We start from the raw sequence: 576716 nt of genomic DNA on the forward strand, positions 1-576716 counted from the left end.
CTGGTCCTAAGCCAATTACATTGCTTACATATCTCATAGTAACTGACTCAGTTGCACTTCTAGTTAGCAGTTATTCTTATTATGGCAGTAAATATTCCATAATAGAGCCTTAAAAAATTCTCTTTAAAAAAGTTGATAATAATTGAAACTATAATCACTGTGTTACAAATATTAGTCTATTTGTGCAACAAAATCAACTTGAATTCAGGAGGGTCTTTAGAAATATTGAAACAGTTGGTGTAACATTCATGTATGCAACCATACTATCAACAATTCTCAAAAGGATAATCATTAAAAGTAGAAGCTAAACACTTTTTAAAATATGTATCTTTTATTGTGATTATACTGTAATTGCAAACATGTACACAGTTTACAGGATCATAAAGAAAACGTATTAATTTAAATGCCTTATTTAAATTTGATGGACATTATACATCGGTCCTATTTCTGAATGAAAACTCTCACCAAAAAGAGCTCAGAACTTAACAGTCAACCAACAGATACAATACTATATTGTCCAGACCCATGCAAAAAGAAACTACTTTAATCTCACCACAAAATGAAATATTGCACAGATACGAATAACGTTACTGGGCTGTGTGGTTCTCAGAGAAACCCAGCAGCCCAACAACATCCTCCTCCACATCTAAATACCACTTGTTCTGTTACATACAGGCTAACGGTATACCAGGCCACTACTAAATATCTCCTGCGGAGCAGGGTACCACATGTAGGAAGTCGTGTTTTTTCATTGATTCCTGCATGTTTTCCAATTTAAAATGCCCACTTTCATCTAAACATTTACCTGCTTTTAGCAAGTGAAATTTGATGAGAAATCAAACTGGATTCGTGTTTTCTCATCAAATTTTGCAATTCCTGATTCAGCAGGAAACAACACGTCGCCAGACTAATCTAAAAGTGTAGGCCTTTTGTAATCGGACCCTAAGTCATACATTGGCTCATACTTGTTTATACAGTTGATACTATATGAATGAACGTTTCTCGCATGAATATAATCACAAATTGAGAGTGGAAAGGGGATTTTTGGAAAATGACATGAGCCCATGACTGCACTTTCCTTGGAGGGTAAGAATTCATTAGGTAAACTGTTCAACAAGAAAGTCAGACAATCATGTAAAAGTCATACTTTCACAAGTATGTGCATCTGACATATGCCACGTCCATTGTTCCAATAGGTTAGGAACACATAATGTGAAGAACTTCAGCAGACATTTCCCCAGAGTGCAACCATAACAATCCTAGTTCTGGGGATTTGGAGGATCCATGAGTAAATGTGACCCTGCTCCAAAGCTGTGAAGGTATCACTATTCAACTCCATCATATCAGTGTGCCAGTACCCAAAGAAATGTGGCTGCCATAACAGATAATAAGACACTAGGTCATAAACACATAGATGACTTCATAGAAACACATGTTCACTAGCATTGAAAGAGACTGACTAGCTTAATAAGAAAAAAACATAACCTACTGAATATAATTGTGAGAGCTGTCATTTGTGCTGTCATTTATTTCAAAATTTGCAGTTACTATAAGGTATATCAGAATTTGCATTTGCTTCATGTTAAGAGAACATACATAAGACTTTTCCAAGATATCAGAAAACACCCCATCCCAAAAAAAAGTATGGATTAATACTGTTCAAACATGTGAGGCTTGGTGATTTTAGAGAATTGAACCTATAACAGCTTCAAAAAAGAGATGTAACATTTAATTAGTAAGGAAAGCATGTTTACACTCATATAAATCATCATTGTTTATTTTATCACAATCTTTATTTTACTTGTTACGGAATTCACTAGTTGTAGAACTACATTGGTCATTTATTTTTTTTTTCATCATCAGACTCTCCTAAACCATTTTGACTAACAACTTTTTTGTATTCCAATGCTGATTTGTATGGAGTTCGTGGCAATTCTGGACTTTCAAAATCCACGTGGTAAAGACCAAATCGTTGACTGTATCCGTAAATCCACTCAAAGTTGTCAAGAAGAGACCAAACAAAATATCCTTTTACATTTACTTCATCAACATGGATACCTGTGAAGATAAGTTAAATCCATTTTAGTTCATGTTAAACTCATGCTAAGTAAGACTATTTTATTATTCTTTTTTAATCGATTTCTGTTTTTCTAAATATTTTATCTTTTAGATAATATGTCTAGTAATAAAAGTGTGGAAGCAAAATGCAATTCATGCAGATTGGCATTCTCAACGGTACACCGAAATGCGAAAAGGATGATAATTCTAGTCAATTGCAGTGTGACGGTTCTATTTTAGTTACTTTTGAGGAAAAAGGGAACACATTCTTTATCTGTGTTTGATCACATGACCTTCATAGCATTTTTTTGGCAGCAACAGCAAATATCCACTCACTACGCATGTCCTTGATCTCTCATCACCATACTAATAAATCAAAACACCTCAGGTTTGGGGACTTGATAACATCCTACACTTAGTCCTTTTTTTCGATCCGTAAATCTTCAGGATAAAGTACATTGTGCTGCACACAATCATGTTTTTGCGGCATATATGCCCAGCTGTATTTTAATAACATTTATTTGGTTTGCATTCTTCCCAGCTGAAAAAGGTGGAGGATGCCCCATGGGACTACTGTACATTTAAACAAGCATAAGTAAAGTAAGTTGGAACAATTTAGCTATGTACCCTCTAATTATAGGTTCATCTGTAGCTACTTTGATTTGGCTAGCAAGATTTGGCACCAAGGAACCCACGTGCTGAGAAGTGGGTATTGAAGTTCCCAGAAATGACTGCATAACCAAAAACTCAAACACCCTCTGAGGCAGGGTGTCATCTGCAGCCCCCTATCTTCCAATGCTATCCACCAGTTCTTCCATCACTCACTTTAAGATGGACAAAGGAGAGCCCAGGATGTATCTTCCTCTGGAAAGTAACAGAAAGGAAGTCAGGAGCATTATATGATCATACACAGATCATTGGATGATGGTCAGGCCTGCCTCCTAGACTTCTCGGCTGCCTTTGGCACGTTAAACCACAGCATCCTGCTAAACACTCTCACAACAGACAGGCATCAACAGCTCTGTCCTTCAGTTGTTCTCCTCCTTTCTAAGCCAAAATTCGCAGCTAATCAAGCTCAAGAATTCAACCTCAAAAACACCACCAGTCTCCCAAAGAGTCCCTCCAGGGTCACTCCTGTCTCCCACACTATTCAACCTCTATATGGAACCCCTTACAATGATCCTGAGGCAAGCTAGAATAGACTACCATCTATATGCAGATGATATCCAACTCTACATGAAACTGTCATCAGTCCAAGACATCCAACACCTAAATAACAATCTCCTCGCAGTCCAAGCCGGGTTGACCAGGAACCACCTCAAACTCAATCCCAGCAAAACTGAACTCCTTCTCATCCATCCAAAAGAAAAATCCTTTCACGTAGAATGCTGGCTTGACAACCTCATGGCTTTGAACTGCAAACTGTTCATCTCCAACTCTGTTAAATCCCTAGGGATTACACTTGACTCACACCAAAGCATGAAAGACCATTTCAATGCTGAAAAATATCAAAAAAAGTAAAACCTTTAATTTCCCAACCTAAAGACAGTGGTACAATCCTTAGTTTTACCCAAGCTAGACTATGGTAACACAATGGTTACGAGCACCCCAAAATCTTACCTAGCCTCACTGAAAGCCACTCTCCATGCTGCGGCTAGACTTGTATCGGGGTAAAGGTTCTTTAATCACATAACTCCTGCCCTCAAACAGCTCAACTGGCTACCAATCGAGGCAAATGCCATACTAAAAACTGTCTGCATAACCCACAAAGCACTCTACAGCAAAAAGTCAATCTACCTCATGAATCAAAAGCTGGCCAAAAGAAACTACTACTAAGCTCAAACAGACTAATCTTGGTACCTCCAGAATTTAAGAGAGAGAAATCATGCACCAGCTCCTTCTCTGGCAATGCTCCAAAAATCTGGAACTTCCTGCCCCAGGGCCTGCGGGAAAATTAACCCTTCCCTCACTTCATGAAGAAACTAAAGCTTTTCCTCCTCAACAACAAATACCTAAAACTACCTTAAAGCTCATGTCTAGCCTGAGGGCTCCCTCTGCGCTCCCTCGAAATAGATCTGTGCACCACTACCCTGGGAAATCTGTGCCTCTTGTTCTCCCATCCACAAGAGGCCTTATTCCCAGCTACCTCAGACCTACAACACCAGCAATGCTCCAAAAATCTGGAACTTCCTGCCCCAGGGCCTGCGGGAAAATTAACCCTTCCCTCACTTCATGAAGAAACTAAAGCTTTTCCTCCTCAACAACAAATACCTAAAACTACCTTAAAGCTCATGTCTAGCCTGAGGGCTCCCTCTGCGCTCCCTCGAAATAGATCTGTGCACCACTACCCTGGGAAATCTGTGCCTCTTGTTCTCCCATCCACAAGAGGCCTTATTCCCAGCTACCTCAGACCTACAACACCTGTCTTTACTTAAGATCAGCCTGTTTTGTTGTATTTATTGATGCCATGTGTTTTGCTAAAATTATTTTACTTCACTGGTAATGTTGTACATTTGCAGCCATGCTCTGCAAAGCAATATGTATTGAGTATACTGTATCGATCTCAAAATTGTATCAGCAAACTCCCCACAATGTCCTTGGACACCTGTCACATAATTTCACCACATATATATTTGTCCCCCAAATGTACCTTACATATTTCGGCTTATGCATTTTCATACCTTGTTTATCTCATCACTTTCTATCACTATGTATCTGCTTGTACTCCAAAGGTACCTCAAGTATATGCCGCTAACTTTATGAAGCGCTCTGACACGGTCGGGTCAAATTTGTGTAATTTAAAACTCAGTAAATAAATAAATAAATACAATTTAAAAAGAATAAAATAAAGAAGTGATGAAAGGCCTGAAGCAGACTTTGAATGTAAAAGAATTTGGGAAAAACTCTCCATACACGTTGTGTACGCGCAGCCACTCACACCAACTGACATAGAACACTCATCACAACAAGAACATTTTTTCCTTATTCTGACTTTGTCCTTTGACTGAGGAAGACCTGTTTGGAAATCTATCAGAAATATTTTGTACTTTAAAATGGCTACAGTAGCAGCAGCAGCTGGAACATCTGCACCACCACCACCACCGCCACCACCAAGAGGACCACCACAACATTACATCGGTGGTCAAGAAGAGGAGGAGGAGGAGGAGGAGGAGGAGGAGGAGGAGGGGAAAAGGTGGCTGCCAGAAGACAATACCCCATACAAGCCAAACCAGCACATTGTATGGGAGTTTTTTTCTATCCCAGAGGGCAAGAAGAAAGTCAATGCGCCCAAGGTGACTTGCCTAATCTGTGGCATGGAACTTTCAAGGGGGAACCCTAACAAAAATATTCTTTTGGTAATAATACCATGATTAGACACATGCAGCGCAAGCATCCGAACAACTATGCTGCCGCAGAGGTGAGAGAACTGGCCAGTAACTCTCACCAATCTTCAACCACCACCTCCAAAAGAAAGCAACCCACTCCATCGGGACCAGAGACAAAGGAGACGATCCCTTGCATACAACCACGGTTTGGGGAATTCAGAATAACATGTATTTTTTGTGGTAAGACCATCTCCTATGGTGAACAGAGCATAAAGCTCATCCTCCTTGCTGATGACAACCACAATTGCCCCAAAAAACCCTAATTTTTTCCTGATTTTTTTTGCTCCAGTTGAGCCATTTTCAATTCCATGTTCTTTGTTTCTCCCCATAAAATTAACAAAAAATATAAAAGAGTTCATAAAAGCCAAAAAAAGAACAACATGTTCAAAAAACATTAAAAAAATATAAAACAACAAAAAGAAGAAAAAAAACAGTTCTTTTTAGAACTACCTCCAATTTTTAAAAAAAGGCTACATTTTTTAAAAACTCTATCATTCGTTTTTCCCATGCAACGCTTCCCGGTACGCTCCGCGGTGCGCTTACCAGGCGCTCCCCCCGCGCAAATAAAAAAAAATATATTTTTTTTTGCCCCGCGGGGACCTTTTATAGACCCCTTATCAAACCTAGGGGGTCAGGGGGGGTCTACTCTGCCCCCTTATGGTCATTCCCCCCTTTGTTTTTGCCACCTTTTGTGTCTCGATCCTACCAAGACACTAGATGGCGGCCGCTCCGGACTGTTTGGAATGTTGACAGACACCCGAGAGCCAATCAGCTTTCCGCGCGCGAACTCGCGTAGCGTGCTGGTTAGCGCCCCGGTGCGCGTACCGGGGAGCGCTTATAGATATATATATTTTTTTGAACCTAAATTACTCAAAATTCACTGGAGCACATATCTTGAGACATAGCAAAGGCACATCGGGCTACCAGTCCCTACAATTTTGCCACGTTTGGTGGAAATCCATTCAGCCGTTCAGGCTAAAAGTGAGGTCGACCGCCCTATGGAAATTAACACGGGGAAACCACGTTTTGGGACCCCCCTTTTATCTCGGCCCCCGCTTGACAAATCCCCCCCAAACTTTCAGGGAAGGACCGGGGCGCTGCGAGGCAAATTTGAGGACATTTTCAGGCAGATTCCTCAACCGGCGCCAAAGTTATTCACAACAGAATGTTGAGATTTTGTATTGAAAATAATCCTAACTATAACTACCTACTGGCGACCGCCAGTAGGTAATATATATATATATCCCCTAAGCCCTACCCTAGGTGCCCTCAAGGTAGGGCACCATGTAAAAATAAGCAGGGACATTTTAAAAGATGTTTTATATGCCCTGGTGGGGGAAAAACTACCAATATTGTTTTTCCCCCATTGTAGCCTCTTGGCTCCATAGGCTAACATGGGAATCAATAAATAAACTATTGATAGGAGTGAGATAAAATAATATTTCATTCACGTAAAAGATTGTTAATGATAAATCCAACAACTTGCCACCGTTCAATCTCTCATAACTAGTACAGAGAAGGAGTTATGAAACTTTCTTTCCTGTGAATCAAATCCCAGCCTTCTAGCAGCCTCTCATGATTGGCAAGTCTTGCCAGGCTGAGCCAAACTGATTTTATGAGGTGATAAGCAGCCTGCATGGAGACAGAGGTAATCTGCAGAAATCAGGAAGGAGGTAGGGTAATCAAAGTGATACCCTTTCTTCTTAGGACAAATGAATTTAACCCAAATTTATTCAGAATTCATTGTTTTTTTGCGTAGCACTTTTCATCCTAAGTGGGATGGGTATGCTCAGATGTGGTTTCCTTGATCCCTGTGCCACTGGATTCAAGCTAGCCTGGCTGATGAGGGTTAATACTGCGAAACCAGTCTAGGATGCTTGTTTCCAGGGCAAGGAAGGACCTGGCTTGGCAGTTCAGATTGGACTGTTCCCATGAGGAAGAAGGGTCAAGACTTATTTGCATATGTCTGGGTCTAAACTGGTATGGAGTGGTGCTCAAAAGAACAATGGATTTACCCCGATCTGTGACTGGGGTAGAATGTATGATTTATTTAACATTCTGTCAATCATTTGTTTGCGTAGCACTTTTAGAACGTTGCAATTTTCCAGTCCCAACTATTTGGTGCCTGCAGCCAGTTGACTGGGTCATATGGTGTAGTTTCAGTTGGTTCTTTGTATATTGCTCCCCGAGAGTAAGACAAAGGAGCATAGGTGTAGGCAGGATAATTTACTATTACCAACTCCACCTGCTGCAAACTTGAGGAAGGTGCTAGACACTGGTAGGGGGAAGATTTACTATTCCCAACCCAACTCCACCCTGTGCCAACTCAAGGAAGTTGGTGAACACTAAGATAGGGGCAGATTTACTATTCCTAACTTCTCCCTGTGCCAACTCGAGGAAGGTGCTAGGCACTGGAAAGAGGATAGATTTACTATTCCCATTTCTATACTGTGTGAACTTTGGGGATGTACTGAAAACTGTAAAACATAAACATATTAAACATGTCAATAAAAAGGATAACGTTTTTTTTAAAAAAATACTAGGTTCTAACAATCCAGACACAAACACTGAGAAAGCCAACATTGAAATTAAATTAACTTTCACATCAAATTGCAAATCACTAAATCATCAGGTAAACTATTTCTCAAACAGTTCCAATATTCACTTTCTACGAGCAGAATAAAAACACAAACATAAAATATTTATTAATGCACACTGTGGTTCAAAATTATAACATAATATTTAATTTCAACTGTTTAACTAGCATAACTAGCATAAAAGAAACTTATTGAAAGCTTTTCAACTTTAAATTATTTATCAACAGCAACCTCTTAAAACCTGAAGAAAATCAACCACCAACTTTCTAAGAAGAATGCTGAAGAAGATTCTAATCTAACAGCAAAACTCAATTCTAAAAGGTAAACATCTCCACATTTCAATCAAGAGAACAAAATGATTACTTTTTTCAAAAAAAAAAAGGCAGCCTTTAAAGTTTTTCCTCCTACAGAATTCAAGCAACTAACAATTTTAATTCCACAAGGACAGTTTGAAAAAACTAACTTGTTTCCCTTTCCAGGGGATAACGCAAAACATATTAAAGACTTCCATAACATATTACTAACATATTGATTTTCTGTATCTGAGAACAAAAACATGGAAAATGCAAGACAGTTACATACATTTTACCTAAAACAGGCATTAAACTTCTTAAATATGTTGGGTACCTTTATTGTAAGAAGAAACATACTAAGCCCAAGGTTCATTGGAGGTATGTGGACTATTTGTTAACCTGTTGTAAAGGCAGAGCTGTTACAGTTGGTGGTATAATTAAAAAAACTACAGAGCGAGCAACTCCACCTTTACAATGGAGGTAGAAGTGAGAGAAAATATATAGCACACTAAAGTACTTAGTGCAATCTCCAATGTACCCTGTGGCTCAATATGGAGGGAGGTAGCCCAGAACATCCAAATGCTTGTTGCTAGCCATATGGCCACAGGAATGAAATGTTTTTGATTTTATATATTTAAAGTGTTATATTTTTTCCTGCCTGTGTTTCATGTTAACACTAATACTTTGTATAAGGATCTTGAAAATATTTAATGACTTTTTATTCATGTAAATATGTGTGTGCTTTTATGGTGTTTTTTAATCACCGAATAAAGATTCTTTGAATTGAATTGAATTGAACTGAGGACCTAATTTACCTATTGGCAGATCTGGTCCTGCTGTCTTTTTTCCGTCAGTTAATCCATCCTCCTACTAGGAGGTCTGCCAGCTCGAATTAGATGCTGTTGGGTCTATGGAGGATAGTCCATCCGTGTGCCACTGTCTCTGCCAGATATATCCTCTCGCATCGAATACATAATAGGCAAAAATATCTGTCAGAGAGAGTTTAGCCAATATTTTGACCTGGACAATTCCAAAGTGACATAAATGTGGAGGGTAAGCCTCCACACCTGAGTTGGTGGTTTTGAAGGGATATAAGGTAGAAACTTACCTTTTTTTCTTTTTTCCATTTCTGTTTACGTCATGAACCTGGTCGTCCAAGTGCACCCTTTGCTGCTGCTACTTGACCACAAAGCAAATGAACCTTGTTGTCACCAGAATTGAAGGTAAGATTTTTCATATGTTTTATCTTGAATTGTCTGTTTACATTTGCTCTAGACTTGTGCATTTTTAAATTTCTCTTACAAGCAATTTTTTTCTAACATGTAATGCATATGTGTGTAAAGTTGTCATTTGAGAAATTTAAAGAAACACATTATTTTTTACTTATTTTTTTCAAATTTGGTACAAGCGTACATCATGATAATGGCCACCTACACAGAATTTGACGTAGATCAAAATACATAATATGTTCATACATGTGTGCTTAATTATTTTTCATAAGCTATCAAATTATAAACATTAACATGTGTACAACACATTATTTTATTAACCCGTTCATTGTGTGCGTCGGCCAACAGCCGTCATGAGGACTACCTCCGTAGTGCTGGGCACGCCCGTTGGCTGACGCGTCGCCGCCCGCGGAAATGTCCACACCACGGCGGATTCTACGCCGGGCTAAAGGGGTTAAATTAAAGTTAATATAATCCACTAATTGCACTAAACAAGTTAAAACCTTCTAATACATGTAAAATCTATGTTAGTTCAAAACTTTAATCATATTTTTATTTTTTTATGTAACATTTCCACTTGTATAGTGCATTTTCTGTATTTTATTACATTTCATTTCCATATCTTTTAAGGTGTAATACATATGTGTTTACCTGTATTAACACTAAAAGTAAAAATGTCAATTTGGGGGGGAGAGGGGGGGTTTAAGTGTCCATTATCAGGATGAATGTTTGCACCAAAATTTGAATGCCTGTTACTTTAGTTTTTTTCCCAATGTTTGAACTTAACAAATTTGTTATTTGAAAAATCTTTTATATTTTCTGTAATAAATGTAAGTAAGAATATGTATTTCGCATTTTTAATAATCAATTGTAAATGAATAACAACGTTAGGACAAATTTTGTAAAATTACATTTTTTATTTATAATTGAGATAATCCTCTCATGCACTTAAAAAAAAATGTTAAAGTTTTTTTTACCAACAACACCTTGTGGCTTTGTTGCCAATAACTTGCCTCTTAAACATAGTCCAAAGGGCAAATTGATCAGGAAGGGACATCAATGGGGCACAGAGCAGTCATCTCAAGGTTTTTTCTATGGAGGGGTGGGTTAGGTTTGATAGGGGTCAAGGACAGATAAGAGAAGAAATCGGAAGGAGGAGTAAGGGCAGGAGGGGTGGTAGAGGTTTAGCTTTTGTGCCTGGATACCCTATCAGATGATTAGCCACACTTTAAAAATCCTAATTGATTAATTGGTTTTGGAGGTAGAGGGAGCTGGAGTGGGTGATGTGTTTGCGTCGGTTTGCTTGACAGTTGCATTTGGCTCTGGTGTTTGTTGTGTATGTTTGGATGTGTGTTTTTTGGCTGGTATTTGATATTCTTCTGAGTGCGTGCATGTGTTTTTGGCTGGTGTTGCTTTGTGTGTAGGTGTGCGTTTGTGTGTTTATTTTGATAAGTGTGTTGTGGTGGTTGGTATGATTTTGGTGATGGTAGATGTGGTGGTGGTTGTGCGTGTGGTGGTCGTGGTGGTGCTTGTGGATGTTGGGTGTGGTGGTATTTGTGGGTGTGGTGGTGGTTGTGGATGTAGTGGTGCTTGGGGTGAGGTGGTGCATGTGGTGGATATGGGTGTGACAGTGGTGGTGGTGCTTGTGTATGTGGTTGTGGTTCTGGTGCTTGAGTGTGTGATTGTAGGTGTAGTGGTAGTTGTGGATGTGCTGGTGGTTGTGAGTGTAGTTTCAACAGTGCATGTTTGTTGTTTGTGTGTTTCTGTTTATGTGTGTATGAGTGTGATTGTGCTGCTTGTGTCTGTTGCAGTGGGTGCCTGCAAAGAAGTGAGTGTGCTTGGGTTTGAGATGGGAGTTTGGATTTGGGTTGAAGAAGGGACCGGAGTTGGGGCAGAAGGTAGAGTTGGTTGGGAGGCTGGGGTGAGTGAGGAGACTGCTGTTTTGGCAAGCAATCTCTGCCTGCAAGATATTGAACTGTGAATGGCATCCAAAAATGCAACAATTTGTTGCATTTGGCAGGTTAGTTGTTGGATGCCATTCACTATTGCAGTCTGGCCTACAGAAATGCAGCATAACAGGTCAATAGCATCCTCATTCAGTGCCGCCAGGGTGACATGTACAGTGGGTGAGGACTCCTGTCCTTTTAGGGATTAGGGTTCGGCCAAATTGGGGGGTGGGGCAAGAGGAAGGGTGGAGATGTGTCTCTGGTTAGTGGCCAAAGATGAGGTTTTACCAGTTCTAGTAGGGTCGACCACATCTAGGGACTGGTCACTTGTGGAGGCCTCTGATGAAAATGACAAAGCAGTGGCCTCCGTTCCAGTCCCCTCAAGCTCCATGTGACTGTGTCCATTGGTGTCTGATGGTTCACCACCGAAACATGGAGGCTATCTGCTTCCCTGCCTTTTCTGCCAACATCTCCTTCACCTGCTTTTGAAGATGGTGTAAATACATACAATAGTTTTATTGTATGTCTAAATACAACTGATCATGAAGCTTTTTCCCAAAACATTTTCTAAATTTTCATCTTTCAATTGCTGCTTTGACGCTTTAAAGCTTAGGTGTATGTTTATCTGTATTTTATGCATGTAGGGAGCATCTTCATAAACAACATGATCTCAGTTCTGTTAATTCACTATTACTGCTCCTAATTTATTCTTGATTATTTTTCGTGACTATTTTGAATTTTCTTTGATACTATTTTACGCTTCTGAATTTTTCTGATTTGTTGTTTTGCCTAGTTAACCTATGTAACAAATATTTTATTTTATAACAGCCCACGGTACATTGTGTGTATAAGGCAAAATAAGCTAATTTGCTTTTTATTTTTAAAAATAAACATATGAATCATGTGTGTTAATATGTACTATAATGTAGTACCAATATGTGTTTAAACCGAAAAGTCTGTTTTCTTTTTTTGGGCATTTCACAATTGTAAAAGTTACCTTAATTAACTGACGTATTTCTTAAATGTTATTTTTTTTACAATTTTATTCAATACTTGTGTATTATTATACCACCCCTATATATTTATTTATGCTGTAGAAGAAATCCCATTTATTTTATTACTTCTACAGCATAAGTTAATACATAGTGCTTCTTACATTTTTAATCCACTTTAGTACAGATAGGATTTGTTTTAATTTTTTGCTTAAATAGCTTATTTTATTTTTCGATAATGCACATTTGTGAATGAGTAAGACATCTAGCAAAAATAGCAATTTTTAACATAAATTAAAATGTTTTTTATTTAAAACAATTTTAATATGTTTCAATCAAACTTTTATTAATTTAATCTTCTATTTTAGGCCTTTTGGCTCACTTTTTTTATTATTGGTTGTTTATAAGACTGACTCATAAAGGTGAAGTTTGGACCATTCACTGTATCATAAGTGCATTTTATAATAGGTGGAACGTAAAATCCTTCACAACTGTGATGGAGTATCTCACCTGACACAAAAAACCTTAGGTCTGTTTGGTAAAAATGTCCCTAATTAAATATAACAAAATCATGTACACAATTTTTAGACAGGCAAGTGTCTGCTCAGAACAGTCCTTTGTAAGTGATCAAAAGTAAAATGGTATCATTTTTAACAAATCATTGCAACAAAAAAAGTAATGATACTCCTTGTGCAAAACGTACATCTTCAAGAACTTTTCTTGCGCATTGGTAATGTGTCACTTTTATCTTGATGCCAAATTTTGTTGTAACAAACATTTGTTATTTAAAATGGGGAAAAAACATTTTTATGCTGCTGTCCTTACAACTGCCCATCTAGCTGGGGATAGGCCAACGCGAAAATGTGGGCCATTAAGGGGGTCAAGGAGCAGCACATATGCGTGGAATGTTGGCAGGACTGGCCAAGCTGGACTTCCGCTGACTTCTTGGTCCAGCATCATAGGTTCTCCCTCTCTCTGTTTTGTGTTGCCACCACAGCAATATGAGTGCCAGCAATTGTTCCAACCACATGTGACAGGCGACCCAAATCACCCTACACATAGGCAGAATCTTTGGTTTGTGATAACTGTATAAAGCTGTTGATGTGTTTTATTATTGAAGAAAGAACTTCTTGGGGCACACCACTAAATGTTGGTTGTGACATTCAACCAGATACTGAAACATTGTATTGGAATCATCCTGTGGCCACAAAAGGGAGTACTGCCATTATTTTCACTATTGGAGTCATTGATGCGGGATTCATATTGTGAGGCAGAAGATATGCCTCCAGCTGATGACATAAATCAAACATAGCTTGCCTATTTAATCTGACATTTTTTATTATAGCCCTCTTCTTCCATGGTGGCAAGGTATGGAACTGTAAATGAAAATATAGAGTGAAATTTTGATTATGCATTGGTTCTAATGTATATCAAAAATATGAATATCATTTTTCTCAATTAAAGGAAATAATACATTTTGATTTGTAATTTTTGTTATATTTAATTTAAATTTAAAGAATGTGAAAAGCATTCCATAAATGTAATATATCTTTTTTACTTTTTAAACTATATGATGAAAAAAAAAATTAAACTAATGAAAAAATACATTCAACCCAAGTCTTTGAACTTGTAATTTTTTATTTAATTCAACAGAACAAATTTTTAAAAACAAAGATGAAATAAAAATATCAAATAACAAATGAATGAAACTATTATTTAAGAGTGTAAATACTTTGAAAATACAACTGGCATCAAAAAGGTAAATGTGTCCAGAAAATAGTTCAGAGTGAATGCTAGTCATACACTGGAGGAAACTAGGTTCTGTGTCTCTTGCTGGTGGTCTTGTCATCCTCTCCTGCTGGTCCGGATAAACGTCAACTCCTGAGGGGGCTGGTGTATCCACAGTTGCAAGGACAGAGGTGGGTGCAGGTGTTTTCTCTTATGGCATGGTCTCCGTTTCTGTGGCCGAGGCAGCTGTAGTAGGCCCAGATGTTGGAGGACCACAGAAAGGGGAAGATGTTTATGGAAAAGCCCTGCACATATGGGCCAAACAATCATGCAGCACCCCAGCTAAAGAGCCCAAATTTAAGTTGAGATTTTCCATTTGAACATTGTGCTTGCTTTGCAACTGCTTCATCTTCTGGAGCTCTGTAAGCATCAGGCCCACCATCTAATCTTGAGACTAATTGAATGATCACACGCCTTGGTTGATGGTGAACTGGATGACAAGCCAGTGGCATTACTTTGCTGGCCTACATATTCCCTCCCACAAACCCTACCCCAACCACCCTGTGCCTTTGACCAAGTGTGCCCCTTACCACTAGGTACTGGCTGAAATGGAGGTGATGGTGTTAGATTAACAGTGGCCAGGACTGGGGGGGGCACAAGATTGGCATGATATTACTTTGGACAGAGGGTATGGAGGTATCCAGAGGCTGAGGTGTGGTTTAAGGTGGGGTATAGCTGTGGGCAGACTGAGACTCACTTGAGCTGTTTGCCCAGGGAGACCAAATTGACCAGCCTGTTCCTCATCATCTAGACTTGCAGGAATTGATTCCTCACTGAAGGCTTGGTCCTTGTCTAGAGTGGAGGTATCATCAGTAACAGTTCGAGATGGCTGTCCAGGTACTTTGGATGTTGGACCTATAATACATTTTCTTTTTTTATTACAATTCTGGATTAGACATGAAATGAGTTTGAAACAACAAAACAAGCAAACTAAAAGGAAAAGAAAATTAATATATGTTTTTACCTTTCAGTGGTTTAAAGAATTACAAAAGCAGTTTAAATTGCACACAAAACTACTCAAAAAAGGTACAAGGATGTCCGGAAGTGAAAAACTATTCTGTAAATTAAACAACTTAGAATGATATATAGTATTAGTATTCATAGAAGCATTGCTAAGTGTTAACAAAAATTTTTAGTCAACAAAATGTGTTTTTTGAAACAAACAACATCAGTTCAATGAAATAAGAAAATTACAACATACAAAAAAAATCAAAACAGGTAAAATAGAGATTGATAAATACATAACACTTTAACATATGTGAAAATATAAAAGATAAGAGAAAATTACCAAAATAGCATTGCAGTATTAGGATTTTTTGAAAGAAAGTCATTGTGGTAGTTGTGGACATTTCAACTAAACATTAACAAAACTTGCAAGTTAAACATGCCTAGTACAAATATGCAGTAACAATAAACAGATATTTATAATGTAAAACACATATATGAAATATGTTAATAGGTGAAAAAACACTAACAAGCACCATACCATCAAGTGAAATTTAATTGGGATTGAAACCTGGAATCTTAAATACATTACAACAAACAAGAGAAAAATTCAAAATAAAGAAAAACACATATATTGACAACACATTAACAATTTGTAAAGCTAGAGAAACAACAATATTGCTAGAAATGTGAAAAACAAAATACAAAAAATAAATTATAGATAGGTTTATCTGTTTATAAAAGGTGCAAAACATGTTAGCAACAGATAAATTGAATGCAAATATGACACGTTCGTTTAATGACACATTCAAAAGTATAACTTACTAGTTTCCACTCAACCAAGTATTTCTCTCAAGCCTTCAGGATGTTGATCTGCAAGACCTTCTCTTTCCAAGGAAATAGTTGTAAGAGGGGCTGGGAGAATCACCTCCAGTCCTCTGGGCCTCCAGTTGATGCTTGGAGCACAGGGAACTCACTGTTCCCCACAGGGCGTTCCACCTCTTCCTAATCTTTTTCTTTTGGGGCTTTGCAGGGGTTTCTAAAAGTACTTTGTGAAAACAACTCATGTAAAATTACAGATGGGTGAGCCAACAGATTACCAGGGAGAGCAGAGCCAGCACCTTCCCAAGAGTCTGGCTATGATTTTAGAACATGGGCACGAGCCAGGCCCTGTAAATGATTGCTATATAAATCTTACAACAAACAACATGTAAAATATAATAAAGCCTCATAAACATTCAAAAACGTGTACTTCTTTAACACGTGGAACCTTTGACATAATAGTCAAATTTTGGCACTGCTCTGAGAAGTACATATTGAAAGTGATAGCTTTAAAACAAGAGCAATTAGTGAACAAAGAGGCAAGAAGTTGTCTTGTAACCCTAGTAAGTGGATAAGATTGTTATAGAGAAACATAGTCTATTAAACCAAACAGAGTAGATTTCTTTACAACTGGCAGTCTGAACTCACATATTTGAAAGTGTTTGCATATGCAGTAATGAAGAAAAAAGGTTTGGGCAAAATAAAATATTTGCCTAAGATCACACAATTTAGGAGGAGAAACAACAATTTATCCACGTTTTCTTGTTCACTTTGTAAAAACCAGCCAATAAACGGGTATCTATGTGTCTTTTCTTATGTTAAGGCTTTGTATTTACCTCTTTGTGCAGTTTTCTGCAGTTCTTATACAGAGTGAACTCAACCTAAATGTATGGAAGCGCTTTATATGAGGACCAGTTATCATTCGTTGTTTATAAGCACTAGGAAATTAAGTGACGTACCCAGAATCAAAGGATGTTGGGCCAGCACCGAGACTCGAACCTGGTTTCCCAGTTCCAAAGTCAGCAGCTCTGGCCATAATGGCATATATTGAATAGAGGGAAAGAGGGATGTGTAGAGGGGGACAGGGAGGTCTGCAGAAGCCACATGAAGGCTTGGCTGATTATAGGTTTGAGGTTGCAATAAGAACTTCAGCTAGGTCAAGCCTCAGACTTGAGCCTAGCTTGAGCTCACAGTGGCTCGCCCACCTCTACATAAAACAATTACTCGAAAGACAGTTATCAAGACCAAGATTGCTGAATAAGAGCAGAAGTCAATCAAAGTAGTAGTTAAAAATAAGGCGCCTACGGAAAATAAATAAAGTGAGAAGAGTAGTGTACCATTGATAGGGAAACAAGCTTCTGTAATATAGCGCCAACAAACCCTTGGATAAACTCTGGTGCACATTTTCTCTTGTGAGTGGCTGAAAACAGTGGCATACTTGGCTGAAGTGCTTTGAATTTGTGTTCTGCGTATTCCTTCTTCCTATTAGTCTCTCTGTTTCCCCAGCTTCATAGAGGATACTATGCTTGCTGCAGACATCACAGTGTTATATTTTAAGGTGCCTGGGTTGCAGAGTGATGTTGGTCTAGGAATGGGTTCTGCCACAGTACTAGAGTGACAGTGTTGAGGAGTGGTGGCCCCCCATTGCACAAGTCATGATGCAAGGTAGGAAGGATTCCAAGTGTACTAGAACCCTGAGAATAGGAAGAACTAGCGTCAGCTTGGTGAAGACAGGCACCTGATCCACAACTCCGCACTGCATATTTACTTAGTGTTGTGTGGTGCACTGCAAATAAGTTCTAGTGAAGTGGGTATTCCTAAATTGCTGGGTTAGGAAGACACATTTTTCTTTAGCTCAGCATTCTATCCCAATAAATGTTGTCTCAGTCCCATCCTTTTCTGTCTACTGCTGTCTTTCCTGGTCAACACCTCGGAACAGTATTTTCTTCTATGTGCAGCTGTGTTTCATAGTTACAGTTGTCTCAGCTCTCATTCCCTCTCTGTCACTGCTACTTCCCAGGCAAGGTTTCTTTCCTTGCGGTCTCATTATCTTTGTGCAACAACCTCTCACAATTAAAGCTCTCCTATCTTGAGTTCCCTCATCACTACAAACTACAGTGACCATTATACACTTAAGAAAGTCTCTTGATTCTCCGCCTGGCTCTCAGACCCAATGCCCTCGGTCACCTGTGTCCCACCTGGCAGACTCCCTCCTAGCACAGTCTCTTCTTGTTGTAATGTTACTTTGCCAACATTTGGAAGGCTTGCTTCAAACTACCTGCTTGCCTCACATACACTGTCCTTCCTTACTGCCTGTAATATCAAAGCTGCCGTATATTTAAATTTCTTCATTATCTGTCTTAGCACCATTGCTGCTGATGGTATCCTCCTCCTGTGCTGGGCCCTAATGTAAATGGGTGTGGTCATGACGAGCTCAGCTCATCATGAGCACAAGAGAACTGTGCCTCATGACGAGCTGAGCTTGTCATGAGCATCGAAGGGGTTAATTCCGTTTTTTCTCATGCATCCACTGAAGCCTAAGAAGGATGGGGAAAGGGGTGAGAATGCATTCTCCTTGGCAGCACTCCTACTCCTACAGGTTGGGCTTTACAGGTCCTATTCTGTGTCTAGTTCTCCCCAAAGACTCTGCCTGAGGGTAAGGTGAGGTATGTGCCTCTGAAAAAGGCGGGGGGGTGTATATTTATGTTAGTGTAGGGTGAGAGCTGTTTCTGTGTGAGTGCACATAAGCAGTGTGCATGTTTAAGGGCAGGGTGAGCAGTGTACCTGAGTATAGGGTGAGGGATGCATTTTTGAGTGGAGGGTGAGGTGTGTCCCGTTGTGCATTTACAGTGAGTGCTGGGTTAGTGGTGTGAATAGTGAATGCCAGAGGATGTGAGTCAGTACAACTGCATAATGAAGAGATTTTCGACATGGGTGTCATTTGGGTATAGTCAGTGGTCACAAAGGAAGTGCCAGGAATAGCAGGGAGCAAGCTAGTAGTCACAGCTCGGACCCCTGACTACTCCAAATGACGTCTATGATTTTCGATTGTATGTATACTTGCAAGGTAAGCAGTCTGCCTATGTGAGAATAAGAAGTGTTCAGTCTGTAAGCAAAGTGTATTTTGAGTGCAGGTTGAATGGCGTGTATTGTGGGGTTTAGGTCTACTTTTGTGAGTATAAAATTAACAGTCCGCTTGAATGAGTGCAGTGAGAGCAATGCGAGTCCAGGGTGAATTTTGTACATTGGGAGTTCAGGGTGAGGAATTGCTTGCGGGGTATCACATAAGTGGTGTGCATGTTTGAGTGGGGTGACTCTGATCTGTGTGAGAGTAGAATCAATGGTGTGTGTGTGTGAGTACAGTGAATAATGTGCCTGAATGCAGAGTTTTGGTGTGTTTATGAGTGCATCTATGCGGGGTAAGCACAGTGTTTGAATGTGGGGTAAGCAATGTGTCTGTGTGAATGTAGGGTAGGTGGTGTATCTTTGTAAGTGTAAGGTGAGTGGTGTGCTTTGCGATTGCACTGTGAGTAATGTGCCTCAGTGCAATTCCTCAGTGTGTATTGAGAGTGCAGGATGAGTGGTGTGCCTGCTTAACTACAGGGTGCAGTACATTAAACCCAGACCTATTGGGATTACCAATACTTGTTAAACAATTTAGCAGGGAAATCAATCAATCAATCACGGCATTTGTAAAGCGCGCTACTCACCTGGGAGGGTCTCAAGGCGCTGGGGGAGAGGGGTATGTTACTGCTCGAACAGCCAGGTCTTGAGCTGCTTCCTGAAGGAGAGATGGTCTTGGGTTCGCCGAAGTTGGGTGGGGAGGGAGTTCCAAGTCTTGGCTGCCAGGTAGGAGAAGGATCTTCCTCCGGCGGTGGCTCTGCGGATGCGTGATACGGTGGCGAGGACGTGGCTGGTCGATTGTAGCTGGCGGGTGGGCGTGTAGAAGGTCATGCGGTCGTTCGTTGAGGTACTTGGGGCCCAGGTCGTGGAGAGCCTTGTGTGCGTGGGTGAGGAGTCTGACGTGATTCTCTTGCAGACGGGGAGCCAGTGCAGGCCTCTCAGGTGTACGGTGATGTGGCTGTGTTAGGGGGATGTCCAGGATGAGTCGTGCGGAGGCGTTCTGGATGCGTTGGAGTCTTTTTTGAAGTTTGGCTGTGGTTCCGGCGTAGAGGGTGTTCCCGTAGTCCAGTCGGCTGGTGACAAGTGCCAGGGTGACGGTCTTCCTGGTTTCAGTAGCGCTCCATCTGAAGGTTTTGGGGACGCATGTGCAGGGTGTTGAAGCACGAAGATGAGACGGCGTTGACTTGTCTGGTCATTGACAGGGAGGAGTCCAGGATGAAGCCCAGGTTGCGTGCGTGGTCCGTTGGTTTGGGAGTGGTGCCCAGGGCCGGGGGCCACCAGGAGTCGTCCCACGCGGAGGGTGATGATCCCAGGATGAGGACTTCCGTCTTGTCTGAGTTCAGTTTAAGGCGGCTGTTCCTCATCCAGTCGGCGACGTCTTTCATCCCTTTGTGTAGGTTGGCTCTGGCAGTGGTGGGGTCGTTGGTGAGGAAAAGGATCAGCTGGGTGTCATCGGCATAGGAGATGATGTTGAGGTTGTGTTGGCATGCGATGGCTGCGAGGGGGCTCATGTAGACGTTGAAGAGGGTTGGACTGAGTGAAGATCCTTGTGGTACGCCGCAGATGACTTCGGTGGCCTCGGATCTGAACGGAGGGAGGCGGACTCTCTGGGTTTTTCTGGCGAGGAACGAGATGATCCACTCCAGTGCTTTCTCACGGATTCCGATGTTGCTGAGGCGCTTCACTAGGATGCGGTGGCAGACAGTGTTGAACGCCGCAGAGAGGTCCAGGAGGATGAGGGCGCTGTTTCCCTCTTGTCGATCACGGTTCTGATGTCATCAGTGGCTGCGATTAGGGCGGTCTTGGTGCTGTGGTTGGCCCGAAACCCGGACTGCGAGGGGTCGAGGGATCCGTTCGTCTCGAGGAAGGCGGCAAGCTGTCTGTTGACGGTCTTCTCGATGACTTTGGCCAGAAAAGGAAGGAGCGAGATGGGACGGTATTTCTTGAGGTCGGTGGCGTCCGCCGTTTTGTTTCTTCAGGAGGGCGGTCAGCTCGGCGTGCTTCCAGCTCTCCGGGAAGATGGCGGTGTGGAAGGAGGAGTTGATGATGTCTCGGAGACGGGGTGCGATGATGGCGTCGGCTTTGTTGAAGACGTGGTGTGGGCAGGGGTCGGTTGGTGATCCGGAGTGGATGGAGTTCATCGTGCGGGTGGTGTCTTCGGGGCTGATCGGGGTCCAGTTGCAGAGGGTGGTGGTGGCGGGCGTTGGTTCGGTGGTAGGGTGCGTGGTCTGTGTGTCGAAGCTGTTTTGTATGTTGGCAATCTTGCAGTGGAAGAACAAGGCGAGTGAGTTGCAGAGGTCTTGCGAGGGAGTGATGTCGTTGTTTCCGGCGCTGGGGTTGGAGAACTCTTTGACGATGCTGAAGAGTTCCTTGCTGTCGTGGGCGTTGTTGTCCAGTCGTTCTTTGAGTGCCGTCTTCTTGGTGGCGCGGATCAGCTGATGGTTTTTGCGGGTGGCATGCTTGAGGGCGGTCCTGTTGTCTGTGGTCTGGTCAAGCCGCCACAGACAACTGGACCTGGCTTTTTAATCAATAAACTCTAGCTCCCCTTGTTGGTTAAACACTGCAGAGACTCTCAGTGCCGAGATGCCCGAGGGCCTTCGTTCGCGCTTTATAAATGTTTTAATAAATACATAAATAAATAAATAAATGAGTCCAGTACGCCCCCTACAGCAAGTTTTTTAAACTACTTGCGATGTAATGGCTCACGTTGTAACAACCTGGTTGTTGTAACGACCGCATTGTAAAAGCAAGCGATGTAAAGCATGCAAAGTAGCAGTATATATTCAAAAAGACACCTATCCAAATATTAAAAAATTAAAGAGTGAATTGAAAGCACAGAAACACCACCTGCTGGACAACCTCGCCAACCTCGGACTCAAGCAACTGGTGAACACCCCCACCCACTACGCCGGCCACACGCTTGACCCCGTCTTCTCATCCAGCAAGCACATCTCCTTCAGCCACACCACCGGACTCCACGGGACCGACCACAGCTGCGTCCACTTCAGCTTCAGAAGAACTACTACCTACCACCACCCGCAACAGGTTCCCCGCCGAAGCTGGAGCAAGATCACCGCCGAGCAGCTCACCGCCTCCCTCAGCCAGAACACTCCCACCAGCACAACGGACCCCAACGAAGCAGCCAGCAACCTCACCAAGTGGCTGAGCGCCTGCGCCGATAACCTCGCACCACTAAAGAACCCTCCCGGCAGACCCTGCAGCAAGAAAACCCCCTGGTTCACCGACGAACTCAAGGAATCCAAGAAGAACTGCCGCACCCTCGAGAAAGCCGCCACTCAAGGGTGCGGCAGTTCTTCTTGGATTCCTTGAGTTCGTCGGTGAACCAGGGGGTTTTCTTGCTGCAGGGTCTGCCGGGAGGGTTCTTTAGTGGTGCGAGGTTATCGGCGCAGGCGCTCAGCCACTTGGTGAGGTTGCTGCCTCCTTCGTTGGGGTCCGTTGTGCTGGTGGGAGTGTTCTGGCTGAGGGAGGCGGTGAGCTGCTCGGCGGTGATCTTGCTCCAGCTTCGGCGGGGAACCTGTTGCGGGTGGTGGTAGGTAATAGTTCTTCTGAAGCTGAAGTGGACGCAGCTGTGGTCGGTCCAGTGGAGTCCGGTGGCGTGGCTGAAGGAGATGTGCTTGCTGGATGAGAAGACGGGGTCAAGCGTGTGGCCGGCGTAGTGGGTGGGGGTGTTCACCAGTTGCTTGAGTCCGAGGTTGGCGAGGTTGTCCAGCAGGTGGTGTTTCTGTGCTTTCAATTCACTCTTTAATTTTTTAATATTTGGATAGGTGTCTTTTTGAATATATACTGTTACTTTGCATGCTTTACATCGCTTGCTTTTACAATGCGGTCGTTACAACAACCAGGTTGTTACAACGTGAGCCATTACATCGCAAGTAGTTTAAAAAACTTGCTGTAGGGGGCGCACTGGACTTATTTATTTATTTATTTATTTATTTATTTATTTATTTATTTATTTATGTATTTATTAAAACATTTATAAAGCGCGAACGAAGGCCCTTGGGCATCTCGGCACTGAGAGTCTCTGCAGTGTTTAACCAACAAGGGGAGCTAGAGTTTATTGATTAAAAAGCCAGGTCTTGAGTTGCTTGCGAAAAGACCAGAGGGAGGTACTCGTTTTGATCGAGTATGGCAAGGTGTTCCAGAGTTTAGGTGCGGCTACAAGGAATAGTTTCATTTATTATTCCTACTCCAGTTTGCACAACAGCAGGGAAGGTGTTGGATTGTACATCCAACACCAGTGCGCCCCCTACAGCAAGTCGTTGAAACGACCAGCGACGTAATGGCTCACGTTGTTGTAATGACCATGTTGTTAAAGCATGGGATTTAAAAGCATGCAATGTTATGGCTGTTTCCCGTCCTTTCTAGTCTCAATAGAAAGTAGTATAATTTTTGCTAGTATTACTCAGTTGTGCCCACAAACAAGAACTATGTGCACACAAACAAGTCACTGCTGCACAAATATACAAATAATTAGAGGGAACACTGCCTGGAGTCCAAACAATTGTGGCTCTACTTAAATAATTTCATGCTCCAAGAATGACAATTCTCCCTCAGTAAAACCGGTATTTCTCCTCAGTACCATTATCAATTAATAAACTTAAATAAATTTGATAACCCAAAAGAAAATACATTGAAAAATAAAAAAGTTAAATCTGACTTCACTGAAAGATTTCTCATGAACAATGTTCTGCTGCTGTGCAATGGCAAAGGATCATGGTCTGAAATGGAGTTTGTTATAAAGTGCAGTATTCAGGTAAAAACAACTAGCTAAAACACATCAGGTGGGTGAAGCTAGCATCCATCCAAAAGCCACAGGAATAGAATGATGTTGAGCGTGTACTGTGATGCAATCCTGCCATCAGGAATTGGCCGCTAGGACAACACCAAGACAGCTGAGAAATTAATCAATCAGGATTTATAAAGTATAGCTAATTACCCGATAGGGTATCCAAGAGCTTGCATGCCCCGGAGGCGTATTCAACAGCCATGTCTTGAGAGCCATTCTGAATTCTGGAAATGAGGTGATGGTCCAGTAGTGTGTGAGGAGGCTGCTTTAGGTCTTTGCTGCAATGTTGGAGAAGGAGCATCCTCACTTCTGCTTTGTTAGTGTGGGGAGTATGGGCATGTGAAAGGGAGGTGGTGCCTAGCCTTTCCAATCGTTTTTGGAATGTTAGGCGGGGGTTTATGTAGGCGGGTTCTTGGTTGTGTAGAGCCCTGTGTGGTTGGGTCAGCAGCTTGACTTTGTATCTCTTCTGTATGGGGAACCAGTGAAGTTGTCTGAAGTGGGATTTGATAAGGGTTCATCGGAGAAGGCCAAGGATGAGCTAGGCTGCGGTGTTCTGTACGGTCTGAAGTCTCTGTATAAGGTGTGCAGTGATCCCTACGTAGAGGGCATTGCGTTAGAATAGTCATCTGGTGATGGTGGCTTGTATCACAGTGCACCTTGTATATAGGGGTAGCCACTTGAAGATCTTACGTAGTGTCTACTACATGCAAGCACGACGGCAAGGTATATGATGCTGCACCGACTACCAGTGTTTGTTATAAACAATAAAAAAAAATACTCCATATAATTGCTAACGATCAATGCCCACCTCCCGAAACCTGCCACCGACTAAGGTTTCAAATACAACAGAAAAACAAAAAAGATGAGAGAGGCATTGTTACAAAGGCAAAAAATGTATCGGGTTTAAAACCCAAAAATTATGAAGGATGGTGATAACAGAAATGGTCAATCTTTCAACTAGATGGTTTTGTGGATTATTTTATTCACGATTTGATGCACAACAGCCAACACATTTCACCCTGGCTGGCTTCTTCAGGGTGAGTAAATAGTTCACAATGTCGAAAAAGGTGTCCAATTCGGTCGACACTTTCTTAAGTGTTTAACTTCAATTGCAGAATCTGAAAATGTGTTTTCAATGTGCACTGATCTGTAGTAACTTATCCCATTCAGGGACTAAGGTGTATTGCGCTCTCAATCGCCTGCCTATTCACGCGGCCATCTGAGAAATCGCTGCGTGAATATGCTGGCGAGCGTCTGGCATTTGCTCAGCTCCACACGGCTGATGTCCAGCAGCGATAGTGATGGACTGTGTGATTGTGGACTAGTACACATTTACAAGTAAAGGGGGTTGCAGGTATGCCCATGATGGGCAACTACCTGGTATAAAAAACAGATAAAAATTGGTGCAGTGTGGTGAAAACTGACCCTCTTTGGCAATGAAACATGTTGGCCCTCGATAACTAAGTAGATAGTAGGCAACAGTGTGTCCTGGTTTTAAAGTGAGCAGACCCACAGCACGTAATAAAATAATATAGCCTGTGGTTGTCTAGCTCGTTTTTAGATTAGGAATAGCGGTACTTAAGTCCAGATCCCGCTACTCCTCACAGGGTTGGTACCCCCGAATGCCCAGATAAGCTATCCGTGAACTGGCAACACACAATACCACACTGAGAACTTTGTTTCTTTTTCTTATTTCTTCACAATTTTTTGTTGGTTGGCAGTCGCTGATGATGAGAACCTGAGGATGCAGGCGAGTACCAGTCTGCAAACTCTCATGGTGTTACTCCTGTGAGGCACTGCCAACCTTTTTCTCCACTTTTTCTTCTCCATCAACATTTGATCATTCACACTAGAGGGTGGTACAGACCATGGGAGACAGAGCCCATAGACACATCTTTTTTTAAAGAATAGCAAGTGACCTAGGACTCCCTAGAACAGACTGCATAAGTATAGCCACTGTTCAGTCACACAAAGTTGGGTGACCTTAGACTTATGGAGAGATCTCCGAACATTTCATTCACCTATAGAACAGGTCTATTTTTGGTTATAATTCTGTGAGTGGGGGCGACCTGTTCTTTACCCCCTTCAGCTCCTTTGTGTATATAACTACATGACCATGCATGCCATAAATACAGCAGCTGAAAAGGAGGTATCGTTACCACGTTGTTACCAGGAGTTCGTGGAAGTATTTAGTGAAAGTAAGGCCGAGATATTACCACCGCATCGGGAAGACGACTGCCGAATAGATTTGGTACCCGGATCAGTGATTCCATGCGGTAGGATATACGCACTCTCGCAACCGGAAACAAAGCATCTCAGGGAATATCTGGATAAACTCCTACAGCTAGGATTCATTCGACCTTCTAGGTCCCCAGCGGCCTCTCCGCTTTTTTTTATACCGAAAGCGAATGAAGAGTTGCATTGTTGCATCAACTTCAGAGCGTTAAATGCCATCACAATCAGGAATCAATACCCATTGCCATTAATTCCAGTCCTGTTGGAGCAAGTACGATCTGCCAAGATCTATACCAAATTGGATTTAAGAGGAGCATACCATTTAGTCCGGATGAGAAAAGGCGTTCGAATGGTGTCAGAACTTTCCATGTGCGGGCCATACTGGAGGAATAAAAACTTTGGAAAAGATGCTGAGAAGATTCTGATGGCCTACCATTCGTCCTGACGTGTTTGCATGGGTACAAAAATGTACCATTTGTTCTCAAGCCAAGAGTGATCATCGTCCTACACAGGGGCTTCTGCAAGTTATGCCTACTCCAGCGATTCCTTGGGAAAGGGTCTCTGTAGACTTTGTGGTGGGGTTGCCTAAAGATCAGGGTATGACAGCCATTATCGTGGTGGTGGATTATTTAACGAAGTTGGGTCATTTCATTGCATGTAAACAAGTTCCAACAGCTAGTCAGTTAGCTCAGCTTTTGCTCATACATGTAGTCAGGTTGCATGGGCTTCCGCGTTCCATATTGTCTGATAGGTGGGCTCAGTTTACTGCAAGGTTTTGGAAGGCTTGGTGTGAGAAACTTTGTATTTCTTCCTCCCTCTCCACAAGCTTTCATCCCCAAACAGACGGTCAGACCGAACGTTTGAACCAAACACTTAAGCAATATCTGAGATGTTTCGTAGACACCACCACTGACGCATGGGTCGAATGGCTGTGGGCTGCCGAGGTGGCGTACAATGATGCAATACATTCTTCCACTCAGTATACTCCATTTTATTGTACCTACGGTTTTCACCCCAGATTTGCCCCTTTGAGTTTGCCTTCTATTAAGGTTAAGATCCCAACGTTGCAATCCCGATTGGTTACTCTACGAAGCACGGTGATACAAGCACGGAATAACCTGGAAAAAGCTAAAAGGAGGTATAAGACTCAGGCAGATAAACATCGCAGGTCATGTCCTGAGTACAACAAGGGGGATTGGGTGTGGCTATCCAATCGGAACATTCGATTTCAGTGTTTTCAACCCTCGGTTTATCGGTCCTTATAAGGTGCTCAAGCATATACACCCTGTGGCTGTGAAATTGCATCTTCCACCTCATTTCCGGATACATCCGGATTTTCACGTGTCTCTTCTGAAACCTGCAAAAAGTCTGGGCAACAAGCCCCAGGTGCCTGTGAGAGTGCATCAGGACGTTGAATATGAAGTGAGACGTATTTTGAATGCTAGGAGAGTGCGAGGCAAACTACAGTATTTGATATCCTGGAAGGGGTATGGGCCTGAGGAGGGAGCCTGCTGCGGCTGTACATGCTCCTCGACTTGTGCAAATGTTTCACCGCCTGCATCCTGGCAAACCTGGTGGCAGTCAGTGAGTGTCGAAGGGGGGGTGTTCTGTCAGGATTCCCGGCCGCTGGTAGATCACTGCCTGCGCTTGGAAAGTATCACGGGACAAGAAAAACTACGAATCCCATGATCCTTTGGGGCGGCGCGCTGTAATGACGTTATGCGCCAGGAAATGCATATAGCGTGACTTCCCTGAAGACGCGCTGCCGATTATTGTGGTTGCAGGAGTAACGTTTGTCTTGAGGGTCTGGGATCTCTGGTGGAGTGTTCAGCTAATCTCGTCTTGATCGTGGATTAATTGCGGAGGCTTCGGAAGCGCCTACATGGTTTGATTCTAGGAATCTACCCCGGGTGTGTTTACCCCGTCCCTTGGATTACTGGCTGAGGCTTAAGAAGCGCCTACCTCTTCAGGCTCGGGGGGCCTGCTCCGGGGGTTCGGGTGATTGGAGTGCTGAGAATTAATAGCTGGGGCTTCGGAAGCGCCCACATCGTGAAGATACTATTTACAGGTTTTCTTTTTCTTGTCTGAGTTCGTGTTTGCTCTAGAGGCTGGTAAACTCGGAGAAGTTTACTCTTTACAAACATTTGAAACGCATAGTTACTTCTCTGGTCCTTGGGGTTATTGAACGCTACATTCAGTGTCTAACTCGAAGATCATATTCAAGATTATTGGAGCGTTTGGATTTAGCAAACGTATTTGGTTTCTTCATTTGTTTGCTGAGCTGCTGTTATTCTTTTGATTCATTTGGAACAATACTATAACATTTCTTTGTGGAGGGAACTGGGAGTTATAAGAGACTAAGGTGACAGAGTTTATGTACACCTAATATAACATTATTGATGCATGAGTCAATGTATTCAAGAACACTATCAAAAGACAAAAGGAGACAAGAGGTAGAGAAATAGGTGGTCCCAAGATACTGGAGGGCCGTCGGGTATTTCTTAGCAATAAAGGGGTAGGTGTATCTTCCTTCTTATTCAAATTAGCAAGGTGGTTAATTCCCGTGAAGTCTATTAATAGAGAGATTGTCATTCTTCCCTTACAGTAGAACCTGGGGATGAGAAGTTGCCCATTTCTTTACCTGATATACCAGCATTCCTGATTCTGTCTTACAGGTGAGGAACGAGTCACATTGTTAGATATTGTTCAGTATAGCAAGCACAGCGCCACTTATTCCGTGCTTTGTATATTACAGGTCTCCGGTTCCAGCAGCCCAGCAGTTCCCCTCCCGACTTTCTTTTTTCCCCCGCTTGATCTCCTTAACAGTCTGCGAACTATCAGTGTCAGACTTGGGATGATCTAGAGGAGGGCCCCTTTATAGCATCAATACAATCCTGGGGATACATCATGGAGAAGTCTGACATTCCGCACTTGGAACACGTCTTGCCTCGCGCAGGGCAGCTGTCTGGATTGTGTTCCTCCTTCCCACAATACCCACACGGGGTACGTCGCGTCGCTTTGCTGGGCCACAGTCCTCGTCTGCTACGAGTTGGAGTGCGAATGGCATCTATTCGCTCTGTCTTCACGTGGGTGTTCACATCTGTCTGCTGATTGAGCGCGGCTTCCATTGCCGTTGCGCGAATATCAGATAATTCATGCGACCGTGCAAGGAGCAGGATCTCATCTAGGGTGATGTGCGGTTGCCTGAGTAGGAGTGTCCTCAATGTCTTATTGTGGCAGCCTTGGATCAGTTGTGCCGTGAATTCCTTGGTCGGGTCATCTTCAGTGCACGTGCTCACTAGTTCCCTGAGCCGGGCGTGGAATGTGTCCATCGACTCCCCTTCTCTTTGCCTGGACTACCTAAACTTGAAGCGTTCGTAGTGAGGGTTGAGTTGCGGGTCAAAGTGAGCATTTAGGGCTCTGACCGCTGCGTCATAGTTATTTGGTGCACCGGTATTCGGGAGGTGTGTGAATAGCTTATAAATTTTGTGTCCTCCAAAGTGTAGAAGTAGCGACCTCTTCACAGCGTTGTCTGTTTCTCTGGTGGCAATGAAGTAGTTGTTAAGGCGCCCAATCCAGACTGCCCACCTCGGGCTGCGGTCGACGGGTCAATTCGTTCACTGAAGGGTGGCAGTGCATGAATCTGCGAGTGCGCTGGTGGAGGCGGCGGATGAGCAGGTGCTGCATCTTGCTGCTGCGCGGCATTTGGGGCTGGCTGGTTTGACATGGCGTGACCTTCTGTCGCTAGCACTTCCCTGTGCGGTCAGCCGTCTTGTTCTGTTCCAATACTTGTTGTTGATGCCCCCCTTTTGTGAGAATGACTGCTTTGCCTTTGCCACTGCTTGTTGTATCTGTGTTGCTGGTCGCTTTGGCGAACGACTGCTTGCCTTTGCTACTTCTTGTTATGTTTGTGTTGTTGGTCGCTTTGCCTTTACCACTGCTTATTGGGTTCTAGCATTGCTCACTGTTTTGTTCTTTTTCATTAGCCCGTGCTTGTTGGGTGCTGGCCTTATGCTTTATCTGAGTCCGTCTGCCGGCAGGTGACAGTTCAGCCTGTCCGGTGCCTGGGGAAGCCGCTCTCCCGTCCCAGACTGCTTCGGTTGCACGTGGTGGTGGGCGGCTTGAATGCCCGGCCTTTTGCGCTCTCTCCGCGCTTCCCCTAGATAGCTGGTGTCAGCTCCTCACTGTGCATGCGCGCACTCTTCGGTTGGGCCGCAGAGCGTCTCGGCCTATTTACGGGCTCTTCCGCGCAGTGCACGCGCTCTTCATCCGCTGCCCCAGGTGAGCATCTACAGTCTGTTGTTTCACGCACAGCTTACCGGTCTCGCTACTGCTGATTTGGGGCTTCGGTTCTCACCCCTTGCGGGCGCCAGTCTTGTTGGGCGTGTCCTGCTTTCCGCGGCGCTATCACACGGTCTTCTGTGTTAGCGGGGCAGTTGCGGGTGACACAGCTTGCCGCATCCCACCCTCGTCGCCAGTGTGGGGACTGAGATATACTCCGACACTTCGAGGGTACACACACTTGGAACACCAAAGGGGTCAAGGATCGATTGGGCTACACACGCAAGTAGCAAATAGAGGGACAACCACAAAGTAACTTGGTAGTGTGGACCGGAAGTCTCGAGCGAGCCCGGCCCGTTTATTTAAGCTCTCTGGTCACGCCTGGCCAGAGAGTGATACACTGTTGGGGTTTGCGTCCTGTTCTCTGCCCGAGGGCAGAAACACTAGAGCGCTAAAACTAACACCACACACAACACCAGGGAGCTTCCTAACACAATAAAAATGGCTCTTGAAATTGCTCCTTAACCCGCTACACATACAAGTTTGTTGTCATTGCGCCACATACATTACAAAAGTGACTCAACTCGTGTTGCTAGGTACTCATTAATTCATGTGGCCTTGGTCTATGCCTTGGGGCTGCTGCTTGAGCCAATACAAGCGGCTCCACAAGCATTGCTAGGCGGCAGGCTCAGTAGTTTACAAGGCCTTGATCTATGCTCCGTAGCTGCTGATTGTGCCAACACATAGAAGCAGATGATTTGCAGGTCACGTGCATGAACAGCAGCCCGCTTGTTCTCAAATGTTTTAAGTCAATTAAGGAAAGGGACTACTAATTAAGGTAAAAAGCTTTACCTTTTCTTGTGCCGCTTCAGGCTAGAACACTGACCATTTTCCAATTAAAAAAACAGTATTTTCTCCTGCGTCTGCCCTTATCTTGTTACTCCTCCATGGGTAACTTGATGGGGTTGATCCTTTCTGTACTCTAATTAAGAGAATCCCATCCTCGTTGGCAGTTAGTTTTAAGACTACACAGAGATGTGGTTGAAGTGATTTATTTAAAAGATAAGCTCACACAACCAACCCTAGGTAGGCCGGACTCCAAATGACCTGCCCTGGAAACTACTGTCTCCAAGGAGACACAAAGAACTATTACACAGAAACAGAATGGAACAACAGTGTCCCCCTTTGGTTGATGGTTCGACTGCTGATAACAATTCATTATGGTCCTGCTTGGCTTTGGTGGCCAACTGCCAAGTTTCTTGTAGACAGATTATATACTTTTTCCGATTTTCTTCCATCACGCCAATGTTGCTCAAGAGGATGTTTAAGCCATGGATGTTCCAGGAACAGATTTGCAAGTCACAATTGTGTATTTGAGAATTTGTGGTACTATAATTAATGTTCCTTTCTATCGCTCTATGGTTTGTCGAATTTCAGTTGGAGCTACTGGATAACCAGCACACCCTTTTGTTGGTGACATGTTCCTTTGTGATTGTGATTCGTTCTACTATATGTCGTGAATTTTGGGGGCCAGTGGAGCAGCAGAGAACATAGTTTGGCTGGCAATGCTAATGGGTGTTTTTTGCCAGGAACCAAGGATACTTTGGTTTTGACACTTTGCTTATGCTTCCCCATTCATGGAGTGTCTCTCCACCCACCTGACTAACCCCACATTTCCGAACCGTACTTTCGTGGCCTCCTTGGGACTGTCTTTTTTACCAGAGATGAATACAATGTAGACCAGGTCTTTAGATTCCAAGAGCCCAAACCGCGGAGAGCCGAGAGGGTTTTGAGTATATTACACCTATTCAGGATGTCTTCCTGGCCATGGGAGATGTATTAAGGGCGGGATATCAGAATCTCCTTGCCGGTTCTCTATTTTATGTGTTAGATTCCGCTTCTGTGGCAAGGGCACTTGGTCCCACTGCGGGACCCTCGGTCTGGGCCCCAGTAGTCACTGTTCCCTTTAAGACACTTGGCAGATGGCGGATTACAGCAATGCCCCTTTTAGTGTTTTCTATTGTTCTCAGTGGTCCAATACTTGGGGGAGTTTGAGTTACTTTGCGAAAAAGTTGTAAGTCCCTTGGCAAGACGCTGTCCTGATCCAGGTTACCTTCAGTGGACTAGCGGTCCTTTCCTTGTGCCCTTGCGAGGTGTTTCCGAACATGGGAAAGAGTTTGGATTTTGGATGATATTTTAGTCTTTTGTTTAGCATTTTCTGTTCTTCTTCAAAGCTTAATTGAGGGTGGATTACTACTTGCAAAATTGGATGATTCAATGCTTGAAGGGTCTAATACGCTCTCTTTCAATGGAAGAATTGAAGCATTTTGGTCAGAGGTCAAGTCCGGGGTGAAAATATGGAATGGGGAGGGCAATGCCCTGTTGTTAGTGGCCAGGTTTTCTGATAAGGATCTTGACCTACAATTGTTGTTGCTCGCTTTGTACTCTGTCAATAAATCTGACATGACTCAAGGCTAAGGCAAGATTTTTTCTAGGAGTAGTAAGCAATAACAAGGGTTGGTGGACTTGTTCACCGACTGCTGTGCTTTCATTATTGGAGATGAGTAGGAGAGCTAGTGTCTTGATGCCTTCTTATGGCCAAATCCCTGTGTGGCTTCCTGTGGAAACCAACTTGATTTGATTGCTGCAGTGAAAGTCGAAAGGGTCAGTTGCCTTGAGAAGCTCTGCATCCTTTATACAGAGCTCCTCCAACTTCATGCACTCTGATTGTATTGTGACAAGGGCTTGCATGTTTCTGATATTCTAGCCATAGCTTAGTCCCCATTAGGCGTACTGGTTTCACTAGTATAGGTGCCCCAAAAGGCCTTGTCATGATCACAGTTGGTACTGCAGGTTGTCTTTGGGTCAGTAAAATCCTGAATGAATTCGCCTCTTGCTGGATCCATCCTCTCTGGAGGTCAGCATGTAAGCGTTGGCATTATTATGACCTCTGCTGCCCAATTTGTAGCTTGGTGGGTGAGCGTGTGACCTGTACTGGAGAGACTGCAGTTTGGGGCTTCACCTCCTGGCGTCACCATGTCGTGTTCTATCTAGGACCCCGATCAATATTGTGACTTTATGCCCCTATACGGCTATAATCAATCCATACCCCTATAATGGCATAAACGATCAGAGCCATATTTCAGAAACTCGTCTCTGCAGCTCATTACAGTATATGACACAGCAGAAGCCTCTATCTTAGATTCCTAGATTACACACCGAGTTCTTTCAACAGATAAAACCCCGAGCAACCTGGGAAAGCCCTGCTTGCTATGTTTTGATTAGTAATAGAACTCTAATGAGCACTGTAAGAACGACCGGTTCTTAGTGACCTCTTTATTGACGTCTTATGTCCAAAAACTTACGTCAAACAAGGCACCTTCCAGGTATAAATATTACCAACATTGCCTTAAGCAAACACAGCGGTGGTGGTTGTGAATACAGGAGCAGAACAGCTGTCCCTTGCAGAGCCCAGCAGATGCGAGAAGCCTCCTGCCGAGAAATTCCAGCTCCGGCGTTTCCAGCCTACCCTTGCGGGTAACTGGGATATCGAGTCCTGAGGGGAGATACCAGACCTCCAACAGTCTATTCCAAAGGTACAGTGTTGACTAAACCCTTAGAGAGAATTCTTGAAGCAAACCCTTGGCAAAACCAACTTAACTTAAATTGCTACTTACTTACTCCCTCCCAAGTATTAGGCTTAGGTCAGGTACACTGGGGTAGGCGTAGTTAGAAGCACCAGTTGAGGACGTTAGCTAAATGTATATATGAATGTATATATTTTACTCATTTTAACCATTGTATGGCTAAGAAACCATATCAATGCTTTTACAGTATTATTTCGCAATCCTCCTTTTACTGTACGCACTTTTTATAATAACAAGTCTTGCCATTGTAGCAATTCATTTCTCTTGCATGAGAAGAAAGACTGTTAAATAAATAATACCTTTTATTGAAAATGCCCGTCTCTCTATTCTCTGCATACTGGTGAAAGTAATTCTTGCACAACTGACTGAGTGAAATAGCTGTCTATTGTTTCACACGACGCACAAGTTACTACTTGTGTAACGATATATCTGTAAGAGACATTAGTTAGTGATAGATTCCTTACCTTAGAATATCCCCAGGCGTCAGACTGGATCCGGAAACTTTTGCGTAGCAATACCCCTGCGCGCTGGTAGGCGTCGTCTGCGGCTCCGCGTCCGTCGTCGGCGTCGTGAGCGCCGGGATGACGTCATCGGAGTACTTAGACGGCGCCCATGCGCGCTGACGTCAGTTCTGATAACACAGCTTTTCCGCGCCAGATACGCAGAGCCATGATAGAACTAACACTGGTGCCATGAAACTAGGGCCCTGAAAGGGGATGACCTTAACCCTAGACATCGGTTCGCAGAACGGGGAGGATGGGTGGGCGGTAAGGAATCTATCACTAACTAATGTCTCTTACAGATATATCGTTACACAAGTAGTAACTTGTGCATCTGAAAGAGACACGTTAGTGATAGATTCCTTACCTTAGAATAGATACCCCAGCAATACCAACCCCGGTGGTGGGTCTGCGAACCAATATCACACCAGAAAGTCCTGGAGGACGGAACGGCCAAAGAAGCCATCCCTCCGGACTTTACTGTCCAGGCAGTAGTGTCTTGCGAACGTGTGCAGCGAGGCCCACGTGGCTGCCTGACAGATGTCCTGCAGGGGGACACCGCGGCCCAGGGCAGTTGTCATTGCCGTGGCCCGAGTGGAGTGAGCCCGCAATCCAGCCGGGGGCTCCTTCCTCGCCATGGAGTAGCATGCTTGAATGCACAAGATGATCCATCTTGAGATGGTCCTCTTGTGCACAGCCTTTCCCTTCTTCGCGCCCACGTAACCAACGAAGAGTTGGTCATCCACCCGGAATTGGCGTGTGCGATCTAGGTAGTAGGAGAGCGCACGTTTTGGATCCAGACGGTGGAGCCTCTCCTCCTCTTTCGAGGGATGCGGAGGCGGAAAGAAGGTGGGCAAAGTGATGGACTGCCCGATGTGGAAGGCCGTGACAACCTTGGGCAGAAAGGAAGGCCGTGTACGTAACACCACCTTATCAGGATGAACAGACAGGAAAGGTGGAGAAGAAGAAAGAGCCTGGAGCTCACTCACCCTCCTGGCAGAGGTGATGGCAACCAGGAATGCCGTCTTTAGAGTAAGGAGACGAAGGGGGCAGTTATGAAGTGGCTCAAAGGGAGCACACATCAGATAGGTGAGAACCAGATTCAAGTCCCACTGGGGCATCACGAAGGGAACAGGAGGGAACATGTGCCTGATGCCCTTCAGAAATCTACTTACAATAGGGGACTTGAATAAAGAAGGCTGATCTGGTAGCCTTAAGAAGGCTGATAGAGCAGAAAGGTACCCTTTAAGAGTGCCCAGAGCAGAGCCCTGCTGGGCAAGGGAAAGAAGAAAGAGCAGCACTTCCGAAAGGGGTGCAGAGAGAGGATCCACAGCCTTTGCTATGCACCATGCCACAAATCTGTTCCACCGGCAGGCGTATACCGACTTTGTGGAGGGACGCCTGGCTGCCAGAATGATATCGCAGACTTCGGGAGGCAAGTCAAATGGCCTCAACTGCCGCCGCTCAATCTCCAAGCTTGTAGGTGGAGACTGGACAGGTTCGGGTGCAGGACCGTCCCCTGCTGCTGCGACAGAAGGTCCTCCCGAAGAGGCAGACGAATCGGGGGATCGACTGACATGCTGAGTATCTCGGGATACCAGTATCTTCGTGCCCAGTCCGGAGCCACAAGGACGACCTGGGCCCGGTCGCGCCTGATCTTCTTCAGCACTCTGGGCAGAAGTGGTATAGGCGGAAAGGCGTACAACAGACCGCAGCTCCACTTGCGACGAAAAGCGTCTCCGAGCGAGTGCCGCCTTGGAAACTCCAACGCGCAGAACTGCTGACATTGCGCGTTCTCTTCTGTGGCGAATAGATCTAACCAAGGCTCTCCCCACTGTCGAAAGAGACCTTGCGCCACGTCCGAGTTCAGACGCCATTCGTGATCCATGATGCACCGGCGGCTGAGTTCGTCCGCCCTGGCATTCAGAGAGCCTGCCAGGTGTTGAACCACCAGGGTCACGCCCTGATGTTCCAGCCACTGCCAGAGGCGCAGAGCCTCCTGGCATAGGGTCCACTACCCCACACCGCCCTGTTTGTTGCAGTACCACATGGCGGTGGTGTTGTCGGTGAACACTTGCACTACGCTCCCCCTGACAGAGGGGAGGAATGCCTTCAGTGCAAGACGAATCGCCCGCAGCTCCAGAAGGTTGATGTGGAGCCGGGACTCCGCCGGAGACCAGAGGCCTCTGATCTCCGCCTCTCCCATGTGGCCACCCCAGCCCTGGAGGGACGCGTCCGTCACAACTACGTGCTCCGGCTGGGGTAGGAAGAGGGGTCTGCCACTGACCCAGTCGCGGTCCGTGAGCCACCACTGCAGTTGCTTCGCAGTGCCCTCCGAGATCAGGACATGATCGGACAGGTTGCCCTGATGCTGGGCCCACTGAAACTTCAGGTCCCACTGCAGAGCCCGCATCCGCCACCTGGCGTGACGCACCAGAAGGATGCAGGAGGCCATCAGCCCCAGAAGCCGCAGCGTCAACCTGACCGAGACCCGGGATAACGTCCTGAATACCGGAATCAGAGCCTGAATATCCCGAACCCGCTGTTCGGGTGGGTAAACCCGAAACTGCGCCGAGTCGAGAACCGCTCCGATGAAGAGGAGCTTTTGAGAGGGACACAGGTGTGACTTCGGCACATTGATGGAGAACCCCAGCAAGTGCAGGAGGTCGGCCGTAGTCTGGAGGTGGCTGACGACTGACTGGGGCGAGCCCGCCTTCAACAACCAGTCGTCGAGGTAGGGGAAGACTGATATCCCCAGCCTGCGCAGATGGGCTGCGACCACCGCCATCACCTTTGTGAACACCCGTGGGGCGCTGGCAAGGCCGAAGGGGAGCACGGTAAACTGAAAGTGCTCTTGGCCCACCATGAACCGCAGGTAACGCCGGTGGGCCGGCAGGACGGGGATGTGAAAATAGGCGTCCTGCAAGTCCAACGCTACCATCCAGTCTCCCGGGTCCAGGGCAGCCAGGACCTGAGCCAAAGTGAGCATCTTGAACTTCTCCGTCCGGAGGAAGCCGTTGACGTTCCGCAGATCCAAGATAGGGCGTAGGCCCCCTTTGCCCTTCTTGGGTACCAGAAAGTAGTGGGAGTAACAACCACGTCCTACTTCTGGCCCAGGAACGCGCTCGATGGCCCTCTTGGCCAAGAGGGCCAAAACCTCCTCTTGCAGAAGTTGCAAGTGATCCCCCGACACACAGTGGTATTGAGGTGGCATGGATGGAGGGGAAGACTCGAAGGGGAGGGAGAAACCCCTTCGGACAATTTGCAGCACCCACCTGTCCGAAGTGACTGTATGCCAGTGGGAGAGGTGATGGCGAACCCTGCCTCCCACAGGCGTCACATGGGCCTGAAAACTCGGACTAGGAAGGTTTTGAGGCGGGGGCTGCTGAGGGAGGTGTGGACTGGCCTCGCCGTTGGCCCCGACCACCGCCACGGCGGTTCCCACGTCCGCCACCGCGTTGCTGAACATTCTGCGGCGCGTGGCTGACGGTCCGTGGTGGGGCGCCCCTTCCGTGGCCACGAAAGGAGCGAAAGGCACCCGATTGCTGGCGTGGGGCCGTAAGGCCCAAGGACTTGGCCGTGGCCCTGGAGTCCTTGAAACGTTCCAGCGCATGGTCTGCCTTGTCGCCGAAGAGGCGACGGCCATCAAACGGCATGTCCAGGAGGGTGGCCTGGACATCGGCCGAGAAGTTGGCGGACCTCAACCAGGCGTGGCGTCGAACCGCCACCGTCGTTGCCATCGCCCTGCCCAGTGAGTCCGTGGTATCCAGCCCACACCGGATAGAAAAACGTGCCGCATCTCGGCCGTCCGCAAGGGTTTGGCTGAGTTTAGCCCTGACCTCCTCAGGGCATTGTGGCAGCACCTCCGCAACCGTGTCCCACAGGGTGTGGGTGTAGCGGCCCAAGAGACAGTTGGTGTTCACAGACCGTAGCCCCAGGCTCACAGACGAGAAGACCTTCTTCCCGAACTGCTCATATCTCTTGGATTCCCTGTCGGGCGGGGCCGACGGGAATGCGGATTGGGAGTTAGAGGCCTGGATGACCAGGCTCTCGGGAGTGGGATGGGTGGACAAAAAGCATGGGTCGCCCGGTGCCGGGCGGTAGCGTCTGGCCACGTTCCTGTCCACATGGGGGCCTGTGGCGGGCTTGGACCAAGTGCCCAGCAGAACGTCACACAAGGCCTCATTGAACGGCAGAAGGGGCTCCGTGGAGCCGGACTGCTGTTTGAGGACCTCAGTGAGGAGATTAGTCCTCACGGCCGCGACGGGGAGCTGAAGGTTTAAGGCCTTAGCTGCCTTCGTCAACACTACGCTGTAAGCAGAACCCGCCTCCGAAGCCACAGTCGGGGGCGACGTAAATCCAGTGTCTGGCGAGGTGTCAATACCACTGGCCTCCCCAAGCTCATATGTCCAGTCCTGATGCGACTGGCAATCACGTGCCAGAGGGTCCTCGGACCCCTCCCATTGCTCCTCGTCACCTGGCTCCTGGAGACCAGGATTAACAGCCAGGGCCTCCTCGTGGAGATAGAAGTCTCCAAAGGCCGACGGAATCGGCGCCCAGCGGCGCCCCTCCGACACCTGAGTAGGACCGTAGGGAACATTGGGGTCGGCAACCACATCGGCTGCCGGGGACGACACCTGAAGGGACGGCGCCGGCGAGGTCGTAAGGTCGACCGGCGAGGTCCCGGATCCGAAGCCGGATCCAGCGAGGTCGCGCGGCGCCGGGACCGAAGTCGCCAGCGGCGCCGGGCCCGAAGTACCCGACGTTGTCGGGGCCGAAGCGCCCGACCCGGAAGGACCTCCAGACGGAGCCGATCGGCCCGAAGGCGCCACGGGAACCGACTGAGGAGGGAGGGCCCTCATGGCCATGAGGTACCTCTCGACCTCCTCCTGCGACGCGCCGTGCCCAGGGACCCGAAGGTGTGGGGCAGGCGGCGACGCTTGCGACTCCCGCGGAGCCGCGTGGGCGGTGTCGCCCGAGTCCCCGGCCGCATCGAGCGAGCGTCGGGGCGGGTCGGAGGACCGATGGTGTCGCTCCGACCTCTCATGCCTCTTACCTGAGGACTTGGAACCAGACGATCGGTGTCCACTCCCGGAACGTCGATGACTCCGACCTCGCGACCTGTCCCTCGACCTCCCGTGGGACCGGGACCGGGACCTGGAGCGGCGCGGGGCCGAGTGCCTCAGCTCGAGACGCTTGCGGGACCGCTCCCGCCTAGCCTTCGACGTCAGAGCCCGGCAGTCGACGCAAGTTCGATCGTCGTGGTCGAGGCCTAAGCACTTCAGGCACCGGCGATGGGGGTCCGTGACCGACATGAGTCGGCCGCACTTCGAGCAAGGCTTGAACCCGGGCATCCCTGGCACCGATAGTCGAGACAGTCGACTAAGAGAAGATCAAAAAGGATCAAAAACTAGTCAGTCAAAAAGTGACTGGGGGTAGAGCTTCTTCCGGATCTGCGCTAGCTGGCGCGGAAAAAAGAAGAACTGACGTCAGCGCACATGGGCGCCGTCTAAGTACTCCGATGACGTCATCCCGGCGCTCACGACGCCGACGACGGATGCGGAGCCGCAGACGACGCCTACCAGCGCGCAGGGGTATTGCTACGCAAAAGTTTCCGGATCCAGTCTGACGCCTGGGGATATTCTAAGGTAAGGAATCTATCACTAACGTGTCTCTTTCAGATTCTAGAGATTGACTCTTATTCTAAGGAGCAAAGTTGTCAGCCAGGGAAGCTGATCACTTCCTATTCAGTCAAGAAAGTTTCCAGTGACCTCTGAGCTAGTTGGTACAAACCCAATTAAGTCTAACATAGTCAGTAGAGACCTGGAAGACCGCACTTCTACGTCTACACTGCTGTTTATGTTATTCCAATGCGCAGGGTCTATAGGGAAAATAGGAACTACACTACAACCACTGGTGGCTGCCTCCTTGTAGGTGCATTGAGCCCCTTCCTGGGATGTGAGTAAGCGGCGCACTTCCTCCTTTGATTGAGGTCTTAAGTTCCCACCAACCACTTGGCGGGCATAATCCGCTTGAATGAAGAGTCCATCAATAGCTTTAAGGTTTTGTATGGCAGGTGATAAGTGCAAGTTGGGATCTGTGTCAGGAGATCCTGTGAAGTCTTTCTTGCTTAATAATATTTTATTTTCCCACCCGGGGTATTAACCGGGATCTCCACTATTTTGCTTTTTTTAAAAGGTTGTCTCGGTGCCCTGATTCACTTCAAAGAGGCCTCTCCAGTCACAAGCAGATGTCATATGACACCTGGACCATAATACACCTCAACTAATTAACCACTTTCTCACACCTCTGTTAACAAGAACGCTCAAATATTTCAGGAGAGATTTCAGACATTTAAAAAGTGTGGCATGTAGTGAGGCCCTAGTGGTACATTTAATCTTTGAGAATCCTTGGTATTTTATATTATTACATCCCAAAAATATGGAGAAGGCAGAGATTTAAAAAATAAGACATGTAACAGAAATGTCAGATATTGTTAATGCAACTAATACGCCATCAGCATACAACATCATCCACTCTTGCCCACTGGGGTTTGAACCCCATGTATTTCTTTATTCCGACCAATCACTGCTGGCCATTTGACTTTCAACAGGACAAGAAACAATGATATTCAATTCTGCCATGTTCATAACTGTGGTAATTGATATACATTATTCCCTGGGTCTTTTGATGTAAATTACTATCTGGGTCAATGATGTTCTCATTGATATACGTACTACCTGGATCCACTGACGGGGTTGGATTGGGCCTACCTGTTCCTGCATGGAGGTAAAAATGTGCTGTGTGGTCTTTCTCCTTGCAGAGCATGTAACAAAGGAAAAATAAGAAACACATATTTTGGCTCATGGCCATAGATCTCTTCTAGCTTCCACAACGCTTCTCCCCCCACTAAACCTTCCACTGAATCTTTAACCATGTGTTATCCTGTGGTTCTGATTAAGATAATAGTCCCTGTTTTCATAATTAGCTCATTGCCTACTTCATAAGTACTTTCAACCCACTCGGAAGTAAAACATCTTCCAATCTGAAGTTTCACTCAGGCATCAGTAGAGCAACAGTAACCCACTTGTTGAGCGAGCAATGTACGTCTTCCCATACTCACCCACTCTTTATTGTTTCCCACCACCTACTTGCTTGTGCTGTTCGACTCTTCATTTTTCCCCCACCACTAACACATGTATGCTAACAATGACTGCAAAATTGTAATGTATTAATTACTATGCAGCACATCTGGCCAATATGATAAAATAAATTAATAAAAGCACATGTTTAGGACACCTCATGCGGGTTGATTTTGTTTGTATAAAGACGGTCTTTTATAGCATAAGATGTTACAAGCCTTAAATGCACTGCAACCCAAATATAAACATGGGTCAAAAAAACGTATGACGTATGAAATTCTTCAAAGCAAGTGAGGACAGAGAAAGAGTGCGAGATAATCCAGGCTGCACAATTACATTTTCTAAGAAAGCCAGTATTCTCCCAACTCCCAAAAATCTGAATTACAAATCCTAAAATTTGACCTTTATTTTGTAGGCAATTCAATGACGATTTTAAATTATATTAGTTTGCTAACATGTACCACATGTATGTATTATCATTTTATTTTGAATACAAATTATATGAGTTTCCTAACAAAATGTTTTATCATTTTCTCCACTGCCAGTCCTACATATTTACAGAACAGCATTACAAACACACCCACAATAACAGGTTTAGGTATGGATGTGTCAAATGCATTAATTCAGCAATTAGGTAAAATATGCAATGTCACAAATGAGCTAACATTACAGTACCAAATTGTTTCTCTTGAACTATAGAAAATGACACTTTGCATGCATCCATATATTACCTTTCAAAACACACATACCTAAACGAATACATTTAAATGGTACCTTTTAAAACTTCCAACAACGTCTGCCTGAAGTACTCCCAGCGCTGAGAATCATCAAGTTGGGCTGGATCACTTTGAGCAAACCCATTCTCAGTAATATATATTTCAGGGTCATTGAAGGTGTCCTGCAAAGAAACAACAGAGCTTTTGATCATCCTTTACTGTTTTTGTTTAAGAACAGATTAGGAAAGACGCAGAAGTCGAAGAAAGTTATGGACATTTGTTGCCAAGTATATTCAGGAAAGTGCACTATTACACAGTTAAGCCTTCGCTGGTATTTATTCCATTAACAATGCATTTGGTTGCCTCATTCTGGAATCTACATCCCTAACATTTACACACCAACCTTTTTCTTCCCAATATTTCTGTCACAATCAGAAGATTCTCTAGCGAGGTTTGCTAAATTCGTGTTTTTATGTTTTGTAAAGTCTCCTGAAGTTTTAGATCATTTGGGGATGTCCTAAAAGTGTTGAGCTAATCCCAACAGAGATTTGTCTATGTGCAAAATGCCTGCTTGATTAGGTCTTGCCTATAGACAGCTTTATCTGCCTGGTGAGAGTTATTGTCAACACACAATAAACAACACAAAAGAAAACACACAATCTGCACATATATCTAGAGGAGGGGTTTTAGACGGCCCCTGTCAGCCATTGGCTACTATGTTTTAGTTGTTTTTAGGCACTGGCTCAAAGGACTGTCCATGAGTACTGGTATAAGACCACGGCAGTAGGCAGGTGTGAACATCCAAGAAATTGTGCCTCTTGTCATTGTTATACACAAAGACAGGGTACCTGGCCAAGAGCCCTTCAACGCCCCATATCTGTTCCTCTCTTCATTGTTGCACTGCTAGGCCACTCCTCCTCAGGAGCCGCAGTGGATCCCTTCAAGCAGTTTCCACGGGCTCTCCTTCCACCCACTCTCTTTGCTCCTGCTGGACTGTTTCTCTCCAAGCACGTCTGATGGTTCTTTTAATCACCTTTTTTTTTTTAAAGATTTCTATATAGCACAAACTAGACCCGAGACACCGGGTTTAAGAGCGCTTTACATGAGCACCAGTTTTGTTACAGATGGACACATTCATTATTGTTAGGCATGGGGAGATTAAGTGATTTACCCAAAATCACAGGATGTTGAGCTTCGTTGCGGACTCGAGGCTCGAACCCGGTTTCCCATCTCCGAAGTCGACTGCTCTAGCTGTAAGGCTACATCCTCTGCCTTCCGCGGGTCTCCTTCCAACTATCAAGCAACTCCTTTCATGAGAACCTAGAGGGGACCTTTAAAGAACCTTCTGCTCTCCTCCCTTCCTCCGGATTGCTCTTTTTATGCACGCTTGGAGTGTACCTTTGCTCTCCTTCCTCTCACTAGACCACTCCATTGATGTACACCTAAATCCCACCATACAATATCAAAACATACATCTATGATCACAAGTATTGTTCTAGAATTCTCCTATAAATCACTGATAACTCCAGCCAATTGTCCATGTGATCCAATCGCTGGCAACAAGGAGTCTCGCTGCAACACCTAAACATTTTGGATGCCCAGAAAGGAACACTTTAAAACAAGGAACTTATACTCCATGAAATCAATATGACCACCACCCTTGTAAGACTTGTGAGTCCTGTGTAGTCTGTCTAGGCTCCACTTATATGTTTCCCATACTTTAACCCTTGCAAACATGAAGCCTCACACCAAGCCATCGCCCACACTTTGCACATCTTGCTAACTTCTGCAGCAACTAAAAGCTCAAACAACTAAGAAGTTAGGACGAGCGCATCTCCCTGTCTCCTCAGTGGACACAGGTGAATACGGGCCACACATCATGACACACCGCCTATTACATAGTTTGTCAGTATTAAGAGAAGTAAATCAGTCAAGTGTGATTTTAGACAAAAAATCCTCAACAACAAGATTACTAATCAGTCTATATTACTATACAATGGTTATTTTTTTAATTGGTAAGTATACAGTCCACAATATGCCATTAGTTTATAAAACAAGTGGCAATGCCATTAAAAGGTGCTAAATATTTCCTCGAGTAAATGTAATTACTATTTCATTAATAATGCTTTATTTGCTTTGGTTTCATATGACTGAAATATTGTTTTCCGAATATATGTTGTTGGAAATGGCACTTTTTGACTTCCTCCTCCTACTTTTTGCTAAATTCGTTTTTGTGGGCTTAAGGACTTGGAGCAGTTTGCCACTGCTAACCAATGCTAAGGTCCATTTGCTCTCTCCTCTAAACATGGTAATATTGGCTCATCCCCAATGGGCATATTTGATTTACTTACAAGTCCCTAGTAAAGTAGTTCTGTGAGTGCACCAGGACTGTAAACTAAATGCTATAATGAGCCTGCAGCACTAATTTTGCCACCCACTTAAGTAGCAAGCCCAAATCTTCATTTTTAATACATATAACTTACCCCTATGGGAGGCCCTTGACAGCCCAGAGGGCAAGGTGCATTGTTTGGTGAAAAAAAAGAAGGATATATATTTTTCAGTTTTACATATCCTGGTAGTGAAAAACACTTAAATTAGATTTTCAATACTGCAAGGCCTAAAACGCCCATAGGGTAACATTGGGATTACTTCATTACATTTTATAAGTGTAATTTCCAAATGGGAAGATATACTTGGTACAAGTTTGGTGTCACTGGAATCTTAATTTAAGATCCTATCGTATTGTCTAATCTGATCTTAAATTACAATTCTGAAAATTGCACTTTAGAAAGTTGGCATTTTCTTACCTTAGCCATTTGGTGCCCCCAACGTGTACCTGGTCACGTGACTGGGTGCAGTTGGGCTTTGTGTATTCCTCCTAGACAGCACACACTAAGGGAGCTTAGGTGTGACTTAGTAGGCCTTCATTGGCAGGATAGGAGAGGGGAGCTGGGCCCTGCCTCACTTATACCTGAATAGGCTGTGTATTGTCCTCACACAAAGGGATGCATAATTCAAGTAGTTAGTCTGGAGCCGAGGCAGGGAAGGTAAGGCATCTGTGCTATTCAAAAGCAATCTTCTAGAAGCATGCCCCAACTTCAATTGCACAACTGTTTATGAAAGAAAGGACCTCAGACACCATCACTTTAGTACACTTCTATATCTGTGAATACTCTGCCAGAAAGAAGGAATGCTGTGCTACTGAAGGACTCTGGTACACTTTGCACTACTGGACTGCTACTTTGCTGTGCTAACCTGCTGCCCTCTTGCCTGGGTGAGAAGGACTGGACCTGCATCTCTTGACCCCAAAGTGACTCCAAGGGATAGCTGGTTGGCCTCATGATCTGAAGCCTCAGGGACATAACAGTTGTTCAACAACCTTGCACCTGCACCTGGACTCTGCCATCTGTGAGTCTACCCTGCCAACTGGAGCGACCCCAGTTCTTCACCCTTGGAAGTGGGCCTAAAGTGCTTTGCCAGTGAAACCGAGGCATCTTCACTGCTGAGTGACGTATCCCATAGCAGATATGATGTATCTCCTTGGCTGAGCGACGCATCCCCGAGCAGATCCACCGTATTGCGCCTGCTGCATGAATGGACCCATCGCAAAGACCCGCATTGCCCACACAGTCCTAAGAACCAATACATTGCCTGATAGCGTCCCACATCAGAACGAGTACATTTGTGAAGCCATGGGTGGCGTGATTTTGAATTAATCTAGCCCCTTTGTCTCAATCCAATCCCATTTAGGAGACAAAACACCATCCCGCGGCCTTGAGTATCCACCCCTTGAAGACGCATCAACTTGCGATACAAGGTGGGTTCCGTGCAAATACTATAGGGTAATGAATACAAATGGCAAATAGTGCTGTAAGAAGATGTCCAATATATGTTAATCTCTTTTAGACAATTCTGAGAAAAGAGAGTAACGTTTTTAAGAAGCTGGCACCGTACACGATTGGAAAGCCAAAGATACCAACATTTCGAAAAAAGCAGTATTTTAAACAGGTAATCCAAAAAGAACAGACAAACGAAACTGTTACATGTATATAAGACGTCAGTGAGGTAGTGGAAGAAATAGAACGGAATAATAAAGGATAAATACAGAAATATTACTCCCCATATAGATTTTGATCCTGCATGACCGCGCAAGACCCTTTAAGAGTGGTAGGAGAGGAAGCAATATAAAAGAAGATACCAGACACTCAGGTAAAAATAGGGTTCTGAATAGTTAAAATATATTCATATAAAGAGAGTAAAATTCTTTGTTATTAGGAATCTCCTTTTTTTGTGGTATAAATTCTAAGAAAAACAACAAATTATCTTTCAGATCAGCCAAAAATGTTATGATGTGGAGGTTGAACAGTCAGAAATAACTTCGCAAATAACATGAGATAAAGGTAATAATCAAGATAGAGTAAAATAATGAATCTCTAAGGTCATGAAGTGGGTGAGGTCAGACGAAATATACTGCATAAAAATAAAATTGTCCTATCTCCCATGGGCTCTTTATGTAGAGGGGTTCCTTCATTGGCGGATTTTAAAAGCACACATGGTAATGCTGGACATGTGGACTTCCGAAAGTAGTGATGCCAACAATGTGCTAAGAAATTCTACATGCTATTTAAGTTAAGAGATAATTGAGCTTGACTCTAATTCCTGACCCAAGAAATGTTTAAAAAAATAATCAATAGAATGGATGTCTTTTCAAGTATCAAGGACTGTATATTTGATGTGATATGCAATGTGAGTTTAAATGATATCTCAGGCCAAGCATTGTAATTCTGTAAATTTAGCGGTATACATTACTCAATAGAGTTGATGCTTGAGATAGAACTATGCACGGTGCACCTAATGTGATAAGCAATGAGAGCTTAATAAATGTTTAAATTAAGCAATGTAAATTCACGAATGCAGCAAAAGATACTGATTGCAGTATGTTTACCCACAGGATTTTTTAAACCACAAGGCAACCACCCAGTGCCGTTGACCAAGAGAGACCAAAAAAACAGTCTTGAAAAAGATGGCACAAAATTGAAATAAAAGCCTTTCCTGTATACTGCAAGAATTAAATGTGTCCAGGATTGGTGGTTTGAACATTTGAATACTCGATGTGCTAAGTCTTAATGACAAATTATACTGTCTTTTGTTTGTCTCTCCCCCTCATTGTGTTTTGTTAATTGATGAACTACATTGTATTTTCTGTTTGATTTTAAGATTGGTATCTTATGTTTATAATCCTTGTGTGACTTAGAACTGTGTCAATTTTAGTTAGCACATACTTATAGAATGTGAAATGGGTTTTACTATGCATTTTTTCATGTTTTTAACAATAATAAATTTGGTATCATTTTTATACATATATGTTTTGTCATACTTGTCCAACGTGAATGTCCAATATTAACATTTGGGCCTGATTAGCTAGTAATCTTGCCGAAGGGTCACTCTTTTACTTTACTGTTGATAAGTACCCTATTCCCCTGGCCCAGGGGGTCTCTCTCTATTAAATTCAACAGCGTCCCACATCAACCTTCCAGTTCCTCACATCTCTTGCCAACAGCAGACTCGATGACTATGCCAGACTCCGCATCGCAGCTCCTCAGAACCGACGCGTCGCCAACTGCATGCCACTGGGCTGACACCGGACTTCCCATAGCTAACCCGTCGACAGGATCTTCGACGATGACGTAACAGGACCTCACACAGCAGCCTCACTGCATCTTGGAACCGATGCACTGCTCCGGCTGAGCAGCACATCTTCAACACAGTTCTGTGCAACGCTCTGCATCCAGTACTTAGTCAGCTGGCCCAACTGGGTCCCTGTAACTAGCCCACGCTCCATGGTGGTCAGACTGAACTTGTGACTTTGTCCCAGGCCAACGCACCCAGATATCCACAGTTGGCACTTTGTGGATCTATTTTGACCTAAAACTTTCAAATTGTACATCTCTTGGATTTATATTGCTTTGGTCTTGTTTTATTAATTACATTAAGCTTTGTTTTCCTAACCTGGTGTGGGATTTTTTTGTGGGACCCCTTTCACTGTTGAACTGTTTGAAGTACCTAGTAGCATGATTCACCAGAACCAGGAAAAACCTATTGTATGATGCAGTCTCGGGATTCATTAGACCTACAATGTCGATGCCCACCCTCTCAAAGGGGGTGCTAATGACAGGCACAGGGCCAAAACTGATTTGCATATGGCTGGGTTTAAACTGGAATGGTATGGTGAGCAAGAAAACAATGGATTTAGGCCCAGGTCTCTGTACTGGGGTGAATGTATGACATTGTTCTGCCTTCTGTCCATCAATTGTTCTTTTTTGCATTTGTCACCCCTAGTGGGACGGGTATGCCTAGACTTGGGTCCTGTGCTCTCCATGCCACTAGAGTCAAGCTATCCTGGCTGATGAGGGTGGAACCCCAAAACCGGTCCTAGGATGCTTGTTTCCAGTCCAGGGAGGACCTGGCCTGGCAGTTATGGCTAGACTGTCCCCAAGAGGCACAGGGTTAAGACTGATTTGCATTTGGCTGGGTTCAAACTGGAATGGCATGGTGAACAAACAACGAGGGATTTAGGCCCTGATCTCTGCACTGGGGTGAATGTATGACATTGTTCTTCATTCTGTCCATCAAGTGTTCATTTTGCAAGGGATTAAGGAGGCCTTTGAGCCTCTGCGATGCCTTCCTGATAGCCTGGTAGGTCACACAAGTCCTGCAGAATGCATCTGAGGAATGCTTGATCCTACGCCATAGAATTGGGGGACAAGCCTTGCAAAGGACTTGCCTTGGCCTTGGTGTCATGCCAAGGGAATCTCGTGAGCTAGATCCAGTATGAAGGCCCTATGTCATTGGGGGACCACTGGGGCCTTGTTGTCCCATGCCCATTAGTCTTAGGCTCACTGTACAGGAGTTTGTCCGCCCTGTAAATGTGGTGATTGCCAGCAGCATCACCTGCTGCAAGGGCTTCAGCCAGTTGTGTCATTCCGTCAAGGGTTGGGCACTCCCTTTGTGCCCTACAGAACTCCTCTTTGTGGGTCCTCCTCCCACATGCCATCCAGTAAGCTCAGGAGCATCAGTAAGGGAAGCAATTTCCTCTTCAGTGGACTCTGGGAAGGCCACAGCAAATGCAGCATCCCTCTCACTGGAGGTTCATTCAGACCCTCCACTCAAATGGAACAAGGGCCACAGGAAAGTGACCCTCTCTGTTGTGGGATGCATTAGTAATTACCTGCTCTGGTAATATCAGCTGGCTCCTTACCATAGTCATACTGTTTCCAGTATCCATCAGAGCCTCCACACCATGCCCAGTGCTGGTGACCCATTGTCTATACTTAGTAGTATTTGATGGCACGTGGATCTTAAGAACCATCTCACTGTCACCCAGGGACACTAGGCCAACCCTTGTAAACCTCCCTCCTACATTACCTGGGAAAAACTCCTCCCCCAGCACCACGCTAGCTACCCCTGGAATCTTTCGTCCAGTGAGAGGTGCTGCTTTTTTTGGACACTCTGAATGCCTTTGTAGTGTCCATACTCCTAGCACTTGATGGGCTTGGGCTGCTGTCAGTTTTCTTCTGGTGGGAAGATTGGAAATGGGAACCAGTCCCTTTTCCCTCTGAGCCCTTTTTATCTCCCGCCTCCTTCTTCTGGTTAGGACCCTACCTACCCTTTTGGGAGTCCCCCCCCAGATACCTTTTTGGACACTCTGCTGTTGGCCAAGAGGTCCGCCTCCTCAGCAAGCTTCCTGGCATCAATAAGCTTGCTATCAACCAGGTGCTGGTGCAGCTCTATAAAACAAGTATCATGAATGTGCTCCTTCAATACAACGCTTCATAGCCCTTCATAATCATTATTATGGGCCCCTCACCCAGCCCTTCAGTGACTTAAGAGCATAGTCTAAGAAATCCAACCATGTTTGAATAGGGAGTTTGTGACTAGGCCTGAACTGTTGCTTGTACTTCTCAGGTGTCAAGCCAAACTTCTGATTAAATTGGTCTTCATGGCAGTGTAGTTTGTCTGGTCCCCCACCTCTAGTGTAAGAAGTGTGTCCCTCCCCACTGTGGGCATGTACCACCAAAGACTAACCCCTCCCTCAGAACTCTTCTGGGACCGCATACACTTACAAATCCACTTTACAGTGACAAACATTTATCTATGTCATCCCCCACATTGTAACTGGGCACCATATCTTCTGGTATATGGCATTTGGACTCAAGTGCAGACATTGCAGATATGCTGCCACCCTTATTTTTGTTGCTGGCCCCCAATTGGAGGGCTCTGAATAGTCCTGTGTGGTGAACTTTGCAGCAGGGTTTTTCACCGCCCGCAATAGTAAATGGGAAGTTCCTGATCGCTAATGGTAAGTTTGCGAGCACGAACTGCTGGTCGGGTAGAATTTCTAACCGAGCTGCAGGAATACCAGTACAAATTGCAGTTCGCCCTGCAATCTGCCACTCGCGGAACTTCATAAAGTTTTTTGTAACTTTGCAGAGTTCTGCATAGCAAAACTCAGCGAACTACGCCCAGGCCTAGCTCTGATATGCAGTTCTCTGAGGCTTAACTCATGGGCCATATTCCGTTCTTCCATGGCTAGCCTCCTCTTCTCTAGTGCTTGTTCCTTCTCAAGCTTAGCAAGGGCTTGCTCCCTGTTAATCTTATCAAGCTCTAGTTTGAGTTTCCTCTCTCCCTCCTCTCCGCCAGCTCCTCTGGAGACAAGCTCTTTAAGGACAGACTGCTGCCCGCTCTAGAGTGGACTACCAGTTCTAGGACGAAATAGCTCCCCCCTCTGTAGGCTGTATTTCAAGACGCTCTGTAAGGTGCCTCTCTGATCCTTTGTCAGAAACAGATCCCTTCTCATCCACTTCTCCTGGGTGTGAAGGACTGGGTTCTGCTAAGACCCAGCGGTGCCAGGGATAACACCTAAAACCTTCGTGGGTAACCTGTTCCGGCGTACAAATGACAGAGACACGGGACACTTCCTTCGGCGTCAAAGATTCGAGGTTTATTACTGCAGGGAACACAGAAGTCACAAGAAGTACAACATGTGTAGGTTCGAGGAGTCTGATTCGAATTGTATCTGTGGATCGCTCTTCTTATACAGTTTTCCAGCATAGGATAACATGGTGCACAAAGGTTTACAACTTGGTTCCCATCGTAAAAGGCAAAAGGGGTCGCTTTCATGTATTCAGGGCCCGGAACATAATCACAGTAACATTCGGCAGTTCCCAACTGTAAAAGCACATCTTCCCACCATAAGTACATTCCAATCAGTAGTAAACAAATCGAGGAAGAGACAGAAACAGGTGCAGGGGAAGATGAGAACAGTGAGCAGATCGAAAAGGGTGTAAAAGGGGTGGTATCGGGAAACACGAGTTGCAGGCATCAAAGGGAACGTGCTTAATGAATGCACAGCTAAGACAATAGAGCGGCACGGCAAGATGAGCCTCGAGCGGGGCCATCTGCCTTACAGTGCCATCCCCCTCATCATAAAGACACCTCCAAAGGAAACGTGTCTTCCGCAGGAGCTTGGGAATCCCAGGGTCGCGAAGCGGACAGCGTCCGTTCGCTGGCTACTTGAGGGCAAGAAACAAAATGGATGCCGTATCTAAGATGGAACCCGTGGGTTTAGAGGAAGAAACCCACGAAACAAACGAACGGTTCAGGTTAGCACAGCGTAAACGCGTACACCCACTAAACTCGTCATTTGTGGTTCATAGATACCAGACTCGACCATATTCGTGCGAGTCAAAAACACCACTTACAATTGTCACGGAACCTCAGACGCTCCTTTTGCCCTCATGTAGGCAAGCACTAGTCGGAATCATAATCGATCTCGATATTCATCAGACCATCCAGATGCTGTTGTAACATAATTCTATCCATCAATGCTTCCTTGGTAACAGGCGGCTGCCTTATACACGTCGTAGCACAGAGGCCACATAAAGCAGGACCACACTGCACACAAAGACAGCATGTGAACAGGAATGCTACAACAACCCCGATGATCATCAGAATCTTCCAACCCCAAGTCGACATCAGGCCCCAAAACCACCCGAGTAACGTCCAATCCCCTACGTCCACGTGTATGGACTCGGAGATCTTATGCAACTTCGAGATGGCTTGATAGACAGTCGGAGCGTTGTCTGGAATGAATACACAACAACTCGAATGGATCACTCTACATACTCCACCTCGATCTGCTAAGACAACGTCTAAAACCATACGATTTTGTAACGTCATCAACCGTTCCGCCTGAAGCTCTGCTGTAATGTTGCCAAGGGCACTGGCAGTGATATTAGCTGTCGATTCCACCACTCGAGTCAATTGTCTCAGGTTCCTACTATTGATCATAGGACCCCAAAACGGAAAGAGACCCTTGAAAAAGTCTCCTGCCTCTTGACCGGCAGTGTCCTCTTCGCTAATCACGCCCCTCACAATTCTGGTCTTGTGATAATCAGCGGTGACTGTAAAAGTCGGTGGCAACAAGTTTGCGATATAACAGGTGCCCGCAAAGTCAAGGGGCAACCATGTATATGCACGGTCATAACAGACAAAATATGTACCCTTGGCAGACAGGAGAACGGGGGAAGAGAGCATTGGTAAGACATACGTCTCAGAGCAAACACTCTCTCCAAGGTGAGCCCTCTGATTTCGGCCACGGCCTTTTAAACAGAAATTACCAAGGTGGGGTACGACCCATATTGGAGACGAGCTCCTAAGCTGTCTCTCGCCCACGAGCGCACTATACTCAGCCTCACTAAGATCCCTATAGGCTCGCACCTCTTCCTCTGGGATAAGCGACGGCTCATAGATATCCCTATCTAAATCTTCAATCGCTATTGCCAAAGACTTATGGTACGGACCAGGACCAAAGTGTGGAGGACGTGGCTCTCGATTGGGGTAAGAATCTAGTGCACTTCGAAACATTGTTTGCAATGCTCGAGCTGAACCCTGGGAACTATAAGGGAGGACCAAGTATGGAATTCCCTTATCGGTGGTATGTGGCATTAACCCGCACACCCAACAATTGGTAGTGTTCACCACTAACTGATGCTGATGAAGGAGCTGAATGAAGGAATTATTCATGAATTCCGCACGTCTAACCTGCTCGTGTTGGGGTAAGATGTGGAAGGAATGAGGGGAAACAGTTGTAGTAATTTTAGGTTCAGGAGGAGGGGTAGGTGAGGCAGAAGGCAACAATGACTGTATCATGTAATACACCCCACCCACCAATAACAGTTAAGAATAAAAGGAACACCTGAAACATGAAGCATTTTGTGTGTGCAATTCTACGCAACTCGAATCTTCTAGCCTGAGCCTTTTCCATGTCCATCAGCTTCGAAAAAGTCATCCTCTAAAACCGTCCGCTACGTTTTTGACGCACTTCGTTCTGTGTAGCAATAGTCAATCCCCAGGAGTTTCCAGGAATCGACGGTCTCTGACCTAGTGTCAAGACCTACTAACCAGAAGGAAGTACCCGCGCGGCCTTACGATTCACCCGGATGTAAGGTATGTTTAATCAACAATATGTACAAAGACTGCTAGCTGTGGAAGCAAAACATATGTGGAAAAGACTCAAATTTACGAAACTCACAAATATATATAGGCGTGTTCAACTGGTCAGTGATAATGGGGTAACGTGGATGTCCAGGGGAGAGAGCAAATATTCAATCTTTATTAGTCTTTTTAGGGTTGGAGCGGAGAAAATATCGGCTTCTCCCAGGACGTGTCTGCTCATCAAACAATTGGTTCGATGATGAGACAGAGTTCTGTTGATCAGTCAATTGTTCAGATCTTGAGTTTTGTGATGACAAATGTTCAATAGTATCGTTCTGCTGCACTGAGGTGTCTCCGACAGGCTGAGCGTCGCTAAAAGGGACGAAGGTCGGCAACGTTTCTGTTTCAGACGAGGCAATGCCCTTCCTCACCCACGAGTCTGCTGATAAAGGTATAGGTACCTTTTTAGTATGGGTGGCATGCACCCAGTTTTTGCGTCCTTCCAAACGAACAGCAGTCCTCGTGGCAAGGAGCACTTGGTAGGGTCCAGTGAAGCGAGGTTCAAGATTGCGCTTCCGTCCAAAGTTGCGTGTTACCACCCAGTCTCCAACGATACAGAAAAGGGGGTGGTGATGAACAGAGTGTCTGAATTAAGCAGACCACTCTTACCCAGTCCAAAGATCAGGGCTTGATCCATCACCATTATTTATCTCACTGCACCATCCCAGCTCAGAACCTGGCTATTTGCAAATCAGTCTGTCCCTGGCCCAGTGCATCATGGGAACAGGGCAGACTAAACTACCAAGCCAATTCTTCACCAGAAAGGAGACAAGCTACCGGGGACCAGTTTCTGGCATTTCAGCCGTCTTCGGCCCGGCTTGCTTGAATCCTGATGGTGCAGTGAGAAAGGGACTCATGTCTGAGTATACCCTGCCACACCTATAGTGGCCAAAAATGATACAGAAAAGGGGGTGGTGTTGAACAGAGTGTCTGAATTAAGCAGACCACTCTTACCCAGTCCAAAGATCAGGGCTTGATCCATCACCATTATTTATCTCACTGCACCATCCCAGCTCAGAACCTGGCTATTTGCAAATCAGTCTGTCCCTGGCCCAGTGCATCATGGGAACAGGGCAGACTAAACTAAAAAGCCAATTCTTCACCAGAAAGGAGACAAGCTACCGGGGACTGGTTTCTGGCATTTCAGCCGTCTTCGGCCCGGCTTGCTTGAATCCTGATGGTGCAGTGAGAAAGGGACTCATGTCTGAGTATATCCTGCCACACCTATAGTGGCCAAAAACGATACAGAAAAGGGGGTGGTGATGAACAGAGTGTCTGAATTAAGCAGACCACTCTTACCCAGTCCAAAGATCAGGGCTGGATCCATCACCATTATTTATCTCACTGCACCATCCCAGCTCAGAACCTGGCTATTTGCAAATCAGTCTGTCCCTGGCCCAGTGCATCATGGGAACAGGGCAGACTAAACTACCAAGCCAATTCTTCACCAGAAAGGAGACAAGCTACCGGGGACCGGTTTCTGGCATTTCAGCCGTCTTCGGCCCGGCTTGCTTGAATCCTGATGGTGCAGTGAGAAAGGGACTCATGTCTGAGTATACCCTGCCACACCTATAGTGGCCAAAAACGATACAGAAAAGGGGGTGGTGATGAACAGAGTGTCTGAATTAAGCAGACCACTCTTACCCAGTCCAAAGATCAGGGCTTGATCCATCACCATTATTTATCTCACTGCACCATCCCAGCTCAGAACCTGGCTATTTGCAAATCAGTCTGTCCCTGGCCCAGTGCATCATGGGAACAGGGCAGACTAAACTACCATGCCAATTCTTCACCAGAAAAGAGACAAGCTACCGGGGACCGGTTTCTGGCATTTCAGCCGTCTTCGGCCCGGCTTGCTTGAATCCTGATGGTGCAGTGAGAAAGGGACTCATGTCTGAGTGTACCCTGCCACACCTATAGTGGCCAAAAACGATACAGAAAAGGGGGTGGTGATGAACAGAGTGTCTGAATTAAGCAGACCACTCTTACCCAGTCCAAAGATCAGGGCTTGATCCATCACCATTATTTATCTCACTGCACCATCCCAGCTCAGAACCTGGCTATTTGCAAATCAGTCTGTCCCTGGCCCAGTGCATCATGGTAACAGGGCAGACTAAACTACCAAGCCAATTCTTCACCAGAAAGGAGACAAGCTACCGGGGACCGGTTTCTGGCATTTCAGCCGTCTTCGGCCCGGCTTGCTTAAATCCTGATGGTGCAGTGAGAAAGGGACTCATGTCTGAGTATACCCTGCCACACCTGTAGTGGCCAAAAACGATACAGAAAAGGGGGTGGTGATGAACAGAGTGTCTGAATTAAGCAGACCACTCTTACCCAGTCCAAAGATCAGGGCTTGATCCATCACCATTATTTATCTCACTGCACCATCCCAGCTCAGAACCTGGCTATTTGCAAATCAGTCTGTCCCTGGCCCAGTGCATCATGGGAACAGGGCAGACTAAACTACCAAGCCAATTCTTCACCAGAAAAGAGACAAGCTACCGGGGACCGGTTTCTGGCATTTCAGCCGTCTTCGGCCCGGCTTGCTTGAATCCTGATGGTGCAGTGAGAAAGGGACTCATGTCTGAGTATACCCTGCCACACCTATAGTGGCCAAAAACGATACAGAAAAGGGGGTGGTGATGAACAGAGTGTCTGAATTAAGCAGACCACTCTTACCCAGTCCAAAGATCAGGGCTTGATCCATCACCATTATTTATCTCACTGCACCATCCCAGCTCAAAACCTGGCTATTTGCAAATCAGTCTGTCCCTGGCCCAGTGCATCATGGGAACAGGGCAGACTAAACTACCAAGCCAATTCTTCACCAGAAAGGAGACAAGCTACCGGGCACCGGTTTCTGGCATTTCAGCCGTCTTCGGCCCGGCTTGCTTGAATCCTGATGGTGCAGTGAGAAAGGGACTCATGTCTGAGTATACCCTGCCACACCTATAGTGGCCAAAAACGATACAGAAAAGGGGGTGGTGATGAACAGAGTGTCTGAATTAAGCAGACCACTCTTACCCAGTCCAAAGATCAGGGCTTGATCCATCACCATTATTTATCTCACTGCACCATCCCAGCTCAGAACCTGGCTATTTGCAAATCAGTCTGTCCCTGGCCCAGTGCATCGTGGGAACAGGGCAGAGTAAACTACCAAGCCAATTCTTCACCAGAAAGGAGACAAGCTACCGGGGACCGGTTTCTGGCATTTCAGCCGTCTTCGGCCCGGCTTGCTTGAATCCTGATGGTGCAGTGAGAAAGGGACTCATGTCTGAGTATACCCTGCCACACCTATAGTGGCCAAAAACGATACAGAAAAGGGGGTGGTGATGAACAGAGTGTCTGAATTAAGCAGACCACTCTTACCCAGTCCAAAGATCAGGGCTTGATCCATCACCATTATTTATCTCACTGCACCATCCCAGCTCAGAACCTGGCTATTTGCAAATCAGTCTGTCCCTGGCCCAGTGCATCATGGGAACAGGGCAGACTAAACTACCAAGCCAATTCTTCACCAGAAAGGAGACAAGCTACCGGGGACCGGTTTCTGGCATTTCAGCCGTCTTCGGCCCGGCTTGCTTGAATCCTGATGGTGCAGTGAGAAAGGGACTCATGTCTGAGTATACCCTGCCACACCTATAGTGGCCAAAAACGATACAGAAAAGGGGGTGGTGATGAACAGAGGGTCTGAATTAAGCAGACCACTCTTACCCAGTCCAAAGATCAGGGCTTGATTCATCACCATTATTTATCTCACTGCACCATCCCAGCTCAGAACCTGGCTATTTGCAAATCAGTCTGTCCCTGGCCCAGTGCATCTTGGGAACAGGGCAGACTAAACTACCAAGCCAATTCTTCACCAGAAAGGAGACAAGCTACCGGGGACCGGTTTCTGGCATTTCAGCCATCTTCGGCCCGGCTTGCTTGAATCCTGATGGTGCAGTGAGAAAGGGACTCATGTCTGAGTATACCCTGCCACACCTATAGTGGCCAAAAACGATACAGAAAAGGGGGTGGTGATGAACAGAGTGTCTGAATTAAGCAGACCCTTCTTACCCAGTCCAAAGATCAGGGCTTGATCCATCACCATTATTTATCTCACTGCACCATCCCAGCTCAGAACCTGGCTATTTGCAAATCAGTCTGTCCCTGGCCCAGTGCATCATGGGAACAGGGCAGACTAAACTACCAAGCCTATTCTTCACCAGAAAGGAGACAAGCTACCGGGGACCGGTTTCTGGCATTTCAGCCGTCTTCGGTAGTTTGGTTTGCCCTGTTCCCATCCTGCACTGGGACAGAAACAGACTAATTTGCATACAGCCAGGTTCTGAGCTGGGATGGTGCAGTGAGCTAAAAAACGGTGTTGGATCTAGCCCTGATCTCTTGACTGGGTGAGAGTATTCTGCTTAATTCAGAAACTCTGTCCATCACCACCCCTTGTTGTTAAATATTTTGTCCACCCTAAGCGTGGAAGGGTATACTCAGATGTGAGTCCCTTGCTCATTGCACCATCAGGATTCAAGCAAGCCGGGCCGAAGACGGCTGAAATGCCAGAAACCGGTCCTCGGTAGCTTGTTTCCTTCCTAGTGTAAGAATTGGCTTGGTAGTTTGGTTTGCCCTGTTCCCATCATGCACTGGGACAGAAACAGACTAATTTGCATACAGCCAGGTTCTGAGCTGGGATGGTGCAGTGAGCTAAAAAACGGTGTTGGATCTAGCCCTGATCTCTTGACTGGGTGAGAGTATTCTGCTTAATTCAGAAACTCTGTCCATCACCACCCCTTGTTGTTAAATATTTTGTCCACCCTAAGCGTGGAAGGGTATACTCAGATGTGAGTCCCTTGCTCATTGCACCATCAGGATTCAAGCAAGCCGGCCCGAAGACGGCTGAAATGCCAGAAACCGGTCCTCGGTAGCTTGTTTCCTTCCCAGTGTAAGAATTGGCTTGGTAGTTTGGTTTGCCCTGTTCCCATCATGCACTGGGACAGAAACAGACTAATTTGCATACAGCCAGGTTCTGAGCTGGGATGGTGCAGTGAGCTAAAAAACGGTGTTGGATCTAGCCCTGATCTCTTGACTGGGTGAGAGTATTCTGCTTAATTCAGAAACTCTGTCCATCACCACCCCTTGTTGTTAAATATTTTGTCCACCCTAAGCGTGGAAGGGTATACTCAGATGTGAGTCCCTTGCTCATTGCACCATCAGGATTCAAGCAAGCCGGGCCGAAGACGGCTGAAATGCCAGAAACCGGTCCTCGGTAGCTTGTTTCCTTCCCAGTGTAAGAATTGGCTTGGTAGTTTGGTTGGCCCTTTTCCCATCATGCACTGGGACAGAAACAGACTAATTTGCATACAGCCAGGTTCTGAGCTGGGATGGTGCAGTGAGCTAAAAAACGGTGTTGGATCTAGCCCTGATCTCTTGACTGGGTGAGAGTATTCTGCTTAATTCAGAAACTCTGTCCATCACCACCCCTTGTTGTTAAATATTTTGTCCACCCTAAGCGTGGAAGGGTATACTCAGATGTGAGTCCCTTGCTCATTGCACCATCAGGATTCAAGCAAGCCGGGCCGAAGACGGCTGAAATGCCAGAAACCGGTCCTCGGTAGCTTGTTTCCTTCCCAGTGTAAGAATTGGCTTGGTAGTTTGGTTTGCCCTGTTCCCATCATGCACTGGGACAGAAACAGACTAATTTGCATACAGCCAGGTTCTGAGCTGGGATGGTGCAGTGAGCTAAAAAACGGTGTTGGATCTAGCCCTGATCTCTTGACTGGGTGAGAGTATTCTGCTTAATTCAGAAACTCTGTCCATCACCACCCCTTGTTGTTAAATATTTTGTCCACCCTAAGAGTGGAAGGGTATACTCAGATGTGAGTCCCTTGCTCATTGCACCATCAGGATTCAAGCAAGCCGGGCCGAAGACGGCTGAAATGCCAGAAACCGGTCCTCGGTAGCTTGTTTCCTTCCCAGTGTAAGAATTGGCTTGGTAGTTTGGTTTGCCCTGTTCCCATCATGCACTGGGACAGAAACAGACTAATTTGCATACAGCCAGGTTCTGAGCTGGGATGGTGCAGTGAGCTAATAAACGGTGTTGGATCTAGCCCTGATCTCTTAACTGGGTGGGAGTATTCTGCTTAATTCAGAAACTCTGTCCATCACCACCCCTTGTTGTTAAATATTTTGTCCACCCTAAGCGTGGAAGGGTATACTCAGATGTGAGTCCCTTGCTCATTGCACCTTCAGGATTCAAGCAAGCCGGGCCGAAGACGGCTGAAATGCCAGAAACCGGTCCTCGGTAGCTTGTTTCCTTCCCAGTGTAAGAATTGGCTTGGTAGTTTGGTTTGCCCTGTTCCCATCATGCACTGGGACAGAAACAGACTAATTTGCATACAGCCAGGTTCTGAGCTGGGATGGTGCAGTGAGCTAAAAAACGGTGTTGGATCTAGCCCTGATCTCTTGACTGGGTGAGAGTATTCTGCTTAATTCAGAAACTCTGTCCATCACCACCCCTTGTTGTTAAATATTTTGTCCACCTTAAGCGTGGAAGGGTATACTCAGATGTGAGTCCCTTGCTCATTGCACCATCAGGATTCAAGCAAGCTGGGCCGAAGACGGCTGAAATGCCAGAAACCGGTCCTCGGTAGCTTGTTTCCTTCCCAGTGTAAGAATTGGCTTGGTAGTTTGGTTTGCCCTGTTCCCATCATGCACTGGGACAGAAACAGACTAATTTGCATACAGCCAGGTTCTGAGCTGGGATGGTGCAGTGAGCTAAAAAACGGTGTTGGATCTAGCCCTGATCTCTTGACTGGGTGAGAGTATTCTGCTTAATTCAGAAACTCTGTCCATCACCACCCCTTGTTGTTAAATATACCACCCAGTCTCCAGGCTGGAGCTGGTGGCCTGGACCCTCCGTCTGCGTCGGCAGTGCTTCAAAGACCTGTTGGTGAATTAACCTCAGTTTAGCAGTCAGATCATGAAGATAATCAATCAACATTGGATACTCAAGATCAGAAAACACACTCGGTCTAGGGACCCCCCAAACATTAGCAGGACGGCCGAACACTATTTCGTAGGGACTGAGCCCTACTCGGGAGTGTACAGTCGCCCTAGTTGACAGAAGAGCTAGAGGCAAAGCATCAGGCCACGAAAGACCAGTCGTAGCCTGAATCTTCGCTAACTTCAATTTGAGGGTGCCATTGTACCCTTCAACCAAACCCGCTGACTGAGGATGATTGGCGCTATGGAATTTTTGAGTAATTCCAAGGCCCTTACACACACTCTTCATCACACTCCCCACAAACTCACTTCCGTTATCAGACCATACAATCCGTGGCATTCCATACCGAGGAAAGTATTCCTTCAGTAGGATTTTCGCAGTGGACAGAGCAGTGTTATCTTTGAGAGGGTAGGCTTCAATCCATCGGGAGAATGCGCAAACCACAACTAAAACGTACTTCAGGTTGTTGCATCGCTCCATATGAATGAAGTCTAGCTGAATCACCTCAAAGGGACATGAAGGGGGAGCAAAATGGCCAGGGGGTGTAGGAGTTCCCTTACCAGGATTGTACAGCATACATATCATACAATTCTTAACCAATCTCTCAGCACACTTAGTAATACCATCATTCTTCCATACAGGGGATAACAACTTGCAGATACCTTTCGCACTAATATGTGCTAAACCGTGTGCCATCGTCACGACAGCTAACACATGCGCATCCGGCAACATCCATCTCTTATGCTCCGACAGATCAATCCAGCAGCCATTCGCATCCAACTTTCCCGTACTCTCTTTCCACTTCGCCTTTTCAGTCTCGGTGGCCTCACTCTGAATCGCTTTCACACTCTCGATAGTGTCCTCACACATACCAGTCTCTGTAGGCCACCTAACAGAACTCGTCACATACATTCTAGTACTAAGGTTCTGGGCAGTCTCCTTAGCAGTCTCGTCCGCAAACGCATTGCCACGACCAACATCATCTGTCACCTTACGGTGCGCACTACATTTAACAATCGCCACCTGTTCAGGCAATGTAAGTGCATCCAAAAGATCATTCACAAGCTGTCCATGCTGAATCTTAGTGCCATGCGACGTCATAAAACCTCTCTCTCGCCACAATCGTCCAAAACTATGTGCGACGCCAAAAGCATATTGGCTGTCGGTAAACACATTCACCCGTTTCCCTTTCGACAACACACACGCTCTAGTCAAGGCAATCAGCTCTGCCGCTTGTGCAGAATTCTGATTCAATCTCGCAGTTTCCACAACAGTACTCAATGTCACCACAGCATACGCAGTCGTTACGTCACCATTCGGCAACTTAAAACACGACCCATCCACATACAGAGTCCCATCGGGATCTTCCAAAGGAGTATTTTTCAGGTCCACACGACCTTTTGTTTCTTCCTCCGTTCGTAAGTAGCAGTCATGAGGTGCTACTTCGTCTGATTGTAATTGTAATTGTAATTGTAAAAATTTTTTATTAAGCGCGATTGCTGCCCGTAGGCGTCCAAGCGCTGAGTTGAACCAGAGAGGTGACAGACGGGGAAGCTAAGGTACACAGGATTTGGCAAACAACAGTGTCTTCAGGTTTTTACGAAATGAGAGAAGGTCAGAGTTGGACCGAAGTGCGAGGGGAAGGTCATTCCAGAGCCTGGCGGTGTTCAGAGAGAACAGCCTACCTCCGGTCCTGGCTCGCTTGACTCTGGGAACGACGGCGAGGAGGGCCTCTGTCGATCGCAGGTTCCTATTAGGATGGTAGGGGGTGATAAGGTCAATGTTAATAGCTGGTCCTGTTTTCCAAAAGGTGCGGTGCGCCAAGCACAGTGCCTTGAAGGCCACTCTCTGCCTAACTGGCAGCCAATGTAGGCTTTTTAGGGCAGGTCTGGCAGATTGGGTGCGCGGGATTTTCAGCAGGGAGCGTGCTGCACAGTTTTGGACAACCTGAAGTTTTCGGAGGGTGAGCTCGGGTGCTCCCACGTATAGGGCATTGTTCGAGTCCAGGCGGGACTGGATGAGACCCTGAACTGCCACCTTTTTGGCCTCTAGAGGAAGTAGCGGAAGAACCTTCCTCAAGATTCTAAGTAGGCCAAAGCATGTAGCGGACAGTTTTGTGGCCTGGGTGGAAAAAGAGAGTTTGTTGTCCAGCCACACTCCCAGGCTCTTTACGCTTTCCTTGGGAGTGGGTGGGGGGCCCAGTGCATTGGGCCACAAGGAGATGAAAGGTACCGGGGAGGTTGGACCTAGGAGCATGAGCTCCGTCTTTTCTCTGTTTAATTTCAGGGAGGAGTTGGTCATCCATCCCTTGACGTCCTCTAAGCACTTTAACAAATCGCCTGGGGAGTGCCTACTGTTCTTCGTAGCCAGCGAGACCACAAGCTGGGTGTCGTCGGCGTATGACACGATTTTAATGCCATACGGTTCGACAACACCCGCCAGTGGCCTCATGTATACGTTGAACAGTACAGGGCTCAGGGAGGAGCCCTGTGGTACTCCGCAGCTTAGAGTTTTACTGGAGGACACTGTATCACCGTCGAAGATCTGAAACGACCTCCCAGACAGAAAGGAGTCAAACCACCTTAGAGCGTCACCTGCAACTCCGATGTTATGGAGACTGTCCAGCAAGGTGGAATAGCTGACCGTATCGAAGGCGGCACTTAGATCAAGGAGGATCACTGCCACTGATCCTCCCTGGTCCAGTATCCTTCTGGTTTCTTCGGTGACTGCTAATAAGGCGGTTTCTGTACCGTGCTTCGGTCTGAAGCCTGTCTGGGATGTGTGAAGCAGAGAGTGGTCCTCCAGGAACTGAACCAGCTGCGCGTTTATGTGCTTCTCTAACACCTTGCTCACCCAAGGGAGAAGTGAGATGGGGCGATAGCTGAAATGGTCATCTGGATCTAGGCTGGGCTTCTTCAACAGCGCCCGTACCATGGCCTGCTTCCAGGCTGTGGGGACAGAGCAGGCAGATATGGACGTGTTTAGGAGATCCAGGATTACAGGCAGGTTGGTTTTACTTGCCTGCATCAGGATTTCTGGAGGAGCGGGATCACAGGGGGAGCCCGACTTGACTGAACGAGCCACTTTACTTAGAGTGTCAAGGTCAAGAGGAAGGAAATGTTCGAGGGAAGGCTGGTCAGGGTGAAGGGGTGGTCTGGGGGGGAGTGGATTGATCGTATCCGGGGTTATGGCTGCAGTTGGGAAGGTGGAGTAGATTTTTAGAACTTTGTTGTAAAAGAAATCTGCAAGCTCGTTACATTGGTCCTGGGTTTTATTAGGAGGGGGCGCTGTATTGGCACTGGAGCATTGCTTTATAATTTGAAAGATTTCTTTGGGCTTTGATTTCGCTCCTAATATTTTCTCCGAGTTATGTGTTGCCTGGGCCGTTCTGATCCCTTCTTTATAGGCTTTGACCGCCTCTTTGTAGGAAGCCTTTTTGTCCGGAAGGAAATCTAAGCGCCAGGCTCTCTCTCGTTGTCTGCACGTACGTTTTAGCTGTCTTAGAGAGTCAGAGAACCATGGGGCTGATTTCTGTAGTCTCTTCGAGGAGGATTTGCGGAGCGGGAGGGTCGAATCTAGCGAGTGGGTGATCCAGCTTCCGTAGTTGGCATTTGCCACATTGGGGTCTGGACAGGGTAAAGGGCGAGTGGCGTCCAGTTTATGCAGCCAGGACTCCAAAGGGAGTTTTGACCAATTTCTCCTGTTGGTGACTTGGGGAGGTATTTGGGGGGACTTATGTGTGACCCAGGTGAAAGGAACCAGCAATTGGTCTGACCATGGAAGGGGGATCGGTTGATCGACAGTTAGATCCAGGCAGTTGCTAAATATAGGGTCAAGTAGGTTGCCTTTTTCATGGGTCGGAGCTGCGACCAGTTGGAGCAGTTGCAGGGCTTCCAGATCCTCTAGCAATTCCTGAGCAATGTGGTCTGAAGGGGAATTGAAATGGAGATTCAGGTCCCCTAGGATCGTGTGGTTGGGGGACGACAGAATTCTTTCCGCTATAATTTCTGGAAGGGACCTGTGGAACACTTTTGCAGGCTCAGGGGGGCGATAGATCAGGGTACCTGAGAAGGAGCTATTTGCGTTAAACTCTATGCGGAATGCTACACTCTCGCACTCAGGGATAGTGTCTGCTGTCGTACGACATTGGTACTGGTTCTTCAATATAATCGCCAGCCCTCCGCCTCTCCCTACCGGTCTGTCCACTCTAAGGATGTGGTAGCCTACGGGTAGTGCTTGGACCACGTCTGGCTCAGAGTGAGCAGTGAGCCAGGTTTCTGTCAGGAAGACCGCGTCTGGTTTTTGCTCCTCGAGCAGTAGGGCAATCTGTGTGCTGTGTTATGGTAGGGAGCGGCAATTTAGTGCGTACATGCGGTATGCTTGTGTCGCGGCCGACGGGGATTTGCGGAAGGCGTGTTTACACCCCGGACATCGGGCTGGTAGTTCTGTGGGAGAGTATATATGGGAGCACTTGGGAGTGGCATTCCTACCTAAGCTGTGCAAAGCCGCCGAACTGTAGGTCCTGCTCTGGGTCAAAGGGGAACCAGGGTTTATGGCCCCTGGTCCCGGTTGGTCGCGGACGGGCGCAGACGGGCTTGCCTTAGGCGCGCCTTCGGCGCGCAAACGGCGCTCCCGCTGCGCTCGTCCGCTGCGCTTCCTGTAAATGCACATATTTAACCAGAGGGGGTGTGTGGCCTAAGTGGGCGTGGTCAGCGTGCACGCCTCGTCTGATGGCGGCCGCTGGGGCTGGTGAGGAGCGTCGCAGCGCTTTGATCGGCTGTGCGCTAAAGTGAGGGCAGATCCTGGTTTAAGAACAACAAAGTAAGTGACACCACGCAAATTTTAAAATTAGTCTTTGTTAAAAAGGGTTTTCCTCAGTGATTGCCAAACAATAGTACCTCCAGCTCCCGGCTTTCCGCCTCAGGAACTGGGTCAAAGTGTGTACAGCAGCGCTAGTGATCAGCGCTTTTGTAGAGCGATCGGGGGGCGTGGCCTAAGTGGGCGTGGTCAGCGTGCACGCCTCGTCTGATGGCGGCCGCTGGGGCTGGTGAGGAGCGTCGCAGCGCTTTGATCGGCTGTGCGCTAAAGTGAGGGCAGATCCTGGTTTAAGAACTACAAAGTAAGTGACACCACGAAAATTTTAAAATTAGTCTTTGTTAAAAGGGGTTTTCCTCAGTGATTGCCAAACAATAGTACCTCCAGCTCCCGGCTTTCCGCCTCAGGAACTGATTCCATACTAATTGGCAGCAACGTTGCCGGGTTCAGGACATTACAGCGCTTTATCTGAACGTGGCTTGCCAAAAGCGTCAACTCGTACCCAGACAATCTTGCACTCGTCAGGTGTTGAGTTTTCGTACGATTCAAAAGAGTGTCAACTGCGTGCGGAACCATCACCGTAAGCATATTATCCATGACCAATCCTGCAGATTGTCGGATGGACACCGCAGCTGCCGCTGTTGCTCTCAAACAACTCGGCAATGCTCTAGCTACCGTGTCCAAGGTCGAGGAAAAATATGCACATGGACGTTGCTTACCACCGAATTGTTGCGTCAAAAAACTCAACGCACAACCTTCCCTCTCGTGAACGTATAGTGTAAACGGCTTACTGTAGTCAGGGGTACCTAACACAGGAGCCGAACACAACGCGTCACGCAGTTCAGAAAAACTTTTCTGACATTCTTCCGTCCATGGTAAAGGAGTTGGAACATCCTTGCACGTAAGAGCTACCAATGGTTTCACTAGCAATGAAAAATGTGGAATCCATTGCCTGCAGTATGACGTGATACCTAAAAAGGCACGCACATCTCTCTGAGTTGTTGGCACAGTCATTCGGGCAATTGCTGCAATTCTCTCTGGGGTCAACCTTCTTCCCTCCTTTGACAATAAGTGACCTAGATAGGTTACTTCTTGGCAACAATATTGCAGTTTAGAAGGTGACACCTTGTGATGTAAGTCACAGAGATGTTGCAACAACGACACCGTAGAATACATATAGAACACTGTCCTGAGGAAGGAAGCCTTTATCATTTTAAGCTTCCGAAACGCGTCGACGCCAATTGCCAAATCATATTCGGCGTTGTCAACAATCAATTTGGTTCAAAGGAATATTATTCACTCCATTGTTGACAAACGAGGGCCCGAAATGATATAAAAAAGACAGATACTAGTGTCTTACTTGATTAAATTCTCCACACCCACATTAGGTGGTTTTATTTGTGCATTTTACCTGTGTATTTCATGTTTTTAATTGATGATTCATTGATGTCTTTGTATTATTATTTACAATAAATCGCATATATATTTTTTAAATTAGACTGGGTGTGTCCTTTCTGGTAAGTGTTTTCCCGCTCCACTAAATGAATGGTGTGATTGGTGTTTGTCAGTTTGAGTCCTGATTTAGGAGCAGGAAATAATATCTCCCATAGGGAAAACTCTTTGTTTTACTTTTCAGGACTCTCACAGTAGCCCTGAGGAGCACGTTTGAACCTAAAGCTGCGACCACCAAGAGATAAACCGAAAAGGTCTCTACTCTCCTCAGCAATCGGAATGCTGAAGAACGCATTCTTCAGATCGATCACTGAGAACCAAGATGCAGAAGCTGGAATCAGAGTCAGTAGAGCCGTAATGTCAGGCACCACAGGGAACTGAGGAACCACAATTTTATTCACCTCCCGTAAATCAATAACAAAACGATAAACAGGAGGCTTAGATGGATCAGTGCGCTTCAGAATTGGTAGCACAGGACTATTGGACACGTTTCCCCGAGTCTCCTCAATAACGCCTTTCTCGATCAAATCATAGATGATTGCTAACAGTGCCTGTTCACCATCAAGGGAGATACGATACTGGGGAATACGTGGCAAACGCACCTTAGATTTCAAGTGAACAACATAAGGGGAGATATCAAGTAGGCCCACGTCATTGGGACCTGTCGCCCACAAAGATGCAAGAAGGGAACTCAATTCCGGTGGAAGCTTGTCGAGGGATAAGTACATAGGAGAAATAACTTTCTCACCCAATGTAAGCTTTACCCCCGCAGGAGAGCAATACAAAGTCGCATACAGACGTTTCAGCAAATCCAGGCCTAAAAGATTCTCACCACAACCAGTAGTCAAAATCAAGGGAGCTTTCAGCTCACGAGGCCCAATTGTAAGGGGCAAAGGGCACGAAACCGGATTGCTAACAGGGGCGCCAGAGAATCCAACGGAAACCAGACAAAGGTGCGCCAGGGAGTTTCGAATGCATGATGGAACTTTTCGCTGCACCAGTGTCCAACAGAAAAGGCTCGATGACGCCTGAGGTGGCAACTGCGACGTAAGGCCCTCTCTGATCGACCGGAACTGATACTACTCCCTCTCTTTGTCTATGGCTGTCCTAGTAATTACCGTCGTCAATGTTGTGATCGACGTAATAATCGTCTACATTGTACTGAGCAGATCTGCTTTGTGACGATCCACGCTGATCAAAACAATTGTTAGAATCGGAAGAATTATTGGAACGATCAGTTTGAACACCACGACCCCTACCACATGATGCTTGTTGGGGGCCGCTACAATCTCCTCTAGATGAATTACCACTGTTTCGATCACGCAAGACTGGACAATCGAATTTCAGATGACCCTCGTTCCTACAATAGGCACACTGATTGTACCCCAATGAAGATCTCTCAGAAGAGGAGTCATTTCGGGATTGTGACCTATTCGACTGAGACTGCGATCGATTCCGCTGTTGCGAATCGTTCTGATTCGAACGTGGAGGATACGCTTGCTGCAACAGCACTTTCGTTTTGAGCTCTTTCGTTTTCTTATCAGCACGATCATTTTCCTCTTTCTCTCTATTCTCATAATATTGGGCCGTAGCCAATATTTGAGCAGAAGTGGAAACAGCCCACGCACTCTCAGAGTTTCTTAATTTGTTGCTTAAGTCCGGTAACAAATTAGACACAAATTTGTCCACGAACAACCTCTGACCTCCCTCAGTGCCCATATCCTGACCACTATGATCGATGAATGCCTCCTCAAATCTCGTAAAGAAATCAGAGACACTCTCGTCCTTCTTTTGTTTGCAAGCGGACAACTTGTCCCAATTCACCTTCATAGCTGGCATAAGCGTCTTCATAAGAGTGATTATTCTCTGAGGGAGATCGGTAATGAGCTGTTCAGGCTTAGCCCCACCAATTTGACGGGTGTCTGCTGCCACAAGAGCAGGCCAGTCACCACCTAGCTCATTTGCATGATTTTCCTGACGAATCTTCGCCCATACCGGTTGCGGTACGACATTACCAAACAACATATCGATGTCGGCAAGATTCATTATCGTAGCATCCACTAACTGAGACAATTCTTTATAGTACCCCGCAGGATTTTTGCGAGGGTCAGGCAAAGATTGCTTTACCTGCAAAACTTCCGATCGTTTCCACGGAAGATGTATCCACACTCTCTGAAAATGTGGCAAGACCGGCGGAGCTCGAGTAGCATCACCCGGCATCCACACTGGTGGAACTTCTCGCATAGGATACTGACCAGGCGCTGTCATATGGTTACTACGTTTCTATATATTGTGTTAAGTTAGCATGTGCTTATTAAATGTTTAAACACCATATTTTCTTTCTGCTTCGGTTTGCACACGACACCTAATTGTTATTGTAGCTTTCAACCTAGACGAAAGATGTGATTTATTTGAGAATAATATGTTATTGCCCTGGTATCAGTCGTGCTTGGTACACTTGGTACAACTGTCTGCACACTGAGAACTGCACACTCTCAGAATACCCTAACACAAGGTTGCTGAAGGCCTGATCCTCGCACCACGTTAGTCATAACACAAATAATGTTTCTGCCAACATTTGGCTCTACGTGGGTTGAAGATACAGTTACAGGGAATGAATCAACACACTTGATGCTGAGCATGCAGAGAGCTGGTAGCGGTTGATGTGATCTCCTCCTACTGAGAATTAGAGGTATGGGTCCGCCCTGCTAAGAACCCAGATGAGACCTTCTTAGATATAATATAATATGCTAATTAGGGTGCGCGAAATATAGGTGATACAGAATTCTATAGATTTTTGCATCATAAAATGCTATCACCTTTTGCTTACTATGGATTAGTGACTATGCTGCTGACTCTGATTTTTATAATATGTATATTGATATTATACAAGATACTGCGTTTGAGAATGCTGCATTGAAAAATAAACATTTCAAACTTGCACGTGTATTCTTTGCCTCCCAGTTTCGGTTTGGAATGATAATATAACGAAAGAGTGTTCATGTGTTCCACGATACCTGAGGTACTCTAAGTTCATGTTCTGGATTGTCTAAGTCATTGGTAAGTTATTACTACTGATGAGACACTGTAGCTAGCTTGGTAAGGGAATTTCTGAAACAAAGGTGAGTTGTGGGTCACCCTAACTCACCCAGGTTCTAGATCTCTGTGCACAGTTCTGTGGGAGAACGGAAACCCTGCTACATGGCGCCCATACGTTGATTGGCCTTATATCATGACACTCGAGTAATATATCATTCAAACCTTAACGCCTACATTCCCGTTTCCGGAAAACGGCAGTGTCGGAAAAACCTACCTATTTTGAAATAGGTCTTTTTCAAGCTTGAATCTATCTAAAACGGTTTCTTTGAATTACTACCCAGTTGTGCTACAAAGTATTCTTTGTGTTTTCACTTTCCTGTGCTGACATGGCTCAAGCCGTGGACATCCCGCAGCATAGTCGCATTGCGGTGCGTGACCATTTGCGGATGTATGATGTTCCTCTGGAAGGCTTGGCTGTGGTTCTGGTGGTGAGTGCGGAACATGCTTACCCGTACGAACTGTTTTATTCGTGGGTGACATTTCCGGCAGTGGACGCAAATTCTGGTGTGTTCCACTCATACACTGCTTCGGATGTACCGGTTGCGTACGCTCCGTACAGGGCACTGGAAGTTCCTATTGACGCTTGGCAGCATGGAGTTTGGTTTGGTGGCGCCCTACCGCACGCTTTGACCGCTCCGAGGTTAGGTCCTTTGTCCATTCCGGGCACTCCTTGGCCCGCTTTGGCTGGATTTACTCCTGACCCTCGACATGCCACTTGTAACGTGGCTGATCTGCGGCGGCTTCATGAAGTCGCGGTGGAAGTGATTAGAGCGCTTGTTCATTACACTAGCCGTAATGTTCAGGACGCGGCCCCTAGGGGCGCACAGCTTCGTGCAGAACATGCTGGTCTGAAAATCAATCCGGTCATGGTTAATTCCGTGATGGGTAAAAAGGCCCAGGACAAGGATGATTTTCCGTTCTGGCTTGCTGAGAAATTCGGCCAGCTGGAAGCTGTGTTTCCCAACACGAGTCTGGGTGATAAACACCGGATTCTTACACTAAGTTTGCCCAAAGATTTGGCTCCTGAACTTGTTGACTGTGAGACCTGGGGCAAGACTTTTGCAGCGGTCTATTCGAGGTGCTATGGCTCCCCGTCTGTGACCAATCTAGGTGGGGTCCTTAAACGTGTTCAAGACGAACACGGACCGGAGTCGGCTGTTGAATTGGGTATGCGCCTGTGTGGCTCCTTTGATGTGGTTTGCGATCTGATCCTTGCGAATGTCAAGGGGGATGCAGTGAACTTTCAAGTTGCTAACGCATTAGCGTTGGTTCCCGAGGCCGAACGACCCCGACGGTTAGCAAGCATAATTGTAGCTGCTTACAAAATCGTTGGCCGCAATGCAATGGAGGTTAAAGCTTTTCCTGATAAGGAGAAGAAGCAGCCCCAGGGTCAGACATCGGAAACTAGTGGTCAACAAAAGTCCAAGAAACAAAATTGGCCTAAAAAGCAGAATCAGGGTAAGTAACAACAACAACAAACACAGGTTTCTGCTCCTGCGTCTCCGTTGCCTGCGCAGTCGGATCGTGTTTATGAATTGCGCGACCGCGCGATGATTAAATCGCCTGAGAGGTTTCAGGCTTCTGACCAACGCTCTCCTCGTTCCTTTCAGGACTCATCAGCTCCGTCAACCGGTGGTGGAGGGGGCGGCAGGGGCCGGGGTGGCCAGCAAGGACGTGGTCAGCCCCACCCACGTGCCGGTGGAGATCAGCAGGAAGGCTCTACGCCCAAGAGACCACAGTTTGCCACGAAGAAAGTCGCTGCCCTGACCGCGCATCGTTATGCCCCAGATAGTGAGAACGCGGCTTCGGAATCTGACGTGGGCTCTGACCTTGCTGGACAGTGCAGCAGAGATTACCATAGTGAGAGAGGCCCTCCGTCCACTGTTGAAGGTGACAGCGACTGATTCTTATGTTGTAATTGAAACTGCTGATACGCATGTTGCTCCCCCTGAACGTCTTTTTGAAATTGTCCTGCTAATTGAAGGTGACATGCAGCGAACTGTAAAAGGGGTATTTTGGGAAAATCTCTTGTCTACGTATGACATTTTGCTTTCGGAGGCTGACTGGCCCCCACCTTTTGTTCTCGCAGCTCCGCGAGGGGAGGAGGTAATCCTACCCAGCTTCGCGCACACTGTGCCGAGAGTGGAGGCGCTGCATTTTGCAGAAGAGTGGGCTCTGGCGCTTGCGCCGGCTGTGTACCGCAATCAGTGTGGCTGGGATAAATTGTCACCAAGCCACGAGATTCCTTTACGGTCTCAGCCACAGCCTCAACCTCAATATCCCATACGGCATGAAGCCAAAGCTTCAGTCGCGGCTATCCTTGAACAGTTGGAATATCAAGGTGTAATTGAAACGTGTGTGTCACCGATGAATAACCCCCTTTTTACTGTGAACAATCCGGACGGCTCATATCGTTTGGTTTTGGATTATAGGCATTTGAACTCACATTGCCGTAATTGCGCAGTACAGAATACTCATGGCTCTGCGTTACTGAATAGTCTTGAGCGTAAACGGTTCAAAACCACGCTTGACATTTCCAATGGTTTTTATGCCCATAGATTAGATGGCCTAAGTTCCCAATGGACCAGTTTTACATGCGGCGGTGTGCAAAAAATGTTTAGGCGACTCCCAATGGGCTACAAGAACAGTCCTGGAGTATTTTCCGCACGCATTGTCTCTCTTCTGGAGAGCTTCAACCCAGTTGCTTGTTCGTATGTGGATGACATTTATCTCACAGGCGACGATCTTTGGGAGCATCTGTGTCGGGTAAATAGCATAATTTGTAACTTTGGTGACATAGGTTACAAGTTTAACTTTGCAAAATCGCACATTGCAGAGTACACAGTGTTGTTTCTTGGTTACGAGCTTAACAACGAAGGGAAGGGTTTAGCACCCCACTTCCTGGAGAAATGCACACAGTTGCGCTCTCCGACAACACTGAAAAAATTACATTCTCTACTGGGCTTTCTGAATTTCGGGAGGACATACATTCCGTAATATGCCCAGCGTATCAAGCCTTTGTATGCTTTGATACAACCATCTTTTTCCAAATCATGCTGGCTGCCTGAGCATTCGGCCATTCTGCAGTCTTTGCAGGCTGATTTGCTCGCTTCTGAATACTTACAGACTCGTGATAACCAGACCAACCTGGTGATAAGAATTATCCCTGGGGCGGTGGGTTTCACGTACCTGACTTTTAATGAAGGAGACACAGTACCTATTGCTTACAAGTCACACTTGTACACTTCGGCTGAATTGCGGTTTTCCACTGTGGAGAAAGTTTTAACGGCTGTGCAGATGGCAATTCTTAAGGAACGTGCCCTGTCACAAGGAAAGCGCATGTTGGTTGTTACCCCGTGTCCTGCCTTAGAGGCGGTTACGAAAGCCAGTGTACCTAATTCCAAAGCTTTGCACCCTCGGTGGATTCAATGGGCTGCATCCTTGACGTCCCAGGATGTCACGTTTATTTTTGACGCCACTTTACGGTCGCAGGAGTATTTACAGTATGAATTTGTTCATCCTGCTCCATTAGCAATGCGGCCGTTGGAGGATTTCCATTGCATCATTTACACTGATGGTTCGGCGCAGGTTGCGCATGGCTCTAAACATGCCTACGTTTCCGCTTGCGCCATTGTGGTCGGGGCCATGGTGAACGATGAGTTCAAGTCCAGCGTCGTGCATACGCAGACGCTTGGGGACTGCACCGCACAATTAGCAGAGCTTCGTGCACTGATGCTTGCATTGGAGTACGCTGATCCTAGTGTGACGACTTTGATCGTAAGTGATTCTTACTACTGTGTCCAGTCTTACAATGAGAACTTGTTCTTTTGGATTCAAAATGAATTTCGCGATTCCAAAGGTAGCACAATAAAACTAACCCTGGGCGGAGTTCGCGGAGTGGGGCTTCGCGGAGCTACGCGAAGTGGGCGAGAAACTACGCCCACCTCCGCACTCCGCGTAGCCCCACTCCGCAAAACCACTGGCCGGCAGCCCCGCAACCCGCCTCCCTCCCGCCCTCCCTAAATACTTTAAAATAAAAGAACGCAATAATTTTAAAAGCACTTACCTTGCCGCCGCTGGCCGCCGCGTTCCCCGGGGCTCGTTCTCTTCCGTCTTCCGTATTTTGCAGTAATGCGCATGCGCGGGCGGCCGCGCATGCGCATTACTGCAAAATACGGAAGACGGAAGAGAACGAGCCCCGGGGAACGCGGTGGCCAGCGGCGGCAAGGTAAGTGCTTTTAAAATTATTGCGTTCTTTTATTTTAAAGTATTTAGGGAGGGCGGGAGGGAGGCGGGTGGCGGCCAGCTACGCTCCGTCTGCGGAGCGTGCGTAGTGCCGCCTGGCTCCGCCAGCTCCGCAAAATGCGTAGTAGGCGGAACTACGCACACTCCGCAGACGGAGCGTAGCTGGCCGCCCACGGTTAAATAAAACATAAAATGATCTGGGTCCGAGTGGCGGAAATGAAAGAGAAGCTGCCACTCGTGTTTGTGATTCATACTCTCGGTCATCAGCGCGTGGGGGTCCACGCTGTTGGCAACTCGCTTGCTGATGAAGCAGCGAAGTCAGCGGTATCAAAATACTTAGTTGCAGCGGTCACGAGGTCCAAAAGCAAAATAGATGATGACATCTTGGCAGCAGTTGCTGCAACGGAGTAGGGAAGTAAATATCCTGCGGGGTTCCCTTCTAAATACACATACCACTTAAGTCCCGATAAGGTTCCTTATGTGAAAATCCCTGAAGTTGGCGAACGTCTAGTTCCCAACTCGGATCGCAGAGCTGCTTTGATTACAGCGGCGCATGAAGGTGTGGCGTCTGCGCATGCGGGCGTCTCAGCCACTGTAACTCAGCTACAACAGTGGGTCTGGTGGCGGGGACTGTATAAACAGACGCGCGATTATGTCCTTCAATGTGACATTTGCCAGCAGATTAAGCCTTCAACTGCTGCGCGTCCGCCTCAGACACAGTTGTACATCTCGAATAAACCACTTGGATGCGTTTATTTGGATCACTGCGGTCCATTTTCTTCTGATACTGCGTATAAGTACATCTTAGTAGCAGTTGATTCATGCACACGCTTTGTGTGGGTATGGCCAAATCAGAGCGCTGATTCACGTACTGTCATTAAGGATTTGCGAGTTTTTGTGGGAATTTTTGCCTGTGGTACCTTCCATTCGGATCAGGGTCCGGCTTTTGCCTCTAAGGCGTATAAGGATGCTATGGTTTCGATGGGGGTCCAAGTCAAATTTTCGAGTCCCTACAGACCTGAGGGTAATAGTGTAGTTGAACGAATGAACCGCGACTTAAAGCAATCTTTGACAGCTCGAGTTATAGGCACTGGCAGAAACTGGTTAGCCCACCTCATAGGCGTGCAGCGTGCGCTTAATAATCTCCCTAGAAGGTCTCTGGGTGGGCGGACCCCATACGAAATGCTCTTTGGTATCAAGATGTATGTACCTGACCTCGATGGGCTAGACAGCAAGGCCCAGGCCACGGCCTTTGACGTAGATGAACATTGCAATGTTTTACAGAATCTACAAAAGACCAGAGACAGTCTTGCAAAGGAACATTTGCCCTCCACATCGGAAGATGCGCTGCAGATCCCGGTAATTGGCTGACTACCCCAAGTTGGAGAACTGGTTCGAGAGAAGATCGATGACAAGAAAGAGTTTGGTCCCTCATATCGTGCACCGGTTCGAGTTCTTGGAGTGAAGGGCACAAGAACAGTCATTTTACCACCACTTCCAGGTCGTAAGGAAAACAGATTTATTTCTATTGACAATGTCAAGACACACAGGGTGGCCGATTCTTCATAGCATGACACCGGCTGTATCCTGTCCTTCCATGGTGAGGCACTCTGTGCTGGCTATTACATCTGGTGCAGAACAGGAGGTGTCCCTCGAGATGCCTGCCATATCCAGTCCTTTATTAAATACTATTCCTGATACTAAGATTGATGAGCTAAACTACACTTATCCTGCTGATTTATCGATGCCTGATTTACAGACCCGTTTGGCAGGCCAGTCCAGATTCTCTTTTGACTCTGTTTCGGAACCTTCAAAGAAACCCACAAACATTGCAAGATATGCCACGTTGTTTAAAAAACATTTTTTAATTCCGCCTTGGACATACATTTGGTTGATCCTATTTTCATTCTATCTTTTAATGTCAATTGGTTTTGTGTTTTATTTTTGCCGCCTGATTGATGGTCACTACGTTAAAGAAAGAACAGGAATTCGGTACCTTAATGGAACATTGGCCCCTCTTTCCTCTTCACATTCTGCGCACAGACTGAAACGAAACTTAAATACAGTTAACATTACTGCTTGGCCTGTCCTTGATGGGATTGTGTGGGATGCGGTTAGGTTTCAGATACATGGGCCCACTGAAGTGATTAATGTTCCAAATGTGCTTAGAGTAAACATGGGAGATGTAATTAAACAGAATATACGTTCTGATGATTGGGATATTCAGGCCGTAGAAGCATTATTCTCTGATTTAAAGTATTATGCTGCCTTCGATGCTGAGGATCTGTACACAGATTCTATTAATTATGGTGATTTGTTTTGTTTTCAACACTATGGTAATCATTTTTTACATAAGACAAATTCCAGGAGGGTTACTGTAAATTATACACAATGGGAACATTGCCCTACTCCATTTGGTGGCAGTTCCAATACGTTTCTGAAAAAATACACCTATTTTACAGACTTTAATCAATCTAATCCCGAGTCACTTTATTTTAAAATGACACAAAAGTCCATGTCCAAAGTTAGACTTACCGATACAAAATTGCTGTATTCGAAGTCTTTTCTAGACAGGTTGGCTGTAGATGGCTACGAGTTTTGGAAAGGAACAATTGACCTTAAATCGGTTTGGGGTACCAAAGATTGGCAGGTACAAGGCACTGAGGCTTTGCACCGTTCATGTCTCATCCCGAATCACATGTTGTTTTTAAATTCATCCATTTTCCAAACAACATGCTTTGGATTGGCTACTTCTAAAAAATTAAATACACCGACCATCCCAGATTTAGAGGAATATACAGGTTGGGGTAATTTTACTGATTTGTCCATTCAGGAGTTGCAAACTCTTTTACAAAATTCGTCCTTTAACGTTTCCAGTTTGGATTCCAAGGGTTGGCTGGTGTGGCATAGGAGTGCTGATTCTTGCCAACGCCGTTTTCTGGGTTTGGCTAAGGGGTTCACAAAAGTCAGACTCGATCCCCGTTTTGAAGAAGACTATACTGTCACGACTTATTCTGTGGGGAAGCTGTGTCAGAATTGGTTACAACATTCCACATTAGCTGCAGTTAAACTACATCTGTCTCTATTAAATGATAATGTGGATTTGAACGATTTTATAAAAGGCCCAGCTAAAGGTAGATCTAAACGATGGCTATATGCGATTTACAATGAAATTTGGAAAGTTACCCAGGTTGAGGCTGCTAAACGCCTGAGAGCTATTGATCAAGCAAATTTAGAGAAGGTGCTTGCAGTTGTTGATAACAGCATTAACACGCTTTCTTCCCGAATTTACACGTTAAACAATATTGTGTCTTCTGTTGTTGACATTGTACATGATGAAGTGTCCGTGTTATATCATGGTCAAAATCAATTGCGTTCTGTGATGCCGTTTGCTTGGACACTACAGACTCTTAAGTCTGGTCGAGTGCCATGGAATTTTATGAACATCTCGTCACTATTTGCCCCATTTAATCTAACTGAAAAACAGCGCATGCTATCAATGAGAGATGCAACATTTTCTATGTTACATATTGAAAAATTAGAATCCCTGCCATTTTCTGTGGCTGAGGTGACTGCTGCTACATGGCTTATCCATGGTGTTATAACCTTACCTTTTGCTTTGTATAAATTTACAAATTGTATGAAATATATAGCCATTGGGCGATATGAACCATTAGGCAGCGCTTTCCTCCATGAGACATGGTCTTTACCATACACTTACAGATGCCTAAAGGAGGGAAATGAAGTGAATCTGAATGGTGAAGAATGTACACAGTCGCCTGACCGCTCACTAATATGCAGACACATCCAGTTGCATGGTTCTTGTAATCAGGACAAACCTAATTTGGCCTGTGTTTTGAAAGGGACACCAGTTCCGGCAATAGTTCCCACGTTCACTTTGTTGTCCAACGGAAGTTATTTACTTTTAAATAACGAGTTTTGTTGTGGGTTAGAGGCTGGTATCGCTTATGTGGTTACCGTGTCAGAAAGGGTGGTTTGCTGCAGGAATGTGTTGTATCCACCCACGCATGGGAATTCAGAAGTTTTAATTTGGCCAAGAATACCAACCTTGAGAGCTGAGTTCAATGGTTTAGGCCGTATAAGAGCCCTATTGTCTCAAAAGCAGGTGGCCCTGAGCTCTGCCCGCGAAACTTATGTCCTTCACATAGCAAACACACGCACAGAAGTACAAGCACTTTTAAGTACTGATTTGCCGTTTCATTTCTGCGAGCTGGTTCATCAAATCTTCAATGCCTCCTCCACAACGAGCCTGGCTAATTTTTTTAAAATGGTTAGCAGTGGTCTCGTGACTACATTTGAAAAAGTATTTGGTATTATCCCTGCGTTCTTTCATTCTATATTCGCTAGCCTGTTTGGCGGATTTCCTGTTTTGCTGGCTTTGGCTGCAGGCGTTCTGGTGATATTTTATTTTATAAAAAACATGGATGCCCCTCCTGCGCAAGGAAACGCTCAGCCCCTACTGATGCAGTTTCGCAACCGGATGCTTGATTATTATGGCTCCTTGCCGCTTGCGACCTTAAGCACGGTTTTTGGATTATCCTTCAGATTTTCCTATTTCACATGTGTCCAGCCTGTGTTTCATTGCCTGAGCTTTGATTTCGACTGGGCCATTGATTTGTGTCTCTGTTTACCGACTTCTCCTGACGTCAACTTTGATCAGCTGATGAACCCCGTAGTGGCTCACGAGTTGGTCTGTTCTGGCGAAAGGGTTATGGCTGTGGCAGCGATGCATGGACTAATGGGTCAGTGGGACATATTCGCAGCGGCGCATGACTTTCTGGCACAGAGCGTTCTCGAGAACCCACTGAGTTGTCCTCTGATGTTGCTAGAGGAATCGGTGTTGGAGGAGCACGTATGTTCTTTCCCATTGCTTAATTGGATGGCTGAACTGTTTTCGGATGATGGCAGTGATTTCATGTTGGAAGCTGTAGCTACCTATTTTGCATATTCATTCAACGATGAGTGACTCTGAAGACTTCCATCATTATGGCACGTGACTTTTTAGTAATTCTGAATGGTGCCTTTTTCAATACGAACATTCGATTTTTTCATATGTTCTAGGCCTATTAACTGAAAGTAGGCCTCAAGTTCGACTTTTTATATTTTGTGTGGCCACTATAGGCATTCATACATACATTTTTGTGTTTTTAATTTTACATACATTTACATACATTTAGCGTGGCTCAATATCATTGAACTCTGCTTTCATGTCTTGCCTCTCATAGAGTATTGGCTTATATTTTTCTCTTTTAACCGTCCTCGGATCATTGGGGGGGTGTCATATGGTTACTACGTTTCTATTTATTGTGTTAAGTTAGCATGTGCTTATTAAATGTTTAAACTCCATATTTTCTTTCTGCTTCGGTTGCACACGACACCTAATTGTTATTGTAGCTTTCAACCTAGACAAAAGATGTGATTTATTTGAGAATAATATGTTATTGCCCTGGTATCAGTCGTGCTTGGTACACTTGGTACAACTGTCTGCACACTGAGAACTAAACACAAGGTTGCTGAAGGCCTGATCCTCGCACCACGTTAGTCATAACACAAATAATGTTTCTGCCAACATTTGGCTCTACGTGGGTTTAAGATACAGTTACAGGGAATGAATCAACACACTTGATGCTGAGCATGCAGAGAGCTGGTAGCGGTTGATGTGATCTCCTCCTACTGAGAATTAGAGGTATGGGTCCGCCCTGCTAAGAACCCAGATGAGACCTTCTTAGATATAATATAATATGCTAATTAGGGTGCACGAAATATAGGTGATACAGAATTCTATAGATTTTTGCATCATAAAATGCTATCACCTTTTGCTTACTATGGATTAGTGACTATGCTGCTGACTCTGATTTTTATAATATGTATATTGATATTATACAAGATACTGCGTTTGAGAATGCTGCATTGAAAAATAAACAATTCAAACTTGCACGTGTATTCTTTGCCTCCCAGTTTCGGTTTGGAATGATAATATAACGAAAGAGTGTTCATGTGTTCCACGATACCTGAGGTACTCTAAGTTCATGTTCTGGATTGTCTAAGTCATTGGTAAGTTATTACTACAGATGAGACACTGAAGCTAGCTTGGTAAGGGGATTTCTGAAACAAAGGTGAGTTGTGGGTCACCCTAACTCACCCAGGTTCTAGATCTCTGTGCACAGTTCTGTGGGAGAACGGAAACCCTGCTACAGCGCTTCTAGCGGTCCCTCAATGTCTTCTACAAACAATGCTCGAGGCATTATAGAGGGACGAAAAGACAGCAACTGCTCGACAGCACGTCGAACTTTGCTACCCACTATCATTCCGCTCGCAAACTGAAGCTGAAGATTAGTTAGAGCAGCCATTGTATCATCAGACGCATCAACCGATATTTGGTCACGCAAAACCTTGCACATTTCCTCAAACTCGAACCTCTGTGTCGGTATATTGAACTGAGAGAACGTGTCAATCACCACACGTGGAGGATTCCTAAGGGGATATTTCATCCAAGCCATCGCCATGTTATATAGACAGTCACGTTCCCTACTACCGGGGAGCTGACTTCGCCTTTGGGGACCATCGGAACCAGCGGACTCGAGAATCGGTACAAGAGAATTAAAGAAGTTAGCAGCAACAGAAGGGACACGACGTCCAGTAGACGGGGTAGTAGGGTAACACAACGGGGTAACAAGAGAAGTATCAGAAACAGAGGGAACGGCAGGAGAAACCAGAACAGTAGATGCAGCGGGAGCAGGAGTATGAGGAAGTACAAGCGGAGGAGCAGCAGGGACAGAAGCAGGCAGAGGAGCAGGAACAGTTGGAAGTACAGGAACAGGAGCAGGTTGGGGAATAGGGACAGGGGGAACCACAGGAGCTGCGGTACCCTGTACATACGGAGGTGGTGACTTCATGAGATAGGACATTAAGGGGTCCTCTGTAACTTCCTCCTTCTTATCCGTATCTGTCGGTAAAGCGGGATAGCACTTATCTATAGACATGCGCTGCAATCTATCGAAAACTTCTTTTTCCTTTTCCTCCTTATCTCGCTGGAACTGCTCTGCGTTTCTTACCGTAGTAACAATACCTTCTCTCTTATTACGTTTGATCTGTTTGATTTCTCTCTGCTTGGCTTCTTTACGCCACAACCGAAAGGAATCAAACATGGCCGGCCTTGCTTTTCTTTGAAACAATTTAGCTTCAAGGTTATCTAAAATCGGAGTATCGAAACTACCATGAGGTGGCCAACTAAGGACACCGTCTTTCTTAGTGTATCGAACCCAACACTCGTTGAATGTAATGGGACCTAATCCATGCTTACTGTACAGCTCATAAGTTGGAGTTCCAATCGGAGGTATCGGACACGAGTCCTCCAATCGGGAATCCGCTCTACAACTTCTAAAGCAACTAAACAAAGTACTACGGCTAGGCATCGTGCACACTAACCGAGTTTCACAAACGTCAAGGGTTATAGGATCACAATATCCCTACAAAGAGCAAAAACCCTCGGTTTTTGGCGACTGCAGACGTCAAATAGCACAACAAAGAACAAAGTACCAAGAACCACAAATGCAATGGAAATATGCAACAACTAAGCACCCACAACAAAGGACTCTGGGAGCGACCCACAAATACTTAACTCAAAGGTCAATGGCGTCACCAGGAAGGCCCGTCTATCGTCTCGCTGTACCAAGGTCTACGCCAGGCGCCAAAACAGGTCTAGAGTCAGAGCAGCAGTCCGTCGCAACCGTCAAGAGGCGGGGATCTTCGCGGGAAAAGTCGTCGGGCCACTTATTTCGACAACAGGATCGATGAAGCGGGGTGCACCTTCCCTCGGAGATTTCACACGAAGTTCCTCACGATCGTCGGGCTTTGGACAGGTACCACTGATGCAGCTCCACGTTGGGCGCCAACTGAAGGACTGGGTTCTGCTAAGACCCAGCGGTGCCAGGGATAACACCTAAAACCTTCGTGGGTAACCTGTTCCGGCGTACAAATGACAGAGACACGGGACACTTCCTTCGGCGTCAAAGATTCGAGGTTTATTACTGCAGGGAACACAGAAGTCACAAGAAGTACAACATGTGTAGGTTCGAGGAGTCTGATTCGAATTGTATCTGTGGATCGCTCTTCTTATACAGTTTTCCAGCATAGGATAACATAGTGCACAAAGGTTTACAACTTGGTTCCCATCGTAAAAGGCAAAAGGGGTCGCTTTCATGTATTCAGGGCCCAGAACATAATCACAGTAACATTCGGCAGTTCCCAACTGTAAAAGCATATCTTCCCACAATAAGTACATTCCAATCAGTAGTAAACAAATCGAGGAAGAGACAGAAACAGGTGCAGGGGAAGATGAGAACAGTGAGCAGATCGAAAAGGGTGTAAAAGGGGTGGTATCGGGAAACACGAGTTGCAGGCATCAAAGGGAACGTGCTTAATGAATGCACAGCTAAGACAATAGAGCGGCACGGCAAGATGAGCCTCGAGCAGGGCCATCTGCCTTACAGTGCCATCCCCCTCATCATAAAGACACCTCCAAAGGAAACGTGTCTTCCGCAGGAGCTTGGGAATCCCAGGGTCGCGAAGCAGACAGCGTCCGTTCGCTGGCTACTTGAGGGCAAGAAACAAAATGGATGCCATATCTAAGATGGAACCCGTGGGTTCAGAGGAAGAAACCCACAAAACAAACGAACGGTTCAGGTTAGCACAGCGTAAACGCGTACACCCACTAAACTCGTCATTTGCGGTTCATAGATACCAGACTCGACCATATTCGTGCGAGTCAAAAACACCACTTACAATTGTCACAGAACCTCAGGTGGGCCTCTGCCATGCTCTCAAGGCTTTCTAAAGCTCTGCCTCCCTAGCACTTCCCTTGTGTAACACTCATTTTTCCTGGCAGAACCCCTTAAGTTGAACCACTGTGTATGCTTTTAGGTTGGCAAGTCTGAATTCCATCTTGCCAGGTGGAACCACAGATGTTGCAGAGAAAAATGGGACATGGGCATCAGGACTTTGAGAAAATCAAAAGATATCAGAATAGGGAGAATTGAAAAAAGCTCGAATTGGTCTAAGCATAGAGTTGTAGTGAACAATGAGTTACTATTTGGGTTTGCACAAACCCAAGTCCAATCCTCACCACTGATCACCAATGCTAGAAATGGGATACCCAGTGGGATGAGGTATGCACCCAGACCAGGCAGGAACCATCACTCTGGTTGCAGTAAGCTGGACAAACACTAAAAGATAATGTGTGCTCACCCTCTGGTAGCTTGGCACAGAGCAGTCAGGCGTATCTAAAGAGACAATGTGAAAAGTATTTGTGCCACACACACACATAACACAATGTAAACACCACAAAAAACTCCACACAGGTTTAGATAAAAAGAGTATAGTCATCTGAGCAAAATTACACCAAAACGGCATAAATATAATCCATAGAAGTACAGATATGAATCTGTAAGGATTAAAGCAAAAATAGTGCTTAGAAGTCACTTGCGGTGAAAAGGTTATTTGAGGTCGCGAGGGACCGGTGCAAATCAAAGGTTTAGGCTGACCGCAATCGACAGCAGGCTGGCTACAAGACCTCGACAGGTCCAGCTGAAAAAAATACCTTAGCCGGAGCAAGTGTTGATGTTGTGAGCCTACTGAGCCATCATTGAGCCACGCAAAGAAGTCCTAAATTGTCGTTGAGCTCTGTTGAAGTGAATGCAATGTGTCATCGTTGAGCCATGCAGACTGTCGATACATTGTCATTGGGAAGCCTCTAATTCAGTATCAAAGAGAGATGCAGCGGTTTTCTCATAAGGACAATGCAATTCGATTTTTTTAGCAGAAATCAGTTGCAGAACCCACTTCTAAGGCCCAGAACTTGGGGGCACCTCAGGCAAGGGTATGTCTCACAGACAGCCGAGTCTAGCAGAACCAGAAAAATTGCAGGAAGTCTTTGGTGTCCCTGAGATGTCAGAAAAATTGAATCAAGCCTGCATGCCCTTTGAGAGCTCTTAGAGGTAAGGTAGAGTCCTTCTAGTAGAGTCAGGGAGTGGCAGGCAGCAAACAGCAGGGCAAAAAGCAGAAAAGCAGTCCTTCCCGAAAAGCAGTCCAGTTAAGCACTTTAAGCAGCTTAGCAGTCCTTCTGACAGAGGTTCAGTTGAAGATCCAGAAGTGCCCGATTCTAGGGGGTCAGAGACCCAATACTTATACCTAAAAGTACATTTGATGTAGGGGCTGCCCATTTCTTTTCCCCCCATTGTAGGTACTTCAAGGACTTAAAAGATTGGCATTGATGAATGCAACAACTTGCCTCTGTTGAATTTGTCATAACCAGTACAGAAAAATTGTATAAGACTCTCTTTTATGTGATCCGACATACAGCCTCTTAGCAGTCTCCCATGATTGATCAGCTCTAGCAGGCTTAGTCAAGCTATTTTGATTAGATGATAAGTGCCTTGGCCGTAACAGAGATTATCTGATGGTGGGAGTTCTGCAGCTGCAAATACCAGTCCAGGCAGCAGGATGGGTAATGAAACCTGGGCTTCAAAGAGAGGACAGTTAAGGAATGCCAGGCCTACCTACCCCCTCATCCTGTACCCCTAGCAAGATAGCAGGCCTGGGACAGGGATTTGCAGAGGTCAAGAGGAGAAGAGCTGATGGAAATGAGCCACACTGTGGGTTGGTTTAGCTCTTACTCCTCTGGAGAGAATTTACCCTGCATCTGACTATTCCCAATATTTTACTGTGAGCGCAGTACATATTTTTTATATTTTATTACGATTGAGTGAGCACCTTTAATCTTTTACTTTGTCTCTTACCTCATTTCTCTCTGGACACTTTGGTCCGCCGCAGGAAAACCGTTTGTGTGGAGAGAGTTCCTTTACTTTTTAACTCTTACCTAGAGCTAGCCACCAACTTGGAAAAAGGCAGTGCAACCCGGTTTGCACTTCCGGCTTCGGGGGGGCATTAAAAGAACATTCATTCCCAAACGCGCAGAGGACACATGGAGCAGTAAGACGTACCCTGCATGGGACTATTCCTCATATTTTACTGTGAGCGTATCACATATTTTTTATATTTTATTACGATCAAGTGAACATTTTAATCTTTCACTTTGTCTCTTAACTCATTTGTCTCTGGACTCTTAAGTCCACTGCTGGGCAACCCATTTGTGTTGAGAGAGTACCTTTACTTTTTTAACTCTTACAGCGAGCTGGCCGGCATCTTGAAAGTTGGCAGTCCAGGACGTTTTGCACTTTCTGCTCTAGGGGGGGGGGGGGGTATTATAAGAGAATGCATTCCCAAGCGCTCAGGGATTGTGCTGCGCCCGTTCGCACCTGGATGGTGCCAGGAGCCAGGCATGCTGCCTATTTTCTCTCAGGATACAAAAATATCCTGGAAAGAACCTACTATAGGACACAAGTGCTTGAGCTGCGCCCTACACTTCAGCATGGGGGTTGCACAGATAGGGTCAACCTCAACACAGGGGAGGCAGAGCATCATCGGCGCTGTAACTTTGAAAAATGCTCACTCAATGCCCAAACACAAAAATGAAATTGCCCTTACCATCCAAACACTCAACTTGGACTGTATTTTTATCACTGGGACATGGGCCAAGGGCAACTCAGGCCCTGACTTGGCAGACGCTGTCCCCCCAGGCTACATTATGCCTAGATGCGATCACCCTGACAGAAGAGGAGGTGGCCTAGCCCTGGTGGCCAGGGACTCCATTAGATGTACCCTTAGCAATGTGGAAGGCTCTCTACTGGAAGCAGCCACGTTCGGAATTAAGCTATCCAAGAACTGTAACCTTTTAGGCCTTCTTATATATCGTCCTCCAAAACCCTAGAACAAACAGGCCAATGGTTCTACTCACTTTTTAGATCTTATGACATCTATGGGGTTTGAGCAACTAGTCATTCTACCACCCATAGTGCTGGCCACACCTGGAATGGCATTTTTGCTAACCATAACAATTTAGCATTTGAGGCTGTTCAGCCTCTTAGCTGGGTTGACCACTGGCTGGTTGATTTCAAAATCATTTTACCTCATCTCACTAAAGTGAATAAGGATTCCCCCCTAAAACATACATTGCAAGGGACTGAACAAGATCACAGCCACCAACTGGGAGGCTGCCTTGGCAACAGTTTCTGATTGGAGTAACATCGCTCACCCTCCCAAGGCATTAAAAGAACATGCATTCTCAAGCACGCAGCGGGCGCGCTGTGTCCGTCCACACCTAGAAGGTGCCAGGGGTTGGCATGCTGCCTATTTTCTCTCAGGGGACAAAAGTATCCTGGAAATAACCTATTCAATTACACAAATGCTTGAGCTGAGCCCTAAACTTCAGCATGGGGGTTGCACAGATAGGGTCAACCTCAATGCAGGGACTGCAGAGCATTGTCAGCACTGTAACTTTTGTCCTATTAATGATTTGGCCTCCATCCCGGGCTCCCTGGGATGGCCCCAGAAGCCGGGAGAAGAAAAGGCGAACAAGTCCAAAAGCAAGGTTGGGCTTGGATCCAGCTCAATCAGGGGGGCACTCAATGCCCAAACGCAAAAATGAAATTTCCCTTACCATCCAAACACTCAACTTGGACTGTCTTTTAATCACTGAGACATGGGCCATGGACAACTCAAGCCCTGGCTACATTATTCTTAGATGGGAACGCCTTGACAGAAGAGGAGGTGGCCTAGCACTGGTGGCCTAATGTACTTGTAACTAAAATTTGGGACAATGAATTGAAAATATGAGGGATACATTCCTCAACTGTTTCATGTTAAGACTAAATTCTGTCCACAACTGTTCTCGTTAGGAATTATAAATAACATTTCAACTGTAGAAATTGCATTGTTATGGCCTTGATGTCACAGCAGAATACTGTTTACAATGGTGATCCATCTTGATGAGTGAACCAGAACACCGTGTACATGCCCATGTAATTGGAACAGTGACATCCTGGGATAGCCCAACAGTAATGCACAAATGTAACTAACATGTTGAAATGACCATGGATCCCGTCCATATCCTCGTGTTGTCAATAAGTAGAACTGAGAATTTATAAAACTGTTCAGCTAGAGAGATTTATTATGTGCACAGTAATAATACTTACTTCACATTGTTATAGAAACACGAAGTTCCAAAGTATCAGCTGAATACAGTACTAGACTCAAAAGAGTTAAACGTGACATGGCCCGTCAGTCACGTTTCACACGCGCACATAGAGAAACGGGCGCAGGTCAAATAGCATGACCGGAGAATCTCTTGTTGGCACTCATGGCGAAGAATCTGAAGGAGACGCTCTTTTCTCACGCTCGAGTAAGTTGGAATTCCTCGTTAATTGTAGATGCTTAGGGGCCTCACATTTACGGTTTTTAACTCTAAATGGGGATCGGCATTACACTCGGTGCACGCTACTCGTTTAGTTGTTATGAAGAGTCTTCTTCCTCTTCTAAAACACACTCGGTCCTCTTGTTTTTTTAAACAACCACACTGCTTAAACACACTGCTTCTCTCGTTTTTTTAAAACAACCACGCCGCCAGTGGATAGGTATTTGGCACTTTAAGGAACTCGGCCCGGTCATTTCTGTGTAAATTTACTCAGTAATCCTACAATCGGTACATCCTCATCGAGCTCATCATGATTGCAATTACCGGAGTAGGAGCTGGCACTATCACAAGTATAGATACACTCTCTGTCCTTTGAATCGCATTGAACGTTACAAGTAGTTTAATCGCGACCTCTTTTTTACAGTAGGGGACGGTATAGTCACGATGTGTTGACACACACAAGGGACTTTTTAAACCTGGTTAATCCTCATAAATGTTTTCAGTAAAAAGGATTGCCTCATGTTAAATTTCGCACGGGTGAATAACAGCGCCTCTTCACATCACACACACTCCAGTTATGATCCTAAAAAATGTCGAGCCTGAGACCTAGCTTATCATTTTAGGCAGCAGCCGAGGTGTCCATTGACCAGTAAATTTCCCCACCGGTTGCCTTTGAAGAAACTCTCAAGGTGTGTGGGTAATGTAAACAATGATAGCACTACCACAGTACCACCTACGAGACAGATACTAAGGTCCACCGTATATCAATTCTTAGGAGAAGCAACACTACCGCATCCAGCATGCCTAGGTGGCTGACAGACACCTGAAGAAACTCAAAGGTGAAATATTAACAAGGTGAGCACATTATAGGGTGCCCCATACAGTAACCAGATTCCTCACTGAACCTTGGAAAGCCCTGACACCCTGTTAATCTTATCCATAGGCTGTCCATCTGTTGTAAATAAAGCAGCGATAATGATAAGCATTCACTGAAGACATGCTACCCTGTCTTCATTCTAGTTTTCCCGCTCATACTTGAAATACGGCCAGACTCCATCTTGTTTTCTGGCGTACATCTTGTATGCTACACTTCGCCATGTGCTCACCACGAGGCAAGTCCTACCTCACTGATTGTCACCCCTGAAGTTTGCCCAGCAACAGGCTATAAATAGTTCCAGCTTGTCTGACGCATGCCCAGTACGTGTAACATCTGTTTCTTGGGGATTGGAATGTGCATTCGGTGGGCTTCATGAACCGTTAACTCCACCCATGTATCGATCATGTTCAAGAAATGTCCATATATGGCTGTAAATCATGTTTTTGAGCTGTAACCGCCCACTTATGAACCCCTTCTGTATGTATAAAAGGGGACCGCATGTCTGAGTTCTTTGTCCTACCTTGTATAATACTGTAGAGTGTTGTGTAAGCTGTAGTACCACCTTTAAAGGTTTATTAAACTTTGTTTTTCCAGTTTCCGTGCCAATTTCGTACGTAGTCTGAGGACTTTGTGTACAGAAGGGCAAACCCTTTCGCACTCGCAGGCCTTGCTGAGGCCTGTATTCATCAATTGGTGCCCCATGTGGGGCTCATCGACGACTCGGATGCTCGAAGGACTGGTCGTGACGAAGGATTGGAACCGTGCCGGGGACGTGATCACTGCCAGCGGCACCTTTAGTCCTGGCATCCCGAGGTATTCTTCCTTCCCTTCTGATCTGACCATCTGGGTGGCGCCGGTCATCGACTGAGACCTCTTCTGTCGGTTTGCCACATAGTGGCCGTTTGGGCGAATTCGGAACTTGGCAGTTGGAATCTGGACGCTCTGGATTGGTAAGGATCGTTGTGCGATACTTGCTCGAGCCTTTGAAAGTCTTGCTTGGCAAGGCAGTTTTATACGCTTGCCCCGACTGAATTGTTTGTTTGTTTGGAGTGACTAGTCATATTATTCGTTTGATAACTGTATATATGAGTTGCAACCCATATAGGCAGGCAATGTGGGGATATTTCTCCTGCTTTGTGGATTTGAGCGGCACAACGTTTTAAGTGCCATTTATTTATAATATTGCATATTCTGCATTATTTTTAGACATGCCTGTTTTTAGCGCACTCCGTAAGTGGTGCTGCTGTTTTGGAAATGACCGGTTGGTACTTGAAGAATCACAGCCGGCTCCCCCAGAAGGGATGCCGAATAGGGATTTGTATGTTAAATTTGGTCTTTCCCCCATAATGTACAGCACGTTGTGGCGGAAATACACCAAAAAGGATCCTGAGTTACGATGGCCTATGTATGGATCATTTGAATTGAAGAAAATTGAGTATGTGGAGCAGTGTGTGTGTAAACGGCGAGTGAGACAAGATATGTTTGAGTGTATACGAATGTGGGTGAAAGAGGTGCGAGAGCGTGAGAAGCGTGAGCAAGCACTGATTGAGAAAGAACAGCGAAAGAGTGAGCGTGAGAAAGCGTATGAGGTGAAAAAACGTGAAGCAAAGGAATTAGAAGAGAAGCAGGAGAAAGAAGGTCGGTTGCAAATATCTGGCCAGTACCCTGTTCGACAGCCTCTTTATCCTGTCCTTAATAAATCGGATGATGATTTTTCGTTATTAGATTGCTCACCGCCCCCGTACGTTGGTCCGTCTGCCCCGAGAGGAGGAGATCGGGATTATAGACCGCCGGGACAGAAGGTGGATACGCGGTCTAAGTTATTGACTGAGCGTATGGCTGATCTCCGTAAGATTGCTTATCGGGTCACCAAAGATACTATTCCCCTTGCCGATCTATTGAAAGAGCTTGAGGCATGGGAAGATAGGGAGAAACTATATTTCGCTGATTTTCTTTTTAATGAAATAGTGTCAGCCTTTCGGAAATATTCCGATGTTCTTGAACCAGCTGATGTGATAGCTGATGCAAAGGAACTGCGTAAAGGTCTTTTTCTTTCTTCCCAGGTACCTGATGCGATCCGATGGCTATTTACGTTGCGGGATGAGACGTTTCGGCTACGGGACGAAACACGGAAACGGAAAAATGGCAAGGAGCAATTGAATCCGACTGGCGACGGGAAACAGTCATCCATCTTTTATTCAGATAAGATTGATGCCGTGCATGTTAAACCAATGCGGGAGGCGGCGCCTTTGTATGTTCCTCCTAAAGGAGCGGGTACTAGTTCGGATAGAGGGTCTCCTGATGCTCAAGGGTATTTTATTTATAATTGGGTTTTACTCCTTGGAATAGAGCCGACGTTATGGCATTAGAGGGAGCATTACCTGATCCACAAAAGAATCCCGCAGCCTTTTATGAGGAAGTTGAGGGGGCTTTGAATTCCTGTACTATGACTCTGGCCGATATTGATTTATTTTTTGGGCTTATATTACCCCCAGATATGTGGAGATTAATATGAAAGATTGATGACCTTCAGGCATTTAAAATTCGATGGACGGATCTTGAGGATGAGGACAGAGAGAGGAAACCAGCACAGAAGCCGCCCCAGTCGATTTTAGTCCTTCCTGCTGCTATTTTAGCCAAATTAAAAACGCTTATCCCCCCTAAAAAGATTGATCGGACTATGCTAGCGTCATGTAAACAGAAAGTAGATGAATCGGTTTCAGACTTCTTTACACGATTTGAGGAAACTGTTCATGATTTTAGCGGTCAGTCGCTCACGGACGACACAGGCCGGCACCTTTTTGTTGATAAATATGTTTCGAATTTATTACCAAGTATAGCAGCTCGATTAAAAGCGAGCGAAAGTTCTTGGGCGACTTCGACGCCAGCATCCCTCCTGACGATGGCTCAATATTACGAGCGTCAGGAGCTAGAAGCGAAGGGTAGTGAGGAAAAGAAATCTAAAGATTTGAAAACGAAGGTTATGTTACCGCAAGTATATGGACCGCCTCGTAGAGGTAATGTGCGGGACGGCAGGAATTTTTCTAGCTCTCCTTCAGGTCATACTGATTTGGCCCAAGATCAATGTGCATATTGTAGACAGAAAGGCCATTGGGCAAATGAGTGTCCGTTATTGCGTGCACAGGGGCAGGAGAGCGGGCAGGGATCCATGAGGGGTAGAGGAGGTTTTTCACGCCCTGGGGGCAACACGAATGATCGAGCTAGGTTCGAGTCTAATATGCGACCCCGAGATGGATCCAATGTTTTTGATCGATGAAATCAGTACCAAATGTCTGATTGCGCACCTCCCGAGCAGCATGATTCCTAGTATGCATGGGATTGCGTAGGATGGGGTAAGGAACCAGTTGAAGTGCCGGTAGATCAGAGGGGTCCTTATGTTACAGCACATGTTTTGGGCTCTACTGATCGGTTCCTGGTTGATACAGGAGCTACTCGTAGCGCTTTGTCCAGAAAATTGGTTCCGAGGCCCCCCTGTCTGGCTCAACAATTACGTCAATAGGGTTCGGCGGCACCCCTTCTATTAGCCCACTATCACAACCTCTTGCACTTTATGTAGATCAGTTTAATAGCTGACATGCTAACATTAGACGGAAATGCAGGGGCATCATCATGACAGGCATGGAAGAGAATTACACGATAACATGGACATACATGGAGCATGGGTACGTGGATAGGGTGCGAGTAGGGGACACATTGACCACACAAAATTTTCTATTTCCTCAAGACCCAGAAAAGCTCGAACTTCTTTCTGCGTGGAGGGTGCTGGTGTGTCTAAAATGGCTTGAATGCGATCTGGTGTGAGTGCACGCCCCTCCTTAGACAAAAGGTGACCTAAGTAGGTTACCTTTGGTCTACAATATTGCAGTTTCTTTTTCGATACTTTATGGTTGTGAGATACCAAAAAGGTAAGTAAAGACAGTGTGCACTCCTCACATTGTGCAGGGGTGTTGGCGGCCAACAAGATGTCATCGGCATATTGTATAAGCGCCACACCGTCGGGTAAAACAAAGGAATCCAATTGTCGTTTCAAAGCCTGACTGTAAATGCTGGGGCTCTCAGTGTAGCCTTGAGGAACTCTACAAAATCTGTACGATCTATTATTCAACGTAAAACCGAAAAGATATCTGCTGTCAAGATGAATGGGGATCGAAAAGAAAGCGTTTTTCAAGTCTATAACCGAGAAGGTTGTCGCAGTTGGCGGGACCAAAGTAAGGAGTGTCGTAATATCAGAAACCACTGGGTATTGAGGTATGACTATCTTGTTGACCTCCCTCAAATCGATAATAAATCGATAAATCCTGGTGTCAGTGTCTTTCTTCAGAATCGGTAGTATAGGGCTGTTGCACACATTGTATGGGACTTCCTCAACCACCCCTACTTTAATCAAGTCCTGCACTATCTGTATGAGCGCCTGCACCATGTCCATTTTTACTCTCTCCAAATACGCCTGATAATATCGTGGGCCTAGATATGCTCAAATATTTTCGGGCCACGATACGATGCTCCCCTGAGGGAGTACGTGTTATTCTGAATGATAATTATCCAACAATGGAGAGGGTGTACATGATTACTGTAGAGGCTGCACTGGCCTCGTTGCCTAAATCTTTGTGGGCCACGTCCGACACTGACGTAGGACAGATGATCATCCCTCCGGTACACATCAGTGTAAAGGAGGGAGCTGTGCTGCCGCGCCTGCCTCAGTACCGTATATCACAGGAGTGGGAGGTGGCGCTCATACAGATAGTGCAGGACTTGATTAAAGTAGGGGTGGTTGAGGAAGTCCCATACAATGTGTGCAACAGCCCTATACTACCGATTCTGAAGAAAGACACTGACACCAGGATTTATCGATTTATTATCGATTTGAGGGAGGTCAACAAGATAGTCATACCTCAATACCCAGTGGTTTCTGATATTACGACACTCCTTACTTTGGTCCCGCCAACTGCGACAACGTTCTCGGTTATAGACTTGAAAAACGCTTTCTTTTCGATCCCCATTCATCTTGACAGCAGATATCTTTTCGGTTTTACGTTGAATAATAGATCGTACAGATTTTGTAGAGTTCCTCAAGGCTACACTGAGAGCCCCAGCATTTACAGTCAGGCTTTGAAACGACAATTGGATTCCTTTGTTTTACCCGACGGTGTGGCGCTTATACAATATGCCGATGACATCTTGTTGGCCGCCAACACCCCTGCACAATGTGAGGAGTGCACACTGTCTTTACTTACCTTTTTGGCATCTCACAACCATAAAGTATCGAAAAAGAAACTGCAATATTGTAGACCAAAGGTAACCTACTTAGGTCACCTTTTGTCTAAGGAGGGGTGTGCACTCACACCAGATCGCATTCAAGCCATTTTAGACACACCAGCACCCTCCACGCAGAAAGAAGTTCGAGCTTTTCTGGGTCTTGAGGAAATAGAAAATTTTGTGTGGTCAATGTGTCCCCTACTCGCACCCTATCCACGTACCCATGCTCCATGTATGTCCATGTTATCGTGTAATTCTCTTCCATGCCTGTCATGATGATGCCCCTGCATTTCCGTCTAATGTTAGCATGTCAGCTATTAGGCCTTCCATGAATGAAACGTTAATTCTGCACTAAGGCCTGCATTGCTAATGCATTTACATGGTACACGTTTAAATAACGCGAAGCACACGTTCCTGTGGCCCAGCCTAGCCAGGCCCTGAATTCAGGCACCGAGCCTCTTCTGTCTCCGAGAGCTGCAGTTTTGCATCCCTGACCTCTCCCTTACTCCCTGCCCAGCCGAGAGGTGCCCGGCCTGGCCGGCCTGCCAAAGACGGTATTTTACCTACAGTTATCTGCTCAGCCTCCGCAAAAACACATTCCAGTCTAGTGAAATAGGTAAACACTTTCCGCCTGCAGAGCATAGGGCCTAGCCTTTCTGTCTCCATGCAAGTGATTTACTGAACCCGTTGCCATAGTAGGCCCATGCCCCCACGTAATGCACGAAGAAATATATGCACACACTAGCATTAGTGATGAACGGCCTCTGCTCGAGAGACCTTTACTTCAGACAATACATCCTCCAAACACAAGATATCAGATATGCCAAAGGTGCAGGTCGTTCTGACATCCCAGACTCCAGACTCCAGACTCCTCTTCTAGTGCTAAATGCAACCCCCCAGCTCTCCCCAGTTACACGTCAATTTCACGTCATGACCAGTTGCGCGCACATGTAGGTTAAAGGTTTCTGCTGATCCTGCAGTCCTCCTCTATGTATCCACCCCCCTATGACACTCCTAGGACTCGTCGAGTGAACACCCACGTGTACGCCTTTTTACACGCCTTCTTTTACGCCCATATGATCTTATCTCTCTCTTTTCACTTGCTCCGCCTGGAGTGTTACGCCTACTGTATTCATTGCAATTATGTGATTTTACTATATATAATGTGTGATGTTAATAAAGCGTTCGATATCCCTTCCTGAACCTTAGTGGTGATGGAACCCAATTCTCCCCTGGCTCGAGCCATTGAAATAAAGCCCTTTTGACTCAGATACCACGGACTCTGCCTCTCATTATATGAGCTATTCCTATCGATATTAATGTATAGAAAAATGTCCAGGTAATTTTCTTTACCACAATCTGGCGCCCGAACAGGGACTAGTCCCCTTCCCCACGCGCCGGTGATGTAAGCGCAGCCCCCTGACCTCTTCTATAGCCGTGACGGACCCATTCTGTGCACATCCGCGGGTTTTCCTGCTAACTCCCTCAGGCCCACGGAGGAGACGGAGACTGCGACCAGGCATCCACACGAGGCGGTGAGGATTGCGGACTGTCCCGACCAGAGCCCAAGTCGAGAGAGCAAGGTCCGAGGTATCCAGAGGCCCACCTGTTCCGAAGCGCATGCGCAGCGAGAAGCCGTAGCAGTCCAGTCCAGTATGGGGTTTCCGAGGCCTTCAGTTTTGCTTCCCGGTGAGTATCGTTGTTGGGAACGCATATAGACGGGTTCATTAATTGAGCCCGGTCAAGACGGGTCTGGGTACACAGATCCGGTATAGACATGTCCATTTAGGTGGATGCGGTATGACGTGTCTCTTTATGGGACCGGTATGACTGTACTGTTCTAGCAGTGCATCCAGTATAGTATTGTGTTTTAGGATTGTTAAAATTGTGTTATTCTATGTACTAGTTAGTATCTGTTTCAAATGTTTTAATGTCGTGGTACGAATGATTGTTTGCAGTCTATTCTTGTGCCTATTGTGTTTTTGTTCAAACTAGTTTAAACATGCCACTGTTTTCGAAATTACGTCAGATAGGAACCAGGAAAGGGATACTCGAAGAGGCAGTTCCCGTCCCGCCTAGGGACACTCCCGGACATTTTATGTACCACAAACATGGCCTAGATGCCATACTGTACTTAGATTTATGGGTGGATTACACTAAAGATCTGGAAGAGAAATATAGATGGCCTGTCTCAGGGACATGGGATGCTGATTGCATCATGAGAGTAGAGGAAGCACTGTGGAAAAAGAAAGCCAGACAATCCCAGAAAGATGCCATAGAGTTATGGCGTAAAGAAGCGCATAGAAGAACAGAGAAAGAAATTAAGAAAGCAGAGAGAAGTAGAGAAGCATCAGAAAAAGCCAAAGAAAAAGAACTACTAGAAGAAGGTGAACGGGTTAAAGCAGAACAATTAGACAGACAAAGAAATGCCCTTATTAAAGGCATGTATCCCCTCCTCGCCGAGGGCCTACCTAAAGTGACCCCGGAAGTACCCAGTAACTTGCCGCCACCACTGATCCCGACTAAACTCCGTAGTCATAAACAGACCGCAGCGGACATTTTCCTTTCCTCCTATTTAGATGACGCTGTCCCAGAGTACGTAAATGTAAATGCACCTCCTACTAATGCACCTCCTACTAATCCTCCTCCTAATCCTCCTGTCACTGACTCCACCAATACTTTTCACACAGCACCCGTAGTACAAGATCAACCCGCATTACCAGCGACAACGCTGACAGCGACAGCGCTGCCAGTAAAAGCCGATATAAGCCCAGGTGACTCAAGTCTAGGAGCAGCGGGAGGGGGCCCCTCCACCCCACCACCATTAAAACGAACATCACTACGAGATTTAGCACTACAACATACGCCAAAAACAGCGACATACGCAACCCTTAGACAGTCCCTTACAGATTGTATATATGATCCAGTACCAGGTGAGGGTTCAATGATAATATACTCAATACGTTTAAGACGTGTTGCAGACTATTTGATCATTTTACCAGGCATGAGGGAGCATCTAGACAGAATATACCACTTCATTAGAACGGGGGAGGGACCAGACAGTATACATGAAGCCATGGCACATAGAAAGGTGGAGACTCAACGCATGATTTTACAGTTTCTGGTTAATTGTTTGATCAGGGAACAAGACCAGCCAAATAGAGAAGTAACTAAAGGTATGATAGCTTGGAGTGACAACATAGCGGTCGGTAAACATGATAAACAGAGTTGTGTAGAGGCAATGTACAGGAAAATTCGTAAAGAAATTCTTGAAATACGTAAGAGAGAACAGGCCGACAAGGAAGCCGCCGAGAAAGAGGACAACGAAGTCTTAGAGGACGATGATGTTGTAGAACCAGAGGACACAAGTAGAATACATTACGTAGGTAGGGCAAGACCGTTTGATAGACCCATACGCCTAGAATACAAAAAACGTTCTCTCTCTCTCCCATACCAGAACAATATTCCCTTGAACACATATTCCAAGCCACTGACCAAGCACTGAGAAAACGAGTAGGGAGTAGCGAACTTAGTACTTTGCATGAACAGGAACTAGCCCGGTCAGCAGTTCAATGGGCTAGCAATTCTAACATATATAAAGATGACATAGTAGCGAAGACATTTTTGAGTCTTCCCCCAGAAGAACAGCGTCTAGCTGGTATTTACATGATTCAACACCTCATCACACTATACGAGAGTCAGCATTCTGATCCAGGTCCCTTGTATAACTTATTGGACGATTTACTCCTGGCGAGATGGAGAGGCCTAGGCACCGAATTAATTAATAAAATTCTAGAACAACGACATAAATACATGACTTTCCTAACTCCACACTTTGTTCCTGTCCCTCACCGAGAAAGAAAGACTTTTTACATAGACAGACAGAGGGCCCGATTCACAGAATGAACTTAAGACTCAATCCTAAACTTACTACTATTTTGGTATTCACAGAATGCACTTACTACTTTTGGCATTCACAGAATGCACTTACTACTTTTGGCATTCACAGAATGAACTTACTACTTTTGGTATTCACAGAAGTTAGGATTTTGTCTTAAGTTTGTCTTAAGACAATCTTAAGACAGACTTAAGACAGACTTAAGACAAACTTAAGACAGACTTAAGACAGACTTAAGACAAAATCCTAACTTCTGTGAATGCCAAAAGTAGTAAGTTCATTCTGTGAATATCAAAAGTAGTAAGTGCATTCTGTGAATGCCAAAAGTAGTAAGTGCATTCTGTGAATACCAAAATAGTAGTAAGTTTAGGATTGAGTCTTAAGTTCATTCTGTGAATCGGGCTCAGAATCCCTTACGAGAGGTTCATCCCGTTCGGACTACAGGGGGTGAGCTTGAACAAGTATACGTTTACACACCCTTAACGAAAATGGAATTATTGGAAATGAAAAAATTACTGCCCTGTCATGATAAAGACCCAGGGGGGTTCCACCGTGAATTAAAAGACATGCTCCGCATGGGGGAGTATACATACGCCGATATCATTAAAATGTTGAAAGTACTGTTGCCAGCAGGTATTTACGAAAAACTTAAAGAAAAAGAGTGGGAGGTTGGAGAGAAAAAGATTAATTGGGCAGAATTAGAAGACGAGGATAAAGGACGAACCCCTGGTACTGGTCTCGGGGATAAAGCTAAAGAATTATCCGAGCTATTGATACAGGTTTTGCCGAGATTATTGACTACCAAAAAGGAAGACTGGGATGCTATCTCAGCCTGCAAACAAAAACATGATGAAGACACTAGTGATTTTTACTCTAGATTCGAGAAATGTTTTCTTATTAATAGTGGCCTGAAGACAAGTAGTGAATCATACCCACATCTTTTTGTGACCAAATTAGTAGAGAATTCCTTACCCCAGATTAAAAATAGAGTACTGAAGGTTGAGAGTACCTGGCAAGCAAATAGCCCTTCCCAAATGCTACAAATGTTACAGTACCATCAGAACCAAATTAGAGAAGAACACGAACACGAACAGAGACGTATGAAAGACACGAAAATGAAAGTGCTAGTGGCTCAATCAGTTCCAGCCGATGGTCAGAAAAGGGGTACAGCACCTCCCGGTCATTCAGCAGCTCCTGTTAAAGGGAACTGCAACTATTGCAAACAGCCAGGTCACTATATAAACGAATGTGCTGTCCTGAAATACAATATAGCTACAGGCAAGACGAAAGAAAGACCGCGTCCTCCTAGACAAGAACACATTCCTCAAAATATCCCGCAGAACACGCAACCTCCACAGAATGCACAACAGACAGTAGCTGTACCCCAACCCCAACCCATTGCTGCCACACAACATGTTACGCAACAAATGTACCAGTATGCACAGTCAGACTACCCAGATTATCAACAGTACTCATGAAACAGCCTAGAGAGGGAGGTTGGCTTGCCCCTTATTGAGGTTCCTGTAGATCAAGAGGGTCCCTATGTACATAGTCGTGTATTGGGAAAGGACAGAAAATTTTTGATTGACACAGGGGCGAGCAGAACTACCATCAGTCATGACGAGGTTCCAGGGGCACCCCTCTCAGGCTCACAGAATATTTCCCTGGGATTTTCAGGAAAGCCTATTGTTAACGAAGTGTAAAGCCAGTTCCCCTAGGAGTTGGTCCATTGTCCCGCACTACAGACTTGTTGCTTACGAAATCATGTCCAGAAAACTTGCTTGGTATAAAAACGTTGAAAGAACTAGGAGCAGTGATTTGTTGTTCTCCGGAAGGAGTGAGATTGTTTTTACGTGATTTTAAAGGACATTATGTATTAAGAGATTTTGATCCCAGACTTCAGAATGTACCACAGCATTTATGGGCACAAGGTCCGACTGATGTAGGTTACATGCACATTACACCATACCGTGTCACACTCAAGCAAGGAGTTGTACTGCCACGAATCAGACAATACAAATTACCAACTGATGCTGTAGTAGCCTTGCTGAAAATTGTTGACGAGCTCATTGCACAAGGAGTGGTTGTAGAAACTGACTCCAATGTATGTAATTCTCCTATCATTCCGATTCTTAAGCGAACTGACCCGAGTGCACCACCGGTCTACAGACTAGTGATTGACCTCCGAGAATTGAACAAATGCATATTACCCCAGTACCCAGTGGTCCCAGACATTTCTTCACTATTGACTGCTATTGATTCCGAAGCAGCGTTCTTTACTGTAATTGATCTCGAGAACGCCTTCTTTAGTGTCCCAATCCATCCGGAAAGCCAGTACCTTTTCGGATTCTGTTTAAATGGCCGAAGCTTCAAATTTGCGAGAGCTCCTCAAGGATTCACGGAAAGCCCTAGTATTTACAGTCAAGCATTGAAAAGACAACTAGACAGTATTCACATGCCTACTGACACTGCACTGCTCCAATACGTTGATGATCTATTGATCACAGCACGAACAGAACGAGACTGCGAACGTGCATCACTGACAGTCTTTTACTTCCTGGCGGAAAAGGGGCACAAAGTGTCCCCTTCAAAGCTGCAATTCTGTGCCCAGCAAGTGGTATACCTTGGACACTTGCTGTCCAAGAGGGGTAGACAGTTGCCACCTGACCGCATTCAGTTAATTGCACATCTTCCACAGCCCAAGACACAAAAGGAAGTACGGGCCTTCATTGGCCTCACTTCTTACTGCAGACAACGGATTCCTCAGTACGCATATCTAGCCAAACCACTCATACAGTTGACAACACAGGAGGCAGCGACTTCGACTGTCCTCCCTTGGACTCAGGAACATACACTTGCTTTTGATGAACTGAAGAAAGCTCTATGTCAAGCACCTGTTCTGGCGACACCATGTTACAACAAACCTTTTACGCTTTTTGTCACTGAACGCGATGGCACAGCACTATCCGTCCTCACACAAGATCAGGCAGGAAAACACAAGCCTTGTACTTACTTCTCCAGTACACTGGATCCGGTGGCCCAGGCTCTGCCTGCGTGCCTGAAATCAGTTGCGGCAACAGCTCTAGCAATCAGACAAAGCGATTCCATAGTGTTAGGACATCCCCTGACAGTACAAGTTCCACACTCAGTGGAAGTTCTCCTGAACCGGACACAGACACAGCACTTGACCATAGCAAGATTGACAGGATATGAATTGACACTGCTCCAGCCACACATAGAGATCAGGCGTTGCAATACACTAAACCCTGCTACACTTTTACCTTCGAGCACAACAGACCCTGCACCACATGACTGCGTGGAAGTAATGAACACTGTAACGAAACCAAGACAAGACTTGACAGAGATTGCATTGTCCGACCCAGACCTGACACTTTATGTGGATGGTTCATGCATGAGAACAAGCACAGGAGAATTAGTGGCCGCATATGCCGTGACCACCGATACCGAAGTTATAGACACACATCGAATTGACACCCTGTCTGCCCAAGCAGCAGAGCTCATTGCTCTGACCCAAGCCTGTATACGAGCCAAGAACCTGAAAGTAAACATATACACAGATTCACAGTACGCATTCAGAGTCGTTCACGACTTCGGTGTCCTCTGGCAAGAGAGAGGTTTTTTGACCTCCCATGGAGCCAAGATACAGCATGGTCCCCTCATTCAAGCACTGTTAGATGCAATACACTTGCCTACAGCAATAGCAATCATGAAGTGCAAAGCACATACGAAAGTCACTGACACTATTTCCCAGGGTAACGACCTGGCAGATCGAACAGCTAAACTTACAGCTCAGACTCAAACAGACACTCCGACCGACACGACAAAGACTGATGTACCATCATTGACAAATTGCATGACAGTCAGGGATCCCTCACAAGATGTACTCGACATACAGACACATGCCACTCCAGACGAAATAAAGAAATGGACTGAACAAGGAGGGGTCCAGACAGATCAGGGATGGATGACGAAAGGCAAAACCACATGGTTTCTCCCCGACTCCATGGTTCAAGTTATCATAAATACAGCACATAGTCCAGCACACTTAGGAGAAAAAGCCATGTTAGACAGTATACAGAACATCTGGTTCAACAAGCATTTACGTGCAGCAGCGAAACAGAAAGTGCGTACCTGCATGATCTGTTGTCAGTTCAATCCAGGCAAAGGCATTCCCGTGGAACAAGGTGGATTTCATCCTCCTGACCACCCTTTCGAAGTCCTCCAGATGGATTATATTCAGATGGACAGATGTCGAGGATTCAAGTATGTCCTCGTAGTTGTATGTGCCCTTTCTAGATGGACAGAAGCATACCCAGTCCCAGATTACACTGCTGTGACCACTGCCAAGCAGTTGGTTCGTGAATTTTTCCCACGATACGGCTTGCCCCGTGTCGTGTACTCAGATAATGGACAGCCGTTCTCTTCTGAACTTATGAAACAAGTATCACTCCTGTTAGGGTACCAGCGGAAATTCCATTGCGTACGACATCCAGAGGCAGCGGGTCTCGTAGAGAGACACAATCAGACTCTAAAAACACAACTAGCGAAGGTCTGTGCAGAAAAAGGCGTAGATTGGCGTAGATTGGATGGTAGCCTTACCGGTTGCCCTCTTTTACATGCGTATGGTAGCTCATACCAGAACCGGACTATCCCCGTACGAAGTGGTCTTTGGCAGACCACCGAATATGTGGGGTACGCCTATGCCGCGCAAAATAACTGATGTTGACAGTAATATGCTGACAGATTACCTGGCTTCCTTGATGTCTGCACTACTTTCTTGTCGTTCACAGGTCGCAGCTGCCTTCCCGGACAACACCCAGGTGAAACCGCACGAAATTGTTCCGGGTGATCTAGTCTGCGTTCGCAATTTTGACCGTTCAAGCCCTCTGGAGCCCAGGTGGCGTGAGCCGAAGTTGGTATTACTGACCACGAGGACCGCCGTCAAAATCGAGGGCCGGAAGGGCTGGCTACACTCCAGCCACGTGAAAAGATTCCATGGACTTGGCCTGGTGAAGATTTCTGAGAACTGTTCCGACACTGACACTAAACTCCCTTTGCTAGAAAAGACTCCGCAACAGGAGTACAGGTCTAAATTACGGTCTAGTAAGTCAGACAGCGTTTAATTGTTTAAGTCCCCCTTGGGTGAAGCGGTTAGACAGGTTCCTGACATGTATAAGACTCTAGACCCAAATAGTGAGAGAGATAGACAGAAAGAAATGAAAGACAAATACTGCAAAAACTTACGCAGTCAATGCATTATAACCCTGATCATTATGTTTTTTCTAAGTATATCGATTATATGTATAAGCTTGACACTACATGTTTTCTTTCCTCCTCTTGGTTCACATGTACATTCTTCTTTCAATGACACTGTAGAGCACACATTCAGTGACCTGCCACCTCACAAACTATCCTATCGACTAGCACTTCTCACCAGACCAGCAATGTCACGAATTGCTGGGTATGTGGCCGACTCCCACCCTACCAGAAATTGAAGGGAGCTCTGCCCCTCTTTCCCTGTCCGTTTACGCACAATGGTTCGTGCGGAGCATGGTTTGCTTTAATGTCATCACTAGACAGTAAATCCTCAGTTTCCCAGGGCGATTGGATATGGGGAGACCTGAATACTGTTATGAATAAAGCATGTTTCCCAGACGAAGACGGTTTTCCCCAAAGGAAAGGGACCGATCTAGAAAATGAAGTGTACGAATTAGGCAATTTTTCCCTCAACCTCATGATTCTGAACGTCCAGTCCGAGACCAATATAGGTTCACCGTTTATTACAGTCTTACCAGTGAAAGGTGAATTATGCGTCAGGAAAAATGGTTCAGTGCACCTAGGACACAGTGATTGTAATACTGTGGTCGAATTCAGTGATAAAGGAAAGTCTACTTTCAAAGCTTCCCGCCATTCCTATTTTATTTGTGGTCAGACAGCTTATGTACGTCTGCCCTTAGACTGGGATGGAACATGTTATATCGCGTTTCTATTGCCACCTGTTTTTCTAGCCCCATCCAATTATCATCGAGATTCCCGACTTGTACATGTAAGACACAAGAGAGACCTTCCTCCAGTTATCGATTACTCTGAGTCAGCGTGGGACCAGTACAAGGATTACATTAAAGGATACTTCTGGTTCATAGGTCCCGTCCAAAATAGTAAAATAATACGCAGGTTAACAAGAACTCTTGAAGCAGTAGTGAACAAGACTACTTTTGCCTTAGGAAACTTGACCGAAGAGCAGTCTGCTATGAGACTTGTTGTTCTTCAGAACCGCCTTGTTCTTGACGTCATCCTGGCCGATAGGGGTGGAGCTTGTAGAGTGATCGGCTCCAGTTGTTGTGTGTTTATTCCAAATAACGCACCATTAGTGTATGCAGCAGTAACAAGACTCCATAAGATAGCCCGTGAATTGCATCAGGACCCGTGTTCTTGGTCCGGCTGGCTCAGGAGTGTAATAGCAGGAGGGGGCTGGACCGTACTGTCATTTTTAGGGATAGTACTGCTCATAGTATTCAGTTGCTGTCTCTGTCTGCAATGTGGCCCAGCGATTTGCGGCTTGTGTGCCAACGCTTGCATTCCCCGTCCACGTTCACCTTCCCGTGCTCGAATGAAAAAAGACGAGCAAATGATGTTATATGAACAAATAGATGGTCTCATGAAAATAGATATATCCTAAAGGGCGCAGTAGGGGCCAAGGAGGGAATGAGGAAATAGAAAATGTTGTGTGGTCAATGTGTCCCCCACTCGCACCCTATCCACGTACCCATGCTCCATGTATGTCCATGTTATCGTTTAATTCTCTTCCATGCCTGTCATGATGATGCCCCTGCATTTCCGCCTAATGTTAGCATGTCAGTTATTAGGCCTTCCATGAATGAAACGTTAATTCTGCACTAAGGCCTGCATTGCCAATGCATTTACATGGTACACGTTTAAATAACGCGAAGCACACGTTCCTGTGGCCCAGCCGAGCCAAGCCCTGAATTCAGGCTCCGAGCCTCTTCTGTCTCCGAAAGCTGCAGTTTTGCATCCCTGACCTCTCCCTTACTCCCTGCCCAGCCGAGAGGTGCCCGGCCTGGCCTGCCTGCCAAGACGGTATTTTGCCTACAGTTATCTGCTCAGCCTCCGCAAAAACACATTCCAGTCTAGTGAAATAGGTAAACACTTTCCGCCTGCAGAGCATAGGGCCTAGCCTTCCTGTCTCCATGCAAGTGATTTACTGAACCCGTTGCCATAGTAGGCCCATGCCCCCACGTAATGCACGAAGAAATATATGCACACACTAGCATTAGTGATGAACGGCCTCTGCTCGAGAGACCTTTACTTCAGACACACATCCTCCAAACACAAGATATCAGATATGCCAAAGGTGCAGGTCGTTCTGACATCCCAGACTCCAGACTCCTCTTCTAGTGCTAAAGGCAACCCCCAAGCTCTCCCCAGTTACACGTCAATTTCACGTCATGACCAGTTGCGCGCACATGTAGGTTAAAGGTTTCTGCTGATCCTGCAGTCCTCCTCTATGCATCCACCCCCCTATGACACTCCTAGGACTCGTCGAGTGAACACCCACGTGTACGCCTTTTTACACGCCTTCTTTTACGCCCATATGTTCTTATCTCTCTCTTTTCACTTGCTCCGCCTGGAGTGTTACGCCTACTGTATTCATTGCAATTATGTGATTTTACTATATATAATGTGTGATGTTAATAAAGCGTTAGATATCCCTTAATGAACCTTAGTGGTGATGGAACCCGATTCTCCCCTGGCTCGAGCCCTTTTGACTCAGATACCACGGACTCTGCCTCTCATTATATGAGCTATTCCTATTCATATTAATGTATAGAAAAATGTCCAGGTAATTTTCTTTACCACAGTCTCACCTCCTTTTTTAGACAGTGGATATTAGGGTTTTCACATATAGTTAAACCACTGTTAGGCCTGTTGATAAAGGATACTCCGCTTCCCCTTCCATGGACAGATGAATGTGAGAATGCTTTTCACCAATTACGCCAGGCCCTTTGTTCAGCACCAGTGTTAGGCACCCCTGACTACACAAAGCCCTTTACATTGTATGTGCATGAGAGAGACGCGTTATCAGTGTTAGTGCAGATGCATGGCGATAAGCAACGCCCTTGTACATACTTTTCGGCAGTACTTGATCCTGTTGCTCGAGCGTTGCCTGGGTGTTTTCGCTCTGTTGCAGCGACAGCTGTGTCAATACGCCAGAGTGAAGGGATAGTTTTATCTCATAAACTGTTGGTGTTGGTCCCCCATGCTGTTGATCCTTTTTGAACCAGACAAAGACGCAGCATTTAACTAGTGCTCGTCTGACAGGATACGAGCTGACATTGTTGGCTCCTCATATTACTTTGAAGAGATGTGCAACACTGAATCCAGCCACGTTGTTGCCCTTCCCAGTGACTCAGCCTGAGGCGCAAGAAACACATGACTGTGTCTTTGTGACTGAGGAACAGACAAAGGGTCGTATTGACTTGCAAGATACGCCCTTTACAGATGTGGATGGAGAGCTGTGGGTGGATGGGTCTTGTTTAAAGTTACCAGATGGGACCACCTCCGCAGCATATGCAATTACTACGCTACACACAATAGTGGAGACAGCATGCATACTACAGAAATCAGCTCAGGCAGCAGAACTGATAGCGTTGACACAAGCATGTGAGCTTAGTTCAGGATTATGTGTGAATTTCTACACAGACAGCCGCTATGCTTTCGGAGTAGGAAGTAGTGCCCTGGAAGGAAAGGGGCTTTTTGACATCACACGGAACCCAGATAATGTATGGAGAATTAGTACAGAATCTCTTGACTGCACTGACCTATCCTAAAAGGATAGCTACAGTGAAATGTAGCACACACAAGAAAGTGACAGACAAAGTGGGACAAGGAAACCTTTTTGTAGATCGAGTCGCACGTGAAACTGCGATGCAGCCTGGCTCCACTTCAATGTACCTCGTGAAGTCACAAGCTGAGCGGTGGCATGATGCTAGGGAAAAGGTGTTAGAGATGCAAAAGACTGCTACCGAGAAAGAACGAGACCAATGGTCCAAAGATGGAGAATTGGACGATGGAGGCTGCTGGAGGAATAAGCAGATGGATAGGTGGAAGTTACCTACAGCCTTCGTACAACCTATGGTTCAGATGGCACATGAACCATAGGTTTCAAGTTGAACGAGGAATGTCATCAAGATAAAGACGGTTATCCACAAGCCAATGGAACTATATGGGAGTGGGAAGAATATCGACCGGACAATGAATCGACACCTTATGTCTTCACGAACACTAGAGACACTGTTGGGCAAGAGAAGTTTGTGATTTCAGTGGCCAAAGCACAAGCTGATGTATGTGTACAGAGTGTAGGCCACATTCCTGTAGGTGTTAGTGACTGTATTGTTGTATTAAATATCGATGGCCTGAATAACAGTACTTTCCTTGCTTCACATAATACTTATTTTGTATGTGGGAATAAGGGCTATTATCGATTACCAGCCGGATGGTCTGGAGTATGTTATGTATCGTTTTTATTGCCACCTGCATTCTTGGCACCTGCATCATATCATAATTGTGAAATTGCTTACGCAAGTTTGGGAGCATCCAGAAATTGCTAGCACGGCTAAGAGAGTAGTACAGACCTGCATGATTTCGCTCAAATATAATCCAGAAAAAGGGACACAAACTCCAGCAGGAGGATTTGCAACACCCACTGCACCTTTTGAAGTATTGCAAATGGATTATATTCAGCTGGAACGTTACAATGATCTGAAGTATGTCCTGGTTGTGGTTTGTGCATTTAGCAAATGGATTAAAGCATACCCTACAAAGGATAATACTGCAATGACTACTCCTAAGGTGCTGTTGAAGGAATTCTTTCCTCGTTTTGGTGTTTGCAGATTATTGTGGAGTGACAACGGACCCCATTTTGTGGCGGACGTTGTTAAGTATGTCCTGAACGGATTAGGCATTGTGCAAAAGTTCCATGCCGTGTTCCACCCGCAATCAGCAGGGTTGGTGGAAAAGTGCAATGGCACGCTTAAGTTAAAAATAGCGAAAATACAGGCTTCTACCTCTCTGACTTGGCCAGATGCTTTGCCTTTGGCATTATTGTCTATCAGATCAGTACCGCATTCTCGGACGGGCCTAACGCCCTATGAGATTGTATTCGGGCGCCCCATGAACATATGGGGGGTGCCCAAACCAAGTTCAGTGTATGATGTACCTTGTGTTTTAATGAATGACTATTTGGCACAATTAACTGATAGCTTGGTTTCCATTCGTCAACAGGTTCGAGAAGCACTCCCTGACTGGTCCACAGTAGAAGGCCATAATCTCCGGCCTGGTGACTTCGTTCTCGTGAAGTCCTTCGAGAGGTCGAGTAGTCTGGAGCCGAGATGGTGCGGTCCTGAACAGGTCCTCCTCGCAACGAGAATGGCAGTTCGGGTGACCAATCGAAGAAATTGGATCCATTCCATCCATTGTGGGAAAGTGCAACCTGACCTGGTGGAGCCTGCTGTATTGACCAACCATCGAGATATCCTGACTACGGAAAGAGACCGTGCTGTGGTACCAAGCGAATCTGAGGAGTTCTTCCCGGACCAGACAATCCCTGGATCAAGAAGATATAATCTACGACCAAGAAAAGAATCTGCAATTGTGTGAGAAGTTGTCAGAGCGGTCCCTAGGTTAGTGAAACGGAGAGCCAATGAGGCAAAGGGGGGTGGATCAGCCATGCATTAGAGTAGTGACACCCGTCTTGTCCCAATGGTGAAGAAAACAACGGCTACCATTTGTTCGAATGGATAAGAAGAAGATTTTTGGTTCTGTAGGGTTTATTATCATCATAGCAGTTATTGCTATAGTCACGTGGTTTGTGGAGGATAAAGCTCTTGCCCGTGAGCTATATGCTGTTTCCACTCCAGTCCCTGATGAGCACTTTTTCTACACACTCCCATATCAAGAGTTGAAACATCGACAGTCATATCTGAATAACACCTTCATCCTGCGCATCAAAAGGAAGGGGGAACACCGTTCATACCTCTTCCTTTCTCGCATAATGGCTCTTGTAGAGCATGGTACACTTTGCTTTTTGCTACAAGAAAACCTAAAGTAGGACGGCTGATTTTCAAGTTGAACGAGGAATGTCATCAAGATAAAGACGGTTATCCACAAGCCAATGGAACTATATGGGAGTGGGAAGAATATCGACCGGACAATGAATCGACACCTTATGTCTTCACGAACACTAGAGACACTGTTGGGCAAGAGAAGTTTGTGATTTCAGTGGCCAAAGCACCAGCTGATGTATGTGTACAGAGTGTAGGCCACATTCCTGTAGGTGTTAGTGACTGTATTGTTGTATTAAATATCGATGGCCTGAATAACAGTACTTTCCTTGCTTCACATAATACTTATTTTGTATGTGGGAATAAGGGCTATTATCGATTACCAGCCGTATGGTCTGGAGTATGTTATGTATCGTTTTTATTGCCACCTGCATTCTTGGCACCTGCATCATATCATAAAGACTTAAAGTTGTTGAATAATGTAACTGTGAACAGATTTAAACAGACTTTATCCATAGACGATGTTGATCAGACGGATACCAGTCTGCAACAATATATAGATTTCAACTTAGGATTAGTTTTCTTTGTGGGAGCTGCTCTGAATAGTAGAAAGATATGACGATTAACGATAGTCGTGGAAGCTGTTACCAATCAAACTGCTGCGGCTCTTGGGAACCTTACTGAAGAGCTACAAATTACTAGGATTGTTGCGTTACAGAACCGGATGGTTCTTGACGTCATGCTAGCAGACAGAGGCGGAGCATGTAGAATTATCAGAAGTAGCTGTTTATCCCCGACCATACTCCTTCTGTGTATAAAGCCATTAACAAATTACACAAGATTGCAGCTGATATACATCAAGAAAATGGATCTTGGACTTTCTCTGGGTGGTTCTGGACCTTAATTTCTACATGGGGTTGGAAGGTCCTTACTGGAATATGTATAATTATTGCCATATTATTCACCTGTTGTGTATGTATTCAATGTAGCCCTATGATATGCTCGATGTGCGTTTCACTTTGTATGCCTAATAAACAAGCTGTTGCTGATGCTGCCCATAAGAAAACTATAACTAGAGAGATAGTGGATAAGATGAGCATCGATATAAACGATGAGTATCTAGATTTCCAAGAAAACCGAATGTCTTCAGCAAATGCTTAAAGAGTCGTCTGTTGTAAATAAAGCAGCGATAATGTTAAGCATTCACTGAAGACATGCTATCCTGTCTTCATTCTAGTTTTCCCGCTCATACTTGAAATACGGCCAGACTCCATCTTGTTTTCTGGTGTCCATCTTGTATGCTACACTTCGCCATGTGCTCACCACGAGGCAAGTCCTACCTCACTGATTGTCACCCCTGAAGTTTGCCCAGCAACAGGCTATAAATAGTTCCAGCTTGTCTGACGCATGCCCAGTACGTGTAACATCTATTTCTGCTTAGAGGGGATTGGAATGTGCATTCGGTGGGCTTCATGAACCGTTAACTCCACCCATGTATCGATCATGTTCAAGAAATGTCCATATATGGCTGTAAATCATGTTTTTGAGCTGTAACCGCCCACTTATGAACCCCTTCTTTATGTATAAAAGGGGACCGCATGTCTGAGTTCTTTGTGCTACCTTTGTACAATACTTTAGAGTGTTGTGTAAGCTGTAGTACCACCTTTAAAGGTTTATTAAACTATGTTTTTGTATTTCCAGTTTCCATGCCAATTCCTTACGTAGTCTGAGGACTTTGTGTACAGAGGGGCGAACATTTTCGCACTCGCAGGCCTTGCTGAGGCCTGTATTCATCACAACCCTTGTCTCAGTCCTTATGAAGACCCGCTCCTGAAGCACATAGTCAGTGCATCACCACTAGGGTTGAAACGTCGACGCACCATGTTATAGATCTAACTGTACAAAGTCGGATAGGAACAAAAGAAATCATTTTGCCTAATGACTATTGTATTTACAGTTGATAACCTTGAATAATTGCAACCTTCATGTACTTATGTTTATGTTTTGTAACCCATATTAGTCCTTCACAAATCACGTTGTATTGCACTGTATATGTCTACTTATATTTTGGACAGCACAACTAATGCTTGAAATAAGTCAAAAATATTGAGAAAGCTGAATACTAAAGATTTACTTTTTCAGCCATTTGGGTCAGTGTTGATTGATTGATTTGTGCTACTACGTCTGTACCCCACCAGGGACACACTATTGAGATTACAGGTTGAAATGCCATGGTGAATGGTATTTCCTCCCGACAGAACCATTATTGTTTGTTCAAGTACCCCCCAGGTTCTGAGGGTTACAGGGTCACCCCATTATACTTAATTGTGATGGGGGGGGGGTGTAACATCTGGGCAGCACACATGTGACGGATCTTGAGAGGCGTGGATCCTATCAAACAGCATGGACGAAATCCTGGGTGTAAACACCCTGGGTGAAGACTAGAAGGGCGGCCAAACATTTCCCAAAGTTGGATGGGAATTGGGCAAGCATGTGTGACAAGCCATGAGTGTCTAGCCTCTATAGGAAACAAGTCCTGTCAATTACTTTGTGTTAATGACTGGATGCAGAAAATGCCTGTTGATTTCTCTTATTGATTGCCCTTAGGAAAAAGCATCTTCCAGTAGCCACAGTGCCAGCCTGCACAAAACAGAATAATGAAAAGGTGTTTAGTGTCTCCTTAAGATGGGGCACTGGTTTGGCCTGACACAAACAAAACCACCTAGTTTAAGAGTTCCACTGGCAAGGGACATCTCAGGGCCAGAAATATCCTGAATGCTAGTGACCCGATGGTCCTGACCTTATGGGGAGGTTCTGGAGGCACAGAGGACTGGATTGAATCGAGCATCAAGGGATTTGTGTGTGCTCCAGAGACACTGTGCCTCAGTGATTAGCAGCTGGGCTCTGCTGTGCCTGGAATCAGGACAACATGTAGGACTTCCTCCAATTGCAGTGTCGGGGTAGTTGTGACCCTCTTCCGCCTCAGAGACGCTTGCTTGGCCCTTCCCACAAAGCTCAGAGAGAGACCACAAACTGCCATGGTTTGCCAGGGAGGTGACTGGGACTTGCTGGGCCATGAGTCTTGATGGTGTGGCTGGCCAACTCAGGTCACAAACCAAAACAAGTGTCAGTACTGACCACTATTTGCAACTCACTTTAACACTGGTCCCAATGCAAATCCATCACTGGTTCCATGAAAACTCAATTTCAGAAAAACTTTTACTTTTTATTTAAGTCTTTTACCTTATTTTTCAATAAATACATACAAATACAAATACATATTCAATGACAAAAACAAAGGATACAGAAAACCACACCTTCCCAATTGCACAACTTAACAAGAGACACCACAAACACTCAATCCTCTCCTTCATCCATTCATTCATTCCTGACACATTACCAACTCCACATACTTACAAGATCACCTAAGGGTTAAGCCAAATTACTCACAATTTTTTGAAAGGCAAAACCCAAAAGGGAACACTGCGCAAACAGCCAAACAACATCAACCTTTACCACCAATTAAAGTGAAGCAATGCACCATTAAATCAGCAAAATCATGAGAAAATCATGTTAAAGTACATTACAGACAAAAACTTAATTTTAAGTATGTTTGTTTGACTAGAAAATGTGCAAGGTCAATGCGTTTCAAACCCTTTGACTAGAAGGGTTCTCCTCAGGACCATCTCAATCTTATTTATAAGTGAGAAACTGCTCTAGTTCCATCAATCAGTGTGTATTGTGGCGTTTATCCATAGTCCTTGAACATTCAACCAAAATCCTTGAGGTATTTAATGTATCACATGATTTCCGTTGATCCGTTTAGATGAAAGTCCAAGGGATCTCCAATGCGTGGCAGCCGATTATTGTATACGCCCCTCAACACTTCCCGCATCAATCTTATTGAAAAGGGGAGTCCACTTCACGATCCTCCGTTCGGCATGTAGACCCACACGCCGACAACATTGCGGCACCAGGTTCCGCAAAGGATTATGGGTGGGACAACTCAGGTCATGGCACAGTGTCCTGCCTGAGGTGAGTGCCATGTGTGGTGGAGCTTAAAAGTGCCTCCCCCAACTTCTGAGATTATTATTTTATTGGACACCCCTGTCTGAGGTAAGTGCCATGTGTGGTGGAGATTAAAAGGGTCTTCCCACCTTCTGAGATGATTATTTTATTGGACACCCCTGATGCAGGTGTTATTGCCCCCCACCCCCCCCACCCCCCACAACCTGTTAGGCCTTTAAAAACAAGTCACCGTCCGCTGAGGCAGAGGAGGCAACAGCCAGCGGGCGATTGCGTGGAGTGGAGAGGATGACAAATCTAGAGGCGGGGATCGTGGCTTCAGCGGTCAGCCTGTATATCCTCTATGAGCTGCCATTTGAGCTGAGGTGGTGAGATGAGGCTCAGCCCTGGTGAATGCTCGGGGAAGAGGCAAGCTGCGATGTTGTTGGGGGAGACCATGACGAGTCCGCCTAGAACATATACTGACACACCTAAGCCCCGACTCTCCTCCAATCCAGAAAGCCAGTGGCTGCTCCTGCCCCCTGTGCACTCCTGGGATGAGACAGGCCTCTGTTCTGAAGGAAAGGTGCTTCTTCTTCTTCTTCAAGGGGGAACCCTGGCTGAGAGGGTGCAGAAAGTGATCATTCAGGACAACGCACATCCAGTATTTGCTGCACTACCCATGTAACAAAATCAGGAGGATGACGGGCACCAAACAGCCTAAACTCTCCTTCGCTGCCACGCGGATGGCTGGGGACATAGATATGATGACATTGTGAGTGCCAGAGGCACAGGAGGAGAATCCCTCAGCAAAGGTTGACAATGATATGAAGGTTCTCCTTAGCAATATACAGCTTCGCCTCACATCTATCAACCGAAAGATCGAATCGCTAACCATCCATATGGACAAGATAATGTAAAAAATGCAGAACACTATGGTTGCCTCTCGGACGCAGAGCAACAGATCTCCTATGTAGAGGATAACCCACACTCGCATAACAAAAACTGCTGCAAATGGATTAAGTCCCATCATTAATTAAAACCAAGATTTAGGACTTGGAAGTGAGCTCCAGAAGAACAAACTACATATAATGGGGGTGTTGGAGTCGATCTCAAGTGAGAAAATGGTAAACTTTGTAGTGGCCTAATTCCTATTTGGTGGCAAGAGCTTTTCTAGACTGCCAATAGTGGAGTGGGCCAATAGTGCATGGACACAGTGTCCGCCTCCAGTGGAGCCCACCATGCCCATCATTGCCAGACTGCAGAATTTTAAGGACCAAGATAAGGCCCTACAGCTGGTGAGAGACAAGAAAGACCTGAAATATAAATGCTGCATTGTCTTATTCTATCCTGACTTCACACGGCGAGTGAGAAGCCAGGCAAAGATTTCTGTCGAAAAGCTCCAGACTCTAAACATGCAGTACGGAATGCTGTACCTAGCCCCTTGAAAGAAATCAGGGCACACATACAATTCTGCATACTCCATAACAGGCAAATAACCTCCTGAGGGCCTTGAAGTCCTATAGAGCTAGCCCTCCTTGATAGGACACCGACCACTGAGACACTGACACTGATGAGGATTAACTGCGAGGCTGAGGTCACATTTGGGACTTGAGCGCTTCTTGCACTTAAAAGAACGTGTCTGTGTCAGGCTGTCTGGCATACCGGACACTACAAACCAGTAGCTGCAAAACCATAGTTTCATTAGACACTTCGAAACATTGATGGCCGCGCTAGCAGAGAACAAAAGTTGCACTGTAAATATATATGTTCCATGCACAGCTAGAAATACAACCATCATGGTCTGTTGCACACCTCTCTGTATGGTAAACCCCAGGGTTCCTACTTTTGAATTTGTTGCTGCCTGACTGAGAATCAAGATTTTTGTTGTTAAATGACTTATGGTTTGGTAAGAGTGGGGGATGTTAACTGTCTAGTTGGGGTGTCTGGTGTGTGAGGGGTAGAAGGAACATACAGTGCATCAATGATAGCACCTGCACTGACAAACCATGTGGGGCAGGACAAGATTCCTATCTGTTCCCGGTAGGATCGTTATATATGGAAACAATCATAAAGTCCATCTCAGCAACACTTTAACGATGGCCACTTATGGCAGAACCTATAAGAAGGTGAAGCAACAGGCTTCTGGCAAGTTTCAGACAGTTAAAATCACTTTATACAATTTTAAAAATGCGAGTCTCCCGGCGTCTGCCAGCGGAGCTCTGACACATCTGGCGGCGTCTTCTCAATGCGCGCGCTCTTATGAGTGATCACGAAAGTGGGCGTGGCCTCGAAAGTGGGCGTGGCCTGTGCGTCGCCGGGGAGGCGATCTGGGGGTCGTTGCAGTCGTCACAAGGACGCTGTTTGGTTTACAGAATGAGGGAAGGTGAAGCAACAGGCTTCTGGCAAGTTTCAGACAGTTAAAATCACTTTATACAATTTTAAAAATGCGAGTCTCCCGGCGTCTGCCAGCGGAGCTCTGACACATCTGGCGGCGTCTTCTCAATGCGCGCGCTCTTATGAGTGATCACGAAAGTGGGCATGGCCTCTGCCTATAACTCCTGTATGGTTAGATAGCAAAGTGTTCAAAGGTAGATGGTTAGATAGCAAAGTGTTCAAAGGTAGAGAAAATATATCATAAAGAATTTTTTTTACGGATAATAATAAATTGGTAGGTACTCTCTCTAACTATCCATAAGGAAGTGATCGGATCTATCAGACCGTTGATCAAAAAGCAAAAATTAAAAAATGTTTTTATAAGGGCTGCAACAGCCTGATACGGCAAAGATACACATATGGCAATTTATTTAGAAAAGAAGCATATGTCCTCCCCACCCATCCACAAGTGAGTGGTAGGATCTACTGGGTCACAAATCGAGAGACAGAATGCTTGTTTTAGAGTTTAAAAAAACGTATAACGGTATAGATACCCATAATAATGTTAGTGTCCCTCATAGGTCAGCACAACTGAAATTGACTAAAAGCGCTGCAGGGAAGCATCTTACCTCTATGGTCTTGACTGCTGTGTCCGTGAAGGCCCGGCAGGGTAGAGACATTGGAAGTCGCTCCACTGTAAGTGTAGTTCGGCGGAAGTGACCTACGTCTCCCATTCTAAACCCAGAATGTCACAGGGATTATGGGAGCTGTAATACTGACACTATGGAGATGATCTTAATCTTAATCATAAAACAACTTCAATGGAAACCATTGATCATGGAAAAAATATTATTGAAACTATTTTGAGACTGAAAGGAGTAAAAATGTATATTATTTACTTAAATGATTACTTAATTGGCAGTTTTTAACTAAAAAGGGGATCCTTGTGATTATAAACTGTAGATAGCTTATATGTGTAGCATGTAACAGAAGTGCATCTATAATTTCTAATAATAGGGACCTAGTATGACGGACACGTGTCCTTCATGTGACCTCTATACTTCATAATATGATTGTGTGAAGTGTCTCTGCAAAAAGGACTTAATGCATTATTTAAGAGGCTCATGTTATAAGATGGACGAAAATAAGATAATTGTTTCTTAGACAATCCCACAGACAAAAAGATACAAGTCATCCAGGTCTAGAAAAGTTAAGTTTTGCATGTGTCATATGGTTGTATATCCCATAAAGGTATTATCATATGGGCACCAGGCAGTTCAGTGTACAACGTTGGTATAGAGAAGGAAATATCTCAGAAGTTGTGAACTTGAAGAAACAGACATCATATAGGGGCTTTATTTGATAATAATCTCACTCACAAAGAACACCAAAGAATATCATAGTTAAATCCCCTCTTTTAACTACCTACTCTGAATACCCAACGTTGCTACCTCCGGAAGGGAATCTTATCTAGAGGGCCCATTTGTGTATCATAGTTGGGTTTGTCCAAGTTAGATCATCCTCAGTGTGCCCTAACTCAAGGAAGTGTCATGTCAGTTTGGTGTTAGATTTCTTATACCTAATCGAACTGCGATGTTCAACAATCCTGTTCCTCACTTTGCGAGTGGTCATGCCCGCATACATGAGGGCACTGGGGCACTAAATCAGGTAGATGATACCCCATGAGTTACAATTGGTATGCTCCGTTAAGATCCATGGTGTATTAAGCCCCAGATCTATCTGCTTACTTTAGAGTTCTTCAATTTGTGGGGAGCGCCGACACCATCTAAGAGGGGGCGTGCACTCCACACTAAGATTTTACCTTTGTTGGTCCTTAACTGTCCTAAGGCGTAGCAAGCCTTCACTCATTTCAAATGGGAATTTTTTATTGGCGAGCTACGGTAACAGAGGGTTGGAGGGGAGAGGGAGGAGAAATAGATAAGGCACGGCTTGCACTTTTGTCCTGTAAAGAGCTAACAGTTAACCTTCCCAGGAGGGGGTTAATTAGTAGAGCTGAAATGCTTCAGCTGCAGTGGATGGCAGGGTCTCCTCTGCTAAAAACTAAAGCAAAGCAGGAGACAGTCCTATTCCTTCACGTTTGATTTCAAAACAGAGGAGACTCCTTGCCTCCTACTGCAGCTGAAATGACTGTCTGTTCCTTTCTTTCAGTTTTAGCAAAGGAGATATACTGCCTCCCACTGCAGCTGAAGCATTTCAGCTATATGAGTTTAACCCCGTCCTGGGAGGGTTAGCTCTTAGCAGAAAGGAGACAAAGTTTCATTTAAATTTACACAGGCAGGCGCCGCTGCAACACCCACAGGGCTTCAAGTTACTAACAGAAAAATGCCAGCCAGCCAAGTGTTTTTTAAAAAGCCTGCAAATTGCTTATCTTGACACTAAATATGCTTATAAATAAATAAGTATATATACATTTGAAATGTGACTTTTCTGTCTTTGTTCCATTTTAGTATCAGTCATGGGCCATTCAGGCAGCCCTAGAACACAATTAAAAGTGTTACTATTTAGCGACCCTTGACCCCACCAGGAAGGTCGCTCCCCCTCCACACAGCACCGCCTGTGTCTGCCTGCCCCAGCTGCTACTGCTGAGGAAGTTCGAGGCCATCCACCACCCGCAGGCTACCACCTGTGCCTCATCCCTGGTGGCCAGTGGTAGCCCTTAGGTAGGTTTGTTCATCCTCCGCTTTATTACTTTTATTGTACTGCCTATATTTCATTGTTGTGCTGTGACTGCTGTTGTCTGTCTTCCCCCACTGCCTGTACGTGGTCCGTGCCCTTTTTTCTTCCCTCTGTTCCCCTCGCTGCCCCAGTGTCTCTGCCTGTTTTTTCCTCCTGTACTACTCGCTGCCCCATGTCTCTGCCCGGTTTTCCCTTCCGTTCCCCTCGCTGCTCCTGTGTCTCTCTCCGGCTTTCCCTTCGGTTTCCCTCGCTGTCCTCGTGCCTCTCTGCCCATTCTGCCTTCTGTTCTTAGCTGCCCCTGTATTTCTGTGTTCTGTATTTTGCCTCTGTGCTACTCGTTTTTCCGGTATTTCTGTGCCCTTCTGCCTTCTGTGCCTCTCGTTTTTCCCTCGTTTTTGTGCCCCCTTTGCCCTCTGTTCCACTCGTTTTGTGTGCCTGTCTGCCTTCTGTGCCACTCTTTTTTTCCTTTGTTTTTGTGCCCCTTTTGCCTTTGGTTCCACTCATTTTTTGTGCCCATCTGCCCTCTGTTCCACTGGTTTTTCCCTCGTTTTGTGCTGTTGGGGAACATTTTAGGACCCTATTGTATTTTTCCCGATTCATGCCCATATATAGGTATAATTCACTGTATCCTTATATAGGCATACGAATCATAACCATATTTAGACATAGCTCATGCTGTCCAAATACGGCAGTGCAACTTCCACTAGTTCCAAGAATCTACAACGATTTCTTGGAAAACTCAGCTTCAGCAGCTAGGGATCTCCCCTTGCTCGAATACGGACTTGTCCAAGAACTCTTGGAGTTTTCAAAGAACTGACAGTCTTTAATGACATTATTATGTCCACCTTTACGTCAGACTCTGCAACTTCAAGGTATAAATATGCCCACACTAGCCTTAGCAAACCCACGGTGGTTTGGAGCAGTTTGACTATCTACTTGCCCGACGCGCCCTGCTACTGCAAGAGCCGAAGGAAGCCGCCCCTCCAGCAGACACACTAAGAGAGACGCTGTCTTTTCTCCTGCCGAGAATTCCAGCTCCAGTGTTTCCAAGCTACCCTTGTGGGTTGTTGGGAAATCGAGTCCTGAGCCTGACCTTCTTCATTCCAAATTAAGGTACGGAGCTGATTAGACCCTAAGAGAAATCTTGGAAAGATTATTGGCAAAAGAATAATATATTTATTCTACACCTCACTTACTTCTTCCCTCGTACTAAGCTTAGGTTAGGTACATCGGGGTAGGCGTATTTTAGAAGCACCAGTTGAGTATTTTTAGCCTCTGTTATTTATGTATGTATTTTGTTATGGTTTAGGAACCATACAATGCTCTTACAGTATTATTTTATTCTACTCTTTCTACTGTATGCATTATATTTTGCAACCAGTTTTACGATTGTAGCAGTTCACTTCTTATGCTTGAGAAAGAAGACTGTTCAATAAATCCTTTTTATTGAAAACGCCCGTCTATCTATTTTCTCGGCACCTCTGTTGAAACGAAGCATGCAAGATTGACTGAGTGAAATATCTATCTATTGTTTCCACGACTCTGATGATCAGTTTCATCTTGGGGAAACAAAGTTGTCATGTTTATGCGGTTGTCAGAAACGAATCCCTTCTTGTGAACTCGAGAAAGGTTCTAGTGACTAGCTGGCACTCACAATTAAGTCTAATATATTCGATAGAGAACTAGTAGACATAAGTCCTACGTCACATCTATAGGATATATTATTCTGTTCCACTCGTTTTTGTGCCCTTCTGCCCCCCTCTGTGCCACTCGTTTTTCCCTCGTTTTCCCTCGTTTTTGTGCCCCTTTTGCCTTCTTTTGCCTTCTGTCCCACTCATTTTTTGTGCCCTTCTGCCTTCTGTGTCACTCGTTTTTCCCTTGTTTTTGTGCCCCTTTTGCCTTCTGTTCCACTCGATTTTTGTGCCCTTCTGCCCTCTGTTCCACTCGTTTTTTGTGCCCTTCTGGCATCTGTGCTGCTTGTTTTTCCCTTGTTTTTGTGCCCCTTTTGCCTTCTGTTCCACTCGTTTTTTGTGCCCATCTGCCCTGTGTTCCACTCATTTTTTGTGCCCTTTGCCCTCTGTGCCACTTGTTTTTCCCTCGTTTCTGTGCCCCTTTTGCCTTCTGTTCCACTCGTTTTTTGTGCCCTTTTGCCTTCTGTGGCACTCATTTTTTCCTCGATTTTGTGCCCCTTTTTCTTTCTGTTACCTTCGTTGTCTCTCACCGCCCTCCCCGCTGCGTCCCCTGCAGCCCCGCGCCCCTGATGGCCCTCTGCCCTTTTGTTGCCCCCTCCTCCCACCTCCCAGCTGCTCCTCCCTCTCACCTCCCCATATGTACCGGCCGCTGTGTGGCCGCGCCGCTGGCACACCAAAAGCTTCCCAAAGGGAAACCCGCCTGCGCCTGGACTGCGCCCAGCGCCAGAACCACTGGCCCCCGCACCTGCCACGACGACCGCCACCATTACGACGCCAGCACTCTGCATGCTCTCAACTCCGTACGGAGCTACACCTGCTTCAAGGCCGCCCGAAACGCACACACGGCCCATTCACTGCTGGAACTGCAGCTACACCAGCCTCAGAGCCGACTAACCACCTGCCAAGAAAGACGCCGTCGAGCTCTGGGACATGCTCGACACAACATCCCAGGACGTCGCCTTCCTGACAGAGACCTGGTTTAATGACTCCTCCGCACCCGACATCGCCATAGCCATCCCAGATGGCTACAAGATCACCCTTAGAGACAGCACCAACTGAGTCGGAGGAGGAATCGCCATCGTCCACAAGAACAGCATCAGGGTCTCGACTAGCACCGACGATGCGCTAAGCACCGCCGAACACATGGATTTCCAGATCCACACAGACCTTAACTCCACCCTCAGAGGCATCCTCGTCTACTGACCCCCAGGACCCCGCACCCAGTTCAGTGACTCCGTCGCCGACTTGATCAGCCCGCACGCCCTGACCTCCACCGACTACATCCTCCTCGGAGACCTGAACTTTCGCCTTGAGAACAACAACAACAACGACAACGACACAACCCTGATCAATAACCTCACCAACCTCGGACTGAAGCAACTCATCTCATCGCCCACCCACTCCGCTGGCCACAGACTCGACCGCGTCTTCTTCTCCAGCCTGCACGTCTCCGTCAGCCACACCACCAAACTCCTATGGACCGACCACCACTGAATCCACTTCGCTTTCCAGAAGCCCACCACACACCACCGCACCCAACAGATCCACCACTGCTGCTGGAGCAAAATCACTGAAGACCAACTACATACAAACCTCGCTCTCAGCCCACCAACTGAACCCTCCAACACCGACGACGCTGCCCACAGCCTCAGACGCTGGATCGAGGACTGCGCCAACACCCTCACCCCGATGAAGAAACCCCCCACAGAGACACCAGCAAGAGGCCCAGCTGGTTCACCCCAGAACTCGTAGCCTCCAACAAGCAAGCCTGCGGGAAACTAGAGAAGAAATGGCACAGTGAACAAACTCCGGACAGCCACGCAGCCACCACAACCTCGTCAGGGCAGCCAAGAGGACCTCCTTCAAAGACCGTCTCAACAACAATGCACACAATAGCAAGGAGCTCTTCAACATCGTGAAGGAACTCTCCAACACCAACGACATCCCGCCATCGAAAGCCCTGTGCGACTCCCTCGCCACCTTCTTCCACCGCAATATAGCAGACATCCACGACAGTTTCAACACCCAGACATCCCCAACAGACAGAAGCACAACAGACCCTCTGCACACCATCAACCACGACCCCCTGCTAGTCTGGGCCAGCGTGAGCATCGATAACACCATCAAGACCATGCGCACAATCCACTCCGGCTCTCCGTCAGACCCATTCCCGCACCACATCTTCAACAGAGCAAGCTGATCCATTGCACCCCACTTGCACAACATCATCAATCTCTCCCTCGAGACCGCGACCTTCCCAGAGATCTGGAAACACGCCGAGATCAACGCACTACTCAAAAAACCTACGGCAGACCCAAGAGACCTCAAGAACTTCCAGCCCATCTCTCTGCTCCCCTTCCCGGTAAAGGTCATCGAGAAAGTCGTCAACAGACAGCTAACCCGATACCTCGAAAAAAACAGAATCCTGGACCCTTCCCAATCAGAGTTCCGGAGCAACCACAGCACCGAGACTGCCCTCAACGCTACCACTGATTACATCAGGACCCTGCTAGACAACGGCAAGACCACAGCACTCATCCTCCTAGATCTCTCTGCCGCCTTCGACACCGTCTACGACCGTACACTATGCGCACACCTCCACGCCGCAGGGATCCGAGACAAGGCTCTGAATTGGACCACCTCCTTCCTCTCCGGCAGAACCCAGAGCGTCCGCCTCCCCCATTCCATTCCAAAGACTGCGAGATCATCTGCGGCGTCCCCCAGGGATCCTCCCTCAGCCCGACGCTGTTCAACATTTACATGGCCCCGCTCACACACATACGACAGCACGACCTCAACATATTCTCCTGCGCCGACGACACTTAGTTGATCCTCTCCCTCACCAAGGACCCCATCACCGCCAAAGCCAACTTTCACGAAGGAATGAAGGCTGTCGCCAACTGGATGAAGACCAGCCGTCTGAAGCTGCACTCGGAAAAGATGGAAGTCCTCCTCCTTGGCTCCAACCCTTCAGCCTGGGACGACTCCTGGTGGCCGACGGCACTGGGAGCAGCCCCGACACCCATGACCACGCACTCAACCTGGGAATCATCCTCGACTCAACGCTCTCAATGACCAACCAAGTCAACGCCGTCTCCTCCTCCTGCTTTAACACCCTCCTCATGCTCCTCAAGATCTAAAGATGGATCCCGACAGATACAAGAAAGACAAAGCTGAATACAACTACAACGCATCCAAAACGCCTTGGCACGACTGATCCTCTACGTACCATGCCACGGCCTCATCTCCCCCACCTGAGAAACCTGCACTGGCTCCCCGTCAACAAGAGGATATCCTTCAATCTCTTCACCCATGCACACAAGGCACTCCACAAGACCGGCCCAGCCTACCTCAACAGACGGCTCTCCTTCTATATCCCCAACCACCAGCTACGCTCCGTCGACCTCACACTCGCCACTGTCCCGCGCATCCGAGAACAACCACCGGTGGGAGATCCTTCTCCCACCTCGCTGCCAAGACATAGACCACCCTCCCACTGAGCCTAAGACAGACCCAAGACCTGCTGACCTTAAGGAGGATACTTAAGACCTGGCTGTTCGATCAGTAGTGCCCCCCCCCCAGCGCCTTGAGACCCTCGCGGGTATGTAGTGCGCTTTACAAATGATTGATTGATTGATATTTGCTGTTCAAAGTATACACAGACAAGTGCTGACAATACATCTTTAGGGGACTGTTTATTTTTGTACTGCATGGGACATCAAAATAATGAGCTGGCAACCCTAATCATAAGACGAAGTTTGTTGCAAGATCTGCACATTTATTTCCTCCACCCTGATCCCTGGTTAATGCCATAATAGCAATAGTTTAACGTATCTGAAACACTACGTCACCGTCAATAACCTACTGAGGTACTTCAAGTGTCTTGAAATGCACCATGCATTCAGACAACTCGCTCCTCATTCTCACCCTTCACTTTCATGCTCACCCTGCACTCAAAGCGTTCGCAATGCACTCACACTGATCACCATGCACTCACACTGATCGCCTTCTCACCCTGAACTCAGTAATCAATCTGCACTCACAAAGCACTTGTGCTGTCCACCCTGTACCTCACCCTGCAGTCACACGAGCACACTACTCGGCCTACACTCATGCAAACCTTCACTCACATGTCCCCCTTACTGCTCAATATGCAAACTCAATTAAATAAGCCCATCACTAATCATACATTCATGTGTCCCACTCTGCACTTACATCTGCACAACATTCATATGGTCACCTCACTCACCCTGCAGTCACTCTTCTTTCCTGACTCTCACACTGTTGCATGGCTCATCTTGCACTCACATGGGTACTTCTGCCTACCACACAGCACAGAGGTTTAATGTGCGTGCTACAAAGAATGTGTACCATCCAGATCAAAGAACTGAGTGTGGGTAAACTATGAGAAACGCTATAAAAAAATGAAATGCTATAGCGAGATGGGGTGCATTGTTGGTGAGTGGTAGTGAGGAAATTCATGGAGAAGGAGGAAATGAGGGAGAGGGTGCCAAAACAGACTGTTGCACTGTGTGCGACCAGTGCTAGGGCCAGCCCTGGATGGGAGTGTTAGCCCCCTCTGAAGTTCGGGTCTAGTTGCGTCCCTGTACACAAGTATAGGCATGTCATGCCCCATCAAGGTTTTCGTCCTAACAAACAAAAAGAAATATTTTCATGCACTGGAATCCAGCCTTTCAGGGGGCTCCTTGATAGAGGCACCTCTGTTTTTGCCCTGACGGCCGGAATAATTCATAAACATATTCTTGTAAATACTGTTTTGTTTAAATCACAATCTCTAGTTGTGATGTGTATAATGGAAACTTGTAAACAAAAGGCAGATTGCACGAAACACTCCGTGTCAAATGTCCTATAGACCTATGTAGTGGAACTGATAGACAGATATAATACTGTTACCCCGGCGAGCGAAATTTAGCCAGTTTAGTAATTCCTACTAAGTAAGGGCAAATTTTGCAGATTTGCGGTCCGCGAAATGGCACAAAAATCCACGAGTTTGCAGGAAAATCAACGAACTCGCGGATTTGCACAAATATATGTGACCACGTGTGTCTGTAACTTTGCCACCGCGCTGAAAGGCACTGAGGTCCCTCGAGTGAGCTGTCCATCATAGTGAGGAAAGGGCGCAAAGACGTTGCATACCCTAGTGTGTGTGGGCCAAACGGGCGGGGCTTCCATGCGAGTTCACATGCCTCTTGTTTATAACGGGTCAGAGACCGATCAGAGCAGCAGATGAGAAGAAAGCAGCCTCCTGGTCACTGCAAGTACATGAGGATTGCGCTCGAGAAACTTGTGGATGCAAAGACCTCCATCTAGGATTACATCTAATTGTAGGCAGTAGATATGGGGATGAAGCACACCTGCCTAGTCTCGACCATGGTCACTAGTTGTTTGGGCTGATTATAAGGCGTTACTGAATTTGAGCTTCAACTCGGGCACCTGCTTTATTTATATTTGTAAGTGCTTCCTGTTGAGGTTTAATTTGTGTGACAGGAGCAATGAATCCTGCCTGCATATTTATCCACGAAGATGCCACCGTGTTGTGCCATACCTCTACTCAACTGGAGTACTTTCTACTGGCTAATCAGTAAGTGCTACCTCATTGGGTAAATGTATAGTGCTTTTGCTGCACTACAGCTGCGTAAAGGGCCAGAGGAGTTGTCTCCAGTGACCACGTTTGTCTGTAATTTTGCCACTGCGCAGAGAGGCGCTGAGGTCCCTCGAGTGAGCTGTCCATCATAGTGACGAAAGGGAGAGAAGACGTTGCATACCCTAGTGTGTGGGGGGCGGGGCCAAACGGGTGGAGCTTCCACGCGAGCTCATGTGCCTCTTGTTTATAAAGGGTCATATACCGATCAGAGCAGCAGATGAGAAGGAAGCAGCCTCCTGGTCACAGGAAGTACACGGGGATTGCGCTCCAGAAACTCGTGGATGCAAAGACCTCCATCAAGGATTACATCTAATTGTAGGTAGTAGATATAGGGAGGAAGCACACCTGCCTAGCCTCGACCGTGCTCACAATTTTTTTGGCCTAAACATTACTGAATTTGAGCTTCAATTCGGGCATGTGCAAAAAAATAATAATAATAATCTGCCCGCGAGCGGATTTGCGGATTTTTCAGAAATTTCGCGAGAGTCGCAGATCGCGAAATTGCCGAAAATCCACAAATACCGTGAGCGGAACGGATTTTGCGCACATACTTAATTCCTACCGAGTCTGTGTTTAGCAGGACGGAATGAGGCATAATATAAAGTTTCGGTATTGTGTGCATGTTACTGAATGTTTTATATATTTTACAAATACTTTCACCAAGTTTTTCGGAAAAAATGTGTCAGAGGAAAATTGTAGGTGTTGGGTAATTTCCTCATGCAATATTTCCCCTTGCAATATTTAGCAACCAACTAAAAACTGTGATTTGTGCACAAACTTCTGTTTGCACATAAATCGGAATATGGACCATAGTGTTAATTAACCAACTGGGTGTGAGAAACCGAGTGAACGGTTGTGAATATCCACACAGTTATATGGGGGACGGGGTTATCACTGCTGTAAGCACAAACGCTGAGAATACGTGTCAGCAGATCACAAATCACTAAATGTGGGCTTTACATCTCTAACGCAGAACTCATTTGACTCTGCAATAAATGTTCGAAACCTGAACCTACTTTTTTGTCTTTTCCTTATTATTTAGCTTGAATCAGACAGTACTTGGCCTACTTATGGAAATTTAACAACAGGTTCTCTAAAAACAACTTGTCAGGCTTTCAGAATTTCTAGAAATGTTTTTCACCAAAACATATCCGTTTTAGGCAATTTTAGCAGTATTCCACAGTGATGGAGTGGTAATGAGAACCCACCCCAGTTTTGTCTCCCAAGGTGGGTTCAGACTTATATTTTAAACAAAGATCCTTGCCTACGTTTTTTGCCAAACCTGTCAACTCCAGCTGAGAGATCTTTACATTCACTAGATGTAAAGTGAGTTTTACATTTTTAACAGGGCAAAATAAAAAGAATAAGCAATCATAATCGTTTCATAAATTACAGTCCAGTAAGAACTGGTTTACATTCTACAAAACAGTCCATTTCTAGATGACTAGTTTCTTTTTTTATTTATTAAATTGTTATTGAGCAAAGTATTAGGTTCATAAAAATGCATGATGTACTTCAAAACATTTTCACGAATTACCCTTAAAACCAGTTACAAAGAATTAGATTGACAGCCAGATAAAATTATGAAACAAACAAGTGGGCTAAAACTAAAGCCGCTAATTATGTTTTCTACCAAAAAGACAAATGCAACTTTGTCCTGAGACGCACTAGCAAAAAGAGCATTCCCAACTATTCTCCAAAAGGTACAAATAAAGTGCTAGTGCCATCTTATCGCCTGAACCCCACATTGATATAATATGTTTCTATTTTGTGGTAGTAACAATATCTTTCACCCTTGATCAAAGTGCAGGGTGCATTCTATAAAGTGCAAGAAGAAGTGTTAGTGTTGCTAGAGTGCAATAAATATTAAGTGCTAGTGCAATTTACCAAAAGGCTGCTACATAGATTAGCCTTCCCTCGTACTATGATCTCCCTTTAAACTCCTCCAATACATTAAAAAACGTCCAATTCTGCTCGAATTTCTTAATGGCCCCAACCCTCCTAGCGTAAGGTTCTTCACATTTTTGGGTTCTTTTCATTTTATTGAACCACTTCAGATGAGAAGGTATTTCCCTGGATTTCCAGTTCTGTAAAATCAGGGAGCGAGCGGCCATACATGAAATAAATAGGAAGGGCTTTTCCGGCCCGGATAGTATCTTTTCGAACAGTACAGCTTCGGCCTCGAGCGGGATGCTCTTGACGAATGTTTGCCCGATATCCGAAAAAACCTCTTCCCAGAACGACCTAATTTCTGAACATGCAAAAAAAATATGGTGCCACCCGCCTTCCTCCTCTAATTGGCAGCGAAAGCACCTATTTTCTACGCCTGGAAATCTTTTGTTTAGAGCGGCCGGAGTTAGATAAGATAGCCACCGCAACAGGAAGGCCATCCTTTTAAAATTTGCGGCACGCAAGGATTTACTTCCTAAAAGGCATATATATTCCCACTTCTTCATATTCAGCCTACACCCGGTCTCCCAAGTTATTTTGTCTAAATGAGTCTCTATCACAGAAGTCTGTCCCTCCTTATGTAACAACTTATACCAGTTCCCCACCCCTTTAATATTGGCCCCATAAAGAGCTATCATGAGATGACTAGGGGTGTCCAGAATACCACTGGTATTTGTTATCCAATGGACAACACGTAGATATTCGAGAAAAGTAGGCTTTTGATGGCCTTTCGCCCTTTCTGTTATTTCTTGCCAAGAAATTGGCCTATTTTGGATTATAAAATGCCTCAACTCGAAAAATCCACAGCCTTCCCAAATGCTTTATATGCCCAGATTGTAACTGGAGGCCGAGACTCATACACTCTCTTAATTTTAAATACTGGAGACCAGATGAGCCCATCTTCTTCAAAAAGGATTGGAGTCTAAGGGCCAGATGTAGGTGGCCATTTACCGGCCGGTAACGGCCGATTTCGGCCGTTACCGACCGGTAAATGGGTGTTTGGGATGTAGGGGCCAATTTTAGCGAATCGGAAAATTTACCGAATCGGTAAAATACCAAATCAGTATTTTTACTGATTCGGTAACTTCTAGATGTAGGTGGGACTCTTCTGAGTCCCAAAGGCCTTTCAGATTCGGTATTTTACCACCCAATTCAATTGGGTGGTAAAATACAGAATCCAGGTGTGCATGCACATGTGTGCATGCACACCTATGCCATGTGACAGACAGACATGCCCTTAGGGCATGTCTGTGTGCCACATGGCACACATGCCTGTATTTGGGGTGCTAGAGGGCGTCAAAGTGACACCCACTGCACCCTTGCTGGAATCGGTATTTACCGATTTTGTAAATACCGATCCGGTAATGCCCATTGATTCCTATGGGCTTCAATGCCCATAGGAATCAATGGGCATTACCGAATCGGTATTTACAGAATCGGTAAATACCGAATCTTAACGATTCGGTATTTACCGATTCTGTAATACCTACATTCCCCCCCCCCCTCTATTTTACCAATTCATAAATACCGAATCTGTAAAATTCGGTATTTAAGAAGTGGTAAAATAAAATTACCTACATCTAGGCCCTAAAGTGTAATCTTTTAAAGTCTTATAACGTGTCTTTTTAGGGAGTTTAGAAGTTTCTAAAAACACTCGGGTTAGAGATCCAATTTCATGTGTCATTTTGTCTATAAAAAAACTATTCTTAATACAATTAAATCCTATCAAGCCAGATACTAAATCCAATAAGGCAGCCTCATAGTATGTCCTATATTGAGGTAGCGCTAAGCCCCCTTGACCTACAGATAATTGAACCACATTTAATTTTACCCTTTGAGCTTTCCTACCCCAAATGAATTCCCTGAATATAGTATCCATTTTATTAAAATATGACTGATTTATTTTTATTGGAATATTAGAAAATAGAAAAATAAGCAGAGGTAGTACAGACATTTTAAGCATTGAGACTATACCCACAATCGAGAGAGGGAGTAATGTTCATTGTTCTAACAGTTTCATGATTTTGCTCTTAATTTTTAAATAATTCAGCTCAAATAACTGATGATACTGATTAGATACATAAATCCCGAGATATCTTATAGGGTCCGTTTTTGTTGCTTGTGTCCTTAGACAAGATGGAAAGGAATTCAGATTGGCATCGAGGGTCAAAACCTCGGTTTTCCTAGCGTTTATTTTATATCCACCTATTTGTTCAAACTCCGAAAATTCTGTCAGCGCTGTTTCGAGATTTTTTCTGTCGGGAATCAGGTATAAAATGATGTCATCAGCAAAAAGTTTTACTTTCGCCATACCGGGAATCGGGAGTTGGATAGCAGCATTATTTTGAATCTTTAAAACCAGAGGTTCTATAAAAAAAGTAAAAAGTAAAGGCGAAAGGCGAAAGCGGGAAACCCTACCTGGTTCCACGATTTATGTTTATGGCTCCTGCACGGTTTGAGTTAATTATAACCTGGGCGGTAGCCACCTGGTATATATTACGTAGCATATTAACTACCTGTGCGGGAAACCCAAGCCGGCCAAGGGTAAAAAACAAAGTTTCCCAGTTCACAAGGTCGCAGGCTTTCTCCGCATCGACCATTGCAATGCTAGCCGGGATTGAGTTTGTGTTGAAATAACCCAATACATGAATTAAGAACTGGGTATTAGTTGTCCTTGACCTCCCAGCTATAAAGCCGGTTTGATCCCTATGTATTATTTCTTGGGCGGCCAATAAAAAACGTTTTGCCCATACCTTCATCAAGATTTCATAAACAGAATTCAGCAGACTAATAGGCCTGTATGAATTCACTTCTTCTACATTTTTATCCTTTTTTACAAAAGAAACAATTATTGCCTCTTTAAAAACCTCTGGGACTTCACCGCCTTTTTTAATAAAGTTAAATACATTTTTAATGGGGTAGCGAGTTCTTTTAAAAACACTTTATATAACTCGATAGGGAAGCCATCCTGCCCACAAGCTTTTGCCCCAGTTGTTGATTTAATGGATGCTAAAATCTCAATCGCTTCTACTTCCCTTCCTAATTCACCAATCCGATTATCTGATAATTGGGGGATATTCATATTAATAAAATATTGCTGAATTTGCTCCTCATCCAATAAGTACTCAGTAGAGTATAGTTGGCAGAAATGTTCCCAAAAAATCTGTGAAATATTATCGCTATCAGCTATTTTTTGCCCAGTTAGCGGATCAGTTTTTGAGTTATTATAGATGATTCTTGTTTTTTCCTAGTGGAATTTGCCAATTAACTGGCTTTCTTTATAGACCAGCTGTTGAAAAATGCGCGAATTCCAAACCTTTTCCAAAATAAAAAAGTCCCTCAATGCTACTCTTGCCTGTTCATATCGATTAGGAAGAAGCTGAAGTTGAAGAGCATACTCTCGAACCAATTCGATTTACAGCTGAGCTATCTTAGTCCGTCGGGTACTAGACTGGGCAGCCATATAGGCTATTATCTATCCACTGGCGGCTGCCTTAAACCCCCATCCCCCCACACACAGAGAAAGAAAATCCGTACTCTCATTGATCAAAAAATATTCAAAAATCCACTTTCTAAATCCCCGAACCCAATCTTCATTTTGCAATAGGAGACGATCCAGCTGCCACCTAGAACGTTCCCTATCTCTTCCCCCAAGAACCAAATCTATCCCGATGTTGGCATGGTTTGAGAACGGGTTGCAACCTATACATGCATCTTGAGTCCGTAGGGATCTGGAAGTAAGAAAGTAATCTATTCGAGATGCTGTCCGAAAGCGTTGTGAGTAGCAGGTATAGAATTCTTTATCTAGATTAACTTTCCGCCATGGGTCCACCAATTGATATTCTTGTATAATGGTTTCCATTATTTTTTTTGTATTTGGTTTTAGTTGTTTTTTATTTTTCTTCAAAGTGTCTTTCCTAATATTCTGGATATAGTTAAAGTCTCCACCAAATACCACCTGCCCATGTTGTAAATCAACAGCGATTGGGTTAAGCATTAGCAGAAGACATGCTATGTTTGACCATTATCGTAGCAAACGTACCAACTCCATTTTGTATTTGTAGTGGCCATTTTGTATGCCATACATCGCCATGTGCTCATCATGTGCTTTGTCCTACCTCCTTGTTAACTGCGCCTGAAGTCTGCCCGGCAACAGGCTATATTTAGCATCCCCCGCTTCCAGCATGTCCAGACATGCTCAGTAGGGTCTACGGCCGTTACTAATTAGTTCCAGATAGGAATGTGTTTACTAGTTTCCGAAGACTGTTAACTCCGCCCACTTATCGATTGTGCCTTCCAATATGTCCTTGTATGGTCATGAAACTGCTCTTGTGTTATGTACCGCCTTCTTTTGAGGCCCCCATTGTGTATAAAAGGTGCTTTAGTTTGGTGTGCTACTCTATACAATGCTGAAGGGTGTTGTGTGGACTGTAGTACCATCTTTAAAGGTTTAATAAACTTTGCTTTTGTATTTTCCAGTTTCATTGCCAACTTCTTCCTATGGTCTGAGGACTCCGTGCAGAGAAGGGCGAACCCCTTGCACTAAGTACAACACAAAGTCCTGCGCACTCAACACAAATATAAACAACAATGTGTAAGGTTAGCGAAAAGGCAAAGAAAAAAGTCCCACGTCGGTTCTTGGAGTTAGTGTTCTCCCTTTAATAGGTCATCAATTTCGCAATAAATTACACAGCTAGCCGACACGTGTTTCGTTGTAGACAAAACAATTTCTACAACTCTTCAGGGCTCAATGGCTGAATCCACAGTCTGAAAGGCCCAATTCCGGTGATAATTCCAACCCGGAAGAGTAACCCAGTAATTCCAAAAGCGATACAAGAATGTAGCGCAGGATCACAAATTCAACCAATATTAGGTCTAGTTATAATCAAAACGGAACGCCAGCTAATATGGACCTTCAGAAAGCCAAAATTAACCTTAAGTATGCTATCAAGGAGTCAACAGAATAACATTAGTATGGTGTCCGGAGTCAACACGGGTACGTGTAATATTAATTAATTGGCAGAATCGTACTAGCTTCCTTGGCGTCCTCGAACCGGAACAACCCTTGCACTAAGTAGGCCTAGCTGAGGTTTGCTTACAACAAATTGGCGCCCGACACGTGGGGCTCATCGGCGACTCGGATGCCCGAAGGAGTGGTCGTGACGAAGGATTGGAATCTCGCCGCGGACGAGATCACTGCCAGAAGAGACCCGAGTCTTGGCATCCAAGGCGTTGTTCCTTTCTTTCCAATCTGACCATCCAGGTGGTGCCGGTCCTCAACTGAGATCTCTTCTGTTGGCTTTCCGTGCAGAGGCCGTTTGGTCGAATTTAGAACTTGGCAGTTGGAATCTGGATGCCCTGTGATTGGTAAGAACCGTTGTACGGTACTTGCTGTGGGTTTTGGAAGCCTGGGATTGGCAAGGCAGTTTTAGGATATGCTTGCTGTGGCAATTTTGGTTTGGTAAGACTAGTCAATAATGTGGATGTGTAAGTGTAATATATGCGTTGCAACACATATAGGCAGGTAATGAGGAGATTTTTCTCTACAATGCGATTTTGATTTGAACGGCACAACGTATTACAGATACCTTAAGTGCTACTTTAATTATAATACTGCATATTTTGCACTATTTTTGGCATGCCTGCTCTTAGCGCACTTCCTAGGATGTGCTGCTTTTGTGGAAATAACCGGTTTAGTCTTGAGGAATCGCAGCCGGCTCCCCCAGAGGGGACGCCTCATAAAGATATGTACCTAAAATACGGTCTTTCTACTATAATGTACGGCACATTGTGGAGGAAATACACGCGAAAGGATCCGGATTTGCGTTGCTCCATGATGTCGGCCGATCGTTCAGCCGAACTTAGAAAGATCGCCCGACAGGCACTTCAGGATACTGTTACTGTTTCTAGTATTTTAGAAACTTTCAAAGGATGGCAAGAGAGAGAGCAATTATATTTTACTGAGCATTTTGCAGAAGAAGTTGTTGAAATGATCTGAAAAGTTTCTGAGGTTCTCAAACATGATGATGTGGCAACCGATTGTAAGCAACTGCGTAAAGGTCTTTTTACTCTTCCCCAGGTGACTGATTTGATCAGGCGGCTTTTTAAACTTCGAACTGAGGAGCTTCGCCTACGGGAGGAGAAACGGAAAGCTAAAGCAGATGGACGGACAGGATTGGTCGACGGGAAACATTCATCTATTTTTGAAACAGATAAGACCGCGATAGTGCATGCAAAGCTAATGCGAGAGGCCGCGCCTTTATATGTTCCTCCTAAAGGAACGGGTACAAGTGACGATACATTTTCTGTAAATGCTAAAGGTTATTTTATTTAGAATTGGGTATATACTCCCTGGAATAGAGCAGATGTTATGGCACAAAAAGCTGCATTGCCTGATCCACGTAAAAATCCAGCCACTTTCTATGAGGAAGTTGAGGGAGCCATAAATTCTTGTACCATGAGATTAGCTGATATTGATTTATTTTTCGGGCTAATATTGCCGCCTTATATGTGGAGATCTGTGCGCAAAGTTGATGATCGCGCAGCGTATGGGGCATTATGGAAGGAGATAGAGGGGGTAGATGAGGATAGGGAACCAGCGAAAAAGCCATGTCAGTTGATTTTAGATCTTCCCGGTGCAATATTAACTAAGTTGAAAACGATTATTCCCCCTAAAAAGATTGATTGGACTATTTTAGAATCTTGCAAGCAAAAGGCAGATGAATCAGTTTCAGGCTTCTTTACGCATTTCGAGGAAGCTTTTCATGATTTTAGTGGCCAGTCGTTAACAGACGATACGGGCCAACACTTTTTCGTAGATAAGTATGTTACGAATCTATTACCAGGAGTGTCTAGCCGCTTGAAAGCTAGTGAAAGCTCTTGGACTACCTCTTCTACGGCATCCGTTCTGACGATGGCGCAATATTACGAGCGTCAGGAATCAGAAGCGAAAGGTAGTGAGGATAAAAAGTCTAAAGAATAAAAACAAAGGTTATGTTATCTCAAGTTTATGGTCCACCTCCTAGAGGTAACAATAGAGGCGGACGAGGATTTTATAGTTCCTCTTACACTCGTTCAAATTTGGCCGTTGATCAATGCGCGTATTGTAGGAAATTTGGCCATTGGGCAGATGAGTGTCCGTTGTTGCGCTCGCAGCGCTATGTCCGTGGCCGAGGATCAATGAGAAATCGTGCAGGAAATTTAGGACCCAGAGGCACTATGAATGAATGTCCTAGGTTTGATTCTAATGTGCGGGTACAAAATGGGTTCAACACTTTTGATAGGCGCCACCAATACCAGATGTCTGATTATGTGCAGCCTGATTTACATGATTCTGCTTATGCATAGGATTGCGTAGGATGGGGTAAGGAATCAGTTGAAGTTCCAGTAGATCAGAGGGGTCCTTATGTTACAGCACATGTTTTGGGTTCTATTGATCAGTTTCTGGTTGATGCACGAGCTACTCGTAGCGCTTTGTCTAAACAATTGGTTCCGAGGGCTCCCCTGTATGGTTTAACAATTACATCGATAGGGTTCAATGGAACACCTTCCCTTAGCCCATTGTCACAACCACTTGCATTCCATGTTGATAAGTTTGTTGCTCCATGTCCGCTTTTGCTTTCCTCAAATACACCAGACAATATTGTGGGTCTTGATATGCTTAAGTATTTCAAAGCCACAATAAGATGTTCCCCTGAAGGAGTGCGTGTGATTTTGAATGACAATTATCCAGTAACAGACAGAGTTTGCATTGTTCAAGAGGATACTGCATTAGCCTCCTCCCTACCTAAAACTGTGTGGGCTACTTCAGATACTGATGTGGGACAGATGGTTATTCCACCGGTGCATATTAGTGTAAAGGAGGGAGCTGTGTTGCCAGGTTTGCCTCAATATCGAATTTCACAGGAGAGTGAGGAAGCACTTACACGAATTGTACAAGATCTTATTGAATTTGGGGTTGTTGAAGAAGTTCCATTTAACATTTGTAACAGCCCGATCCTCTCAATTTTGAAGAAAGATACTGACACTAGGATTTATCGTTTTATAATTGACCTACGGGAAGTGAACAAGATAGAAGTGCCACAATATCCAGTGGTTTCTGATATCACAACACTTCTTACTTTAGTTCCACCTACTGCAACTACGTTCTCTGTTATAGACTTGAAGAATGCCTTCTTTTCGATCCCTATTCATTCTGATAGCCAATATCTGTTCGGTTTCACTTTGAATATCGATCGTATGGATTTTGTAGAGTTCCTCAAGGCTATACTGAGAGTCCTAGTATTTACAGCCAAGCATTGAAAAGACAGCTTGATTCTTTTGTTCTACCTGAGGGTGTGGCGCTCGTACAATATGTTGATGATATTCTGTTGGCAGCCGATACCCCTGAACAATGTGAAAAGTGTACTCTGTCTCTGCTTTCTTTTCTTGCTTCAAACATCACAAAGTATCGAAAAAGAAATTGCAGTATTTTAGAGCAAAGGTAACCTACTTAGGTCACCTTTTGTCTAAGGAGGGGAGTGCACTCACATCAGATCGCATTCAGGCAATTTTAGATACACCAGTACCTTCCACACAGAAAGAGGTTCGAGCATTTTTGGGTCTTACTTCTTTTTGTAGGCAATGGATATTGGGATTTTCATACATTGCTAAACCTTTGTTAGCGCTTTTGACAAAAGATACTCCAATACCCCTCCCTTGGACAGATGAATGTAAGAACGCTTTTCGACAGTTACGACAAGCCCTTTGTTCTGCACCAGTGTTAGGTACTCCAGATTACACGAAGCTCTTTACATTGTACGTACACGAGAGAGATGGATGTGCATTGTCGGTTTTAGTACAGACACATGGTGATAAGCAACGCCCTTGTGCATATTTTTCAGCAGTACTCGATCCTGTTGCTCGAGCATTGTCTGGATGTTTTCACTCGGTTGCAGCAACAGCTGTGTCAATACGCCAGAGTGAAGGGATAGTCTTATCGCATAAGCTGTTGGTGCTGGTACCCCATGCTCTTGATGCCCTTTTGAATCAAACAAAGACGCAGCCCTTAACTAGCGCTCGTCTGACAGGATATGAGTTGACGCTGTTAGCTCCTCATATTACACTGAAGAGATGTGCAACACTAAACCCAGGCACGTTGTTGCCATTTCGGGCGACTCAGCCTGAGGCGCAGGAACCACATGATTGTATTTTCTTGACTGAGGAACAGACAAAGGGTTGTATTGATTTGCAAGATACGCCCCTTCCAGATGTGGATGGAGAATTGTGGGTTGATGGGTCTTGTCTGAAGTTACCGGATGGTACAACTTCAGCCGCATAAGCAATTACAGCTCTTCACACGGTAGTAGAGACAGCTCGCATATCACAGAAGTCTGCTCAAGCAGCGGAACTAATAGCTTTGACACGAGCGTGTGAGCTTAGTACAGGATTGTGTGTGAATATTTATACAGATTGCCGCTATGCTTTTGGAGTGGCACATGATTTTGGCATTTTCTGGATGGAAAGAGGCTTTCTGACATCACACAGGATGCAGATAATGCACGGAGAGATAGTGCATAGTCTTCTGACTGTATTAACATATCCAAAGAAAATAGCTATAGTGAAATGTAGTGCGCATAAGAAAGTGACTGACAAGGAAATGCTTTTGTAGACCGAGTGGCACGTGAGACTGCGATGCAGCCTGACACTATTTCCATGTATGTAGTGAAGTCACAAGCTGAGCGGTGGCACGATGCTAGGAAGGAAGTATTAGAGATACAGAGGACCACTTCTGACAAAGAACGGGAGCAATGGTCCAAGGATGGAGAGTTGGATGATGAAGGATGTTGGCGAAACAAACAGATGGATAGATGGAAATTGCCTATAGCTTTTGTACAACCTATGGTTCAGATGGCACATGGGCTAGCACATGTTGGAGCTTCAGCAATAGTGAAATTGCTTACACAAGTTTGGGAGCATCCATAAATTGCTAGCACAGCTAAAAGAATAGTACAGTCCTGTATGATCTGTCTACAATTTAATCCTGGAAAAGGGACTCGAACTCCAGCAAGAAGATTTGCTACACCGACTGCACCTTTTCAAGTTTTGCAGATGGATTATATTCAGCTTGAACGCTGTAATAATCTGAAGTATGTCTTGGTGGTGGCATGTGCCTTCAGTAAATGGATTGAGGCGTACCCCACAAAGGACAACACTGCAATTACTACGGGAAAGGTGCTTTTGAAGGAATTTTTCCCTTGCTATGGTGTTTGTAGATTTTTGTGGAATGATAACGGACCTCATTTTATAGGGGACGCTATCAAGTATGTACTGAAAGGATTTGGGATCAAACAAAAGTTTCATGCAGTGTTCCACCCACAACAGCAGGATTGGTGGAAAGATACAATGATACTCTGAAGCTGAAATTAGCTAAGATACAGGCTTCTACTTCTCAGACTTGGCCAGATGCGTTGCCACTGGCATTGTTGTCTATTAGATCAGCGCCTCATTCTCGAACAGGTCTCACACCTTATGAGATCCTGTTTGGTAGGCCCATGAATATCTGGGGAATTCCTAAACCGAGTTATGTGTATGATGTACCTTGTGTCTTAATGAATGACTATTTGGCACAGTTAACTGATAACTTGGTTTCTATTCATCAACAGGTTCGAGAAGCACTTCCTGATAGATCCACAGGTGAAGGTCACAGTCTCCGACCTGGTGACTTGGTTCTCCTGAAGTCCTTTGAGAGATGGAGCAGTTTGGAGCCAAGGTGGCGTGGGCCAGAGCAAGTTCTACTTGCCACAAGGACAGCAGTTCGAGTCACGAACCGGAAAAATTGGATACACTGCACCCATTGTCGGCGAGTACTTCCTACCTTGGTGGAGCCTGCTGTGTTGACCGACCATCGAGAGGTTCTGACTGCGGAGAAAGGCCGTGCTGTGACACCTGATGGATCTGAGGAGTTCTTCCCGGACCAGACAGTCCCTGGAGCAATGAGATATAATTTGAGACCGTGAGAAAAATCTGCGGCGCTTGTGAAAGTTGTCTGAGCATTCCCTGGGTCAGTGAAACGGAGAGCCGATGTGGCAAGGGGGGGGGAATCAGCCCTGCGTTATAGTAGTGACACCTCTCTTGGCCCGTGGTGAAGAAATCATCGGCTACCCAGGGGTAAGAGCTCTGACAACTACTTTAGTTTCAGGAAGAAATGTTTTGTGCTTTGAATAAAATGGAAAAGAAGAAGATTTTTTGCGCTGTAGGGTTTGTTGTTGTCTTGGGGATTGCGGCAACAATAACATGGCCTGTTGAGGAGACAACTCCTGCTCGTGAGTTGTTTGTTGTTACTACACCGACACCAGAGGAGCATTATTTCTTTACGCTCCCATATCAAGAATTAAAGCATCGACAATCTTACCTCAATAACACTTTTATTCAGATGTTACATCATACCCACATTGCTACGAATGCCACAAGCTGTTGGATTTGTGGGATGATGCTTGCACATCAAAAGAAAGGAGGTACACAGTTCATACCTCCCCCTTTTTTGCATAATGGCTCCTGTCGAGCCTGGTATACTTTGCTTTTTGCGACTAGGAAGCCTACAGTGGGCAGACTGCTTTTCCGGTTGAATAGAGAGTGCCATGGGTATCCCCAAGTGAATGGAACTAAATGGGAGTGGGAGGAAAATCGAACGGACAATATTTAAACATCATATATCTTCACCAACACAAGAGCTACCATTAATGCTGAACATTTTGTTATTTCTGTTACTCCAACACAAGCAGAACTATGTGTACAGAGCATTGGACATATCCCTGTTGGGATCAGCGACTGTATTACTGTGTTGAATATAGATGGTTTGAACAACAGTACATTCTTAGCTTCGCATAACACCTATTTTGTATGTGGAAATCGTAGATATTATCAATTGCCAGCTGGTTGGACAGGAATTTGCTACGTATCATTTTTGTTGCCCCCTGTGTTTCTGGCACCTCCATTGTATCATCGAAATCTTAAATTGTTCAACAATATTACTGTAAATCGATATAAGAGAACCTTGAATACTGATAACGTAGACCAAATTGACACTAGTCTACAACAATATATAGATTTTAATTTAGGATTGTTCTTTTTTGTGGGTGCTGCAATAAATAGCAGAAAAGTGCGACGATTAACTAGAGTTGTTACAGCTGCAGCTCTAGGAAACCTCAATGAAGAATTGCAAATTGCTAGAATCGTGGCTTTACAGAACCGAATGGTTCTGGACGTCATGCTAGCAGATAGAGGTGGTGCATGTCGCGTTATAGGTAGTAGTTGTTGCATGTTTATTCCAGATCACACACGATCAGTGTATAAAGCGATTAATAAACTTCATAAAATCGCTGCAGACCTCCATACAGAAAATGGTACATGGACTTTTAAAGAGTGGCTTTGGACTCTAATTTCTGCCTGGGGCTGGAAAGTACTGACTGCTCTATGTGTAATAATTGCAATAGTCTTCACTTGTTGCATATGTATCCAGTGTAGTCCTATGATATGTTCTATGTGTATTACTGTTTCCATGCTGAACAAAAGAAATGCTGCAGAAGTCAAAATGAAGAATAATTTGAATAAAGAGATAGCTGACATGATGGTCATTGATATAAGGGATGAGTATCTAGCTTATCCCTGGAAGTCGAATGTCTTCAGCTAATGCTGAAAGGGTCGTCTGTTGTAAATCAACAGCGATTGGGTTAAGCATTAGCAGAAGACATGCTGTGTTTGACCATTATTGTAGCAAACGTACCGACTCCATTTTGTATTTGCAGCGGCCATTTTGTATGCCATACATCGCCATGTGCTCATCATGTGCTTTGTCCTACCTCCTTGTTAACTGCGCCTGAAGTCTGCCCGGCAACAGGCTATATTTAGCATCCCCCGCTTCCAGCATGTCCAGACATGCTCAGTAGGGTCTACGGCCGTTACTAATTAGTTCCAGATAGGAATGTGTTTACTAGTTTCCGAAGACTGTTAACTCCGCCCACTTATTGATTGTGCCTTCCAATATGTCCTTGTATGGTCATGAAACTGCTCTTGTGTTCTGTACCGCCTTCTTTTGAGCCCCCTCATTGTGTATAAAAGGGGCCATGTGCTTTAGTTCGGTGTGCTACTCTATACAATGCTGAAGGGTGTTGTGTGGACTGTAGTACCACCTTTAAAGGTTTAATAAACTTTGCTGTTGTATTTTCCATTTTCATTGCCAACTTCTTCCTATGGTCTGAGGACTCCGTGCAGAGAAGGGCAAACCCCTTGCACTAAGTAGGCCTAGCTGAGGTTTTGCTTACAACACCCATGAGATCCTATCAATAAGTCATTAATCTGAATCAGGGGTGCAATATCATCTGATACAAGACCATAATCTATACTAATATAATAAAGAGAGAGCCCAAACCTTTGAGGCGGGTAATTCCAGGAACCACAGAACCAATCACAATACCCAATACAGCATTGGAAAGGACAGTTGCAGCAGATGGACATAGGCTATACAGCTGCCCACCATATACATTAGAAACATAAAAGAACCTTACCGGCAAAGTAGTCCCTTGTGGGCGTGGGTGGGGCGCGGCATGACGACAAATAAAAAGCGTTCCTTGCACATGTGCGTTGTGCTGGGGGCGTGTGCTGGGGCGTGAACAAGGCCAATGGGCACAGCAGTTGCGCGGCACCAAGGGGTGCGACCAAGGGGCACGGCAACAATCGCGTGGCACATCCCCAAAAAAATAAACGTGCCTTGAGGGCGCTTGGAAAAGAAACGTTTGTGTTGGGCCGAGGGCATGGCCAAGGTCAATGGGTGCCGCAATTGCGCGGGAGCAAGGGGCATGGCCAATGGGCGCGGCAATTGCCGGGGCTTAGGCGGGGGCAGACGCGACTGATCGTGCCTGCGGGGACAATAACTGCACAGTATCCTGCACGCTATCAGCCAGTGAACTTTCTGCATAAAGGAACGTGCCTGCGGGGACAATAACTGCAGCGTTTCCTGCGCGCTGTCACACACTCAACTCGAATTAACACCAGGCGCACAACATCAACCAGGGCTGGAGCCGGGCTCAGGCGGCGGATGACGCAAGTAAGTGAGCCTGCTCGGACACTAACCTTTGAACTGAGTGCACTTTCCCACACACGCAGCGTCTCCAGCGCTCGTTGTTACCCACTCAACTCTTGCATCAACGACTTTACACCACAAGTACAACATCAAACAAAAGTGGATCCGGGCCTCAAGAAGGGGATGACGTGATTCAGCGTGACCTTCGGGGACACGAAATTTACAACTGAATGCCCTTTCACACAAGCTTACCTACGGAAGTGGAGTACATACACACTGGAGACATCTGCTAATACTTCTTACTCTGAGGTACACACAGTATCTGTACACACATGCCTAACTATTGTGACACTTCATTCTAAAATGTTGGCAACTGCAAGATTTTAAAATAAATTTCCCTTACCTATTACACACATTGCACACATTCTATTTCATACCCGGACAACGTCGGGATGGGCTGCTAGTAATTTAAAAATTTTACGTTTCCCCCCTGTAACTTAGCTGCTACCCATATCCACCTCCCAAGTATATCCCTATGTATTTGTATAAATTCCCAAGGGAGTTTACTAGAAAAGTAGATGGCTACTCCTCTAACCTCAGAACCAGAAGATGCAAAAAAAGCTTTAGAAAAAATCTTAGGTATGAACAGGTTGGGGGAATTAGATTTCAAGTGCATCTCCTGTAAAAACAAGACTTGGGGATTAAATGAAGATAACCATCTGATGAGAGCGCCATATTTCCTTTTGTTTAATAATCCATTAGTATTGACTGGCAGGATCTTGCATTTACTGGTCTCCATAGTTAACCTTAGCTTGTGAATTTCCTATACTTTCCAAACGTTTTGCTCGTTCTCTTTTTCCTGCTGTGCCCTGCTTCCCACACCAAAAAAGAGATACCCACCCCTTGGAATGCGGGAATCCCCCCCCCACGCTACCCACATTTCACCCCTCTCCAAAAATTTCCTGGGTGTCATAGAATTAAACCCTCAGTTACCATACAAACCTCGTACCCCCCAAAACACTTCGAAAAAAATGAGAGGAAAGATGTATTTTCCTCTTTTTTTTAAAGTGTGTACCAACATCAATATGAAAGACATGAGGGGACCCCTTTATGATTTTACCAAAAGGCTACTCTAAATACAAGCCGATAGAATCAGTATTCTTAACTACAGTCGACAGTTGCCCGCCCGTCAAGGCATTGCCTTACCAGCCCAACTTGTATCTTGGGAAGGGCACCCTTAATTGCCATTGCTACAAAAAATGCCTCAATATATATCAATATTGACATATTAGACCCTTTTGAAATCTCTTTTCGTACACACCTGGGTCTATATACCATGTACAGAGAAATCCCTCTATGATTTACAGGAAAAAAAGGACACCCTGAATCATATCATTATTACTGGAGATTTTCTCCCATTTAATTGCTGGGGGATTGATGCCTGCGCACCTGGAGCTTTAAACAAATGCAGCATTTTTACAAATTCTTTTCTCCTGCGTGCTGCCACAGCGGTCATATCAGAGAATATACAGCACTTGGTAGTCTCGTTCACTAAAAACGGTCTCTGCTGGATAGCTTTTGACAAGATCCTGTCCTTTATTCGGAAATCCGCAAAATTCAGCAAAATAGTTCTTGGTATTGTGGAATTTGGAAAAGGTTGCGCTGGGACTCGATGAGCTCTTGTAATGGTAAGGTCGCCCTCAAACTTGGGAAGGACATGCTGTTTGATGAATGAATTAACCCATGGGAGGGGTTGGGAGCTTTCTATCCCCTCTGGAACTCCAACGATCCGGAGGTTGGACCTCTGCGAATGATTTTCAAGTTCTTCCAGTTTGTTCTTGAGGTAGTACTTCCTTTTGGCCACCACTTTACCTCTCCCATGGCCATGTTCATTTGATCCCCCAATACCGATATTCTGGCTTCTGCTTCCTGTAGCCTTACGGGGGAATTCCAGCATCACTTCTCCGATTTTCCCCAACCTCAGAAGCAGAGCAGCGATTTCCATTTGTAGCGTTTTTTTCATTTTGCGAACCTCTTCCAAGATTATATTTAGCATCTCCCTGATATCTAGCTGAAAGACGCCCACCAGTCCCCAAATTCGAATAAGGATTGTTCAAGTGGCCATCATCTACAAAGGTCTTGTAATCAGCCCTTAAATCCAAAAGGGCTGAACCAGATTCTGAGGGGGATTGTACCTGTAGTTGAGGTTGCGATTGAGGTAGGAGTTGAACCTGGGTGGGACTTAGCCTTGGTGTATATTCGAAGTGCTTGGGGGTATTGGGGGTACTGCTGATACTTGTGCTGGGATTGAGTTTTGCTGTGGATGCGGATTTCCCACGGTATCTAATTCCGGATTTTTTTGAGTTGTCATTACATCCTGGCTCTTAGGAGTCAGTTCTTCTTGCAATCACGTTGGAGCCAATTCTGGCCCCGGCGGAAGAGTATTAGATGATTTGGAGACTGAAGTTGTGGTTAATGGAGGGGATTGTGAGATCTGTAGGATGGATTTCTTTATAAACAGCAGATATTCCTTCACTCCTTTGTAGTTTTCCTGGGTCATCCTGCATCGGGTTGTCTTGGAAAGACGTTGAGACAATAGCCTCAGTCAGCTCCGGTGTAGTGCAAACCTGTTCAGGCATTGATTCAGGTAGCCCTTCACGTTGGGGGGAAACAATAATGGAGGGGGACTCATCTTCGGAATTCTCGGAGGTGCTCTTGAGATCGGCGAGCTATAATTATTTTCCTTATCTTTTTCTTTATTGACCCGAAGCGTGGCTTTTTTTTCGCCCGTGCCTGGGGAGTTTTACCTTTAAGGAGGGCCGCAGCTGCAACATCAGTTTTACTAGGCATACTAGCCATAACTGCATCTTCACTTGCTGCTTCCTCAAAGTGGCTTTTTGCTTCTTCTCTTTCTCCCTTAGCCACTGTTGTTTGAAGTCCTTTTGTTTCCCCTTTTTTCCCTCCCCCCCCAAAGAATGACTCCTTAGCACTGTATAATCAGGCTCCGCCCACGTTGGAGCTGTCCTCGCTGCTGCTGGGAAGCATGCACCCCCTCCACACCTCACCTCACCTCCAGAGCCTCCTGAGCGCTGTCCTCAGCGTCGCTCCTCTTTTGGTCGTTGAAAGACACTCCACTTCCACCTAACGCCAGCACAATCGTCCGGTGAACTTCCAACCGCGGACCTGCCGAAGGCGAGGTTCCAGTCGAGTCATGATCCCAGGGAGAAAAGAAACAGCAGAAATCCTCAGGCTCCCGGGTTTACACAGTCGCTATGCCGTGCGCCGGCTGGCGGTTTCGCAGTACACACCGATCGGCATGTTTGCGGAGGACGGGGCAGTGGTCACTCATGGCTATCCGGAGGTGTGGTCCTCCATAGCCGTCCCAATCCAGATGATGGCTAGTTTCTTGTATATTACTTTCAGACCAGTTAGAAAAACAAGCCCCTACCTGGTAGACCTAAAGCTCATTTCAAATGAGGTAAATCTGCTTTGACAGCCATTCTGAGAAATGTTCCTATTTTAAACATTCCTAAGGCTGCCACCTGGAGGTCAGTTTCACTAGACATTACAGTCTGGATTCAGATGTCCACTGATGTCACTGAGCATGTCATGAGTGATTTAATATGTGATGTTACCCGCAGTGCATTGCGGGGGCACGAGTTATAGTTGGGTCTACTAACTATAACGGCCGAATTTCTATGGTTTTGTACGAGTAAAATCTCCAACTAACTATAACGTCCCTGAAACCTATGGTTTTTTTCTGAATATACATATATATATATATATATATATATATATATATATATATATATATATATATATATATATATATTCACTGAAAAAACCATAGGTTATAGACCATATATAGTTAGGGATTAGCATTTAAAAAACCTTATTTTATTTGCACAAAACCATTGAAATTCCATATATAGTTAGTAGCACTAACTATATATCGCGGACCCGCAATCCACTGCTAATGATGTCACATATTACATCATTCATGACATGGTCAGTGACATCACTGATGACATCACTGATGACATCTCAAATGACATCACTGATGACATCACTGATTACAACACCCAGTGACTGTATGTTTCTGTAAAGTTAAAATATGTCTTACATATTGAAGAATGAGTGGATGTATAAGTGTCTGGATGAAGGATTCAGTAGGTGCATGACTGACTGTATGAGAGAATGATTAAATGTGTCTCACTGTGTGCATGGGTTAGTGATTAAAGTGTCTTAATTTGGCAATCATTATTTATGTTCTTCTGTAAACTGCTGCATGTTTAAATCAGTAGCTATATCAGTAACTATATGGGTTATTAAATGGTTGCCCAAGTATTTGTATGGGAGACTGAGTATGTGTGGGTGGCTGGAAGGTGTATAACTCTGTGCATAAGATGTGTGAGCAGTTGATTCCCTAGGTGTATGGGTTCAAAAGTGCATGTAGAAACTGGTGTATGGACAGTTGACTGTGTGCATGAGTATATTGGTGAGTGAATGGATATCTCAGTTCTACATGTCAAAGTAAGTACATATGTAAAACACACTCCATGTGAGAGTTGACATATATAAATAACTGAACATAAGAGCCAGTGAATGTGAGAGTGGCTGTATGAATCATTGTGAACTTGTATCAAGGATTGTATAAGAGAGTAAATATGTGTTAGTATATGTTTGAATAAGTAAGGTGTGTATAACTGTATAGTTGAGGAAATGGAGGTGTGATTGATTCTTTGCATGACTGACTAGGTGTGTGGGTAACTCCATGGATGTGTGACAGTCTGTGAGTGCCTGTTTACACTGAGTGTATCTAAGGTTATATTAGAGTCTGAAGATGTATTATCACATAAATGATATCATCAGTGATGTAATCAGTAATGTCAAATGAGATGTCAGTGATGTCATTTGAGATGTCATCAGTGATGTCATCAGTGATGTCATTTGAGATGTCATCAGTGATGTCATCAGTGATGTCACTGACCATGTCATGAATGATGTAATATGTGACATCATTAGCAGTGGATTGCGGGTCCGCGATATATAGTTAGTGCTACTAACTATATATGGAATTTCAATGGTTTTGTGCAAATAAAATAAGGTTTTTTAAATGCTACTCCCTAACTATATATGGTCTATAACCTATGGTTTTTTCAGTGAATTTTCAAGGTTTTGTAAATGCAAATTCCTAACTATATATGGTCTATAACCTATGGTTTTTTCTGTGAATTTCATTGGTTTTTTAAAAGCTGATATCTATAGCTGTAAAATATATTCTTTATTAAGTGACGTATCACGTAGCCCGTGAGACGCCTCATGATGCATCGCATAACCGTGACATATCGTCTCTGCAGCGCAAACCAAACCCAAAACGTAAGCGCGCCAAAACACGCTTAAAGATATATATATATTTTTTTAACCTTAATTAGACAAAATCCACACGTGCACATATCACAAACGTTCAAAAAACACAATATGTCGGACTCCCGTTACGCTGCCGGTTAGCTGCCCGGTTAACGTACCAGGAGGCACCTTTACCGCGAAAAATCGCATTTTTTTTTCACCCCCCAGGGAACTTTAATAGCCCCCTCATCAATCCTAGGGGTTCAGGAGGGGTCTGCCTTACCCCTTTCATTCATTTACACCTTTTTTCCACCTCTTGTCTCTCGATCCCACAGAGACAAGATGGCGGCCGCTCCAGACTGTTTACAATGATAACAGCCAATCAGCTTCTCCTCAGACTCCCGTTACACTGCCGGTTAGCTGCCCGGTTCGCGTACCAAGACGCGTCTCTACGGCGAAAAAATCGGAATTTTTTTTTTGGGGCCCAGCGTGGCTCTATAATATCCCCTCATCAATCCTAGGGGGTCAGAAGGGGTCTACCTTGCCCCTTTCCTTCATTTCCCCCTTTGTTTTGGCCTCCTCTTGTCTCTCGATCCTACGGAGAGACAAGATGGCGGCCGCTCCGAACTGTTTACAATGTTGACAGCCACTCGTCAGACTCCCGTTACACTGCCGGTTAGCTTCCCGGTTAGCTGCCCGGTTCGCGTACCAAGACGCGTCTCTACGGCAAAAAAAAATGGATTTTTTTTTTTTTTTTGGGCCCAGTGTGGCTCTATAATATCCCCTCATCAATCCTAGGGGGTCAGAAGGGGTCTACCTTGCCCCCTTTCCTTCATTTCCTCCTTTGTTTTGGCCTCCTCTTGTCTCTCGATCCTACCGAGAGACAAGATGGCGGCTGCACCGGACTGTTTAGAATGTTGACAGACACCGGAGAGCCAATCAGCTTCGCTTCGCAAAGTTCCGATAAGCGAAAAGTACGCGAACCGGATCGCTGCCCGGAGCGCTGTTACAGATATATATCTTGATTTAAACGTTAATTTCTCAAAATCCACTGAAGCACATATATTGAGACCTAGCAAAGGCACATCGGGCTAACAGTCCCTACAATTTTGCCAAGTTTCGTGCAAATCCATTCAGCCGTTCGAGCTAAAAGTGAGTCCAACCGCCCTATGGAAAACTCAATGTTAAAAACGCGTTTTGGGACCCCCCTTTTTTCTCAGCCCCCCCTTGACGAAACCCCCCCCAAATTTCCAGGAGCTGCTCAGAAACAAAATGTGCCATTTTCCTGAAAATTTCAGCCGATTCCGTCCACAAACGCCAAAGTTATTAGACATAGAATTTTCAGAAATCCCATAGGGAAAAAATCCTAACTATATATACCTACTGGCGACCGCCAGTAGGTAATATATATATATATATATATATTCACTGAAAAAAACATAGGTTATAGACCATATATAGTTAGGAATTAGCATTTACAAAACCTTAAAAATTCACTGAAAAAACCATTGGTTATAGACCATATATAGTTAGGAATTAGCATTTACAAAACCTTAATTTACTCGCACAAAACCATAGAAATTCGCATATATAGTTAGTTGCAATAACTATATATCGCGCACCCGCAATCCACTGCTGATGATGTCACATATTACATCATTCATGACATGGTCAGTGACATCACTGATGACATCACTGACATCTCAAATGTCATCAGTGATATCTCAAATGACATCACAGACAACATCACTGATGACATCAATCATGTGATAATACGATTAACCTCTTCAGACTCTAATATAACCTTAGATACACTCATAGTAAACAGACATTCACAGATTGTCACTCATCCATGGAGTTACTCATACACCTAGTCAGTCATGCAAAGAATCAATCACACCTCCATTTCATCAACTATACAGTTATACACACCTTACTTATTCAAACATATTCTAACACATATTTACTCTCTTATACAATCACTGATACAAGTTTTCAATGATCCATGCAGCCACTGACACATTCACTAGCTATTATAGTTATTTATATATGTCAACTCTCACATGTACTGTGTTTTACATATGTACTTACTTTGACATGTAGCACTGAGATATCCATTCACTCACCAATACACTCATGCACACAGTCAACCACCCAGACAGCTGTTTCCACATGCAGTTTTGAACCCATACATCTAGTGAATCAACCGCTCACACATCTATGCACAGTCACACACCTCCCAGACACCTACACACACACACTCGTTCTCCCATACAAATACTTGGGCAACCAATCAATAACCCATATAGTTACTCATATCGGTACTGATTAACACATGCAGCATCTTACACAACAACAGACATACTGATGCACACATTCAGACAGTTTAGTCACTAACCAATGCACTCAGTGAGACACATTTAATCACTCTCTCATACAGTCAGTCATGCACCTACTAAATCCTTCATCCAGACACTTATACATCCACTCATTCTTCAATATGTAAGACATATTTTAACTTTACAGAAACATACAGTCACTGGATGATGTCATCAGTGATGTCATCAGTGATGTCACTGACCATGTCATGAATGATGTAATATGTGACATCATCAGCAGTGGATTGCGGGTGCGCGATATATAGTTATTGCAACTAACTATATATGCGAATTTCTATGGTTTTGTGCGAGTAAATTAAGGTTTTGTAAATGCTAATTCCTAACTATATATGGTCTATAACCAATGGTTTTTTCAGTGAATTTTCAAGGTTTTGTAAATGCTAATTCCTAACTATATATGGTCTATAACCTATGGTTTGTTCAGTGAATTTCAATGGTTTTTTAATAGCAAATATCAAAAGCTGTCAAATGTCAAGTACGTGATAGGTAAAAACATTTTCGTGTTTATGCACGCTGATGTGCTTTGAACGCTGCCCCCCCCCCTCTTTTCTCTTAGGAGTACTCTCTCTTTGCAGATAGTGAAGGGTAGTTAACGCAGGCCTTTGCCCCCGTTGTAATCCGTCGTGCCTGCTTCTCTCTCTATTTGATTGATTGTTATCCAAGCATTTACTGTTTTAGAATTGGTTCTCTTTGGTTCATTCTCTATTTACAAACAAGCACAGAGTCGCAATACTCTGTTTAGTCTTTGCAAATAGTGAAAAATCATTTAAAAAAACAAAAGGAATCGAGCAAAATCAGTAGGCCACTAATGAGATCTCTTTTTGACCTCGCTAAAATAGAAACATTAAGAACAACCCCTCATGAGAAATACGAAACTAGTGAGATGAACTGAGCTCCACACCATGATGGCCGCAAGACAGCTCGGCTCCGCCACCTACCCCACCCAAAATAACGACAAACCCTATGCAAATATTATAAATATATACAACACACCAGCAAAGTAACAGGGTAAAACATTTTATTAAATAACTATTTACATAACTATTTTATACTTTTTGTTGCCCGATCCGGCTAGCTCAATCGATCGAGCATGAGACTCATGCACTCTGATCTCCTTGGCCTCAGTCAAGCATTAATAGTAAAATTTTCATACATGAGTGTACTTTTTGCCTTTTGGTGACTCTTCCATTCCGAACATTTTTCCACAATCCGTTTGACCTGAAACGATTACACAAATAAAACATTTGTGAGTTTCAAATTTCCGGAGAAGTATAATTCACCAATAGCTTTCTCTGTAGATCTTTTTCCATTAACAATCCCAGTTCCATCACCCGCCCAGGATATCACTACTGTTAGTTGTCATTGTTGCTTCTGTTTTATTAAAAAATGTTTTAAGGTGTTTACTGTTTTTGTTGCGATGTATATATTTATAAGTTATTAAAGTGTTATAATCCTACTAATTTTTTATCGATTATTGCTCTTTGAGATATTCCCTGTCTACAAACAGAGAAGAATAGGAATATTCTGTCTCCCTTTGCAGATAGTGAAGGATAGGTAATGCGGACTTTTGTCCCCCGTTGTAATCCGTCATGCCTGTTTTTCTCCCCACTGATTGATTGATTGGCTGAACATTTATTGTTCAAGGAATAGTTCTTTCGAGGTATTCTCTGTTTGCAAATAACGTGGAATAGAAATATTCTGTCTAGTCTTTGCAAGTAGTGAAGGGTGGGTAATGCGGACCTTTGTCCCCCGTTGTAATCTGTCATGCCCATCTACTCCCCACTGATTGAGAAACTAGTTCCACCCGGACCATTTATTAGATGTACATCATCTAGCTCAACCGGAGAGTACCCCTAATAAAGAAGACATATGTAAAATACGAAGTAAACACTGTATCCTGTTAAACAGAAACTTTAGCATGAAACACACGTGAAAAGGAAGGGAAAGAAATCGAACAAAATCAGTAGGCCACTGATGAGTTTTTGACTTCGCTAGAAATAAGAAACATGGAAGTGATGAAAGAAGCCAAGCTTGACGTTACGGCAGCCACGAGGTAGCTAGGCTCCGCCACCCCCCCACTGCTCCAAGCATGTCTGTCCCACCGCCCGCCACGCCCATTAACGGTAACATGAAATAGATACAAATCAGCAGATACCCACCCCCATTCCGGAAACTCCCGAAATGCAACAGGGCCACGGTTACGCCCATCCGGAAGATGAGGCCTCGACACGTGCAGGGCGGGGCCCGGCTAACCGCCATCAGCCGTGGGGTGGATGGCCCGAAATGTACTGGTCTTCCGTTTCCCTTCTTCTGCCGCCTTGCAGGCCACGGGGGGGGATGTCTTGCCTCTGCCGCCGACCCCCCCCCCTTATCGCCTGGTCCGGACATCACGGATATCAACGCCAGGTGTCGGCGTGGGGTGCGCTGGGAGGGAGAGGCGGCGCGAACGAGCCTCTCCCACCCCCATAGGTGGGGACCCATCAGCTGCACCCCCAACGCTCCACTCACCCAACAAAAGGGTCGTCGCGTAAGGTGCACCAGGAGAGGAGCCGAGGCCGACGGGATCTTCTTCTATGGCTGCGACAACACTGGAGGGGGATGTCTTGCACATGCCACCGACCCCCCCCCCCCCCTGGGCCTGGAGAGGAGCCGAGGCCGACGGGATCCCTCTTCTTTCTTCAATAATGTCTGCGACAACGGGGGGGGATGTCTTGCACATGCCACCGACCCCCCCCCCTTGGGCCAGGAGAGGAACCGAGGCCGACGGGATCCCTCTTCTATGGCTGCGACAACACTGGAGGGGGATGTCTTGCACCTGCCACCGACACCCCCCCCACCTGGGCCAGGAGAGGAACCGAGGTCTCATCCACTATTGCGAGGCAATGATGCTCCGCTCACCCAGCGGGGGTCTCGTCCACTGTTGCGGTGCAACGGCGCTTCTGAGTTCAGCCTGAAAATGAGTCCTGCGTCCAAAAACGTTCTCCTCGACTTTGAAGATTCTATAAGAGCCACGGGGGCCCCCGACCCCCGCAGACACCCCCGATGGGGAATGACGGCCATGTTCACCCACGGAACGACCACGACGTAGCCGCGGGACGTCGGCGCGCTCATGCCGGCGCCGGCCTCAGTCTTGAAATGACCAAAATCCTGCAAGACTACCAACTTGATCAGTTCCGGTGGGACACCAGTATGACCCGGTAGGAGAGATTGTTGCCTCCCACCCCACTTTCACTGATGGTTCATGTCGCCAGTCCCCTCTGCTACCCTTCAACGAAAACTTTTGGACTGCCGAAAGAGGTCCCGGTCCAACCACGAGTTGGTGGAGACATTTTGACTATACTTGGACCTTCCTGACCTCACCCAAAATGGCGCCGGTACAAATGAAACTGTCAACTCCTTGTTGTGCCCCGATTGCTCAGCCTTGATATCATAAGATATGTATGCAGTTTTTAGCACATGAATTGATATTAAGTTCTAATGCATCATTGATTACTGTATTTATTATTGAAGGTTCGAATTGTCGACACTTTTTGTACTTGCTCACAATGAATTATCAATATGATTTTGTTGCACTTGTCGCACTTTTCACTATGAAATCAACGACCACTGACTCTGTTATGTTTTCCACAAATAAATACCCCCCCCCCCCCCATTTACAGTACCAGCCTGCTCCGCGGCCAGCCCACGGGGTTGTAGGCCCGTATTTGGGCACCAACATTTTTATTAAAGGTTTTTGAAAAAGCAAACGTAGTTGTAACGCGTAGATTGGTAAGTTTCGAATAAATGGCCACTGTTTCCGATTTTTTTTTTTTTTTTAAAAAGCAGGTGCAATGAAGCAGCTCAATTATTTAAGGGTTAAAAAGTATAGTACGCAGAAACATTGAAAATATGAATGGTCCAGGTTTGTTGTATGTGTTTTTCATTTTTGTACAGCATAAATCAATCAATAAAGATCCTGGTATTTAGCCTCTACTTTATATGCTACCTGTATCAGGGAAGTTGTTTTAAATGCCCCTAAGCCACCCCGAAGGAATGTCACCTGGCCCCCCTAGTACGAACGAAAACGACCCCGTACCACTGTAGGTTATCTCTCTTCCTCAAAAATGACAAAAATTACTTTCTAGGACGTTTTGGACATTGATGATTTTCATATGATCTATTTATTAAAGTAATACTCATCTCTCCGCATGAAATTAATTTTCCACATGCTACACAAGTCAATCTCATCTTCCTAAAGTTCTTTTGCAGATTTGGGACTGTTTCCCTTGCCTCTGACTCACTTATTGCTAAGTCATTGGTGGATGTTTTTGCCGGTCGGTGGTTATCGACCAAATCTCGAAGTTGTGCTTTAGAATAATTAAGAGGGTGCCACCTCTCCATGTGCCGATGCATGGTATGATTACCATAGCTATATTTTTTTTCGGTCCCTCTCGAGACTTTTTTTTATCGCAGATGAGGCAGGTAACGAACATGGCATTAACTTTCATTTCATGAGAAGGAAAAGAAAAAAATTGCCAGATAAAATTCACTTTCACATGGGACGTTCTTGGCATTTCTTTCAGAAACTTTTACATCACTGTGTCATTTCTTTGTCTATCCTGGTTAAAGCAATGTCATGTTTAATATAAGCACTTCCACATAGGATTGGGTGCATTGTTATAAGGCATGCTTTAAAAGTGATTTAATGAAATGAGCAACATTTCACTGAGTGAGTTCAGCAACACTGATATATGAAAACATTGGTGGTAAATGATATTAAATGTTACATGGTGTTCTTTGCAGGAGTTTAAGTCCTTTGTTGCAGTGGCAATTCTGCCTCAGGATTAGGGGGCCGGGGGGCTGAGTGGTACTTGTATGATATGTAGAGTGAAATGACAAGCTCTCCTCATGAGAAATAAAACTCTGTTCTTGTGTTCCTGCTTCCAGCGCCCGTCTCTTTATTTGGTAACCGTTCAAGATGGGAACTAAGTGGCGTCTTGTGCCAGCAGCCTGGGCATCGGTTGTAATCTGGGCTGAATTTTACTCAGCACGGGGTGTGATTCTCAGGGAAGAGCAGCGCATATGGGAGGAGGTTTATGACCCATACATGAGAGAGAGAGCGTGGGTGACCATTGCATGGGGGAGATGCTTGCGAGGGTGGGGAGCCATGCTGAGGATCGGCGGCGTGCAGAGAGTGGGTCTGGTCAAGGCATCTAAAATGGCTGCCGTGCACGACAAAAGTGTGGCATTGGAAAAAAAGCAAGATGGCGCAGACAATGTTTATCAATACGGATTAATTTATAACAATTATTTTTAACAATATATTTACTCGCAGTGTCAAAATGGCGGTCAACACTTCCTGATTTCCTTCGAATCGAACGTCAACAGACGTCACGCAGCAAAAAAAAAAAAAAAACGCTCATGCGCAGCCGGTGGAAGACAAGTATCAACATATATGAACCTCCTCAACCACCCTCAGAAAACATAGGGGGTCAGGATACTTCTCCCGTACCCCCTTATACCCATTTCTCACATTGTTTTTCCTCCATCTTGTAATTTAATTAAATCTAAACACAAAATGTCGAATTCCCGTTTTGCTACCAGTTTGCGACCCGGTTCGCGAACCGGGAAGCGCTTCTACCGCGAAAAATTAATTTTTTTTTATTTGCCCCACGGGACCCTTTAATAACCCCAACATCATTCCTAGGGGGTCAAGAGGGGTCTACCTTGCCCCCTTTCATTAAATTCCCCCTTCGTTTTTCTCCTCTTCTTGTCTCTCGATCCTACCGAGAGACAAGATGGCGGCCGCACCGGACTGTTTAGAATGTTGACAGACACCGGAGAGCCAATCAGCTTCGCTTCGCAAAGCTCCGTTACGTGAAAAGTACGCGATCTGGAGCGCTATCCAGGACGCTGTCACAGATATATCTGTTTTTTAAAACGTTAATTTCTCAAAATCCACTGGAGCACATATATTGAGACCCAGCAAAGGCACATCGGGCTAACAGTCCCTACAATTTTGCCAAGTTTCGTGTAAATCCATTCAGCCGTTCGAGCTAAAAGTGAGGCCAAACGCCCTATGGAAAATTGAATGGGAAAAACGCGTTTTGGGACCCCCCTTTTTTCTCGGCCCCCTCCTTGACGAATTTTCAGGGGCTGCCCAGAAACAAAATGTGCCATTTTCCTGAAAATTTCAGCCGATTCCGTCCACAAACGCCAAAGTTATTAGACATAGAATTTTCAAAAGTTCCATAGAGAAAAAATCCTAACTATATATACCTACTGGCGACCGCCAGTAGGTAATATATATATATATATATATATATATATATATATATATATATATATATACACACACACACACACACACACACACACACACACACAGATGTATGTAAATTTTTTAAGTGCTCCAGGATATCCATGTATAGGAGTGACTATTCAGTGCTTATGGGTGGCTTATTGGTGAGGATTCCCTGGAAGAGGACTAACTTCAGAAATAAGACAGAAAGCACATCTTGTTGTTGTAAATACATAACGCTGGTTGTTACTACATGCAAGTACATGGTATTAACAGAGAATGCTAAGAGGATTACAGAACATAAAAAAATGCATTTAGAGCTATGATAATAACTATTCTCATAACATTAGAAGTCAACTGACTTGCAGAAGTGAATATATACATTTATCTTGAAACTACACCCTCTCTGTGATCACACAAGCACAGTCATTTTTTCTATTGTCACAAAAGAAATTGGAGCGCATCTGCTCTGTTCATAATGCTCTGGTATCCTCATACTGAATGGGCATTGTTGAACACCGGTGTGACCTGAGGCAAATGAATAATGTACTGCAATTATGTAAAGGTGGTGCCCACGGGGGAAGTGCAACCCTTGACTTCCACAGGAAAAGAGTCAGAACAGAGTTAGAAAATACCTCTCACATGAGAGTTCTACAATTATGCATTTAGTGCAGTGTTGAAAGAAGGAGCTTATTTTCTGAAGGTTTAGGCATCCAGCACTGCAACAGTTTTTTTTACAGTCTTTGTGAGTTTTATTTGGTAATTCCTTAAAATCAGCACTTCATTTGGTTAATGACACAGCATGTTGGCCTTGTCTAAACTCTAGTCTAGGGTGCTTGATATATTTGATGTTTTGCAGCAAAATAACGGATGAACCATTTGTTGCATGTTTTCGCTCCCTAAAGGTATCTTGCACTAACCTGTGTTGTTACAACATTGGCCCTGTTACAATATGGGGTTCTAATGCTATGGGTGCTCTGCTACAATATGAGGGTTATAACCCTATTCAAAAAGTGATTGTACAAGTGACACTTGACCTGGTAGAAATTGTGTGATTTCGCCGTTATCGCTGGGTGTGCAATAAAGTGTAACTACACATGTCATTTAAACCCAAAATAGGTCATTCCTACTTTTTCATTACAGTTTGATTAATACCCATCTGGAAGTTATTTTACCTACCTGAAATTGGATTTCCACTTGTTAGTGCTATCTCTTGCCATAATTGTTGGTTTGGTATGTAACATAACCAATCAAATCTATTTGATCTGATTACAAAATGCATTGAAATGGACACAATTATTGGTGTTATAACCAAAGGCGACACCTAGGGGGTAGGGCAGGTGACCTTCTTGATGACCCCAAGATCCTCTAGCGCCTGTAATTCTCATTTGACCTGAGGCCTCAGATGGAAGAGGAACATTCTAAGTCTCAGGGCTGTGGGCTTGAAGGAGGTGTCAATGTGGAGTTTTAACTGTTTGTGCTTTAAATTGTGTAGCTCTTTGAACAGTTGCAGAAACTCTGCTAGGATGGAGTCATCATGGGATTCATGAATTAGGTTCACAAATAACACCAACTCAAGTCTTCAGAGGTGTCGCAGCTTAACAGCGTGCCTTTCTTTCCCTCAGTGACATGGAACTTCTCTCAGGTTGTCTGTCTGTCACTGGTCACATCCACTTCGATTACTCCTTGCAGTGGCAGGGGTTCTGTCCCCCGTGTGTATAGATCTTTGCTTTGATATGAGTGAGGAGCTCATACTGCTCAGAGTCAATCACCTTCACTGACACCCCTGTGTCTCTGAGGGCTCTCACAGTCATGTTCACAACCTTGACAGTATACATAGAGGTGGCCGCAGCCTGCGATCCGTGCAGCCAGCAAACAATACTACAAATACATCTTCCTCTTCATCGTCCACGTTGACCCCGGATGCATCCATCGTTAGGTGCTTGAGGGATGCCGATGCCTTACGTGGGTTGCCAAATGAAACCTTCAGCTGCTGCATACCATGGCAAAATGGGTTGGCTTCCCACATTTAGAGCACATCTTGCCCTTCTCAAAGCACACACCTGGCATGAAATGTTCTAGCCTACAGTTGCCGCAGGGCCCACCGGAGGGCTGTCACTGTGGCGGGTGTGTTTGGCATGTATGGACATGGCATGGATGGGTGTTTGTTGGGAGCTGCTTCCATTTCTTCATCTCTCGAGTTTGACAATTCGTGTGACCGAGCTAGTATGACAATCTCATACAGGGATATTCCTAGTTTTCTTAAAATTAGCCCGCGAACATTGCAGACCAACACGCTTGGATGAGCTGCACTCGTATCTCTTCCCGTTGATCATGGAAGGTCCACATGCTTGCCAACTTCACAAGCCATGCATAGAACATGTCCAGTGACTCTGTGTAAGACTGCGTGGCTTGGCGCAGCTTGAAGTGTCGCAGTCCGGGTTGAGGGCTCTTTCCGATGTGTCGAAGTAGTCATCGCCCATATCAGGCATCATTTTGAAAAGTTCATATAGTTCAGTGCCCCAACAATGCTTGAGAAGGGAGCTCTTGAGGGCGCCATCCGTCTCTCTTGTGCCTCAGAAATAGTGATTGAGGTATCCTGTCCTTGACCACCACAGGAGGGCAGCAGTTACAGGGTCCACTAGCTCACTGAATGCAGGGAGTGGCATTACTGCTGCAGGGTTATGGTGCCGGGAGACCTTGGGGGGGGGGTGTCTCTCGGAGAAACAACTGCTCATGCCTGCTGCTGAACACGCGTGATCAACTTGGCTAGTGACTGGGTGCACTGTACTTATGGTGTCTTATGTTGTCCTTATCCCTGTATGTTGACTCACTGTGCCTTTGTTATATGTATTATAGTGTCATTATTTTCTGCCTATTTTTTCCAGAATAGTCCTCTTCTTGTGTTTGTGGGTGCACAGCTGTGCTCTACCGAGGAGCATCTGTTGTTGGCTAATCAATGCAGGGCCTGGAGCACTCACATGGTTGAGCCTTGCAATGGGGAGTGCCTTTCGGTGCTCAACTCACCTCTGTAGGCAGATGGAGGAAGACTTGTGTGCCGGGCCCCACTCAGACTATTGCTCGGCCGTGCAGTAGTCCATGATGTCAAGACTGCACGCAGCTGATGGGTGGTGTGCCCGGGAAGGCAGTGCAATGGTGAGCTGGAGCGCAGACTGGCACCTACCGCTGCTACTGATGGCTGTGAAGCTGCCGGACTGGGTGCATGGTGCCTCAGGATGCCAGGTAAGCCTGCTGGTTGTGTTGATTGGGCTGGATTGCCCCAAATTGGGCATGTGAGGCGAAGGCTGCAGTCGCAGGCGAGCCATGCTCTGAGACCATCGCGGAGGCAGCATGGGACATGACCGGCCTCGTTGCCAATGTGGCTCGGGAGGTGTTGCTCTGCCCTTGCTAAGGCCTTACCAGCCTAGGAGCTGAAAAAACATACACACACACTGTAATTCACAGATGGCAAAGACCCTGTGCAGTCTTATGCCCGTTTACTTATCTCTTGGGCCACAACTAGCCCAGGGAGTGATACAGGTGGCAACATATTATTACTCAATGTTATTATCATTTAATTTTGAGGGCGGGGTATTGCAGAGCTGCTCTCATGACAGAAGAGCAGGGGGAGGAGTGTTGTGCACTCTGAAAGCGCTCATGAATTTTCCTACCACACAGTGTTCCTCTAGGTCTCTTGATAAAAAGGGTACCTCACTTGTGCAGATGGGCCAAGTACGCGTGCCAGGTAAGGACCCAAAATGTATTGTGAAGACATCAAAATTTTCTATCACAAAATGACCTGCATCTGCAATGCAAGGGAGTCACCTGCAATTTTGGTGCCGGGTTCCGCTGCCATCTGAGCAAACCTACCAAACCCAGACATTTCTGAAAAGTAGACAACGGGGGAAGTCCAGAGATGTATAGCTTAAATAGCTTCCTCCCAGTATCCCCTTGTTAAGTTGTGGGATCATGGTGCCGACACAAATTTACTACCACCCAGCATTCCCCCAGGACTCCCACTAAGAAGCATTGGAATAGCCAATAGGTCTCGCCTTTGGGACCTTTTAGTTGTTTAGCTAGAGCTATTGGCTATGCCAATGTGTTATTGTTTGTTCATTTAAGTTATGTAATTTGTTGTGAGAGAGCATATATTTTTTTAATGGACTGTGTTGGTAAATAGTTTAACTTTTATTCACTTGCGCTTGCATTTTCATGTTTAAATAATGCATTGTGTATTTATTTATATTTTTTAATCTTGATCAGTGGCACAGACAGACCATCAATGCAGACAGATCGACTTTCAGAGAGGTAGAGAGGTCACCACATGGCTACGAGGCCATAAACTGGAATTTTATGGACAAGTAATGGGAAAGGAGGCAGGGAGCAGAATGTGGTAGGTCACAAAGGGGGGGTGTAAAAGCACTAGTTTGTTAAATAAAACAACAGCGGGAGGGGGTGGGGGGTAAGTGAAGACAGCTGCAGATGCACTGTTATCGAATGGTTGCTACGTGTCCCTGTATTGCAAGTAGTGCTCATGAAAAGGGCTTCAGTCCCTTTGTGTCAAGTGTGTGCTACATGAATGTGCGATAAACAGAAATAAATAAAGGGCAGCCCAGTGCTGGATCCCTGTGTAATGTAAGTGGTGCTCATGCAAAGCACTTCATTCCCTTCCTGGTGAGTTGGCGCTATAAGAATGCGCGATAAATTGAAATAAATAAAGGGCAGTGCGGCGCTGGATCCCTGTGTAATGATAAATAGCAATCTAAGCCACCATACATGAGAAATAATCACATCACCTATACAAGATTATTAACCTAGATGCAGACTTGCCAAATAAATAAGTGTGGACGCTAAAGTGAAAGCAGACCGCACTGTAAATTATATAAATACATTACTAACAGTAGCAGTCGGTGGTGGGAGAGCTGCTGGGCGGTGACGTGGGGTGGGGGAGGGGGACCCTGCCCCGCCACCACCCCACGTCACCACCCGGCAGCACTCCTACCACCAACCGTTGCTGATTACTAATAACAATATAAAAGCAGGCAGTGTACTGCGATGTGCGTGGAAGAGGGGAAGATCATCAAGTAAAAGGTCCAGTCCTAATTAGAGGTTACAATTGCAGACAAGGTGGTGCCAAGGAGGGACTACTAAGCCTATTCAGGAATGAATAACAATGATTTTGAAAGTACAGTAACAGGAGCCAATTTAAAGATGGGTGGGGCTGCTATTTCATACCTCAATATCGCATGCCTCACAGAGCAGCGCATGCGGTGCCCTGGCTCCACCTAAAAATGCCATCTCACTTGTGTGGGTGGGCCAAGTACCCGCAGCAGGGAAGGGCCCAAATCTTAATGTGAAGACATCAAAATTATCTATCACCAAACAGGAAGTCTAGGGAGGTATGGCTTGTGTGGACCTGCCAAAGTTTTCCTACCCAGAATTCCCTGCAAACCTTATATTTAGTTAAAAAAATATATATTCCTCACCTTTCTATCTGGGATCTCTGCGCTAGCACAAATGTTCTACTACTCAGCGTTCCCCTCATTCTTTAGAGTCTAATTATACCTCACTAGGGTGGGTGGGCCAAGGGCCTGCAACAGGAAGGAAGGCGACGGTCAGGGGATGAACCAAGGCCGATCTCCTCAATAGCTGAACAGAGCAGCTCCACTGGTTAGGAAGATGGGAGAATCCTGAAGGAGAAAACGCCCGGCCTTTTTTTACACTATTTAATCCATGCCAGGGCATCGTTATCCTATTTACGGCAGGGGCCTGGATGGGGTAGGTGCACCAGTACCGGTACTCAATGTATACTCCCGATTAGGTATGGGCGTCCATTGTCTCCAGTCAGTGGAGTTTTTTCCCCGAAAGTGATGGGTTTTCTCAGGAGTGGCCTCTACCATATCAGTGTTAAATGGCCAGATTCTCCTTCGAACCTGCTTGGCAGATCTAAAACAGTGAAGGTCTCTCCTGTTAATTGTGTGCATTGCTGGTAGGATGTGCATTGTTGGGCTGTGCGAGTCCTTGATGCCAGGACCTTGCCTTCCAAGAGTCCTAACTAAACTCTTCCTTACATAATCCTACCAGGACTGTGTCTGACCTCAAAATGGCGTCTGGAATTCATTCGGACCATGGTTTCTCCCCCCACCCAAATCTGACAATCTCTGAGTACTCCTGATCTCCACACTGACAGCGGAGTTCGAGCACTATGTCCGACGCCCGGTGCAGCTGCTCTGTTCAGCTATTGAGAATATCGGCCTTGGTTCATCCCCTGACCGTCACCTACCCAGCCGGACTTTGGGCACAGTTTTTCTTCCCGTCTCCCTGTCTCGCCCTCCCCCCCCATCATATTTCTGTAACTATTCCTTTTCCTTGTCTCCTATCTATATATCTGTTCCCATTTAGCACACTTTCTCTCATTGTCTACTTCCTTTGCTCCTATCCCCTCTCACCTGAATCTTTCCCTTTGCCCGCTACACCACCTAGCCCCCCTGTCCTTTTGTACCCTTTAACTAAGCACTCCTTCTCCCCTTGTTGGGGAAAGATCCAATATTTATACTCTGGAGTCTCAGCAAACCCACTGAAAGAGTCCACTGCGCCAAGGGAGCCACTCGCAGCTGAGGTATGGTATGGCACCCCTGGCCAAAGCACTCCCTCTCCCCTTTTTGGGGAAGGATCCAGTATGTAAGCATTGGAGTCTAAGAGACCCCTCTGAGAGAGTCCACTGCATTTAGGGAGCCTCTTGCAACAGAGATGGGGAAATTATACCATTTCCCCTGGGATCACAGTTTACCGGACTTTGGACGCAGCTCTGACTCGTCTACCGGTTTGTGTCCCCGTCACCCTCCCCACCCCTCTTTCCATGCTGTGTTTTATCACCCTCCCATCCTCTTCCCCTTCTCCATTCTCTCTACTTCCCCTGCTCTTACCCCCTTCTCTCCTGAATATCTCCCCTTGCCTGCTTTTTTCCCTTACATATATATCCATTTGTTTGTCTCAACCTTACTTGTCACTATGTTGCCAGGCTCTAATAACTGTGTAAACTTTTGTAACGATGTAACTTGCAATTTATGGTCTGATACTCATGTAAAGCGCTCTGATATCTCCGGGTCTTGCCAGCGCTATATAAAACTTTAAAAATAAATAAATAAATAAATAAATAAAAATAAAGGGATCGAGGTATAGCACAGCGAACTCTAATGCTATATTTTTTATACATTTTTAGCCGATTCTGCATTGGACACCCACACAAGTAAGGAATAATTTTTATCAGAAGACCAAGGAAAACACTGGGTGGTAGGACGTTTATGCCGACGCCATGATCCCCCGCAGAACCCTAAAGAAAATGTGATTTGTTTAGCTAAATTTGAGGTTTGCAGGAGATTCTGGATAGGAAAACGTTGGGAGATCCAATCCATGTAAGTCACACTTCCCTGGACTCCCCCAGGTGTCTCGTTGTCAGAAATGTGTGGATTTGGTTGGTTTCCCTAGATAGCCGATGAGCCCGGGCCCAAAAACGCAGGTGGCCACCTTGCAAAAGCAGGTCATTTTGTGATAGATAATTTTGATGTTCCCACAATAAACTTTGGGCCCTTGCCTGCCGGGGGTACTTGGCCCACCCACACAAGTGAGGTGAAGTGAAGTGAAGTGAAGTGAAGGGGTTTTGTAGAGCGCGACTGCTGCCCGCAGGCGTCCAAGTGCTATAATGGAAAGAAGACGGTTCTGAGGATGGGGGGGAGCAGGGGGGATTAGTTTCTAAATAAGAGTGTTTTGAGTTCTTTGCGGAAGTGTAGAAGGGTGGGGTTGGCTCTGAGTGGAAAGGGGAGCGAGTTCCAGAGTTTGGCAGCGTTCAGAGAAAAGGACCTGCCTCCTGCTCTAGCTCTTTTGATTCTGGGGACTACGGCGAGAAGTGCATTCGTGGAGCGCAGGATTTTTCCAGGGCAGTAGGGGGAAAGAAGTGAATGATTGATTTTCGGACTTGCTCTATGAAATGCTTGATGCGAAATACAGAGCGCCTTGAATTTTATTCTCTCTCTGACTGGGAGCCAGTGAAGAGCTCTGATCCCTGCCTTGACTGACTCTCTGCGAGGAATCTGTAAGAGAGTGCGGGCGGCACAATTCTGTGTTCTTTGCAGTTTTTCCAGCACATACTCTGGGGCTCCTAGGTATAGAGCATTATTGAAGTCCAGCCTAGATTGTACAAGGCCCTGAATGACCACTTGCCTGGCTTCGAAAGGTAGTAGTGGAAGAATTTTTTTCAACATTCGGATAATTCCGAAGCAGGTTGCAGCTGTTTTGGTTGCTTGGGTGTTTAAAGTGAGTTTGTTATCTAGCCAAACTCCTAGGCTTTTTATATTTTCCTTAGGAGTTGGCATAGGTCCCATGCTTGGGGGCCACAGCTGGTGATAGGTTGTGGGGGGGGGGAAGGACCGAGGATCATAATCTCGGTCTTATCACTGTTAAGTTTTAAGGATGACATTGTCATCCATCTTTTGACTTCCTCCATACATGCTGCCAGATTGGGTTGGGGGGACACGCTGCCTTTCTGTGCCAGGGAAACCACCAGCTGGGTGTCGTCCGCATACGATATGATTTTGATACCGTATTTTTGGACGACACCCGCCAGTGGCCTCATGTACACGTTAAACAGCGTGGGGCTCAGTGAGGAACCCTGAGGCACACCGCAGTCCAAAGGTTGTTTATTGGAGTAGGAGTCGCCATCAAAGACCTGGAAGGTTCTGTTGCTGAGAAACAAACTCAGCCAGTTTAGGGCGATTCCTGAAATGCCGAGATCAGAGAGTCGAGCTAATAGAGTTTTGTGGCATACCGTGTCGAAAGCTGCGCTTAGATCGAGGAGGACCACTGCCACTGTCCCTCCTCGATCCAAGATCTTCCTAGCTTCTTCTGTGACGGCTAACAGCGCCGTCTCAGTGCCATGTCTGGGGCGGAACCCTGTTTGGGAGGCGTCCAGTAGGAGGTTCTCCTCGAGGTAGTTAGTGAGATGGCGGTTGACATGTTTCTCCAGGATTTTGCTTGCCCATGGTAACAGAGAGATTGGGCGGTAGTTATTAGGATCTACTGGGTTGAGATTAGGCTTTTTTAATAGTGCTTTCACCATTGCTTGTTTCCAGGTGTGGGGAACCACCCCTGAAGAAATTGAGCTGTTGAGTAGATCCAGGAGAGCAGGAAGAATGAGTGGGTTGACCATATTCATCATCTTAGGGGGTGCGGGGTTGAGGGGGGAGCCAGATTTTACCTGAAGTGCCAGTGATTTGAGTGATTCCAGATCTAATAATGGGAAGTCATTCAAGAGGGTTTGCGCAAGATGTTCAGTCGCGCATATGGATTGTGAAGAAACAGTTTCTGGGTTGGGGGTTTGTGAATGAGGAGTAAATTTTATTTATTTTTTGGAAAAATAATTCAGCTAATTCGTTGCAGCGAGAGATGGGATCAAGGATTGTGATTGTAGGAGGGGGAATTTTGGAAAGGGTTTTAACTACCTGATAAATTTCTTTGGGTTTTGACCTGGCTGCCATGATTTTCTCATTGTAGTAGATAGATTGAGAGGCGTTTATTTCCATTTTGTAGAGTCTGATATTTTCTCTACACCTGTCATTGTCAGGTAGGGCGTATCCCAAACGCCACTTCCTCTCCATTTTTCTGCACTGTCGTTTTAGCTCCCTAAGTTTGTCCGTGTACCAAGGGGCGGTTTCTCGGGTTCTTTTTAGTTTGTTTTTTCTTGCGGGGAGAATGATATCGATGGAGTCCTCTAGCCATTTATTAAAAGTTATGCTATTTTGTTCCGGGTTATTGGAGAGGGTAGGTTTAGATTTAGCGAGAAGGCCAGACCAGGCTTCTAGCGGAAGTTTCGACCACTTTCTCATCTTCCGAGTTATGGGAGGGGGGGTGGGGTGGCGTTTTCTATAGACCAGTTTAGGTGGATTAGATGGTGATCCGTCCAGGGTAGGGGGGTAATGGAGCCGACCGATAGTGTGGGGCAGTTGGTAAAGACAGGGTCGAGTAGGTGACCTTTGTCATGGGTGGGCGCTTTTACCAATTGTAGTAGCTAAACTGGAGGTGAGCTCGCTGGCGGTGTTATCGGTGCTGACATCAAAATGAATATTGAGGTCGCCCAGCAGCGTGTAGTTTGAAGAGGACATGGCGGTTTCTGCAGCGAGCGAAGGTAAGGAGGAGGGAAAGTTGTGCAACAAGCCTGGGGGGCGGTAGATTAGCGCCCCTGTAAGGGAATCGTTAGGAGTGAGCTTGAGGCAGAAGGATAGGCTTTCACAGTCCGGGATAGGGTCGCTAGTGCAATAGCAGTGATAAATGGACTTATAAATAATGGCGAGGCCTCCTCCTTTCCCGTCTGGGCGGTCCCAGCGTTCGATGTGATATTCCGATGGCAAGGTTTGAATTATATCTGGGTCACAGTCTGGGGTTAACCATGTTTCGGTTAGAAAGAGGACATCAGGGGATAGTTCGTCTAAAAGAAGAGAGATTTCTGTTTTGTGTTTCGGCATAGACCTGCAGTTTAAAAGCAGCAGGGTGAAGTTTTTCTGTGACTGCTTGGGATGAGACGTTTTTAGGTCCGCGTTGCCAAGTTGACAGAAGGTTGGAAGGTTAATGGGGTGATGTTGGTGGAGGCAGTTATCCTTCAGGGGTGGTCTCAGTGAGAGAAGGGTGGCAGAGTTATATTGCGTCCTGTGGGGAGGATCAGGGGAGGTGGCCCCTGTCCCCGGCCGGACGCGGACGGGCGCAGACGGGCTTGCCGTAGGCGCGCCTTCGGCGCGCAAACGGCGCTCCCGCTGCGCTCGTCCGCTGCGCTTCCGGTAAATGCACATTTTATTGCTAAAGGGGAGGGGCGTGGCCTCGAGGGGGCATGACCAGGGTGCACGCCTGCGATGGCGGCAGCTCGGGTTTGTTTTCCTATAATTTGCTACAGCGTTAATATCGGCTGTGCGGGTAAGTGAAGTTCGGGCTTCTGCCCCACAAATGCTTTAAGTGATGAGAGTTGTTTTTAAAAACATATAAACAAGTGACAATTCAATTTTTACAAAAAGCGCGAGGTTTCCTGCTCCCGGCTTCCGCCTCAGGAGTGAGTCTATTCCGCTTAGGTGCTCGTAATCAGCAGCCTTTTAACTGGGCGGGAGGGGGCGTGGCCTCGAGGGGGCGTGGCCAGGGTGCACGCCTGCGATGGCGGTAGCTCGGGTTTGTTTTCCTATAATTCGCTACAGCGTTAATATCGGCTGTGCGGGTAAGTGAAGTTCGGGCTTCTGCCCCACAAATGCTTTAAGTGATGAGAGTTGTTTTTAAAAACATATAAACAAGTGACAATTCAATTTTTACAAAAAGCGCGAGGTTTCCTGCTCCCGGCTTCCGCCTCAGGAGTGAGTCTATTCCGCTTAGGTGCTCGTAATCAGCAGCCTTTTAACTGGGCGGGAGGGGGCGTGGCCTCGAGGGGGCGTGGCCAGGGTGCACACCTGCGATGGCGGCAGCTCGGGTTTGTTTTCCTATAATTCGCTACAGCGTTAATATCGGCTGTGCGGGTAAGTGAAGTTCGGGCTTCTGCCCCACAAATGCTTTAAGTGATGAGAGTTGTTTTTAAAAACATATAAACAAGTGACAATTCAATTTTTACAAAAAGCGCGAGGTTTCCTGCTCCCGGCTTCCACCTCAGGAGTGAGTTTATTCCGCTTAGGTGCTCGTAATCAGCAGCCTTTTAACTGGGCGGGAGGGGGCGTGGCCAGGGTGCACGCCTGCGATGGCGGCAGCTCGGGTTTGTTTTCCTATAATTCGCTACAGCGTTAATATCGGCTGTGCGGGTAAGTGAAGTTCGGGCTTCTGCCCCACAAATGCTTTAAGTGAGGAGAGTTGCTTTTAAAAACATATAAACAAGTGACAATTACATTTTTACAAAAAGCACGAGGTTTCCTGCTCCCGGCTTCCGCCTCAGGAGTGAGTCTATTCCGCTTAGGTGCTCGTAATCAGCAGCCTTTTAACTGGGCGGGAGGGGGCGTGGCCTCGAGGGGGCGTGGCCAGGGTGCACGCCTGCGATGGCGGCAGCTCGGGTTTGTTTTCCTATAATTCGCTACAGCGTTAATATCGGCTGTGCGGGTAAGTGAAGTTCGGGCTTCTGCCCCACATATGCTTTAAGTGATGAGAGTTGTTTTTAAAAACAAGGTACCATTTTTATTGGTAGACCTAGGCTAATGCTGTATGGTAGGAAACATGTTCCAGCCCGGTGATCCTACAATTTTCCCAAGCAGAAATGTGCCATTTGTTTTATTTTATTTCAACTAAATTTGAGGGGATTCTGAGTAGGAAAACTTTGGGGGATCCATGCAAGTCCACCTCCCTGGAGTCCTCCGGGTGTCTAGTTTTCAGAAATGTCTGGGATTGGCAGGTTTCCATAGATAGCCGCCGAGCCTGGGATGAAAAACGCAGTTGGCTCCCTCGCAAAAAAAGGTATTTTTGTAATTGATAATTGTGAAGTCTTCACAATATGTTTTGAGCTGTTTCACATCACAGGCACTGGGCCTAACCACACAATTGAGGTATCATTATTATCTGGAGAATTGCGGTAATGCTGGGTTGGTGGAAGTTTGTGGCTCCCATTAGATTCCAGAACTTTCCATCACAGAAATGGGTGGAAAACGTAAGTTTTTTTAATGAAGTTTGAGGTTTGCTAGAGATTCTGGGTAACAGAACCTGGTAAGAGGCACACAAGTCACCCCATCCTGGATTCCCCTGGGTGTCTAGTTTTACAAAATGTACATGGTTGCTAGGTTTCCCTAGGTGCCAGCTGAGCTAGTGCCTAAAATCCACAGATAGGCACATTGCCAAAAAAGGGTCAGTTTTCAAGTGGAAATGTGTCCCTGTCGCATTTTGGGCCATTACCTGTCATGTGTTCTAGGCCTACCCACACAAGTGAGGCACTATTTTTATTGGTTGACTTGGGGGAATGCTGGGTGTGTGGAAGTTAGTAGCTCCATGCAGATTCCAGAACTTTCTATCACAGAAATGTGAGGAAAATGTGTTTTTGTGGACAAAGTTTGAGGTTTGCAAGGGATTCTGGGTAACAGAACCTGTTGAGAGTCCCATCAGTCACCCCATCCTGGAATCCTCCGGGTGTTTAGTTTTTAAAAATGCACAGGTTTGATAGGTTTCCCTAGATGCCGGCTGAGCTAGGGTACCAAATCCAAAGCTAGGCACATTGCAAAAAAGGGCTGTTTCCTGTCACGGGCACGAGACCTACCCACACACGTTAGGTACTATTTTTATGCTGGGTGGGCGGAAGTCTGTGCCTCCCTCTAGATTCCAGAACATTCCATCACAGAAATTTGAGGAAAATACTTATATATATTTATTTATTTTCCCAAACTTTGGGATTTGCAAGGGATTCTGGGTAACAGAACCTGGTAAGAGCCACACAAGTCACCACATTCTGGCTTCCCCTAGAGATCTAGTTTTCATAAATGGATAGTTTGGCTAGGTTTTCCTAGGCACCGGCAGAGCTAGCATCCCAAATTCAGAGCTCAGCACATTGCGAAAAAAGTGTAGTTTTTCACTGGAAAAATGTGATGTGTCCATGATGCGTTTTGGTCTGTTTCCTGTCGCGGGTACTAGGCCTACCCGCACAAGTGAGGTACCATTTTTTGGGGGGGACTTGGAGGAATGCTGGGTGGGTGGAAGTTTGAGGGTCCATGCAGATTCCAGAACTTTGTATAACAGAAATGTGAGGAAAGTGTGTTTTTGTGGACAAAGTTTGAGGTTTGCAAGGGATTCTGGGTAACAGAACCTGCTGAGAGGCACTCAAGTCTCCCCATCCTAGATTCCCTTGGGTGTCTGTTTTTTTAAAAGTGTACAGGTTTCGAGGTTTCCCTAGGTGCAAGCTGAGCTAGTGTCCCAAATCCACAGCTAGGCACTTTGCAGAAAAAGGGTCAGTTTTCTGTGGAAAATTTTGATGTGTCCACATTGCGTTTTGGGACATTTCCTGTCACAGGCACTAATAAGTGAGTTACCATTTTTACCGCAAGACTTAATGGAATTCTGGGTGAGTGAAAGTTTGAGGCTGCCTCCAGATTCCAGAACTTTCCATCACAGAAATATGAGAAAAATATTTTTTTTTTTACAAAGTTTGAAATTTGCAAGGGATTCTGGGTAACATAACCTAGTGAGAGCCACACAAAACGCCCCATCCTGTATTTCCCTTAATGTCTAGTTTTCAAAAATGAGTAGGTTTGCTAGGTTTCCTTAGGTGCCAGCTGAGCTAGGGTCCAAAATCCACAGCTAGACACATTGCAATAAAAGTGTCAGTTTTCAGTGAACAATTGTGATTTGGGCCGTTAACTTGTCACAGACACTGGGCCTACCCACACAAGTGAGGTACCATCTTTATCAGGAGACTTAGGGCAACACTGAACAGTAGAAGAAGTGTTATAGCCAATTGGCTTTCTTTGCATTTCTGCCTTCCAAATGTAGGACAGTGTGTAAAAAATAAGTAATTGTGAAAAATGTCCTCCAATTCACATGCTTGTATAGGTACCTACAATTTCAGAGCTGTGCAAATAACCACTGTTTCTAACCTCTATATTTAGTTTCCACTTTGGAAATATAAAGGTTTCCTTTATACCTATTTCCACTCCTCAAATGTTACCAAATGAATTGCTACATACCCGGTACACAATGAGAAACCATTGCAAGATGCAGTTCAGTTATTGGCTCCGGGTTCCTCGGGTTCTTGGTGAACCTACAAGTCCTGTATAACCCAACAATCAGAAGGTCCAGCAGATGGTAAATTGCTTTAAAAAATGTGTGATACTCAGCAGAAGTTACAGGTTAAAATGTGGGCAAAAATTACTGTTTTTATTTCAACGCAATTTCAATATTTTTTATTTTCAACGTTGAGTTTCTATTAAAAAACCTTGAAGGGTCTACACAAATGAATTATTGCTGAATTTATAATGTTGTCTACGTTTTGGAAATAGAACGTTTTCTGAGATCCATTATTGCTTAAACACCCATTTCTAAGACTAACTGGAAGAAGGTTGAAAGCACAAAAAAATGGAAAAATGGGTTATGTCCCTGTAAAAAGCCAAAACTGTGAAGAAAATGTTGGTGTTCTGACAAATGTCTACCTGTTCCTCAAAGCTGGGAAGATGGTGATTTGAGCACCACAAACCCTTTGTTGATACCTTTTGCAGGTAAAAAAACCCAGATGTTTTCTTCTGCAGCACTTTTTTTTGCAATGTTTCTGAAAAAATCTCAAATTAGCTGTATTTTGGCCAATTTCATAGTCCCCTCAAGGGGAATCTACAAACCTGGGAAACTGTAGAACCCATAAGATGTTGGAAGAAAAGGACATAAATTTGGTGCGAATACCTTATGGGGACAAAATGAGTTACAGGGGATTAAGTGCGAACAACCCCAAATAGCCATAAAAAGGCTCAGCACCGGGGTGGGGTGATCTAACAGCAAATGTGTTAATGTTATGCATTCAATATTTTTGTACTTACCATTATAAGTATAAAGAAACGCTATTTTTGTAATTGATATTTTTTGTACCGCTATTTCTTTATCACAACATTGTTGTGGTCAATATTATGTCTGTGATCTGTATATACCTCTTATACTGCTCAACAAGGTTAATTATTCAGACTGGCTAGACCAGCAGTGCTACCTTCTCACTCAATGATGGGCTTTCTTCACTTCAGCTCTAGTTTCATTCACTAAGTTTTATGGACCTCATCGACAAAAAGAATATTTTATATTGTAACTAAATTCCTACATTGTGTTAGGGGGTATACCTTCATCGACCCACCCTGATAACTCTTTTTCATTTCATATTGTATTAACTATTTATTTAGTGAAACTTCCGGTAATCAACTTGAATATATTTGTGTTGAGCCTGTTGTAGTTAGAATATCTTTGTAAATGTATTTATTTATTTAAACTTATATTGCGCACAGCTACCCTCAATGGGTTTCCCGGCGCCAGGGATAGATAAAAGAAAGCAAAACAAGCAAAAGGCCCAAAACAGAACAGACAGTGGAGAGGGATTAATTGAACAGAAGGGTCTTCAATTGTTTACGAAAAGAGAGGAGGAGATCAGTCTCAGCTTTCAAGGCCGGCGGAAGAGCATTCCACATTCTGGGAACAGAAAAATCGCCACTAGTGGAAGATCTTAAAGTGCGACCAGGCTTATAGACTTGAACCAGGTTCTGTAGGTATTTAGGGCCAGCATCCTGCCTGATTTTAAAGAGAAGGCATAAGGTTTTTAATTTTACACGGTTCGGGACCTTAAGCCAATGAAGGTCACGCAGAGCCTGAGCTGCGGAAGATCTCCGGGGTACATTACATAATAAACGAGCTGACGAGTTTTGCACCACCTGAAGCTTATTTATAGTGGCCTTATCGGCCCCAAGATAAAGCACATTCCCATAGTCGATGCGGGAGATCACAAGAGCCTGGACGACAGTTCTCTGAGTAGAGCGAGGCAGCATCCATAGGATCTTCTGCAACCATCTTAAGGTGGAAAAACAGATTGCAGCGACCCTTGTTACCTGCTGTCTCATAGAGAGCCTGTCGTCAATGAGGAAGCCGAGGTTGCGGGCTACGGGGACTGGATTCGGCAAAGGACCCATATCATAGGGCCAATGCCGAGGGCCCCACAGATCTTTATTCTTGCCCAAAATAACAACCTCGGTCTTGTCACCGTTGAGCTTGAGCAGATGGCCATGCATCCAGGCAGCAACGCGTGACAGGCCAGATTTCAAGGCAGAGACCTCATGGCCCTCACTGCTGGAGAGAGAGAACACAATCTGCGTGTCGTCGGCATACGAATAGATTGTCAAACCGGCGTCCTCCACGATGGTAGCAAGGGGTCTGACATAGATGTTAAACAGCAGAGGGCTGAGAATCGACCCCTGGGGGACGCCATATGCCGAGGAATAGACAGCAGATTCAGCTTCTGTCGAAAACACCTGAAAGGTGCGCTCACTTAGAAAGGAGGCAATCCAGGCCAGCGCAGATCCAGCAACACCAAGGGAGCGGAGAGAGTCAAGAAGAATGGAATGAGACACGGTATCGAACGCTGCACTCAAATCCAAAAGGATGAGTGCATAGGTCTCCCCGCGATCGATACCGTGCCGAAGCCTCTCCGTCACCCCGAGGAGTGCGGATTCAGTGGAGTAATGTGTGCGAAACCCAGATTGGGACGGATGTAGATATCCCACGTTCTCGACAAACTAATTAAGCTGAGTGTTCACATGTCGTTCCAAGATTTTAGAACATGCAGGCAGCAGGGATATGGGCCTGAAATTGGCTAAGTTAGTGATGTCTGCGCCAGTCTTCTTCAGCAAGGGAACGACCATGGCATGCTTTCACTCTTGTGCCACCATAGACTCTGTAAGAGATGTATTCAGAAGTCTCATTAGGACTCTCCATGGTTCGAGGTCCAACAGTTTTTGGATTTTCATAGGAACAGGGTCCCGAGGGGAGCCTGACCTAATACTGTTCAAGCACGATGAGAAAGTGATGTCATCAAACAATAGCCAGTCGTAGATGTGCATTGAGGGAGAAGGAAGAGGAGTGCTAAAAGTATCCACTGGTAGAGAAACAGCAGATGGCAGAGGAGTAATCAAGGATTCATGAATATGCTCCACCTTAGAGATGAAAAAATCTGCGATGGCATCACACTGTGATTTATCTAAAGCCGGAGGAGAAGGTACTGTGTCTGCTCCCGTTAGCTTCTTCACCACTGCAAAAAGAGTCCGCGGACAGTTGTATGCTTGAGTAATCGTGGATGCCGTAAGGGTGGCCTTGGCCAATTTACAGTTAGCATGATAGCTCTTTAATAAACGATATGACAATCATGGTCTCTGAATTTTATTAATGGACCACTTTAAATTATACTTGTGCTAATGATATATTATTTTAATTTGAAAATAAATATTTGGCAGTGCCCATAATATTTCAGCCAACTTCTGTATTGTTATTATTGGTCTACAGACCTCACACAGGCCAGCAAAGGTTGTGGGCGTCTGTCTGTGAGGCACCCAAGTGCATTCTAGAGGAGAAAGGAGCACAGTGTGGAATGTGTATTTTATTTGAAATACATCTATCTCTTCAAGAGTAGTGACTGGTTGGCTGGTTTGTTTTCGATTTAGAGGAGCTGGAGGAGAGACCTTGGATTGTTTTCTGAAAGTGAGTAGACCTTGAGTAGCTGTCTCGAGGGTATAGAGACAAAATATCGACTCCAAAATATCGACTGGACATAATATCGAGTTTTTAATATAGACTGGACAAAATATCGACTGGACATAATATCGACTACAAAAATATCGTTTTTCAGGTAAGTGAAGTAATATCGACTGTATAAAATATAGATAGCAAAAATATCGATTTTTTAATAATATATAATATTTTATAGTGTATTTTTATGTAATAATATGTGTGAATAGTGTGTATTAATGTTATAAAATATTTTATTACATGAATTTTGTTTTTATAATAATTGCGTAATGTAATTCTGTAGCGGGTTGTGGGTTTATAGGGGAATAGGGTGGGAAGTAATTTAATAATAATTAATTAATTAATATATGTTTGTTAATATTTTTAATTAATAATTAATTGATAATTAATTAATATCAATTAGTTAATTAATTAATATAATTTTGAACATATTTTGTATTAGTAAATAATTGTTAATTAATTAATTGTAATTAGTTAATTACATTAATTAGAGTACATTTTTAATATATATAATTTTGTATAATTTTTAAGTAATTAATTTTGAAAAAATAATATTAATTATTAAAATAATTACAGCTAATGTTCTAATATATTTACTTTATTGTTATTGTTAATTAATAATTAATTGCTAATTAAATAATATTGATAAATTTTGGGTAAAGGAGCATTTTTAGGGTTCAGGGTCAGTTTTCAGTTCATGGGTAAAGGGGTATTTTTAGGGTTCAGGGTCAGTTTTCAGTTCATGGGTAAAGGGGTATTTTTAGGGTTCAGGGTCAGTTTTCAGTTCATGGGTAAAGGGGTATTTTTAGGGTTCAGGGTCAGTTTTCAGTTCATGGGTAAAGGGGTATTTTTAGGGTTCAGGGTCAGTTTTCAGTTCATGGGTAAAGGGGTATTTTTAGGGTTCAGGGTCAGTTTTCAGTTCATGGGTAAAGGGGTATTTTTAGGGTTCAGGGTCAGTTTTCAGTTTTTGGGTAAAGGGGCATTTTTAGGGTTCAGGGTCAGTTTTCAGTTTTTGGGTAAAGGGGTATTTTTAGGGTTCAGGGTCAGTTTTGGGTTTTTGGGTAAAGGGGTATTTTTAGGGTTCAGGGTCAGTTTGGGGTTTTTGGGTAAAGGGGTATTTTTAGGGTTCAGGGTCAGTTTTGGGTTTTTGGGTAAAGGGGTATTTTTAGGGTTCAGGGTCAACAAATAAGATTTTAAAAAATTATTTTTATTATTTTCATTTATTATTTAATTATTATAATTTAATTTAAGTCGTTTTAAGTATATTTTAGTAATTAAAATTTAATATTAATTTAATTTAACACTGTTTTTAATAAAGTCGATATTTTTTACATCTATATTTTAGTTAACGATATTTTGTACTCGATATTTTTGTACTTACCTGTTTGTAGATACAAACTCGATATTTTGACTGTCGATATTTTGTCCACGATATTTTGGCAACTCGATATTTTGTCCGTCGATATTATTTCAGTGATCCCGTCTCGAGGTGTGTACATGTGATGCTCGAGTTGTTTTCCTAACAGTAACAAAACGTGGAATTGGTTGTGGTGTTGTTCAGGAAGCCTTTTCTAGGTAGCTTGGGTTAAGCATCAGAATATATGGAGGATTTGTAGAGGTGAAGTATTTGCAAAATGGTTTAGGTGTTTTAAGACAAATTACATTTAAGCTACTTTGTTAGTGTTGCCATAGTGTGTGGTATCTCAGTAGATGGATTTATGTGTGATGACAACAAGCTTGAACACGAAGCCAGAGCAGGAAACACAACACTGGAATATCTCCATCAGTCTGCCCTACCACAAACTCTGAGGTCTTAAAGGGTTATAGACAGATCTATGTGTTGAAAACATTAGCAGTGCTTAGTCTCCACCCTTCATTTTCTTTTACAGAAGTGGGACTAATGGGTTAGTTGAATGAAATGGCAACAATAACAGACTTTGAGAGCAAGTCTACTAATGACACAGCGGACAGAAAATTCTGCAAAATGTACATCAGTCATTAGAAAAGTGTGGATTCAATTTAAGCCCATGTTTGTGGTCGAAAGATACTGTTGCAGGAACAGACAGCACAAAGGGAAAGTAGGAATCTCCATTATTTTAAAGGCCATAACTTGTGCATAATTCAACCTTTTTTATATTATACCAGGTGAGTTTTAGAAGTGGCAGCAGTGTGGGTGTCTGTGGGTTTGAGGTGTTGACCGGGGAGTTGGGTAGGGTTAAGTCCAACTGTAACCATGCTATCCCAGTGCTGTCAATATTAATGTCATACCTAGGACAGCATCAAACCAATACAATTCCATTACAAACAAAGACAAAGGAAAAAATACCTTGACGTATTTCAGTAGTTTGCGCAACCCCCATGGTACGACAGCCAGCCATTCGATGCCAGGTACAGGCCAGGATGGGTCCTTGATTGCCACAATATCTTGGTCGGTTTCAAATCCAGGTTCCCCTTGAGAGTTATCTTCATGTTTTATTTTACGAGTGGTATAATAATTTAAACAAAAGAAATCTGCTGTACCCTGAACCATCTTCTTTTCTTCGTCTGTAAACTCTGGAAGTCTTGATGTGGGGGATCCTTGCTTTTTACTCTTTGCACTCATCTGGGACTTTAACACCTCTGGGTAGTCTCCACTAATGAAAATTGGCTGAGCAAGCCAGCCGAGGTTGAAGGCAAGGTAACGTTTGGCTGCTTCCTGATCTTCCACAGAGGTTGGATCAAAGGGTTCTGCCCAATCGGAATCTAGAGCTATTGATACACGACCATGCTGCGTCTCCTTGAATAGCAAGTGGTAGACATGCCAAGCTTTAGCATGAGCCTTGATCATGTTATGTGCTGCCTGGTAAGCTCCTGTTCCAGGATCCCGAATTCCTGGAGCAAAGTAGCCTTCTTCATAGCCAAACCGAGCAAGAACATGAGGCTCATTGATAGTAATCCACCATTTAACTTTGCTCCCAAATGTGTTAAAGCAAAAACGTGCATATTCGGTAAATAAGTCGACAGTTTTTTCTGCTTTCCAACCACCCTGATCTTCTATACCTTGAGGCATATCAAAGTGGTATAATGTCACCAACGGAGTAATACCATTCGCTAACAGGTCATCAATAACCTTGTCCTAGTAGGCAATTCCTACAGAAATAAAAAAAAAAAAAAAATACTGCATTACTAATTGGAGGTTTTGGAAACATAAAATACCAATTCTGTAATGACTACCCTGTTATGCTTTCCAGTACATCTACACTCATTTATCAGACAATATGAGCACGTGTCTGAAACTACCGGAAGCTTAGTGTAGGAAGGACAACCTTTTCTAATGTATTACTTTTTCCTGAATATTGTACACATATTTATTAATTAAACATTATACAAAGAAAATGGCGATGTCTGTAGCATGAGGCTGAGTAAGATGCAGGTGGGTGAAAGTGGGCTTAGATTGAACAAAGTCAGCAGCAATAAGCTTAGAAATGTCATGCAGAAAGTTGAGCCAGAGAAAAAGTCAAACGATATAACCCACAACAGATGGAAACTTTTTTGCAACTGCATGATACTGTTTTACAGGGTCCGATGTTCAAAGACGTATTATTATTATATGAAATTTGTAATGCGCTCAGCTTACCCGGGGGCATCCCGGCGCAATAGACCAGAAGGAGAGACTCAACTAATCACTACTGTGGAAACAGGTAGGTCTTAAGAAGTTTCCTAAATGGTAGGATCTTGGGCTCTGAGCGAATCTTGAGGGGCAAAGAGTTCCAAAGAGTCGCCACCTGCACAGAGAAACGCCTGCCCCCAGAACGAGCTCTCCTTACTCTCGCTGACTGCAGAAGATGTTTTTGGTCCGAGCGCAACAGGCGTGGGGGCTTATAAGGACGGGCCATGTTAGCAAGGATGGGGGGACCTTTGCCATGCAGAATTTTGTGGGCCGTACATAGCGCTTTAAATTTCACCCGCTCCTTCACGGGGAGCCAGTGAAGCGCTTTGAGGGCCGGAGCGGCAGACTGCCTTCTGGGAACATCCATAAGGACTCTCGCAGCTGTGTTTTGCACCTGTTGGAGGGTTTTAAAGGTCGCTTCGGGAGCACCAAGAAACAGCGCATTCCCATAGTCGAGCCTCGATAGGATTAGGCCACGTATCAACAGCTTCTTTGCTGGATCAGGAAGCAGTGGTAACACCTTTCGGGCTGACCTCAGCAGACCAAAGCAAACCCCTGCGGTTTTCCTGGCGTGGGTCCTGAAGGACAGATCTTCCTCCAACCATACTCCCAAGGACTTGATCTCCTTCTTGGGAGATGGTGGATCACCAAGAGACCGGGGCCAACAGCTCGCAATAATGGAGGGACTGGAATTGCCCAGGAGCATCAGCTCGGTTTTACCTCCATTAAGCTTTAGGGCGGAGTTAGACATCCAACGATAAACATTGGCAAGGCAGTCGTGAAACACCTCAGGTTGTTCCGCCAACTGAGTGAGGCCCACCACCAGCTGAGTATCATCAGCGTAGATGATGATCTTCACCCCTGAAGGGGCGACCACTCTTTCAAGTGGAGTCATATATATATTAAATAAGGTAGGGCTCAGCGATGAGCCCTGCGGGACTCCACATTGAAGAGGGAATAGGGCAGATTGCTCTGATCCTTCCCAGACTTGGTAGAAACGGTTGGAGAGAAAAGATCCCAACCATTTCAGGGCCGTCCCTGAGACACCTACCTCTAACAGACGTTGGAGGAGCACCTGATGACTCACGGTGTCAAAGGCAGCACTCAGGTCCAGGAGGATCACTGCCACTGACCCTCCTGTATCTAGAGTGCTCCTTGCTTCCTCCACTACTGCCAGCAAGGCCGTGTCTGTTCCCTGGCCGGGGCGGAAACCAGTCTGGGAGTCTCCCAGCAGGTGGTTAGACTCTAGATGGTAAGAGAGCTGACGGTTGACCAGCTTCTCTGCAATTTTTGAGAATCCAGGCAGAAGTGAAATTGGCCTGAAGTTGGTCAAGTTGGATGGATCCAATCCTGTTTTTTTTTTTCACGAACCCAGATGTGTAATTTGCCCCCTAACTGGTTCCGTGAACCTTTACGCAATTTATAAATTAACGTATGCACTCATAAAATTGCCAAACAGGAACCTTTTTTTTTTTAAAGGCCTTGCTGAATAAACAGACCGGTGCGACTTATAAAAAGAATGTTTCTCATTTGAGATCCCTTCGGGGAACAATAATTTGTTCCTAGGAGCATTGCTTGCTCTCTGAGGCTGCTTGACAGAATTACCAAATGGGAAGTGTAAACGTGGATTGCTTAAAAGTCAATGTTTGGAGTGTAAGAATTCATATTTTAGCTTCCTTAGGATAAATTAGCCCATGTTGTCCATCTTTACTGTGGCACAGAACTTGAACTGCTGGTTATTCTTTGTGATAATAAAGAACTCGTAGGCTTCACTAGACGAGAAAGTGATTTCGGGAGCTACCTAAGCAGAGTGAATCTTCAAAAGACAGTGTGATTGTCCCAAGCTAAGGGCCTTATTAAAGTTTGGCGGTCCCATGGACCACTCTATCAGCTGTGGCAGTCAGAGCGCTGTCAGCTCGGCGGTCCGACCACTGCATTACGAGTTGGACAGATCAGCATTGTGAAGACTACCACAGGACTGCAGAGACTGCCAACAGACAGCCAACCACCCGGTTCACCATCGGAGAAAGGATGCCGCCAGAGGGCAGTACAGGGGAACTGCACCGCTGTGCGTATTACAAGTTGCCTGGTCCACAAGCAGACCATTGATGATCCGACTGTCTGCTTCAAGGTGGTGGTGACGAAGGATTTGGGGTGCATGCTCACCCTTTACTTCGCTTCCAGGCACATTCTAACGTGGATCGGTTTCTCCTGGTCCCCCCTTCACAACAGGACCTTCCCTCAGAGGATTACAATCCTGTGTATGGTGATATACAGGTCAGTCTGTTTCGTACCATGTACCCATTGCCAGGACTGCCAACATATGGTCCGAACCCTGGTAATGGGTAAATGGTATTGTCCTACATATATCATACATATGTGTGAATCAGACACATGCAGGTGAAATGCACACACAGGCGTCGATATATTTGGTAACAGTACTCACCACTGCTGCTAAATTTCCACTTCCACACCCCCTTGGCCAACTCGTAATACAGCGGTCTTTGGACTGCAAGCGCCGTGGGCTGTTGGGGGGGGCGCGGAAATAGTTCTACTGCAGTCTGACCGCCAAACTCGTACTAAGGCACTAAGGGCCTGATGTAGGTATCCAAATACTGGTCGGTAACTGCCGAAAATACCGATTTTCGTCCGTTACCGACCGGCATTTGGATACGGAGATGTAGGGCATCTACAAATACAGATTCTGTAATTTTACCGAATCAGTAATTTTACCGAATCAGTAAATTTACTGATTCAGTAAAATTACTGATTCGGTGAAATTTGCGAATCTGTATTTTAAGAGGTAGGTGGCACTGTAAACAGTGCACAGGGCTTTAAGGATTCGTTACTTACCACCAACAATTAGTTGGTGGTAAATAATGAATACGTGTGTATATGAAAATCTGTGCATGTACACCTGGCACATATACATGCCCTTAGGGCATGTATGTGTGCCACATGGCACACAAGCCCTAATCAGGGGTGCCACAGGGCGTCAAAGTGACACCCTGCTACCATTGAATTATTCGGTATTTACCGAATCGGTAATTACCGATTCGGTAATTGACATTCATTCCTATGGGCCTCCAGGCAATGGCAATTACCAAATCGGTAATTACCGAATCTTACTGAGTCGGTAAAAAATACCGAAAATGTACCTACATCAGATTTACCGATTCTAAAATACCGAATCGGTAAAATTCGGTATTTTAGAATCGGTAAAAATAATTTACCTACATCTAGCCTAAGGGCTAGATGTAGGTAAATCACCAATTCTAAAATACCGAGTTTTACCGATTCGGTATTTTAGAATCGGTAAATCTGATGTAGGTACATTTTCGGTATTTTTTACCGAATCGGTAATATGCAGTAATTACCGAATCGGTATTTACCGATCCAGTAATTGCCATTCATTCCTATGGGCCTGAATGTCAATTACCGAATCAGTAATTACCGATTCTGTAAATACCGCACAATTCAAGGGTGGCAGGGTGTCACTTTGACACCCTGTTGCACCCCTGATTAGGGCTTGTGTGCCACACATACATGCCCATAGGGCATGTATGTGTGCCACATGGCACAGGTGTACATGCACAGATTTGCATATACACAGGTATTCGTTATTTACCACCAACTAATAGTTGGTGGTAAGTAAAGAATCCTTAAAGCCCTGTGGCACTGTTTACAGTGGCACCTACATCTTAAAATACAGATTCGGTAATTTTACCGAATCTGTAAATTTACCAATTCTGTAAAATTACAGATTCTGTAAAATTACTGAATCTGTATTTTAAGATGCCCTACATCTCAGTATCCAAATACCGGTCGGTAACGGCCAAAAATCAGTATTTTGTGCCGTTACCGACCGGTATTTGGATACCTACATCTGGCCCTATGAGCTGAGAATAGAAGTAGTGAACACCAGTATTTGGCACTGTACAATAGTGAGAAAATCTTCAAATGTATTCCATTGCAACTGTTGCGCCTTTGCGTGATTTCAATTGGTTAGAAGCATGTGAACCATGTATTAATGTAGTAAATGTATGAAGCTTTGTTTAAAGTCCTAGAAAAGAGTATGGTTTCTCCATGCCGGAGCAGACCCTTTGCCCCCAAAATGCTTATTTTTACTACTCTTTACTGAGTTCTTTGCTGTATTCTCTATTGAATTGTATACTTACTGACTATATCATCTGAAGGACCACCTTAAGCATTTCTGTACTTTATCTAATTGAGTAAATCTTGGAAATTAAGATCCTGGTCTGTCATGCTTTAATAAAAATGCCTTACTCTTGCCTTCTGCACCTTCTCAAATTAGCTGACCAAGAGAGAAGGGTCCAGTAAGGAGCACAATAGTCTGTTAGGGACTACACCGCTCCTGATCCTGTGCCAGCGCCTTCAGGAAAGTAAACTAAGATGTGGGTTAGCAGGACTGATAGAAGATGTCCCGTGCAGACCTCTTACCCTTTGCGACTCAGTTACAACACCCCTCGAGGTGCCTGGGATTTTTCAATGATTTGCAATCAAAACTACAGTAATCAAGCATTGATACATATCATTGCAAATAGAAAAATCCTTTTTGTGAGTCGGAAAGGCTTTTGCCAAACCTGTGATTTTGAAAATCGCAGTGTTGTATGAATACTGCATTGTTTAGTACATCAGTGCCCACATGCACCAAACTCCCGTTTTGCGATTCCAAATTTGCGATTTTTACCGAATCGCAAATAAGGAATCGCAAAACAGGATGCATCATTGAAAGTGCATAATATTTGCGATTCGGTAAAAATCGCAATTTTTACCGAATCGCAAATATTATGCGAATTCCAATTCCCGATTTCGCAATTCCCATTGATTCCTATGGGCCAAAAGGCCCATAGGAATCAATGGTAATTGCGAATTCGCAAATTGGAATTCGCAAAATGTTGATGCATTCCATGGGTGCAGGGGGGGGTCCAAAGGACCCCCCCCTGCACCCCTGAAATGTATTTTAAAATGGATGTTTCGCACACACATGTCCTAAGGACATGTGTGTCTGTAACATGACAGTGCTTAAAATGCTAATTTGAGCATTTTAAACATTTTTCGCAAATTACCACGAGGTTCAACCTCGTGGTAATTTGCACTTGCAATCTTTGAATTCGCAATTTTTTTAAGAATGATGCATTGCATTTAAGGAATCGCAAATTTGCGATTCCTTAAATGCAATTGCATTTTGGAAAATCGCAAAATTAGCGATTTTCAACAAAAAATAATGATGCATCTCAAAAATCATTTTTGGAATCGCAAACGGCCGATTTTAAGGAATCGCACCGTTTGCGACTCCAAAAATGCTTGATGCATGTGGGCACAGGTTCCTAGCTCTTTAATTGACTATATGATTTTACTTCTATGTTCTGATCCCTCCTGTACTATTTTCTATTTCTCATAACATATACATTTTACATAGACCGTACATAGCCTGAATGTTTTAGGTTGTATCATTACTGAGTGCAGCCAGCTTTGTAGCAGCCACTCTCCTAAAAGCATAACTGGAGTTGCATACAGTGGGAATCTGTAATTAGATTTTAATTATTCCTTTACTTCAAGAGATATGAGGGAACAGAAATGACCTTAGTTTTCAGTATGAGTGAAAGTCGGTGTGAGGGGAGCCTGTGTGTATTTCCTGCTTCAAGGAGAAACAGAAGAGGATGATGCAAGGTGAGTCGGCGGTCCGGCAGCAAGGTAAGTAACGTAAAAAAAAATATCTAGCACCCCCTCCCTCACCTCACCCATGCTCCTCAGTAGCAGCCGCTAATGCAACGGTCATGGGTAAATGAGTTGCTGACTAGGAAACAGCAAGATTCCTCATTAGATATTGTTGCATTAAGCGCTACGAGAGAGAGTGGGGGGGCATTTGAGCCTACATTTGAATCTTTATTTGAGCTGTAACTCAGCATGGTATGAGGCTCAGGGAAAGCACCCTGTTCGGTTGTGAAGTGTCCCACCCCATCAACACCGACACTGCCGCCCGCAACCTCAGACAATGGATCGACAACTGCGCCAACATGAAATGAAATGAAATTTGATTTATAAAGCGCATGGCTGCCGGAGAGCGTCCCAGCGCTGCAGAACAAAGGGCAAACTGAAGAGGGTACCGTTAATTAGGGCTCATTGGGAAAGATAGATGTTTTAAGGAGCTTCCGAAACTTCAGATAGCTGGGTTCAGTTCGAATCATGACAGGAAGGGCATTTCAAAGCGCTGCCGCATTAACCGAGAATCGACGTCCCCCAGCGCGCGCCTTCCTCACTATAGGGACAATGGCCAAGTTTCCGAGGTCAGAACGGAGAGTCCGAGAGGACTTGTAGGGGCGGATCAAATTCCTAAGGATAGGGGGTCCCCTCCCCTGAAGTGCCTTGTGGGTTATGCAAAGAGATTTAAATTGTATTCTTTCACGAATCAGCAACCAGTGAAGAGATCTCAGTGCCGACTTGGCCGAGGATCTTATTGAGGAGCCGGTAAGCAGCCTGGCTGCTAAATTCTGAACACTTTGGAGCGTGTTGATGGTGGCTTCAGGTGCCGCCAGAAACAAGGCATTGCTGTAATCCAGTCTAGATAATATTAGCCCCAGGATTAGCAGCTTCCTGGACTGAAATGGCAAGAGTGGGAGAACCTTCCGCACAGACCGGAGTAGGCCATAGCATATACCTGCTGTTTTCTTTGCTTGAGTCCTGAAGGTCAGGTCCCGCTCGAACCATATCCCTAAGCTTTTGATTTCATCTTTCTGGGCGGGAACATCACCCAGGCAGGGAGGCCAGATGGACTTAGGTAAGGATGTTAGTTGGTGGCCCAGGAGCATAAGCTTTGTTTTGGCTCCGTTCAGTTTGAGCTGAGAGCTGGTCATCCAGGAATGTATTCCCGAAAGGCAGGCAAATAGATTTTCCGAGCACCTCTCTTGTTGGGATAGCGAGACGACTAGTTGGGTGTCGTCCGCGTAGGTAACTATTTTAATCCCAAAATGATTAACCACATCCTCCAGTGGGGCCATTTAAACGTTGAAAAGGGTAGGGCTCAGTGAAGAGCCCTGAGGCACTCCACACTGGAGCGGGATAGATTTAGAAAGAGCACTGCCTTCCCAGATCTGAAAAGATCGATTTCTCAAAAAAGATGAGAGCCATTGTAAGGCCATGCCGATACTCCCAATCTAGCGAGGCGCTGACTTAAAATACCATGGTCCACCGCGTCGAAAGCTGCACTTAGATCCAGGAGGATCGCGTCAGCAGATCCCCCTGAATCCAAGATGCATCTTGCCTCTTTCGCCACCGCTATCAGGGCAGAATCGGTACCCTGACCCGGGCGAAAGCCCGTTTGGGAATTACGCAGCAGTTAGTTGTTTTCCAGAAAGGAGGAGAGCTGCTGGTTGACCATTTTCTCCGCGATTTTACTGAGGCCTGGTAACAACGATATTGGGCGGAAGTTGGCCAGGTCAGAAGGATCGAGACCTGGCATTTTTAGAAGGGCCTTCACCCTAGCCTGCTTCCAGCTAGGGGGACAACTCCTCAGCTAAGAGAGGCATTTACAAGTTCAGTTGCTAAGGGGGCAATAGCATCTGAAATCCGCTTAAGAATATACATAGGCGCGGGATCAGACGGGGAGCCACTTTTCATAGAGGACAGGGCTTTACAGAAATCTTCCCTGGATATATGGGTAAAGGATTCCTGGAAAGGGCCAGGGATAGGGGCAGAGTGGTCATCAGAATCAGGAATTGGCACACTATATGGTAAACTGTCTAAAAAAATGTTTATTTTAGTGTCATAAAAGTCAGCTAATTGGTTACATCTTGCTTCTGAGCTCTCCTGCCTAATTGGGGGGGGGAAGGTACCTTAAGGAGTACTTTTACTATTTTGAAGGTTTCCCCGGATGAGTTCGAAGAAGTTTTAATTCTCTCTTCGAAGAAAGCCGCCTGGGCCTTTTTCAGGGCGGCTTTATAAAGCCTCATGGCGGATCGGTATGTTGCTTTATTGTTGGATGCCAAGTCTTTTCGCCATATGCGTTCTAGTTTTTTGCATGTTTTTCTAAGATTTCTGAGTTCTATCGTGTACCATGGTGATTTAAAGACACTACTCTTCTTTGTTAGACTTTTTCTGGGTAGTACCACATCTAGGGAATTATTCAGCCAACTTCGGAAATGTATATCCGCCGCTAGTGGATCTGGCTCCTGGAGGGGAGCTGATTGTTCAAGTGTCTGAGTCAAACTCTCCAAGGATAGCTTAGACCAAGCCCTCTCTAAGGTACAAGATAATGTGACACGTGGTGCGTCCGTACAAGTTTTCCATACAAACTGGTCTAAAAGATGATCGGACCATGGGAGAGGAAGAGGGGGGCTAGAATCCAAATGAAAAATATTAGAAAATATAGGGTCAAATAGGTGTTCTGTGGAGTGAGTGGGCTCTTTATTTATAAGATTCAGCTCGAAGGATTTAAAATCGAGCCTGAGATCAGCCGCCACTTTGTCATCGGGGTCATCAAAGTGTAACTTAAGATCTCCTAATATAATAAAATTAGGTGAAGACGCAGCTGCGGCTATAGTAGTATCTAGAATGGATCCTATGAATTGTTTTATACAGCCCGCAGGGCGATAAATGAGGAGACCTGTCAGAGAGTTATTAGGGGTGATTTGAATAATGGAGTGACTACTTTCTGAGTCATCTATGCAACTATCTTCAATCCTACAGGTAAACCTGTCTTTATAGACCATGGCAAGCCCACCTCCCTTCCCATGCGACCTATGTTGGCATTGAATAAGGAAACCATCCGGAAGAGCGCTAGCGATATCGAATTCCGAGTTGGCTGATAGCCAAGTCTCTGTTAGAAACAGTATATCAAGATTCTCATCCTGGATCATAAGGTTAAGTTCTACCACGTGGTAGTGACCTGCAATCAAGAAGTGCCATGCTAAGATGACTTAAAGCCTGTTCACCCAATTTCTTTGCCCGGGTGATTTTAGGACACAACTTACATGTTTGATGTTTTATGTTTGATGTTTGTGGGTTTTTATATAGCGCTCTGTCACTCCAAGGAGCATCCTGGCGCTTTGACTTCGTGGCTGACAGATTGTACGATGTTTTTATCTGCGTTCATGTTGTTATACACAATTAGACCAGAGTTTTACATTTTCATTCTGACAATCCGTAGATCCAGGTTTTTAAGGATTTTTTAAAAATCTGTTCTGATGTTATGAGACGGAGGTCCGTGGGGAGTGTGTTCCAGGCTTTGGCTCCAAGAAATGCCAGTGATTTTCCACCCTTGGTGGCAAGTCTGAACTTGGGGACAGTCATCAGATTGGTCGTGGCTGACCTGAGTTCTCTGGAGGGATAATACCTGTGAAATCTGTTGATCAGATATTTTGGGCCACGTTTGTGAAAACACCTGAATGTGATCACGAGGACTTTGAATAAAATCCGCTTCTGAATGGGAAGCCAGTGCAACCTGTCCAGGGCGGCTGACGCTGATGATCTTCTGGGCCACCTTAGGACCAGCCGCGCCGCCGCATTTTGAAACATCTGCAATTTGTGTAGGGTAGATTTTGTTACCCCTGCATACAGACTATTAGAGTAGTCAATTCTAGATGTAATTAGAGCGATTGCTACTGTTCGGCGGGCAGGCAGCGGTAAGTAATCAAAGAATTTGCGTAGTCCTTTTATGATGTTAAAACAGACGGTTGCTATTTCTTTAGATTGTTGCTTAAAAGAAAGCATGTTGTCAAATTTTATTTATTTTATTTTATTGCCTGAATTGGCTATCAGACCTCTCAAGCTGACCACACAGCGGGCCTACCTTTTGTCTTAGCTGTAAGAGCTCGTCCCTGGGGTATATCTAGCGATGTTTAGGGGGGTCGGGCAGACGGGCTTGCCCCGATCAAAAAACCCTCCAACAGACGGACCGACAGGAAAACCAGCTGGTTCACCGCCGACTCCCAGGCCTCCAAGCAAACCTGCCGAAAGCTCGAGGAGAAATGGCACCACGAACAGGCACCGGACAGCTACGCAACCCACAAGAACGCCATCCCCAGGCACCATCCCCTAATGCGAACCGCCAAAAGGATCTCCTTCAAAGACCACCTCGACAACAACGCGCACAACAGCAGAGCGCTCTTCAACATCGTGAAGGAACTCGCCAACACCAGAGCCAACACCGACATCCCACCATCACAAGGCCTGTGCGACTCCCTAGCCACCTTCTTTCATCACATGATTGGAGACATCCAAAACAGCTTAAACTACCAGACCCCCCCGACAGCCACGAACACCTCAGACCCACCGCCGACAGCCCGCACCAACCCACTGCTCGCCTGGACTATTGTGAACAACGATGACACCACCAAAATCATCCACTCCAGCTCTCCGTCAGACCAATGCCTGCACCATATATTCAACAAAGCTAGCGCCACCATCGCATCCCATCTTCGCAAGATCAAGAACATCTCCTTCGATACAGCAACCTTCCAGGAGAGCTGGAAGCACGTCAAGATCAACGCCTTACTCAAAAACCCCAAGGCGGACCTGAGGGACCTCAAGAACTCCCGGCGAAGGTCATCGATAAGAGTGTCAACCAACATCTAACCATCTACCTCGAAGAGAACAACATCCTGGACCCGTCCCAATCCGGGTTCTGCAGCAACCACAGTACCAAAACTGCCACAGACGACATCAGGACCCTGCTGGACAACGGAGAAACCACGTGTTGTGACCGTATTTTTGGCTCTATTTCTGAGTGATGGTGACTTTAAGCTTGCTACCATCCTGGATCTCTATTCTTGCCTTGTGTTGGTCCTTTTCAGGCCTTTTTCAGAACCTAGAAGCATAAACTAGAGGATAGCTGCTTAATATGATGATAGATCCCTTATTCTTGACTCTAATCCATCTATTGCCTATGACATAATTATGTGTCCTTTCATCATCCTACCTATAGTAGAGGGTGGATCCTGTAGTCCTGACTTTATATTACATATTGGTATGGTTTGTGTATGTACTCTGACAGAGCTAAGTGTTATTTCATCCTTCTCAGGCCTACAAGGCCCAGAACTAGAGAGACTCCATTTTGCTTTCTGTCCCTGCAGACTGAGATGCTTGCAGGGTAAAGGTGATGTTTTAGTTATGAGATGTTGTTCGCTAGGGGAAAACCCGCCGAGACTGGTTCTTATCGGAGGAATGTGTTTGTCTCTTGGGCCTAGACGTAACATGCAGATGGTCACTGCAGGCTGCGCAAGAGGCCTCGGAGCTGGCACAGGAATTCGGTGGGAGGCAGCCCTCTGTTTGAACTTTCCATGAGGAGAGAGCATTCCATATTAGTGAAGTGCAGAGGCGGAGTTAGTCAGAAATAGAAGGAGTGGAGTTGCAGAAGGAGTTGGAGCAGAGGAGAAGAGACAGTCGATGCTTGGAACAGAGAGACGCCAGTTAGTCAGTGTGTCAGTGAGACAGTTGGAGCCAGAGAAAGAAGAAGATGCTTGGAAAAGAGAGAAGACAGACAGACAGTCAGTGAGCTGGAACCAGAGAGAGAAGTCAGAAGCAGTTGTGAGCAGATGGTGTTTTGAACAGAGAGAAGTGAGATGATGTTTGGAACTGAAGGAAGCAGTCAGAAGCAGTTACTTATCAGAAGGAGTTGTGATCAGCTGGAGTCTGAAGTGATGCCTTTTGGAAGAGACTGAAGTTATATCGTGGATTAGTCTGTGGGAGCAGCTGGAGTGAATTGGACATTGGAACTGAGATAATCAGACATAGTGAAGAAGCTAGTGGATGGGATATACACCAAAAACCTTGGGTGGGGATTGTATAGTGGTCAATTTTCAAGATCCAAGGGTGGCGGGATGGATAACAAGGCAGGGATGGGGAACAACCAAGGGAGGTATCGGAATTGTAGACCTTACCTTTTTCTACCCCCGACCCACTAGTGTAACGACCAGTTTACTCAACGAACCCCTTATTCCCCCTACTGTATCATGGCCAGTCAATCCCTTACCACCTCCTCCTGTTGGTCATAATCATACCACATACACATATTACAACTCTCTTGTAGGATGGCAGGACCCGGGATGGGGATACTGACAAACCAGAATAGATAGTATAGGTGGGAATAACAACGAGCCAAAAGGGCTATGTGATGTCTATGGTAATACTATTGTTACAAACCTATCGGCCAATAATATCGAGACGGGGAGTTTGGCTGAAGAAGGTGGTTTTAGACTGGGAATCCTAAATACAAATGTCATGATAACATACCCAGCGACAGTTAATACGACTGTCGATCCAATAGATGACCTAGAAAGGCTGACTAATTCTACTGAAAGCCCAATGTTACCCCAAGTGTTCCCATTCACTAACACTCGAGATGGGCCAGATGCTAGCATTGGTACGCTTTTATCTTGGAATGTTGCCGGGTTGGCCAGTAAGTTGGATTCCCAATCTTGGGTGAACTTTATAAGTTGGTATGACATCTGCTGTTTCCAAGAAACCTGGGCTTGTGATACCCTCTTTTGTTTTGGTTATTTGAACTATTGTATACCAGCTTTAAAAGGGGGAAGAGGGCGGCCCAAGGGAGGCCTAACTGTTTGGGTTAGACAGGACCTGCACATCAACATCAAAATGTTGGACCTGGGAAACAGTGATTTGCAAGTATTAAGAATCTCCGTAGCCAAGGGTCAACCAATAGATTTGTATAATGTCTACGTGAGAGGTAACAATGTAACCAGTTTACCCACTATTGAGCTGTTGTCTACTGCCATAGAGGCCAAGTCCCAGGAAAGTGTAACGATAATTGTAGGGGACCTCAACAGGACTTTTGAACCTTTGGACTGCACAAATGACCTCTTGGAGAGTCAAGAGGATAATCTCTGGGGAGTACCATCTCTATGCCTAAAATCTGTAAAGAGATGGACAAAAGAGATCTTATTACTGAATGGAATTTGTATGGAACATGGTTTAAGAGCACTGAATGGGAGGACACCTGGGGACAAGGAGGGCAGCTACACTTTTGACAATGGTATCAACAGGAGTCGAATCGACTACATATTGTGTAGTCTCCAGCTGTGGAAAGGGGTTGTTGATATGACTGTTAGGCCCCGGGTTGAAAGTGACCACAACCCCCTCTGTGTGACTCATAGGTGGTGGAATACTGATGCGGGTAACCCTCTAGAGACAGACGATGAAACCCCTGTTATGAGTAATGATGAACGCAGGTTAAAATGGCCAAAGGTACTGGCAAATGAGGCCACTATGACTTACATCAATAACGTGGTTGATAGTGCGATTTCCGCGATGGAAGCCGCGGTTCCAGTGGTTCCAGGGGATAGTAGTATCACCGAAATCCACAATAAGTTATTCTCCCTCCTGAGACCATGTTTCTTCATTAAAAAAAGGAATGGGAAGAAATCTAAAGAAGTGGGAAGGTGGTTTGATAGTAATTGTAGATCAGCGCGATTAGACCTGGGACAAGCCATAAGGAATAGGGACCGTGCTGCAGTGATAAAGAATAGGAAACTGTACAAAATGGCCATCTATCGTGCAAAAAAGAAATGGGATGAAGATCACTGGGCCGAACTAAAAGAGGCCTCTGATAACAAAGACTCCAGGTCATTTTGGAAAATTATCAAGTGGGGCAGTGGAGCTGGTCCTGCGAAGCCAGACAATAATGTAGCAGAGGAAGCTTGGGTTGATTATTTTAGACCACAGTATGCGGAAGTTAACCATCCCGTGGCAGCAGATAGTATAACACCGGTTTATGCAACCGACGATCTGTTCTCCCTTAGAGAAGCGGAAATCGCCATTGGCTCCGTGAAATGTGGGAGGGCGCCAGGTCTAGACGGTATTCCCCCTGACATTTTTAAATACGATATGACTAGATGGGTGAGATATACCCTCCTTGTAGCAAATGCCCTAGCGAAGGGGGAAGTGGTCCCAGATCTCTGGAAAGGTGCAACCATTATCCCCATCCACAAGAAGGGTGACCGTTCACTACCTGCTAATTACAGGCCTATAAGCTTAATAGCCACCATACAGAAAGTAGTTGGGAGAATGGTAACAAACCAGCTTATGGACTGGGTTGAAGACAACAATGCCCTTTCTCCATACCAAGCGGGATTCAGGCGAGCAACCAGTACCATTGACCAGGTCTTCCGCTTCACCATATTGCGGTGGAAGACCGTTGTACTGGGAAGGGGCTGCCTGTATGTCGCGTTCGTCGACCTGCGGGCAGCGTTCGACCTAGTCCCCCGGTTTAAGTTATGGTTGGTTCTGCAAAAGTTGGGGATTCCTGCTGATCTGTTAACATTAATTATGCGATTGCACAAATCCAACTTCGCTAGAGTCCAGTGGGGTGGAAGTGGGGAGACAACAGCGGACTTCCCAGTGGAAAGGGGTGTCCGACAAGGCTGTTCCATGGCCCCTTTACTTTTCTCGTTATTCATTAACGGTATTGTCGAGAGAATGTTGAAGGCTAGTGTAGATGCCCCATCGTTAGCGGACACCAGGGTTCCGATCCTGATGTTCGCCGACGACACTCTTATCTTGTCTAAGACCCCCATGGGGCTGCAACGTGCATTAAACATTTTTGATGCTTTTTGCACAGAGCATGGGCTAGAGGTAAATGTGGGAAAAACAAAACTAATGGCCTTTTCCCCAGGACGTAGGAACTACCCCAAGGTAACCTTAAACAGCAGTAGGTTAGATATTGTCACGGAATTTACGTATCTGGGTGTACAGATCGCAGAGGGCATTGGTTGGACGCATCATGTGGATAAAGTGGTCTTAAAGCACCAGCAGCTTTCAGGTGCTTTAAGGGGGGAACACCGCAAATCCAAAACAAAACCTATAAAACCCGCACTAATAGTGTATGACGCGAAGGTTTTGGGTGCCACATTATATGGCGCAGAGTTATGGGCTTGGGATAGTCTAGCGGCTCTCCAGACTTCCGAGAACAAGTTCATGCGAGGGATTACAGGACTCCCACAGAGCACCCCCTTAATCCCATTGTTTTTGGAGCTAGGTAGACGTACCATTGTAGACAGAGCCCGATTGCGCCCAGTCCTTTACTGGAGACGCCTTTGGACGACTCCAGAAATAAGACAATATGCGGAGGGTTTTCTATGGATAATCAAGGAAGATATCTTCCATAAGATAAAATGGCTAAAACATCTGAAGTCCATGTTAGTAAATTTAGGGTTCTCAAATCTTTGGAACAACCCTGAGGGAGAAATCTTCCCTAGTAAAGAAGCCCTCAAAGAACAATATTGGGATTGGGTGGGTGGTAAGATGCTGAAAGATACCAGGGCCGACTCTATGTCTGGTCGCTTCCTGGAGACAAAAATTCTTCCTGCCCTAGAAAGTTACTGGGATAATATCACGGTACCAATGGACAGGAAACTTGTCTTTCAGTTAAGATCAGGATCTATCCCCCTTAAGAAACTGACATCTGGCTGGCATAGACCCACCAATAACTTATGTCCAGCATGCGAAAATGCCGAGGAGAGCATAGGCCATTTCCTTTTCGTATGTCAAGCTTACGCAAATCCGAGGAGAAAATGGCTCTCGCCGGTATGTAAAAACCTGGGGACACGAGACAGTGCAGTGGCTCTAAGAATCTTACGTACAACAACTCAGGATTCGATAGTCATCGGGGTAGCTAAATACCTGGGTTGGGCATGGGCAATTAGACGACGGTCCCTGGGGGGAAGCAGGTAACCAGGTATTCCTTTTAATAATGATTCATGTAATATTATCTGCTACAAATGGTTTTTATATGCAAATGTAGTATGAGCTGTACTCCATGTTTAATGAATTTTTTACTCTGTAATAATGTATTATTGTATAACTGTTTTGATTTTATGTGCTTTTATGAGAATTGTCTCAAATAAAGCTTATACAACAACAACAGCTAGTGGAGCGAACGGTTATCAGAGCGGCAGAAACTATTAGGCTGAAGCTGGAAGGTGGAGAGAGTTCGTGGGGGAGAGGAATCCAGTGCAGAGTGATCAGCGCAGATGCGTGTATCTGAAACGAGCTAAGGCACAGACGAGAGAGGAACCCAGATGACAGCTAGAGCCAGACTTCATACTAATCAGGTGATATTTGTCCTTTACATTTAAACATTAACCTTGTACCTATTGTGTTGCTAATCCTTTTCCCTTCAGCGATGTGCAGTCTATTTACAGTCCCTGTTAGTTACATGTGGATGTGGTATAGTAATAAAGCTTTACAGAGACCCCGCAGATCTGTGTATGTGTCTATTCCCCTTTTACTTTTCAGGCTATGTGTTATAGTATAGTGTTATATTGCTATTGTTGTTCTGATAAATAAAGTACCCCAGTTCTTAGTGAACCGGCATGTGCCTCTTATTCTTATATGAAAAGGTAACCTGTTCTTCTAGTCAGGTGTTACTGTTTGAACAGATGCTGCCCCATATCAGGTAAGTAATAACTGAATAATTAGGGAGAGAGGAGCCCTTGAACTGAAGGATAAGTTGTACACCGTGTAATTCGACCATTCCATAATATTATTGTACCTCTAGTGAATAGTGAGAGAAACTTCCCAACATAGAGAGAGAGAGCTGAAGGTATTCATAGGAAAGTGATCGTCGTTGTGTAGCGGCGTTAATGAGAGCACTGATTGTAGTCAGTGTGTATACCCACAAGATTGGGGCTTGGAGATTATAGAGAGCATCAGGGGGGAAACTGATGTGTATACCCACAGAATTGTGGCTTGTGTATGTATGAAATAGAGAGAGTACCAGGGGGGATACTGGTATTTATACCCACAAGATTGTGGCTTGTTTAATGAGAGCACTGGTTGTGGTCAGTGTGTAATGGTAAGTAATCAGAACTGCCCTTGGGTAGAATAGTCTGGGTCTGAGTTGCCACAAGACTATAAGGTATGAGTATGGTGTAGGGCATGGACGTCCTTAGTAATCAGTGAGTATTCCTAGTAATCCCTATAGATTTAGTGGTGTTTCTGATGATATGAGCTTGTATATTGCGAGTTCCCCATCCTCAGGTAGGTACCCAGGTGCCTGGATAGATGGGTCCTGAGGAGGGAGGTGGTTGCGTTTCGGCTGGGTTGGTGGTGTCTTGGTGAGCTGATCCTATCTGGTCCGAAAATCCGGTCGTTACACCGCGGCCCTCATCCTCCTGGACCTCTTAGCCGCCTTCGACACCGTCTGCCGCCCCACTCTACGCACACGACGCCACAACACAGGGATCCGAGACAAGGCCCTGGAATGGACCACCTCCTTCTTCTCCGGCAGAACCTAGAGTATCCGCCTCCGGCCATTCCAATCCAAAGCCTCCGAGATCATCTACGGCGCACCCCGAGGATCATCCCTCCGCCCAACACTGTTCAACATCTACAAGGCACAGCTCGCCCACATAGCCCGATCACACAACCTCAACATCATCTCCTATGCAGACGACACCCAGTTGATCCTCTCCTCACCAAGGACCCCTCTACTGCCAAAACCAACCTCCACAAAGGAATGAAGGCCGTCGCCGAATGGATGAAGGATAGTGGACTGAAACTGAACTCGGACAAGGCAGAGGTCCTCATCCTAGGCTCCACCCCCTCTGCCTGGGACGACTCCTGGCGGCTGACCACTCTGGGAGCAGCACCAACCCCCACTGACCACGCACTCAACCTGGGGTTCATCCCCGATTCAGCCATCTCCATGCCCAAACACGTCAACGCCATCTCATCCTCCTGCTTCAACACCCTCCGCATGCTCCGAAAGATGTACAGATGGATTCCCACTGAAACCAGATGGACGGTCACACAGGCCCTTGTCAGCAGCAGGTTGGACTATGGCAATGCCCTCTACACAGAAGCCTCGACCAAACTCCTGAAACGACTACAACGAATACAGAACGCCTCTGCACGCCTCATCCTCAGTGGTAAACACCCTAAATATCGATTCCAAAATATCAAATGGACAGAATATCGAATCAAAAATATAGAACAGACAGAATATCGAATTATCAAAAAATAGATAGGACAGAATATCGAACTTGGGGTAGGAAATATCGAATTCCACAATATCGAATTTTATAATATAGATTCCCACAATATCGAATTTTATAATATAGATTCCCATAATATTGATTTTTTTTTAGTGTGTGTTATGTATGGTAGTATATGTGTTAAAATTATGTATTCTTTTTCTTATGTATGTTTAATTTTTTTTAAGTAATGAATGTTATGTAACTTAATTTTTGTGTAATTTAATTCTGTAGCGGGTTGTGGGTTTATAGGGGAATAGGGTGGGAAGTAATTTTATTATAGTAAATTAAATATTACATCTTATTTATATGTATTGATAATTAATTGATCATTATTAAATGGTCATTAATGTTTATTAATTGGTAATTAACTTTTATAAATCGGAAAACAATTTTTATTAATTGATTAGTTGATGATTATGTTAATTGAATTTTCCATTATTAGGAGCGGGTGGTGGGTTTATAGGGGAAATGGGTGGGAAGTAATTTAATTGTAATAAAGTTAATATTTATTTTTATTTATATGTATTGATAATTAATTGATAATTAATTATTAACTGGTAATACATGTATTTAATTGGTCATTAATGGTATTAATTGGCCATTATTTTGAATTAATTTTTTATTGGTATTGATAATTAATTTAATCTTATTTTAATATTAAATCATTTCTTTCTCTACTGTTACACTCTCTGGAGGGGGAATAGTAATTTGTACCCATACGCTATCCAACATATTCCCTACTGTTGCACTCTCTGGAGTGGAAATAGTCATTTTTACCTCTACACTATCCAACGCTTTCCCTACTGTTGCACTCTCTGGAGTGGGAATAGTAATTTTTACCCCCCCCCCCGCTATCCAACGCTTTCCCTACTGTTGCACTGTTTAGAGTGGGAATAGTAATTTTTACCCCTACGCTATCCAACGCTTTCCCTATTGTTGCACTCGCTGGAGTGGGAATAGAAATTTTTGCCCCTAGGCTATCCAACGCTTTCCCTACTGCTGCACTCACTGGAGTGGGAATAGTAGTTTTTACCCCTACACTATCCAACACTTTCCCTACTGTTGCCCTCACTGGAGTGGGAAAAGTTATTTTTGACCCTATGCTAACCAACGCTTTCCCTACTGTTGCACTCACTGGAGTGGGTATAGCAATTTTACCCCTATGCTATCCAACACTTTCCCTACTGTTGCACTCGCTGGAGTGGGAATAGTAATTTTTACCCCTACGGTATCCAACGCTTTGCCTACTGTTCCACTCTCTGGAGTGGGAATAGTAATTTTTACCCTCCCGCTATTTAACGCTTTCCCTAGTGTTGCACTCTCTGGAGTGGGAATAGTAATTTTTACCCCTACGCTATCCAATGTTTTCCCTACTGTTGCACTCTCTGGAGTGGGAATAGTAATTTTTACCCTCCCGCTATCCAATGCTTATCCTACTGTTGCACTCTTTGGATTGGGAATGGTAATTTTCACCCCCACGCTATCCAACGTTTTCACTACTGTTGCACTCATTATAAATTACTATAATAATTTTTTTTAAATAATGTAATTATATTTTATTTATTTATATAATATGTTAATTTATATATTTATGTCAATATATTTTTATTAATGTTGTAAATATTTTATAATTAAGATTAACAATTATTTTATAATATTAAGTAAATTTATATTACAAAAACATTTTTTACCTTTCATTTATTATTTTTAAATTTTAAACGTTTTTACATTATTTAATTATGTTTTATTTAATTATGTTCATTATTTAATTACATTCCTAGTATTTTTAATACATCTAAAAATTGTGATATTTTGGAATCGATATTTTAGTACTTACCTGTTTGTAGATAGGCATCCTATATTCTTGTCCCTCGATATTTTGGCGTTGATATTTTGATAATTCTATATTTTGTCCCTCGATATTTCAATACTGATCCATACTCTACACCACTCGCCGCAGCCACATCACACCCCACCTGAGAGTCTTGTACTGGCTCCCCGTCAACAAGAGGATTACCTTGAAGCTCCTCACCCACACTCAGAAGGCACTCCACAACACTGGACCCACATACCTCAACAGATAACTCACCTTCTACACCCCCGAACCGCCAGCTCCCCTCCTCCGACCTCGCTGTCGCCACAATCCCCGCATCCGAAGAGCAACCTCCAGCGGCAGATCGTTCTCCCCTCGCCGCCAAGACCTGGAACACCCTCCCCATCCAGCTGCGGCAGACCCAGGATCTGCTAACCTTCAGGAGACTGCTCAAGACCTGGTTGTTCACGCAGTAGCAAGAAAGCAAGAAAACCCTAATGTCTACAAACAGAAAATTGGACCAATACTGGACAAACACACTAGATTACCACTAGGATTGTAAACAGGCAAATCTCACAAGTTCCCAGAGGAAAAGAGGATGTCAACATACCTGCAGATTAGTCTTACAGTCCAGGCCTCGAGAAAGTAACTCGCTCAGTCGCTATGGCGAGTCAGATTTTATCAGGACAAGCTATTTTTATGGCCTACTGGCTAGTTCTGGTGAGTTGACAAAAACAGGTGTTTTGTTTGATTAGAGAGTGAATGAGCAATAATGATGCCTTTACATATTGCTTTTATCTTGTCACATTTGCACAGAGCCAGGGGTCAAATGTCAGCTTATATCTTCTTAAAATGTGCATCTTATTTCATCTTCGAGCTTGGTGTCTGCTTTTCTTTCTCTGACTGAAATGTTAGAAAATGTTGTAAAGTGAACTGTCTGACAATCAAGCTGTACAAAGAGTGTGAAATGAAAGGCTGTAGGATGTCATTTTTTTGTTACACAGAACATCTAAATAGCTCGTTAATGAACGCTAGAAACATTTTAACAGTTATGAAAGCACATATTTTGTCACTCTGTGTGATAGAAAAAACATTTTAATAGATGAAAACAAATCCAAAAACGTTACTTGGTGATGTGCAAATGATAAATATTTTTTCTGAAACCCAGTTTTCAAAGGTCCTTTTTAGGTTTTGCCTGCAAATGCTCACGTAGTGAGCATTCGCTAAAAAACCTATTGAGTTCTATATATGATCGATGACCCGCCTCTGCCTCTCATTGGCTAGCTCCATAAATGGAGGCTAGCCATTGGGAGACAGAGGCTGTCAATCGCGCTTTCTCCCGAAAACGCGATTCGGGGGCATTTCTGGTGCTTTTTTTAAGCCCCGCCCCTTTGTCCCGGGCCGCGCTGCGATTGGCTGCCGGCCCGGGACACCCCCGTGACGTCATTCCCGGGCCGCGCTGTGATTGGCTGCCGGCCCGGGACACCCCCGTGACGTCAGCCAATCACAGCGCGGCCCGGGACACCATGACTTTATCTTGCCTACATGGTGAGCCATCTAGAACAAAAGTAACCCTCTCAGAATGAAGAAACTGGGCTTTCCAACATTATCACCTGTAAAAGGGGGGTCTGATTTCCATATGCAGTAAATGTACTTTTACATCTGAAGGGAAGTTTTATTCCTGAAAATCTGACACCGATCAGCATTTACGCAACCTTTGGGATGCATAGCACCTGCTGATTATATCTGTTTGAGATTGGCCATTTTCAACATCCCCTCTCTCCAATCCCCCCATCGAAACTGGCTTTAACGGGCTCCAGCTCACCGGGGAGTGTAACATTAAGAGCGAAGCCTCGACATGAGTGGCGCCGCCTTCACCGTCCAAACACAGAGACGCCCTGGTGCCTGGGCATGCCATGGCCTCCTATGTGACGTTGTCCTGCGCTTGCTTATAGTATTTTTAGAGGATCTCTTGAGACCCGCCCTCAAGCCCGGGGCGCGTGTCTCCGCTCTGGTCACGCCCAATGTGCTGGGCAGCGCGCGGCGGTAGCCAATTGCCGTTCCCTGTGCAAAGAGGGGCGGGGTTGGAGCTGCTGTAAGTGGTTACATTGGAGGGGCTGCAGCTTCTGTCCCCACGCGCAGTAGAACGAGCAGCGCGAGCCTCTGTCTACCACTACACTACTCAGCATGCTGCAACTCAGGTCAGACCCGGGCCGTGGGATGGGCAGTGGCTGTCCGAATCAGACCTGGGTGGGGGCAGTTTAGCTACATTGCAGGGCACGGACTCCGATTTCCATGCTGCAGATAAGATCATACCAGGGCAAAGAGAAGGATGCAGTTCAAGGAGGAGGCACTGAAAAGGGGCTAGCTCTGCATGACATGCAGCAGTTCGTGTCAGTCTGTGTGGTGGGACAGAGAATAGGAAGGATTCGCTGTATGGGGAGCAGTGCTTATGTCGAGTACTAGGGCAGTGAAGACTACGCGTTCTACGCATGGGTCATTGGAGAAAGGCCAAGGGCCACATGACATTAATAGTACTCTGAGTCTACGCAGGGTACTAGAGATGATGTAGCGTGAAGGTGTTAAGAGCCGAAGGATAACTACCACACTCTGTCATACGTTCACTGTTTCCAGCCCTGGACTTGAATTTGTCAACATACTGCATTGTGGGTTTTGTAGTGTTGGTTTGCTTCCATTGACCTATTTTCACGAACGGAGCTGATAGCAGCGGTTTGTGTGTTGAAAGGTGAGGCCTGGAAACCTGTTGTTCGAGGATATGGAGTGAGGTGAGGGATATGGAAATGAGCAACGAGCCAAAATGCATGTCGTGTTGGATTCCCCGAGAACATTTGAAGTTGAGGAGGCAGCGTAGCTTTCAGGTGCACCCCATTCCTCTCCCCGCGAAGCACGTGCTTCTTTTGACAGTTGTGTTCTAATGTTTTACAAGCGCTGGAGCCCAGCCCTTGTAGCGCGCAGATGAAGCTGGAGGCACTTTCCAGGGGAGAAGCGTGGCCGGCGGCTTGCAGGACAGATACACGGCTTTTGAAGGCGACTGTGCTGGGCAGGGACAAACTGGAGCCCTTGTGTCCCCACGTGTCTGCCAGTGCCTGCTTCTAGAAAGGGGTGGGAGGGATTGTGTGCTCTGAGCGCTTCCCCCTTCCCCTGCAGAGCTTTGTGGGTGGGGGTATTTGTAATGCCTGTCCCTTCTAGTTCCCATAAACCCTTTATTGGAACATACACTCTTGCCCCCCACACAGGAGCCCCCACCCCCATTAAACCTGTTTAGGTGCAAGCTGTCAACCTGTCGTTTGATGGGCTCCGTGCGCAGATCTCTTCCGCTACACCTGTTGTTAAAGGGGCTGGTGTGCACGTGTCACGGGGCCCCCTGAGTGTTATCAGACCCTCACAGAATGTCCGTGGTGGCCTCGCAGTAGCACGTGGGGGCTGCGTATCGCTGCAGTATGTGAAACCTTCTTTGTAGATACGTCTTTGAGGAGTTTGGGGGCTTGGAGGGGAGGGAGGTAACGCTTGTGCTGTCGAGTTTCGATATGCAGCTTGTACTGGAAAACGTTCTTTTCGACAGCCCTTGTCTAGCAGACACAGATCGTGCTAAGGCGCGCCGCTACATATGGAATATTTGTTTTATATTTATATATTTTTTTCCATATCTGGTATTTCACAGAGGTGTAAACTTGAGTGCCATAAAAAACATTTCTCTAACAGGCCGGGCATTTCACTACGGGAATAAGAAGTGCAGCTCTTTGGTTCTTTTAAAATGCTCGTCTCCAGGCGTGTTTTTGAAAATAAATGCAAGCAGTGGCTTATTGTCCTTAATTAGGGAGCAACATGCATAGCCACAGTGGGCATTTTGAAGTTTTTGGGCGTTTGTCTTAAATTTCCAGGGCTAAAAATTTTGCGGCCGTTTTACACTGTGTAAAGTCTAAATACGCTGGTGCCTAAACATTTGGCGTTTTAGAGTTCAGTTGGGGTATATATATTTTTTGTTTTTAAATAGCTCTTTATTACAGAATTCCGCAAAACTTTCTACAATGAAATGCAGATATCAATGTGAATTACAGCATTTGTTAGTGTCGGGGTAGTGGTACATCGAACATTCCCATCTTATTGTATTTCGGAGCAATAAAAGTGGTCATAACAAACAACAGTACCCACATAACTTGCATCTCAGTATATTGGCAGTCCTTTGCCTCCAATAACTGGTCTAAGTACAGTTTGTAAAATTTCCTCTATTGCATGCCCCATTGATTTCCCAATATTGTATGTCATGCGTTTGGACCTTAATGCAAGGGCAAGTTGGTGGTTTGGTAATCCTATTGTCATTCATGGTGGCATTATATCTAACTTGGCCTGCAGTGCCAACAATAAGTCCCAGTCCTTAGTGGGTGCCCCCCCCCCTCCCATCTTCGGGTGCATGCGTTCCAGAACAATGATTTCTGCTGTGCAATACTTCGATCTCAAAATGGGTTCAGGACTTCAGAGGGGCCACACCAGCCTTCCAGTTAATGGCTATACTTCCTTTGCTTAAAAGTAGTGCCAAATCTAAAAATCTGTTTGTGTTTAGCCTTCACTGTTCCCGAAAAGCACCCCTCTATTGACAGAGGCAGTTATGCCTGTCGTTTCCGACAGAAGTGTCCTCCAGTTGGTCCTTATGTGTACACCGTCCCAAACCATATGAAAAAAAATTATATGTGCTGCTTGACATGGCGGATACAGCGGCCGGTGCCCAGGGTGAATCTTAGCCAGTCGAGCTGGGGACAAGGATGTACAGTGGAGATAGTGGAGTTGTTTGAATTTATAGTGGGGATTTCTACTCCCTTTCTTCGTGTATTCCAATATTCAGTCCTATTCTTTATCTGGAATCTTCCAATGTAACTTCTGCTCCCGTTTCTGTTTCAGTGTCGGCTGGGTATAAAAAGTAGGGGCCAATACCCTGTGCATGTACCTCACTACTTTTCTATTTATTCCATGCATCAGTAGGGTGGTTAATACCTCGTTCTTCATAGGTTCGCCTGTAGAGCTGCTCTGAGGGCACTGTGTGTTAGGAACTGACCGTCTGGTAATCCCATTTTCTCTGAGTGTGGCAAATATGAGCAGTAACTCCTGTATTGTCCAGCGGGCCTTTGTGCAGGCGAGTGTGGACCTAGTGATTTGGTATAGGGTGCTCAGTAGATCAGTCGCCCATTAGGTGCTTCATATATTGTCGTTCAAGGTCCGAGTCAACCGCTAGCTGTCCAGATGAGGTGTGCGGCCACATAATATTTCTGGGTTGGGTAAACCCATTCCAATCCTTTCTAAAAGAGTTATCGCCTTTTCCATGGAGTCGTCGCCTGTGCGTGCCCCATAGTATGTCAGAGAAGGTGGATCCAAGTGTGCAGAAAAACGCTCAGAGTAGACTAAGGGGACATGGATTATTCCTTATTCGTATATTTTAAGAGCAACATTTCATGGAGAGCATCAAATTTGGTTTTTAATAGTCTCAATCTGCGGTACAAGGAATTTTTTAAAGGAACATAGAAATGAACAGAAACTTGATGTGTTCCAGTATTTCTGAGGCTTCTGATCTGCAAGTCCTTATTTGAACACAATGTGTAATGGTAGTCTTGATTTTTGGGCTCATATTTCTAGAGGTTTGGGGTTGTTTTCCTGGAGTTTCACCAAAACCTGGCTAAAACTGGCTATATGCTTGGCGGTGGGACATTAAAAACATGTTCCTGGAACACATGCTTGTGAAAATAGTCCCAGGTAATGAAGGTTCGGCTTGAAGGTGTAAGCCCCAGAAAAACTGCCTTCTAACTTAGTGTGCCACCTGTATGAAGATTACAGGGATATGAACGTAAGGCAGTACTTGACTCCATCCATGTGCAGTTTTTCTTAATGAAACATGTTTGTTCGAAGGCACCATAATAATGTGATTTCCTGCTGCACAGTGGCGATGCCTGTTTTTCTTTTCTGCGCCAACTGCATTGATTGTGATTAGGTGCTTTAATGAGGTGCTTGAAGAACTTAGTTGCTCTGATACTGACATGTACTGCTTATAACGGTCTGTGAAATGACTGGCCCCTCAGTCCTGTTTCAAAGCTTTTTCACTTTACTGTTTCAGTCCCTACCAACCCCATGCATGTGTACGTCGCTTACATCCTGCAATATGCAGAAACTCTGCTTGCGTTCTCCGACGAAATGCAAAGTCTTGTGAAAGTGTTGTACGGTTTGTTTCTGTAGAAAATGTTTTTTTTAAAGGGATTGTGAAATACTTAAGCATTTACTCCGACATAATTGCAAGGAACTTTCCTGTCCCAACAGAGGCAATGTGACCGATGTGTTCCCCAGCTGCAATGGTATCTAGATCCCTGTTTTTTTTTTCTTCTTTCTTTTCTTGGGCGAACACTGATCATGTGTGTGTGCGCTGTGACATAGGCCTGTTTCATGGATTGCAGTCTTGTTGGACTAGTGGGAGGGGGGTGGGGTTAACCAGAAGGGCTTCCCTCCTAATTGGGAAAGGCTACTTCCTTTGCCGGAAGTTAAGGATCACAAGATGTTTGTGGCAGAATACTGTTAAGTGATCAGTAAAAGTGAACAGGCCTTTTTAATTGTCACCGGAGTGAGGCCTACAGTCTCACTCATGTAAAGTTCCCCTGCTCTGTTCTTAACTTACCCTTTTGGCCTACATCAAGTTATTATGTTGCACTGCAGCATGTGTTGAAGGCATGTGCTGGGTCTTACAATGGCTCTCCTTCGGCCCTGATTCTCTATTATGGCTTTACATCAATGTTATAATGTATATTGAATTGAGGTAGTGAGGCTGTTAGTCCACTCTGAGACTGTGTTTCACAAAACAGATTACTTTTTAGGTTTTGCCTGCAAATGCTCACGTAGTGAGCATTCGCTAAAAAACCTATTGAGTTCTATATATGATCGATGACCCGCCTCTGCCTCTCATTGGCTAGCTCCATAAATGGAGGCTAGCCATTGGGAGACAGAGGCTGTCAATCGCGCTTTCTCCCGAAAATGCGATTCGGGGGCGTTTCTGGTGCTTTTTTTAAGCCCCGCCCCTTTGTCCCGGGCCGCGCTGCGATTGGCTGCCGGCCCGGGACACCCCCGTGATGTCATTCCCGGGCCGCGCTGTGATTGGCTGCCGGCCCGGGACACCCCCGTGACGTCAGCCAATCACAGCGCGGCCCGGGACACCATGACTTTATCTTGCCTACATGGTGAGCCATCTAGAACAAAAGTAACCCTCTCAGAATGAAGAAACTGGGCTTTCCAACATTATCACCTGTAAAGGGGGGGTCTGATTTCCATATGCAGTAAATGTACTTTTACATCTGAAGGGAAGTTTTATTCCTGAAAATCTGACACCGATCAGCATTTACGCAACCTTTGGGATGCATAGCACCTGCTGATTATATCTGTTTGAGATTGGCCATTTTCAACATCCCCTCTCTCCAATCCCCCCATCCCATGCAGCGCCGTATTAACAGTCGTCCTGCATAATTATTCGAGCCCTGTGTCGTTACCTGACGTAAGTCTGTGAGGAAAGATCAGTGACCTATCGGCGGGAAACGTTTTTACAACGCGGGATTCCCCGCGCGCCTGGAACGCGCTCGACCAATGGCAGCAGCGCTTAATCTCTTCCCACTCTTCGTCACCCGTGTGTCTGTCAGCTGTAGGCGTGGCGGGGTCACGTCAGGTCAGGGCATGATGGACTCCCAGTGTAACAAAGCCGAGGCGTGTTCACCCGCTGCCGGAAGGCACCAGTAACCGGAGCCGGTGGGTCTCCTTCACCTTGTGGAGCAGCGCGGCCTTAAGTGTGAGCCGTGTTGGGACGTCAGCAGGTGAGGCCTTTATTTTTTTCGTTTAATTAGAGGTCACGACAGGCTCAATGCACGACTTGGAATCAGTCGCTGCAGTTGGAGCACAGGGTACACCTAATTATTTTCAGTGAGTCGTTATTTACGTTTACGTTGCTGTTGATTCCTCCCCCCCTCAACCCCCCCCCCCCCACCCGAAAGGTAGCCGTGTGTATCATTTTCGGTGAGGGTACGATTAATCTGTATGGGCAGTTGTTGGAACAACAATGAAAGTTTTTTTTTTTATTGGGCGGTGGGGGTGGGCGGGGGGGGACTTGACTAACTTCACAAGAGTTAGTGATTAGGGGCATATAGCAAAATCAGTTTGTCACAGAAGACGCAACGACACGGTTCTTCACACAAGAGGCCACGGTGTGGTGCTAATCTTTAAAAATAAATAAAACGAGGAGTTCAGGTGACAGAAAATAACACTGAGCGTTTGAAACCCACCCAATGACTCAAGCCGGTGAAGGCCCAGATGATGTAATAGTTTGTTGGAAAGGCATTAGTTGGTCGGTATTTTGTAAATTATTTATAAACATTACCACAATTCTGCAGTTTATTTAAGGAGTCAGCTTGGTATACTGCACTTAAAAACTTTTGAATTTGAGCCTCCTAGATATCTGATAACAATGATAAAGCGCCACTAACATTTTAAACCACACAATTGTTTTTGAAGTATGTTTCTCTCATTGTTTGTTGTTGTATTCGAATACATTAAAACAGGTGTGAAAAACAAACCGAAGTACTAGACTGAAGTTTCTGACAGATGTACTGTGAAGAAAAGTGTGCTGCTCTGACGAGTAACCACAGATCCCGAAGAGTGGCCCAAAAACCTTAGTGGTTATACCCCGAGGGTTCTGTTAGCACAGGGATTCGAAATTGACAGTTGACCTGGAGAGCACAAAAAATAAGAAGCTAAACCCCTCGGCTTCTGATTCTCGGGTTGGGCTTCTTGCCATACTTCTAAGGGTAGCCCTGCAGGTGCAATGAAGTGCCCGTGTGACAGTAAAGAAACTGCTGGTGATTACTAAATTCTGCTCATCATTTCTTTGTGGGGTGCGATAAGTGTCAAGCAAGGGAGTAGCCAGAAAATTAAAGTACCCCCACTTTGGACCAAAGCACTGATGGTACCAAGCAAGTGAGCCTGAACCTCCCTAGAAGAGCTTCCTTATCTCTTCCATCGAAGCAACTATCTATTCATCCTTTCAGCCTTCCACCTACCCGCTGATATCCACCGTTTCACCTTTGCATTATTTCATCTATTCATTCTTTCATCCATCAGTCTTTCATCATTCCATCCATCTATTGGCCATTCTATCCAACCATCCATCTGTTCACACATCTGTCATCTATGCATGTAAGTATCCATCCACCCACATATCCATAATCTGACTTACCCATCCATTGAGAGTCTTTCATCCATCAGTTGATCCTTTTATCCATTCATTCAATCCATCCATCCTCTCAGATTTCCATGTTCTCATCATCCTTTCACCCACCTATTTATCCATCCTCACATATATATTCATTACACTGCTAACCTTCCATCCACTGTTCCATCCAGTCACTATTTCAGATTTCCATTTACTCTACCATCTTTCACCCATCCACCCTATACCCATCCATCCTTCTCCTCACCCCTCCTTCTACTCAATCATCCTTCTACCCAACCATCCTTTCACCCACTCATCCATCCATCCTTTCACCCTCTCATGCAACCACTCATCCACCCTTCTTTGCCTTTGGTATCAACCCAACTTTCTTTCTTCAAACATTAATTATGAGCTGTTTCTGCCAAGTTGCAGATAAGAGGTCTATTGACCAAGCTGCTAAAGCGCAGAGGTTCACAACACCCCTGGTATCAAACAGCGTGTAGGTTCTGGAGTACCATAGGCTCTGGTGGTAACGGTGACCATCCAGCACAGGTCCCCAACATTCAGTTCTGCCGTATCCGTCTGTCTCTTTCCCTGTACTTTTCTGTTGCCCGTGCCTGCCTGCTAGTGAGAGTCTGTGTGGTGTGCCCTTTCTGTGTTTGCTTTTCTGTCTGCGTCCATGCGCCTGCATTTTTGTTTCTATATGTGTGTGTCGGTATCCCTCCGTGTGCGTTGTTTTTGTCTGTGTGTTTGACTCTGTGTGCATGCGTGGCAGTATGTTTCAGTGTATGTGATTCTGTGTGTGCTTGAGGTTGTTTCCGAGTGTGTCTCTGTGCATATGTGTGGTTTCTGTCTACAAAGTGGAGGGGGGGGGGGGGGGGGTTGAGGTGTCACGCACGCAGTGGCCACGGACTTGCTACTTTCTGTCCATCTCTGGTCACAGGGGCGGGGGGACACATAGACAGTATCGGAGGGGCCGTCTGCTTCCGGGATGTTGGTCAGGGGGGAGAGTGGACCTACCATTTCCGGCACGGTGTGTTCCGGCGCTGGTTGTTCGTGTATCCGTCTGTCTCTTTCCCTGTACTTTTCTGTTGCCCGTGCCTGCCTGCTAGTGAGAGTCTGTGTGGTGTGCCCTTTCTGTGTTTGCTTTTCTGTCTGCGTCCGTGCGGGTTCTGTCTCTGTGTGGTTCTGTCTGTGTGTGTGTGGTTCTGTCTGTGTGTGTGTGTGTGTGTGTGTGTGTGTGTGGTTCTGTGTGTGTGTGTGTGGTTCTGTGTGTGTGTGTGTGGTTCTGTGTGTGTGTGTGTGGTTCTGTGTGTGTGTGTGTGGTTCTGTGTGTGTGTGTGTGTGGTTCTGTGTGTGTGTGTGTGTGGTTCTGTGTGTGTGTGTGTGTGTGTGTGGTTCTGTGTGTGTGTGTGTGTGGTTCTGTCTGTGTGTGTGTGTGTGGTTCTGTCTGTGTGTGTGTGTGTGGTTCTGTCTGTGTGTGTGTGTGTGTGTGGTTCTGTCTGTGTGTGTGTGTGTGTGTGGTTCTGTCTGTGTGTGTGTGTGTGTGGTTCTGTCTGTGTGTGTGTGTGTGGTTCTGTCTGTGTGTGTGTGGTTCTGTCTGTGTGTGTGTGGTTCTGTCTGTGTGTGTGTGGTTCTGTCTGTGTGTGTGTGGTTCTGTCTGTGTGTGTGTGTGGTTCTGTCTGTGTGTGTCTGTGGTTCTGTCTGTGTGTGTGTCTGTGGTTCTGTCTGTGTGTGTGTCTGTGGTTCTGTCTGTGTGTGTGTCTGTGGTTCTGTCTGTGTGTGTGTCTGTGGTTCTGTCTGTGTGTGTGTCTGTGGTTCTGTGTGTGTGTGTGGTTCTATCTGTGTGGGTGCATGTGGCTCTGTGTGGGTGCAAATGCAGTAGGTCTCGTATTTGCAAGAGATTAAGCTATTGGCATTGTAAATTATTATTATTTTTATTATGCGTTCTTATATAGCGCTCGATTACCCGTAGGCATCTCGGCGCTTGCCTTGGGATCCCGTCCTGGCTTTTTTCCCTGTGAGATACCCGTACTGGGCATCTCCAAGGTATTTATCTATTTTCAAAACCAACACATAAATAAAAATGTTGTCATTTACAATGCCAATAGCTCAAACTTTTCCAAAGGCGAAACCATTGCATTGTAAATGCTTGTTTATTATTGCCTATGCGCTATTTAGTATTATTTGTCGAACAGCATGTTAGTGTGAAGAATTGTGGCATTTCAATTGACATTGTGCTGTTTGTGAATGATAGTGTGCTCTCACATCATGCTTTAGCAATATATTTACTAAACGTGAGTGTTTAAACATGAGCCAAGAAACATTTCCCCTCCTCTACTGATATGGTCTTCTTTGCTGTATTGAGGATAACAGAAACCAGAAGGGAGAAGAACAAGCATCAACCATTTTGTGGTCTAATACCCAAGGCAAGGCTTGCCTTCTGGTATATGCAGTGTAACGGTGAGCTGGACCTGTATGAGTCAGATGGACAGATGACTAGGTGTATTTTTGAGGGGGCTGTAACTTCCTTTAGTGACACTTATCCACACAGTGGAGGTGCTATGCCTCAGCCCGCGGTCCACTAAAAAACATAGCGACGAGCATATTGTGGCTTCACTGAGCTAATAGTGAGGGACTAAAGATGCTGGTGTTGTATGGAGAGAGCTACTACAGAGGGTTAGCTAAAAATATGAAAGATGTATTCTGGAAGTCTGTATGATTGACTTCGGGCCTATGGACACACACAAGAAGGCCCTTTAACCCCTTCGATGCGGGTGACAAAGCCAGCTCGTCATGGGCGTTACCTGCGCTGCGCGCATGACGAGCTGGCTTTGTCACGTAACGCGGGATTTTTGAAATTCCAGCGCGCAGCGGGAAAACCCGCTAGCCCGCATGCGGTTAACACCTTGCTTGCGGGAGGAATTCCAGCCCGGTGCTGGACATTCAAATTGCGGGCGTGGTCGTGACGGAACCCGCCCGTCATGCGCATAGGCCACCCGTGGCTCATGGCGGCTGGGTTCTGTCATGAGCATCGAAGGTGTTGTAAATATTTTTATACCATCATCATTGAGAAGATTATCTGGACTGCCTGTGCAGATGCCTGTGCCTGCGATGGTGAATGATGGGTACGCACCTGCAATGAGACAGTCATCATCTCCTTAAGCTCATTTTTGCTTCAAGAGTATACCTTTGTTCATTGTTTGACTTGGTTAACCTTTCCGAAAGATGAGGAGTTGATGATTTGTTATGTATTGATTTGTTGACTTTTGCAGACATTCATTCATAACTTCATTGTGCCCATCTCTGTGTTCCTATTTCCCCATGAATGAACTTTTTTGATTAATTTCTTTATATAAAAATTCAAAACCTGTTTACTTGCCCGTGTGTTCTTGTTTCCTCTGCCAACATTAACTGTTTGTTTGATTTCAGCTGATTTTTTAGAAACAACAAGTAGTTAGATTCCTTTGAACTAACTTTATTGACTTACGTTATCAAATGTATTCCACTCAGTGAATGAAATGAATCCCTTGTAGCTTTCTGACAAATGGCACATGAACCAAATTGGCATCTGATGAGCGTAATAATCTGCTTGGCATATACCAATAAAGGCGTTCTTTTAGATAGGCCGACCCTACTCTGTAAAGGGCCTTATGTACCAGACACATCGCCTTGAACATGGTGCGCTTCCTGAGTGGCAGCCAGTGTAATTTTCGAATCTCATCCGCTATTAGAGCATATTTAGGAATGCCCAACAGGAGTCTAGCAGCTGCATTCTGTAGAAGTCGCAGCTTCTGCATTGAACCTTCCTGAATGGTGAAGTACAGACAATTACAAAGGAGCAAGAAAAAGGAAAGAAAATACCGAACCCCATTCAGGTTTGTATGGAAGACCCTCACTCACCAACCGGGTTGGTGACATGCTTCATCATCGGGCCCGAACGGAGAGGCTGAATGCCTCTCCAATGTGCTTCAACGCCAGGTTTACTGCGGAGCGGGTTTTTGTGAATAGATGTGAAGTGAGTGATATTTACTGGTAGTGATAGTTAAAAATGTCTAAAATTGTATCAAAAAAAGTATTTAATGTTTGATCAAGTGGACATATTAAAAACAAAGTGTGGGAAATTAGGGCAAATAAATTGTTTGGCTATTTCCAGTAGTTAATCAGTAGGTCAACATGTTTCTGCCTTGAAATGGTGTGAATTTACCAGGCATTCGTCAGGACCATGTGTGGACTAAACCCCGGCGGTATGGGCACACTAAGACCGACCCTACCTAGGGACGTGAAAGTTAAAATAGTTCAAAAAAGTGCATAAAGAAGGAAAAAATTCCTCCTGTGGTACTCTCAATTTGAGGGACCTCAAAAATTAGTGTAATGCACCTGTGGAAGAAGTGACAAGGACATACATATAAGAGACAGAACAAACAATTGCAAATTATTCTATGCTCATGAGTATATCTACAGTGATCTAGTTGTTGAAAAGATCTGGTGCTCCAGTTGTTGTTAAGGGACTTTCTGGATGGTGAGATATAGCGGTATTGTTAACACCATGCCAGGTCAAAGGGGATATTACCAACACCAAAGGGGTGTAAAATGGACTAGTGAAGGTATATAACAGTATTCACAGGCTGACTAGCCCATTACACAAAGATAGGCGCGTGTAGCGTAGAGGATCAATGGACCAAACTGGCCAATGACCCCACCTGAAAACAGCACAGAAATCTAAAAAAAATATCTCACTTGAATAGTGAGAAGAAAGTACACCATGGATCTCGGGAGGAGGGTGGTGGCGTAATCGGCACACCCTTGGGGATGAAAAAGACATACTTCAACAGTTCATAAAGGCAGTACTTAGCTCAGTGTAGTAGATCGGTGGGTCGGTGGTATCAGGCGCTCGACTTATGCCCTCGACCCCAGGGTAGTATGAGTGAGTATGGGCGATTGACAGGTCGGGGGACCGCACCGCTGCCATAAGGGGGCGGACTGTTGCTTTCACGATCTCGGGGAGCAAAATAGGTTTGCAGGTATCGAAAGAGAACATGAGCGGAAACAACTGGAGGCTCATTAGAGCTTTGGCAAAGGACTACAACTTTGCCGAGGTAGTGGAACTCATCTGTGGGGAAATGGCAGCACTACAAATCCCAGGCAGCCCATCTGTGGGCGTGATACCATAAAAGCATGAGATTTTGTGTGCAGGCGTCAATCTGCTTAACATGCCCGTGATTAAGGGGAAGGATCCCCGAAAAACGTTAGGCTTTGGCGCGTCCATTTGTACCTGCCTGTATTTTACGAATAAAGGATCCTATGGGAGACTGCGGGACCCGCCTGCAATCGAGTGTGTGTCATGCCTGCCTAGTCTCCGTGGACAATACAATACGATACTGAGACCATTCCAAGATGGCCCGCGCAGCATTGTGCATGCGCGAGGGGTGCGAGCCGGAACTTAAGCTCGCTTCCCCAGGCACTCAGCGCTTCCCGCTCTAGTTCTTCTCTATCGAGTTGACGCTTCCGCTGGCCACTTCCGATTACACGCCCTCGTATCAACTTGGGCGTCTGTCCTTTGATTCCAAGATCGGCTTCCTTTTGCCGTACTCGTTGTTTCTTTATGTCCTGACTCTGGGGCTTGGTATTCAAGTCATACCGCTCCCGGTCTTACAAGCGACTATTTTCTGAATTACTATTCAGCTTTCCTGATTCTTTGTTGTTGCTTAGTTTGCCTTCCTGATCCACACGCCGAGAGTCATCAGGCACCTCACTCTCCTCAATGGTCAAAGAAGGAGTCCTAGGCAAATTACGGCAGTCCCAAGTGCCTTTTGATTAACTTGGGCATTGCTTCTTAGTTATTCCCTCGCTCTGCGCCGGCTGTCTTATCCCCGGTGTCGCGGTGGTATTCTTCACCCTGTTTCTTGCGGACTCGTCATTGGGCCGGACTATGGTCCCGCCGAACGGCCGGTATTTGCGGAGACAGGGGTGAGGAGTGTTGCCTGGCATTGTGGGCTTTGTGGTCCGCCAAGCGATATCCTCTACTTCCCTTTATTATCCTTATTTTTTGTTTGTTTTCTGGACCTCCCGGATTCTGGCATTCATCACAGTACTGGGACAGGAGGAACCGGTAAAGTGCTTGTAGCGCACTTTATTTACATCGTGTTCTTACTATACTATTAAAAGTGTTGATATAGGTCATCTTGATTCTCCAGGCTACTACTTATGTGATCCTGACATTTTTATACGCTACAAACCTTTTTGCCCAGAGAGGTTCTAGTTAGGTAAGATGTATTCTGACCACTATATTTGTTTGTGCCAAAAGTCTTTACCAGAGGTAAATTTACATCCCTTAAATCCAGGCCACAGTGGATGTCCATAGTTCCATGGTTACATATGAGCTTCCAGACGAGTTCCTATTTGCATTGATTGACACAGTCTTGTGCTCTCAGGTAAAGAGAGGTTCATGTATTAACATTGGGGAATTGTGGGGTGACTGTTGTATTAATCCATTATTCCTTGTAGCTTCACCTTCAGACAGAAGCAGACGAGAGCAGTGTCCGAAGAGTCCAGTGTTTTGTCTCCCCCTACTTTCCTTGTTTTGTTCCCTCCTTTCCCTCCATATCACCCTTGTGTTCTAGTGTTTGATAGACACATGTGGTGTAGGGGGGACGAGTTGGGGCTATCGTCGGCTCCTGGCACTCCTGAGGAAACCACATACAGAGTCTTTACAGAGCACGAAGCCCTAGTTGCTTTTTCCACCCGAGTGCCATGACCCAGGTTACCATGGAGGATTTGGCCCACATGTTGGGGATTCTCCAGTTAGAAACGCAAGCATTGTCCCAAAGGGTAGACAACATACAAAGAGAGAGATAGCCTAGTCTAGATGTAGGTGGACCAAGCAATGTTGCCCCAGTAGTACATGTTACCATACCCCAGTCAGTCCTATTAGCTCCTCCTGAAAGGTTTTCAGGAGGCACCTCTAAGCTTTCTACTTTTATAAGCCAGTGTCAGTTACACTTCATGTGCAAAGCGAGTTGCTTCCCAACCGACCAGTCTAAGGTAGCCTTTGTTATTTCCTATTTGGGAGGTTCAGCAGCTGACTGGGCTATCTCATTTATAGAGAGGAGTGATCCCATGTTACATGATTATGGGTCCTTTAAAAGGGAACTACAAAATATATTTGATAAACATACGTTTACTCATTCTGCAGACACTGAACTATTGTCGCTCAAACAAGGCACCAAAGAACTCTCGTCTTATATCACCACATTTCAGAGATTAGCGGCAGAGGCAGATTTGCCTGAAAGTAAACGCAGCGCCCTGTTTTATAGGGGATTAAGAGATGAACTAAAAGACGCATTATCCCACGTAGTTGAGCCTCCTGACACCTGTCTTGAACTGATAGACTTGGTAGTGAAATGAGATCACAGACTACAAGAATGCAGAAGGGAGAAGGGACGTTCTGATTTCAAACCTTATGTTTTTCATAGAAAGACTGAAGCTGAGAAGACATCGGAGGAGGTAGAGCCTATGAAGATTGGGTCAGTCAGAGGTCCCCTGAGTCAGGAAGAAAGACAAAGGAGGAGAGACAATAAGTTATATCTCTATTGTGGCAAATCAGGCCATTTTCTAAAGAATTGCCTTGTGAAACCGTCCCAAATCAAGAAGTCGGAAAACTAACAAGCCCGACACCTAGAGAGGCTAAGGTGTCGGGTAGCTCAGGTCTAATAGTCTCTTCTATAGATTCCTCTTTTGTCACACCGAGTCATTTCTATATTTCTGCTAACCTTTTTTCTTATGAAAGATCTATTGTACTTATCATGCTGGATTCCGGGGCGACCGGAAATTTCATGGACACTGATTGGGCCAGACTCCATGCTATAGAATCAAAGGAAAAAGACACATGGGAAGCTGTCACCACTATCGATGGTAGTGTGTTGAAATCAGGGCCTATCACTCATCAGACGATTCCCTTACACCTTACCCTAGGGCAAGGACACCATGAGGATCTGTCTTTTTACTTAATTAAATCCCCTCAGTTTCCAGTACTATTAGGGTTACCATGGTTACGGTCACATAACCCACGGGTGGATTGGGGTACTGGTACATTGGAGTTTTGCAGTGCCACATGTAAGGAACACATGTCTTTGAGTGAGAATAGTAAACAACTTGCTTCTACCAATTTAACTGATTTACCTTCAGATTACGCGGATCTATGCGTTGTGTTTGATGAAGTACAAGCAACTAGTCTTCCCCCACATAGGCAATACGATTGCCACATTGATCTCCAGGCAGGGGCTAAAATTCCATGTAGCAGGGTGTATTCTCTCACTGAGAAGGAAATTGTATATCTGCGAGACTATCTAGACAACATGCTCAAACAAGGATTTATACGTCCCTCTCGTTCTCCTGCGTCCGCGTCTCTCTTTTTTATTCCAAAGCGAGAGTGTGGCTTGAGGTGTTGTATTGACTACAGATCCCTAAACGACATCACTATAAAGAACATATACCCACTCCCCTTGATTTCAGCCCTCCTTGACAGAATAAAGACCGCCGCCGTTTTCACTAAGTTAGATCTACGTGGAGCATACCATCTGGTGAGAGTCAAGGAAGGGGACGAGTGGAAGACGGCCTTCTGTACGAAGTTCGGTCTCTATGAGTATTTAGTGATGCCGTTTGGACTCTGTAACGCCCCTGCAGCATTTCAATTCTTTATCAACGAGGTTTTACGGGATTTGATTGATGAGTTTGTAATCGCCTACATTGACGATCTACTCATTTTTTCCTCTTCAATGACCGAACACAAGGATCATGTGAGAAAGGTGCTGGAGAGACTGCAGGAAAACAGTCTATTTTGTAAACTTGAAAAATGCTTTTTTCATGTTTCTGAGGTAGCCTTTTTAGGATTCATTGTATCTTCCTCTGGCCTCCGGATGGATCCCCAGAAAGTGGAAGCCATTCACCAATGGCCCACTCCCCGCTGCATTAAAGAAGTGGAGAGCTTATTGGGCTTTGCCAATTTTTATCGTCGTTTTATCGACGGTTTTTCAAAGGTGGTAGTGCCTATCACCTCTTTACTGAAGAAAGGTGTTCCTTTTCAATGGACCCCTGCAGCTGACACTGCCTTTACAGCCTTGAAAAAGGCTTTTACTAGAGCTCCTATCTTACGACATCCTGATCCAGCTATCCCATTCTTGGTGGAGGCGGACGCCTCCGAAAAGGCAGTGGGGGGTGTTCTTTCCTAGCCAGACCCTGAAACAGGAATAAGCCACCCGGTAGCCTATTTCTCACGTAAACTTAATCCGGCAGAGATGAATTACTGTACAGGGGACAAGGAATTGTTGGCCATTAAGAAGGCTTTTGAAGAATGGAGGCAGTATTGACTAGGAGCAAACCACACGGTGACAGTTTTAACTGATCATCGCAATTTACAGTTTCTGAAGTCGGCCAGGGCTTTATCTATGCGTCAGCTAAGATGGACTCAATTCTTTAGCGAATTCGATTTTGTGATTAGGTACTGTGCAGGACACAAAAATGGGAAGGCTGATGCTTTATCTCGTTTAGGGTATATTACCAATGAAGAACCCAGAGAGACACCACCCATTATCACCCCAGACAGATTCATAGGAGGGGTCAGTTCTGAAGATGATTTTCTTGACAAAGTAAGACAGGAACAAAGCTCAGATAGGATGGAACCCATTAAAAGATCACATGATACAGTCCAAGTGGGAGAGTACTACTATGTGAACTGTGGGTTAGTCCTTCCCTCTATAGAATTACAAGGCCAAGCTCTCATATGGTATCATTCGCATCCCCTGGCTGGACATCCTGGTTACAAAAAGACCTTAGAATTGTTACGGAGGTCTTTTTGGTGGCCTGGAATGAGAAGAGACGCAGAAAGATATATACAGACCTGTCACATCTGTGCTCAAAGCAAGGTTTCACATAAAAACCCTGTGGGATTATTGCAGCCTTTACCTACACCTCCAGGACCTTGGCACACAGTGTCCTTGGACTTTATTGTTGAATTACCTGTCACAAACAAAGGGAACAATACAGTGCTAGTGGAATCCTTTACCAAATTAGCCCATTTCATACCTTTACCTGGGTTGCCTACAGCAAAGATCCTGACCTCTGTGTTTTTGAGACAGATAGTTGGATTGCATGGTCTACCTTCAGTATTGATTTCAGACAGAGGATCTCAATTTGTGTCTAGATTTTGGAAGGGTATTTGTGCTCTTCTGTCTGTTTATGTACGTCTCTCCTCTAGCCATCACCCGCAAACAGATGGACAGACAGAGAGAGTGAATCAATGTTTTGAGCAGTATATCAGAGGTCAAGCTCTACAGTCTTTATCAGAATGGGATGAGTTGGCTTGGTTGGCAGAAATGGCATAAAATAACAGTCATCACGCATCCACCGATTTTTCACCCTTCTTTTGTACATATGGCTATCACCCTCAAATCCTCCCTGGTTCTTCCACACCATGCACAACTCCTGCAGCTAGTGATTTAGTACTAGACCTCCAACGCAAACATAAGCTTGTTCAAGATAATTTGGAACAGGCTAAACAAGGGTACAAGAAGGGAGCGGATGCACACAGACAGCAGGAACCCGCTTACATCGAAGGGGATGAGGTTTGGTTGTCCACTAGACACATCAGTTTAAGAGGGTCTTGTAAGTTTAAGCCTCCTGTGGGAGACTGCGGGACCCGCCTGCAATCGAGTGTGGTTCAGTTTGTTGGACAAACTTGAGCGTATATATTTTCCGGCCTATCCAAGGTCGGGGGACCACAGCGCTGCCTTAAGGGGCGGACTGTTGCTTTCACGATCTCGGGGAGCAAAACAGGTTTGCAGGTATCGAAAGAGAACACGAGCGGAAACAACTGGAGGCTCATTGGAGCTTTGGCAAAGGACTACAACTTCGCCGAGGTAGTGGAACCCATCTGTGGGGAAATGGCAGCACTACAAATCCCAGGCGGCCCATCTGTGGGCGTGATACCATGAAAGCATGAGACTTTGTGTGCAGGCTTCAATCTACTTAACATGCCCGTGATGAAGGGGAAGGATCTCCGAAACGCGTTGGGCTTCGGCGTGTCCATTTGTACCTGCCTGTGTTTTACGAATAAAGGATCCTGGGGGAGACTGCGGGACCCGCCTGCAATCGAGTGTGGTTCCGTTTGTTGGACAAACTTGAGCGTATATATTTTCCGGCCTGTCCAAAGTCGGGGGACCGCACCCCTGCCCTTGGGGCCACACTCTCCTGTCCTCAGCGGACTTAGCGCTGTTCACGGGACCCTGGGGAAAGGCTAACACCCCCGCCGCCATTACCGGCGAGATCGCTGGCCACGCCCCCTTTTAGGCCACGCCCGCTCTCTTTACTTTAGACCTCGCTGACTACGAGCGCGGTCAAGACATCTATCCTCCTGAGGCGGAAAGCCGGGAGTAGGCGAAACCTGCACTAAATTTTAAAATTGTTATTCTATTCTTACTTGTTGCACCATCTGCTCCCCTTGGGGCCACACTCTCCTGTCCTCAGCGGACTTAGCGCTGTTCAAGGGGCCCTGGGGAAAGGCTAACACTCCCGCCACCATTACCGGCGAGATCGCTGGCCACGCCCCCCGCTCTCTTTACTTAAGACCGCGCTCACTACGAGCGCGGTCAAGACATCTATCCTCCTGAGGCGGAAAGCCGGGAGCAGGAGAAACCTGCACTAAATTTTAAAATTGTTATTCTATTCTTACTTGTTGCACCATCTGCTCCCCTTGGGGCCACACTCTTCTGTCCTCCGCGGACTTAGCGCTGTTCACAGGACCCTGGGGAAAGGCTAACACCCCCGCCGCCATTAACGGCGAGATCGTTGGCCTCGCCCCCTTTTAGGCCACGCCCCCCCCCCTTGCCGCCTTTCGACACCCATAAAAATGTGCCATTTCAGGAAGCGCAGCGGACGAGCGCAGCAGGCATGCCGTTTGCGCGCCGAAGGTGTGCCTAAGGCAAGCCCGTCTGCGCCCGTCCGCGCCAGACCGGGCCCAGGGGCCTGCCAGGCTGGCCATATCATCACATATTCGGCCACTTCCCTAAGGGATTTACAGTCTTCCAACCTCACCCTCTCGCCCAAACTCGCCCCCTCTACCATCAGACGCATCCTCGCGACCGGCATCGCCCAACCAGATCGGTATCTCACCAACTCGGCCGCATCTCTTAATATGCCCACTCAGAGCAACACCACTAGTAGAGTTCTCCATCTAAGTACTCGATCCCTAGTAAAACATCACACCGATATTTTTATCCTTCTCTCAAATGAAAAACCTGACGTCCTCCTGCTTACTGAAACTTGGCTGACTGCGGACTCACTCCCTGACATTCTGGCAGCCCTCCCCCCAGACTATTACATCCTTCACGCCGATCGGCCAGGAAACCGCCCTGGGGGCGGGGTAGCGGCCATAATCTCCAAACACCTGAACTCCACCTCTACCTCATCCATCTCCCTCCCGGGAGTTGATAATCTCATCTTTAGCATAAACACGGATAGCCGGGCCTTTAGCTTCTTTCTTCTCTACCGCCCCCCTCAACCGATGCCAACATTCTCCCACCACTCTGTCCGATCAGTTGATCAACCTCCTCACTTCCCATCCCAGATTCGCCCTCGTTGGCGACCTTAATTACTGGTTTATTTACATCAATGCCGGGCCCCACGCCTCGGAGGTCTTCGAGGCCCTCACCAGTCTGAACCTGTCCCAACAAATCTCTTCGCCCACACATATCAAGGGCCGCATTCTAGACCAAATATGGACCCAAAACCTCATTCTCTCCTCCCCTTCCGTCTCACCCTGTACTTGGTCCGACCACCATTTAATAGACACCACTCTCTTGATCAATGGCTACTCCCCCATCCCACTGATGGCCGGAGGTCTATCCCGCAAATGGAATGCCTATGACGCTGAAGGATTCCTTGCGAACCTGTCAGACACCCGCCCTGCCCTTGCTCCATGCACTAACGTGGATAAATTAGGAAATGACATCTCCCTCTGGCTACAGTCAGCCAGTGACAAATTTGCCCCCCTCACTAAATTCCTCCTGACCAGACATCAAAACTCCCACAGATGGTTCTCGGATGACCTCAAAAAACTGAAACTGAAGGTACGTCAATCAGAAAGGGCATGGAGACGTAACTACTCTGAACTAGCTAGATCACATTTCATCTCAGCTCGCAGAGACTATAAAACTGCCATAGTCTCTGCCAAATCCACCCATTTCTCGGACCGAATCTCCTCCTCAGACAATAAATCCAAAGAAATTTTCAAAATTATGAATGAATTGACATCTGACGACAGAACCCTCCCAGGCCAGACTCCCACCCAAGAAACTTGTGACGCCCTCAACCTTTTTTTCGTTCAACATAATTAAGGCATCGATCTCCACCGTCCCTCAGATCACCACCCCGGAAACCCCCTCTAACAACACTCCTATTTTCACTGAATTCCCCCCTATCAACCCTACCTCCCTAGTACAGCTTGCATCCCGGATAAAATCAGGTTCCCCGAACGAAGGCTGTCCACCCTCAGTCTTGCGAAGAGTATGTCACTCCTTACCTGAATGCATCTTACCTCTCCTGAACAGTTCACTCAGCACAGGCACTGTCCCGATACCCTTCAAAGAAGCCATTCTTGTCCCGCTACTAAAAAAAACTGGCGCAGACCCAGCGGAACTCTCTAATTACCGCCCCATCTCGCTTCTGCCTCTCCAATTTCATTGAGTCCTCCTGCTATCTGGAGCCTAATCAGGCCGGCTTCAGGCCCTCATTCTCCACTGAAGCCGTCATCCTAGCTGTCCTCGACACGCTGAGAAGAAATGCCGACTCAGGAACCCCCCAGGCTCTCGTTCTTCTGGACCTCTCGGCCGCGTTCGACACGGTTGACCACAACATCCTGCTCAACCGTGTCGAACAGGCTGGCATCCAGGACTCCGCTCTCGGCTAGATCCGGTCTTTCTTGTCTGACAGATCCCAAGCCGTCCGCCTGGGCCCCTACACAGCACCCAAGACCCCCACAACCTGCGGAGTCCCTCAGGGCTCCTCCCTATCACCTCTCCTGTTCAACCTGTACCTCCGTCCCCTTCTCCATTCACTCCGTAATTGGGACATTACAGTTTTTAACTACGCTGACGATTTGCAGATTATTTTCCCACTCAACTCCCCCAATGCAATAGACAACTTTCACTCTGCCATGCTCCACATCCAAGATTGGATGAATTCCAACCAATTGAAGCTAAACCCCGGGAAAACCGAGCTCCTTCTCCCAGGCTCCAGCCTCTCCTCCTGGGGCACCCAGTTCTGGCCTTCCGAACTGGGCCCCCGCCGACCCCTTCCACCTCTGTAAAAAGCCTCGGTGTAATAATTGACGCCGAACTCTCCCTCCGACCTCATATTAGCTCCGTGATTTCATCCTGCTCCTTCCAGCTCAGAAAGATCCGGAAGGTCAGCCATCTGCTTCCCACACCTGCCCTGACTCAGGTTGTCATCTCTCTTGTGCTCTCCCGTTTGGAATTTTCCAACAGCATTAATCACGGACTTCCCAAAACCCTCCTCCACCGCCTTCAGGTGGTCCAAAACCAGGCAGACCGGATCATCTTCAAATCTCCAAAATGGCAATCTGCCAGACCTATGATGTACAAACTCCACTGGCTACCAATTGAACAAAGGGCGGCTTTCAAGCTGGGCTGTCTCACGTACAAAGCCCTCAATTGCCCCAGTCCTGCCTTCCTGATCTCCCTGATTACCCCCTACTGTCCAAACCGCAACCTTCGCTCTACCCATCTCAAATCACTCATCACACCTAAAACTAGAACTAACAAATTTGGTGGACGAAGGTTCGCCTTTTTGGCTCCGAAATTCTGGAACTCCCTTCCCTTGAACATCAAATCAAGCAGCTCCCTCCTTCATTTTAGGAAGCTGCTAAAAACTTTTCTTTTTCCCCCACCCTGCTAACCCTGCACTAAACCTCAGTTCTGGAATTCGATGTCTCATAGCGCCAGGAAACCCATGGTGTCAGTGCGCTCTACAAATTTCATTTATTAATAATAATAATAATAATAAGGGGGCGGACTGTTGCTTTCACGATCTCGGGGAGCAAAACAGGTTTGCAGGTATCGAAAGAGAACACGAGCAGAAACAACTGGAGGCTCATTAGAGCTTTGGCAAAGGACTACAACTTCGCCGAGGTAGTGGAACCCATCTGTGGGGAAATGGCAGCACTACAAATCCCAGGCGGCCCATCTGTGGGCGTGATACCATAAAAGAATGAGACTCTGTGTGCAGGCGTCAATCTACTTAACATGCCTGTGATCAAGGGGAAGGATCCCCGAAACGCGTTGGGCTTCGGCGCATCCATTTGTACCTGCCTGTGTTTTACGAATAAAGGATCCTGTGGGAGACTGCGGGACCCGCCTGCAATCCTTCAGGTTTATTTTAAGAGGCTATTGCCAGCACTCTTTGACACTGTGACCAAGACCTGCTGGTTGAAACACGTAGGTGTGGGGAGTGCTGGCAATAGCCTCTTAAAATAAACTGACGTTTTGAACTGGGCGAGTGCAAGCATATTCTTTTTTGGTGAAGGATTACCCTTGGGGAAAGACCGTCCCCGCTGCTTGCACCGGCTGTGCAAAGTGCGCCCTGCGTACATGGACGAATTTGGTGAGAAACACATATATATATATATATATATATATATATATATATATATATATATATATATATATATATATATATATATTCTCTACACTTTAATGATGAAAAGCAACGGATCGCACCACAGCAAGTTTCTTGGTAAATCTCATATTTTTATTATTATTTTTCCAAACAAACAAACACCAACGCGTTTCGTTCTAACCTAGAACTTGTTCACAATTTGTTCAATACAAAATGGAACATTGAACTTTGATTGTAGCTTAGACGATTTCTATAAATGTACTTTTTTGTGAGCAGCCATACTGTCTCACACCAAATACTGAATTGCAGGAGTTATTTTTCGATCAGCACATATCTTAAGTCCAGCTATGGCCTTTACAAATGTTTCCAATGCTTACTTCTGAATTTCTGTGTGCTCAATTAAATGTTCTTTTACTGAAGGAACTGAGGTGGACAAGGAAATCTAATGTTAGCATGCTGGTATGATGTCAATATATACAACAGAAGGGGGACATCCCCATGACTGAATGATATGTATTGTTAATTGTTAATTCTCCTTACATAATGTCTTCGATCAATCCTCTCTGTGTGGTAAAGCTCGACATCTAAAATACTGCTCAATACACTGGAATAATTGTTCTGTGCCACCATCTGCTTGAGTGTTGTATCAAGTAGACAAGAAAATGCACCTATCTAATTTTTTAGCAACAGTGTGCCAAAAACAAACCAGAACTTAAGTGAGACCCCTCCCCCCCTTGAAAATGTGTCACATTCCATGTAAATGAACAATATGGTGTACAAAGATTTAGGATACGTGTTTTCAAATGGGCAACTCTGGTAATGAACTGAAATGCTGCACCTTTGTCAAATAGTCGACAACTACCAACATGACAGTACAATTACAAGACAAGGCTGAACTCTCTCTCCTACTCTTTTTTACCTCTAATTTGAGCCATTTGCTCAAAGTTTATGGCTGAATGAAGAAATGAACCCCCAGATTCATCATTGTTATGTTTTGCGAGTCCTTAATAGCGATTTTTAAGGAATCGCTATTAAAGACTCGCAAAACGGGATTCATGTAGAAATCACAATATTTATTGCGATTTCTACAGCTTCCTTATTTGCGAATCGTTAATTGCTAATCGCAAATAAGGAATGACTCCCCATTCAATGCTATGAATGGGGAGTCATTCCTTAGTTACGATTAGCAAATAGTGAATCGCGAATAAAGAAGCGATTTCAAGGGTGCCAGGGTGTCCAAAGGACACCCTGTAGCACCCCTGAAATGGTAATGTACACTGGTGTTGCGCGCACACACATGTCCAGAGGACAGGTGTGTGTGTAACTTACAACTTAGAAAAATGCACTAAAGTGCATTTTTCTAAGTTTTCGCTATTTACCACGTAGTTAGACTTCGCGGTAAATAGCGGCCCCAGATTGCGAATTCGCAATTTTAAAATGGTTCATGAATTGCATTTAAGGAATCTCATATTGAGATTCCTTAAATGCAATTATTCGCAATTTAGCGATTTTTAGAATTGTGATTTTCGTATTTGGGATGATGAATCCCAAATGCAAAAATAGCGCTCGCAAAGGGCCAGATTCCCAGAATCTGGCCCTTTGCGAGCCGATTTCGGCTTGATGAACTGGCTGTAAGGCTTTTGAGGTAGAGACATGCTCTAGAAAGATAGTGCTATACACTGATGGTTTTCACCACAGACATGCATTCAGCTCTACCACAACTCATGTTAGAGGCACGGATATTTGGAGAACTTTCAGGATATAAAATAAAAAAAGACAAAACTGAAGTAATGACGTGGAATCATCATGATCAGGGAGTAGTTAGTGCCACAGAGATGGAGCTAAAAATAACCAAAGATATAGACAAGATTGCTGCAGTTAATTTGAAAAAGTGAGCTTTGAGATGGGATATCTGTTAAAGAGATGGCAGAATCTCCTGCTGTATATTTATGGGCAGATTAATTTGATAAAAAATGTTCCTTATACCTTTCTGTTTGATAATATCCACTTATTCTTTGATAAAAAAGGACATCCAGGGCTTGCAGGAGAAAATAACTTGCTTTAAGGCAATAAGGTGGTACGTATTTCATCGAAAAACTTTAGGCAGAAAGCTGGAGAAGTGAGGGGTGGGAGTTGGGGATTCCAGATGTCCAAATTTATTGTTGGGCTTTTCAGCTCAAGAATTATAGAATGTTATTCTCTTGTCCAGACAAGAAATTAATTGGCGCCATCTATAGAGCAATGCTCTCAGGTTTATCTAAGGAGGGCTTTACCTACAAATTCGAGGTACCAAATTATTTTAAGAAGGTCAGATTAAAATGTCTACAAGCAGGAGCAAAAACTTGGTTCGAGGTCAGATCACTTCTGGGTAGTGAATACTACAGTAAGCTGTCTCTGATCTGGAACTCTTCAGGCACCCAGGAATGCTTGCTGGATACTCTGATGGACCCCCCTTAAACAGTGTGGGATAAACAGATGGAGGCAACTGTTAGATGAGGGGCAGTACTTAACCTGGCAATACTGGAGAAATAGGACTGAAAGGAGAATCTCTAGGTTTAAAAACTATCAAGTGAACTTGTGGCCGAAGAGGCAAGATTGGACACGAGTGGAAACTAGCCAGATGGATATGGACCTCCAAGATGGCCGGTTTAAGAAAAAGAAAGTGGCGCTGTGGTGCCAGTATCTACTCACAGCTGCAAATGACAAGATAAGGGCTCAATTTTCCGTAAGGGACGGATACTTGCTGGACGTCGAGTTGTAAGAATTATGGCAGGTATCTTTAGCTATACTTTATTCGATAGTTAAACCTGTTGCATTAAGGAAGAAACATTTTTTTTGCTCTCTATAGAATCTAGTAGAGTCCAGAAAGACTGGCGAAAATAAGGGGAAATGGCAAACCCATCTGTAAATAGTGCGGAAGTAACAAGTCAGACGACATGCATATGTTCGCTACCTGTTCAAAGTTAGAAGAATTTTGGCTTGCTGTGGTAAGACTATATCCCTCTCACTGGATATCTCCATGGAGGTAAGCATTATCCTAATTATGTTTGGGAAAAGGCAACATAATGTGGGATGTCCTTGTCTAAAGATGAAGCAAAGAAATGTAATATTTTATTTAATCTTGATTGCGAGAAGAGAAATTTGCAAGGTATTGGCCTAAGCCTCTCCGCTTTCTTGGCATGCTCGGAAAACGTCAGTGGCCTTCTTTAAGAAGAAGGATAGGTGGCAAAATAAGAGAAAGGATGGTGAGGACTTCTGGGATATGATGAGGTTTTGATCGAATTCTATCCGTCCAATGATCACATCATCTCAAAGCAGTTGGGCTATGGAGTAAGATAGAACCGAGGGAGCCCAGTAAATTTGCTTGAAGAAGAGAATCCAATTATAGGAGTACTTAGACCCTAGAAGTTGGAATGGTGCTTATATCCTTAATTGGAGATGTTATGAGGACTTTAAAAAAAATATATTACAGTATAATTGATCTTTTGCATTTCTTCTATAAAATCCATGGCTACTCTATGCCAGGGTGTGAGTGGAACAAGCCACGATCTCAAAAGATACACAGCTTAGTATGGGAAATCTTCATCTGGGAGCAAATGGAACAGTTTAGACATATTGGTAAATAGATACATATAACATTCACCACCAAAACCATCTCCTACCTTCTGCTCATGGTCTGTCTTACCTGAATTTTACGTTGAAAGAAAAAATATGCCAACCCACTTTGTTTGGTTTTCTCTAAATTATTAGCAACAGATCAATATTAATTTTGATGTGTTAGGTATATTTATTTTTACCTTCTCTTTAGATTCTCTTTTTTGAAAAAATCATTGGTTTCTATGTCAGAAAAAACAACACAACATATATAACAAATATATACATCAACTTATACACAACATTTACCAAAAAACATTATTACATACATATATACATTCACTATACACTATACTTTCACTATACACAACATAGCTTATGCAAATCTATTTTAGACTGTTCCAAAGGCAAATATCAGCTCCTCGCCTTGTTAACCGTCAGTGATTTACAATTAAAGGAACAGTTCCTTTAATTGTAAATCACTGACGGTTAACAAGGCGAGGAGCTGATATTTGCCTTTGGAACAGTCTAAAATAGATTTGCATAAGCTATGTTGTGTATAGTGAAAGTATAGTGTATAGTGAATGTATATATGTATGTAATAATGTTTTTTGGTAAATGTTGTGTATAAGTTGATGTATATATTTGTTATATATGTTGTGTTGTTTTTTCTGACATAGAAACCAATGATTTTTTCAAAAAAGAGAATCTAAAGAGAAGGTAAAAATAAATATACCTAACACATCAAAATTAATATTGATCTGTTGCTAATAATTTAGAGCAAACCAAACAAAGTGGGTTGGCATATTTTTTCTATCAACGTATATATAAGGTTCAGCCGTTCCCACACTTTAAGAACTTAACTCCTTTACTTTAAAAAATTACCTGAATTTTAGGCACATATGGAGCCGTTCCATGATAAAGTATCACACCCTTCTCACTTCAACAATAAGGTTCTCATACCCAAGCTTCTTAATCAATATAGTGTCCTTTTTCTGTACTTTTGTTAAACAAGCTTGTACACTGGTTTTGGCTTTAGAGTAGTGCATTACGAGTCTAAGATGGTGATATTAACAGATGGTCATTGATCACTATATTTTCAGGTTGATTAAAGTGTCTGCCTTAACATTGTTTGAACCTGGCTTGCAATTAATCACAAAATCATAAACAGAGAATAACAAGGTCCATCTAAACTGTCTATAAGTCAATGCTTTGGCTCATTTAAAAAAACGGTAAATTCCTAAAATCAGAGTATATTCCACAGTGTGTTTGGATCCTCATAAATAATGGCCCAATTTCTCAAAATACTCTTTGTCACGGTAGGTATAATTTAGGTCTGCAGGAAAAAAATGTTGGACATATGCCGCTGGAGGTGTTGCGTTCTAATCTAGGACCCTGATCAACCCTGTGACCTTTATGCCCCTATACGGCTATAATCCATTTATTCCCCTATATTGGCATAACCGATCAAATGCAATATTCAGAAACTCGTCTCTGACCTCACACGAACAGAGCCACATTTCAGAATCACTTCCTCTGCAGCTTCCTTTGCAGCTCATTAGTGCAAATGACACAGCAGAAGCCACTATCTAAGATTCCTAGATTAACACTCCGAGTTCTTCAACAAGATAAAAACTCAGCAACCGGGGAAAGCCCCGCTTGCTATGTTTTGATTAGTAATAGAACTCTAATGAGCACTGAGAGACGATCACTTCCTAGTGACATCTTTATTGACTTCTTATGTCCAAAAAATTACGTCAAACAAGGCTCCTTTCAGGTATAAATATTACCAACGTTGCCTTAAGCAAATGCTAGCTGCCTCATAGACATCGCTGCCGTTATCGCTGCTGATGATATCGCTGCGAACGAGCGGACGATGGTGTGGTGAACAGAGGAACTGAACAGCCGTCCTTTGCAGAGCCCAGCAGATGCAACCAGCCCACGGATGCTGCCCCTCCTCCTCCTCTTTGACGCGCTGAGAAAGACGCTGTCTTTTCTCCTGCCGAGAAAATCCAGCTCCGGCGTTTCCAGCCTACTCTTGCGAGTGACTGGGATATCGAGTCCTGAAGGAGATACAAGCCCTCCAACATTCTATTCCAGAGGTATGGTGTTGACTAAACCCTTAGAGAGAATTCTTGAAGCAAACCTTGGCAAAACCAACTTAACTTAAATTGCAACTTACTTACTCCCCTCCCAAGTATTAGGCTTAGGTCAGGTACACTGGGGTAGGCGTAGTTAGAAGCACCAATTGAGTACGTTAGTCAAATGTATATATGAATGTATATATGTTTTATTCATTTTAAACCATTGTATGGCTAAGAAACCATATCAATGCTTTTACAGTATTATTTTGCAATACTCACTTTACTGTACGGACTTTTTATAATAACAAGTCTTGCAATTGTGGCAATTCATTTCTCTTGTATGAGAAGAAAGACTGTTCAATAAATAATACCTTTTATTGAAAACGCCCGTCTCTCTATTCTCTACATATTGTGAAAGTAATCTGCACAACAACTGACTAAGTAAAATAACTGTCTATTGTTTCACACGACTCTAGAGATTGACTCTTATCTGAGGAGCAAAGTTGTCATGTTGCACGGTTGTTGGAAAACTGAATCCCTTCTTGGCTGTGCCAGGGAAGCTGATCACTTCCTATTCAGTCAAGAAAGTTTCCAGTGACCTCTGAGCTAGTTGGTAACAAACCCAATTAAGTTTAGCATAGTCAATAGAGGCCTGGAAGATCCGCACTTCTACGTCGATACTACTGTTTATGTTATTCCAATGCGCAGGGCCTATTGGGAAAATAGGAACTACACTACATGGCGCCCAAACGTTTGGTAAGGCGATAAACTAACGCTAGACGTTAGAGTAACTCAGTCGTGCATTTTTCACACAGACCCCTTTCTCCCGTAAATACTCCAATAGACGTCTGGAGTGGGTGAAAGGTTAAAATCCGCCCGACCTTAGTAGGAAGAGATTCCTATGTAAAGCTCTGGTTTATTCAACGTTGAAGGATACAGTGTTCCAAAATATTGTGCACCTAATCTTTGTCTCCTTGGAGACCTGCTCTGCAAACCTTGCATTTATACAATACCAGGAGAGAACGGGACCGTTGAAACCGCAGTAGATCCAAATCAACGGGACGCCGGTACTACTGAACCGGGTACGATAATCATCCCGGCACATTTAAGAAAATATATAACGTTAAAACTTATAGAAAATGGACTGACCACGCAAGGTGGCACAGTCGTCTTCGTGATAGAGGCACACGAATATCGGCAGACAGAGGTATTCTATTCATGGATAAAATTCCCAGCTGCAACACACGAGTTCCACTACTATATAGTAGGGGATCCACCGGAAGAGTACGCTCCTTTCGAGGAGATTGAAATCCCATTAAAATACCAAGAGCACCTGCTCTGGTTTAAAGGCGCCCTAAAACATAATGATCATATAACCAGGCTCGGTCCACTAGGTAGACCAGGAGCAACATGGCCGGTTCTAGCCAGCTACACACCACATCCGGACATTGCAAAAATGTCTAGAGAAGAGCTGTTAGCACAGCTAAAAACACTAATTAAAATACATAGACAGTTAGTCCAATATGTAATGTGGACTGCAACAGTCCAACCAGCTGTTAATGTTCCACAGCTGACCCCTCATCAGGGGAACACAAATAAAATTACACCACAGAACATACAGTCATGTCTTGGTAAAACACAAATAAAACGGGAACAAATTCCATTCTGGTTAGCGCAGAAAATTACTCAAATAGAGGCAGTATTTCCGAATACTACCCCTATTGAGAAACACAGGATTCTGACCATCTGCCTTCCAATGGGGGGTCGCACCACACGTGGAGGACTGTGACACTTGGGGTACAGTCTTTGCTTCCATTTACACAAAAACATATGATGTTCCGTCTATGGCGGTAATACCAGAAGTGCTAAAACAGATTCAAAATGAATACGGTCCAGAACCTGCTTTAACTCTTGGTATGAAATTACAGAAAGACTTCAAGCAGGTCTCGGCTATATTACTAGCCAATATAAAAGGAGAAGCAGCATCTGTGGCGATACGCCAGAAGTTGAAGGAAACAGACATAACAGATCAACCAATTGAGCTTGCCAGAATCAGAGAAATGCTATGAAGAATTAGGTAGAGACAGCTTGGGTGAGAAACCAGTAAAGCCCCAACTGCTCGAAAATCCTGAAAAATTATTTATTAAAAATAATTCAAACACTCCTAAAAAGCGCTGGGATGGAAATAAACTATCCACTCCCAAGGAAAAAGTTTTCCAGTCCAGAGGAAGGTCTCCTCGACAGAGGAAAAGAACTCCGACTCGAGAACACCAGTCTCCCCAGAGGGAGCCCTCTGAGAAAAGATACAACCTTAGAAATACGGATAATTTGAAAAAGCCTGATAGATATCAAAGTATTGATACACGTCCCTCTCGATCTTTTTTGCAGAAATCGGAAAGAAGAGGACGGTCAGACCCAGGAGAGCACACCAAGTCCAAAGACAAGGAACCTGCTCAAAGTAAAAAGTTACAATTTCCAAAAAAGAAGGTAGCCAGTATTAGAGTAATCGAACATGCCGATAATACTGAGGACACAGTTGAAAAACGGGGAGTGGGCACAGACAATGTTAGACAGTGCAGCGGAAATAAGTATAGCGCGCAAGATCCTGATGAGTCATCTGGAGACAGTGGACACGAATGAATACATTCAGGTTGAAACTGCCGACACCAGGCTTAGCGAGCCTCATAAGATATACGAAATAACATTGTGTATAGAGGGTGATAAGACTAGGAAAATAAGGGGTCTATTTTGGGATAAACTCTCAAAAGGCGATGATATTCTGTTAGCTGAAAAAGATTGGCCCCCAGAGTTTGTCAGGGAGTGCCCTCGTGGCGAAGAAATGATTATGCCTGCCTTCTCGAATCACATTCCGATTCACAAAAAATATACTTATGCAAGGAAATGGGCAGTGGCCCAGGCACCGGCATTATATAAAAATCATGTAGGATGGGATGAGGACTCTCCTCCTCACAAAATCCAGTTAAAAAGTCAACCGACTGCACGAAGGCAGTATCCCATTAAGCAAGAAGCTAAAAAACAAGTCAGGGAGATTTTAGATCAACTTGAATACCAGGGGGTGATAGAAACATGCACCTCTCAAATGAACAATCCTTTGTTTCCTGTCTCCAAACCAGACAATTCATATTGTCTAGTTTGGACTACAGACACCTTAATGCATGTTGCAAAACTTTTGCAGTACAAAATTCGCATAGTGCTGCACTAATGAATAACATAGTTAGGAAAAAATATAAAACGACATTAGACATATCTAATGGTTTCTTTTGTCAAAACATTGCACCAGAAAGCAGATACTTGACCGCTTTCTCAGTAATGGGGTCACAGAAAGATTTCTGTAGTCTCCCATAGGGATTCAAGAACAGCCCAGGACTATTCTCAGCTAGAGTAACAGAGTTACTACAAATGTATGATGATGAGGCATTATCTTACGTAGATGATATCTATCTCACAGACGACGACTTGGATACTCACTTGAAAAGAGTGAACACCATTATACTTGGGTTCGCAGCAGAGGGTTACAAATTCAACTTTAAAAAGTCTCGAATTGCCCATCTGACAGTATTATTTTTAGGATACGAATTATCAAGTGAAGGAAAAAGCCTAGCGGACAACTTCTTAGAGAAGTGCGCTGTACTCCAAGCTCCAAAAACGCTTAAGAATTTACAATCGATTCTAGGCTTTCTGAATTTCGGAAGAACTTACATTCTAAATTACGCAGAGAGGGTTAAACCTCTCTAAGAACTAATTAAACCTGATTTTAAACCAATCACTTGGACTCAAAAACACACAGAGCTGGATTGAAAACTATTACAAAGATGACACAGGTGCCACAATAAAGCATAAAACGCTTTGGAAACAGGTAGCTCTTTTACAGAAAGAACTACAAAAGACTCACGTAATACACACTTTGAGTCATCGACGTGATGGCGTTCACGTTGCAGGGAATTCATTGGCTAATACAGCCAAAGCAGAAGCAACTAAACCGGCTTCCGTAGCCACAAAAAACCGTTCAGAAAAATACATAGACGGGGAAACCATGCTGGCAGTAAAAACATCTGTAAAAGGCGACTGTGCAGCACTACCCGTGAACTATCCACTCAATTATGCATACGTAATCGATGCAAACTCCGTTCCTTTTGCTCGAATCCCTGGAGTGGGGGATAGGGTAATTCCAAACAAGAACCGGAGGGGTTTCCTCTTACTGGAAGCACACATGGGGTTGGGTCTGAGACACCAAACAATCTAGGACTCTCTGAAAGAATTACAATCAGAGTACTGGTGGCCGGGAATGAGCGTAGATATTCATGAATTTGCAAAAAACTGTGAAGACTGCAATAGAGATCGCAGTGGAGAACCGGCCAGTGTAGTTTCAGGAACCCTGATAGAAAGCATAAGGCGATCTATCCGCGCAATCAAAAATGGGAAACGCATCCCATTGTACATCATTAAGACAAAATCCACTTAAAAAATGTGACCCCAGAGCTCGGCTGACGCCAGAACGGTTATAAAAGATCTGCGAGTCTTTATCGGCACATACGCAATTGCCATGTTCCATTCTGACCAGGGTCCTGCTTTCAGCTCTCGAGGTTATAAGGAGGCCATGGCCAGCATGGGAGTTGGGTTGCAGTATTCTTGTCCGTCACACCCCGAAGGGAACAGTGTGGTAGAAAGAAAAAACCGGGACATAAAGCAATCTATAACAGCGAAGGTATTAGATTCAGGTGTTGGGTGGGTCAAACATTTAATAAGTGTCCAGTTAAGTCTTAACAACTTGCCAAGAAATTCTCTAAAAGGTTTCAGCCCATACGAACTATTGTTCGGAACTAGAATGCGAATTCAGGACTTAGATAGTCAGGTATCAGTGGTAGACAATAAGAAAACAGACTTTGACATCAAAGACCGTTTGGCTGTTTTACAGGACTTGAATGAAACAAGAAAATCCTTAAGCAACATAAAGTTAAAGCAACAGCCAGCTACCACTGACGAGGCACCACCAGCACCAGCCCCAGCAAGGCCTGTCTGGATTCCAAAGATTGGGGATCTAGTCAGAGAAAAAATAGCGGTGAAGAAGGAATTTGGGCCTTCTTACAGAAAAACAGTACCTGTCTTGGCAATCAACGGAACAAGATCAGTAGTACTACCGCCCCTTGCTGGTAAAAAGGAGAACAGAGTTGTATCAATCGACCTGGTAAAACCACAAGCATGTGGCCTATAATCAACAGTAGGCCCAGTGGACTCCCGAGAAACAACAGAATACCCAAACTTGCAACAATCCAAGAGGTTCAAACTGAAAGACTAATCACATTCGATCAGCCTGCAGTGCACAGGGAGGGACTATGCAATAATGCCATGGAACTCGTGCCTCTTGAGACACAGATTGAAACAGTTCGTCAAGAAACATCAGTCTACAATGATGTGGCATCAGAATGTGCTACCGAAAGACAAATTGAAAGAACAATCCCAACAATTGACAGAACTGCCTCTGCCTACTTCATCAACTTTGACAACCTTTCCGAGGATCAAAGCAACCCCGAAGTGATGCCAGAAACAAAAAAGACTTTTAAAGAAAAAGCAGCAGAACTCTTTCATCAACTGAAGGAAATTTACCTTATTTCTCCATGGTTAGAGTTCTGGTTTGGACTAGGTGTATTTTTCCTCCTGCTTTGGCTCATCATGGTACTTTGTTTGGGAAAATTCATTGAGGGAAAATATAGTACAATGGACACAGCAAGTCAGAACATCAACTTAGTCCTCAAGCCACACAGATCATCCCACGTGGAGAAAAGAGAACTGTCAACAGTAAATGTCACAGCCATTCCAATACCCGGTGGGGTAGTATGGGAGAAAACTGACTATGAAATATTTGGTCCGGTCGAAATCCTGAAGTATCCTCATCAATTCAAGGTTTCCTTAAGTGACTTTGTAAAACCTAGTACATTCTCTGATGATTCGGACTTTGAAAGTATTAATAATATGATGTCTGATTTAGTAATGTCAGCTAGATTCACAGAACATGATTATTTACAAGGTTCGTCTAGTTATGAACAGATGTTCTGCTTCACACATTATGGTGATCATTATTTGCATAAGTCTGCCCAACCTAGAAATGTTTTTCAGTATAATCAATGGGAACATTGTGCTACACCACCTAAAAGCAGTTCTAAAACATTCTACGAGAAATTCCAGTACTTCTCAGGGTTTAACACCAGTGATGCAGAAACGTTTTATTATAAACTGTTGGATAAAACAGGATTGAAAACAAGGTTACATTAAGTCAACATGGAAATTACCATACACACATACATGCTACAGTGACAGCAACAAAAATGTATTTCTTAGTGGTGAAAACTGTAAACATTCACTAAGCGGTTTACTTTTGTGCCAGAGTATTAATTTACACGGAGCCTGTGAAGGAAATTCTAACAACCTTTCATGCCACCAACATGTCACACCTGCAACGCAGATAGAGCCTTTCTTTATGCAACTCGCGAATGGGAGTTACATTCTAATAACGGATCACAGCTGTTGTGGCCTTTTGCCAGGGAAAGCCTATCTCGTAAGCTTAACTTCCATGGTCACATGCTGTATGCAAACATTGTTTCCAAACGGCCCTGGAGACATAGAGACTCCCATTTGGCCTCGTTTGATACTTTAAGCAAAGTGAAGTCTGTGCTTTTGCAGACAACAGTGCCCATCACGTCATCAAAAGAGACGTATGATCTCCAAGTTGCAAGGACAACATCAGAGATTCATGACCTTTTATCAACAAATTGCCCCGTGCATTTCACAGAAATGCTTAGCCAAATTCTTAACATGTCTAGTGCCATTGGCATCCCAGGCGTATTTAAGACCATTTTTACGGGACTGCTAACACCATTCAAAGCAATTCTGGGAATCATTCCCAATTTCCTCCATTCAGTCTTTGGCGGCATACCCCTATTTTTGGGACTTGTAGCAGGCATTTTATTTTTGACCCTCCTGCTCCGATATGGCAAGCCAAAGCTCAGACATGACTCCTACGAGGATGGAAGAAACAATCCTAGCAGTGCGCTACCGGGACAGAATAACTAGAGTCCTTGGATTGGCCAGGCTGATAGATCTAAACATGACCTGGTTCCTTTCATTCAGACCTATATGGCAATCCTGCATCTTACCTGTGCTACGATGTATGCTATGCGGAGATGAATGCGTGTTGGACACCTTTCTTGCACTTCCATCAGCAGTACCAATGGATATCGATACTTTGCTCAGTCCTGTAACGGCTCACGCATTGTGTTGTCCCCAGCGGCTACCAATCCTGATGACGGCATTCGTTGAGACTCCTGTACTACGACTAGGTGGTAACAGTGGAGCGAGTGACAAAAGCAACATCACCCAGGTACGGCCTTCTGTGAGCATTGCTGATCCAGACTTTGATGATAGCAATCATTCTCACACCTGCCAAGTTGCAGCACTATCAAATTTGGTCGAACTGTCACCTGATTTTGTAGACCAATTTTTTGAGAGCCTGTCTGATATGATGTTCTCCCCTGAACAGAAACAATAACTTTTGAAAAGCATTCCGACACACAGCTTTCCCATGAACTCTGAATTCGGCCTTCAGTTTTGAACAACAAAAACTGCTAAAAGTGTTGGAACTCTATTCCCCCATTCACAAGAAAGTATTTTTTGGATTGAACTATTTTTCATAATATTTTCCCCTTTTTCTGGCACGAATTCTTTGCTTAAAGTAAAACTATTCATAGAGAACAGAAGCTTCTACTTCTATTTAGGTAAATCTAGAGACATAATAACTTAACACCAGCCTCTAGCTCATTTTACAACAAATGCATTTATATGTGATGAAATTATCTTGCCCTTCTTTTCTGTATTAAGAGATATTTCATGTGTAATTCTTTCGCAAAATCGTTCAAACTGATTACATTTGCTATAATTTTTTGAATGATTCCTATGCTTAAAGACGTACAGTACCTATATTTTCACGTATTTCAAATACGCCTATTTCAAATGCAAATATGTATTTTGGGGTGGGCAATGCTACACATGCATCTTTTGCTATAGTTTTAGTAATTTGATGGACATAAATTCGTGAGTGGGTGTCGCGTTCTAATCTAGGACCCTGATCAACCCTGTGACCTTTATGCCCCTATACGGCTATAATCCATTTATTCCCCTATATTGGCATAACCGATCAAATGCAATATTCAGAATCTCGCCTCTGACCTCACACCAACAGAGCCCAATTTCAGAATCACTTCCTCTGCAGCTTCCTTTGCAGCTCATTAGTGCAAATGACACAGCAGAAGCCACTATCTAAGATTCCTAGATTAACACTCCGAGTTCTTCAACAAGATAAAAACTCAGCAACCTGGGAAAGCCCCGCTTGCTATGTTTTGATTAGTAATAGAACTCTAATGAGCACTGAGAGACGATCACTTCCTAGTGACATCTTTATTGAGGTCTTATGTCCAAAAACTTACGTCAAACAAGGCACCTTTCAGGTATAAATATTACCAACGTTGCCTTAAGCAAATGCTAGCTGCCTCATAGACATCGCTGCCGTTATCGCTGCTGATGATATCGCTGCGAACGAGCGAACGATGGTGTGGTGAACAGAGGAACTGAACAGCCGTCCCTTGCAGAGCCCAGCAGATGCAACCAGCCCACGGACGCTGCCCCTCCTCCTCCTCTTTGACGCGCTGAGAAAGACGCTGTCTTTTCTCCTGCCGAGAAAATCCAGCTCCGGCGTTTCCAGCCTACTCTTGCGAGTGACTGGGATATCGAGTCCTGAAGGAGATACAAGCCCTCCAACATTCTATTCCAGAGGTATGGTGTTGACTAAACCCTTAGAGAGAATTCTTGAAGCACCCTTGGCAAAACCAACTTAACTTAAACTGCAACTTACTTACTCCCCTCCCAAGTATTAGGCTTAGGTCAGGTACACTGGGGTAGGCGTAGTTAAAAGCACCAGTTGAGTACGTTAGTCAAATGTATATATGAATGTATATATGTTTTATTCATTTTAAACCATTGTATGGCTAAGAAACCATATCAATGCTTTTACAGTATTATTTCGCAATACTCACTTTACTGTACGCACTTTTTATAATAACAAGTCTTCCAATTGTGGCAATTCATTTCTCTTGTATGAGAAGAAAGACTGTTCAATAAATAATACCTTTTATTGAAAACGCCCGTCTCTCTATTCTCTACATATTGTGAAAGTAATCTGCACAACAACTGACTGAGTAAAACAACTGTCTATTGTTTCACACGACTCTAGAGATTGACTCTTATCTGAGGAGCAAAGTTGTCATGTTACACGGTTGTTGGAAAACTGAATCCCTTCTTGGCTGTGCCAGGGAAGCTGATCACTTCCTATTCAGTCAAGAAAGTTTCCAGTGACCTCTGAGCTAGTTGGTAACAAATCCAATTAAGTTTAGTATAGTCAATAGAGGCCTGGAAGATCCGCACTTCTACGTCGATACTACGGTTTATGTTATTCCAATGCGCAGGGCCTATTGGGAAAATAGGAACTACACTACAGAGGCACCTATATGGAAATTTCATTATGTGACGCAGCGCTTAGGATGGATGCTCAGGATTTGTGTGTTGTGAATACGGCAGTAGAGGTCATCTGTTAAATCTCCAAGGTATGCATTATGTCTAGCGGTTTTCCTACGGTCGCTTTTGGTTTATTTGGGTTACTGACGTTGGTTCGTCTCGGTTTTGTCTTTGTAGAATTGCTCAACGCTGCATTTTCACCACGAGGGTGAGTTTTTTAGCGCTTTCAGCACATTTGATTTGAGTTTTGCATTCAGAACTTGTTCATGACGATGTTTACTAAGGCTCTACACTATCAGAACTTTGCCTGCGCCAAGAAATATAGGGTAAGCCCACCTTTCATTAATCACGTGGCCATTAGGTGGAGGTTCGTTTAACCTGCGCACTTACACTCAATAACACTTGGTCCCAAATGTAACGACCTGTTTTTTAAAACATGTGTTTCAATCTGTTTAGATTTCAGGCCCCGGAAGAAGAGCCCCACCAGGCTCGAAATGCATCGGGCATTACAATGAAAAATGAATAATTAATTGGATGATTTTTGCTTTGTTTGTTTATTGTTTAAATCTTGCTGCCTTATGTACCAATGTGTAAACATGTATGAAGTTTTCAATGTACTGAATTGAAAAGATACGGTGATACATTTAACCTTATTTTGAAATCAAACATTAAGAATTGAAAAATAAAATAAACTAAAACAGTTTCGCAACAGTGCACAGTGGTCGGGTGTGACTTCACTCGAGATAGGTTGGTTTAAGTGTTGGCTCGTGAGGGCAAACGGGCCACCACTGTTGCACGCGTAGATCAGTAGATATAAATTGTGAAAATTTAAAACGTTAAACAAGGTGTGCTTCTCCCCTACATTCATTGTGAAATAGGGGCACAAGAAAAATGTTATTTCAGAAAGCAAAATGGCTCATTTGCTGCTTTGGGCCATACAAACATATTTGCCTTACTAAGTAATTCAGTAATAGCTCTTACTATTTCAGTCAATTAATAAAAAATACAAATTTGTATAGCTTTTTCTATGATTGGTGTATGCCTATGGAAAATTGCTGATACTTTCTTCTCATCCATAGTAATACATTGAGGGATAATTATGTGACGCCAAAAATCTACTGTTGAGGTATGAAAGATAAGCTTATCAAATTTAGCAAACTTAAATGTATGTATCTCCAAGGCATGTGAGTACCACACAACCTATGCACTCAACATGGCCCTGCTACTCCAAGCTCTGAGTCTCTATATCGCAGTGGTGGATGGACAACAACACATCGGACTACAAAATAGTTTGAAGTACAGCTTTTCAAATTATTTTAAATGCACTGAGCTAACTACCAAAGGCACTACATTTAACTTTTTGTACACCAAACTATCCAAACCATATCTAACAATAATATACTCTGTCTCCCTGTCTAACTACATGGTTCATACTACATACCCATATTGAATACTATTCTTACACTAATTCACTAGCCACTCCACACCTTATGTCAGCAAGTGAATGCACATTTTGTTATATAATTCTGCATAGTCAAGCATAATGATAACATTCTATACCTAAGCTGCTTATGATGTTTTAGAAAATACATGTATGCTAATAACATACCCACATTAGAGTGAATTACTTAATTCACACAACTCTCCAGAGTATACTCGTTATCCCACTTTACCCACATACTCCACAATTATTTGTTATGTCATATGTATTTGTAAAGCCCATCTTCACCGGTGAGAGTATCCCCGATGCTGAGCATCTATGTGTGTGCCTAACCCTGCCTAGCTTACATTTTTTAATTGAAAATGCAGGTGTTTAGCTGCTTGCAGATTTCAAGAGAGGAGGAGGCTCTGATGTGGAGTGGGAGTTCATTCCATGATTTAGGAGTAATGTTTAAGAATGCCTGTACTCCTAATCTGGTTCTGTGTATGCATGGAATGTGTGTGAGTAGGAGTCCTGTGAAGAGGAGGGGTCTTAGTGGTTTTGGAAGGAGATGCAACTATTATGATAGGCGTGGTGTAATTTGTGTAGTTCCTTGAATGTGTGTGGCAGGAGTTTGAAATAAACTTGTCTGTGTACCATGAGCCAGTGGAGCACCCTGAGGTGAAGTGCCAAATGAGTTCTGTGTGGAAGGTAGAAGATGAGTCTGAGTGCTGATTCCACCTTGCTGGGTATTACAGAGTGAGTGAGGGTTTTTCTGATGTATCTTGGGATTCATTTGAAAATCTTCCTCAGAATTGGCAGTGTGTGGTAGCACGATGCAGTGGTGGTGTTAACATGTGCTGTCATGTTCAGTATGTAGTCACTGATGATTCTGAGGTTCATGGCATGGAAGCAGGGTGTGGCTCTGAGTTCAGCCAGACAGTTGGAGTCCCATGACAAATAGTTCTTGCCAAATATCACTACTTCTGTCTTGTTGGTGTTGAGCTTGAGATAGTTGGCTTTTATTTTATTTATCTATTTACAAATTTATAGAGCGCACAGCTACCTCCGACAGAGGTATCCCGGCGCTGAGGATAGTGTCTCTAGAGGTTCCGAAGTTCATCGAGAAAATAATAAGGAATGGGGAGGTTAAATAAGGGTAAAGAGCCAGGTCTTGAGTTTTTTTCGAAATTAGGATTCAGAGGTCTGGAATCTCAGTTCTGAGGGTAGGAGGTTCCACAATTTGGAAGTAACCACTGCAAAGGCCCTTCCTCCCGTTCGTGCAAAGCGAAACCGGGGACAGATCTTTAATCAAAGATGGTTTGATCTAAGATTACGGGGAGAGTGTGAGAATTTTATTCGGCGACGTAGGTAGGTAGGGCCTAGGTCATTAAGAGCTCTAAACGCCAAGGTTAAGGCTTTAAATTGGATGCGTAGTCTCACTGGAAGCCAGTGGAGTTTGATCAAGTGGGGAGAGATGGAATGTCGATATGGAACATTGCAGATCAACCTGGCCGCTGCATTCTGAACAGTCTGCAATTGTTTCATGAGATACACTGGGGCTCCAATATACAGACTATTTGTGTAGTCCAAATGTGCGGTGATAAGGGCGTGGACTACTGTTTTACGTGAGTCTAGAGGAAGATAAGGAATGATTTTTTTTAGCATACGGAGCTTTCAAGATGAAGTAACTTTATTAATCTGAGTCTTGCAGGAGAGGGCGGTATCAAATTGAAAGCCTAAATTACGTGCTGATTGAACTGGTATCGGGGGAGGGTTGAGTTCAGTCGGCCACCAGAGCATGGGAGGGGTCGAAGATTTTTGATTGAAGAAAAGGACCTCCATTTTATCTGTATTGAGTTTTAAATTATTAGAGGACATCCATGTCACGATGTCCAGGATTCCACCACTTTAGCCAATGGTTTCAGGTACACATTAAAAAGGAGCGGGCTGAGGGCAGAGCCCTGCGGGACTCCCCAAATCAGTGTTTTTTTTGTTGACATGAAGGAGCTCAACATCACCTGTTGGTGTCTATTCGCAAGGAAAGACTTAATCCAGGTGAGTGGTATTCCACTGACTCCCACCTCTTGTAGGCGCATCAGTAGTGTGTTATGGGAGATGGTATCAAATGCTGCGGATAGGTCGAGGAGGACCAACATGGCCTCCTCTCCCCTATCCGCACATTCCCGAATCGACTCGGTTACCTCGAGTAGGGCTGACTCGGTACTAAAGCAGGGTCTGAATCCTGATTGTGAGTCATGGAACTGTGCGTTGGACTCCAGGTAAGTGGATAGCTGCTCTTGTACCGCCTTCTCGGTCACTTTTGCAGGTTTAGGCAAGTGCGAAATCGGGCGATAGTTGTTCAGGCAGGTAGAGTCAACGCCAGCTTTTTTTCCCATGGGAATATGTATGTCGTGTTTCCAGGCCGATGGAACAATACCTGAATAGAATATAGAGAGGAATTCCAAATATCTAGAAGAGGATGAATGATTAAAGGGGAAATTTCATTCATAATTGAGGCTGGGGCTGGATCCAGTGGTGAGCCTGATTTGCATTTCAAGAGCAAATTCAGAGCTTGCTCCTTAGTGAGAGGATTAAAAGCAGTGAATGCGTTCGTGAAGGTGGGAGTAGGCCTTCCTTAAACACGGTACAGTTTTGACTAATATTTGCCGCAATATCTACAATTTTGTTCACGAAGAACTCTGATAAATCTTCACAGAGTGCTTGAGAAGGGACAACTGGATCAGACAGGGCAGTAGGGTTCGTAAAATCTTTGACAATATTGAAAAGGGTTCTGGTGGAGTTTTTGGCATTGGATATTGATTCTGCAAAATAGATGCTCATAGATTTACGGTTGAGTTTGTGGAACTCTTTTAGAGCATGTCTATAGTGTGACTTAGCGATAGGGTCATAGGTCTGGCGCCATGGTCGCTCCAACCTTTTACATTTGCTTCTGGCTTTCATCCAGTTAGCGACTTTGGCTATGCAGGGAGTGAACTTTTTTCTTGTGTTAGGGGTCCTGTCCAAGAGGGATAGTATGAGTTGCATGTTGACGGAAAATGAGAGAATGTTGATAGGGATCATTCATGCGTTGAAGAGAGTGCTGCTGAGAGCTGAACTTTGAGGCACTCTGCAGATGGATTTGTAGGCTTTTGACGAGTAAGATGTTAGGCTGAGAGGTTGTGTTCTTTTGTTTAAAAAGGAGCAGATCCAGCTGAATGTAGGCCCTTGTAAGCAAGTTTTGCAAAGCTGTCTGATGAGAAAGGGGTGAGAAACAATGTCAAATACTACAGTGAGGTCCAGCAGAATGAGGGCTACTGTGTCTCCTCTGTCAAGTATCATGTAATGTTGTCTGCGGCAGCGATGAGTGTTCTTTCTATACATTAGTTGGGCATGAATCTGGACTGCATGGAATTGAGGAGCTGGTAGTTGCTTAGGTGATCACTGAGGCATAGGCTTAGTTTCACTGAAGCTTGGCTGTGTATGGTAGGAATGAGATTGGTCTATAGTTGGAGGGCGTGGCATGTCACTGGATGGTTTCTTGAGCAGGGACGTGAGGGTGGCATGCATATAGATGTTTGGGAATGAGGCTGTGTCAATGAGTGTTTTTAAGATGGGTATTAGTGCTTCGGTGATGGTAAGGAGTCTTTTGGAGGAGGTGTGGTAGGGGCAAACATCAGAATGGGCACTCAAGAGGAAGGTTTGCATGGAAGTGGCTGTTTCAAATGTGGAAACAGCAGGCTATGAGTTTATGGTTCATTCTTCTGCCATGAAAAGGAGTTGCGACAGTGAGGAGGTCCAGTCGAGAGTCAAAATTTCAGTATATGGAGGTCAGTCAGTCAAAGCAACGTTTATTTAGACCACTGGTCTTTAAACACATTAAAACACAAGATATTATAAACAGTCTAAAATCATAACAATATCATCAAATCACACTAAAATAAGTAACCTGTAAAAAGGGATAAAAATTAACACAGATTTCCATACAATAAGTTACATAATAGTGCCATTTCTCAATATAAGTATTATAAGCGCATCCGCATGGAAGATAATTAAGAACATATTAAAAATTAATACAAGAATTCTCATTAAGGGATAGTTACAGAATTGTTATCTTAAAATTTACATCACTTAAAACCATCTAAAAACCAAATCTCATCAAACCCTACAAGCTCAAATTCATTTTTCCATAAAGGACCTTTTTATGGCATTCATATATCTCCAAATTGCAATTACGCTATCAGGATTAGGCAAATCAGTCAAAAGTTATACTGCATGAGCCCGAGCTACAGTACCATATTTTAAAAAGAGGAGAAGTGGAAACAGTTTCTGCAGAGCTAATACTTTTGAGCAGTCAACTAATATATGCGGGATGTCACATTTCGTGCCTATCATACAAGTACAATTGCCATCAAACTGCATCATTTCTGTTATAAAGCTTCCTGTATCAGCTTCCAGAACTGCCAAACATGTTTTGCTTCAATGGTTTTCAACAGGTTTCCCCAGCATTTCTCTTTAGAAGTCCTTTTCTGGTTCCTGACTGGCATTTTGTATTCTCTTCCCAATATATTAGGCTTTATAACTCTACCCAGATCATATTTAACTCTGAGATTTCTTCCTTCTTTCCTAATCACCCTTTTCCTCCTCATACATTCCACAGTAAACCACTTTGCTCGCTTTAACAGGATTATTTGTTGATTATTCAAGCTTGATTTATTATTTTTTAATTTTACTCTGAGGCATTGTACTACTTGTTCAAGTTTTCCCTCAACCCATTCCAATTTCTGACCTCTGGGACTTCCCATATGTATCTCCTGTTGGAGGTTCACCAGTTTTGCCATGTATTCTTCCGTTAGTCTCGTTGTCAAATGCTTAGGATACTCTACTTGTTGAGGAATTACTGTATCTCGTGGACTCATGTCATCTCTTAAGACTTCGAACTGCAAGGGATTGTGATCACTGCCTTCCTTTTGGCTTACCCGAAACCCCATTATTAAAGCAAAGTTCCTTGCATGGGCAAAGACATAATCTATTGGGCAACATTGTGTGCCTATCTTAAATGTTTGCTGGGCTGGACTATCAGTTTCTATCCTACCATTCAGGCAGAATAAACCTTGTGTCCCCAAATACTTCCATAAAGTAATATCTTGTCTGGGGGATAGGGGAGCAGTCTGGGAAATCAGCCAACTTCATATTATATGCTTCCAATATTTCCTGAAACCAGGAACTTGTTTGGATTCAGTTTATGGTTGAAATCTCCCATTACAAGTACCAAAATTCCCCATCTCAGTCCCATATTCCTCATAGCACCCTCACTGCCTAAAGAAATGTACCTGATTTTCCACATTTTGTCTGAGGCTGACAAAGATATCCTACAGGCAAGCAGCGATTTACATTTTAGGGTTAAGGGCATCACCTCTTTCACAATCTTAGTTGATAATAAGGTCATAATCCCTCCTGCTGAGTACCAGAACCATTTTTTCTTCGCTGGTCTATGAATTTGAACAAATCTTTCAATTATAGGGGTTTTGTCGCATAGCCAGGTTTCTTGTAAACATATAATGTCAGCATTCTGGGCTATCTCTTTTATCCTTTCTAATTTGACTAATCATCCCCATTTATGTTCCAAGGAATTATCTTAAGGCTATGGGACAACCCTATATCCTACTCAATTTTATTTAAACATTCATCCTCCCCATGATTCCACTGGGATGGGCCTGTAAGACTGTTTCCTGGGCTACAATTACCCCATAGTTTACTAAACGTCTGAATTATCGACTACTATTTGGATGTTTTCTTTTTCTCCACCCTCTTCCTCTAACAGCCTCACCTGTCTTTTGCTTTAACCTGCATGACACTTCAAGAACTCTCTGCCTTGTTGGCTGTTCTCCTCTAGTTGTCCATCTGGGATTATCCTTATCCTTCCTTCAGTATCTCTCTCTGTGTTTTTCCAATTGCTGTCTTTACCAGACTTGAGTATACTAAGACCTTAGTGAGTTTCTTACGTTTACAATGATATATAAATCCCACCTGACGCAGATCCGTAGTCCCGATTCCTCTTAGGCATTTTGAGAAGGAGTGTAAAAGCTGAGACCGATTTAGGGGTAAGAGCTTCCTTGTTTATTTCCTCCCCTTCTCTGTTTGTAAGGGTTCAAAATGTAGCCACTTATTTCCTACGGCTTCCACTTCTGTGGTATGAGGGTTAGCACTCCCCTGCCAATTGTTCTTACTAGTGCATACCTTTGATTTTCTACTTCCTTCTATTATATTTCTGGTATAAGCTTCTCTCCTGAGGTTTTTCCCATGAGCTATAACTTTTGGGCTCTCCCTGCTGAGTTTTGAGGGTGTTTTTGATTGGACCTTCTTTATTCCACTACCACTTTCTTCTTCCTTTCTCTTATTAGTCCCGTCCTCTTCCGAGCTTCCCTACAATTACTCGAGGCTTTCCTCACCTGGGGTGCAATTTGTGATGCACCATCCTTTTCCTTTCCTTTCCTAAGTACCTTAGCCTTCAATTGTTTTGAGCCTTCCTACCTTTAGGTATCAGATGGTTATGGTTTCTATACCTAGTATATTAACCCTGTCTGTTTATCAGCATTGGGCGTCTTCAGATATACACATTCCGCAATTCCTATGGTATCACGGAGTTACCGACACTATCCAAGGTCTGCGTGTCAGGTACTGGTCTTGTTATAGATGGCATTTATCCCCTAATACCTTGTAACTCACCCACAATCTCCTGGAGTTGAGTTTTTTGAGTTTTTAAAATGTCATTAATTAACATTGTAACTTCTATTAATCCTTGTAGAGTTTTTGCAACATCAGCATTATATCCAACATTGAAGCTGAGGGGGTTGCTGAGATATCTAGGCCTAATGTGAAATTATGCACAGACCCTTCTGGATTTCCGGTTCCTAGATTGCAAGGCTGCCCCAATCTCTTGTCCAAGTTTGGTCTTGTCGCTATTTCTGAATCGTCTCTCTGATCATGCCCTGATCCGTCGATAATATTTGCAGTTGAAACCATCGCTTTGTGATCCTGCAGCAAAAAGATCTGTGGGGATGAAGATAGACGTGGTTCCGTAATGAGATCATTTTAGCTTTAAATGGTTTGATTAATCAGGATGGATGAGTCTAGGGTTTGAGCGCAATGTTCAATTGATTCATACTCTTTGCTGTTCTGCTTCCACGTCCAAGCACTTCAATTGCGAATATATCCTCTTAAAATGTTTGCCCATGAAATCCTTTGTTGACTTGGACGCTAGTACACCCCCTTTTGTTCCCTGAGAGGCGCTATTTACAGCTTCCTTCTTTGACTCTCTCATTGATGTCCTCTTTGCTCATTCTCTAGGGCTTTCCTTACTCTCCACTACTGTCATATATTCCATTGAGGACTCACTAGTTGCCTGCCCATGCTCTTTTTGCTCTTTACAAACTTTGTTTTTCTTTGGGGCCATCACTAGTCAGCACGTGCTTAATGCAACCCTTTCATAGAAATGATTAAGTTCTAGTTGAGTTGTTGGACTAGAAAATCCAGTGCTTATCACACTAGACACCGTACAAAAATGTCACTTCTTTGTTTTGCCACCACTGCCCTTCCAGACAGCGACACAGCTTTTAGTGCACCTACTGCAATATTTACTGGAAGCTGGATCCTTTCTATTGATTGAAATAAATGCCATAACAGCCATACTAGAAGGTGCCAAACACTTACCTCTGTTGTGCCGGGGACTGACTGACCTTATCCTGAATAGAGCCGCTGGGTTGCCACCGGGTTTTCTTCTTTAAGCCTAATCAAGCTGAACCATTCAGCTAAATAGGCTCCAACTTCTTGTTGCATTCAGGTTTTGAGGTTTAATTTAACGTTTAATTGGCAAATAGGGTTGGCGGGGCAATTCCGGCATGTTCATGGACTGGAGGGTTGGGCCTGAAAAAGCATCACAAACCTCTAGTACCTCACACGCCATACAGCACCCTTCCAACCTTTTCTCGGCCGGTGTTCTATACAACCCCCCTCCTCCGTCTTTCTTTTGCCCGGGATCAACTTCCCTCAGCATTTTACAGCAGCTCGTAGCCTCCTTGCATCCTGCTGGCGTCTTTTCCTGTGCAGTCGTGCTGATGAGCCGTTACGTCAGAACTAGACGTGGCAAGTGGCAAACGGCAGCGGGTCAGCAGAGCAGTCAGAGTCAGCAGCACAACAGAGCATTCTCCCAGAGTCCCAGAAGAATTCCAAGGGTTTGTTGCAAAGGTCTTGCATGTAGCAGATGTTGTTGGAAGTGGCAGAAGGCTCAATGAAATATTTGATGATGGCAAAAATGCCCTTGCTGCTGTTTGTGCCAGCATGGATGCTGTCAGCAAAGGCTGTAAGCTTGGTGTTCCATATTTGCTGGAGGTAGCATCTTAGGGCGATTTTGAAGTTGTCTTTATCCGTGATGTCTTGACTTCTTTTCCATTGATGCTCCAAATGTTTGCAGTGGCTTCTCGTGAGCCTGAGTTCCTCTGTGTACCAGCTAACCGGTGGTCGGGATCTTGCCGTTGGGTGTTGCTTGAGGGGTCCAAGGGTGTAATAGAATGCAGTGAGCTCGCTGTTGAGGTTCCAGGTGGTTTTGGTAACTTGCTGGTGTGCTCTGGCCAGTGTGCAGAGAGAGCAGAATCCCTGTCCACTTTTGCGATTTTCTTTCAGCTGCTGCAGATGGGTCTGGTGGTAGTTGGTCTGTGGTGTTGCAAGATGGTTATGCTGAAACTGACAAGAGCATCATCTGTCCAGTTGCTGGCTTTTCAAATGTGATGTTGCTGATTGAGGTAGAAACTTGGGTCCAATAGGTTTCTGGCAGTGTGGGTGGGTTCGGTAATGTTCTGGGTGAGGCAAAGGTTTCAGAGGTATTCTAAAAGGCCCATAGAGTTTGGGTAGGTGCAGTCTTTTAAGTGAAAGCTAAAGGTCTTCGAGGACAAAGAAAGTGTTGGAGTTGAGTTGATGGTGAGGGGTGTGACAAAGTCTGTAATATTAATGGCAAAATTGTGTCTGTGTTCTACACAGAGAGAAGTGGACTTCGATACTTATCTTGAATGTGAGGTGTTCCATGTAACTGATGGGGTGTCTGTGTATATGGTGCAGCTACTGGTGTCTTTCAATTTGAGGGCCATTCTGTGTCGTGGCCTGCGCTGACGGTCTTGACTGGTGAACTTGTTAGGTATTTAAGGTGATATAATCCGATTGCCAAACTTTGCAGTGTTTTCTTAGGTCTCTGACTTCCTATGCAGAGCCCTGTTCTCAGCCTCTGTCCATTGAACAGACCCCCCAAGATATAGCAGCATGGATATTCAAATTTAGTGGCACAAATATGAAAATTTGTCTGTAGTTTTTTTAATTATAGCTCCAACTTGACCTGAAGGTATTGAAGCAGTTCAAATGTGCATCAGTCACACTACACAATTGCAACACAAACACATGCATTGTTTATAGGCATAGGGAGATTAAGTGATGTGCCCAGAATCACAGGATGACGAGCCACAATTTCCAAGTGTATTAAAGCAAATCTAACTCAGCAACTGTCTAAACTGGTTAACATCCTGGAAGATATGCTCTCTGCCCGGTCTGCCACACAGGGAGGTCTAATACCTCCTCTGACACAAGTGCTTCCAACACACCTGTTCCTAATCCTCCTTGTACCTCCATTCCAACCTGCAACTTCATTCCGCCACCTGACCCCACTCAAAGCACTCACACTGTTCCAAAGACCACCCAATGTCTTCTGGGTACCCAATTCCTCCACCTACTTCAACTATTCCACATCTCCCTAAATTATCCGATACCCCTAAACCTCACCATTTCCATAAACATTCCTACCCAGTAGACCCTGGCTCTGTCCCCATAAAAGCCCTCAAATTTCCAGCAAGGCCCAAAAAGTAGGCCTTTCATCTGCTCTAAGTGTATATAATGCCCTAGAGGGGGGGCATTATTACAAAGGTGTAGAGGCAATCTGAAGTCCTGGAGCCAAAATAAAAGACTGTGATAGGACACTGTTTTCCTTCCCCACCCCAGGACTTTGAGTTGGATTTTATTTTTCTGCCAACTACATATGCACATCCACACAAAACCACCAAAATCTCCGAAGATAATTTTAAATTACACAGTACCTGAGCTGTGAGCACAATGGGAGCGGTGATTTAGTTTCATACCATTTATAGTCTTGTAGGGCTTACCCCAGAAACATTTTTCCAAACTGATATTCTGCTCCTATAATGTCATGAAGAGACAAACTTTATAGCGCCTGCTTACATCTCTAATTGCATTGTGCCTTTAGAACAAACTCATAAAACATATTTTCTCCATGTTTGAACACCTGTCATTCCAAAACCTATGCCACTTCCACCTCCATTTCATCTCCTCTCAGGACATCTTCAACATTCCTTAAAGGTGCAGCCCTTGATTTCTGTTGGTGTTCCTTTCTCTGGAGCGGGTGTAATTCCTTACCCCTTTAGAACCAATTTGTGCTGTAAAAATGAATATTATGTTGGTGCCTGATTTGTGGAAGTAAGTAGTGTTATGCAAGGGTGATCTGTGTGAGAAGGCATGTGAAGGATGCACACAAGTCTCTGTATCAAGAATAATGGGCCACCAATTTGAATTACAAATAAGAAAACCAATGAAAATTAAATAAACCGTACACATGAACATCTCGAGGGGCAATCACATCTTTATATGAGTATGTTCTGTACGAAAGAAACAAACTTCAGCAAATCAGTGCATTACTTTCAGTGGGATATTGGATGAGTCCCATTTGGGTTACCTGCAAATCCCAAGTCACTTTACTTAAACTCTAACAAAATTAAGATTCCAAAATGCCTATTTACATCAAGCCCTAATGACCCCTCATAAAACTTTTCCCTGCATTCTTTCAATTACGTGGGCACTTTTGTAAAAATTGCAGAATTTTTACAAAAGTGCTGATTTTGCGGGCACTTTTGCAAAAATCGCAGAATTTTTGCAAAAGCGCCCCTGATTGAAGAACTAAGCACAGCCACATTTGTTATCTGGGAGGATTGGCAGATTTCTAGATGGAGGTGATGGACCTCTTAGCTAGGAGGAAAGCTATGTTCAGGAATTTGTTTTTCACTTCATTATGCTTAGTCTGCTTGACAAGGCCAAGAAGGAAATATCTGAAACAATGCATGAGATTGCATCCCAAGATTGTTGAGAGCGATTTTGCTCTAAAAGGTCACCATATAACAAGAGCTCCGAACATGCATTTACTGTCTGCATCCCACGTGACATCCAGGGCATTCTGAGATAAAGTTAGGGAGCCTGTGTAGTGCTTTGTGAGTCAGATGTGCCTAAGGAGGATGTTACACTGGATATATTTGGATCTGGCAGTGCAGGGTATTTTATGAGGGTAAGTCAGGATTTCTTTCTCATTTCTTGTTATTAAAGGCTTTACCAGGGTCAGTCTCCCAGCCTGCCCTGAGTTTCACCGGAGATGGGCTGGTGTATGATTATATTGCCTTTCTCAGCCATAATGTTAAGCATCTACTAGTGCCAATGGTGCGTAGGGTCTGCACTAAATTATGGGCAGGATGTTCCACACTGGTAACAACCCAGTAGTGCAGAGTGCTCTAATAAATGTCCAATGCACCAAGAATTGCCCTGGGTGCAACCCATAATGTTCCATAAGAATCAAAGGTGATTAGAACACTGTCTTGAAATAAATCACCTATTGATGTTAGGTCTGCATTTTTCCAGTCCCTCATACATTCCTAGGGAGATCACAAAGTCATTCCAGAATAGACTGCAAGAAAACAGTAGAGGCATATGGCTCATAACTTTCGATCATCTTTTGCACCTGTGTTTATTAGATTAGGCTTAATTTTAGGAGCTGTAGTGGCAGGGAAGAAGACCACCTGTGAGTGTCTTTTAACAGAGCGGACTCTAGTGTGGGTTCTGCTAGAGAGCAACCCACTGTCAGTGTGCATCCAATTACAGTTGTGCTGGCAAAAAATTATGTTTAAAGTAGGGAGCCCCTGTACCCCCTTTCTCAAGTGGTAGTCTTAATTTGATCAGGGAGACCTAATGCCCACCCATTTTCTATATTAAGTCCATGATATCAAGGGGAGAAAATAATTTTGGGGGGAAGCAGAGAGATAAGTTTGAGAAAATGGTAGAGTAGAGGGGGAACAATTATCATCTAGGCCAGCGATATTCTGCCAGGTAGACAAATTGGTAATGACCTGCAGAAACGTATCTGAAACCAGAGCAAGGCTACGGCCTTGGATAACATTTATTTGAGCATATCTTGATGTGTGTGGTATATGAGCCAATATAATGAAATGTTAAGTGTTCCCACTTGATTTGCCCGCTACCCATATCTATATTGGGAAACGGAAGTGCAGAACTCAGAGGGAAGAGGCAACACTTTGACCAGTTCATGTCCAAGCCAGTCACGATTTTGGATTCCTGAAAAACTACTATTGAGCAGGTATCCACATAAACACCTATAAAGTACAACAACAATAAGTATACAATGGGTTTGCCTGTGTAGGGTCCAGCAATGGAATGCTTCAGTTACAATCCAACAGCCAAATTTTACAGCTAATTACTCCATGTTTAAGGCGAACAATATAGGAATTCATGACAGATCTTACTGAGGATTTTATAGTCATTATTATTTTTTTTTAAATTGTTTTTGTTGCATTTTAAAAGAAGTCGAATGTGGAGAGTACAAGTGTTCAGCCCCCAGGAACCTTCCTCTTTTGAAGGGCAGAATAAGTGTTTTCCAGCCACCCTTGCTTCACCTCCTGCTCAAATCAGCCATTATAGCAGTCCCCTGAGAGTTTTAAAAAAGAAAACTGAGTGGGATTGGAATATTTAAAAACAAATGTAAAAACCTGGCCAGCACAACCATCTTGATGATCGCAATGCGACCCGCTATCGATAATGGCAATGTAATCCATCGATCTATCTGCCCGGAAAGATGATCGATGATCGATGGCCATAGTTGAGTCGCACAACCTCTGAGGCCATGCGATGTATGGTCACCCAGGGGTATCTAGGGGGATCATTGCACCAACGCAGAGGGAATTTCAATGTAAATGGAGTGTTGGCATTTGTTAGGGGGAATATTTTAGATTTTTTCCAATTCATGACCAGTCTGGAGAAAGCGTCAAACCGCACCACCTCTCTCATAATAGGAGGAAGATTTTGGGCCGGCTCCCAGACGAACAGAAGGATGCCTTCTGCATATAATGATGTGAGTAGGGGATCCTGATGAAATCCTATTCCCCGATGAAGGTGCCGTTTCTGAAGATGCCGCACAGGTGGGTCTATCTCGATGATAAAAAGCAGGGGTGAAAGTGAGCAGCCCTGCCGGGTGCCCCGCAACAACTTAAATCTTTTAGATAATAACCCATTTGTACGTAGTAGTGCGACTGGATTGATGTATAAAAGGCAGACCAAGGGCCGGAAATTTTGAGGAAAGCCAAGTTTGCTTAATGCTGCGTGTAAGAACTCCCACTCAAGGGAATCAAATTATTTTTCTGAATCTAATAATATCACCTCACCAGGAAGCCCAGGGTTAATCTGATTGATGACTGCAAACAGTGCATGTATATTTATGGAAGTCAACCGGTTCAGCATGAATCCTGACTGGAAAGGGGATATGATGTGCATAATTATTTGCGAAATACTCGTGGCCAATACTTTAGCTAGTGTTTTATAATCCTGATTTAACAGGGACAGTGGCCTATTAGAGGCACAGTTGTCAGACAGTTTGCTTGGCTTTTTGAGTAAGATTACTATCGCCTCGCGTATAGTGAGGGGCAGCTCACCAGATTCTAATGCTTCTTCATAAACCTCCAGTAATTGCCGGGACAAGTTGCACCTTATAAGCCTAATAAAACAAACCAAGCTATCTATGGCCTCAATAATCTCGTCTGCGCCAATAAGTGAAGCGAGGAACTCTTTCTGTCCCCTCTCCACCCACACCATTGCTATTTCATTTAGATAATCTGTCAGCGCTTCGCCCATCAGTGGTGAGCATGTTGTGTAGAGGCTAGTATAATAGGAGAAGAAGCTCAATTTGATAGCGGTGCCATCCGTGACATGAGTGACGTCTATTGCCTGGAGCTGCGTGATATATGTAGCTTGGCACCTGGGAGTGAGCAACAGGCCAAAGTATGTCTCGGTCTTTCTCCCCCCCCCCCGTGCACTTGGGTGCGGGTGTATTTCCTCAGGTAGGTTGTTTCCCGCTATGCCAGTTCCTGGAATTATCCCTGTGATTTAGCACAATGATGCGACGGAGAGGAAGTAGCACCTGTTAGTGCACGGGCCTCCAGATCTCGTAGTTCCAGCTCAGCAGCATCAAGGTCTTGGCATATCATGTGAAGCAGCCCCGCTTGCTTAGAAAAACAAATTCCCCTGATGTATACCTTAAAGGCCTCCCACAGGGTAGCGTAGCGAGGCACAGAGCCTGTATTGATCTGAAAGTATTCCACAATTGCGTCCAGCACTTCACTCCTAAAAACGGTGTCTAGCAATTTCTCGGTTGGGAAGCGCCAAGAAGCAGACGGGTGCACAACAGGGGGCAGGACAAGCGACAACAACACCAGTGAGTGATCCGATAGAGTGCTCGGCAAATGATCCACCTCCTGTATGATGAGGAGCAAGTGAGGAGTAACATACCATTGGTCTATATGGGACCAGTGCCATGTGGTGCTGAATAGAACGAATATCCCCAAGTAGATGGTTGTCGGTGCCACCAGGCGTCTGCCAGGAGACAGTGTGTGTAGCAATGTCTGTAGTTCCCTTGTGGAGCAGGGTTTAGTGTTGAGTCCTGTACCATGAAGTCGGACTTGGGTTGTAGTGTGAGGTTATAGTCCCCCCAAATATAATAGATTCCGTTGGCATGCCAGCAATGTGAGTTGAGATATTAGTGAAGAAGCCTCTGGCATCCACATTAGGAGCGTAAACATTTAAGAAAAGTAGATGCTGCACCCCTATGGATCCCGCCACCAGTAAATAGCGACCCTCTGGGTACCTGACCACAGTCTGTGTCGTAAAGAGAAGTGACTTACAAATCAATACACAGACTCCCCTGGAGTAACTACTGGATGTATGACGGTACAACACGTGATATTACCACGCGTACCATTACAACGCAGGTTTTACAACGCATGTCGTTACAACGACTTGCGTTGGGGGGCGCTGGATAGTGAATAGTTAAATTTACTATTCCAACTCCAGTCCCTGTGGATATTAGGGAAGGTGTTGGATAGTAAATTAAACTATTCCCTATCCTAGAGCGCCTTCCAGCGAAAGTCATTGTAACGACTTTCGTTGTAAAACCTGCATTGTAATGGTACAGAGTTGTAAGGGTTTTGTTGTAAAGGATGTTCCCCGTAACTACTTTACCCAGCAAAAAATCGATTACTTCCCCAGGTGGCTGCAAATCCATTATCTTATTTTGGGGCGCAATGAGTCTCCTGCAATAATGCCACTTGTATCTTGTGCCTAGCTAGGTAAGCAAGTACCTGCCGGCCCTTACGACCATTTGATAGTCCTCGAACATTCGATGTTATACAGGGCAGTTCAGGTCCTTCGGGTCGCCGTCACGCCGTCACTACTCTAGGCGTGATTCTATATAGCCTGACTTGACATTATGGCCACATTGGGTAGCCAGCCAACCGTCGTTATTTTCCAAGGCCCGTAAACGAAAAAACAAAACAAGCATTTTCAACCAGGACTCCCACCCCCCGAGCCCCACCCACATTGAATATCCACGCAACCTATATCTGGTGAATCCCAACACATTTTAACTTAGTAGAAGAGAGAAAAGAAGAAAACAATCCCAAACCCAATATGAGTAGAAGGTGATCTCCATGGGTGGCAGAAACGCCCGAGCATACCAGGAGTATGGTAACAACACAACATAATTTACATGTAGCTGCACAATATGATAAGCGTCTCTCTGAAAAAAAAACCAAAGGGGAAAAAGGGAAAGCATCCCAGCATTACATTCTGTAAATGTTCGTGAGTTCGTGTCGCGGCTAGGGGTCCTCTGAGGGTTCGATGCACACCCCAATGGTAAGTCCATGATCTCAGCATACAAAGCCTTACTTTCCAGGGGAGGCCGCTCTGTCCGATTTGTGGTGCTTCCAGAAGTCAGCTACCTCCACAGGCGTGTCAAAAATAAAAGTTTTCCTGTTAAGCTGAACACGGAGTCGAACTGGGTACAACATGGCAAATCGGATGCTCTCGTTCCATAATGTCCTTTTAATATCTTAGAACTTGCCCAGGCGTCCTGCACCATGAGCGTGAAATCTGGGTAGAGCCAGAGGGCCATTCCCTGATACTGCTGATTTTCCACTTCCCGAGCCTTTTTCAATGCAACATCTCTATCATGGTAATTCAACAATCACGCACTGATAAGATGGGGGGCCGCACCAGGAACAGGCCAGGGGACCAGGGACTGATGAGCCCGCTCCACCGCAAATGTATTAGAAAAACAGTCTCTGCCAAAGAGGTCCGAAAATAACCGTTCCACATATGCCTGCATGTGGCCGGTGTTGGTAGTCATGGCGATCCCCGCAATTCGTAAATTGCTACGGTGCGGTCGTGCTTCAGGATCCTCTGCCATTGCGGCTGTCGTTTTCAGCAGGCGCTCTCTGCAGTCTAGGTGTTAAAGCAAGGCAGCCTTCAAGTCCTCAGCATCAGAGATGCGTTTCTCAGCAGCTTCTATGAGGACCTCATGTTGCTTCAGTCGGCCATGCATGCCATCCATCCAATCAATCAATCAATCATAACACTTGTATAGCGCACTACTCACCCGGAAGGGTCTCATGGCGCTTGGGGGAAGGGGTCCGCTACTGCTCGAACAGCCAGGTCTTGAGTTGTCTCCTGAAGGCGAGATGGTCCTGGGTCAGCTGAAGGTGGATGGGGAGGGAGTTCCATGTCTTGGCCGCCAGGTAGGAGAAGGATCTGCCTCCGGCGGTGGCTCTTCGGATGCGTGGTACGGCGGCGAAGGCGAGGCTAGTGGACCGTAGCTGGCGGGTGGGCGTGTAGAAGGTCAGGCGGTTGTTGAGGTACTTGGGGCCCAGGTCGTGGAGAGACTTGTGTGCGTGGGTGAGGAGCCTTAACGTGATCCTCTTGTTGACAGGGAGCCAGTGCATGTTCCTCAGGTGGCCGGAGATGTGGCTGCGTAGGGGGATGTCCAGGATGAGTCAGGCGGAGGCGTTCTGGATGCGTTGTAGTTTTTTCTGTAGCTTGGCTGGGGTTCCGGCGTAGAGGGTGTTTCCGTAGTCCAGTCGGCTGGTGACGAGGGCCTGGGTGACCATCTTCCTGGTTTCGGTCGGGATCCATCGGAAGATCTTGCGAAGCATGCGTAGGGTGTGGAAGCATGATGAGGAGACGGCGTTGACTTGTCTGGTCATCGAGAGGGAGGAGTCCAGGATGAAGTCTAGGTTGTGTGCGTGGTCTGTTGGCTTGGGAGCGGTGCCCAGGGCTGGGGGCCACCAGGAGTCGTCCCAGGCGGAGGGCGATGGTCCCAGGATGAGGACTTCCGTCTTGTCTGAGTTCAGTTTCAGGCGGCTGTTCTTCATCCACTCGGCGACGTCTTTCATCCCTTCATGCAGGCTGGTTCTGGCGGTGTCGGGGTCTCTGGTGAGGGAGAGGATCAGCTGGGTGTTGTCGGCGTAGGATATGATGTTGAGGTTGTGTTGGCGTGCGATGGCAGCAAGAGGTCTCATGTAGACGTTGAAGAGGGTGGGGCTGAGTGATGATCCTTGCGGAACGCCGCAGATGACTTCAGTGGCCTCGGATCGAAACGGGGGGGATCGGACTCTCTGTGTTCTACCGGCGAGGAACGAGATGATCCACTCCAGTGCCTTCTCTTGGATGCCGATGTTGCTGAGGCGTTGAACTAGGGTGCGGTGGCAGACAGTGTTGAACGCTGCAGAGAGGTCCAGGAGGATGAGTGCTGCTGTTTCCCCATTGTCGAGCAGGGCTCGGATGTCGTCGGTGGCTGCGATGAGGGCGGTCTCGGTGCTGTGGTTGGCTCTGAAACCGGACTGCAAGGGGGTCGAGGGATCTGTTCGTCTCGAGGAAGGCGGCAAGCTGTCTGTTGACGATCTTCTCGATGACTTTGGGAGGAAAAGGGAGGAGCAAGATGGGGCGGACGTTTTTGAGGTCGGTGGGGTTCGCTGTTGGTTTCTTCAGTAGGGCGCTGAGCTCGGCATGCTTCCAGCTCTCCGGGAAGGTGGCGGTGTTGATGGAGGTGTTGATGATGTCCCGGAGTTGGGGTGCGATGGTGGAGTGGGCCTTGTTAAAGACGTGGTGGGGGCAGGGGTCGGTCGGAGATCTGGAGTGGATGGTGTTCATCGTGCGGGCTGTGTCTTCGGTGGTCACCGTGGTCCAGGTGCGGAGGGTGGCGGTGGGGGGCGTTGGTTCGGCGGTTGGGTGCGTGGATGGTGCGTCAAAACTGTTGTGGATGTCGGCAATCTTGCGGTGGAAGAACGAGGCGAGAGAGTCGCAGAGATCTTGTGACGAAGTGATGTCGTTGTTGCCGGTGCTGGGGTTGGAGAACTCCTTGACAATGGTGAAGAGTTCCTTGCTGTCGTGGGCGTTGTTGTCAAGTCGTTCCTTCAGTGATTTCTTCTTGGTGGTGCGGATGAGCTGGTGGTGCTTGCGGGTGGCGTGTTTGAGGGCGGTCATGTTGTCAGTGGTCTGGTCGAGGAGCCAGGCTTTCTCGAGGGTGCGGCAGGTCTTCTTGGAGTCCTTGAGTTCGTCGGTGAACTAGGAGGCCTTCTTGCATCTGGGTCTGCTGGGATGGTTCTTCAGTGGTGCGAGGTCGTCGGCGCAAACGGTCAGCCACTGCGTGAAGTTGCGGGCTGCTTCGTTTGGGTCCGTTGTGCTGGCGGGTGGGTTCTGGCTGAGGGAGGTGGTGAGTTGGTCGGCGGTGATCTTGCTCCAGCTTCTGTGAGGAACCTGTTGCGGGTGGTGGTGGGTTGTGGTTCTTCTGAAGCTGACGTGGACGCAGCTGTGGTCGGTCCAGTGGAGTTCGGTGGAGTGGCTGAAGGTGATGTGCTTGCTGGATGAGAAGACGGGATCAAGCGTGTGGCCGGCGTAGTGGGTGGGGGTGTTGACCAGTTGCTTGAGTCCGAGGTTGGCGAGGTTGTCGAGCAGGGCGGCGGTGTTGCGGTCCTTGTTGTTCTCCAGTTGGAAGTTGAGGTCCCCTAGGGGGATGTAGTCGGCAGAGGGGAGGGCGTGTGGGCTGATGAAGTCCGTGATGTCTGAATTGAGTGCGTGGTCCCGGGGGTCTGTAGATGAGGGTGCCTCTGAGGGTCGTCTTTGGGTCGGTGTGAATCTGGAAGTGGAGGTGTTCGGCGGCAGGGAAGGTGTTGTTGGAGTCGGTCGTGATGCGGAGGGTGTTCTTGTGGACGATGGCGATGCCTCTTCCGGTCTGGTTGATGCGGTCCCTCCTGATGATCTTATACCCGTCCGGGATGGCTATGGCGATGTCGGGGGCTGAGGAGACGTTCATCCAGGTTTCCGTGAGGAAGGCGATGTCCGGTGATGTTGTGTCGCGGAGGTTCCAGAGTTCCACGGCGTGTCTGTGGACGGAGCGGGTGTTGAGCAGGATGCACTTGAGGTTGCTGCTGGTGCTTGGCTTGGCGGGTGCGGTGCGGGTTCGGAGGCAGGTGAACTTGCAGGTTCTGCAGGTGAAGGGTCCGTGAATGCGTTTCAGGGCGGCCCGGCAGCAGGCGGGGTTCCGGCCGGCATTGAATACGTTGAGGGCGGCGGCGCCGTAGGTCTGTCGGGTCGTCTTGCAGCGGTGGGGGCCAGGGGTCCTGGCACTGGGCGCAGTCCATCAGCGTGCCCGCTGCGCGTACTCTGCCATAAATGGCGTCGTGGGGGGCGGGGCGAGGGAGGAGAGGCTGGGACGTGGCAGCGGAGTGGTGAGTGGGGGGGAGCGTGTGAGGATGCTGGAGGGAGCGGGGTTGGGGCCGCGGGGGAGCAGCGGCAGGGAGCGGGTGGGCCAGGGGACAATGATGGGCAGAGGGCAAAGGGACAGGGCACACACTTGAGAGCGGGAAAAACGGCGGAAAGATAGGCACGAGAACAGGCAGGCACAGGGACAGTCAGGGACAACAAGCAGGCACAGGGACAGTCAGGGACAGCTTACAGTTAGCAAAGTTAGAGGGCACACGAGAGAATCGGCGGTGGCGGTGGCGGCAGCGGGAGGAGAACAGGCACACTCGGGGTGGCCACGCGGCAGGAGGAGCGACCGGACTGACCAGGACAGGTCAGGAAGGTCACAGCTCCTTGCCCCGTGGGCCTCCCCCTAAGTACCTTTGTGGGAGGGAGGAGCACCCAGTTTGTCATATTGAGCATCTATGGATTTAAAACCAGCACGCAATTTGGCCATGATGGTGGCGGTTCCCTCCAACACTGCGCCGCCAGCTCTCCCAGGGAATCAGCATGCTCAGGAGGGTCATCAGGTGGCGCTTTCTCTCCACCCTCCTTCCTAGGGGTCTTGGAAGCCTCAAATGTGAGCTGAGGTTGCTTAGGATCACTCCAACCCATGTTGAAGAATCAGGCACTGGTGCGAAACAAAGTACAAGATTTCTCAGCCAGACAATAGTGTGAGGCAAAATGCACAGGGGTGAGCAGCCTCAAACTCCACCGCTCCACCCTATCAAGATTCTGGTTGTGGGCTGCAAGTAAGTTCATCACTTCGCCGCACCAGCCCCTCTAATAATAATCATGGCCCCTCTTCTACTTTATTGCACTGCCTCCAGGTGTTGTGCTCTGTATTTGCACCTGCAGTAAGGGGGTCACAGGAGTGAACATCTACCCGGGGGACCTCTGCAAGTATCCAACTTCCCCATTAGAGACATACAGGCTGCCGATCCTGGCCGCGGTCCATGCACAGTGCCCTTCTCATTCAAAGGGCGTATTCGAGTGCTAGCCCCTCGCGACCACGATGGAATAGGCCATGGCTCCCTGGTCTTGATTAATTCCTGCAACCACTCTCAGTGATAGCAGCCCCCGCCCTCAGGCTGACCCGCGACCCCTGACGTCACGGGGCCGCCGAGGACCGAATCAGGCCGCCGTTGTGAGGCAGCCACTTTGGATGCTACGGGGCGCTCTCACCGCCCACACTGCTCTACCCGCATGCCTGGCTGCTCAGCCCACCAGCACAGCTCTCAGGGATTTAGTCGAATCGCTGATGCATCTCTGGGTAGCTTTGTCGGCACTGTAGCTCGGGAGCTTCATGGTCAGGCCACCATCTTGGTGCTCGACCAGGCCATGCCCCCATAGTCATTATTTAAGATGGCTAGGGACGTGCGCGATGCATAATCAAGGGGGCACTTATAAGGTTTAAGAAGGCAGACGACCAAGGTTTCTCTCAATGCACGCACAAGTAGCCCAGATTCCATCACAGCATGATAAACTTTTGCTAATCAGGGAACCAATTGAGCCATGTAATATTTATATAGCTCTATGGGTAATCCATCTAATTCAGGAGTTTTACCAGAGGCCAACTTCCTAATCACCATACGAAAATTATGTTCTGGTATCGGCTCCTCTAAGCACTCTCTAAGCTCTGGGAATATACTGGGTAGTTGTAGATCCTGCAGAGAGGACTTTATAGCTGCAGCCAGACTGTCTAGTACTCCACTATGTAGCCTGTGGTAATATGAATGAAAAACTGTGTGAAAATCTTGCTAGGTATAGGACAAGGCAAACAGAGAGGAAAGAATGAATGGAACCGGTGATATTGTGTTCTCCTGCCCAGCCAGATGTACTAATAGTCTACTCACCTTTTCTGCTTTAAAATTAGACCATTGACGTAGGCAGAACATCTCAAGACTTCTATTAAATAAGCATGTTGTTCCCTTGCTGTAGCCAGGGAGGCCCTGTTAACGTCACTACCTAAGGCTGTGTCCTCAAGATGTTTCAGGAAGACTGTAAGTGTATCCAATTTCCTTATTATGCACTAGTGTGCACCCACCTTAGAATATATACAGTGATCCCTCAGGAAGGCCATATAAGCCTCCCATCTGGAACGAGGGAGGCGGAGGTGCCCTAATTCATTGCAAAATATTAGTCGATATATTTACCAATGGTGCCTTTAAATGTTGAATAATCCAACATGGCAGATTGTAACTTCCACGTAAGTACAGGAGTTAGAGGTTTAACGCAATGCACACTAACTAAGAATGGATTGTGGTATGAGATTGCCTTACACATGCATTCAGTATGAGAAACTAATAGTAGCATGGTAATACAGAGAAGACAGCAATCTAATCGAACATTGAGATCATTTGAGGATGAGTAGAAATCGTACTTCCGATCATACAGGTGACAAGACCTCTATACTTTGGCTAGGGTCTAGTGCGCTACATTGTGACAAGGCTCTGGCATTTTGAATTGTCACCATTAAAGCAAGTGGCAGGTGTGACCAGTCCAAATTGCTTTCTAGAACTCATTTGCAGTCGTCACCCAGGATCCAGGGTAAATGGAACAATGTTGCGAGTACTGAGGATAACGTAGGTAAATAATTTGTCTGTTTAATGTTAAGGGCATATATGTTGCTGAGTAGTATTGCTACACCATCCAGTATCCCTTCTTTCAACCCACAACGGTTCTCTTTGTCCAATTCAGTTGAGAGCAGCCTGAATGGAACCCTGGATCTCACGCAGGTGATGACACTCCTGGCATGTGCAGGAAAATAACTATGAAAGCATTGGCCCCACCATCTCTTCTGCAGTATGATAGTTTCTGAATCTGTGAGGTGGGATTCCTGAAGGAATGGAACATCACCAACCCTGCATTCAAGCAAGAAATATATGCTGTGAGGTTTTTTCATTGTTGACATACCCTGACATTGCAGGTCATGAAAGATATTCTGATTTCGTGTGATGACAATGGTACAGTTATGATTGCAGCATGGCAGACACTTCAATGACACCCACTAATGGTAAATGCACCAACAAATGTGCTTTAGGTGGTAGACCAGCAGTTAGTTGAAATCTCAAGTGTGAACTTGTAAATGATTTGAAAAAGAGAACCTGCTCTGCTTCTCACCCTAGGACAGAGGACAACATGCAACCACCCAAACATGACAACATTAACAGTGACCATAGTATGTGATCAGGGACGAGTGAGGGGGTGAGGTGTTCACAAGCAGCAGGTGTCAATAATACAGTGGCCCGCATTATTAAGAACAGGCTAAAGTGTGAGCATCAGCAGAGTAAGGGATGATGACTCAAACACAGGACAGCAACTGGGCTGGGTAAAGTATGCGGCAGGCCTACAATGAGTGAGGAGCCTGTTGGCACATGTAAATTAAACTAGTCAAAAAGGCATCCGTCAATGGCATCCAAGGCATTCATCCAGGGCACTGGCATATATCAATAATGAACCTTAGGTACTGCCCAACATTACAAAACTACAGAAGGCACAACCATGTACTAGGCACTTCAGGAGCAGACAGAGCAACCATGAGGTAAAACATCACACAGTGTATTCACACCACTCAGCAAGCACCACATTGTGTTGGATGACACTGGTGTACATATGGGGACTAGAATTCAATACAGTATAATGAGTAGGAAACTAATGACTGACTGATATCTAAATGAAAAACGATAAAGGTGGCATTGTGGATAAGTAGAACAGCATGATCACACACGGTCTAAAGAAAACCATATATTTGCTGAGCAGTTATAATAAATAATCAGCTGTCTGTAGAGTGATAATGGGCAGCCAAACAGAATCTGCACTACTTGAAGATTCAACAGCACCCTCGTCAATTAGCCTCGAAGCGAGCAGAGGGTCTACCAGGTGATAGCTTATGAAACTATGAAGCAGGGACCACTGCAGCTTTCCTCTCTTCACGAGTGCATGATGTTCAGACCGAGCGTGGTAGCCAAGAGTGTGCACTCAGCAGAGGAGGAGTTGTACTGCTCCGCCAAGTATCATGCCTCCTCCGGTTCTGTGAAAAAGAGAGTGCACTGGTCTGTCAGTATCTTCGGCTTTGCAAAAAAGAGAAAGGGATATCTCAGACCAAGTTCCCTGAGTTTCTGCTTCTCTCCCAAGAAAGACACCCAATGGTGCTGTACAGCTAGAATGTTATCCAGAAAGATCATGATCGTGTTGCCCTCAGTGAAGAATTGTCTAAACTTAGTGTTCAGGTCTAAACTTAGACTTCAGGCATAAACTTAGACTTTAGGTCTAAAATTTGATTTTAGGTCTAAAGTTAAACTTTAAGTCTAAACTTTCAGTCCAGGTCTAAAGTTAGAATTGTGGTCTAAGTTTACCTTTATAAATCAGGCCCTTTGTATTTTTAGGTCTCGCATGCGCTGCATAGGAGAGACCTCTTGGAATCGATTACCTTTTTAGGCCACGTTTGGCGGTTCCATTGCGAGAGCGAGCTTTGAAACCATCTGTTTGTAATTAACTTTCAAACATATGGTTTCAAAGCTCACTCCTGCAAGGGAAACAGGCGCTGCCCCCAGCTTTCTCCTCTCCCCCTGTTGCCTCCTCCTCTCCTAGTCTCATTTAGTTGGTTTCTGGCCGTCTTGTTTTTAAAGTGGTTATTGTAACACACCACCATGCACCGCTATTTTTGATTTATACTTTTTATTTGATTTTGAAAACAAAAACAAGAATCACTAAAAAAACTTTTAACTAAATATACATTGAGACAATCAAAGCTGGAGGAAATCATCTCACCTTGCAATGCCTGCTGTCTCCTTGTGCCAACATCATAGAAGACCTGCCTATTTAGAGTCTACGTTTCACACCGATGCGTGTTATGAAAGTTGATCCTAGACTTTGCTGGACTAAACCACTGTCTGCCAGCCAAGCATATCCACGTGTGCATATCTCCAGGGATGTGCATTCTGTAGAGGGGACAGTGCGGCTGGCGGCTCTGGGTTGTTTGTCACTACTGCATCTCCCTCTGCCCTGCATGAAGTGGACTCGCCGGGTCTTGTCAGGTATGCGCTTGCGCGACCGTATGCAGTCAGAGTGGATGTTGTGAGGAGGACGAGCATTTGGAGAGGGAAATATGGCGTCTACCAGTAAGTAACGGAAGGGCTCACTTGGCCTGTGTTTGTGCTTTCGAACTTGCGCCGATGCACCACTTAGTGTCCCTCGATTGTGCTCCTGCCGGCTTCAGCCGCTACAAAAGTATCAATCTCTGTACTATTATCGAGTCGTGTTTCCAGAAGACGGTTCTCTACCCATCTGCTTTTTAGGCCCCAGGGGCTGATTTCTGGCAGTGGGTACAGGCGTGTTTACGCCATACAAGGGTTTGGGGTGACATCCCCTTGCCTGTTGATGTTTGTATGATGATTAGTAAATCTGTGTCATCACCCCTGCGATACCCAGTAGGAACTCCTTCCCTCACCACCTCGATTGAATATACAAATAGTTTCCAACTCCCAGACACCTACGTATTAAAATAGTTATGAAGGTTGGCGGTGCAGCTTATATCAGCATCACAAATTCAATATCCTAGTATTGTTGTGGATCGGTGACTTGTAACTTTATTGTGTGTCTTTTGTGTAACTCAATGTAGCATTTTCTTAAGGGGTGTAATCAGGTTAGGTGCTACCTTTCCTTCTCCTGAGCAGTGAACAAAGAAGTAACTGAAAAACCAACAAGAAACATGTTTCTTAGAGGCTAAATTTACAGCAGAAGAGAAATTATTTTAAACTCGTCCAACTCAAACAGCACGTTTTCGGTGACATGGTGTCCTCAGCTTACGATGCACTCAAGTCCTCACAAATCGAGCAAGGGTGAGAATTTTTTAAACACAGTCTTTATCGCTCATTTTCCGGCAGTTTACGACATTCGTCCGACTCTGCCTGTCTTCCGGCAGCGTGACAGTCCTAGCATGCCCTGCTGACGCACTGTTGGTTTCAGTGTCTTGGTGGCCTTAAACCATACCTTTTTCAGTTCCCAAGCGATCCTGCTTTCACCATGAGTGTGTATAACCTGTTTAGGGGCTTCTTCGGAGTCCCGGAAAGGAGGTAAGAGGCTATACACCGCCCCACCATACAACACTACTAATGGCAAGTGACACGCGCTTGTCCAGTGCTCTTGCTTTTAACGTTCACACCTGACCTTCCCACATACAAAGCTGTGTGTTAAACTTTTAACCAACTACAGGCTTTGGAAGGAGCACTGCTGGCCACACCAGAGCCACATGTAAGGGGTTCCAACCCCAAACACACCAATAGAGGTAGTAACAGCTGACACAGAGTCTCTTGCACAGACTGCATTGTATCAAAGGTTTTAAATGGCAAAGAATGACTTCCGAAGTGAGAGGGAACTGCTCCACATGAGGGTGGTAGAATCCAGTGTTCACCCACCTATAATAGCTAGAACAACCTCCTCTTTTCGCACAGAGGGAGTCGTTAGCTGCCACTCTACAAGTTGTTGTGCTGGGGGCGGTAGAAACTGATAAAAGGTCTGACTCATGTATTTCAAGGGCCTCTGATGTGTGGTAATGAAAAACAAGCATTGGCATAGCCAATAGGTCTCAGTTTTGGGACCTTATAAGTGTTTGGTTATCCAGTACAATATCCTTGGTGCAGCAACATCAACTGTTGCATGGCTAAACACTTATAAGGTCCCAAAGGCGAGACCTATTGGCTATGCCAGTGCTTGTTTTTATTTTTGTGACCTTTGTGTAGGCAACTGCACATTACTCCAACTTGAAAAACCAATGTTTCATTGCCAGGGTTCATATCAGAACTGAGGATCTTTTTAGGGTTTGATTATAGTCGGAGGAGAACCGTAAATCTATGGGTTCCCTTGTCCATTAAACCTACTGGCTATACTGGTGATAATCCTTTACACAGCATTCTGTCTGTCACAGGACTACTGAATCAAGTGTACTGTTGTTCCACCCTTTATTGGACTAGAAGACTTATTTTACCTACCTATGCACGGCATGCATGTCATACAAAAACGGACAGTGAAAAACCTCCCTTCTTTTTGGGTAAACATTACATTTTTGTTCAGAAAAAACCTCCTTCTCTGAACAAAAATGGCCTGGTGAGAACGCACTACACAAACTTCACTGCTGGTAAGAGAGTCGCCATGGCAGCAGCTCCCTTCTTAGTAGAGAGATTTCAGCCAGGCTGGTGAGGAGTTCTAAATGCAACAAGCCACTCCTCCACTGGCGTTGGAGGACATCACCTCCTCCTCCCTGGCAAAAACACCTACTAAGACATAAAAAAAACCCTAAGTCTAGTTTCGAAGGCCATAACTGCAGAAAGATGTCCTCAAATTTACATGAGGTGTGCAGACAAGTTATGCCAGACTTTCAATATTTTTGTCTACAAAATACATGTGGAATTTCCAAAATATACAACTTAATGATAAAAATATTCAGGGCCTCAAGCTAACCTTGATTTTTCTCATGCTAGTCAAACCAACGGTGTATTTGAGTATGAATATATACTGCCCTCTAAGAAACAGGAACAACAGGAAGTTTAGGCAGCTCACAAAATCTATCCTGTTTCTACACCAGGACCCACCAGATTGGTTACTAATAGTAGGTGATTTCAATAAATAAAATACATTTCTAATTGTCTAAATAAGGTATTAGGATGGTTAATTTTTCATGGTTATTTTGATGAATTTTCCTCTACAAAACCCACTAGATCCAGTCCCAACAGCTCCTCAATAATAGATTACATGGCCTACAAATTTGCTCTTTTTACCTATTATTGGATGTAAAGGTAAAATAACACATGGAGTGATCGTGCTATGTTTTCAGTGAGATTACATTAGCTTGTACTGAAGAATAAAACTTGAAATCCTTACGGTAAATTGGTTGAAGTGGCCAAGAAAGGAAGGGTATTTTGGAATGATAAAGCCATCTCCTTGGAAGAGGACTTGCTGCCTAGCTTCCTGAGCAAGATCATTCAATCCACAGGTAATAACATGATTTAACTGTTTGAGCACTGGATAGAAATAGTAGCCTTAAATGCTCATTGCCCAAGAAAAATGAATTATGATAGAGGGGAAAAGGTAAAGTAATATCAAAACAATTACAATCAGAGGCAGATCTTCTATGGATGCAAGGGAAACAAATTTGAAGACATTTCGGCAAATTATAGCAGCTCAGGGTCAGACGAGATCAAAACCTTCAGCAGTTGCCATTCCCAAGGAAGAATGGGTGCCAAGCCTTGCCCATTTATATAAGGGCAATTCCACTCATTCTAAACTCCTAACAGAATCTCTGTCAACACAGGAAAAAGCCAAGTTACATCCTTTGGCTCCATTTGCATTACAGAATGAAAAGTTTATTTCTACAACAAGGCACTCAGGAGTAACTAAACCCAGTAACATTCAGGGGCCTCATTTATGAGAAATTACGCATCGCTGCGTGAAAGCAGCGATGCATCACTTCTCAGTGCGCACTCCTTGCGACATTCCTGATGCGTCATATTTAATGTATGGCGCATCATGTCGCAAGGAGTTACATATACGTCAGCATTTCTGACGTATCTGTAAGCTTAAAAATGACGCATTGCTGGAGTGTGTCACAAAAGAGACGCAACTCCAGCAATGCGTCCTTTCACATGGGGCAAGCCCCATGTGAAAGGGCCTGCGTCAGTCTTACGCCTGCTGTGAGGCAGGCGCAAGATTTTGACGCAACGGCGTCCTAAAAGTGATGCAGTGAAATCTTACAGATTTCACTGCTTCACTTCTACGACCCTTCCTTGTGTCAATACGCCCCCTCTGCATACATTATACCTGGCGCAGGTATAATGTGGCGCAGGGGTTTACAAAGTGACGCATCTACCTAGATGTGTCACTTTGTAAATATGGCGCAACAAGGCACATTTTTTACGCCACTGGTGCGTCACAAAAAGTGACGCACCGGCGGCGTAAAAGTGACGCACAATCTCATAAATGAGGCCCCTGATATCTGTATCAGATTCAATGAAAAAGTATGGGGTAACCTCCTAGAGCATTTATTTGCATGCTGTTATTGCTCTGGAAACATACCTGCACCTTGAACAGGGAGTTATCAAAAAGGGTCCTACAAATATTCGCCAAAACTATAGGCAGATTGCTGTATTGGATGCTCTGGGTAAGATCTTTGCTAAGAGTATATGTAACATCAAGTTGACTTAGTAGAAAGGAAAAATGTTTTACTGTGTGAACAATCTAAAAGAATCACTCTACAATGGATAACATAGTGGTTCTTCAACCCATTCTTGACAAATAGGTGAAGCAGAAAACTCAACGTATTTATGCTGCTTTTATTGACTTTTCCAAGATTTTCGACAGTTTGATCTTCCCCTTGTGTGGCAAAAAGTAGAATTGTTAGGATTGCCAAGGACTCTGCCTTTCATACATCAACCTGGAGTAAAGTCCTAATGTGGGGAGCCATAGGGCTTTCTGAGCCAAACTATAATCAATAACAGCCTAAATCAGGGGTACAATTTAGCTCCTTTACTTTTTTCACTTTATTTAGGTGATTTACCCAACTTCTTCCACTGCAATGATAACTTTCCCTCCCAAATTTGGAAATTTTAGGTGTCATTCCCTTCTCTACCCTGATAAATGAATTTGACTTCCATTGACTTACAAATAATATTTTTAAGTACTGCATAAATATTCTGAGAAACACTATCTTAACATTAATGTGTAGAAAAGCAAAGTTATAGTATTCATTGGAGTACGAAAACAATAACATTAAAGGAAAACGGAATGCATTTAAAAAACAAAATGAAACTTTTCGTTTCATTTTTTAAGGGCATGTAGTGGTCCCTGGGACCACTGCCTACCACTAAAAAATATTTTCCTCTGCATTTGCAAATGGAAAGGGGTCCCCTGGAGACCCCTTCTCATTTGTGAGTGCATTACCACCCTCTTGAAGAGGGTGGTAAACTGCGAGTGTTTTTCAACCACAATTGCAGTCGCAAAGCATTCTTACATGGCTTGTGGGGTGGCTATTAGGAAGGTAACGCCCCTTCCCAATAGCAAGTTGTGAAACACTATTTTGCAAGTCGCAAATTATTTGGCCCACAGGATTTTTGCCTGCGCTAACGGGCTGCAAACCCATTGGGGCATGCAATTTTCTGACGTACATCTGGCCCTTAATCCATATCTTGGCAGAATCCTTTTTCAGAAATTAGATACAAAATCTAAAATTGCGTGCATTTACTCGAAAGCTATAATCCGCAATGCAGTAAGAAATGCATTTTATAAATCTGTTCACATTTTATAAATCTGTTTCGAAAAGGCATTTTAAATTGTATTGGTAGTGTAAATATCTCAAAGATTTATATAGCTAAAATTCCACCAACTCTGTCCTACAAAATAGAATACACTTCACATAGATATTGACCTTTAGTGCAAAAAAGGAGGAAGAAGTGCTATGCTCTTTTCTCAATTGTCCTGAATGTATTTTGGGGCACATTTGTCCCCCTCATTGTAGTGCTATTGTTCAAACCTAGTTCAAAGAGCTGATATAAAGTAGGAGCTTTGCCACTTGGCAAAGGGAAGGTATTGAGCCCAAAACACTGACTATAGGCAGTGTTGCCACAGTTAATGTTGAGTCCTTGCAGGCCCAGGAGTCGGAGATCATTGCAGGTAATGGCTTCATTCCCAGCACCAGCGGGGTGAATGTGAAAGGAAACAGAGCAGGGTGTGGTGTAGGAACCAAAGTTGGCACCAAAGCCAGTGAAGAACCTGAAGCGGGTTCAAGTGATGCAAATGGAGCCAAGGGTGAAACTGCCATCGGAACCCAAATTGGGGGCCTGTGAATATCCTTGGGATGCGGAGGTATACCAGAGGGACCTGAAGCATTCCAAATATGTGCAGTATGGCCTCCCTAGTTGCTGTCAAGTCACGGGACCTGCCAATTCAGGTTGCATTTGGACCAAATTCAGAAATGAACCAGGAGTTCGGATGTGTGAGACCGAGAGGCACGTTGCCACCCTTTCCCCCTCTCTGGAGTTCAAGAGGGATGAGAAAGAGCTTATTTCTACTTTGATTTCTTATTCTTCTTTTTTATGCTTACATAAAGACTCTGACCACTACAAGGCACCGCTGCAGGAACAACTTTGGGAATGGTAGCAAGACCCCATTTCGACTTCAACCGATCATGGGCTAAGTTGTCTGATACTTGCTGATGTAGAGTTTCATCTTGCAGACCGGTATAGTCTTTGGATTTATCTAGGCACAGTTGTCGCAGGCCCTGGAGTTGTGCTCCAGCCCCAGGCCCCACAGGTATACCTTATGGGGGTCTGTCATAGACACTTAATTGTGACAGTCCCTACAAGGTTTACCCTTTATTTCTGGGGGGTGGCATATTTCCCTTGAAACCTGGTGAAAGGTAGAATTCAAGTGAAAAATACTCAAAGTCAAGAGCAGCGGAGCTCCAGATCTGCGTCTGAAGGTGTGGAAATAAATGAACCGACGCCAGTGTGCCTGGGGGGTGCTCATATGAGGCCTGGTTGTCACTTACAGTACAGAATGACATTGGTGTGGAGCAGATGGACACCACCTACAGGCACACATTATGTCTTGGGAATTCTGGATCCAGTCAGACATCTGGGGGATATTCACAAGGTGAGAAATCAGCAGTTAGAATTATCTATCAGAGAACCTCTGCCCTGAGTGCACGTGTAACTAGTATCCCAATGTCACAATATTCTAAGCTTTACTGTAGAGGCCCAGCCTTGTCCCTTACTATGCAAGTTCGTGGACCTGTCCTGTGACCTAGAGGGTTGCACCAAGCAAAGGACTAGGACTACTGTCCCTGTCTTGGGAACACATGAAGGGGTGTTGGCACTATATGATGGTTTGAGATTAAAATTTTGATCAGAGTTTTTTACTATATCACTGAGTGTGTCCTATAGATCCCTCTTGTGTGAATACCCAAAACCTTGAACTGAAAAAGCAACAAGGTGAAGAAAGGAATGCCCGAATTAATCTAAGTTAGTAGCAACCACTCTGAAACGCATTCCAGACTATCTGTTTTTGCCCACTGTGCCATTCAAGACAGAGACCCGCCTTGTGGAAATCAGTCTTGGTACTGCTCCAATAGAACAGTCCAGCCCGAACTGCCAGATCAGGTCCTCTTCAAGCTGCAGATATTATGTGGAAGGCCAGGATATTTTTGAATGCTTGGTGAGTTTTTAGACTGCTTGTATACTGCAGGCTGTAAATGAGGCTGTTAAGGCAATCACTTTTATGAGTCACTTGCTCACAAAAGATACAGAAGTCTGTTGATCAAATGAACTATGAGCAAATGAAGAAAGCTGCAATCAGATGGTTTCGGCTGAGAGCAAGAGACCAGAATGCATTCTGTTTGAAAATTACATACATGCAGGATTGAAATGATTGGGTGAGAGAGATGGGCCTGGAATGTTCTGACCCTTAACCAGTTGATGGGGACAGGGCAACTCAAGGAGGAGTGCTCTACTCCACTTAGGCAATACTTACCACCTCTGTCAGAGTTGATAGAGAGGGATCGACAAACATTTTGCAGTGTTGGCTAAGGTATGGTGAACTAATCAAGTTAGCAAAGGGCTAAAGCACCAGGACTCTAAGCCAAATGGAGAGAAGAACTCTACACAAACTGGTTCGCCGCTCGAGAATTAATTGCGGACATTAGAGAAATAATTCATCGTGTGGAGTAGCTGGAGGTTTCTATTCCCTTAGGACCCTGTTGCCATTTGGAGAGCCTGTGCTGCGTGGATTGAGAGGAGAGAGGAGCGGAGACCGGGACTGCGAGGACCAGCATTCAGCTGAACAGCCACAGCTGGTTCCTCTTCCCGGCCGTGCCGCGCCCCCTCTCAGTGCTTCATAACCTCTTGCGGCCCCCGCTTCGCGGGCACCGCTCGAGTATTAATAGCGGACATTGGAGAAATAATTCATAGTGTGGAGTAGCTGGAGGTTTCTATTCCCTCAGGACCCTGTTGCCATTTGGAGAGCCTGACCTGCGTGGATTGAGAGGAGAGAGGAGCAGAGACCTGGACTGCGAGGACCAGCAATCAGCTGAACACCCACAGCTGGTTCCTCTTCCCGGCCGTGCCACGCCCCATATTACGTATATGATTGACTGGCCAACACCCATCGCGGGACGCGTGCGGGACTTAGCCCGGGGCTAAGCCCGGGCAAAGGGCGGGCCATTTGAGGCCGTTCGAGGTCGGTAGAGACCGGACCGGGCCTCCTCCCTTTTAACCTTTTTCCAGGAATTCATTGCTTCTTATCGTGCCCAAGGATGACTACGATGGAAACAAGGAGCAAAAGTACGCAGGCGGCTACTGGAGTCAATAAAGGTACTTTGGACAATTATTTTGTTAAAGCGGGGTCACTATTGATTGACGAAATTACAATACTTGAAAGGCGCATTTCCCAAGAAATTGACTGGGTGAGAAGGTCTTCTATGGGCCCCCTTGCACAAGCCAAGACCCCAACCAATATACCCAATTGTACGGAGTCAACTGGCACTAGCAATGGGGTAACTAGGAATAGAGAGCACAACACAGATTTAGACTTGTCCATCTCCAGCTCACACACTAGTTTAAAGGAAGTGAGTGACTTTGATGACCTGAGCCTGTTAAACCTCCCACTAGTCCAACTCCAGCCATCCCAAATTTCCAACCACGACTTAACAGGCACGAATGATAGAGTTACACTGCAGGGGCTAAGGGAAGGAGCAGTACCAAAAGTGAAAAATAGGGCACAGAAAAGTGGTGGGAGGAAGACAAAAACATCAAAGAAAAATCCCAACCCGAAGATAAATAGCCATGGATCAAGCATTGTGGGGACTACGCCTACTGAGGGAACTGAGGCAATCCTACCAGAGTCTCAGACCGCTGTGCCTTTAGAACATACCACTATCAATCCCCATGACACCTCAGGCGAAGATATTACTTTGGCCGACATAGGATCACTTTTGAGAACCCTATTGTGCCCTCTAGAAGCACGGCTTATCAATGGAAGCCAGGCTAGTGAACATTGAGAAATTTACGGCCTTATTAGCCGACAATCCCAAAACTGACAGTAAAATACAGGACAAGGGTGGCAGACCAGGGACAGTGATTAAGACTAATATTAAGAGCGGTGCCCCAGCCAACAGCAAGACGGGGAAAAGCACAGGTCCTCTAATACAGCAGGACAAACCAACTGCCCCCTCAAATAAGATCGTGCAATCTAGTACTAGCATACCAACTCCCAACCACCCACAGGTCCCCCCTCGCAAAACCATTTCTAACCAGCCTAAGGCTAACATTCCTGCCTCTAGCCTACCTCAAAAAGGAGTCACACTGACAGATGAGGTTTTAGTGAACAAAAAAAAGCCAAGAGTAGTGAACTTGCCGCCGGAGGCCAGCCAGTACACAGTAATCTTAGCGGGGGTGCCAGAGTTGAAAACAACCCTGATAGAATCCACCGCCTTTCTCAAGAACAAGGCGTTGGACTGGCTATCCAAGTACAGACCTCTACCGCAGGGTTTAACTAGTGATGTCCTTATGGTAAGAAGGGTCCCATGGGTGGGCACTACTAGACAAACTATCAAAGGAGATTGTGTCCTGGTTAGCTTCAGAGACCCAATGACCGTTTCTCCTATCTGTGGCTGGCATTATGAGGATCAGGGAACCAACATTCAGTCCCTACCTCTATCCTTTTTCTATCCCCTGCTGCCGTATACATATGAGGAAGAGGGATGGGTAGCCCCCCTGAGGCAGGTGGGAGTGGAGACTTTTACTATCCAAGTCGCCACCAACAGGTGTATTATCCCCCAAACACTGAAGAAGAGGGATGGGAAATGAGTCAAAGAGGGGGAGGCGGTTGGAGAAGAGAGAGAGCGGATTTTCGCCACCCCAGATTCCAACATCATACATATCCCCCCCCTGTCCAATAGGTACAGTTACCTGGATATGATAGATTGACAGTCCAGGCAGAATGTCACCGGGGATAACTTGTATCTTAGGGAGGGTGTGGAGGCAGATTTTATTCTTCCTGGACACACATTCGCCCCAATGTCAGATTTGGGCCAGTCCGTCAAGAAAAATCGAACTAACGCAGACACCCCCCCTATAAACTCAGAGACAAGGGTACCTAGGGATATTCGGTCCCATAGCGGTGATCGGACTCCCGTGGTAACATGTGTGGCCAACTCAAGCAACAACGTTATGCCCCTAAAATTGGTCCCGACTTCAAAACCACCACTCCTGAAGATAATTTTGTGGAATGTGGCTGGCCTAGGCAATAAGTTAGATCTACAGGAATGGACCGCCTTTGTGGATACCGGGGATGTATGTATGTTCCAGGAGACCTGGGCGAGGGAAGAATATTCCCGACGGGGTTACCTGGCATTTTCCATTCCTGCAAAGTGGGCGGGAAGGGGCCGTCCTTCTGGCGGACTCACAACGTGGGTGGCGACCCATTTAGGCTGTCAGGCAGTACGTCTTCCCCTGGCATCTGAGGACATACTAGTGGTTTTGTTGAAATGGTGTAACTCAGCCAGACTTGCTGTGATAAATGTCTATTCAAGGCCGGTCAACATTACACGTGAATCACCCACCATTGAGGAATTATCGGCTTACCTCAGTGAAATTCCGAGGGGCACCCCATTTCTAGTTGGTGGGGACTTGAACTCACATTTTGAGCCCCTAGCAGGCCTCTTGGATGGTTTTTCCATGGAAGAGGATGGAAGGTGGGCAGTTCCCCCCGTAGTGGCACCTCCTCCCAGAGCTTGGACACCTCTAGCCTTACAGATAACTGCCCTAACTCTTAAGCAAGGAGTTAGAGCCTGCAATGGGCGTATCAAATCTGATATACCGAGCAGACATACCTACAATAGAGTGGGAAGGGAGTCTCGCTTGGACTACGTCCTTGTAAAACTTTCTGAATGGTCGCATATTATTGATTTTAGGGTAGCAGAAAGAGCTGACAGCGACCACAATGCTCTAGAACTAGATTTTGCCCACCCTGGCATGGAGGTCAGTGATCAAAGTATGGCGGCGACCAAACCTGAGCTTTGCCTTGAAAACAACAGAAGGAGAATTAGGTGGGAAAAACTAGTTGTTAGCCAAGAGAAGCTCCCAAAGCTCTATGCTGGAATAATTCCAATCTTGGAAAAAGTGGGTGTCTTAACCAATGAAATTTGTAATGAGGGCACCCACAAATTAATATATTTGGCTCACGAGGATCTTATTAGGACCATGGCGGATGATCTCTTTACCAAAGTCCAATGCAAATGGGGGGGACCACATTTCAAGTCCTCATGGTGCAATGCCGCATGCCGCAAGGCAAAGGGAGAGCTCCTCTTATGCATCAAGGAGGGCAAAGGCAGAGGGGAGATACAGGCGAGTAGACGGGCATATAAGAAACTAGTTGCCAAGGCCAAGATTGAATGGGAGGAGGGACAGTGGGAGGAACTCTCTAGCTCCCTAGCTACCAGGGATTATCGTAAGTTTTGGCGAATTGTCAATGGGGGCTCTGGACACTTACTTTCAGCAATTGAACCAAATATTGCAGCAGGGGTGTGGCAGGTGCACTTCCAGTCGCTCTACACCTCGGATGTTGGGGACACTTATAATCCACTCCCAAGTGCGCCCACCCACTGTAGGGGCGACTTGTTTACACTAAAGGAGGTGCGAGTAGCCATTGCGGGACTGGCATCTGGTAAGGCCCCCGGATTGGACGGTCTCCCAGGTGACCTGTTCAAACAGGAGCCTGATGTTTGGGCCCCCTATCTTGTCACAATATTTAATGCTGTCCAGTTGGGCATGGAGATTCCTAGTACTTGGCTGGGGGCAGAGGTGGTTCTTATATTTAAGAAGGGCTCGCCTCTGCTCCCAGCCAACTACAGGCCCATCAGCTTAATAGACGTGCCCCAGAAGCTTTTTGGCAGGCTTGTGTTGGATCGCCTTCAGGCCTGGTTGGAAGAAACTGACACTCTTAGTCCTTACCAGGCAGGATTTAGAAAGGGGGTGTCCACTATAGATCAGATTTTCCGCTTAAACCTCATCTATTGGAGGACGGCGCTATTCGAGGGGGGCAGCTTGTACACGGTTTTCGTGGACTTGCGAGCCGCCTTCGACTTGGTGCCTAGAAGGAAACTGTGGAGTGTGCTTGCTGAGATGGGGGTTCCACCTGATATCCTTGAAATTCTACAGAGACTGCATAGGAACAACTTTGCACGTGTCAGCTGTGGAAGAAATGGCGAATTAACAGATAGATTCCCCGTTGACAGAGGGGTGAGACAGGGCTGTGTGCTTGCACCGACCCTGTTCTGCCTCTTTGTCAACGGGGTAATCGCCCACCTGAATGGGATTGAACACACCGATGCCCCCAAATTGAATGGCAGCAGGGTGTCCGCAATCATGTTTGCGGACGACACCCTGCTGCTGTCCAAAACCCCTATGGGGATTCAGCGAATTCTTGACTCTTTCTTGGTATTCTGTACGGAGAGGGGCCTAGAGATCAATGCCCTAAAAACTAAATTTATGATCCTAAATCCCACCCCAAAGACACGTCCTAATCCATTGCTTGGTTCATCACGACTAGAGAGGGTTTCTACATTTGAATATCTAGGTGTAACTTTAAATGAGAACATGACATGGGGGGCACATCAGACCAAGGCCAACTTGAAATTGGTGCAGATCGCGGGAGGTATAACAAGGATGATGACCAAATCAACCCATCGTCCACTGGGCCCAGCCATCCAGATCTACAAAGCCCAGGCCTGGGGTGCTGTAACCTACGGGGCTGAACTCTGGGGTCACACTTCAGCCCTAAATTTGATGACAACCGAAAATAAATTCATCAGACAATTGGTTGCACTTCCATCAAGTACGCCGCTGCTCCCCTTGAGGCTAGACCTAGGACTTAGACCAATTATAGAGGAACTAGGTCTTAAACCTTTAACATTTTGGCGAAAGCTATGGAGGAGCGAGGAACTTACCAAGTACAGGTCTGAGCTCAAGGAGTTTTTAACCCAAACAAAAGCCATTCAGATTCCTTGGCTAAAATACATAAAATCTTCATGTGAGAGTCTAGGGTTCCCAGAACTATGGACTGACACAGCTAACGCATCTGCCAGGATATCACGCAAAGTTCTGTTGAAGGCTTACTATGACTTAAAACTTACTATTGCTCTAGACAGCAAGCGTGAGGGTTCACTGACGACTCTATTCATCCAAAGTAAAGACTCCTACTGCCTGGAGAAGGTTCTGGATGGGATGACCCCTGTGTTGACCAGGAAGCTATTCCTCCAGTGGAGATACGGCGCATTGCCCCTTAGGTCTTTCACCGGCTCCTGGACTACGCCACCGACTACAAAGCAATGCCCGGCATGTGCTCACGCTGTGGAAAATGACTCACATGTGGTTCTATTTTGCAAGGCCTACCAAGTCATCAGAAAATACTGGCTTGTCCCCCTCATCAGAAACTTTGGTTGCAGACAGTTCTCCCCCATGTACAGAATTTTAAAAACTGATGTTTCACCTCCAACTGTCTTTGCACTGGCGAAATACCTCACAGCCATGTAGTTTATCCGCACCCGCATCCTGAAAGCGGAGCCGGGCCCTTAACAATTTCACCACATTCTATTTTATTTTTTTTCACTCATCTAGCTAAAACTTATTGGTGATGGACTATTTTTATATTGCCATGCTCAATTTTTAAACCAATGTTTTAAAATGATTGTGAATATTTGTATATCTTTGATGGTCTAATTGATCGAAATAAAGATTGAAACTTGAACTTGGTTACAAACCGGAGGCTCAGGGCCTGGGATATTCACAAGGGTCCAAAGGAGGGCACAAGAAAAAAATGAAATTGCATTCCCAGTCAGAAAGACAAGGAGAAGAACCTTCTAAGTCTAAGGTGATAACTTGTTATAAAGATCACACGTTAATAGAGCTATTGAGATGCGTGGTAAGTGTAACACTGGTTTTTATTGTATTATTAACTGACAGTTAAAAGGTCGTTCATATATTTTTTCATCATTTGCTCTTGGGCATTTGGGCCAGTTGGGCTGCATTGCTTAGGCTTTTTTTGCCATGCATAGGAGATCGTGATGCAGAGCACAATCCATCAGGAGAAGATCTGCTTCTGCACTGAAATATATTTTGGCCTTAAAGAGTGGCAACCAATGTACTTAAACAGGTTTTTAAGTGTTTCTTAACCAACTCTTTCTTCTGCTTGCATATATGTGTCTAAACAGTAGTGCTTTGTAAAAGTATATATTCACTTCCAGGTCCCTGCTTTACAAATTTCCAAAATTAGAACATTTCTAAGCCAGGCTGTGGTTGCTGCTGTATCTCTTGTTGAGTGAGACCTGAGTAAACCTAGAAGTGGTTTGTTGGCAATTTGTAAGCATAAAGAAAAACAAATCCATCTCAAGATTGATAAACCTTGCCTCGAAGAACCATAGTTTACAAAGAGTTGATGTGTTTTCCTGACATCTTTTGACGTGGCTAAATAAAAATGGAGAACCCTTTTTATAACTAGGAAATGGAAATATCTTTCTGCTGCCATTGAAGTGTTAGTTAAAAAGGTAGGTAGTGTAATCGATTGGCTAATGTGAAAATCAGATACTACTTTTGCCAAAAATGAGGGATGAGTTTGCAACACTACTCTTTTATAGTGAGATACAGTAAAGGGTTCTATTGCTAAAAGTGAAATTCACTAACTTTGCATGCTGAAGTAAATAGTATTAAAAAGGCAGTCTTCCATGACAGATGTTGTAAGGATGCTTTGTGAATTAGTTCAACGGTTGGACCCATTCATTTTGAAAGCACTAATTTTAGTTCTCAGGGAGTTGAAGGTCTGTTAATTGGAAGAAAACCCTTCTTGAGGCCCTTGACAAAAATCTTTTATTACAGGAATTCTGAAAAAAGATGGTTGGTGTGGTGATTCCCTATATGTCGTAATGGCTACTAAGTGAACCCTCATTGGTGAGAATTGTTGTTTGGATTTGGCTAAGTGAATAAAATATTGAAGAATTACATTTTCCTGACCAGTAATAGGATTAAGTCCATTGTTTTGATACAAGATAAAAAAATCTCTTCCATAAGTGCATAGCAGGATCTTGTGGAAGGGACCCTTTGGCTCCTTGAGAAAATTTATATATTGAGTTGGCAAATTTAAGTGACCATATTGCATAATTTTCAGGAGCCATGCTGCCAAATTCAAAGTTTGAAGGGACGGATTCAATATTAGACCCAGTAGTCTGGATAGAAGGTCTGGTTTAAGTGGAAGATGTTTGTGTCATCTTGTAGATAGCTGAAGAAGGTCCATGTACCACTACTGTCTCAGGCAGTCCAGTCCTATCAGAATAATTTTCAGGTTTGATTTATGCAATTTGTGAATCGTTAGAAGTATTAATGTTAACTGTAGAAAAGCATGGACAAATGGCGTCGACCAGTTAATCAAAAGGGCATTGCCCACTGAATGTGGTTCTGGCATTCTGGATTTGAAGGCTTTGCATGTTTTTTTTGTGCTAGTGATGAATAAATCTAATGTTAGAGTACCCCATTCTGCAAAAATGTTTTGTAAGATTTGGTCATTGAGAACCCATTAGTGATTTTCTTTGTGGTAACAGCTGAGAACATTTTCATTCAACATTTTGTATTCCTGCTATATGAAAAGTTGTAAAAGACAAGCCTCTTGCTAGTGCTCAGTACCAGTGTGGTAGAAAGATTGTTTATGCATTCTTCTGCAAGTCTAACTAGGATGAGTTGGGGACAGCCATCCAAAACTCTTCCCCGAGGCACATTCTCTTTCAGAATGCTTGCATCCTAACTCCAACAACAGTGCATAACATTAGAGAAAACATTTTAAATGTATATTTCAAATTAAATAAATTAGCTTACATGTAATTAAAATTTAAATATGTATTTTTAAATGTTTGCCAAGACTTCATTAATCTGGCATAGATCTAATGAAATATATAGGGTCTAGTGCTTTTCTTTCCTATTCAATTAGAACACAATGCGCTTTCCTGTACTTCAAAGCAAGCGTATTCTAAGTCTTGTATTTGTATTATTTCTAGAGGCAACCCATCAATATAAGATGTAGCCCTCAACTCATTTACTTTTAGAAACACTGGGCATTAAATTGGCCTAAGCCTTGTATACTCTTCAAAGTGTTGCTCCATTTTCTCTCAGTGCAGCCCTTTTAACATGAAACTGGTCCTACACTATAAAAGGTCACTAGAAGCAAGAGTGTAAGTTAACCCTGAGCATTGGACTACGCTACGCTTACGGAGCGTGCGTAGTTTGCACTACTACGTGCTACACGAATTGCATGTAGCACTGTACAAAAATGCGTAGCGTAGCATAGCGGGCATTTTTTGCTTGCTTGCGGTCCTCAACGTCAAGTTGGCAACTGCGAGCAAGCAAAATCAACATCCGGTGAGACTTTTTCCTCTTTCGCAATACGCAACATCAAGTTGCCGATCTCGAGCGTGGAAAATATACCTTCCGGCAAGATTCTCAATGCAGGGAGGCCAGGTCTCTCATTGCGAGTGGTCGCGTATGCTCGCGACCCCTTGCGATGACAAACTACCAGTCCACGTTGAGAAAGCTGCCGCTTGAGTAAAAATCTACTCAAGCGGCAGAAAACGACCGCTTGCACTGTGCAAGATGCCGTTTGCAATGATTGCACAGTGCGGACAAGCATACGGCACTGTGCAATCTGTGTGATCAGCATTTTTCCTACCGCACTACGTAGCTACGCGTAGCTCGTGTAGTGCGAAGTGCACTTCGCGTAGCTACGCATAGCGCTACTACGCAAACTACGCCCAGGGTTAGTTTAAGTGCCTGTGTGTGTATGTATATGAAACTTCTCCTGTAATTGCAAAGCTATAGAGATTCAGGTAGCTGCCTTTCTGTCAAACAAAAGCAACATCATGATGAGGGTTATGAACGAGTGCCACAGCATTATCATTCATACATGTAAAACTGGCAATAACAGCAATACAACTACATTCTGCAGAACAAAATTGGACAAAGAGCAAGAAAGGAAATGAATTGAAAGTCGGACTGATTTGCGAAAATGCAATAGAGAGGCAACGTATGACAGAATTAGGCCTTTTCTTGATTACTTTTATATCTTTTCTGCTGTTAGTCAGTTCAGTGCCAAGATACCTTAGGATGCTTGTTGGACTTATTAAGTAACTACTTAACTCATATCTTGCAGGTATAGGTTTTCAGTGTACAAGTCGGTGCCCTGAGGCACTAATTGCAGGGTTCATGGCAATATTAGATGAAATTCTGCAGAAATTATGGTTTGTGACTCTTGTCCTTTGGTGATGGAGCACTATTACCTGACCAATGGGTAGATTGGGCCTAGCTCAGGAATGTGAAGCCTAAACAAATAATTTTTGTCGGACCGAAGGCCTCCCACTACCACTACCACTACTACCACTATAACTCAAAGATCAGAACAGATCAGATCAGATCAGAACACGCTGTCAGGAATTTGCTTTATCGTATAAATAGTGAACTTTTTGTCAAGGGTGGGGCATATAGAGAAGAAGTACACCAGCAAGCACTCCCCTTGAATAAGCAATGCATTGCTGAGTCCTACCTCTTCATGAATGTGTAGTTTGGCAGCAAAATGTTTGTGATGCCTTATTCTGCTGGTAAACCAAACCGGAGTCTGTCAAAAGCAGCTTGGCTCTGATGTTGGGTATGATAGGTTGAAATGCATAAGCATTACTCAATGAAAACACTACATTGTACACTACTTTTCCTGTATTACAATGACAAATTGATAACCACATTGCCCATTTGAAGTGTCTCTTGTGGCCCATTCAAAGCTGTCCCTTTCCCTTTTAGGCCGGGCTAACTGCTGTAAGTAGTATACACATTTAGGAACAACAATTATAGAGAATATGATCACTCTTCTTAAAGGTAACAACAATGCCCCTGCAGAAAGTAACATTGATTTTTTGGTGGATTTGAAACTTTGTGTGCGAACGGCTTCAAAACAGAATTGAAAGTGTGGCTGCTATTTTAACATATGCTATTAAGAGAAACTATTTTTGTTTCCCTTGAGAAGACCTCTTTGCAGGACATTACCCATCTGCTACAAATTGCATGTGTACTGAAGCTTGATGAAATATTAGTAGCTTTGCATGCAGGAGCACTATTTGTTGCAACATTATGGAAGACAACTATATTTTTGCCAGTCCTTTAGGCAAGATAACTTTCAGCATGTATGGAACTCAGTCATCTCAGATGAGACCGCTTAATGTATAGAGCTATCAACAAATATTTAAATTTGATAAAGAACAGCACAGATTCCTGATAATTAACATGGGATAATATTGCCTAATGGATGGCGCCTACTTTTTCAGTCTCAGGAGGAATAAAAGATGCTTTGGGAATTAGTCACTCACGCCCAAATCAAGTGAGTTAACCCACTAAGCACAAAATTCTGAGACCTGTAAATGTGTGTAGCCTCGATATGATGAGCAGTCTGAAAATATACCTTTGGTCACCAGTCAGGCAGGAGCATCTTTTTGAAAATGGAATGACATATATTTTGTGGGCTCACTGTCATTTAATCCTTATGGTGGTAATGACGGAATATTTCCGTCATGAGCACCAGTGCTCCTGTGCTCATGACAAACCATTCCGTCTTGAGTACAGGGGCACTAAATCCCTCTGCTGCAGACAGCAGAGGGTTTTCCTTTTTTTTTGGGCCTCGGGAGGTTGGGGAAGAGCTTTCCCAACCTCCTGAGGCTGTTTTGCATTTCCAATTCAATGACAATCGTGTGCATGGCACGCTGACTTCATTGCATTGAAAATAAAACTGAAACATGTTATTTGTGGAACCTCCTGAGGCTCAGCCGGGAGTAGTGAAACTGATCGCAGCATTTCTTTTTTAAAACTGCACTGAACTTGAATTTTAAAGCACTCACTCGCTTCCTGGCACCAGATCTTTTTGGGCAGGCACTCCACGCACAGCGGAATTAGCGCTGCAAACGGAGACTTTCTGCCAATTTCGGCCGCCATTCCCCTCGCAAAGCCTCGGGACACGCCCACTTGCGAGGCCACGCCCCCCCGCAACAAGTATTTAAAGCGCGCTGACCTAATAGCGTCGCATGTTAATTTGTGGAACCTCCTTAGACTCAGCCGGGAGTAGTGAAACTGATCGCAGCATTTCTTTTTTAAAACTGCACTGAACTTGAATTTTAAAGCACTCACTCGCTTCCTGGCACCAGATCTTTTTGGGCAGGCACTCCACGCACAGCGGAATTAGCGCTGCAAACGGAGACTTTCTGCCAATTTCGGCCGCCATTCCCCTCGCAAAGCCTCGGGACACGCCCACTTGCGAGGCCACGCCCCCCCGCAACAAGTATTTAAAGCGCGCTGACCTAATAGCGTCGCATGTTAATTTGTGGAACCTCCTTAGACTCAGCCGGGAGTAGTGAAACTGATCGCAGCATTTCTTTTTTAAAACTGCACTGAACTTGAATTTTAAAGCACTCACTCGCTTCCTGGCACCAGATCTTTTTGGGCAGGCACTCCACACACAGCGGAATTAGCGCTGCAAACGGAGACTTTCTGCCAATTTCGGCCGCCATTCCCCTCGCAAAGCCTCGGGACACGCCCACTTGCGAGGCCACGCCCCCCCGCAACAAGTATTTAAAGCACGCTGACCTAATAGCGTCGCATGTTAATTTGTGGAACCTCCTGAGGCTCAGCCGGGAGTAGTGAAACTGATCGCAGCATTTCTTTTTTAAAACTGCACTGAACTTGAATTTTAAAGCACTCACTCGCTTCCTGGCACCAGATCTTTTTGGGCAGGCACTCCACACACAGCGGAATTAGCGCTGCAAACGGAGACTTTCTGCCAATTTCGGCCGCCATTCCCCTCGCCAAGCCTCGGGACACGCCCACTTACGAGGCCACGCCCCCCCGCAACAAGTATTTAAAGCACGCTGACCTAATAGCGTCGCATGTTAATTTGTGGAACCTCCTGAGGCTCAGCCGGGAGTAGTGAAACTGATCGCAGCATTTCTTTTTTAAAACTGCACTGAACTTGAATTTTAAAGCACTCACTCGCTTCCTGGCACCAGAGCTTCTTGGGCAGGCACTCCACACACAGCGGAATTAGCGCTGCAAACGGAGACTTTCTGCCAATTTCGCCGCCATTCCCCTCGCCAAGCCTTGGGACACGCCCACTTGCGAGGCCACGCCCCCCCCCGTACCCGTTCCCTTCACCACCCATAAATATGTGCATTTACCGGAAGCGCAGCGGACGAGCGCAGTGGGCGCGACGTTTGCGCGCCGAAGGCGCGCTTAAGGCAAGCTCGTCTGCGCTCATCCGCGCCGAGACCGGGCTAAGGACTATACCCCCTAACCGCCAGCCGCTGGAACCCAGGTACTATAATGCTGAAACTTTACACAGTCTCAGACCCCCTACTAGAGACTGTTCGGCGCACCCCTACTATGCGGAAGACATGCCAAAAACCTGTCCAAAATGTAATTTGTCCCTCACACCAAAACCGTCCCCACCTCCAACTCACAAGTAGTCTATGTTACTGCTACATTGCAGATCCCTGCCAAAAAAATAGAACGGAACTTGCCCTGCTTATTGAAGAACGCAAGCCGGACATAGCGTTTCTGACAGAAACGTGGCTTGCTTCTGATTCGGACCCTGTTCTAGCCTCCGCCCTCCCCCCAGGTTTTCAAATCATTCATCAGGACCGCCCTGTGGGGAGAGGAGGAGGCGTCGCAATTATATACAGCGACCAATTCCACTGCCGAATAATCACTGAAACCATCCCTGACTGTGAAAGTATAGCCTTCAGTATCGAACTTTCCCCCAATCTCTGCTTCTCGGGAACGCTAATTTACCGTCCCCCTGGTCCGCCTAAACTGTTCCATAACCAGCTCCCTCCTATTATGGCCGACCGTGTTAGCACTTGTGCTAACTTCACTTTGCTAGGAGATTTTAACTTTCATTTTGAGGCTGTATTAGATCATACTGTCTCCACTCTTTCAGACGACCTAGCCGCCCTGCAACTTAAGCAACACGTCAAATCGTCGACTCACGTCAAAGGCCATCTGCTGGACCCCATCTTCAGTAACTGTGCAAACTTGGTTACTGGACCTCCAATTCCTCTCCCTTGGACGGACCACTTTCTGGTGCCTTTCACCTGGACCGTTCCTAAGCCCCCTCCAATTGGCCTTACGACAAGATTCGCCAGAGCCTGGCCCCGCCTTCCAATTGATGACTGGACGCTTAAACTTACTAACAACCAGCCCCCCCCAGATAGAGGACCCCTGTTTAGCCAATCAGGCCTATGAAACTTGGATCACCCAAACTTTAGATGCCACCCTCCCTAAAAGCAAAATCACGCTCAAACGGCCTCAAAAATCTGCCCCCTGGTACTCAGCGGTTCTCAGGGAAAAGAAGCGCCAATGTAGAAGAACAGAAAGACGTTGGCGCCTAGACTACTCCCCTGAAAGCAAAACTCTCTATCGTAACTCCATCAACGATTATAAAGCGGAGATCAAAGCCGCCCAAACCATATACATTTCGAACAGAATCACTCTGGCCAAATCAAAACCCAAGGAAATCTTTCAGATTATAAAAAAACTTTCCAAACCCCCAACCAGCCTGTACGAAACCAAATCTATAGTTCTTTCATCAAAAAGTAAACAAAATGTATTCATCTTTCCCCTCCTCCACCACCGCTTCCCTCAACAATCTCAATACAACCTTAACAAATTTCACCTCTCAATCATCTCCAAACCTGACCCATTTTCCCCTTTTTGATTTGGTATCTATAGAAACCACAGCTCGGAAAGTGAAATCTGGGTCTCCGGAAGACCCAGCCCCGCCAGAGGTCTTAATGTCAGCTTCTCAGATTATTCTGCCAACAATCATGGATGTCCTCAATGCATCCATTACCTCTGGCACGGTCCCCCCGGGTTGGAAACGGGCCATGGTCCGAGCGCTGCTAAAAAAGCCCAATTCGGATCCTCTGGACTTTGGCAACTATCGGCCCATCTCCCTACTCCCATGGGTGAGTAAAATCTTGGAGAGATTTATCAACTTCCATCTGATAAACTTCCTAGAAAGTAACCAACTACTAGACCCCACCCAGACAGGTTTCCGACCTAAAAATGGAACCGAATCCGCCCTACTTATGGTCACGGAGGAATCTAGAAAAATCCTGGATCAAGGAGGATCAGTGGCAGTGATCCTCCTTGATCTCAGTGCGGCATTCGATACGGTCAGCCACAACACCTTGCTGGACCGTTTGTCTAATGTTGGAATCAAAGACAAGGCCTGGCTTTGGCTTTAGTCCTTTTTGACGGACCGATCCTTTCAAGTCTTTGATTGGGAGTCTGTATCCTCTAGTAGACCACTAAGGTGCGGGGTCCCACAGGGGTCCTCGTTAAGCCCGGCATTTTTCAACGTCTATATGAGGCCATTAGCTGAGGTCGTCCGTCCTTTTGGGGTTAAAATAATAATCTATGCCAACGATACTCAGCTGGTGGTCTCATTGGCGCAGGAAGCCGGCATGCCAACATCAGGCGGACTTAGGGATTGCCTGATAGAGGTCAAGAGTTGGATATCTTCATCCTCTCTAAAATTAAACGGAGACAAAACGGAGCTGATGCTCTTGGGACCCTCCGATCCCAGCTTCTTTAAATCATTATGGCCCCCATGTCTAGGCACCCCTCCAGCACCTAAGGACAACATCAAAAGCCTTGGGGTGTGGCTAGACAGCGCTCTCTCCTTCAATACCCAGGCCACAAAACTCTCGGCCACCTGCTTCGGTCTCCTCAGAATGCTAAAAAACATCTTGCCAGTTCTTCCTTTTGAGGCCAAGCAAGTGGTTGTCCAAGCCCTCATAAAGTCACGCCTGGATTTTAATAACGTTCTTTACCTTGGCGCTCCTGAGTATACCCTACGCAGACTGCAGACGGTACAGAATTGCGCGGCTCGCACTCTGCTTCAGCTTCCCCGCAGGCAATCAGTAAAGTCTGGACTGATCAGCCTGCATTGGCTGCCAGTACGTCAGAGAATTCTTTTTAAAGCGATGTGTATCGCCCATCAGGCATTCTGGGACTCAGGTCCCATGATCACCCGCGACCTAATCACCCATTATCAGCCCAGCAGAAATCTTCGTTCTAGCCAGACCTTTTTGGCCTCGACCCCCAGAATAAAAAAAGCTAGATCTGGCGGAAGGACGTTCGCCTATAATGCCACAAGGACTTGGAATTCCCTCCCCCTCCATCTCAGAGCTGAACCCAACCTTTCATCCTTTCGTAAACAGCTAAAAACATTCCTATTCCACTCCCCTCTGTAATTCTATGCGGTCCAGACCTCCTCCAAGGTTTCCCTTAGCTGGTTCCTCAGCGCTTGGACGCCCACGGGCAACAATTGCGCTTTATAAATCCACCAAATACAAATACAAAATAAATACTTAGTTTCAGTTTCATTGTTTCGAAGCTTATGGAACTATCTCAGCCCCCCTTGCACCAAAACACTTGGGAGAGGTATTGTTGGAAAGTGAGGTACCATTTTTATCGGAAGACTGGGGAATGCGGATGGGTGACATTTTGTGGATCCACGCAGATTCCAGAACTATCTATCACAGAAATGTGAGGAAAAGTTTGAGGTTTACAAGGGATTCTGGGTAACAGAACCTAGTGAGAGCCACACAAGTCACCCCATCCTGGATTCCCCTGGGTGTCTAGTTTTCAAAAATGTATAGGTTTGCTAGGTTTCCCTAGGTACCAGCAGAGCTAGGGTTCAAATCTACAGCTAGGCACTTAGCAAAAATAGGGTCAGTTTTCACTGTAAAAATGTGGAGTGTCCATGTTACGTTTTGGGCCGTTTCCTGTCACAGTCTCTAGGACTACCATACAAGTGAGGTACCATTTTTATCGGGAGACTTAGGGAAACACAGAATTGTGGAGCAACTGTTATTACCTATTTACTTTCAATGCATTTCTGCCTTCCAAATGTAAGACAATGTGTAAAACAAGAAGTCACTTTGAAAAATGTCCTATTTTTCACATGCTAGTATGGGTACCCACAATTTCAGAGATGTGCAAATAGCTACTGTTTATAAACTCTATACTTTGTTCCCATTTTGGAAATAAGTAGGAGTCTTTCATACCGATTTTTCACAGTTTTTATTTTCCCAAATGAATTGCCATATACCCAGTACACAATTTAAAAACTCTGCAAGACACTGCTCAGTTATTGGCTCTGGGTTCCTCGGGTTCAAGTCCTATATATCCCCACAAACAAAAGGGTCCAGCATATGTAACGGTATATTGCTTTCAAATATCTGTCATACTTGGAAGAAGTTACAGGTAAAAACGTAGGCACAAATGGCTGTTTTTTTTTACTCATTTTCAATTTTTCCTATTTTTAGCTATTAGTTTCTATTTTAAAAAAACCTTGAAGGGTCTACACAAATGACCTCTTGCTGAATCCAGAATTTTGAATAATTTTCTGGAATGTATAGCTTACCAGGATCCATTATTGCATTTATACCCATTTCTACCATTAATTGGTAGGAGGTTAAAAGCACAAAAAATAGCAATAATAAGCTATGTCCCAGTGAAATGCCAAAACTGTATAAAACATTTTGGTTTTATGGCATAAGTATGTCAGTAAGAGGGGTAGAGAGGGGCAAGGATCTAGATAAAGCATGCAGGGGCACACACAGAGTTTGTAAAAGTTGCCCTCACTTACACACAAAATTGTGTGTGACATGCTTCATCATCAGGTCTGTTTACAATACACCCTGGTGTAGCCACACACAGGGTGGAGCATAGGGATGGGGGTAACATAAAACAGTACAGACAAACAAAAACGTTCATAAACAGAAGGTGAGTACAAAGTGTTGCCAACCCTGACTAGGAAAACGTGATGAGGACAAGTGCAGTGGAAGTGATGTTAAAACTGCCTCATGGGTACTCTATCCATTATCCTTGCTCCTCTCTACCCCTCTTAGTCCCCTCTTAGTGTGATTAGGTTATTATTAGAGCGTTCAGGTAGTGGAGTAGAATACCCTCTACCCTTTATTTTTGTGTGAGATAAGTATGTTAGTCCCTGAAAGCTGGGAAGATGGTGATTTCAGCAGCACAAACCTGTTGTTGAAGCCATTAGCAGGGCAAAAACCAGACACTTACTTCTGCAGCATCTCTTTGCCATTCCCCGGCCCATAAAAACTATTCACTGTATTTTGGCAAATGTCTGGATCTCCTCCAGGGGAATCACTAAACCCTGGGTTCCTTTAAAATCCTTATGATGTTGGAAGAAAAGGACACAAATTTGGCATGGATACCTTATGTGGTCAAAAAGTTACAGGGGGCTAGGCACGAACCACCCCAAATAGCCAAAAGAAGGCTTAGCACAGGGCGGGGGGCCTAGCAGCGAAGGGGTTAACATTGGAAAAAGGGCTGTCACCTTGCAATAGCGCTGCAAAAAATTATACTAAAGTGCTCCGAATTGAAATCTGTAAAACTATTTTTAGTTGTCAAATCATTCTATCCCATTCTGTCAGTAGACTATAAAAAGAGTCAAATCCACTAAATCATGTTGTAAATATATCGGGCTTCACCAGTATATTCAAAATGCAAAATGTATCACTCTATTTACTAATATTGCCTCTAAGAATAGCAATAGCCCATTGTTTGCACTGCTAAGCCCACCTCCATAGGTCGATCTGTTATACCCCTCTCAGAAGCTCGAGTCTAGTTACACCCCTGTCTATGACTCCAAAGTGACTACTGCCTGTTGCCCTGCAATCATTGCAATGAATCCTATCGAAAATATTTTTGCCAAATCTTCACTAGATTGCAAAAAATTTCTTTGGGCCAGTCAAAGAAAACAGAGCTGTATCCTCGGTACTTACCTCTTTACCAAGAAGCAGCTAAAACAGACACTACAGTAGCAGAGAAACACATAAGCATAATGCAGGTTACCACAAACAATTTCATATATTCACTCATTCATTCTTGAGTTCATGAAAAAAGCAACACATCAACTGGAGCAATACACCTTCATTGCTTGCATCAGCCTTTTACAAAAGAAAGGTAAATGCTCAAGACAATCTAAAGCACTAAAAAGGTATATAAGGAGCTCTGTCAAGACTAGAATCTTGAAAGAAAAGTTATAATTTAAAAGCCATGCTGCAGAGCAGGCTGAATTAAGTGTTCCAGACTGTAGCAATAACCTTGAATTAAAGCTGCTGCCTTCTATTTTTAAGAAACAATTACCTTTCTGGTTGATGAAACCTGTCGTCCCATCAGGTAACAGACGTGACCAGGAAAGGGAGAAGCGATAATGAGTCAATCCAAGCTGTTTGATACATTTCAGGTCCTCTTCCCACAGAGTGTAGCTGCCACAAGCCACGTCGCCAGTCTGGTCCTTGTAAACACGACCACCTCCCTGATGGGTAAAGGTGTCCCAGACACTGGGACCTTTTCCATCTGCATTCCAGCCTCCTGGTTAAAAGGAAAACAGAATTGCCATATTACTCTGCATTAAAACTTACATAAAATATCGCCAAAGGTCTCAGGATAATCCATGCACCTTTTATATATAGAGAGCAATACATTGACTTTATATTAGGGACAGATATTCTATGTGCTTTTAGATTATGTACTAAAGTTTGACTGGTTTATTATTAAGAGATTTCACATCAGAGATTAGGGCAGCCATTGAGTTCATTAATGTCACAAACATAGGTTAAATGGGTACGTTTTGATAGGGCTCAAATCGGGGTGGGTGGTGTCCTTCCAATACTGTCAGATAGGGGACGCCGCTTCCTATTAGTGCAATGCTGAGATAGCTTGGAGGTATCTACAGTTCTTCTCTAGACAACCAATGTGGCAGAAACAAGAGAATATATTATTGATGACTTGGCGAATAATTGTATACATGAATAATACATTTGGAAGAGACACAATTTTAAACTTTTTAGGTACAAATTGTCCTAATAAATGTAAACTTTAAAAATCTGTAATAATAAAAAGGCACAAATATATGATGTTGGTAACCAACAATACAGTTTTTTTCTCATATGTTATCGCATTGAAATGTTAGCTCACAAACGAATGACATTTATTTACGCTTTGAACCTGCATCTAGGGCCTGCTCAATCTAATCTAGTGGTTCTTAACCTTTTCACTTCTGGGGACTCACACTACAACAGGAGTCCGGGTATCCCAGCCCAAGCATTTTCCAATATTTGAACCTCAAAACGATAAAAATGCAGAAACAATATTAGATCGAACAATTACATATATTATACATTTTTTTGTTTAATTCACAGACAAATATAATAAATAAGAATTTTAGATTTAATGGGAAGGTTGAAGCTTTGGTACATTTGGGTTTACTTCTAAAAGATGAAGCAAAATGCTGACCTCTATCATACCACTTAGTGTTTTTTTGCTCCTTGTCAGAACCCCTTTCAGAGGGTCAGAGGGCACACATACTGTGCCCAACGGAGGTGATTGAAGTCTTTTACTCCTGCTGGCTAGTGGCCTGATCTACAAAGGACCATGAGCAACTGAGACAAGTACCCCTTCTGCACTTGACTCGCATAGGTAGCTGTGGATGGGAAGTCAAAAACTCCTTCACGGGGGAAGTTTTCTTTAGAGGTTAGTGAACACAACTCTTAACTCAAAGTGCACACAGTGCGGCCAGTAAATCAATATCCAGTGAAATACTTGTTTTTATAAGAAAAATTATTGTATCTCTTACTCTACACATGCAAATGAATACCGACATTCGTCAAAAACAAAGCAACGCCCTTGAGGTGGGGGCTTTAGTGGTTGTCAGGCAAATACCTGTCCCACCTTCTTCCTTGTAACATGGTCGGGATTATTCCCTATTCACTGGTGGCTGCATTAAGGAAATGCTCACTAGCAGGTGGTGCTCAAGAGTTCCTTGAGGGCTCTTTAGGAATTAGTCTGAAGTGTCTACGGTACCACAGCACCATCAGCAGAGAGTACCCTGGGGGCCCACAGGCCATTTTAAAGTCATACTCGCTTCTGCATCACAAAACATTCAGCGTAGCAGTTAGGGCCCTGACTGGGTGCACTCCCAAGTCTTAATCCCGTTCAGAGAAATTGCACTGGACAAGGTACATGCAGCAGCCCAGCGAAAACTGATTTCTACCAGAGATCGAAGAAGCTCCCAGCTCGCAAAGAGGCCATAAGGCAATCTTCCACACATGGGGGGAGGGGGTGGGGTGGACGAGTGGGAAATGTGATCCTCCGGCTCCTGACCAGAGGCTAGTGAAGGTGTGATGTCTTATGTGGCATCCTTGACAGTCCTCGAGGGTCAGTCAGGGGCAGTTCTCGATGTCCAGGATCGACCCGCTGATCGTAGCCTTAGTCTTTTCCCAGGCAACTGTCCAAACTTCCTGGCAACATTGGTATCGGCAGTCCTTCCTGTCATACGAAGTTGCAGAGATCGCTTAATGTTCATGTGTAGACTGCTCACACCATGGCGGCCCCTCCTGGCACACAGGGCCATCATTAAGACGGTCACAAGCTTTAGCATGCTTGTAGCAATCCCTTTAACAGTGGCTCCCTCTCCCATACAGGGTCACCGCAACGAAGCAGTAAGGACTTGTCACTTCCCACACAGCACTCAATGAGTGGCTCAATCCATGGTGGCCCTCTCCTGGCATACAGTGGTTACCAAATCAGTTCTGAAGAGGGCTACGGCCCGATCGATGCAAAGCCACTTCCTCATATCTTCCTCATGGACTCCTATTTGTATGCCTTCCCACTGCACCTCGCTTCCTCCAATGCTTTCCTTTTCCTCACAGGGCACACTGGTCTTGGCAAGCAGGCAGGTGCTGTGGCACCAGGACAGGTGGTCTTGGTTTCCCTAGGTAATAGTCCCTCACCCAGCTGGGAGACTAGCAGCCCTTGGACCCCAGTCCTGCTCACAGGCGGAAGTCTTGCAGTGCTTCCTCTTCTCACACAGTCCGTCTGGCTGCTTGGCAGATTACCAAATTTGGGGTCTCAAACTCCCCTTCTTACATTCCCTTTACAGACACCAAATGTGATTTAGAGTCTGAGACCTTCAAATGTTATGTTGGTTTCTGCCAGTTTTCGTTCTCTTCTTTCATCTTGAACTCTTGAAAGGTTGCCTGTCACAGCAGGAAAGTCTCTGAAGCTGATTGTCGCACAACACAGGTTGTGGGAGTACCCAGAATTCAAATCTGGATGTCAGCCACATTGATATGTGCATCAAAAGGTTAATCTGGGCTCCAAGCCTTACTCTTTATTATTTCTTTATTAGGACCTTCTCCTTACCAAGATAGATCACAAGGAAAAGGTCTGGACACTTCACTAAATCAAAGATCAACCTTTTGAAGTGTAAAGGAGGAACATCTTTCTCCCTTCCTCCAGTGTGTGTCCCACCCAGCTCACAGGAATGCAGCAATGCACAAGCATTTCTGAGGGAATTCAGGGAACCCAGGGTCCTTCATGTAATATATCATTGCAGGCACACTTGTGCTCAGTGTGCATACAAAGCACACATACTTTCCAGTACTGTCAGCTCCACACATTGTGCCATCACAGACACACATACACTCAGCACACACATTCAATCTGTGTTCACTGGTCAGTGCTGTAGATTTTCTGTACTCACCATGTGCACGCTGCACAAAACTTCACCATGAATGCAATTTACTTCTCGTATGCACACATGCAGACATATCTACACTTGTTATATGCACTAACCATTTATATACTAAACAGTAGTGCTTTACCCTTGTATTGTACACTTCCCAAACACACATATATTCAGCACAGGGTCACTACTATGCCTCGCAGTACATTTACCTGATGTATGCCAAGAGTGAGTTAAGCAGATAGCCTCGGAACTTTAAAAAGATGAGTGACGTTGTAGGCCTCACTTCAGTGGCAGAGGGTAAAAAGGAACTGTTTACTCCTACTGATCACTACTACACAGTATGCTGCCACAATCACGCTTATGAACTATGAGGTTTGGGTGCCCCCTTCGGGTCCATCAGGACAGCAATCCGTGAGACAGGCATATGTCATGGCATATGCATGAACAGTGTTTGCCTATGACAACAAAAATCAGTATTAGGGATCAGGAGCGGACTATAACCCAAAGCAGCACCGGCACAGCGAGAGAGCCTTACTGCTACAAGGGGTTTGCAAGTGTTCCAACCCAAATATAATCTGGGGGAAAATGGTGCATTCTACAACACATTTTTAATTTCATAATAAATTGTATACGTTTTTAAATCATAGTAAATGATGACCTTACAGTGCACCAGAACACAGCAATCTTTATTGGGGCTCATCAATGATTCCCGCATCATCACCCTTTAACAGTGTCTTGCATCTCTCCATAGCCCCTCCCTCAAATGTATTTCATTGGTTTTATAGTACCTCTCATGCCAGCGTAGGGTGTTGGAGCATTTTACATCACACACACACACATACAGAGAAAATTAATCACACGTGTGCAAATCAGTGTATAGAAAATGTTACATAAGACAGAGGGAACTACAAGGTGTGGGATTCACGACAGTCATACTGATAGGCTTTTTTTAAGAGCCCTTAGCCTCTGGAAGCACAAACTCAGGATCCAGAAAGTAACACAGTGGTTAGGGTTCACTTTACTAATAAGAATGTATTTCTACCCAAACAAACCCTTTTTAACAAAATTAGGATAATGAAAGACACGAAGAAGAAAAACTAACTTTCTAACCTAGATTACAAATTGTAACATGATGTGCTCACTAACGATATACCCACTGAGCTACGCACATAAAATACTGTTCTGTGATCTGCATAGTATACACTCTTTGCAGCAGGCATATTAAACCTCTGCGCTACCTTAGATAGGTCAAACTGACACCAGACAAAACTAGGATCTCTCTCCAGCAGGTACTTTAATCACCAGATTCATCTCCGCCCTTTTGTTGTTGCCTGAAAACTGCTAGATATGGAAGGAACACTGCACAGCTGCAGTGCTACAAAACAGGCCCCCGGTAATAGAAGCGGCTACCCTCCTGCCAGCCTCCAAGGATAACGCCAGATGCCAGGTACGGCCAGTCCAGCCTTGTTAAGGATACATCAACTGTACAGTTGGGCACTCAGGAAAGGGGTAGACAATTTTTCCCTTACAGAGGACTTTTCCTTCTGACACTCATAATGCATGCTTTGCTTCAAGTGAGACCTCCAGCTGTCAATAATAGATTCCATTCTCTGATCCACCAGAAAGTCATTACTGTGGGTAAGCAGAATTTGCTACTGATTCGTAATACTACCCACAGATTCCTCACAATTAAAACGAGTTGTGCATTTTGGAGGTGTGATTGAATAGTGCCAATTAATCAAGGAAGTGATGGATCACAGCCCCAGTAAAATATGAATCACTATATGCCTAAGCTGAGAGACGTTTTTCCCTTGGTGAGAATGGTTGAAGCTGCCATGGTCCTCATGGAATGTTCACAGATGTCACCCAGACGATCTCTCTTGGGTAAGTCATAACAGATCTTTACACACAAGGTGACCCAATATGAAATTGTATGTTCGGTGGCAGCCTCGCCTTTCTTGGCTCCAGCAAATCCCACAAATAGCAGATTGTCCATTCTATCACGTCTTGTGTGTCCACAGCATGTCAGGGGTCCAGCCTTAGTGATCTTTTCTTTTCCTTGGTGGGGAGCTCAGGTGGAAAGAAAGATTGAGAGGGATGAACTGGCCAGTGTGGAAGGCAGACATGACCTTTGGTAGACGAGATGAACAGATGAAAAAACACCAACTTGTCTGGACAGAAAGCAGTGAAAGGTGATCATTCCAAAGGGCCTTTAATTCGATGGCCCAGTAAGAAGACAGTTTTCAAATTAATCAAACAAACTGAGTAACTGACATATTATTACACATACAAAATACAAAACTGTCTAGGATGAGCTGGGGTGGATAGACTTTAAAAAAAAAAGTTTAGTGAAGATTCGTCAAACTGCTACAAATGTATAAGCAAAACAATAAATACCATTCCTATGGCAACTCAGACTTAAGTATAACTCCACAGTCCCGCCTGCTACTGTGCAATATAGGAAGGGTAACACCAAATTCAACTCCCGCTGTGGGACAATGAAAGGAGTGGGAGGAAACAAGTATTACAGGACTGATTAACCTCTTCAGCGCGGCGCAAATTCCTGCGCTGTGCTGAACGTTCTATTGGGCTTATGGACTCATGACGGAACGGTTCCGTCATGAGCACAGGCCAACCGATTCTCATGACGGAACCGTTCTGTCATGAGCACCGAAGGGGTTAAGAAAAAGTGATCAAAACAAAGAGGGTTGATTGGGGGGACACAAGCAGTGCTTAATTTGTATTAAAAAACGTGCTGGGCCCTTGACAGGAGGGCACCGTAGCTTGCACCACACATTGCCACTGTACTCACACAACTGCTAACCATCACACTGCTTCAAGTGTCACAAATCGGAATGTTCGAGACTGCAAAAGCTTTAAAAATTGCTTGGGTGGCAGTATTAGTTGTTTTAATATATATTGAATTAACAAACAACTGTTTTTCTGCTCATCTTTAAATTACACAAACAGCCGCACCATGTAGCAACTGTAATAACAGCTGGTGCTGAGCACTGAAAACCACAGGCTCAAATTAAGCTATGCACACAAGACAATTGGCAAACCAGCCAAATATCCCTTCAGAATGGTGACCGCCAAACCCAGTCAGGTATGGTAAAGCACAAAGCATAGAAGGCCGGGGAGGCAAGACTTGAAGGAGTCCAACCCTCTGACTCACACCAATTAACAATATTGGACCTGAAACCATATATAAAGTTTTCAGGCATCACTCAATCACTGCATGTGCAGGCAAAGCGTCTTAGGAATGGGGTGGTAAAACCAACCATCTTGCTGCAAAAGAAGGTCTTCCCCCAGTAGGAGAGGAAGAATCTGAATTTCAAAAGATTTGCTAAAAAATCATTCTCGCACTTGTGCTTCATCCTCTGGCCCCTTCTGCAGGATTTGTGAAATAAGTGAAATCAGTGGCAAGGAGTAGAGCAGTGCCTGTGACAAGCATTCGCGCAGGGAACCAGTCGGAGTAAGGCGTATGGCAACAAAACAATGGCACATTCTATTCACGTTATCCCAAAGAGATCTACGCATGGACACCGCAATCAGTAGAAGATCATGTCTTTTACTTCAGAATGAATTTCCCTCTCATGGTCCTCTAGTGAAAGATGACTTGGTGTTACGATTTAACAGATCTCTCTAAGATTTCTTTAAAAGTTATAATAGTGACTAACAACATATGAACTATTTGAGAAAATTTTAACTACTGGGAGATGGGGCCCAAGAGCTGAAGTTGCATTACTTTCTGTTCGAGGAGGGCCCAAAGCAAGCTTCCCTTAGGCACGGAAATTCTAGATATTACATTTACTTAACAAATTGTTGGCTATAAGTATTTGTATGTGTCAACAACAAGAGAGAAAGGGTTCAAAGGACACTCCTCTACCCCAGTCTGAATATAACAAACAACAAAGGAGTGACTATGGAAACAAAGCAATATAAAAGTGCCTAAAGTGAAGTGAAACGTGAAAGAAATAAACAAAACATTTTTGTATTACCCTCACTCACCCAACTATTGGGTGACATGCTTCATCATTGGGTATTTTTCACCAGGTAGGTAAAAGACCTATCTGGTGTGCTACGACACCTGCAATTGCAGTGGAGCTGGATACGAATAAAAACAGTGAAAATAGTGATCGTGATAGAATAAAAAAGGTGCGGACACTGATCCAAACCAAACTTTAATGAAGATCAATTTGAGCGCCTGACTAAAAAGATGAGAAGGACAATATAGACTATAAATTTGAGTCAGCTTATCCTAATCATAAGGTCAAATGGTCGACATGTTTCTGCTCTTGGAGGCCAATTAGGCAGAGCTTTCATCAGGCCCAAACAAAATTCAAACACTGGGCGGTGTGCGCACTCTAAGGCGTACCCTAACCTCAGCGTTTCCTCAAGTATTTCACAACTCACGGTTCTGAATACCGGTTCACCCTGGGATTTCCAGGTTTTTAGGGTCTGTGGAAAGAGAGGAGAAAAAAGCATATGCAAACAGACATGTTACCGCCAGTATTAAGCGTAAAAAGCATTTTTTCTCATACCACTGTATCGAGGTGTACTCCACTTTACTATGCCTCATGGGTATGCAACTGTCAATACCATGCATGGGTGAGCAAACAGATTCTGACAAAAATTGCTATTACATTCGTAATGAACAATTGTGTGGGGAGATATGTTAAGCTCATTGTGTTATTCCTATCAACCCCCATCGGGTCCAGAAATACTTGGACAATGTAGCGTGTTATTAATTAATAAATCGCCACTGCTAATATCAAAGAACACGACTTTTATCTAAAACCAAGTGCAGGGAAATTACAGCGTAAAAGTACCCAGCCGGTACTTGAGGTAACCAAAACACCCGACAGCGTGGACCCAGTAGCGCTAGCACATCAAAGGAAGTTAAATATAATTACGTGAAACCAGTGTCTGTCTCACGTCATGGGCAAAGTGGTGGGGGTTACTTCACATCGGAGGGATCTGTGGGCGAATAAAAATGCCATCACAATACACGTCGACCACCATAATCCCTTGTTCATTCAGAAAGGAAGGCAAAAGGAGTAGTTTATCGGCGTGATCTTTGATTACGGCAGGTATTACTCACTTTCACTCCGATGGCTCCCCGCATTGTGACCAACACAGTGCACAACCACCGCCCGAATGTTAACCAATGTGTATTGCCGTAGCGGGGATATGGAGTCACATAGGTCATGTGTCAAAGGACAACGAATCCTAGCACAAGTCTCTTGGTAGAGCACTCGTAGACGGTATTTAGATTTTAAAGAGACAGTTACGATTGAATCAGAACGTAACTTTATCAATCCTCAGTCCCTGCACAAATGTTAATGCACGTCTAGATACAAGCGAAAAGGTCACAGATGGAACGCGTGTGTTGTATCATGAGTACCAGAGGTATTCTACCGGGAGAAATGAAAACCTTTTTAACAGACCTGACTATTAACAACTGAATAGTTATTCCCAAGCGGAATCAAGTTACTAGAAAGGTCTGTTACTCGGTACATAGCAGAACTTGGACAAAAAGATATTAAGATGGAACAGAATCCCGGTTTTATATCAGCGGTGCATTACTGTTCCCCATAGAATGTTATCGTTTAGGCCTTGTAGGTGGGTAGACAATCGGTATACCCACCGCTGTTCTTTTACAAACAGGGATTCATGTAATCTGGTGCCAGCGTGTATCTGCTCTACCACTGTCCACCTAATATCATTAGGATTGTGGTTAGCCTCAATGAAATGTGTGGTAAGTTTTGTGGTACTCTTCTTGCATCTGATATTACTGTGATGCTCGCAGATCCTCAACTTAGTGTGCATGAAGCCATGATGGGCAATAGATAAAAGACTTGCAAAATCTGGATCTCAAATATCTGCAGTCCTTAAAAAAAAATAAGAGCCTTTAAAGCAGGTTGTGTATAGAACTACCTCTATGACTTTCAACCTCTGCATGGGGCAAAAGTAGGACTTTTGGGCTGTTATGAAAAAGTCCAGGTAGTGCAGAAGCGTCATAGTATGGTGAAGATGATCTATGACAAGAACAAGGTGCCCCACTTTCACAAGCTAGTCGTACAAAAATATTTGGACTCCTGACCTGAGGCAAGCTGCCACAACAGCCAACACTTTGGTAAATAATCTGTGCCCATCAAGGGGGGGGGCTAGAGGGTTCACTGCAGGATGGCTGGCTAATGCGGCAGTTCCGCCGGACAGCTCCATGATCCGCGTCTTTACACCGAAATAAGGGCGATTTCAGTGTATCCAGCAACAATATCGGAAATCGGACGGCGCGGTGTAAATGTGGTGTGGTGTGCACGAGTGAAAGACTGACGATATGCAGAGAACAACCTGTCGACTCTGCGGACAGCTACGCTCGGAGGCTGGAAAAATGGCGGGTTTTTGCTTGTAGGAATTAGGAGGCAGGAGACTAGCCTTCAAATCGGTAGTCTCACGCCTGAATCAGGAGGGTTGGCATGTCTGCTATTATTATAGAGGAGATTGCAGGAGACAGCGGCAAGTTTGCCAGCCTATATGAAGGTTAGAACGACAAGCAAACAGAGAAAACATGGCATGAAACAAGATGGCGGCGCCCAGTGCCTTTTAGATGTAAATCACCGCGAGTAGCAGATACAGCGTGTATACAACGGCAATCGCACCAACATCACGCAGGTGGTAAGTGCGCACAAGGCGACCATGCGTGGGCTAAATCACTGTGTCAGTGCGAGTCGGAATAACTACTTGGCAGCTGTGCAGCCATTTGTCTCTTCACTATGAGCTCGTTTTTAGTATCACATCGGTGCATATGTAACTGAACTGGGCTCATGACCTTCAGTGATACATGCCCATTGATCTGAGGTTGCAGCAATCTGTATATTACATTGGACACAAAGCGAGGAACTTATACAGGAGGATGTGGCTGCATATATGGCGCCTGAGCTAATGGGAGACACTGAGGGCGGCCATTTTGGACATTAAATATTTGCGCGCCAGTTAGGAAACGAGTGCTAATGCGGCAGGAATGCAGCAAGACAATACGTTGAGGCATCCAGATGTCAAAACGATCCATGCTATCAATGGAGTTGCTATGAAATAACATGTGACATTACTGGAGCTTCCTCGGTTTTTGTATATGAAGTGCCATGACCGCCATGGTAGTATATAAAATGCTTGCTCCCTACCGGTAAGCCACTGACGATGGGCTCCTATCCAGATCTCCGTTCGTAATTCTGGAAACCCTTCCTGCTACTCCTCACGCTAACAACACAGAAGGCCTCACCGAGAGATTGTGGGAAAATAACACAACCTATCACACGGCCCTTGGGCACGACATTAAGGATTGTGAAAGAAGGTTCTGACTGCACAATATACGTACGCCGCTGCTGGAGTATTGGGAAGGAAAAACGACGTTGCACGAGATGGGGAAGCCTGACAGGCAACAATCGAAACAGCCTTTTGAGCCGCGGAAAATCGGACGAGGCCAAGCGAATCAGTCAGATACTGAAACAGAAGTTGAGAATCCACCGGAAAATGGTATGGAATCCATCCTGAAAGCGATCCAGTCTAGTCTTCAATATATAAATAATCTGTGCTCATCAGACCAAATCAGTGCTTAACTTAAACCAGTGTTTGCTGGTAGGGTCCACTGGTATGTATTTTTGGGGACCGGCACTTATTTTTCTGCATCAGTTATTTCCAGAGAGTAAAAAAGGTAAAAATCACACAAATTTGAAAGACGAATGACGAAAATACCCTCACAGAGGGAGAAAGTAGGTTCTTGCAAGAGTCTGATTTTGGTGCAAGAACTGCCTGGTACTGGATAAAGAGGCTTATGTTTAAATTTCACAGGCCACAGACTTATGAGCAGGAGTTTCAAGCCACAACACTCTCATTTACAAATCAAGAAATCAAGAACTGGACCAAATGGTAGGAGAACAAACTAGTAGTTTTCGGACTTTGTAGTAAATTGGAAAACCTGCATATCCAAGGACACGAGTCAGTCCTCCATATTGAGGGTTAGAAAGTTCTGGCTCAGGGTCATCATTTTGCAATTATCCTCTCAAATAAAGAGGTCTAAGAGCCATAGTTCTAGAATTGAACTGAGACGGCAGTCCTTTTTGGGAACCAAGTAGTACAGGGAGTAAAATGTTGTGTCCTCTGCTCCAAGAGCACCACTTCCATGGCCCATTTGTACAACAGGCAAGAACCTATGCCTCGACAAAGATTAAACGAGGGTCGCTTCGGGTCTACGACCCCCGAGGCAAGCTGTTCCGAATTCTGATGCTCTGCTTGCAACCCCTGTTTCCAACTAACCTCAGGACACTGGTCAGTTTACTACGCTCATTTAAATGCCACGCATTGGTATCCCTCCAGAGCAATGGGAACAGCTGTGGTGGGATATTCCCAAGACATACAGAAGCATCACCCAACAGGGGTCGGCTTTTAAAGTTATGACCCGCTGGTATTACACACCAGTCTGCCTCCAGAAAATGTTCCCCACTTCCGCATCCCAGTGTTGGCGTTGCAACTCTGACATGGGCTCATAAATACATATTTGGTGGGCTAGCCCACTATTAACTCTCTTCTGAAAGGAGGTGCTGAGCCACATCAAAGACGCGGTGGGGTTCCACATCCAGAGCATGCCGTACCTAATGAGGCTTGGGATCCGACCCCAAACTCCTAAAGCTATGATCCATTCTGACTGGCATGTGATCCTACACATGCTAGTGGCAGCCAAGCAGGTTATCGCCCAGCACTGGAGGAAACCCTTGACCCCGCCAGCTTTGATGTGGCTCACCGCTTCTGGCACACTATGGCAATGGAGCTCTTAACCAGCTGCATCACACACTCCGATACTCAATTTACACACGTATGGCAACCACTAATACTGCATTTGTCTAAGCTGGAGCGCTGCCGCTCTCTCCTTCCTCACTTGCGTGCTCTGCAGCTCTTTGACGACGCTTTGCTACCATGAGGGGCTACACTCATAGAATGAAGCAGACCACATCTACGTAGAGGATACCCACTTCTTAATCACCCATCCCTTTTATTACATTACTCTTATCTCTCTTGATGCCACTATAAATGCCCATGATAATTAATGACTATAGAATGGCCTCAAGCAGCGACCTCCTTGGATCCTTCCCCTTCCGTTTTCCTTCACTTCTTCACCATGCTCTTCCTAGTTCTTCTTTGTTCTTGAACACTGGCAGAAATCTGCCTTTGTGGCAAACCCCTTTCTTTTGCCTGGGTTAAATAGCTATGCCATGTACGCTCCTCTACAAACTTTCCCTACTGTATACGAATGCAGTGTTCGGCTGGGGCCCTATAGACTTTCTTGTACAGCCAAAAGCGTACTTGCTGATCCGCCAAGATGTTACTTGTTTGTATGATTATTAATAACATTGTATGTGTCATAAATATGTACACAGTTATGTGGAAAATAATAAAAACAGATTTAAAACAAAAACAATTCCACGCATTAAGCTGCTTCATTGCATAAATGAAATAGTTGTATGGGATGGCCTCAGACTCGGAAGTCAGCAACCTCGCCAACATGAATACAGTGGTGCTATGGAGTGCTTAATGTACACATTTGCCTGCCTAGGATTGGTGGGTGGGTGTCAGAGCATCTCCAACACAATTCTCCACTACAATATTCAATGGAAAGTTCACTCAAGGAGGCACTCTCTCTAATTTTGCGTTTGTGACATTTGTGGAAGTGTACGGGGGCAAAGAGATGTATAATGTGCAATTGGGCCTGATAGTGGCATGTTGCTAATGCCCAGGCCAGCTCCGCAGTCCAAGAGCATGGCTTGAGTGTTAGGAAGGAAAATATTAAATGATTTAATTTGTGTTAAAATGCCCAATTCCTTAATTTTTTAGTACACCTTAGCATGTTGATTTTAAAAGGATTGTTTAAGCATAGACACAACAAGCTACCCCTTTCACCTTAACACTAGTCTGCCTCTGTTCAGAATCCGAGATCATGCTGTACACAGCGAGTGTGGCCTAGGAGTAAAGGTAAGAAACCTGTTGTACTTCATGACATCCATTTATACAGTGACTGGTTCCTGCCAGTAGGCTGTAAGCAGGGCACTTTCAAATTGGCACCTAGGAGGCCCTATTTTCATATACTTAACTTTACAAGCAAAAATACTTTGATTGATTTCACAACAGTGACTATAACAACCTTTAAGGTAATTAATGACAGAGATGCAGTTATGTTTTACTTTACCTTGCATTCCTTAAATGTGTTTTTCTTTTTCTGTCTACTGCTATGTTTCCATAATATTTTTTGTATGCAACATACAAAACATGCTTTTTAGGTCGAGCATTCAATACCTCTTGTATATACTTATATACTTTAGTAAATACTTATATGTGTGTGTCCTTTGTGGGCTCTGGAGATCAGCCCTAGGGACTTTTTTTCTGTTCAACTGCCTCTATTTAACTGTATTGATAACAAACAGTAGAGGTCATTAAAATATCAGAATTGCTATCTGCTGAGGCACCTTCTTTTTAGGTCTCGCCTACGCAGCATGCATGCGCTGCTTAGGAGGAGACCTTTAGGAATCGATTCACTTTTTCTGCCAAAAACGTGCATGCTTTGCATTGCTTTCAAGGGCGATTCCCTTGCGGAGCGAGCTTTGAAACCATCCGTTTGCAATTAACTTTCAAACAGATGGTGCCCGTACTCGCTCCTGCAAGGGAAACATGCGCAGGCCCCCTCCTCTCTCCCCTCCACCTGTAGCCTCCTCCTCTCCTCGTCAAACTTGTTTCGTTGGTTTCTGCCCATCTTGTTTTTAAAGTGGTTATTATAACACACCAGCATGCACAGCTGTTTTTGAGTAATACTTTTTATTTGATTTAGAAAACAAAAACAAGAATCACTATAAAAACTTTTGACTAAATATACATTGAGACAATCAACACTGGGGAAACCATCTCACCTTACAATGCCTGCCGTCTCCTTGTGCTGACGTCATAGAAGACCTGCTTATTCAGAGTCTACATTTCAGAGCGGTGCGTGTTATGATAGTCGATCCCTGACTTTGCTGGACTAAACCACTGTCTGCAAATCCAGCATATCCATGTGTGCATATCTCCTGACCCCCGGGAATGTGCATTCTGTAGAGGAGACACAGAGGCTGGAGACTCTGGTTTGTTTGCCACTATCGCATCTCCCTATTGCCCTGCATGAAATGTGAGGTGTGTGCTTGCGCGACCGTGTGCAGTCAGAGTGGACGTTGGGACAACGAGCATTTGGAGAGGGAAAGATTGTGTCTACCGGTCAGTAACGGAAGGGCTCCCTTGGCCTATTTTTGTGTTTTCTAACTTGCGCCTATGCACCACTTAGTGTCCCTCGATTGTGCTCCTGCCGGCTTGAGCTGCTCCAAAAGTATCAACCTCTGTACTATTATTGAGGCGTGTTTCCCCAGAAGACGGTGCTCTACTAATCTGCTTTTTAGGCCCCAGTGGCTGATTTCTGGCAGTGGGTACAGGTGTGTTTCTACAAGGGATTGGGGTGACATCCTCTTGCTTGTCGATGTTGATACACAAAATGTTGGCTGGGGTAGCAGCCGTTCTGCAGGTATTTGGGGAGCACCAGGTGGTATTGATAGAAAAGGACTCGGAGGGCTTCCTTCTAGTACCTATACCAAAGGCCTTTTTCTATGGAACTTTCCATGCGAGATTCAACTTGTTTTAAAACTGCCAGTGCTGAGCACAATAACAGGTAATAGGTGCCAACAAGGGAATTTGTTTGCAATAAATGTATCTCAATAGAATCACTTGAAAGGTTAGTCCATCTGGAACTAACACCCAGGTGTCAATAGACAACTTCAACCAATGAATTCAATAAGCATAAAAAACCAAAAAACAGAAAAACAGATCCTAATTCTTTGAAAGTATAGTCAAATGGGAGTGCATACATCTGAATTAAATCAGCAAAAGATCATGAAAGGAAGTAAAATCAAATTATACTAACAGTTCATGACCAGCAACCATTCCAACAAAATATATACGACAAATCTCCTAATGAAAAATTGTGTGGCAAGAGAATCACACAATTCTCTGGAATAGAAGGTGGAGTCGACGATTCGGTCTTGTGGTTTCAATTCTTCAGCCCATCTTCAGGACAATGATATTTGCTAAAAAAGACTCTTCTGTGTATCAACACATATGGCCAAAAATCATGAGAGGGATCGATGGTCACAGCTGTCAAATTTAACACTGACGTCTAATAAGCGTGCAATTATTTAAAGTCCAGTACAAACGTTCAGGTCAAGCAGGATTATAACCTTCCATGCGTTGAATGTATTAATCATTCAGGCAGGACCCGGCCCGCTTAAAGCCCTGTGTAGGCAGTACCAATACAACCCCATGCCAGATTAGTAAATCGGTGGCATCACCCCTGCAATACCCAGCAGGAACTCCTTCCCTCACCACCTCGATGGAATATACAAATAGTTTCCAACTTCCAGACACAAACGTATTAAAATAATTTTGAATGATGGCGGTGCTGCTTGTAGCATTTTCTTAAGCAGAAGAGAAATTATTTTAAACTCGTCCAACTCAAACAGCATGTTTCCGGTGTCGTGGTGTGGTCGACCCACTGTCCTCAGCTAACAATGCACTAGAGTCCTCACAAATCAAGCACGGTGAGATTTTACGACAGTCTTTACCTCTCGTTTTCCGGCAGTGTAGCAGTTTACGACATAGTTACGTAACAGTAGTTACGTAACAGTCCTAGCAGGCTCAGCTGACGCACTATTAGTTTCAGTGTCTCATGGCCTTAAACCATACCTTTTTCAGTTCACGGGGGATCCTGCTTTCACCATGAGTGTGTATGACCTGTTTAGGGGCTTCTACTGAGTCTGGGGAAGGAGGTAAGAGGCTATACACCCACCCATCATACAACACTAATAAGGGCAATTGACGCGCAATTGTCCAGTGCTCCTGCTTTTAACGTTCACACCTGACCTTCCCACATAAAAAGCTGTGTGTTTAACTTGTAACCAACTACAGGCTTTGGAAGTAGCACTGCTGGCCACACCAGATCCACATGTAAGGGGTTCCACCCCCAAACACACCAATAGAGGCAGTAACAGCTGACGCAGAGTCTCTCACACAGACTGCATCATCTCAAAGGTGTGAACTGGCAAAGAATGACTTCTGAAGTGAGAGGGAACTGCTCCACAGGAGGGTGGGGAAGCCAGTGTTCACCCACCTACAATAGCTGGAACAACCTCATCTTCTTGCACATAGGGAGTCTTTAACTGCCATTCTACAAGTTGTTGGGCTGCGGGTGGTGGTAACTGATAAAAGGTCTGACTCGTGTATTTAAAGGGCCTTTCATGTGTGGTAATGAAGAACAAGCATTGGCACAGCCAATAGGTCTCGCCTTTGGGACCTTATAAGTGTTTGGTTATCCAGCACAATTTCCTTGGTGCAACAGCATCAACTGTTGCATGGCTAAAAACTTATAAGGTCCCAAAGGCGAGACCTATTGGCTATGCAGATGCTTGTTTTAACTTTTCAGGCAACTGCCTTTATTTAAATTTCTTGATAGAAAATGACCAGCAGAGGTCAGTAAAATACCAGAATCACTTTAGCATACTCTAGATTCCAGTCCATATAAATTGTCTTGGACAATAATATTTATTTCAAATCTTGTATTCTCAGTGATATGACCAGCGAAGGCCCTGATTTGACATTAAAAACAGAGCTTTGGACTATACCATTTCACGCTGAAAGGCAATATTTTTCTCCATGTTTTTCCATACCTAGTGTGTCATGCTGTTTGGCGCTTACTTTCCCTCCATGTTAAAGAACAGTAGATGTTTCAGTACCTGGGTTAATGTGCTGCATGGCTAAATACATATGAGGTCCCAAAGGCAAGACAGATTGCATTGCAAATGCTTGTTTCTATAGTGCACACTTTGAACAGAGTCATGTCCAGGTATCTCATGAAAGCTATAGAGAAGAGGATGAAGAAAGCCAGAGTCTGTCACAGTGCCTGTCAGTGGATTTAAAGATGTTCAGATGACATGCACATCCAATCCTTGCCTCTGTGCAGAGTGCAGACAGTAATGGTCACATATATGTCAACTGTAAATGTGGGAAAATGTGTAAAGAAGGTACAATACTGTATAAATATGGACAGTGCCAAAGGAAAAGAACATGCAGTGTCAACACTGCATGTATTTGCAGATGGAACACAGATTTCTGCAACGGTGCTAAACTCAATTAGCTAGCTTGCCAACAATGAATTCAAGACAAGAGACAAATGCTCTCAAGACAGTCTCTTTTCACCTTGAAGAACACCGAAGCTGTATGACCACTTCAGCTAGTCATCGCAGAAGCCAATCCCCTATGCATGAGTATGAAGACAGCAGCTATCATGCTGAGAAGCACTAGCATCAAAGCACCAGCTTGCTGTCCAGTTACTTTCTTCCTGTCACAATGGATGTGCATCCTTGCATATCAGCTAGTCACATGTATGGATACAAAAACAGCAATTCCTAGCACTGTTTGCCTCATTTTGATTTCTGACCTTTCTAAATGCAGTCCAGTGCTGTATCATCTCTTCATTAAACATGGAAATAGCATTTATTCAACAGCTTCTCATTGAAGACACCTACAAGCCTGCTTGTAAACACTACAGAGAACACCTTGCAGCGCTGTTCACTTTCTTTTAATTTTATACTAGCCAAGCAACTTCTCATTCCTCAGTCTCTTATTGTAATGAGCAATCAGCATAATTACTGGAGTTAATCATAGCAGAATACAGTATCTAGTCCATGAATATATATTAAGGATTTACCACTTGACCTCATACTGTCCTTCTCCTTTGTTTTCTGATAGCCATTTAATAATTTGCCATCCAATCAGCTCTTGTCAAGTCAACCAAGTAGCATAAGAAATGCTACTGGTCCCGGTCATCAGAATTATATCCAAGGACATAAAAACAACATCTATCATGCTGGCAAGCATTGGATACCCACCTTGATTTCCTGCCAATCAAGCATAACCTGCTGTCTAGCACAGCTTTTTCTTCTCTTCTAGAATACTAAGCATAAGTACAGCAACTATTCTTTGTAGTAGCTATTATGCTACATAGAGGGATATGTAAAACATATATCCTGCACTAACAGCCAACTTCTTGATTTCATAATCTCCATGCATCAACTTACCCTGGGGTCAGTCTCCTCATATAATAACACAATAGGTTCCTGAAGAAGTAACTTGTGTATACTCGGAGTTGAATTGGTATAGAAATCCAAACTATGTTAATACAAAATATAATGAGCAGCCAAAGCTGGCTGCAAGAGTAGTTTGATGAATGCCAGCATGGGATCTGGAGTCGAAGGCATCAGCAGGATTTTAGTCAAAAACTTTGGACTTAGTGTTTCAGCAGTAGGTAAGGGTGCCTGAAACGTCTAAGCTGCTTTCCATAAAAACTCCTCAACCTTGAAAAGATTTGCGGATAAGGTTGAAAAACACTGGAGAACAGAGCTGACAAATCTCCAAAATGGTCCTCAGAGAAGAAAGAAGAAGAAGAAGAAAATAATATGAAAGACTGCTTTGTAGTATCCTTGCTTGCTGTTGCCAAAAATAACTTGGCTTTCCATTTACAGATTGTGTTCAGGTGCATGGATGAGCAACAGCCAGAGGCCGAAGTTTGTGGTGAGATGCCAGACATGATGCAGATGTTATGTGGATTAAATAAGAGCAACTTATTGTGGAATCTTCAAAAGGGGTTAACTCCCAAGACCTTAAAAGCAATATTTTACTTAGTCACAGTCACATTCCCTGAGGAATTATGTATGTAAAAACCATGACTAGTTTTGCATCCACATCAATGAGGCATGTAAAAACATGGCAGTGCACAGTGTTATAACTTAAGTCCAGAAATGTGTTGGTGGGTGGCAGAGGAATTGCAATAGACTTTATAACTCTCACCTTGATTTAGTGGTGTCCTTTCTGTCAGTGCTGAACTGGAGTGCATGTATAGTTATAGTTCTAGTAACATCATAGTGTGAAAGCAGGTCTGAGTAGGTGAAAAGGGTTTTATTTCATTTGTATTTAATCTTACCCTGCTTGTTGCTACCACATAAGCAATAAAATATACCTCCCACCCTATCAGCCAGTAAACTATATAGTCCTTCTCATTTATTTTCATTGCATTAAGTCAGTTGCATCAGTCAATTAAGCAGTTGCCCCTATTAAGCATGTTTTACTTTGAGAGATAAACTTATGAAACCTTGCATCCTGTTGTGTTAGAAGAGCCCTCCTTTGACTGCGAGAGCAGTTTGATCTTTCAGAGATGCATTCTTTTTAACAATACTTTTAGGTTTTAGATTGTAGTAACTCACTTTGGCTTATGCCCACAACATTATTTACCTGTTTTCAGAGGTTAATAGCAGTGAGCTATCTTTCATTTGCCTTTGACTTTTGTCCACAGGTAGAAAAATATTAAATTGTTTCTTATTTCCGCATGTTTGACAGTGTACACCTGTGCCAGAATAATTCTGCATCTCAGGACCCAAATAGACAATGAGTACGTTCACTTAAAAGGAGGAACTGGATGAAACTCCACAGATATACTAGAGTCTTTATTCAGAGTATTGCAGTGGAGGGATGCACTCTGCCGAGCTGGTGGAAGACTGACCGCCACTCTTCGAGATCACAACTAGGCAGGTGAAGAGCTCTGTGCCTCAGAAAAAACATCATCACAGTGCCTCCACTGAAGACACTGAGCAAAGATTTCTGTTTTTCAAAACTAACTTCCCAAAATGGAAACAACTAAAAAGAAATGTCCCAAACATGCTGGGAGTTTTCTCCCAGCATGTGGGAGTCATATAATTAGATTCCTATTTGGAAAGAGCAGGACTACCCTGCAAATCCAAAAGAGGAAAAGGGTATGCTTGAATCTCCACGCTAAATAGGTGGACAGTCTGAAGCACATTGACCATCAGCCCAATAAACAACAGGCCCTCTGGGAAGCAATACTAACGCTCCATTGTCAGGGTGCTTACATAACTCGAAATAGAGTGGAGGAAACACAAGTTTGAGGACATCTGCCCCTTTAGTAATGAAGAGCCCTGTCCACCACACTCTAAATAAAGCCCTTCGTACCAAAAGCAAAGAATTAAACCAGCCAAGAATGCTAAGTGAAATTACGATACAAAAGGGGATGATGGACGTTTGAGCAAATCATACACTCACCCCCAGTCAACTGATCTGGGTTTAATCCATCACCATTCTTTAGCTCACTCAGCCACCCCAGTTCAGACATGGCCATATGCAAATCAATCTGACCCTGTGCCTCATGGGAACAGTCCAGCCCGAACTGCCAAGCCATGTCTTCCCTGGACCGGAAACAAGCATCCTGGGACCGGTTTCGGATTCATAATCCTCAACAGCCAGGCTATCTTGAATCCAGTGGCCAAGTGAGCAAGGGACTCACGTCTGAGCATACCCTGCCAACTTAGGGCGAACAAAGCGATACAAAAGGGCATGATGCTAAGTGAAATTGCAACAAAGTAGAAAAGGTGATTCAGTAAAATGGATTAAGACAAGAATTGCTTCTCAAGGGTATGTACATAGAAACCTTCTGCCTGTCTCAGAGAGATGTTTAATGCCAAGCATGCTGAAAGAGATGACCTGCTGATACTACTTCTAGATGTCCGTGGGGGAGTAGCTGACCCTGATAGTGTGCCTCTCTGTTGGGGCTCCTTTTTTGCTGACTGGAAGGTGTGAACGGGAGCTAGGTTGACTACAATTTGCAACTGTTTCCCTGAGATCACAAGTCTGTGTGAGTGGCCATTGACGCACAGTGTCTGGAAACTACTTTTAAAGAATCTTTAAGATCCAGCCAACATACTGAAATGTGACTCTGCCTTGTCAGGACACTCAAATAGAGTTAAATTGATGATTCCAACTCTTAAACCTAGTTCTAATCATTCCAACCACACCCTTCTCAAACTGACTCGCACCATCTTAATATCTGGAAGCCAAACAGTTCTATAGAGACTTGCAGCACCTGCATCTGATGCAACTTGGCTTCCTGGGCAACGCTGCACTTCCAATTAGCTAGACCTGGAATATGGGCTTCCGTAACTGATTCAGACTATATATGGTCTTGCTGCATCCGGCAATCACCAGAGCCGGAGATTCAACTAGCTTAAGCCTTATTCACCCAGAACAACTATTTATCAACACTTTTCTAAATGTGTACCCATCGACTATTTTGAGGCATATTTTGCTAATTAATGACTCAGGCTCCACTAATCCAAACTAGTTCTTACTGCTGAGCAATCATAATTAAATAGTCTGAAAATATTTTTTTTATTTTTTATTTCGGCAGGATAAGATACAATTATACCTGAAACCATAAGAAGATACAAACTCAGCATACAAATCTAGTAAAACACCGGTCTCTAATTACCCTTTTACTTTTATTAAATTCCCGAAGACCATGGTGAGTTTTTTCCATATCATAGCACCAAGACTGTGTGCATGAAAGATTTCCAATACATGCTTGAATCTCTTAGGGGGGAAATGAATCAAGCCAGTACAAAAACGCAAACAGGCAGGTTCTCAGAATCGAGCCATTTGCGAACAGGAAAAAGCCTTTTGGGATGTATCATCCCTGAAGGCCCTAGCAAAATAGGGAATTTCAAAATTTGCAATTCCCTATTTTGTGAATGATTTTAAAGAATCGCAAATTGCGATTTCTTAAATGCAATGCAGGAAGCACCCAAGTTGTGTGATTTTGCCCTAAGAAATTGCAAATTACCACCAACTTCAAGTTGGTAATTTGCGATTTCTTCGAAAAATTCATGTTTTTGCATTTTTCAAAGTGCCATGTGGCGCACAAACATACACATACATTTTCAAGGGATGCAACAGGGTGTCCTTTTGACATCCCTGCACCCTTGAAATTGCAGTCACAATTTGCAAAAACGTAATGGGTACTCGCAAATTGCGAATGTCTTCCCATTCATTCCTATGGGCCTATAGGCCCATAGGAATGAATGGGAAGGTATTCCTTAATTGTGAGTCGCAATTAAGGAATATGTAGGAATCACAATTATTATTGAGATTCCTACATAAATTGCATTTTGCAAGTCCTAAATAGCGATTCGCTAAAAATCGCTATTGAGGACTCGCAAAATGATTTTTTAATACATATGCCCCTTGTAGTATGCAAGCATTGTTCAAAAGAAAAAACATCAAGGACATCTTTGACCTAGGGATCCAATGAATCCATCAAATCGGGAGCAAGAAAAACAAAGTCAGATTTAAGCTCAGAAGTAGACATTCTGTTGCTTTCAGGAAGGTGTGAAGTGTATTTACCATTCTGTTTGGGACTTCAAGTCCGGAGTCCTTAGCGATAGCATGCCTCACGCAGAGAACCTGTAGCAGGCCTTTCAAGGTTTTCAATGGGTGTTGCCAGTTTTGGTTATTGGCTGCAGGCTCGGTCCAGGAAGACTTCTGGGAGAAACCAACAGCTGGTCAGTTAAGTTGGAGGGCTCGAGACGTAGGTGCACCTTGTGTTCTCTTCTCCAGGGTGAAGGGCAGCTGGATGCAGAGGTGTCTTTTGAGGTCAGATTTCACCTTACTGGGCCCCTCGCGCTGGTAGGGTCCCACAGTGGACTCGGACTTTGGAGTGCTGGAGGACCTTGGGGGACCTTGTGGGACCGGTGGGCCACCCAGATTCAGGCCGTAGGCATCGGGTGCAGTGGTAGTTCCAGGCGTCAGGATTCTTTGTCCTCAGCATGCTCAGAAGTCTTTCTTGATGTTTCTTTGTAACAGAGCTGCTGTTCACAGGGGACCCGGTCTTTGTTGAAGGCAGTCGATCCTCCCAGTCAATCAATCAATCACAGGCATTTATAGAGCGCTCTACTTACCCGGAGGGTCTCAAGGCGCTAGGGGGGGGGTGTGCTGCTGCTACCCGAAGGGGTTCTGGAGGTCGCTGGCTGCAGGACAAGATGAATTTTGGTGCAAGATCTCTCGAAACTGCAGATGGACTGGCTGGGGCCAGGTAGGCCTGGGGCCATGTAAGTTCTTCTCTGCAGTCTCCTCTGCTGGGCGTCTTCTTCTGTCCTTCTTCTTTGTAGGTTGTGAGAATCTGTCTTCGTGCTTCAGAGCTGCCCCTAAATACTGTATTTAGTGGTAATTTTAGGGGTCTCGAGGTCAATAGCCAATGGGCTACTAACCATAGGGTGACTACACCCTCGGTGTGCTCACCCCACATGGGGTGTTGGCACAATCCCTATTCGCAGAGGGGGGCACACCTTTTGGGCTGTGCTAATCTTTTCCGCCTATCTTCCTGCCAGAAAGGAGGGGAGACAGGAAGGGGGCCTGTTCCTGATAGCAGGAGAGGCTGGGGGTCACCTTACAAAGGCAGCAAGGCCTCTGAAGCTCCCCTGCCACAGATGGCTCTTCCTGACCTGGGGGAGGTGTGACTACCTCTGCCCAGGAAAGGCTTTGTTTCTGGGCTCAGGGCACAAGGCTCCAACTGCAGGGGTCAAGAGACATGTCTCGTGGTGGCAGGCTGGTGTGTACCAGTCAGGCTGGTAATTTTTCAGGGGGCATCTCTAAGATGCACTCTGAGTACATTTTTCATTATCTCCCACACAGCCATCAGTGTGGGTTTAATGTGTGGAGAAGTTTGATACCAAACTTCCCGGGTTTTCAGTAAAGCCATCATGGTGCTGTGGAGTTCATGGCGACAAACTCCCAGCACCATATACTCTTAATGTCATTACTGCACTTACATGGTCTGAAAATTAGTCTAGAGACTGTAGGGGTACAGAGGTAATGCACCTGTACCCTCACCACTGGTATAGTGCACCCAGCTAGACGGGTGGCTGACCTATGCCACGTTAGTGGGCTGTAAGCATGGCACACAGGGATGTGTGCCATGTCGACTCTTCACTTTGTTCTGCACCAAAACACGCAGCCTGCACTGGCAGTGTGTGTGTGTGTGTGTGTGTGTGCAGCCCTTAGAGTCCTTCCCAGGCCACAGTGCCCTTGGTACCCATGGTACCTTTTACAAGGGACTGACATCTAGCCAGAGAGGTGTCAATTGGGTGTACAGTGTACAGTTTTGGGAACAAACACTGGCCTTGGGAACCTGATTGGTAGGGACCCAGGGCACATAAAGACAAAGTGCATCAGTAGTCTGGCAAAAAGTGGGGGGTTACTGCAACAGAAACACAGCTTCCTACAATTGCTAGGAAAATATCAGAGAAAAGGTAAATATTACTCAAAATATCTTTGGATTCCCATGACCAATCCCACAGAAAGGAAGAGTGAACAATGTAATGTCATCTTTATGACACGAGGTTATTGGCAAATCACAGAAAAACACTTATTAATCTTACAACCCGTTAATTCTACATATGCTGGATGCTAACACAGATAAACTTTTTGTTGCAGATAACAACACTGGTTGCACGTTATGTTACTTCCTATATTACAAATACAGAAAAAATGATATGAAGGAAGAATATATAGATTTAGGGGCACATGCATCAAGATAAGGAATTGCGATTCCTTTTTAAGGAATCGCTATTTGGGAGTCGCAATTCCTTATGCATGTAGGTTTCGCAAAAATAATAGTGATTCCTACAAATTCTCTAATAGCGGATCACAAATTGCGATTTGCTATTAGGGAATGCTTTCTCATTAATGGGAAAGCATTCGCAATTTGTGAATACCAAATAGGTAATCGCGAATTGCAAATGCAATTGCAGGGGTGCTACGGGCCTAAGGCCCCCCTGATTCACTCACCTAAGGGCATGTGAATGCACCACGTGGCACTTTAAAAAATGCAATATTGTGCATTTTTCCAAGGATTTACAAATTAACATCAACTTGAAGTTTATGTTAATTTACAATTCCTTAATACAAAGTCGCCTTTTGAAAATGCTTTTTGAACTTCATTTAGGCAATCGCACCACTGTGACATTTGGGTCAAAATTATTATAGGACCATAACCTCTTCCTCATAGTGGAAATTATAGGTTTATCAGTAGTCAAAGCTAAATGTATCCTCTTTGAGGCAGGGCTTAAAAAGCTCGACTTGCCCATTACACTGGGGATCATATAAGAAGTGGTTATGTGAGAGATGTTAAGTGCACCAAGAAATCATGTCGTTTAGCGTGATTTCAATTGCACACTATTGTCGACAACCCATTTTATTGAAAACCTCCATCAAAAATTCGATTACAGTCGAGGTAAAGATACTGTCCATAATTTTAACCTCAACACTAAGATGGCGCATCTTAGTGTTGGAGGAAGTTTCTTAAATAGACCCATATGATTGAGTTTTTTCCATCCATGCTGGGCCAAGTGACAGGCTCCAATGGTGCAGTAGAGCATCTGAAACATCTATGCAACTAGCACAATCATCATAATTCCCGAAAAAACATTTTGCATCCATATTCCTGCAAAGCCTCGGAAAACTTGTTCTAACAATGAGCCTATGCATATTCTGTGGGGAACACATTTATCATTCTGAAAAACTATGTCTTCAGAAAATAGAGCAAAGAAATGAAGGGAACTCTACAGGGTCTTGAGTATTGTCCAACTTTCCTGAGTGTATTGTTTGACTTTTTCATAGGTAGCATGATTAGAGTCTTCAGACTTCCACTTTCCTTCTGTTGTGGGGTAGCCAGGCAAGGCGCACACTTCCTTCCCCTTTGGTTACAACATCCATCTCCTCATTTTAACACATTTCACTTTCCCCATCCCTACACGGTAAGCATGATAAACAGTCAGCTCTTTGTTTCTTTTCCCCGGTACATAAAACGTTTCAAAAGGGTATTTCTGCATTTTGAAACATAATCTGCAATACATGTAGTGGCTCACAACCCTCCCCCTGCTGACAGTATACAGCAGTATGCAAACCAGAGGCTTCAACTCAGTTGTCACCTTTGCCATTTTCTTGCGACAACATAGCTCCCCGTCCTTAAGCATTTGTGTTTCCCCAGGGAAAGGATTGTAACATTTATTTATTTATTTATTCATTTGAATTTGTAAAGCGCGTAGCTGCCACAGCAACGAGGCGTCCCCTAACATGGGGGCTCACGCACTTTGTTCCTTGACCTTTTCAATAGCAGATTGTTGTTCCTTACTTAATGAACTTCTCGTCCTTACGTAATATGCACTTCATAGGCTCAATCAGAGTAGCAAAGTGTTACACAAATTTGAAGTATTATTCAGATAAACCCAAAAAAGAGCAAAAGACTTTCCTCGTTGTTTGATGGGGATGCTTCTTCTATATCTCATGCAAGGGTCAATTTCGGAACCTCTCCACTGGCTGAAATGGAGTGTCCTAAATAGTCAAACATTTGATTTGAAAAGTTTGCATTTCTCGGGTGGTAGCACAAGCCCTTTATGTTCCAATCGAAACAAACTGCTTTCTAATACTTCCATATGGTCCTTCTGATTCCTTGTGAAGATTAAATTATCATCCTGAAAAACACTTAACTTTGTTATCCAAGTCCTTGAACATATGGAACATGGCCCGCTAGAATACTGTTGAGGCTGATACAAGCCAAAAGGCATTTTTTAATATCTAAACATTCCAACGGATGTTATCAAGGTCATTAAGTGTCTCGATTCCTCTGCCAATTCTATCTGGTTGTAAGCTTGGTAGAGGTTGAGGTTATAAAACCTGGTTGCACGATCGAGAAGCAAAATCATCTCAATCATCTTAGGCAAGAGATGTGCGTCCATCACAATGGAAGCATTCAAAGCTCTTAAATCCACACATGAATGTAACTCCGCAATTGTTTTTTTTTTTTTTGCCAGAACGATGAGGGTGATCTACTCAGAGGGTTCGGTTTCCTCTATAATGTCCTCTCATTGTAGAGCTTCTAATCGATCTTGCAGTTTTTTGGAAACAACCAAAGATACTTCCCTAAGTTACTGACAGAAAGGTGTAGTATGCACCAGGATTTTGATAGAGTACACAAAGTTTTTCCCGCACCAATACTAAATATGTTAGGATACAGATTAAAGACTTGATCGTCGTTGCCCAAACCATTTACAGTTAGAGCATGATCTGGCAAGAAGGGGTCCAGACTGTATTTTCTAATTGCGGGTCCTTCCAGACCAGTAAGCACACCCCTTTGTTGGTCATGTAGATCTTAGCTCACCAGCCCTTTAACTTAATGTGAGTAGATAAGTACCCCATAAAGTGATTGAGTCTTCCAGCAAATAACACAGCTCTTATATCTAGTTCTCACCTCATATGCATCAATGAGGTAAATGATCACTGAAATTCCTCTCTGGTTATGACAGTGTAAGGAGAACCTGACTATGTCATTACAAGTTCCTTACCCATGACGTTCAATGTACACATTGGAAATGTGCCTAATTCAGTGTCTTTGAAGTCCTTTACATCCTAATACACAAGTACAATTTTCTTTGTTTCGGATTCCAAGTCTTCCTTCACAAAACAAGATGCAGCTTTGTCTTCCAACATACTTGAACTATCCTTGAGTTTGTATGGTGTTTTCCTTCCATGAAATCATTTGCAAAATACTCTATCTTGCTACAGATTGTGTTTAAGGCAGGGTACTACTTGAAGGATGGTAGATGGAATGTGTTACCACACTGGTAACTTTCTTCTAGTTCCTATCTGTTTGTATCTTTAAAAATCACTAATTTCTTGTTTGCTTACAACATAAATCTCAATATGTTGCTTCTTTTACATGCCATCTGCTAACTTCTTTTACTAAAGGCACAGATTGATCTATAGCCTTCCTAGATTTTATCCCTTCATCAAGATCTGAGTTGACTAGGACCCACAACTTCTTCTGAATGCATTTACTGCAAGTGTTGACCCTGGCTTGGTCTTGCAAAATGTCATTGTTTTTTCTTTCAAAATCACAAGTTACTGAAAGTCCAGTGAAATCACTGAAAGGCCTCTCCTTCCTTCCTCCATGTATAGAAGTGGTAGCTTTAAAGTGTAATGCTAATTTAATTTTTTTTGTCCTCATTAGCCTCAGATTCACCTTCCACAGCACATTTGTCCTAATATCTTGCCAGTTGGTTCTGATACTGCCCCAACATCCATAACCTGCCAAATGCACTTCAAAGCATTCTCCCTTCCACTCAGCTCTCCCATCAGAACAAATAGAAAGACCGAGAAAGAAAGCAAAAGAGGGGAGTAGCATGTGCTTGTACTGAGGTCTGGTTAGGCGTAATCACTGGACAGTCCCTTCCTATCCCTTATCCCTCCCTTGCCAGCCGATACGCCACAGGAAGCCAAAAGGCATATCACTTCTTCTCTGGGGATACTGCATGCAACCTAAATATGTTTTCCATGGACTCCCGCCACTCATTATACATAGGGGGATTCGTCCAAGTCCGCTTCCTGCACAATTCTCTCCATGCCAGCAGAACTGCATAGAAGATTCATTTTAGCTTCTCCTTATCAGACTCCCTCACATCCGAAGCCACACCAAAGAAGACAAGGAGAGGGCTTACCGGAGGCTGTACGTTCAGAATGTCTGCAATAACCTTACTCACATCACCCCAGAATACCTGAATCATGGGACACTCCAAGAACATGTGCAGATCGTCTGCCATCCTCTGACCGCATTTAGGACATGCCACCACTCCTCCGTTTCCAAACGTCGATAACTTATATGGTGTCCAGTATACTCTATGAATTGAGAAAATATGGTTTCTTCTTAAATAGGCAGGCTAAATCACTTGATAAAGCATAGAAAAAGATACTTGCCATAACTTCTCTAAAGCTGCTTCTGGCAAGCATCTCCCCCACAGCTCTTGCGGCAGCGTGAACTTCTCATCCGTTATCCGTTTCTTCCATCAGCAGCCAGTACCAGTATGAGGTTTCCTTCTTCTTTGGTATATCAAAAATCAAGCTTTCTTCAAACTAGTTTGAGCCCCCTATCTTTCTGTCCGATGGCTGGAACAAGCTCTGGATTTGTAAATATTTAAACCTTGACACTTGATGGTTTGTTTTACGTTGAAGTTCCTCCCATGAGATCAGTTGTTCTCCCTCCAGTAGGTCCTTCTATCTCACGATGCCAGCTTTCATCAACGGACCTGCCAATTTATCCTTAGTCCAGACCAGAGATCCTGGGGAATCCCAGATAGGGGCGAGAAAGCTGTAGTATAGCAGTTTTAGTTTCCTTTTAATCCTATACCAAGTTTCCGCCATGCCTTACAGAATTTTTAGCCTCACCTTTTTAAAGTCTCTTTGGTCTGCAAACTTCATCATAATGCCAGGATTATCTCCTTGTACTCCTTTCAACATTCCTGAGAAAAACCTGACAATTTCAGGAGCATGAGGGTTTGTCAAGAAGCATCCTGACATTTTTAAGTAAAAAAGCCCACACATAAAATTGCAAATCCAGAAGAGCAAACCCTCCTGTTTCCCTCCTCTTCCTCAGCTTCCAGGAAATACGCGTCCCATTTACTGCCCAAATAAAAGTACTGGTCTAACCCTGTAATTTCATAAACCACCCTTCTTTAAACGGCAGGGGTATTGCATTAAAGAGAAAAGTAAACTTCTGGAGTATGACCATTTTCACTAAATTTGCTCTTCCATAAATTGTTAAAGGAAGGTATGCCCAGCTTGCCATCAAATCACACCTCTTTCTTTACTCTATTAAAATGTGTTTCTGAGAGTTTCGTAATGTCTTGTGTCACTCTACCTCCCAAATATCTCATCTTAGTTTTGAATCTCTCAATACCCCGGTCTATGTTTCAAATCATAATCTCGGTCTTCCCCCTATATATCCTGAGACTTTCCCAAAGTCCTTAGCTATTCTACCCACCTGCCTCATTGAGGCCTGCAGATCCGCAGTATAGATCATCAGATTACCAGCATACAGTGCTTGTTTTTTTACCCAACCCTTGCATTGAAAGGTGCAATCCTCAGTTCTTCCTTCAGTTTTTTCGCCAGTGGTTCCATATACAAATCAAACAACAACAGAGACAAAAGGCACCCTTGTCTTGTCCCTCTCGTGATCTTAAATGATGGTGTAAATATGCCATTCACAAGGACTTTTGCCCTTGGTGCCTTGTAGATTTCCGCTATTGTTTTGCAAAATCTGTCTCCTATAGGGGCTTTCAGCACTGATTCCAAAAAGGCCCAGTTCACCCAATCAAAGGCCTTAGTTTAATCTGAAGCTATGACTGCTATGGGGGTGTTATTAGCCGAGGCCAAACCTATCGCCCCTGTAAGGGAGTAGGTAAGCTCACGTAGTGCCCTCCCTTGTATAAAACCCTTCTAATCTTAATGGACGAGATGCCTCATGATACCATTAAGTCGCTCCGTCAAGATTTTAGCGAAGATATTGTAATCACAATTCAAAAGTGCCACCGGCCTATATAAATCGCAACTTTTTTCACTCTTCCCAGGTTTCAAGATCAAAGAAATTGTAGCTTCTGACCAAAACTCTGGTTGAGGTGCCCTATCCATAAAGATTTCATTCAACAGTTTGTTTACTCTGAGAGAACATGGCGGCCGGCTAGTGGCGGGTCATGGGAGCTCCTCCGAGCGTGCAAGCTAGAGGGACTACGGGAGGCTCCAAGTGGATTATTCGGATTGATGATGGATGAGGAAGTTATCTAATCGAAAGAGAAAAGTAGGGAGAGCACTACAATTGATTGGGAGTCTGACTCTGAAATACGGACTATGGCGAGGGCTTTGCACGGCACTCTCGCAACTGGTGGGGGTTCCCTTAGGCTGCCCTAGGTTTTGTCTCTGAGCCGAGGATTGTTTGGAGGAGAATGGCGTACATTTGGCACTTACCGGCTTTAGGGGTTCTGACACCTCCAGGCTATTGTGAAGTTGTGGCCGTGGTGCCAGAGAAAACTGGAAGCGGCAGCCACGGTGGGTGTTGACAACAGTGAGCAGTGCTGGTGGATAGCCGCGCTGGGGACAGGAGAGGGAGGCAGGCTGCAGCAAGGATTTCCTTCTGAGGGAGGGGAGGCGGAGAAGGCCTCAGAGCATCATTGTTGGCAGACCCGAGGGAAACTGAGGAAAGTGATGCATGGCAGCAAGACGAGAAGCAACAACAGAAGGCTAGAGGAGAGGGGAAAATGCGGCATCAGGGGGCTGAAGGAAACACAGTAGACTTAAGGAGCAGGAACAAAAGTGAGGTTAATCCGCCGGGTCTGGGGAGGTATAAGCTGAGGAGTGCGAAGAGGGGAAAAGTCCTGTTCGAGCAGAGTTTAGCGGGGTTTGCATTTAGATGGAAGGGTAAAGAAAGTAAGCGCGGAAAGGAAAGCCCCAGTAGTGAGTAATACAGTCGTAAAGAAACCGAGGTCAGAGAAGCTAGACGGGCTGGTAAAGAAGTGTATGAACACATCCCAGAAGCTGAAGGTCCACCGGTCTCTTATGACTTTTTTCAAGGTACTCCCAAAGACTTTAATACTAAGTGAGGTAGGAATTTCGGGAAGGAGGGGAAAGGGAGCAGGGTGGGGAGAGACAATCGATCACCCAGTAGAGAAGGCACTGGCCGGTTGGGGGAGTGTTTGTAGCCTCAATAGGTTTGAGTCACTGCAGGTGGATGATACAGGTGTTTTAGAGAGCCCTGAAAATTTGGATTTCACCAGAGCCCCTCAACGAGACCCAGAGGTGGGAGAGGCCACTCTGGCTGGATGAAAAGAACAGGGACACCAGGAATGGGAGAAAAGGATGGAAAACAATCAAAGGAGAAATAATTTATGGATCCTAAATGTGCCGATCTGAAAGGGTTCATAGTTAAGTTGATTAAAACAGGGCTACAACTAGAAGAGTCAGATCAGGAGATTGGCAGAGATATTGAGAGAGAGCTCACAGGGATCCTTTTAGGCTTAACTCGAACAGAAACAAACCAAGAAAGGTCCTGGTAAATTTCCTTACTTACTCTATGGAAGAAAAGACATTATCTCGAGCATTGAAATTGAAAGCTGTCAAAGTAGATGGGCTTTCTTGCGAAATCAGATAAGATCTTTCCTATATCATATCTAACAGACAATGGGAAGAGCATGGACCAATTGAAGAAATTAGGGGCCTCAGTGCAGATGAAGTTTCCGGCGGTGCTAAAAGTAATGATGAACAACAAGATGTACAACTTTAGAGTAGTAAGTGAAGTGGAGGCTTGCAGGCAGCATGAATACAAAGGAATTGAATATAGAATGGAAGAATAGTACTCCTGATGTTTATTTGGTTTTGAGCAAGGCACACTCGGAGGGTAACCCAAAAGCTAAGGCCATTCAGTTGTGGGGTAGGTTCTCCATGGGAGGAGGGTGTGGGGGACACTGGGTGGGGAGCATTCAGGGGGAAAAACTAAGAAAACTCCTCAGGAGCCGACAATTTGCCGACTGTGAAATGCATCAAGGAGGCTTATGGGTGGCGGGCAGAAGCTAAATCTTAAGATTCTATCCTGGGAACATGAATGGGTTAAGGGTGAGGGCAAGGAGGGGGTGAATTTTACTATATATTAAAGATTCTCCTGCCCTGGTCTTTATTTTACAGGAGACACACCTGATAGAGAAAGAGTGCAAGGAGATATTTAAGTCTCAAATGTGGGTGCAGCAACTGGTGTATACTAAGCACACACTGGTAACTAAAGAGGTGGCGATTCTGAGAAAAAAGAGTCTATAAGATCACTATTACAGATAGTATTACTGACAGCAGAGGCAGGTGAGTTGTAGCGAAATTGAGAGCGGGGTGACAAGGCTTCAAAATGGCAAGTTATTAAAGGCCAAACATAGATGATATAACACCTCTAAAAGAGCTGTTGGCGGAGTAACACTGCTATTCTGATCAGATTATTCTGGCCAGAGATTTCAATGCGGTGCTAGATAGTTCCTTGGATCGATCAATGAGGAGTAGAGCAATTGTTACTTATAAGATGGAGGCCCAGATAAAATTAATGATGGAACAACTGGGTTTGTGTGATGTCTGGAGATGGAGAATGGGGGACAGAAGAGGGCATACATACTCCAATAGGAAATACCGTCATCAGTCCAGAGTGGATTACTTTCTATTAGACTCTTGACTAAAAGATCAATTACAAGCTATTAAAGATAGTGGGGCTCAGTCATTAGACCACTCAGCGGTTCTGTTAGAGATAGCTCTTGCAGAGGATAGTATATCGACTAGGTGGACTATGGAATGTAATCTGTTATTGGATCAGGTAGTAGTGGAGAGATTGAAGGAGGAGACTGCTGAGTTTTTTTTTCAACTGGGGCTCTGCCCCTGCTGGAGTAGTGTGGGACACGTACAAAGCTTATTCGAGGGGGAAGCTAATAAGCTGTTGGCAGCTAAGAGGAGAGTCTTCCGGGAAGCAGTTAGGAAGATAGAAGAAAAGATAAGACTATCAGAAGATGAAATGGCAAGTACAAACCAGAGAGTCTAGACAGCCTGAATTATTTGATGTGAAGCTTAAATTAGCTACCATTCTCAGAAATAGAGTCAGGGAGAGGTGGTAAGCAAACTTGCGCATTTTGAGTATGGGGAGAATTGTGGGCAGCTATTAGCGTGGCAAACCAAGAAAGATCAGGTGAAGAATCTAATACAAGAATACCGGAACATTGATAACATACAGAAAAGAGGTTGAGGGAGTCTTTTACAGCTACTTCATGAATCTGTATAAAGGGGATCTGGTGACTTCAGAAGAAGAGAGGGGCAATTCGTTGAATCAGGGTTCTATAGACTCTTTGGATGAAGAATAAAACTCGATTTTAAATGCACAACTCTAGGTATATGAAGAAGTGGAGCAGGCACTGAAGAAGAGCAAACGGGGGAAAGCCCCAGGCCCAGATGGTCTCCCACAGGAAGTTTACAGTGCATTAGCGGGTACCTTGACTACGATTCTAAAGTGTAATGCTTATTGTTGGATTATTGAATCAGATATTATCAGGGCAAGCTATTTGTAGGGCCTTTTGACCCGAACTGAGAAGAAAGCTTGAGCTGACCTAGAACAGGTGTTTTGCTCATTTAGAAAGCAAGTATTATTTTTATCGTGACACATTTACTGTGCTTTCAAAGACAGAGGTCAAATAGCAACTTATGTCTTCTTACAAACTGCTGCTTATTTTATTATCGAGATTGGGGTTTACTTTTCTTTACCTGACAGCAAAGCTACAAGGTCTTGTAAAGTAAAGTGTCTGACAATTTACTTGGCTATTGGAAGGGTGAAAGGAAAGACTGTAGGAGATCAGATTTTTTTTCTAACACGTAACATTTAAAAAACTTGTAAATGAACAGTAAAAATATTTCAAAATATATCTCCTTTTTTTGGAAAGAACACAAGCAGCTTAGCACTGGTTAGGAGTGGTAAAATGCACAGAGGCATAAGGCCGACAAAAACGAGATCAGCATAAATGGGAGGGGTGAAGGAAAAAGTTTTGGGAGAAGACCACCCTAGGCTGACAGGTCTAACAGGGAGAAAGTAGGAATGTCAAGATTGAAGGCTAAAGAATTATAATTTAAAACCTTCTTTAGTGGTAAAGTTGTATTTTAAGTCACAATTCAGAAAATGACACTTTTAGTTAATTGGTATTTTCTCGTTAATTGGCAGTTGGTCTTCGTGTACTGCTCCCAGACAGTAAGGCAAAGGAGGATAGGTATTGGTAGGACCATCTCTGATTCGATGAGAGGGAGGAGGATACACTTGCACAGCACAAAGCATCTGCCTGAGCACACTCACAAAAGGTTATACATAAGTCTTTTGTAAGCCGAGACAAGCTGGGCCAGGGCAAAAAAAGCAAGAAATTCCACGAAACTCTGGGGGTGGAAACCTCTAGAACCTTTTCCTACTTTAAAGTGGGCACCAGGTATAAATAATGCACCCTAATTTCTAACTCTTCCATACTCCTTTGGTTCTGTGGAAGATTCAGAAGGACTCTGCTGCTCTGCAAGAAGGACTGAAACTTTGTTGCCCTGCAGCCTGAGTGAAAAGGACACAACCTGCATTTTGATTCCAGGACCACCAGAGTGACTCCAATGGCTAGTTGTTTGGCATTCGCCTCTTAGCTGATGCCCGATGCCTCGCTGGTCTCTCTAAAGGGTTGCTGAAGAGCCGGGCCGAGAATCCCCGTCCTGTCTCTGGACCCGATTGCTGCTGCCTTTTTCTTCAGACAACCCGCCTGCTTTGCCTCTTTACCAGACCTGGAAACACACGGCGGAGGTGAGAGGGTACCAGCGCCACTCTCCACGGCTGCTCTGAGCCCCTCATACTTAAACCTTATCGGAGAGGCGCCCCATCCGATTCGCCTAATGTTGCTGCTGCTTCACCTCCTTGGTAGACTTTGGGCTGATTTGAGTCACAGCGGAGGTTTGGAAGTTGCACATCTCTCCACGACTATGCTTGAGCCCATCTTTCTACTATCGCTCTGGTAGGAGGCCCCCTCCTGCTTCCCTTTAAACTTTGTTTTTGACTTTGCTGCCTCCCGTTCTGCAAACAGCTGCCTTGGCACCTGTGGTCTTTCTTCCCTGACCCCCGGTCTCCGGATTGGACTCCTCTGCCCCAGCTCCTCATGGACGATGAGGCTGTGACTTTGGGGCGGACTGCCTTTCTCCCACCGGACTGGCTGGCTATGGCAGCCCTCTTCCTGGACTTTCGGACTTGGATTTTTGTGCTCCCCGCCATTTTCTTTTTATGACTCGCTTCTTCTTCTACCTTTCTCCGGATCCGCCATTTTAGCGATCTAAGATCTCCCCCTCTGTCCTAGCGATCTTTCTATTGTCTCTCCTATCGCCTCTGACACACTCCTCGCTGTCTTACTCGTTACTATCTGCTTCCCTCTCTCGTTTGTCTCACTTTCCTGCCCTTCTCTGGCTTACTTCTCCTTTCTCTCTCTCCCCCTCTTCCCACCCCTGCTCCTTAGATTCTTCTGGTCTCTTACTCTCTGCTGCTTTTACAACTATGTCATTGCTTTTCGTTACCTCACTCAGAGCCTTCGTTTCTGCCTTCCTCGAGTATTCTCATTTCCCTACCCCCCGTTTTTTTAAATGTGTAACTTTTTTTTAAATGCGTAACTTTTTTTAAATGTGTAACTTTATGTAATTTATTGTACTTCTGTGGTTACTCTTGTAAAGCGCTCTGATACTTCCGGGTCTAGCCAGCGCTATATAAAACTCTAGTAAATAAAAATCCTGATCAGAGCCTAAAGGAAAGAAAGGGCTCCAACCACCTTGAACCCAGCACCTGGACTCTAGCTGCTTTAAGTATTGCCCCAATTGATGCCACCCCAGTCCTGGACCCTTGGAAGTTGGCCGAAGATGATCTGCCAGGCCAAATGTGGTCCTGTAAGCAGAACTGATACAGCACAATGCATCTCCTCGCAGCCCCATGGGAGCACCCTGGAGCGTGTCACTGCCCGCAGTCTTCTCGGAACCACCGCTGCATGTCGCATCAGGACACATGTCTTCGCATCACAGCCCCGCAACCTTTCAGGACCACCGCTAGGTGACACATCATCAATGCGGGATCTTTCAATGCTCCGCAAACCAGGATTGAAGGCACTTTGTTGAGCAGGCTTAATTTGGTCCATGTATCTGGCCCGCGCTCCTTCGAGGTCAGCGTGAACTTGCGACCAGATATCCCTAGTTGGCGCTTTGTGCTTCTACACACTATTTTCACGTAAGATTTTTCAAACTGCATATCTCTGGTTCTACTGATTAGATTTTTGCCATTTTGGTCTTAAATACTTTATTGCATTTTACACCATTTTTCTCCATTACTGTGGGAATTTTCTTGTGCTGCATTTTCACTTTGCCTCTAAGTTTAGCCTGTCTACTTGTGCAATGGTACCAGATGGTGAAGCACAAGCTTGTGACTTCACCCTGCCAGGTATTATGGTTGTTGCTTGAGTAGAGTTTAACCCCCCATCCCACAACCAATAATCCAATTCACCCTGCCAGGTATTATGGTTGTTGCTTGAGTAGAGTTTCACCCCTTCCCCCAACCAATAACCCAATTCACCCTGCCAGGTATTGTGGTTGTTGCTTGAGTAGAGTTTAACCCCCATCTCACAACCAATAACCCAATTCACCCTGCCAGGTATTATGGTTGTTGCTTGAGTAGAATTTCACTCCCGTCCCCCAACCAATAATCCATTTTCAAACAATAAGCAAATACTATGTTCTAAACTTTATATTTAGAAACTGTCATAACTTTTAGAGAAATTTTATTACGCTGGCGGGCCAGTATTTATTTGGCAATGGGTTATATGTGAAATTGTAGCGCATAGTGTAGGCAGAAGAGCCACATTTTCCCATCTCACTCCAAGATATAGGTTTTGAGGGTGCATGAAACAAACTAATTGGGTCAGCACAATAACCCAAGTTGATCTACAAAGCACATATCCCCTTGGGCTAACAACAAACCCACCTAATGCAGACACACAAACAACAGCCTATATCATGTAAAAGGGAGCTTTTACCTTCAATCTGATAGGCTGCCGTGGATGCTCCCCATGCAAACCCCACTGGGAAAGAGGAATTGTGATGCTTGCTGCATGAATCCATTTGTAGAATCGCCTGCACTTATAACCAAGTAGTGGGAAAGTTCAACTCTTTCCACTTTTGATCTTCAGTCTTTGATTGAATATGGGACTGTATCCAGTTGAAAACAGTAAATAGAAATAAGCTATTAGTTATATATAATTGACATTTAAATATCCATTCAATGCTATTTAAATTAATTCCATTGGCTACATACCCGTCATGCCACATGCAGATTTCAAGTACTTAGGAGATTTATTGTTATCAATTCGTCAACACTTAAAGACTTTACTCAATTGTATTAAGTTAAACATTTGTGCACACAGATCAGGGTATTTCTGATTCAGCTGGTTAGGCAAAATAAGGCGCTTAAATTTAGTTAACTCTGGAGAACGAAGCAGGAAGCTAATCGTATTAAAAAAAATACACTACCTGGTCCTATCCCCTGGTTGCAGGGGTTCACCCCTGGTAATGCCCTCGAAAGCGCTGCTGTCTCTCCTCCTGGTTACTAGTAAGAGCTTGCTGGCTGGCGGTGCCAGTGGAGTTTGCCCTGCCTCGTGTGCAGGGTCTTACATTTCACACTGGTCACGAGTTCTGATTGCTTTATAGACCATACAAATCTGACAACAGCAGACCTTTGCACAAAATGTGCTCTATTAATAATAAGACCATTGTACGCAGTTAGCATGTTTCAGAAGGCCATAAAATGTTAAAAGCATTATTTTGAAAGTAGCAGGATGTGCAGCCAGCAACACAGCTGCAGAATGAAAATGCCAAGCAATTATTTTTTATCACTAAGATGAAGGAGCACAAGCCCCACCACGAAGCCTTAACACAGGTGTGTGTGTTTATCATAGTGGTGGTTGGGTCACTGGGGAGCGAGGGCGCATCCCAACAAGAGAGTGCCCCCAAACTAAGAGATCCAGAGACAGGCAGCGTCAGCAATGATGACAAAGGATCCCTTCGGGCACGTCTCAAGCTGAACAATCATTTTCCAACACATATTGTGCATACCATTGACTTGCTTCATTATACTTGAATAATGCATGTGTATATGTGTTTTGGGAGCAGGATTCTCTTTACGTCCGTTTAAGGCTGTATTCATTTCTTGCAGCAGTAAGAAGAGACTGCTTTTACTTTCCTGGCCCGTGCTTCACCAAGGCTGGGGTAAGATTAGGAACGCATTGATAGAAGGCAAGGCAAGAAGGCAGCATGGTGGTGGGAGTCTTATCACCCCGGAAGTGCAAACCAGCAGACCCCACGTTACGGAGAATCGATATCAGACTGAAGACCCCATATTCATCTCAGATTATCAAGAAAGACCAGGACTTTCTCCACTAAACAAAAGGAAATAAAAGAAAGACATGGATTCCCCCAAATAATGAGGAACTATAGAAGTGTTAAACTAAACAGAGCAAATCAAGGACGATAGAATTACTGCGCAAAAGATTTATTTTCCCGGCACCTGCACTGAGATTATTACGTGGCTGCGTACTGGAGGACAATATGTACTAAGGTGTCTATGACCTTCACTCCCCGTAAAATCAATCTTGTGCACAGCTACAGACAACAAGGGGCATTCAAAGAGAGAAAAAAATACCAGTGTTATACATATTTCGACGATATTCTACAGATACTAAAAATAATCAAACAGGTTTTTTGAAAAAATCAGTCTACGCTTCATCAAAATAAGTTAAAGTTCATGTTGTACACCAGTCTATATGTAATATACGAATGACGGCCACCTGACGAAGGCCTTTTGGCCGAAACGCGTTGTGTTCCATTCTACCGCATTTGCCTTCTTCACAAAACTTTTCCACCGACTGAATATATCGTATAGCACTTTTTTGTATCTGTGTTGATATTGTTTTGTTTTCTGTCAATATGTGTACTATATGTCATTGAATGTTATTTATATGAATTACATATGTCTTTTATGAACTAAGTGAGATAAAAATGATAAAGAGTTCTTTTCTATATCAAAAAATACAAAAAGTAAATAAATAGAATGAAAAATTAAATAATCAAATAATTTTGATATATTACTGTCTCAGCGAATTATTATTGTCTATTACATAGAATTTGAAATAAGGTCGAAATAAGGGCGATATAATTATCATTGGTTTGCTAATCATTTTCTTTCTCAAATGGTGGGAGTCTTATCTTCATCCTAGGGATGCATGCCATAAAAAACTAAGAAACCCTGGAAGAGGTACCTTGAGGCCTGGCCCTAATCAAGTCTGGCCTACTCAATTATCCAATGTGTTGTTGCGTAACTTTCTTGATGTATATCTGTATCTACAAATTTACACTGCTTTCTCAGCCAGTGCATTTGAGCTGGTGTTGTCCCTCCTCTGCTCATATGCTCTGTCATTATGGGCTATTTAGAGTCTGCCAGCCTAAGTAGCCTCAGGATGCATCACAGATGAGTCGAACACTGATGTGTGTATTAGCTTGGATCTCCTGGGTTAGGGCAATGTGCCCCTTTCCTTTTTTTCACCTACATTTGCTGAGGTGACTCCATTTTTACCTTGGGCTGCCTCGAATTTCTTGAACAAAGCAGCAGTCTGGCATATGTTCTTATCAAGAAATGTCAGGCCTAAGAGAAGTATCAAATGATCCAGGAGTGTTCATCGGAAGATTACTGGCTGTGATCGATGCCTCATCCTTTTCAGCAGAATCGATACTTCTTTAATAAGCACATATACACTACAATAATATGTTATTTATGTATATGTTATTTGCAAGCCTAAAGATAAACGCACTGGGAAAGCTGAGTTGCTGCAGCACAATGTCCCCTCAGTTGCATGTAACAAGCAATGACTGGGCACTTAGCTGCACTTCTTCGCTGCTCATATTCATAGGACGGATTACCTTAGTTCTCGTCTACATGCGCAAAGGGCCACCTATATATGTGACTGCCTGTGGACAGGGCTGTCAGTGCCTTCAGAGATTAATGTGCAGTCCTGCTGTATATTATCAGGCCCAGTAGATGAGATGTTCCTATCTTGTTAATACTATGGAGAAGTGGGGTTCAGGTTGCACTCTACCCTTTGGACCAGGGGACAGAAGCAAGAAAAAGGCTGAAGATGGAGCTTTGAGAAACCCGAAAGAGATGCGGGATGGCCGAGACTTTTAGTCCACACAACATGCATGGCTGGTTTTTTATGCACTAGATTGATTTGTAAATCATACACCAAGCCCTTTCCTTGCTCTATACTGACGAGATAATAAAACATTTAAAATAAAAGGCTCAGGCTATCAAAAACAAGGTTACACGATTCCAGTAATATTATTTCACCAAAAGATGGGAGCCCCGCGTGAAAGGAGACACCTACAATTTAAGGTTGGATGCGATAAGAGTTTGTTCTGATGAACTATGCACAAAGCAGGTAAATTGTGGTGAATAAGACTTTAATCACGATGAGTAAAAAACACACCATCAACTGCCAACAATGGAATGTGGATAATCCCAGTGCAGGAGTAGAACCTTGTGGTAAAGCTCTATTAAAGCATTCTGAATTCTACACAAACACTTTCAAAGCATAACATATTAGCTCCTGTTTTTTAACAAATAAAATAAAATGCAATATAACTAAAAATAGAGAAAGAAATAAACTAAAAACAATAAAATAAGTTGTAATGTACAATAAGACAGCAACAATACCAAAAAGGAATTATAACAAGATCACTTGAATATTTAACACCAAGTCGATAGTATGCCTGAACTATGATACCAACTTCCACGGCACGTATCTCGTATGAGTGGAACTCCTTAATCCCACTTCAGTGGAGACTTCACTCGACTTAAGCAAGCTGTGGTTTGTTGACATTCCTGCTTTAGTACATGACATCAGAGTATCAACTTGCATTTTTACAATCTTACCAATATTCCACCAATGACCACCCTCTACCCATTGCAGCAGTTCCACATACTTGTTTTACTTTCACTGAATCTCCTTTTTATTTTTAAAAACTTTAATTTCTTTGATGAATTGCTAATATTAACATCTCCATCTGACATATTTTGAGTCAGTACAGAACCCAATCCGCACTTACTCAAATCCACTGTAATGTTACAAGGTATGCAGGGATCATAGGCTTTCAATGCCTTGGGATTTGCCATTTACGATTGAACTTTGGTAAATGTATCCTGGCAATCTTTATCCCACACAAGCTGAACTTTGTTCCTCAACAGGTTAGTCAAACTTTTCTTTTTTGTTGCATATCCTGGAATAAATCAGGCATAAAACTCACACAGTCCAATAAACAAGCATAATATGTCTTTATTCCTGGGACTGGGTCACTCAACCACTGCCCTGACTAGCCTCAGCCTTGAACTACTGGCTTCACACGAGATACTATGTCCTAAAAATTCAATGTCCCTCTTCCAGAACTCACTTTTCCCTTTTTACCAACCCCACCACATTATTCTCAAAAATGTAAAGTACTACTCTGGACACCCTATCATGATCTTCCAAGTGTTTTGCGAAAATCAGGACAATGTGCTAGAATACTAGGGCCCCTTGAATGTTCCCCAACAGCAGTTGCTGAATGATTCTCTGAAAGACAGAGGCAGATGCCAGCCCAAATGGTATTCAGAAAAATTGAAAAGATCCAAACGGCGAGTTGAAAACAGTGTAATCATGGGAAGATTATTCCAGCATCACCTGATGGTATGCTGATGCCAAATCAATTCTGCACAACCATTCCACCTCTCTTAGCTCTTCTAAAAGATCACTAATCTTGGGTTGTGGATGGGAATCTACCCAGATTTCTCTATTGAGACTCCTCAAATCAATACGTAGACACATTTCTCCATCGTGCTTAGGGGCACAGCCAGAAGTGACATTTATCAAGTTCAAGTTTTCAGTCCTCCCTGAGACTAAATGGAACATATGTAATCTGGTTCTTAACAGGTTTTGCTCCCTGTTTTACCTTTTTTTCATTGTTTGAAACCAACAATGTTTCCTAAGTTATTTGAAAAAACTTTGGGAAACTCATTGTAAATCATATCTGATGAAGATACGTCTTTGATAGCCATAACTTGTACAGTAGCACCTGGTTTGAGCACTATCCAAAGTTATTTGAAAAAACTTTGAGAAACTCATTGTAAATCATATCTGATGAAGATAAGTCTTTGATGACCATAACTTGTACAGTAGCAACCCTGATAAAACCACCCTAAAATATTGAGTCCTCTAACTGCTACATAAATCTTCCCTTGGATTTTGCATCCTTTGAATTCTAAGATGTTCTCAATTTAACCATCCAATTCTATCTTCCTACCATCATAAGAAACTGGTGCAATATCAGGCGTGAACAACATCCTTCACCCCATGTCTTTTGAAATAGCTGGGACTTCACCATCGTAATACGCACTCCTGAATCCACCAACAAATGTATCTCCCACCACTATGTCAACATGGGGTTCTACACACTTGCTCAGATCACCGCTGACCACTTCTTCATCAGTCACCACTACCATCATGTCCTGAAATTCCTTTACTATGTTATGTTTAGTTGGGCAGTCCTACTTTACCACATCTATGAAATGATACTTTTTTGGCAGGACACCCTTTGCGTTCCTTATCATGTGGGAGATTTCCGCATCAAAAACATATGTTGGTACGTTTGAAAACCTCTTCTCTGTATTTTTGGTATCTTACGTAAAGGATGGCTGTTGGTTCCAACCCTAACATTCTCTTTTGAAGGTTGTGCACCTAATTGTTTAAGAGATAGTTGAGCTAACTCCACACTTTTAGTCACCTAAATCACATCTTCCAAAGTTGGATCCTCAATTGTTAATAAGTTTTGTTGATTTTGTCTGTCTGAACAGTGACCAATGACCTGGTCCCTTACCAGTTGATCATAAAAAGCTCCAAATTAGCATGCTAATATATGAATCAACATTTTATCTCAGTATCTGCGTTCTTTTGAAAAATGTATGAGGTAATACTACTATACTGGATTGCACGTCAAACCTCGTGACTAATTATTTTATTACTTCTTCTCAAAAACAAGTTTCAAAATTATTTTATTACTTTTGGTAGTTCTCTAATTCATCCCCCTAAGTCAAAACTACATCTGGAAGAGATTTAAAAACTTCTCTACCTTCAAACCCTAATAAATACAGTAGTAAGAATTTTTCTATTTCTGGTCTGAAGTAAGACGCCCAGATCGCTCCAAGATACATTTCAAAGGCATCAAACCATTAAGTCCAGGGAATGGTTGGATTGCCTGGCGACTTTAAGAATGGAGGAGGAGGATTTGCTGATTACATGTCTGTATGCACCAACTAATCCCTCAAAGCTGAATGCAACACTTACATATACATAAACTCGTTACACCAACTAATCTCTCAAAGATGAAAGCAATACTTACATATACATAGACCTGTGTTACAATACTTAAATTATCAAGAACGTAATGAAATTGAGCTTTAGTACAACTCGTTGTGAAAATGTGTTGCTGAATCATGTGGTGAAAAACAACCCTGCAAGCTAGTCCAGGTACCCTATTGTTTAAGAGCTCTAACAAATGCTGTTGGCATCAAATTACGCATATTGTGATCAAAATGTACTGTTATAAATGACCTTAAGAGGATTGTCATGGATGTACAAACCATGCAGGTAATATTTCTCAAATTGCAGAACGAACACCAGCCTTGAATAAGCTGAATGAAAATATGCTTTCAACTACCGGTGTGCATGTCACCTTAGCAGTTTGCGACACACTCAAATGGTTTTAATGTACAATATTGTGTGCGCGTCACCGTTGACAAATCACACACCTGTTTATTTGAGTAAAATAAGGTGTGTGCATCACAGATAAAACATGCCACGCCTGTTTAATTGGAGGGAAGTGGCGTGTGCGCCACCGTATAAAATGACAGGCCTGGAAAGTCAATGTGGGCCAAGAGGTGTGCATGACACTGAGATAAAATCTGTAATGGAGACTGATGTGCGTGTCACCATTGATTTCTTTTCTCGAAGATATGCCATCTGGATTATTTTTCTCCTGGGTTCCAGTTACCTAAAATGGCATATAGAAGCTGTGTCACATTTCCAAAGCAACGTAACCGAAGTAGCGTGGAATTGCTTAGTTGCTAATGAGTACTGGTCGCTAGTTAACCGACACTTGTGACGCTGGTCACAATTCAGCATGCAGAGAAAATAACCTGATTGATCGACCACCCTTGGAGGCACCCAATAGATTCATGGCTACAAATGGCTGTTAGAAGGTACTTGTGCCGCCCTGGACGAGATCTATACAGTGACGTCTGCAAAGTTGAGCCACTCGAGATACACCACAGGTCGGACCATCAATTTCCTCATAACAATCTAATACAATATTCTGAATTATACTCAGACTTAAAAAGCATAGAGGTATTCCTTACTCAATGCAAACTGGAATTCACAAATTCTACCACTAAGGCTAAGATAGCTGATGAACCTAAAAAGCTCTGGCCTGGACTATCCCACATTGTTGGCGCAAATGATTGTGTAGAAGAACATGATGAGGGAAGTTTGGTTTGAAAAACATTATGTAAAACAGTCTCCTTCATGGAAGTTTATATCAATCAAACCGTTCGAGAATCGCCTCAGTCAAATTCATTTCAAATTTTTTACCAACAAGCATGCAAATTTACTAAAAGGCTTTCTTCAGGTCACTGCGACAACACCAGAATTTTGTATTGTGCCATATCTATTCAGCATTGCATTTTAATGATAATGGTGCATGCGCATATGTAAAACATAACAAGCAGCATGCAAAACAAGCGTGATGTACACTCAAACAGCATTGAATCGTGGAGCAAAAAATAACTACAGGACAAATCCACCAATTTTAGTGGTGGTGAGTCAGTTCAGAGGAACCACCCAGGACCTCTGCAGGTGAAAACAAAGAGTACAGACTGAGAGGAAGGAATGTCAGGACTAGCCTGGAAGCGAGGAACCAGATGGTAATGATGGAAGAAAAAGATGCAGTTTGCAAATGAGAAGGTCAAAAACATGCGCTCTGAGTACAAAACTTCCACAAACAATCTCTGTAAATTCTACAATTGCCCCTGGGACAAAACGGAATTGTGGAGTGACAGCCTAGAAAAACCATAAGTGGTCAATTGCAAGAGGACTATAAAAGAAATGTTTAAAAAGTGATGTGACATGATGCACTGAACAAAGGAGTAATTGGAGGAAAAAATAAAGTCAAAGCAGACAACAGGTGGGAGATACCCAGGAAGGATTCGCTGCAAATGAAGAACAGGTAGACGCTACTATTGCATCAGAAACGTGATTGGAATTCAAGGTACGGGCATAGCTGGTAAGAAGAATGAACCAACACCAACGAAGAATGTCCATTAATACAGATGTAGAACTTACAGCCTTTGCAGTCACATTCCAAGGTGTCTTCACTTTTTCATGTCCAATTCTATATCCTCCAATACCTATCCCTCAGCCCCAGTAAACATCCAATGCTGCTCAAGACAATTAAACAATGCAATGGATACATGCCAAGAAGAAGGGTTTAGGGGTGCAGACATGGCATTTATCTGGATTGAAGAAGTTACAACCATGCAAACATTTAACATAACAAGTCACACTGGGACAGTAATTAATCAACCATCTGAATGAAAGTGTTTATCATTTGCACAGAAGATAGTATTTAGGAAAAGTGGTAACATAAAAAATCAGCATACAACTTCAAAGGAAAAAGATATACACTGCAACCTATTGGTCATAAAATCAGTGCATGTGTGAGGTCCGTGAAAGGTCATCGTCAAACAGTGTTCCTATCCAACATGTTTAACGCCCTTTCTAATACATTTAATGCAACATGTGACACATTAAAATGGTGTTTTTTTACTGGTCATGGACATTTATTTTCATAACTCCATTAACATTCTAGCACATCTTTAAATGTAAGCTGTCACTGATGATGTCACTTATGTAAGGCATGATGAAACAACAATATGCAACATCTATTGTTCATCTTCTGCCTAGGTGGAAACAGTAGAGCAGACAAATGGGACAGACGTTTCTGAAAAGATTTCCATGACACCACCAATAATCAAACCATGTAATTGCTAGAGACTACAAAAAGCAGCCTCATTACAAGTGGCCCAGAGCGGTATCCTCAAAGGAGGTATGCCCCAGGGTCATTCCAAACGGACTGGTGTCTCTGTCTTTGGAAATACCAAGTCCACAAATGCCAGAAATACCAAACCCGTGTACTGAGGTTCACAGGCTGTGGATAGTTGCTGCACCTGTGCCCTCCTGCCCTGGTCCAGCAGAATGGTGGGAGATGCAAGTGATGCTCCCTTTTCTCCCCCACACCTGGTCTACTCTACCTAACCATCCTGACTCCCAGATCATTTGCCTCCACAAAGCCCCATACTCATTCGCCACCTTATACAAGCAGGTGATAAACGGATACGGATTTGAGGCTGTTACTTCTCACAGACGGGTATTCCCGGGTTTATGTGTTAGTTCGTATTCAAGGGTAAATAATGTATAATTCCTAGGTTTAGGTCTTGAGATGTAAAAATTCTGGATTGCATTTACCCACTCCCCTGTTTGCCTGGTTTAATTGCACCTAAAGTTGGGGATTTCATAATGCAGGCCTAAGTCTCCACAAAGAAAATACAAGCACCTATGGAATCAAGCTCCGCGTCAAACTAAACATTGATGACAGTGAGAGCCACTAATAAAGCTGTTAACTCAAAAATTGCAATCCATTGGGATGTCGACAAAAACACAAAACCATCTCACTGACTTTGAGAACAGGATAACTGATTGTCAGACAGACACTGCTACTGCTTTGAAGATCTCTTACCATCGATTCATGCAGATTTTGAAGCATCCAAAATAACCAAAAGCCCTTGAATGCAGTGTACAAGGGGGCAGAGTACTACAGCACCTTTATGACAGGAATGGAGCATGCCTCGCAGAACAGTAAGGTAGCCCTGCTGGGCAGTGCAGCACTAAAGGCCACTGCGAATTCCCTGCTACTGCATAAAACTGCTGGATAATTGGCAGAAGATGTGAAGAATGCAATGGATCAAATGACTACTGACATTAAGAAGTCACTTAGGATAATGAGTGGGAAGATCAGCTAATCAGGCATGTGTGCCCAGATACATAACATAAGGGAACACAGCCCTGGCTCTGCAATAAGCGGCCCTCAGGAGTTCTCCTGAGTTTCAAACCAAGAGTGAGACAACTGTCCATAGCTGAACCACCATCAACCACCGAGGCAAAGCAATGATTACACCAACAGCATGGAATTAAGATTACTGACTCTGTAACAAATGGAGTACAGTTTACATGTTGAAACTGACTTACTTCTTGAAAAAACGATTTAGCAAAGTATTGTTGTATTGCTCTTCAGTTGACTAAGGATCATTGTGATATCATTTGTACTTGTGAGCTGTGTTTGATAGATCTATGCCAGTTTACATAAGAGACACACAGGTTGATTTTGTGACTCTACATTTCTTTTTATTTCTTTTTTCAACTTATAAATGTGCAACAAAGAACAATAAGTGTAATAATGCAAAACATTGTCACGCCACCTTCCACCCTCCAATCTAGAACAATATACATTTGCCGCAAGCAGGGAGATCCATTTACTTTTAAACAGTAATCACAGTTAAGCTTTCAGACTTAATACTGGTCTTAATAATAAATTAAAGAATACTTAAAGTGCATGTACATAGAGTACGGAACCATAAAACATTATGATACTACGATTCTCAGGGAAAATTGTATTAAATATAAAGTCAACAGTGCCTCTGAGCAAGAAACGCAAACAAACAACATCAGACAAGATTAGTGTATGGCGTATGTCGGTTAAGGTCGATCTGCTAGCGATTAAAGTACAAAAGTACAGTACATCGGTCATCGGGTTCAATAAATAAACCTTTCAAGTTTTTTAAAGAATGCAACTTTTCTGTCCAAATAAAGTATTAAAAAAAAACTAAAAAAGGATGAGCTAGGAGTTTGTCTAGTTAAGCCACCTAGATAGGGGTTCTCAAATGACTAAACCCTTCTTTTTGGCCTGGATACCTTTTTTGCACAGATGGCCTTCTCAAGGTTGCAAGTCGCAACTAGTCGATCCAACCACTGAGAAAATAAGGTCTATCCATGTCGATGTTATACATAGCTTGTAAATTGTCATGGCAACAAAAATTAAAGCCCCACCACTCTTCCTATTGATCGTATCCTGAATACCCAGCAGGATGGTCGTAGGGGTTAGCTGAAGATCACGTAATAGGATTGCTCTAAGAAGGTCCTGAATCTTATTAAGCAATGGTCCAAGTTCTACACAGGTGGCAAACATGTGAACAGAGTATGCGCTAAATTCAGAACATCTAGGACAATGTGTGTCTTGACCTGTCCCCATTTTGCAATTCTGCTGGGTATAATGTGTAGGGAAAAAGCCAGTTTTCTAAAACTGTGCCTGTAATTTAGCAGATAACAAATCGCTCTGAGCGGATCGCAAAGCTAGATGAAAGACGTTGTTAGAAGTATCCAATTTTTGTTGCCAATTGCTTGCAATTTTGTCCAAGTCGTCAGGCATTTGGCTATTCAGTATAGAATAGATGTATCCAAGACAAGGTGTGATAGGCTCGTTTAGTCTGTTAATAAGATCATTTTGCACAAACCCGGTGGGCCGACCAGCCTCGCCTACCAAAAAGTCCCCGATAGCAAGATATTTGAAAACCTCATTATGGCTCAGGTTAAATTGGGTTTTAAGATCGTCGATGGGCTAGATTCCTTCGGCCGAATACAAGACTCCCAGTTATAGTATGTCCAAATTGAACCAGTTCTGAAGATATGATCTCCCAAAGATGGCAGGCAAGTTAGGGTTGTTATTAATAGGAGTGTAGTGATTCAATCTGCCTAAACCTAAGAGCTTGCGCACAGCGGAAAAGACTCTAGACGTTCCCATCAGAGTCTTAAATCTGACCCTCTTGTAGTACCCGAATTCAACTTACCGCCACAGGCAACCCCAGGCCTCGGACCCAAGTAATAGTTCAAAAGGAGACGGGCTCTGTTGTTAAAATAGAGGGTTCTTCTTGCATCAGTATAGTACAATTCTGCAAAACGGAGGCCCAATAATATAATCTTAAATTTGGGATAGCCCAACCCCCTCTTTCATGAGGGAGAAATAAAAAAGCAAATGATCTCCTTGGCTGAAAGTATGCCCAGATAAATTGAGAATAATAAAATGAGTCTTCTATTGCGCTACTAAGCCCGGAGGCATCAAGGAGCCTAATCAAAACAAATCAGAATGAACAGATAACCAGCACTACGGGTACGCCTTTGAAAATAACCACGTTTTTAGAGCTTTCCGAAAGTTCTGGACTGACGGTTGGGATTTGATTTCAAGGGGAAGTCTGTTCCACAACTTGGGGGCTACTGTTGAAAACGCCTTCCCGCCCCATTTAGTTCTACGAACGCGAGGCACCACCAACAGACTCTTGGTTTAGGAACGGAGACCTCTCTCCGGTGCATATGGGCACAACAGTTTCCTCACACCCTCAGCCCCATTGCCAGCAAGCGCCCCATTGCCAGCAAGCGCCCCATAGGTCATACAGAGAGTCTTAAAGGCAATCCTGGACTCAATAGGGAGCCAGTGCAGATTTTTCCTGGCAGCCGTGGCGGAGGATAATCTAGGAGCATCCAATACAAATTTGGCCGCCGCATTCTGAACAGTCTGTAGACGCTGAATCAGACCTTTGTTAGCACCAGCATAAAGAGCATTACAGTAATCAAGTCGTGAGGCAACCAGTGAAACCACGACCTGCTTGCGAGCCTGAGGGGACAAATAGTGTTTGATTTTTCGAAGGATTTTAATAATGCCCCAGCAGGTAGCGACTGTTCTATTGACCTGCTGTGCCATTGAGAGAGCTGGGTCAATCATTACTCCCAGATTCTTCACAGAATCTGTAGGTGTGGGGCAGACTCCCAACGAAGGGGGTCACCATTCGGCCGACCAGATGTTAGTGTTTCCACCATAAACCAAGATTTCGGTCTTCTCCCCATTCAATTTGAGTGAATTGTTAATCATCCACTTAGCGACCGCCTCCATGCAGCTTCCAAAATTATGAATGGGAGCGTGCACCGAGCGAGAGAGGGACACCAAGATCTGTGTATCATCAGCATGGGAGACTACCTCCATCCCAAACAATCTCACAAGCCTGGCAATTGGGGCCACGTAGATGTTAAAACAGGGTCGGACTTAATGCCGACCCTTGAGGAACCCCACATTGCACAGGTGTGGGAGGAGATAGATAGTCTCCCAGCTTGACCCTATGCTCCCTCTGATCCAGGAAAGAGGCCAGCAAGCTCAGAGCCACGCCATCTAGTCCTATCTCCCTCAGACGAGATGTAAGAACCGAGGGAGACAGGGTATCGAAGGCGGCTGTCAGATCTAATAAGATCAGCAGGGAGGTATGGCCCTGATCGACCTCAGCGCGGATGTTGTCAAGCACTATCGTCAGGGCCGTCTCCGTGCTATGGGCTCTCCTGAAGTCATGTTGAGACTGATCTAGCAGACTCGAGGTATCCAAGAACGCCGCCAGATGCTTGTTTAGATGGGTCTCCAGCATCTTAGCTGGAGCTGGGAGCAAGGAAATAGGGCAGAAGTTCTTAAGTACCTCAGGGTCTAGTGTGGGCTTCTTAAGAAGGGGCTTGACTACAGCACTCTTCCACTGGGAGGGGAAAATCCCATCCTTCATTGCCCTGTTCATGATGTCCAAAAACGGAGGCAACAAGGTATCTCTGCATTCCTTGAGAACTTTAAGAGGACCGGGATCTAATGGAGATCCTGACCTCATCTTGCTTAAGAGCAAGTCAAGTTCCTGCAGAGAGAGCGGTGGAAACACAGACAGGCTCACAGTGGAAGTGGGGGCATCAGCTTCGAGGGGGAGGAGGGCAGGACCCGGCGAAGGGGGGAGCATTAGGGCCTTTTGTAAATCAAGGGCCGAGTAGATGTCTGCTATTTTCGTGTGAAAATATCCTGCGATTTTATCACAGAGGTCTTGTGAGCACAAAGTAGGATCATGCATCTGTAATGTACAGAGGGAATCAACTATCTTAAACAGTTTTCTAGGGGAGGTAAGAGTGGTCGTTCGATGGGCGAAGTATTCTTGTTTCACCTTAATGACCTCCGCCTTATATTCCTTAAGGAGAGATTTGTGCTTCTCCCTCTCTAAGGGGTTCCAGCTCACCCACCATAGCCTTTCCTGCCTCCTACACCCCTGCCTCAGGAGTCTTAAAGGCTCTGAGAACCACGGGGCTGATGGCCTCTGTTGGGCAGAATAACGCAAGGTTACAGGGGCTAGCACATTTACTGCTGTCGTGATAGCATCCGTTAATTCGAAAGTAGCTATGTTAATATCTTTGGCTAAGCTAATGGCAGATATCTGAATCAGAGGGGCAAGGGAAGAATTAGTAACCTTCCTAAAATCTCTTCTAGGTTCCATTTTGCTTGGACCAGTCAACTTAAGGCTGCTAGGAAAAGCCTGAAGTTCCAGCGGAACGGCCAGATAGTCGGACCAGCTCAATGGAATAGGTAGGTCCGTTTTTATCCTAGGATCGTTCGAAAACACCCCATCCAAGATGTGACCCACCTGGTGGGTGGGAGATTTAACCAGCTGCTGAAGGCCATAGGTGGACAAGGAGTCCAAGAGAGTAAGAGAATCTCTGGAAACAACATTGTCCAAATGAACATTTAAATCGCCCAAGACCGTCAATTAGGCACAACCAAAGTACGGTTCCATGATGTTAAGCAAGGACTGGCTAAAGTCAGTTCTAGGACCCGGGGGTCTGTAAACCAATATGCTCGTAAAAGGGGCGGCACTGGGGAGACCAATTGAAAAATGAAGAGCTCGGAAGGGATCTGAAGAACCAGATAGTTCAGAAATACGATAGGTATGGGATGTCTTATAGAGAATCCCCAGTCCACCTCCTCTCCGCCCAACTCTATCCAGCCTGGCCAGGGCATATCCTTCCGGAATCGCTGCCACCAAATCAGGGCCGGAAGAGTCGAAGGCCCAGGTTTCAGTTATGAACACCCAAGTGGGCCTTCTTACCAGCACAAAATCACTAAAAGCTATGTTATTTTTCACCAAAGATCTGTGGTAAATATAATTACCCGGGCATAATTTCTATACATTAATAATAAAGAAGGATAGCTCAATAAAATGAGAGGCAGAGTCCGTGGTGTCCGAGTCAAAAGGGCTTTATTTCAATGGCTCGAGCCAGGCTCGAGCCAGGGGAGAATCGGGTTCCATCACCACTAAAGTTCAGGAAGGGATATCCAACGTTTTATTAACATCACACAATATATATAGTAAATCCATACAATCACAATGGATCGCAGACACTGTTCCCCTCTCAGATTCATTTAATAAGCGTAGTTGGGTCTGCGACCATCTTCAGCCCCAGTCTTCTGACACCATTTTCTCCTCACTGTCTGAGTTAGAACTGTGTTATTTCTCTCCAGCCCTTCTCCATGTTCATTTGTGAGATTATGTTGTGTTGTTCCCTTTGTGGTTTCCCGTGGTGCCCCTGTCTCTAGCCCGTCTCTAGAGGCTGCTGTCTGGGACCTCACTGTGCGATGAGCTATGTAGTTGCCCGGAGTGCCTTTGAAGTCTGGCCATAGCCCTCTCTAACCCTGTTTTGGCTCAGGAAGCAAATTACATTTTTTATAAAGATCATTTTGATTCATTTCGATGGTGCCTTCCCAAACGGAGTCACACATTAAAATCTTAATTATACCTAGGCCTGTTCATGTATGTAACGTAAACGTACAAAGTGAAAACAGGTTTTGAAGAGAGAAGGCTTTGAGAGGCAAGATGGCGTCCATGCTGGACGCGTGAGCAAGCTGCTCCTGACGGACCCCGCTGGACATGAGGCTGCCAGAGTAAGGAGCACCCCAGAGAGTGCTGCTACGGAATACTGTGGACTGCGGGGGGGCCTTACCTGGTCTGTCGGGTTGCAGAGACGGGGAAAAGGGAAGGCTTCACCAACTTTGATTCGTTGGCTTTCTGTGGCGGCAAGCGGAGCTCGGAGTCCGCGGCAGTGGCTGTGGTTGTGGGCGGTGCACTGGAGGCGGCTCACTGTGCACACCTGCGTTGGAGGAAGCGGAGGAAGCGGCTCTGTAGAAGTGAGCACGAACCGGGATACAGTGGAGCCAGTGTGGGACGGAGCTATGGCTCTCAAAGGTCGCAGAGGTCGAGGACAGGGAGCTGCTGCAACTGCCAAGGCGCAGGACGAACGAGAGGTCTCAGGTACGCCCTCAGGCACAGACTCGGCTTCAGCTACAACGAAGGCCGGCGTTCGCATGGATACAAGAAGCAAAGAGTCGGAAAAAGCCGGGAGAGCAGCGCGTGTGAAGGAGGTTGGTGACCTGGGGGCTGCTAAATCAGTGAAAGGAATTCCAGAGCTATTTTTTTCAATGAAGAGTAAAGAAACTACCAAACAAGCTCAGGCTGAATGGGCCGAAGGGGGTGTAGTTGAAACAATTGTGACTGTCGAGGCAGCCGAGTTACAGGCTGAATGCATTGTAAAGAGGCAGAGGTCTGAAGGTGCAATAATAGAAACAATAGCAGAAACAGTAGGGGAAGTAGCACAATTACAGCCACAAGTGACGGTGAATGGGTTGAAGAGTGTATCTGGACTTCCTATGCCCCCCGGGCCAGAGACTGTACTGAGTAGAACTGATTTAATAAATGACGAGATTTTGCAAGAGATAGGGGTTGTAACTGCGTTGGAACATGCTATACCTTCGAGATCAAAAACCACCCAGGGACTAGATGACAATTTGGAAAGACGTAGGGGCGAGAGGGGATCGAAAGGGGGGACCTCATGTGAATCACTGGCCCCTAATGTCATCGAATCAGATTCTGCAGACTTTTATTCAATATCGGAGCAATCCTTGTCCTCTACTGAAGACCTCGCTCAGCAGTATGCTGCATATATGAGCATGGAGGAAGGGTGCATACATAGCAGCTTTGACTTTGAATCTGAAGCTCAGGGCTCAGACTTACGCACAGTTAGAACAGTTCGGAGATTGCAGCTAAATTAAAATGGAGGGGAAAAGGCAGAGAAAATGAAAGCGAAGGAGACATTGTAGATGCTCCCCTTGTGGGAGAGGAGACACCAGAGGAAAGATCACTGGGATTGATATATAAGACCATGCTGCTGCATAGGGCTGAAAATCGAGAAGACAGCATAAGAGTGCAAAATTCTTGTAGGAAACTACAGAACTCTGTCAGACCCCTTGTTAGATCACACTCTGAGTTTGTGGAAGGAGCTAATGAAGTAGAGGCACGTATTTCTACGCTCAAGGATGAACTTGTACAACAGAAGAAAGCTTTAGAGCAACAACTGGCTAATAAAGACGACATTGACTGGAAATTGGTGGACCTATAAAATCGGTCACGCCGAAATAATCTAAGATTTTTTCAGATTCCAGAGGGCAAGGAGGGCTAAGATCCTCGGGGGTTTATAATTGATTTGTTAAAAAAGTAATTCCCTGAGTCTACTATGTGGGATTGGGATCGGGAAGTTGAGCGGCACATCGGTTTCCGTTTAATATTAGAGCAAACCAACGGGATCAGAAACCGAGGGCTATTTTAGTGGCATTTAACAACTTTTTGGCCCGCGAGGAAATATTTACTAAAGCACGTCCAGATAGAAAGAGAAGTGGCTTAGAGTGCGAGTACTTTGTTCGCCCCGATCTTTGTAAGCAATCTGTGGATATGAGATGGCAGTTTCGCCAATTAATGCCAGACTTCCAAGCTAAAGGGGCTCAGGCTTACTTATTGTTTCCAGCTAAAATGAAAGTCCTATATAAGGAACGTACCAGTTACTTTATGACGGCTGCAGCGGCAAAGGAATTTTTGGGCACAATGTAATTGGTCTTTGATCAAGACATATGCTATATATAATCTGTAGGCCAAGTAGGACACTATACTTTTGGGACTTTGTTTTTTTTTCTCTCTGTATTGCTCCTTCTGGATTGGCAGTAGATTATTTTTTCTTTGTTGTATTTGTTATGATAAGGAATACATGCCCAGCGGGCGAAGGCAGGCGGTTGGGGGCAGGCTCGCATCACCAGGACCATAAGTCCTAAAGCCTCTATTAAGGGATGGGGGAGGAGGGTGGTGGGGGGTGTAGGGGAGGGGTTCTTGGGGGGTTGCACAAGGGGGTGTTGGGGAAAAAGGGTAAAAAAAAATTCTTATTCATAGAAAATTGCTAAAAAAAATTGTTATATATTGAAAGCATCTCTGGAGATAAGGAAAAAGATGCTGGGGGGCATCTGATTATGTATATGTCTATGCATTTTTTTTTCTTTATTTGAGAAATGGCACCTAAAGGATTAAAAATGTGTTCAATGAATGTTTCTGGGTTAAATAATGTTACAAAGAGATAAAACGTTGCAGCTGAGCTGAGATATATTTCACCACAATTACTTTGTCTTCAAGAAACACACATTCCATGGGCAAAAAGAGAGTTGTTGAAAGAATTAGGATTTTCGTTAGTAATTGCAACTAGACAAACTAGTATGATACGGGGAGTGGCCATTCTTTCTAAGGGTAATAATGTTACCACGGGTAGGACGTTAAGCGATAAGAAAGGAAGGTGGGCAATTGCGGAATGCTGAGTAGGAGGTAAAAGTCTGACAATATGTACTGTATATGGATCAAATCTAGATGAGCCGGAAGTCCTAAATGAGGTGAATCTGGAACTCTCAACTTGGCCTCAGCCAGTAGTGGTTTGTGGAGACATTAATATTAATTTTTTTAAATAGTTCACTGAGAGATGGGTTTGCTAAGTATAAGGGACGTAAACCAAAAGTGTATAAAGCTTTGTATAACTTAGTGGAAGATCAAGGGTTGGTTGATGTCTGGGAACATATGAGACCGCAGGATAATGGCTACACATTTTACTCTTATCCCCATAAGAAATTGGTCAGGCTGGATTATTTTTTTACCCCTGCTTCAGTAGTGGATGGAGCGACAATCACTGTTTATCCCAGGATCACATCGGACCACTCTCCTTTAGTACTGGAGATTTGTGGGGCTGCAACTAGATCTAAAAGTTTTAACTTCACATTTGATAGGAAGCTGGGGGCAAATAGTGATTTTGTAGCTCATATGGTAAGGTGGATACAGCTTTTTTTTCAGGAAAATAAGGCTTCGGCAACGCCCGTTATAATTTGGGATACTTTTAATGCTTGTTTTTGTGGGGAATGTATGAGTTTTGCATTTCAGTTTCAGTTTCATAAACTTTTATTCGATTACCACTTGTTTATAATCATCAAAAGTACACATTAAAAACAATAAACATAAATTTAAATATTAAAAATACATGTATGTCAAATTTAAGGTGAAAGTTTCATATCCATTATAAGCTTTGACGTATTTTGATAGTAGCTTTTAAAAAGGTAACTATGCACTTCGCGACATGTGGCGAGTCCAAAAGCTGCAAAAAAAGAAATGCAGGACATAGTCTATGACCAGAGGATTGAAGAAGTGGGAGAATCCAGGATTTTCGTGGTGATTTGTAAAATTTGCAAAAGAAGATAATATGGATTGTTGATTGTGAAGAGACTCCATCACATGGACAGTTCATGAGAGTGCGAGACCAGTTTTGAACTTCAGGAAAGGAAACGAAACGGAAAAAGGTATTGAAACGAAATCTTGTCAGACGGTATTTCTCGTGATTGGACAAATAGTAGGTCAGATAGGGTTGCATACCTTTAGCAGTTTGTATTGCACAGATTTGATTGTTCGAAATTTTTGTAATCTCCGTCTGATTGCGCAGCTCTCTCAAGTGGACCAAGCACATCTTTTTTAACTCTTTTCTGGAGATGTCTTCGATGCTAGGAGGATCGTCAAAGTAAGACCTACAGCCAAGGTCGTTGAAAAAGTTCCGTACATAGACCAGCCAGGGGATCTTGTGCCAATTAGTTAGGGCTATGCAGTCCGTAATCAAAGATCGTGTCAGATGACACTCAGGTTTGGACCATATACGTTGCCACAATAAAATTGGTTGGGAGCGAATCGTATCTATAACATATTCCATACCAAGCTCATTGTATGAAGCGTAGATCGGGGCGCTTTGACGAAGGGCCAGCAGGTATTTAATGAAACCATTATCTGTATGGGATCTATATGGCCATACCCCCACACGCCTGCGCCATAAGTAGCCACACTATGGCATTTAGCATAGTAAATTTTCAGGAGTTCGGGTGGAGCGGGTTTCCCCAACTTTCTCAAAAAAGAGACCAGGGCCGATGTTGCTCGCTGGAAAATGAGGTTTCTACTGGCCGTAGCTTGTCACCAGTTCAAAGAATCATCCACGAGGATTCCCAAATATGGATAAACAGAGGTTTTTTCCAGTCTTATATTGTCCACCAATATTGGTTTGGGGTTTTTGACTCTGGGACCAATATGCATGGTAAATGTCTTTTTTATGTTAATTTTCAGGCCAAGTGAACCCATAAAGCTACTGTATTTATTGAGTTGTTTTTGAAGTTGGTTTAGTGTTCGGGCCAAAATGACTGAGTCATCTGCATGTAGCAGTGTCGGTATTGGACGATGGTTTATCTGGGGTAGATCCTGGCTCCCTTCCAGCATGGCCTGCTCTAGTCCATTGGTGTAAAGGTTGAACAGGAAGGGAGCCAGTACACAGCCCTGTCTTACTCCTTTTGTTATTGAGAAGGAGCGAGACAGCTCACCGTTGATGCCAAATCTGACGCACCCTGTGGCATCAGAGTAGAGTTCCCGGAGGAAGACTATTAGAGGTGGATCCACTCCGAGGTCACTAAGTATTGTCCAAAGTTTTGCATGTTGGACGCAGTCAAACAACCGTCTGGATTCCCTCCATTACGGTCGCTCCCCCAGCACTCCACCTGCATTACGGAAGCCTTCCCCTCGCTGCCTGCCTTGCCTGCCCTGGTACCTGCTGCCTGCCGCCCTGTTACAGTGCATAGCTCATTCCACTGCGCTTGGTATCGTTTTTGATCACATTGATTAATTTATTTAAATTCATAGCTAATGTGCGCTTAGTTTTGTTTTTGCTAACATTGATTAATTTATTTAAATTCACATCTGATGTGCGCTTAGTATCGTTTTTGGCTCAGATTGATTAATTATATTTAAATGCACAGCTGATGTGCGCTTAGTATCGTTCCTGCTCACATTGCCTCATTGTGATTATCTGCATAGCGGCGGATGTAACTATTACTGAAGAGTCTCTCTGGATACTTTGTTGCAAGTTTCATTGACTGAAACTCCGGCTGTGCCCCAGTTTCGATTTCTCACCGGGCGGCCATTTCAATTTGTTTTACTTTTACCGTGACTCCTCCCAGACCCCGCCTCCCAGCTGACCCTCCCACGCTCCGCCCCCTCCACACTTCATTTATGCCTGATGTCCCAACGCGCAGCGTCCACGCGCTACGGCCGCGCCGAAGGTGCGCCAAAGGTAAGCCCGTCTACGCCCGTCCGCGCCTGGACCGCGCCCAGCGCCAGACCCCCTGGCCCCCGTCCCTCCCAGCCCCCCCGCTTTACCTACGATGCCGCAACCCTCCTAGCCCTTAACCCCGGTCGCGCTCCCAACTGCGTCCAAGCCGCCCCTGGACAAACCCATGGACCTTTCTCCTGCTTCTCCTGCAAATTCAGCGGCACCGACAACATCTCCGCTACGACCACACCACAGATTCCCGACCCCAACCACCTACAATGCATCCTTCTCAACACCCGATCAGTCCACAGGCACGCCATTGACCTATGGAATCTACTAGACACCATTTCTCCGGACATCGCCTTCCTTACGGAAACATGGATGAATGCTTCCTCCGCACCAGACATCACCATTGCCATCCCCGAAGACTATAAGATCACTCGCAAAGACCGTTCCAGCCACACAGGAGGAGGAATCGCTATCGTCCATAAGAAATCAATCCGCATATCAACCAGCTCGGACGCCAACCTCGCCAACTCCGAACACCTTCACTTCCAGATCCACATCGACCCCAAAACCACACTCAGAGGCACCCTCCTCTACAGACCACCAGGACCCCGCGCAAAATTCAGTGAAGACATCACGGACTTCATCACCCCTCACGCGCTCCCCTCCAAAGACTACATCCTTCTGGGAGACCTCAACTTTCACCTCGAAAAGATCAACGACCGCAACACCGCCACCCTCGTGGACAACCTCGCCAACCTCGGACTTAAACAACTAGTCACTTCCCCCACCCACATTGCAGGTCACACACTCGACCCCATCTTCACATCCAGCAACCATGTCTCCTTCAGCCACACTACGGACCTCCTCTGGACTGACCACAGCTGCGTTCACTTCACCTACAACAAACCAAAACCCAGCATCCACCTCCAACCTACCCTACAAAGGAACTGGAACAAAATCACCACAGACCAAATCTCCGCATCGCTCCTTCAAAACACCCCAGCCCTCTCTTCCAACGCTAACGAAGCCGCCGCCAACCTCACCCTATGGTTATCCAACACCGCTGACACCTTAGCACCACTGAAAAAACGTCAAAACAAACCTGGCAGCAAGAAGGCCTCATGGTTCAACGATGATCTCAAGAAGTCCAAGAAACTCTGCCGCTCCCTTGAAAAGGCCTGGAAAAAAGACCCAACCACCAGCACCAAGGACGCCTTCAAAAACGCCACCCGCACTCACCACCAACTAATCCGAAAAGCCAAGAAAACAGCATTCAAGGATCGACTTGACAACAACGCTCACAACAGCAAGGAACTTTTCAACATCGTCAAGGAATTTTCAAATCCCTCGGCCAACTCCAACGACATCACCCCCTCTCAAACCCTCTGCGACTCCCTAGCCTCATTTTTCCACAACAAGATTGCAGACATCCACAACAGCTTTGACAACCAACCCGGAAACCAACCCACCCTACCATTTGCTGATCATCTTCCCCCCGTGAACACCCTTAACGACTGGAACCCAATCTCCACTGAGGACACCATCCGCCTGATGAATTCCATCCACTCAGGATCCCCCACAGACCCATGTCCTCACCACATCTTCAACATAGCAGACTCCGTCATAGCACCGCACCTCCGAGGCGTCATCAACTGCTCCTTCAACTCCGCCACCTTCCCGGAAAGCTGGAAACACGCTGAACTCACCGCCCTTCTGAAAAAACCCACAGCGGACCCCACCGAACTCAAAAATTACCGCCCCATCTCGCTCCTTCCATTCCCGGCCAAAGTCATCGAGAAAGCTGTCAACAACTAGCTCGCCGCCTTCCTCGAAGCCAACAAATCCCTCGACCCCTCACAATCTGGCTTCCGAGCAAAACACAGCACTGAGACCGCCCTCATCGCAGCAACAGACGACATTCGAACTCTACTGGACAATGGAGACACAGTCGCCCTCATCCTCCTCGACCTCTCTGCAGGATTCGACACAGTCTGCCACAACACCCTTTTACAACGCCTCAATAACATCGGAATCCAAGGAAAAGCACTTGAATGGATCACCTCGTTCCTCACCGGAAGAACCCAGAGAGTCCGCCTTCCACCATTCAAGTCCGAGGCCTCTGAAGTCATCTGCGGCGTACCACAAGGATCCTCACTCAGTCCCACCCTCTTCAACGTATACATGAGCCCCCTCGCGGCCATCGCACGCCAACACAACCTCAACATCATCTCCTACGCGGATGACACTCAACTGATCCTTTCCCTCACCAATGACCCCAGCACCGCCAAAACCAACCTACACGAAGGAATGAAAGAAGTTGCCGAATGGATGAAACAAAGCCGTCTGAAACTGAACTCAGACAAAACAGAAGTCCTCATCTTAGGCACATCCCCCTCTGCATGGGACGACTCCTGGTGGCCGGAAGCCCTCGGAAAAGCACCCATCCCGACAGACCACGCACGGAACCTAGGCGTCATCCTGGATTCTTCACTCTCAATGAACAGACAAGTCAGCGCCGTATCCTCTTCCTGCTTCAACATTCTTCGCATGCTCAGAAAAACATTTCGCTGGATCCCCTCCGAAACAAGGAAAATAGTCACCCACGCTCTGGTCACGAGCCGACTGGACTACGGAAACACCCTCTACGCAGGTACTACCGCAAAACTCCAGAAGAAACTCCAACGAATCCAAAACGCCTCAGCCAGACTCATATTAGACATCCCACGCAACGATCACATCTCTGGTCACCTTAAAGACCTCCACTGGCTACCCGTCAATAAGAGGATCACTTTCCGACTGCTTACCCACGCACACAAATCACTCTACGACATCGGTCCAGAATGCCTCAACTCACGACTGTCCTTCTACACCCCCTCCCGCCAACTACGTTCTTCCAGCCAAGCCCTCGCCACTGTACCTCGCATCAACAAGACCACCATGGGAGGCAGATCCTTTTCATACCTGGCTGCTAAAACATGGAACTCTCTCCCCGCTTACCTTCGCCTTACCCAGAACCACCTAGCATTCAGAAAGCAACTTAAAACGTGGATATTTGACAAGTAATTCTCCTCCCCTTCCTAAGCGCCTTGAAACCCTCCGGGTATGTAGTGCGCTATATAAATCCTTTGACTTGACTTGACTTGAGTTAAATGCCGCACTAAGATCGACATATACGAGGAAGATGTTACCTCCTTTTGCGCCAACATATTTTCCAGTCAAGAGGGCGAGGTTCAAGGCCTGCTCCACGGTCCCAAGACCCTTCTGGAAGCCATATTGCAGGTCGGTCATGATGTTATTTTCCTGGGCCCAAGATTGTAAACGGTCCAGGAGCACTCGACCTGCAATTTTACCCATGGAGTCCAGAAGGGAAATTGGCCGGGTCGTAACGATCGCCCTTTTTAAAGATGGGGAGCAGGATTGATGTTGACCATGACTGTAGTAGCCCAGCAGACGTTACTGCTGCCAAAACCTGAGTGATTATTGGTGACCATAGTTCTATTTTATGGAGAAAAATGTCCATTGGAACTCCGTCAGGACCAGGAGCTTTGCCTGGTTTCGACGCCTTAAGTGCTTTGATGACTTCCATATGGTGAAAATAGATGTTTATCGGATAGGTGTTCTTCTTCAACGTATGGACTTCGCTGTGGTCTATTCCTACTGGGTCTTGTGAAGAGTGACCAAAGATTTTTGAAAAGAGCATGACCCAATCATCTGCCGTGACTGCGACATCCAGATGCTGCCCCTTTGCAGTGTCAGTCAGAAAGGGGGATCTGATGACTTGCCAGAATAGAGCACTGTCCTTACTTTGGCAGCTGTCGTGGAGTTGTGCCCAAAGATCTTTCTTAATTTCTCTTTTACGGTCCCGTCTGGCTAAATTATAGAGTTTCCTTAAATTTGAGATTTCCTCTGGGTTCCTCGTGGGTCTATGCAGGGCTTCTTTTAAACTTGAAAGGGCCTTTCGGCAGGCTGTGTCAAACCACCTCGAAGAGGAGGGCTTATTGATCCTTGGTTTACCAGAGAGTTCCTTTCTAATTATCTCCAGGATATTCTGGAAACTATCAACGACTGACTGAGGAGTGGAATCTGGAGATAGACAGTCAAGTATCCAAGGTTTAGATTTTTCAAGGACCCTCTCTGTTACTTCCACCGGGTCAACCTTGGTCCATTTGACTGTATAGCCATTCAGTTTGTTCATAGTTAATGCATTTTGTTTTAAGTGACTCGAAGTAAAAGGATGTGACTTAACCATTTTGGCTTAATTCTTACGCTGATCGGAAAGTGATCGCTACTAGCATCTGTCCCGGTAGAAAAATTGGTCACTTGTCCCTTAAGAGTCTGGGAGGACAGAATGAAATCTATAGTGGTTGAGAAGCCTCTTCCATGAAAAGTGGGTGAAAAATCTTTTTGTGGTTCCACTAGATCATTTGCAAAGTCCAGTTCTAGGGAAAATATGGTCTCATTTAATTTATTTCCACAGGTTGAGTGGACAAAATGGGACAGAGGACTGCCATGTTCGTCTTGCAGACCGCAGTTTCCATTTTTGTAGTTGGAACATAATGGAAGATTGAAGTCGCCACCCCAAATTAAGTGTGCTGAGTTGGGATTAAAATCGTTTTGCAGGGATGCTAAAAAAGTGGTAATTTCAGTTAAAGTTGTTAGACAGTCCATTGTAGTTGAATTGTTATAGTAGTTAATCAGAATATAGATACAATCTTTTGTGAAATTTATTTGCAGAATTTGATAGGTCGGGAATTCTTTTAACATCCGAATGGATAGAAGAGGGAGAGTGTTGGCAGCGTAGACCACGATACCCCCCTTTGGTCTACCCATAGCTCCCTGAATTGCTGGGATGTGAAAGGTGTTATAGCCCGCTAGATGGTATGGAGTAATAGACCATGTTTCCTGAAAGCAGAGTATCTGGTGTTCCCTCACTGTTTCAAGCCACGGCTCTGATGTCAACTTGGAGCGCAGACCTGCGACATTCCAATATATTATAGAGAAATTCAAGTTGTTTGGGACTGGTGGTAGGTGGCAGACAGAGGGTTTAGGTGGAAAACGCTCTGGTAGGATCGTGGTAGGTTCGATAATATTACTAGGATCGTTAGGCTGGTGGAAACTTGTGTCGATGGTATCCATGGAGGTTACCAGGAATTTGGTCATCGTTTCATTTAAGGTGGCATTGCGGGATTCTACAGTAATCCCAGACTGGGAGTTTATAATAATGGGCGAGATTTGATTTGCTTGTCCCTGGGGTTTGAATGGGTATGACTGTAGACCAGAAATTAGTGGGGCGACCGTGGTAAATACGGCCTGGGTCTTACTTCTTATGGGCCTTAACGGTCAATCCACCATTTCTAGGCAGTCATACCGATTTCTAGTTGGAAGACCCTGCCAGCAGTCCAGTGGATATTGGGATCTGCCTAATTGCCAGGGCTGGTTGTGCCAATCTCTATTTCTATTTCTGTTCCCATAGCTAAAGCTGTATCCCACCTGGTTCCAATGATCTTCCTGGGGGTGCTGCCAGTTCGAAATGGGAAGATATTGGTGTGTGTTCAGTGGTGAATAGAAGAAAGAGAGATGTTGGGCGTCTATTCTGCCCTTTTTCCCCAGGGTTGGCCATGAGCATTTGCATTTCAGCAACAAAGGAAGGCTAAGCAGAAGCTTGATGTGCTATATCAGCATTTAATACAGTCTGAACTTTTGCTGATGGAAGGGGTGGCGAGGGGTGAGACGGATTTGAGGAAATTAGAGGAAAAGTTCGCGAAAGATAGAGCGAAACTATTAGGCTTTTGGAGTGTTGAGAATGCAAGGAGGTTTTTAACATCTAGGGTGGAAAAGCACGAGTATGAGGAAACAGTTGGAAGAAGGCTGGCAGTACAGTTGCGAATGAAGGAGTCGGCTAGGAATATCTTGAAAATGATAGATGCTGGGGGGGTCACACTCTGACCCTCAAGAAATCCTTAGGATTTTTCAGCAATTTTATTCAGAATTATACGCTCAGCAAACAGGGGCTAATGATGAGGGATTAGATTGGTTAGAGGAGCTGGAAGAGGGATTGAAAAGATTAGATCCAACAGTGGCACAGGCGTTGGAAGAACCTATTACGGAGGAGGAGTTGGAGAAAGCGGTTAAGAGCCTTTCTGCTGGAAAGGCTGCTGGCCCTGATAGAATACCCAGTGAGGTATATAGACAGTTCTATAATAATATTAAGGAGGAGCTGCTAGTAGTGATGCAGGCCGCTCAGTTGGGTTCACCCCCAAGATCATGGGCGGACGCCACTTCAGTGGTTTTTTGTAAGAAGGGCAAGCAACCAGAGTTAGTTGGATCCTATCGGCCGATATCATTATTAAATACCGATAATAAAATATATTCTAAAATACTAGCTAATCGTCTATCTGAGTGTATGGTCTCTCTAGTCTCATACCACCAACATGGCTTTATACCTAAAAGAGGGACAGTTGAACATATCAATAAGGTTATTACCTTATTTGATATTGCCATGGTGAAAAAGACTGATCTTGCCCTAATCTTGCTAGACGCGGAAAAGGCATTTGATAGGGTACAGTGGCCATATTTATGGAAATTGATGAGTAAAATGAGGTTTGGCCAAAAATGTATTATTGCTTTACAATCTTTATACTTGAATCCGAATGCCAAGATCTCTGCCATGGGTTTACTCTCGGACACTGTCCAAATTACACGTGGCACATGACAAGGATGTCCCTGTTCACCTCTTTTGTTTGCCCTTTATATTAACCCTTTTATTGAACAATTGATTAGGAGTGTTTTAATCCCACCCTTTTATGTGGATGAATATTTTTTTCAGTTTTTGCCTACGCTGATGATATCGCGGTGGTAACTGTAAAACCTGACATTGCAATTAAAGAAATTGAGTGGTTGGCGAAGGATTTTGGGCGAGTAGCAGGGTATAAGCTAAATGAAGCAAAAACGCAGATCCTTTGCTCTGAGACTGTAGTATGGCAAGATACTAGGGTTGTCAAGGAGGTTATATATCTAGGTATACAATTGAGGGCAAACATGACTGAACTAGTCGAGGTTAATTGGAACACACTGATGACTAAAATTAGGAACTCTTTGGACAGATGGGAACGTCTATACCTCACTATTATTGGCCGGTCCAATCTGGTAAAAATGAATGTACTACCTAAAGTCTTATACTTATTTAGGTCAATACCGTTACAAATTACTAAAGATAAGATACTGGCATTACTGTCAAGATGTGGTAAATTCATTTGGAGTCCAGGGAGGCCGAGACGGGCAATGAAGCTTATGACTTAACCGTATTTGAGGGAGGAATGGGAGTGCAAGATTTTTTTTTGTATTACATAGCTTGTTTTTTATTGAAGATGAGGGTTTTGATTAATGGAGAGACAGGAGTTGATGTAGCTGTCACCCCTACCATCTTTGAAATGCAGTTAGGTGCATTTGCAAAACAATCATTGGTTAAGGAGATTGATGGGAGCTACTATAGGCGGACTCACTTTAAGGTAGTGTTAGGTGCCTTTAAATCTTGGAAATGGTTTATGAGAATAATGGCGATAGGGAAAATTTCTTATTATACGCTTTTTAACGCACATAGGCTCCTCCCAGGCATTTTTCTGGACGATATGGCACTAAGTTGGCAGCGGAAAGGGGTAATGTGGCTAGGAGATATGTATAAGGAGGAAGGGATTTGTAAATCCTTTGAGGAATTGGCGCACCAGTTCTCCTTTCCTAGAAATTTTTTCTTTAAATTTTAACAAATTCGAGATTATCTATGTCGATGTAAGGGGACATTTCAGCAAAACAAAGTTGTAGAAGGAATTAGGAGACCTGTAAAAATTGGAATGATATATCAACTATTACTTGCAGGTAGAAGCGACGATATGGAAAAAGTGAAGCAAAAATGGATGTGTGATTTAGATGACACAGAAATAGAGCTGGAAGAACTCTTAATACTTTCTAAGGAGTCTTTAATGTCGGCAAATTTAAAAGCTCAGTTTTTTAAGACATTGTATGATTTATATTATACTCCGATTCGAATGGCAAAATGGGGAGCAGGAAATGAAGGCAAGTGCTTTCGGTGCTGTGATAATGATGCTGGGGATGTGCATATTTTCTATAGCGGTGTCAAACTTCAATGCTTTATTTTAGATCTTGAAATTTTTTTATCTTTGGTAACTAGAACACCTGTAGCTATCACGCCAGCAATGTTATTGCTGGGAAAAATACCGAAGGACAGGCCTCCTGAACTGTTATTTCAACATCGGCATTTTATATTTTTTGCGATGACAGTGGCACGTCTATGTATAGCCACGGACTGGCTTCAGGAAAAACCGCCGGATTTCCATCAATGGCGTGCTAAAATGTTTAGTTTATATAATTTGGAGTGGGGTCTTTTTTCTATTAAGGGGTTGAGGAAAAAAAGATTGGGCATAAAAATTTGGAGTGCTTTCCGTGATTATTATGAGGACTGATCTGCTATTCGGTATATACTTCGTACTTTTTCTTGTTTTGCTGTAATGCCCAAGGAGAGTATTTGAATTGTGAATTTGTTACTTTGTATGCAATTTTGCTGTGAAAGAACAATTAAAAAAAAAAAAAGAATAATTTGAAGAAAAAAAAGAACACAGGTTTTGAAATGTGACAGCACACTATTGCAAATCTGAATGTGCCCCTATCTTGTATATTAAATGCATTGCCCTGTGGGTTTACAGGGCACACTTTTGGGCTGACTTATTAATAGTTAAAAATAGGTTTTCCTCCATGGTAAAGGAACTTCAGACTGCTAGTGCCACTGCGGTGCTTATAAACTGCAGCCCAACCCAGCCAAAGTACCAATGTGGTCCTGGAAGCCATATATTTTTGTCACCTACGTGGGTAAACACTGCAGCCCTCGTATAACTTTTAACTCCCATGCATTTGGTGCATTTTCTGTGCCATGTACCGTGGCCTTGCAGGGAAGGTAAATAGACCAAACGGGTGAAACCAATTTTTACAGTACCATTTTAGGTCCAGAGCACAAGCGTTGTGGCTTGAATAACAGCCCTACAAAGTGCCACATAAAAAGGATAGACTATCACATTTTAATGTGGTGCTCTACATCACCACACTAAACTGCAGAGTAAAGTGCACACTATGCTGCCAGCCGCGCCTCTTTGCTGTACAAGAACTCACAAAAAAGTTGGCACCTGGGGGCTCAGCCGTGCTTGCTGCATTCATCACTCAGCCAAGTCACTCTCTCAGCTGATAAGACATCACATGCCTGGATGTCAGACAAACATAATACAAGAAAAACATCCTAAAGTGTTCAGATCACCCTGAAGTGCACCTTACCTGAATGATGCAGGCGTGGAGTCTTGTCTTGTTGTTTTTCCGGCAACTGCCGCCACCCCCACACTGCAGCCGTCAGTCAGTGTCTCAGTGAGTGAATGAAGCAAAACTTGTATTTCTTGTTGAAGCACCCGCTGCAGGCAGTGAGTAAGTGAAGCTGGAGCCCTCTGTTTGATTTTGCTGAAATCCTGCTGGCCTGGGCTCCCAGGAAGACATTGTGTGATGTTTTCCCTTTTCCCCTCTCAACCCTTTCTTCCCCTTTAAGTTATGTCATTCTTCTCTTGATTCCATGTTCTGAGAATGTACCTGCTAACATGATTCTCTTTGTGTCAGTTACCTGTGGCTGTTAATGGATGAGGTTTTATTAAACCCACTCTGCTTTGCTGAAACGTGTTTACCTACTTTTATTTCATTTAATTGAACAATATTATACTGGCGACGATCGGAAACGGAACAACCTCAACATAACAACACATCATCGGAGTTCCTGACCTGCCCCCTCCTCCAGCGGCTGTTTTTGAACATCTGAAGAGAAGCGAAGTCTTCCCAGCGGCAGCGGTGAAATTGACATAAGGGTGAGGAGAGCGGGAGGTTTCGTGTAAAAGATTTGGGACTTTAAATATATTTCTAAAGACCTTGCGCGATTTAAAGAAAATCGTTATATGCTCGCGCTTTGCTCTCGTGCTCGGAGTTCCAGTCCAGTGACGTCAGCCTGCGTATTAAGCGCATGCGTTCCAGACGCGCTGACGCCACTCTACGTTTCATGTGAGCCGCGCTGCGGTTCATTAGAACACGCTGACAAAGGGCTAAAAAAAAAAAAAAAGAACACGCTGAACGCGCTGAAACAGAACGCGCTGTACGGGCTGAATGAAAAGTGCATTCCATTTGAACAGAACGCGCTTAAACAACGTCATAAAGAGCTAAAAGGAGAGCAGGGTTATACACAATGAACATTGTTCATCAGTAAAGGAAAAGTCTCAGAACAGAATGTACATTGTTAGTCTCTGACCCTGCATTTCAAAGGAATTACTCAACATTCAAGAGGATTGTTCTTTATTGTAACACGTTCTATCCATTTAAACAAGCATTGGATAGTAAAACATTCAATTTCTACTATCTTATGAAATAAGATTAACCTCAAAAAAAATTGACTCTTATTTTTTATTGTTTCTTTTCTCTCCACAAGTAAACATAGTTCTATCTAAGGAGAATTAATCTTAATAATAAGATATAAACTTATTATTTCATTTTTTTTTTCTCTTTAAAAAAAAAAAGAGAGAGTGAGTTAAAAAAATGCAGAATGTAACTCAGCCTGCATTTTTTCTTACAAGTCCAGGGGAGCCTAATGTTAAATGGAAAAAATGGAAAAAGATTTTCGCAAATTATGCTAGGGTTTGCGGAACCAACTTGAGTGCTGAAAGAAAACACTCACTTCTTCTTCATTGTCTAGGAGGTGAAGGACAAGATGTTCTTGAACATTTGCCAGAGTTATCAGCTGCGGAACAAAGAAACCTCAATGAATACGAAATTGCCATTGTACAACTTGACAGGCATTATCTACCTAGACTTAGCACCATCATGGAAAGGTACCATTTTGGTCTACGGGAACAGAAAAAGGATGAAACAGTAGAAGACTACGTATCTTCTTTGAGAAAACTTGCTTCCTCTTGCAACTTTGGACAAACACTTGATGAACGGATACGTGACCAGTTCGTCTTGAGATGTGCGCATGACGACATAAGAAAAGAATTATGGCTGAAGGATGAACCTCCTTTAGAAGAAGTTTTGACTATTGCTAAGCAAGTAGAGCATATGACAAGATGTGTTGGAGAACTAAAAAAAGAAAAGGAAAAGCCACCCGCTTCTGAGTCTAAGGACGAAGTAAAAGTTGATGAAACTGTCTGTCAAGTGAAGAAAGTAGTGAATGTCACAAATGATGAGAGGAATGTTAAGTCTACTAATCCTCCTTTTTCCTCCTCTAATAGCAGATTTTCTTGTTTTAGATGCGGACAAATTAATCATTTGGCTAACTCTCCTATGTGTCCTGCATTGAAAGTAACATGTAATGTTTGTAATAAGAAGGGTCACTTTGCAAAGTTGTGCAGGAGCAAAACGTATAATGGTGACAACTCAAGAAGGCGGTGGCCTCAACCTCAAGTAAGGTCAATTTGTTTTGAAATTAAGGATGACAAAGCTGATCATCCCTCTCATTTAGTTAAAGTGGAAGGCACAATGATTAATCTAAAATTTGATTCCTGCTCAAGAATAACTATAATTGATGAAAAATTGTATAATAAGTTTTTTAGTGACAAAGTCAAGCTGTTTAAATGTGATATTTTACCGTTGGGGTACAGCGAGAAACCCATTGGAATGGTGGGTTATTTTATGGCAGAATTGGAACTGGGTTCAAGAATCACTGTAGGTAAAGTCTACGTGTCAAAGAAAGGTGATGCTCTTTTAGGTTGGTTAGATCAACGCTATTTAGGTGTGACTCTTGATCCAAATGCCACTCCCCAAGTCAGAATTCAGGAAATATCCAATCCTGTAGGTGACAACATGAGTGATGAAGGGTTGTCTTTGTCTTTAGCCAAACAATTTCCTGGTGTTTTTAAAGAAGAGTTAGGGTGTCTGCGTGGGTACAAACACCATATTAAATTAAAAGCAAATGCTTCTCCTGTGGTGGCTAAAGTGAGAAGAATTCCTCTTGTGGAACAAGCAAAGGTTCAGGAAGAACTTGACAAGCTTGTGAAAAATAATATTATTGAACCTGTGGAGGCAACTGAGTGGCTTGCTCCCGTAGTTATTGCAAAGAAACCCACTGGCGAAATTCGCCTTTGCATTGATCTAAGAGCTCTTAATAGGGAAGTAGTTGTGGATAGGTTTCCCCTTCCCAACATAGATGAGATAGTCAGCACTTTAGAAGGAGCAAAGTTTTTCACCACTCTTGATTTAGCTTCCGCTTACCATCAGGTAGAGTTGGATACTTGTTCACAAGACCTTACTGCCTTTGTTACACCGATGGGCACATTTAAGTTTAAGAGAATGCCCTTTGGCCTCGTCTCTGCTGCCTCAGTTTTCCAACGAATCATGGCCAAGATTTTAAGAGGATTGTCAGGTGTCAAGTGTTATCAAGATGATTTACTAATCTATGGAAGTAGTGTTCTTGAACATGATTGTCGTGTGTCTGATGTTTTGAAACGGTTAGATAGTGCGGGTATGACTTTGAAAAGAACCAAATGCAAATTTAGAGTTCGTGAAGTCAATTATCTAGGTCATTGTATCACTGGAGTTGGTGTTTTTCCAAAGAAAGAACTTGTTGAGTCTATTGGCAAAGTTAAAGAACCGACTTGTAAGGAAGAACTTCTCTCGTTCTTAGGCATGGTAGAATTTTATGGGAAGTTCATTCCCAATTTTGCTGACAAAACACACAACTTGAGGAAGCTGACCGCAAAGAATGCAGTATATAATTGGTCTCCTGAATGTAAGTGTGAATTTGAGAGTATAAAAAAAGAGTTGAGCAAAGCCCCTTCTCTTCATGCGTTTGTTCCGGGCCTTCCTACTGTGATGTTCACTGATGCAAGTGATAAAGGCCTAGGTGCCGTGTTGGTCCAGAAGAGGGATGGTAAGGATTATCTTATTTGTTGTTCTTCCCGTTGCCTTAAAGGGTCGGAGTCAAATTACTCCGTAATAGAGAAGGAATCACTTGCAATTTTCTGGGCCTTGAGAAAGTTTAGGAATCTTATTTGGGGAACGAAAGTATGTGTGCTGTCTGATCATAAGCCTTTGAGAGAGGTGTTTTCTAAGAAGGGTCTTGATGCCATCTCCTCAAGGATCAGGAAGTGGATTGTTTCTTTGCAAGAATTTGAATTTGAGGTAGAGTACATTCCTGGTATTGCTAACAGGTCGGCTGATTGTTTATCTAGATTGGTTGACAGTGAGAACGTTGATCCTGATGATTTTTGTGAACTTGATGAGGGTACTAATGTGTGTGAGATAACCGATGGCGCAATTGATGAAAATGAGTGGAGGATGGAGTTGGGAAATGATGATGAGATTTCTCATGTTATGCAGTCTTTAATGAATAAGTCTCGTTTGTCCAAACCTTGGTTGTTAGTTTCGGATGAACTCTCTGTGTATGATGGTCTTTTGACTAGAGGCACTAAACTTGTTCCTCCCTCTTCTCTTAGAAATAAGTTGTTAGCCCTTGCCCATTGTGGTCATTTGGGAATCGTAAAAACCAAAGAGTTTCTACGTATGCAATTTTGGTGGCCAGGCATGGATCTTGAGATCGAAAGGATGGTTAGAGAGTGTCCGGAGTGTTGTTCGAGTGATAAGATTCTGAAGACCAAACAAATGCCTATGGTTAAGAGGGCCTTACCTGGTCATCCTTGGGATGAGGTAGCTATTGACATTGTGGGTCCTTTATCTGGGATTGCCGATACTCCCTATCTCATTGTTTTGATTGATCTCTATTCGAGATGGATTGAAGTTTCGGCAGTCAGAGAAACTACCTCTGATTCCATCATTAAGTTCTTGGAACCCCTGTTTGGTAAAGAGGGTTTTCCAAATAGTCTTTTATCCGACAATGGCCCCCAATTCTGTTCCTCTGTCTTTGTTGAGTTTCTTAAAAAATGTGGGGTTGCCCATAAGAAATGTTCATTATATCACCCAGAGACTAACGGTGCTGTTGAGAGGGTCAATAAGACTCTGAAGGAGTCAATTCAACTTGCCCGTGCCTCTGGTCTGAATTGGAAATCCACTCTCCAAGACAGGATAAATACTTATCGATTTGTTCCTCATTCTTCTACTGGGAGGTCTCCTTTTGAACTATTTAAAGGTCGTATTCCTAATACCTTGTTGTGTCCCGGGTGGATGTGTCTTAACAAAGGTCTAGTTGATAATGACATAGGTGAGTGGAGGGCAAGAGAACTGTCCAAGCAGGATGCACGTAAAATATATTTTGACAAAAAGAAAAGTGTGTGTTCTCAGGATATCAAGGTCGGTGATCTTGTAAAAATAAAGACTCCAGTTGGACGCAAACCGTGGTCCAAATATACTGATGTTAGAGCAGTTATCAAGGTATTTAGAAATGCTGTAAAGACAGAAGATGGTAGAATCTGGAACAAGAGTCGTGTTGTGCTTGTTAATCCTAATTCTCTTGTGGACTCTACTTGTTGTGATACTGCTTTGTGCAATAATTTCCTTCCTTCCTCCAATTCTCAATTTAACAGGTTATCCTCACCTCCTACAAGAAGTCAAAGAATTCGTAGTGCTCCATATCACTTGAAAGATTATGTTTAGTCTTCCTTGTTCTTTTGTTTGCATTGCTTAATTTAGTTTGCTTCTTCCTTTTGTAAAGAAGGGAGATGTGTGATGTTTTCCCTTTTCCCCTCTCAACCCTTTCTTCCCCTTTAAGTTATGTCATTCTTCTCTTGATTCCATGTTCTGAGAATGTACCTGCTAACATGATTCTCTTTGTGTCAGTTACCTGTGGCTGTTAATGGATGAGGTTTTATTAAACCCACTCTGCTTTGCTGAAACGTGTTTACCTACTTTTATTTCATTTAATTGAACAATATTATACATTGCTGCCACCCAGACAACTTTATAATGTCATCATGTCGACAAGTGACACCAGCAGAGCACCATTGACTTCTGAGGCACCAAATGGGAGCTCCGAGGACTGCACAGAGTGACAACTCACTGACTCTGGATGACGTTTGCAGCAGCCCTGAGCTACTCTAAGAGAGATCCTCTGCCCCGCCTACAGCACAACGCAAGCCAGCAATCAGCAGCACAACAAGCACTGGCAGAGACCAGTGGCAGCTCCACAGCATTTCGTACTGGTGGTAAGTGGCCACGCAAGTCCTGGAGCCCATCCTGTGCAGTTTAGGCAAGTATCAAAAGTGGCCATTCCAGCACTTTTGAGAAGAGTCTCTACCTAACTCTTACACTTTCTGTCAGTAGCTTTTTATCACTAAACACTTTGCATGCTGGGACTTGTAGTTTTCTATTTCTTGTCGTACTGAATGGGTATGATACAAATCCTAGCAGTTGAAGTACACCTGGATTAAAAATAAATAAACAACAGGACTTTGTGGTCATGTGGGCGGCTTCCTCACTGGCGCTATCGGAGTTTGGGGAGCTCCTTAGCATGCGTGACCTTCCATTACAGGTTCTCTGCAACAGTTTAAAGATATTTTTAGTGCTACTTTTTGGTCAAAATGGTGCAATTTCTAATATTTATCTCTTTCTATGGACTTCATTGCTTGGTTTTGCTTTGTAGAAAATGTCACTCAAAGTGTTAAAAATGTGGTCACGGAGTGTCACTCATAAGAAGTACATAGGCATCATAGAAATGTCACGCATTAGCAATATAAAAACTTGGCAACCATGGGCTGGCCTTATTTTACTGGCACAGTCAACATTTTAATGGCCCAGATGCTACAAAAATCAGGACAATCACCTAACACCGGATTTTTTCCATTTATCAGTGTATACTTGGAACTGTATATACAAGAACAAAGCTATTTAAAGTGTGTTCCTCGGCTACCGTAATGATCCCTTACTGCACACTATTTTTGCTAGTATTAAGACTAAGAAAAATTGGGTCAACTAAAAAGCAAAAATTCTAAGGTGATCATGCATGAATGTAATATTTCTTGCACTGTTGCATCCAATCTTTTTGGGAGGACCTGGAATATAATGTTTAAATGTGCCCTGCGACCTATGACCAACCACCAGCATCGGATTGGTAACGCAGGGACTTGGGCAATGCCCGAGGGGCCGGTATCCGAATTCCAGCCGTGTGCTGCTTTTTTGAGCTGCCCGGGAGGGCGAATTGGGTGGTGTCTGCGTTGTTGGATGCCACCAAGGGCCCAGTGGGTGCCCGAGCGGCCTTTCTGGAGAGAGATGGGCGTCCATTACCTCCCTTTTATCAAGGGGCAGAGGCGTCACTCCCTTTATCTCGCTGGGGCCGGCCCATTAACGTATGCATATTGAGCGGGAGCAGGGGGGCCTGAGAAGATGTGGCCTCACTTGTTTCAGATGTGTGTTTCACCAATGTGAACTAATCCGTGCCTTTTTTTTACCCCTCCCTACTTTTTTTATAAATAAAATTTCGCGAAGCAGTGTTCTGCGGAAAAGCAATATGCAAATGTGTGCCACCTTTTTTTTGCGTGCCCGGGACGATTTTTAATCCCATTCCAACCCTGGTAGCCACCACAGACTGATAACTTTTGAACTGCCATACACAGGAATTATTATGTTACATAGCTATTTATAAACAGGGTATCCTGCAATAAAACAGACTACACTTTTCCTTCCAAATAAAACAGCACATCCAGCAGTGGAGGGGACTCCTTCTCACCTTCTCGCTCAGACAAGTGAAAGTGAATTCGCTATGCTATAAACGAAGAAAGACTAGCTTATCCCACTTGGGGGCACTGTTGTAAAAAAAAAAAAGCCTCAAAGTATTTCCAAGTGGGACGAGTAACACCCCCATATCGTTTTTTGCGAATTATATAGCGCGAACGCGAGCCGAAGGTATAGCAGCGCTGTACAGGAGCACCAGGTACATTACCCAAGGTCACATTAATTTTGTTTTGTACTTGATAGGCACCTGAATAGTCTGTACAAGGTTATGGTCTTACTACAATATCAGATGGGTAATGTGCAATAAAATTACTATACTTTACCTTGCATAATGGCAACTCGCCTCCCTGTCGGTTGATCCGTGTCACGTGTGAAAGTCCCTTATTGCTGAAACAGATGTTTGCATCCAGGGAAGAGGAGCCCAACTAATTGTAGGGTGGGGTTCCCTCCCACATGAATACGCGCACTTCTAGAGCACGTCCATCGGCAACGGACATTTTACGAATAAAAGGAGGATCAAGGCGCTTCATGAATGTAAAAAAGGTATTGTAATATGGCCGCTGCGTTTGTGTCCTCGGTAGCAATCATGGGAAAGTTTGTCGAATGACTTTTAAACCATGTGGCCATAGTACGAGTATTAGGCAAACATCAAAAAGGTTCTTCCCGCGTTCATGTCGCATATAAAATTAATTCCCACAATACAACTTTAAAGATACTGTCATTTACGGAAGGCTTAAAATGGTGCCTCACTAAGACTTATTTTGTAATTTTACCTTCTTAAAAATTAAACAACGAAAGCAACCCGAAAAATACGTGAAATGCATGAGTTAGGCTTCCCACCTTTCCATAAGAAACCAGCATTTACAGTGCATTAGGTCTCGCATTTACGCGAGTTTCATCCATTGGCATTGTAAATGCCTTTTGTTTATGTTTTGTTTTTTAAAACATAAATAAAAGGCATTGTCATTTACAATGCCAATAGTTTAAACTCGCATAAATGCAAGACCTGTTGCATTGCAAATGCTTGTTTAAAAGCTGATCTGGAAAGCTGGGCGTTACTTGGCCATACACGCTCCCATTTTTCTACCGCATATTTATATAGCGCGAACTCTACCCGAAGGTATGGAGCGCTTTACTTAAGCACCAGCTACGTTACACAAGGACACATTCATTTTTTGGTAGGCATGGGGAGATTAAGTGATTTGCCCAGAACCATAGGAAGCTGAGCCGACGCTAAGGCTCCAAACATGTTCCCCAGCTCCAAAGTTGGCCTCTCTCTCCCTTCCATGAATACTGGAACCCAGGGTCGAATTGGTAAGGCGGGCATTCAGGCAATGGCCAATGGGAGGCCAGTATCCGAGTTCCAGCTATGGGCTGCTTTTTTGGGCAGCCTGGGGGGCCCGCTTTGGGCGGTGTCTGTGTTGTTGGGATGCCACCAGCAGCACAGAAGGTGCCTGAGTGCCCATTCTGGGGACAGATGGGCATCCATTAACTCCCTTTTATCAAAGGGCAGAGGTGTCACTCCCTTTCTTTCACTGGAACCGCCCATTAATGCGTGCATATTGAGCGGGGGCAGGAAGACTGAGCAAAAGTGTCCTCACCTGTTTTCAGGTGTATTTCACCAGTGTGAACTAATCCGTGCATTTTTTTGTTCTATCTAAGTACAGTGACCCCCTCCCGGCCCCCCACCCTTATTTTAATAAAACTTGGCCAAAGCAGTGTTTTGCAGAAAGGCAATATGTAAATGTGGTTCACTTCTTTTTAGCGTGCCCGGGCCAATATTTATCCCATTCCAACCCTGATGGGGGCTCTGATTACAGGCAGTAGAAAGACAGTTGTGGAAAAACAGGCTTAGCAGGGAGCTGTTCTGTGCCCTCAAGGGAATGCAGCGCTCATTTTGTATAACCTGCCCATAAATTATCCAACGCTGAGGGGTGAATACCGCTCCTACGACCGGCCCATGTGCTCTAGTACATATGTTTGAAAAGAAACGGAGGTCCCAGTGACAAGTGAAAGAAGAGCTGCGTGGGACGGTAATGTGGATGTTATGGGTGATCAAAGCGCTGCACTTGTGTTGATAATATGAAAGCAGGCGCTGTGCTTTGAGAGGAGGAATAATATTGAGCAGTCAGCAGGCCACCATGGTTGAAGTTAAAGCACAGCGTGTCGGCTGCTTTCAAAACCAGCTGAAACAGCGCATGTTGTGCTTTCAGTAAGAGAAACTCATTAAAGAAAATAGGGCTTACAGACTAAATAACACGTACGGTGTAACAACTGAAGTAAAAGGGCTAGTCCTTATGGGAGGTTACAAATGAAGACAAGGCAGTATGAACCTCTTCGATGCTCATGACGAGCTCAGCTCGTCATGAGGTACACCTCTCGTACACTCATGACGAGCTGAGCTCGTCATGAACAATGGGATTTCTTCTTCTCCAGCACTAGAGGAGAATACCATCAGCATCAATGGTGTTAAGGAGGGACTAACAGGCCTATTTACGAATCTGAAAGCAGAATTTATGAAGGAGAATGACACAAGCCAATAAAAAATGTGGGTGGAGAGTGAGCGGGGCTTCAAGTACATACTCCAATACTGCATGCCTCGCAGCAGCGTATGCTTTCCAGGCTCAAACTAAATATACTGGCCATTTGTTCTAAGAGACTGTAAAGGTCAGGAGGTGATACCTAAAAACAATTTTCCATAAAAGAATCTGTATTTATTTATAACATCTTTAGTGTTTTTGTTTTCTTTAATTATCAGTCAGGGTTCGTTAGGCAGTTCTAGAACATGTTTTTAAAGCACTTTCTTTTTCTATTTGCAGTTTGAATTATGTCATGAAAAAAGGGTAAAATGGCAGGTTTTGCTGCTTTTTCTAATTTTTTTACCAGCTGGGGCACTAAAATATCCGCCCAGGTGGCAACTCTATTTGAAACGTTGTATACAACATGACAGGCATGATACGCTTCATTGTTATATTTTGAACATTTCTCAATATTTGTTATCCCTTAGAAATAGGATGCTCAACTTCCCATTATCAAGTTGCAGGAAACTTTGCTTGCGCGGGAACCCTGTGCATGCAGGTGCACCAGAAACTGCCTGTGTGTGAGAGCGAGTATGAGTTGAGGGGTGCATTTTCACGATCATATTCCATAATTACTTCCTCTAAAACATGTCTTTTAAAAGATATACTTTACTGCCTATTGAGCTTATTGTGTGCAATTACTATGCCATACTGCATTTAAGTTGAAATTCCTTTACCTCCATCCAGGGTTGGATTGGGATTAAAAATCGGCCCGGGCACGCATAAAAAACCGGCCCACGTTTGCATAATGCCTTCCCTCAAATCACTGCTTTCAGCGTAATTTTACATAAAAGGGGAGGGGTGGGGGTTTTAAAAAAACAAAAACGCACGCATCAGTTTACACTAGTGAAACACACCTGAAAACAAGTGAAGCCACTTCTGCTCAGGCCCCCTGCCCCGCTCAGTATGCCTACACTAATGGGAGGCCCAGCGAAAGAAAAGGGGTGACACCTCTACCTGTTGCTGCTATACAGGAGGTAATGAGCGCCCATCTCCCTCCAGAAAGGCCACTCAGACACCCACTGGGCCGCTGGTGGTATAGTCGAACAACAGAGACACCGCCCAAATCGGCCCCCAGGCTGCTCAAAAGCGGCCCTCAGCTGTAACTCGGACACCGGCCCCTCTGGCATTGCCCGAATGCCCCCGTTACTAATCCGACTCTGCCTCCATCTGACTGAAGTAAGCCTTGCTCGGTATGCCACCTTTAGTGAGACACATTTACAAAATGAAGAACTATGTTATTCAAATGATATGAAGTTAGGGTTCCCACCTTTCTCACAAAAAATACCAGACATTTACTTTTTAGATATTCTGGAACAGCCAGGATTTGGTAGCATAAAATTATAGGGATTCTTTAGTAAGGTGGCAATTATCAACCCATTAACAATCATTCTTAAACAGTTTAGACAGCTCTCAAACACGTTTCTTAACTGATTTCTTTATGTTAGGTTTTTATTTCAGAAAGGAAAAGAATACCCAATTTCACTTCTTTCCCCAATATTTTTTCAGGCCTGTACTTAGAAATACAGGCCACACTGTTAACAAGAATTTGCAATGCGATAGGCCTCGCATTTGTCAGAGTTAGAGCTAAAGGCATTGTAAATTACAATGTCTTTTATCTATGTGTTTGGTTTGGAGTGTTGTGGATGTATGAAAAGAGACACAGCTGCATCACTGACTAGAGGATTTAGAATGAGAAATTACCATTGGGACAAGAGAAGCAGCTGCAGAACTATCTAGAGGACTAGAATGAGGAATTAGTGAGGAGACCAGAGAAACAGGTAGCGGCACTATGTAGAGGACTAACCGACAGGACCAGAAAAGCAGCTAGCAGCGCTGCCTGGAGGACTTAGAATGAGGAATGACCGACAGGATGAGAGAAGCAGCTATCACCACTGTCTAGAGGGCTTAAAATAAGGAATTACTGACAGGACCAGAGAGGCAGCTAGCAGCACTGCCTAGAGGTCTAAGAATGAGGAATTACCACTGGGTGCAGAGAAGCAGTTGCAGCACTGTCTAGAGGCGTTAGAACGAGGAATTACCACTGGGGCCAGAGATGAAGCCTCAACACTGTCTAGAGGACTAAGAATGAGGAATTTTCACTGGAACCAGAGACGCAGCTAACAGCACTGTCTAGAGGACCGAGAACGAAGAATTGCCACTGGGAACAGAGACACAGCAAGCAGCACTGTCTAGAGCAGAGATCTTCAAACTGTGGGGGGCACTCCTCTGGGGGGTGTGGATGGGTTACCAGGGGTGACAAAGGCCTCTGCAAATACATGTAAATGAAGATGGCCTGGAAGTGCAGCAATGTTTATTTGCTGCTTTTTCAGGCTGTCTTACATGGGGCCGGAGGTCAGAGAGTGTGGTGCTGGGAGCTCGGCTGGGCAGTGTCTGGAGCCTCATCTCTGGCAAGCCCGAGTTTTTCACAGGTCTTTAAGGACCATTTGCACAACTTTGTAAACTGGTTACTGAGGCTTAGTTTTTTTCTGTTTCCTGTACCCCCTGGACCCCCACTCTGCCTATTCCTTACATTTGTATTTTACATTTAATGCTGTAGTGTAAAAATGCATTTTATGAAAAGGAATATAAAGTAGGGCAGCCAAGAGAAAAAATGCCAGTCATGTATGTTTAAAGAGCCTGCAAAGACCTTGTCTTGGCACTGAATATGGTTATAAATAAAAAAGTATGTATTCATTTGTAATGTGACTTTTTTGTCTGTTCCCTTTAATTGTCAGTCATAAATCATTCAGGCCATGCTAGAGCACAAAAAAGTGCTTTCTATTTATATTTGCTGTTCGAAGTACGCACAGATAAGTGCTAAAAATAGGGCTTTAGGTGACTGTTTATTTTTGTGCCGTCTGCAACATCAAAATAATGAGCTGGCAATCCTAATCATAAAACTGGAAGTTTGTTACAGGATCAGCACATTATTTATGTCCTTCACCCTCAATCCCTGATTAATGCCATAATAGCAACAGTTTAATTTATAGCTGAAACCCTACGCCCGTCAATATAATGCTGATTTACTTCAAGTGTCTGAGAATGCACCCAGCATTCATACAACTCACTCCTCATTCTCACCCTTCACTTTCACACTCACCCTGAACTCACAGTGCATAGTTATGGATTTCCTGCATTTGCCACATAATCCATTGTCTGCTGCATAATTTGCAGAATTAAAAAAGCTTAAAGGGTTGAAAAGTTACAAAAATGCAGCAACACATGTTACCTTACTGTGGAAGGCCCTTTCCAAAGGTTGACTTGTCACCTTTCTGTTGCTTATTGCTATATGTGGGTGTTAATGTGGTACTTATGATGGGCAATAAAGGCCAGGACAGTGTTAATACGTGTAAAAATAGCAAAATGATGCAGTACTGCTATCACAAAATATGCAGCATTATGCAGCACAATTCCCCTTTGCTTGCTGCAGAATTTAGTCAACCATGCTGCATAATTTGGCCTTCACCTGCCACACAATTCCAATGGCCCTGTTCACAGTGCTATGAGGACCCAGCCTGTGGCAGAAACACTGTGAATATGTAAGTCATTATTTTAAAACAATATTTACATACACTAAGCTAGGCTGCTGCAAAATGATGCAGTGATGAGATAAAACAAGTTCTTACAAAATATACTTTTTAGTAATAAGTAATCAAACTGTATCTAATGTAGACATTTCTGTAAGCGTCTCCACTATTCCAGATCTCAGCTGATAACACCCTTACATTACATCTCAAAAAGAAAAGATCTCTGCCACCATGAAGCTTTGAGCAGAGCCACTGGAATTATTCAGCAGAAGAGGACAACATTATGTGGCAGGTTTGACTAAATTATGCAGCAAGAAAAGGTAAATTATGCGGCATAATGCCCCACATTTTGTGGTTAGCATTACTTTATAATTTTGTCATTTTAACTCAAGGTAACATTGTCAGGAGAGATATTTCACCTCATTAGTACCAGTTTAACTCCCAAATACAGCAGCAAGCCACCAAAAGTTTACCAGTCAATCATTGCAAAGGGCCTTCCACTGCTCCAGAACACTTTGTCACTCTTTAAGTAACTTTGTTTCCGTTTGACATTTAATCCACAAACAGGCAGAGGTACGCAGAATGGTTAAATAAAAACATGCTTACTTTATAAAAGTGGCATTTTCAAATTCACAATTTAAAAACCACTTTACTAAAATATGTGTAAGTAAATTCTGTGTTCAGAGAGCCTAAACATTATTCCTCAATCTTGTCCCAGTGAAAGTTATACTTGTAAGATGTTACAAATGTCCCACAGGTACCCATTCCTGCTGCACAGGCACAAAATGTACCACTACAGATGGGTCAGCAGGGACATGCACCTTTAGTACCCATTTTAAATGTACCAATTCTTCCTGCTCCATTACCAGGTCAGCAACTGCCTGTCCCACCCAGACCAATCCTTAATCCGTCTGCTGTTCAACAGCAGTAACAAGCAGGACAAGCGATACCTGCACCAAATGTGTTGACTATTCCTCGGGTACATTTTTTACCAAGACTAGTGACTGGGCAAACCCCTTCTGCGTCCCAATCTGCTGGAAATACGCCTGCAGGTACCCCACCTTTGGTTCACAAGCATAGTAGTAATTTGAGAGATAGGGATAGGTTTTTGGAGGGACAGACCTAATACTAGATATAGATAACAGAGAGCAGATCCAGAAGAGTAAAAATGATAGCCCATAGATGGATGGATGACATAAATAATGCCACCATGAATACTGTAATGCCAACTGCAAATTGGTTTGATGGTTTTCAGCAAAACTTACTCATTCAATATATGACTGAAATGATAGAGACTGGTGGACATGGTGTAATAAAAAATAACCCACAAGCAGTGTTACAAATGTGGCAAGGTCACATGATCTCTTCCCCAGATGTCCCACTGGCTGTTGAAAGTTGTTTGCATTGGGGTGTTAAAGTTAGAAGAAAATATCAAAAAATGAAAGGGGAATATCCCTTGAGGGAAATACACCCCCTTCCTGCACCCCCTGCTGCTGTCGGTATTCCTGTTCAGGACCCCATTCCTCAATTTGTTTATACTCCGCGAAGTAGGTATGAATTAATGGCAATAAAGAAAGATTTGCCAGACTTTAGGAAAAACCCAAAGGGGTTTGATGAAGCCTTAGAATCAGCCACATTATGTGTAAAGACATTCAAGGACTTGGATCTATTTTTTGATGCCTTACTCCCCAGAGAAATATGGAATGGAATACGTATACATGATGATGTAGCACACTTTGGATATGCTTGGGTACATTTTGAAAATCTTGACACACAAAGAAGACCAGGAGACAGACCAGATCTATTTATACTTGATTAACCTGATCCTATTATTGCTAAATTGCTACGAATAATACCAAGGGAAGATGTAAATTAGGATAAAATAGCAGCTTGTAAACAAAAACCTACAGAAAAAGTCTCAGACTATTACACTAGGATGGAGGAAATATTCAGGGCTCATAGTGATCAGGATTTGGCAGCTGTCATAGGGAAATGAATGTTTGCTGACAAATTTGTGAATAATTTGACTAAAGAATTAGGAGAGTTGATTAAAGTATCAGAGAGCACCTGGCCAACTAAAGAACCTGCAGATCTTTTGGTAATGGCTACATATTATGAGTATTACCAGAAAATAAAGAAAGAAAAGAATGATAAGAAACTGAAAGAAATAAAAACAAAGCATTTGCTACAGCAAGTATTCCATGACAGGGGAAGACAAAGGGGTATGGGAAATGTGAGGGGAGGTGGACGTGGAAGAGGGGCTGGCAAAGCCTCATCGGCTCCTGTGCAGCAATACAGAGCAGGATTAGGCCAACATCAGTGTGCCTATTGCTTTCAAGAGGGTCATTGGAAGGATGAATACCCTAGCCCACAGGGCCAAGCAACTGTGGCAAGGGTAAGAGGTAGTTCAGTGCCAAAGGGTACAGGGAGAGGGGTACAAATAGGCAAGATTTCACCCAGCTTCAGAATGACAACAGAGGTCAGAATAATTTTGATAGTCAACAAAAGTTTTTGTACTGAAAATTTTACTGACATTGATTTCAATTCCTTTGAGTATTCACAATAGGACAGCAATGGAAAGTGTGGAAATAGGGTCATGATTCCAGTTTATCAATCAGGTCCATATGTCACCATGGATATAGAAGGGGCAGTACGCGACTTCCTTGTTGATACAGGTGCCACTCACACCTCTGTGGCTCATGACCAATTTCCAGGGTCTCTCCTCTCAGGCAGAATGAATACATCAGTTGGATTCTTAGGTAGAGCCACATCTCTAAACTCTAGATGTTACTATAGAGTCCTTCACCACCTCTGTCCTATTTGGGCTTACTAAAAATTGTGCTGAGAACTTATTAGGTCTGGATCTATTGAAAAGACTGAATGCTAACATTTATTGTTCGTCTGATGGTGTCTTTATATAAATAGCTTCTGATCATTTTAGCAACTGTTTTACAGTGACAGATGTAATAACCTTCCACCTGAATTACAGACAATTGATAAAATGGTCTGGGCATCAGGAGATAATGATGTTGGTAAAATGGACATAGATCCCATAGTAATCACTGTTAAAAAAGGCGTTCCCTTACCCCGCATTCCTCAATACAAAATGTCCCAGGATGGAGAGGAAGGTCTCAAAGAGGTTATCTCTGATTTATTACATAAGGGGATAATAAAAGAAACAGAAGGTAGCCTATGTAATAGTCCTATAATACCTGTTCTGAAAAAAACAACAGAGGGAATCCCCGATAAATATAGATTAGTGATTGATCTTCGAGCTATAAATAAAATTGTAGTACCCCAATATCCTGTTGTTCCTGACATGAATTCTATTTTTACCATGATTCTGTTGTAGTGTAGTTTCTATATCTCTGGTAGGCTCTGCGCATTGGAATAATATACACTATAGATTTGACATAGGACTGAGGTCAAATCTGTAATAGCATAGTTTGTAGCTATGACATATATTCATAAAAATGCATACATAAATAAGACAGGCTAAAATGTGAATACTCATCTGATGCTTCTAGTTAGTTCTACCCCAGTGTACCTAACCTAAGTGTAGTATGAGGTAAGAAGTAGGTGTTGTAAACTAAAGTATAGCTAGCTATAGTTTAGTTTTGCCAGAGTTGCCAAGAGTCCCTCTAGGTTCTAGTCTGCTCCATACCTTAGAATGAGAGAGGTTGGAATCTCTTTCCGGGTCTTGATCTCTAACACGCCGCAATGGGAGTCAAAAACATTGGAGCTGGATTCTCTGCGAGGAGTATGACAGCGTTGGTCAGTGCGTCAGGAAGGGACTTGATTTCCTTCCGAACTTGCCTTGGCGAGCCACGTCGTGCAAGTAGGCAGCCGAACCGTGGTTTGCCATGGCAAGTGAAGGTATATTTATACCTCAAAGGTGTTTAGGAATGCCAGTATGGAAGTAAAAGTTGAGCAGAAGAACGTCATGAATGAACCCTCAGCTATAGATGTTCATGCATAGTAAATTAGTTCTTGGAGAAATCAATAATCCAAGCGAGGGAAAGTCCTAAAGGCTTAAGAGTTGGCTTTCCAAGAACTCGTTGTGACGTTGATGGACAGCTGTAGGTGGTGATGCCTCTCTTTGGTTAGCATGGATAATGCCTAAATAAGGGTAAGATTTCTATGCCTAAATAAGGGCAATACGAATTGTGGCCGTATAAGGGTATAAATCGGGAAACCTATATATATGGTACCTAAATCGACATACAACACCGTCTTCAGACAAATATTTTACTGTGCTTGATTTAAAAAATGCTTTTTTTAGTGTGCCCATTGCTAAAGGAAGTCATTAACTGTTTTCAATTTTATTCCAAGGGCATTCCCTAGCATGTACACTTGCTCCTCAAGGGTATACAAAAAGCCCTAGTATATATAGTTAAGCCTTGAAAAACACAATTAGATCTTTTTCCCCCCTCAAAAGGCTCTGTATTACTCCAATACATTGATGATCTATTAATTGCCTCAGATACTGAGGAAGGTTGTACGGAAATGACAGGTAATTCGCTACATCATTTACCACTCCTAGGACATAAAGTGTCCTTAACTAAAATTCAATATTGTCAACAGAAGGTTGCCTATTTAGGTCACCTCCTGTCAAAAGGGGGTAGAAGACTGCACTCTCAAAGAATAAATTTGGTACAGAAAATGAAACGTCCCCACACCCAATCTGATGTTCGCGTTTTTATAGGTATAACTTCCTTTTGCAGGCAGTGGATACCTAATTTCTCTTTAATTGCAAAACCTGTGATTGCTCTCACATCTAAGAATATTAGTAACCCACTCCCTTGGACGGATGAGTGTGAGCATGCTTTTCAACAACTAAAAAACAATTTATGAAATGCACCTGCTTTGGGTAACCCTGATTATACTAAGGATTTTTTTTTCCATGAGAAAGATGGGTGTGGTCTATCGGTTTTAACACAATCCCATGGAGGGAGGAATACACCTGGTGCTTATTTTTCCTCCACATTGAATCTAGTAGCTATGGCTTTGCCAAATTGTTTGCATCGGTAGCAGCTGCTGCTATTGCAGTCAAACAATCTGAAATATACATTCTAGGTCACAATTTGACAGGTATGGTACCGCATGCTGTGGATGTGCTACTAAACAAAACTCAGACCCAGTACCTGACCAGTGTACATTTAACAGGGTATGAGTAACAGATTTTGCTCCAAATATCATTCTGAAACGTTGCAATGTTTTGAACTTTGCCACAATGCTACATCTCCCCAATGATTTAGGGGAAGAACACCATGATTGTGTCTGCACCACTGAAGAAGAGACCAAGGGACGGGTAGACCCAACAGATACTCCCATATCTGACCCACATGGAGAGTTGTTTGTAGATGGTCCATGTTTCAAATTACCAGATGGTACAAACACTGCTGCACATGCTATCACCACTTTGAAAACAGTGGTATATAAGCATGGGCGAATTTTGCGAATCTCGCGTTCGCGAATTTTGCGGATTTGCGAACTCGCAATCCGCAAAATCCGCGAATTCTCGCGAATTTGCGGATTTTTTTTTTTTTGTGTTTGCCACTCTCTGTCACTACTGCCACTCTCTGACTACTCATGCCACCCTCTGGCCCACCCATGCCACCCTCTGTTTCATCACAGCACCCTCTGGTTGTCCAGTCAGTGTACATTATTGTGGCAAAGCAAAGCACACCTTCCCTGCCTCAAGTGACCTGAATTAATTTGGGGCTGATTAATGTGTCACAGAATATTTTTTTAGCTGGCACCTGCTTCCTTAGTGCTTCCTGATTAGTGATCTTTTGCACGTGCTAAGTGCTTTCATTGTTGCAAAATTAGTTACAACACCTGCCCTGCCCCAACTGACAATAATGAATTAGGTGCTGATTAATGGATTTGAACTTCCAGCCTGGCTCCTGCTTGTCTCCCTTAGCTGTAATTCAGGACCTTTGTGGCATATGTGTAACTATTCTGAGGTTCAGAGCAGGGTCACATAATAGTTGCAACTGGCAACTGAACTCTGGAGGGGCCCCTCAGGAAGCACTACAGGAAATGGCTACTAATGATGAGCCTGAACATTTGAACCTGGTAAGTAGTTTCAGTTTTGCTAAGATCGTATTTCTGCAATTTAGCGCTTATTCGCGGGGCGCGAAGTTGTACTGGGAAGCCGCGAACTCACGCGAACAGTGCGAGCAAGCCATAAAATCCGCTGCTCGCGGATTTGCGGATTTTGCGGGAGATTCGCAAATCTCGCGGATTGCGAATTTACCGAAAATCCGCAAAATCCGCGAGCGAAACGGATTTTCCGCCCATGCTTAGTGGTATAGTCATGTAAAATACCGGAAATGCCAGCAGAAGCAGCAGAAGTAATTGCCCCCTACATAGGCATGTGAATTAAGTAAAGATCTGATTGTAAATATTTATACTGACAGTCAGTATGCCTTTGGTGTTGCCCACTCATTTGGGTGATTAAGGAAAAAATAGGCTTTTTGACCTCACATGGTAGTAAGATACAATATGGGGAGTTAATAGTAACATTATTGGATGCTCTGATGTTACCAAAAAAAGTTGCCATTGTTGAATGCAGTACCCATAAAACAGTTATTGATGAGGTAGCTCAGGGAAATGCTTTTGCAGATGAAACAGCCAAGCAAACAGCCAGATATAAATATAATTTAATGTATGTTACAGGCCCCGATAGAGGGGTCCCTGATGTACCAATTTTTAACAATACCTTAGAATGTGTTAGTGAGATACAACAGGAAACTACCATGGAAGAGAAAGATGCATGGCAGATGTATGGTAGATTAGATGATACCGGATGTTGGATAGATCGTTCAGAGAAACAAGAATGGATGCTTCCTAATTGTTATGCTAACGCTATTGTTCCTATGGCACATACCCAGCTCACATTGTTGCCAAAGGAACAGTGGCAACATTAGACCACGTTTGGTTCAACAAACTGATTCCCAGGGTGGCAGAGTCCCATGTCAAAAGATGCATGATATGCTCTATTTATAATCCAGGAAAAGGTACCCCAGGCCCGATAGGCCATTTTGCACCTCCAGATTTGCCCTTTGAAGTCCTGCAAATGGATTTCTTAGAAATGGAACGAGTGGCTAATCTTAAGTATGTCTTAGTGGTGGTTTACACCTTTAGTAGGTGGGTGGAGGCTTATGCTCTACAAGATAACACAGATTTAAGTACTGCAAAAATACTCCTGAAGGAGTACTTCTCAAGCTTTGGTTTGGCCAGAGTGCCCTGGGGTGACAATGGGTGACACTTTCTTGGCCAAGTGATGGACTTAATCTGCAAAGGCTTGCAGATAAGGCAAAGGTTTCATGCTGCCCACTATCCACAGGCTGCAGGCCTAGTGGAAAGATAAATGGTATCTTGAAAGGAAAACTGGGAAAGATATGTGCTGAAACAAGATTACAATGGCCTAATGCTTTGCCCATGTAAGAAGTTGGCCTGATATATGATGTTTCCAATTCTGGAACCACCTTGTATCAGTCCAAGCAACCCTTATGATGATCGATTGTAAGTCAGCCTTATAGACCAGTTATCCTAGTGGTAACGTGGACAAAGCAGTCTTAGGTTAAACTCTGAAAGGCATGTGAAGCCAGCTGTATTACCATACACAACCCCCTTGAATACCAAATGAAAGGACACCACACAGATATATATTGAAAATATATATATATTTATTAACTACAAATATCCCCTGAACTCTTTATGAGCACAGAAGCACAAGCGTTAAAAAAAACACAGTTTAAAATACACAAAAGTTGCACAATATGGATGAGCCCGAGGGGCCACCTAAACCATATACTAAGAAAGTGGTATAAGAGATACCAATCGAAAAGGAAACAGGCTTAGGGCCTAGGGAATCGCTGGAGCTGATCGGGACTAGCAGTGACTAAGTCGGGAAAGGCCTGCGGGACTCGGGTGCAATGTTTAAAGTGCACGCACTCACCAATACAAAGTCTATGGTGCGTAAAAGTTAGAAAGTTAGATAGTTTGGAACCTTCCGAGTGACCTAGAAAGCTGAAACTTGAGACACAGGCCCTAGAGGTGTGTACCAGTGTGGGAACACCGGCGTTGTTGAGTTACCTCACCCACAGGAAGCGGGTGCATAGGGTCGAAGTAGTGTCGGGTTTCGTCACGCTGGTCGATGGTGCTTGGAGCTGAAGATGCTGCAGGCGGCTCGATGTGAAGAGTTCCGGTGGATCCAAGGGTGGATCTGAAGTTGTGAAGACCTGAAAGCAGAGGGGACAATGTTCAAAGTCACTAGCCAGTGACTACCGTGGAACCAGATTGGAACTAGGTGATGTCAGGTGCAAACAGGCGTTGAGGTGTAGCTTCTCTATGCAGCCACGTGGACACCGGGGGTCAAGGACGTCCAGGAGTCGGTCACGAGCTGTCCCACGCAGGCTTCTCGCTGTTGGCGGTGTCGGCAACTTGACGGAGCAAACAGGCCTTGGCTAATGCAAGCCACGCAGGAGTTGAAAAAGGCTTATCACTTGGACCAGCAAGGTCAGAGCGGGTGCTCCTTTTTACAGAAGCGAGGGCAAGTCTGAAGCAACCAGACCCGCAGTGTAGTTCTTCAGTTTTGTCACCAAGATGGCCGCTGACCACGTGGCTAGTGGCCTGGATGGCGCGTCGAGTGGCATGATGCAAAAGGGCCCCACGCAGATCGTGGAGATGCTGGGGGGCTGATCTTCGGTGCAAGGGCTGCTCGGTGGTGTGGGTTCTCAGTCCCCAAAGCACAACATTGAGGATGCCTCTGATGCTGCACAGTCAGCTTTTCGGGTGTCTTCCAAGAGGTCCGGTCCCACGTCTCTCGGTGCCTCCACGGGTCCCTTCTTTGCAGGGACTGTGGATCGGGCGGTGAGAAGTCTGGGAGTCTGGGTCTTGTCAGGCTCGGGGCTCCGGCTCCGGCTCCGACGGCAAAGCAGACGTCGATTCGCTGGTTGGTACCTGTGTTCACAAGGTGGCCACTCCTAGGCCACAAGGGAGATGCTCTTCAGTCTTCTGTGCAGCAGAATGTCGAAGTCCAGTTGTCTTCTTAGTTTCAAGTTGATTCAGGATGATCTGAGGTGCTCTGGCACTGCTCCCACTCTTATTCCCAATCTGAGGGGTGGATCACCTGCTAGGTCCCTCCTCTGGGTGGGACCAGGAAGGGGGGCGGTTACACTCCCTTTCCTTTGTCCAGCTCCTCGCCAGGCCTGGGTCTGGAAAGTCCCAGGACCGGTTTGGACTGGCTTATGCACGGGGACACCGTGTGTGCCCCGGGCATGTCTCAATCTATTCAGCCCTGTCCTACTCAATACACAAAATCCTTTCTGGGGTGGTGCTCGCACCTCCCAAGGCAGGAAACCCTTTGTCCAAGCCTCCCTCGCTGGAAGGACTCCCAGCAGCAGGAGGTCAGACTTGTGTCTGTGGTGGCAGCATCCATTTTGTGATGCTGAGGCTCTGGTTAACTTTAACTGGGGTTAAGGTTACACACATGTCGTGTCCCTCTAGAAGGGTGGAATGCTATCCCCGTCGACAGAGCTGTCGAGGGGATAGTATTCCAAATCGTATGACACCTTACTCGACATGTTTTGATAAAGCCAAACCAAAGTTAGCATATAACCGCGAGGATTATAATGCACTTAAAAGTATATGGTATGGCAATATCCCGGAACAGCTAAGGGAGTGGTTCCCGACAGCTGCAGACAGGCTCAGCTCATGCTAGAGCACCATCTCACATATTTCCAAGCACTCTGCCTCCAGGATTGAAGAGGCCTTCCATAGGAGTGTCTGATAGGACCATTGTGTCCAGTTTAAGGTTAGATATAGGGATACTATATCTAAGTAAGAAGTGATTACATCAATTTACCCAGCTGAGTGATCAGCCAGTTGTGTCAAATAGGGAGGCCAGGTCAGGGGTGGCACAATACATGCTGCAGCCCCTGGTAGGCCTTGGAAACACCTATGCCCTGGGTACCTAGGGTACCCTGTTACAGGGGCCAATAAGGTGAACCAGTTCCAATTTGTAATGCACCTAGAGTGCATTGGCAGTAATTTAGAGAGAGAACAACAGGCTGTGGGTCTGATTAGCAGGCCCACAGCCACATTAAGTCATAAACCAGTGAAGCAAAAAGCAAAAATTTGGGGTGACCATAGGATAGCAGACACTACTCTCCTACACAACCCCCCCCCCAAACGCAGGGACATTAGATTAACCTTGACCAGTTGTGTCTTCATGTTCTAAGTGGAAGTACCTGGAGAGACCATCTGCGTTGCCATGGTCAGTCCCTGGGCGGTGCTCCACTGTAAAGTCCATCCCCTGTAGGGAAATGGACCACCTGAGTAGTTTGGGGTTTTCACCCTTCACCTGATTTAGCCATAAGAGGGGCTTATGGTCGGTCTGAATCTTGAAGTGAGTGCCAAACAAGTATGGTCTCAACTTCTTCAGGGCCCACACCACAGCAAAGGCCTCCCTCTCAATGGCTGACCAAAGTTTTTCTCTGGGGGTCAGCCTTCTGCTAATAAAAGCAATGGGCTGGTCTTGACCATCTACATTAAGCTGTGAAAGCACTGCTCCCACTCCCAACTCAGAAGCATCTGTTTGGACAATGAACTCTCTTGAGTAGTCAGGACTCTTTAGGATAGGTGCATAGCACATGGCCTTCTTCAGGTCATCAAATGCCTTTTGACAGTTTTCTGTCCACTGAACCTTTCTGGGCATCCTCTTGGATGTCAGATCATTAAGAGGAGTCACAATGGACCCATCGTTCTTAACAAACTTCCTGTAGTACCCAGTCTGGCCCAAGAAAGCTCTGACCTGAGTCTGGGTAGTTGGAGGGGACCAGTCCTTGATGGTCTGCATCTTACTCTCCAGTGGTTGAATTTGGCCTCCACCTACAAGGTGGCCCAGGTATACAACCTTGCTCTGCCCTATCTGGCACTTTGTTGCCTTGATAGTGAGGCCTGCCTTCTGCAGAGCCTCAAGCACTTCCTTCAGGTGGACCTGGTGATCCTCCCAGGTGGAGCTGAAGACAGCAATATCATCCAGATATGCTCGCAAAAGTCATCCAACCCAGTATGGACTTGATTCACCAACCTTTGGAAGGTGGCAGGTGCATTTTTCAAACCAAAGGGCATTACCACAAATTGATAATGCCCACCTGGGGTAGAAAATGCAGTTTGGGCTTTAGACTCCTCAGCTAACCTGATTTGGCAGTAGCCAGCTGTCAAGTCAAATGTGCTCAAATATTTGGCAGAAGCCAACTTGTCAATGAGCTCATCTGCCCTTGGAATAGGGTGTGCATCTGTCCTGGTGACAGCATTGAGTCCTCTGTAATCCACACAGAACCTCATCTCTCTCTTGCCATCTTTGGTGTGAGGTTTGGGGACCAGAACCACTGGGCTAGCCCAGGGGCTCTCTGAAGGCTCAATGACACCTAATTCCAGCATCTTTTGCCCCTCAGTCTTTATACAGTCCCTGACGTGGTCAGGTTGCCTGTAAATCTTGCTCTTTACAGGAAGACTGTCACCAGTGTCCACCACATAGGTACACCAGTTAGTCTGACTGGGTGTCAATGAGAACATATGCCTGTATGCCTGCAGAACTTGTCTACAGTCATTTTGCTGATGTTCAGTGAGGCTGCCATCTAAGGCCACACCATCAACTGAGCCATCCTCAGGGTTCTGAGTTAGCAGGTCTGGGAGAGGGTCACTCTCTTCCTCCTGTCCCTCATCTGTAGCCATGAGCAAGCCCATGTCTTCCCTGTTGACATGTGCCTTTAGTCTGTTGACATGGAACACCCTGTGGGGGCTCCTGGGAGTTCCTAGGTCCACCAAGTAGGTAACCTCTCCCTTCTTCTCAAGAATTGTATGGGGTCCAGACCATTTGTCTTGGAGTGCTGCTGGGGCCACTGGCTCCAACACCCATACCTTCTGTCCTGGCTGATACTCAATCAAGTCAGCCTTTTGGTCATGCCAAGCTTTTTGTAATTCTTGGCTAGCCTCAAGGTTTTTGGATGCCTTTTCCATATACTCAGCCATCCTGGAACGGAGACCAAGTACATAGTCCACTATGTCTTGTTAGGCTTTTTGAGAGGTAACTCCCATCCTTCCCTCACCAGACATAGGGGTCCTCTTACAGGGTGCCCAAACAACAATTACGGGGCTGAAGCCAACCCCCTTTTGAGGGACCTCTCTGTAAGCAAACAAAAGGCAGGGTAGAAGGATGTCCCATCTTCGCCTGAGCTTTTCAGGTAATCCTTTGATCATACCCTTCAGGGTCTTGTTAAATCTTTCAACAAGCCCATTACACTGTGGATGATAAGGAGTGGTGAACTTGTAGTTGACACCACATTCCTTCCACATAGCTGTCAAGTATCCTGACATGAAGTTGGCATCTCTATCAGATACTACCTCCTTAGGAAACCCCACTCTGGAGAAAACTCCAAGTAAGGCCCTGGCCACAACAGGAGCTGTTGTGGTCCTAAGTGGAATTGCCTCTGGGTACCTGGTGGCATGGTCCACCACCACCAGTATGAATCTGTGTCCAGATGTTGTAGGGGGATCCATTGGACCTACAATATCAATCCCCACTCTTTTAAAGGGAACCCCCACCACAGGTAGTGGTATCAGGGGGGCCTTTGTGGTCCTACCTGCTTTACCACTGGTTTGGCAGGTTACACAGGAGCGACAAAACTCCTTGGTGTCTTCAGACATGTGAGGCCAGTGAAAGTGAGTGACAAGCCTGTCCCAAGTCTTATTCTGGCCTAGGTGTCCTGCTAAAGGAATATCATGGGCCAATGTGAGAAGGAAACCCCTAAATTGCAGAGGTATAACCAACCTCCTGGTTGCACCAGGCTTGGGGTCTCTAGCCTCTGTATAAAGGAGTCCTTCATCCCAATAAACTTTATGGGCACCTTGTGCATTCCCAGCAGCCTCAGCAGCAGCCAGCTGTCTGAGGGGTTCAAGAGAAGGACAGGTTAACTGAGCCTGCCCCAAGTCTGCCCTAGAAGGTCCCCCTGTCCCCAGAAACTCAACCTGGCCAGGTTCAAGTTCTTTAGAGACAGTTCCTTCAGGGGTCTCAAGACCAGCTTCCTGTGAAGCCTGATCCTCACTTGTAGGCAGTTGGGAAGGCACAGCCTTTACTCTCCTGTTCTTCTTCTTGGAAGGTGCTTGGTCCATTGTTCCAGGATCCAAGACCTGATGTTCAGAGAGGCACTTTTTGGCCTGTGACCTGGTCACAGCTAGGACATGTGATGATATCCCTAACATCTCTGCATGAGTCCTGTACTCGACTTCTGACCATAGAGAGCTCTCCAGGTCATTGCCCAACAAACATTCAACTGGGAGATCAGCACTAACCACAACTATTTTTAGGCCAGTTACCCCTCCCCAGGAAAAGTTAACAATTGCCACACTATGGGTAGTGGTGACATTGCTGGCATTGGTCACCAGGTAATTATCACCTGGCATGTATTGTCCAGGGTCCACAAAGTTAGGTGTCACCATAGTGACACTGGCACATGTGTCCCTGTATGCTTGAGCCACTTTGTTATTAATCAAAGGCGTCTGTCTGTATTTGCCCAGATTACTGGGACTGATGTCAGGGGTCAAATCTATGTCCCCCTCACAAATCAGAACAGCCTGTTTAAGGGTTCTGACTAGGTCAGAATCTCCTTCAGTTCCCAAGGTGATACCCACTACCCCCTTGGTTTGTGGACCAACACTGCCAGCTGTACTAGTGGGTGCAGGTGCCTTAGGGGCTGCAGTGTTGGGGGCTCCACCCTTTTTACACTCACTTGTCCAGTGAGAGGTGTTTTTACAAGTACTACACCAGGGTTTTCTTTGACCTTCTTTCTTTTTCTTCTTGGAAGTTTGGGACCCACCCTCTGCATTAGTTTGGGGCCATGTTGAAGACTTCTGGTCTTTAGCTTTCTGCTCCCCACCCTTCTGGTCTGTTTTCATCTGGTCACCACCCTGGTTCTGGTTCTTTTGCTTAACTCTGGTTCTAACCATTTATCTGCCCTCTTTCCCAATTCTTGGGGAGAGGTCAAATCTGAGTCAACCAAATGTTGATGCAACTGCTGGTTCTGACAATTATTTAAAATGTGTTCTCTCATCAGCAAATTGTACAATCCTTCATAGTCTGTACCCTTGCTTCCCAGCAACCATCCCTCCAGAGCCTTAGTGGCACACTCAACAAATTCAGACCAGTCCTGAGTCTGTATCTTCTGGGTGTCTCTGAACATTAACCTGTACTGTTCAGTGGTTAAGCCTAACCCATCAATCAGAGCACTCTTCAGGACCAGGTAGTTTCTAGAATCCCCATCACTAACTGTGAGGAGTCTGTCTCGGCCTCTACCTTCAAAGGAGAGCCACACGATTGCTGCCCACTGCTCCTGAGGGATCTGCTGTACCTTGCAGGCTCTCTCAAGTGCAGTCATCCATTTGTGGATATCATCCCCAGCGTTGTAGGGGGGCACAATCTTACTCAGGTTTCTGTTATCAAAAGACCTGTCTTTATCCTTGTGGATGTTGCTGCCACCAGTGGGTTCTATTACCCCACTCTCTCTAGGCTGTCTTGTTCTAGCAAGTTTCTCTTGGACCAGGGCAACCTCTAATTCTTGTATCTGGATCCTAAGCTCAGCCTCTCTCATTTTGGCCTCATGTTCCCTTCTCTGAGGGCTAGTCATCTCTCTTCTGGAGTGACCATGAGAACCTCTAGAAGCCTGGGAGGTATTGGATTCACCTGAGTGATTCCTCCTCCTCCCATGCCCCTGGTTAAGTCCATTTGGGTGTCTGGGCAAGGTCAGCCTTGCTTCAGTCCCAAATACACTTAAGTTAGCCTGGTTAAGCCTGCTGACTAGCACCTGGCTATTTCTGCCATCATCAGAATCACTGCTCCCCCCTTCTGTCTCCTCTTCCTCCTCCTCATCAGGCCGAGTACCTCCAGTGACTTGGTCATCCTCATCTAGCTCAACTACAGGGACAGGGGCTTCTGCATTGTCATCTTCAGAAGGAGAGCCTCCTTCAGCATTCCCTGTGGGGTCTGCTTTAGAGGTCTTTAGAGTCTCAGACTGGTCTAAGATCTCTCTAATGTGGTCTGTAGTAGGGGAAGGCCCTGTCTTCAGACCCCTTAAGGCACAAAGCTGCCTTAGTTCCTTAAAGGAAAAGATAGCAAATTTGGATGGTGCCCTTGGAGGGTCACTCTCAACAGGAATAAGTCCACTGGACCCCTCTGCTCCAGACATTGCTCTAGTGTGGGTGAATATCTTGCAATCTACCTACACTGGTGTTTACCTACTAAACCTATCTAGTAGTTGTAGTCAGGATGTGCTACTCCCTATCCTCTACAACAACTAAGTTCAGTAGAACTTAAGTATACTAGTCTTGTTTTATATGTACCTAACAGGTACCTGTATGATCTTTCAAATGATAATCTCAAAGATTGTAATGGTAAAACAACAGCAAGCTCAGATCCTAATCCGCTGCTCACCAATGTGAGAAGTTGGCCTGATATATGATGTTTCCAATTCTGGAACCACCTTGTATCAGTCCAAGCAACCCTTATGATGATCGGTTGTAAGTCAACCTTATAGACCAGTTATCCTAGTGGTAACGTGGACAAAGCAGTCTTAGGCTAAACTCTGAAAGGCATGTGAAGCCAGCTGTATTACCATACACAACCCCCTTGAATACCAAATGAAAGGACACCACACAGATATATATTGAAAAAATATATATATTTATTAACTACAAATATCCCCTGAACTCTTTATGAGCACAGAAGCACAAGCGTTAAACAAAACACAGTTTAAACTACACAAAAGTTGCACAATATGGATGAGCCCTAGGGGCCACCTAAACCATATACTAAGAAAGTGGTATAAGAGATACCAATCGAAAAGGAAACAGGCCTAGGGCCTTGGGAATCGCTGGAACTGATCGGGACTAGCAGTGACTAAGTCGGGAAAGGCCCGCGGGACTCGGGTGCAATGTTTAAAGTGCACGCACTCACCAATACAAAGTCTATGGTGCGTAAAAGTTAGAAAGTTAGATAGTTTGGAACCTTCCGAGTGACCTAGAAAGCTGAAACTTGAGACACAGGCCCTAGAGGTGTGTACCAGTGTGGGAACACCAGCATTGTCGAGTTACCTCACCCAGAAGGAAGCGGGTGCATAGGGTCGAAGTAGTGTCAGGTTTCGTCACGCTGGTCGATGGTGCTTGGAGCTGAAGATGCTGCAGGCGGCTCGATGTGAAGAGTTCCGGTGGATCCAAGGGTGGATCTGTAGTTGTGAAGACCTGAAAGCAGAGGGGACAATGTTCAAAGTCACTGGCCAGTGACTACCGTGGAACCAGATTGGAACCAGGCGATGTCGGGTGCAAACAGGCGTTGAGGTGTAGCTTCTCTCTGCAGCCACGTAAACACCGGGGGTTGAGGACGTCCAGGAGTCAGTCACGAGCTGTCCCACGCAGGTTTCTCGCTGTTGGCGGTGTCGGCAACTTGATCGGAGCAAACAGGCCTTGGCTAATGCAACAGTTAATCAGAACAGGGGGGGATTAGGGATTTGAATGTCTGTTTCATTCCCCAGGGTAAGTAGGCAATTTATCAAAAAAGAAACAGACACTTGTAACACATCAGACCATTGGTAAGGAAAGTTTTTAGAGTAACCTCAAAAACCCTATGCCAGTGTGGTTTGTGCGGTATATCTGGTTCGTCCGCCCCGCATATGGGTTGTTGGCAGTTATCATTGGTTACTCCAAAATAGTGATGTTGCCAGCCTCAGCCCGAGGCACCTCTGGCCTGAGTGCAGTGTCCAGAGAAGTGAAAAAAGTGTGTCAAAATTAAAGTCTCAAAAAAAGGAAAAAAGTTTTAAAAAACTGAAAAATCACCCAGAGTGATTTTAATTGTTGGTGTGATTTCCAGATTGGTTAAAATAAATACGATACTACTAGGTAGATCGAGTTACTAGATCATAGTAGTTTTGATACAATTATTACACAAACGTCGACATGTTTCAGCTCTGTCGGCCCATAGGGGTCTATAGAGCATTCGTCAGGACTAACATATAAACAAACAATGTACGTATTACTCACACCATTTGTGTTGTATTTTAGTAGTAACCTGTGTAAATTTCCAGGTATAAAGACTCCTCCAGTTTCTGAAATAGAATAGGGAGAGTACATAGAGAGATACACACTTATTCAGAACATCCTGATTTAGGTTTGCGCATTAGATTGAATAAAAATATTATTCATTCGTTCCAGAGACTTATCTCAATAGGGGGAGGGGTAACAGGGTAGAGTTTATTTACACTGTGGACATAGTTGTAAAGTTTGGAAATTCATTAATTTAACGCGCTGGCACATGAAAGCGCTAGTTTCAAAAATTTATAAAGAAACACTGAAAGTGGGAAAGGAAAAGAACTTTACTCTTACGCGCTGGCGTGTTAGAAGACGCGAGGGTAGGTATTTTCAAAAGCAAGGCAAATTAACTATTTATAAACGCAGCGCGTTGTCATACCTTGAGACTGGAAGGCTCTCGCTTGCGTCGGGGGAACCCACTGGGCACAGAGCTGTGTTTGAAATGTATTGCGTTAGTAGGTGGTATTCGCGGTCACCTTACCGGGATTCAGTTGTTTGTACAGCCTCGCTCCGCCATTACCCGCGTGTAATTGCAACCTCGTCTTGTGCTGACTCTGCCCCCGGAAATGGGAGACTCAAACTGAGCGAACATTTTTAAAGGGGCAGGCGCTCCGAGCAGCGTGTTCTGGGTGTGTCCAACGAAGTTTCTTGTTTTTTTGTTTGAAAACAAGCTTTATTAGTGCCTGAAGTTGTAAATGTGATTCTTTTAGTGTCCACACAAAGAAAATACTGGGAATGAACAGTTTATTTAGACAGGATCATTTTGCAAACTGGTGCCACGGTATAGAATCATTGAGTCCGTTTTCATAGGTTTTGAGGCGTTCCACCCACCTCTGTTCTTTCTCAAATAGTGTTCTTTCACATCTCTGAGACTTTTCATTTAGCATTTCAATTACTGTCCAATGGATGTCATCGCAGGAATTACCTGCTTGCACGAAGTGGGAGCACAATTTGGTGGTATTCTTTTTTAATCTAATATTGCTCCGGTGTTCACCAATTCTAGTTTTCACCTTGCGGCATGTCATTCCGATATAACGCTTGCCACAAGGGCAGCTCACCATGTAAATGACATGTGTCGAATTGCAGTTCGTGTGTTGACGCTGCTGCCAGAAAAGTGTGTCGGAAAGTTGTAGTGTTTTGGAAGCAATTGTTGTTTTACATGCTACGCATGACCCACACGGATAATGTCCAGTTACTGGTGACATGGTTATATCTCTGGTAAGGACCGTTTTTGCTTTTCTTATCGGTCGGGTATGTACTAAGACATCCTTGATGTTTTTAGATCTCCGATTTGCGAACCTTGGTCTAGGCCAATTGAAAGGTCCTGTATGGAGGATATGCCAGTTCTTATTTACCAGTTTCGTTACTTCATAAGAAGCCTGGCTGAATGTTGTGACACAGGTGGTCAGATCTGGTGTTGGTTCTTTTTGAAATGTTTGGAGGAGACATTCTCCCGGCTGATTACTTGCTCTTTTCTTACAGAGTCTAATTGTTTTCTCTGTGTAATCTCTCTGCCTCAGTCTGTCGCTTAATTCATTAGCTTGCATTCTGTAGTCTGCGTTGTTGCTGCAGTTTCTCTTTAAGCGTAAAAATTGACTGTAGGGGAGATTGTCCCTCAAAGGTTTCGGGTGGAAACTTTTATAGGATAAAATACTGTTTTTAGCCGTTGGTTTTCTGAAGGTCTTTGCATGCAACACATTGTCTTTTGCGAATATAGTTATATCCAAAAAATCAAGGTTGCAACTAGTAGCTGTGTGTGTAAATTTTAGCCATGGATCAAGGTTGTTGAGCCAGTTCATAAAAGACTGTAGGTCCAGCTTTTTATCCCAAATCATGATGATATCATCAATGTATCTCTTCCAGTATAATATACTGGAAGAGAACATGTTGGTGTTATTTGTTATATGTTGTTCCTCAAAGTGACTGACGTAGAGCCCTGCCACCGAGGGAGCGAAGGCGCTCCCCATGGAAGTTCCATGGATTTGAAGATACAAGTCATCACCATAGGCAAAAAAGTTCTCCTTCAGTGCTAGTTTACAGCATTCGAGGATGAAATGTCTCGGTGTTTTAAATTGCCATTCTCTTGTAAATAATACATCTTCCAAGACTTGTATGGTGTCATCTTGGGGGAGACTCGTAAATAGAGCTTCCACATCTAGGCCCACAAGTAGCATAGTTTTTGGGTTAAAGGACTTTTCTCTATTTGTACTAGAAGGTCACGAGTGTCCTTTAAGTATGCTGCTGTCTGTTGGACAAGTGGCTTCAGATATTCATCAGCAAATTTAGAGAGCGGTTCTAATATTGAACCGATGCCCGAAACTATCGGACGGCCTGGTGGTGGGCTTCTGTTCTTGTGCGTTTTAGGCAGAGAATAAAAATAGGGAGTAATGGGCTCTTTTGTCATCAGATAGTCTGCCTCCCTAGATGTAATCCAGCCTTTAGTCTCTGCTTCATTTACCATGATCGAGATGGTATTCCTGAGTCTTTCAGTAGGGTCTGAATCAATCTTTTGATAGAACCTTGTATCAGATAGAAGGGCTAAGCATTGTGAATTGTAACCTTCTTTGCTCAAAATAACAGTTCCACCCCCCTTATCCGCTGGCTTGATCACTATTTCATCATTGGTTCTTAAAGCCTCAAGGGCCAAGCGTTCTTTTTTGCTCAGATTTTGGTAGGGTTTTTTATTTTTCAATTTGTCCACTCCATTGAGAAGTGCCTGCTCAAAGGTCTGTAACTCCGGGTGTACAGTGGAAGTTGGAGGGTTAAAGGTGGATTTCTTCCTCAAAGTAGTATCACCCTGTTCTGTCATCCCGATGTTGGTATTCGGATTGGAAAAGAAGGCCTTCAGTTTTAGTGTCCCGGAACAGCTAAGGGAGTGGTTCCCGACAGCTGCAGACAGGCTCAGTTCATGCTAGAGCACCATCTCACATATTTCCAGGCACTCTGCCTCCAGGATTGAAGAGGCCTTCCATAGGAGTGGCTGATAGGAACATATGTGTCCAGTTTAAGGTTAGATATAGGGATACTATATCTAAGTAAGAGGTGATTACACCAACTTACCCCAGCTGAGTGATCAGCCAGTTGTGTCAAATAGGGAGGCCAGGTCAGGGGTGGCACAATATATGCTGCAGCCCCTGGTAGGCCTTGGAAACACCTATGCCCTGGGTACCTAGGGTACACTGTTACAGGGGCCAATAAGGTGAACCAGTTCCAATTCGTAATGCACCTAGAGTGCATTGGCAGTAATTTAGAGAGAGAACAGCAGGCTGTGGGTCTGATTAGCAGGCCCACAGCCACATTAAGTCATAAACCAGTTAAGCAAAAAGCAAAAATTTGGGGTGACCATAGGATAGCAGACCCTACTCTCCTACAGCCCATAGCTTTGTTTTCAATGCGCAATACTGAACACACGAAAATGGGATTATCCCCATTCCAGGTAGAAATGGAGTGGCCTGCAAATTTGTGGGGTGTACTAAACCTAGGAAATTTGGTGAAATTGAACATACTCTGCTTATTGATAATTGTGACCAATTGACTAAATAATTGCGTTTGATTCATTCACAGGTGAAGGCCAGTCTCCCTCCTCGTCTTGAAGGTTCAGGTCATAAGCTGAAGCCTGGAGATTGGGTCTTCACCCGTCACTTTCAGAGGAAATCCAGTCTTGAGCCACGCTGGAAGGGAACAGTTCAAGTACTACTTGCCACTCAAACTGCTGTAAAGCGCATGGGAAACAAACATTGGCTCCATGCCCACCATGTTAAGAAAGCTCCATCGCCTTTGTTCTATGATCAATGTTTGAAGCGCGGAATTCCTCCACAGCAAGAATCATTTAACAATGGTGAGCTGATTGAAGAAGGAGCAGTAGCACATCCACTGGTCAACTTCACTCCTGTTGAGCCCAAATTGATACCAATACCTCTATTTGAGTATCCGGATTGGGATTCACCTAGGTTAGTTTGAGACCTAGGGCTGTCAAAAACTATAGACTTGAATAAAAAAAAATCTCTGGAGAGAAAGCAACCCATGTCGGTGGTCAAGACCGCCAACGTCTGAACCTGTACATAAGCTTGCCAGTGAGACTTTGAAGTAACACTTGGAAACTCTTGATGTTCTTTGGTAGAAAAGATAGGGGTTTGTTTAGGAGGTCTTAGCCACGTTAATTTGCTTTTGTCTGTTAGTTGTTTTTGATTTGGTTCTCTTTTTAGAAAAGAAGAGGAAAAAAGGATGTTGGTCTGAGCATAAAGAAAAAATATTAGGAGAAGCATCACTCATCAAGAAGAGGTATTTGTACATCACACACAAATAATACAATAGGGGTAAGACAAGGAGTATTGAACTGAGACCGTTTGAGAAATCACCCTCTAATTCATGGCAGGAGGAGAAGACTCAAGTGTCTGGTATATAACAATGTTGGACCAAGAAAGTAAAAATGATTTGGCTTCTGTGTGTTTTGATAATAATATTAGGAATGCTAGGGTTGTTCTGGTGGTTAGAAGAAAACCACCCAGTCTCTACATCAGTGACATCAGTCACCACACCAATACCAGAGCATCAGTACATAACCCTTGCCCATCATAAGCAAGCACACTACTTGCAATATGTGAATAATACATTCAATCAGGTTTTACATAACGTACATCTTGGATATAATGCTACAGATTGTTGGATATGTGGTTTTCAGCCATCTTCAGTCAAAAGGAAGGCACCTCTTATACCTCTACCTTTGTCCTATAATGGGCCTTGTAGTGCCTGGTGTGAACTAAATGCTGCTCCTTATATCAAAGTTACTAATAAAGCAGTACAGAGCCAGCTTAGGGATCACCTTTATTATCTATGCTGGCCAGATGCTGAATTGATCAGAGTAGTGGAAGCTGTTATTAATGAGAATACTGGTGCACATTACTGTAGAAATTACTTAGAAATGACATTACATTACTGTAGAAATGTAAGCTACTCGTCTTGTTTTCCTTCTAAACCGGATTGTATTAGACATTCTTTTAGCAGAGAATGGGGGGTATGCAAATTAATTGGCAGCTCCTCCTGTGTATATATCCCAGATAACAATCCTAATGTGAATTTGACCATTCAAAAAGTTCAGAAAATTGCCAAATCAAATTATCTATCATTGATTCTTTAGGTTAGTGATAGCAGGCAATTGGTAAATGTTGAACTCATGTTCTAGGACCATTTGAGGAAAAGGTTATATAATATGAACATGAGTGCAGACATTTCTTTAAAATCAACCTGACTTTCTACAACGTTGTTGGAGGAAATTTCAATGCTCTTTTGACATTGTACATTCTTTTATTTTTTCCTCTCCATTTCCTTGGAAAAGTACAGAGTGGCTGTTAAAATAATTACACTTTTTTAATCATTTGTGTTTCTCTGAGATGGAAAGTCACACTGGTCTTTTTACTTTCAATTTCCAATTAAGCAATGGCTTATGATCACTTATTTTGAAAATGTAGTGTGGTTAGCATTTCATTTTGTGTGTATAACTGGAAGGAATTTTTCAATAGATTAGGGGAAAGGAAGTGAAGGGGAGTAGGCAGACTTGTTTAAAGTAAGCATGGGCGAATTTTGCGAATTTGCAATTTGCGGATTTGCGAATTCGCAATACGCAAAATTCGCGAATTTGTGCGAATTTGTGGATTTTTTAGACCGTGATGCGCCCTCTAGTTCATTACTGCCACCTCTCGTTTTTTATGCCCTTCTGCCCTCTGTACCACTCGTTATTGTGCCTTTCTGCCCTCTGCCCCACTCGTGTTTGTGCCCTTTTGCCCTCTGCCCCACTCGTTTTTGTGCTCTTCTGCCCTCTGCGCAACTCGTTTCTGTGGTCTTCTGCCCTCTGACCAACTCGTTTCTGCCCTCTGTCCCACTCCCACTCGTTTTTGTGCTCTTCTGCCCTCTGCCCCACTCGTTTCTGTGCCCTTCTGCCCTCTGCCCCACTCGTTTGTCCCCTTCTGCCCTCTGTCCCACTTTGTGCCCTTCTGCCCTCAGCCCCACTTAGAATGGCGTCGGCAAGCTGTCAGCGTCATTCTAAAATAGCTACAAAGTCAGCTTCAACAGGAAGCACTAATAGATAAAGTAAAGCAGGTGCTTGAGTTGAAGGTCAAATTAAGTTACACAATCATTAATCACCCCAAGTTTGGGGTGATTAATGATTGTGTAACTGAATTTGAGCTTCAACTCGAGCACCTGCTTTACTTTATCTATTAGTGCTTCCTGTTGAAGCTGACTTTTGTAACTATTTTAGAATGGCTCAGGCAGCTTGCCGGCGCCATTCTAAAATAGTTACAAAAGTCAGCTTCAACTTTTGACCCAATCCGTTCCGCTCCCGGATTTTGCGGGAAATTCGCGAATCTCGCGGATTGCGAATTTGCCGAAAATCCGCAAAATCCGCGAGCGGAACGGATTTTCCGCCCATGCTTAGTTTAAAGTATAGTATAAATATGAAAGGAGAATTCTGTGTGGTCATTTATTACTTACACGGTATAGTTTTTTCTTTGTTGGATTTGCATTCATTCAAGCTTGAATAAACCAAATGTATTACCTCCGACTCCCTGTACTACTTTTGATATAAAGTGGACAGGAGGTGCGTTTTCTCAATACCATGCCAAGGATGGCGAGTCTAACACACCCAGAACAACCAATGACAAGCGATGGGCCAGCTTGAAGCCCATGTACTGAATACACCATGCCTTGACCTAAAAACTGATCAATCCTGGTTTCACACTTGACCTAATTGCATGATCGCACACTATATTTCACTCATCCTCCTTTTCCTTGTCAATCAAATGTTACTACATGTTGTACAAACATTGAGTAACTAGAGTGTTATTCTATGTATAAGAATCTAGGCCACACATAGGGAACAGATGATGCCTTGCCTTTTCGCTAACCAATAGTGATCCCGCCCGTGGGGGGGGAGGTGAGGGGAAGAGAAGAAGTTTGTGTTTATAAACTATCACTTAATACTCCTCACTGCAGTGATATAATCTGGAGGTACCAAGGTAAAATGCTTCTGTATGTTAAATACTTTTTCTAATTCTAAAGAGATCATATTTTAACTTTTTTGATATGATTTGCATACCAAATATTTTCAGGGCTCGTCTCGTGCATGGTCACTCTTGGCCCCCAATGTAAATTAGTCGGCTCTTCCACCTCCATTTTAGGATGAGTTTGATTTAAGGTTATGGAGCGCTGGCAAGGAAGCCACCAAACTACTGAGGATTTTATTTTTAATTACCTCGAGAACTCCACAGTTCTTGTGACTGAACAATTTCAGAAGCACACTCGACTTCAGTAAGAATTCACAATTCAATCTGATGGGCAGATTACTTCCAATGTGGGGAGTCTTTCGGCATTTAATAGCTAGACAGCACTTATACAGTAGTAACTGAACTCTAAGATTGTCAATGGTGGTTTTCAGTCGGAGGTGGACTAGCTATCATGAGGATGTTTAAGAAGATGGATGGGGTGGGAAATTCAGACTTCTTCCACATTAAGTAATGTTTGTAAGATGGTTGCATTTATTGCAGGCAACAAAATCAATAAATCACTGCTAATCTGCGATTTGCGTGGTAAATATTCCATTAAATGGAGCACAATCGATACAAGTTTAATACAAGATCAGTTGAACTAAGCCTTAGGGTTGGAAAAGGAATGTATTCTGTCACACAATCAAGTTTTCCAAATCGGGTATTAAAGTTGGATGGCTTACGCTAAAAAAAAAGACCAGGGATTGCTAAGCATATCAACGGTTTTGAGGTCTGCAACGAATGACAGAGGGGGACTGGTGTGGTAGATAACAGATAGGTAAAGGTAGTTATTGAAGCAAGATAGGTTTGGTATGAGGGAAGCAATGATTTGCATATAGAAATGGCTGGTGCCTAGCAGCAGAAGTGGGATACAAATGGAGAAAGCAGGTGTCCAGGGGTAAAATCTCACCTGGGGATTCAAATTTAGGATGGGTATTTGCGTAAAGTGGGAGAAAAGGGATGTAGGTTAGATATTTAATATGTGAGCAGGTGTGATTAGTTAATACAGGAACAGAAAGGTTGTGACCTAAATGTCAAGAAATATTTCCCTAGAATGTTTAATATTTTCAAACATTATGAACATTTCTGATTTGAAACATAGACACAGCCCTTACCAGAACTTTACTTTTGGTGCTTGACACAAATAGGCCACTATTCAACTTTCTTTTCTAAAGAAGCCATGCGTTTTCATTCTTCTGTTCCACACCTAATCAAAATGTGCGCCAGCTATGCTTCGTATTGACTTGTTGTTCAAGGGATCACTGCAAAATGCTTTTCAACATTCAAGGCTTTCCTGTATGGGTTCCATCGTTTTGGAACTAGGTTATAATGCCTATTGCTGGAACGGTGGCATTAAATGGCACTGTATGATTTTATGGTGTGAGTCACAAATTGATGGCTACATTTGCTTACCCTATGCTGACTTTGTGACCTCTAGGGACACAATGTCCCATACATGTTCGAAGTTAAACAATTCCCCAACTTTATCTGGCACGATAGCATCAAAACTATAGCGGCTATTAAAAGGTAAATATTTTCAATAATTTCCGGTTTTACAGCAATTGTTACTCTATGCGTCCTTCAGGTGATACAAGGAAGTTTAAGAATATTAATTTAGTTGGCTGGGTAATATTACAGTGATGCCAACTGGATGAACACAAAGAACATTGAAACGCAAGGAAAACAGAAAAAAACCTACAAGTCATGTTTTCACACATTTTGAGACTTGCATCTAAATTGTAAGATATCTGACCCAAAAAGGCCTGTCATAGCCAGGGAGAATCATTAAGGGTAACACGAGTAAAGGTTTGTGTGCTAAAAAATCACCAGTATTTCACTTTACTGGATTTGAATCCACATTGCCCCATGTCCTACATGCACTCAGTTTCCGGTCGCCCAATTCACCCTTGGATTACTAACCTGGGATCACCAAAAACACAGGATGTTGGAACTGCATGTTTCACGAAGATTTATAATCCGATTTAAACTGGGTGCATTCTTAAGCGTTGACTAATTGCAGCAATAGAATGTATTGGTTCTAGGCAGCTCCCACAATCTCATGAAAACACAACAAACTGGTTATCAGATTAATCTTTAACAGATGTATGTGCAAACTTATTAGAACATAAACAGATTTAGGTGTCCAGTAACGATTGGAGGCCCCGCATGTGCTGCAGTGGTGTGGAACAATTAAGTAAAACTTGATTTGAAAGAAAAGGAGGGAGAAAAGAATCCCGGACTCTGCAAGCATGTGTTTTGTACACTGGTCTGCTGCTCACCACTCCCCCTCTCGCACCCTCCCCTGAATTGTCAGTTCTAGCAGCTTGTAGAGGTGTCGGCGATGGGGAGCATGTGACCTGCTGAGGAGAGAGCGTCTGTTTGAGGGCGGTTTCAGGTTACTCAGGAGCTGAATCTAGGCGTCAGGGGATGCAGCATGACGGAAGGGCTGGGATTCATTAGCATTCAAAAAGAAACACTGAGGCTCAAAGATGCATTTTAATGGGCATCTTGCAAACAAAGCAAACTATTTGTAACAGTCAGGATGACTAGAAAAAACACAACCAACCCCTGTGGCACATGCACGGGGAGTGGAAATCCTCTGACTCTGAAGTCAGAGTCAAAATCACAATTTACAGCCCTGTTTACAGAAAAGCTTGTAGCTAGTCAAAACACATCTACTCAGGAGAAATGTGATTCAGATGTAAAAATAAAGTCTCTGAGCCAGTAACTAAGATGGAACAAGTGGAAGCCTGCAAGAAACGGGGGCCTGCTCCATGGGAGGGAACAATAACCACTTAGAAACAAGGGTTTTTAAAGACACTGAATAATAAAAGCAGGGGCTGCGCCATAAGCCCACAGCACAGAATTCAACATGTTTCGAAGAGATAGACACGCACTGTCTAGGCTGGACCTAAACAAAATGGTTACGTGGCAACCCTAAATTAAATAGTCTTCACTGAAGCATCAATCATAAACAACAGTGTATTTTAAAGATAACGGCCAGTAAACACCAACTCTCCCAGGACCCAAAGAAAAGGTCTTACAATCTACTTCTGACCTTTTCTCATTACATGAAACTATTGGGTACACTAAGAAATAGGTTTACTACGGGTTCAGCGTGCTACTAAAAAAATCATGACAGGACCCATAAGAAGGTGGAAAATTCACTGCGAGGGGCAGACACACTGGCTACATGTGGTCTAGTGCATTGATGTTAGCCACAGAACTGAGAGATTTGACATCTAAATCCAACTTTATCACACTGCCTGAATATGATTGAAATAAGTACTTTATTATAAATCTTGGCAGGTTCAATAATACAGTGATATTCCCCTAGGAAAAGTGGTCCCTTGACCTTATTTCACTCAAAAAGAAGAGCCTTTGCACAGTCTCCCAGACCAACATGAGTCTCAACACAATATATGCAAGAGCCAATTTCCAGTCAGTCCTTCTTTTAAGGCCTAACAAGAACTAGTACAGAAATATTTGAGATATTATAGAAGACGCATCACCCATCAAATGGTGGTATGTGCCATCATTGGTTCATCCCCTCAATTGGGTAGGTAAATGCCTTCCAGAGGCCTCACCCAAAAGTGGAACTCGTAACAAGATATTTTTCTGTATTAGTTCATTATTAGTGCAGACTTTCAGTTAAGTAAAAACGACAATGGGTAAACCCCAGATATCGCTTCTCTATCAAATCGGTTCTAATCACAATTAAAAACCAAGTCTGGATGTGTATTGAAATGTAATGGTTCATACATCCAAAAAGAATAACTTTGCCTACATGCTTCAGTCGAAAACAACTTGCCCAATCGGGTCAATCAATCAATCAATCAAGCATGTGTAAAGCGCACTACATACCCGTGAGGGTCTCAAGGCGCTGGGTGGTGGGGAATGCTGCTACTGCTCGAAGAGCCAGGTCTTGAGGAGTCTTCTGAAGGTCAGCAGATCTTGGGTCTGCCGTAGGTGGATAGGGAGGGTGTTCCAGGCCTTGGCGGCGAGGTGGGAGAAAGATCTGCCACCGTAGGTCGTTCTTCGGATGCGGGGGACTGTGGCGAGGGCGAGGGTGGCGGAGCGAAGCTGGCGGTGGGGGGGTAGAAGCTGAGTTTGCTGTTGAGGTATGCTGGTCCGGTGTCTTGTGCGTGGGTGATGAGCTTGAAGGTTTTCCTCTTGTTGATAGGGAGCCAGTGCAGGTTTCTCAGGCCTGCGAGGCATTCTGGATGCGTTTAAGCCATTTCAGGAGTTTGGCCGAGGCTCCTGCGTAGAAGGAGTTTCCCTAGTCCAACCTGCTGCTGACGAGGGGCTGGTTGACCGTTCTTCTTGTTTCAGTGGGGATCCACTTGTAGATCTTGCTGAGCATGCGGAGGGTGTTGAAGCAGGAGGAAGAGACAGCGTTGACATGCTTAGTCACGGAGAGGGTGGAGTCGAGAATGAACCCTAGGTTGCGTGCATGGTGGGTGTTGGAGCTGTTCCCAGTGTGGTCGGCCACCAGGAGCCGTTCCAAGCCGAAGGGGTGGGTCCAAGGATGAGGACCTCTATCTTGTCCAAGTCGAGCTTCAGTTGAGCTTCAGTTGGCTGTTCCTCATCCATTCGGCGACGGCCTTCATTCCTTCGGCTGGTCAAGTCCATGGTGGTTCATTCCTTCGTGAAGGTTGGTTTTGGCGGTGTGGGGGTCCTTGATGAGGGAGATGATCAGCTGGGTGTCATTGGCCTAGGAGATGATGTTGAGGTCGTGCAGTCGGGCGACTTGGGTGAGTGGTGCCATGTAGATGTTGAACAGCATTGGGCTAAGGAAAGAACCCTGGGGTACACCGCAGATGATCTCGGTGGTTTTGGAGTGGAAGGGGGAAGGCGGACGCTCTGTGTTCTGCCGGAGAGAAAGGAGGTGGTCCAGTCCAGGGCCTTCTCTTGGATCCCGGCATCCTGGAGGGGTGTTCGTAGTGTGCGTTGGCAGACGGTGTCGAAGGCGGCCTACAGGTCCAGGTAGATGACGGCCGCAGTTTCTCCGTTGCCTAGCAGGGTCCTGATGTCATCATTGGCGGCCATGAGGGCAGTCTCGGTACTCTGGTTGCTGCTGAACCCGGAATGTGACGGGTTTAGGATGCTGTTCTCCTTGAGGTAGCAGGTCAGTTGTTTGATGACAGTCTTTTCGATGACCTTCGCCGGAAACGGGAGCAGGGAGATGGGCTGGAAGTTCTTGAGGTCCTTTGGGTTTGCCTTGGGGTTATTGAGTAAGGCATTGATCTCGGCGTTCTTCCAGGTCTCCGGGAAGGTTGTTGTCTCGAAGGAGATGTTAAGGGCTTTCTGGAGGTGGGGTGTGATGGCGGTGCTGGCTTTGTTGAAGATGTGGTGTGGGCATGGGTCTGATGGAGATCCGGAGTGGATGGTGTTCGTTGTCTTGATGGGTTCGCCGTCGTTGATGTTGGTCCAGGAGAGAAGGCGGTGCGGATTGTGGTCGTGGGGGCGGCGGTCTCAGTGGATGTCAGGCAGTCGTGGCGTTGAAGCTGTCATGGATGTCTGCGATCTTGCGATGAAAGAAGGTGGCGAGCGCGTCGCACAGTTCTTCTGAAGGTGGGATGTCGTTGGTGTTGAAACTGGGGTTGGAGAGTTCTTTCACGATGTTGAAGAGCTCTTTGCTGTTGCGTGCGTTGTTGTCTAGTCGGTCTTTGAAGGAGGCTCTTTTGGCTGATCTGATGAGGTGACGGTGTCTGCGGGTGGCGTTTCTGTGGGCTGTGTACTTGTCCGATGTTCGTTCAAGGAGCCACCTCTTCTCCAGTTTTCGACAGGTTTGCTTGGAGGCCTGGAGGTCTTTGGTGAACCAGCTTGATTTCTTGCTGGTGTGATTGTTGGAGGATTGATTGAGTTGGGTGAGGGTGTTGGCGCAGTCATCGATCCACTGTCTGAGGTTGCAGATGGCGGTGTCGCCGGGTGGGCTTTGGGCGAGGGTGGCTGTTAGCTGGTCTTCAGTGACTTTGCCCCTGCAGCGACAGGGCATCCTTTGGGTGCAGGTGGGCTTCCTGAGGGTGAAGTGGATGCAGTGATGGTCAGTCCAGTGTGGTTTGGTGGTGTGGTTGAAGGAAATGTGGGGGCTTGCGGAAAAGATGGGGTCAAGTGTGTGGCCGGCGGCGTGGGTGGGTGTTGTCACGAGCTGTCTGAGTCCAAGGTCGGCGAGGTTGTTGATTAGGGTGGTGGAGTTGGTGTAGTTGTTCTCGAGGTGAGGTCAGGTCCCCGAGGAGGATGTAGTCCATGGAAGAGAGGGCATGTGTGCTGATGAAGTCAGCGATGGAGTTGCTGAACTGTGTTCAGGGTCCGGGGCGTCTGTAGACAAGGGTTCCTCTGAGGGTGGTGTTGGGGTCGGTGTGGATCTGGAAGTGCAGGTGTTCCGCGGTGCTGAGGGTGTCGTCGGTGTTGGTCGAGACTCTGAGGGTGTCCTTGTGGACGATGGCGATTCCTCCTCGTACTCTGTTAGTGCAGTCCCTGCGTGTGATCTTGAAGCCTTCCGGATGGCAATGGCGATGTCAGGAGCTGAGGCGGGATTCAGCCAGGTCTCCGCCAGGAAGGTGACGTCTGGGGAGGTTGAGTCAAGAAGGTCCCAGAGTTCAACGGCGTGTTTGCGGGTGGAGCGGTTGTTGAGGAGGGTGCACCTTAGGAAGTTGGGTTCATTCCTGGGCAGAGGTTTGCAGGGTCGGATGCTCGTGAAGCTGCAGTTCCGGCAGGTGAAGGGTCCTTGGGTGTGTTTCGGGGTGGCCCGGTAGCAGGCGCGTTCTTGTCCGGGGTTGAGTGCGTGGAGGGTGCTGGCATCATAGCGCAGTCGGGCGTTGTACTGTTTGCGGGGTCCAGGGGTTCTGGCACTGGGCACGGTCCAGGCACGGACAGGCGAAGACAGGCTTGCCGCACCAGCGGCACGGCCGCTCGTCGGCTGCCATAAGAAGGGGAGGTGGGAGGGAGAATTAGCGGGGAGGGGGGAGCGGACTAATGGGAGCGGGGGACGGGGCCGCAGGGGACGCATCGGCTGGAGAACACAAGGCAAAGCTGGCACAAACGGACAACGAGGGCAATACAATAACAATAAATACAATATTGGACAACCAGAGGGGCACAAAAAAACAAGCACAATAAGCGTGCAAAAGCAAGTGCAGAAGAGGAAAAAGCAAACCTAAGGCACAAAAACAAGCACAGTAACATGGGCAAAAGCAGGTACAGAAGCCGAAAAAGCAAACCTAAGGCCTACCACTGGCCACCATGGATGAGGCGCAGGTGGTAGCCTGGGGATGGAGGTGGGCCTCAAACTACGCAGCAGCTGGGCTGGTGCAGGGGCGCAGTCGGGTGGAGCTACGTGGCGTGGGAGCGACCTGTCTGGCAACAGGGTCAAGGGTCGCTCTCACTGCCGCGTGGCGGCCGCCATAAGAAGGGGAGGTGGGAGGGAGGATCAGCGGGAGGGGGGAGCGGACTAATGGAAGCGGGGGGGCGGGCCGCATGGGACGCAGCGGCGGGAAGCGGGACCGGCGGGGGAACACAAGGCAAAGTGGGCACAAAGGGACAACGAGGACAATACAATAACAATAAATACAATATTGGACAACCAGAGGGGCACAAAAAAACAAGCACAATAAGCGGGCAAGAGCAAGTTCAGAAGGGGAAAAAGCTAACCAAAGGCACAAAAACAAGCAAAATAACATGGTCAAAAGCAGGTACAGGAGCAGAAAAGGCAAATCTAAGGCCTACCACTGGCCACCAGGAATGAGGCGCAGGTGGTAGCCTGCGGGTGGAGGCAGGCCTCGAACTAGGCAGCAGCTGGGCTGGAGCACGGGCGCAGTCCGGTGGAGCTACGCGGCGTGGGACAGACCTGCCTGGCAACAGGGTCAAGGGTCACTCAGCTATCATCAGGGCTTAGACCTCTCTGCCTACCTACTCCTAACTCTAAAGGAGTGTGCTTTAAAAGGAGGCCCACCAATCTATTGTAATAAACCTATAGAACACATAATAAAAATAAAACAAAATAATGAGTATCTTGTACCCTTCTTGGAACTAAGTAATTCACTGTCTGAAGATTCACCCATATCTGTGATCATTGAAAGAAAATCAATTGTAAACCCTGTGAAACCCTATAACCCCATAGAAGTATGTGTGAACATTACACACTATAGCATTTTACAAACACACAGCACACTGCCAGTACATATATATTTATAAGCTAACAGACATGTGTGTCACTGATAAGTGCATTTCTATATAACTAAATGATGCTGTAACTTACCCACTTCGGATTTCAGATTCAAGTTCCGGAGTTATAAGGAAGTGGGCCCTTCCTTGTAGTCAAACACTTCATACATAATTATTAAGGGACTTTCAATACCAAGGCATTGTACAAACCTATTATATGCATTCATGTCTGTAACTACTGTCTTTGTTGTGTCTGTAAAAGTATCACAATATTCTTTTGGCAACATGTGCTCCTCATACATCCCTCACACACATGCATATAAACATGCTATTCACACCCTATTGCATATAACATATATTTGTACATTTGTCACTCAATCACTTTGGAGGTGGTATTGGTTGTGCCTACAGTGTGTACTCTCCTAGTTTTTATGCAGATAGAGTATATGGTACTCACATGAGCACGTAGCAACACACATGACAAACAACACACATTGGGGTTTACCTTGCTTGAGCCTGCAATCAGGTTAAAATATGTATGGGTGTTGCGCGCCTGTATGTAGCATACACTCAATCTAAATGCCTGCAGGAATCGTAGTTGATGGCGCGCTGTTCCTGCATTTGGCCTGAATTCTATATACATATTAGTCTCACGTAAACTTATCCCCCATGTTTTTTTTGTTTAAATCTGTTTATTGCTTTTTTAACCACATGGCTGCTGCGGGGATTTTTGCCCTGTGCTGCAAATTTGTTATTTTCATTATTCATGACGAGCTCAGCTCGTCATCAGCACACGACACCCGTGGGTGATGACGAGCTGAGCTCGTCATCAGCAGCGAAAGGGTTAAGTATTACACTCGCAGAAATGGCAGGAGCGCTGCATACAATAGTAATGGCAGTTAACAAGTACACATTATGTCTTGGAAAGAACAACATTGACAGGACAGGTTGAGTTGTTAGCTATTTAGAGCAGGGACTGAAAAGATAACACTAAGTACCTGTAGAGTCAATTGAAAGCAAATGGGCAGAAGGCATACACATGAAAATAGGCACTTCAATACAAAAGCAACATTACAACAAATGAGGGTATGCTCTGTTCTTTATAAGCAATAATAAGCAATGTCAGAAATAAAAGGTTAAGGATCCCAACCAGGAACAAGCATTTGCAATGCAATAGGTCTCGCATTAGGAAAGTTTGAGCTATTGGTATTGTAAATGACAAATTTTTTATTTATGTGTTGGTTTTGAAAATAGCTAAATTAATAGCTTTGTCATTTACAATGCCAATAGTTTTAACTTTCACAAATGTGACACCTAAAGCATTTGTAATGCAATATGTGTTGTATTTACGTGACTTAGATGTATTGATATTACAAATAAAAATGGCTTTTAATTTTTTTTAAATGATTAATACTTAAATAAAAGTTATTGTAATTTATACTGGCAATAGCGTAAACTTTTGTAAATAACTTTTGTGAAGATTATGTTCCGTGTATTTTGTTGTGACGAAAATCCAAGAACAGAAGTGAAATATTAACATCTTTTTGTAACATTTGTAATAAAGCTTGTAACGTTGAGAGAACATATTTGAACCAGTTGTTGAATGGTTGCACAGATTGATGCTGTGGTGGCGCTGAGTGATGTTGTGGTGGCGACGAGTGATACTGTGGCATTCAGTGATGCTGTTGTAGCGCATAGTGATGTTGTGGTGCCCCTGAGTGATGCTGTGGTGGTGGTGATGCGATAGATAGATAGAGTGAGGGCGATAGATCAATAGAGGGAGGGCAATAGATAGGTAGAGGGATGCAATAGAAAGATAGAGGGAGGGCGATAGATAGAGGGAGGGCGATAGATAGAGTGAGGGCAATAGATAGAGGGAGGGCGATTGGGGGTAGACAGTATGTATATCAGGAGTTGGTGTCTTAGCCTGATTTGATACCTCCAAATGGCTGGTCAAGTCCATGATGGTTCAAATTCAGCCAGCGAGTCGGTAGGCAGAGGTACAGAGTCCCTCCTTACTGCCGAGCGAGTGAGTACCCCTAATCTTCTGTCTTGAAAAAGACCCGCCGCGACTTCCAACTGGGGCGCCTTAGGGTCGAAAGGTCGACACCCAATAGAGGTCCAGAAACTCCAGGATCCACAAAAAGATCTATAGGATTCCTTGGATGTAAAATAGCTTCTGGCTAATCTAACTTCTGTATATAATTGTACATATGTATTATTGGATTTCACTGTACATTGTTTCATGTACTGAGCACCTTTCACCCATTGTCACCAAATTTCACTTGTTATTGACAGTCAAAGTATGAATCAAATGTTAACATTGAATGAAGCAATTCAAATATAACATGAATGAATTCTGATATAAAATTACATGAAACTCACTACTTGGCTATATGAAATTTATCTTTAGATTGCTTGAGTATTTATTCCTCATTACATTTGTGTATCAGAGAGTTTGTACATACAAATTGCTTTTAATAGCAATATCAAAGTAATGTGTCTTACCCAACAGAACCATTCTTGTATTTAACCATTAACTACCCAGGTTCTGAGGGACACAGGGTTACCCCTCTTTCTTTAAACATTCCTGTTTGTCTGGGTCTCCAGCTTTATATGTTTTTCCGGAAACACAATGTGTTAGGATGACTTTCAAATATATTTTTTCCTGGGTAGGCTAATTTGGCTCTGTCCTGTGAAGAGGAGAGTATTTTTTTTTTAATTTGTTTTTATTGCAGAATTAGAAACCATTACATACAATTGCTCAACCAGTACACTCATGGTGTCCCCCCGCATCAATCGTAAGAGCGCAGATCATACACAGCCATTCAGCCCGCATCCCGGAGGCCGGGCGGCACAGCGTCCTAATTAGTAGCAAGACATAATGGTGAGCGTCCCTGAGGGACAATGGTCGAAATCTTTTTACGTATCTGCATTTTACCCCCCCAACCCCTAACCTGTCCCCAACATCAGCCATCCTAGTCTAACATTCCAGTGCTACAAAGCCGCTGCTGTCCCGTTCCCCGTTCCCTACGAGGGCCTCATCATGCCCGTCCCATGCGCCCCTGCCGCCTCCCGCTATCCACCCATGCTCCACAGACCCAGTAAGCAGTCCCAATCCAGAATCGCTGCCGTAACCAATCTGCCTCCCGGCTCCTAGCCCACCCTTCAACAGCCCCTAAACAACCCCTAGTCCCACCCCCCCAGCAACCGCTAATGGTGTGTGCCATGTTCCTGACTCTTGCATGGGTCCCGCTACAGATCCGATGATACCTCTGTACTCGTAAGCCTCGCGGTGTCCTCGAGTCCTATCCATTCAGTCCTCATCCTCCACTAATGAATCACGCAGGGCCTGCACTATCAATTCCCATGCACGCGCTGATTCTAAGTTCTTCTCATTATCAAGCTTGACAGCCTGCCTCATTCGGAGCACACTCTCGCACTCGGACCACCTCAGCAAGTCAGTCGTCCACCTCCTCACAGACGGTCCCTCCCTGGACTTCCAGTGCCAGGTAATCTCTCTCTGCGCCAGTATCAGCCCAAGGTCAATAAACTTACTTGTCACCTTAGTGTGTTTGGTGTGTGGGAACCAGAGCAACAAGCACGCCGCCATATAAAACTCCACCTCCCTGTCGGTCACTGCATTGAGAAGTTCCCCTACCTCCGCCCAGTAAGCCTCCAATTTCGGACAGCCCCAGAACAGGTGATCCATATCCGCCATCGACGCCAAGCACCTCGGACACCGTGCTTCCTGCACCTGGAAGTACCGTCTGATCTTCTCCGGAGTCAAGTAGGCCCTATGTAATACAAAGAAATGCACCTACTGGAAGCGCGCGTTCCTCGTGCCCTTCCACGTACGCTTAAGAATATGGCTCCACACCGTGTCCGGAATGGGCCTACCTATGCTCGCCTCCCATTTCGCTTTCAGCCCCAGGAGCGGTTCCAGCCCCTCATGCAGCATCCTATTATGGAGTCTGGTCACCGCCTTAAAGGTGCCAGCGGCCATCACTACGTACTGGCATGCCATGGTCGTGTCCGGCTCGATGAGCCCCCCTCTCCAGTGCTTCTGAATGGCCGCCACCACTTGCGCATGCAAGAGGAAGCCCCCCTCCGGCAGCCCAAACTGTTCCTGTGGTACCCCGAAGGGCACCAAGATCCCATCAACATACAGGTCCCCTACCACTTGCAGTCCCGACTCCTCCCATTCCGACAGTGGGGACCAATCGCCCCCATGCGGCAGTGCTGTCAACATGCCTATCGGTATCTCCGGTGCATACGGTCGAGTCGCCTTCGCCCTCCTCAGACTCCTCTGCCAGCATAACCTGAGCGTCCGCTCCTCCATAGTGAGGCCTCGCAACTCCAGTCTGCTGCATAACGATATAGGCCAGTACATGGCGTTGTATCCCCAACTCTCGGTTGCACTCCGGCCCCCTAAACACCCTAGCCACATGCTGTGTAAGAACCTGAAGCTGTGCCGCCAAGTAATACAACTCAAAGTCAGGGACGGCCATCCCCCCCTCAATCTTGGGGCGAAGCAACGTGTTCAGTGCCACTCTGCGGCGGCCATGCCCCCAAAGGAAGTCAATAACCATCGTCCGCAAATCCCTAAAGATCCTCTGAGGAATCCAGATGGGCAGCGTCCGAAAATAATACAGGAGTCGTGGAAGCGCTACCATTTTCAACAGAGCAATCCTACCCAACACCGTCAGGGGAAGGGATGCCCAAAAGGACATACATCCTCTCAGCGCCCGTACGCACCGTCCAATATTGCCCTCTAATAGGTCTGCGGCCTCGTGGTAGATACGGACTCCCAAATAAGTAAAGCAAGATGGCTCCCAGACCACCCCCAAGTCACGTGCGGGGCAGGGGGCATCCGCTCGAAGCGGAAAGACACAGGTCTTCGCCCAGTTAACCCTGAGGCCCGAGAACCGGCCAAACTCAGACAGCATTTCCATCGCCCCTTCCAGAGCCCGTTCCGTGTCCTCCATATATAGCAGCAGATCATCTGCGTACAGTGAGATGTGGTGCAGCTGCCCACCGCTTGCAATCCCTGCATACCCGTCTCCCGACCTGGCACGCACCGCCAAGGGTTCCATCGCCAGTGCGAACAAAAGAGGGGAAAGGGAGCACCCCTGTCACGTTCCCCTACCAACTGGATAAGCCGCGGACACCAAACTGCCCAGGCGTACTCGCGCCGTTGCCGAGGAATACAGCACCTTCGTCCACCTGCGGAACCCTTCACCAATACCAAACCTCACTAGCACTTCATCCAGATAGACCCATTCCAAACTATCAAAAGCCTTCTCAATGTCTACAGACAACACCGCCTGGGCACCGTCCGTATCCACTGCACCATCCAGTATCCCAACCAGGCGACGAATATTTAACGCCGTGCTCCTCGTGGGGATAAACCCCGCCTGGTCCCTGTGCACCAGGCCAGTCATGTGTGGGGTCAACCTGGTGGCCAAGATCCGGCTCAATATCTTGTAGTCCACCGTCAGCATGGACAATGGCCTGTAGGACCTCACATCAGTCGCTTCCCTGCCGGGTTTTAGAAACGGCACTATCAGTGCTTCCCTCATTGATCCGGGCAGACCCCCCAACCTGTAAGCCTCCGTATACACCACCAGCAGTCTGGGCGCCAAACTATCAACGTACTTCTGATAGAACTCTATCGGTAGACCATCCACACGGGCGTTTTATTCCGCGCCATGTGCTTAATGGGCGTCCTGATCTCGGCCAGCGTGATAGGCCCACCTAAGTTTTTTGCATCGTCATCGTCAAGGACCGGAAGCTGCCTTGACTCCAGATACGCCGCGATTTCGTGGGCCTCTACTCCCAACTGACTCTCGTACAGCTCCGCATAATAGGCCCGAAAGCACTCCAGCACCGCCGATTGGGAATACACCGTTTCCCCCGTGCATTTTTGATGCTTAGGACTGGGCAGCCTCTAAGTTCAGGATTAGCAAGCCTGGCCAGGAGCGTACCCATCTTATCCCTTTCGGCATGCGCTCTAATGGCGTATTGTCTGTAGTCATAGCTCCGTAACCGTTCCGTTTCGGTGGCCACCACCTCCTTTGCGACCAGCAACCGGGCCTGTAAGTCCGGTTGGGTCGGCCTACGCCGCTCCAGTTCCCTCAGTTTCTCCTCCGCACTGGCAAGCGCATTCAGCACCGACAATCGAGCATTCGAAAACCTACCCAAGCATACACCTCTCACCACCACTTTCATCGCATCCCATTCAGTGGACCTACATATAGCTGTACCTTCATTCTCACTAAAATACTGATCGATGCCCTGTTGGACTGCCTCACTGAACACCGAGTCCTCCAGCGTGTCGGGCCGGAGCCGCCATGTTGGAATCGCGGAACGCTCCCGCTGCCATTGGACATGCACCAACAGAGGATTGTGATCCGAGATGGTTCTGGCCAGATACTCCGTATGAGAGACCAGTGGGGCCAGGGACCCGCCACACAGTACCGAATCAATTCTAACATGTAGAGCATGGAGTGCTGAGAAAAAGGAGTAGTCCCTAGCATCCCTGTGTTGTTCCCGCCATACATCCAACAGCCCCCACCTATCTTGCCAATCCTTCCTATGCATGGCTAGCTTACGTACCGGGGAGTCAACAAGGGGAGGGTGAGATCTGTCTAAGGCCACATCCGTGATCGAATTAAAGTCCCCCCCCAGTATCACCGGACCCGCTAGGAAGGAGGCCAAGGACCCGGATAGACAATCGAAAAAGCGGGCCTGATCAACATTTGGAGCATACACAGAGCTGAGAACCACATCCCGACCATATAACCTCCCCTCCACCGCCACATATCTGCCCTCAGGATCCACCAATTGATTCAACACCTGAAACGGTATCCCGCTCTCACCCATATCAGTACCCCTCTAGCAAACGCTGAGTAAGTGGTGCCAAAAACCTGAACCCGCCATCTCTTCTGTAGTGCGGTACATTCCTGTTAAATGAGTCTCCTGCAACATGGCAACCTGAACCCCCCTCCTCACCAAATACGCATGCACTTTGTGGCGTTTGACCATAGTTCGCAGCCCTCGGACATTCCACGTCAGGCATTTCAAGTTAGGTAACGTCCCCATAACAGCATAGAGCGATCCAGTTCAAATGCAGCCAGTCAATACCCACACCATAGCAGTTGCCCCCCCCAAAACAAACTAGTGAAAAGAAAACTCCCTGAACCCCTCTCCCCAGGACAGAGCCCACAAACCCGGTGTCAGCCCCGATCCAAACCTTAAACCAAACACACATCCGACTAACCTGTGGTCGCCACCACAGAAGGCCTTAAGGGCCCTGGGGGGGTGAGTTATCGCCGACCCCGGCAAGCGGAACCCGCGCCGCGCGCTCTCCATCCCGCCATGCCAACACGGCACCCTACCCGGCGACCCACCCAGCTCCAACAGGATGTCGCCCTACCAAAAACCGTATCTAAGTCCCAATGAAGAATCAGCCATGAAAAATCCCATCCGACGTCTGGGGGGTGACCACCGGCCCCTTCGAGCTCTCCGCCTCCGAAAGTTCCTCTCCGGTCCTGCCGCCGTCATCGCCAGAATCCGTCTCTGCCAGTTCACTCTCCGGCTGCGATCTCATAATGGCCGCCGTCGCTGCAAGCGCCTCTCTCTTGTCTGCAGCCATTTGGGCCTCCCGTTTCTCCCGCTGCCGCCTATTGCGGGAGCGGATCCTTTGTGACTGCCGGACCTGAGGCAGTTTAGGCCGATCTCGCCGACTTTTGTGACTACTGTCCGTGCCAGCTCGGTACGATTCCAACCACAGCCATGCTTCATCCGGGGTCTGAAAAAAGTGCGTGGCCCCATCCAGGATTATCCGCAGCTTTGCCGGGAAGAGCAAGGAGTACTGGATGCCCTCCTCCCTCAGTTCTTTTTTCACTGCCAGAAACGATGCCCTATTCTTCTGGACCGCCTGAGTGTAGTCCGGGAAGATCGTGACCCTGCTGTTTTCCACCTCATATGGGCCCGAAGCCCGAGCTCTCTGGATTAGGAGGTCCCGGTCCTTATAATGAAGGAGCCTCACCACCATCGGTCGGGGGGCGGCCAAGCGCTGGCGGGCGAGCCGGCACCCTGTGAGCTTGTTCCAGTGTAAAGAAGGAAGTAAGCCCCTCCGGTGCCACCACAGTCCGGAACCTTTCCTCCATGTAGGCCACCGCATCCTCCCCCTCAATTCGTTCCGGCAGGCCTACGACCCGCACGTTGTTCCTTCTATTGCGGCTTTCGGCATCCTCCGCTCGTCGTTCCAACATGTCTAGCCGGGTCAGGATGTCCGTAATCTTGTGTTCCGCGGTCACCACCGCCGGTTTCAGGTCCAATAAGAGCTGTTCATGGTCCTTTACCTCATCCGCCAACTTGACATGATCCGCTCGCAGGAGCCCCAGCCCCGTAGCGACCTGCGCAATGTCCTGCTGCAATGCCTCCTTGGTCGAGGTGATAGTATCCAGTATGGCATCCAAGCGCCGATGTAGCCTCTGCTCCTGGTCCATCATCGGCGGGGGGGCCTCGCCAACCTGGGATAGTGCCGCCACATCCTCCTGGCCCTGCTCCATGGTGGTCGCTCCTCCTGCAGCCGCCATCTTAGGTTGCTCCGTCACGGGCAGAGGGTCTCGCCAAGTCCCAACAACCACTGTCCAGTGGGACGTGCGTCTCAGCAATGGTCGCGACAGAGTGCCACCACAATGCCCGCAACTCCAAGGATCAAAAGGACCAGCGCCGGCCACCTCACTGCCGCCAGGTGAGGGGGAGGGGGAGAAGGAGTAGAGACGAGCAGTCGCCCCCAATACCCGATCAAATGCTGGGCACCAAGCTCCCCGCCTTCAGGACCGCATCTACAGCTCCCACAGCTCCGATCTCGCAGAAGCGGGCCACCCCGACAGTCGATGCCAATTCCGCTCAGTTTCGGTGTCCGAGGCCATCGGCCCGCGCCGCTGCCATTTTATTCACACTCCAGGCAACACCTCGGCCGTCGTCTTACGAGGTCTCCACGGGGCCAGCGAACCCCAAAGTGCTTTCCGCCGCTCCCCAGTGGCTCCCCAACTCTTCGTAGGCCAGTCACACCGACCTGGGGTCGCTCCGGGTGCTGATTTCAGGAGAATTAGCGGGACCCTGCGCGGAGCTGCAAGCTCACGCCGCCATCCCGATCGGCGTCCAAGCCACGCCCCCCCTGTGAAGAGGAGAGTAGTCGGAACTTAAAGAAGCGTCTCCTGAATGATATAGGATGGAGTATATTCCTATGAAGCTGGTCTTAATGTAACTGCTGTTGACTCACCGGAAGACATGGTCAGACATCGTGGGGAGCTTTGGCATAGGGTCAGCTTCCATAAGTAACTTGATATATACAAGGGCAGACATATGAGAAGATAGACAGATATAGGGGGCTTGGATCAGATGGTGAGACAGTGAGAAGCTTTTTTGAGGACAGTGTAACGGTTCTGGGCTGCATGGATGATAAGCTTACTTCACATGAACTGATGAAGTCAAAAGGTTGATGCGCACGAGGCGTGAAAGGTGGTGCTCATGAACAGAGCGTGAGAAGCTTTGGGCACATGAACATTCACAGTGAGGAGTATGGACCACTTGGTAGACAATGTGAAGAGTGTAGGGTACACGGCAGACATACAGTGGGGGGGAGCTTCTGCACACAAACAAATTGAAGTTTTTCGGAAGCCTGAACAACAGCTAGAGGCGCTTAGAACACTTGACCTGATGAAGCAGAAAGATTGATGCTTATGGACCAACAACACGAGGTCCATGTTACTTAGTCTCAGACATATACATTTAGAGGTGTGTGCACATGGACAGGCAGTGTGCTAGCTTGGGGCACCTTAAAAGACACTGCGAGGAGCTAATTGCATAAGACAAGAAGTTATGAATAGCTGGGGGTACATGATCGGCCACGGTGAGGTGATTGAGCAAAATGATAGAGAATGTGAGGAGTTTGCAGTGCCTTGATAAAGGAATTGGCCTCTAACTCACTGCAGCTAGCACTTTTCACAAGTAATCCCACTCCCAGGTAACTTTTACGTGTAATCTCACGTAAATCATTATTGTGTTTAGTGTGTCTCTTATATTTTGGGTGCGGTTGCTTGGCTCTCAAAATGTAACAAGAAGCCAACATTTTAGAAGGGAGCGGCCTCGCCTGTAAAAAAACCAATAAAAAACTAAGTGTTGATATTTATCTACAGCGCCTTGATTCAGATTTGTTGGAGCTCTATAAATCGATTTATACTGCACCCATAAGCGGATTACTATATGACAGGAGGCTGTTTACCAGAAACGCTGCCCTTTGGCGGGGCTGCAGAATGCCCTGAGGCCCAGTGATTGTGGGTGATGGTGCAAATGGGGCATTTCCTTGATGCCAAAAGAAGTGTAGTATAACGTACTTGATGTACCTGCGGGGGGCTCATGGCAGCTGTGCGAGGGGATTCTGGGGTGCAAAAAGGGGCCCTGAGGCAGCGGGGGATGGGGGGCAACAGAGCACAGAACTACAGGATACAGGACTACTGGGGTAGCAGCGGGGTTCAGGTGACAGGGTAGATCCCTAGAGGGGCTCAGAAAAACTCAGAGGCAATAGAGTGGCTCGGTCCGAGAAGAGCTGAGGCTGGAAGGGGTTAATATACCACAATGGCTGCATAAAGGTGAGAGGAAGACGGAGCCTCGGTGGGTCCGTAAAGTGCTGGGAGGGCGGTGGAGCAACAAAGCAGCAGGGCGTGCGGTTTGAAAAGGCCTGAGGCTGTATGGGGAGGCAGGGACACCAGATGCTGGGACTGCCCATTTATACCTGGGTGAGAGGAGACACAAGGCTGCAGCAGACTCTGTTCACCACTGAAACTGTTGGAGAGGAAGTAGAAAGCTGCACACACGAGTTTTGGGGGGGTGGGGGGGTGAATCAGATGTTGAACCTGCATTGGCCGCCGCAAAATTAAATTAAAATAAAAGCGGCTGCAAAATGAAATCAAAAGCGGCCGGGAAATGAAATTAAAAGCATGCAGGTGCGTGCCTTTCTACGTCATGAGCTGGAGCAGTGCGTTCCTGCGGGGGTGCAGAATCAAATCATGTTGCAGAGCTGGTTGACTTCAGCCTTGGAAAGCTAATGATGTAACATGTTATGCAAGTGCATACTCTGTTGTGGAACATTCTGTGGGATTACTTTGTAGCCACCATCACATATTCACATGCTTATTTGTTGACTTCGAACATATTTCAGACCTTTAAAATGCAGAACTTTCTTTTTTTTAGACAGACATCTCTATTTACTCACCTGAGAGCACATGAAACGCTTTACGCATTATGTAAATAAAAAAAACGGTTTTCCAAACAACAGTCAACTCTTCTGATGAATATGTCAACTAAGTTTCAAACCCCCGCCCTCTCGTGTTGTGTGTGGAACTGGCAGAAAGATTTTGTAAAGATTCAATGTGACTTCTAACGTGAGAGTGCGGCAGACAGGTTTATAAAGACATGCTCTTTACAGAATAAAAGGGAGATGAAAGAGAAAAGGAAAAATAAGCTCTGGGCATTGCTGTGGCGGGGGGGGGGGGGGGGGGGCGGGCGGGGAGCGGCAGCCTTTGAAGTCTGATGCCAAGGCACAGACAAATGGTGGAGTGAGATGTGCCCGCAGGGGGGCGGGGGAGCCGCAGCCCTGCGAGGCCAGCAAGTTGGGAGCGCATTCCTTTGAAGTCGGATGGGGGAACATCAAAGGAAGGGTGGGAGGGAGCGAGCATATGGAGTGTGGGAGGGAACGAGAATATGGAGTGTGAGTAATAGCGAAAGTAAGAGGGGGCAGTTGAAACGCTGTGTAATATCCAATGCATTTCGAGCCTACTTGGCTCTTCGTCAGGGATTGCTAGGACAAATACAATAAACAGCTTAATCCCATATATGAACGATGTTTAGATGTAAAAAACAACGTTAGTATGGGACAATCTCCTAAACACCCCTGTATCCTCAATCCTAATCAAACGTATTTTAAATACACACAATTACTACCCCATGCACCTTCCTATACCACCCTAAACTGAGATTACCCACCCTGTGCTATAAACATAAGAAAGCTCCCCCATTCAACAATAGACCCATTCTCCTACTCATAACCTTTCCTGCGCACTTCACGCTTAAACTCGATTCCCCTCCATCTCCATGTCTCTCTTTTTTACCTTTCACAAATGGTCACCATCAGTGTTAAGGCTTCTCATCCTGTCCTCCATCTACACAGTGTGTAAACAGGCCATGAAGATGTCCTAGCTTTTGCCCAGTTGGTGAATTGCTGCATCCAGGCTGTGAGGTGTGGAGAATCAGGTGATTTCTATCTGTGATACTTTTTGGTTGCTATTTTGTCCAGATCTATGAAGGAGGACGTGGCTTTGTGCTTCTTGTTCCTACTATACAGTCCACGCACATATTCCTCCCGTGTGTTAGAGAGAGCTCTGTCAGTACAATCTACGAAGCGGATCATCACTCCCCGCAAAGAGCACTGCAAGTTTGGGCAAGCCGGCACAGAGCATATCTATGATACCCGCATTTACAAATCTGCAATGGGGACAGGTGGCATCTGTGTAGTGAAAGTATATATTGATGTTGGCAGTAGTGAGGTAGGCCCTGTGCCAATGAATAGCTTAATCAAATAAAAATGGGCATTGGGAGGTATGTGAGTAGGACCCTCTAATATGGTGGGCCATTCCTTGACCAAGCAGGGATGAGTGAGGTCAGCCTGTCATTGAGTGCAGAGATATGTAAGTGTTGGAGCTGTGTGCAAGCACATAGATTTAGCCAACCACCTCACTAAGTGTATTCCCTGACCCATAACATGCAGGTGTTAAGTGCATAAGGGTTCTTGATTCATGTTTTCCCAACAAGGAGGTTTGGCGACATATGTATCCACTACATCAATATCCTCGGCCGTCCAACTGGTCTCACTAACATCTTCAACCTTATCCGTAAAGATTAAGCTACAGTTGGGCACCAAAGAGGAAGAAGTCTGTTTTGTCAATGCATATGTTCACCCCAAAAACTGAGCCAAAGACTAAACCAACTGGCTGAGCACGTCACCCAACTGGAGAACCCACTTATTTTCTTGTCGGGTGACTTCAACCGAAACTTACTTGGCTCGTCATCAGAAGATGATGCTCTGGCTCTTAACAAAATCTACAGTATACCAGCACAAAGTTCCCCTCCAAATCAGAGAAAGCGCCATAATAACGCTTTTCTCCAAGATTTAGAACATCTTAATCTTCTGGCATTAAACAGCAGATTTCAGTCTGATTCCCCTCCAGTAGCTTCTTTCTATTCTCATAGAGCTAGCTCCATCCTGGACTACACTTTTGCCAGTCTGGCACTATTTCCATACATCTGGGAATTCAGAATGGGGGACCAGGGGGAAAGCAACCACCACCCTCAGAAAGCCAGCTGACAGCAAAGACGCCAACGGCAATCAGGCCAGACAATACACTGGGGGAGATTTATACAATCAATCAAAGGAAAATCAAATGCTCGCCAACCAACACAATTACCTTGGCCGAAACTGCCCTGCAAATGTACAATACACATACATCAGATGCAGTTGGGCTCATTTCCCACTGGGACCAATACACAGATTCACTAGTAAACAAACTGGCAAGAAAGACCGCTCCTAAAGGCAACCATAACACAGAGCACAGCAGAACCAGCCTGAAGAGAGGACAAAGAATACTACTACGCTCACAAAAAAGAGCCGCAAATCTATCCTTACGGAGGCTAAGAGCGGCGCCCCATAACGAACAATTATGAACCATATTGAAAAAACAAAGGGCTGAGCTCAAACAGACAAAATGGGAAATAAAAAGAGACGTAGAAAACGAAAGCTGGGCAAAACCTCTATATGACTCCAAAAGCAACAATAGCGCCCGCTTCTGGCAAACAGCAAACTAGATCCTACGCCCAGACCACATGGACCTTGGTTCACACATTGGGGAAGATCAGTGGATCAACTATCTCGGCAGTCATTTCAACGACCCCCTGGGACAGACAGGGGTACAAAGAAGCACCAACATAGAGCAAGCACCCGCAACGACCATGACAACGCTGATAATTCCGGGAGATCAATCCCAACTCAGTGTTACCCCGATACCATCAGCGGCACAGCAAATAGCCCTAAAAAAAAAACAGATTCGGAAGGGCAGGAAAGAAGGTACTCCAGGTCCTAATGGCATTCCGCCAGCCCTGTTCAAGGAGAAAGACACAGAATGGGCCACGATATTACAACCTTTATTCACAGAAGTCAGACTCCTAAACATAATCCCGGATTCCTGGATAGGGTCGACGGTTGTCCCCATACACAAAAAGGGAGACAAAATGGTCAATGTTAACCACCGTCTAATAGCTCTCCTTGACAACGAGGCCAAATACTTCGCTGGATAATCCTAGAGGAGATCGTGACATGGGTGGACTCAAAGCAGATTATTCCATGGAAACAGACGGGTTTCCGGAAAAAAAACGGAACAACAACCAACATCCTGGCTATCTAGCTGATAATGGACGGAGCTAAAATAAAAAACTGTTGCTGCACTTGTGCTATATTGATTTTAGCGCAGCCTTCGATAATATTGAGAGAGGCATGCTGTGGCAGAAACTTGCACAATGGGGCATACCTCAATCGCTTCTAAACATACTCCATTATGACACCTGGGTGCAGGTGAAGCTGGGAAGTGGGACCCATCTGTCTTCCAGAGTCCGCACGACTAAAGGGTTAAAACAAGGGTGTGTGCTGGCCCCGACTTTGTTTAACCTATTTATGGCAGACCTATCAGGCCGACTTGACACATCCAACTCCCACTCTCCGAGGCTGGGAGGAAAAACCCTAAGTAATTTATTATACGCAGATTATGTGGTACTTCTTAGCCACACACATATTGGCCTCCAGAATTTGCTGAACGAAATGCACAGCTACGCAATGGAAAATAATTTAAAAATCAATCTAAGTAAAACGAGTACAATGTCGATCAACACCAGGAACAAACATCAGAAGTCCTGAACTCTGGGTGGCCAAAAAATTGAGTCTTCACGCAAATACAAATACTTGGGACTTACCTTCGACACCGCCGGCTCATTCATTTGGCAGATGAAGGAAACTAAAAGAAGAGGGGCCTTGATCGCCATCACTTGACACCATATCTAAAAGTCATCCAGGCTAAACTGCTCCCCTCAATTTCTTACGGCAGCGAGGCATTACGAGGAAGAGACTCTAGGAACTTAGATAACATCCAGGTTAAAGCATACAGAACTCTGTTCTCACTTCCGTCTTACACCTCGCCTGCCCAAATAAGGCTGGAGTTTGGCCTAAAAAAACAAGACCTTGCAAGACAAGGAGCCTACATTCTCTGCTGCCACAAACTCCGCTCTGCTTCCAATGACACCTTAAACGCGATGCTGTGGCAAGACATACAAAGCAGGGATGTATCTTAGGCACGCTCCTACTTGAAGGCAGCATTGGGGGCTGTCAAGGCTTCCGCACTCTGGGCAATGCAACTGGGGCAAAATCTGTTTAAAAAAGCGTTTTGGAAAAACGTAAAAACTCTTTCCCTAATAGAGGACAAGGCCGCTTTTGCTAAAAGAAACCATGCGTGGATGACACTAAACATGTATTAATCCCTGACACCACAACTTTACTTCAGCCAGAGCTATCCCAAAACCATCAAACTGAAGTTTCTGACATACAGATTAGGGATCCTGCCCAGCAGAGAGCCTCAACCACCATGGCTCAAGAGCAATGGTCAGGAAGTCTGTCCGCTCTGCAACCTAGCAACTGGAAACATACTCCACATGACCTGTCTCTGCGAAGAGCTTCTACTAGTCCGCCAACAGCTATTAAGGGACCAGCTCAAGCAGATAGGGACCAGAACGCGCATGCAGGCTGTGCTTGCATGCTTGAACCCTGCGAATACAAAACTGAATTGTAGATCCGTTAAGTTTCTATCCACGATAGAGCAAAGACTACCAAATCTACAACTTGCGGCAAGCACGGGTTCTGGCACCTAGCGGACGAAATTTGGGCTACAAACGCCTAGCCCGGCCGGGCTCAGGGAACTCTGCTAGACAATTATTCTCGGTCCCTCACGGCATGAACTTTGATAAGGACAATTACACAGACTATTCTCACCATATTTTAAGAAATTGTTTTAAATGCAACGATTGTATTGGTTTTAATTAACTATACAAAATAAAATTTATCTTATCTTATCTGTGCCAATGAATAGCTTAATCAAATAAAAATGGGCATTGAGAGGTATGTGAGTAGGACCCTCTAATATGGTGGGCCATTCCTTGACCAAGCAGGGATGAGTGAGGTCAGACTGTCATTGCATGCAGAGATATGTAAGTGTTGGAGCTGTGTGCAAGCACATAGATTTAGCCAACCACCTCACAAAGTGTATTCCCTGACCCATAACATGCAGGTGTTAAGTGCATAGGGGTTCTTGATTCATGTCTTCCCAACTTTGCCCAGTGCCCCTATTAAAGATATGTGTAGGAGAAACTGAAAAGAAGGGAAACCAGCTTCTTCTACCAGCGACTCATAGGATAAGCACTCACCGTCTATTTAGAGATGGCCTACTGACTGGACTCCAGCTTCAGACCAAGCGTTCAGTTACGATGTTGTGGTGTAGCGCTGTCCATGTGGCATGCCCATGAGTGCTAGAGCTGGCACATAAGATGTAATCTGTCTTGTGAGGTGGAGGCTGTGTCTGAAGCAGCGATTTGCCATCAACAGAAGTGTAGGCTTGGGTGGTAGCAGTCGAGTACAGATGTGGAACAACTGAAAGAATCTGGCCAAAGTCCAGGCTAGCAACAATGTGACAGAGTCTGCTAATTGCAAAGCAACTGGCCACCCTGCCACCCACTGAAGCTGGGATGCCAAGCAATATTGTTCAAAGTTGGGGACCACCAAAGCCCCGAGTCTGTAGGCTGGTAAAGCTTATATAGCGCTACACAACACATGAAAGTGTTCCAGATGGCGTTGCTGACCACTCCTTTAACCCCTCCCGTGCTCATGACGAGCTGAGCTTGTCATGATCGTTGGACCGCTCACACGCGAGGCTAATTCCCCTGCTGTGCTGAGCGTTCCATTAAACAGACGTGGGCATGACGAGCTCAGCTCGTCTTGAGCACACGAGAACCGTGGCCCAGGACGAGCTGAGCTCGTCATGAGCACTGGGGCACTGTACGCGCCCCCCCCTCCCTCCAGCACAGCAGGGGAATGTGCCCAGGTCATCTAGACATGCAGTGAGGTGGCAGCATGGGTCAAATTACTGTCATGTAAATTTGCAGGTGAATGATAGACTTGGATTTCCAAATATCTGTATGTATTGGGCTGCTAGGCGAGGGGGGTTACAAGCATGTCAATTCCCGGGGTAGGACTTGTCGGGGGAGAATGGGAAAAGGCAGGCTTTGGCACAGTTGACTTTTAGGCCAGAAAGATCATAAAGTTGGCAGAGAGTAATGGTGATATAAGAAATGTTCCTCAATTAGATGATAAGATCATCAGCATAGAGGGGGTATACCTCACTCTGCACCCTGCACATGCAGGTGAGCTCCCAACGGTTCCACAGCTAGGGAGAAGAGCAGTGGAGAGAGCAGACACCCCTGGTGCATGCCTCTACCTATGTGAATGGAATCGGAAATGAAGGAGCCGGTCTTTACCCAGATCAATGGTAGCCTGTATAGTGAGCGTATCAGCTTCAGAAAGTCTCAGAAATATGTCTCCAAAACCATATTGGAGCAGCACCACAAATATAAAAGGCCAATTTAAATAATTGAAAAGGCCCTTTCCAAATCGAAGACCAAAAAGCCTGCATGAGCCTATTTGAGAGGGGCATGTTCCATAATGTGGAAAACCACTGCAGATTAAGTGAGGTTTTTATCGGTGTGTTCTAAGTTATGAACCAATGTTGCCAATCGGCCTACCAGAATTTTTACCAGGATCATGTAGTCAGAAATCTGCAGTGCTAGCGGCTTGTACAAACCCAAGGCCTCAGGATCTTTGCTCAGTTTAGGCAGAGCAATGAAGAGCACCTAGCGGAGAGTGGCATGGAGGCAGGAGGTTTCCAATGCTTCGGCATAGAGCGACTGTCAGTGGGTAATCAACAGTGAAGTTAGGCCTTATGCAATTCTGCTGGCAACCAATGCTCTGGTGTGATGCTGGGGAGGGGCATAGTGGTAAGGAAAGAGTAATTATCATCTGAGGTAGGCCTGGTGACTGATTGATAAAAGGAGGTGTAGTGATGCATGAATCAGCAGTGCACAGCGAAGTGATAGGGCTGCTAAGCCGATCTTGATGTATTAGCGATGCTGGGCTGATCCGGCCCTGTCCGCCGTAGCATGGGATTTGGCTGAGTGGGCAGCATACTTGTGACACCGTAAGCGTTCTAGGAGAGCCTCCTGTTCCTGCTGTGCTTCTGCCAGTCTGCTGGGACTGGGAACTGGGCCTGAAAAAGTTGTGCCCACAAGGTGGAGGAGCTGGCACTCTATGTGCAGTATAGTCAGTGACTAGTTGCCGGCAAATGTTTCAAAGCAACCCCATACAGTGCCCCTGCAGCATCACCTTAAAGGCATCCCACTCAGTGGGTCTTGCAGGAGTAGAATCTGCATTTAGATCAAAATAGCCTTTGATGGCCGCGGCGACAGAGGAGTGAAAGTGTGGATCCTCCAGCGCCGCTGGCTGTAGATGCCATGTGGGGATTGGGGGGTGTTAGATTTGGGGGTCTCAAGTTGGCACAGGTAGGTACTTGTGAAAAATAGGGACCCTCTCCTCTAGTCAGGATATGAGGATTACACTCCTAAAATAACCCCTGCTCACCCCCTTGGTAGCTTGACATGAGCAGAAGGGCTTTACTTCAGAGGCGTTGTATGTTAAGCAGTTGTGACCACATACAGTAACCCAGTGACAACACTACAAATGGACACCACACCGGTTTTATATAAAAAATAAGTATACTTTATATAGAGTTACCACAAGACAATAAACGACAAAAATACACACTATGATTACTTTAAGATGGTAGATTTAAGCTTAGTTCACTTCAGTTCTAAGATGCGACACTCTGCGTCAATGTACCTTAAGTTGCGTTGCGCTTCCACGACAAGCAATGTCGCAGCGATGGGAAATGCGGCAAAGTTCAGATACAAAGAAATAAAGACGTGAAGATCTTCCAGATGCAGCACGCTTCTCGGGGATGCGAAAAGTTCTCGGTTCGATGCGTGGACTGCAGAGGCAACCCCGAACGATGCGACGACAACAGCTACACCGGCAACGCTCTGCTACCACGATGCGTGAAGCTTCCGCTCGATGCAACAACTACAGCGGAGACATCCAAGATGCGACGGCAGCAGCTCCGACGGCGGCGCGCTTCTCGGGGATGCAAGGTGCTCTTAGTCGATACGGTGCAATGCGACAGTTCCAGCGGCGACACCCTCCTTTGGAGTTGCGACAGCAAGCACAGCGACGGCGACACGCTCCGACCTTGTTGTGAAATTCTTCTCCTGATGCGGTGCAGTGCGACAACTACAGCGGCGACACCCTCCTTTGGAGTTGCGACGGCAGCAGCAGCGACGGCGACACGCTTCCTCTTCGTTGCGGCACGCTTCTCTCTGGTGTGGTGCAGTGCGACAGTTCCAGCGGCGACACCCTCCTTCGGAGTTGAGACGGCAGGCCCAGCGACGGCGACACGCTTCTTCTCGTTGAGTCGCACTTCCAGCTCCTTGCAACACACAATTCCTCGGAAGACCCAAAACAGCAGCAGGCACTTCCAAAAGAACTCTGAGGAGCTGGGGGGGGGTGAAGTCTGTTGTCCCTGAGACTTCAGCAGGAGGCAAGCTCTTTTCCAAGCCCTTGGAGATCCTTCACAAGTTGAAAGCAAAGTACACAAAGTTCCTTTCTCCTCCCTTTGGCAGTAAGGCAACCACTGCAGGCCAATCCCCCAAGCAGCAATTCAGCTTGGGAATAGTCTCTCCTCAGTTTCTTCAGGTTCCTGTCCTCAGTAAAGGTTTCTACTTGTAGTCCAAAAGTGATCCTACTTCATGGGATCAGGGTCCCACTATTTACACCCCAAAATCCTTTGTTCTCTAAGGGGAGAGAGGCCTTTGTCCAGTCCAAACCAGTTCTGAAGCACTCTGTTTACCAGACTTCTTTCCTTTCACAGTGCAGGGCATGCACATCAGACGCCCCACAGGAGGTGGAGCCAGCATTGTGGAAGGCAAGTACAGTCCTGGAGGACTTTGTTTACAGGACTCTTTCTCTTCTTTCAGTGTGCAGGGCAGAGACATCAGCAGCTCCCCAGGGGGTGGAGCCAGTATTGTGGAAGGCAGACACGGCCCTATTGAAGGTTCATGTGTAACTCCTCCCACCAATCTAGATGCAGATCTCTCTATTCACCACTGGGTGACTCAGCCTGTCTCCTGGAATTCCCTATCCCTGTCACTCACAAAACCAGACATAGGAATACACAACCTAGCAGAGGCAGGTTTGAATGGTTAGACAAGCAAATACCTACTTTCTAAAAGTGGTATTTGCAAACACAGAATATTAAAACCAACTTCACTAAAAGATGTATTTTAATATTTTGAGTTCAGGCATACTAAACTCAAATATCTACCATTTTCTCTGAGACAGTTAGGATTATAAAATGTAATAACTCTAACAGCCCATTCTGGCTTATGGAGAACAGGTAGCCTTGCAATAGTGAAAAACGAAAATGGCTGTAATTCACTATTAGGACATGCCACACACATCAGGGCTTGTCCTACCTTATACAATGCACCCTACCCTTTGGCCTACCATAGGGGTGACTGATATGAAGAAAAGGGAAGGTTTAGGGACCGGCAAGTGGGTGCACTTTCCCACTCAGCATGACAGTACCAGACTGCATGCAGGCTCAGCAATTGCAGACCTTAGACACATTTTACAGGGCTGCTTCTGTGGGTGGCACAACCAGTGCTGCAGGCCCACTAGCAGCATTTGGATTTACACGCCCTGGGCACACTCAGTGCACTAGACTAAGGTCTGACAAGTAAATCAAATAGCCAAACATGGAAACACTGATTAATATATCAATTTACTATAGGGAGCACTTGCACTGTGGCACTGAATAGCAATGTCACAGTGCCCAAAGAATCTAACACCAGGAAAAATACATGAGGCAACAGTAAAAATGGGAGGGAGACCCAGGCCAATGGTGTCAGGTCTAACAGGGGCGCACTAGTATTTCACTCAAACTGTAAATATAGTGGGTTGTGATCGGATTGGGTAAGGCTGAGGTAATTGATGCGGGTGACACAGTGGGCAAGTTCCAAAGTACCAAGCAGCCTGTCAATCCTCAGCTGTAAAGAGAGAGGTGCAGAGTAAAAGGAATACACTCTGGCAGTCTAATTGCAATTGCACCAGAGGTCGGCTACACCCCAGTTCTGTAACCAGGTCTTAAGCCCTTGAGCATTTGCGGAGGCACCCATGCCATACAGCGGGGGGAACAAACGATCAAGAGTAGTGTCCAGCATGCTATTAAAACCAGCCACCACAGGAATCCACTCTAGTGTGACAGAACCCTGGAGAGTGAGTGCAAGAATGTCGACTGATCAGTTTTGATGGCATATATGCTGCTCAGCAAGATGTGGTGGCTGTCCAGCCACCCTTTGCAAGGACATATCTCCCCTCTGGTTCTGGCTTGAACAGTGTACCCCGCCGCACTCATATCAACGTTCCATGGGCAAGGAGAAATCAGTGGTCAATATTTGCCCACGCCAGCGCTGCTGCAGTTTAATTGCTTCAGGGCACTTCAAATGGGACTTCTGCAATAGTGCAACAACAACAGAGTGGTGTCTAAGATAAGAGTAGATGGCATATCTGCGTGCGAGGGTGTGGATCCTGCAGACATTCTGGGTTAACACGTTAATGGATGTCTTATTTTCTAATGTAACTGAGGGAGGGATGAGTGATGTTTCATAGAAGCTAAGGCTGCTACGCATGCCAGGGATCCTGAAGAACCGGATTAACCCACTTACTGGGTCTCAGCATCGGGGGAACTGCCCAAGCCTTCCATACCCTTCATATGTAGTAAAAGGAGACACATGAGCCTTCGTGTGCAGGAGGAACCCAGATTTATTCAAATAGCCTGGACTATGGAACAGAGTCCCAAGCTCATCTGAAACAAGACAGAGGAGGCTGTTGCTTTACTCTGCAGCTTACAAGCCTTTTCCACTTTTTCATTCTGATCTTTTGGCTGTTAGTTCATTGTTTAATCAGGGCAGTGTTTGCAGTTGATAACCAGATCCAGACGATGTTTGTCGATGGTGACCTGGTCAAGGCTTGGTACACAAATCATTGTTCACTCAGTTTGATCAAAGCTCGGTCTTTCAGGTCATTGTCCACTCAGCTTGATCAAAGCCCGGTCTTTCAGGTCATTGTTTAATCACCCTGATCAAGGCCCAGCAGTCAGACCATTGTCCAGATAACCTGATCACGGTGTCAAGAATGTTTACCAGGCTTAGATCAGGAGATGGAAAACAAATCATTTACACAGGGTGTGAGTGTCTCGTGGCTTTCTGGTGAACTGCAAAGAACAGGTAAGGGGTTGGGTGTGCGACAGTTCCTGGGCAGAAATGCAGGCTGCAAAATGGTTGTTGTCGTGTTAGTTAGATTTTCCACAGGCATCAGCAGAAATGACCAGGTGGGTCGTGTGGAAGTGTTTGACACGAGATGGCAATGAAAAAGCAATGAAGTCCCGGTACAAATGATGTCGCTCAGAAGAACACTTTTCCTCAATCTCTCAAGCAAATCGGGGGGTGGGGAGGGGCCAAGAGCGACAGGCAGTGACCCAGCATGGAGGTAATCCTGCAGGATCTGGCGTTTAGAGTGACTAGGAGGGCCCAGAATGCATCATTTGCAACAGAAGAATAGTTGAGGGATCAGAACCGGCGCCAACAAAATGTGAATGCATGTGCCCCAAGCACAACCAATGAGCCAATGCAGAGGAACTGGAAGGCATGTTGGCATGGAGAAACAGCGTAAGTTGGGGCTCTCAGGGTCGGAGGAGCACCACAGCATACAGGAGGCACAATATGATATGATATGATATTGTTTTTATAAAGCGCGACTTACACTCCACGGAGCATCTTGGCGCTAGTCATACGTGTCACAGAGGAAAAAGCAGGTGAGCCATATACGGACTCAGTAGGAGAAAGTTTGGTGTTTCTGAGGGTGAAAAATTTAAATTAACGCTAAACAGGAAGTGTCAGTGATATTGAAAATCCAGGTTTTAAGAGCCTTTCGAAACAGGTTCTCTGACGGGATCAGACGCAGCTGGAGTGGGAGCTTGTTCCAGGCTCTGGCTCCCAACACTCCGAGGGATTTTCCTCCTTTTGTAGCGAGTCTAAATTTAGGGATCACAAGTAGGTTTAGGTTGGAGGATCTGAGTGAGCGAGAGGGTGTGTATCTTCCGAACCTTCTTGACAGGTAGGTGGGGCCCAACTGGTGGTAGGCCCTGAAGGTGATTAATAGGATTTTAAATAGCACTCTCTTGTGGATTGGCAGCCAGTGCAAGATCTTAAGTGCTGCTGATGCAGATGACTTCCTGGGCCATCTCAGCACCAGACGGGCGGCGGCGTTCTGGACCATATGCAATTTATGCAGTACAGCTTTGTTGGAACCTGCATAAAGGCTGTTGCAGTAATCCAGACGAGATGTAATGAGGGCCACCGCTATCGTCTTTCTGGCTGTCATGGGGAGGAGGTCAAAGAACCTTCTGAGGCCCTTGATTATGTTGAAACAGGACCCCGCCACAGTGCCTGCTTGTTGTTTAAAAGATAGGGCTTCATCAAACCATATCCCAAGGTTACGGGCCGTCGTGATAGTGTTCAGAGGGACTTCGGCGTCTTGAGGCCACCAGGTTTTAGGGGAAAAAAGGTTTTGTTGGCCAAAAGGGAGGATTTCAGTCTTGCCTGAGTTACATTTGAGATGGTGGTTTCTCATCCATTCAAATGTTGCGGCGAGACAGTCTCTCAGATTTTCCTCTGCCTTAGTCGTGTTATTGTCCAGGATGAAGATGAGCTGAGTATCATCAGCATAAGATATCGTGCTGATGTGGAAAGATGTAATGAGCTCGATCAAAGGGGTCATGTAAAGGTTAAAAAGAATTGGACTCAGGCTGGAGCCCTGTGGTACCCCTGTTTTTAATGCATTTTCCTCTGAGCAGTGGCTTCCTAGTATTGTAACTTGTTTCCTGTGGCTGAGAAAGTTTTTCAGCCATTTGAGAGCAGTTCCTGCTATTCCTGATTCTGCTAGGCGGCCAATTAATACGGGGTGTGAGACCGTATCAAAGGCCGCCGATAGATCTAGCAGAACCAGGACGGCCTTTTTCCCTTGATCCATTGCAATCTTGAGCGTCTCCACCATATGTAGTAGTGCTGACTCCGTGGAGTGTTTAGCTCTAAATCCTGTTTGGTTGGTGTGTAGGATGTCATTTTCCTCCAGGTACCTGGTCAGTTGTTTGTTTACCGCTGCTTCCGTGAGTTTGAAAAGCAGTGGGAGCAGTGAAATAGGACGGAGGTTAGAGAGCGTGGTGGGGTCGGGTAGGGTTTTTTTTTGCAAAGGTTTTACAGCAGCTAGTTTCCATTCAGGTGGGATGGCGGCAGTGGCCAGAGAGGAGTTAATGATGGCATTGATGCTTGGATTTACAGTGTCCACTAAAGCGTGAAGCAGCAGAGGGGGGCACGGATCAAAAGGGGAACCTGACTTGCTGGAGAGGATAGCCTGACGGGTTTCTTCAAGACTGACAGGGGAAAAATTATTTAGCTGAAATTTACTATTAATTGGTTGTATGTTTTCAGCGGAGAGGGATCCTGGAGGGTCTGGGAAGTCTTTGGTGAGGTTAAGTATTTTCTGTTCAAAATAATTTGCTATGGAGTTGCATAGTGAAAGTGAAGGCGGGATTTCTTGTCTGAGGAATCTAAGATTCATGAAATCATCAACTACTTTGAAGATTTCTTTCTGTTTGTTCTTAGACAAGTTGATGACTTCTAGAAAGTGATCTTTTTTATCATTTTTTATCATTGTGTGATATTGTTTCCTAGCAGTTTTATCGGCAATGAGTTCAATTGTTTCATAGGTACGGCGCCATTTCTTTTCCAGGGTTCTGGCCTCTTTGTGTTTTTCTTTTAGAGGGGGGGAGAACCAGGGGGCGGACTTTTTGTTCTGCTTTTTTCTTACTTTTTCCGAGTTTGCTGGTCCACAGAAATCTGTGACCCATTTGCAGAAGTTGTTGTAGTCTGTTTCAGTGTTTCCAGTCAGGGGCAGTTTAGTATCCTCAGCAATAAGATGCAGATTGGGAGAGTCTGTAAATTTTTTCCAGTCTCTCTTTATCTGAACGTCGATTTTCATGTTGGCTGTTTTGGACCTTTTCTTATTTGTAGTCAGATTGAAAGGGACCAACCAATGGTCAGTCCAAGTTTGAATCAGGGGGGATTCAACTGCTAGGGTTTTGATATTGGTACAGATGCAGTCTAAGATATGGCCTGCTTTGTGTGTGGGTACTTTGGTCAGTATTTTCAGTCCCAGGACATTAGTTAGGTCTCTGAGCCATATTGCATTAGGGTCGTTAATTTTATCAAGGTGGAAATTTAGGTCGCCTAGTACTGTGAAATTGGCGAATTTAAGAGTTAAATTGCTGAGTGCCTCCTCAAAGCTTTCTAGGAAACCATTCTGTGGTCCTGGTGGTCGATAAATTAGAGCACCAGCAAAGGTGTTCTCCTCATTTATCTGAATACAGAAACCTATGCTTTCTGCCCCCTTTATGTCCGAGAGTTCGAACGTGGAGCATTTAATAGAGTACCGGTGAATAATGGGTAAGCCACCCCCTCTCTGTTCCTGTCTATCGACCCTCTGAATGAGGTAGCCTTGGGGAACTGTTTGGGCTATGACCGGGTTGCACCATGCTTTAAGCCAAGTTTCTGTTACGAAGAGCATGTCAAGGTCACTCTTCGTTAGTAGGTCGTGAATGTGCGCCCCGTTCTTGCACATTGACCTGGCGTTGATCAATCCTCCTCGAAGGGAGATCTCCCGTTCCGTAATTGGTGGCTGTTGCTCAGGGGTGAGGTGGGTTCTGCATGTATAGCAGCATAATGGCCCTAACCACTTCTCAACGTCAATCATTTTGTGGCAGTATTTAGTCTTATGGTTTAGGGAGAGAAACTTATCTCTGGTGAGAGTAGGTATTTGAGTAGTACATGCCAAGGTTTGGACATTATGGCTAGCCCTAGGCCCGGCCGCGGCACGGACAGGCACAGACGGGCTTGCCTTAGGCGCGCCCGCTGCGCTCGTCCACTGCGCGTCCGGAAAAGGCACATATTTATAGGGAGAGAAAGGCGCTTCGAGAGGGCGTGGCCTCGTCAAAGGGGGCGTGTCCGGGCTTCATGCCGGTGACGGCGGGGGAAGCCTTACTGATGCTTTTTTGTCCCCGTGCCAGCGATAATATCTGCTGCGCGGGTAATTTCAGCAACGTGAGTGATAGGGCCTAAGCGAACTACTGGGTCCAATCCGCTCTCCTGGCAGCCAGGACACTCAGTCCTGCCAGATGTTGGCTGTAATGGCAGCTAGTTCAGAAGCAAGACAAGCACAGCAGGCCAACGCTGTACCTAGACCCGGAGCAGCCATGAGCAGTCCCTTGGAAGGTTAAAAGGTGATGGCGGGGACTAGGTCTGAATCAAACCCCAGTCACTCCACCCCACTCACCAGCATCAAGAAGAGATTTAAAGAGCCCCAGAACAACGCAGGGAGATCCATGGATGCTGATTCCAGTAGCGATGTTGCATGGAGGCCACACTACAGCCTGTGGAGGACGCCCGGGTCTGAACCGGCCCCTGTGCCACAACCATTAAGCTCAGTTCAGTTCAAAGGCTTTATTTCAATAAAATCATATCATAAAAGCATCACAGTGATATAAAAAACATTTACACAAAGACAAACTTTCTTTTACAATTGGGACCACACATTTTAAACCTTTTTAAAAAATAGGGTATAAAACAAGCAGATTAAACATTTAACGCAAGCCTTTTTGCTCTGATGGACCATGTCCACGATAAGAACTTGGATAGACCACAGACATATAGTGTACGGGTGTCGGATATTAAGATGCGGAGTGCGTCACTTGAATGCCTGGTGCCCATAGCCTGACAAATGGTTTTAAGCCACCGTTGCCTTGGGAGTACATAAGGCAAACAAATAGAATATGTGGAACAGTCTCAATGCTAGTTGTACAAAAGGGGCAAAAAGGTGTAGTTTGGGATGGGGGTTTCCAGTGGGCCATTAATGCATGCACGGGGAGAGCCCCAACCCTGAATCTAAAGTATAGGGCCCTATTATAAGGTTTCCAGACAATATCTAGATAGAGCTCTCGGAATGGTGCATCCTTATATTTTAGAAACTCTTCCGTTAGCCTGCCAAGAGAGGGGTCAGTGGTGGTTCTAGTGGCAGCCCATTTCCAGTAAAGGAGCTTTAGGGTGGCTTTTGGGGAGAAGACCGGCTAGTCCAGGCTTCGCTAAGTCCTAACTCCCCAAGTAAGGATTTAAGATCTCTAAGCCATTTTATTTGTTGCCATCCTACCATTGACAGTACCTCCGCTAGCCCCTTAGCATACTTGGCAAGTTCAGGGGTTCGCCACAGTCTAGCCCACAGGAGCAACGGCCGATATTTTGCTAGCTCGCTAATGGGCTGGCAGCCTAGGTCGAACAGCAATGGTAGCGTTGGTGTGCACTGCGGAAGTGACATAATGCCCCTTAAAAACTTCTTCTCAGACCTAGTTAATAGATCAGTATTTGAAAAGCCCCAAAGCTCAGCGCCATACAAGACAGCACTGACGCCCTTGGCCTTATAGATCTCAATAACAGGGGCAATCGGCCTGGTCGTAGAGGAGCGCTGCTCTTTAAGGAGCGCCCCCGTAACCCTCTTATGGCTTAGCAACATTTTGGAAAGGTGAGGGGCCCACTGCATGGTATCCGTGATACGAATACCTAAATAGTCAGATACAGTGACCCTCTCAAGGGATACTTGGTTTAAAATAGGGGGTCGCCCACGTTTTTGGGGGGATTTAGCACCAGATACTTGGACGTCTCTGTGTTAATTACCAGACCACGCTTGGTGCAAAAAGCCTGTCAGCTGTCTAGAAGGCCTTGAAGGCCCACCGGGGTCTTAGATAGTAGGAGCGTATCATCGGCGAATAAGAGTGTAGGGATTCGCTCCCCCGCCAGGGATGGTGCGTCTGATGGTTTTTCAAGCAGATGTTCAACAACCCCATTAACATATAGTGAGAAGAGGGTTGGGGCAAGGACGCATCCCTGGCGGACCCCTCTCCCCACCGGTATCCTGTTAGTTTTCTGCCCCTCAGTGCCCCACCTAACTTGCGCGAAGCTACCCTCATGTAGCCTCACTAGGATAGACAGAATGTGAGGGGGATCCCCATGTCTGACAGTACCCCCCATAGGCGACCTCTAGGTACAAGGTCAAAGGCAGTCTTTAAGTCGATGAACGCGAGATAAAGACTGCCTTTGCCTATAACCACTATTTTCCAATAAATTAACAACAGTCTAAAAGCCTGCTCATTTGTGCCAGTGCCGGCTCTGAAACCGGCTTGATAATCAGAGAGAATCTCGTTATCTTTAGCCCATAAGTGTATTCTCCTTAATATCACCTTTCCCACAACCTTCTGGGTAGAATCTAATAAGCTAATTGGGCTGTAGTTGGAAGGGTCATCCCTCTGGCCCTTTTTATAAATTGGGACGACCTCAGCCCCCTTCCAGGATGCTGGGATTGCAGCGCCATTGTCGATAGCATTAAGTAAGGTATGAATGAGCTTCCCCCACTTTGACAAATTTGAGCGAACCGACCCCTGTGCCACAACCATTAAGCATAACACTAGCAGCAGCCCCACTGATGGTAAGATGCGGCTCCCAGGGGGCTGCAGTTGTTGGGGCTCCAACTTGGAACAAAGGGGAGGTCGTTTGTGAGGGAGCCAGGCCAAGAGCACAGGTGCTGCGTACCGTTGTCTACTCCACCCCCCGGTGGCCGACACGACCTTCGAGCTCTTAACTGTCACCCCATCCAGGGGGTGAGTGCAAGTAGTTCCACTGCCAACAGTGGAGGCGTGGGCCTGAACCGACACCTGTGACCTTATCCATAGGCGCAACTCTTGCAGCAGCTACGCCAATAGCCGGACGCAACCCACTAATACCTGCAGGCATGAGGCCTCAAATGGAAGTGCTGGTGACGCAGCGAGCAGGGGAGCCAGGCCTACAGCAGAGGTGCTACGTGATGTTGGCCGTTCCACCCCCGATGGCTTAGCTAGGCCTGACACGACCAGCAGGCTCTCAGCTAAGAGAATTGGCAACTGGAGGTGTGGGGGGTACAGCAGCCGGCAGAGAACAGTGGTCCATAACTCTTCGGCTCACCTTCTGCAAATGGTCACCTCAGGCGGCAGCACATCCACTCGTGCTTGCTGCGACCACAGCGCTTTCGCTTTCCAGCCGGGCTCACTACAATGGTGAATCGGGCTGGTCAGCACACTGCACCAACACTTCCGGCCTCAGCAAATGTTTAGTCAGTCGCCCCCATAGACATGCAACCAGGCAGGTGGGAAGTGGCAAGAGCATCAGCCAGCACACCTCAGCGACACGTGGAGCTCCCGCTATCACAGCCATAATCGGCTCTCCTCCATGCGGGTGTAGGCCACTGCTGGGCTCTTGTCGAAAAGACATCTCCTAGGGGGAAACTGCACAGCAGTAGGATGTGCCAGAAGGGGACGACAGTGGGGAGCAGATGGGGTGGATCAACGCATCAGATGGTTGCATTGGGCCAGGATATTGAGCAGATAATGAGGATAGTGCGCTGAGCCTCTTTCTTTTCAGAGTGCATCCACCATCTTGGCCCTCCTAGCCATGCCCCTTAAACTCATCCCCATATTCCCATATTGGTGTTAAACTCTGGCAATCCATATCTTATGTCATGGTTCCTTACCTAATTTCATAGAGTCCCAAGTGGACCCAGCTTCTCACTGTATGAAGGGTACAGTTCCTTCTTCGCCACATCTGCAATGTTTCTACTCTGCTGTGCTGCATAGAGAGAGAGCGGGTTCTATTCAATTTACCTTCAACCATGTTAGTGGCAGCGCGTCAGATTATTCAAAATTTCCTAGGCAACAAGTGACCTGAAAATGTTCAGGTTAGATAAGGAAATGAGGATAGAGTAGAAGCCTCAATGCACTGACCACAACAATTTGCTTGATAACAAAAATATATATATATATATTTATTCAAAATTACAGCATGTACCTCAAACACAGTAAATCAAAAATTTAAAACAAATCAGGAGTTGGTCACATTAACATAAATGTCGCTCCTTAAGTATTTAAAAACATAAAGCATATGCACAATATCATGAAAAAACACAATACAGATTAATATTTGTTAAATACTGTTGATATGGTTAAAACACAAATATTAATATCTATACAGTATATTTAATGTCGTCATCAGTCACAACGCGTGTTTCGGCGAATAACCGTCTTCTTCAGGAGAATAGCTTGTTTGTTCTAAAAGATAAAGAACAAGTACATATTGCATATTTATAGGGACAATAGTGCAATGAGGCTAGAATGATACAAAATACATCCAGGTACACATTTGGCTCTCCTACTTAATTTTGGTGCTAGAACAGCAGAAGAAGATTAAGATAAAACAATGAAAAGAAAGCTCGTGATCAGAATGAAAACTGGAAAAGTGATATAGATTCAATCCATGTAACCCATTAGTAGTTCAAAGAAGATTAGATTTTGTAATAAAAGAACAGGATAAAATCAAAAAACCCCCGTGATAGAAAAAAGTTTAGACAACCTAGCTAAGACTCGCTATTCAAGGGGATAAACTGAAATTTTTATAAACATTTTAATTTAAAGATAGTGATGCTCTTAGTTCAAGACCCTACAAGCAAAAAACCCGGAGGATTCCTTTTCTGCTCTTACCAGTCTAGAATATGTTGATGCTTTTCATTTGGTGAAAATGTATGGCTGGAATGTGCAGAATAACTATTGATAATATACCAAAAGAAGAAAGCATGATATAACGTTACTAATCTCAAAACCATGTATGTACAATGAACAGAAGTGAGTTTGAAGCTACAGCATACCCGAGAATACTATTATTAGTTGGCCTAAAGCAATCAGATGGACATATACAGATGAGGTAGCGAACAAATCCCCAATCGTTGTAAGTTTCAAATGAAGTGCTTCAGCTTACGTTGATGGTCTGCGAACACATATCTATTTGTATCTGGAGGGATGCTGAGCAGTCCACACTCAGAGCAGATGTAAATCAGGACAGAGATCAATTGCTCTATAAGTTCTCTTTTAAGTATTGCGCACACATATTAAAAGATAAATTAAATGTGCATAAGCTCTTTGGTACCTTTATGTGTTGTTTCTCAGGTATTTGTGTATTTATCGCGTTAAATATGACCGGTAGAAAGCTTCCTCGATTAATTAAACATAAATGACACAAAGAGAAACAAACAGATACAAAGATTAAATATATGTACTGCCTAGAAATCGCAGTCCTAGTTAGATACAAACATCATGTTGCAAATATACTGTTCTTTTACTTTGCGGAATGAAGTAAAAGTATATATAGCTTCTGGATGACGTCAGTTGTATACAATAGACAGTGTTCTATGTAAGGAAAATAACGAAAGAGATGAACGGAGGGACATTGGTATTAGCTGTATATGTTAGCTTATAGTTAGTACCAAGTTGGCATCTACTGTCATAATGGATATCTACCTTTTTTAAAAACCATAAGAGGTGAGCAAAGGATAAATGTCGCCTCTGTCTCGATAGATAAATTTGGTGATGGCGAACCGGCAACCACGGGTTGGATGAACTAAGCACAAGGACAAAAGATCCATACATAATGATTACTGTGATGTTTGTAGGATTCAAGCTGTAGGAACTCTTTGATAAAGACGAACAAGCGTAGCTTCTATACTTACAATTGATGTGCGGGGTAACCGTGCGCCATGTTCTTATAGTGATAAAGCCCAAATGTGGCCACCATGCCGATTAAATTGGCCTGCGTCCAGCGTGCTGTGCCGTCATGACGCCGTTGGGATAATGTGATCCATATTTTGATGTTTACGTGAGCTGGAACGCTAACCGTTCTCTGTGAGGTGATTACTAGCCTCGTCATAGAAATAAACGTCGGACTACCTTTCACTTGTCGGAAATGTTTTTGTACTCCGAGATTAAAAAGAGGGGGAGGGTTTATTCCCCAAGCGTTACAGTTAGTTTTATTTATAGAGACAAGAATTTTAACAAATATATTAGTATCAATGCTAACTGAAAGATAATGAACCTTGACATGCTAGGTCCAGAGGTTCAGGTCTTTGAACATACAATACTTAATTGTCTCAAGAAACCACTAAGTTTGTACCCAAACCCCTGTACAATTTAACCAAAGAGGAATATGGTTGTCTCCAAATGATATCTAAAGATAACACCCTTACGGTTAAGGCGTGTGATAAAGGAGGAGGTATTGTTCTCATTGATACTCAAGCATATGAACAAAAAATGAAGTCTATGGTAAGTGATAAAAACTTTTACATCCTTTTACAAAAGGACACCTCGACAATAGTTAAAAGGCATATTTTAGCTTTAACAACAATAGCACAGGAGAATCATGATATCTGCGAAAAAGAGTTTCACTATTTAAATCAATCTTCCTTCACTATGCCCTGTATTTATGGAATCCCTAAGATTCATAAAGATACACTTGATCTGCCGTATCGCCCAATAGTTTCGACGATCAGCTCAATTATTGAGCCCCTCTCGAAATATTCGGACGCTTTATTAAGACCACATATATCTAAAACACCATCTTACATCATGGATACAACCTCTATCATCAACAAAGTGGAAGGTCTTCCCTTCAACCAGTCTAATAACATCCTTGTCACACTGGGCATAGAAGCACTATTTATTTTATTTATTTATTTATTTTAGCTGTTTTATATCGCGCTCATATACTACCAGAGTGTCCTGGCGCGTAAAAAAGAAACAAGCATGTGGCCGGAGAGAAAGAAGAGAACAGAATTTTCTTTTACTATGAGAAATTTAATAAGCCATTCTGAAAAGATAAGTTTTAAGTGCCTTCTTGAATGTCACAAAATTTTCAGTTAATCTCAGGGAAAGGGGGAGGGTATTCCAAGTCCTGGCCGCGGTGACAGCAAGTGATTGGCCTCCCAAGCGAACTCGCTGAAATCGGGGTACTCTTAAAAAATTACAATCTGCTGAACGCAGAGCCCGAGTAGGGACATAGCGGGAAAATCTGTCCCTCAAATAAGAGGGGCCAAGGTCATGAAGTGCTTTAAAGGCTATAGTAAGAATTTTAAAAGTTATCCTCTGCGCTACTGGCAACCAGTGTAGTTCCTTCATGTGAGTCCGAGTACTTTCTCTATATGGCACATTGCACAGTAGGCGAACAGTCGCATTTTGGATGATCTGAAGCTTAGAGACCAAAAAAGCCGGAGAACCACACAGCAGAGAGTTGGCATAATCGAGTCGTGATAAAATAAGGGCTCTTGCGACCGACTCTCTTGCTGAAGAAGGCAGATAAGGAAAAATCTTCCTCATGGCTTTTAGGGACCCGAAGCACACCCCAGTGAGTTTTTTTATGTGTGCCTCGAATCGCAAATCCTCCCCAAACCAGACTCCCAGGTTTTTAGCAGGGATATTGACGGAGCCTGGCTGGGGAAAATCGGAAGGCCACAGAGTTTCTCTGAAATTGGTCGGAAACTGGCCATATAGCAAGATTTCTGTTTTATCTTCATTGCACTTCAGCTGTGCTGCTGCTAACCAGTTGAACACAGCGGAGAGGCATGAACGCACAACCTCAGTGTCAGTGTTCGCATCTGGCCACGTAAACAGGAGTTGCGTGTCATCCGCATATGCTATTATTTTTGCTCCCATTTGTTCAGCTAAAAAAATAAGAGGAGTGAGATATACATTAAAAAGGAGGGGGCTCAAAGTAGAGCCCTGGGGTACTCCTGTAGTAAGGGATTTAATCGAGGATGAGTAAGGAGGGATCCAGACCTGCTGAGATCTGTCTGTAAGAAAGGATTTCACCCATTCCAGAGCGGAACTCACTATGCCGATATCGGCCAGCCGTGCCAAGAGAAGTGTGTGTGGAACAGTGTCAAACGCAGCAGAGAGGTCCAATAAAATTAGGACCGCTCTGCCGCCACTGTCCAAGCACCCTCTAATCGCCTCTGTAACCTCTACCAGCGCTGTCTCTGTGCTATAGGCTGCACGAAAGCCAGATTGGGCAGGATGTAACGCCCCTGAAGTTTCCACAAAGGCATTAAGCTGGGAAAATGCAAGCTTCTCACCAATTTTAGCCATAGCTGGTAGAAGAGAAATAGGTCTATAGTTGTTCGGCACAGCTGGATCCGCGCCTGTTTTCTTTAGCAATGGCAAAAGCTTAGCCTGTTTCCATATTTTCGGGACAGTTGCAGTAGAAAATGATAGTCCTATTATTTGGGAGACTTCAGAAGCCACTACTTCGGCTGCTTCGGCCAGCACCCGGGCCGGGCAGACATCCCCGGGAGCACCAGATTTTAATGATTTAATTGCTGCCAGGGTATCCTCGACCGAAGGAGGGATAAGTCTCTCCATGATGATGGTGGGAGGAACCTTAGTTTCGTTGTTATCTGTCATCTCATAGCCTCCTCCAACTGTTCTCAAACTGTGTTGAATGTTAGCAATTTTCGTTAGGAAGAAGGAGGAGAGCTTTTCACACCATTCGGTAGAAGGACTCATAGATACCTGCTCAGCACAGGGAGAGAGAAAGCTCTTCACTATCGAGAAAATTTCCAGACTGTTGTTATTAGCTCTCTCAATTCTTTTAGAAAAAAACTCAGTTTTTGCATGTTTAATGCTAGTATAGTAATCTCGCTGAGCTGAGCGAAACACTGCTTTAGCCTGTGGACAGTAAGCTAATCTCCATGCATGCTCGCTCCAGTTTCTTGCAAGCAAGTTTCAGAGTACGGAGGTGGGGCGAATACCATGGTTGAGAAGGAGTCATCCTATTTCTGCCTGAATCAGCCTTCTTCGAAGAAGAGGTCACCGCTGCATTCAACCATCTGTCGTAAACCTGTAGCGCAGAATCCATATCTGCCCCTAAGATGGGTCTGTTCAAATCAAGGTAGGTCATCAAATTACCCACGTTGATTTTTGGGGGGCCCATTGTTTTAGCAGACTTAGGAGGATCTCTCAAGGCGGACCAAGAGAATCTAATCAGCTGATGGTCGGACCAAGTAACTGCTTGTGGGGCCTCGACCATCAGTGGGAAGTTAGTGCATACAATGTCTAAGATATGGCCACCAGAGTGGGTAGGGGAGGAAACCCATTGGGTAAGGGAGGCCAGATCGAAGTAGTCATATAGCAACTTTCTTTCTCGGCAGTCCTGGACATCAACGTGGATATTAAAATCGCCCAGCATTAAAAAGCGAGAGAACCTTAATGCACGGGGAACAAGAGTCTCAGAGAGAGCTTTAAGAAAGGGGCCAGAAGGACCTGGAGGCCTGTAAATAAGGGAGCCGCCCAGTGTGAAATGAGGGGATAGACCTAAGGCAAAATTTAAAAGCCCACCCTCAGCTAAAATATCTGAGTCTTCCACCTTAAGAACCCAGCATTCTCTAAAGATAATTGCTAGCCCCCCACCCCTGCCATCCTTCCTGTCTTTCCGTTGGATTTTGAACCCTCTAGGGATGGCCAATTCAATATCAGGAGCACACGAATCATTCAGCCACGTTTCTGTAATAAACAACAGGTCTAAAGTGCCTTCTTCTAGTAAAGCGTAAATGTCAAAAGCATGTTTGCTCATAGAGCGGGCATTTATTAAAGCTGCCGAGATAGAGCCCAGCTCAGAGGCGGGTTCGGGACTGGCAGTATCATGTATACAGCAGGTAAAACCACAGGTAGTGCACGGGTAAAGATTTACAGGGTCAAGTGTAGTACAATTAGATCTTTTGTCTACGGAGGGGCGAAGCGCCATCAGAGACGCGCGAGTATATGAAATGCTAGGGCTGGGCAGGAGCGATGATAGTCCGTCAGCCCGCCCTGCGTCCGCCGCGTCCGAGGCGCGGACGGGCGCAGACGGGCTGACCTTTGGCTTACCTTCGGCGCGCCTAAGGCGCGCCCGCCATGCGCGACCGCTGCGCGCTGAAGCAGGCATGCTAATTTTATGGTGCGTCCTCTCTCCACCAGCTAGAACGCTGCCACCAGTTCTGCTGGGGAGAAGGACTACCCTCAAGATGGCCGCCCCACCCTCGCCACAACCGAGATAGCAGCTACGGTGAAAAAGGGGCCAGGAGAGGCTTACAGAAGATGAACGGGTGAGTCAAAGCTCATCCGCGATGTACCTGCACAATTAAAGGGGGTTAGGCAGAGTAAAATACCATTTTTAAAATAGTTCGATCTTTGCACTATAAAATAATGAACACACAGTATAAAATCACCGCTGTTCGAAATATGGCCACAAGCAAAGCGGGAGTAGCAGGGAGCTGCCACCACCCTTAACACACCGCAAAGACTGTTGCCCTCAGCTGAATTTATGGCGCGTCCTCTCTCCACCAGCTAGAACGCTGCCACCAGTTCTGCTGGGGAGAAGGACTACCCTCAAGATGGCCGCCCCACCCTCGCCACAACCGAGATAGCAGCTACGGTGAAAAAGGGGCCAGGAGAGGCTTACAGAAAATGAACGGGTGAGTCAAAGCTCATCCGCGATGTACCTGCACAATTAAAGGGGGTTAGGCAGAGTAAAATACCATTTTTAAAATAGTTCGATCTTTGCACTATAAAATAATGAACACACAGTATAAAATCACCGCTGTTCGAAATATGGCCACAAGCAAAGCGGGAGTAGCAGGGAGCTGCCACCACCCTTAACACACCGCAAAGACTGTTAGACTAGTCTATAGACTATATAGTAATATTCCGCAAGACAGCGCTCTTACTGATTTCGACTGGTTTATAGATGAATATCAAGTCCCCTGCCCTAAGTCCTTTCTACTTGAAAGTATACAAATAGTACTCACTGAAAACACATTCCAATTTGGAAATATCCTATATTAACAAATCAAGGGCGTGAGCATGGGGGCCTTGGTAGCCCCCTCGGTAGAAAACATCTTTATGGCTAAATTTGAACATACCCATATATACAATCAAGTGGCACCATTCTTCGAGTCTATCTATATGTGGTCACGCTATATAGATGACATTTTCTTCATCTGGACAGACACTGATGAAATGCTACAGGAATTTTTAATGTGGCTTAACACTTGTGACACGAACCTTCGTTTCACATCTCATACCAGCAGGGATTCAGTTGAATTCTTATACATTAAGATCAAACATAATGAGGGCGCACTAGAAGTCGATTGATTCATATAACCCACAGCACGTAATACATTGCTTCATTTGGATAGCTACCATCCAAGAACACAAAAAGAAGGTATCCCCTTTAGTCGATTTCTCAGATTGCGCCGCAATTGCTCCAACATACGAGATTTTGACAGGCAATCGGGTATCTTAAAAACTAAATTTCTTGCAATTGGCTATCCCCACAGACTGGTACGGATGTCATTAAAACGGGCTCGTTTTTATGACCGGGACTCTCTATTACAACCAAAAATGAACGAGAACTCTAACCGTTTAGTCTGCATCACTAAACATTCTACTTTGAACGATCAGATACGGTAAATGGTCAACTCCAATTGGCACATCTTAAACAGTAATCTAGAAGACGGAGAAAAAATCCCCAAACTAATCTTCGCACATCGGAGAAATAAGATTATTAAGGACCATGTCACTCGCTCCAGATTTACTGAGGACATTCCTTTTCTGCAAAAAACCATTGATGGTATTGCACCTATAACAGGCATATACAAATGCAATACCTGCAAAGCATGCGATGTGGCCATTACAGGAAAGAGTTTTAATTACCAAGGGTTCAATATTTGCCCTCGCAATTTTTCTAATTGCAAGTCAAAAAATGTAATCTACTTGTTAATCTGTCCCTGTAACTTAGGATACGTAGGTGAGACCGCAAGAGCCTTCTGCACTCGGTTTACTGAACATCGGTCAGCCATACATACTTCAAAAATTAACGCCCCTCTGGTTAAACACTGTATGGACTTGAAACACAAACCTAATGAATTTAGATGGTATATTGTAGAAAATTTAGATAGCCATCTCCACAACAATACAGAAGAATACAGGAAAAAACGTGAAGTCTTCTGGATTTTTACGTTGTCATAACGGGTTCAATAGTGAGATCCCCTGGGAAAACGCGATTAAGTATATCACTAAATGATTATAAGAATTTTGCTATTACTATCCATTTATTTGTAAACCTTTTAGTACTTAAATACGGAATTATGAACATTTTATACATAGATTGGGGTGCCCTTTATTAAATTATTCCTCTGTTTTCATTTTTCAAGACATATGTCCCTTATATGCTTATTGGTTATCTACATTTATGTTTTATTTAAACCTTTAACCCAACCTAAGGTTTCTTTTCATCTGCATATGATCGACTACCATATTATGAGATGGTCAGAAATAAATCAAGGCTTATATGCCTAAATTATCCACTTGTAGATAATTTCTTACTTTAGGCTCTAGGATCATCCAGGGAACACCATCAACAATATATTTTCATTCTGGATACATGGAAGCGGTTAGCGATCGCTATCTTTCTGTCCATCACCACCCCCTGTTGTTTAATTATTTTGTCCACCATAAGCGTGGAAGGGTATACTCAGACGTGAGTCCCTTGCTCATTGCACCGTCAGGATTCAAGCAAGCCGGGCCGAAGACGGCTGAAATGCCAGAAACCGGTCCCCGGTAGCTTGCTTCCTTCCCAGTGAAAGAATTGGCTTGGTAGTTTGGTTTGCCCTGTTCCCATGATACACTGGGCCAGGGACAGACTAATTTGCATATCTTATCTTAATGTTTTGTTGAAGCGCTACAGCTGCCTCGGCAATGAGGCGTCCCGGCGCTGAAACCTAGATCCGATCCTGAGCAAGAAGGCCTAAGGGCAGAGGCGGGTTTAGAGACAAGGGAAAAGATAAGTTTTCACTGCCTTTCGGAAGGCAGAAAGGTTGTCCAGCGCGCGAATATGATGTGGGAGTTCGTTCCACATCTTGGGTCCCAGGAACCTAAAGGAGCGTCCGCCCATGCGGGAGAGTTTTATGCGTGGGACACAGAGGAGGTTTTGGTTGGAAGATCTTAGGTTCCGTGACGGCGCATAGGGAGTGAGAAGGGGTTGAAGCAGAGGGGGAGTGTCAAGTTTGAGAATTTTGAAGGTCATGATGAGGGTCTTAAACTTGATTCTGGAGTCAACCGGGAGCCAGTGCAAATTCCTGATGGTTGCTCTGGCTGAACATCTGCGGGGCAGGCCGATCAGAGTTCTAGCGGCCGAGTTCTGCACGCGTTGGAGTCGTGCTAGCTCACATTTGTTGGCGCCGAGAAGGAGTACATTGGCGTAGTCTAGACGCGAGAGTATGGTGGCTTGGATGATGAGCTGTCGGGTCTTTGCGTCAAAGAAGCCTAGTATGTGGCTGAGGCTTCTCAGTAAGCCAATGCAGGTGCCAGCAACTTTCTTGGTGTGGGCTTGAAAGTTGAGTGAGTCGTCCATCCATACACCCAGGTTTTTCACAACGGTTTTGGGGGGAGGGATGGTACCGAGGGAGGACGGCCACCAGTGCTCATTCCAAAGGCTGGTGTTTTTGCCGAGGAGGAGCACCTCTGTTTTTCCGCCGTTGAGCTGTAGACAGTTTGTGGTCATCCATTGGGCGACCGCGGAGAGTCCGTTTTTAAAATTAGAGGGAAAGTTTGAGGGTCCATCTGAGAGGGCAATGGCCAATTGTGTATCATCAGCATACGATACTAATGTTAAGCCCCATTCTTTGGCCACTGCCGCCAGAGGCTGAACATAAAGATTAAAAAGAGAGGGGCTTAGCGCCGAGCCCTGCGGGACTCCCTGATCAATAGGATGGGGTTTAGATAGAAAGGGTGGGGCAGAGACTCGAAAGGACCTGTTTTCGAGGAAGGATCTAAACCACTCCAGGGCATGGCCCTTTACACCAAAGGCCTCCAGACGTCTAAGAAGGATGACATGGGATACCGTGTCAAAGGCCGCGCTGAGATCCAGAAGGATCAGCGCAGCACTTTGACCGGCATCCAGGATCGTCCGGAGGTGCTCTGTGGTGGCTAGGAGAGCAGACTCAGTGCTATGGCCTGGTCTGAACCCGTTTTGTGATGGGTCCAGAATGTTGTTTTTGACCATATGTTGGGAAAGAGTACTGTTGACATGTGCTTCAGCGAGTTTAGAAAGCCATGGAAGCAGGGAGATAGGACGAAAATTCTCCGGTTTAGATGGATCTAGGGTGGGTTTCTTGATGATAGGCGAAACCCACGCTTGCTTCCAGGCAGATGGTACGCACGCTGAAGTAAAGGAGAGGTTCAGGATGGCGGTTAGCGCTGGTAGGAAGAAGTTGAGTGATTCTAAGAATTGAACCGGGCGCATGGGGTCTGCGGGGGAGCCAGACTTGACTTTGTTGCAAAGTCTGATAAGAATGTCTTTGGAGATTTCTGGGATGTGGGTCAGGGTCGAGTAGCTGGGAGAGGCAGAGGGATAGCTGACGATGTTAGGGTCATGCTGGGGAAAGGAGGTGTAGATTTTCTGCACCTTATCGACGAAGAATTTAGCAAGTTCCTCGCATTGTTGCTCGGAGGAGATCGTAGGGGGGGGTGTTTTGTTGCTCTGAAGTTCTTGTACGAGTTTGAAAATTTCTTTCGCAGGGGTGGGACTAGATTCAATTTTATCGGCGTAGAAAGCAGCTCGTGCAGCACGGATGGCTTTGTGATATGATTTTTGTAGCTGAAGGTATTTATCTTTGTCCTCTTTATTGTATTTCCTACGCCAAAGGCGTTCTGCCTTTTTACACTCTTTTCTTAGATTTTTGAGTGCATCGTTGTACCAGGGGTTTGATGGCGAGTTGCGGCCTTTTGTCCATTTTGCAGGGATAAGGCTGTCTAGTCCGCCCGTAATCCACTCGTGAAACGTGTTGTAGGTAACGTTGATGTCAGCGTTAGAGTCAGGGTGGAAGTCCCCTAATGTCCTGTGTAGGTCCTCATGAGACAGTTTGTGCCACGGTCTTTTTAAACGGCTGGCCGGAGCCGTATTGTGCCTGCTTTTGTTGACCGAAATGGTCAATTTAATAAGGGAGTGATCTGTCCATCCCATAGGAAGGGGTGGTTCTGAGGTGAGTTCTTCTAGGTTGGAGAAGACTGGGTCTAGGATGTGGCCGGCTAAGTGGGTTGAAGTGGAAATGAAGGGGTTGAGTTGCAGTGCAGAGAGATCTGCAAGGAGTGTTTTGATTGTGGAGTCATTGAGTAAGTCAAAATGGAGATTAAGGTCTCCCAGAATGGTGAAGTTGGGGTTTTTGGTGATTAAAGAGGTTGTTGACTCAAGGAGGGCCTCAATGAATTTTGAAGAGGGGCCAGGTGGGCGGTAAATGTAAAGTCCCGACACAGTGAAGTTGGGAGTTATGGTAATTTTGAAGTTGGCGCATTCAGAGTCTGCCAGGTCTTCCTTAAGAAAAGAGCATGAGAGCGTTTTTTTGTGGATTACTGCGAGACCGCCTCCTCTACCCTCTCTATTAATGGCCGACATGAAGTAGTCGTCAGGTAGAGTGAGATTGGGAATGGTGGAAGTGCCATCGCGAAGCCATGTTTCGCAGAGGAAGAGGATGTCTGGGTTTTCGTCTAGTATTAGGGAGTTAACCTCCAGGTGATGTTTAACTAGTGATCTGACATTGAGGTGGAGTATCGTGATGGAGGAGGTTTTATCCGGACCTATAAGCTGTTGAACGGCGTGGGGTTTCATAGTGGAGAAGCTACAGGTTTGGCATTGTAGGCAAGTGAGTCCGGGCTTACCTGTAATGTTTACGCATGATCGTCCGGGGTTCCAGCTCTGAAGCGTCTCACTATCATAGGCGAGGAATGGTGATGGTATTTGGCCAGGGGGTCTGGCGAGAGGCGATGTCTTGGCGATGACGGGCGCAGACGGGCTTGCCTTAGGCGCGCCTTCGGCGCGCAAACGGCGCTCCCGCTGCGCTCGTCCGCTGCGCTTCCTGTACAGGCACATATCAAGGGAGGGAGGGGGTGTGGCCTGAAGGGGGCGGAGTCAGCGCGCACGCCTGGGAGATTGGCGGCAGCTGAGAAGCGCGAGGTGGGCGCGTCAGCTCAAGGGCAGCTGTGCGCTGAAGCAATGAGGCGCTTCGGTGAGTGTGTGTAGTCTTAAAAACACAGAAAACAGTGACACCACACAGAGCAAGGAAATAGTGGATTTTGTTCAATTTAAAATATTTTCGAGTACCTCCAGCTCCCGGCTTCCGCCTCAGGACTGGGTCAAGGTTTGATCGTTGCCGCTAGAAGTCAGCGGTTTAAGTATAGCCAGCAGGGGGCGTGGCCTGAAGGGGGCCATATAGCCAGGTTCTGAGCTGGGATGGTGCAGTGAGCTAAAAAACGGTGTTGGATTAAGCCCTGATCTCTTGACTGGGTGAGAGTATTCTGCTTAATTCAGAAACTCTGTCCATCACCACCCCCTGTTGTTTAATTACCCTGTAGGTCCAGTCGCTTAATGTTTTTAGTTATCTGCTTTTCTCGTCCGGACATTCCCAACAAAACAGTAGTGCATTTTATATTCCCATTTTCGATTTTTTGCCTGCTACACCTACCCCTCCACCTACCCCTGCCCACCCACCCCTCCCCCCTGCACCCCAACCCAACACCCTCTGCCCCCCACCCCCCACGCTGTGAGACGCACAGAACTAGTCTGTGCATGTGATGGAGTTGCAAAGTTTACGACGAGGACATTTAAAGTGTACCATCTTTTAACTTCGAAGCCAAGGAAATCCCCCCCCCCCCAAAAAAATACATTGAATACATTACACACTACGAACCCTTGCCGGCAATCAAGAGATACATAATGTGATACGTTGAGTTAGCCCTGTTAACACATTAAGCCTTTTGATAGGTTGACAAATTAAATGTTCTATTTTCCCAAACTATCCAGATACTCTTTAGCTTTAACTTCGGAAGAAAAGTAAAGCGTTTTCCCATCATTAATCACTTTTAGCTGTGCGGGATTGATCAGATAGGCTTGAAGTTTCTTATCCTGAAAAGGTTTTATCATCTCTCTAAGACGCCAACGTCTTTCCACTGTCTCGTGGCAACAGTCTGGGCGGACAAAAAATGACACCCCGTCTACATTTCTCTTAGCATCAGGTCTCGCCTTATCCGAAATTGCCTGTCGAAGGACAAAGTTACCCAGGAAAATCAATACAGCCCTGGGCTTATCTCCCTCTTTTGCATTTCTTCTTAAGTTGAAGGGGAAGCCATGAACTCTTTGTAGCTCTGTTGACCAATCCCAACTAGATAACTCTGGAAAGGCTTGCTGAAATGGTTTAATCATGTAACCTCTTATGTCGTTTCCTTCAGCCCCTTCCGGAACACCCAAAACTCTCAAATTGTTTCTTCTTAGCCTGTTTTCCATGGCTTCCAGCTTCCACTGAATATCCGACACCTGAGCACATTGAGCATCCACCTTAGAAACAGCCCCCGCAACCTCGGTTTCAGCTACCACTACACGCTCCTCGAGATTAGTCACTCTATCCCCAGTAGTAGCAATGGCTTTAGAGAGTTTACGTACCACTCCCTGCATCTTCCTCACCACCGCCTGTGATTTCCTGCTATCCTGCCGCGTCTCCTCTCTGTGTGCCAATATTTCTTGATGAATGGTTTCTAACAGGGACAGTTGTGTCTGTTCCATTAAGGGAATTCCTATTAGAGGCTGGGAGGAGGAGTGATCCCAAACTAACTCTTTTTGTTCTTGCTCTTCCCCCCTTAGCAGTCTGTTTAACTTTCATAGCCGTCGCTGGCAAGTCATTCTCGAGGTCGGTATCTGTCTCTTCGCATGAGCTATGCTCTTCATCTTCTTCTGACCACTCTCCTCCGGAGACCGAGAAGAAAGCCTCACTATGCTCTCCTTATCACCAGTACCTCCCGCCGTTGCCCCATCAACCTTATCTTCAGAACCAGACTCTGGGAGCTCTGACAGCATTTCTACCATACCAGGGATTTCGTCCAATTCTGACTGGTTTAACCCCCAGTTCGCACGGTGCTGGCGCGTTTTCTATGCTGCTAGGCAGTGACTCTTTTAGACAGTATACTTCCGCGGGCTCTTGCATAGGGAGGGATGTGGCTGGGCTCTCTGGTGTATTAATTTCAACCACATGTATATTTTCATCAGGAGCCCCCTGTCCCTTCTCCTTACCGGCCTTTACTAAAAGATCCAAAACGGTAGCTGTAGCCGCACGGGTTTTAGGGGCACCCTGCTGTCTCTTGCTTTGCTGTTCTGTATTTTCTGCCACCTCCTCGTCTTTCTGTGCTTTTTTCCTTATATTGCCGGTTTTGAGGCTGGGGTTCTGCTTGGGAGCCATTGTTCTTCTGTGTTGCCTCTGCTGCCTCTGCCGAATGAAATCTGCCCCACTGGAACCACACTCGGGACAGCAGGATTCTCGCTTACTCCCCCGCCTCTGCCTGAACCGGGTTGAACTTCGCAGCCGCTGACTCTGCCCACCTCTCGGCTCAAAGCAGCTGGGGATGACGGCTTCGAGCGCCCGCAGTGCAGCCCACAGACGCCGTCTCGAGGACCCGATCCGAGCGAGGATCTGCCGCATGTCTCTTCACTTCGCTCCGACTCGGTTCTGTTTCAAGTTGCCAGGTTAGTGTGTGTGTCAAGCATTCAGGGATTCAGGCATACTGGCTAGCTGTCTGGAGTCCTCGCCGCAAGCTCTCTGCACCGGCCGTTGTCGATAGCATTAAGTAAGCATTAAGTAAGGTATGAATGAGCTTCCCCCACTTTGACAAATTTGAGCGAACCGACCCCTGTGCCACAACCATTAAGCACAACACTAGCAGCAGCCCCACTGATGGTAAGATGCGGCGCCTAGGGGGCTGCAGTTGTTGGGGCTCCAACTTAATCTTGGTGCTAGAACAGCAGAAGAAGATTAAGATAAAACAATGAAAAGAAAGCTCGTGATCAGAATGAAAACTGGAAAAGTGATATAGATTCAATCCATGTAACCCATTAGTAGTTCAAAGAAGATTAGATTTTGTAATAAAAGAACAGGATAAAATCAAAAAACCCCCGTGATAGAAAAAAGTTTAGACAACCTAGCTAAGACTCGCTATTCAAGGGGATAAACTGAAATTTTTATAAACATTTTAATTTAAAGATAGTGATGCTCTTAGTTCAAGACCCTACAAGCAAAAAACCCGGAGGATTCCTTTTCTGCTCTTACCAGTCTAGAATATGTTGATGCTTTTCATTTGGTGAAAATATATGGCTGGAATGTGCAGAATAACTATTGATAATATACCAAAAGAAGAAAGCATGATATAACGTTACTAATCTCAAAACCATGTATGTACAATGAACAGAAGTGAGCTTGAAGCTACAGCATACCCGAGAATACTATTATTAGTTGGCCTAAAGCAATCAGATGGACATACACAGATGAGGTAGCGAACAAATCCCCAATCGTTGTAAGTTTCAAATGAAGTGCTTCAGCTTACGTTGATGGTCTGCGAACACATATCTATTTGTATCTGGAGGGATGCTGAGCAGTCCACACTCAGAGCAGATGTAAATCAGGACAGAGATCAATTGCTCTATAAGTTCTCTTTTAAGTATTGCGCACACATATTAAAAGATAAATTAAATGTGCATAAGCTCTTTGGTACCTTTATGTGTTGTTTCTCAGGTATTTGTGTATTTATCGCATTAAATATGACCGGTAGAAAGCTTCCTCGATTAATTAAACATAAATGACACAAAGAGAAACAAACAGATACAGAGATTAAATATATGTACTGCCTAGAAATCGCAGTCCTAGTTAGATACAAACATCATGTTGCAAATATACTGTTCTTTTACTTTGCGGAATGAAGTAAAAGTATATATAGCTTCTGGATGACGTCAGTTGTATACAATAGACAGTGTTCTATGTAAGGAAAATAACGAAAGAGATGAACGGAGGGACATTGGTATTAGCTGTATATGTTAGCTTATAGTTAGTACCAAGTTGGCTTCTACTGTCATAAGGGATATCTACCTTTTTTAAAAACCATAAGAGGTGAGCAAAAGATAAATGTCGCCTCTGTCTCGATAGATAAATTTGGTGATGGCGAACCGGCAACCACGGGTTGGATGAACTAAGCACAAGGACAAAAGATCCATACATAATGATTACTGTGATGTTTGTAGGAATCAAGCTGTAGGAACTCTTTGATAAAGACGAACAAGCGTAGCTTCTATACTTACAATTGATGTGCGGGGTAACCGTGCGCCATGTTCTTATAGTGATAAAGCCCAAATGTGGCCACCATGCCGATTAAATTGGCCTGCGTCCAGCGTGCTGTGCCGCCATGACGCCGTTAAGATAATGTGATCCATATTTTGATGTTTACGTGAGCTGGAACGCTAACCGTTCTCTGTGAGGTGATTACTAGCCTCGTCATAGAAATAAACGTCGGACTACCTTTCACTTGTCGGAAATGTTTTTGTACTCCGAGATTAAAAAGAGGGGGAGGGTTTATTCCCCAAGCGTTACAGTTAGTTTTATTTATAGAGACAAGAATTTTAACAAATATATTAGTATCAATGCTAACTGAAAGATAACGAACCTTGACATGCTAGGTCCAGAGGTTCAGGTCTTTGAACATACAATACTTAATTGTCTCAATAAAGCCACTAAGTTTGTACCCAAACCCCTGTACAATGTGACCAAAGAGGAATATGGTTGTCTCCAAACGATATCTAAAGATAACACCCTTACGGTTAAGGCGTGTGATAAAGGAGGAGGTATTGTTCTCATTGATACTCAAGCATATGAACAAAAAATGAAGTCTATGGTAAGTGATAAAAACGTTTACATCCTTTTACAAAAGGACACCTCGACAATAGTTAAAAGGCATATTTTAGCTTTAACAACAATAGCACAGGAGAATCATGATATCTGCGAAAAAGAGTTTCACTATTTAAATCAATCTTCCTTCTCTATGCCCTGTATTTATGGAATCCCTAAGATTCATAAAGATACACTTGATCCGCCGTATCGCCCAATAGTTTCGACGATCAGCTCAATTATTGAGCCCCTCTCGAAATATTCGGACGCTTTATTAAGACCACATATATCTAAAACACCATCTTACATCATGGATACAACCTCTATCATCAACAAAGTGGAAGGTCTTCCCTTCAACCAGTCTAATAACATCCTTGTCACACTGGGCATAGAAGCACTATATAGTAATATTCCGCAAGACAGCGCTCTTACTGATTTCGACTGGTTTATAGATGAATATCAAGTCCCCTGTCCTAAGTCCTTTCTACTTGAAAGTATACAAATAGTACTCACTGAAAACACATTCCAATTTGGAAATAGCCTATATTAACAAATCAAGGGCGTGAGCATGGGGGCCTCGGTAGCCCCCTCGGTAGCCAACATCTTTATAGCTAAATTTGAACTTACCCATATATACAATCAAGTGGCACCATTCTTCAAGTCTATCTATATGTGGTCACGCTATATAGATGACATTTTCTTCATCTGGACAGACACTGATGAAATGCTACAGGAATTTTTAATGTGGCTTAACACTTGTGACACGAACCTTCGTTTCACATCTCATACCAGCAGGGATTCAGTTGAATTCTTATACATTAAGATCAAACATAATGAGGGCGCACTAGAAGTAGATTGATTCATATAACCCACAGCACGTAATACATTGCTTCATTTTGATAGCTACCATCCAAGAACACAAAAAGAAGGTATCCCCTTTAGTCGATTTCTCAGATTGCGCCGCAATTGCTCCAACATACGAGATTTTGACAGGCAATCGGGTATCTTAAAAACTAAATTTCTTGCAATTGGCTATCCCCACAGACTGGTACGGATGTCATTAAAACGGGCTCGTTTTTATGACCGGGACTCTCTATTACAACCAAAAATGAACGAGAACTCTAACCGTTTAGTCTGCATCACTAAACATTCTACTTTGAACGATCAGTATACGGTAAATGGTCAACTCCAATTGGCACATCTTAAACAGTAATCTAGAAGACGGAGAAAAAATCCCCAAACTAATCTTCGCACATCGGAGAAATAAGATTATTAAGGACCATGTCACTCGCTCCAGATTTACTGAGGACATTCCTTTTCTGCAAAAAACCATTGATGGTATTGCACCTATAACAGGCACATACAAATGCAATACCTGCAAAGCATGCGATATGGCCATTACAGGAAAGAGTTTTAATTACCAAGGGTTCAATATTTGCCCTCGCAATTTTTCTAATTGCAAGTCAAAAAATGTCATCTACTTGTTAATCTGTCCCTGTAACTTAGGATACGTAGGTGAGACCGCAAGAGCCTTCTGCACTCGGTTTACTGAACATCGGTCAGCCATACATACTTCAAAAATTAACGCCCCTCTGGTTAAACACTGTATGGACTTGAAACACAAACCTAATGAATTTAGATGGTATATTGTAGAAAATTTAGATAGCCATCTCCACAACAATACAGAAGAATACAGGAAAAAAAGTGAAGTCTTCTGGATTTTTACGTTGTCATAACGGGTTCAATAGTGAGATCCCCTGGGAAAACGCGATTAAGTATATCACTAAATGATTATAAGAATTTTGCTATTACTATCCATTTATTTGTAAACCTTTTAGTACTTAAATACGGAATTATGAACATTTTATACATAGATTGGGGTGCCCTTTATTGAATTATTCCTCTGTTTTCATTTTTCAAGACATATGTCCCTTATATGCTCATTGGTTATCTTCATTTATGTTTTATTTAAACCTTTAACCCAACCTAAGGTTTCTTTTCATCCGCATATGATCGACTACCATATTATGAGATGGTCAGAAATAAATCAAGGCTTATATGCCTAAATTATCCACTTGTAGATAATTTCTTACTTTAGGCTCTAGGATCATCCAGGGAACACCATCAACAATATATTTTCATTCTGGATACATGGAAGCGGTTAGCGATCGCTATCGTTCTGTCCATCACCACCCCCTGTTGTTTAATTATTTTGTCCACCATAAGCGTGGAAGGGTATACTCAGACGTGAGTCCCTTGCTCATTGCACCGTCAGGATTCAAGCAAGCCGGGCCGAAGACGGCTGAAATGCCAGAAACCGGTCCCCGGTAGCTTGCTTCCTTCCCAGTGAAAGAATTGGCTTGGTAGTTTGGTTTGCCCTGTTCCCATGATACACTGGGCCAGGGACAGACTAATTTGCATATAGCCAGGTTCTGAGCTGGGATGGTGCAGTGAGCTAAAAAACGGTGTTGGTTTAAGCCCTGATCTCTTGACTGGGTGAGAGTATTCTGCTTAATTCAGAAACTCTGTCCATCACCACCCCCTGTTGTTTAATTACCCTGTAGGTCCAGTCGCTTAATGTTTTTAGTTATCTGCTTTTCTCGTCCGGACATTCCCAACAAAACAGTAGTGCATTTTATATTCCCATTTTCGATTTTTTGCCTGCTACACCTACCCCTCCACCTACCCCTGACCACCCACCCCTCCCCCCTGCACCCCAACCCAACACCCTCTGCCCCCCACCCCCCACGCTGTGAGATGCACAGAACTAGTCTGTGCATGTGATGGAGTTGCAAAGTTTACGACGAGGACATTTAAAGTGTACCATCTTTTAACTTCAAAGCCAAGGAAACCCCCCCCCCCCAAAAATACATTGAATACATTACACACTACGAACCCTTGCCGGCAATCAAGAGATACATCATGTGATACGTTGAGTTAGCCCTGTTAACACATTAAGCCTTTTGATAGGTTGACAAATTAAATGTTCTATTTTCCCAAACTATCCAGATACTCTAGCTTTAACTTCGGAAGAAAAGTAAAGCGTTTTCCCATCATTAATCACTTTTAGCTGTGCGGGATTGATCAGATAGGCTTGAAGTTTCTTATCCTGAAAAGGTTTTATCATCTCTCTAAGACGCCAACGTCTTTCCACTGTCTCGTGGCAAAAGTCTGGGCGGACAAAAAATGACACCCCGTCTACATTTCTCTTAGCATCAGGTGTCGCCTTATCCGAAATTGCCTGTCGAAGGACAAAGTTACCCAGGAAAATCAATACAGCCCTGGGCTTATCTCCCTCTTTTGCATTTCTTCTTAAGTTGAAGGGGAAGCGATGAACTCTTTGTAGCTCTGTTGACCAATCCCAACTAGATAACTCTGGAAAGGCTTGCTGAAATGGTTTAATCATGTAACCTCTTATGTCGTTTCCTTCAGCCCCTTCCGGAACACCCAAAACTCTCAAATTGTCTTCTTAGCCTGTTTTCCATGGCTTCCAGCTTCCACTGAATATCCGACACCTGAGCACATTGAGCATCCACCTTAGAAACAGCCCCCGCAACCTCGGTTTCAGCTACCACTACACGCTCCTCGAGATTAGTCACTCTATCCCCAGTAGTAGCAATGGCTTTAGAGAGTTTACGTACCACTCCCTGCATCTTCCTCACCACCGCCTGTGATTTCCTGCTATCCTGCCGTGTCTCCTCTCTGTGTGCCAATATTTCTTGATGAATGGTTTCTAACAGGGACAGTTGTGTCTGTTCCATTAAGGGAATTCCTATTAGAGGCTGGGAGGAGGAGTGATCCCAAACTAACTCTTTTTGTTCTTGCTCTCCCCCCCTTAGCAGTCTGTTTAACTTTCATAGCCGTCGCTGGCAAGTCATTCTCGAGGTCGGTATCTGTCTCTTCGCATGAGCTATGCTCTTCATCTTCTTCTGACCACTCTCCTCCGGAGACCGAGAAGAAAGCCTCACTATGCTCTCCTTATCACCAGTACCTCCCGCCGTTGCCCCATCAACCTTATCTTCAGAACCAGACTCTGGGAGCTCTGACAGCATTTCTACCATAACAGGGATTTCTTCCATTCTGGCCGGTTTAACCCCCAGTTCGCACGGTGCTGGCGCGTTTTCTATGCTGCTAGGCAGTGACTCTTTTGTGGCTGGGCTCTCTGGTGTATTAATTTCAACGGGGCACAAGGAGTCAAACACAAGCCCACTTGGTTTGTTATTAAAGCCCTCACTCACCGACCTGGTCGGTGACTTGCTTCATCATCGGGCCCCACCGGGTGTGACCGAATGTCACCCCGGTGTGCTGCAACGCCAGAGTTACTGCGGAGCTGGTCTTGTGAGGATGGAGGGGCTATGTGATAAGTAGCGTGATAAGTAACGTGAGAAGTGTGAAGAGTGGTGGTTTAAAATTGCCTTGTATGTATCAAAAATTATTTAATAGGTGATCATCAAGGACAAAGTAAAAAATGTGTTGGTAGACAAGGCCAACTAATTGGATGGTCTTGTACCAATAACATTAAGTGAAAGTGTGGTTGGTCAACATGTTTCTGCCCAAGCGGTATAGTTAACCTGGCATTCGTCAGGACCTAGAGTGTAAACCCCGGCGGTATGAGCACACTAAGGCCCACCCGACCGTAGGCCTTGAAAGTGAAAAATCGTGTCTGTGAAGTAAAAAGAGGAGGGCTCCACCGACCACAAGGGCGGGAAGCACACAGCCTCAAGTCTCCAGAAATATAGAGACCAAAATTAAAACCTGTGAAGATAAAAGGTACAGACAGACATACAAAGAGACAAACAAAAAGGTTAAAATCATTTGTCGAAGAGGCTCACATGTCAGAGCTAGTGACTTGTGCTCATAGTGCTTGGGGGTGCACAACTCGTACAAATTAGCAGAGGTGCGTGGCTCTGCCTGTGGTCTAGACAAGAACGTTTATCACTAAACTTTTAGTCATGACTGAACAGTCTCACGAGTGTACTATTTGGATTGCCAACAGTGCGCGTGAGCATGGGCATGTGTGGCAGTGAGAGACGGGGGAATGGCGATGTGATGGGCATTCACACACATCTCTATCACTCGAGCGATCAATGGGCCAAGGGCCAGTGATCATTCAACAAATAGCTTCAAGGGTGAAAAGAGAAAATTCTCACTTCACAGGGGGTGATACTACACCCCATAGACCTCGGGAGGGGGGGGACAGCGCTTTTTGGCACATCCTATGAAAGAAGGGGGATAGAACAAGGGACAAACACTATCAGTTTGCTGAAAAGGGTACTTATCTCGTATAGTCTGTAGCGGTCGCAGTCACACTCACGCCCGCTACGCCAGTCTCCCGTTGATACACCTGATCAGCCCTCGGAACCGGGTCTCGCCGATCCAGGCTGGAGGAGTGTGAGCCTTTTTATGGAAAATGGGAGGTTGGGCTGGGCTTCCGGGTTCGGAAGGTGTGTGTGATGCGCATGCGCCATAGTAGAAAAGAGAGAATCGTACCCATTTCCGGGTCGGAAGATTGGTAGTGCGCATGCGTAGGCAAGGGTCATTTTTTCAATAGGCAGACTCGGGTAGGCATGAATAAGGGATCAGATTTAATGCAAATGTTTATTTTAGGACAGAGGCCCAGGGTATATCGTCATTGAGACCAGTTGTATGGGTTGCCAAGCGGTATACCCATCTCTGTTCCTTTTCAAACAGTCTGTCTGCAATGTTAGAACCTCCAATGATTTGTTCAATCACAGTCCATCGAAGATCGTTTGTGGTGTGATTGTTACGTAAGAAATGATCGCTCATTTTAGTTGTAGCTTTCTTGCACCTGATATTGCTCCTATGTTCACATACCCTCTGTTTTACTTTTCTCGTGGTCATTCCAACGTATCGGAGAGACCAGGGGCATGTGACAAGGTAGACAACATTGATGGAGTTGCAGTTGGTATGTGCTTTCTGGTGCCATGTTTTCCCCGGTTCCAAAACTAGGGTTTTAGATGGAGCAGTCAGGTGGCAGACCGAGCAGTTCGCACATGGGAAGTGACCTGTAACCTTAGGGAGATTCCAGGCGTCAGTGATACTCCTTGTCAGAGGGACTGTCGGTTGTCTAGGTCTCGTATGGATGAAAGCGTCTTTTAAGCTGTGTCCCTTTTTGAACGAAAATAGAGGTTTTGGCCAGTCTTTCTTCGTGCTCGTGATGATTTTCCAGTTTTTATTTATCGATTTCTTTAATAGATTCGATAGAGTACTATAAGTGGTGACGCACGTAAGTGGTGTTTCCATCGTTGTTCTTGTAACTGGTTCAAGGAGGGCTTCGCGAGGTTGGTTTCGTGCTCGTTTGCAGCCTTTTTGGAGGATGTGCACGCGAGACTGGCTCGTGCTAATAATCAAGACTGCCTTACGCCTGTCGGAGACCTTACTAATAGAAATTCAAGAAACAGAGACACATATCAAAACCACCGTGACCGGTTATAAGAAAAAACTAGACGAGATAAACCGAGAAATGAATGAATATAAGGAGAATCTTCTACAGGCAGAGTTAACAAAATTTCAAAAGGATCTCAAAAAATTTGTGTTCAATAAAATTTATCCGTATGCGGATCCTGACTACAAAGCAGCAGCAAAGAGTGCTAATGACTCTGATGTAACTGACGATAATTCCTCCAACAGTAGCGGATCCAGCTCAAGTTCATTTAAACAAGGGCGGAGACGTGGCAATAGAGGCAACAGAGGCAACCAGCGGTACCAACATAACCATGTACCTAACTGGTCAATGGCACCACATGCAGGTTATGGGCCTTCACCTTTCCCTTTTCCACACCCACAATTCCCGATGATGGGATGGAATCCAGGTTGGCACCAACCACCCCCAGCAAACCAATACCAGCAGCCTTTTTTAGAGAGGGGCCGGAGAGGAAGAGGCAGAAACAGAAGAACCTCCAATCAAGTCTCCTGGCAACCAGACGACGCAGTTGGCAATCACACCAGGAGCAAGACACCCCAAGCGGGGACAAGCAACCAACAAGTCTAGTAAACAACCTTTCTGACTACCAACTTACTACTACTGAGATAAAAGTACTGGAGAAGGGGCTGGGTTTTGTACCTACTGCCCGCCCAGACAAGTTCAGACTACACTGCGAATTAACCGACTTCTTCCGTAAATTAAAGCTAAAGGCATTTTTCGAAGGAAAAGAGGATCCTAATGCAGACACTAGAAAAGGGGATACTGGATTGAGGTTAAAATCAACCTTTGTTCCCCCTCCACACACGGTGCCTGCAGCTATTACAGCCTTCGAACAAGCAGTGTTTCTGGACCTGGAAACCAGCTCTGAACCAGAGACTTATGGAAACTTCAGCACCGAAGAATATCAGGCACTAGAGAAATTGAAAAACAACAGCGAGATTACCATAAAACCTGCCGACAAAGGCGGTGGCATCGTCATCCAAAACACCACGGACTATGAGAAAGTTTGTGAGGCACTTCTGAATGACGCTAACAATTATACCCCACTCACCACAGACCCTTCTCCTGATCTACAAAACCGTATCACAAACCTGGTTAAGGAAGCTGAAGGGAATGGACATCTATCCAAAAATGAGGCGGATTATCTCTCGACCAGTAAAAATGTCATCCCGTATTTTTACACGCTTCCAAAAACTCACAAAAACAGGCTGCCACCACCCGGCCGCCCTATAGTATCAGGAATTGGGTCTCTGCTAGAACCCCTGTCCACCTTTTGTGACCAGTTTCTAAAACCCATTGTCCAAAACACCCCCACATACTTAAAGGATACAAAAAATCTCCTGTATGAATTACAGGCCATCACCTTTGAGCATGATACCATCATCCTAGCTACCCTTTATATAGAGAGTTTGTACACCAGTATCCCTCAGGATGAAACAATCAAGGTACTGGGTACAGCTCTCAACTCGGTCACATGGGAATACAACACCCCTAAGGAATTTGTATTACAGTGCGCAACTATCGCACTCAAAGAGAAGGCCAGCTGTACCTGCAATGTTCTGGCACCTCGATGGGCAGCACGTTTGCGCCCAGCGTGGCGGGGTTATATGTATCAGATTTCGAGGCAAAAAATATCCAATCCATAAACAATCCGTTTGCGAGGAACATCACCTTCTGGAGACGATACATAGACGACGTGCTGCTCATTTGGAAAGGCAGCATGGAACGTCTGATGGAATTCTTGGGGTGGATCAACACAACCAACAGGTATTTGAAATTTACCTACACAGTGAGTACCACGGAGGTGGTCTTCCTGGATGTGGTAATTTCGAACAGTGGTACCTCACTAACCACCAAAACTCATTACAAGGCCACTGCTAAGAACAACCTACTGCAATTTGCCAGTTTCCACCCCCGCCCATTGAGGGAGAATTTACCCTATGGGCAATATTTAAGAATCTGACAAAACTGTAGTAATCTAGAGGATTTTAAGACTCAATCATCCGACCTTACAGTGAAGCTGACACAGAGAGGCTACCCCAAGCACATCCTCCAAAAAGGCTTCAAACGAGCACGAAACCAACCTCGCGAAGCCCTCCTTGAACCAGTTACAAGAACAACGATGGAAACACCACTTACGTGCGTCACCACTTATAGTACTCTATCGAATCTATTAAAGAAATCGATAAATAAAAACTGGAAAATCATCACGAGCACGAAGAAAGACTGGCCAAAACCTCTATTTTCGTTCAAAAAGGGACACAGCTTAAAAGACGCTCTCGTCCATACGAGACCTAGACAACCGACAGTCCCTCTGACAAGGAGTATCACTGATGCCTGGAATCTCCCTAAGGTTACAGGTCACTTCCCATGTGCGAACTGCTCGGTCTGCCACCTGACTGCTCCATCTAAAACCCTAGTTTTGGAACCGGGGAAAACATGGCACCAGAAAGCACATACCAACTGCAACTCCATCAATGTTGTCTACCTTGTCACATGCCCCTGTTCTCTCCGATACGTTGGAATGACCACGAGAAAAGTAAAACAGAGGGTATGTGAACATAGGAGCAATATCAGGTGCAAGAAAGCTACAACTAAAATGAGCGATCATTTCTTACGTAACAATCACACCACAAACGATCTTCAATGGACTGTGATTGAACAAATCATTGGAGGTTCTAACATTGCAGACAGACTGTTTGAAAAGGAACAGAGATGGGTATACCGCTTGGGAACCCATACAACTGGTCTCAATGACGATATACCCTGGGCCTCTGTCCTAAAATAAACATTTGCATTAAATCTGATCCCTTATTCATGCCTACCCGAGTCTGCCTATTGAAAAAATGACCCTTGCCTACGCATGCGCACTACCAATCTTCCGACCCGGAAATGGGTACGATTCTCTTTAGTTGGTTTACGCTCTACTCCATCTACTATGGCGCATGCGCATCACACACACCTTCCGAACCCGGAAGCCCAGCCCAACCTCCCATTTTCCATAAAAAGGCTCACACTCCTCCAGCCTGGATCGGCGAGACCCGGTTCCGAGGGCTGATCAGGTGTATCAACGGGAGACTGGCGTAGCGGGCGTGAGTGTGACTGCGACCGCTACAGACTATACGAGATAAGTACCCTTTTCAGCAAACTGATAGTGTTTGTCCCTTGTTCTATCCCCCTTCTTTCATAGGATGTGCCAAAAAGCGCTGTCCCCCCCCTCCCGAGGTCTATGGGGTGTAGTATCACCCCCTGTGAAGTGAGAATTTTCTCTTTTCACCCTTGAAGCTATTTGTTGAATGATCACTGGCCCTTGGCCCATTGATCGCTCGAGTGATAGAGATGTGTGTGAATGCCCATCACATCGCCATTCCCTCGTCTCTCACTGCCACACATGCCCATGCTCACGCGCACTGTTGGCAATCCAAATAGTACACTCGTGAGACTGTTCAGTCACGACTAAAAGTTTAGTGATAAACGTTCTTGTCTAGACCACAGGCAGAGCCACGCACCTCTGCTAATTTGTACGAGTTGTGCACCCCCAAGCACTATGAGCACAAGTCACTAGCTCTGACATGTGAGCCTCTTCGACAAATGATTTTAACCTTTTTGTTTGTCTCTTTGTATGTCTGTCTGTACCTTTTATCTTCACAGGTTTTAATTTTGGTCTCTATATTTCTGGAGACTTGAGGCTGTGTGCTTCCCGCCCTTGTGGTCGGTGGAGCCCTCCTCTTTTTACTTCACAGACACGATTTTTCACTTTCAAGGCCTACGGTCGGGTGGTCCTTAGCGTGCTCATACCGCCGGGGTTTACACTCTAGGTCCTGACGAATGCCAGGTTAACTATACCGCTTGGGCAGAAACATGTTGACCAACCACACTTTCACTTAATGTTATTGGTACAAGACCATCCAATTAGTTGGCCTTGTCTACCAACACATTTTTTACTTTGTCCTTGATGATCACCTATTAAATAATTTTTGATACACACAAGGCAATTTTAAACCACCACTCTTCACACTTCTCACGTTACTTATCATGCTACTTATCACATAGCCCCTCCATCCTCACAAGACCAGCTCCGCAGTAACTCTGGCGTTGCAGCACACCGGGGTGACATTCGGTCACACCCGATGGGGCCCGATGATGAAGCAAGTCACCGACCAGGTCGGTGAGTGAGGGCTTTAATAACAAACCAAGTGGGCTTGTGTTTGACTCCTTGTGCTCTGTGCAGACCCCCACCCCATCTGCACCAGAACACTCTTTTGTTGTTATTTTCTGTTAATCCATTGGGGACCAAGAGTGTTCGCGCCTCTCCCTACCTCTCTTTTTGTTGATAAGTATTAATTTCAACCACATGTATATTTTCATCAGGAGCCCCCTGTCCCTTCTCCTTACCGGCCTTTACTAAAAGATCCAAAACGGTAGCTGTAGCCGCACGGGTTTTAGGGGCACCCTGCTGTCTCTTGCTTTGCTGTTCTGTATTTTCTGCCACCTCCTCGTCTTTCTGTGCTTTTTTCCTTATATTGCCGGTTTTGAGGCTGGGGTTCTGCTTGGGAGCCATTGTTCTTCTGTGTTGCCTCTGCTGCCTCTGCCGAATGAAATCTGCCCCATTGAAACCACACTCGGGACAGAAGGATTCTCGCTTACTCCCCCGCCTCTGCCTGAACCGGGTTGAACTTCGCAGCCGCTGACTCCGCCCACCTCTCGGCTCAAAGCAGCTGGGGATGACGGCTTCGAGCGCCCGCAGTGCAGCCCACAGACGCCGTCTCAAGGACCCGATCCGAGCGAGGATCTGCCGCATGTCTCTTCACTTCGCTCCGACTCGGTTCTGTTTCAAGTTGCCAGGTTAGTGTGTGTGTCAAGCATTCAGGGATTCAGGCATACTGGCTAGCTGTCTGGCGTCCTCGCCGCAAGCTCTCTGCACCGGCCGTTGTCGATAGCATTAAGTAAGCATTAAGTAAGGTATGAATGAGCTTCCCCCACTTTGACAAATTTGAGCGAACCGACCCCTGTGCCACAACCATTAAGCACAACACTAGCAGCAGCCCCACTGATGGTAAGATGCGGCGCCCAGGGGGTTGCAGTTGTTGGGGCTCCAACTTAATTTTGGTGCTAGAACAGCAGAAGAAGATTAAGATAAAACAATGAAAAGAAAGCTCGTGATCAGAATGAAAACTGGAAAAGTGATATAGATTCAATCCATGTAACCCATTAGTAGTTCAAAGAAGATTAGATTTTGTAATAAAAGAACAGGATAAAATCAAAAAACCCCTGTGATAGAAAAAAGTTTAGACAACCTAGCTAAGACTCGCTATTCAAGGGGATAAACTGAAATTTTTATAAACATTTTAATTTAAAGATAGTGATGCTCTTAGTTCAAGACCCTACAAGCAAAAAACCCGGAGGATTCCTTTTCTGCTCTTACCAGTCTAGAATATGTTGATGCTTTTCATTTGGTGAAAATGTATGGCTGGAATGTGCAGAATAACTATTGATAATATACCAAAAGAAGAAAGCATGATATAACGTTACTAATCTCAAAACCATGTATGTACAATGAACAGAAGTGAGCTTGAAGCTACAGCATACCCGAGAATACTATTATTAGTTGGCCTAAAGCAATCAGATGGACATATACAGATGAGGTAGCGAACAAATCCCCAATCGTTGTAAGTTTCAAATGAAGTGCTTCAGCTTAAGTTGATGGTCTGCGAACACATATCTATTTGTATCTGGAGGGATGCTGAGCAGTCCACACTCAGAGCAGATGTAAATCAGGACAGAGATCAATTGCTCTATAAGTTCTCTTTTAAGTATTGCGCACACATATTAAAAGATAAATTAAATGTGCATAAGCTCTTTGGTGCCTTTATGTGTTGTTTCTCAGGTATTTGTGTATTTATCGCGTTAAATATGACCAGTAGAAAGCTTCCTCGATTAATTAAACATAAATGACACAAAGAGAAACAAACAGATACAGAGATTAAATATATGTACTGCCTAGAAATCGCAGTCCTAGTTAGATACAAACATCATGTTGCAAATATACTGTTCTTTTACTTTGCGGAATGAAGTAAAAGTATATATAGCTTCTGGATGACGTCAGTTGTATACAATAGACAGTGTTCTATGTAAGGAAAATAACGAAAGAGATGAACGGAGGGACATTGGTATTAGCTGTATATGTTAGCTTATAGTTAGTACCAAGTTGGCATCTACTGTCATAAGGGATATCTACCTTTTTTTAAAACCATAAGAGGTGAGCAAAGGATAAATGTCGCCTCTGTCTCGATAGATAAATTTGGTGATGGCGAACTGGCAACCACGGGTTGGATGAACTAAGCACAAGGACAAAAGATCCATACATAATGATTACTGGGATGTTTGTAGGATTCAAGCTGTAGGAACTCTTTGATAAAGACGAACAAGCGTAGCTTCTATACTTACAATTGATGTGCGGGGTAACCGTGCGCCATGTTCTTATAGTGATAAAGCCCAAATGTGGCCACCATGCCGATTAAATTGGCCTGCGTCCAGCGTGCTGTGCCGTCATGACGCCGTTGGGATAATGTGATCCATATTTTGATGTTTACGTGAGCTGGAACGCTAACCGTTCTCTGTGAGGTGATTACTAGCCTCGTCATAGAAATAAACGTCGGACTACCTTTCACTTGTCGGAAATGTTTTTGTACTCCGAGATTAAAAAGAGGGGGAGGGTTTATTCCCCAAGCGTTACAGTTAGTTTTATTTATAGAGACAAGAATTTTAACAAATATATTAGTATCAATGCTAACTGAAAGATAACGAACCTTGACATGCTAGGTCCAGAGGTTCAGGTCTTTGAACATACAATACTTAATTGTCTCAAGAAAGCCACTAAGTTTGTACCCAAACCCCTGTACAATTTGACCAAAGAGGAATATGGTTGTCTCCAAACGATATCTAAAGATAACACCCTTACGGTTAAGGCGTGTGATAAAGGAGGAGGTATTGTTCTCATTGATACTCAAGCATATGAACAAAAAATGAAGTCTATGGTAAGTGATAAAAACTTTTACATCCTTTTACAAAAGGACACCTCGACAATAGTTAAAAGGCATATTTTAGCTTTAACAACAATAGCACAGGAGAATCATGATGTCTGCGAAAAAGAGTTTCACTATTTAAATCAATCTTCCTTCACTATGCCCTGTATTTATGGAATCCCTAAGATTCATAAAGATACACTTGATCCGCCGTATCGCCCAATAGTTTCGACGATCAGCTCAATTATTGAGCCCCACTCGAAATATTCGGACGCTTTATTAAGACCACATATATCTAAAACACCATCTTACATCATGGATACAACCTCTATCATCATCAAAGTGGAAGGTCTTCCCTTCAACCAGTCTAATAACTTCCTTGTCACACTGGGCATAGATGCACTATATAGTAATATTCCGCAAGACAGCGCTTTTACTGATATCGACTGGTTTATAGATGAATATCAAGTCCCCTGCCCTAAGTCCTTTCTACTTGAAAGTATACAAATAGTACTCACTGAAAACACATTCCAATTTGGAAATAGCCTATATTAACAAATCAAGGGCGTGAGCATGGGGGCCTCGGTAAGCCCCTCGGTAGCCAACATCTTTATGGCTAAATTTGAACATACCCATATATACAATCAAGTGCCACCATTCTTCGAGTCTATCTATATGTGGTCACGCTATATAGATGACATTTCATTTTCTTCATCTGGACAGACACTGATAAAATGCTACAGGAATTTTTAATGTGGCTTAACACTTGTGACATGAACCTTCGTTTCACATCTCATACCAGCAGGGATTCAGTTGAATTCTTATACATTAAGATCAAACATAATGAGGGCGCACTAGAAGTAGATTGATTCATATAACCCACAGCACGTAATACATTGCTTCATTTTGATAGCTACCATCCAAGAACACAAAAAGAAGGTATCCCCTTTAGTCGATTTCTCAGATTGCGCCGCAATTGCTCCAACATGCGAGATTTTGACAGGCAATCGGGTATCTTAAAAACTAAATTTTTTGCAATTGGCTATCCCCACAGACTGGTACGGATGTCATTAAAACGGGCTCGTTTTTATGACCGGGACTCTCTATTACAACCAAAAATGAACGAGAACTCTAACCGTTTAGTCTGCATCACTAAACATTCTACTTTGAACGATCAGATACGGTAAATGGTCAACTCCAATTGGCACATCTTAAACAGTAATCTAGAAGACGGAGAAAAAATCCCCAAACTAATCTTCGCACATCGGAGAAATAAGATTATTAAGGACCATGTCACTCGCTCCAGATTTACTGAGGACATTCCTTTTCTGCAAAAAACCATTGATGGTATTGCACCTATAACAGGCACATACAAATGCAATACCTGCAAAGCATGCGATATGGCCATTACAGGAAAGAGTTTTAATTACCAAGGGTTCAATATTTGCCCTCGCAATTTTTCTAATTGCAAGTCAAAAAATGTCATCTACTTGTTAATCTGTCCCTGTAACTTAGGATACGTAGGTGAGACCGCAAGAGCCTTCTGCACTCGGTTTACTGAACATCGGTCAGCCATACATACTTCAAAAATTAACGCCCCTCTGGTTAAACACTGTATGGACTTGAAACACAAACCTAATGAATTTAGATGGTATATTGTAGAAAATTTAGATAGCCATCTCCACAACAATACAGAAGAATACAGGAAAAAACGTGAAGTCTTCTGGATTTTTACGTTGTCATAACGGGTTCAATAGTGAGATCCCCTGGGAAAACGCGATTAAGTATATCACTAAATGATTATAAGAATTTTGCTATTACTATCCATTTATTTGTAAACCTTTTAGTACTTAAATACGGAATTATGAACATTTTATACATAGATTGGGGTGCCCTTTATTGAATTATTCCTCTGTTTTCATTTTTCAAGACATATGTCCCTTATATGCTTATTGGTTATCTACATTTATGTTTTATTTAAACCTTTAACCCAACCTAAGGTTTCTTTTCATCCGCATATGATCGACTACCATATTATGAGATGGTCAGAAATAAATCAAGGCTTATATGCCTAAATTATCCACTTGTAGATAATTTCTTACTTTATGGTCTAGGATCATCCAGGGAACACCATCAACAATATATTTTCATTCTGGATACATGGAAGCGGTTAGCGATCGCTATCTTTCAGTTAGCATTGATACTAATATATTTGTTAACATTCTTGTCTCTATAAATAAAACCAATTGTAACGTTTGGGGAATAAACCCCCCCCCTCTTTTTAATCTCGGAGTACTAAAACATTTCCGACAAGTGAAAGGTAGTCCGACGTTTATTTCTATGACGAGGCTAGTAATCACCTCACAGAGAACGGTTAGCGTTCCAGCTCACAATACATCAAAATATGGATCACATGATCCCAACGGCATCATAACGGCGCAGCACGCTGGACACAGGCCAATATAATCAACATGGCGGCCACATTTGGGCTTTATCACTATAAGAACACGGCGCATGGTTAACACGCACATCAATTGTAAGTATAGCAGCTACGCTTGTTCGTCTTTATCAAAGCGTTCCTACAGCTTGAATCCTACGAACATCACAGTAATCATTATGTTGGATCTTTTGTCCTTGTGCTTAGTTCATCCAACCCGTGGTTGCCGGTTCGCCATCACCGAATTTATCTATCGAGACAGAGGCAACATTTATCCTTGGCTCACCTCTTATGGTTTTAAAAAAAGGTATATATCCATTATGACAGTAAATGCCAACTTGGTATTAACTATAAGCTAACATATACAGTTAATACCAATGTCCGTCCATTCATCTCTTTCGTTATTTTCCTTACATAGAACGCTGTCTATTGTATACAACTGATGTCATCCAGAAGCTATATATACTTTTACTTCATTCCGCAAAGTAAAAGAAAGGTTTATTTGCAACATGATGTTTGTATCTAACTAGGACTGCGATTTCTAGGCAGTACATATATTTAATCTCAGTATCTCTTTGTTTCTCTTTGTGTCATTTATGTTTAATTAATCTAGGACACTTTCTACCGGTCATATTTAACGCGATAAATACACAAAGACCTGAGAAACAACACATAAAGGTACCAAAGAGCTTATGCACATTTAATTTATGTTTTAATATGTGTGCGCAATACTTAAAAGAGAACTTATAGAGCAATTGATCTCTGTCCTGATTTACATCTGCTCTGAGTGTGGACTGCTCAGCGTCCCTCCAGATACAAATAGATCTGTGTTCGCAGACCATCAACGTAAGCTGAAGCACTTCATTTTAAACTTACAACGATTGGGGATTTGTTCGCTACCTCATCTGTATTTGTCCATCTGATTGCTTTAGGCCAACTAGGAAAGGAAAGGAAATGGAGGCACAGCTATACCAGCGAAGAAAGACAATCTTATCTGTCAGCTCGCAGGGTCTATAAGAAAACCTTATTGGCCGCTAAGACCTTGTACTTTTCTACAAAGGTGCCTGCTGCCCCTAACAAACCTAGAGAAATCTTTAGGATTATAAACGACCTTAGCAGCGATGACAGAATTTTACCTTGCTTGACCCCTACCCAAGAGCGGTGTAATGCATTGAACAGTTTCTTTGTGGACAAGATCGAAATGATCAGGGCGAGTATCCCCTCTCCAGTGCATGGGGAGCCTTTAGAGGTCAATCCTTATAATCCATCTATAATGGATCAATTTCCGAATATAGGCCCTGATACTTTATTAGAACCTATGTCTCGTGTCAAGTCGGGCTCCCCCAAAGATTGCTGTCCTCCCTCTATTCTGAGGGAAGTATTCTCAGCCTTACCGCTCAGCCTCCTTCTAAATGAATCTCTCAGCAAAGGGGAAGTACCTATTGCGCTTAAAAAGGCTGTTTTAGTTCCTCTGCTCAAAAAGCCAGGAGTGGATCCATCTGTATGTTCGAACTACCGCCCGATTTCTCTTCTCCCCTTTTTTTCAAAATTACTGGAGGCCCATGTGGCCAGGTGCCTTTCTAAATTTATTGAAAATTCCGATTATCTGGAACCTAATCAAGCCGGTTTTCGGCCGGCCCATTCCACAGAGTCTGTGATCCTAGCAGTGATGGATACCTTGGGAGCTAACGCTGATAAGGGGATCCCGCAGGCACTTGTGCTAATGGATCTGTCGGCTGCGTTCGACACGGTCGACCATAACATCTTATTGTACCGCGTCGAACAAGCAGGGATCCGGGGAACAGCCTACGGGTGGATAAAATCTTTTTTAACAGGCAGAACCCAGGCAGTGCTGCTTGGGAGCTATAAGGCCCCTAACCGGACTACCTCATGTGGAGTTCCACAGGGTTCATCCCTGCCTCCACTATTGTTTAATTTGTATATCCGCCCCTTGATTCACTCACTTAATATCAGGAAAACAACAGTTTTTAACTATGCTGACGACCTCCAGCTAGTTATTAAGTTGGACTCCCAAAATGCAGCCGCTGAATTTCAAGCTTCAATGTTGCATATCCAACGTTAGATAGATCAAAACCAATTGAAGCTCAATCCCGGCAAAACAGAACTGGTGTTGCCTGGGAAGAGCTCCACTTGCTGGGGACCTAATTTCTGGCCGGGCGAATTAGGCCCTGCACATCTCCCGTCTTCATCAGTGAAGAGTCTCGGGGTACCGGAATCTTTGACCCGGCCGGGGAGGACCATGTTAGTGCCGACATTTATGGGCCTTAGTTACCCCTGGAGATTACATTACTAGAAGTTGATAATGCTATCCGTAACAGTAAGGGAGGGAAGGCCCCAGGACCGGACGGAGTTCCGGTCGACCTGTATAAAACTGATTTATCATTATGGAGCCCCCTCCTGACCCAAGTCTTAAATGCCTCTGTCAAAGAAAGTACACCCTCTACATGGGGTGAATCCATAATTTTGCCGATTTACAAGAAGGGAGATAGAGGAGAGGCCAAGAACTACCGCCCTATCTCCCTCCTAGATTCTTCATTGAAAATTATGAGTAGGGTCCTATTACTACGTCTGGAGGAATGGGCTGAAGCTAACAGTATCCTTGCGGATTCCCAATTTGGTTTTCGCAAGGGTCTTGGCACTATTGAGCAGTGAATCAATTTAGATCTAATCATCCGGAAATACACTAAAGCTAAACAGGGCTCTTTATTTCTCTGCTTCGCAGATCTTACCAATGCCTTTGACCTGGTGGATCCCGCTCTTTTGTGGTCCACATTACTCGAAATGGGAGCCCCCGCTGCAATTATTTATTTTCTGGCCAGATTTTATAACAAGTTGTCAGCGCAGATTCGCTTTGGCCAAGCGGGGGAATTTACAAAGAAAATCAAGGTCAAATCTGGTATCAGGCAAGGTTGTGTTGTGTTTTAGCGCTGTTACTTTTCTCCCTTTCTATAAATGCCATGGACTCTGATTTGAAGAAGGTCCAAGCAGATGCTCCCCAAGTAGAGGGTCAAGCAATTCCAGTACTGCTTTACGCAGACGACACTGTCCTACTCTCGAGAACACCTATTGGTCTGCAAAGATTAATGAACCATTTTTATGATTTTATAAAGGGGAGGAAATTAAAAATTAATAATTCTAAAACTTTTATCATGGCTTGCGGGAAAAAGGTGAAACAGCTTAAACCGTTCCAGTTTAAGGATCACAGAATTGAAGTGGTGGACAAATTCTGCTATTTAGGAATTACCTTCAGCAACAGTGGCTCGTGGGCCACAGAGTTACTTAACATTAAGGCCAAGATGGGCAAGGGGTCCTCAGGAGTTTTTCGATTTGCCTCAAAATTAAGCAGTCGACGCATACCTGATATGCTAAATGTTTACAGGCATAGATGCGCTTCAGTTGCTCTTTACGGTTCGGGTGTATGGGGACACTGCCAACAAGGGGAATTGCAAGTGGACGAAAATACATTTTTAAAGAGGCTCCTTTGTCTCCCAACATCGGTGTCTACCGAACTGATTCAAAATGAGGTGGGGTTGGAATACTTGACTGATTTAACTGGATTGAGGCCCCTCATGGCCTGGAGGTCAATCTGGGCCAAGGATGAAATAGGCTTTACCAGGCGAATAATACAAGATTGCCTTCGCCTGGATAAAGTCAGTCAGATCCCTTGGCTAAAATATGTTCTGACTACTTATAAAGAAGTGTCTGATCTGGATGTTTCTAGTGACCCTGTAAGTGCCACCAATATATCTAAACAGGAGGTCAAACGTGTCTTTTTGGGGGATGAATCCAAACTGCGTAAAGAACTCTGTAGCCACTTTACCACTCATTTATTTTATAATTCTAACAATTTGGTAGGTTATGGCATTCCAAAGTACCTAAAAGTAATTACTAAGCAATCTCACCAGTTTGTTCTCACTCGGTTGAGATTAGGTATTGTTCATAACCTGGTGGCATTCCCCCAGATGAAAAAACATACGTCAACTCCCTGCCCATGTGCCGAAACCACTAAACATAGCACGCTGCACTTTATGCTAATATGCCCCCTGTATTTGCATCTCCGTATTTTCTGTCTTAAACCCCTTTTCCAAGAAATACTCTGTGTTCACAGTTATAACTGCTATGAGACTCTTATTTGCACTTGATGTTTCGGATGTCTGTTTTTATACTGCGACCTTTATTCTAAAATCAATGTCCACTAGAAAAAGCCTAGAATTCTAATTGTGTCCTTCCTGTATTAATTGCTGCCTTGTCTATTATATTTCTTCCCCTTGAACTGTTTTAAATCATGTATTATACTATAAACGTTTTAACAATTTTTATTGGGGCTGTATCTAATATTCTGTGTGCTTTTATGATTGTTTATTGAATAATCGAATAAAGTTTTCAAACTTAACTGAGTCTCGGGGTGACCATTGATGCTGATCTCTCTCTGAAGGGACTTGTGGGCACCGTGGTCTCCTCCTCTCTTTTCCAATTACGCAAAATAAGGAAGATCGCGTATCTGTTGTTTCATCAAACTTTGATACAGGTGGTGATAGCACTGGTGCTTTCTCGTCTTGATTTTTCCAACTTTCTTTACACTGGCCTCCCTTTGGGACTGCTTAATCACCTTCAAATAATTCAAAATCAGGCGGCTAGACTGATCTATAGACAGCCGAGATGGCAGTCAGCCAGGATATTGCTGCATAACCTACATTGGTTACCTATAGCGCAACGCACCGCTTTCAAGTCTGGATGTATAATCTTTAAGGCACTGCGCTGCATGAGCCCTAAGTTTCTCAATAGCCTAATTACTAGACATGTCCCTACATGCAATCTTCGTCCCGCCCATCTTCATCTTCTGCCTATCCCACTAATTAAATTGAAACAACAAGGCGGGCGTAGGTTTTCCTATTTGGCTCCTAGGCTCTGAAATTCACTTCCACTCTCAGTAAGGAACTGTGATAGTCTTTTGGGCTTCAGAAAGGCCTTGAAAACCTGTCTCTTTGTGCAATCCTGCTAAATTGGTTCTCTACAGCCGCTAGTGTATGAATAGCGCCATGAAGCCTATGCTGTAAGTGCGCTTGATAAATTCATCTTAACGTAACATAACATAACACAACTAATAATAGTATTCTCAGGTATGCTGTAGCTTCAAGCTCACTTCTGTTCATTGTACATACATGGTTTTGAGATTAGTAACGGTATATCATGCATTCTTGTTTTGGTATATTATCAATAGATATTCTGCAAATTCCAGCCATACATTTTCACCAAATGAAAAGCATCAACATATTCTAGACCGGTAAGAGCAGAAAAGGAATCCTTTCTGTTTTTTGCTTGTAGGGTCTTAAAATGTTTATAAAAATTTCAGTTTATCCCCTTGAATAGCGAGTCTTAGCTAGGCTGTCTAAACTTTTTTCTATCACTGAGGTTTTTTGATTTTATCCTGTTCTTTTAATACAAAATCGAATCTTCTTTGAACTACTAATGGGTTACATGGATTGAAGCTATATCACTTTTCCAGTTTTCATACTGATCACAGGCTTTCTTTTTATCGTTTATCTTAATCTTCTTCTGCTGTTCTAGCACCAAATTTAAGTAGGAGAGCCAAATGTGTACCTGGATGTATTTTGTATCATTCTAGCCTCATTGCACTATTGTCCCTATAAATATGCAATATGTACTTGTTCTTTATCTTTTAGAACAAACAAGCTATTCTAATGAAGAAGGCGGTTATTCGCGCGTAGAGACTGATGACGACATTAAATGGACTGTATAGATATTAATATTTGTGTTTTAACTATATGAACAGTATTTAACAAATATTAATCTGTATTGTGTTTTTCATGATATTGCGCACATGCTTTATGTTTTTAAATACTAAAGGAGCTACATTTATGTTAATGTGACCAACTCCTGATTTGTTTTAAATTTTTGATTTACTGTGTTTGAGGCGCATGCTGTAATTTTGAATAAATATATATATATATATATATATATATATATATATATATATATATATACATATATACATATATATATATATATATATATATATATATATATATTTTATTTTTATTTTTTATTTTATCAAGTAAATTGTTGTGGTCAGTGCATTGAGGCCTCTACTCTATCCTCAGTTCCTTATCTAACCTGAACATTTTCAGGTCACTTGTTGCCTAGGAAATTTTGAATAATCTGTATTTGCCCTGTCCTAGGAACATTATGTGGAATCAGGGGGTCCTTGTTTTATTGTAAGTTACAGCTCGTTATGCAGACGGTGCTGGTTGCATAGGGCTTCAAGACTCATGGGGATTGTAGGACCTGTTTTTCATTGAGGCCTCAATCGCATCAGGCCTCAAGACTCATGAGAAATGTAGTATATGTTTCCTGTCAATACCATGATGGTAAAACTAAGGGCTTCAAGGGCTCTAGACCATACCTACATAGGCTATGACGTGTATTGTATGGGTGATAGACGTGATGATGATTAAATATTGACATGCCATTTTTGTTCACAGTGTCACTTCAACTATTCTGGTTACTGATATTAGCGAGTCACTCAACTGTTGACAATATGTATTATGTTAGATCTATTTCTGTAAGTCCTCTAAGTGGAATTTTGTATTTAGTGAGTGTATCCGTCTTCACCATTCCAATATTCCCAGACTCATAGGGTGGTGGGATACATTACTTTTGGTGAAGTATTATGTAAATCCTGCAGTTTCTTATAGTGTGCATTTGTTAAAAAAGCACATGGTCTATCTTTCTTCATTGTTTGAGGAAAAGGCTTTACAATGTCATAAGTGATGTCAATGTCATAAGTGATGTCCATGCATTTAAATAGCACATGGTTTTTACTTTGCCCTTTTTGAGAATGAAAAAGTGCTTTGATGTCATAAATGAAACATAAAATATAAAAATATCGTGTGTCTCATTACTCATTCCGAGAGACCTAATGATACTTATATGAAGCTTCTTGGCTTCAAAAATATGTCCACTATTTGTTCAGGGTTATAGTTGTCTTTCACTTTACATCATCATTAGGCCATGAATGTCTGTTTTCTTTTGTAATTTTTGTAAGTTTAACATTATTCTTTTTGCACCTAGTAGTGTTCCTCTGCTTATTGATTGCCACTGAGGTTCCGTGATTCTGAACCCGTTCAATAAAGGTCGTCGTAACGTGACGATGTTGGTATCAGCGGACCGCAAATGACGAGTGCGGTATGTACGAGTGTTTTCGTCATGTTCGATTGATGGATACACTGCATATTCAGGGATTTCGTTCGAACCTTCGGGTTCCATTTTGTGTACGGCAGCCATTTTGTGGTTGCCCTCACATAGGCCGATGACTGTGGCCGTACGAGTCTTTGGGACACGTACACCTTTAGCTGACTTCTGTGTGACATGAGCGAACTGACTCCATTGCCGGAAGCTGATCTTGTTGAGCCAGTTCCTTGTTAGGCAGCTGGTCAGATAGAGATCAAAGAACAGGACATTGCTGAGTTTATGGTACACGCACACACCTTTCTATCTTGCTTCTCATCTGTTTCTGTTCCTTCTTTTATGGCCTATTTATGGTTTGGGTTGAGGTCCTTTTATTATGGGTTTCGTCCGGCCTGTCCGAGCAAGAATGTTGGATTTTGCCTTGTCATTTATGGTGGGCTGGACAACTGAAAGTGGGCTTGTCGTTATGCGATATCTTTTGAAATGTCACTACGTGATTGGACAGTTCGTAAGTAATTGATGCTAGTCAGGAATGTGATTTTTAGCATAAAAGACGATGTCTCGCAATACGAAAGTTGTACAGTCTCTGACAAACCACCCGTGTCATGCTTCGTAGACCTCTGTTCCTGGTTGCAACCAATAAATTTGGTCTTTGACGTCACCGAGAAGTATCCCGTGTCTCTGTATTCTAAGACAGGTGAACCCGAAGACATTGGGCGTGCCCCTGGCGCCGCTGGGTTCTAAAACCCGGTTCTTCAGTTGGCGCCCAACGTAGGGTGACTTCAGTGGTACCGGTCCAAGCCTGAAGATCGTGAGGAGCTTAGTGTGAAAATTCTGAAGGAAGGCCTGCCACTTCATCGACCCCTGTATGTCGTCGTGGTCCGAAAGTCTTTGCTGCGAGGTTCCCCGCTTTCCGACGGCTACGAAGGACTGGTGCCCTGACTGTCGCCCTGTCTTGGAGCCTTTTGACGATTTGTAGAGCGAGACAATAGACGGGTCTTCTGGCGACGTCATCGATATTTCAGTTAAGTTTGAGTGGAGCGTCTCCCAGTCCTTAGTTTTGTTTTGGGTATCCCCTTGGGATCTTTGATTTGGGACTTGCAAGCTCCAAAGCCGAGGGACTCGTGTATTCACGAGGCTATCGTATTCGATACTCCCTTGAAGTTTGAAGCTAGACTAGTGAGTGAAGATGCCTGGTCTTAGCAGACTTGGAAAGATATTTTGTTGTGGTTGTAATAGGGATTCCCGATTGGAGGACCCGTGTCCGGTGTCTTCGATTGGAACGCCGACCTATGAGCTCTATTTAAAACATGGCGTGGGCCCTATCACGTATAATGAAGTATGGATTAGATATACTAGGAAGGATGGTGTCCTAAAGTGGCCCCAATATGGTAGTTATGATACGGAGATTTTAGATAATCTAGAAGTTAAACTTTTCAAGAAGAAAGCCCGGCCGGCGATGTTTGACTCTTTCCGCCTCTGGCGAAAGGAGGCCAAACAGAAAGAAATTAAGCTAACGAAGAGAAATAAAAGAGAGAAAGGTATTTTGATAATGCAAGCTGCTATACAGTTTAAAGATAATGAAGAAGAACAAGCAAGTGAGCAGTTGCACAGGCAACGTAAAATGGCGATTGATAAGTGTTATCCAGCTTTGCCACCTCAACAGCAAGGTGCAATGAAGGACCTTGAGAAAGATCCTTTGATGTCACATTTGTTGAGTTCGCCCCCCACTTATGTGCAGAGTGCTACAGCACCTCCGCAACCTCCGGTTGCTTTGCCACCTGTTGTTCTACAACCGCCTGCTCCTCTTCAGTTGGCTCTTATTCCTTTGGCGCAGCCTTCTCAAGGGCCACCGACTTTGCTACCTGTTCCGTCTCGAACTCCTACGACTTTGTCTCCTATACTTGCTGCTTCGTCTGCTACTGTTCCTACGTTGGTTTCCTCTTAGTCTGCTTTGTCTCCTGTTCTCTTGTCAACTTCTCCTTCTGTTCAACAGAGAATGACTGATACTGTTACTGGTCTCTTTTCTCCTCTCTTTGGGTCATTAGGTATGACCCCTGTTTCGGCGCGTACACAGTTGCGTAGCAAACTGCCTGGTCCCGATGAGCGGGAAGTATTGGATCATTTAGGACGTAAATGGATTACTCATCCTTTAAGATATGATTTAGAGTCTGTTATGGATGTCTTCCGCCAATGGGAAGCACCGAAGCAGAGATATGTTTTCGAGAAGATGTGTACTTTCCTTCGTGAAGAATGGGAAGATGGTGATTTGGGACAGACTCCGCCTGAGTTGTTCCGTGTACAGTCCAAGTTTACGAAGGGAACTATAGTGGGTTTCGAAGATGAAGAAGCTGTTGCGACATTGTTGTTGTTTAGGAGTGAGTCTCCTTCTCAACCGTTGTTTGAACCTGATCCTTCTGTTAGGAGGACAGTGTGTCAATATCCGATGAGAGAGGTTCCCCCAGTTTGGAGAGCGGGAGATGTAGCTGCTAATCCACCTATTCCGCCACATTTTCAGCGTGTTTGGGTACATGTTCCATGGAAGCGGGCTGAAGTTTTGGCCCTTAAGCAGACTTTGCCTGATCCTCGTAAAAATCATGCAGGATACTATAAGGAATTATCACAGACTGCAGACTCATGTATTATGAATTTAGCTGATATAGACATGTTGTTTGGAAATGTAATTCCACAGCCTTTATGAGGACTTATTCGTCATACGGATCATGCGCAGGAATTAGGTGATACATGGGCTAATATTGGTGCCGCGGATGGCTGACAAGTTGGTGGTGCTAAACCTGAGCCTTTAGTTGCAGAACTCACTGGTAGGATTATTAATTACATGAAGACTTTGATGCCTGCTATGCGAGTAAACTTGGACAAATTGTCTGCATGTAAGCGGAAGAAAGACGAAAGTGTGTCTGATTTCTTCACTAGGTTTGAAGAGACGTTTGTCGACCATAGTGGTCAGGATATGAGTACGGAAGGTGGTCAACGGTCGTTCGTCGATAAATTTGTGCATAATTTGCTTCCAGATTTGTGTACTAAGTTGAAGGATTCTGAGAGTTCTTGGGCTGTTTCTTCGTCAGCGCAGATATTGGCTACTGCACAGTACTACGAGAATAGGGATAAGGATGAGAATGATAGAGCCGACAAGAAGACTAAAGAGGTAAAGATGAAGGTTCTTTTGCAGCAAGTGTATCCGCCTCGTAATAATCAGCGTGATTATCAGCAACCTCAGCAGTATCAGAGAAACTCGCAAAGGTTCGAGTCTTCTCAACAGCGTTTTCTTGTAGGCCCTAATCAATGTGCGTATTGTAAAGAAGAGGGTCATTATAAGAATAATTGTCCGGTTCTGTTACAGCACACAAATGGTGCTTCTGGTGTGAGAGGTCGAGGTGTTCAGCAAGCTCCTAGAGGTAGAGGACGTGGTGTGTTTCCTCAGAATGCGCGTTCCTTGCCTCCACAGAATTCTATGAATAGTTTTGATCAGCAGAATGGTGCGTCTGGTAGGACGGCTCAGTACTATGCGGACGACTACTATGTTGAAGGTGGGAATATGGATGGTAATGATTGCTAGGACAGCCATAGACAAAGAGAGGGAGTTGTTTCAGTTCCAGTAGATCAGAGTGGACCTTATGTTGAAGTGATTGCATCAGGTGTGTCAGAGCCTTTTCTGTTGGATACTGGTGCTGCGAAGAGTTCTATTATGCACTCTAAACTCCCTGGCGCACCTTTGTCTGGCTTGACGAATGCTTCAGTAGGTTTTTCTGGCGCCCCGGTTAGTAATCCGATTTCTAGGCCGTTGTCTCTTTCTGTTGGACCTTGTGATTTCGAAGCACCGCTTATTCTGACGACAGGTTGTGGTGAGAACTTGTTGTGATTGGATTTGTTGAAAAGATTGTATGCGACGCTACATTGCTCTCCTTCAGGAGTACAGCTTACATTAGATAAGAGAGTAGGTATGGGCGCATTTTGCGGATCCACGATCCGCGGATTTTGCGGATTTGCGGATCGTAGATCCGCAAAATCAGCGGATTTGCGGATCCGCGGATTTGCCCTGCTGAATCATTTCAGCTTACTAGTTTCAGCGGCCATGTGTGTGTTACTATGCAATCGCCCCGAGGGGTGCAGGGTTCCCTTGGGTGAGCTGTCCATCATAGTGGGTCAATGGTGGGAAGACGGTGCACACTGCGAGTGTGTGGTGGGGGGGGGCTTCCAAGCCCAAAGTCAGGCGCCCCGAAGGGCGCAGGGGTCCCTTGAGTGAGCTGTCCATCATAGTGGGTAAATGGCGGGAAGACGGTGCAAACCGCGAGTGTGTGGGCGGGGCCAAACGGGCAGGGCTTCCATGCGAGTTCACACATGCTTCTTGTGTGTAGAAAAGGTCAGAGAAAGATCAGTTCAGCAGATGAAGAGAAAGAAGCTCCTGGTCACAGGAACAGCACGGGTATTGCGCTCGTGAAAGTCAAGGATGCAAAAGCCTCTATCCAGCATCACAGCTGATTTTCCACAGTAGATTTGGGAAGAAGGCACACCTGCCTCGACGACGCTCACGATTGTTTTTGGGCTGATGAATGAGTCACTCACAGGAAGGGCATGTTGTAAATATTTTACGATGGCGCCGGCAAGCTGCCAGCGCCACCCTAAAATACTTACTAAATTAGCTTCAACAGGAAGCTCTAATAGATAAAATAAAGCAAGTGCGATTTTAGGATGGCGCTGGCAGCTTGCCGGCGCCATCGTAAAATAGTTACAAGTTGACAGGCCAGCCAGGCTTCAACTTTTGCCCCTGGAATCCGCCGCTCGCGGATTTGCAATTTCGCGGTAAATTCGCGGGGGTTCGCGGATCGCGAATTTACCGAAAATTCGCAAAATCCGCGAGCGGAACGGATTTTGCGCTCACCCCTATAAGAGAGTGATCTCTCCAATGTATTTGTCTAAAGATAGACTTCAAGTAGAATTGTCTTCTCTTCCTGATTCTCTTTGGGCTACTGGTCCTAATGATGTGGGTCTTTTGGAGATTCCACCATATGTTGTGACGCTGAAAGCGAATGCTAGATTGCCACGTATTCCCCATTATAGGATCTCTAGTGATGGTGAAAGAGCACTTCTAGCGATTATCTATGATTTGATTGAGAAAGGTGTGATTGAAGAAACAAGAGATAATGTGTGCAATAGTCCGGTTTTGCCTGTTCTAAAACATACCGATTCTTCACAACCGCCTATGTATAGGTTTGTGATCGATCTTCGCGAGGTGAATAAGATTGTAGTTCCACAGTTTCCTGTTGTGCCAGATATCACTGCTTTACTGACTTTGATTCCAGCTTCTGCTACCTGGTTTTCGGTAATTGACTTCAAGAATGCTTTCTTCAGCATCCCGATTGCAGAGGAGAGTAGGGATATTTTTGGCTTCTCTTTAGGAGGCCAGAGTTTCCGGTTCAAGCGCGCTCCTCAAGGTTATTGTGAGAGTCCATCGATTTATAGTCAGGCCTTGAAAACACAGCTTGATACATTTGTTTTACCTAATGGTGCTGCCCTTATTCAGTATGTTGACGACTTGTTAGCTGCTGCTGACAATGAAGAGATTTGTAAAGAGGCTACTCTGTCGTTGCTGCGTCATTTGTCTGATTTCCATCATAAGGTGTCTCTTTTGAAGTTGCAGTATTGTCGACAAGAAGTGACCTACTTAGGTCATCTCTTATCGAAGGAGGGAAGAAGATTGACCCCAGAAAGAATTCAAGCGATTGCGAGAATGAGTGTGCCAACAACACAGAGAGCAGTGCGTGCTTTTCTAGGTATTACGTCGTATTGTAGACAGTGGATTCCGAATTTTTCGCTTTTTGCGGAGCCTTTGATAGCCCTTACTAATCCTATTCCTTGGACTGACAAATGTCAGAAGAGTTTTTCAGAATTGCGTGATGCGTTGTGTTCGGCTCCTGTGTTGGGTACTCCCGATTACAGTAAGCCTTTTACACTCTATGTCCACGAGAGAGAGGGATGGGCATTGTCAGTTTTGACACAGCAGTTCGGCGATAATCAACGTCCATGTGCGTATTTTTCATCGACTTTGGATCCGGTAGCTAGAGCGTTGCCGAGTTGTTTGAGAGCTACAGTGGCAGCGGCTGTCTCTATTCGACAGTCTGCTGGTTTGGTGATGGATAATATGTTGATTGTGATGGTTCCACATGCAGTGGATACCTTGTTGAACAGAACCAAGACACAGCACTTAACTAGTGCTCGGTTGTCAGGTAACGAGTTGACACTCTTAGCGAGTCATGTGCACATAAAGAGATTCAACACGTTGAATCCAGCTACGTTGTTGCCGATTTCAGTTGAGACAGATGTTTCTGAACAGCACGATTGCCTTCTTAGGACAGAGGAGGAAATGAAAGGGAGTATAGACCTTAGGGACACTCCTCTTGCAGAGTGTGATGGTACCTTATGGGTTGATGGTTTGTGCTTCAAGCTTCCGAATGGTGATACGACTGCGGCATATGCTGTTACGACTTTACATACCATTATTGAAGCTGCACGTATCCCACATAATTCAGCGCAAGCAGCAGAGTTGATTGCATTGACAAGAGCGTGTGTGTTGTCGAAAGGGAAACGAGTGACTGTGTACACTGATAGCCAGTATGCGTTTGGTGTGGCTCATAGTTTTGGGCGTTTGTGGAAAGAGCATGGGTTCCTGACTTCGCATGGAACTAAGATTCAGCATGGTCAGCTGGTGAATGAAATTCTTGAGTCACTTACTTTCCCGTTGCAAGTTGCGATTGTGAAATGCAGTGCGCATAAGAAAGTTACTGATGATGTTGGTCGTGGTAATGCGTTTGCAGATGAAGTTGCGAAAGAAACGGCGAGAGATGTGATGAGTCGAATGTATGTTGCGGGTCCGGCGAGATGGGTTCCGGATAGAAGTATGTGTGAAGATACGATAGAGAGTGTGAAGTCCATTCAAGCTGAAGCTCCAGAGAAAGAGTTGAATGAATGGAGAGAAAGTAAGGGTAAATTGGATTCGAATGGTTGTTGGGTTGAGTTGTCAGAGCATCAGCGATGGTTGTTACCCGATGCGTATGTGCTTCCAGTTGTTACGATGGTGCATGGAATGGCTCATATTAGTGTGAAAGGGATTTGTAAGTTGTTAGCTCCAGTATGGCAAAATGCAGGAATTCCTAAGTGTGCAGAGAATCTGGTTAAGAATTGTATGGTTTGTCTGATGTACAATCCTGGTAAGGGAACTCCAACTCCAGCTGGTCATTTTGCGCCTCTGACGTATCCGTTTGAGGTTTTGCAGCTAGATTTCATCCACATGGAAAGGTGCAGCAACTTAAAATATGTGCTCGTGGTTGTTTGTGCCTTTTCGAGATGGGTAGAAGCATATCCCCTGAAAGATAACACTGCCTTGTCCACAGCTAAAGCCCTTGTTAAAGAATTTTTCCCTAGATTCGGTTTGCCTAGAATGGTCTGGAGTGGCAATGGGAGTGAATTTGTGGGTCAAGTGATGAAGAGAGTGTGTGATGGTTTAGGAATCCGTCAGAAATTTCATGCTGCAAATCACCCCCAATCAGTTGGTTTGGTAGAATGCTATAATGGCACCCTTAAGCTGAAACTGGCCAAGATTCAGGCGAGCTCTGGTCTACAATGGCCCGATGCCTTGCCATTAGCGCTTCTGTCAACAAGAATGACTGTACATTCACGAATGGGACTTAGTCCCTATGAAGTAGTTTTTGGTGGCCCGGCAAACATATGGGGAGTGCCGCGGCCGACCAAATTTAGTGAAATAGAGCACCCTGTATTGCTTGATTACCTTTACGAATTGACGGCTAAATTGCGTGTTTTGCACCAACAGGTTCATGATACATTGCCACAAGCATCTGAAGATCCAGGACATGTCATTGAACCTGACTCCTGGATTCTGATAAAGAACTTCCAGCGGACTAAGAACGATCAGCCCCGCTGGATTGGACCCTACTTGGTGCTACTGTCCACGCGATCAGCAATGCGAGTGCGCGGTAAAAAGAACTGGATCCACGGTGTACATTGTAAGAGGGCTCCTTTGCCTCTGCCGTACGACCAGTGGGTCCAGAATGGTATTCCTGACTCTGAAACTGAAACCGTACCTCGTTTTCTGCCTTTTAGCGATGCACGTTTGATTGGAACAAACTCTGAACGAGAAAGCGACGATCTTCTGTAAGAAGCTGTGCCTCCGTCAAATCGTTGGGACACTTCCGCAACCTGAACTTTTGTTCTGTGACTAGACATTGCCTGAAAAAGGCCGTTATAATTTGCGAAAAAATTCTTTCTTTTCGATTTTTGAAATTGTGTTCTCTCCTCCGAGGAACTGTTTTGATTTTTGTTTTTCGAACCGCCATCCTGGTTCAGCTGTAAGGTCGCGGTGCAAAGACTTGGGAGTGCAAGCCGAAGACACAAGGTCGAGGGTTCTGGTTGGTCATAGGGCGTTCCCTGGACTGACAGATGCATTCCTTAGCACGGAAGACCCAACCGCCGCGAACAGCACGGTTAGAGGATGGAGTTTTTCGAGATGGAGAGACCTGTTGAAAGAATGAGCTTTAAGAGAAAAATGTGTAAAGTTATAAGCAGAAAGTGTTTTTTAATATTATGTTTGTTGATGTTATTTAGTTTAATGATGTTTCTGATGAGATATATTATATTCTCTTTTCAAGTGACGTTTGCCACCACTACACAACCTATGCCTCCTCCTACTGTTTCTTCGCATTCTTTTCACACTCTGCCTGAACATGAGTCCATTAGGAGATTGAAATTCGTTAATAATTCCTTTGTTCAGCTTTTGCACCAACACCAGCTAGTAGTGAACACGACTAATTGTTGGGTGTGTGGTCTTATGCCTCATACTACTGATAAAGGTATTCCTTACCTGGTCCTGCCATTTAGTTATAATGGTTCTGTGTGGGCATAAGGAACGATGTTCATCTATGCTCGTGAAGTTTACCCCCTACGTTCTGTGAAGGATAGTCCAAAGAATAGTGCTCTAGTCAAGGTTATAGTCGATATGATTAGAGGAATTAGTTCCTATGAGACTATCCCGAGAGATGAGACACTAGCGTATATTGGATGGAACGTTACTGGATATGGAATTAGTCTGAGTGAGAACCAGCGAGCCAAAAGATCCTCTCCGATTTGGATTGTACCCCATCAGGGTCATTATTGTCTGTAAAGTAATGGCAAGAATCCGAGAGCTCAGTTAGGAAAGAGTGTTTGCACTGAGACGTATGTTTTTGCGTCCCAGACTTCCCCATCGTTTTTAGCAGCTAAGGGTGCCTATTTTATCTGCTATGACAGAGCGTACACATGGTTGCCGCTAAGCATGGGCGGAAAATCCGTTTCGCTCGCGGATTTTGCGGATTTTCGGTAAATTCGCAATCCGCGAGATTTGCGAATCTCCCGCAAAATCCGCAAATCCACGAGCAGCGGATTTTGCTCGCACTGTTCGCACTGTTCGCGTGAGTTCGCGCCCCGCGAATAAGTGCAAAATTGCAGAAATACGATCTTAGCAAAACTGAAACTACTTACCAGGTTCAAAAGTTCAGGCTCATCATTAGTAGCCATTTCCTGTAGTGCTTCCTGAGGGGCCCCTCCAGAATTCAGTTGCCAGTTGCAACTATTATGTGACCCTGCTCTGAACCTCAGAATAGTTACACATATGCCACAAAGGTCCTGAATTACAGCTAAGGGAGACAAGCAGGAGCCAGGCTGGAAGTTCAAATCCATTAATCAGCCCCTAATGCATTATTGTCAGTTGGGGCAGGGCAGGTGTTGTAACTAATTTTGCAACAATGAAAGCACTTAGCAAGTGCAAAAGATCACTAATCAGGAAGCACTAAGGAAGCAGGTGCCAGCTAAAAAAATATTCTGTGACACATTAATCAGCCCCAAATTAATTCAGGTCACTTGAGGCAGGGAAGGTGTGCTTGCGTTGCCATAATAATGTACACTGACTGGACAACCAGAGGGTGCTGTGATGAAACAGAGGGTGGCATTGGTGGGCCAGAGGGTGGCATGAGTAGTCAGAGAGTGGCAGTGGTGACAGAGAGTGGCAGTGATGAAGAAGAGTGTCCCAAACAGGCTGGACACGTAGAAACAACAAGTTCGCGAAACTTGCGACCCGACAGGTAAGTTCGCAATTTGCGACATTGTACAAAACCCTCGCGAACTGGCAGAAACCCGCGCAAACACAAAAAAAAAAATCCGCAAATTCGCGAGAATTCGCGGATTTTGCGGATTGCGAGTTCGCAAATCCGCAAAATTCGCGAACGCGAGATTCGCAAAATTCGCCCATGCTTATTGCCGCCTGATTTCTCGGGCACATGTTTTGTTTCGTTCCTGTTGCCTCCTACGTATACAGCTGTGGCAGATTACCTCAAGACGAGAGTTGTTAGAGGTGTCTTTAGTAAGGAAGATACTGCAGGACAAGAATTAGGAGATTTTTTGAAGGGTTTTCTGCTATTTTGGGGACCTATGGTTAACAGCAGGAACATTCGACAGCTGACGAGAGTGGTTGAGTCCACCATAGCTGAGATTGCCGGTGCCCTTAGTAACTTGACTGCTGAGCTCCAGTCGGATCGCCTTATGACTCTTCAGAACAGAGTTGCGTTAGATGTCATACTTGCATATAGAGGAGGGTTATGCAAATTGATTCAATCGAGCTGCTGCGTTTTCATTCCAGACAACGCTCCGACAGTGTACCAAGCCATTTCCAAGCTACATAAGGTCTCCGAGTCTGTACATGTGGACGAAGGAGATTGGTCGTTAATGGGATGGTTTTGGCGTATTGTTATCCACCTGGGGATGGAAGATTCTGATGGTCATTGGGATGAACTTAGCTATCCTTTTCCTGTTCTGTCTTTGCGTTCAGTGTGCTGCTGCTATATGTGGCCTCTGTGCTACTTCGTGTGCAAGGAGACCTGTCCAGAGAGAGATACTAAGTAATAGGATGATGCTACAGCAACATCTTGATGATCTGATGAATATAGACCTGGATTCAGACTGACATGAGTTTGGGTTTATTGCCTATGTAAGGGCAAAAGGAGAGTCTGAGGTTCCGTGATTCTGAACCCGTTCAATAAAGGTCGTCGTAACGTGACGATTTTGGCATCAGCGGACCGCAAATGACGAGTGCGGTATGTACGAGTGTTTTCGTCATGTTCGATTGATGGATACACTGCATATTCAGGGATTTCGTTCGAACCTTCGGGTTCCATTTTGTGTACAGCAGCCATTTTGTGGTTGCCCTCACATAGGCCGATGACTGTGGCCGAATGAGTCTTTGGGACACGTACACCTTTAGCTGACTTCTGTGAGACCTGAGCGAACTGACTCCATTGCCCGAAGCTGACCTTGTTGAGCCAGTTCCTTGTTAGGCAGTTGGTCAGATAGAGATCAAAGAACAGGACATTGCTGAGTTTATGGTACGCGCACACACCCTTCTATCGTGCTTCTCATCTGTTTCTGTTCCTTCTTTTATGTCCTATTTATGGTTTGGGTTGAGGTCCTTTTATTATGGGTTTCGTCCGGCCTGTCCAAGCAAGAATGTTATATTTTGCCTCGTCATTTATGGTGGGCTGGACAACTGAAAGTGGGCTTGTCGTTATGCGATATCTTTTGAAATGTCACTACGTGATTGGACAGTTCGTAAGTAATTGATGCTAGTCAGGAATGTGATTTTTAGCATAAAAGACGATGTCTCGCAATACGAAAGTTGTACAGTCTCTGACGAACCACCCGTGTCGTGCTTCGTAGACCTCTGTTCCTGGTTGCAACCAATAAATGTGGTCTTCGACGTCACCGAGAAGTATCCGGTGTCTCTGTATTCTAAGACAGGTGAACCCGAAGACATTGGGCGTGCCCCTGGCGCCGCTGGGTTCTAAAACCCGGTTCTTCTCCACTCTCACATTTCATGTGGTCCTGCTCCCAGCTGATCGCCCTCCCCCCGACCTCTACTTAATGGCTGCCGCCGCACGGCAAGATAAGCAAGACCTCTGACCTTCCTGGTCAGTGTGCCAGCCCCCGCACAGCTCCACCGTTGAGGCCCTGCCCTTGAGCCCGAGCTCCTTGCCAGGTAGGTGTTTGAGGCCCTCCTCCACCTGAATGCTCCTGCCTGCGCCTCATCCCTGGTGGTTTAGTGGAAGAGCACCCTATTTCGCTCTGTTCTGTGTTCTCAGTTCTCTTTCCTGTTTTGGCTTTTTCTCTTTTACCTCTTTTTTCTCTTTTGTCTATTTCCCTTCTGCCCGTTGTCGCTCCCTCTTCCCACGCTCCCCGCCTCTCCTGCCCTGTGACGCCTCCTCCAGAGTGTCACTCCCGTCTGTCAGCTGTTTGCCCTCCCCCAACCCCTAGTTAATGGTGGCCGAAGACAAGTCCGCGCCTGTCTGCACCTGTCTGTGCCTGTCCGCGACCAGACCGCGACCAGACTGCGACCAACGCCAGGGACCCTGGTCCCCCACCCCAGCCCCATCAAGGCTTTCAACCCCAGATGCAATAACAACTGCCAGCTCTTAACGCCGAGCAACACCAAAGGCCTGATCTTCTGCCAACACTGCTGATGCACCTTCACTCACCTCCGGACACCACCAGCAGTCCCCAGCCCACCGAACGCCAGTGCACACAGACCACTGAACTGCATACTCATCAACGTGCGCTCCCTGCACAGACAAGCCAAATAAATCTGTGACCTCCTCAACACACAGAGGCCCAACTTCGCCTTCCTCACAGAGACGTGGACCAACGCCAGCTCTAGACCTGACATCGCAAATACCATCCCCCACGGATACAAGATCCTGAGGAAAGACTGCCCTGCCCGCCCAGGAGAAGGCCTCACAATTGACCACTCAGCACCCTCTGCACAACAACCACTGACTCGGTTCACCAACATCATTGCTGTCCTCATCGCCTCCCACGCCCTCGCCTCCACAGACTAAAAACTTCCACCTGTACAACCACGATGAACCCTACACCACCGCCCTCCTAGAGAACCTCACCAACATAGAACTTCTCTCTGCCCAAACTCACACAGCAAGACACACACTCGACCCTGTCTTCGCCGGAGGAAACAGCATCTATTTCAGCCACACCACAGAACTGCTCTGTACTGACCACCACTGCATCCATTTCTCTTTCAGAAAACCCACCACTCCCAAGCACAGGTGCTCCCGAATCTGGAACAAAGTCTAAAAGAATACCTCACCTCCACCCTCACCTGCACTTCACCCCCAACTACGATAGACGGCAACACGGCGCCAGGCAACCTCCACCATTGGATCGGAAACTGTGCCAACACACTTGCCCCTCTCACTACAGATTGACACAACAAGAAAGCATACTGGTTAACCACAGCAATCGAAGCACTCCTGCCGGCGACTGGAAAAGACATGAAGAAACAGCAAAACTACAGAAACATGGAGCGCCTACAAAAAAGCCACCATGGCAAAACACAAACTCATCAAATCCACAAAGAAGAATTTCCTCCAAGACAGAATCCTCTCCAACACCCACAGCCCCAAAGAACTCTTCTCCATCATACAGGAATTTGCCAAACCCAACAGCGAAACAACAGGCGTCCCTCCCTCCCAACATACTTAGCTCCTTCTTTCACCTCAAGATCATGACTCTCTACGACAACTTCGACGATCAAGATCTCTGCCCTGCCTCAACCCCCACCCCGAGCAAGCACACCCAACAGACCCTACTTACTTGCACCCCACTAATGACAGAAGACACCCTTAAGACCATGAAGAGTACCCACTCCGGAGCACCTTCAAAACCCCGGTCCGCCACACATCTTCCACAGGGCCTCCACAGCCATCGCACCTGAGCTACATCAAACCATCAACTGCTCACTTGAGACTGCCACAATCCCCCACAACTGGAAGCATGCCAAAGTCAACCCCCTCCTAAAGAAACCCTCCACGGACCCAACAGACCTCAAAGACTTCAGGCCCATCTTGCTGCTTCCTTTCGCAGCCAAGGTCATCGAAGGGATTTTTATAAGTATCACCCAACTAGCATGCTTCATCGAAGCCAACAACATCCTATACACCTCCCAATCCAGATTCCACAGCAACCACAGCACTGAGACTGCCCTCCTCACTGCCACAAATGACACCCACACCCTCCTTGACCAAGGCCAAACGGCAGCCCTCATTCTCCTGGATCTATCAGCAGCCTTCAACACCATCTCCCACCACAATAGCCACCAGACTCCACAACACCAGCATCCAAGTAAAGCGCTAGAGTGTATACACTCATTCCTTACTGGCAGAACACAGAGAATAAGACTCCTGCACTTCCTCTCTGAACTGAAAGAGACTAGATGCAGAGTACCCCAAGGATCCTCCCTCAACCCCACCCTTTTCAACATCGACATGGCCCCCTCGCAGCCATCGCCAGAAACCATGGGTACATCCTCGTCTCTTACACCGACGAGACCCAACTCATCCTCTCCCTCACTAAGGAACCCGACATCACCAGGCACAATTTCAAGATGGGATGAAAGCCGTCGCAACCTGGATAAAGAACAGCTGCCTAAAACTCAACTCAGAGAAAACAGAATTCCTCATCCTCAGCTCCACCCCCTCCCCTTGGGACAACACCTGGTGGCCAGCCTCAGACACCCACCATGCATGTAACCTCTGCATCATACTGGACTCATTGCTCAACCATAAATCACCAGATCAATGCCAACTTCTCCGTACAACATTCAAATGGATACCCTCTGACTCCAGGAAAACGCTGTCTACACTGGAATCAACAAAAAACTCCTCAGGAAACTCCAGACCATCCAGATGGCTGCAGCCAGACTAATCCTCAATGTCCAATGGCACAACCACATCACCAAACAACTCAGCAACCTCCACTGGATCCCTGTTGAAGGAAGAATAACTTTCAAGCTGCTCACGCACGCCTACAAGGCCCTCCACAACATCGGACCACAATACCTCAACAACTGCCTCCCCTTCCATGTCTCCAAGAGATACCTCTGCTCAGCCTACCTATCCCTAGCCACCGTCCCACGCTTCTATAGGAACAGGGTCGTTGGAAGGTCTTTCTCCTGCCTTGCAGCCAAAACCTGGAACGAGCTCCCCCTTCACCTCCGGCAGAGCCAGACTGTACCAATTCAGGAAAGACCTCAAGACCTGGCTCTTCAAATGACCCCAACTGAGCTGCACACCCCCTACTCCCCAGCACCTTGAGACCCTAACAAATGAGTAGTGCGCTCTACAAACCCCTAATTGATTGATTGATTGATTGCTACTTACATAGTGTAGGCTACATGGACATATAAAACTGTATCTAACATTTTCTGATTTGTGAGTTGAATGGGATTTGAGGATCCAAGGTGGTTTCAAATGCAACTCTAGTTCCTTTTCTTTAAGCTTTAATAGATACACATTAAAGTTTCCACATGGGTAATATACTTGGATTGTGGATAAATTCCACATAGATCGTTGTGAGAAGTTGGCCTGGTATATGCTGTCCACTAGTTATAGTGGCCACCCTGTACCAGTCCAAACAACCCCTTAGAGGTGATAGGTTAAGTGCATACTTTATTGAAAGCTATCCTAGTGTTAGCTATGGAGAACAGCCTCCAGGCTAAGTCTTGAAGGAATGTAAAGCAGCTTGTTTTAGGTAGTGTGGCTCACTGGTTAGAGGCGGCAGACCCGACAGCAGAGGACGGCCCGGGACCAGGGTTCGATTCCCGGCGCGGCAGGTTTCTGGACCAGGGTCAGCGGACTCGATAATTCTCTCGCCTCGGTGCCCACTCTGATCAGCGATCACACTCGGCAACTCTGGGCATTAGCTTGCCTCATCCTCACTAACGGCCCCACCAGACCGCCGGGATGCCTGGTCTCACCCTGGAGATACCCATTAAGGGACCATCTCTCAGGGAAGCCAGGAAGGGTTTCGCAGCGGTCGAAGCGCCTTGGGACCCTACGGGTAAGTAGTGCGCTATATAAATGCCTATACATTTACATTTACATTTACCAGTCTATAATCTCTTGAATGGCTACATGAAAGGACAACCACACCAGGTATATATATAAAATATATGTATTTATTATAAACACACCCTACTAGTCTCTTTATGAGGCTAGAGGTCAAAACACATAAGAGTAACTTATGTGTTTTGACCAATATACATTGAGCCCTAGGAGGGTACCAAACCATATATTAAGAAAGTGGTTTAAGAACCACAACTGGGGTGGAGCTTGCCAGCGACTGAGATGGCCGCTTAAACCCTGGGCTCCGCCGTGTTGTCCCTAATATCCTTAACTATCCTGCATCATTCAACCCTCACAGATAAAAGGAGGTGCCCCTTCGCAACCGGACTGGTGTGGCTGCCGGTAAAAGTGGAGCGCGGCGTTCCAGAGTGCCACAGCTCGAAGTTACAGCACGGAGACGAGCGAGGAGGCGGGGGGCCGCAAAGCCGCGGATTGGGGGGCTGAGTGGAGCCGCTCTGTGTCACAGTGCATGCGGCACAGGCTCCTGTGTTGTCCCGGTGATCTCCCGACGGCATTCTAGCAGAGCCCGGCCGGAGGAGTATGCTTCGCGTCGGCCCAGCTGGATGAGCGGTGCAGCGCTGGACCCCCCGACCACAACAGGAATGGCAACAGTGGATGGGGACCGCCAGGGGAGAGCATCGGCAGAGAGTGCCTAGGGCTGCGAAGTAGCGCTAGGTCCAGGCGCCCCAGGCCCAGAGCAGCAGCGCCAGGAGAGTCCCCGAAGGGGAGGAGTGACAGCGCGCTACGGGCCCTAGGTGATGGAATAATAAACGGGACTGTAGAGGCAGCTCACAGGAACCAACGACAGGAGCATATGATCTGTGTAACACGCAAGGAGCAAGCATACTACCCTGAGATCCCACACGGGGCCTGCTGGTGCGGCCTGCTGATCGCGACTGGGGCTGAAGTAAGAACATACGACGCAGTGAGTGTAAAGCGGTGCGTACCTGCGCCATTGCATGCTGTGGCTACCCTATAGATGGCAGTGCCTTGCCGAACTTGCGCAAGTTGTGTGTGGCCTACAAGAGGTGGCTTGGTGGCCTAGACTGCAGGAGTAGCTGTGTCCTCCCTACGCCAGATGCCAGACGCAAACTAGACATCGGTCAAGCACCCTTACCCGACTGCGGGCCGACTACAAAGAAGACCCTTGCTGTTAATTGCTGGGAAGCCGGCGGAGACACGTGGCGCTTGGCGTGGGAGCGCGACTCAGCAGGCCCGAGAGGTACGGAAGAAACGCTGATGCGGTCAAACAGCGGAAGGCATCCACGGAGTCGGGCACTAAGCCAGGAGCGGGCTGGGCATTGTACGAGAGCCTTACCACAGCTCCATTTTCTTTGGCTACCGGAACTGTATAGATGTCGTGTGAGTCCCTGAACAAAATGGGCAGAGGCGATAAGACGCAGACCAAACTGTCCTTTGACCAGAGGCGCTCGAAATCTCAGGACGCCGCTGAATCCAAAGGGGGAAGCATGCAAGTTGAAGAATCTGAGGCAGCTGGCATGGATATCAAGAGCTTACTTTTAGCAATGGAGAAGGGCCTGCAGAATAGCATAGCGTCCCTGGGCACAAAACTTGATGCGCTGACCTACAGAATGGACAGGATGGCGGAGAGAATCGATAAGCATGCCGAACGACTAGACACGTCGGAGAGATGGATCACTGAAGTGGAAGAGTCGCACACAGAGGTGGACGCAGAACAAATGCAGCTCGGAAAACTCATGCAATCCCTGCAGGATAAGACTGAGGACCTTGAACCCCGCTTGCGTTGATGCAACCTACGCATTACGGGCCTGCCGGAAACGAATCCCACAGGAAATATGGAACTGTTCGTAGAAAAGCTTCTGGTCACTCTCTTTGGAGATGGAGTGTTCTCGCAGATGTTTGTTGTGGAACGGGTGCATCGATCTCTGGGTCCTTGACCGAGACCCGGAGCCCCGCCGCGCCATATTATTGCAAAACTACTCAACTATAGAGACAGGGACATAGCATTGCGCATTGCAAGAGAAAAAAAATCACTGCAATTTGAAGGCTCTGAGATCTCTCTGTATCCTGATTTCACTGCTAGGGTGCAGGAAGCGCGGAAGCATTTTGTCCCATATAAGAGGTACCTACGAGACTTGGGACTAGACTACGCTATGCTGTACCCTGCTAAGCTGCGTGTTAATCGGCAGGGGAAATCACACCTGTTTACTGACACAAAGGCCCTGCAGCAGGCACTGAAGGGGTGGACGAATTACAATTGGAAAGTCTCTATCGGACCCCTGGTGGCTGAAGAGACTGGTGGCTCGCTGGAAGATCAGGACTGACGAACTCCCACATGCAAGGCAAGGTGGGGTAAGGGGGGCGGAGAGTTGAGAGCTGGGTAGTTGATGCGGCACACACGGGCCACTATAAAGAGCCTAGAGTCCTAACTGCCGGAAGAGATGCTTGGCCGTATAACCAGCCTTGTTACGGAGAACGATTGAAAGAGCAATAGGAACACTTATGATCTTGAATGGTGCTCAAAGAACTGCACGACGGTGCAGGGAAGGGGGGGCGCTTAGCTACACATGATGCGATTACGCAGTATGGTCGCAAAGCAACCTTTGCCCACGAGTGCCAAGCACCCAAACTGCTCACAATGGGGCAGATGGTTGGGGATTTCAGGAAGTGTGGGGGCCAGAAACTCGGCATGACCAGATCGGGGCGGTCAGCTGTGGGAGGGGGGTGAGGGGTGTTGGGAGTTGCGAAATGTTATTTGACTGTTGTATGGGGTGGGTATGGGCTACGTATGCAGAGCTTAGCGCAGTATCGAACGGAGAGAGTGTACACACAGTGCTTAGTGCAGTTCAGGATGGCGGGAGTTGGCTGAATGTGGGTACCCCAGATAGGGAGACAAGATTAGAGCACTTACATGGAATGTTAGAGGCCTTAACGACCACAGGAAGCTTAGGAAAGTTCTGTCCTATTTACAGAGGCAGCAGGTTGACGTCGCGCTCCTACAGGAGATGAACCTCCCACAGGCGAGCGCAATGCTGGGCAACAGGGGCCTGGCGGGTAACGTTACAACGGCGGGCTTCAAGACACACTGCACGAGGGGTACTCACATGGGTGAATCCCAAATCACTATGAACGCTGGAATTACTACAGGCAGAACTGGAGGAACGATTTATCATATCCAAGTGCAGGGGGTATGGTCTGGAACTGGTGTTAGTGAATGTGTATGGACCAAATTTTGATTGCCCCGAATTCTTTGCATCTTTGGCTGTGGCTACCCGCACCTACCGCCAGGCACAATTCCTATGGGGCGGGGACTTTAATTTGGTCCTAGACCCGACGCTGGACGGATCATCTGGACTGGTTTGCAGACCTTAAGCTGCTGCACAAAATTTGCAGAGTATCATAACTAGTTTGGATTTGGAAGACGTCTGGAGGGCACGACACCCGGCGCAGGGTGGCTACACCCATTATTCCGCTTATCACAATATCCACACCCGCATTGACTATTGGTTAGCGTCCTCCTCCCTGATAAGCCAGCTGGTGGACTGCAGGGTCCTCCCGTGCACACTATCAGATCACTCGCCATTGCTGCTGGTCCTAGCTGCCCCAAGGAAAACAATCCCACCATTCACGTGGCAATTCCCGCCCTACTCGCTCCTAGACCCACTATTCATGGGGAAGCTAGCAGAGGCAATCGAGGTGTTTTTCGAGACCAACATTGGGTCAGTGGATTACTTCCAGACAATATGGGAGACATTTAAGGTCTACATTAGGGGTGTGGCTATGTCGAAGCATTCGGGAGTCCTCAAGTCCATTAGGCATAGACTAGATGAACTGGAAAAGCGGTTGGGACAGCTGGAGATGAGACAGGGGAGGGACAGTGACACAACTTTAGAGGAAAAGTTTAAGACACTGCTTGGAGAGTACCATGAAGAGGCGGATAGGGAGGTTAAGCATATGGGGAAGTATGCGTCGGCCCGCACATATGGCGAGGGAGCTAGACCGAGTTCAGTTCTTGCGAGAGTGTTGAAAGGGAGGCGAGGCAGATCGGTAATCACGGCACATAAGACTGTCGAGGGAGACGTCCTCACGGAGGATGCGGATATTGCGCAAAGATTTAGACAATACTATACAGATTTGTACTCTTCGAGAAGTGGAGACCTAGAGGAGGAAATTTCTGACTACCTGGGGCACATTGAGCTCCCTTCCCTCACGACAGCACATAGGGAATTCTTAATGCTCCCAATAGAGAAGGACGAAATATCGGAGGCACTTGCGAGCATGAAGGCTGGCAGCGCCCCTGGGTCGGATGGACCCACGGTAGGCTTTTATTAAGCTTTCCTAGACCTGTTACTCCCCCACCTGAAGACATTGTTTGATGACATGTGCGAGTCAGGATGCATGCCACAGTCGATGAGGGAGGCGATTCTGGTGGTGATCCCCAAACCGGGAAAGACGCTGGACGAGTGTAGCTCATACCGCCCCCTTTCTTTATTGAATGTGAACACAAAGATATATGCGAAGGTGTTGGCAAATCGTCTGGTGCTCCTTGCTCTGCTGCTGGTTGCGCTGGAGCAGGCGGGCTTCATCCCGAGCAAGAACCTCACGTACAACCTACGCATGATATTTGGCACTATGCAACATGTAAGACAGGATGTTAGTGCGGTGGTGGTGTTCCTAGATATGGAGAAAGCTTTTGATTCGGTGGAATGGCCCTTTATGAGGCGGGTACTAACGAGGATGGGGCTGGGGACACCATTTCTGCAAATGATCGGTACCCTGTACAACAGACCCACGGCTAGGATTAGACTTGGTGGCCTAGTCACGGACCCCATTCCCGTAGGCAGTGGAACCCGATAGGGCTGTCCTTTGTCTCCTTTACTGTACGCATAAGTGGCGGAACTGTTGGCCTGCACCTTACGGGAATACCATCGTCACAAGGGGATTGGATTCCCCACCTACAGAATTGTGGTCTCTATGTACGCAGATGATACCTTGATATATGTCCGTGAACCAGAAAATAACTTATCTGCGGTGCTCCGCAAGGTGGTACAGTACGGGCTCTTTCTGGCCTGAAGGTTAACTGGGCGAAGTCCCTGGCCTTCCCTCTTACACCAGCCACGCAGGAATTTGAAATGGAATACCCACTGCAGTGGACAACAGACTCGGTTAAATATCTTGGGGTTTGGCTACATACTGATTCCGAGATAGTTCTCAGAGAGAATTATGGCGTGGCCATTAGCAAGCTGGAGGATGATGTTGATGCCTGGTGCAGGCTTCCGCTCTCTCTGCTGGGCCGTATATCAGTCATTAAGATGGTTGTGCTCCGCAGGTTGCTGTTTCTGTTTATAAACCTTCCGATGGTGTTGTCCCGGGTATTTTTCCAACGACTAACTCAACTCATGATAAAATTTGCTTGGGCGGGTAAGCAGCCGCGGGTTAAGTGGAGTACACTCACACTACCTTATAGTATGGGAGGCCTAGGCGCCCCAGACTTTGAGCTTTACTACAGAGTAGCTCAGGGGGCAGACATGCACACTTGGGTGCATGGGGACTGTAGAATGGGCCCGATGGCTGACTCCCTGCAGAGATAGGGGGGTGATAGACGCCCTGCGTAGACTGAATATATTGAAGGTGGGAGATGTATTCCTGGACGAAAAGGCTAAGACCTGGGATCAGATCTTTGACTCTGGGGGTACGGACACACTCCTACACCGCTTCCAGTACCACAGAGTGTGTAGGGCCCTCTTGGAACAGTTGGGGGACAATCTGGCGGAGCCACCAGAAGTCCCTGAACTCACCTACGTGATTAGGACTGAAACACTTCGAAAGCAGGTGGTGAACCTCTATAAAATAGCAATGTCCCATAGGGAGAATCAATATACACCTGCGAGGCTGGCGTGGCAGAGAGACTTGCGAATCACGATAGATGATGATATGTGGCGATATTGCTGCGATAACATTAGGTGTATATCACTGAATGGTAAACATAGGCTGGTCCACTTCAAATTTCTCAATAGGGTCTACTACACCCCAGAACTCTAATGTTGATATGGCCTCCATGAAGAGGCAGATTGTGAGAGGTGTCACGCACTAGTTGCAGACTTCCTGCACCTAGCATGGCCATGCCAGAGAGTGCAGGCATTCTGGGACATCTTCAAGGAGCTGAGTGAAATAGTGGAGGTGGCGATAGACCTGGATCCTGCGCTTGCGCTTTTGGGAAACACCAGAGAGCTGCCCAAGTCGACCCGCAGACTGGTGGGAATGGGCATGCTGATGGCTAAAAGAGAGGTTGCTCCGTGCTGGTTGAGAGGTCCGACACCCACGGTGAAGAGCTGGAGGCGCGATATGCTTTACTGCTGCATGCAGTCTGAAAACTATAATGAGTTGCTTCCTCCTAGGAGCCGCCCGAAGAACTTTAGGGGGCTATTCCAGGTGCATATTAGTGGCAGGGGCGAAGGGGAGGAGGTTGCTTCCAGTGGCATGGAGGGAGAAGCGCAACAGCATGATGTCATGTGCTCATATGAGAGTCCGAGGGTCAGTGGCCTGGGAGAGATGTTACAATACGAAAATTCAGATGGAGATTTTGGAACTGAGCGCAGCTTGCCCCCTGATCGGGTTGTTGGCTGTACGGCTGTGTATTCATTGTAAACTAGTGAAAGGTTCATACCGCTTAGTAGCTCTGCACGCGTTGTTTTCGGTGGACTCAATGGACAGTTGTCACTTTCACTCTGTAAACTCAATAAAATATTTACAAAAAAAAAGAACCACAACTTGACTAGACACAAGGCTTAGAGCCTGTAAAATCGCTGGGACCACAAGGAACCACCCAAGGTAGTGGCACAGGGGACGCATGCAGTGTGAGAACACAGCCCCAAATCACCGTTAGCTTTTATGGGGAAAGCCGCGGTTGGAAATTTAAAGCTTAGGGACACTTAGGCGAAGACTTTGAGCACACCCCTTTAGACTTAAGGGGTTCTAGGGCCAACACCCATGGGAGCACCGGAGTACTCGAGTAACCTCAACCAGGGAAGCCGGGTGCATAGGTGTCTTTTGGTGTCGGGAATCATCGTCATTTTCAATGGCGATCTGCTGCAAAGTGCTGCTGCCATCGAAGTGGAAAGTGTCTGGTGTGATCCAAGCCTGAATTGAAGATCAGAAGAACCTGAAAGCAGAGGGCACAGAGTCTGGGTCACTTGTCCGTGACCAGGGGCACGATAGTCGAATGCCCACCGTTGTCGGGTGATTTCAGGTTGAAGAGGTGAAGCTTGACTCTGCAGCCATGAGGACCAGGAGGCGTCAACAACAAACAGGAGCTGGATTCGAGCTGTCCCACAAGGAATGTGGAGTACTGCGGTGTCAGTGACCGGATTGGACCCAACAAGCCTTGGCAACAGCAACCCACGCAGAAAGTGAAGAAATGCTTTGGTGCGGACCAGCAAGGTCCGAGGGACACACTAAGTAGTGGAGAGTCAGAGCAACCAGGGAAACCCAATTAAAGTTAAAATTGCCTTCTGAGGGACCCACCAGTCTATGGACCAGGGATTGCGAAGGTACCTCAGGCTGAAATGCAAAGAGCGGGGTCACGGAACAATCATGGAGTATAGGCCCATAATCTTCAATGCAAAAGGTGCTTGGGGTCTGGGCTACAAGTAACCCAATGCACAGCCTCAACAGTTATTGGGAAGCTGATGCACTTGCAAATGTGCGCGGTGGCCAGGGGTTGTCACGAGAGCCACGGGTCTCAGTTTTGCTGGGGAATCGGTTCGGCTTCGAGGAAATCTGGAATTGCACCTGTGGTGTTGCAAAGTCTTCAGAGTCTGGCGGGAGCTTTAGAGTTGCAGACCGGTCAGACCGGTCAGATGTGTCTTAAGTGCCTGCCACCTAAGACACTCCTAAGTAACTCCTTTACTCCAAGAGAGATTCTTCGGTCATCTAGTTGTTTAGATCGTTGAAGTTCCAGGATATCTGTAGCAGACTTTCATCCAGGTGTAATCTAAAGTCCTGTAGCCAGGGGTTCTTTCCTTATACTCAAGGAAGGGGTTAGACATATTCTGGGGAACACCTATTGGAGGGTTTGGAAAGAGGGGTGACTACACCCATTTCCTTTGTCCAGTTTCACGCCAGAGCAGGGGATGGTAGCCTCTGCAACCGGTTTGAACTGGCTATGCACAGGGACACCAAATGTGCCGTCAGTGCACACTTCAAAGTACTCTCAGAGTGCACCCACCCAGCCCCAATACACTAAAGCTTGTCTGGGAGTTAGTTACACCTCCCTGTGACAGAAAACCTATTGTCCAGGCTTCCCCTGCCGGAGTTTCGTCCAGCAGCAGGAGGCCAGACTCGTGTCTGTGGCTGCAGTATCCATTTTGTGATGCCAGGGTTCTTTTAAACTGTTACCGGGTATACCGGTGTGGACATGTCTCTCCTAGAAGGGTGGAATTCTACCCCCGCTGCCAGGACTGGCTTGGGGAGAGAGTAGGATTCCAAAGTGTTTGACACTAAAAACGACATGTTTCCGTGCAGCCATTCCAAAGTTAGCATTTACAGCAAGGTCATAATACACTTAAGAGTATATGGTCTGGCTGCATCGCAGAACATCTCCATAGAATAGGTTCCCAAGGCTGCAGAGGGGCCCTGCTCATGCATGGACACCCTCTCACACAAACCCCAGAACCCTGCCTTTAGGATTGATAAGGTCTGCCATGGGGTGACTGATAGGTTTATATGTGCAGTGATTTAAGGTAGATATGGGTAACTTATATCTACATAAGGGGTGAATGCACCACCTTACCCAGGCTGCAGTAGTAGTCCTGTGGTGTCATTTTGGAAGGCTTCCCAGGGGTGGCATAATACATGCTGCAGCCCCTTTTAGGCCTCTTGGGTACCTATGTCCTTATACCTAAGGTACCATATACTAGGAACTCATAAGGGTACCCCAGTAACAAAATTGGAGTGTACCTAAAGTACTTGGAATCAATTTAGAGAGGAAGCAGCTAGGCTGGGGTCCAGGATAGCCAGACTAAAGTCGAAAAACAGTGAAACATCAGCAAAAAGTGGGGGTAATCATAAGAGCAGATCCTACTCCCCTACAATCGTATGTCTATGATTGGTTTATTTTTTGTCTTCATTAGTCTTGTGTGTACAACTATGTCTCTAAAAAATGTACCTCCTTTTTTTGCTAAGCTTGAGAATCTTTGGAATTAATGTAAAAGCAACTATTACTTGTGTGATTAGAAAAAAATCTAACGGGCTGGATAATACCCATGTGTGGGGGGGGCTGAGGAGCAGGTAGTGAGCTGGTCAGCAATGAGTTGCATGTTCTGTTCACCAAAATTCCTGAAAACGTAAATGGAGGTAAAGTTTCACTTACCAGCAAATGATTATTTCGGGTCTACCACCCTAAAGCACAAAACCCTTCTGGTGCTTTCTTTTTTAATATTTTTTTTGTCAACAATGCGCATCACAGTTATTGGTCGGTGCCATCAGGTGCCGACTGTATTCATTTTGAATGGTGCTCACTGAGCATAACTCGGCTTCCTGGGCACTGCTTTAAGTGGAAGAGTTACCTCTGGAAAGGGGTCAGTGTCCCTTTTCTAGAGGTACTGCTACCTAATGGGCACTTGCCTGGGGTTTGTCCCAGGGCTGCAATCCCCAAGCAATGATCCATCCATTGATACCAGTGAGGGAGGGAGCACCCACCCATGAACAGGTAAGCACGTCCTCCCTAAAAAAAGAAAATCTTTGTGCCCCCTTACAGGCTGAGTTGACACATTTTCTCACATTTCCGTGAGGAAAAATTCTGGAATTAGCAGGAATCCACAAAATCCTTACGACACCTCACTTGTGTGGATGGGCTTATCACGTGATAGGAACAGATGAAAACTGTGACCTTATAAAATCAATGTAGTCTTTATGGTCTCTTGTTTGATCCATTCTTGTCTTAGGTAGTTGACATAGCTACACAAGTGAGTGTTGGACTTAGCCAATTTGGCAGGTTCACCCCTAAACTTTTTGCATTCTCCTAGCCTTTTTCTGTTACCTGGTGTTGGTGGTTTTAGGCCTTTGGGCACTTTAGCACTGTAGTCAAGTGTAAAGTGTGTGCGCTCTCTGTGTTACATTGGTGAGATTGGCCTGCCCTCCCATAGGAATGCATTGGGGATTCCCTGATCAGTGTGTGGCAGTGGTAATTCATGGTATGGGAGGAGCAGAGTGGTCGAGTTTGGTATGTATGAAATTGTGAGAATAATTGCTGCGCAATGGTGTTCGCAGATTTATTATGACTATGGGAGAAATGCCACTTTTAGAAGTTGGCATTTCTGTGTGCTATGTGTCTGCCTGCCTGCTTGCCTGATGTAAATTGCATGGCTGGCTTGTGAGTGACAGGGTCTCAGAGGTGTGTGTGGCTCCAGAAGGGGCAGGGTGAGTCAGCGCTGGACTGAATAGAACATCTGTGCTGGCAGTAGTGGGAAGAGTAATCCCCTGACTCTGAATAGGAGTGTGCCTGTCCAATGCTGGCTCTGCCCCTGTGGTGTGTCTGATCACCTAGCCCCCACCTGACAAAGGGGAGGAGGAGAGGCGGCCGAGTCCGCCGATGTCAGAGCGGGGCTCCTGTGAGTGAAAGGAAACCCACGTGCAGGAGAAGTTGCAGCCAGCGTGACAGAAGTCCTGGGTCTCGGAGGGCACCCGGGTGAGGAGAGCTTGCACCACAGCCTAGTGAGTGGATATGGCTGGAGGGGACACGAGGTCGGGGCACAGTTTCGGTGCCCATTTCCTCAGCGGCCGCCTGGTAGAGGGATGCTCCAACTTGGGGCACATTTGTTTAAAGCGCCCCAGTGGGGCCCGAGGACACAGATGTGCCAGGGCCCCTTCACTTTGTTTATCTCAGCTGCCCGGTTGCAGAGAAGAGCTGAACCAATGGGGTAATTTCATTTAAAGAGGCTCAGTGGGGATGAAGGGGCACAGATGTGCCAGGGGCCCTATACCTTATTCCCAGCTGTGCCGCAACAGCGGGGCAGCTGCAGCGAGATGGGCATATTTGTTAGAAGTCCCTGAGTGGGGCCTCAGAAGGCACAGTGAGTGCCAGTGCCTTTATTTGATTCACAGCTGCACGGCAATTAGCGTCAGCTGAAACGTTTAGGCTGTTAGTTCTTTGGGGGTGGAAAACAACACTGGGTGTGGGCTTCCCACAGTAAGGCCAAGCCTCTGTTTAACAACAAAACTGAATAATTGCCAATACTGTAACCTCAGTACATCACCTCTATTTTTTCGGCATTGGAATTAAACTCAATGTGCGAGCAAGACATACAGTTCAGTCTGAAAAAATCACTTTTTATTAATACATTTTTAATTCATTTGTTGGTTCTGATTAACCAATTAGACATTGATAAGCTGCAACAATACACACAAAAAGAACACATTTGTGATAAAAACTAACACAAATTCATACTCTACTTTCATCCTCTGTTGATCAACAATCCAGTATACATTCTCACACTCTCACACATACCCAACTGTCAAACTTTATATACAATTCAATTTACATTAATACATTTAGTCATCACCATAGATAACAATATTTCTGTTCAAAACAACTTTTTGAATGGTAATATGAGTTTTAGAGATCTTATGGTGCAGAAATAGTGGTCTACGCGTTTCGAACTCCTATTTAGTGGGGAGTTCTCATCAGACCTCAGAGCTTGGATTGCCTGTAGCATGACCCGACGTCAAAACAATTGCCCGGTGTCTTTCTCGTGTGGTAAACTTTTATTGTTTCTTTCTCACACGGGGAACACTATCTTCAGAACCTTCGAATAGCGCTGCAGCAGCCGTATGCTTTGTCTTTCGAAAATACGGCGTTTTCTTGGATCTACGCGGCTCCAAACTTTTAAACGTCTATCGCTTCCTGAGTCTCAGCGATAATCACCCTCACTGGTGAGAGGTCGAGTGTGGTGGTTCCATGACTGATGTGTAATTATATCTTTCAACTTTAGCATGTCACTATCGTGGCTCGTGGAAATAATTATCTGGGCAGGCGAAATGCCTGCTGGTGTGTTTGATTTTACGATAATGTTGAGATAAGCTTCAGCTGACTTGGACGGAGTGCCGTGACCTTATATAGACATTCTGGAAAAGTAGTCAGCAGGGTTCTGGTCATTTCCTGGAAAATGCACAATGTTATGATTGTACTCTTGTAGCCAAGGTCCCCAGCCTTTAATGTGAGGAGGCATCTTGGCCTATAGATTGCCATATATTGTTAGTATAGCTTGATGATCAGTTAACAGCGTAAAATGCTTTCCGTACAGGAATACATGGACGTGTTCACATGCCGTAGCATTGATAAACTTTCTTTTTCAAGTTGTGAGTAAGCATGTTCTGGTTGTGACAAACTCCAACTTGCATACGATCAATATGCCTTTGAGCATTCAGGTTTCCACTATGCTATGCAAGCACTTAACCCAACTGGGCTAGTGTCAACAACAACCTCTGTATGACGTTTAGGATTTAAATAAGTCATTTCTGTAGCATTCTCAATGGCTTGTTTGATATTCCTAAAACTGTACTCCCATTCATGTAACCACTGAAATGAAACATTCTGTTTTCGTCAGCTTTCTCAGTGGAGCACTTACAGTAGAAAAGTCTCGTTTATATCTAGAAAAGTAGCTGGCCATGCCACGATGGGAGAAACCCGTGGCATTGGACCACTAGAACGCTCAATGATATCATGCTAAAGTAACGATCATGTTCTTTTTTCAATAGCATCTTGTAAATGAAAAGCAATTTGCCTATGTCGCTAAGCAACAGGACAGATGTCCTCATTAATATGCAACTTTACTTTATAGTCTTCAGCTTTCCCAAACTACGAAACAATAAAGGAAACTGACTTACTATTTTATGGTGAACATTAATGATGTAGTTCACAGAATTCAATCCTATATCAGCAGCCGTACTGAAGCTAAGTAGACAGGCACTTGATGCTGTCCGTTGAAGCAAATGAATGGTACTTGCACCTTCATTTTCTTGTTTTTCATCATCGCTACAAAAAAATCTTGACTTTTTGAGGGTGTCGATGCAGCTCATGCATACGCTTTGGTTTTTGACAACATAAGTTGTGGTTAGGGATGCAATTCATTTTAATTCTACTCAGGCATAATGTTTATGAATGCACCACTGTCGATAATGAAAGGTATCGAACAACCATTTACTATCAGTGTAATTTTCGGACAATGTTTGAATGACTTTGGTGCTTTGGCAAGTTGACTTTTCTTTGACTGACATTTTTCTTCACATGCGGCCAGTCCAACATGCGCATGCTTTTCTGAAGTAAACATCAACATGGCACAACCATGTTCTTCACTTTCACTTGATACTGATATGGAGGAACTGATTGACGATGATTTAGATGACAATCAACTTCGTTCAGTGTCAATTTGTTGTACTTAGCATCTCCGCTGTGCCTTGTAGGTATGTGTTGAATGTTGCTTCTGGAGCGTTTGGTCAGCCATTTTGTCTTCGCTCCATCATGCTCTTGTTTTTTCCTTTGCTTTTCACACTATCACAAAATGGTTCTCCTTCCACAGTCTGTACATATCTGTCCAATGGCGGGACATTTGTTGATGTGTGGAAATTAAAATCTAGATCAAAAATATAACTCCTTCTTTCCTTCTTTTCGGTGGACATCCTGTGAAGAATGTACTCATGAACTAATGTATGAGATTCTTTGTCATATAAAAGAGTGTAACTTCTCTACCTAAGGAGTTTGCCCTTTCCCCATCGTTTGAAGGCAAATCTATGCCGGCTTGCCTACTTACAAGCTATCAGCACTTAGACTTAGACTTGCTATTGATTTTCATGCTCATTCAACTTGCAAATTAATGGGCCAGCCAATGCATTTCTTTAGCTGATATTCTTTCATTAAGTGTTTAAACTTCAGTTATAGTCTGTTGTTCTTTAGCAGAAATGATTTTGTTCAATGTTCTATGAATATGGTTTAACAATTTGAGAACAGGTCCAGCAGGGAGCACCCAGGTGCGATAGGAACAACACCATTCCCGGTCCAGCAGCTGGCCCACTCTCGTGAGATAACTTTTTTATAGAATTGCATATCAACACTGCCATAAAGCGAATAAATTCAACAGATCATCCATGACTAGCGCTTTGAAGCTATTTAGAACAGTCCAGCAGCACATGGTAATCCTTTCTGCTCACTCCTATTGCTTAAAAATCAGGAGCATCGATTTTGTCAAACTCATAAGGTATGACAGGATAAGTAAATGGCTGTGGCTGTCAGTTCCTCATTAGTTGTTGCCTCTCTGTAGCCTGTTTAAATGAGAAAACCAACAGGAGTAAAGTAAACTGTAACCCACAAAAGCCAAATACCTCTCCTGAAGTCTGTTTGTCAGATGTCATTTGAGATGTCATCAGTGATGTCAATGACCATGTCATGAATGATGTAATATGTGACATCATCAGCAGTGGATTGCGGGTGCGTGAGTTATAGTTAGTTGAACTAACTATAACGGAGGAATTTCAATGGTTTTGTACAAGTGAAATGTCAAACTAACTATAACACCCCTAAAACCTATGGTTTTTTTAAGTGAATTTCTAAGGTTTTATAAATGCTAATTCCTAACTATAACATGTCTGAAACCTATGTTTTTTTCAAGGAATTTCAAAGGTTTTTTAAATGCTAATTCCTAACTATAACATGTCTGAAACCTATGGTTTTTTCAGTGAATTTCAAATGTTTTGTAAATGACAATTTTTCAATGTATTAATTCTTATATTTATTTTTTTTATACTGATTTACTACAATTTTTTTAACTATTTATTTTTAGATTCAGTCCTGGGACATCTCCTGTAAACAGTTGAGTAAAAGCGTTTTGGTTACAGTAGAGAGTTGTAAGGAATATTATTGTATTTTAAAAGTTGACTCTGAAACTTTTTCACATAGAATCACCAATGTTATCCTATGGGAGGAAATTCAATTAGCAAGTAAGTAGTGTTATCGTTACTTTATCTTACTCAGTGGTGGATCCTGGACCCAGCACTGGTGCATCTCCTGTAAACAGTTGAAATAATGTGTTGAAGTCATTAAGGCGATTTTTTGGGAATATTTGCAGTTTGTGAAAATAGACACTTAGAAACTTTTCTGGTGAAAACCAGACAATGGATTCCTATGGAAGGGTGCTCTCCTGATAACAGGTGAGTAAATCGTAATTCGTTGTTCGAATGATTTTAGGTGAATATTTAAAAGTTCCAAAACTCCACACTTAGAAGAATTTCCAAGTGAAACCAGTCAATGTTAGCCTATGGAAGGAAATTCAAGTTACTGGTAAGTATTGTTAGAATAACTTTTCAGGATCAGTACTGGGCTCAAAGATGTTGCACTGAGGTCTCTCCTGATAACAGGCGAGTAAATCGAAATTAGTAGTACATCCAGTAAGCACCTCAGAGCTGCGTAGCAGAAAAATGGTGCGTTTTAAGTTGAGGAATTAATTCCTCTTCAATCTTGAGGGTCCCTGGGGGCCAACTAGCCCACCAGGTACCTCCAATAAGCGCCACAGAGCTGCGTTGCAGAGAGGTGTAAAAAGGGGCGCGGCCTCTGAACACCTCACTGCAACACAGCTTCCTAGTGCAAACTGGAGGTTCCTGGTGGGCTAGTTGACCCCCAGGGACCCCCAGTATTCAAGGGGAATTTGTGGTGGTGCAAGGAGGAGGCGTGGCCTCTGGCCCAATACCGCCTTTTTTTTTTAAAGAAGGGGGGCTGTGTAGCCCCCTTCTTTTTCTAATGTATTGGCCCTGGAGACCCCATCCCCCAGGGCCTGCCCACAATTTTAAATAAAAAAAAATCCGGAAGGGGGCAAGTGGCCCTCCTCAGGAGGCCATAATTTGCCCTGGGGACCCCATCCCCTGGGACATGGCCCTTTTTTAAATTATTATTTTGGAGTGGGGCTGCCTTGCACCCTCCTGTGTCCAGTTCTGGCCCCGGGGACCCAATCACCCGGGGCGTTTCTTTTTTTTAATGGGGTTTTTTTTGGGAGGGGGCAGCGTGGCCCCCCTCTTGGGCCACTTCTAGCCCCGGGGACCCTATCCCCCGGGGCTGGCCCTCTTTGTTGGGGGCATCCCCAATACTCCCATGGTCCCAGCCTGCTCCCCGCGTCCTGCGGGAGCCGGCATTGCTTTTCCACATGGGGAGCAGCTAACGTGCTGCTCCCCCTGTGGAAAAGTAATCTGCTTTCCTATTTGGAAGAGAGAGCAGGTTTCCTGCTCTCTCTTCCAAATAGGAAAGCAGTTTGCAATGACAGAGTGGGAGCTGCGAAGCTCCCGCCCTGTCATTGCAAACCACAGTGTCCCGGGGTGGGCACCCCAGGACACTGCAGGAGCCGGCCCTGGGGGGTGGTAGTCCACAGGGCCTAGACAAGGCTCCAGGAGGGGGGCTTCGCAGCCCCCTCCCACATTTTGAAGAAGCCACGGGGTGGTGGTCCCCGGGGATGAGGGGCCTCAGAGGCCCCTCACTTAATGTTTTGAAGCCCCAGGGTGTGGTAGTCCCAGGGGCAGGGGGGGCCCGTGAGCACCCCGGATGTATTAAGTTAGAGCCCTGGGGGTGGCATTCTCAGGGGCAGTGTGGGGGGATTGGGACACCCCCACACAATTTTTTTGATGATGCCACTGGGTTTTGCCCGCCCGGGGGCAAATTAGCATATTTAGTGCGGGAGACAGCATATCCTGTGCGCATCCTCCAGTTTATTTTTTAAAGAATTTTTTGGGGGGCCTTGGGGGTCCTTGTGGGACCCTCTGAGCAGGCCGAGGGGGTCAGGGTGTTTCTACCCTGCCCCCTTTTTGCGTTTTGTGACTTTTTGGGGGGTTTCTTGTGCCTTGGTTATTCTGACAGACAATTAAAACACAGCTCATGCACGGCAGGGTGTGCTTAGGCTGCGCTTAGGTTACGCGGACCCTCCGAGGCCACAGGTATATATATATATATATATATATTGGTCTCCTCTCTTCTTCCTGCGCAGCGGTATCCAGGACTGGGCTCCGGGCGAGAGGTAGCAGGGATTGTTACACATATATATATATATATATATATATATATATATATATACTTGTAAATGTCATTTTCTCAGGAACTACTGAATGGATTTACACCATTTAAGCAAAAGGCACGAGTCTGAAGGCACGAGTCTGAACTAAGGACTACTTATTTGCCAAATTTGGTGTAATTCTGTTCAGCAATTCGGGCTGTAACTGCGGCTAAAGGTCCTACGGGAAATTGCATGGGGAAAACGTGTTTTGGGACCCCCTTTTTTCACAGCCCCCGCTTGACGAATCACCATGAAACTTTCAGGATAGGAGCGGACCGGAGCTGGCCAAATGTTTTGAAAATTTCACGAAGATTCATCATCCGGCCCCAAAGTTATTCTAAATAGAGTGTTGCTGATTTCCTATGGATAATAGGTCCTAACTATAACTACCTACTGGCGACCGCCAGTAGGTAATGTGTGTGTGTATATATATATATATATATATATATATATATATATATGTGTGTGTTTGTGTGTATGTGTATATATTTATGTTTATGTGTATATTAACTACTGGCTGTCACCAGAAGGTAGTTATTGTTAGGACCTAGTTTTCATTGGACGAAAAAAAAGAAAGTTGCCACTCTTCAGGGTGAGAAAAAAGGATGTCCACAAACACATTTTCCCCATGCATTTTCCCATAGAGATTTTGAACATGACTACAGCCCGAACCACTGAATGGAATTACACCAAATTTGACAGGAAGCTAGATGTTGGTGTAAATCCATTCAGTAGTTTTTGAGATATTCAAGGTTAAAAAATAAAGATATCTGGGGATTTGGATGCTTGCAGTGGACTCGCAGATCCACAGTCCCGGGCGCTGAAATTTGATTGGCTTCCAACCCTTCAACCAGGAAGGGTTGGCAGCCATCTTGGGACTCTGCTTCAATCAGAGTCCCACAACGAAATGTATACTAATAAAGAAAAGGGTCAGTATAGGACTTCCCTGGCCCCAAGATATGGTGGGGGGTCCCACAAGGACCCTGCATTGGGTTAAAAGCATTTTGTAAGATTCAATGTTGTGGCAAATCTGTGGGTGGATCCGCACGTCTTTTTGCAGGAAGCCCCTGGGGACATTTACAAAATAAAGGAGGGGGCGCATGGAGCCCCCCTCCCACGGTTTATCAAAACCTCAGGGACCACTAACTCCACGAGGTAATACTAATGTTATGCACCCCCCCATCCCCGAGGACTGCCAGCTCCCCGGGGCTATTTATAAAATGAGTGCGAGGGATGCCCTTATGGCCGCCCCACAGCCCTGGGGACCACCACCTCCCCATGGCTAATGTAAGACAAATGGGTGGGACCTTGAGGACCTTCCATGCTCTGGGGACCACCACCACCTACCCGGCGCTGTTTATTTTGTAATGGGGGCCCTAAGAGACACCCCCAGGGACCACCACCTACCCGGGGCCCAAATGTTCCATGATTTTTTTTGTAAAATGGGAAGGGGGCCGCATAGCCCCCATTCCAGGCTGTTCTTGGCCCTGGGGACCACAACCACATGAATGGGCAGGCCCTAGAAGAAGAAGAGAGGTGGACCATGCAGCCCCCCTCCTGGAGCCATAGATGGCCCTGGTGACCGACATAGGCTCCGGGTATGCCCCGGGGTTCACACCCCTGGAAATAGCTGTCTGCTATGTTTTGGTGTGAGCTTTACCACTCCTACCAAGCCATAGCAAACTATGCTCCACTTTCAGCTAGCTAGAACATGTTCAGCAGCTCTCTCTGTGAAAACAATGCCAGCTCCTGCAGGAGGCAGAGAGCTGGTAGGGAATGCAGGGGCCTTGAGGCTCCCCCCACGATCCCCAACAGAGTGGGTGCCCTGGGTGGCACCAGGGCACTCATAATAGAAGCTGGGCCCTGGGGGATGGGGTTCCCGGAGCCATAATCAGCCCAGGGACCCGACCCTAGTACACATACTGTGATTACACACCAACTTATCCACCCATAGAGCCTCTCACACTGCCACTCATTCACCCATACAGCCACTGATACACCGACCCACTCACTCACCAATACGGCCACACACACAGCAACTCACTCACCCACACAGCTACTCACACACCCACTTATACACCGATATAGCCACTCACACACCCATACTCACAGGGATACATTCAGTCACACACCCACTCATAAAATATATATTGGAAGTAGTATCACTAGGAAGTAGTGCATCTAGTATACTCATTTAACTTTTGTAGTAGTTTAGTATATATGGCTAACAATCATAAAATAATTACACTCACTAAAAACTATCACCAGTGATGTCATTTGAGATGTCATCAATGATGTCATGAGTAATGTCACTGACCATGTCATGAGTGATGTATTCATTCATTCATGAATCTTTATTCGTTATTAAATTTACCATAAAGAATACAAAGCGAAAACTTCAGTATCAGGTTCATAGTTAATAAATAGGAGACAATAATCTCACTCATAATACAATGGACACAAGATTAAGTACTCAGGTCTCGATCTCCTAGACACCAAAACTGCTTGCTAGAAGGATAAAACAGTAAAAATAACATAATCAGTGGGAAGTGTCCGTAGATACATCACAGATGACCTGACTTGGTTAAAATTCAATGATTTCAGCAGGGGAATTGAAAATCGCCAGCTTCGGCCAGCTAATATAGGAGCAACACTTTATAAAATGCAGCGTGTCCTGTGGAGGATTATTGTCGCAGCCGCAGGGTGCCCCTGCCTCCAGCTGTGCCCACCTACATGGAGATGCCAAGCGATGATGCAGTTGGCTAAACCTAAACCTGGCCACCCTGCACGGTTTTTAACAGCATATGATCCCAAACTGATGTTTTCTGAAGTACTAAACGCTCTGTTTCCAGCTGAGAGCATTCTAAAAACAGCCTTTTAACACACCCCAGCTCACGCATAAAGTTGGAGGAGGGGGTCATCATAAATATTGGGCCTTCCTATGAGAGTAAAAGCTGCCTTAACTTGGGATTTCCACAGTATTCTGTGTGCCTGGTCAAAAGCCAAACAGTCCTCAAGGATCAACCAGTTTAACTTCAGTTCAGCTCTACTAGAGATCTTAATCCAGCACAGAAGTATGCTTTGAGATTTAAGGTCTCACACTTGTGCGGACCCAAGCTACGCCCGCATGGAAAAAGCTGGAGAAGAGTGTGGAACCTGTACCATCTTGCATAGAAAGATGTTCTTCCCCAATTGAATCTGATCTACCTTGGCATACCCCCATTCCTCGCTACCATACCGAAGCTCTGAAATACATTTGACCTGATACATTTTTAAAAGATCCCTGGGCACCCTAGAGCCTACTCTGTGTGTGACAAACTCTGATCATCTTGCCTCAACCAATGGTTTACAACAGTTTTTAACATCAAATAAAACACCCCATAAGGGTATGCCATGACTTTACCCAGGGTAGAATTAGCAACCTTAAAGGTCTTAATAATTGTTAATTTAGGCCGACTACCATCACGTATGACTTTGACAAATCTAGGTTCCCCATAAAAGACATATACCTGACCAAGAGTAAATTCAACCCTTCTGCAGTCCAGACCATAAGGACCGTATCATCGACATATAATAAAACAGGGAGAGATCTAACACCAACCTTAAGGCTAGCTGCCAAAAACTGATAACAGCGCCAACAAAAGCTCATTGACATACAGAGTAAACAAAAAAGGAGCAAGTATGCATCCTTGACAAACATCAACACTCACTAGGAATGAGTGAGTACAGTCAGTGCTCTGAGAGAAACGCACTGAGGCAGAGGTCTTTGAGTGAAGAGAGGCGGAAAGAGCCACAATGTTAGAATCAACCCCCATCTCACTGAGCAACGCCCAGAGTTTCACGCGGTTCACCCTGTTGAATGCGGACATCAGGTCCATAAATGCAAGATGTAAGAATTCAGACCCGTACACCATATATTTATTAATGATTAAATGAAAATTCAGGCTTTGGTCTGAAGTGGACATCCCTGCACTAAAACCAAATTGAACATCGCTCAGAATGTTGTTTTCTTCTGCCCAATCGCCAAGCCTATTTGAAAGTATTCCTTGCCAGAACCTTGACCGTTGCGTACAATAGCTATATTGATTGATAGCATTGTGGATTGTCTTTGTCCCCCTTTTTGAAAACAGGAATGATCACAGCAACGTCCCCTCCCGGGCAACCACATTCAGGACCTGGTTTAAGAGTGGAGCCCAGACCTATATATTAGCTTTAAACAGATCTGGTGGAATACTGTCAGGACTTGGGGCCTTATTACTCGACAGTGCTACTTCATCTAAGGTAAATGCCACAAGGTTACAGGCTGCAAATAATCCAGCAGGAATTTTACCCCCCCCCCCCACAATCCCCCTGATTATAAACACCTTCAAAATGAGCAACCCACGGCTGTTCTGAAATGTGATGGCATAAGAGTGGGCCAAAGCCTCAGCAAAGCAAAGCAAGGCCTGTTGACCACTTTCCAGAAGAGAGAGCTAACTGCAGTCTCAAAAGCTTGGTAAAGCTCCACCCAGGCTAGGTACTGCAGATTGTTTGCAGGTAATTTGAGCATGGTTATAGACCTGCCTGCAGTCTTTAATTAGTTGCCCGTCCCTCGGTGACCTTCATGTGATGCAGGGTTCTCGAAAAGTCCCTATCGAACCATTTAGGGTTTTCCAAAACCCAACTTCTAGAGACTGTAACCGTCATTAGTTTAAGAACCCCAAGGCTATGCCTTTAAACGCTTTCAAGATCTCCCTACACCCTGCATCACTGTCAAGACAAATTTTGATTTCCCGAGAACAAATTCCAAAAATGGAAGCTTGGAGGCACTGAGGGTCCATCTGGGACCATTTCAGCCTTCTCCCCTGATCAGCAATGGAGAGCCTCATTACAGCCCCCCTTTACGGTGTTAGCAACATCCAAAGTTAAGTATAAAGGATTGTGGTCACAAAAGGTGCTACAAATTATGTTAAATGGGAGATCAAAAAGGATAATGGGGCTGAAACAAGTATAAAATCATTAAGCGACGTACCACCCCCCCTTTAAAAGCCAGGCAAATCACAGGATACAAAGAGTTCACCTGTTTCTCCATGTTGAAGGCCAAGTTATGAGAATCTAGGGGCTCATTGAGCTCCCAGCCTTCATGTAAATATACAAAGTGTAACCCCTCTTTCAGCAGATACCTACAATTTAGGCATCACCATCTTGAGGGGGGTTGCATAAATGACAGTTAAAATCACCAGAAAGCATGATTAAATCTTGAACATCACCATTACCTGATACAGAACTCAAGGCTCAAAATTACAATCTGCCAAAAACTGATAACAGTGCCGACTCAAGCTCATTGACATACAGAATAAACAAAAAAGGAGCAAGTATGCATCCTTGACAAACATCAACACTCACTAGGAATGAGTGAGTACAGTTAGTGCTCTGAGAGAAACGCACTGAGGGAGAGGTCTTTGAGTGAAGAGTGGCTGAAAGAGCCACAATGTTAGAATCAACCCCCATCTCACTGAGCAACGCCTAGAGTTTCACGCGGTTCACCCTGTTGAATGCGGACATCAGGTCCATAAATGCAAGATGTAAGAATTCAGACCCGTACACCATATATTTATTAATGATTAAATGAAGATTCAGACTTTGGTCTGATGTGGACCTCCCTGCACTAAAACCAAATTGAACATCGCTCAGAATGTTGTTTTCTTCTGCCCAATCGCCCAGCCTATTTAAAAATATTCCTTGCCAGAACCTTGACCGTTGCGTACAATAACGATATTGATCGCTAGAATTGTGGATTGTCCTTGTCCCCCTTTTTGAAAACAGGAATGGGCTATCCATAGTATTCTGTGTGCCTGGTTAAAAGCCAAACAGTCCTCACGGATCAACCGGTTTAACTTTAGTTCAGCTCTACCAGAGATCTTAATCCAGCACAGAAGCATGCTTTGAGATATCAGGTCTCACACTTGTGCGGACCCAAGCTCCGCCCGCATGGAAAAAGCTGGAGTAGAGTGTGGAACTTGTACCATCTTGCGTAGAAAGATGTTCTTCCCCAATTGAATCTGATCTACCTTGGCATACCCCCATTCCTCACTGCCATACCGAAGCTCTGAAATACATTTGACCTGATACATTTTTAAAAGATCCCTGGGCACCCTAGAGCCTACGCTGTGTGTGAAACTAAAAACCGTCCCCTTGGTTTTGACAAACTCTGATCATTTTGCCTCAACCAATGGTTTACAACAGTTTTCAACATCAAATAAAACACCCCGTAAGGGTATGCCATGACTTTACCCAGGGTAGAATTAGCAACCTTAAAGGTCTTAATAATTGTTAATTTAGGCCGACTACCATCACGTATGACTTTGACAAATCTAGGTTCCCCATAAAAGACATATACCTGACCAAGAGTAAATTCAACCCTTCTGCAGTCCAGACCATAAGGACTGTATCATCGACATATAATAAAACAGGGAGAGATCTATCACCAACCTTAAGGCAAGCTGCCAAAAACTGATAACAGCGCTGACTAAAGCTCATTGACATACAGAGTAAACAAAAAAGGAGCAAGTAGTCATCCTTGACAAACATCAACACTCACTAGGAATGAGTGAGTACAGTCAGTGCTCTGAGAGAAACGCACTGAGGCAGAGGTCTTTGAGTGAAGAGAGGCGGAAAGAGCCAAAATGTTAGAATCAACCCCCATCTCACTGAGCAACGCCCAGAGTTTCACGCGGTTCACCCTGTTGAATGCGGACATCAGGTCCATAAATGCAAGATGTAAGAATTCAGACCCGTACACCATATATTTATTAATGATTAAATGAAGATTCAGGCTTTGGTCTGAAGTGGACCTCCCTGCACTAAAACCAAATTGAACATCGCTCAGAATGTTGTTTTCTTCTGCCCAATCGCCAAGCCTATTTGAAAGTATTCCTTGCCAGAACCTTGACCGTTGCGTAAAATAGCTATATTGATTGATAGCATTGTGGATTGTCTTTGTCCCCCTTTTTGAAAACAGGAATGATCACAGCAACATCCCCTCCCGGGCAACCACATTCAGGACCTGGGTTAAGAGTGGAGCCCAGACCTATATATTAGCTTTAAACAGATCTGGTGGAATACTGTCAGGACTTGGGGCCTTATTACTCGGCAGTGCTACTTCATCTAAGGTAAATACCACAAGGTTACAGGCTGCAATTAATCCAGCAGGAATTTTAGCTCCCCCCCACAATCCCCCTGATTATAAACACCTTCAAAATGAGCAACCCACGGCTGTTCTGAAATGTGATGGCATAAGAGTGGGCCAAAGCCTCAGCAAAGCAAACAAGGCCTGTTGACCACTTTCCAGAAGAGAGAGCTAACTGCAGTCTCAAAAGCTTGGTAAAGCTCCACCCAGGCTAGGTACTGCAGATTGTTTGCAGGTAATTTGAGGATGGTTATAGACCTGCCTGCAGTCTTTAATTAGTTTCCCGTCCCTCGGTGACCTTCATGTGACGCAGGGTTCTCAAACAGTCCCTATCGAACCACTTAGGGTTTTCCAAAACCCAACTTCTAGAGACTGTAACCATCATTAGTTTAAGAACCCCAAGGCTATGCCTTTAAAAGCTTTCAAGATCTTCCTACACCCTGCATCACTGTCAAGACAAATTTTGATTTCCCGAGAACAAATTCCAAAAATGGAAGCTTGGAGGCACTGAGGGTCCATCTGGGACCATTTCAGCCCTCTCCCCTGATCAGCAATGGAGAGCCTCATTACAGCCCCCTTTACGGTGTTAGCAACATCCAAAGTTAAGTATAAAGGATTGTGGTCACAAAAGGTGCTACAAATTATGTTAAATGGGAGATCAACAAGGATAATGGGGCTGAAACAAGTATTAAATCATTAAGCGACGTACCACCCCCCCCCCCCCCAGCCAGGCAAATCACTGGATACAAAGAGTTCACCTGTTTCTCCATGTTGACGGCCAAGTTATGAGAATCTAGGGGCTCATTGAGCTCCCAGCCTTCATGTAAATATACAAAGTGTAACCCCTCTCTCAGCAGATACCTACAATTTAGGCATCACCATCTTGAGGGAGGTTGCATAAATGACAGTTAAAATCAGCCGAAAGCATGATTAAATCTTGAACATCACCATTACCTGATACAGAACTCAAGGCTCAAAACTACCTCGCTTGATGTTGTAAACATTAATTAGCAGCAATGATAAAAAGCCTGGTAGTGATAACGGTATCCCCTGCATAGTGTGCACCTGCCAGTGGAGGTCAGAGATATAACCACTTAATTCCACTGTAACAAACATGATTAAACCCCCTTCGCCCTGCCCACCATTGAGGCTACAGAAGGTTCAAAGTAAGTCATATACCTCTCAAGTAAAAATATATTTTTGCTTTCCCAGGTTTTTTGGAGACAAAGGATGTGGAAATATTTACCAAACTGCACCACCTGGGATCAATAAACTTAGAGGAGTGACCTGCAATATTCCATGACTAAAAGGTGTGTCCTTTTGAAGATTGAGAAGGGGCTAACATAGGGTCAGGTACAGGAGCCGGGGTGCACACAAACCTGGAGAGTCACATAAATCCCGTCAATCACAGGACTCCAAATCTCTCAAGGGATGAAATCTATTGGGGGTGGGCACACGAGGGAGTGGCCTTAATACAGGGCACTTATTGACTGAACGGGACCCCTAAAAAGGAGATGAGAATCTTTGAACAAGCTGAACTACCCAGTCTATAATAAAACCCCAGAGGGAGGGCAACAGCTGCAAGAAGTACACATTGCCATGAGTTATTAAAATTGACCACCATCCAGTCGCCCTCCAATGGTTTCCTATTCTTGCCTACCCATCTTACTCTGCGAGACATGATAATAGAGTCCTCTAACTCCCTGCTACAAGACAAATGCGAGCTAACCCAATGCACTAATTTGTTCCTAAGTTCCTGAAATGATTCACCAATAGAACTGGAGCGGGGAGGCACATTCCCCAAAACAATAACATAGAGAGTTGCTTCAGGAGTTCAGGAGCACTTCCCCTGAGTTGATGGGAGACCTGGGACACAGGCTGCCCCCTTTCTCACCCAGGGGATGAGGGAGAGCAACTGTACTCTGAGTTACTCCCCCATTCCCTAGCTCTGGTACAACCGGGATAAGCAATATACTCAAAACACAAGATCTCTACCTGTACGGATCCAAAAGTGTGTCACTACTTAAAAGTAAACTAACAGCCCATGTCCGAGAATGTGACCAGAACACTCTAATTTAATATCAAAACATTTTTTCATTGTTATTTTATCATTTGTTTATTCAACGTTTCCACTTTTTAAATATATCAACATAATAAAATTATTCATCCAGAACATCCCAAACCACAGTCATTCACCACATCAACATTCAAACTCATAACCATGCAAACTACTACTTCCACTTGAATCAGACATTCCATAGTGCATATCTTGTTTATGATATGTAGCTTTATTATATTATCCAGTAAAGATACTGACTGGTGTCCACTATTTGTCCTATTGCCACTGTTTCTTGGTTCATGCGTCCTGAGGAAGGTGAGACCCATAGTCGGGTCTATCACCGAAACGCGCATCGGCACTTAAATTTTGACGTGGACCTCTCTGATCTAACTTTTGATCTGTTTTATTACTTCATGCCACCAATTTGATGTATTATTGTATGACCATAATATAGATTATTACTGAATCATTGCTCTGAATTGCTTCACTTGTTATTTCCATAAGATTTGAAACAGTAGAATTACATTCTCAGAATAATTGTTTTTTCTGGGAACATTGTCCACGTCTCTTCATCTATTCTTTTTGCACTATGGAATGTCTGATTCGAATGGAAGTAGTATGCATGGTTATGAGTTTGAATGCTTGATGTGTGGAATGGTGTGTTTTGGGATGTTCTCGATGAATCATTTAAAAAGTAGAAACGTTGAATAAACAAATGATAAAATAACAATAAAAAAGTGTTCTCATATTAACTTGGCGTGTTCTCTGACATGGGTAGTTAGTTTACTTTTAAGTAGTGACGTATTGCACTTTTGGATCTGTACAGGTAGGTATCTTGTGTTTTGAGTATATTGCTGTTTTCTCCTGTTTCTCTCTACCTTATCTCGCATCAGGGGCCCCCTTTTCTTGAGTGGACAACCAGGATAAGGTCCGCGTCAACAGTAGCATGATTTCACAAAGGCCCTATCCCAGGGCAGATGGAATTGATTGACCTCCATAGCTCATCTGAAGTACCCTCCTCCAGACAATCCTCACACCCTTTCCTCCCCTAGTTCATCGAGGGTAATAACTCTAAGACCCTGCCTTCAATATAGGAAATGTTATGTTATGTTATGTTAAAATAAGTTTATATAGCGCACGGCTACTCTAAAAGAGTGTCCCGGCGCTTTCCACAGGCGGCTCAGTATGTAATAACATAACAAGAAAAACAAATACAGGAAAGAGAAAAAGACCCACCAAAAAGCAACTAGAAATTAAAAAGCCAAGTCTTCAGGCTCTTCCTAAATTGAAACAGATTAGGGGTACTGCGTAACGCCAGTGGTAGAGAATTCCACAACTGGGGCGCCTTGAAGCTGAAGGAACGGCCCCCAGTGCGGGCCTTCCGCACACGTGGAACCACGGCAGTAAAAAGAGATTCGGACCGTAGTGAGCGGGCTGGGCGGTAAAAGGCCAACCTACGCCGTAGATACCTGGCCCCTGAGCCAAACAAGGCTTTGTGCATCAACGTAAGGGATTTAAACATGATCCGCTTACGGATAGGCAGCCAATGGAGCTTCTGCAGCAACCCAGAAGCTCGTGATCGCCTATGCAGGCCAAAGATGGCACGGGCAGCAGAGTTTTGTGCTACCTGTAGGCGCTGGACCAGGTAATCAGGGAGGCCAAGAAAGAGAGCATTGGCGTAATCAAGCCTGGACCCAATAAGCGCCTGCACGGTAATCCGCCTGTGCTCCGCAGAAAGCAATGGAAGAAACTTGCGGAGCATCTTCAAAATGCCGAAGCAGGTTCCGGCCAGACCAAGGACATGAGCTCTCAGTGACAGCTTATTGTCGAGTTTGACACCGAGATTTTTGGCAACCAAGGATGACTGTGCGGGAGGACTCATTTCAGACGGCCACCATTGCCGCCACTCAGGGTCGGTGACACAGCCAAAGAATAGGACCTCCGACTTACTAGAGTTGGCCTTCAGGTTGTTGTGCTGGAACCAGTCGAATACCATGCCCAAACAGCCCCGAATACTCTCTCCGTCAAATGGCTGATCTTTACCGCATGTGAAGAGGAGTTGCGTGTCATCAGCGTAGGACACGATCTGGGCCCCGTAAGCCTCCACCGCGGCCGCCAGAGGGTACATAAAGATGTTAAACAATGATGGGCTCAACACAGAGCCCTGTGGAACCCCGACCCCCAATGGCAGCATCTCGGCGGAGCTCTGGGAGACCCAGATCGTCTGGCGGCGGCCTTCAAGAAAGGATGTGAACCATTTGAACACCGTCCCCCTAATGCCGATGTCATGGAGCCTGGCGAGGAGCGCCGCATGGGGGACGGTGTCAAAGGCCGCCGACAGGTCCAACATGACTAACATGGCCTTGCCACCAACATCCAAGGTCTCCCTGATGATCTCCGAGACCTCCAGCAACGCCGTTTCCGTGCTAAAGTTGGGACGGAATTCGGATTGGGAAGGATGGAGCAGATGGTTGGTTTCTAGAAAGCTCGACAAGACGCCATGGACATGTTTCTCGGTGATCTTGGCCAGAGCCGGGAGAAGTGAAATTGGCCTATAATTGGCCAAGACCTCGGCATCAAGACCCGGCTTTTTCAGGAGGGGGATAACCATCGCCCTCTTCCAGGTGCTAGGCACCCTCCCCTCCCTCAGGGAGGCATTGAGGATGGGATTAACCAGAGGATTCACCACCGCCGCCATCCCAGCCAAAAATTTGGCAGGGCAGGGGTCAAGTGGCAAACCTGATTTGAGGCTGGCAAGCAGCACCCGCGACGCCTCGCTAGTAACAGCAGGAAAATCTGTCAGCACTACGGCAGGCGTGATCGATAGCTCATGTCCCGGCCCGGGTCCGCAGCCACCCTCCTCAACGCTCTCCGAGAAGGAGGCCTGAATCTCCTTGATCTTGTTGGTGAAAAAACTGGCGAGATCACACGCCCACGCATCCGATGATACCGGCGGGGGTGAGTGGGAACTGGGGGTCGTGAACTCCTTCACCACAGTGATGATCTCCTTACAGGAGTTCGCCGCCGCCTCAATCCTCCTAGCAAGGTATTCTTTCTTGGCCCCTAGGATGTCCCGGTGATAGGCCTTTATAGCCGCCCTGTAGGCAAGTGTGGCCTCCCCATTGTACTGAAGGCGCCAAGCCCGCTCAGCAACCTTGCACTGGCTGCGAGCCACCCGCAGCGCCTCTGTGAACCACGGCGCAGATTGCCGTACTACCGTGGACCGAGGGGCTGCCAGTGGGGCAAGATCGTCCAGCCTTTCAATCAACCACGACTGCAGAGCCTCCGTGTCTCTTTCCAGAACACCCGAGAGCTGGCAGGGATGTTCCGCGCCTGCTCTAGCATATCAGATGTCACTCTATGCAACGCTCTCGAGGCTGGTCTAGGCAACATGGGAGCAATGTTATCCGGCCGCCCATTCTCAAGCACGGAAAACCTGATCAGCCTATGATCCGTCCAGAGCAATGGCACAGTTTCTACATCAGCAATCTGAGGTAATTGACATTTTTATGGTCAGGTATGTCCCCTAACGTGTACCCCAACGTCTCCATGTACGAGTTTAAAGTGCATGTAACTTCCCTCCGCAACCGAATCTGATGACGCAAATACATTTGCGTCCAACGTTAACATGTCCTCTATCAGATCCACCATGAATGGATTGATAATTCAGTTCCTAACCATGCCTTGCCAACGTCTTTACATGGTGCACTTTCACGTTTTTCCTGGCTCTGTAGAGCTAGGCCCTGATTTCTGCCTTCGAACCACTTCTGTCTCTGTCTCTGAAAGCTGCAGCATGGAGATGCATCCCTGACCTCTGCCTTACTTCCTGCCAAGCGAAGCGGTGCCTGGCTCGGCCTGGCCTGCCTCCCAAAACAGTATTTTGCCTTCAAGTTATCAGCGTAGCCAGTTCAGCCTCCTCGAAAACACATTCTTGTCTAGTGAAATAGGTAAACATATCCCCGGCTGCAGAGCAAAGGGCCAAGCCTTCCTGTCTCCTTCATGCAATTCATTGCTCCCGTTACCATGGTAGGCCCATGGCCCCGCGCATTGCACTTAGACACATATGCATTTAGTATAGAATAGCCTCTGCCCGAGAGACCTTTTACTTCAGATTAAACATTCCCCCAAACACAAGATATCAGACATGTTACAGGAACAGGTCGATCTGACATGCCAGACTTTTGTCTCCCCTACTAGTGCTAAAGTCAAGCCCTCAGTTTTCCCCAGATACACGCCAATCACACGTCATTCCAGCTGCGCGCGCACCCAGGTTATAGGTTTCAGCTGACTCTGCAGAATCCTCTATGCATCCACCCACTTATGACACGTTTCTGTGACGTTTCCAGCACACACCTCCGTGCACGCCTTTGTACACGCCTTTCTGCTACGCACATGTGTTCTTATCATATTCTTTTCACTTGTCACGCCTACTGTATTCATTGCTATTGCACAGTTTTACTATATATGTCATGTACTGTTAATAAATCGTTGACATCTTTTTGCCATCATTGCATATACCCCCGAACCCTTGTATTGATGGAATTGATTTCCATGGCTCGAGCCATCCCGAATTAAAGCCCGTATGACTCAGACACCCCGGACTCTGCCTCTCATTTGATTGAGCTATTTCTTTTACTTGTCTGTAATTATATGGAAAAAAGTATACGGTAAATTATATTTACCACATAATTTGGCGCCCGAATAGGGACCCCTCCCCCACCCCACGCGCCGGCGATGCGTCGCAGGCCTTGCCCCCTGCCACAGCCGTGACGGACTCCTATGCGCATCTGCAGGTTTTCCTGTATCTCCCTCAGGCCTACGGAGGTGACGGAGACTGCGATCGACATCCAGACGAGGCGGTGAGGAGTGCGGAGGATCCCGACCAGAGCCCAGCCGAGAGAACAGTGTCCGAGGTGTCCAGAGGCCCACCTGTCCGAAGCGTCGAGGCGCATGCGTAGTGCGCAGCAGCAGTGACGTCGTAGCAGTCCAGTCCAGTCGAGTTTCCGAGGCCTTCCGTTCCGTGCTTCCCGGTGAGTACCGTTGCTGGGGACGCATCAAGACGGGTGCATTAATTTGTATCCGGTCAAGACGGGTTTGGGTACACAGATCCGGTCTGCACTGTTTTAGCAGTGTATCTGTACTGTTTAGCACTGCATCTAGTAATTCAGTTATTCAGCGATTCAGACTTGTTTTTGTTATAGAACTCGTTAGTAGTCAGTATCTGTTCGAAATGTTTTAATGTGTTTAATGTCGTGGTATGAGTGATTGTTTGCATTTCTTTACTGTGTTTATTGTGTTCACGTCCAGAGTAAAGTAGCGATGCCTTTGTTTTCGAAATTACGTCAGATAGGAACTAGGAAAGGGATACTTGAAGAAGCAGTTCCCATCCCACCTAGGGACACTCCAGGACATTTTATGTACCATAAGCATGGCTTAGATGCCATACTGTACTTAGATTTATGGGTGGACTATACGAAAGACTTGGCAGATAATCAGAGCTGGCCCGTTACAGGGACATGGGATGCCGAGTGCATCATGAGAGTAGAAGAAGCGTTATGGAAAAAGAAAGCCAGACAATCACAGAAAGATGCCATAGAATTGTGGCGCAAAGAATCACATAGACGGACAGAGAAAACACTCAGAAAAGCAGACAAGAGTAGAGAGGATTCCGAAAAAGCTAAAGAAAAAGAACTACTAGAAGAAGGACAGCGAGTCAGAATGGAACAACATGAAAGACAGAGTAATGCTCTTATAACAGGACTGTATCCAGTTCTGGCCGAGGGCCTGCCCAAGGCGACCCCGGAAATACCAACTGATCTACCACCTCCATTGGTCCCGACTAAAGTACGTCATAAAAAGACCACAGCAGATATTTTTCTTTCTTCCTATTTAGATGATGTAGCTCCCGCATATACCAATGTACCCCGACAGCCCGCCAATAATAATCTGCCACAGCATCTTCCTGCTGATCAAGCCACGACCCCTCCACGTCATCAACTTCCCGCACCTGTTGTCACTTCCCCTACTGGTCCCCCTACTCTTGGTCCTAATAATCCTTTTGGTACAGATACGACTCAGAGACAGTCGTCTCCGATAAATATACCTCCCCCACATCCAATGACATCAAGTCATGCTCACGGTTCTGCCTCAGGAGGTGCTTCAGGAGGTCCTTATCACACCCCGCCACAATTACACCGAGTAACAATGAGAGAATTAGCAATGTCGCGTACACCTAAAGCAAGCCCAGCCGAAAAACTTAAATAGTACCTTACAGATTGTAGATATGATCCAGTACCTGGCAAGACAGGACCCATGATGTTAGCCTCATTACGTCTACGCCGTGTTACAGATTATCTGCTGTTATTACCAGAAATGCCAGAACATCTAGACAACATATATCATTTTATTAGAACAGGAGAGAGGCCAGGTTGTGTTCGTGAAGCCATGGCACATCAGAAAGTTGAGACACAAAGTATGATATTGCGATTTCTGATTAATTGTTTAATAAGGGAACAAGACCAGCCAGGCTTTCCGCAAGAAGAGATGGAGGGATTGTCGAAGTGGAGTCAGAATATAGCAGATTGTAAGCATGATAAAGAGAAATGTATAGAGGCCATGACTAGAAAGATCCGTAAAGAAATAGTAGCAATGCATGCCAGACGGGAGGCTGAAAGGCCTCCCGAGTCAGACGATAAAGACACCTCAGAGGAGGAGGAAGAAACAGAGAATCCAGTAGTGACTCAAGAAACGATGGCATACGTAGGGAGGGTGAAACTCCCTAAACAGTATTCTCTTGATAGACCTTTCGACAGACCCATTCGTCTAGAAAACAAGAAACGTTACCTTTTCCCGATACCAGAGCAATGTTCCCTTGAACATATATTCCAAGTTACTGATAAAATCCTGAAAGAAAGAGTAGGTTATCATGAACTCAATACCTTACGTGATCAGGAACTAGCCCGGTCCGCAGTCCAATGGGCCGGGGATGACAGTATATATAAAGATGATTTAGTAGTGCAAACATTTTTAAGTCTCACTCCAGAAGAACAGCGACTAGCTGGTATATACATGACCCAACACCTTATTGTACAGTACGAAAACCAACAATCTGATCCAGGTCCGTTGTATAATCTATTGCAAGACTTACTCCTGAATAGATGGAGAGGCCTAGGTACTGATTTAATTAATGTAATTCTCGAACAACGTCATAAATACAGAACGTTCTTAACTCCACATTTTGTACCTGTTCCACCCCCAGTAAGCAATCCTTTTCACCTAGACAGACAGAATCCTTTAAGAAGTACATCCCATCCGTAAACCAGATGATACACTAGAACGTGTATTTGTATACACGCCCATAACTAAAATGGAATTATTAGAAATGAAGAAAATAGTGCCTAGTCATGATAAAGATCCAGCAGGGTTTCACCGTGAAATAAAAGACATGTTACTCATGGGAGATTACACATATCCCGATATTATGAAAATACTGAAAGTGTTATTGCCTGCCGGTATTTACGAGAAACTCAAAGAAAAGGAATGGGAGGTGGGAGACAAAAAGATTAATTGGACTCAATTGGAAGACGAAGAAAAGGGTCGAACCCCAGGTTTAGGTCTTGGGGATAAGACCAAAGCATTACCAGGATTATTAGTACAGGTTTTGCCAAGACTGTTGACAACTAAATAGGAGGACTGGGATGCAATCTCAGCCTGCAAACAGAAACACGATGAAGATACTAGTGATTTTTATTCTAGATTCGAGAAATGTTTTATTATTAATAGTGGCCTGAAAACAAGTAGCGAGTCTTACCCACACCTATTTGTGACTAAATTAGTTGAGAATTCCTTACCCCAGGTTAAGAATCGTGTATTGAAAGTCGAGAGCACGTGGCAAGCAAATACGCCTTCCCAAATGTTACAAATGTTACAGTACCACCAGAACAGAATTAGGGAGGAACATGATCACGAACAGAGACGTATGAAAGACACGAAAATGAAAATGTTAGTTGCTCAGTCAGTTCCAGCTGATGGTCAGAAAAAGGGTACGACACAGTCCAACAATTCGGCGGCTCCCGTTAAAGGGACATGCAACTATTGTAAACAGCCAGGTCACTATGTAAACGATTGTGCAGTTCTGAAACACAATATAGCCACAGGTAAAACTAAAGAGAGACCAGGTCCGCCTAGACAGGACCAGGTCCAACAACATATCCCGCAGAACGTGCAGCCTATGCATGTTCCACAACAGACCGTAGCGGTACCACAGCCTCAACCCATTGCCGCGACACAGCATGTCACACAGCAGATGTACCAGTATGCACAGTCCGATTACCCCGATTATCAGCAGTACACATGAAACAGCCTAGAGAGGGAGGTTGGCTTGCCTCTTATTGAGGTTCCTGTAGATCAAGAGGGTCCTTATGTACATAGTCAGGTATTAGGAAAGGATAGAAAGTTTTTGATTGACACAGGGGCAAGCAGAACTACCATTAGTCATGACGAAGTTCCAGGGGCACCCCTCTCAGGCTCACAGAATGGTTCCCTTGGATTTTCAGGAAAGCCTATTGTTAATGAAGTATCGAAACCTGTTCCCCTTGCAGTTGGTCCATTATCCCGTACTACTGATTTATTGCTCACGAAATCATGTCCAGAAAACTTGCTTGGTATCAAGACCCTGAAAGCTCTAGGAGCTGTAATTTGTTGTTCTCCAGAAGGAGTAAGGCTGTTCCTTCGTGATTTTAAGGGACATTATGTGTTGAGAGATTTTGATCCCAGGTTACAGAATGTTCCTGCACATTTATGGGCACAAGGCCCCACTGATGTAGGTTGTATGCACATTACACCATACCGTGTTACACTCAAGCCAGGAGTTGTACTGCCCCGAATCCGACAATACAAGTTATCACCTGATGCTGTAGTGGCTTTACTGAAAATCATTGATGAGCTCATTGCACAAGGAGTGGTTGTAGAAACCGACTCGAATGTTTGTAATTCCCCTATCATTCCGATTCTTAAACGCACTGATCCAAATGCACCTCCAGTCTATCGATTGGTGATCGATTTGCGAGAATTGAATAAATGCATTGTACCACAGTATCCAGTGGTCCCAGACATCTCTTCATTATTGACAGCTATTGATTCAGAGGCGACGTTCTTTACTGTAATCGATCTCAAGAACGCCTTCTTTAGTGTCCCCATTGATCCGGAAAGACAATACCTTTTCGGATTCTGTTTAAATGGCCGTAGCTTCAAATTTGCACGCGCCCCTCAAGGATTCACAGAAAGCCCCAGCATCTACAGCCAAGCATTGAAACGACAACTTGACAGTATTCACATGCCTCCTAACACTGCCCTACTCCAATACGTCGATGATCTACTGATCACCGCCCGAAGTGAACCAGAATGTGAACAAGCATCACTGACAGTTTTGTATTTCCTGGCGGACAAGGGACACAAGGTGTCTCCTTCGAAGTTACAATTCTGTGCCCAGCGAGTGGTGTACCTTGGGCACTCGCTGTCTAAGGAGGGGAGACAGTTGACACCTGATCGTATCCAGTTAATTGCACATCTTCCGCAACCCAAGACACAGAAGGAAGTACGAGCCTTTATTGGACTCACTTCTTATTGCAGACAATGGATTCCCCAATACGCATTTCTAGCTAAACCACTTATACAGTTAACATTAGTTAACCTTAAAGTAAACATATACACAGATTCACGTTATGCATTTGGAGTCGTACACAACTTCGGTGTTCTCTGGCAAGAGAGGGGTTTCCTGACCTCTCACGGAGCCAAAATCCAGCATGGTCCCCTCATCCAAGCTCTGTTGGAAGCAATACATTTGCCTACAGCCATAGCCATCATGAAGTGCAAAGCACATACGAAAGTCACAGACACTATTTCCCAGGGTAACGACCTGGCAGATCGAACAGCGAAACATACAGCCCAGACCCATGCTCATACGACTGATATGACAAAGACTGACGTATCTTCACTGACACATTGTATGACAGTTAGGGACCCCACACAAGATGTCATTGACATACAGACACATGCTACTCCAGATGAAATAAAGAAATGGACTGAACAAGGAGGGGTCCAGACTGAACAGGGATGGATGACGAGGGGAAAGACCACATGGTTTCTCCCCGACTCTATGGTTCAAGTTATTATCAACACTGCACACAGTCCCGCACATTTAGGAGAGAAAGCCATGTTAGACAGTTTACAGAATCTCTGGTTTAACAAACATTTACGAGCAGCAGCAAAACAGAAAGTGCGTACCTGCATGATCTGTTGTCAGTTCAATCCAGGAAAAGGTATTCCCGTGGAACGAGGTGGATTTCATCCTCCCGACCATCCTTTTGAAGTCCTCCAGATGGATTATATCCAGATGGACAGATGCCGAGGATTCAAGTATGTCCTCGTAGTTGTATGTGCCCTATCCCGATGGACAGAAGCATATCCCGTCCCAGATTACACTGCTCCGACCACTGCCAAGAAGTTGGTGCGTGAATTCTTCCCACGGTACGGTTTGCCCCGTGTCGTGTATTCAGATAACGGTCAGCCATTCTCGTCCGAACTCATGAAGCAGGTTTCACTTCTGTTAGGTTATCAATGGAAGTTTCACTGTGTCCGACATCCCGAGGCAGCAGGTCTCGTGGAGCGACACAATCAGACTCTGAAAACACGTCTTGCCAAAGTGTGTAAAGAAAAAGGAGTAGATTGTATAGTAGCTTTGCCAGTTGCCCTCTTTTATTTGCGAATGGTAGCCCATTCTAGGACAGGGCTATCCCCGTATGAGGTGGTCTTTGGTAGGCCTCCTAATATGTGGGGGACGCCTATGCCACGAACAATTACTGATGTTGATAGTACTATGCTGACAGACTACCTTGCTTCCTTGATGTCTGCACTACAATCATGTCGTTCACAGGTTGCGGCAGCCTTTCCAGACAACACCGAGGTGAAACCGCACGAGCTGGTCCCAGGAGATGTCGTCGTAGTTCGCAATTTTGACAGATCAAGCCCTCTGGAGCCCCGTTGGAAGGAGCCGAAGATCGTCTTGTTAACCACCAGGACTGCGGTGAAGCTGGAAGGAAGAAAAGGTTGGCTCCACTCGAGCAATGTGAAACGATTTTATGGACTTCCGCCAAAGACTGATTCCCAGCCCTGCCACATTCCAGAGACTGATACTAAACTCCCCCTGGTAGAGAAAACTCCTCAACAGGAGTACCGCATGAAATTGAGGTCTAGTAAGTCAGACAGTTTAATTGTTTAAGTCCCCCTCGGGTGAAGCGGTTAGACAGTTTCTTGACATGTACAAGTTAGACTCCAATAGAGAGAGAGAAAGACAGGAGATCAAGAAAAGAAATTATTGTAAAAATCTCCGAAGTCGCTGTATCTGCACGTTACTTATTATGTTTTTTCTGAGTCTTACGTTAATTTGCATCAGTTGGATGTTATATATGTATTTTCCCATTGCACATTCTTTTTCTAATGACACTGCAGAGGACACGTTTAGTGAACTACCCCCGCATGAATTGTCTTATCGACTTGCGCTGCGCAACAATACATTCATCCGTATGTTACACCATTCTCACCATATCAACAATGCTACTAATTGTTGGATATGTGGCCGACTCCCTCCCTATCAGAATTACAAGGGAGCTCTGCCCCTCTTTCCTTACCCGTTTACACATAATGGTTCCTGTGGTGCATGGTTTAGTTTAATATCCTCTTTAGACACTGAATCCAGAGTTTCCCAAGGCAAATGGATATGGGGAAACCTGAACACAGTCATGAACAAAGCATGTTTTCCAGACGAGGAAGGTCTTCCACAAATGACAGGGACCGATCTAGAAAATGAAGTGTATGGTTTAGGTAATTTTACACTCAACCTCATGATTCTAAATGTTCAGTCAGAAACCAGCCCAGACTTGCCATCTATATCAGTTTTACCAGCAAAAGGTGTATTATGTGTCAGAAAGAATGGTTCAGTACATTTAGGCCATAGTGACTGTTCTACTGTGGTCGAATTCAGTGATGAAGGCAAGTCTACATTCAAAGCTTCCCGACATTCTTATTTCATTTGTGGTCATACAGCTTATGTACGTTTACCTCTAGATTGGGACGGTACTTGTTTCATTGCATTCCTATTGCCACCAGTTTTTCTAGCCCCATCTGATTATCACAGGAATTCCCGCCTCAATCTTGTTAGACACAAGAGAGATCTTCCAATAGTTGATCAGACTGAAACCGCATGGGAACAATATACAGATTTCAATAAAGGATTCTTTCCTTATTTAGGCACTGTCTCAAATAGTAAATTGATACGCAAATTAACCAGAATTCTCGAAGCAGTAGTGAATGAGAAAACTTCCGCTTTGGGCAACTTAACAGAGGAGCAGTCTGCTATGAGACTTGTTGTTCTTCAGAACCGCCTTGTCCTTGACTTCATCCTGGCCGATAGGGGCGGAGCTTGTAGAGTCATCGGATCCAGTTGTTGCGTGTTTATTCCTAATAACGCGCCATCAGTCTATAAGGCCATTACCAGACTTCACGAAATTGCCCATCAGATACATCAGAACCCAGGCTCCTGGACTTGGTCCGGTTGGCTCTGGAGTGTAATAACAGCCTGGGGATGGAAGCTACTGTCATTCCTAGGGATTATATTGGCCATAGTATTCAGTTGTTGTTTATGTCTTCAATGTGGGCCAGCGATTTGCGGCTTGTGCGCCACAGCTTGTATTCCCCGCTCAAGTTCACGTTCCCATTCCCGATTAAAGAAAGAAGAACAGATGATGTTATATGAACTGATAGATGGTCTCATGAAAATAGATATATCCTAATGGGTCCGTAGGGGACAAGGAGGGAATGAGGTAATTGAAATTTTTATGGTCAGGTATGTCCCCTAACGTGTACCCCAACGTCTCCATGTACGAGTTTAAAGTGCATGTAACTTCCCTCCGCAACCGAATCTGATGACGCAAATACATTTGCGTCCAACGTTAACATGTCCTCTATCAGATCCACCATGAATGGATTGATAATTCAGTTCCTAACCATGCCTTGCCAACGTCTTTACATGGTGCACTTTCACGTTTTTCCTGGCTCTGTAGAGCTAGGCCCTGATTTCTGCCTTCAAACCACTTCTGTCTCTGTCTCTGAAAGCTGCAGCATGGAGATGCATCCCTGACCTCTGCCTTACTTCCTGCCAAGCGAAGCGGTGCCTGGCTCGGCCTGGCCTGCCTGCCAAAACAGTATTTTGCCTTCAAGTTATCAGCGTAGCCAGTTCAGCCTCCTCGAAAACACATTCTTGTCTAGTGAAATAGGTAAACATATCCCCGGCTGCAGAGCAAAGGGCCAAGCCTTCCTGTCTCCTTCATGCAATTCATTGCTCCCGTTACCATGGTAGGCCCATGGCCCCGCGCATTGCACTTAGACACATATGCATTTAGTATAGAATAGCCTCTGCCCGAGAGACCTTTTACTTCAGATTAAACATTCCCCCAAACACAAGATATCAGACATGTTACAGGAACAGGTCGATCTGACATGCCAGACTTTTGTCTCCCCTACTAGTGCTAAAGTCAAGCCCTCAGTTTTCCCCAGATACACGTCAATCACACGTCATTCCAGCTGCGCGCCCACCCAGGTTATAGGTTTCAGCTGACTCTGCAGAATCCTCTATGCATCCACCCACTTATGACACGTTTCTGTGACGTTTCCAGCACACACCTCCGTGCACGCCTTTGTACACGCCTTTCTGCTACGCACATGTGTTCTTATCATATTCTTTTCACTTGTCACGCCTTGTTGCGTGTTAATCTAGGTTCCTGATCGATACTGTGACCTTATGCCCCTATTCGGCTATAAACCCATTTATTCCCTATATTGGCATAACCGTTCAAGTGCGATTTTCTGAAAAGTCATCTCTGGCCTCACACGAACAGAGCCACATTCCAGCATGACTCTCTGCTACTTCCTTTGCGACCAATTAGTGCAATGACAGAGCAGCAGTCACTATCTGATATTCATAGATAACACTCCGAGTTCTTCAACAAGATAAAAACTTAGCAAACCTGGAAATCCCCGCTTGCTATGTTTTGATTAGTAATGGAACTCTAATGAGCAACTGATAACTATCACTTCCTAGTGACATCTTTAATTGACGTCTTATGTCCAGCAAACTTGCGTCAAACCCGGCACCTGTCAGGTATAAATATTACCAACGTTGCCTTAAGCAATGTTCGTTGCCTGTTGCTGATGCCAGCTGCCTGCATGACCCTGTGTTGGTAAATCTAGCACTCTGTCGCTGCAGCCTGCTATCCTGTGGTGGTGAAGCTGCTGATTACCATTATCGCCGCCAAAGCGCGACCTCTGGTGCAGTACGCTTAAGGAGCTGAACAGCCGTCCTCTGCGAAGACATCCAGCAGATTCCAGCTGCCCGCGGACGCTGTCCCCCGCCTCCTTCCTCGACGCGCTGAAGAGAAGCCGCTGCCTTTCTCGTGCAGAGAAATCCAGTCCCGGCGCTTCCGGTGTACCCTCGCGGGTGACTGGGATATCGAGAGAGACCCCTGAAGGAGATACAAATCCTCCATCATTCTATTCAGAGGTATGGTGTTGACTAAACCCTTAGACGAGAATTCTTGAAACAAACCTTGGCAAAACCAACTTAACTTAAGCTACTTACTTACTCCCCTTTTCACGTGTTAGGCTTAGGTCAGGCACACTGGGGTAGGCTTAGTTAGAAGCACCAGTTGAGTATGTTAGCCTAATGTATATATGACTGTATATATGTTTTATTACTTTTAACCATTGTATGGCTAAGAAACCATATCAATGCTTTTACAGTTCTATTTCGCAATACTTATCTTACTGTACGTACTTTTTATAATAACAATTATTGCAATTGTGGCAATTCATTTCTCTTGTATGAGAAGAAAGACTGTTCAATAAATGTTAACCCTTTATTGATACACGCCCGTTTCTCTATTCTCTACATCTCGTGAAAGTAAACTGCACTAGACTGACTGAGTGAAATACATGTCTATTGTTTCACACGACCCTAGAGATTGACTCTTGATCTGAGGAGCAAAGTTGTCATGTTGCACGGTTGTTGGAAAACTGAATCCCTTCTTGTCTGTGCCAAGGAAGCTGATCACTTCCTATGCAGAGAAGAAAGTTTCCAGTGACCTCTGAGCTAGTTGGTAACACAACCCAATTAAGTTTAGCATAGTCAGTGGAGGCCTGGAATATAAGCAGTTCCACGTCGATACTACTGTTTATGTTATTCCAATGCGCAGGGCCTAGTGGGAAACTAGGAACTACACTACATGGCGCCCAACGTTTGGTAAGGCGATAAACTAACGCAAGACAGTAGAGTAACTCAGTCGTGCATATTTCACACAGACCCCTTTCTCCCGTAAATACTCCAATAGACGTCTGGAGTGGGTGAAAGGTTAAAATCCGCCCGACCTTAGTAGGAAGAGATTCCTATGTAAAGCTCTGGTTTATTCAACGTTGAAGGATACAGTGTTCCAAAATATTGTGCACCTAATCTTTGTCTCCTTGGAGACCTACTCTGCAAACCTGCATTTTTAAAAAAATGTCAGTAGAAAACAACGGAACCTCTGGGGCCGCAGTAGACGCGACTCAGCAAGGTCCCGAACAAGCAGACCCGGATGCTATTATCATCCCGGTTCACTTAAGAAAATCTATAACTTTAAAACTTATAGAAAACGGACTGACACCTCAAGGTGGTACAGTAATTTTCGTGATAGAGGCTCACGAGTATCGGCAGACAGAGGTATTCTATTCATGGATAAACTTTCCAGCGGCAAACGCTAGAACACAAGAGTTTCACTATTACAAAATAGAGGAATCTCCGGGAGAGTACGCTCCTTTCGAGGAGATTGAAATCCCACTTAAATTTCAAGAGCACCTGCTCTGGTTTAATGGCGCCCTAAAACACAATAATCACATAACTAGGCTCGGTCCTCTAGGTAGACCAGGAGCCACGTGGCCGGTTCTAGCCAGCTACACACCACATCCTGACATTGTAAGAATGTCAAGAGAAGAGCTGTTAGTACAGCTAAACACATTAATAAAAATACATAGGCAATTAGTCCAATATGTAATGCGGACTGCAACAGTCCAGCCAGCTGTTAATTCACACCAGCTGACCCCTCACCAGGGGAACACAAATAAAATAACACCACAGAACATACAGTCATGTCTTGGTAAAACACCCGTAAAACGGGAACAAATTCCTTTCTGGTTAGCACAGAAAATTACTCAAATAGAGGCAGTATTTCCTGATACTACCCCTATAGAGAAACACAGAATCTTGACCATCTGCCTTCCTATGGGAATCGCACCACACGTGGAGGACTGCGACACTTGGGGTACAGTCTTTGCTTCCATTTACACAAAGACACACAGTGTTCCGTCTATGGCGGTAATACCAGAAGTGCTAAAACAGATTCAAAATGAATTCGGTCCAGAGCCCGCTTTAAATCTAGGTATGAAATTACTGAAAGACTTCAAGCAGGTCTCGGCTATATTATTAGCCAACATTAGAGGAGAAGCAGCATCTGTGGCGATTCGCCAGAAGTTGAGGGAAACAGATATAAAAGATCCTGTTGAGCTTGCAAAAATCATAGAAAAATGCTATGAAGAATTAGGTAGAGACAGCTTGGGTGGGAAACCAGTAAAACTCCAACTGCTCGAAAATCCTGAAAAATTATTTATTAAAAATAATTTAAACACTCCTAAAAAGAGCTGGGATGGAAATAAACAATCCACTCCCAAGGAAAAAGTTTTCCAGTCCAGAGGAAGGTCTCCTCGACGGAAGGAAAGAATTCCGACTCGAGAACGCCAGTCTCCCCAGAGGGAGCACTCTGAGAAAAGATATAACCTTAGAAATAGGGATAATATAAAAAAACCTGATAGATATCAAAGTATTGATACACGTCCCTCTCGATCTCTTCCACAGAATTCGGAAAGAAGAGGACGGTCAGACCCAGGAGAGCACACCAAGTCCAAAGACAAGGAACCTGCTCAGAGTAAAAAATCTCAATTTCCTAAAAAGAAGGTAGCCAGTATTAGAGTAATCAACCATGCCGAGAATACTGAGGACACAGTTGAAAAACGGGGAGTGGGCATTGACAATGTTGGACAGTGCAGCAGAGATCAGTATAGCGCGCAAGAACTTGATGAGTCATCTGGAGACAGTGGACACGAATGAGTACATTCAGGTTGAAACTGCCGACGCCAGACTTAGCGAGCCCCATAAAATATACGAAATAACATTGCGTATGGAGGGTGATAAGACTAGGAAAATTAAGGGTCTATTTTGGGATAAGCTCTCAAAAGGCTATGATATTCTGTTAGCGGAAAAAGATTGGCCCCCGGAGTTTGTCAGGGAGTGCCCTCGTGGCGAAGAAGTGATTATGCCTGCCTTCTCGAATCACATACCGATTCATAAAAAATATACATATGCACGGAAATGGGCAGTGGCCCAGGCACCTGCATTATATAAAAATCATGTAGGATGGGATGAGGATTCACCGCCTCACAAAATCCAACTAAAAAGTGAACCAACTGCCCAACGGCAGTATCCCATAAAGCAAGAAGCTAAAAAACAGGTCAGGGAGATCTTAGATCAACTTGAATACCAGGGGGTGATTGAAACATGCACCTCTCAAATGAACAATCCTTTGTTTCCTGTCTCCAAGCCAGACAATTCATATCGTCTAGTTTTGGACTACAGACATCTTAATACATGTTGCAAAACTTTTGCAGTACAAAACTCGCATAGTGCAGCCCTAATGAATAACATAGTTAGGAAAAAATACAAAACGACATTAGACATTTCTAATGGTTTCTTTTGTCAAAACATTGCACCAGAAAGCAGATATTTGACCGCTTTCTCCGCATTTGGGTCACAGAAAAAATTCTGTCGACTCCCACAGGGGTTCAAGAACAGCCCAGGACTATTCTCAGCTAGGGTAACAGAGTTACTACAAATCTATGATGATGAAGCATTATCTTACGTAGATGATATTTATCTCACAGATGACGACTTGGATACTCACTTGAAGAGAGTGAACACCATCATACTTGGGTTCACAGCAGAGGGTTACAAATTCAACTTTAAAAAGTCCCGAATTGCCCATCCGACAGTACTATTTTTAGGATACGAATTATCAAGTGAAGGGAAAAGCCTAGCGGACAACTTCTTAGAGAAGTGCGCTGTACTCCAAGCTCCAAAAACGCTGAAGAATTTACAATCCATACTAGGTTTTCTGAATTTCGGAAGAACTTACATTCTAAATTACGCAGAGAGGGTTAAACCTCTCTACGAACTAATTAAACCTGATTTTAAACAAATCAATTGGACTCAAAAACACACAGAAATTTTGAGATCACTGCAAACAGACATGTTAGCAAAAACAAAATTAGACACACGTGACAACACGATCGATCTTGTAATCCGAGTCATCCCAGGAAGATGCGGATTCACATACCTAACCTCTAATGAGGGAGAAAAGGTACCAATTTCAATTAAATCTCACTTGTACACACAAGCAGAAAAAACATTCAGTCGCACAGAAAGAACTGTGAACGCAGTGCAAATCGCACTAGCAAATGAACGAGAACTAGCACACGGCAAAAGGATTAACATCCTCACAGCGGAATCCGCCTTCGAGGCGCTATTCAGCCCAGTAAACCTGCGTACAGTGTCACTAGATCCGAAATGGATACAGTACATAGATTCTCTAGGAGCGGAAGATGTGAAATACTATTTCGCCCCGCAATACGAAGAACTGAATGATTTAGAGTATGAAGAAGAATATCCTCTGCCAATCGAAATTCTGCCTCTCCCACTATATGCCTGTATAATCTATACAGATAGCTCTGTACAGCATTTCAACGTAGAGAGAAAATCCTACGATGCAGCATGTGCGATCATTAAATGTCGTTGGCGGTGCGGTAAAATCAAACCGAAAATAACAAAAACTGAATCAGTAAAGTACTGTTCGGCTCAAAGAACTGAAATCAGATGTTTAAAGATGGCGCTCGAAAATGCAGAACGCGAATTCCCCACACTTATAGTGTGCGATTCTCATTTTTGCGTCAATTCTTACAACAATAAACTGCAGAGTTGGATCGAAAACGACTACAAAGATGACACTGGTGCCACAATAAAGCATAAAATGCTCTGGAACGAGGTAGCTCTTTTAAGTAAAGAACTACAAAAGACTCACGTGATTCACGCACAGAGTCTTCAACATGATGGCGTTCACGTTGCAGGGAATTCATTGGCTAATACAGCCACCGCGGAAGCAACTAAACCGGCTTCCGTAGCCACAAAAAAGCGTACAGATAAATACATAGACGGGGAAACCATGCTGGCAGTAAAAACGACCGTAAAAGGCGACTGTGCAGCACTACCCGTAAACTATCCACTCAATTATGCATACATAATCGATGCAAACTCCGTTCCTTTTGCTCGAATCCCTGGAGTGGGGGATAGAGTAATTCCAAACAGGGAACACAGACTAGGACTAATCAAAGCGGCACACGAAGGGCTTGCCTCTGCACACGCTGGCGTTTCCGCAACAATATCACTATTAAAACAGAGATATTGGTGGCCCCGCTTGAGAATACAAACTAAAAAGTATGTATTGGAATGCGACATATGCCAAAGGATAAAAGTATCAACAGTGAAACGACCAGCGCAGACACCCCTTCTCATCTCGGATAAACCATTTGCATGCGTTTACCTGGACCACTGTGGTCCCCTAGAAAGGGACGGCAACTATAGATATATCATGGTAGTAGTGGATTCCTGTACGAGGTTCATATGGATGTGGCCCCAGCGCTCGGCTGACGCTAGAACGGTTATAAAAGATTTGCGAGTCTTTATCGGCACATACGCAATTACCACGTTCCATTCTGACCAGGGTCCTGCTTTCAGCTCTCGAGCCTATAAGGAGGCCATGGCTAGCATGGGAATTGGGTTGCGGTATTCTTGTCCGTCATACCCCGGAAGGGAACAGTGTGGTAGAAAGAAAAAACCGGGACATAAAGCAATCTATAACAGCGAAGGTATTAGGTTCAGGCACTGGGTGGGTCAAACATTTAATAAGTGTCCAGACTAGTCTTAACAACATGCCAAGAAATTCTCTAAAAGGTTTCAGCCCATACGAACTATTGTTCGGAATTAGAATGCGAGTTCAGGACCTCGATAGTCAGATGTCAGTGGTACAAGAAGAAACAAAGCACTTTGATGTAAAGGATCGTTTGGCTGTTTTACAGGAACTGAATGAAACAAGAAAATCATTAAGCAACATAAAGTTAAAGCAACAGCCAAGTACCACTGACGAGGCACCACCCGCAACAGCCCCAGCAAGGCCTGTCTGGATTCCAAAGATTGGAGATCTAGTCAGAGAAAAGATCGCGGTTAAGAAGGAATTTGGGCCTTCTTACAGAAAAGCAGTACCTGTCTTGGCAGTCACCGGAACAAGATCAGTTGTGCTACCGCCCCTTGCTGGTAAAAAGGAGAACAGAGTCGTGTCTATCGATCTGGTAAAACCACAAGCATGTGGCCTATAATCAACAGTAGGCCCAGTGGACTCCCAAGAAACAACAGAATACCCAACCTTGCAACAATCCAAGAGGTTCAAACTGAAAGACTAATCACATTCGATCAGCCTGCAGTGCACAATGAAGGACTATGCAATAATGCCATGGAACTCGTGCCTCTTGAAACACAGATTGAAACAGTTCGTCAAGAAACAACACCAGTCTACAATGATGTGGCATCAGAAAGTGCTACCGGGAGACAGATTGAAAGAACAATCCCATCCATTGACAGAACTGCCTCTGGTTATTTCATCAACTTCGACAACTTCTCTGAAGATTTAAACGACCCCGAAGTGATGCCAGAAACAAAAAAGTCTTCTAAAGAAAATTCAACAGGACTCCTTCAACAAATCAAAGAACTATATCTGGATTCACCGTTGATTGAGCATTGGATTATCTCAGGGGTATTCATACTCCTACTATGCCTAATTTTAGTTTTAATTTTAGGAAAGTTCATTACAATTGAATGGACACAGCAAGTCAGAACATCAACTTAGTCCTGAAACCACACAGATCATCCCACGTGAAGAAAAGAGAACTGTCAACAGTAAATGTCACAGCAATTCCAATACCTGGTGGGGTAGTATGGGAGAAAACAGACTATGAGATATATGGTCCGGTCGAAATCCTGAAGTATCCTCATCAACTAAAGGTTTCCTTAAGTGACTTTGTGACACCAAGTACATTCTCTGATGATTGGGACTTTAACAGTATTAATGACATGATGTCTGATTTAGTAATGTCAGCTAGATTCACAGATCATGATTATTTACAAGGTTCATCTAGTTATGAGCAATTATTCTGTTACACCCACTATGGGGATCATTACTTGCATAAATCTGCACAGCCTAGAAATGTTTTTATGTATAATCAATGGGAACATTGTTCTACACCACCTAAAAGCAGTTCTAAAGCATTTTTTGAGAAATTCAAATATATTTCAGGGTTTAACACCAGTGATGCAGAAACGTTTTATTACAAACTGTTAGATAAAACAGGAATGAAAACAATGCTGACAAATTCTAAATTGATATATTCAGAAGCATTTTATGACAAAATGATGACATTTGGTTTTGATTATTGGAAAAATAATATTGAAACGAAAACAATCTGGGGTACAAAAGATTGGCAGGTGCAAGGCATAGAAGCACTATTTAGAACCTGCATGATACCAGAACAAATGTTGTTTTTAAATGACACAATACACCAAACATCTTGTCTTGGCCTAGCTAAGATCAAAGACCTTAAAACACCGTCTATACCAAAGCCAATAGCTGAGAATACAACCACAGATATTGAGTTAGACGTGTCACAAATTTTACATTTCAACAGAACACATCCTGATTGGAAAAAGTGGTTAATCTGGCCTACAGACACAAATAGCTGTCAAGATAGATTCCTGAATAAAACACAGGGTTTAAAAATGACCAGATTAGACTCTAGATACTCCCAGAGACAACATCCAGGGATTATAACAACATACAGTGTAGGGAAACTCTGCCTAGAATGGCTAACTACATCCACACTGGCTGAAATTAAGCAACACTTGTCTTTATAAAAAGATGGTGCTGATTTGCGCGATTTCATTCTTGGACCACGCAAACAGCGTCAAAAGCGTTTCATAGCGACCAGCATCTATGCTGCTTACAACGAGGCTTGGAAAGTAAAGCAAATTGAAACTGCTGAGAAAATACGAGAAATTGATCGTATTAATTTGGAGAAATCACTTTCTGTGGTAGACAATGGGTTAACGACTCTGTCTTCCAGAATATATTCGTTGGACAATATTGTATCCTCTGCCTTTGATGTGATAGACAGAGATTTGCTAATGTTACAACATGGCCAGTCTCAATTACGCTCTATTATAGAATTAGGCTGGACGCTGCAAAATCTTCGTTCAGGCTATGTGCCTTGGCGTTTACTCAACACAACGTCATTATTTTCCAGTTTTAACCTTACTGATAAACAGATCAGGTTGGCACAGAAAGGAGCAGACTATACAATCCTGAGCATCGAAAGACTCGAGAGATTACCATTGACAATGTCAGAGAGTCCTGTCATTGAATGGATAATACACGGGATTATCACAATTCCGATAACAACTTTCCGATTTAAAAAGTGCCTTGAATACATACCTGCTGGCCAGTATGAACAATTGGGTAAAGGATATGTAAAATCCGAATGGAAATTACCATACACTCATTCTTGCTATAGTGACAGTGACAAAAATGTATTTCTTAGTGGTGAGAACCGTAAACATTCACTAAGCGGTATACTTTTGTGTCAAGGTATTAATTTACACAGGGCATGTGATGGAAATTCAAACAACCTTTCATGCCACCAGCTAGTCACACCTGCAACTCAGATAGAGCCCTTCTTTATGCAACTCACAAACGGGAGTTACATTCTTAGAACGGATCACAGATGTTGTGGCCTCGCGCCAGGGAAAAGTTATCTAATAGAAGTAACGTCCATGGTCAAATGTTGTATGCAAGCATTGTTCCCGAGCGGGCCTCCAGACATAGTGACTCCCCTCTGGCCTCGTCTGAATCTCTATTCTATACGAATTGATACTTTAAGCAAAGTGAAATCTGTACTTTTACAGACAACAGTGCCTATAACGTCATCTAAAGAGACGTATGATCTTCTAGTCTCAAGGACGGCTACTGAAGTTCATGACCTTTTATCAACAAATTGCCCCGTGCATTTCGTAGAAATATTGAGCCAACTCCTTAACATGTCTAGTGCAACAAGCATCCCAGGCATATTTAAGACAGTCTTTACGGGACTGCTAACACCCTTCCAGGCAATTTTGGGAATCTTTCCTAATTTTGTGCACTCCATTTTTGGCGGCATACCATTATTTTTGGGACTCATCGCAGGGATTCTATTTTTGACCCTCCTGCTACGTTATGGCAAGCCTTGGCTCAGACATAGCTCCCATGGGAATGGAAGAGACAATCCTAGCAATGCGCTACCGGGACAGGATAACTAACGTCCTCGGATTGGCCAGGCTGAGAGATCTAAACATGACCTGGTTCCTTTCATTCAGACCGATATGGCAAAATTGCATTTTACCTGTGCTACGGTGTATGCTTTGCGGCGATTAGTGCGTGTTGGACATCTGTCTTTCACTTCCATCAGCAGTACCAATGGACGTCGATACTTTGCTCAGTCCAATAACGGCTCACGCATTGTGTTGTCCCCAGCGGCTACCAATCCTGATGACGGCATTTGTGGAGACTCCTGTACTACAGCCAAGTGGTAACAGTGGAGCGAGTGACAAAAGCAACATCACCCAGGTACAGCGAGCTGTGAGCATTGCTGCTCCCGACTATGATGACAGCAATCATTCTCACACCTGCCAAGTTACAGCACTATCTAATTTTGTTGAACTATCACCTGAATTTGTAGACCAATTCTTTGAGAGCCTGTCTGATACGATGTTCTCACCCGTAGAGAAACAATAACTTTTAGAAGCTTTCCGACACACAGTGTTCCCATGAACTCTGAATTCGGCCTTCAGTTTTGATCAACAAAAACTGCAATAAGCTTTGGAAATCTATTTTTCCCCGTCAAGCAATAATTCTTTGAATTGGACAATTTTTCTAATATTGACCTTTTTTGGCACGAACAATTCTTTGCTTAACGTAAAAACTATTCTTAGAGAACAGAAGCTTCACACTTCTATTTCTAAACACATCTAGAGACATAACAACATTACACCAGCCTCTAGCACACATGTTATTACAATGCATTTTTATGTGATGATTTATCTCGCATTTCTTCAGAGATACTTCATGTGTAATTCTTTATGCATAATCGTTCATTGATTTCATATGCAATAATTTTTGAATGATTACTATGCTTTTTAAAAAAAAAAAACGTACAGTACCTAAATTCCATGTATTACAAGTACGCCTATTTCGAATGCATTTATGTATTTTGGGGTGGGCAATGTTACACATGCATCTAATTGCTTAGTTTTAGTAATTTTGATAGACATTAACCCGTGGAGTGGGTGTTGCGTGTTAATCTAGGTTCCTGATCGATACTGTGACCTTATGCCCCTATTCGGCTAGAAACCCATTTATTCCCTATATTGGCATAACCGTTCAAGTGCGATTTTCTGAAAAGTCATCTCTGGCCTCACACGAACAGAGCCACATTCCAGCATGACTCTCTGCTACTTCCTTTGCGACCAATTAGTGCAATGACAGAGCAGCAGTCACTATCTGATATTCCTAGATAACACTCCGAGTTCTTCAACAAGATAAAAACTTAGCAAACCTGGAAATCCCCGCTTGCTATGTTTTGATTAGTAATGGAACTCTAATGAGCAACTGATAACTATCACTTCCTAGTGACATCTTTAATTGACGTCTTATGTCCGGCAAACTTGCGTCAAACCCGGCACCTGTCAGGTATAAATATTACCAACGTTGCCTTAAGCAATGTTCGTTGCCTGTTGCTGATGCCAGCTGCCTGCATGACCCTGTGTTGGTAAATCTAGCACTCTGTCGCTGCAGCCTGCTATCCTGTGGTGGTGAAGCTGCTGATTACCATTATCGCCGCCAAAGCGCGACCTCTGGTGCAGTACGCTTAAGGAGCTGAACAGCCGTCCTCTGCGAAGACATCCAGCAGATTCCAGCTGCCCGCGGACGCTGTCCCCCGCCTCCTTCCTCGACGCGCTGAAGAGAAGCCGCTGCCTTTCTCGTGCAGAGAAATCCAGTCCCGGCGCTTCCGGTTTACCCTCGCGGGTGACTGGGATATCGAGAGAGACCCCTGAAGGAGATACAAATCCTCCATCATTCTATTCAGAGGTATGGTGTTGACTAAACCCTTAGACGAGAATTCTTGAAACAAACCTTGGCAAAACCAACTTAACTTAAGCTACTTACTTACTCCCCTTTTCACGTGTTAGGCTTAGGTCAGGCACACTGGGGTAGGCTTAGTTAGAAGCACCAGTTGAGTATGTTAGCCTAATGTATATATGACTGTATATATGTTTTATTACTTTTAACCATTGTATGGCTAAGAAACCATATCAATGCTTTTACAGTTCTATTTCGCAATACTTATCTTACTGTACGTACTTTTTATAATAACAATTATTGCAATTGTGGCAATTCATTTCTCTTGTATGAGAAGAAAGACTGTTCAATAAATGTTAACCCTTTATTGATACACGCCCGTCTCTCTATTCTCTACATCTCGTGAAAGTAAACTGCACTAGACTGACTGAGTGAAATACATGTCTATTGTTTCACACGACCCTAGAGATTGACTCTTGATCTGAGGAGCAAAGTTGTCATGTTGCACGGTTGTTGGAAAACTGAATCCCTTCTTGTCTGTGCCAAGGAAGCTGATCACTTCCTATGCAGAGAAGAAAGTTTCCAGTGACCTCTGAGCTAGTTGGTAACACAACCCAATTAAGTTTAGCATAGTCAGTGGAGGCCTGGAATATAAGCAGTTCCACGTCGATACTACTGTTTATGTTATTCCAATGCGCAGGGCCTAGTGGGAAACTAGGAACTACACTACAGCCTACTGTATTCATTGCTATCGCACAGTTTTACTATATATGTCATGTACTGTTAATAAATCGTTGACATCTTTTTCCCATCATTGCATATACCCCCGAACCCTTGTATTGATGGAATTGATTTCCATGGCTCGAGCCATCCCGAATTAAAGCCCGTATGACTCAGACACCCCGGACTCTGCCTCTCATTTGATTGAGCTATTTCTTTTACTTGTCTGTAATTATATGGAAAAAAGTATACGGTAAATTATATTTACCACAAATCGGAACTGATGAGAACACTTGATCGAGGGTATGCCCTCTCTCATGCGTAGGACCTGACACAAACGGTGCAAGGCCCAGCGGAGATGTAATGTCCAGCAGTTTGATAGTGTCCGGGTCGCCTGTCACATCAAGATGGAAGTTGAAGTCGCCAGCCACTACACAATGCTGTGTAGTCAGCGCCAGCTCAGAAATCGCTATCTGCAGATCCTCCAAGAAGGAGCCCATAGGGCCTGGCGACCTATAGACCAACAGCCCCTTAAATGCTTGGGCCGGGGACAGTCTGAGCGTAAAAGCAATGGACTCCGAGCCCCCAATGGGATTCAGAGGGAGAACAGAACAGGAGACGTTCTTCCTCACCACCACAGCTACTCCACCGCCCCTACCCTTCCCTCTATCCTGCCAGAAGATGTTATAGGCCGGGGGAATAGCAGAGAAAATATCCGGATTCTACGCTTCTCCCAGCCAGGTTTCGGTTAGGAGAAGACACAAGGGGTTTTCCCTCACAAGAAGATCATATAAGTGCAGGGCATGACAGCCCAGCGACCTCGTATTCAGCAGCAAACAGAGGTGCTTAACACGAGCCTCTGCAGGCCTGTACACGTTGACCGGTGTCCAAGTGGGCGACCAGCCGCAGGCCGGGCAGCACCGTTTACCCTTAAAGCGCCCTGGAAAAACCGAGTGACAGGAGCAGGAGTAGGTCTGCATGGCACGCAGCATCGCCGAGGTGTAAGTGATCATCCTCCCCCCCTCGTCTGACCGGGCCGCAGTCCACCGCTGCCCCGGCGCCTCCGGGACGCTGACGGGCGAAGACGGGCAGGACTCCGGCACGACTCAGGCTAAGCGAGGGCGTCCCCCAGCGCGTCCCGCTGCGCGTAAGGGAGCGACTTTAAGTAGGCTCTCCCGTCATCCCTTCGCGCGCGAGTCCGCTCAAAGATGGCGGCCGCCGCCGGATGAAGTGCCCCAAACCAATATGGCGCCCGAAGTTGATCCCCAGGACCCGGACCCACCAAAGTGGTGGTGCTTTGGAGGCACAAAGTGCACTTTTTAAATGCAGTGAGGGGGCAAAGGGGCGCGCGCTAGAAGCAACAAGTTAAAAATAAGGGTAAGTGAAAATAAAAATACTAACCAAGATACAAAACTAGGAGGCTTTTAAAAACACAGCGCTAGTGTAGCGCGAGCTTAGCAAAGTGGTAGGTGGTATAGGACACCGCCACGCAAAGAACCGCCTTAAGTAGGCTCTCCCGTCATCCCTTCGCGCGCGAGTCCGCTCAAAGATGGCGGCCGCCGCCGGATGAAGTGCCCCAAACCAATATGGCGCCCGAAGTTGATCCCCAGGACCCGGACCCACCAAAGTGGTGGTGCTTTGGAGGCACAAAGTGCACTTTTTAAATGCAGTGAGGGGGCAAAGGGGCGCGCGCTAGAAGCAACAAGTTAAAAACAAGGGTAAGTGAAAATAAAAATACGAACCAAGATACAAAACTAGGAGGCTTTTAAAAACACAGCGCTAGTGCAGGGCGAGCTTAGCAAAGTGGCAGGTGGTATAGGACACCGCCACGCAAAGAACCACCTTAAGTAGGCTCTCCCGTCATCCCTTCGCGCGCGAGTCCGCTCAAAGATGGCGGCCGCCGCCGGATGAAGTGCCCCAAACCAATATGGCGCCCGAAGTTGATCACCAGGACCCGGACCCACCAAAGTGGTGGTGCTTTGGAGGCACAAAGTGCACTTTTTAAATGCAGTGAGGGGGCAAAGGGGCGCGCGCTAGAAGCAACAAGTTAAAAACAAGGGTAAGTGAAAATAAAAATACGAACCAAGATGCAAAACTAGGAGGCTTTTAAAAACACAGCGCTAGTGCAGCGCGAGCTTAGCAAAGTGGTAGGTGGTAAATCCTCGCAAGAATTGGATAAAATGTATTATTTAGCAGTGACTCAAAATTCCTGAGAGAAACATACCTGAGGGAAAAGCCCCCCTTCTCACCAGATTGATAAGGAATGGATCGCCCATCCGGCTTAGCCTCAACGGGTGGCTGGGCAGTTGCAGATGCTTTCTGTTTCTGCTTTCACCTCGGGCTGATAACTGGTGTTGAAAACTTTCTATGGTGGAAGCTCGCGGTGGGTGGGAGCAAACTTTTAAAAGAAGATCCTTTCATTTTTCCCATGCTCGCAGAACCTTTACGTACCATTTGTCCTCTTGGCAAGTTAAAACCAACACACTGTTACCAAGGAAAGGTCACGCAACAGGTAACCAAGTAAGGCAGTCAGACATAACAGTCTGACGGCCGCTGCAGGGAGCTTCTGGTGGATTTAAGGCGCTCCGGCGCCTGGATGCAGCATTGCGGCCTCCTCCCCGTAATGCTGGGGAGTGTAGTCTCTTTCCCCCAACAGAGTCCTGGGCAGCGAAACAACAACAAGGGTATGAGTGAAGTAATATGTGCGGTCATAAGAAGTGCAGTGCGGGGCGTAAGTTATAATTAGCTCAGGTAACTATAACTGCTAAATTCCCCTGGTTTTGTATGAGTGAAATCTGAGCCTAGCTATAACATCCCTATAACCTTTAATGTTTTCAGTGAATATATATATATGTGTATGTGTGTGTATATGTATGTGTATTTACTTATGTGTGTATGACGTGTGTATATATAATATATAATATATAATATATATATATATATGTATGTATATATATATATATATATATATATATATATTCACTGAAAAAACCATAGGTTTTACACACGTTATAGTTAGGAAGTAGCATTTGAAAAACCTATGAAATTCACTGAAAAAACCATAGGTTTGACACCAGTTATATTTAGCTGGAAATTTTACTGACATAAAACCAATGAAATTCCACGTTATAGTTAGTTGGACTCACTATAACTTGCGCGTGTAATGCACTGCTGATGACATTACATATTACATCACTCATGACATGGTCAGTGACATCACTTATGACATCACTGATGACAGACCTCCTTTAAGTGTAATGTAACCCTTAAAACACATATTGGAAAATAGAAATTAACATTTTCAAAAAAATGGAGATACCCATACCAGTTACAACAACCAATTCAGTAATTCCACCATCTATATACACATTCTCTCATTCACCAACAGTTCTATATAGTCACTCATACATATACTCACTCATCATATGTAGTGATACACCTATACATCCTGTTACACACCGACAATCATCCAAATGTTACTCACACACATACTCACACATGCAAATAAACTATTGAACATCCATTTATTTGCATATAAAACTATACACACTCAACCACCCATACAGTCCTGCACATATGGTGTCTTCTAAACACATACAAAGAGAGAGTTAGTCATTCATGCATCTATGTGATTAGTAATACCCCCATAAAACCATAGAAACACTCATACTGATACTAAAAAAACATCTAAGAACCCAAATACCTACACATGTAGGTACTCATCAATCCATGCAGCCAGTTATTCACAAAGTGAAACACTGATACATATATTTAAATATTTAAACATTACTCGCTAATATATGTATTCACTAAGGTACACTTAATAAGCCAGTTATCCAATCATTTCTTTTTGAAAAAAACATTCATTAAGACAATAATTTAAACATTTATTCTTCCCTCGACCTTTACATATACATATATAAAACATATTTATTTTTTAGAAAGACACACATTCACTGGATGGTGTCATAAGTGATGTGACTGACCATATCATGAGTGATGTAATATGTAATGTCATCAGCAGTGCATTACACGCGCAAGTTATAGTGAGTCCAACTAACTATAACGTGGAATTTCATTGGTTTTATGTCAGTAAAATTTCCAGCTAACTATAACTGGTGTCAAACCTATGTTTTTTTCAGTGAATTTCATAGGTTTTTCAAATGCTACTTCCTAACTATAACGTGTGTAAAACCTATGGTTTTTTCAGTGAATTTCATAGTTTTTTTGAATGCTAGTTCCTAAGTATGTAATCACGTTCGTAACTAGATAGTGTCACCGCCTACACGTCCTGAGAAGCGCATGTAAAGTCATGTGACTTGAAAACAAAACTTCCAATTGGTTATTAGTAGTTTCTGTTCCGGAATTTACACGAAGCACTCCACCCACTTTCCTCACAATCTTTTCTACTCTCAAGAGACAACAACGTCGAGCATCTTCCGGAACACTTTGCTGAAATGGCTGCCCTACCGCATTCATCTTCCGAATCTGAAGGAAATGAGCGACCACCGTTAAGAAGAAAAAAGGAATCTTTCATTTGGCAATTTTTCACTTATCCTGAAGATCAAAAGAAAGTGAATGCGCTAAAAGTAACCTGCACGATATGCAATTCGGAGCTCTCAAGGGGAATTCCAAGTAAAAAATATTCCTTTTCTATACACACCATGCAGCGGCATGTTAAACAAAGGCATCCTGAGCATTATGCAAAAGCATCGACAAGAGCCCTGGCCACGCTATTACCATCAGAGGTGGCCAGCACATCTTCTGGTGGACGACCTGTATCTCCATCGAGTGCTGAGATGGACTTGAGACCATATCTTGCGAAGGTGCATATGAAATGCAACAAGTGTGGAGAAATTCTTTTGTATGGAGAGCAGAGCCTCGTTCTTATTAAACTCAAAATTGACAGTCACAAATGCCCCAAGAAAAGATACATTTCTTCACTTCATTTTCAAACTATTACATACTGAAAAATGTAGTAGCAACTTTAAGAAATCGAAAGCATCATAACACTTCTTTCCCAAAAAAAAAAAAAAAAAAAAAAGTTCTTTTCAGAACTAACTCTTTCTACCAAAACGTGCTCCAAGAGCATATTATAAGATATTTTTTCGCCGCTATATTTTAGTGCGAGACCGGGTGCGCGCACCCTCCTATCGCGTACAGGACCTGACACTTGCATGTGAAGTCATGTGACTTCTAAACAACACTTCTAATTGGTTCTTGGTAGTTTCTATTCTGGAATTTACACGCAGCACTCCACCCACTTCCATCACTTTCTTTTCTACTCTCAAGAGACAACAACGTCGAACATCTTCCCGAAGACTTCGGTACAATGGCTACCGTTCCGCATTCATCTTCCGAATCTGATGAAAATGAGCGACCACCTTTGACAAGAAAAACGGAGGCCACGCTATTACCATCAGAAGTAATCAACACATCTTCCGGTGGACGACCTGTATCTCCATCGAGTGCTGAGATGGACTTGAGACCATATCTGGCGAACGTGCACATGAAATGCACGAACTGTGGAGAACTTCTTGTATACGGAGAGCAAAGCTTTACTCTAATTAAACACAAAATTGAGAGTCATAAATGCTCCAAGAAAAGTTAAATTTCTTCACTTTATTTGGATAGTATGACATACTGAAAAATATCGTAGCAACTTTAAGAAATCAAAAGCATCAAAACACTTGTTTCCAAAAAAAAAAAAAAATAAAAATTCTTTTCAGAACTAACTCTTTCCACCAAAACATGCTCCAAGAGCATATTATAAGATGTTTTTTCGCCGCTTTATTTTAGTGCGAGACCGGGTGCGCGCACCCTTCTATCGCGTACAGGACCTGACACTCCCATGTGAAGTCATGTGACTTCTAAACAACACTTCTAATTGGTTCTTGGTAGTTTCTATTCTGGAATTTACACGCAGCACTCCACCCACTTCCATCACTTTCTTTTCTACTCTCAAGAGACAACAACGTCGAACATCTTCCCGAAGACTTCGGTACAATGGCTACCGTTCCGCATTCATCTTCCGAATCTGATGAAAATGAGCGACCACCTTTGACAAGAAAAACGGAGGCCACGCTATTACCATCAGAAGTAATCAACACATCTTCCGGTGGACGACCTGTATCTCCATCGAGTGCTGAGATGGACTTGAGACCATATCTGGCGAACGTGCACATGAAATGCACGAACTGTGGAGAACTTCTTGTATACGGAGAGCAAAGCTTTACTCTAATTAAACAAATAATTGAGAGTCATAAATGCTCCAAGAAAAGTTACATTTCTTCACTTTATTTGGATAGTATGACATACTGAAAAATGTCATAGCAACTTTAAGAAATCAAAAGCATCAAAACAGTTGTTTCCCCAAAAAAAAATAAAAAAAAATAAAGTTCTTTTCAGAACTAACTCTTTCCGCCAAAACAAGCTTCAAGAGCATATTAGCTGATATTTTCTCGCCGCTTTCGTATAGTGCGCGACCGGGTGCGCGCACCCACCTATCGCGTACAGGCGTCGAGACACGCATGTGCAGTCATGTGACTTTAAAACAACACTTCCAATTGGTTCTTACTAGTTTCTATTCTGCAATTTACACGGAACACTCCACCCACTTCCCTAGAAAACCAGTTTATCGTAAAACTTTTAAAGCCTCCTCTTATGAAATATTCGACATCAATCACATAGCAGAGTACTAAATAGCACTATATACACTCCGTCCCTTAATTATAAGAGACTTATTGCTATGTAAAAGCAACTTTTGTTTTCCAAGATAATGTGAAATGCTGAGCCTATTACATAATTTTATTTCACATATATGTTACTATTCTCCTTCGAGTACTAACACCGTAGAAAATACCACCAATAGCGGTGATATTTTTTACACCGAGAACGGGCGATTTCTATCGCTTACAGTCCTTACAATTATAAAGTTTTATTTCCTAAGTCTCTGATCTCCAACTGTGCAACGTAGCTCCCCTGTGTGTCGTAATAAGGTCCATAAACAAAAACTACAGGGCCAGCATTATAAACATACACAGAACCACAAAACGACAAGAGCCACCATGCTGATATATATCCTTAATATAATAAACCTCTGAGAATAAATACATATTTCCGTGGCACCCCATAACACAAATGTGGCGTCCTCTGACTCTGCTCCATTACCAAACACCGTAACTCCCCGCCCCCCTCACTTTTCACTAAACTCCGCACTCCACCCCAGCCGAACCCCCTATTACAAACCCCCAACCTACCCTCCCTGCCTAAACCCACCATGAGCCTCAAACCGCCCCTAGAAAACTTATAAGACACAGGATTACTAAAACTCAAAGAATACGCAACAGGCAGATAATGTAAATAGTCCATAAAGGCACATATTTTTTCCAAAATACTATTTAAAAACATGTTCTATTTTTTATAAATCTATCATGCATCTGACCCTCTAGAACTGCTTTCAAAACGTGAACTATAAACCTCTACTTTTCATTTTCAAACCATACACTTTCATCTGACCCTCTAGAACTGCTTTCAAAACATGAACTATAAACCTCTACTTTTCATTTTCAAACCATACACTTTCAATTACATTATTTTTTTTCCACAATTCATGTAATGTGTTCACACCTTTTCTAAAATACACCAGTCCGTATCATTTATAAGGATTTATTTTCAGTCTTCATCAGTAACACTTTCTTCACATATAATAGAAATCACTATAACTTTTTAAACGACAATGCTAACGCGGTAAAAATAACCCTTCATTTGCTTTCCTTTAAGAATGCACACTATGTACCCCAAGCATGCGTTTCTTAATCTTTGTATTTGGCAGCGAATACCGACCTTGAATCGGAAGACATGAACAAGAGCGCCATTGTCACATTTAAAACTGAACGTTGTATCTGCTCACACACATATCTTTCACTAAGCTAACATTCACAGAAAACAGCATTGATCTAAAAAAAATTTGACCTTGCTTTACAACTCCCTCAAATTACTCCCTTATTTTTTAACGCATCCTCCAGTTCAAAAAAAGCTACTTTTTTAATAACCACTAAGCAATATATAAGTGACTAGACTCCTACAAAATGTATCAAGTCATTCTGCTTCTCTCCACTGCATAGCCGGCGACCTAATTCTGTGGAGTTGCTATACAACCAGCGGTACTGCGCCGTTTCCTTTACCATCTTGGGAAATTCAAAATGGATGTCCCTCCTGCCTTCGCAAACGAGCCGGGCCACTTAGAACTATTTCGACAGAGAATGCTTCTGTACTACGGCACCTTACCACTCTCAACTTTGAATACTTCATATCGATTATCATTTCGATATTCGTATTTCACCTGTGTGCAGCCTGTATTTCATTGCCTGAGCTGTGATTTCACGTGGGCCCTGGATTTATGTCTCTGCAATTTGGTACCTCCTGAACCGAATTACAATCACCTCATGAATCCGTTACTTGATCATGAACAGCTTTGTTGCAACGGAGGGTTTATGGCCTTTGCAGCGATACAAGGAGTTCTGGGTCATTGGAATATATTCGCATCGGCGCAAGATTTCCTAACAGAGAGCTACATCGAAAACCCACTGAGCTGCCCAATGATGGTAAAAGACGCTCCGATAATGACAGATCATGAATGCTCCTTTGATCTTCTCAATTGGATGGCTGACATGTTTTCAGATGATAACAATGATTTCATGTTAGAGGCACTTGCTGCATACTTTGCCTACACAATGGACGGCTAACAGCGAGCTACATCGAAAACCCACCGACCTGCACTCTGATGGTAAAAGAGGCTCCGATTATAACAGATTATCAGTACTGCTTTACTCTTTTCCATTGGATAGATGACATACTTTCAAATGATAAAACTGATTTCCTGTTACAAGCAGAAACTACCTATTTTGCCTAAACAATGCTTCAATAACTCTCAAACAAGCCATTGACGTCCTCATTTCCTTTTGGTTTTCTATATTCTTCACGTTATTTTCCATATTTTCTTTTGAAGAACAGACCTATTTGCTTTACTAACAGTGGACATTATGATTTCGTGTTGTTAGACAGCTGATTCATAAAGTAATGATGTATAACCACTTGCATTTTCATATATCGTTCCTAAACTGAAAGGCCAGACACCTTCTTCCATTTATTAAAATATAATATACTTCCTTATAAGAGAGTACAATGTTTTTTTCCAACTATATTCATTTTTCTTCAACTATAGCGTTTGTATTCCATGTACTACTGACAATACCAATTACTGTGTTTTTTGCAATTTCTGTACTCATATTACATAATGATTTGCCTTTAAAATAGTACATTTCGAAATAAACATTTCAAATATTCACGGTTTCTCTTTTAATCCATAATCTCAACTGAAATGATTTCATATTGAAAAACTATTCATGGGTTCCACATAACCTTAACTGTAGACACTGAGGACCTTATTTATGAAGACCTTCCGTCGCCAGTGCCTCATTTTTTAAAATAGAAAAAAGTAACGCACCGGTGGCGCAAGGCCTTCATAAATAAAGTCCTGAATGTTTTCTTTTCTCGACCTCACTTACTGATACTAGAGCCTGCAAGCCAAATACGGCCCGTGAACTCTTTCTTAGTAGGTCGCGCACCGTAAAGACAGTTATACCACTGTTAAAAATTATTTTTTTACTGTTACTAAGCACCGACACAGTTCCGCTTCACTCAGAGTTAATCACTGCTCCCACGCTTCTACAGGCCAGTCGCTATGTCGTATTTCTCTCCTTATCACCCTTTCATCTCCACAATAACAAACAGTTGTCCGCCAGCCACCAGAGAACAGACTCAGATGCAGAGGCACCAAAGAGTGAACCCATCACCAACTGCCATCTCCGGCTGTTTCCATGGTTACACCTCAATTCTGCACCTTGCTGAAGGCAGAGGTCAAAAGTTCATGTCTCAACGTTCTACAGCAAACTAAGAACACTGTTTTCCCTCCAGAAACACCTGCCAATCCACAACTCTGTTACATGTCTTGTTTTTTCACACCCAATAGTACTTTTCGTTTAACATAAACATTAACCTGTTCAATCTCCACTTGTTACAATCAACCAATCATTTTTATTTTTTAAACCACACCCAGCCTCTTCCTTTTTCTTTATTTAGAATTTCAACTTCAAACTACCATTCCACTTCCAGAACCGATCGGAGGACAACTACAAATCCCTTGAAAATGAAGGTCTGGCTAATAGGACACAGTTATATTCACTGGAGTGAAAAATATGCAGTAAGCAGACGAATTTGCAACCTCAGCTTACCAAATGTACACATAACATGGATTTCCAAAAGAGGATTGAAATGTCACCAATTGATTCCATTGGTGAAAACTTTTATGCATCTCCGAACCAGACCTTATAATTGTGCACTGTGGTGGGAACGATCTAGGCACAATCACTGGGGTAGGTCTGGAAATGCTTCTAAAAGACACCTTTCGACAATTGATGACACTTTTTCCTCGATCTGCCTTGGTATATTCCAATATATGCCAAAGACAGAAATGGAATTGGTCCAATCACCATTGTGCACAATTTGAGAAAGCAAGGAGACATGTAAATAAATCTGTTTCTGCGTTCCTCAGAGATTATAGCATGGGTTCTATTTACCACAACAACTTGCGATACCACATGCAAGACGTCTATAGGAGAGACGGTGTTCATTTCACGAATGAGGGAAACAGAATCTTCCTCTGCAACATCAGACTCTGCATCGGTACTTACTTATAAATGCAGAAAACACTCAATTAACACAAGGGCTCTTTTCAGAGCCACCTTATATCTAAGCACCCAAACTTCTGATTTACCTCCAATTTCACACTCTTGTAAATAGGTGTGCGCGACCGGGTGCGCGCACCCCGTATTTTTTTTCGGGGAAAAATTATATCTTTTTGCGTTTAAGGGCCTTACTGCACACCCCGAGAAAAGCTACGCAGCAAGACAATCTCTACCTTCTCCCCTTTCCATGTTTCAACGCTTTGAAATGAACAATATATTTACTCGCAGTGACAAAATGGTGGGCAAAACTTCTTGATTTCCTTCGAATCGAACGTTAACAGACGTCACGCAGCCAAAAAAAATTCCGCTCATGCGCAGCCGCTTGGGTGCGCGCACGTGTGCGCGCCTATAGATATATAATTGGCTTTAACTTTAATTTTCTCAACAACTACTGAACGGATTTACACCATTCCAAAAAAAGCGTAATCTGCGAACAAGACTCTACAGTTTTGGCAAATTTCTTATAAATTCATTCACCCGTTCGAACTGTAGCCGAGTCTAAAGGTCCTATGGAAAATAACATGGAGAAAACACGTTTTGGGACCCCCCTTATATCTCAGCCCCCACTTGACCAATCCCCCCCAAACTTTCAGGGAAGGAGCGCAGCGGACCTAGCCATCTTCTTTGAGAAATTCGCAAAGACTCATCCACCAGGGCCAAAGTTATTCCAAATAGAATGTTGAGGATTTCCTATGGAAAACAATCTTAACTATAACTACCTACTGGCGACCACCAGTAGGTAATATATATAGATATATATATATATCTATATATAAATATAGATATATATATATATCCAAGTTACTCCAAAATCCGCTCCCAATCTTCGGATGGTGTGAAACCGGTAGAGAGAACTGGTAATCACTATTTCCAAAAAGACCGCAGTTGCAATCACGCTCTCAAAGTTAGACTGACACACGACAACCAGGAAAGGTGCAGCAAATTGGGGGTTTATTCACGTCATAAACTCACCGGCGGGTTTATGACGTGAATAAACCCCCATAAACCCACCGGCGGGTTTATGACGTGAATAAACCCCCAATTTGCTGCACTTTTCCTGGTTGTCTTGTGTCAGTCTAACTCTGAGAGCGTGATTGCAACCGCGGGCTTTTTGAAAATATCTTCAAATTCTTCAAACGCAAGTACCTCGCGAGGGAGAACAAAAAAGAACTGGAGAAAATGACAAGCCTGATGGACAATACTGTCACCAACCTAACTAATCTCACTTTGACAAAATCCGAACAACAGTTACTCTCTCTTGGGCTGTCTTATTGTCCACCTAACAGATTCTCCTACAATCAGACACGAATAGATCTCTACAAGTTCATCCGCAAAATTAAGTTAATCAAATATTTCAAATTAGAATCAAAACGGAATAAAACTTCACTTGCGGATACCTCTGAAGCCCCAAGATCATCTCTTCAAGTACATGACACCACAGACTTACAGAATCTGTTGGACTTGGCCTATGAAAATGATTCTCCACCAATCCCCAGAGTGAGCCAAAGCACTGATGTTCATTGTTCGGTTGCTACACCTTTCCGCCCTAGATCTACTTTTTTACTGATCATGCCACACGATGCAGTCGATGTATTCAGCGACAGAGTGATCATAGAACTAAAAACACTGAACAGACTAACTTTGAATCAAAGGAGACAAGAAACTTACAACGACAACCAATATCACAAGCTTGTGAGTAAACTACAAAAAAATAAGGATGTCATAATTAAAAATGCCGATAAAGGGGGAAATACGGTGTTGTGGCAAACTAAGGATTACATCATTGAGGCTGAGAGACATTTACTTGACTCTTCGTGTTACCTCATGTCAACCCAATTTGCCATGACACAGAGCCATGCTACAACTCGTAAAAAAATTCATGCATGGAAAAGACTGGGTTTATTAGCAAAAGATGAATGTAATTTTCTCAACAACGAACATCCAGTCACGCCAGTTCTTTACTTTCTACCGAAAGTACACAAACAATTGACACCCACTCTCGGTCGCCCCATCATTGCCGCCATCGGAAGCATGAACGAAAATCTCTCCAAGTAAGTGGAATATTTTCTGCAACCCCACAGGACAAATCTCCCATCATATCTGAAGGACACTACAGACTTTTTAAATAAACTCATGACTGTTGAATGGTGTGATGATTATCTGTTCCTGGTTATGGATATCGAGTCTCTCTATACCTCAATCCACCATCAGCAAGGAATCAATGCCTGTGAACAATATCTAAGCAGAAGAGACATTTGTTTTCGAGAGCATAACAGAATGATACTCGAAATGATTAAAATCTGTCTCACCACTAACTTTTTCCATTTTCAGGGCCAGATATACCAGCAGTTGCCAGGTGTGGCGATGGGCTGGTGTTTCTCCCCCAGCTACTCATGTTTACATGTGGGCTGGTGGGAGGAACACGAGCTCAGGACCACGCACCAACGATGGTCACCCAATATTGTCAACTACTGGCGTTTTATTGACGATGTTTGTAAAATTTGGAAGGGTACAGTGGTGGAAGTCAATGCATTTGTGATGGATATAAATACAAATGAATTGAATCTTAAATTTACATCTACCATCACAACTGATACAGCAGAATTTCTAGATGTTTGAGTGTTCATCAAAAATAAGAAAATTGAAACCTGTCTTCACCGCAAGTCTACAGCAGGCAATGCAATTTTACATGCTCAGAGCGCTCATCCTGCTCACACTATCAGCAGCATTCCCTATGGGGAGTTTATCCGTATCTGCAGGATTTGTAGTGACAAAGAGTCACTTGATGACTGTCTCAGAGAGTCCAAACAACGTTTTCTTAATAGAGGCTATTCTGCTAAAATTCTAGAACAAGCCCTTCAGAAAGCATGTTCACTTGGATGAGATACACTCCTTGCACCAAAGGCCCCCAATATTCCAGCCTCCGAATGTACTGTGAGACTTATAACCAATTTCAGCACACAGGAGCGCAAGATCAGACGTATCATCTGCACAGAATGGCCCATAATTCTGACTGATGTCATTCTTGGACCATTACTTTCTAAAACACCGACCTTAACATTCAGAAGTGCGCCCTCTATGCGTGATGCATTAGACAGGCCAATGCCAGAAGGTCCACTTAAAAAGAGCCTCGTGTACAAAACGGGATTCTTTAAGTGCACCTCCTGCCGCGCTTGCACATTCGCCAAAAACAGTACATACTATGTTACAGCTTTCAGTACAACACCTATACCCATTCATGAATACCTTACCTGCAGGTCTGAATTCGTTGTGTATAAACTAAGATGCACTTGCAATCTTGAATACATCGGGAGCACCAAGCTCCCGGTACATCAACGTATTCTCCAGCACATTCGTGCAATCGTCAACAGCGACAGTAATTATCCTGTAGCCAAGCATTTTCGTGCGGTACATGATAAAAAACTGAAAGATTTTGAGTATACTGTTTTATGTTCGGTACCTCAACCCAGTCGGGGTGGTGACCGGATGAAGCTACTCAGACAGAAAGAGTCACATCTTATACTGTCCTTGGATACCAAGGCCCCAAATGGCCTTAATCTGACGGAAGACCTGAGTGACTTCCTATAAATTGGCCTCTGTGCTGCCTCATCCATTATCTTTGCCTTTCCTTAGGGCGCCCTTTTTCATTGTTACCATCTTGTTTCCACATTATAGTTGGCCTCTAGGGAGTGCCTGCCTTGGATCAGTCACCGGCTGGTGACTATCCTACCTGTACATTTCTGTAAATAGTAATACAATGAAATATCATTTGGGAATAGAGTGTTCCATTGTACTATTGTTATAGTAGCTGATATTAGTTGGTATCAAAACTGTCATTCATTTACTATATTTTTTCACTGTGTGCTTTCTTTAGATTAGGATTTCTTTAATTTTATGGTTTAGTATATTACAATACTGTTTGTCTAATATGCTTTTTCAACACGTTATTTTGCACCACATCTCTGTGTTAGATCATCTTCATTAGACAGACAAGATATTTCAGTTTGAATTTTACAATGTGATCATTGCTCAACTATGGACTAATGAGTTATAACGTGGTAAACCCTAAGAACTCTCTGACCGGGGTCAGTCAATCAGGTACATATGGAAGTGGTCGGAGTCTATTGCTTTCATAGACAACAAATGTCAACAAATATCACATGTCAAAGTTATACAGTTAAGAGTCCATAAGTGCAGTGCATATTTTATTTAGGCACGTCATAGAGTACTAGGAATCAATCTCTAAATAGTGAGGTATGAAAAAATCAAAACTCAAAACATGTCAATTGCTTCATTAAATCAAGGAGAGATTGAAAGTTACAAATTGAGAACAACAAATGTACTCATCAAATAGAGAGTCATTTACATTATAGTATATCAACGCGCTCATAGGTGAACAAGAAAAAGGATTAGTTAGAGGGGATGGGTGTGATGGGATGAAGGTGGGGACCGGGTAAAGGTGTTGTGACTTATAAACAATCACAGTGAGATTCAATGTAGCCTTTACAGTCTGGGTTAGATCAGTGGTTCCGTAAAGGTCTTAAGCACAGGATCTGTATTTATCCGTTGATTGTTCCTATGCTCAGATAAATGCCATAGGCTAATTGTCTACGTTTCGACCCCTGGTGATTAGGGTTGTTGAGAACCTCATGGTGGGGTCTTCCTCAGGGCACGAAGGGAGCAGGAGCACCTACAAGTAATACAATTGTAATGAGTGTATCTATCTACTAGCAAAGAATAATTGTGCACTAGGACTAAAAGGGAAAAAGAAGTACATACTTTACGTGGGGCCAGATCAATGGCCATATAGATAGGATCTTCCTTGGTTCCTATACGATTGGGAATGGCCTGCAAATATTTAAAAGGAACGATGTTATTAAAGTGGGATGTGCAAGGGGGTTCCTTGACTCCCTAGAGCATGAGTCAAAGTATACAGAGGGGGCACTTACTGGGTCGAGATAGCTTTCCAGGTAGTTATTCGATATAATTCGGAGTCATCATCTGTCCCACGCACGGAGAAATCAGCACCCGGAGGAAAACCGATCGCTGGTAGATAGAGGAAGTCCCATTATGAACTTGTCCAAACAGACACTATCACAAGACGAAATTAGGGTCCTGAGTAAGGGCCTCTCTTTTGTCCCTACATCATATGGCAATATGTTTAACATCAAAACTGAACTAGCTAAATTCTTTCGCAAGATTCGCCTGAGAAATTTCTTCCTACACAAACCGCCTAGCACCACTAGAGCATTCACGAACTTACGCCCACCGTCGACTTTCACACCCAACACTGCCATGATTAACCACCGGATCTTAACCTACGAGAGCCTGGTTTTGAAGGATGTACTCATGATGTGTGAGAAAAAACCATATGTGAAGCACAATATTTCCAAGCAGGAACGTGCAGCCCTTTGATGGATTAAAGAACAACAAATCGCTGGTCATCAAGCCAGCGGACAAAGGGGGAGCTATAGTCATTATGGATGTAGATGACTATAAACAAGAGATATATTCACAACTATCGGCCGATAGCCAGAAATCCGACCAATGAGATCAGACTCCAGATCCTCGCCATCACAACAAAAGGGAAAGAAGATGGGTTTCTCACAGATAAAGAACATCAATATCTTAATGTTGACCAACCACGCATCCCAACCATATATGTCCTACCCAAGATCCATAAGAATCCCACCAAACCTCCGGGACGACCAATTATATCAGGATGTGGGTCCCTTCTGGAGCCACTCTGCAAATACATTGATGTCTTCCTGAAACCGCTGGCAGAAGCAACTCCCACCTATTTGCGAGACACCATGCAGATGATTAACTTGGTAGACCAACGACCTTTCGAAAAAGACAACCAATTACTAGTTACCATGGACATTGTGTCCCTGTACACAAGCATCCCTCAAGAACCAGCATTGGAAACAATACGGAGAGCTCTGGCTTCACGACCCCAACCAGCAGAAGTTCCCACTGAGTTTTTAATTGACTTACTAGAGGTGGCAATGACTAAAAACGTCTTTATTTTCCAGAATAATTTCTTTATACAGAGCAAAGGAGTAGCGATGGGGGCAGCATTTGCCCCGGACCTGGCAATTCTATACATGAATGAATATGAGCAACACTGCATTCTCTCCCCCCAGAATCCGTACCTCAACAAAATTTCTGAATATCGCCGCTATATAGATGACGTTTTCATCATATGGACTGGACAACAACAAGAGCTTGAAGCTTTCACCGAATGGCTCAATAGCCAATCAAATGACATTAAGTTTACAAGCAATTGCAGTAACGAGTCTATTGATTTTCTAGACATAAGTATCAAGGAACAGGAGGGGACCCTCTACACCACTCTATACAGAAAACCAACCGAAAGAAATACGCTCCTCAAGTATTCAAGTCATCACACCCGGGCCCTACGGGACAATTTACCCTTTGGCCAGTTCCTCAGGATTCGGAGGAACTGCACCCTGAAGGAGGACTACTTCCTGGAATCAGACGTTCTCACCTCCCGATTGCTGGAAAGGGGCTACCCTGAAAGACTCGTTAAGAGGGCACGCAAGAGGGCATGGTTCAGCAACAGAGAAACCCTGCTTATACCCAAGACCCGCCAGCCCTCAGAAGACAGAATGATTTGCGTCACTACCTATTGCAGCAAGAGTAACGAGATACGTAAGATTGTCAATAAACATTGGAAAGTGGTATCTGACGTAATTGAAATGCCCAATCAACCAATGCACGCTTTCAAGAAAGCGAAGAGTGTTAAGGACTATGTAGTGTGCTCCATGTTGGATAACCCACCGGCTCCCACCATACAAACAATGTGGAATCTGCCCATCACACTTGGTAACTATAAGTGCAGTAACTGCAAAGCTTGTGCATTATGTCTAGAAACTAAAACTATCACGCATAACAACCGGACCATTACCCTTAAATCATTTACGAACTGCAATAGCCATGGAGTCATCTATGCTATCTTTTGTCCGTGTGGGTTTGTCTACATAGGCCAAACCAAGCAAAAAATCAAGAACCGGGTGCTGCAACATTGCAGCAGAATAAGATGCCAAACACCAGGGGCCCCGCTGGTAGATCATTTTGCAGCTAACGCTCACACACCAGAATCTTTAAAATGGGTAATCATTGAAAAGATCACACTAGGCCCACGAGGGGGAACCTCAACTCTGTTCTGAATATAAGAGAATGTAAATGGATGCAGTGCTTTAACTCTGTCCAGAATGGTCTTAATGAACTAGAGACCACGTTTGCCCAGATGGCTGTGATCGACCCTGATTGACTCTGAATGAGTGCCTATACCTTGACTCTGTGATATGTACCGATATTACCTAAACCCAATAGAATAGTAACACATATGTTATATGTGCCTATGTTACATGTACGTTTCTATGCGTATTGGCTATTCTGCAAACCTACTGGGGAGGTACTCAACCAGCATGGCATCTCATGTATACAAAAATAATTCCTTTTGTGCAATGTATATATGTCTCTTTGCGTACTAACTATAGTGTAACTCCACTGGAGAAGTATACAACCAGCGTGCCATTCCATGTATACTCAAATTCCCTGATACAATGAAGATTGCTCATGACGACTCTAAAACATCGATTGTATAACTGCCATGATTGTATAATGAAGATTAACCTTTTGGGAAAGCGTCACGGTCTACTTGAGAATCAGTTTCCCTTAGAAAATCTGCATAGTCAGCTCCCTACCTAAGACCTAACTCCCAGCAGACCCGGTCTTTTACCCCACTCCCTAAGATCTTCTCGAATACTCTCTAGTGATTGGCTGTCGGATGACAAGCCTCCGAGAAGTATCGAGCGTCGGCACCGCGCGGTAAGCCCAGACTTCCAGCGGCTGCCGTCAGAGCACAAGACGGCCCCCACGGTGCAGATTAGGTAAGAGCTGATCACTCCTCACAGTGTGTATGTCAGGCCCGACATGTTTATTTGTATTGAGTTAGTCTTCCATGGCAACAATCACGACGTAATGCCCCACATATCAGTTTAAGCCTTTTCTGATTAAACATAGCGAACGCATACCTTTTGGCATGAACGAACAGCCGCTCTGCCTGCCACTATTATGCGTATTCTATACAATTGGGCTCTGTCTTGACCATGCCCGCCCCGTATTTTTTGCAAATTGGCCAGTTATGTTTATTTCAACACGGTTGTGGCCTTTGTCCCAAGTATGATGTGGGCAGGCTCAATCATAGTCTATTTATATTAAAATGCCCCGTATATGTGCTCAAGCCTTCTCTGATTAATTACAGCGAACGCATATCATTTGGCAAGAACGGACGGACTACATTTGAGTCAGCCCCTCTGCCTCCCACTATTACACACATTAAATACAATTGGGCTCGTGACCATGCCCGCCCTTATTTTTGCAAATTGGCCATTTATGTTTATCTCTAATACGGATGTGGCCTTTGGCCCAAGTAGAATGTGGGCAGGCTCAACCGTATTTTATTTTATTTTCTAAGTTTATACCGAACTTACCCAAGTCAAAATTATTGTATTTCCCAGATACCACCGGGTCGGTGAGTCTAGCCACGCACCTCCATGACCAGCCTGGGACAGATGATGACTCCGAATTATATCGAATAACTACCTGGAAAGCTATCTCGTCCCAGTAAGTGCCCCCTCTGTATACTTTGACTCGTGCTCTAGGGAGTCAAGGAACCCCCTTGCACATCCCACTATAACATCGTTCCTTTTAAATATTTGCAGGCCATTCCCAATCGTATAGGAACCAAGGAAAGTCCTATCTATATGGCCATTGATCTGGCCCCACGTAAAGTATGTACTTCTTTTTCCCTTTTAGTCCTAGTGCACAATTATTCTTTGCTAGTAGATAGATACACTCATTACAATTGTATTACTTGTAGGCGCTCCTGCTCCCTTCGTGTCCTGAGGAAGACCCCACCATGAGGTTCCCAACAACCCTAATCACCAGGGGTCGAAACGTAGACAATTAGCCCATGGCATTTATCTGAGCATAGGAACAATCAACGGATAAATACAGATCCTGTGCTTAAGACCTTTACGGAACCACTGATCTAACCCAGACTGTAAAGGCTACATTCAATCTCACTGTGATTGTTTATAAGTCACAACACCTTTACCCGGTCCCCACCTTCATCCCATCACACCCATCCCCTCTAACTAATCCTTTTTCTTGTTCAAACCCTGACAAGAACTCCGCAGGCACACGCCGGGAGCCTGACTCACTTGTTTTTAAAAAATTGTTGATTACTCTGTATTTTAAAACTACAAACCTACCTAAACAGTCGAGTGCGTTCCTGACAACACGCCGGCTGCAACGATCCCCGACGCCACTCCTGGCGAGTATTCCGGCCACGCCCCCACAGGCCACGCCCCCCGGGCTACTACTTAAGCGCCAAAATCGAGCGCTGTCAGTAAACCCTGACAAGAACTCCGCAGGCACACGCCGGGAGCCTGACTCACTTGTTTTTAAAAAATTGTTGATTACTCTGTATTTTAAAACTACAAACCTACCTAAACAGTCGAGTGCGTTCCTGACAACACGCCGGCTGCAACGATCCCCGACGCCACTCCTGGCGAGTATTCCGGCCACGCCCCCCACAGGCCACGCCCCCCGGGCTGACTATATTATGTGCAGCCAGAGGAAGCGCAGCGGACGGCACGCAAACGGCGCTCCCGCTGCGCTCGAAGGCGCGCCTAAGGCAAGCCCGTCTGCGCCCGTCCGCGACCTACCGGGACCAGGGACCCGAACCCCTACTCCTCCCACACGCCATTGACAGTGCTATTCTAGCAGTAGATTGAGAGACCTGTGTCCCATCACATCTACCTTCTGTCATAATACAATGGAGCCACAGAACCTAGGTCCATGCCCTCATTGCTCATTTAGAGGAAGCAGCTTAGCGCCACCTGCCAAAAACCCAGAAGCGACTCTGGTCAAGGGGGGTCTTCTAAACTGCAGGTCCATTAGCAAACATACTCTTCAGCTATGGGATCTCATACTGGAGGAGGACCTGCACATACTGTTCTTGACGGAGACCTGGTTGGGAGAACATTCAGATCCAGATATAGTAGATACCATCCCTCCAGGCTATACCCTCCACAGACTTGACAGGACAAAAGGTAGGGGAGGCGGTATCGCCATCATCGTTAAACACCCATTCGAGTGTGTTTTAAAACCAGCAAAACTTGAGGACAGCGAAGCAGGCGAATTCAGCATAAAAATGACTCAACATGAGAACATCTCGGGCATCCTAATTTATAGACCCCCTGGGTCCTTGGGCAACTTCCGCAGCAGCTTACTAGAGGGGGTTGCTCAGACCGCGATTAAACACAAAAAAGTTCTGGTACTGGGCGACTTAAACCTACACCTAGAGGATCAAGGACACAAGGAGGCAGAAGACGTGCGTCTGGTCCTACAAGAACTACAATTTAAACTTCTAAGTGTCGCAGCCACCCATCAAAAAGGGCACTGTTTGGACCCCATTTTTGCAAGCTGGGATATGATAAAAGTTCTCACTCCGTGTCAGCTTCCGTGGACTGATCACTTCCTGGTCCCATTTCAATGCTTCTACCATACTATGAAGAACATTGATCTTGGGAAAGGAAACTTTAAGAAACGCAAATGGAGATTATACTCCAAAGAGAATTTTATAAACGCAATCCAGAAAGCACAATCCCCCCAGCCCACGGACAGTGAACAAGCGAACAAGGATTTTAATCTACTTGTTACCACCACCTTAGACGAGATAGCCCCTATGTGCAAGGGTAAAACCAAAGAGGGCAGACAGCGCACCGCCCCGTGGTTCACTACAGAATTACAGCAATTAAAATCGAACTGTAAAAAGCTAGAAAGGACCTGGAGAAGGAACCCAGGTGTACAAACCAAAACCAGCTATAACTCATCCCACCGCAGCTATCAGTATGCGGTACGCAGAGCAAAAGCTAAATACTTTCAGACGCGGATCGAGGATTCTGAATGCTCCTCACGAGAACTGTTCAGGATTTACAAAGAAATCTCTCTAGTTTCGAGCTCCAATACCCCTACGAATACCTCCATGGAGGGTTGCAACAAAATCGCAGACTTCTTCTCCAATAAAGTTAAAAAGATCTACGCCTCCTTCTCCAAACAACCAGAAAAGGGTTCAGACTTCATAGCAGACAGTCCATCGACAGCCCCAGAATCCGCACTACGAGATTTTAACGTCCCCACAGCTGACAAATTAACAAAGATATGTCGAAGCGTGAAGTCTGGGTCCCCTAATGATCCGGCCCCGGCCTGGGTATTCTCAGAGGGCCTAACAGCCCTGGAACCCCACATTAGACACGTTTTACAAACCTCCTTTTCCACTCAACGGGTACCGATGGAGTGGAAGAAGGCCATAGTACTGCCTATCAGAAAAAAAACAACAATAAGCCTGGAGGTTCTGGAAAACCTCAGACCCATTTCCCTACTGCCGTACGTGGCAAAGGTGGCTGAGAAGGTGGTTAACGCTCAGCTCACTGAACACCTGGAAAAATGGAATGTACTCCATCCTTCACAATCAGGCTTCAGGGCGGGCTACTCCACCGAGACAGCCCTCCTTAGAGCTACTGAGACCTTAAGAGCAGGGGCAGATGCAGGTCACACTATGGCCTTGATTATGCTTGACCTTAGCGCGGCTTTTGACACCGTAGCACATTCCATCTTGCTACGGTGTCTACAAGAAGCCGGGGTCGTTGGCCCTGCGCTGGGCTGGCTGCAATCGTTTCTGACGGAAAGATGCTTCCAAGTACAGCAAGGGACTTGCCGATCAGTGGAGATGTCACTAGACCAGGGAGTGCCTCAGGGCTCGGCTCTAAGCCCTACTCTTTTTAACCTATATATGGCCTCACTAGCGAAAGTGGTACAGGCCTATGGGGTGGAACTGGTGTCGTACGCTGACGACACCCAACTGCTCATCTCCCTATCACAGAACATCTTCAACACCCCTCACAACTTCAAAGCATGTATGCAGGCCCTAGCTGAATGGATGGATGCCCACTGTTTAAAACTTAATGGCTCTAAAACAGAGGTGTTGGTGGTAGGGGGAAAAAGGGAAGACTGGTCGGATGAATGGTGGCCTTCTTGTCTGGGTCCTACCCCCATACCATGTCAGGAGGCAAAGAATTTAGGGATCTGGATGAACCCTGCCCTCTCTTATGATGGCCACATCAGGCGTCTTGTAGGCAAATGTTTTGGAGTACTGAAGACTCTAAACAAAACTTTAGACCTCCTCCCTCTGTCGGCCAGAAGAACACTAACGCAGGCACTAGTGACCTCGCGATTAGACTATGGCAACATCCTGTTCCTAGGGGCTACCGAAGGCAGCATAGGCCGCCTACAAGTCATACAGAACTCCGCCGCCAGACTGGTGCTAAGAAGACCCAGGAGAGCCAACTCAAAAAAGGCACTGGATGCGCTTCATTGGTTACCTGTAAAGAAGCGTGTGCGGTATAAGTGCCTCCTCTTCTGTCACCGTATCGTCTGGGACAGATCGCCGACTTACCTCAAGGACTTAATCAGCAGATACGAACCAACTAGGTCCCTACGATCAGAGGGCGCCGGACTGCTGATAGTCCCTAGAATTAAGAAGGCAAGAATGGGTGGACGCTCATTTGCACTCCAAGCAGCCCAACAGTGGAACAAACTCCCCTGTGCACTGAGACTGGAGAGCAACGAATCGCGGTTTAGGGCCCTGCTCAAAACTCATCTATACTCCTCATAATCCGGGTTGTCTGTATGCTGATTTCTTGGACAGTGTCAGCGCGGGGACACGCCGTGATGGCGTTACTGAGCGCTCTACAAACTCGATATTATTATTATTATTATTATTCACCTATGAGCGCGTTGATATACTATAATGTAAATGACTCTATTTGATGAGTACATTTGTTGTTCTCAATTTGTAACTTTCAATCTCTCCTTGATTTAATGAAGCAATTGACATGTTTTGAGTTTTGATTTTTTCATACCTCACTATTTAGAGATTGATTTCTAGTACTCTATGACGTGCCTAAATAAAATATGCACTGCACTTATGGACTCTTAACTGTATAACTTTGACATGTGATATTTGTTGACATTTGTTGTCTATGAAAGCAATAGACTCCGACCACTTCCATATGTACCCAACTATGGACTAAGTCACTATGTCACAACATAGGCTGTGTTGTTTTTCAATGAATTATGGTAAATACCTTTGATCTTTTCTATTTCAAAAGGCACTATGCCGGTATTGTGTTGAAAAGAAACTTCTGGGTTTGTTTTCCTCTCAAATGAAACATTCAACATTTATTTGATCATATCATTAATTAATGAACTGTACATCCATTGTTTAAATTTAATCTTTTGCTATTTTTTGATCACATTCTTTTCACATGAATTGCATATTGTTCTTGTAATTAGTAGTCTGTCTTTTTTCATTCTCTTGCACTTGCATTGTAGTGAGTATTTTTACCATTTCTATTATGAAAATCAGAGAGGGTGTGTACACTTTTTTGTATTGTCCCACCTTTATTTCCACTATATATATGTCTAAAATGGCTCTGAGCGCGCTATGTGAACAAGCTCCCTAGTGGAGTGAAACGCGTCATCTTTTGTTAAATAAATCGCCATTCTGCTACTCACTTGAGGCTTGATTGGTTTCTTGGCCTGATCTTCGCTGCACTCTGTGGGGCCATTGGAGGTCTAAACCTGTTGTGTTCCGCCGACCATTGACGGAACAGGGACTGATTTTTTCATATATATATTTATATATAGATATGTATGTATATATCTACATATAAATATATATGTCTTGCACGTCCGTACTGGATGTTAGTTATGGTGAATGCCAAATTGCCTCTTGAGTACTTGACTTTTCTGAATCTTAACCATCTTGTTCCCTTGTGCAGGCTTCTCCCTTTAGATCCCCTTTCTCCTCTGACTCCCTATGTGATCCTAGGCAGCGTTGTACTCCTCTTTTACCTTACTTTTTCCACCCAGCCATTAGTACTAGCCCAAGTCCCTGGCAGTGCCCCGGACAGCCCTGACAGATTGTGCTGTTGTGGAGGGAGTTGCTCTAGTGGAGCTGAGGGTCTGGCAGTCTCACAAATCTTTGTACACCTTGCTGCCTAGAGACAGAAAGTGAGTACTACAAGCTGTATAAATGATTTATTTTGCTGTCAATTATTTCACACTGTTTGTACAACAGCGAAGTAGCAGAGAGCAGCAAACATTTTTTAGCAGTAATCAGAAGAACTTGAAAAAAAGATCACAGCAATAACCTCAAACCATCTTTCACTCCCTTTCATTGCTGTACACCTTTACTCATGTATAATACCCCAGGGCCTAATTTATGGTGCTTTTGACATAGGACAGCAAAGCAGGCCTTGCCGCTGGGCTGGCCTATGGTAAAAGAAAAGGGCAGAAATGCACTATATTTATTAGATATGGCGAATTTCTGACCTTTTCCCTTGCACCGGCGCACAATGGGCTGCCGTGTGCAAACGCACGCACCTTTGCACCAAGGTGCAAGGGTGTCTGCATTACCGGAATGATTATTTTTGTGCTGTACGGGAAACCTTCCTGCACATAAACAATCACAAGAGACTTTTTCCTCTGCAGCACACATAGAGGAAAAACGAGGAGAAATAAAGATATTTCTCCTCATTGTGCCTCCCTTACACCTCCTCTGGTAGGCTTACGTTTTTGGCTCTGGCTCAGACTTACGATTTCTCATAAATCTGGGGCAGTGTCTAAAAGCCATGGATATTGCTGGGAATGCCCCCAGAAACCCCCATGGAATGCCCCTTTGACTCAGTTTTCTGTGTGAAAAGGGCACATATTTATATGGCTATGTGCCAGTGGCACATTGAGCCACTGGAATGTCAAAAAAGTGAGTCTTTAGTAGAGCTGCTGTGAGTTTGCAAAACAGCCTTAATCTGCCTAATAATTTTACATTCTCTCTAGCGTTGCTTCAGCCTCACCTTTTTTACTCCTATTGATGAGTGAGAGATTCAGAAAACTCCTTGGTCTCACTGTTACTCCAGCTTTCATAGCGCCTTAAAACCCATTCAGTGTCTCCTAAAACAGCTGCTCTTTAGTGCAGCATTAATTTTCGACGAATGCTGTCCTGGCAGTGCAGGGCGAGGGAAATGGCAGTCTGCCGTGTTTAGTTTATCCCTGTTTAAATAAAACACCCGTCATCAAATCAGAAACTGAGCTGCCCAGGTCCAAAGTGCAAACGTGAAAACAGAAACTTACATGGGATATCTTGAGAGGCCTGAAAGCAGTCAACAGAAACCGAAGTATATATTCCTCAGTTTAGTATCCCTCTTATGTCACTCATACTGGAGTGCCACACCCACAGACCATCCCATAGGCAAAATGAGCTCATTCTGACACATTTGATTTCGAGCTGCAGTAACTGCACCACTCACACAAAGGCACATAGACTTCCCATCAGACAGAAGCTGGACCCCTTCCAGGGCTCAGAGGGCAGGCAGCTGACGACGCTCCCTGCACGTCCACCGCTCGGTGACCTCTAGCTACGGGATCCCAATGGACAGGGCATTGCTTGGGAGAATGTTTTCACATGCATGTGCACGGCCCTGACAGACTGCCACAGAAAGCTCCATTGGCACATCTCACCAGACTTTGCAAAGTCAGCTCTGAGTGCGTTAAATAAAATGTCGCCAAACTTTCTGTCAGAGTGAAGCGGCTCGAGGGCATGAACCGGCTTCATTGCTTGAAACACGAAGTCTGGCACAAGCTTTTGATACCTTTCCATTACTTTAAGTCTTTAAAAAACAATCCACTGTGTACAGTGAAACGAACAGTGTACGTGCATGAGCTGCAATCACAAAAAAGTGCAATGAGGTGAGAGTTGTTTGTAAATGGGACTATTTCTAGTGCAGAGCAAGGGTGTCTGGCTTCCTTTACTCGGTGTTTGTGTACGGGATGCCTCTCTGATAACAACAAGCAAGAGCAGGGGAAGCGTAATGCCCCATGGCACCCACCATCCGCAGGAACTGGCAACTTACAATGGCTCTGTGTGGAGACGATCCGAAAGTTAAAATATACAACGTGAAACCGTGGCACAGCATATCTCAATAACAAGTACTTACTGTATATTGCCCCTACTGGGAAATCAACGTCTGGATCAGCCTTCTGCAAACTCCAGGATATGCAGTGCAGCATGTGGATCCTGTGCATGAAGTTGTTTCAATGGCAGTGCCTCCCCAGCCCTCCCTGACTTTAGTTCGGAGACGTGATCTCCTGACCAACCCTCCTGTTAGCACACATGGCGTGCCACAGCCCGCCCCAGCCCTGTCATGAGCTGGAAGCTGCTGTCTGTGTGCGTGCAACGAGCCACAACTAGAGCCACATTTCGAGGAGGAGGAGTGGGGCTACTACAATTTTCGGGGGGGAGGCTGAGTCTTCCAGCAATAGGCGGAGTGGAGATGCAGCGGTTCTAAAACAAGGTGAAAAACAACATAGTGCCAATATCAGCAACATACACCTCCTGCAAACACAGGAATCCCATAATAAAGAACACACAAGACACATTGTTTGTTGGAGAAAACATTTCTGCAGGTTTATTTGCATAATAAATATGCCAACATGGTGGGTCAACTTACGGGCAAACCAAGGGCAGGCAGCATTGAAACCCCTGAGCTGCCCTGCCAACTTGAAGAGCCAAATTGCACTGTGGGCCTAACCAATCGGTGCTCACCCTTTTGGGGGATTACCCCTTACACCAGTCCACCCAGTTTTTTCACTCCCCTTGAAGGGGCGGAGCGTATCCAGGAAAACCCCGTTGCTCAGGTTTACAACCACCAGCAGGACTAACGGGGCGCCGTCATTCCTCCAGGGTCCTGCCGTAAGGACTTCCTGGGGTTGCACCCTTGTTGTGCTCCTGAAAAGGGTACCCCTATGTACCGATCAGCCTGTAACTTTGTCATGGCCCTGGTTGTGGCATCTGTCACACCCAGGCCCCCACCCACATAGGCAGGCATTCTTACTTAGCATTCTTACTTACACCCGGCTGATTCTAAGGCATCTCCCAGGTCCAACAGAAACAGGTCCATGCCTACTCTAGACAAATTAACCCCGTCCACATCAATACATCCTGTGGACTTGGCATGCAAGAGACCCTGCCTGATAAGGGCACAAGCCCTTCTTATTTTATGTGATTCTGCATTCAAATTGCATTAAGCCCTCCTGCTTAATGGGCTTGTGCATGGCTTATTTAGCCAATTGAAGGCAAGTCTGCTGGCCTCCACTTAAATTGGGGACTATGGTTATGTTACAACCATGGATATATTTATCCCTCCATAGGGATGTTCGACGGCCTGCCCGGAACTGAAACAACTGCTCTCTACTTTGAGCGCAGTTCTGGGTGAAAAACCCTGTAATGCACTGTGGCAAAACGGGCATACTTGTTAGGTAATGCCGGGTTGTGCATTACCTAACACTGCCCAGTCGGAGGGAGGAGCTACGCGGGCATCCAAGATGGTCGCGTGAGCAGAGAGCTCCCGAGACCCGCGCCGCCCTTATTGATCTATCCTTCTGAAATCCTGGTTACTTTGATGGGCTTTTGAAGTGCTACTCTTGCTGATGCTGCTGCACTTTTGGGGGCCGAGATCGGACTTCGGGAACCATATCTACGTCGTCCTAAGTTTTCTGGCCTAGCCCCGGACGAGACCGGGGGCTCTGCTGCTTTGGATGGCCGAGCAGTAATTCAACAACAACGGTCGCCTGGCATCTGCTCAACCGGTGATGTGTCACTTTCACTTTCGGTTTCTCTGCCATCCTTGAACTGACTGCCTGGGACCTAATCTGCACTACTGGCTTTGGTGGTCTACCCAGCTGTACGTCTTCACCGCAGCCCCGGATCAGTGGACTGTGATTTTTGTGAGACTGCGAACTTTGGAGTCCGGAGGGTCGCTGCCATTTTACCGCACCCGGGAAGACCCAACGGGGTGCTGATTTTAACATGGCGATGAAACCCGAGCTGGAGAAGCGCAGAAAAGTCACCACTCGTGGGGGATCGGTCCAGACTAACGTGATAGATCGTTATACACAGCCAAGAGGATCCCCCAGCGCTGCCAGCCGCAGTATCGAGGACCCGAGGACGGACATGACGGCCACATCGGAGGTGTCCCTTCAAGACCTACTGGCCGCCATTACAGGACTCAAGGCAGATATGGGTCAGCAATACGAGGCCATCGTGTCCAAGATAGACACGGTGGCGGTTGATGTTACCCTTATTCGAGCCGACTTGGCTAAAACTAATGAGAGGGTCAAGGCATTGGACCTTAAAGCTACCAGTCTGGTGACAGATATGGCGGAAGCGCGGTCGGAGATCGGGAATCTGCGGTCGTCGCATGATCTGCTGGCCAGACGTATGGAGGAGTACGATAATAGGGCCCGACGGAACAACATCCGTCTGGTCGGGGTACCGGAGGACAGTGGTGCTGCCTCGATCGATTTACTGGTCGAGGAATTAATTGTTGCCAAACTTGCTCCCGCAGGCCTTAGTAAGTTCTTTGCGGTTGAGCGTGCGTACCGCTTCCCGGGTGGACAGGTCAAGCCGGGGGCTCCCCCGAGGCCTATTATCGCTAGGCTATTTCACTTTCGGGACAGGGACGCCATTCTTCAGGCTTCTCGCAAGCACGGCCCGCTGAAGTTTGAGAACAGCTCCATTTCTATCTACCCTGACTTTACTCCTCAAGTGCAGCGTTAACGATCCGGATTCCTGGGAGTGAAACGTCGCCTGAGAGACTTGGGACTTAAATATGCGATGCTGTTCCCCGCTCGCCTACGTATCGAGTACAGGGAACGTGCTTTCTTCTTCGATCAACCGGACAGTGTCAGTGACTGGCTGGACTCATTGCCAAAGGATGACGCCGAGAGCGGAGGCCCCGGAGGAGCGGACGGAGGTGCAACGGCGCAGGAGTGACTTTGGGTCCTGAGGTCCGATTTTGGGTTGTAACTTTTTGCAGAGTATTCTATATGCTTTCACCTTTAGGCCCAGGGGTGGGGCGGGTTGGGGCAGCTCTCCCTTCCTCCTCAGGGGTTCTTTGTGTAGACTTCGGAAGGGGCGACAGGCACACTGCAGTTTGGGGTGGCTTATGAGTCAGCAGGGGTGCAGGTTGGGGGGTGTTGTAACGGGTTCTTGGTTGGGGGGTGGGAGGTGGGGTTTTGGTTGTGTTTTGTGTTCTATGTTTTTCCTTCTACATGGTACTGAATCGCTTGCATGTATCCTTGCTCTGAGGCTCCGGGAGGGGGTGGTTTGGGAGTCTTACTGGAATGGGGGGGGGAGTGACATGAAAGTGCTATCTTGGAACGTTAATGGTTTGGGAGACAGGATCAAACGTGGTATTGTGCTGCAATTTATCAGACGTCATTCCCCTGATGTTGTTTTACTCCAGGAAACCCACTTGATAGGCAATGCTTGTAAAGCTCTTGACCGCCGAGGTTATCGACTTGTGGCTCACGCTGGCTTTACTTCCGGATCCCGAGGGGTTGGTATAATGGTGAAATCCTCCTTGGCCCTTGAAATAGATGATCGGGGTCGATATGCTGCTGTCTCGGGGAGATGGGAGGGGAAGCTGATTGTAATCGTTGCTGTTTATGTTCCCCTGGGACTGCAGGCTACCACTTATGCTGACCTTGGTAGGTCTCTTCTAGGGCTTCCAGATGGTCTCCTGATCATAGGTGGGGACTTCAATTCGGTAATGTCGGGCGAGTGTGACCGGCTGCCCCCTAGAGTTCTGCCATTGTCCCAGATGTGGCTGACTGACTTGACTGAAACCTTCGGGTTGGTGGATGTTTGGCGGATGTTGCACCCCTCGCAAACTCAGTACACTTTTCACTCTGGTGCTCATGGCAGCCTCTTAAGGATTGATTATTTTTTGATGCTAACTGCTAACTCCTCCCTGGTACGTGAAATCCGGCATCTCCCTAGGGGTATCTCTGACCATTCCCCCTTGTTACTCGAGGTTTCGGTGGGAGGCTTTTCCGGAAGCAGAGTCCCTCCTGTTCCCCCCTGCACTTTAGGAATCCTCAGCTTCGCTCGAATTTGGTTAAGGCGATCGATTGTTATTTTGATGAGAATGTGGGTTCGGTCGCTTCCCCTACGACCCTGTGGGAGGCCTTAAAAACCGTTATACGGGGTTCCGCGTTGTCCCTTATTGCAGCTGATAGGAAGGCTAGGAGGGAGGCTGTGTCGGCCCTTGAGGCTGAAATAACTACGCTCGAAAGTGGGCTGGGTGGAGATGATACGCCTGCACTTTTACACTCCTTAGAACTGAAGCAGGCAGATTATAGAGCCTTGGTGACTGATGCTGCTAAGGTGATGCGTATGAATCAGCTAGGCCGTCTTTACGATGTGGGTGACAAGGCTAGTAAACTCCTGGCTACGATGTGGGTGACAAGGCTAGTAAACTCCTGGCGTGGCTGGAAAAGGCTGAGAGACTGAATCGTGTGGTGCCCGTTATTACCCGTGAGAATGGTGACTGTGTGACTGATCCGGGGGAGATCGTTGAATGTTTTGTGGATCATTTCCGAACGGTGTACAGATCAGTGAGTGACCGTGATGAGGCTGACTCCTGTTTACTTTTGCGCGACATTGCACTACCTTGTGTCTCGGAGGAGGATAGATTAGCTCTGGAGGCTCCTATCACAGTGGACGAGATCGCTCTTGCCATTAGGTCCTTGCGATCGGGCAAAGCGATGGGGCCCAATGGTTTGCCTATCGAGCTCTATAAACTCCGACCGGACAAAATGGCTGCCCATTTGCGCACTATGTTTCTTGATGCATTCGAGGCGGGTGTCCTTCCATCCGAACAGCGCTTGGCTACCATAGTGATCATCTACAAGGATGGCAAGCCTCGTGACTGATGCACCTCCTATCGCCCCATCTCGTTGCTCAACGCCGAGCCTAAAATTCTGGCCAAAGTCCTGGCTAATCGTCTATTGTCTGTAATCTGCGACTTGATCCTTCCGGATCAGTCCGGTTTCATTCCCCATCGAAACACAGTCCTTAATCTCCGTAGACTCCATAGCGTCCTCGCGAGAGCTGAGGCTCTCACTGAGCCTGCAGTAGTGGCCTCACTGGATGCTACAATGGCCTTCGACACCATTGAGTGGCCATATTTGTGGGCGGCCCTCTCTAAGTTTGGCTTTGGTCCTAGCTTTATTGCATGGGTGAGACTCCTATATGAACAACCGTTAGCCCAAGTCGTGTTGAACGGCAGAGGCTCTGATTCATTTCCATTGGGACGTGGCACCCGTCAGGGATGCCCGCTCTCCCCACTTCTCCTCGCATTGGCATTGGAACCTCTTGCAGCGTGGCTTCGCTGGGAGCCTTCGATTAAAGGGACACCGGATCTGGAAGATCGCGTCTCACTCTACGCTGACGATATCCTTCTCTATTTCACCTCACCTCAGAAGTCTCTAAACGTGCTCTTCGATGTTCTCACCTCCTTTGGTAAGAACTCCGGGCTTGTTATTAACTGGACCAAGTCGTGTGTCTATGTTATTGCAGGGGTGTTGCCTCCGCTACCTCGTAGGTTCCCGATCCAGGTGGCAGAGGATGGCTTTAAATATTTGGGAATTTTCATTTCCATGGACTCCTCAGTGCGCTCTGATCGTAATCTTTACGCTCCTCTTCGTCGCCTCAAGCAGGATGTACAAAGGTGGCGTGATTTGCCCTTGTCTCCATTGGGACGAGCGGCACTTTTTAAAATGATGTCCCTCCCCCGGTTTTTATATGCCTTACAAAACTTTTTCGATCCTGTTCCCGCTCGCAATTTCCGTGAGGTTGAAGGCCTTCAGAGGCAGTTGATTTGGGACGGACGAGCCCGTATCTCCCTATCAAAACTCACGCTCCCCTGGTACGATGGCGGTATTGCTCTGCCTGACATCAGACGCTATTACTGGGCCTCACAATTAAGTGCAATTAACCATGTGACGTACTCTCCAGGACCCGCTCCCGCTTTCGCTATGGATAAACTCCTGTTGCCAGGCGGCAACTTCAATAGAGCCTTATATTCGAAGTGACCACTCCGGCTCTTAACTGGTCCCACGAAGTGTGCCGTACGTGCCTGGAAGGATGCGACTGTGGCTACAGGTTGGGGCGGTAGTTTGACGCGCATGACCCCGCTGTATGATTCTGAACGGCTGGGTAACCTGTGGCGGACGAAAGGGTTTGATAGATGGGATATGATTGGTTTTAGCAAGGTGGAGGATCTTTGGGCCAGAGGAACAGTAAAATCCTTTGAGGCCCTGAAGGTAGAGTATCAACTGGATGACAAGGAGTAT

The 576716-nt window shown here is 45.0% G+C and overlaps 1 pseudogene across 1 annotated transcript; it reads right to left on the reverse strand.

The window, feature by feature from the left end:
- Nucleotides 1–312: 312 nt before the first annotated feature.
- On the reverse strand, nt 313–328648 carry LOC147725357 (cytosolic beta-glucosidase-like; annotated as a pseudogene). The gene is made up of 6 exons (XR_015309776.1): nt 328549–328648; nt 328056–328227; nt 290226–290453; nt 176202–177004; nt 42566–42689; nt 313–2058 (listed from the first exon to the last, which is right to left on the reverse strand). The product of XR_015309776.1 is annotated as a cytosolic beta-glucosidase-like (transcript).
- Between the last annotated feature and the right edge of the window lie 248068 nt (nt 328649–576716).

This window comes from Lissotriton vulgaris, chromosome 3_2, assembly GCF_964263255.1.
Source record: "Lissotriton vulgaris chromosome 3_2, aLisVul1.2, whole genome shotgun sequence".
Classification (NCBI taxonomy): domain Eukaryota; kingdom Metazoa; phylum Chordata; class Amphibia; order Caudata; family Salamandridae; genus Lissotriton; species Lissotriton vulgaris.